Below are 543,390 nucleotides of genomic sequence, written 5' to 3'. Positions count from 1 at the left end.
GGTCTTGTAGGGAGACCGTATCTTGTCGGCCGTCGGGGTACGCCACGTAGGCGTACTGGGGGTTAGCGTGGAGAAGGTGGACCCTTTTGACCAACGGGTCCGACTTGTGTGCCCGCACGTGTTTTCGGAGCAGGATGGGTCCGGGAGCTGCCAGCCAGGTCGTGAGCGAGGTCCCAGAGGAGGACTTCCTGGGGAAGACAAGGAGATGTTCGTGAGGTGTCTGGTTGGTTGCGGTACAAAGCAGTGACCTGATGGAGTAGAGGGCATCCTGGAGGACTTCCTGCCAGCAGGAAACTGGGAGATTCCTGGACCGTAGGGCCAGTAGGACGGTCTTCCAGACCGTTCCGTTCTCCCTCTCTACCTGTCCGTTACCCCGGGGGTTGTAACTGGTCGTCCTGCTCGAGGCGATGCCCTTGCTGAGCAGGAATTGACGCAGTTCGTCGTTGATAAAGGAGGACCCCCTATCACTATGTATGTAGGCGGGGAACCCGAACAGTGCAAAGATGCTATAGAGGGCCTTGATGACGGTGGTTGCGGTCATGTCGGGGCAGGGGATGGCGAATGGGAACCGGGAGTACTCGTCAATCACGTTCAGGAAGTACGTGTTGCGGTCAGTGGAGGGCCTTTGAAGTCCATGCTGAGGCGTTCAAAGGGACGGGAAGCCTTTATCAGGTGCGCTTTCTCTGGCCGATAGAAGTGCGGTTTGCACTCCGTGCAGATTTGGCAGTCCCTGGTGGCAGTCCTGACCTCCTCGATGGAGTGGGGCAGGTTGCGGGTCTTGATAAAGTGGGAAAACGAGTGACCCCCGGGTGGCAGAAGTCCTCGTGGAGGGCTCAGAGGCGGTCTACTTGTGCGGTGGCACATGTGCCGCGGGACAGGGCGTCAGGAGGCTCATTTAGCTTCCTGGGACGATACAAGATCTCGTAGTTGTAGCTGGAGAGTTTGATACTCCACCGCAAGATCTTATCGTTTTTATCTTGCCCCGCTGTGCATTATCGAACATGAAAGCCACCAACTGTTGGTCCGTGAGGAGAGTGAATCTCCTGCCGGCCAGGTAATGCCTCCAATGTCGCACAGCTTCTACTATGGCCTGGGCCTCCTTTTCGACTGAGGAGTGGTGGATTTCGGAAGCATGGAGGGTAATTGAGAAGAAGGCCACGGGCCTGCCCGCTTGGTTGAGGGTGGCCGCCAGAGCTACGTCAGACGCGTCGCTCTCGACCTGGAAGGGGAGGGACTCGTTGATGGCATGCATCGTGGCCTTTGCAATGTCTGCTTTGATGCGGCTGAAGGCCTGGCGGGCCTCTATCGACAGGGGAAAAGCTGTGGATTGGATCAGGGGACGGACCTTGTCCACGTAGTTGTGGACCCACTGGGCGTAGTAACTGAAAAACCCTAGGCAGCGCTTCAGGGCCTTGGGGCAGTGAGGGAGGGGGAACTCCATAAGGGGGCGCATGCGTTCAGGGTCGGGGCCTATAACTCCATTCCGCACTACGTAGCTGAGGATGGCTAGGCGGTCGGTGCTAAACACACATTTATGCTTGTTGAAAGTAAGGTTAAGGATCTTTGCGGTCTGGAGGAATTTTCGGAGGTTGGTGACGTGGTCCTGCTGGTCGTGGCCGCAGATGGTGACATTATCGAGGTACGGGAATGTTGCCCGTAAACCGTACCGGTCAACCATTCGGTCCATTTTGCGCTGGAAGACCGAGACCCCGTTGGTGTCACCGAAGGGAACCCTTAAGAAGTGATAGAGCCGCCCATCTGCCTCGAAGGCAGTGTATTTGCGGTCACTAGTGTGGATGGGGAGCTGGTGGTAGGCGGACTTAAGGTCCACCCTGGAGAAGACCTTGTAATGCGCGATCCTGTTCACCAGGTCGGATATGCGGGGGAGAGGGAACGCGTCCAGCTGCGTAAACCTGTTGATGGTCTGACTGTAGTCGCTGGCCATCCTATGCTTCTCCCTGGTCTTTACCACCACTACTTGAGCTCTCCAGGGACTGTTGCTAGCTTCAATGACTCCTTCCCTCAGTAGCCTTTGGACCTCTGACCTAATAAAGATCCGGTCCTGGGCACTGTACCGTCTGCTCCTGGTGGCGACGGGTTTGCAATCTGGGGTAAGGTTCGCAAACAGGGTCAACCTTAAGGGTCGCGAAGCCACAGGCAGTAAGGGGGTATAGGGCCACCGAATTTGAAGGTTAGACTTTGGAGGTTACACTGGAAGTCTAAACCTAGGAGTGTGGCCGCGCAGAGGTGGGGAAGGATGGAGAGCCGGTAATTTTTGATCTCCCTTCCCTGGACTGTGAGGTTTGCTACACAAAACCCCTTTATCTCCACTGAGTGGGAACCGGAGGCCAGGGAGATTTTTTGATTAATGCGGTGGACGAGGCGAGAACAGTGCCTTACCCTGTCAGGGTGTATGATGCTCTCCGTGCTCCCAGAGTCAAGTAGGCAGGACGTCTCGTTCCCGTTGATAAATACAGTCGTTGTAGCAGTTGAGAGTGTTCGAGGCCGGGACTGGTCCAGCGTCACCGAGGCTAATCGCAGCAGTTGAGAGTTCTCTTCGGGCGGTGTGTGGTCAGCCGAGCTGGGGTCCTGGGGGTTCATCCAAGATGGCAGCTCCCATTGGTCGCATATGGCTGGAGTGCACAAAATGGCGGCACCGATCCCTCTAACGTGGCGTCCGCAGGACAAGATGGTGGCGCCCGGGGGCCGCATGTGGCCCTGGAGTAGGAAGATGGCGGCGCCCGCTGACCGCACGGGGACCATGTAGAGGTTTGTGGTAGCGGTCCGCATTCGCCGTCGGAGACCACGGCAACCGCACGGGCCTCGCATACCACCAGGAAATGGCCCTTTTTACTGCATCCCTTGCAGGTGGATGCGCGGGCCGGGCAGCGCTGGTGGGAGTGCTTGGCCTGCCCGCAAAAGTAGCAGCGGGGCCCCCCGGGGTTGCCAGGCCGCCTTGCAGCACAAGCTTGTGGGGGGATGGGGGATGGCTCGAGGTCGGCTGCGGAGGGGTTCCACGCTGCCCAGGGGGCTGCCGCGCGGATGGGAACGTAAGCGCGGGCATTTCTGGAGGCCACATCCAGGGAGCCTGCAAGGGCCCGTGCCTCCTTGAGACCTAGAGTGTCTTTTTCTAGCAATCGCTGGCGGATTTGGGAGGATAGCCAATAAAGCGTCCCGGACCAAGAGTTCAGTGTGTTCGCTGCGGGCAGCTGCAGTTTCTCCCCAACACCAGGAGTGCACGGTAGAATTCTTCCAGCGAATCCCCAGGGATTTGTCGCCTCATTGTTAGCAGATGTCGGGCGTAGACCTGGTTTACCGGTCGAATATAATGTCCTTTTAGCAGCTCTATTGCTGCACGAAGTCTTCCGCTTCCTCAATGAGGGTGTAAATCTCCGGGCTCACCGTTGAGTGCAGGACTTACATTTTCTGTTCTCCCGTGGGTGTGTTTTTGGCCGTCCCGAGATATCCTTTAAAGCACGCCAGCCAGTGCTTGAAGATTGCCGCTGAGTTCGCCGCGTGGGGGCTGAGTTGCCGACACTCTGGCTTGATTCGGAGCTCCATCCTTTTTAAAACTAGCTTATTAAATTGATGCACGATCAATGACCACTAAAGCGAGGTTGTAGTCCAACTGAAGGCTTTAATAAGCTAGATGTTTCTCCCAGCAGCTCAGGTACAGAATGAAGGCTGCTGGGGTGGCACGGGCTCTTATACCCCGCCTAGCAGGGCGGAGCTACCATACATCTTGACCAATAGGAAGCATACAGTTTCTACCAATGGTGTTCCAGCATTACCAGGTACCGTAATACCTCTACTACCACACCCTTACACTACATCTCCCCCCACCCAAGTCTATATCCAATGTATGTAAGTGATTATAGTTTACTTACATCTTTTATTGTTATTTCTATCATACATTATTACATGTTTTATTTCTATATACATTACTACATTATTACATGTCATTACTACATTATCACTACCCTATATCCCCCTTCAAGTCCTTGAATGATAGACTCTATCACTGCTGGTTCTTTCTGTAGGTTTGGAGGTTGTTTTAGCATCTGACTATAATCCTTGATATCTCTACATTGCACAGTAGGGATGGGCAGTCTAGGGATGAGCTGGAGACTCCTGCTGTTTCTCCTGACTGTGCCCTCTGTGATACCCACCAGGTAGGAGTCAGGTTGGTTCTAGTCCTTTCTAATGACGGTATCTTCTCTCTCTCGGGGTCTTTAATCTAGACCTTGTCACCCCTCTGTAATTGCGTCAGGTACGGTACACCCTCTGTTGTAAGTGGAAACTTATTCCTGCCTGTGGGACTACTCTCTCACTCGGATGTCCTGGTAACCCTGGGTTATCAACCCTGAGATGAGTTTCTTCAGCAGGATTGGAAGTTGTGTGCAGAGTTTCCTGCTCATCAAGTGTTTGGATGGGGACAGGCCACATAAAGGCTGGACTTGTATGTGAGCAGTTTTGTGGGGATGTCCTTGTTATTTTTTACGAGGGCTTTTACTGTCTGGGCCACTCTTTCAGACTATGGGATCTCGGGGAGCTGATGCCATGGATATGGTGGTGAAGTCTGCAAAGTACTCACCTGAAAATTGTGTTCCGTTATTGGACACAATCTCACCTGAGAAGCCGTAATGCGTGAACATCATCTTTTAGTGCTGGAGTTACTGCCTCTGTGGTAGTCATATATAGTTACCTCACCTCAACTCCTCCTGAGACGTAGTCCACTATTGGTTGAGTGCTCTTTCCAGGGGCCGGTGTGGACTCGATGAGCCGAATGGCCTCCTTCTGCACTGTGAATTCTGTGATTATAAAGCACACTGCTCTTGAAGATGAACAGGTCAATGCCCAGCCTCTCCAATGGCTTAGTAGGGAACTGTGTGGGAATGAGGGGTTCTTTCTGGTCCTTCCTGTGTACGCACACACCTGCCACTTTGCAACAGTGTCTCCAATTGCCTTGGAAATGCCTGACCACCAGCCAGCGAATTGGGCCGGTTTCTGCACTTGGTGATGTCCAGGCGGCCCTGGTGTATTTTCTGAAGTATCTCTGGCTACAGGAGACAGGGATGATCAGCCTCTTATCATAGGCCAGGAACTCATCTATAATCGTAAAGTGTTTTTGTTGTTTGATCCAGGTTTTCATTGCCCTGTCATGATATCCACATTAACATATCATGGTGCAATCACACACACACTGATGGACAGGTCGATGGACCGACCAACACACACACAACATCGCAGCCAATCACAAGTGAGAGCACACGCACTATAAAACAGGGAACACCACAGTTCCCGCTCATTCTACCAGGAGATAGCTCAGAGCACAGAGCTCACAGCGTGCCACTCAGACATACACCATGTGCTGAGTGCCTCACTAAGGTAGTGCTAGGGCTGGGTCCACAGGTTAGCTGGTGAAGTACGAACCACAGCCAGAAGTTAATAGTTATTATTGTAGAGAATAATAAAACAGAGTTGTACCACCTACAACCTCGTTGGTTCGTTTGTATATCGGAACACCCAACACGACATGATACCAGGACTGGAAACTCACCAGCGACTGTGAGACCTACCTGCACCTCTTCAGAGATACGCCATCCTGCGCCATGGAGACCATCAGCCCGCTGCAGCCGCTCCAAATCGCTGGAAATCTCGGCGTAAACTGGAAGCTGTTTAAACAGCGCTGCCAGCTCTTCCTAGAAGCCACAGACAGGGAGAATGCATCGGACACCAGGAAGGTCGCCCTCCTCCTCGCCACGGCAGGGCAACACGCCATCCACATCTACAACTGCCTGGCATTCGCGGAAGGCGAGGACAAGACGAAGTACAAGACGGTACTTCTAAAATTTGAGGAACATTTCAGCGTGGAGGTTAATGAGAGCTTCGAGAGGTACCGCTTCCAGCAGCACCTGCAGGGTAAGGATGAGACTTTTCAATCTTATCTAACACACCTCCGTATCCTCGCGCAGTCCTGCGGCTATGAGGCCACCTCCGACTCAATGATTCGGGATCAGATAGTTTTTGGGGTCACCTCGGACACCCTACGCCAGCAGCTCCTCAAAATAAAGCGCCTCACCTTAACCACCGCCATCGAAACCTGCGTCCTCCACGAAAACGCGACCAGCGGTACTCCCAATTCCAGGCGGCTGAATCGGCACGGCAGGGGTCCTACAAGGCGGAGCGGGTCCAGTCAATCGAGTTCCTCCCGGCTCGCGGCCCGGACGAGGGCGGCCATTTTGCGCGCTTTCCGAGGCCTCCCGCGCTTGTACGTGCCAGAAGAGGGGACGTCGACGCAGAGGGACGTGATGCGCAGGCGCGCTCCACGCAGGACAGCACCGCGCATGCGTGGTGGTCCAACGAACGCCATGACGTCATGATGTGCGGCAACTGTGGATCTGCACACTTAAAGCGGCAATGTCCGGCCAAAACGCGACAATACCTCCACTGTGGCAGGATGGGCCATTACGCTGCCTGCTGTCCAGCAGCTCAACCTGCCGACTCTCAACAATTCCGCCAGCCTCGCAGGGACGTGCGGGCCATTCAGCCGCCCTACACTGAGTCATACCCTGACGACGTGCAGACCGGTGATACCGATGACCGGGAAACCTTCCGCGTTGTGGTAATAGACAGGAACCGGATGTCCCCAAGTAGGACCCACCAGCCGATGCCAGAGCACAGCATTAATCAGGGCGATGAATGGTGTGCCACCCTAACGGTCAACCGATCACCAATCACATTCCGCTTAGACACTGGTGCCTCCGCCAATCTCATTGCATGGTCAGCCTTCCACATCTTGAAGGTCAAACCACTGATCCGGCCATCCCACTGTCAGCTGGTTGATTACAACGGGAACATTATCCCGGCCATGGGGTCCTGCTAGATCGAGGTTGCACACAATTCATACACAGCCACACTGTCCTTTGAGATAGTTGGATCCTCGAAGGACTCTCTGTTAGGTGCACAGGCGTGCAAGATCCTCCACCTCGTTCAGCGGGTACACACTCTGTCTCCAGAAGGCACTTCCGATTTCCCGGATGCGGACTTTAGGGCGCAGCTCAACTCGCTCCTCGGCCCACAACCAGGAGGTTTTCGAGGGCATGGGCACACTGCCCTACACTTACAGAATACGGCTCAAACCGGACACCACCCCAGTCATTCACGCACCTCGTAGAGTCCCAGCACCGCTCAAGGACCGCCTCAAGCAGCAGCTGCAGGACCTGCAGGACCAAGGAGTGCTTTCCCGGGTCACGGAGTGTGATGAACGGTTACTGCCTTATCATCATGTAAGGTGATGTCCCCTTTAAGACTGGGCTTGGAACCCTGGGGACTCCGCCTCTGGCTCCGCCCATCTGGGAGCTGAGAGAAAGAGAATATTTGGATTATTAAATGTATTAAATGAATAACAGACTAAAAGACTAACACAGGCTTGTGGAAAAGTACTGCTTGGACAAGGAAACAGCTGCACATGAGGAAGTGGAAATAATGGAGAAGTAGGTATAGCATTAACAGAAGAGATAATAATAGGTCTGAATATTGAGCAAGATAGATTGGGGAAGGCTTAGCAAAATAGATGAGTGGGCAGTCTTAAAGTCATAGACAAGCCACTGAGGCTGCGCAAATGTCCAGGGGGACCACCCACTGGACAGAAGGAGTACGTAAACGTGAACATATAATGTATGATGAAGCATGAATACTGATACGTAATGTATGATGAAGGCGTATAAGGAAGAATGTGAACCTCAGTGAAACCTGATCCAATCAGGAGGAGAGGGCAGGAGAATGATAAACGAACAAAGTGTATATAAACAGATGAAACAAGCTATTTGGTGTGCTCCTGTCTAGGAGGCACCCGACTCTGCAGACTTGTATAAGGATAAATAAAACTCTAACTTGCTTCTAGTATTTTTGTCCTCAGTGTCAGTGATTGTGAGCACACGTTCAAATCTCACAGAGCCATACATAAAGGGCTGCCTCATGGTCTGTGCAACAGTCAGCTCTCGTCTCTAGCTCTAGCATAGTTATTAGTCTAATAAAGCCTTCTTTACAGTTTAATCTCTAAGCGTCATTATTGAGGGTACCTCAATTTATTAGACTAAACTAGATTCAGGATGGACGCAGGCCTAAAACCAGAGAAGCTCAATCTGGAAGCACGAACGCCGGAGGCGAAGGAAATTTTTAAATACTGGCTGCGGTGCTTCGAGGCCTACCTGGACTCCGCAGAGACTCCCATCCTGGGGCCACGCAAGCTGCGTCTACTCCACGCCCGGGTGAGTCACAGAATCTCCGCCACGCTCAAAAAGGCGACGACTTATGATGAGGCGATCGAGTTGCTCCGTAAGCGGTTTGTCAAACCCATCAATGAGGTGCACGCCCGGCATCTGCTCACTACCTGCCGGCAGCGCTCGGGGGAATCGCTCGACGAGTTACAGGCCTGCGCCACTCGGCGACCCGCTCACCATGGGGGCACACCATGCTACTTCTGCAGGCAGGGCCAGCACCCACGCCCACGCTGCCCAGCCTGCTCCGCGATCTGCAGCGACTGCGGGAAGAAAGGGCACGTTGCGAAGGTCTGCCTGGCCAGACCCAGGGGCCAGAAAAACAAAGAACAGCCGGCCCGAAAATCAGGCTCTCGGGCCCGTAGGCCTCACAATGCTGCTGCGCACCGACACGCCCTCTTCTGACGCGTCATCAGCCTCGTGCAAATCATGGGAGCGGCCATCATGTCGGCGGCTATCTTCTCAATCCGACACGCGCAGCCGGCGCGGCGGCCATTTTACGAGTCCGACTCGGCTGAGGACTCCGACTACCCGCGACTGGGTGCGATCACCCTCGATCAAACTCGGCCAAAACACCTGCAGAACTCCATGATGCAGGTCCAGGTCAACGGGCACGACACTACATGCCTCTTCGACTCTGGGAGCACGGAGAGCTTTATCCACCCTGAAACGGTAAGGTGCTGCTCCCTACGCACCCATCCCGCATCCCAAACCATAGCCCTCGCATCTGGGTCCCACTCGGTACAAATCAAGGGGTACTGTATTGTGGATCTCTCGATCCAGGGCGCCAAATACACCCGTTTCAAATTTTATATCCTCCCTCAACTCTGTACCCCCCTGCTGCTCGGATTGGATTTCCAGTGCAGCCACTGAAGTTCGGCGGACCCTTGCCCCCCCTCACGGTGTGCTGCCTTGCGACACTGAAAGTCGCACCCCCCTCGCTATTCGCGAACCTCACTCCTGACTGTAAGCCCGTCACCACCAGGAGCCGGCGCTACAGTGCCCAAGATATGGCTTTTATCAAGTCAGAGGTCCAGCGTTTACTGGGAGAGGGGGTCATCGAGGCTAGCAACAGCCCTTGGAGAGCGCAAGTGGTGGTAGTCCGGTCCGGGGAGAAGAAACGGATGGTCGTGGATTATAGCCAGACCATAAACCGATTCATGCAGCTTGATGCGTACCCCCTTCCTCGCATCGTGGAAATGGTAAATCGGATCGCCCAATACCGAGTCTTTTCCACGGTTGACCTCAAATCCGCCTACCACCAGCTCCCCATCCGACCAAAAGACCGCCCCTATACTGCTTTCGAAACAGCCGGCCGGCTCTTCCACTTCCTCAGGGTCCCCTTTGGTGTCACAAATGGGGGGCAAAATTCTCCGTTATCGGCGCAAGTCCGCCGATCGGCGCAAAAAACGGCGCAAATCCGACTTGAAATGGGCTAGCAGCGACGTAACGGGATCCGCGCTTGCGCAGTGGTTCACGCCGTGCAGCGTCATACGCGCTGAATGGCGTGACGGCCCATAAGGCCGTGCTGCTCCCCCCCACCCGACCGGAACACCCGACCGGAACACCCGACTTGATGGCTGGCCGTCGCTCAGCCCCGAGGTTCGAGTCACGCGATGTGGAGGCGCTCCTGGACGCGGTGGAGCAGAGGAGGGAGGCCCTGTATCCCGGGCACGGCCGCAGAGTTGCCCCACGCCACAGCCGGCGTCTGTGGAGGGAGGTGGCAGAGGCCGTCACCGCTGCGGCCCTGACACCACGGACAGGCACCCAGTGCCACAAGAAGGTGAACAACCTCGTCAGAGCAGGCAGGGTGAGCCTCCCCATATCCCCCCCTCCCCCATATTCCCCCCCCCATATCCCCATATCCCCCCTCCCCCATATCCCCCTCCCCCATATCCCCCCTCCCCCATATCCCCCCTCCCCCATATCCTCCCTCCCATATCCCCCCTCCCCCATATCCCCCCTCCCCCATATCCCCCCTCCCCCATATCCCCCATATTCCCCCTCCCCATATCCCCCACATCCCCCATATCCCCAAGTGAATCCAGCCCTAACCTTAACCTCTGCAATGCACGCGCAACCGATGGCGTGCATTCATATACCTGCCTAACAGTGTTGCCTTTTACCCCTGCCACCACCCCCCCCCCCCCCCCCCCCCCCACAGGAGAAGCGCGCACACAACAATAGGGAGCATGTGAGGACTGGAGGAGGCCCCGCTGATGAGAGGCCACTGACCGAACACGAGGAAAGGGCCCTGGAACTGGCTGGCGGACCTGACGACCGTGAGGTTGCTGATGCAGAGGTCGGGGGCGTACTAGCAAGTGAGCCACCGACAGCCCGTCCCTATATCCCCCTCCCCTATATCCCCCTCCCCCATATCACCTGATCACTGCCTGCGTGTCTAACCATGCATGCTTCATTGTGTATCGCAGGACCAAACGTCCAGGCACCCATCCCCGCAGATGCAGACCGCCCGCAGGATGCCCCTCGGAGGCCACGGGAGACAGAGAGACCCGGACCCTCCAGCATGCGACGCCCGCAGGATGCCCCTCGGAGGCCACGGGAGACAGAGAGACCCGGACCCTCCAGCATGCGACGCCCGCAGGATGCCTCTCGGAGGCCACGGGAGACAGAGAGACCCGGACCCTCCAGCATGCGACGCCCGCAGGATGCCCCTCGCACACCACGGGAGACGGAGAGACCTGGAGCAACAGGGAGACGACACCCCCGTCACGTGCGGGAGCGACCACCCAGTGACGAGGGGGGCACCACAGGCCCCCGTCACCTCCGAGCCAGGACACCACTACCCAGGACACCACTACCCAGGACACCACTACCCAGGACACCACTACCCAGGACACCACTACCCGGGACACCACTACCCAGGACACCACTACCCAGGACACCACTACCCAGGATGCCACTACCCGGGACAGCACTGCCCAGGACACCCCTACCTGGGACAGCACTACCCAGGAAGACGAAATACCGGACAGTGACTCAGAGTGGATGGGTGGAGACGAACCCCCACCCCAAAGTGCCATGGACTCAGAGTGGGACGAAGAGCACGACACAACGCCACTGCTGTCACCAACACCCTCCACCATCGCAGAAACACTCACCTCGGTTGGGCACTTTAGTGATGAGGCGTCTGGCACACTCACTGGTGCGCACAACACAGCCGTCCCGGTACAGCAGGTGGAGGTAGGAGCATCAGAGGGGCCGGGCGGTCGGAGGGCAGCCCAGCCCAAGCGAACATCTGCCGCCCAGATGGATCCCGGGTTCCTGGAGTTACCACACCCACACATAGATCCGATGCAACCACCGACCGGAGACGAGCGAAGAGGGTGACGGGCGGCTTGCGGCGGCTGCAGTCGCAGGTGGAGGAGTCCACCCGCGTCCAGGAGCTGGAAGTGGTGCCGGTCATGTGTGCCACCCAGGCCGACACTGCACGGGTGGCGTCCGCGGTGGAGGCAATGGGTGCGACGGTGTCAGACATGGGGAACGGTTTGCGAGGCCTGGGGCTTTCCGTGCAGGCGGCGTCTGTGGCCCAGGACATGGCTGCCCTCTCACAGGAGGCCATGAGCCAGTGCCAGCGCCAGATGGCAGAGGCGCTCAACACCATAGCCCAGTCTCAGCAGGCCATGGCCCAGTCTCTGCAGGCCATGGCCCAGACTCTGCAGGCCATCGCTGAGGGCATCGGCGCCAGTGGCCATGTGCGAGCCGGCGTCGCACTGTCACAGACAGGGTTTGCCAACCCCCTGGGCTCCATGGCTGCAAACCTGCAGACCCCTGTCGATACTAGCACGGGCCTCCAGGACTGGCAGCGCCAGATGTCGGGGGGGCGTCGGATGGCCAGTCCGTTCGCATCCCCCACCCATGTAGAGGCCTGGGGGCCATCGGGCACCCCGAGGGAGGAGGAGGTGGTGTGGTCCGTCCCGGCTCCCCCTGTAGGGGAGGTCCCGGAACACCGCAACACCTCGGACTCCCCCCTTCCATCCCAGGTGCATCGGGTGGGCAACGGGCAGGACAGGCTGGCAGCTCGCCATCCCAGTCGCCCGGGCCACAGCCTGGCCCATCTAGGCCAGGACGCCCCAGGAAACGGCCGCCAAAGATTTCCAGTGTCAGAGGGCAGGAATCACAGGAGTCCACCTCCAGTTCTGCTGTACCGTCTGGGGAACCACGTAGACGTAGTCAAAGGGCCCGTAAGGCCAAACAATTAGACACTGAGTAAGTTGGCACGGGTGCAGGGCACAGATGAGTTTTAGGGGCTAGGGCACGTGCATGAACTCGTTTGGTTAATTAAGTCAATGTTACACCTACAGAAGCTGCCTTTGTGCTCTGTCCAAAGCGTGCGGGGGTGTCATGTACGTTGAGCGCAAGTGTGTGTGTGAGGGGTGGTCTTACCTCAGCCCCAGGTGAGTCTGCCCCCTTCCCCCTGGGCCGCCATCAACATCCCCCCGGGCAGAGGACGGGACTGTGCGCTGCAGTGTCACAGCCGCATGCAGGGATGGTCCGGGTGGATGGTGGTACTGTGGCCATGGGTCAGACATAGTCCAACGATGTGGAGCCAGGAGCTCACCGCAGGGCGGGTTGTCATCATCCTCCATGGCCTGCAATAGACACGCGTCCACCCGCAACTGTGTGAGCCCAGCCGTTGTGCCGCAGGTGGATCGGCAATGGGGGGGGGGGGGGGGGGGGGGTGCATGCGGGTTGGGTGGGTGGGGTTGGGGAGGGGGGTGAGGGTGCTGGGTGGGTGGATGGGTGTGGGGTGTGGGTGGTCGGCTGTTGCCATGGTGTGCGGTCTGTGGCCATACTACCCGATTCCCACGCCCATCTAGTCAGTGAAGCAGGCGGCTATCAGTCTGTCCCGTGCCCGCTGGGCCAGCCGGTAACAGTGGACAGCCACCCGCCTGTGTCTGCCGGAGGAGGTGGTGGAAGCAGGGACGATAGGGACATTTAAGGGGCATCTTGACAAATACATGAATAGGATGGGGATAAAGGGATACGGACCCAGGAAGTGTAGAAGATTGTAGTTTAGTCGGGCAGCATGGTCGGCACGGGCTTGGAGGGCCGAAGGGCCTGTTCCTGTGCTGTACTTTTCTTTGTTCTTTGTTTGTTCTAGTCAATCTCTCCTCATATGACAGCCCCGCCATCCCTGGGATCAGTCTGGTAAACCTTTGCTGCATTCCCTCGAGAGCAAGAACATCCTTCCTCAGAGAAGGAGACCAAAACTTCACACAATACTCCCAAGTGTGGCCTCACCAAGGCCCTGTACAATTGCAGCAACACATCCCTGCTTCTGTACTTGAAACCTCTTGCAATGAAGGTCAACATACCAGTAGCCTTCTTTACCTCCTGCTGCACCTGCATGCTTACCTTCAGCAAATGGTGCACAAGGACACCCAGGTCCCGCTGCACACTCCCCTCTCCCAATTTACAACCATTCAGGTAGTAATCTGCCTTCCTGTTTTTGCTTCCAAAATGAATAATCTCACACTTGTCCAAATTATACTGCATCTGCCATTGGTTTGCCCACTCGCCCGACCTGTCCAGATCTTGCTGTAGGGTCCCTGCATCCTCATAGAACTTCACCCTCCCACCTAATTTGGTATCATCTGCAAACTTTGAGATGTTACATTTTGTCCCCTCATTCAAATCATTAATATATATTGTGAATAGCTGGGGTTCCAGCACCGATCCCTGTGGTACCCCACTGGTTACTGCATGCCAATTTGAAAAGGACCTATTAATCCCTACTCTTTGTTTCCTCTCTGCCAACTAGTTTTCTAGCCACCTCAATACATTTCCCCCAATCCCAAGCGCTTTAATTTTGCACAATAATCTCTTATGCGGGACTTTGTCAAACGCCTTCTGTAAGTCCAAATATACCACGTCGACTGGCTCCCTCTTGTCGACTGTACTGGTTACATCTTCAAAGAATTCCAACAGATTTTACCTTCATAAATCCATGCTGACTCTGACTGATCCTGCCACTGCTTTCTAAATGTTCTGCTATAAAGCCCTTGATAATGGATTCAAGCATTTTCCCCACTACCGATGTTAGGCTTACTGGTCTATAATTCCCTGTTTTCTTTCTACCTCCCTTTTTGAATATCGGAGTGACGTGAGCTACCCTCCAATCTGCAGGGACAGTTCCAGAGTCTATAGAATCCCAGAAGATGACCACCAATGCATCCACTATTTCCAGAGCCACCTCCTTAAGCACTCTGGGATGCAGATTCTCAGGCCCTGGGGATTTATCCGCCTTCAACCCCATCAGTTTTCCCAGCACCATTTCTCTACTAATGTTGATCTCCTTCAGTTCTTCCCTCTCACTAAACCTTTCATTCTCCAACATTTCTGGGATCTGATTTGTGTCCTCTTTTGTGAAGACAGAACCAAAGTATGTATTCAATTCCTCAGCCATTTCTTTGTCCCTTATTATGCATTCCCCTGTTTCTGTCTGTCGGGGGCCTACATTTCTCTTTACCAATCTCTTTCTCTTCTCTTCTCTTCACATATCTATAGAAACATTAAGTGTCAGTCTTTATGTTCCCTGCAAGCTTCCTTTAGTACTGTACTTTCCCCTTCTTCATCAATCCCTTCGTCCTTCTGTGCTGAATTCTAAACTGCTCCCAATCCTCAGACCTATTATTTTTCTTGGCCAATCTGTATGCTTCTTCCTTGTATCGGATACTATTTCTAATTTCCTTTGTAAGCCATGGATTGGCCCTCTTACCCCCTTTGCTTTTGTGCCAGACAGGAATGAACAGTTGCTGTAGTTCCTCCATGCGCTCATTGAATGTTTGCCATTGTCTATCTACTGTCATCCCTTTAAGTAACTCTCCCCAATCTATCAAGGCCAATTCACGCCTCATATCCTCATAGTTCCCTTTATTAAGATTCAGCATCCTAGTCTTCGAATCAACTACTTCACTCTCCATCTTGATAAAAAATTCCATCATGTTATGGTCGCTCATCCCCAAGGGGTCTCGTACAACCAGATTGACAATGATTCCCTTCTCATTACACAGTATCCAGTCTAAGATGGCCTGCTCTATAGTTGGTTCCTCCACATATTGGTCAAGCAAACCATCCCGTATACACTCCAGGAATTCCTCCTCTACGGCATTGCGGTTAATTTGATTTGCCCAATTTCTGGGAAGATTAAAATCACCCATGATCACCGATATTTCCTTATTACATGCATCTCTAATTTCTTGTTTAATGCGATTCCCAACCTCACCAGTGCAGTTTGGGGGTCTATATATGACACCCACTAATGTTTTTTGTTCCTTGGTATTTCTCAACTCTACCCATACAGATTCCACATTGTCAGAGCTAATATCTTTTCTCACTATTGTGTTAATTTCCTCTTTATCCAGCAGTGCCACACCACCACCTTTTCTTTTATGCCTGTCCTTCCTAAATACTGAGAACCCTGGGACATCCCTGTTCACCCTGCAGCCATGTCTCCGTAATCCCAAATTATATCATATACATTTATATCTATCTGCGCGATTAGTTCATCCACTTTATTGCAAATGCTCCGTGCATTAAGGCACAGAGCCTTTAAATTTGTCTTTTTCACAATGCTTGTCTTGCTCCCAATATTTTTCTCCACTGCCCTGTTTGAATTTTGTCCTTGGTTTCTCCACCTATCACTTTTCATATTCACTTTTCTACCTCTTGCTTTTGTCCTTGCTCCCTCTTTCTCTGACTCCATGCATAGGTTCCCATCCCCCTGGCATATTAGTTTAAACCCTCCCCAACCGCTCTAGCAAATAGCCACCCTAGGACATCAGTTCCAGTCCTGCCCAGGTGTAACCCGTCTAGTTTGTACAGGTCCCACCTCCCCCAGAACCGGCCCCAAAAGCCCCAGGAATCTGAAACCCTCCCCCTGACACCATCTCTTCATTCACGCATTCATCCTATATATCCTGTCATTTCTACTCTGACTAGCACTCTGAGATCACTACCTTTGAGGTCCGATTTCTTAACTTCCTTCCTAGCTCCCTGTATTCTGCTTTTAGGACCGCATCCCTTTTTTTACCTATGTAGTTTGTACCGATGTGTACCACCACCACTGGCTGTTCACCCTCCCCCTCCAGAATGTCCTGTTCCGCTCCAAGACATCCTTTACCCTAGCACCAGGGAGGCAATTGTGGAAGATATGGCTCAGGAATCAGTGATTTTTTGGAAAACCCGCAGTTGTCATTCAGTGGCAGCCCTGTTTCCTGCAGGCACTCTGAGACTGCTGTGAGTCTCTTGTCATCTTCAGCCACCATTGCAACGTGAACCAATTCATCATCCAGGTGGTAAATGATCCCCTGAAGGCACCGCATATTGGCGTTGCGCAGGTCAAAGAGACACAGCCTGAGTGAGTGAGACACATCCAGAGTGGGGATGGAAGTTGGTAATTTGGTGCAGTAAGGTAATTCGGTGCAGAGTGGGAGAAGGTGCTTTTCCCCTCCTGTTTTGTTCTCTCTCTTTCTTCTGGCCTGTAACTTTTAATCAGCAGGGAGGGAACCTGAGAGCATCTGAGACCCTCAGAAGGTAAGTAAGTGATTTTTAATCATTTTTACTTTTATTACCTTTTCAAATTGTGTGTGGGGGGGGGGGGGGGGGGGGAACTGAAGTGACATCACAGAAAAGCTGTGACCTGATTGGCTGGTTGGGAATCTACATAAATTTTAAAAATTAAGCATTGGTAAACTAATTAAACATAATTACTTCATTATAATTTAGAGGGGTATCTAAGCCAGAGATCGGAGAGTACTGTATTTAGCTTTCACATTTATAGAAGAAATCTAGTGCGAGGAAACATAGATAACAGTAACTTTTTTTTAAACTTTCATTTTCTAATTAATTGACGCAATGTCAGTTAGAGGGGTGCTGTGCTCTGACTGTGAGATGTGGCAGGTCCGGGAGGCTTCCAGCGTACCGGATGGCTTCATCTGCAGAAAGTGCACCCAAATGGAGCTCCTCACAGACCACATGGTTCGGTTGGAGCAGCAGTTGGATGCACTTAGGAGCATGCAGGTGGCGGAAAGCGTCATAGATAGCAGTTATATAAATGTGGTCACACCCAAGGTGCAGGCAGAGAAATGAGTGACCACCAGAAAGGGCAGGCAGTCAGTGCAGGAATCCCCTGTGGTTGTCCCCTTCTCGAGCAGACATACCCCTTTGGATATTGTCCGGGGCGGGGGGGGGGGGGGCAGCCTATCAGGGGAAAACAGCAGCAGTCAGAGCAGTGGCACCACGGCTGGCTCTGATGTTCAGAAGGGAGGGTCAAAGCGCAGAAGAGCAATAGTCATAGGGGACTCTATAGTCAGGAGCACAGATAGGCGCTTCTGTGGATGTGAAAGAGACTCCAGGATGGTATGTTGCCCCCCTGGTGCCAGGGTCCAGGATGTCTCCGAATGGGTAGAGGGCATCCTGAAGGGGGAGGGCAATCACCCAGAGGTTGTTGTACATATTGGTACTAACGACATAGGCAGGAAGGGGCATGAGGTCCTGCAGCAGGAGTTCAGGGAGCTATGCAGAAAGTTAAAAGACAGGACCTCTCGGGTTGTAATCTTGGGATTACTCCCTGTGCCACGTGCCGGTGAGGCTAGAAATAGGAAGCTAGAGCAGCTAAACACGTGGCTAAACAGCTGGTGCAGGAGGGTGGGTTTCCGTTATCTGGACCACTGGGAGCTCTTCCGGGGCAGGTGTGACCTATATAAGAAGGACGGGTTGCATCTAAACTGGAGAGGCATAAATATCCTGGCCGCGAGGTTTGCTGGTGTCACACGGGAGGGTTTAAACTAGTATCGCAGGGGGGTGGGCATGGGAGCAATAGTTCAGACGGTGAGAGCATTGAGGGAGAACTAGGGAACAGGGACAGTATGGCTCTGAGGCAGAGCAGACAGGGTGAAGTTGCTGAACACAGCGGGTCTGGTGGCCTGAAGTGCATATGTTTTAATGCAAGAAGTATTACGGGTAAGACAGATGAACTTAGAGCTTGGATTAGTACTTGGAACTATGATGCTGTTGCCATTACAGAGACCTGGTTGAGGGAAGGGCAGGATTGGCAGCTAAACGTTCCAGGATTTAGATGTTTCAGGCGGGATAGAGGGGGATGTAAAAGGGGTGGCGGAGTTGCGCTACTGGTTCGGGAGCATATCACAGCTATACTACGGGAGGACACCTCAGAGGGCAGTGAGGCTATATGGGTAGAGATCAGGAATAAGAAGGGTGCAGTCACAATGTTGGGGGTTTACTACAGGCCTCCCAACAGACAGCGGGAGATAGAGGAGCAGATAGGTAGACAGATTTTGGAAAAGAGTAAAAACAACAGGGTTGTTGTGATGGGAGACTTCAACTTCCCCAATATTGACTGGACTCACTTAGTGCCAGGGGCTTAGACGGGGCAGAGTTTGTAAGGAGCATCCAGGAGGGCTTCTTAAAACAATATGTAGACAGTCCAACTAGGGAAGGGGCTGTACTGGACCTGGTATTGGGGAATGAGCCCGGCCAGGTAGTAGAAGTTTCAGTAGGGGAGCATTTCGGGAACAGTGACCACAATTCAGTAAGTTTTAAAGTGCTGGTGGACAAGATAACAGTGGTCCTAGGGTAAATGTGCTAAATTGGGGGAAGACTAATTATAACAACATTAGGCGGGAACTGAAGAACCTAGATTGGGGGCGGATGTTTGAGGGTAAATCAACATCTGACATGTGGGAGGCTTTCAAGTGTCAGTTGAAAGGAATTCAGGACCGGCATGTTCCTGTGAGGAAGAAGGATAAATACGGCAATTTTCGGGAACCTTGGATAACGAGAGATATTGTAGGCCTCGTCAAAAAGAACAAGGAGGCATTTGTCAGGGCTAAAAGGCTGGGAACAGACGAAGCCTGTGTGGAATATAAGGAAAGTAGGAAGGAACTTAAGCAAGGAGTCAGGAGGGCTAGAAGGGGTCACGAAAAGTCACTGGCAAATAGGGTTAAGGAAAATCCCAAGGCTTTTTACACGTACATAAAAAGCAAGAGGGTAGCCCGGGAAAGGGTTGGCCCACTGAAGGATAGGCAAGGGAATCCATGTGTGGAGCCAGAGGAAATGGGCGAGGTACTAAATTAATACTTTGCATCAGTATTCACCAAAGAGAAGGAATTGGTAGATAGCCTGGGTCACATTGAGATCCAAAAAGACGAGGTGTTGGGCGTCTTGAAAAATATTAAGGTAGATAAGTCCCCAGGACCTGATGGGATCTACCCCAGAATACTGAAGGAGGCTAGAGAGGAAATTGCTGAGGCCTTGACAGAAATCTTTGGATCCTCACTGACTTCAGTACCAATGTTGTTCCTCTGTTTAAGAAGGGTAGCAAGGATAATCCAGTGATCTACAGGCCGGTGAGCCTTACGTCAGTGGTAGGGAAATTACTGGAGAGAATTCGTCGAGACAGGATCTACTCCCATTTGGAAGCAAATGGACGTATTAGTGAGAGGCAGCATGGTTTTGTGAAGGGGAGGTCGTGTCTCACTAACTTTAAAAAATATATATTTTTATTCTCCTCCTTTTTCACATTTTCTCCCACATTTATACCCATCAACAATAAACAACAATCAGCAAGATATGTCAATCCCCATAATAACAACGATCCCATCCGCCCACCAACCCCCAAACATCAGCCCGCATGTTTACATTAACAAATGACAAAAAGTAATCAGGGATTACCCATAGTCACCCTTAATCTACACAGCCCCCCTCCCCCCACCCCACCAACTAATGTTCGATGTTATCCAGTTCTTGAAAGTGCATCATAAATAGTGCCCATGACTTGTAGAACCCCTCCGAGCTTCCCCTCAGTTCAAACTTAACCTTCTCAAGGGTCAAGTATTCCAACAGGTCCCCCCGCCACGCCAGGGCACTGGGTGGAGAGGCTGCCCTCCATCCCAGCAGTCCGCCTTCGGGCGATCAATGAGGCGAAGGCTATGATATCTGCCTCCGCTCCCGTTTCCAACCCTGGCTGGTCCGACACCCCGAATATGGCCTCCTGGGGACCCGGGTCCAGTTTCACACGCACCACCTTGGAAATTACCCTAAACACCTCCTTCCAATACTCCCCTAGCTTTGGACAGGACCAAAACATATGAACCTGATTCGCGCCCCCCCCCCCCACCCCCACCCCGCAACGCTCACACACATCCTCTACTCCTTCAAAAAATCGGCTCATCCTCGCCCTCGTGAGGCGCGCTCTATATACCACCTTCAGCTGTATCAGCCCCAACCTCACACATGAGGTGGAGACATTCACTCTCCGGAGCACCTCACACCAGACCCCCTCCTCTATAACCTCTCCCAGCTCTTCCTCCCACTTTGCTTTGATCCCTTCCAGTTGTGCCTTATCCTCTTCCAGAATAGCTCCGTACAACGCTGACACTGCCCCCTTCTCCAGTCCCCTTGTCGTCAACCCCTCCTCCAGCAATGTGGAGGCCGGTTCCTCTGGGAAGCTCTGTATCTCCTTCCTGGCAAAATCCCGAACCTGCATGTACCTAAACACTTTGAGGTACCCTCAATAATGATGCTTAGAGATTAAACTGTAAAGAAGGCTAATAACTATGCTACAGATTTGGACGAGAGCTGACTGCTATACAGACCATGAGGCAGGCCTTTATGTATGGCTCCCAGATGGGCGGAGCCAGAGGCGGAGTCCCCAGGGTTCCAAGCCTGGTCTTAAAGGGGACATCACCTTACATGATGATAAGGCAGTAACCGTTCATCACATTCACCCCCTGTTTAAAAAGGAGTCCGGCGGGGGTGAAGTGCCATCATAGGTCCATCCGTCTCGGCGACCGGATCGTCCTCCTCAATCTCCTCAGTTCGGGCGGTGGTGCGGCGGGCACGGACGTCCCGGTTGAGGGCACATCCGGGAGAACAGCGGTCGGAGCTTCGGTCCGGGTCGGGGCACAGGATCTAGGCAGGGCCGGGGGTAGTGGAGCCGGGGCAGAGGAACTAGGCAGGGCCGGGGGTAGCGGAGCCGGCGCCGGCGGGGTGTGTAAAGGGTAGTCTCTAATCTCAACGGTAGGAGCTCACCAACGGGTGGTAGGGCCGGAAGGGGGTGTGTTGTAGGGGGCGACAGGTCCTGCAGGGTGCCGTCGGAGTACTCCACGTAGGCGTAACTGGGGTTGGCGTGAAGCAGTCGGACCTTTTCAACTAGGGGGTCCGTTTTATGGCTCCTCGCGTGCCTCCGGAGAAGAACAGGTCCCGGAGCCGTCAGCCAAGGTGGAAGCGAGACCCCGGAGGTAGACTTCCTGGGGAAGAGGAACAATCGCTCATGAGGGGTCTCATTTGTGGCCGTGCAGAGGAGTGACCTAATGGAGTGTAGGGCATCGGGTAGGACCTCCTGCCAGCGGGTGGTTGGGAGATTTCTCGACCGCAGGGCCAGAAGGACAGCCTTCCACACGGTCGCGTTCTCCCTCTCCACCTGCCCGTTTCCCCGTGGGTTATAGCTGGTCGTTCTGCTCGAGGCGATGCCTTTGCTGAGCAGATACTGACGCAGTTCATCGCTCATGAACGATGTACCCCGGTCGCTGTGGATATAAGCAGGGAAACCGAACAGGGTGAAGATGCTGTGCAGTGCCTTAATCACCGTGGCTGAGGTCATGTCGGTGCAGGGAATGGCGAATGGGAAACGGGAGAACTCATCGATCACGGTGAGGAAATAGGCATAACGGTTGGTGGACGGGAGGGGCCCCTTGAAGTCCACGCTCAGTCGCTCAAAGGGACCCGAGGCCTTCACGAGCCGAACCTTGTCTGGCCGATAGAAGTGCGGTTTGCACTCCGCACAGACCTGGCAGGCCCTGACCATGGCCTTGACCTCCTTGGTTGAGTAAGGTAGGTTGCGGGACTTGATGAAATGGACTAGCCGGGTAACCCCCGGGTGGCAGAGGTCATTGTGGATGGCTTGCAGGCGGTCCTCCTGCGCATTGGTGCATGTGCCGCGAGACAGGGCATCTGGGGGCTCGTTGAGCTCCCCTGGACGATACTTGATATCGTACGAGTAGGTGGAGAGTTCGATCCTCCACCTCAAAATTTTATCGTTTTTTATTTTGCCCTGTTTCGTGTTATCGAACATATAGGCGACCGACCGTTGGTCGGTGACGAGGGTAAACCTCCTACCGGCGAGGTAGTGTCTCCAGCGCCGCACAGCCTCCACAATGGCTTGTGCCTCCTTTTCGACTGCAGAGTGTCGAATCTCGGAGGCGGTGAGGGTTCGGGAGAAGAACGCTACTGGTCTGCCTCCTTGATTGAGGGTAGCAGCCAGGGCGATGTCTGATGCATCGCTCTCTACCTGGAAAGAGATGGTTTCGTCCACCGCGTGTATGGCGGCCTTGATGATGTCGGCCTTGATGCGGTTGAAGGCCAATTGGGCCTCAGCCGAGAGGGGAAAAGTGGTGGTCTTTAGGAGTGGGCGGGCTTTGTCCGCATACTTGGGGACCCACTGGGCGTAATAGGAGAAAAGCCCCAAGCACCGTTTGAGGGCCTTGAGGCTGCGGGGGAGAGGGAGTTCCTTAAGGGGGCGCATGCGGTCGGGGTCGGGACCTAGGACCCCGTCTTCCACGACATAGCCGAGGATGGCCAGCCGGGTGGTGTGGAAAACGCATTTGCCCTCGTTATAGGTCAGGTTAAGGGCGCGGGCGGTCTGGAGGAACTTTTTGAGGTTAGCGTCATGGTCCTGCTGATCATGGCCGCAGATGGTGACATTGTCCAAGTACGGGTATGTAGCCCGCAAACCGTACTGGTCCACCATTTGGTCCATCGCCCTTTGAAAGGCGGAGACCCCATTTGTGACACCAAAGGGGACCCTGAGGAAGTGGAAGAGCCGGCCGGCTGCTTCGAAGGCAGTATAGAGGCGGTCTTTTGGTCGGATGGGGAGCTGGTGGTAGGCAGATTTGAGGTCGACCGTGGAAAAGACTCGGTATTGGGCGATCCGATTTACCATTTCCGCGATGCGAGGAAGGGGGTACGCATCAAGCTGCGCGAATCGGTTTATGGTCTGGCTATAAACCACGACCATCCGTTTCTTCTCCCCGGACCGGACGACCACCACTTGCGCTCTCCAAGGGCTGTTGCTAGCCTCGATGACCCCCTCTCCCAGTAAACACTGGACCTCTGACTTGATAAAAGCCATATCTTGGGCACTGTAGCGCCGGCTCCTGGTGGCGACGGGCTTACAGTCAGGGGTGAGGTTAGTGAATAGCGAGGGGGGTACGACTTTCAGTGTCGCAAGGCAGCACACCGTGAGGGGGGGCAAGGGTCCGCCGAACTTCAGTGTCAGGCTTCGGTGGCTACACTGGAAATCCAGTCCGAGCAGCAGGGGGGCACAGAGGTGAGGGAGGATATAAAATTTGAAACGGGTGTATTTGGCACCCTGGATCGAGAGATCCGCAATACAGTACCCCGTGATTTGTACCGAGTGGGACCCAGATGCGAGGGCTATGGTTTGGGATGTGGGATGGGTGCGTAGGGAGCAGCGCCTTACCGTTTCAGGGTGGATAAAGCTCTCCGTGCTCCCGGAGTCGAAGAGGCATGCAGTGTCGTGCCCGTTGACCTGGACCTGCATCATGGAGTCCTGCAGGTGTTTTGGCCGAGTTTGATCGAGGGTGATCGCACCCAGTCGCGGGTAGTCGGAGTCGTAAAATGGCCGCTGCCATTGGTCGCACGTGTCGGGTCGAGAAGATGGCCGCTCCCATGATTCGCACGAGGCTGATGACGCGTCAGAAGAGGACGTGTCGGGTCGGTGCGCAGCAGCATTGCGAGGCCTGCGGGCCTGGGAGCCCGATTTTCGGGCCGGCTGTTCTTTGTTTTTCTGGCCCCTGGGTCTGGCCAGGCAGACCCTCGCAAAGTGCCCTTTCTTCCCGCAGTCGCTGCAGATCGCGGAGCGGGCTGGGCAGCGTGGGCGTGGGTGCTGGCCCTGCCCGCAGAAGTAGCAAGGTGTGCCCCCATGGTGAGCGGGTCGCCGCGTGGCGCAGGCCTGTAATACGGGCGAGTCTGAGGAAGTCCGGGGGGGGGGGCTGGCAGAGTCCGCGGGGTACATACCCAAGTTGTGTCGGGCCACCTCCAGCGAGGAGGCGAGCGTTAGCGTCTCCTGGAGGTCTTTTGCCCCGTTTTCGAGCAGTCGCTGCCGGATGTAGGTCGAGCGGATGCCGGACACGAAAGAATCTCTGATGTGCAGGTTCATATGGACTTCCCCTGTCACATCCTGATGGTCACAGTCCCTGGCCAGTGCGGTGAGTTTCTCAACAAACTCGTCGAGCGATTCCCCCGAGCGCTGCCGGCAGGTAGAGAGCAGATGCCGGGCGTGCACCTCATTGATGGGTTTGACAAACCGCTTGCGGAGCAACTCAATCGCTTCCTCATAACTCGTCGCCTTTTCGAGCGTGGCGGAGATTCTGTGACTCACCCGGGCGTGGAGTAGACGCAGCTTGCGTGGCCCCAGGATGAGAGTCTCTGCGGAGTCCAGGTAGGCCTCGAAGCACCGCAGCCAGTATTTAAACATTTCCTTCGCCTCCGGCGTTCATGCTTCCAGATTGAGCTTCTCTGGTTTTAGGCCTGCGTCCATCCTGAATCTAGTTTAGCCTAATAAATTGAGGTACCCTCAATAATGATGCTTAGAGATTAAACTGTAAAGAAGGCTTTATTAGGCTAATAACTATGCTACAGCTTTGGACGAGAGCTGACTGCTATACAGACCATGAGGCAGGCCTTTATGTATGGCTCCCAGATGGGCGGAGCCAGAGGCGGAGTCCCCAGGGTTCCAAGCCTGGTCTTAAAGGGGACATCACCTTACATGATGATAAGGCAGTAACCGTTCATCACACACTTCTCCCTGCTCTAGCCCATACTTCGCTTCCGGCTCCCTCAATCCTGCAAACCGACCCCGAAGAAAAAAATCTTTAAGCGTCTTAATCCCCTTCTCTTCCCATTTCCGAAAACTTCCATCCCACCTCCCTGGCTCAAATCTGTGGTTCCCCCGAATCGGCATTTCCCTTGACCTTAAACCCAACCCGAAGTGTTGGCGAAACTGCCTCCAGATTTTCAATGAAGCTATTATTACCGGACTCCCTGAATATTTCCCCGGAGCTATCGGGAGCGGCGCTGTTGCAAGTGCCTTCAGCCCCGACCCCCTGCACAAACTCTCCTCCATTCTGACCCACTGAGAATCCACCCCTCTGACCCAGCTCCGCACTTTCTCCACGTTCGCTGCCCAGTAGTAGTACAACAGGTTCGGGAGACCCAAACCCCCTGCCTGCCTTCCCCTCTGCAGCAGCACCTTTCTCACTCTGGCCACCTTCCCTCCCCATATGAATGAGGTAATCCTTCCCTCAATCTCCCTGAAAAAAGACTTTGGCAGGAAAATCGGTAGGCATTCAAAAATAAACAGGAATCGCGGCAACACATTCATATTAACCGCCTGTACCCAACCCGCCAGTGACAGAGGAAGACCATCCCACCTTGCCAGATCGGCTTTCACTCTCCCCACCAAACTAGTGATGTTGTACCTGCGAAGCTTCCCCCACTCACGGGCAACCTGCAGCCCCCAGATACCTAAAATGAGTCCCTGCTCTACGGAATGGCAGCCCCCCCACCCCTGCCCCCACCCCTGGACGAGACACCACAAAGTACTCACTCTTGTCCAGGTTCAACTTGTACCCCGAGAAAAACCTAAATACCCGCAGTAGCTCCAATATTCCTATCGATGCACTCTGCTCTGACACATACAGCAGCAAGTCGTCGGCATATAAGGACACCCTATGCTCTATCCCCCCCCCGCACTATTCCTTTCCATGCTCCCGAACTTCTCAATGCGATGGCCAACGGCTCAATTGCAAGTGCAAACAGCAGGGGGGACATAGGACATCCCTGTCTCGTCCCACGGTGGAGAGAAAAGTATCTCGAACTGATATTATTTGTGCGGACACTCGCCTTCGGTTCCTTATATAATAGCTTTACCCAGTTCACAAACCTTGGTCCAATCCCAAACCGCTCCAGCACTGCCATCAGGTATTCCCATTCTACCCGATCAAACGCCTTCTCGGCGTCCAATGCCACAACTACCTGTTTCCTTCCCTTCCGCCGGTGCCATAACAACGTTCAAAACCCTCCGTTCGAAAACAGCTGCCTCCCTTTCACGAATCCCGTCTGATCCTCCCCTATCTCCTTCGGAAGGTACTCCTCCAGCCTACCCGCCAGTACCTTCGCCAACACTTTTATGTCCACATTCAGAAGTGATATGGGCCGATATGACCCACACTCCGTTGGATCCTTATCTTTTTTTAGTAACAGGGAAATCGATGCCTGCCCCAAGGTTTGCGGTAACACCCCCTTCCCTATTGCCTCCTCAAACATCCCCACCATCAGGGGTGCCAACCTATCCTTAAATTTTTTATAATATTCCACCGGAAACCCATCCGGCCCTGCCACCTTCCCTGACTGCATCCTCCCAATCGCATCCTTTATCTCCTGCTCCACTATTGCTCCTTCTAATGTAGCCCTGTCCCCCTCCCCTAGCCTCGGGTACTCCAACCCTTCTAGAAATTCCTGCATCTCACGGTGTCCCCCGAGTGGCTCTGACTTGTACAACCTCTCGTAAAACTCCTCAAAAACCTTGTTAATCAGCACTGGGGCCACCACCAACTTCCCTGCCCTATCCTTCACCTGAAGAATTTCCCTTGCCGCTGCCTCCCTCTGGAGCTGACCTGCTAACAGACCTTAACAGCTGCCTTATCTCCATGTTCATAAACTGCACCCCTTGCTCGTCTCAGTTAGCGCACCGCCTACCTGTTGGACAGTCGGTCGAAGCTCGCCTGTAGTTCCTTCCTCTTTTCCAGCTTCGCCGGGTCCCCATCCTCTACATACCTCCAAGTTCCAGTCCCCCCCCCACAATCAGCTCATGCGTGTCCAAGTCGGGAATAGCCCCAAATACCTTCCTCGCGAATCCCACATCGTCCCAATTGGGACCGTATACACTTAACAGCGCCACTAATCTCCCCTCCAGTGCCCCTGTCACAATCACATATCTACCCCCCTGATCTGCCACCACCTTCTCCACCTGGAAGCGTACCCTTTTGCTGGCAAACACCGCTACCCCTCGAGCCCTTCCATCAAATCCGGAGTGAAACACTTGGCTAACCTAGCCCTTTTTAAGTCTCACCTGGTCCTTCACCCTCAAGTGAGTCTCCTGCAGCATTGCTACATGGGCTTTCAAACTTTTAAGATGTGCAAGCACCCTTGACCTCTTGACCGGACCTCCTAACCCTCTCATGTTCCACGTGATTATCCTTACTGGGGGTCTCTCACCCCCCCCCCCACTTTCTTATCCACCATCACCATACCACCGGGCCCTGCCCCATAAGCCTGACCCGCCCCTGTCCATTGTTAACATCGAACCCCTTCCCCCCCTCCCAAGAACCCCCGTCCCAAGAACCCCCCCTACAAAAACATCCCCCAACATCCATCCCTCCACCCCCTCTTGCTCGCCTCGTAGGCCCATCGAAGCCTGCTATCCAGGCTCCAACGTCCGCAGTCCTCCTCTCACCTCACCCCCGTTCACTAACTGACTTTAGTTAGCTAGCGCGGGTGGCTCCCCCCGCCAAGTCCTCTCGCCACCTTCCGCCCAGTCCCAGTGAAGGAAACACCAAAACAAACCCAACAATCCAATCCCTACAATTCACTAACATAACATTTAACCGTCGCAACACAGAACGCCATTACCTTGAACTCTGTAACAATGCAAAGAGAAGTAAATTTCAATACAAATCAGTAAAAAGAAAGTTGTAACATTTGTACATTTTCCAGCCGCTCAAACACAGTTCACAGTCTCTCTTCCAGTTCCGCTCTTCACGTCTGTCCCAAGCCTTCTGCCCTCACGAACGCCTCAGCCGCCTCCGCTGTCTCAAAATAAATGTCTTTGGCGTTATATGTTACTCTCAACTTCGCCGGGTACACCACGCCAAATCGCACCCCCTTCTTGTACAAAGCCGCCTTAACTCGCCCAAACGCTGCTCATCTTCTTGCCAACTCCACCGTCAAGTCCTGGTAGATCCGAACCGCAGTACCATCCCACAGCACCGCACGCTCCTGCTTCGCTCAGCTTAATACTTTCTACTTCATGCAAAACTTATGGAAGCAGATAATTACTGCCCTTGGCGGCTCGTTCACTTTGGGCTTCGGCCTTAATGACCGATGAGCTCGGTCTAGCTCGTACAGGGTGGGGCTCTCACCCTCCCCCATCAGCTCCGCCAACTTCTTAGCGAAGTATTGCGTTGGCCTTGGGCCCTCTGTCCCTTCGGGCAAGCCCACAACTCTCAAATTGTGCCGCCTTGAGCGGTTTCCAAGTCTTCCAGCTTTGCTCGGAGTCCTCTGTTAACCTCCACCACCCTCCGCAGCTCGTCCCCCATCGAGGTGACCTGGTCGCTGTGTCGTGTCACGGCCTCCTCCACCTCCTTCACCTTCTCGCCCTGCTCTCTCACCTCGGCCGATGCCTTTGCCACCTCCACCCTCATCAGGCCGATTGCATCCTCCACCCATGACCTCAACACGACCGCCATCTCTTTCCTCAAGACCTCCATGTGCCTCACCAAATGTTTTTCCAGCTCCACCACCATCACCTCGGTCAACTTCTCCATCGTAGGTAGTGCGGCCCCGCCTTGCAGTTCGGCTTCCGCCATCCTGTCAATACTTCTGCTCGTCTTCTCCTTCGGCGGCGAACCCGCGTTTCCTCCTTTCTTCGACGCTGCTCTTCGCATCCTTTAGCGGCTTATTGTTTTTTTATCTTCTTTCCTTTCTCCTCTCTCCCCCTTCACCCTCCTTCCCTTCATCAATCTGACATTCTTCTTTCTTGAAAAAAAAAAGGGGGGGGGAGAAAAAAAAAACTTTTACCAAACTTCCTTAAATCTTCCTTCTTTCTCCTCTGCATTCACCTGGGACCAGGCTTCAACCTTCTTTCTTCTTTCTAGGTGGGAGCCATCCGACGTGGAGCACCCTCTCTACATAGTGCCCTGGCCTCGGGCCTGCCGCCTCGGCCTCCTCGTAGCTCCGCCCCCGCTGCTCTGACCTGCCGTGCCGGGCCCGGCGCCCCCGCCCCCGCTGCCCGACACCCGCACAAAGTTCTTCACCGGCTTTTAAACCGGCCCCGCTGGCTGCTCGTGGCGGCCCCAAAGGCCGACGATAGTCGGGTGGCGCGTGAAGACTCGGGGATTTCCCCGAAATCGCCGCGGATCGCGGCCACCGACGGGAGCTCTTGTTGCTGCGGCCGCCCTGTTCGCCCACGCCACCGGAAGTCCTGTCTCACTAACTTGATAGAGTTTTTCGAAGAGGTCACAAAGATGATTGATGCAGGTAGGGCAGTGGATGTTGTCTATATGGACTTTAATAAGGCCTTTGACAAGGTCCCTCATGGTAGACTAGTACAAATGGTGAAGTCACACGGGATCAGGGGTGAGTTGGCAACGTGGATACAGAACTGGCTAGGTCATAGAAGGCAGAGAGTAGCAATGGAAGGATGCTTTTCTAATTGGAGGGCTGTGACTAGTGGTGTTCCGCAAGGATCAGTGCTGGGACCTTTGCTGTTTGTAGTCTATATAAATGATTTGGAAGAAAATGTAACTGGTCTGATTCGTAAGTTTGCAGACGACACAAAGGTTGGTGGAATTGCGGATAGCGATGAGGACTGTCAGAGGATACAGCAGGATTTAGATTGTTTGGAGACTTGGGCGGAGAAATGGCAGAGGGAGTTTTAATCCGGACAAATGTGAGGTAATTCATTTCGGAAGGTGTAATGCAGGGAGGGAATATACACTGAATGGTAGAACCCTCAAGAGTATTGAAAGTCAGAGATATCTAGGTGTACAGGTCCACAGGTCACTGAAAGAGGCAACACAAGTAGTCAAGAAGGCATACGGCATGCTTGCCTTCATTGGCCGGGGCATTGAGTATAAGTCATGTTGCAGCTGTATAAAACCTTAGTTAGGCCACACGTGGAGTATCGTGTTCAATTCTGGTCGCCACACTACCAGAAGGATGTGGAGGCTTTAGAGAGGGTGCAGAAGAGATATACCAGAATGTTGCCTGGTATGGAGGGCATTAGCTATGAGGAGCGGTTGAATAAACTCACTGGAACGATGGAGGTTGAGGGGCGACCTGATAGAGGTCTACAAAATTATGAGGGGCATAGACAGAGTGGATATTCAGAGGCATTTCCCCAGGGTAGAGGGGTCAATTACTAGGGGGCATAGGTTTATGGTGAGAGGGGCAAGGTTTAGAGTAGATGTACGAGGCAAGTTTTTTACGCAGAGGGTAGTGGGTGCCTGGAACTCGCTACTGGAGGAGGTGGTGGAAGCAGGGACGATAGTGACATTTAAGGGGCATCTTGACAAATACATGAATAGGATGGGAATAGAGGGATATGGACCCAGGAAGTGTAGAAGATTGTAGTTTAGTCGGGCAGGATGGTCGGCACGGGCTTGGAGGGCCGAAGGGCCTGTTCCTGTGCTGTACATTTCTTTGTTTGTTGACGTCAGTTTATCTGGCACCAACGAGATTCCAAATGATAGGCGATTAAAGCAGAATCTACCAAAGGGGGTAATGAATGTGGCCATGCTAAATTGCCCCTTTGTGTCCAAAAGCTTAGGTGGTGGTCCCTGGGTTATGGGAATAGGGTGGGGTCGTGGGCCGAGATAGGGTGCTCTTTCCAAAGGCCAGCGCAGACCTGGTGGGCCGAATGGCCTCTTTCTGCACTGTAGGGATTCTATGATATATGCGACTCAGCAAAGGTTTCACTAAAATGAAAGACTGGGCGGGATTCTCCACCGTCCGATGCCGGAATCGGGAAACGCGATTGGGCGGAGAATCAATTGCCGCGGCGGGCACCGATTTCACACCAAATTGCAATTCTCTGTCGCTTCGGCAGCAACGTCGATGCGTTTCAGAATGCACGCCCAGTAAACGCAACGTACAGTTGGCATATCATTAGTGAGCCTGACCCGGTATTCTCCGGGGCCTCCGCGATTCTCCGCCTCCAATGGGCTGAATTACCGACTGCGAGGTTCACTTGTGCTTTTAAAAATCATGAAACGGGCGCCGTGGCTGCTGAGGAAGAGAGCGGGCGTTACGGAAAATGTCCACAATCGCCGGTTTGCTGACGGTTGTGCCGCTGGCTGGGGGCTTCTGGGGTAGTGAGAGGGTGGCCTGGAGGTGGGTTGTGGGGTCAGGGTGGACGGGCAAGGAACACCATTGCCGCACCCTGCAAGACAGCCATGCAGCTGTGCACGCCGATGACTGCCCACTGTGAACTTAGTGCCACAGGTCATATAGGTGTTCCCCCAGGGCACCCCCTGAGGTGCCCTCTGGCCCCAGCCGACCCATCAGCCGTATGCCATCTTGTTGGCTGGGATTGTGTGTGTGGGGAGTGCAGTGTGTATATGCGGCTGCAGCTTGTTGGCCTTCTGAGTGTCAATCGCAAATTCGGCACCGTTTCTCATTGGGATCGATTGTGTTCCATGGCGCCAGTGCCAGCCCCTTAACAGTCGCTGAATCAGTCCAGCTGCGGCACCAGTTTTGCTGTCGTGGAAATCCACGAATCCTGCCCTGGCGTCAACACTTAGTCTCAGGAACGGAGAATCCAGCCGCGGGTTCTTGAACTTTGCGCCAAATATATTTATTAAAAGACCTCAATATAAACACGTCTGATTTTGCTAATTGCAATACATTACAATAAATGATTTAAAGTTCTATTGGAGCACAGGTACCTGTTGCCCACAACAATGCCGTTCTTTTTCCAGAGTTAAATAACATTTAGAATGTGACTCTCTCTAAGATTATGGGATGAAATCTGGTCCCCCAGCCGTTCGCTGGAGGCGGGATTCTATCTTCCCGCCGCTTGTCAGTGGGATTTCCCATTGTAACCACCCTGCGCAGCTGGAAAACCCAGGGATAGAGGTGCGCTGCCGGCGGGAAAACAGAACCAGAAACAGCCAGAGGAGTCCAGCCTATGTTTCCATCGGAAACATTTTAATGTCAACTCCTGCTAATGTATTCGCTCACTGCGCTCTTCCTCCGACAGAAACTCTTTGAAACAAAATAGATAACAAAACTCGCATTCAGCTAGACAATCACTCAGGGAATATTCTCTGACTTGATTCAGTCACATTATCGTTGACAAAAGGCAGGCGGATACTGACAGCAAGATCAAGCCAAGGGAACGTACACAGTACGTACAGAGTAGATAAAAAGAATAATCTACAGATTACATTGACAAATGGTACATCGACAAACAGTGTTTGGTTACAGTGCGGAACAAGGGACGAAACAAAGCAAATACATGAGCAAGAGCAGCATAGGGCATCGAGAATAGTGTTCTTACAGGGAACAGATCAGTCCGAATGAGAGTCGTTGAGAAGTATAGTAGTTGTGGGGAAGAAGCTGTTCCTATGTCTGGATGTGCAGGTTTTCAGATTTCTGTATCTTCATGCGCTGCACGGTAGCACAGTGGTTAGCACAGTTGCTTCACAGTTCCAGGGTCCCAGGTTTGATTGCTGGCTTGGGTCACTGTCTGTGCGGAGTCTGCATGTTCTGCCCGTGTCTGCGTGGGTTTCCTCCGGGTGCTCCGGTTTCCTCCCACAGTCCAAAGATGTGCAGGTTAGGTGAATTGGCCATGATAAATTGCCCTTAGTGTTCAAAAAAAAAAGATTAGGTTGGGGTTAGGGGGATGGGATGGAGGCGAGGGCTTAAGTGGGGTGCTCTTTCCAAGGGCCGTAGCAGACACGGTGGACCGAATGGCCTCCTTCTGCACTGTAAATTCTATGATTCTGCCTGATGGAAGGGTTTGGAAGAACGCAAAGCCTGGGTGGGAGGGATCTCGGATAATGCTGTCTGCCTTCCTGAGGCAGCAGAAGGTGTAGACAGAATCAATGTGAGGATGGCAACTTTGTGTGATGCGTTGGGCTGCATTCACCACGCTCTACAGTTTCTGGCGATCTTCAGCTGAGCAGTTGCCACACCAAGCTGTGATGCAGCCAAATAGGATGCTCTCTATGACTTGTGAAAGTCAATGCAGACATGTCGTATTTCTTTAGGTTCTGTCGGAAGTAGAGACGTTGTTGGGATTTCTTGACTGTTGCATCAACATGAGTGGACCAAGACACACTGTTGGTGATGGTGACCCCCAGGAACATAAAGCTATCGACCATCTCCACCTCGGAGCCATTGATGTAGACGGCGGTGTATGTTGTGCTACGCTTCCTGAAGTCAATGATCAGTTTCTGGGTCTTGCCGACATTTAGAGAGCGATTGTTTTCAGTACATCATGCAACCAAGTGACCTATCTCCCTTCTATAGTCTGATTCATCGTTGTTTGAGATATGACTCACCACAGTTGTATCATCCGCAAACTTTTAAATGAATTGGAGTTAAATCTTGCCACACAGTCGTGTGTGTTTAGCCAGTACAATAGAAGACTGAGCTCACATCCTTGCGGGACCCCGGTGTTGAGGACTATTGTGGAGGAGGTGCTGTTACCTACCTGACAGATTGAGGTCTGGTTGGTGAGGAAGTCAAGGATCCAGCTGCACTGGGAGGGGTCAAGTCCAAGATTGCAGAGTTTGGTTATTAGTCTTGTTGGGATAATGGTGTTGAAGCCGGAGCTGTAGTATATGAACAGCAGTCTGATGTTGGTGTCCTTGTTGTTGAGGTGTTTGAGTGTTGATTGTAGGGCCAGGGAAATAGCATCTGCTGTGGACCAGTTGCAGTGACAGGTGAACTGCAGTGGATCGAGACCGTCTGGGAGGCTGGCGTTGATCCGTCTCATGACTAGCCGCTCGAAGCATTTCATGATAACAGATGTCAGGGCCACCGGTCAGGACTCATTGAGGCAGGTTACCTTGCTCTTCTTTGGTACTGGTATTATGGTGGGGGAGGGAACCTCGGAACGGAGAAGGGAGGTGTTGAAGATGTGTGAATACACTCGCCAGCTGGTCTGGCAGGATCTGAGTGCTCGTCCAGGCACTCCGTTGGGGCCCGTCACTTTCCGCGGGTTCACCTTCAGGAAGGCAGCTCTTACATCTGAAGCTGTAATAGTGGGTATGGGTGTGTCCAGGGCTGTTGGGGCGGGTGGCACTGATGTCTTGGCTGTCTGTTCAAAGCGGGCATAGAACTTGTTCAGTTCACCGGGGAGGGATGTTCCAGCCCCAGATATTCCGCCTGGCCTTGCTTTGTAGCCTGTGATCTTGTGTAAGCCCTGCCATAGACGTTGTGGGTTTGTGTCGTTGGCCTGGGTCTCTAGTTTGATTCGATATTGTCTTTTGGAGCCCCTGATGGCTTTACGTACATCGCACCGGATTTCTTATATAAGTCAGGGTCGTCAGACTTGAACACCCACGTCCCGGACTTCAACAGGGAGTAAACGCTTCGGTTGAGCCAGGGTTTAATTGGGAACACCCGTATTGTCTTCTTTGGTACACAGTCCTGGACACACTTACTGATGAAGTCTGTGACGGTGGTTGCGTACTCGTCCAGGTTAGCTGCTGCGGCCTTGATTATGGACCAGTCCACAGACTCCAAGCAGTCGCAGAGGATGTCCTCTGATGCCTTGGACCAGCACTGCATGGTTTTCTTGACTGGCTCAGCGCGCTTGAGTTGCTGTTTGTAAGCCGAAAGCAGGAGTACTGACTTGTGGTCGCGGAATGTCGCGACATCCTAAATTCCTCTGACAAGATATATCATTATTGCCAGAAATAATCAGCACTGGAAATCTCCATGAACACAATTATCAGCTGGCCACACATACTGATCAGCGCAATTCTTTCTGAACAACGAAGATTACTCGTTACCTGTACTGGTTTGGGGAACTTTTGAAAAGAATATGCAGGTTTTCGATCGCTATTAAGACACTGAGAGAAGCAATTGAGCAACTGTTGATCTGCTGAGGAAATTAATTGGCAAACATATTGGAATTCTGAGCCTAAAGTCTGGCACTGCTCTATAACTGTATCACTGCCGTTAACATTAAGGTGTGATTTGGGTCAATCGGTGGCTAATTCTTTTAATCACCTTAACATGGGGTCACCCAGCCTCCCCGCTCAGGAAATGTGCGAGGGACATTTTTTGCATGGAGAGCAGTGGGTGCCTGGAACTCGCTGCCAGAGGAGGTGGCGGAAACAGGTACGATAGTGAGATTTAATGGATGCCTTGACAAGTACATGAATAGGATGGGAATAGAAGGATACGGGTCCCGTAAGTGTAGAAGGTTTTAGGTTAGACGGGCAGCATGGTCGGCGCAGGCTTGGAGGGCCGAAGGGCCTGTTCCTGTGCTGTACTTTGTTCTTTGTTCCTTGCTATGCCAGTTTAAGCTCTTTCTTTTATACAAAATTGAAGTTTAGTTAGTAATTCAAGAAGTGAAATGTTAGAGTTAAACAAATAAAGGTAAACTGGTATAAAACGAATGACCAACTGCAGCGAGAAACAAAAGAGGATCGAAGCAAAGGAGCAGGGGGATTTCCAGATTCAGAGTTCAAGGGCCAGTCTGTCCAGATGGTCAGTTCAGTGAGCAGACAGGCATCAGCTAAACCAATCATATAATGGAACTGGCACCGTTTGTATTTAAAATGCACTGATATCTTTCACTGGAAGTCAATATAGTGTGACTTTTTTGCAGAAGGAAAATCAAAGTAAAAATATTGAATTAAATGACAATGAATTTCACCCAAATCATCCACTTGGTACAACTTCTGTCGTATGAAAGAATTACTTTTGATACACAAGCCTTTACATTCAGGAGCGATGACCGTGCTTCTGTGTCAAAAGTTTAAGGACGAGACTAAGCTTTATTCTGGTCGAGAATTCAGCAATGAGTCACTCCTGACACTTTGTGCAACTTCTATCACGCTTTGTATTGTGGGACTAAAGTTTTATGAGGCAATGGATTTTTTTTGTGTCTGCAGTGCGTCAGCTTTCTAAGCTGTTGTGAGGCTGAACTCAATTTTTGTGAGCAGCTACATTTCTGGGTCCCCCCTGTTGTTTGGGGGCCCCCCATGTCATGACACAGTTTGTTGCTCAGTAAATCGCCACTGTGGCGAGAGAGGCTGATGTTTTGGCCTTTGCGTCCCTAGTAGCCCGGCGAAGGATATTGATTATGTGGAAGGAAGCCAAACCCCCGGGCGTGGAGACCTGGATAAACAACATGGCAGGGTTTATAAAACTAGAACGGATAAAGTTCGCACTAAGGGGTTCGGCTCAAGGGTTCACCAGGCGGTGGTCATTGACTATCTCGCAGAACGATAAAGGAAATGGGAAGGTAACAGCAGCAACCCAGGGGGGAGGGGGGGGGAGGGCTCGGGTGGGTCCTCAGGGGTGGTTTTTGTATAGATATTTGTACTTGGTTGTGTATATTGGATTGTTTGATTTTATTATCTGGAGAGTTATTATTTTGTTATGGCAGTTGCCAATTAGTTTATATATTATTTATTTACCTGTTAAAACGGTCACTGTTATTTATATTGTTTTATTGTTGTAAAAAGGGAAAACCTTGACAAAATCTTGTCAAATCTTGACAAATATATGAATAGGATGGGAATAGAAGGATACGGACCCAGGAAGTGTAGAAGATTGTAGTTTAGTCGGGCAGTATGGTCGGCACGGGCTTGGAGGGCCGAAGGGCCTGTTCCTGTGCTGTACATTTCTTTGTTCTTTGTTCTTTGTATTGTTTTGTTTGGCCGAAAAATTTGAATAAAATATATATTTTTTTTAAAAGTAAATCGCCACTGTATGGAGGATTAAATCATTTCTGGTCTTATATTAAACAGTCGGGCCTACCGAGTAAAGCAGCATGTTCACCTGTTATTCTTCTGAATTTTTATCTTCACTTGAAGTGATGCTGTATTTAAAGAATCTTTTCCTTCAAAGTCCCCAATTTTGTGATTGACTGGACCTTGGATTAGCCCAAATTGACTTGGAGGAGTGGCATTCTGATCCATGTTAAAAATGTTAAGAGTGTATGTTCTGCTTGAGAGCTGTCTAAATTTCAAAATGGCATCATTGTTTACTTGGAGACAAAGGGAATTCCCACGCATGCCGGTTTTGGCAGGCTCCGCAACAATGGCGTTGGCGCTCAGCTTGAAAAATATTTTTTAACAATGGCTGCCTGGATCCTGTCGAATTCTGCCTGTCGCCTTCTCTTGTTCAGTGTTCTATTTTTTTGACTTGTGAGTCCATCATATTCTAGCTTCTGTTAGTCTTTCACAAAGTGTAACAGTTGCGATGTTCCCGAAATATTTAACTCTCTTTTTCATTTCTGATGAGCTCGTATACTACGTGTTTAGTGACAGATTTCTCTCAGACTGCACTTTTGACTCTGTATTCATTTAAAGATTTTGCAAAACTTGCAGCAGCCTGAATTTTCAAGATTCAGCTCACCCTTGCAAGTTCTGCTGATTCTGCACTCTGAAACTGGACTTCAAAGAAGATTTAATGGAGTCTTCTACTGCAATAAGAAATTTTAAATTTTTGCCTTCAGCTTCCAAGCCTTTCTTTGCAGCTTTCCCTGGCAATCTTTCCTCTGTGCCTCTGCTTCTGCAGCTTCTTTTCAGGTCAGAATACCTTTTTGAATTTTTCCTCAGTCTTCCAGCATTTTAGTTTGGGTTTTTTCCATAAGCTGCCACCATGTTGGAAAGTGTTGGTTTCAGTTGGAAGAAGTCTTTGCAGTCATACATGTTGCATGAAGACCTCCAGCAATGATCATCTGCTTATAATATAATCTTTATTATTGTCACAAGTAGGCTTACATTAACACTGCAATGAAGTTACTGTGAAAAGCCCCTAGTCGCCACATTCCGGCACCTGTTCAGGTACACAAAGGGAGAATTCAGAATGTCCAAATTACCCAACAGCGCATCTTTCAGGACTTGTGGGAGCACCCGGAAGAAACCCACACAGACACAGGGAGAACGTACAGACTCCGACCCAACCCGGGAATCGAAACTGAGACCCTGGAGCTCTGAAGCACCAGTGCTAACCACTGTGCTACCATGCCGCCCTTGAACATACTTCCGTGAAAGTCACAACCGCACTCAACATTTACTTGAAGATAATCTTCAAAAGTTCTGGAGAAAAAGCGGGGGAAATAGGATTTGAGAAGATCTCCGGTTATAAAGACAAGAGCGTGAGTTTATTAACTTCCTGTTGCGGCGATGACCAGCTAAGCCGCACGTTTCGGCGGCTCCAGCTCCAACGGACCTTCGGGCTCTTTTAAGAGCCCCAACGGGAAGTTTTCGCGCGACGAAACCCGGTGTGGGGTGAGTGAATAGGGAGCCCCCCCCCCAACGAAAGAGGAAAATATCGGCGGCGGCGGCTGCAGCGCGAGGAATCCTCGACGATAGGGACAGAAAGGGAGAAGACACAAGATGGCGGCGGAGAAAGCCCAGGCGGCATGGGGGCCCGAGCAAGATGAATTCTTGAGACGGTGTGTGGAGCTACTAAAGAGGGAGGTGCTGACCCCGATGCTACCGGCAATTGAGGGGCTCAAGGAGGCACAAAGGACCCAGGAGACAGAGCCCCGCGTGGTGGAGCAGAAGGTGACGGATAATGAGGACGAGATCCTGGGCCTGGCGGTCAAAACACAGACGCACGAGGCGCTCCACAAAAAGTGCATTGAAAGGATTGAGGCCCTAGAAAACAGAGCGCGAAGGAAGAACCTTCGGATACTGGGTCTCCCTGAGGGAGTGGAAGGAGCGGATTGCGGGGCTTATGTAAGCACGATGCTAAGCTCATTGATGGGAGCTGAGGCCCCTGCGGGCCCCTTAGAGGTGGAGGGGGCACATCGGATCCCGGCGAGAAGACCAAAAGCGGGAGAACCACCTAGGGCGACAATCGTGCGATTTCACCGCCTTAAAGATAGAGAAGAGGTCCTGAGATGGGCTAAAAAGGTGCGGAGTAGCAGATGGGAGAATGCAGTGGTGCGGATGTACCAGGATTGGAGTACGGAGGTGGCGAGAAGGAGGGCGAGTTTTAACCGAGCCAAGGAGGTGTTACACAAAAAGAAGGTGAAGTTCGGGATGCTGCAGCCGGCACGACTATGGGTCACGTACCAGGAGAGACATCACTATTTCGAAACAGCGGAAGAAGCATGGACCTTTATTAAAGAGGAGAAATTGGATCGGAACTGAGGGACTGATACTGTAGGGAATGTTATTGTCGATGTAAATAGAGAAGTAAATTGGGAAGGGGGGAGACACTAAAAAATGTGGGCACCGGTGAGGGGGGAAAGAAGGGACATAGGCGGAGAATGAGGAATGGGAGTGGGAGGGGAAAGTGAGCTGCGCCACAAGAGGCGGGTCAGATAAAGGGATGTTCCCGCACCAGAAAGATAATGGCGGGAAGACAGGCGCAAGGCGGATGGGAGTTCCCCACACGGGGGGGTCAAGGAGGGAGCAGGAGTAGCCGGGGTCAGTTGAAGTCAGCTGGCTTGCGGAAGTAATATGGGGGGAGCAATCACGCTAGAAGGGGATCTAGCGGGGGGGGGGGGGGGGATAACTGGGTTGCTGCTGCGGAAATCAAAGAGGGAATGGCTAAAGAGTGGGTGGACGGGGATGGAATGCGACGCCTGGGGAGCGAGTGGGAGCGCGGAGGCGGGATACGGGACTGGCCTAGAGAAGGTGATGGCTAGTCGACACGGGAAGGGGGCAGTTGGCCCCTAGTGAGGCTGATCACGTGGAATGTGAGAGGCCTGAATGGACCGATTAAAAGGGCCCGAGTGCTCGCGCACTTGAAAGGACTAAGGGCAGACGTGGCTATGCTCCAGGAGACGCACCTGAAGGTGGCGGACCAAGTTAGGTTAAGGAAAGGATGGGTGGGACAGGTGTTCCACTCAGGACTAGATGCAAAGAATAGAGGGGTGGCCATATTGGTGGGGAAACAGGTAGCATTTGAAGCAAGGAGCATTGTAGCAGATAGCGGAGGTAGATATGTAATGGTGAGTGGCAGGCTGGAGGGAATGGAGGTCGTGCTGGTTAATGTATATGCCCCGAATTGGGACGATGCGGGATTTATGAGACGGATGCTGGGACGTATTCCGGACCTGGAGGTAGGAAACTTGATAATGGGGGGAGACTTCAACACCGTGCTGGACCCAGGGTTAGATAGATCCAGATCGAAGACCGGAAGAAGGCCGGCAGCGGCCAAGGTGCTCAAGGGGTTTATGGACCAAATGGGGGGAGTGGATCCATGGCGATTTCTTAGACCGAGGGCCAGGGAGTTCTCCTTCTTCTCCCATGTCCATAAAGTGTACTCCCGGATAGATTTTTTTGTTCTGGGAAGGTCGTTGATCTCAAGGGTGGAAGAAGCTGAGTATTCAGCCATTGCGGTTTCGGACCATGCCCCACACTGGGTGGACCTGGAACTAGGAGAGGAAAGGGAGCAGCGAGCACTCTGGCGATTGGATGTGGGATTGATGGCGGATGAAGGAGTGTGTGGAAGAGTGCGGGGATGTATTGAGAGGTACCTGGAGGCCAATGACGACGGGGAGGTCCGAGTGGGAGTGGTATGGGAAGCCCCAAAAGCGGTGGTCAGAGGAGAGCTGATCTCCATTAGAGCCCACAAAGGGAAAGCAGAGGCCAAGGAAAGGGAAAGATTACTGGGGGAGATTTTAAGGGTGGACAGGGAATTTGCGGAGACCCCGGAGGAGGGACTGTACAGGGAGAGAAGACGACTCCAGACGGAGTTTGACCTTTTGACCACCAGAAGGGCGGAGGTGCTGTGGAGGAAGGCACAGGGGAGGAGGTATGAATATGGGGAAAAGGCTAGTCGCCTGCTGGCCCATCAGCTGCGAAAGAGGACAGCGGCGAGGGAGATAGGGGGAATTAGAGACGAAAAGGGAGCTACGGTGCGGAGAGCAGGGAAGATAAACGAGGTGTTCAAGACCTTTTATGAAGGACTGTATAGGTCCCAACCCCCGGAGGGAGAGGAGGGGATGTGGCAGTTCCTGGATCAATTGAGGTTCCCGAGGGTGGAGGAGCAGGAGGTGGAAGGCCTGGGGGCACCGATTGGGGTGGACGAGGTTATTAAGGGGCTGGGGAATATGCAAGCAGGGAAGGCTCAGGGACCAGACGGGTTCCCGGTGGAATTTTATAGAAAGTACGTGGACTTGTTGGCCCCGCTGTTGGTGAGGACGTTTAATGAGGCCAGGGAAGGAGGGACTTTACCCCCGACAATGTCGGAGGCGACGATATCGCTAATTTTGAAGAGGGATAAAGATCCGTTGCAGTGCGGGTCCTATAGACCTATTTCATTATTGAATGTGGACGCCAAATTGCTGGCAAAGGTACTGGCATCGAGGATAGAGGACTGTGTCCCGGGGGTGGTGCACGAAGACCAGACAGGGTTCGTAAAGGGGAGACAACTGAATGTCAACGTGCGACGACTACTAGGGGTGATAATGATGCCCCCAGTGGAGGGGGAGGCAGAGATAGTGGCGGCAATGGATGCAGAGAAGGCATTTGATAGGGTGGAGTGGGAGTACTTATGGGAGGCGCTAAGGAGGTTTGGGTTCGGGAATGGGTTTATTAGCTGGGTCAAACTCCTTTATGGGGCCCCAACGGCAAGTGTGGTCACGGGTCGGCAAAGATCGGAGTATTTCCGACTATATAGGGGAACAAGACAGGGATGCCCGCTATCTCCATTGTTGTTCGCGTTGGCAATTGAACCTCTGGCCATGGCGTTGAGAGACTCCAGGAAATGGAGAGGGGTGATTAGAGGGGGAGAAGAACACCGAGTGTCGCGATACGCAGATGACCTACTGTTGTATATGACGGACCCAGTGGGGGGGATGACAGAGGTCATGCAGATATTGAGGGAGTTTGGAGATTTCTCGGGATATAGGCTTAACATGGGGAAGAGTGAACTATTCGTGATACACCCTGGGGACCAGAGTAGAGAGATAGAAGGCCTGCCTCTAAGGAAAGTGGAAAGAAACTTCCGATACCTGGGGATTCAGATCGCTAGGAGCTGGGGAACCTTACACAGACTTAATCTGACACGATTGGTAGAACAAATGGAGGAGGACTTCAAGAGGTGGGACATGCAGCCTCTGTCGTTGGCAGGCAGAGTGCAGGCAATTAAGATGATGGTCCTCCCGAGGTTCTTATTTGTATTTCAATGTCTCCCTATACTAATCACGAAGACCTTTTTTTAAAAAATAGACAGGAGCATCACGAGCTTCGTGTGGGCAGGGAAAGTCCCGAGGGTAAGGAGGGGGTTCCTACAACGTAGCAGAGACAGAGGAGGATTGGCGCTACCGAATTTGGGCGACTACTATTGGGCCGCCAATGTGGCGATGATTCGTAAATGGATGATGGAGGGAGAGGGAGCGGCGTGGAAAAGACTGGAGAGAAAGTCCTGTAAAGGGACGAGCCTAGAGGCGCTGGTGACGGCGCCCCTACCGCTCTCACCAAAAAAGTTTACCACGAACCCAGTGGTGGCGGCAACATTGAATATTTGGGGACAGTGGAGGCGACAGAGAGGTGCACGGGGAGCCCTGGTGGGGTCCCCAATCAGGAACAACCACAGGTTTGCCCCAGGAAGGATGGATGGAGGATTTCAGAGCTGGCACCAGTTGGGAATTAGGAGGGTGGGAGATTTATTTATAGATGGGACGTTTGCAAGCTTGGGAGCATTGGAGGAAAAGTATAAGTTGCCCCGGGGAAACTTCCTTAGATATATGCAGGTGAGGGCGTTCACAAGACAACAGGTGAGGGAATTTCCGCTGCTCCCGGCACAGGGGATCCAGGACAGAGTGCTTTCGGGGGTGTGGGTCGGGGAGGGCAAGGTGCCAGAGATATACCAAGAGATGAGGGAAGAGGGGGAGGAGCTGGTGGGCGAGTTAAAAGGAAAGTGGGAAGAAGAGCTAGGGGAGGAGATAGAGGAGGGTATGTGGGCTGATGCCCTAAGCAGGGTAAATTCCTCTTCCTCGTGCGTCAGGCTTAGCCTGATTCAATTCAAGGTGCTACATAGAGCACACATAACGGGAGCAAGATTGAGCAGGTTCTTTGGAGTGGAGGACAAGTGTGGGAGGTGCGGCGGAAGCCCGGCAAACCACGCACATATGTTTTGGTCGTGCCCGGCACTGGAGGGGTATTGGAAGGGAGTGACGGGAGTGATCTCGAAGGTGGTGAAGGTCTGGGTCAAACCAGGCTGGGGGCTAGCTCTATTTGGAGTTGCGGATGAGCCGGGAGTGCAGGAGGCGAAAGAGGCCGACGTTGTGGCCTTTGCGTCCCTAGTAGCCCGGCGTAGGATTTTACTCATGTGGAAGGAAGCGAAACCCCCCGGACTGGAGGCCTGGATAAACGATATGGCGGGTTTCATAAAACTGGAACAGATGAAGTTTGCCCTGAGAGGATCGGCTCAAGGGTTCACCAGGCGGTGGCAGCCATTTCTCGACTACCTAGGGGAACGTTAGAGGGAAGACAGATGACCAGCAGCAGCAACCCAGGGGGGAGGGGGGGGTGTGGAAAAGTTTTAGTTTATGTTAAATGATTAGTTTACCATGTTGATTAGCCATTTGTTCACTGTTAAATTTTCTTTTTTGTTATGTTTGATGTGTAAGGGGAAAAAATTGTGATCGAAAAACTTTCAATAAAATATATTTTTTTTAAAAAGACAAAAGCAACACTGATGTCATAAACATAATTGCCTTCTATGATTCAATGAATTGCAATGCAGGTCGTCTGATTTTGCTATGAGAGGGTTCAATTACATAATGTGACCAAATTATTCTGCTTGCAATTACAAAGCATGAATTAATTATTAATAGCGAGCAAAGTAAAATAGAGAGAAAGCCTGATTGTTTTTTAAGATGAGAATGTAATTAAAATAACAGATTTATGGAGTTTTAAGAACAGATAAAGAGAGCAAGGATAATCTTGAAAGGAATGGGTGCCACAAATTATTCATTCAAGGGTTTCTGCTCCACTCTTTACCTTTCGTCTGGTTTTGTCTTGGAAAGCATCATCTGTGGGTTAGACTCAGGCAGCAGAGCCACTCCCTAGCTGATCTGAAACCAATTGCGAGATCCCTTAATTAGAAATTGCCTGGGAGATGCAAGACTCAGACTCTGGGATGTGCATTCCCAGGGGAGAATCTTGCTTCTTGGGAGAAAATATGGAGAAATTGAGAACGGCTCCCTCTCCATTATGGGTAAGATCCTAGTCATCAGGTCCGAGGCACTCTTGATTTTGCTGTACATTGCGCAGGTCTGGCCTATACCCCACTCCTGCACTGAGGTAGTCACAGAACCACCTTATCAGGCAATTGAAAATGGACCTGATCCACATGGCCACGATATACCAATCTTTCGATAAAGGGGGAAGAGAGATCCCAAAGTCATCCTCATCCTGATGGGCATCTTTGTGTACAGCTGCTCATCAGCAAATGCCAGATGTCACTATATGTCAAGGTTCTGCCTGTCCCCAGTGATGTGAAGGATGGGTCTGGCCACATTCCCAAAAGGCAATAAAACACCTTCGACCACAGGTTCATCAGGCAGTGATCCGCTGGTAACATCCTTGCATCCTGCGAGAAAAGGAGATGGTGAATCCTGTCAGATGGATCCTTGAGCAGACTGTCAAAGTCATTTGGCAGAATTCATCATCACCAGAACTTTCAAACAAGCACCAAACGGCGAGAAGAGCACTCCCCATCAGACCTTTCCTGCATGCTTGGAGTCTCACTCCCGCTGACAAAACATGTCTGAAAAAATGCAGTGGTTTTGGTTGAAGTTTTTCTAGCAGCTCTGTAATTCAGAATCCCCGTGCTCCACGGGCTGTTCCCAGCGACCTACACTGAGGAAAACATTAACTGTTGAAGGACCATGAAAGTCACACTTTGCTCTGCTCGTAACATGCTGTTGCAAAGAGTTGACTACAGCAAAGTATTACAGACTGGCAGATTCCAAGGTCGAGGACTGTGCTGAGGGACACACCAAAGCCACAATGCGCAATGGAGAAAGATTGTGTATAGCCCGTCAGTCAAGGTACAACCCGTGTAAAACCCCTCAGGCTGTACGCTTCAGATGTAATGTATATTGTAAATATAACTCGTAATTTTGTAAGTGTAGTGAAGCACCTCATAATGCCTCGTGCTGTATTAAAATACACAGTATTACACAATATGTCATGTGAAATTTGAACTATGTAATGTACTTTTAAAAATGTTATGAATAAAATATATTTTTTGGAAAAAAATGAGTTGAGGACTTTGTCACAGTTTGTATTTATGAACTGCCAGTGACTGAGGCTCCTTGTTAGGAACTCTATCAGAACATTGGACCTGACCCCCATACCCTGGCCATGTCTCAGACCCATCTGTGTCCCAGACCCTGTCCATCTCCCAGGCCCTTGCAAGATGTTCCAGATGTAAAACATTTAATGATCTATTTGTACACAAATGTGGCTGCTGCAATGACATTAATGATGCGACCATCAATTCACTGAGAGACACGTTGAGAAGTAAACCGTGGTTTTAATCAGCTTACAACTGAACCTGCCTGTGACCGGTACAACAATGAATGCGGCCCCACAGGTCAGCTGCCTTTATACTTCCTGTAAGGGGTGGAGCCATGGGCGAGCCAGTACATGCCCCGACATATCCCCCTGTGGGTGAATCCGTACAATGGCCCATAGGTGGAGTCCACAGGGTTAAACACATTACGTAACACGATACAGCAGTAACATGATATCACAGTGCACTGGTGAATTAACAGTAGTTCCATTCACCACATTCACCCCCTGTTTAAAAAATGAAGTCCGGCGGGGGTGACGGGTTTACAGATTCAGTCGGTCTGGTGCCCGGATCGTACGTTGCGACCGCCGAAGCACTGGTATTGCAGCCGTTTCGGGTGGCTGCGGAGCTGGGCCCGGAGCAGGCACAGGCGTGGACTCCTGGAGCGGCTCTTCCGGAGCTTCATTCCTGTGGACCGGTGCGGCGGGTGGGAGGGAGCGCGGGAGCCGTATAGGGGTGGGGGCGCTGAACATGGGAGGTTGGATAGGGGTAGGGGCGCTGAACATGGGAGGTTGGACGGGTCCTAGTGTGGGGGATGCAGTAGTGGGAGTGGTGTTGGAGCCTGCGGGCGCCAAGTCCCGGAGGGAGACGGTATCCTGCCGGCCATCGGGGTGTCTGATATACGCATAGTGTGGGTTGGAGTGCAAGAGCTGGACCCTCTCTACCAGGGAGTCGGTCTTATGGCTCCGAACATGTTTTCGGAGGAGGACTGGACCCGGTGTCATCAACCAGGGCGGAAGCGAGGCCCCTGAGGTAGCTCCCCTAGGGAAATCAAACAAGCGGTCATGAGGGGTCTGGTTTGTGGGCATGCAAAGGAGGGACCTAATAGAGTGGAGCGCATTCTGGGAGGACCTCCTGCCAGTGAGAAACCGGGAGGTTCCTGGATTGTAGGGTCAGTAGGACGGTCTTCCAGACCGTTGCGTTCTCCCTCTCCACCTGCCCGTTTCCCCTGGGGTTATAGCTGGTAGTCCTGCTCGAGGCGATGCCCTTACTGAGCAGGTACTGACGCAGTTCATCGCTCATGAACGACGAGCCCCTGTCGCTGTGGACATAGCTGGGGAAACCGAACAGGGTGAAGACACTATGCAGGCCTTTGATGACTGTGGGAGTGGTCATATCGGGGCAGGGAATGGCGAACGGAAAACGGGAGAACTCGTCTATGATGTTCAGGAAGTACGTGTTGCGATTATTGGAGGGGAGGGGCCCTTTGAAATCGATACTAAGGCGTTCAAAGGGCCGGGACGCCTTTACCAGGTTGGCCTTATCTGGTTGGTAGAAGTGCGGTTTACACTCCGCACAGATTTGGCAGTCTCTGGTTACAGCTTTGACCTCCTCGATGGAGTAGGGCAGGTTGCGGGCCTTGATGTAGTGGGCAAGCCGGGTGACCCCCGGGTGGCAGAGTTCATCGTGGATAGCATGTAATCGGTCATCTTGCGTGCTGGCGCACGTGCCGCGGGACAGGGCATCTGGGGGCTCGTTGAGCTTCCCAGGACGATATACTATATCGTAATTATAGGTGGAGTGTTTGATCCTCCACCACAAGATCTTGTCATTCTTGATCTTGCCCCGCTGCGTATTGTCAAATATAAAGGCAACCTAGCGTTGGTCGGTGACGAGGGTAAACCTCCTACCAGCGAGGTAGTGCCTCCAGTGCCGTACGGCTTCCACGATGGCTTGGGCTTCTTTTTCAACCAAGGAGCGTCGAATTTCCGAGGTGGTGAGGTTGCGGGAAAAGAACGCTACCGGTTTGCCTGCTTGGTTGAGAGTGGCGGCGAGAGCGACCTCTGAGGCATCGCTCTGCACCTGGAAGGGGCGGACCCGTCCACTGTGCGCATCGCAGCTTTGACGATGTCCGCCTTGATGCAGTTGAAGGCCTGGCGAGCCTCGGCTGCCAGTGGAAAAATGGTGGCCTTAAATAGTGGGCGGGCTTTGTCCGCATACTGGGGGACCCACTGGGTGTAATAGGAGAAAAATCAAAGGCATCTCTTCAGGGCCTTGCAGCAGTGAGGGAGAGGGAATTGGAGGAGGGGGCGCATACGGTCAGGGTCAGGCCCTAGGACCCCCTTTTCCACGACGTAGCCGTGGATGGCTAGCCTGGTTGTGCGGAAAATGTATTTCTCCTTGCAGGTGAGGTTGAGTTTTTGGGCGGTTTCGTGAAATCGGTGGAGGTTGGCGTCGTGGTCCTGCTGACCATGGCCGCAGATGGTTACATTGTCCAAGTACGGAAACGTGGCCCGCAGCCCGTACTGGTCCACCATTCGGTCCATCGCTCATTGGAACACCGAAACCCCATTTGTGACGCCAAAGGGGATCCGGAGGAAATGGAAAAGGCGGCCATCTGCCTCAAAAGCCGTGTAGGGGCGGTCCTCCGGGTGGATTGGGAGCTGGTGATATGCAGACTTCAGATCTACCGTAGAGAACACGCGGTAGTGCGCGATCTGATTTACCATGTCTGCAATCCTGGGAAGGGGGTACGCATCAAGCTGCGTAAACTGGTTAATGGTCTGGCTGTAATCAACCACCATCCAGAACTTTTCCCCGGTCTTGACGACCACCACCTGAGCTCTCCAGGGGCTATTGCTGGCCTCTATGACCCCCTCCCGCAAGAGACGCTGGACCCCGGACCTAATGAACATCCTGTCCTGCATGTATACCGCCTGCTTCTGGTGGCTATTGGCTTACAATCAGCGGTGAGGTTCGCAAAGAGGGGGGGGGGGAGGGTCAATTTTTAGGGTCGCGAGGCTGCATATGGTGAGCGGGGGCAGCGGCCCCCCGAATTTAAGAGCGAGGCTCCTGAGGTTGCATTGAAAATCGAGTCCTAAGAGGAGAGGAGCGCAGATGTCTGGGAGCACATATAGTTTAAAATTAGCGTACTCAGCGCCCTGGATCGCTAGGGTTGCAGTAGTGCACCCTTGGATTTGCACCGAGTGCGACCTAGAGGCGAGGGATATGGTTTGGTGCGTCGGGAATATTGGGAGCGAGCAGCGTCTTACCATGTCCGGGTGAATGAAGCTCTCTGTGCTCCTAGAGTTGAAAAGGCAAGGTGTCTCGTACCCGTTTACCCGGATGGCCATCATGGAGCTGCGGAGGTGCTTCGGTCGCGACTGGTCCAGGGTGACCGGACTGAGCTGGGGGTAGCCGGTGGCGTGATCGGAGGTGCTGGGGCGGCCCCGCGATGTCTGCTGTCCATGTCGTTCGTACATCTCGGGCGGTGTAGCAGATGGCAGCCAAGATGGCGACCCCCGTTGGTCAAGCGTGGCGGGCGGTGAGGACGATGGCGACCCCCATGGATCGCACGTGGTCGGCCGCGTGGGGGAGGATGGCCAAGATGGCGGTCCCCATGAGTCGCACGTGTTGTGCGGAGGCGGAGTCGACAGACACGCTGCCACTTTGCGGGGTCTGCGGGCCTGTGGATCGGGACTGTGAGTTCGAGTTTTTAGACCTGGCCAGGCAGTCCTTGGCGAAGTATCCTTTTCGCCCGCAATTACAGTTCACGTTGCGGGCCGGGCAGTGCTGTCGGGGGTGTTGGGACTAGCCGCAAAAATAGCAAGGCAGCCCCCCATGATGGGCGGGCGGCCGCGCGGCACAAGCCTGGGGTAGTCTCTGGTTAGGGGCCCACGAGGGGGTCGCGTGGTCGGCGGGGAACGCAGTAAGGCTCTGAAACGCAACCTCCAGAGAGGTAGCTCGTGTTACCGTGTCCTCCAGGTCCTGGGCCCCTTTTTTGAGCAGGCGCTGTCTTACATAGTTCGATCGGACCCCCGCCACATAAACGTCTCGGACGGCGAGCTCCATGTGCTGAGGGGCCGTAACGGCCTGGTAGTTACAGTTGCGCGCGAGGGCATTGAGGTCGCGTAGGTCATCATCTAGCGACTCCCCGGGGCGCTGGCGGTGAGTGGTGAAGACGTGTCGCGCGTAGACCTCGTTCACGGGCCGTACATATATGCGTTCGAATAGTGCGAGGGCCTCTGTATAGGACACGGTGCCGTCGAGCTGGACAGAAATACGATGGCTCAGCCGTGCGTGGAGAAGACTCAGTTTCTGTTCGTCCGTGACGGATGGCGTAGACGACGCGGCGAGATAGGCCTTGAAGCATCAAAGCCAGTGCGAAAAAATTTATCTCGCCTCCGCGGCCTGTGGATCGAGTTCCAGTCTGTCAGCTTTGAGGGCTGATTCCATAGTAGTATTTCAAGCTGATTAAATTGATGCGACCATCAATTCAGTGAGAGACACGTCGAGAAGTAAACCGTGGTTTTAATCAGCTTACAACTGAGCCTGCCTGTGACCGGTACAACAATGAATGCGGCCCCGCAGGTCAGCTGCCTTTATACTTCCTGTAAGGGGTGGAGCCATGGGCGAGCCCGTACATGCCCAGACATATCCCCTTGTGGGTGAAGCCGTACAATGGCCCATAGGTGGAGCCCACAGGGTTAAACACATAACGTAACACGATACAGCAGTAACATGATATCACAGTGCACTGGTGAATTAACAGTAGTTCCATTCACCACAATTAATGAAAGAGTCTGGGTGGCATAATTCTGCCTTGGGTGACTGTGTGGCGTTTGCATGTTCTTGTATCTGCGTGGGTTTCCTCCGGGTGCTCTGGTCTCCTTCCACAGTCCAAAGATGTGAAGGTTGGGTGGATTGGCTATGCAAAAAATTGTTCCTTAGTGTCCAGAAATGCTCAGGGTAGGTGGAGTGAGCGAGTTACGAGGATAGGGTGGGCCTAGATAGGGTGCTCTTTCAGAGGGTCGGCGCAGACTCGATGGGCCGAATGGCCTCCTTCCGCATGTTTTGAGATATCTCTGGTTGTTTGTCGACAGCACCCAGACCCCTGCGTTTGTGAAGTCCTTTGTGAGGGAGGGGCGGGGGGACAAGATGAGGCGCTATAGAAATGCAGTTTTCTCATGGTCTCACAACAAATCGCTTATCCATGGGATGGTGATTGAAGGGCGGCTGTGACTCTCCTCCGCTCACCAGTGTAAAGTTGACAAACAAGACCTTGCTTTAAGAGTTTGTGTGTGTGTGTGAAACACATCTCTCGTTACTTTGTTTCCCTCCGGCTCTTGGAGTTTTGCAAGTGTCATTTGTAACCTGCTGAATCAATGAGCGAGCAGCGAGTTTGCTGAATGTTGCCGGCAGCTGCTCTCTCCTGTATTTCCTGAATTGCCAGTTTCAGCTCCTCTCCTTTTCCCGGTGACCTTTGTCTCCATCCTGTATTTCCGCATTCACCTGTGCGGGGCCGGCCGGCCGCTCGCTGCTGTCTGACCATGTCCCAGCCGGAGAGCGGCCACCCTGAGCCGGGGCAGCCGGCAGCCTGCCCCAGGTGCCGGCAGGAGGGGGACCAGAGCCGCCCACCCTGCTGCACCTGCCGGCGGCCTGACCTCCAGCAGCTGCCCGCCTCCCGGGCTCCGGAATGCGGCGACTGTCCCGTCCACCGCGGGCAGCAGGGCTGGTTCTGCTACACCGAGGGCAGGGCGGTGTGTGCCCACTGTGCCATCCCAGGACCCTGCAGCAGCCACCTCGGTACCACCATCGGGGAGGCGGCGGAGCGCATGAGGGTGAGTGAGAACTGGCTGAGGGGGCATCAGGGTGAATAAGGGCAGGGAGCATCAGGATAACTGTACCCAGGGCATCAGCCAGGGGTCTCAAGGGACAGAGCCGCCTCATCTACCCGGTTCAGGGGCATTAGGGTAAGTGAGCACCAATGGGTCATCAGCATAATGGTACCCAGGACACCTGACAAGGTTCAAAGTATAGAGGGCCCAGGACAGGTTGTGGATTGGGCTCAGTGAGCAGCTTGGGACTGTGCTCTAGTGGGATCTGAAAAACTATCCTTGATGTTAGTTGCAACTCGGCTGGTAGCACCCGTGGGTCACAAGGTCCAGGGTTTGAACAAAAACAGATCAAAGTTGATACTTCAGTGCATTACTGACAACGTGTTGCCGTGGTGTAAAAGCTTGTAAAAGACTCCTAATCCTATCACTAGAGCAAAGAACATACAGTGCAGAAGGAGGCCATTCAGCCCATCAAGTCTGCACCATTCAGCCCATCTAGTCAAACCCTCACTTCCACCCTATCCCCGTAACCCAATAACCCCTCCTAACCTTTTTTGGTCACTAAGGGCAATTAATCATGGCCAATCCACCTAACCTGCACGTCTTTGGACTGTGGGAGGAAACCGGAGCACCCGGAGGAAACCCACGCAGACGTGTGGAGAACGTGCAGACTCCGCACAGACAGTGACCCAGCAGGGAATCGAACCCGGGACCCTGGCGCTGTGAAGCCACAGTGCTAACCACTGTGCTACTGCGCTGCCCTAAAAGAGCTGGGACGTTCTCCCCGGTGTCCTGGTCAGTATTTATCCCTCAATCCACATCATCAACACAGACTTTCTGCTCATTTCTCACATTACTGCCTATGGGAGTTGGCTGTGTCAATTGGCAGACTCATTTCCTACAGTGACTACATTTCAAAAATTACTTCTGTGAAATACCTTGAAACATCTGAAAAGCAAGTCTTTTTATTTCTTTTTTATATCTTTCATGGAGAAGAGTGCCACGATTTTTATAATTTCTTGGTACTCAGATCATTCCTGCAAGTCCCCTTGTGTTGTTTCTCGAGTAACGGTGCCCAGGGCCCCTGAAAGGTGACTCCTGGTATCGGAGCCCTCTCGTCCATCAGCCTTCGAAGGGTAATGAGAGCGGAGAGGAACATCGGTGATGGAAAATCCAATTAATATGTGGCGATTAGCTCATTCCCCTCCTCCCTGCCCCCTCTGTTTCTGCTTTCCCAACCTTTTTGATGGGATAGATTGGAATCCTCACGAGGATACGGTCGGTCGGTTCTTTGCTGGGATATGTAATTTTCGTATCACAGGCCTCTCACTGCAATGTCAGCCTGGACAGCGGGTTGTGGACTGTTTCACTGGTGGGGACATTACAGCCGTGCACCCTGAGGGCCACTCGGCCAAATGGCAGGTTAGGGAGGGGGCAAAACATTCTGTGTGCGGCCTTGACGGAACAGACTGTAGAACACAGCCTGGATGTCTCAGGTACTCACTGAGCCAGCAGTGGTGCTGTGTCCCCACTTTGAAACAAGAATCATCTAAATAGAGTGTATTGCTGATCAATGCGAGTGATTGATATTCCAACCATGGAAAACTTGGCAGAGCTTCACATGGGCAAGTATTGATTGCTCATTTTACTGCTTGTACAAACTGTTGGCAATGTCTTGGGGGTGGTTTGCATTTAATTAGTATGATTAGTTTCCCTATCTCCTTAAGTTGGTGAGGGGCCCTGGCTATATGCCCCCCCTCCCTCCCATGCCCCCCCTCCCTCCCACTCCCCCTCCCTCCCTCCCACTCCCCCTCCCTCCCTCCCACTCCCCCTCCCTCCCTCCCACTCCCCCTCCCTCCCTCCCACATGCCCCCCCCTCCCTCCCACGCCCCCCCTCCCTCCCACGCCCCCCCCCTCCCTCCCACGCCCCCCCCTCCCTCCCACGCCCCCCCCTCCCTCCCACGCCCCCCCTCCCTCCCACGCCCCCCCTCCCTCCCACGACCCCCCTCCCTCCCACGACCCCCCTCCCTCCCACGCCCCCCCCTCCCTCCCACGACCCCCCTCCCTCCCACGCCCCCCCCTCCCTCCCACGCCCCCCCTCCCTCCCACGCCCCCCCTCCCTCCCACGCCCCCCCCTCCCTCCCACGCCCCCCCTCCCTCCCACGCCCCCCCCTCCCTCCCACGCCCCCCCCCTCCCTCCCACGCCCCCCCCTCCCTCCCACGCCCCCCCTCCCTCCCACGCCCCCCCCCTCCCTCCCACGCCCCCCCCCTCCCTCCCACGCCCCCCCCCTCCCTCCCACGCCCCCCCCCTCCCTCCCACGCCCCCCTCCCTCCCACGCCCCCCCTCCCTCCCACGCCCCCCCTCCCTCCCACGCCCCCCCCTCCCTCCCACGCCCCCCCCTCCCTCCCACGCCCCCCCCTCCCTCCCACGCCCCCCCTCCCTCCCACGCCCCCCCTCCCTCCCACGCGCCCCCCTCCCTCCCACGCCCCCCCTCCCTCCACGCCCCCCCTCCCTCCCACGCGCCCCCTCCCTCCCACGCCCCCCTCCCTCCCACGCCCCCCCTCCCTCCCACGCCCCCCCCTCCCTCCCACGCCCCCCCCTCCCTCCCACGCCCCCCCCTCCCTCCCACGCCCCCCCTCCCTCCCACGCCCCCCCCTCCTCCCACGCCCCCCCTCCCTCCCACGCCCCCCCCTCCCTCCCACGCCCCCCCCTCCCTCCCCCTCCCTCCCACGCCCCCCCTCCCTCCCACGCCCCCCTCCCTCCCACGCCCCCCTCCCTCCCACACCCCCCCTCCCTCCCACGCCCCCCCCTCCCTTCCACGCCCCCCCCTCCCTTCCACGCCCCCCCCTCCCTTCCACGCCCCCCCCTCCCTCCCACGCCCCCCCCTCCCTCCCACGCCCCCCCCTCCTCCCACGCCCCCCCCTCCCTCCCACGCCCCCCCTCCCTCCCACGCCCCCCCTCCCTCCCACGCCCCCCCCTCCCTCCCACGCCCCCCCTCCCTCCCACGCCCCCCCCTCCCTCCCACGCCCCCCCTCCCTCCCACGCCCCCCCCTCCCTCCCACGCCCCCCCTCCCTCCCACGCCCCCCCCTCCCTCCCACGCCCCCCCCTCCCTCCCACGCCCCCCCCTCCCTCCCACGCCCCCCCCTCCCTCCCACGCCCCCCCCTCCCTCCCACGCCCCCCCTCCCTCCCACGCCCCCCCCCTCCCTCCCACGCCCCCCCTCCCTCCCACGCCCCCCCCCTCCCTCCCACGCCCCCCCCTCCCTCCCACGCCCCCCCCTCCCTCCCACGCCCCCCCTCCCTCCCACGCCCCCCCTCCCTCCCACGCCCCCCCCTCCCTCCCACGCCCCCCCTCCCTCCCACGCCCCCCCCTCCCTCCCACGCCCCCCCCTCCCTCCCACGCCCCCCCTCCCTCCCACCCCCTCCCTCCCACGCCCTCCCTCCCACGCCCCCCCCCTCCCTCCCACGCCCCCTCCATCCAGTAAGGGGCCCATGTTGTAACATATAATTCCTATCCAATCTGACACTTATTAGGACTCTACCCAATAATCCTTTGTAATCTTGGGCAGGTGGTGGGATTCTCCCTGGCCACCAGCTCCGGGGCGGGAATCGTTGTGGTCCACAAAAACCGGGCGCAATCCCCAAAACGGGATTCTTGCAGATGTCAAACCCGTTGTGAGTCTCCCAGCCTGCCCTGCCGGCCCCGACAGGGTTCACGCCCACAGGCAAGAACATGCGGACGACCTACATAAACCTAATTTCTATATCATTATCAGCCGGGAAGCCTGATTCACTGCCTCCTAGGATGCCCCCCCCCAAAAAAAAGCTGGAGTCACATGGGTGTGATTTGGTGCAAGTCCTCAAAAGTGGGGACCAGGCGCCATGGACTCCTAGGGGAAGCAAGGTGGTAAGTACCTTTCATTACTGTATTCTGGGATGCAGAGCGGGCTTTTCATAGTGACCTAGGGGTAATGGGGCTCCTGCTGGTGGGGAGAAGTTGAATTGGGGCGGAGGGGGAGATTGCCAGGACAGGGTGTCATGGCTGAACCTCTTCATGGTGCTTTTAAAGAGTACCAACTCACTCCTTAATTGTTAACTTTCAGGCCCCTGACTGGTAATAGTCTGATTCCTGTCAGTTTCCTGTAAGAGCTGTTTGGTCTCCTGTTCACTTACAATCCAATCATCCCAAGCATCTGGGAACCCTCATAGTTGTATCAACATTCCAATTAAAATGTGATGTTGGCCTTGGGTAATTTCAGGAGCCATACGTTTTGGCACACCTCATTGAACTCCTCTGATTGACAGCTCCAGAGCAGATAAAGGAGGGGATTAGCTGAGGTTAGTTGACTCAAGGAAATGATGCACCAGTAGTTGTTGAAACCTTTTTTTGGCAGACAGCCCATGTCAGATCAAAGACTTCATTGTTGATACAATCAGGTTAAGCTCTATTAAGGCTCAGAGTAGCTGCCACAGCTCTGACAGGAAGGCAGAAGGGTCCCTCAATGAGGAACTCTAGCCCCTCCCCAACCCTCCTTGGGAAACCCAGTGGAAGGGCCACATAGTCAAACACCTTGCAACCACTGGTTGGGCAGGAGGGAGTGTGACGTTTGAAGCTGTTCAGAGCAAGAGGTGGGGGCAAGTCACTAACAGTGACAGGGCTGCAGTGTCGAGTCAATGTCCTGGTGGGGTCTGATAGGGAGTGGGGGTGGGGGGGTGCCATTCATTGTTGAAGTGCCAGGCCCTACAGTGGCTGCCCCGCTGTCTGGAGTGTTGCTACTTGACAGGAAGAAGGCGGCATGACCTTCAATCCCGATCAACCACCGAGCATCCTTTCTCACCTCAGAGCATCTGTGTCCTCTCAAATTCCCGCTAGCCTCGAGCCTCCTATCAACTGTCCATCGTCAATGATAAACCAGCTATCCCCCCAGGCTCAAAACCTAAGTATGGCTCAGGGGAAGAGGCAGTCATGGTGTTACGACACCCTGGGCTAGTGCCCCACAGGTTCCAGAGTCCCAATGTAAGAGGGGGTGGGCGGTTTCTGAGAGTGATGCAGGTGGTCCGGGTGTTAGAAGGTTGTAGGGGTTTAGGGTAAGTTGCCTAAGGTTTGGGATGGGAGTGATGGCATACAGGTAGGTGCTCACCCTGGCAGCTTGAAGGAGGTCAATCATCTCCTAATGGCATTGGAGGCCAGTCCTACTCGTGACGCTGCCAGCACTTCCAGCATCTGCCACCTCATCCCAGGCTTTGGAAATCTGCCCACGCTGGGGAATAGGGTGGCCCTCCTTTCCTCCACCGCTTCCAGTTTCCAACATCCTCTCGATGACGGCATCCAGGTCTTCGTGTAGCCATCCTCTTGGCTGAAGTGACAGTCCGTGCTGTGGGCAGTGTTTAAATGCTGCTCCCGCTTGCAAAGTGCTGACAGCTGATTCCCGACTCCAGCAAATCACCCACCTGGGGAGCCGGGAATACTGTGCGGTTCATGTGGGGGGAGAGATGGCCCATTTGGATGACCTGAATCGGGCCCATTCAGCGCTGTCCTGATTCCCTGCTGGCGGGAGACTTAGACTCAAAACTGGAGAATTGCACCCCTTGTGTTTCTCTGCTTCCTCTCGGACCTGACCAAGTGCACTCTTCTCCTCCCTTACAGTCTGGCCTCAGGTCTCTCGGTATGATGCTGGTATCTTGCGGGACATCAGATGGAGTGAGTCACTGGCTCCTTCCTAAACAATACACTCATTCAAATCATTTCAGCCATGGCCCGACATGGCTCAGAGCTGTTGATAATTTTTCCCTCATTATCAGAGACACATGTGGGGGTGAATATATTCCTGTATGGTTGCGGCATTAAAGAGAGCGAGGAAATAAAGTGCAGGACGTTGCAGTTATATTGAGGAGGCGGTGCTTCTACTGAACTACTAACAAGTGTTTATATCTGAGTGGCTTGTTTGACAGTAGAGACAGTAGCATTTCCCTTGTCCGGGCTAATATTATCATCCAGGCTACATCACTAAAACAGATTCTCTGGCCATTTATCACGTTGCTGTTTATGGAACTTGTTGGTTTCGTGACCTAAAATACTGCAGATGCTGGAATCTGAAACAAGAGCCTCGGACGCTGAAAAAACTCAGCAGGTCTGCCGGCAGCTACCAGGAGAGAAAGCAGTCATGGACCCTGCTTCAGACCGAAGGGTCCGACCAAGCGTCCAGACTCGAAACGTTAACTCTTTCTCTCCTGTTAGATGCTGGCAGACCTGCTGAGTTTACCCAGTTCCCTCTGTTCTGGTATCCTTCCTCAGAGTTGGTTCGCAGTCCTGACGATGTGGTCTGGCCTGGAGTTTGTTTGGCTGAATCAGGGCTTCTTGCCCCTTCCTCAGCTGGTTCTGGGGTCCCGAGTCCCACTTTGGAGATATGAACACCAACATCCGGGCTGACACCTCTAGTGCAGTTCCGCCATCACATGGTCAATGAATGAACAGAGCTCATTGCCCTCAATAGGATGTAAATCTGTCATAGTCGGTAATAATTAACCCGCAACATTTTCAGATTGTTTGGAGCATCTGCAGGAAAGCCATGTGAGCGCAACAGAAAGGGATCTTTGTTCTTAGAGATTTTTAAAATGCCAACTTTCATTTTTAAAATGTTCCTTCCTGCCTCTTTTAGCCCTCTCTCTCTCTTGCCCTCCCTATTTCTCTTTCTATACCTAACTGAACTCTGTTCACCTGGTTTCCTGCTTCTCTTTATTCTTTTACGGATGTGGACATCACTGGCGCGGTCAACATTTGTTGCCAATCCCGAATTGCTCTTGAGATCGTGACAAGCCGCCTTCTTGAATCGGTGCAGTCCCTGAGGTGTAGGCACGCCCACAGTGCTGTTAGGGAGGGAGGATCTTTGTTATTCCTCCATTTCTTTATCAATACTTAAATCTCATTGGTTAAGGAGATCCCATCATTCACTAAGGTCACCGATCCCTTGTCTCCCATATTAATGAGGTTGCCAACCCTCCAGGATTGGCCTGGATTCTCCAGGATTTGAAGATCAATCTCCAGCACACTGCTGTATGCCACCCTGAAGAAAAATCATCGGGACATTTAAAAAGAAGTGTTTTTTGGTCGTCATTTTCTTTGAACATTTCTCTTTGCCAGATGTAAAAATATTGAAAATGGGGGGAAAAAGCTGCTTGGCTGACAGTCTGTCATCATTCACTTGGGCAACGCATCTTTTTGCTTTCCAATTTACATAGGTACGCAGTGTGTCACAAGGATGGATGTGTTGGCCAACTAATGGCTGGAGTGTGGGGGCTGAAGTCATGTGATGAAACCTCTGGGAATATATTTAATCACAGTTGGCAACTCTACGTTATCAGCTTGTGCCTCCAGCAAGTTAGAGCACCGGAAAGCCTTGAGTTGAAATGTGCAGAAAATAATCTAATATCTCACACCAGGAGATGGCCCACTCCAGCAAAATGTGAGGCCATTATGCACTGTACGCATAAGCCAAGTCCGGGGCGGCACGGTGCCACGTTGCTGCCTCACAGCGCCAGGGACCCAGGTTCAATTCCAACCTTGGGTGACTGTGTGGAGTTTGCATGTCCTACTTGTGTCTGCAAAGGTTTCCTCCGGGTGCTCAGGTTTCCTCCCACAGTCCAAAGATGTGCATGTTGTGTGGATTGGCCATGCTAAATCGCCTTTTAGTGTCCAAAGATGTGCAGGTTAGACGGGGTTGCAGAGGATGGAGTGGGCCTAAGTAGAGAGCTCTTGCAAACTTGATGGGCCGAATGGCCTCCTCCTGCACTGTAGGGATTCGATGATTAACCCCCACACCATAGTGCAGCCTCTGATGGATCCATGAGTGAGTCACTGAGGCAAACATTGAGATTGTCCTGGACTGCTTGGCATGCCTGAATAGATTTATGGAATGTGCGCTTCAACAGTAGCTACTGTTAGACAGGCACAATGGACAAATACACTCACCTCTCCATAATGGAGAGGGACTCTGTAAACTCTGCCCAATGCTATTCAAGGTTCAGAAGGATAAGGTTTTAGAGGATAAAGTAACCAGTTCTGTGCACAGTATATCAATGTTTTAGTTTAAGACTAACTCCCAGGGTCATATTATTTGTTGCAATAGTGAGTACGTTGGTTTAACTTTGGAAGATGCCAGGAATCATGTGAGGCAGAGTTCTTTCATGAAGTTCAATTAAGTTTAAAACATGAGGCAGACGAGAAACATTAGCACATTAACTTCTCGATCTTTGGTAGTTCATTGTGTTCCAGTACATCCATTTAGTTTGGAGACAGACTGTTGCAATAGCTGAGAAGAGGAGACTGCAGATTGATTTAGTTAAACAGTAGCTTTATTAAGCCATTCTCCCTCTCGTCTCTCACATACTCGCAATGTTCGCGATGGGGCGAACAGCGTTCCTGTTTATAATCAGGCTTTCTCTGTACAGTATATTTTCACCGTAGAATTGTTTTCTTATCACATGCCTTGACTCAAAGTGCTCACAACAATGGAAGGAAGGTTAACTTTATGTAGTTGGTTATCACAATTGGCAAAATGCTTCTCAAGCAATGCAATCACGATATGTTAGCAAACGTATGGAGTAGATCTTGACTTTGTGTCTTGGCATAGTTTGGGTGATAATGAAAGTGCATTGACTTCAATGGAAATAAAATGGGGAGAATTGTTAAATGATTAACTAATCCCTATTCTACGCTTTTGCACAAAGTCAAGATCTCTCCCCTTAAACTGTAAGGCTATCTGCATCCGAAACATCCGTGTGCTAAAGAATGTAGCAAAAATGATGAAAGAATATATAAAATATATGGGGCGTCATTCTCCGACCCCCCGCCGGGTCGGAGAATGGCCGTTGGCCGCCGTGAATCCCGCCCCCGCCCCCGCCGAAGTCTCCGAAGGGAGAAAAGTCGGCGGGGCGTTAATGGCGCCGCTGCCGCGGAGAATGTCACGGGTCTGCGCAAGGCAGCCAATTTTCGGCCTGCCGATATTCTCCCTTCCGGATGGGCCGAAGTCCCGTCGACGTGATGACCGTTCACGTCGACGTGAATCAAACCTCCTTTTCATCGGCGTGACCCGGTGCTCCAGGCTCACGCCGACCAGCGAGGAGGTGAGTGACGGCCTGGGGGGTTGGCTCTGGGCAGGAAATGGCGTGGCCGCAGACTGATTGCCTGAGGAGAGGTGTGTCTCGGCTTGTGTGTGTGTGTGTGCGGCGAGGGGGGGGGGGGTTGGTTAGAGTAGGCTGGGCTCCGGGGGAGTGCCGGGAGGGGGTCCGTGCCGGGGTGGAGGTTGGGGGTTGTGGAGGGGGTCCGTGCCGGGGTGGAGGTTGGGGGGGGGGGTCCGTGCTGGGGTGGAGGTTGGGGGTTGGGGAGGGGGTCCGTGCCGGGGTGGAGGTTGGGGGGGGGTCCGTGCCGGGGTGGAGGTTGGGGAGGGGGTCCGTGCCGGGGTGGAGGTTGGGGAGGGGGTCCGTGCCGGGGTGGAGGTTGGGGGTTGTGGAGGGGGTCCGTGCTAGGGTGGAGGTTGGGGGTTGGGGAGGGGGTCCGTGCCGGGGTGGAGGTTGGGGGTTGTGGAGGGGGTCCGTGCCGGGGTGGAGGTTGGGGGTTGTGGAGGGGGTCCGTGCTAGGGTGGAGGTTGGGGGTTGGGGAGGGGGTCCGTGCCGGGGTGGAGGTTGGGGGTTGTGGAGGGGGTCCGTGCCGGGGTGGAGGTTGGGGGTTGTGGAGGGGGTCCGTGCCGGGGTGGAGGTTGGGGGGGGGGTCCGTGCCGGGGTGGAGGTTGGGGAGGGGGTCCGTGCCGGGGTGGAGGTTGGGGAGGGGGTCCGTGCCGGGGTGGAGGTTGGGGGTTGTTGAGGGGGTCCGTGCCGGGGTGGAGGTTGGGGGTTGTGGAGGGGGTCCGTGCTAGGGTGGAGGTTGGGGGTTGGGGAGGGGGTCCGTGCCGGGGTGGAGGTTGGGGGTTGTGGAGGGGGTCCGTGCCGGGGTGGAGGTTGGGGGTTGTGGAGGGGGTCCGTGCTAGGGTGGAGGTTGGGGGTTGGGGAGGGGGTCCGTGCCGGGGTGGAGGTTGGGGGTTGTGGAGGGGGTCCGTGCCGGGGTGGAGGTTGGGGGTTGTGGAGGGGGTCCGTGCTAGGGTGGAGGTTGGGGGTTGGGGAGGGGGTCCGTGCCGGGGTGGAGGTTGGGGGTTGTGGAGGGGGTCCGTGCCGGGGTGGAGGTTGGGGGGGGGGTCCGTGCCGGGGTGGAGGTTGGGGAGGGGGTCCGTGCCGGGGTGGAGGTTGGGGAGGGGGTCCGTGCCGGGGTGGAGGTTGGGGGTTGTGGAGGGGGTCCGTGCCGGGGTGGAGGTTGGGGGGGGGGGGTCCGTGCTGGGGTGGAGGTTGGGGGTTGGGGAGGGGTTCCGTGCCGGGGTGGAGGTTGGGGGGGGGGTCCGTGCTGGGGTGGAGGTTGGGGCGGGGGGGGGTCCGTGCCGGAGTGGGTGATGGGAGGGCAAATGAGTTGGTCCACCTGGCCAGGTGCCAGCCTTCAACAGTTGGACCCATGCGGTCCATGCCACCTGGCTGGGGGGAGGAGGGGATATGGGCAATGATGACATGTCGTCGTTCCCCTCCCCCCCACCAGGTCGTCATGTTTTCAGATCATCCAGCGATGTTGGCCGCCGTGGTGGCAGCCGCTCATGTCTATGTTGCCCTGGATGAGGAGGAGGAGGAGGAGGAGGAGGAGCGTGCCAGAGAGGCGGCGCAGGCTGCCGCAGAGGGGCAGGCGGCAGCCGCCCAGGCTGGAGGGACACCTGACCGACAGGACGAGGAGGGGGAGGAGGACGTCGCGGCCCCACGGCAACGGAGGCACCCGAGGGCGCCCCGTGTGTACCGGCCCCGGCAGTCATACCAGGACCTCACGGACCGGGAATGCAGGAGGAGACTCCGGATGAGCCGGGAAACCGTGGCACACATCTGCCACCTGCTGGCACACCTGTCACCGCGTGGCACTGGCGGGGGACACCCTCTCCCCGTGTCCGTCAAGGTTACGGTGGCCCTGAACTTTTATGCAACGGGGTCATTCCAGGCACCGAGTGGGGACCTGTCCGGCATATCGCAGACATCGGTGCATCGGTGCATCCGGGCAGTGACAGATGCCCTTTATGCCATGGCGCACCGCTACATCCGCTTCCCCGTGGACCGGGCCAGCCAAGATGCCCGGGCCGTGGGCTTCTCTGCCATTGCCGGGTTCCCCATGGTCCAGGGCGCGATCGATGGGATGCACGTCGCCGTGCGGCCACCTGCAGATAACAGGGCCGTGTTCACTAATAGGAAGGGGACCTATTCGATGAACGTACAGGTGGTCTGCGACCACCGCATGATGATCCTGCACGTCTGCGCCCGTTACCCAGGCAGTGTACACGACTCATTCGTGTTGTCGCGGTCATCCATCCCCGGCATGTACGAGGGACGCCATCCCCGGCTGAGGGGCTGGTTGCTGGGCGACAGGGGCTACCCATTGCGATCGTGGCTGATGACGCCTATACGGAGGCCACGCAATGAGGCGGAGAACCGCTACAATGATGCCCATGTAGCGACAAGGGGAGTGATCGAGAGGTGCTTTGGCGTGCTGAAGATGCGTTTCAGGTGCCTGGACCTCTCTGGGGGCGCCCTCCAGTATCGGTCAGATAGGGTCGGCCGCATCATTGTGGTGTGCTGCGTCCTGCACAACATAGCCCAGCAGAGGGGCGATGTGCCGCAGGCAGAGGAGGGCGGAGTGGAGGAGCAGCAGGAAGAGGCCCAGTCCTCCCCAGATGAGGGGGATGGGGGCAATGGTCAGGGCAGACGGGGTAGACACAGACGGGTGGCTGTCCACCGTTACCGGCTGGCCCAGCGGGCACGGGACAGACTGATAGACGCCCGCTTCACTGACTAGATGGGCGTGGGAATCGGGTAGTATGGCCACAGACCGCACACCATGACAACAGCCGACCACCCACACCCCCCACCCATCCATCCACCCAGCACCATCACCCCCCTCCCCAACCCCACACACCCCACCCGCATGCACACCACCCCCCCACTCCCAATTGCCGATCCACCGGCGGCACAACGGGCCGGGCTCACCCAGTTGCGGGTGGACGCGTGTCTATCGCAGGCCATGGAGAATGATGACAGCCCGCCTCCGATGAGCTCCTGGCTCTACATCGTTGGACTATGTCTGACCCATGGCCACAGTACCACCATCCACCCGGACCATCCCTGCATGCGGCTGTGACACTGCAGCGCACGGTCCCGTCCTCTGCCCGGGGGATGTTGATGGCGGCCCAGGGGGAAGGGGGCAGACTCACCTGGGGCTGAGGTAAGACCACCCCTCACACACACACTTGCGCTCAACGTACATGACACCCCCGCACACTTTGGACAGAGCACAAAGGCAGCTTCGGTAGGTGTAACATTGACTTTAATAACCAAAGGAGTTCATGCACGTGCCCTAGCGCCTAAAACTCATCTGTGCCCTGCACCCGTGCCAACTTACTCAGTGTCTAATTGTTTGGCCTTACGGGCCCTTTGACTACGTCTACGTGGTTCCCCAGACGGTACAGCAGAACTGGAGGTGGACTCCTGTGATTCCTGCCCTCTGACACTGGATCCCTTTGGCGGCCGTTTCCTGGGGCGTCCTGGCCTAGATGGGCCAGGCTGCGGCCCGGGCGACTGGGATGGCGAGCTGCCAGCCTGTCCTGCCCGTTGCCCACCCGATGCACCTGGGACGGAAGGGGGGGAGTCCGAGGTGTCGCGGTGTACCGGGACCTCCCCTACAGAGGGAGCCGGGACGGACCACACCACCTCCTCCTCCCTCGGGGTGCCCGATGGCCCCCAGGCCTCTACATGGGTGGGGGATGCGAATGGACTGGCCATCCGACGCGCCCCCGACATCTGGCGCTGCCAGTCCTGGAGGCCCGTGCTGGTATCGACAGGGGTCTGCAGGTTTGCAGCCATGGAGCCCAGGGGGTTGTCGAACCCTGTCTGCGACAGTGCGACGCCAGCTCGCACATGGCCACTGGCGCCGATGCCCTCAGCGATGGCCTGCTGAGACTGGACCATGGCCTGCAGAGACTGGGCCATGGCCTGCAGAGACTGGGCTATGGCCTGCTGAGACTGGGCCATGGCCTGCTGAGACTGGGCTATGGCGTTGAGCGCCTCTGCCATCTGGCGCTGGCACTGGCTCATGGCCTCCTGTGAGAGGGCAGCCATTTCCTGGGCCACAGACGCCGCCTGCACGGAAGGCCCCAGGCCTCGCAAACCGTTCCCCATGTCTGACACCGTCGCACCCATTGCCTCCACCGCGGACGCCACCCGTGCGGTGTCAGCCTGGGTGGCACGCATGACCGGGACCACTCCCAGCTCCTGGACGCGGGTGGACTCCTCCACCTGCGACCGCAGCCGCCGCAAGCCACCCGTCACCCTCTTCGCTCGTCTCCGTGTCGGTGGTTGCATCGGATCTATGTGTGGGTGTGGTAACTGCAGGAACCCGGGATCCATCTGGGCGGCAGATGTTCGCTTGGCCTGGGCTGCCCTCCGACCGCCCGGTCCCTCTGCTGCTCCTACCTCCACCTGCTGTACCGGGACGGCTGTGTTGTGCGCACCAGTGAGTGTACCAGACGCCTCATCACTAAAGTGCCCAACCGTGGTGAGTGTTTCTGCGATGGTGGAGGGTGTTGGTGACAGCAGTGGCGTTGTGTCGTGCTCTTCGTCCCACTCTGAGTCCATGGCACTTTGGGGTGGGGGTTCGTCTCCACCCATCCACTCTGAGTCACTGTCCGGTATTTCGTCTTCCCGGGTAGGGGTGTCCTGGGTAGTGCTGTCCCGGGTAGTGCTGTCCCGGGTAGGGGTGTCCTGGGTAGTGGTGTCCCGGGTAGGGGTGTCCTGGATAGTGGTGTCCTGGGTAGTGGTGTCCTGGCTCGGATGTGACGGGGGCCTGTGGCTGCCCCCCTCATCGCTGGGTGGTCGCTCCCGCACGTGACGGGGGTGTCGTCTCCCTGTTGCTCCAGGTCTCTCCGTCTCCCGTGGTCTCCGAGGGGCATCCTGCGGGCGTCGCATGCTGGAGGGTTCGGGTCTCTCCGTCTCCCGTGGTCTCCGAGGGGCATCCTGCGGGTGTCGCATGCTGGAGGGTGCGGGTCTCTCCGTCTCCCGTGGTCTCGGAGGGGCATCCTGCGGGCGTCGCATGCTGGAGGGTGCGGGTCTCTCCGTCTCCCGTGGTCTCGGAGGGGCATCCTGCGGGCGTCGCATGCTGGAGGGTGCGGGTCTCTCCGTCTCCCGTGGTCTCGGAGGGGCATCCTGCGGGCGGTCTGCATCTGCGGGGATGGGTGCCTGGACGTTTGGTCCTGCGATACACAATGAAGCATGCATGGTTAGACATCAGGCAGTGATCAGGTGATACGGGAGAGGGGGATATAGGGGAGGGGGGATATGGGGACGGGCTGTTGGTGGCTCACTTGCTCGTGGGGCCCCGACCTCTGCATCAGCAACCTCCCGGTCGTCAGGTCCGCCAGCCAGTTCCAGGGCCCTTTCCTCGTGTACGGTCAGTGGCCTCTCATCAGCGGGCCCTCCTCCAGTCCTCACATGCTCCCTATTGTTGTGTGCGCGCTTCTCCTGGGGGGGGGGGGTGGTGGCAGGGGTAAAAGGCAACAGTGTTAGGCAGGTATATGAATGCACGCCATCGGTTGCGCGTGCATTGCAGAGGTTAAGGTTAGGGCTGGATTCACTTGGGGATATGGGGGAGGGGGGATATGGGGGAGGGGGGATATGGGGGATATGGGGGAGGGGGGATATGGGGGATATGGGGAGGGGGGATATGGGGGATATGGGGGAGGGGGGAATATGGGGGATATGTGGGAGGGGGGATATGGGGAGGGGGGATATGGGGAATATGGGGGAGGGGGGATATGGGGGATATGGGGGAGGGGGGATATGGGGGAGGGGGGATATGGGGGATATGGGGGAGGGGGGATATGGGGGAGGGGGGATATGGGGGAGATGGGGGAGGGGGGGATATGTGGGAGGGGGGGATATGGGGGAGGGGGGGATATGGGGGATATGTGGGAGGGGGGATATGGGGAGGGGGGATATGGGGAATATGGGGGAGGGGGGATATGGGGGATATGGGGGAGGGGGGATATGGGGGAGGGGGGATATGGGGGATATGGGGGAGGGGGGATATGGGGGAGGGGGGATATGGGGGATATGGGGGAGGGGGGGATATGTGGGAGGGGGGGATATGGGGGAGGGGGGGATATGGGGGATATGTGGGAGGGGGGATATGGGGAGGGGGGATATGGGGAATATGGGGGAGGGGGGATATGGGGGATATGGGGGAGGGGGGATATGGGGGAGGGGGGATATGGGGGATATGGGGGAGGGGGGATATGGGGGAGGGGGGATATGGGGGATATGGGGGAGGGGGGGATATGTGGGAGGGGGGATATGGGGGAGGGGGGGATATGGGGGAGGTGGGATATGGGGGATATGGGGGAAGGGGGGAATATGGGGGATATGGGGGAGGGGGGATATGGGGGATAAGGGGGGGGTATGGGGGAGGGGGGATATGGGGGATATGGGGGAGGGGGGATATGGGGGAGGGGGGATATGGGGGATATGGGGGAGGGGGGATATGGGGGAGGGGGGATATGGGGGAGGGGGGATATGTGGGAGGGGGGATATGGGGGAGGGGGGGATATGGGGGAGGGGGGATATGGGGGATATGGGGGAGGGGGGGATATGGGGGAGGGGGGGATATGGGGGAGGGGGGGATTTGGGGGAGAGGGGATATGGGGATATGGGGGACGCTCACCCTGCCTGCTCTGACGAGGTCATTCACCTTCTTGTGGCACTGGGTGCCTGTCCGTGGTGTCAGGGCCACAGCGGTGACGGCCTCTGCCACCTCCCTCCACAGACGCCGGCTGTGGCGTGGGGCAACTCTGCGGCCGTGCCCGGGATACAGGGCGTCCCTCCTCTGCTCCACCGCATCCAGGAGCGCCTCCACATCGCGTGACTCGAACCTCGGGGCTGAGCGACGGCCAGCCATCAAGTCGGGTGTTGCGGTCGGCTGTTCCGGTCGGGTGGGGGGGAGCTGCGCGGCCTTATGAGCCGTCACGCCATGCAGCGCGTATGACGCTGCACGGCGTGAACCACTGCGCAAGCGCGGATCCCGTTACGTCGCTGCTAGCCCATTTCGGGCCGCAGACTATCGGCCCATTTTTATGACGTGACGCAAGTGGGATTTGCGCCGTTTTTTGTGCCGATCGGCGGAGTTTCCGCCGATAACGGAGAATTTCGCCCATTCTCTTTATTTATACTGCTTGTCTTTCAATTTCTCTCTTTTTCTCTCTCACTCTGGAATATCTTTTCTGTTTCTTTTACTTATTTTCCAAAATATACTTCAATGAAAAAAAATGAAGTACATTTCATAATGGTTAAAATTTGACATTACATGAAGTGCAATACAGATGAGTTTCTTTCGGTACAGTGCGTGAAGTGCCTCACTACACTTGCCATTCAAGGTTCTTTTGCTTCGACCATTAACTCTTGCTAGTCTGGATACTGCCACTTGCCCTGCTTGTCAGTGTAGCCAACTAGCTGCCTTTCCCCTATTACTCCCCTGCCCAGTGTCCGTTCCTTCTTTTCAGAAGACATTATGCTGAGATATTTTGCTCCCTGAGGACAAATACCTTATGGTTCCCTGCCCGTGGCTAAGTACCCATCTATGAACATGGGCAGTTTATGCTGACAGTTGGATAGGTGAGAAATACATGACCGTGTAAAAACACGTATTCCGAGTGGTTCATTGTTTGATATGAAAAAGCTCTATGTCAATTCTCTCCTTGCTTCCATTGTTTTCTCAGTAAATTTCAAGACAGGGGTATGATAGAAGATACAAAATGTGTATTAAAGGCCTGATTATAATCAGGGATGTTGTTAGTTGCAGCATCATGAATAATACAGTGACTTTCACAACAACGTTTATTTATATAGCAACTTTAACATTGTAAAATGGGCGGCATGTGGCGCAGTGGTTAGCACTGGGACTGCGGCACTGAGGACCCGGGTTCAAATCCCAGCCCTGGGTCACTGTCCGTGTGGAGTTTGTACATTCTCTTCGTGTCTGCCTGGGTTTCACCCCCACAACCCAAAGATGTGCAGGTTAGGTAGATTGGCCACGCGAAATTGCCCCTTAATTGGAAAAAATAAATAATTGGGCACTCTAAATTTATTTTTAAAAATAAGTTCATAAGATATAGGAGCAAAATTAGGCCATTCGGCCCATCGAGTCTGCTCTGCCATTCTATAATGGCTGATATATTCCTCATCTGTTACGTACAATGCTACAGACCAAGAGCTGGATTGCAAAATCAGCCAGAGCATCTCCTCCCTGGAACACATGACCTAGGAGCAGGAGCAGGCAATTTAGCCACCTGAGCCTAACACCCTCAATGTGATCATGGCTGATCCCATCCTGGCCTCAACTCCACTGCCCTGCCCGTCCTCCCTTCAACCCATTACCAATTTAAAAATCTGTCTAACTCCTCCTTACATTTACTCACTGTCCCTGCATTTGCCGCACTCTGGGATAGCGAATTCCACAGACTCCCTGTGGACTCTAGAAAGCATTAGAAAGGCTGCAGAGGAGAGTCACCAGGATGTTGCCTGGGCTGGAGCGTTTCAACTATCAAGTGAGACTGAGTATTCTGGGGTTGCTTTCCCCAGAGCAGAGAAGGCTGAGGGGGACCTGATCAAGATGTACAAAATTATGAGGAACATAGAGAGGGTGGCAGAAAGGTACTTTTCTCCTTGGTGGAGGGGCCAATTACCAGGGGGCATAGATTTGAAGTATGGGGAAGGAGGTTTAGAGGGGATGTGAGGAAAAACCTTTTCACCCACAGGGTGGTGGGAATCTGGAACTCGCTGCGTGAAAGGGTGGTAGAGTCAGTAACCCTCACAACATTTAAGAAGTATTTAGATGAGCCACAGCATACAAGGCTACAGCCCAAGTGCTGCAAAATGTAGACAGGGCGCAGACATGATGGGCTGATGGGCCTCTTTCTGTGCTGTAAAAATCCTGTGACTCTGTAAATGTGACTATGAAATCATTGTCGATTGTTGTAAAGACCCATCTGGTTCACAGGTGTCCTTACCTGGTATGACCGACTCGTGGCTCCAGGCCTACAGAACAATTAACTGCCCTCTGAAATGACCAAGGAAACCACTCAGTTCATGGGGAAGTTAGTGATGAGCAACAAATGCTGGCCTTGCCAGCGATCCACTAAAAGAATAAAAAAAATTTAAGTACTTCCAAAGAGTGGTCACCATCAGAATGTAGGAAAGGGAATAGCCAATCGGAATGCAGCAGGCTCCCACTAACAGTCATGTGATAAATAATCAGTGATGTTGGTTGAGGGACACATGTTGTCCAGGACATGTGGAGAACTGCCCTGCTTTTCTTCAAAATAGTGCCATGGAAGCTTTTATGTAGATGGGGGTGAACCTTGGGTTAACATCTCAGCACCGCATTCTGAAATAGAACGTGAATCCACTACCTTTTGATTCAGAGATGTGAGTGCTACCAACGAGCCAAGGTTCACACTTTAATATAGCTGTTCAAACAAACATAAAATCACTAAATATTAACAGAGTTAAAGTTAGGCTGTTTAAACCTGTGTTAAAGGGGAAAATATCACTTCACATATACTGTAAAACAAAGCCCTGCATATTTTGATCTCTCAAGTTACAAATTCCTTCGTTGTCATAAGATGTATCTGCTCCTTGTGTCTGCGTGGGTTTCCTCCAATGCTCCGGTTTCCTCCCATAAGTCCCGAAAGACGTGTTAGGTGAATTGGACATTCTGAATTCTCCCTCAGTGTACCCGAACAGGTGCCTGAATGTGGCGACTAGGGGCTTTTCACAGTAACTTCATTGCAGTATTAATGTAAGCCTACTTGTGACACTAATAAAGATTATTATTATTATTACTGATGCCCACAGTTTGATGTTCCTTCCCACTTGCCCAGTTTGAAAGAATAACCGTGTCATTCTTTTCTCTCCCCAGAATAATCTGGTTGACGTTTGTGAGAAATTACAGCTGAGATTAGCCTCGGTGGAGAAATTCACGGCAGAGACACTGAGCAACAAAAGCCAAGGTGTTAAGGCAAGTGCCCTCCATTCGCTGCCCCCGCTCCAGTTTCTGGTCTTGGGCAATGTACTCCCCTGTACTGGAAGAATTATTTTTTACAGATTGGCTTTCACGGGGAATTGGATATAGATTAAAAAGGAAGAAAGTGCAGGGGAGCGGGGAAGAAGCAGGGGAAATAGGAATATTTTTATTCATTCATATTATGTGGGTTTCATTGGCAAGACTACCATTTACTGGCCATCTTTAATTGAGAAGGTGGTGGTGAGCTGCCTTTTTGAACTGTTTCAGTCCATATGGGGTAGGTGCACACACAGTGCTGTCCAGGATTTTGACCCTGAAGGAACAGCTGATATATTTCCAAGTCAGGATGGTGAGTGACTTGGAGAAGAACTTGCTCCTTGGTGGTGGTGTTCCCATGCATCTGCTGCCCTTGTCCTTCTAAGTGGTAGAGGTCATGGGCTTGGAAGGTATTATTGCAGGAGTGAGTGGCTGCATTGCATCTTGTAGATGGTACACTTTGCTGCCACTGCACATCGATGGCAGAGGCAGTGTGTAAGGTGGTGGATAGTGTGCCAAACAAGCGGGCTGCTTTGTCCTGGTTGGTGTTGAGCTTCTTGAGTGTTGTTGGAGCTGTACTCATCCAGGCAAATTAAAGATTATTCCATCACACTCCTAACTTGTGCCTTGTGGACAGGCTTTGGGGAGTCAGGAGGTGAGTTACCCACCACAGAATTCCCAGCCTCTGACCTGTTATTGTAGCCACATTATTTAAATGGCTAGTCCTGTTCAGTTTCTGGTTAATGGTGACCCTCACGATGTTGCTAATGGGGGATTCAGTCATTGAATGTCAAGAGGAGATGGTTGGATTCTCTTTGTTGGACATGGTCATTGCTGAGCACTTGTGTGGCATGGCTGTTTCTTATCACTTTTCAGCCCAAGCCTGAATGTGATCCAGCTCTTGCAGGATTTGGACATGGATTGCTTCAGTATCTGAACTGGACTGTTAAACTGAAGATTCGCAACAATCTCGCGCCCAATCGAACAGCCTCGTCACGCATGACCCGGGTCGCGATGCGGCCGTTACCCCTCTCGGGAGATTTGTGACGCTCAGGATGCATCGCGAGATCTAATGAGATCTCGCGAGGCGTCGCAATCTGGATCTCGCCCTCACTGGGCGGCATCCTGATTTGCATATTTAAGTGAGCAGTTAGTGGGGGGGGGGGGGGGGTGTCGGATTGTGTCCGGCTGGAGGAGGACTCATGTGAGGGTCAAATCTGAGGGCCCTGGTAATGGCTCCGTTGTCCCCGGGAAAGTATATGAGTAGCCCGGTGGGGGGGGGGGGAGAATCATCAATTAGAATGTGGAATCAGCTGAGGAGGCACTTAAATTAGGGCACATGTCGGTATTGGCCCCGCCTTGTGGGAACATAGGTTTGTGCCAGTAAGGGGGGGGGGGGGAAGCGGGTATGTTTGCGGGCTTGGAGGAGCTGCGGGAGAGGTTTGAGTTACCAAGGGGGAGTGAGTTTAGGTATTGGCAGGTGCTGCATTTTGTGCGGAAGGAACTGCTCTCAGGTGCCACAGTACATACTGCTGGGGAAGTTGTTGCTCCCAGATGTGTGGGGATGTGTTGCGGAGATATATGGGTGATTGGGAGAGAGTGAAAGGGGTCAAGAGGAAGTGGGAGGAGGAGTTGGGGATGGAGATGGGGTAGGGAATTTGGAGTGAGATAATGCGCCAGGTTAGCTCAACCCCCTTCTGCTTAAGGATGAGTCTTATACAGTTCCAGGTGGCCCTTATAACTCAGGCCCAGATGTATGGGTTCTTCCTGGGAGTGGCGGGTGTGTGTGGGAGGGGGTCAGCAAACCATGTCCACATGTTCTGGGGGTGTACAAAATTGGACAGCTTCTGTGATGCGATGTTCGAGAGTCTGTCGGGGTTTCTGGGAGTGAAGCTGAAACCGGATCCTATGGTGGGGATTTTGGGGCTGGCAGAGGTGCTGGGTGTGCGGAAGGCCGACATTGTGGCCTTCGCCTCTGATTGCCTGGTGACTGATTCTCTTAAATTGGAGGTCGGTAGCCCCACTGGGGGTCGCGGCGTGGCTGGGGAATGTGTAGGAGTTCCTCAGGTTGGAGAAAGTTAAGTTAAATTTGCCCTCAGCGAATTGGAGGAGGGGTTTGTAACACGGTGGAGGCAGATTCTGTCCATGTTTGAGGATTTGTTTGTTGGGTGGGGGGGGGGATTAAAAGGGGGAAAATTGAACATCTGTATGTAATATATTTCGTTGGTGCTATGTGGATGTTTTTTGAGGATCTCTGAGCTCTGCAACATTGCACCACCGCAAATACATTGCGTAGTTAGCACAGCACAATTGGAGAACGAGTGCACAAAAATCCGGATCTGCCACTAGTAGAAGACATCACCCATCCACTGAGCAACAAGGTGACTAATCTGGACCAACCTAACCGAGCTAGGCAGTTCCGCTGTGGACCTGTGGAAGGAGCTGTAGTACAACACCAACAACACAGCCCAGAATCAGCACTTGGTTGATGATCCCACTTTGATCCCACGTCAAAGGCTAGGAATCCTACGGAGAGTAACTCACCTCCTGACACCCCCCCAAAAGCCTGTCCACCATCTATAAGGCACAAGTTAGGAGTGTGATGGAATACTTGCCTGGATGAGTGCAGCTCCAGCAACACTCAAGAAGCTCAACACCATCCAGGACAGATTGCTCCTCCTTCCACAAACATTCAAACCCTCCACCACCGATGAATAACGTCAGCCATGTGTACCATCTACAAGATGCACTGCAGTAACTCACCAAGGTTCCTCAGACAGCACTTTCCAAACCTATGACCACTGCCATCTAGAAGGACAAGAGCAGAGATACCTGGGAACCCCACCACCTGGAGGTTCCCCTCCAAGTCACTCACCACCCTGACTTGGAAATATATCGCCGTTTCTTCACTGTCACTGGGGCAAAACTCCCTCCCAAAGAGCACAGTGGGTGTACTTACACCTCAATGACTGCAGTAGTTCAAGAAGGCAACCCACCACCACCTTCTGAAGTGCAACTAGGGATGGGCAATGCCAGCGACGCCCACATCCCATACATTAATTTTTAAAATGGGAAATCCCAAGCTTTAACCTCCCACGCAGCAGAAGGGTACAACTGAACAGGCTTTGCATTGGAGTCGGACCCTGCCTTGACAACTTCTTCCATTGGGGACCCCAGGACTCACCCCTGTACAACTGTTACCAAACGCAAACCATGGAGGTGCGTATAATTAACAAGTGCTCCGAACTGTGCTTCAGCGGCGGTCTCACTGCCCTACACCAGGCTAATGAGGATACTGCCAATTGGCTGAAGAATTTCAAGTTTGACATCTAGCTGTTCATCATGTTATGGATCTGCCTAGCAACAGGTAGAAATCTGCCTAGTGACAGCAGTAGCCAGCATTCAAAAGGCATGATCAGATATGACTTTCCCAGTGACGAGATTAGCAGGCATCCATAGAATAGAATCCCTACAGTACAGAAGGAGGCTATTCAGCCCATTGAGTCTGCACCCACCCTCCAAAAGAGCACCCCACCCAGGCCTACTCCCCCGCCCTAAGCCCGTAACCCCACCTAACCTACACATCTTTGGACTGTGCGAGGAAATCGGAGCAACCAGAGGAAACCCACACACGCATGTGGAAAAAATGCAATCTCCACACAGTCACCCAAAGTCGGAATAGAACCCTGGTCCCTGGCACTGTGAGACAGCAGTGTGAACCACAGTGCCACCGTGCTGCCCTAAATGTTTTAATGTTCTAATATTGAATAAACATATGGATGATAATGGAACAGTGTTGGTGGGATTTAGATTGGTTTCACAGGTCGGCGCAACATCGAGGGCCGAAGGGCCTGTACTGCGCTGTAATGTTCTAAATGAATGGGACATGGGGAGTGCATGCAGGAGGGAGGGCTGTTTTTTGTTTTATTCTTTTCATTGTAACTGGGTAAATGGTCCAGCACTGAAACTCTTATCTCCTAGAAACGGGAGCATCTGCCAATGTGTTGGGAGACAAAACATTCAGCGCATTTCATAAATGCCCCACCTTGCAAATGAGGGAATACAAAGAATTTCCCTTACAATCGTGACAAACCACCGGAACTTTGCGGGACTTTTGAAACATCGATCACATTGAAAGATAATAGAATGAATGAGGTATTCTGTGTCACATCAGGAGAATCAGCTTATCATTTTGAACACACCAACAGAATAACACATGATTATAAGAACATAAGAACTAGGAGCAGGAGTAGGCCATCTGGCCCCTCGAGCCTGCTCCGCCATTCAATGAGATCATGGCTGATCTTTTTTAGACTCGGCTCCACTTTCCTGCCCGAACACCATAACCCTTAATCCCTTTATTCTTCAAAAACCTATCTATCTTTATCTTAAAACCATTTAATGAAGGAGCCTCTACTGCTTCACTGGGCAAGGAATTCCATAGATTCACAACCCTTTGGGTGAAGAAATTCCTCCTAAACTCAGTCCTAAATCTACTTCCCCTTATTTTGAGGCTATGCCCCCTAGTTCTGCTTTCACCTGCCAGTGGAAACAACCTGCCCGCATCTATCCTATCTATTCCATTCATAATTTAATATGTTTTCTATAAGATTCCCCCCGCATCTTTCTAAATTCCAACGAGTACAGTCCCAGTCTACTCAACCTCTCCTCGTAATCCAACCCGTTCAGCTCTGGGATTAACCTAGTGAATCTTTTCTGCACACCCTCCAGCGCCAGTACACCCTTTCTCAGGTAAGGAGACCAAAACTGAACACAATACTCCAGGTGTGGCCTCACTAACACCTTATCCAATTGCAGCCTAGTCTTAAACTCCATCCCTCTAGCAATGAAGGACAAAATTCCATTTCCCTTCTCAGTCACCTGTTGCACCTGTAAACCAACTTTTTGCGACTGCCATCACATACGCGATTCCCACACATATCAACAACATTCTTGAATTGATACTGATTACTTCACTGGTATAAGCAAACTGGAAGATGTTGCATGCAAACTACATGTCGACCTGAATGTGTTCCCTGTCGCACACCAACAGTGACGAATACCATTTCATATCAGGGGAGAGACCGAGAAGGAACTTCAGTGTCTCCTTGACATTGACATTAGAGAAAGTTGGGGTTGAGCCTAATCTGTGGGTCTCACCCAAAAAAGTTCTCAAGAAATCCAAGTGTGTGAACCAGATTAGAGTCTGTGTTGACATGTCGCCAAGCCAACCCATACAACGAGAAAGACACTTGACACCAACATAATACAGAAAGTGAATGGTGCTGAACACTTTGTTAAACTTGACGCCAATGCAGGCTCCCATCAAATTGAACCTGTACCTTAGTGCTCTCCACTCACATCAGACTTTATCGATACATCGAACAGTACAGTTCGGCCCACGATGTTGTGCTGACCATTTATCCTAATCTAAGATCAACCTAATCTACACCCCTTCAATTTACTGCTATCCATGTGACTATCCAAGAGTCGCTTAAATGTCCCTAATGACACTGACTCCACCATCTCCGCTGGCAGTGCATTCCACACACCCACCACTCTCTGTGTAAAGAACCTACCTCTGACATCTCCCCTATACCTTCCTCCAATCACCTTAAAATTATGTCCCCTCGCGACAGCCATTTCCGTCCTGGGGAAAATTCTCTGGCTATCCACTCTATCCATGCCTCTCATCACCTTGTACACCTCTATCAAGTCACCTCTCTTCCTTTTTCGCTCCAGTGAGAAAAGCCCTTGCTCCCTCAACCTTTCTTCATAAGACTGATGTGTTGGGTGTTCTGGATCACAAACAGGTCACCAACACTGGAAGTGGTGCAACTCTATTTTATTATGAGGTTAACTATATTAACATACTTGAACTGTGGGTAAATGCAATACCAGCTTTAATTGTTGACCCTTGCCTAGTCCTAACCAGGTGATGCACTCAGCACATGGTGAATGTCTGTGTTGCAGGCTGTGAGCTCTGTGCTCCAAGCTGGCTGCTACTGTGTGTGTGTGTGTGTGTGTGTGCGTGTGTGCGTGTGTGCGTGTGTGCGTGTGTGCGCGTGTGCGCGTGTGCGCGTGTGCGCGTGCGTGCGTGCGTGCGTGCGTGTACGTACGTACGTACTACTGGAACGATGAAACAGGATAACAACAGATCAAAGAGTCCAACATCGTAAAACTCATAAGTCAAGTCTCTGAGGTAGGCGACGAATTCTGGTTGACCGCCTCAAGGGTGGGTCAGGAGCCACCGGCTGAGGAACGGGCTGGGCCACGGCAGAGTGAGGAGGATGCAGAGTATTCGGAATCTCCACATAGTCCAGGTTGGGGACAACAGGAGGGCGTGGCACCGGTGGAGGATCAGGTAGCGAGCGTGGAACGAGACGAAGGGCACGTCGATTGCAGCGGCGAATGGAACCATCTGGCGGACGAACCAGGAACGAGCGGGGAGACACCTGCCGAAGAACCACATCAATTGCAGACCAGCCACCCTCCGGAAGATGGATGCGGACGTTGTCATCCGGCGCCAGAGCAGGGAGACCCTCGCCCAAGCGTCATGCGCCGCCTTGTGTTGTGCACGAGACTGTTGCATCCGCTGAAAGACCATAACGTGGTCGAGGTCTGGGACGTGAATGGACGGCACCGTGGTCCTCAGGGTGCGACCCATGAGCAGCTGGGCTGGCGACAGGCCCGTGGAGAGTGGGGCCGAATGATAGGCCAGCAGGGCGAGGTAGAAGTCGGATCCTGCATCAGCAGCCTTGCAGAGGAGCCGTTTGACGATGTGGACGCCCTTTTCCGCTTTGCCATTGGATTGGGGGTGCAGGGGACTGGATGCGCTGGAGGTGAGGGGTCATATCATTCAGGTCTTTTTGTATAATGTTGACCAGTGGGCGATGGTCGGTCTCGACAGTGAATTGGGGGAGGCCGTACACGTAATCATGAAATTTGTCAAAAAGTTGTACCTGCTGGCAAAGTTGGACCATTCCTGGCTCGCGAAGCAGGGGCCATTGTCTGACATCACAGTGAGTGGGATGCCGTGATGAGCAAAGGTCTCCTTGCAGGCACGGATGATCGCCGATGATGTGATGTCGTGCAGGCGTACGACCTCCGGGTAGTTCGAAAAATAGTCTACAATCAGAACATAGTCCCTGCCGAGCATATGGAACAGGTCAACGCCTACCTTAGACCAAGGGGACGTGACCAACTCATGGGGCTGTAGGGTCTCACGTGGTTGGGCCGGCTGGGACCGCTGACAGGTGGGGCAGTTGAGCACTGTGTTGGCGATGTCCTCATTGATGCCAGGCCAGTACACAGCCTCTCGGGCCCTCCGTCGGCACTTCTCCACGCCAAGGTGGCCCTTGTGTAGCTGTTCCAAAACAAGCTGGCGCATGCTGTGCGGGATCACGATGCGGTCCAGCTTCAGGAGGACACCATCGACTACTGCCAGATCATCCCTGATATTGTAGAACTGCGGGCATTGGCCCTTGAGCCACCCGTCCGACATGTGGCGCATGACACGCTGTAGTAGGGGGTCAGCTGCAATCTCGCGGCAAATGTGGATAAGGCGTTCATCCTTGGCCGGCAGATTGGAGGCCGTGAAGGCCACGTGGGCGTCAGCCATAAGACATAGGAGCGGAAGTAAGGCCATTCGGCCCATCAGGTCCACTCCACCATTCAATCATGGCTGATTTCAACTCCATTTACCCGCTCTCTCTCCATAGCCCTTAATTCCTCAAGAAATCAAGAATTTATCAACTTCTGTCTTAAAGACACTCAACTTCCCGGCCTCCACCGCCCTCTGTGGCAATGAATTCCACAGTCCCACCACTCTCTGGCTGAAGGAATGTCTCCTCATCTCTGTTCTAAAGTGACTCCCTTTTATTCTAAGGCTGTGCCCTAGTCTCCCCTGCTAATGGAAACAACTTCCCTACGTCCACCCTATCTAAGCCATTCATTATCTTGTAAGTTTCTATTAGATCTCCCCTCAACCTCCTAAACTCCAATGAATATAATCCCAGGATCCTCAGACGTTCATCGCATGTTAGGCCTACCATTCCTGGGATCATCCGTGTGAATCTCCGCTGGACCCGCACCTGGCAGACGAACCCCTCTGGGTCACACGGGGTGTTGACTGCCCTGGACAGAGCGTCGGCTATGATCAGATCCTTGCCCAGGGTGTATAGGAGCTGGAAATCGTACCGCCGGAGTTTCAGCAGAATGCGCTGGAGGCGAGGGGTCATATTATTCAGGTCTTTTTGTATAATGTTGACCAGCGGGCGATGGTCGGTCTCGACAGTGAATTGGGGGAGGCCGTACACGTAATCATGAAATTTGTCGACCCCAGTCAACAGGCCCAAGCACTCCTTTTCGATCTGCACGTAGTGCTGTTCCGTGGGGGTCATGGCACATGACGCATATGCAACGGGGGCTCATGATGAGGCCTCATCGCGTTGCAGGAGCACCGCCCCAATGCCGGATTGACTGGCATCCGTTGAAATTTTTGTTTCCTTCGTGGGATAAAAAATGCCAATACCGGGGCCGTGGTAAGCTTGGTCTTAAGCTCCTCCCATTCGCGCTGGTGGGCGGGAAGCCATTGGAAGTCTGTCGTCTTCCTGACCAGGTTCCAGAGAGCTGTGGTATGGGAGGCGAGGTTGGGGATGAACTTCCCCAGGAAGTTGGCCATGCCCAAAAATCGGAGGACCGCCTTCTTATCCGCTGGCTTCTGCATGGCCGTGATGGCTGCCACCTTGTCCGCATCCGGCCGCACACCCAACTTTGAGATGTGGTCCCCTAGGAACTTGAGTTCCGTCTGGCTGAAGGAACATTTGGCTCTGTTGAGGCGAAGGCCTTGGTCCCGTATTCGTTTGAAAACGAGCTGGAGGCGAGTGATATGCTCCTGCGGGGTGGTAGACCAAATGATGATGTCGTCAACAAAGACGCGCACACCCTCAATTCCCTCCATCATTTGCTCCATGATCCTGTGGAACACTTCTGATGCCGATATAATCCCAAACGGCATCCTGTTGTAGCAGTATCTGCCAAACGGGGTATTAAAGGCACACAGCTTTCTGCTGGACCTGTCTAGTTGAATTTGCCAGAATCCTTTCGCGGCGTCCAGTTTGGTGAAGATGTTGGCCCGAGCCATCTCGCATGTGATCTCCTCGCGCTTGGGGATTGGGTAATGCTCCTTCATTATGTTGCGATTCAGATCCTTTGGGTCAATGCAGATCCGGAGCTCGCCGGAGGGCTTCTTTACGCACACTATGGAACTGACCCAGTCGGTTGGTTCCGCCACTCTGGAGAGCACTCCTTGGTCCTGGAGGTCCTGCAGCTGCTGCTTGAGGCGGTCCTTGAGGGGTGCTGGGACTTTGCGAGGTGCATGAACCACAGGCGTGGCATCTTGTTTGAGCAGGATTTGATCAGTGTATGGAAGCGTGCCCATGCCTTCGAAAACATTGCGGTGCTGGTCGATGATGGCATTGAGTTGCGCCCTGAAGTCTGCATCCTGGAAGGCAGACGTGTCCTCTGGAGAGAGAGTGTACTCGTTGAATGAGGTTTAGGACTTTGCACGCCTGTGCGCCTAGCAGAGAGTCCTTTGAGGAGCCCACGATCTCGAAGGGAAGGATGGCTTTTCGCGAGTTGTGCGTCACTTCGAGTTGGCATGAACCAGTAGCAGGAATGACGTTGCCATTGTAGTCCAATAGTTGGCAGGTCGACGGAAGAATGGTTGGTTTAACCCCAAGGGTCTGAAAGGCTGACCACGCTAAGAGATTAGCGGAAGCACCAGTGTCCAGGCGGAATCGTATCTGGGATCGGTTGACCGTCAGGGTGGCACACCACTCGTCGTCTGGATCAATGCTGTGCACAAACAGCGGCTGGTGGTTTTGATTCGGGAACAGCCTGTTCTTTGTTATAACAGCGACTCGAAGAGGCTCCCTCGGGTCCTCGGTGTCACTGGTCTGCGGGAAGTCGGAATCGGACTCGGTTTGGGGATCGGTAACTGCTTGTTGCAGGGTTCTTCGGAGGTTTATTTCATTTCCTGGTTCAATTTGAGGCACTGTGGATTTTTTCTTTGATTTGGGACATTTCCCCTTTAAATGGGCGTGGTCCGGGACCTCTGACGTCATGACGCGCGTGACGTAGCACGTAGGAGGCGTTTGCACATGCGCAGATCGCGTGTTCCTTTACTGATGGCCGTTTTCGTGATTGCGCATGCGCGGCGTCACGCAACTGCACAAGTGCAGTCCCTTTAGAAAGATGGCCGCCAACCAAAATAGGGATTTTGGCCTCAAGGTGAGTACTGGCGCTTCTCTTACCTTTCCTTGCTGGTTGGAGTGTGTTTTCCTTACAGTTTTTGCCGAATTTGTCCAGGACTGCCTGGAAGTCGCTCCTGTTTTGCCCATTGGAGAACTTGAATTTTTAAAAGATTTCTTCTGCTCTGGCACCGGCGATGGTGAGGAGAAGCTCTGCTTTTTCAGGATCGGCCAGGTCTTCTAGTTCGGCTGCCAGCAGGAAGATTTCAAAATTTTGCCAGAATGCCCGCCACATTTTGCGGAGATCGCCGTGGCACTGGAGCTGCTGTGGAACCCGGATCTTGAACATCTTGCCTGGGTATCGTTGCTGGTTGTCACTGTACGCTGAGGTGCCGGCGATGCGGAGCGGCGGCGGCCGGTTGATGTTCTCCATACTGCAGGATGCCGGAATGCTGATTAGTTGCAGGTGGGTCTCAGAAGTGCTAGTATACAACCACTCCTTGAACCATGATGTGTTGGGTGTTCTGGATCACAAACAGGTCACCAACATTGGAAGTGGTGCAACTCTATTTTATTATAAAGTTAACTATATTAACATACTTGAACTGTGGGTAAATGCAATACCAGCTTTAACTGTTGACCCTTGCCTAGTCCTAACCAGGTGATGCACTCAGCACATGGTGAATGTCTGTGTTGCAGGCTGTGAGCTCTGTGCTCCGAGCTGGCTGCTACTAGAATGAGCGGGAACTCTCCTGTCCCCTGTCTTTATAGTGCGTGTGCTCTCATTGGTGATTGGCTGCGGTGTTGTGTATGCTGATTGGTCCAACTGCATATCCATCAGTGTGTGTGTCTGTGTCTACACCATGATATACTGGTGTATATTATGACAAAGACATGCCCTCCAGTCCGGGCAGCATCCTGGTAAATCTCCTTTGCACCCTCTCCAAAGCATCCACATCTTTCCTATAACAAAAAGCTCAACTTTGGAGTCAACTCAGCAGCTGAGGTATTTCAGCTGATGATTCAGCCCGCACTGCAAGGGGTCGAAGGCCCGCTGAACATCAGTGATGACATTCTCATCGACGGTCACACTGCAATTGAACTCGAGACACACCGACATGCGTGTCTCGGAGAACATAACCTCATTTTGAACAAAGGCAAATGTCTGTTGAATGAAAGCAGAATCAAATTCCTCGGTCACGTGTTCAGCAGTGAGGGCACATCAGCTGACCCGCAGAAGGGCTCCTTGCGTGCTGCGGTTGCCTCATTTTTGAATTTGCTATGTTGGCTGATCCCTCCCCGATCTGACAAAAGAGATGATCAAGCAGGAGTGGACCAAAAGGCAGTGCACCAGCTCAAACAACGGTTGTTAACAAGTCACACAAATACCTACTTCAACCCTGGGAAAAGCACCCAGTTAATGCCTGTGGAGCAGTGTCATTGACAAATGGAGAGAGAACTCTTCTTTTTGAAAAGATATTTTTATTCAGGAAGTTTTCAACTTTACAACGTACAAAATAAATCAACTTCTATAATGATACCCCCACCAACCAATTGCATATTTCCCTAATTTATCCAACAGCACCCCCTCCTCTTCCCCCCCCCCCCCCACCTACCCACCTGCCCTTTTATTTGCTGACAACTGCCAGATCCTTAAAGAATGAAATAAACAACATCCACCTTGATTAGAACCCCTCCTCTGACCCTCTGACGGCTTATTTGATTTTTTTTCCCAGTGGAAAAGCTCCGACAGGTCCCCCAGCCATGCCGTCGCCCTAGGCGGCTCCGATGCCCACACTCGAGCAGTACCCGCCTCGGGGTTATCAAGGAGGCAAAGGCCAGGACACCAGCCTTCTTTCCCTCCTGCAGCCCCGGCTCATCCGATATCCCAAAGATCGCCACCCATGGGCACAGCTCTACTGCAACCCCCAAAATATTTGTGATAGTCTCAAAAAAGGAAGCCCAGAACTCTACCAACTTCGGGCGGGACCAAAACATATGCGAGAGGTTCGCCGGCCCCCTTGAACAGCGCTCGCATCTACCCTCCATCCCCGGAAAGAACCCACTCATCCGAGCCCTAGTCATCCGCTGTGTAGCACTTTAACCTGAATCAAACTTAGTCTTGCACATGAGGAGGTAGAGTTAACCCTTACGTAAAATCTTGCTCCACATCTCCCCCCCCCCCCCCTTAAAAGCATAACCCAACTCTTCCTCCCATTTTCCCTTTACTTCCTCCATTAAAGCCCTCTCCCTTTTCATCAACTACCCATAAATATCAGAAATTCTCCCTTCTCCTATCTCATCCAAAGACATGACCTTATCCATCAGAGAAAGAGGTAGCAACTGGGGAAATGTAGGGAGTTCTTTCCGAACAAAGTTCCGCACCTGTAAATATCGAAACCCATTCCCCGCCGGAAACTAGAATATCTTCACCAGCCACTCTAGCCCAGCAAATCTACCCACCACAAATCCCTAAACCTCTCTATACCCTCTCCCAGATCCTATACGATGACTCCATTCCAGCCGGAATAAATGCATGGTTCCGACAGATCGGCGGCATTAACGACATAGATTCCAGCTTAAAATGCTGTGTAAATTGATTCTATATTCTCTTAGAAGCTATGACTGCTCGAAAAGTGTGCTTTATCCTTCTTCAGGATGAAGGAAATGAAGGCTTCCCCAAAGAGTCCGGCAGTAACTTCCGGGACAATGAATCCTTAAACATGTCCAACAGGACTTCCGGTGACGGCGGGCGGGAGGCAGCCGCGCGTTGGAGGACTCCTGTTCGGGAACGGCATTGTCGGGGGTTAACGCCCGGTCCTAGGGCCAGCGAAGGCAATAAAAGTCGGGAGACAGCACAGAGGAGGGGAATGTCGAAGACCAGCAGAAAAACGGCCGTGAAAAAAGCGGCTGAAAGTCCGTCGGGGAGTGGAAAGGTCACTGCGGGGTCAGTAAAGAAAATGGAGGCTGGAGTACCAGGGGAGGCCGCAGTGCTTACGGCTGAAGAAATAACTAAGGTGATGGCTGCGGAATTCGAAAGGCAGTTTGCGAAATGCATGGAGACGGTGATGAAGGAGATGGGGGAGGTTTTGAGTGCGCTGGTGGAGGAGGCGATTTCCCCGGTGATGACGGCGGTGGCGGAGGTGCGAGAGCAATGGGGAGGCGCTGAAGGAAGTGGAGGAGACGTTATTGCAGCACGGTGATCAACTTGCCTCGATGGGGAAGGAGATGCGGAAGGTGATGGACATTAACAAGGATCTGCGAGGAAAAATGGAAGACCTGGAAAACAGATCCAGGCGACCGAATTTGAGGATCGTGGGGCTGCCCGAAGGAGTTGAAGGACCGAAGCCGATTGAGTATTTTGCCGCGATGCTGGCAAAACTATTGGGGGAGGGGGAGGATCCCTCCCGATATGAACTGGATCGGGCTCATCGGTCATGGAGGCCTGTACCAAAAGCGAGTGAGCCGCCAAGGGCAGTGACTCTGTGCTTCCGTAGGTACAGTGTGAAGGAGAAGGTCCTGAGCTGGGCCTTGGGTATCATGTACGGTACTCGAGAGGCTGGATGGCGTTGAGTGTAGGGGGGAGGGGGAGTGGACTCTATAGGTCAATGGTGACCATGGGCGGTCCCGGACTCCTTTTTCTTTTTCTCCTTTGTTTTTTGTTTCCACCGTGGGAGGGTTTGGTTTACTGGATGCATATATTGACAGGTGGGCCGTTGTTTGGGGTGGTGGGAGGATGGGATCGTTGGTATTGTTAAGGGGATTGATTTTGTATTTGTTACCATTTACTGTTTGTGGGTGGGGTGTAAATTTTTGAAGGAAAATGTAGAATAAAAATTTTTTAAAAACAAAAACATGTCCAACAGACCACATGTTAAACATGTGGTCTCAGCTCTGTCACAAATTTTGTATAAAATTCTATCAGGAATCCATCCAGGACTGGTGCCTTCCCAGACTGCATTGAGCAGATCAACCTCATAATTCCCTCCAGCCTGAGCATTCCCTCCAGCTCCTGTACACTTTCCCTCTCCACCATCGGAAAGTCCAACCCATCCGAGAACTGAGACATAGTCCAGTCTTCCTCCGGAGGCTCAGACCTGGACAACCCCTGGTAGAAGGTCTCAAATACCCTGTTAATGTTTTCTGGATCAGAGACCAATCCTCTCCCTAGGCTCTTAACCTGAGCTACCTTCCAAGACCCGCCTGCCGCCTCAGCTGGTGAGCTAATCAATAGTTGGCCTTCCCATAGAAAGTCCCTCTCGCAAGACGATGCTGGCTAACTGCATTCCCCGTCGACATCAACTCAAACTCCATCTGGAGCTTCTTCCCCTCCACCAGCAACTCTACCATTGGGGTAGCAGAGTATTGACAATTCATCTCCAGAATAGACTCCAATCTCTGTCTCTCTGCCCTCACCGACTTGCCCTGTGAGATTTAATCGAAATTAACTACCCCCAATAACTTTCTTTACTGCCTCCCAAAGTGTGGAAGGTGAGACCTCTTTGTTCTTATTAAACTCCACAGAGTCCCCAATCGCAGAAGCTATCCTCTCACGTACACCCTTATCTGTGAGCAACACTGTAACCAACCTCCACGGGGGTTGCTAAGTGCAGAAAGGCCACATAGTGTGGAGCACGGTCAGAAATGACAATTGCCGAATACTCTGTACCCACCACCCCAGGGAGCAAGTACTTACCCACTACAAAGAAGTCAATACGGGAGTAGACCAGGTGTACATGTGAAAAGAAGGAGAACGCCTTCTCCCTCGGGTATCTGAATCTCCACAGATCCGCTCCCTCCATTTGCTCCATAAACATTAGTATCTCCTTCGTCACCCCAATGCCTTTATGAACAACCTATCTAGTGTGGTAAGACGTCTTACAACACCAGATTAAAATCCAACAGGTTTGTTTCGAATCACTAGCTTTCAGAGCGCTGCTCCTTCCTCAGATGAAGGAGCTGTGCGCCGAAAGCTAGTGATTCGAAACAAATCTGTTGGACTTTAACCTGGTGTTATAAGACTTCTTACTGTGCTCACTAGTCCATTGCCGGCATCTCCACATCATATCTAGTCTGGGATCAAATATACAATTAAAGTTGTCCCGCCCCGCCCCCATGATTAACTGATGTGAGTCCAGCTCAGGGATGGCCGCCAATACCTTCTTAATAAAATCCGTATCATCCTAGTTCGGCACGGTTACATTTGCCAAGACCACCGGAGATCATGCCAACGTCCCACTCACTATCACATATCGCACCCCTCCCCAACCCCCCCCCCCCCCCCGCCCCGAATCCACCACTACATTGCCCACCGAAAAAACTACCCTCTTAGTGCAGACCCCCTTGTCCTCATGTCAAAGTTCGAATGGAGCAGCTGTCCCACCCACCCCTTCCTCAGACTCGTCTGGTCCCAAACTCTCAGATATGTCTCCTGCAAGAAAACAACATCCACCCTCAATCTTTTTGGATGGCCGAACACTCAAGATCTTTTTACTGGCCCATATAACCCCCTTACGTTCTATGTGGCCCGCCTGGTCCCACCTCACCTGGCTACAGGTCCACCTAAGATGGCCACCGCCGCCGCCTCCCTCAAACCAGTATCTCCACAAAGAAACCTCAAAGAAACAACAAACAACCCTCCCATCGGCTTTCAACCCTCCCCTCCCCTACCCAAACAAAGAAAACCCAACCACCCTGAGGCCCAGCTTCTCTCTGGCACCCACAATCCTGGCTCTCCCTGGGTCCTTTCTGCCCCCCCCCCCACCTCCCCCCTTCAGGGTCTGATCTCGGGTTCCAGCTTGGGAACCCCTCAACTAACAAAGAAAACAAAAAGCTCCCCCTCCCAAGGTAATCAGCCGAGGCTCTCACCCTCACTTCGCTCCCGTTAACTAGAATCTCTGCTAGCAGGGTGACCCCCACCTGTGGGGAAAAATGCAAGTTCAATAATTCCACAAATAGCCCCCCTACCCGAACTCGAGTTTAATATTGTAAATAATACAAACCCATCCCCACACCCACTTCCTTGCCCTTCAATATTTTCAACTATACCCAACAATGCTTTAACACATCAGAAAGCACAAACCCCAAATACAGTAATACAGACATAACAGAAACATAGAAAATGCAAACAGTAAGAAAAATAACAAAACCCCACCAATCAGGTGAAACCAAACACTGCATTCAAATCTCCCCCAGTCCATGCTTCTTGACAAAGTTATTCGCCTTCTTTGGCATATCGATATAATGGTCCTTGTCTCCAAATGTGGCCCATAGAGGGGCCTGGTACACCACTCTGAACCTGACTTTGTTCTTGTAAGGAAACGCCTTCGCATTATTGAACCACACTCGCCTTTTTGCATCTTCTGCCCCAATGTCCTGGTAAATTGTAACAGTGTGGCCCTCTCATCTGCACTCTTCCGTTTCCTTCACCCACACCAGGATCTTTTTGTTGTCCAAGTACCTATGGAGTCAGACAATGATCGCCCGTGGCGGCTCCCCAGATCTGGGCTTCTGCGCAACAACCGGTGGGTCCGATCCACTTCGGAAGGGTTGGGGAAAAAACCCTCCCCCACCAGTTTCCCGAACATCCGAGGGGGCTTTTCACAGTAACTTCAATGAAGCTTACTTCATTGAGCCTAAGCAATTTTCATACTTGTGTCAATAAGCGATTATTTTTATTATCTTTGCCACATAGTCCGTGGCATTCGCACCTTCCATACCCTCCGGCAGCCCGACATTCCTCAAATTTTGGCACCTGGAGCGATTCTCCAGGTCATGGACCTTGGTTTTCAAAGTTTTCTGCCCCTCTGCCCAACATCGCTACCTCTGCTTACAAGGTGGTGATCCGATCATCATGATCCGAGATCGTCTCCTCCACCTTCTGGATCGTCAAACCTTGCGCCTTCAACTGTTGTTCCATCCTGTCCAGAGCTGCCCAAATTGGCTCAGTCACCTTTGCCACATCGTCTATGACCTCCTGCCTCTGCTTTCAAAATTCCTTCGCCAAAAATTTCACCAGCCTCTCAGTTGTCTACTGAGATGGCAATGACGACGCAGAGACCTTCCGCCATTTTCTCCCCTCCTGAGACACACGGGCCTTCAGAGTCCGAAGAGGAGCCCTAACCTGGCTTATTCCTCGTATTGTAGCCCGCAGACATTCCCCGCCGGAGGAAACTCGCCAACTACCCCATTCTGCACCCATTAAAAGGGTAAATAGGACCAAAAAAACGTCTGCATTACTAATTAATTTTAAACAAAAAAGGATTCAGTGGAAGAGATTATTGTTGCAATAAAGGTCTAAGTGTTACTGGTGAAGTAAAAATTGTTTTTACGTTTACTGCTTGCATTGTTTATAAGACAGACAACCCATTCTGGAAGTTTAAATATTCCAGGAAAATTCAAGGAAAAGAAGATATACCTCTCATTTACCAGGAAGGAGAAAGGTGTCCCAAACTGGAACTCTAGATCAGACCCTGAGAGGGCAGCGCCAAAAAGGACCCGGGGGAAGCCCTGAGGGGTGCCAGAGAGGAGCTGGGACCAGGGGAAGGAAAGATCTGTGAGGAGCTGGGGGACCCTGAGCGGGGCCGGAACTGCAGGGGCCCAAGAGGAGCTATGGGCACGGGGACCTTGAGAGGAGCTGGGATCATGGGGGCCCAAGAGGAGGGGGAGGCGAGTGTGTGTGAGTGAGTGCTTCCATTAAAAATGACGAAAAGAAGGTAAGACTTGTTGATTAACAGAGCTTTTTATTATAATAAATGTATACATATAAGACATAGAAAGATCTTTTAAGTTTGTTTTTGTATGTTTGTACCTATTTTGCAATAATAATCATCTTTTGTGCTTTAATTCTTCAATACAATAAGAATCTGTGGCTGCAAAAGAGACTCTGGGATGGTATGTTGCCTCCCTGGTGCCAGGGTCAGGGATGTCACTGAATGACTGTAGAGCATACTGAAGGGGGAGGGCAAACAAACAGATATCATGGTGCACATTGGTAGCAACAAATGGGCTGCATGGTAGCCCAGTGGTTAGCACTTTTGCTTCACAGCGCCAGGGTCCCAGGTTTGCTTCCCGGCTTGGATCACTGTCTGTGTGGAGTCTGCACGTTCTCCCCGTGTTTGCGTGGATTTCCTCCGGGTGCTCCGGTTTCCACCCACAAGTCCCGAAAGACATGTTATTAGGTAATTTGGACATTCTGAATTCTCCCTCCATGTACCTGAACGGGCGCGGAATGTGGCGACTAGGGGATGTTGACAGTAACCTCATTGCGGTGTTAATGTAAGCCTACTTGTGACAATAAAGATTATTATTATAGGCAGAAAAAGGGATGAGGGCCTGCAAGCAGAATTTAGGGAGCTAGGAAGTAGATTAAAAAAACAGGACCTCGAAGGTAATAACCTTTGGATTACTTCCGATAGCAAGTGCTAGTGAGTATAGATAGTGCAGATGAATGCGTGACTGGAGAAGTGGTACAGGAGGGAGGGCTTTAGATTTCTGGGACATTGGGACTGGTTTTGGGGACGGTGCGACCTGTACAAGGCGGATGGAATGGGACTAGCGTCCTTGTCGTGAGGTTTGCAAGTGCTGTGGGGGTTGTTTTTTAAAAAATTTAGAGTACCCAATTCATTTTTTCCAATTAAGGAGCAACTTAATGTGGCCAATCCACCTAGCCTGCACATCTTTGGTTTGTGGGGGCGAAACCCACGCAAACAAGGGGAGAATGTGTAAACTCCACACGGACAGTGACCCAGAGCCAGGATCGAACCAGGGACCTCAGCGTCGTGAGGCAGCAGTGCTAACCACTGCACCACCATGCCATTAACTTGGTAGGGGGGTGGGATCATGAGAGAAGGTTCAGCATCGATAGATGCACAGCCAAAATTAGAAGAGACAGCAAGTGAGTCAGGAAGTCTAAAGCAGTTGAGCACGCACATAGAAACATACATTGAAAATAGAAGCAGGAGGAGGCCATTCGACCCTTCGAGCCTGTTTCACCATTCATTAGTATCATGGCTCATCAAGTTCAATACCCTGATCCCGTCTTTCCCCCATATCCCTTGATGACTTTAGATCCAAGAGCCATATCTAATTCCTTCTTGAAATTGCACAACATTTTGACCTCAACTATGATATAATATAATCCTAACCGACTTGGTCTCTCCTCATATGCCATTCCCGCCATCCCAGGAATCAGCCTGGTAAACCTTCGCTGCACTCCTTCCATAGCAAGAACATCCTTCCTCAGATAAAGACACCAAAACTGCACACAATACTCCGGGTGTGGCCTCACAAATATCCTATACAATTGCAGTAAAACAGCCCTGTTTAGAATTCTAGTAGATTTGTCAACAATCATTTCCCTTTTGTAAATCCATGCTGACTTTGTCTGATTACACCACTGCTTTCCAATTGCTGTGCTATGAAATCCTTGATAATGGACTCCAGCAACTTCCCTACTACTGTCTTTAGGCTCACTGGTCTGTAGTTTCCTGTCTTCTCTCTACCTCCCTTTTTGAATAGCGGGATTATATTAGCCATCCTTCAGTCTGTAGGAAACATTCCAGAGTCCAAAGTATTTTGTAAAATGACCATTAATAGACATACTATTTCTAGGGCCACTTCCTTAAACTCTAGGATGAAGATTATCAGGCCCTGGAGATTTATCCACTTTCAATCCCATTAATTTCCCCCAAACCATTTGAAAATCGCTTATTGTCACGAGTAGGCTTCAATGTGGTTACTGTGAAAAGCCCCTAGTCGCCACATTCTGGCGCCTGTTCTGGGAGGCTGGTACGGGAATTAAACCATGCTGCTGGCCTGCCTTGGTCTGCTTTAAAAGCCAGCGATTTAGCCCAGTGCGCTAAACCAGCCCCTTCATAGTCCATAGTCTCCTGCTGTTACATGGAATGTGGTGATTTCTTACTAATACTAATTTCCTTCAGCTCTTCCCTGAAACTTGTGTTTCTCAGAACTTCCGGTACATTATTCATGTCTCCCTTTGTGAAGACAGAAGCAAAGTATGAATTTAGTTCCTCAGCCATTTCTTTGTGCCCCTGTTTCAGACTGTGAGGGGGCTATATTAGTTTTTATCAATCTTTTTCTCTTTACATACCTATAGGAACTTTTACGTCAGTCTTTATGTTCCCCACTACCTTGTATTCATATTGCATTTTCCCCTTCTTAATCAATTCCTTGGTCTGCCTTTTATGTTCTGAATGTAATTTTAAACTGTTCCCAACCCTCAGGTTTATTGCTTTTTCTTGCTATCTTGTGTGCCTCTTCTTTGAATCTAATACTATCTCTAATTTCGCTCATAAGCCATGGTTTGGCCACAGTTCCCTTTCTACTCTTACACCAAATAGGAATAAACAACTTTGGAGTTCATCTATTCATTCCTTGAATGCCTGCCATTGCCTGTCCACTGTCCTTCTTTTCAGTAATGTTTCCCAGTCCATCTGGCCAGCTCATGCCTCATACCATCATAGTTACCTTTATTGAGGTTCAGGACCCTGGTCTCGGAATCAACTACCTCAATATCCACCCTGATAAAGAATTCTATCATATTATGGTCACTCGTCCCCAAGGGTTCTTTCACAACCAGATTGCCAACTAACCCTTTCTTATTGCACAACACCCAGTCCAAGATGGCCTGTTCCCTTGTTGATTCCTCAATGTATTGGTCCAGAAAACCATCCCGTGCACACTCCAGAAATTCCTCCTCTGTTGTACTGTGACTAATTTGACTCACCCAATCTATATGCAGATTAAAGTCACCCATAATCACAGATGTTCCTTTATCACCTGCATCTCTGATTTCCTGTCTAATGCTATTCCCAACATTACCACTGCAGTTTGGTGGTCTGTAGACCACCCCTAGAAATGTTTTTTGCCCCTTGATTTTTCATAACTTGACCCAGACAGATTCCACATGATCTGTACTGATATCTTTCCTCAATATTGTATCAATATGTTCTTTAATCAACAATACAACTCCACCACCTTTTTCTTTCTATCTGTTCTTCAGGATATGGGCAGGTTGGTCAGGTGGGCTGATAAATGGCGAATGGAATTCAATCCGGATAAGTGTGAGGTGATGCAGGACAAACAAGGCAAGGGAATACATGATGAATGGCAGGACCCTGGGAAGCACTGAAGATCAGGGGGACCTTGGTGTGCATGTACAACAGTCCCTTAAGATAGCAGTGATGGTGGATAAAGTGGTTAAAAAGACATATGGTATACTTGGCTTTATTAGCCGAGACATAGAGTTTAAGAGCGGGGAGGTTATGCTGGAACTGTATAAAATGTTGGTTAGGCCGCAGCTGGAGTATTGTGTGCAGTTCTGGAATCCACATTATCAGAGGGATGTGAGATATCTAAAATTATGAGGGGATAGAGTAGACGGGAAGAAACTTGTCCCCTTAGTGGACCAGGGGGCATAGATTTAAGGTAAGGGGCTTGAATTCGCTGCCTGAAAGGATGGTGGAGGCAGAGACCCTCAGAACATTTAAGAAGTATTTAGATGTGCACTTGCGATGCTAAGACATACAAGGCTATGGGCCAAGTGGTGGAAAATAGGATTAGAATAGTTAGGTGGTTGTTTTTGACCGGTGCAGACGCAATGGAATGAAGGGCTTTTTCTGTGCTGTAAACCTCGATGACTCTATGTTTCTCAGGAGGTTTCTTCAGTACTCCTGGTAGGTCAAAAGAGTTCCGCTGGTAAAGTTTGGGAAACATTATGTACAATGTTCCAGTAGAGGGATTGAGAAAATAAAAACGATAATGTTCGAACAGCAAACTGAGTTTCTTACCAAGAAATTTACACCTGCGCTGGAATTTCCTCTCTAAACTTCCCTCCCTTTAAAGACACTCTTTAGAACATGTGACTTTGTCCAGTCCTTTGTCATCTGTTCTATTATCTCCTTATAAGAACTAGGAACAGGAGTAGGCCATCTGGCCCCTCGAGCCTGCTCAGCCATTTAATGAGTTCATGGCTGATCTTTGTGGACTCAGCTCCACTCTCCGGCCTGTACACCATATCCCCGAATCCCTTTATTCTTTAGAGAGGTATCTATCTTTTTCTTAAAAACGTTTAAAGAAGGAGCCTCAACTGCTTCACTGGGCAAGGAATTCCAGAGATTCACAACCCTTTGGGTGAAGAAGTTCCTCCTAAACTCGGTCTTAAATCTACTTCCCCTTATTTTGAGGCTATGCCCCCTAGTTCTGCTTTCCCCGACCAGTGGAAACAACCTGCCCGCATCTATCCTATCTATTCCCTTCATAATTTTATATGTTTCAATAAGGTCCCCCCGCATCCTTCTAAACTCCAATGAGTACAGTCCCAGTCTACTCAACCTCTCGTCATAATCTAATCCCCTCAACTCTGGGATCAACCTAGTGAATCTCCTCTGCACTCCCTCCAGTGCCAATATGTGCTTCAGTGTTTGATTAGGCTCCTGTAACGCTCCCCAGGACATTCTGCTACATATAAATGCAAATAGTTGCAACAATGCAATTGTAGCTGCCTGGGCTGATCCCACTGATTGAGGGCATGGTTGTTCTGATTACCGCCATTGGTCGTAGCTCATCCTTACTGATAGCTTCTCTCCATCTTCCTGCCAACAGTCAAATGCCAGTGATGCCAGGGAACTGATCATCCAACGTCTCAACTTCATCCGCGAGATATGCGAGAATGAGGAGCAGAGACTGTTGGAGGTGATCCATGATGAGGAAGAGCAGGTCCAACAGAGCATACTGACCCAGAAAACCTACTGGATGGAGTCTCAGCAGAAGTTGGTTGACATTAAAAGCTACCTGGTAGACACACTGACCAAAATGGATGACAGCGCTCTTCTGGTGAACAATAATTTTCCATTACTGTCCTGTCTCATTTATGAAGTACTTCTGTTTACTGAATAATTCACCCTCTTTTTTTTTCTCTCTCTCTCTGCAGAAACGGCAAAAGGAAATATTTGAAAGGTAAATCCTGTCAATCATTCAGAATGAACATTGGCGACGGACATCAAACTCTGCAAAACCCATTGAAGCTTTATTCCTGCAGTTTAGGATGTCAATTAGACCGGAGAGTTAATGCTGTGCCTTGCCTCAATCCTGCACTCGGCCTGACGATAGCAAAATACCGCGGGTGTGGGAAATCATAAATAAAAACAGAGAATGCTGGGAACACTCACACATCAGGCAGTGGAGAGAGAAACCGAGTTGAGGTTTCAGTTCAATGACCTTTCATTGCAGCAGTTCTATCTGCTGGCCTGTTGAGTGTTTTAAGCATTTCCTTGCTTTTACTCCCACTTGACAATAACTGGATCAAATTTCATATTGAATTTAGCCCTGTAGAGTACTCCAATTAAGTGATGTGAATTTCCATCCTGATTGGGTCAAATTACACAATGTTGTATGATTATTGTCCCCCGATTTCAAGGCAGAGTCAGTACCAACTTTGTTAAATCCACCAATCGGGTGATGTTACTAAACACATCCTTATTCATTCAAGTTTTTCTCCTGTAGTTGACAATGTCATCTAGATAGAAGGAGGCCACTCGGCCCATCAAGTCTGCACCGACCTATTTAAGCCCTCACATCCACCCTGTCCCCGTAACCCAATAACCCTATCTAACCTTTTTTGGTCACTAAGGGCAATTTATCATGACCAATACACCTAACCTGCACATCTTTGGACTGTGGGAGGAAACCGGAGCACCGGAGGAAACCCACGCAGACACGGGGAGAACGTGCAGACTCCGCACAGACAGTGACCCAGCGGGGAATCAAACCTGGGACCCTGGCGCTGTGAAGCCACAGTGCTATCCACTTGTGAAACTGCCTGAAGTTGTAGCACTGAACTCATTGACCTGCTGAAGGTCCTGCCATGATTCTGGCCTTGGGTGATACCTAGGCCCACTCTCCCGCCCTATCCCCGTAACCCCACCTAACCTACACATCCTTGGACACTAATGGACAATTTAGCATGGCCAATCCACCTAACCTGCACATCTTAGGACAAAGGGAGGAAACCAGAGGAAATCCACGCAGAATGTGCAAACTCCACACAGTCACCAGAGGTCAGAATCGAACCCGGGTCTCTGGTGTTGTGAGGTTTGCAGTGCTAACCACTGTGCCACCATGCCGCCAATCTTTGTATCTGTGGTTTCAGCAGTTTTCAGTCCTGCGATAATGGGGAGATTTGAAGACCAAGATTATTGTGGACACAAACTCACATGACTGAGGGAGCTGGGCTAGGGAGCAAAGTTTTCACATTTTATAAATAGATCCCAAACTCCTATTAACCCTAAGAAGGAAAGTAGATGAATCCAATTGTTGTTTTCTGCACCCGTATGGGTCAATTAACTTAAATCTGTGTCCTCTGCTTATCGGTCCTCCTGCTGGGGGGGAAACAGTTTCTTATTTATTCTATCTAAACTCTTTGTGTTTTTGAACACCTTTAGTAAATCTCTTCTGTATGTTCCCTACTCGGGGAACAATCCCAGCTCCTCTGACCTGTCCACATGACTGAAGTCCCTCATCTCTGTAATCTCCTCTCCATTCTCTCCAAAGCCTTTGTATCATTTCCAAGTGCAGTAAGTAGAGTTGGACACAATATTCCAGCCGTTTTGTGTGTGTTTCTATTTTTATGTTCTGAATGTAATTTTTTAAAATTCTAGGGCAGAGGAGGCAGAGGGAATTCTTGAGCCTGTGGACTCAAACAAGCTGAACTTCAACCTTTCCTGTGCTCACAGTCACCTCCTCGGTAATCTGTGGGCCTCTGCGGCCATGATCTGCATTGCAGGTCAGTAATAACTGCCGCACGATAATGGCTTGGCCTAATCCAAGAGTTTACTGCCTACCACCTTACCCTCCTGTCCCATTCACCTATCATCCTGTGCTCACTGATCTATAATCGTCTCCCCAGTCAAGCAATGCCTCCATTTTAAAATTCTGTTTTCAAATACCCCGATGGACTCACCCCTCCCTATTTCTGTGATCTCCTCCAACCCCACCACCCTCCGAGATATTAGCATTCATCTAATTCCGGTCTCGGTGATTTTAAACCGCTGCACCTTTAGGCTCTGAGATCTGGAATTCCTTCCCTAAACCCCTGCCCCATCCCCCCTTACTCTTTCCTCTTTAAAACCTACCACATTGACCAAGCTTTTGCGCATCATCCCAGTTATTGCCATATTTGGCTTGATGCCAGATTTTGGTATGTTTTATTGCATTGGAGATGCTGCATAAATAAATAATAAGTTGTTGAAAATCACTGAGTGTGGTTAGAATGTAGAACTGGCTACCACAGGCTGTAATTGAGGTGAATAGTATAGATACATTTAAAGGAAAGCTGGATAAGAAGGGAATAGAGAATATGCTGACAGAGTTAGATGAGGAGTAACTGGAAGATGTCTCGTGAGGTTCATAAATGCTGGCATGGACTGGTTGGGTAAAATGGCTTGTTTCTGGAGTGTATAATCAGTGTCATCCTAGGTGATATTAAGGGCTGGTTGAACCCTATGAGTGTTCTCCTCATGAACATAGAAAATACAGTGCAGAAGGAGGCCATTCAGCCCATCGAGTCTGCACCGACCCACTTAGGCCCTCACTTCCACCCTATCCCCATAACCCAATAACGCCTCCTAACCACTAAGGGCAATTTAGCATGGCCAATCCACCTAACCTGCACGTCTTTGGACTGTGGGAGGAAACCGGAGCACCCGGAGGAAACCCACGCAGACAGGGGGAGAACGTGCAGACTCCACACAGACAGTGACCCAACGGGGAATCGAACCTGGGACCCTGACGCTGTGAAGCCACAGTGCTATCCACTTGTGCTGCCCATGGGATTAGCCAATGATTATTAGGCTATACATTACAGTGGCATCCAACGTTTGATCCTGGGCCTGTGTTGAATTTTCTGATCTCAGCAATTGGTGCGCTACATCTGGCGTGGGTTCAGGGGGCGAAGACCTGAGTTGCCTGATGCTAATTGCTGTTTGTAAGGCCTGCTGGAGTTCTCATGTTTAGTGAGGGAGAAAGGGATCATGCTTAATGTGATGCTCCCTGCAGTCAAATTGACTGCCATGTAACTGCAAGAACAACAAGCACTTGGGTCAGTACTGGAGTATGAGCAGGGGTTCAGCAACCCCAACAAGAAATATACACAGACTATCTCCAAACTATCTGCACTCCTCCCTGAGCCACGACTCCTCTTGATATTTTCCAAAGCTATGGTTTTACCAATATTTAATTGAAGTAAATTTCTGCTCACCCAAACAGTATTTCCATTCAGAGACATTGGATGGGTCGAGTGAGGCAACGGTGGGGTAGAGCTGGGTGTTGCCAGTGCACATTTAAAATGTGACATTGTGGCTGTCCTTGTGTCTGGTCTGGGCTGGGGATTGTGTTCTGGGCTGGGAGTTTGGTTCTGCTTTGGGGGCTGAGTGCTGAGCTGGGGGCTGGGGACTGGGCGGAGGTTTGGGCTGGGCTATGATGGTGCAGTACAGTTTCTGAAAACAAAACACCCACCTCAGGCTAGTGATGGGTAATGAAGAAGCCTGGAGTCGGTGTTCTGGGCTGTGGCACTGATTAAATCATTAGCTTCTTCTGTCCAAACCTGTCTATAGTGGTTCTTCATGTTTCACACTTTGCCAGTAGTGGGTGATATTACACGGTAGGATTTCAACTTGTCGTCTAGGTGTGAAGCTCCTGTAGTGGATCAGTTGCTTTCACAGAAACGGCCTCACTTTCCTGTTGTGAAAATGAAACTGTCTCAGGATTGGGTGGCTGATCGACAACATGAGCTACACACACCCAGCGGAGAAATCTAAAATCCTGGAATGTCTTGATATTCCAATGCCCTGGAATATTTTCTCGTAGTAGAGTGGTCAGTGAGTGTATCTTTGAGCACTGATTAATTCATTCAAATCAGCAATAAGAAAATGCCCTCACTATCATAGTGTTTTTGAAGTTTGGGTTCTGGCCTTTGATTGGATAAATCATCCAGATTTCTATCTGTTTGCAGGCAGACTAAAGAGCTTTGAGAAATCGACTGAAATGTTGTAAACTCGACTATACATAGGACCAGGGGTAGGATGTTCAGCCCCTCAAACCTGTTCCGCCCGTGTCTGTAAATATTTGAATGGCCAAATGCTGGAAAGTGGGATTAGAATACTGAGGCGGTTGTTTTTGACTGGCGCAGACGCGATGGGCTGAAGGGCCTTTTCTGTGCTGTAAACCTCTATGACTGTAATCTTAGTGAAACTCGAATCTCCTGTTTCAGATGCTGAAGATTTGCACATAGATGAGAAAACTCTGCACTCGTCGCTGATGCTATCTGAGAGTAAAAAGAGACTGACCTTTGTCAAGAAGAAAGTGCACTCGTATCCGGACTGTCCTGAGCGCTTTGCGCACTGGCCAAACGCCCTGGGACTGGAGTCTTTCCAGAGCGGACTTCACACCTGGACAGTGGACGTGCGAAATAGCTGCGCCTACAAAGTGGGACTGGCTTACAGCTGCCTTCCACGTAAAAGCTCTAGCCATGAATCCCGACTTGGTTATAACTCGTCCTCTTGGGTTTTTTCTCGGTATGATGAAGAATATACAGTCGCCCACGACGGCCAGCTGAAGACCTTGGATCTGCTGAGGTGCCCAAAGTCGATTGGCGTTATGGTAGACTATGATGGAGGTGAAATCCTCTTCTATGATGCTGACGCCTGCGCTATAATACACAGTTACAGAACAAAGTTTATCCTTCCCATCCACGCGGCATTGGCAGTGGCGGATGAAAGTATCGCGATTGTCCACTAGCGGGGTGGTCCATGCACTCTATATTCCTGAGTTTGCCCCTAATATTTTGGTTCCGGAATTTTCTCATTCTAGGAAGAGATCCAGTCTCATTGAAAAGCAGATTACTGCGGATGCTGGAAATCTGAAATAAAACAGAAAATGTTGGAAGTACTTCACAGGTCTAGCAACATCTGTGGAGAGAGAAACAGAGTTTGTGTTTCAGTTCAGCGACTCTGCGTTCTAGTGAAAACTGATCAATCTGAAATGCTAACCCTCTTTCTTTCTCCACAGATGCTGCCAGAGTGTGTCCAACATTCTCTGCTTTTACCCCAGTCGAATTATTCAGGAACCAGCAGGTGTTCCAAAGCTGGTTTAAACACAAAAGCTTCTTTAGCTGAATTGGCCACATAGGAATCCAGAGAATCCCATGAAGGAGGCCATTTGGTCCATTGAGTCTGCACTGACCCTCCGCACGAGCACCCCACCTCGGCCCACTCCCCCACAACTCCGTAGCCCCACCTAACCTGCACATCTTTGGACTGTGGGAGGAAACTGGTAACCCACGCAGACATGGGAAGAACGTGCAAACTCCACACACACAGTCACCCGAGACCGGAATCGAATCCAGGCCCCTGGTGCTGTGAGATAGCAGTGCTAACCACTGTATCACCGTGCTGCATCCTAGGTTTCATTCTTGTTGTTTGGGTTAAATCCTGTGTTAATTCCTAAGTAGAATGTTTGGTGTTCCTCTCTGGTTTGCTGCACTTATTTTCCTTTCTGAAGTCATTGGTTTCCATGCTGATGTAGATTTTGATAAAATTGACTGTATGGCATGTGGGCAATATTGGTATGGGCAATATTGGTATGGGCAGCCTTTAGGCAGACCTGGGTATAATTGGTGGGTCCTCTTGTATCTCTGGTATCAGGTTGATACAACAGTGGGTTGTTAAACATCAACCATTTTGATATCGGACTGGAGTTACATGTAGGTCAGACCAGGTAAGGATAGTAGATTTCCTTCTTGAAAGGACATTTGTGAAATATTAGGTTTTTATGACAATTCAACACCTTCATGGTCATCATGACCTGATTCCAGTTTTTTATTACCAGATTTAAAAAGAACTGAATTCAAATTCTCAAACTACCATGGTGGGTTTGAACTCTCATTCTCTAGATTATTAGTCCAGTACATAATCACTACACTATTGTATCATACGTTTGACAGTGAATGTTAACAGGCCATCTTACTGACAGAGGAAGGAGTTTACTGGATAGGGACAAAGGTCAGGAACCAGGGCTGTTTTCTCCCTATCCCAGAGGCATTGACCCTAATTGTAACCGTTCCTAATTCCAGCTTTTAAAAAAAAAATAAAAAAATTTTATTAAAGTTTTTCGATCAAACAGAAACAAAATGTTCCCATTTTACAACTTTGTAATAATATATACATTGATCGTTTTTTAAATTAATAATATGCTAACTAACGGCAACTGCCATCAACAAAATAAAAAACAACAGAAATAGTAACTAAAATAGTAACTTCGTAAAATCTAATATAAATAACTAATATATAAACACACACATAAAACCCCTGAGGACCCAAATGAGTCCTCCACCCCCCCCCCCCCCCCCTCCCCCCTGGGTTGCTGCTGCTACCTTTCCTATTTTCCCTTATCGCTCTGCGAGATAGTTGAGGAACGGTTGCCACCGCCTGGTGAACCCTTGAGCCGAACCTCTTAGTGCGTACTTTATCCGCTCCAATTTTATGAACCCTGCCATGTCGTTTATCCAGGCCTCCACGCCCGGGGGTTTAGCTTCTTTCCACATAAGTAGAATCCTTTGCCGGGCTACTAGGGACGCAAAGGCCAAAACATCGGCCTCTCTCGCCTCCTGCACTCCCGGCTCTTCTGCAACCCCGAATATAGCCAGCACCCAGCCTGGCTCGACCCGGACCCCCGCCACCTTTGAAATCACTTTTGCCACACCCACCCAGAACCCATGCAATACCGGACATGACCAAAACATGTGGGTGTGGTTTGCCGGGCTTCCCGCGCATCTCCCGCACCTATCCTCCACTCCAAAAAATCTACTCAGCCTTGCTCCAGTCATCTGCGCCCTGTGTAGAACCTTGAATTGTATCAGGCTGAGCCTGGCACACGAGGACGAAGAGTTTACCCTACTTAGGGCATCTGCCCACAGCCCCTCCTCGATCTCTTCCCCCAGCTCCTCCTCCCATTTTCCCTTCAGCTCCTCTACCATCGTCTCCCCCTCATCTCTCATTTCCCTATATATATCTGACACCCTACCATCACCCACCCATGCCCCCGAAATCACTCTGTCCTGGGTGCTGCGGAAATTCCCTCGCCTGTTGCCTCACAAATGCCCTCACTTGCATATAGCGAAATGCATTCCAAGGTGGCAACCCATATTTTTCTGTCAGTACTCCCAGACTCGCGAACGTCCCGCCTAGGAACAAATCCTTCAATTTCACAATCCTTGCTCTCTGCCAAGCTTTAAATCCCCCATCTATCTTCCCCGGGACGAACCTGTGGTTGTTCCTTATCGGGGACCTCACCGAGGCACCCGTCACTCCCTTATGCCGTCTCCACTGCCCCCAAATTTTCAGCGTTGCCACCACCACTGGACTTGTGGTGTATTTCTTCGGGGAGAACGGTAAAGGCACCGTCGCTAATGCTTTTAGGCTGGTTCCCCTACAGGACGCCATCTCTAGTCTTTTCCACGCCGCTCCCTCCCCTTCCCCCATCCACTTGCATACCATTGATATGTTGGCGGCCCAATAATAGTCACTTAAACTCGGCAGTGCCAGTCCCCACCTATCCCTACTACGCTGCAGGAACCCCCTCTTCACTCTTGGTGTCTTCCCAGCCCACACAAAACTCATAATGCTCTTATCTACTTTCTTGAAAAAGGCCTTTGTAATCATCACAGGGAGGCACTGGAACACAAAAAGAAACCGCGGAAGGACCACCATTTTAAAAGCCTGCACCCTACCCGCCAGTGACAGGGGCACCATGTCCCATCTCCTAAAGTCCTCTTCCATCTGCTCCACCAATCTTACTAAATTAAGCTTATGCAAGGTTCCCCAGTTCCTGGCCATCTGGATCCCTAGGTACCGAAAATCCCTTGTTACTCTCCTCAACGGCAAATCATCTATTCCCCTGCCCTGTTCCCCAGGGTGCATCACAAACAGCTCACTCTTCCCCATATTCAATTTATATCCTGAAAATTCCCCAAACTCCCTGAGTGTCTGCATTATCTCGGGCATCCCCTCCACTGGGTCCGCGACATACAACAACAAATCATCCGCGTATAGTGACACCCAGTGCTCTTCTCCTCCCCTAAGTACTCCCCTCCACTTCCTAGAGCCCCTCAGCGCTATGGCCAGTGGCTCAATTGCCAACGCAAACAGTAACGGGGACAGAGGATATCCCTGTCTTGTCCCTCTGTATAGACGGAAGTGGTCAGATCTCTGCCTATTTGTAATCACACTTGCCACCGGGGCCCTGTATAGAAACTGAACCCATCCAATAAACCCCTCTCCAAATCCAAATCTCCTCAACACTTCCCACAGGTAATCCCACTCCACTCTATCAAATGCTTTCTCTGCATCCATCGCCACCACTATCTCCGCCTCCCCCTCCGGCGGGGGCATCATCATCATCACACCCAGCAGCCTCCGTATGTTAGTGTTCAATTGTCTCCCCTTAACAAACCCCGTTTGATCCTCGTGAACCACCCCCGGGACACAATCCTCCATCCTCGTCACCATCACCTTGGCCAAATGCTTGGCATCTACATTCAGGAGGGAAATAGGCCTGTATGACCCGCACTGCAGCGGGTCTTTGTCCCTTTTCAAGAGCAGCGATATCGTCGCCTCCGACATCGTCGGGGGCAACGTCCCCCTTTCCCTGGCCTCATTAAAGGTTCTCGTCAGAAGCGGGGCCAGCAGGTCCGTGTATTTCCTATAAAATTCCACCGGGAACCCATCCGGTCCCGGAGCCTTCCCTGCCTGCATGCTCCCAATCCCTTTTACCACCTCCTCCACCTCAATCTGTGCTCCCAGTGCTGTCCTCTCTTGCTCCTCAACCTTCGGGAATTCCAACTGGTCTAGGAAGTGCATCATTCCCTCCTTCCCTTCCGGGGGCTGAGCCTTATACAGCCTCTCATAAAATGCCTTAAACACCCCGTTCACCCTCTCCGCTCCCCATTCCATCTCACCCTCCTTGTCCCTAACCCCTCCAATCTCCCTCGCCGCCCCCCTCTTCCTCAGTTGTTGGGCCAGTAACCGGCTCGCCTTCTCTCCGTACTCATACTGCACTCCCTGTGCCTTCCTCCATTGTGCCTCCGCCTTGCCCGTGGTCAACAAATCAAATTCCGTGTGCAACCTTCGTCTTTCCCTGTATAGTCCTTCATCCGGAGCCACCGCATACTGCCTATCCACCCTCAAAATTTCTCTCAACAATCTCTCCCTCTCTTTGCTCTCTTGTTTCCCCTTATGGGCCCTTATGGAAATCAGTTCCCCTCTGACCACCGCCTTCAGTGCTTCCCAGACCACTCCCACCTGAACCTCTCCGTCGTCATTAATCTCCAGATACCTTTCGATACATCTCCTTACCCTTACACACACACCCTCGTCCGCCAACAATCCCATATCTAATCTCCACAGTGGGTGCTGTTCCTTTTCCTCTCCTCCTTCCAGATCTACCCAATGTGAGGCATGGTCCGAAATGGCTATAGCCGAGTACTCCGTCCCGGCCACCTTCAGGATCAGCGCCCTTCCCAGGACAAAGAAGTCTATCCGAGAATACACCTTGTGGACATGGGAGAAGAAGGAGAACTCTTTACTCCTAGGCCTAGTAAATCTCCAGGGATCCACTCCTCCCATCTGCTCCATGAAGTCCTTAAGCACCTTGGCCGCTGCCGGCCTCCTCTCGGTCCTAGACCTGGACCGGTCCAGCCCTGGATCCAGCACCGTGTTGAAGTCTCCCCCCATTACCAACTTTCCTGCCTCCAGGTCAGGGATATGCCCCAGCATACGCTTCATGAGGTTGGCATCATCCCAGTTCGGGGCATATACGTTCACCAGATCTACCGCCTCACCTTGCAATCTGCCACTCACCATCACGTATCTACCCCCACTGTCCGCCACTATGGTCCACGCCTCAAACAATACCCGTTTCCCCACTAATATTGCCACCCCTCTATTTTTCGCATCCAAGCCCGAGTGAAATACCTGTCCCACTCATCCTTTTCGTAATCTGACCTGATCTGCCAGTTTCAGATGCGTCTCCTGCAGCATGACCACATCTGCCTTTAATTTCTTTAGGTGCGCAAGTACCCTTGACCTCTTAATCTGCCCATTCAGCCCTCTCACATTCCACGTGATCAACCGGGTCGGGGGGCTCTTTACCACCCCCCCCCCCTCGTCGACTAGCCATCCCCTTTTTTAGACCAGCTCCTCACCCGGTTCCCACGCACCCACTTGTCCCCCCAACGGTGTCCTCCCGTCCCAACCATCCCATCCCGTAGCAGCTCCCCCTTCCCCTTAACAGCAGCAACCCAGTTACCGCACCCCCCCCCCCCCCCCGGATCCCCCTCTAGCGTGATTGCTCCCCCCATGTTGCTTCCAGAAGTCAGCAAAATCTGGCTGACCTCGGCTTCCCCCATTTATCCTCAGCCTCCCATTGTGTAAGGCCCCCTCCTTCCTGCACCCCCTTTCCCGCCACAATTACCATAGCGCGGGAGCAAAGCCCGCGCTTCCCACTTGGCCCCGCCCCTAATGGCGCAGCTCCCTCTCTCCTTCCCCCTCTCCTTCCCCACCGGCGCCCACAGTTCACCATACACCCCCCCCCCCCCCATCGAGGGGAAAGAGAAAATTTTCTCCCCCCCCCCCCCCCCCCCTTCCGATTCCCAGTCCCATGCAATCACACCACTACTTTATTACAAAAGTTCTTTCTCTCTCCAGTCTAGTCCAGCTTCTCCTCTTCAATAAATGTCCACGCCTCTTCTGCCGTCTCGAAGTAGTGGTGTTTCCCTTGATGTGTAACCCACAGTCTCGCCGGCTGCAGCATACCAAATTTAACTTTCTTCCTATGGAGCACTGCCTTGGCCCGATTGAAACTCGCCCTCCTTCTCGCCACCTCTGCACTCCAATCCTGGTACACGCGGATCACCGCGTTCTCCCACCTGCAGCTCCGTGTCTTTTTTGCCCATCTCAGGACCATCTCCCTGTCTTTATAGCGGTGAAACCTCACCACTATAGCTCGAGGTATTTCTCCTGCCTTCGGTCTTCTCGCAAGGACTCGATAAGCTCCCTCCACTTCCAAGGGGCCCGTCGGGGCCTCCGGTCCCATTAAGGAATGAAGCATCGTGCTCACATATGCCCCGACGTCCGCTCCCTCTGCACCTTCGGGAAGACCCAAAACTCTTGGGTTCTTCCTCCTCGAGCTATTTTCCAGAGCTTCCAGCCTCTCCATACACCTCTTATGCAGTGCGTCTCTGTCTTCACCACCAGGCCCTGTATTTCGTCCTCATTTTCGGCAGCCTTTGCCTCCATGCCACGAAGCTCCAATTCTTGTGTCTTCTGCGCCTCCTTTAGCCCCTCAATCGCCTGCAGCATCGGGGCCAGCACCTCCTTCTTTAGCTCCTCAACACATCGCCGAACGAACTCTTGCTGTTCCGGGCCCCATACCAAATGGCCTCCCTCCGCCGCCATCTTGCTTCGTGCTTCCCTCCCTTGCCGCTGCTCCAGAGGATCCTCTGCAATCCGGCCACTATTATCTCCTTTCTCCATGTACATCCGGGGCGATTCCCTTCTGTTTCACCGCACAATGGGTTTAGCCGTCAAAAATTGCCGTTCAAACGGGAGGCGCCGAAACGTGCAACCTAGCTGGTCATCGCCGCACCCTGAAGTCCTCCCTAATTCCAGCTTCTTAAGTGTCCCCGGCGTTAATTGTTCTATTGTTGGCCATGCCTTCAGTTACCTGTACTCCCAAGTTCTGGATGTTCCTCCCTACACCTTTCCACCTCTCTATTTCACTTTCCAACGAACATATCAAATAGGAACAGGAGGCAGCCATTCGGCTCCTTGAGTCTGCTCCACCATTCGGTAAGGTCATGGTTAATCTTTTTGTGTTTTGAATTCCATATTACCATCTGCCCCCGATCTTGCCCAACAAGAATCCATCCACCTCCGCTTAATAATAACCTTGTTAATAATGTTCAGGGTCTTATATACTTCAATCAAGTCACCCCTCGCTCTTCTTAACCAGTGTAAACAAGCCTTTCCCCTTAAGATAACCCGCGCATTCCAGGTATCAATCTAGTAAACCTCCTCTGACCCACCTCTATCGCATTTACATCCTTCTTTAAATAAGGAGACTGAATCTGCACACGGTATTGAATCTGTGGTCTCACCAATTCCCTGTACAACTGAAGCATAACATTCTTACTTTATATTCAATTCCTTTCCTAAGAAAGGATAGCATTTCATTAGTCTTCTTAACTAACTTTTTGTGACTCAGGTAGTAGAACACCCAGATCTCTCTGCACCTCGGAATTCTTCAGCCGTTCTCTATTTAATTAATACTCTGTTTTTTTTAATTCTTCCTGCCAAAATGAACAACTTCACATTTTCCACATGATACTCCATCAGCCAGATTTTTGTCCACTCACTCAACCTACCTATATCCAGCTCCAACCACCTTTTGTCCTCTTCACAACATACTTTCCTGCCTGTCTTTGTGTCTTCTGCAAATTTAGCTCCCATGCTTTTTCTCCCCTCATCTAAGTCATTGGTAGAAATTGTAAAAAAGTTTAAAAAAAAAAAAAAATTTATTAAAGTTTTTTAACAACACAATTTTTTCCCCTCACAAACAATAACCCCCCCCCCCCCCCCCCGTAACAAAATAACACAAAATCGCACTGAGCAAGATATATACATGGCAAAACGGTATATTTACATAGCTTCATACACTGGCTCTCGCCTGAACGTGCCAGTTTCCCCCACCCTCCATGTTATCTCTCCTGCTCATCCATCCCCTCAAACAATCTCTCGTCCCCCCCCCCCCGGTTGCTGCTGCTGACCGACCTTCCTCTAACGCTCCGCGAGATAGTCTAGGAACGGTTCCCACCGCCTGTAGAACCCCTGCGCAGACCCTCTCAAGGCAAACTTAATTCTCTCCAGCTTTATGAACCCAGCCATGTCGTTTATCCAGGCCTCCACGCTGGGGGGCTGCGCCTCCTTCCACATTAGCAAGATCCTTCGCCGGGCTACTAGGGACGCAAAGGCCAGAATGCCGGCCTCTTTCGCCTCCTGCACTCCCGGCAATTGTAAAAAAGTTGAGATCCCAGCACAAACCCCCGTGTGACTCCACTCGTCACATCCTGGCAATCAGAAAATGACTTATTTACACATACTCTTGGTTTTCTGCCAGCCCAGCCAATCTGCTCTTCGTGCCAAAATGTTGTCCACTATACCATGAGATTTCATTTTCTGCAACAACCTTTGATGTGGCACCTGATCAAATGCCTCCCGGAAATGCAAGTACAATATACCGAAAGGCTTCCTGGTGTCCATAGTGCATGTTATTCCATCAATGAATTCCAATAAATTGGTTAAATATGATTTTCCTTTCACAAAACCATCATGACGCTTCCTGATTACCTAAGTGCCCAGCTATAACCTTCTTAATGATTGATTTCAACACCCTCCCCACTACAGATGTCAAGTCTAACTAGCCTGTAGTTTCCTGTTTTCTGCCTCCACGCCCCCCTTCTTGATTTGAGGGGTTATATTTGCTACTTTCCAGTCTGATGGAGCCTTTCCAGAACCTTGCGAATTTTGGAAAAGTAACACCAACACATCTGCTACCTCATTAGCCATCTCTTGTAAGACCCTAGGATGAAGTCCATCGGGACCTGGAGACTTGTCAGCCTGCAGCTCCATCAGTTTAGCTTCCCTAGTGATTGTAATTTCACCAAGTTCCCCCCCCCCCTCCCCCCCCAATTTACAGTTATTACTGGAATGTTTTTGTATCTGTTATAGTGCAGACAGAAACTAAATATTTGTTAATTTCATCCACATTTCTTTATTTTCTACTATTAACTCCTCATTCTCGCTCTCTAGGGGACCAATACTCACTGTGTACACTTTTCATTTTTAAATACCTGTAGAAACTTTTACTATCCATTTTAACATTTTCAGCTATTAAATACTCTAATTTCTTTCGACTAATTAACCTTTTAGTCATTCTCTGCCGTTCTTTATATTCTGACCAATCATCTGACCTGCCACTTATCCTTGCGCAGTCGGCTGATTTTCTTTAAGTTTACTTCTTTATTTAACCACGAATGGTGGGTCCGCCCCTTAGGAGTTTTCTTTATAGTAGCAATATACTTATTCTGAGTATTCTGCTTCTCTATTGATCAATCCTCTCGCCTTGTATCCCAGTTCACTTCAGCTAGTTCAGTGTTCATGGCCACATGTTGCCCTTTATTTATGTTTTAAATACTAGTCTCAGACCCACACCTCTCCCTTTCAAACTGTCATATTGTGATCACTGCTAACTAGAGGTGTCTTTACTATGAGATCATTCTTCCTTTAAGACACCCTTCAAAACCTTCAAAACCTATCTCTTGAGCTTTTGGTCATCTGACCTTGTTACCTTAAGTGTTTCAGAGTCATATTTTGTTTTATAGTGCTCATGTGAAACATATGCGTGTTTCATTACACTAGCGGTGCTATAGAAGTATTAAAAAAATATATATAACCATTAAACATTTTTTAATAAATATAAAACAATAAAACAAAACAAACACAGCAGCATCACTCCCCCCCCCCCAACCCCCGCTTACGCTGACAGTGACTAGCGCTGTAAAGAACACAATAAAGGGCCGCCATCTTTTGTAGAACCGTTCAATTGCACCCCTTACATGTATTTAACTTTCTCAAGTTGCAACAATTCCATGAAATTCCCCAGCCACACCAAGGCACTTGGTGGAGAAACTGACCTCCACTCCAACAGAACGCGCCTGTGAGCGATCAACAAGGCTAAGGCTAAGACATCCGCTAACGCACCGGTCTGCAATTCCAGCAGGTCTGACACCCTGAATATGGCCACTAGGGGTCTGGGCTCCAAATCCATCTGTAAAATCTGGTGCTGAAGATGGAGACCGAAGATCTCACCAGCTCAGAACACGCCCAGAACATATGCACATGGTTTTCCAGGCCCCTCACACAGCGCTCACACTTATCTTCCACCTCCTCAAGCACCCAACTCAACCTAGCCCTAGTTAAGTGCGCCCAGTGTACCACCTTCAACTGTATCAACCCCAGTCTCGTGCACGATGAAGTGGCGTTTGCCCTATGCAAGGCTTCATACCATGCCCCCTCCTCTAATGCCACTCCCAACTCCTCCTCCCACTTGGCCTTAATCGCTGCCAGGGACGCAGTATCCTTCACCATTATCCTCCCGTAAATTCCCACGGTACTCCCTCTTCCAACCCCCGAGTGTCAAAACCCTGTCCTACGGTGAGGATGGTGACGCTACTGGAAACAACGGGAAAACCATTATCTCAAAGTCCCTCGCCTGCAGAAAACGAAAGCTTTCCATCCGAAAACCCAAACTTCTCTGACAGCTCCTCCAGGCTCACGAACCACCCTCCAGAAACAAGACCCCATGCCATCCACCCAGCCCCGAAACTTGGCATGTCTTGCCAGCCCAAACTTGTGAGTATCACAAATCAGCATCCATTTTGACATCCTACCTAATTTAAAATGCTGCCGAAATTGACGCCAGATTTTCATTGTCACCTTCGGATTACCCAAATACGTCCCTGGAGAGAATGGCAGTGGGGCCGTCACCCGCGCCCACAGCTCTGACCTCTTACATGGGCCCAACTCCATCTTCACCCACACTGCCTCCTGATCTTCACACCAACCCAACACCACTGTATTCGCCGTCCAATAGTAGGAGATCAAGCTCGGCAACGCCAAACCCTCTGACTGCCGGTCCCATTACAGGACCGTTCGACTAATCCTAGCAACCTTACCCACCCAAATAAAGGACTAAAACAGTTTCTCCACCCACCCCCGCACAAAACGCCTTTGGCAAAAAAAAACGGCAAACATTGGATTAGGAACAGAAAAGGTGGGAAAATGTTTGTCTTAACGGGCTGCACTGCCAAGGACAGAGGGAGGCTATCCCACCTGCTGCTATAGAAATATAAGTTGTTTTGTCATTTAATACACCGAGGATAAAAACTGGTTAGTGGAGTTAGCCATGAAATTTTTAATGGTGGCAATTTGTGAAATGGAAACTGGCTGAAATTCAGAGTTCATGTTATGAGTCTGTTAGTCTATTGTTCCCTCAAGAATGTTGAAATTTCTAGACTTTACCGTATGATACTGAGAAAAACAGGCTTGGGGGGGGCTCCAGCTCCTCTGTTTCTGTGATATATAATGCCTGATTTTAATTTCTGATACCAGGTAGATGCCCCCTAGATAGAGGGGGTTGGAATGGGTGCCCTGAGAGTAAATAAGCTACTGAGAACCATATTCTGCTTTACTCTGCCATTCTTTCTCTGCCATTCTGTCAGTCCTTGCCATGCCACACTAACACTTTTCTTTAGAGGGTTCGAAGAGGGATGGAGCAGGATTAGCTTTACCAGCCTTCTAGAGTTGACCCGGAATCTCAATAAATTAAAGATTAAACTGCTAGACATTCTTATGATGTAACTCAGGAGAAAATTAATCAGGCAGCAAAAAACAAAAATGGTTTCTGTCCATTTTCTTTTGAATGCTTTAGTTTAATAATTAATTCTAAAAGTATCGAAAATGTGGAGGGGAAGGCTTTTTGACTGGAGGTCATGTGATGAAGCTTCCAGGAATTCATCCATTTCAGTGTTGGTTAATAAAGACATAGGGAGTCCATACCAAGTAAAAATAAGTACAAAGTTTAATTTAGAAACAATATATTCCCGGTTGACACCTACCAAGTTCCCTACTTTGTCAGTGCCTTACTGGCCGACCTTATATACACTGGGTAATGGAGATACCCCGCCCCTAACGGGGGAGCTCGTACTCCGCAAGGAGCATAGGGAAAACAAACATTCCCATTCCGTAGGTCCTGTGTGGGATATTACATTTGCAACATTATAGACAGGACTGAAGTAATGGATTGTGCCTTAAATGAGATTTGGGTGGACGATATAACTGGAGGACATTACCATGTGATGCTGGAACTGTTTTGGAACACATGGATTGTGGAGGTGGAAGTGGGGTTGTCAGGAAGGTCACTGAGCTATACATTCTGATTAAAGAGGGACAAGGTGTGCACTGTGTCATCTCCAGCCTGGGTGTCATCACATTCACTCTTCTATTTGAAAGATGCACGGATAGTCTTGTGCCTTCTATTGGTTACCACTGATCACAAACCCCTGCTCTAAACATGTCCCAGTGATTGAGCTGATGTCCTCAGCACAAATTATAAGTCTGGATCATGTCTACACTACAACACAGTGCCAGCAGTTAAAGGGCCACTGTCACCGTTCAACGAGATTTCAAAAGATTGAATTTCTGACACTGTGTATTTCCCGATCTCAGTTATTTAATAATGAATGCATTTCTTATTCAGTAGTGTGCTGTAGTTAAATAAAAGTATTTAAACAACTGTGTTTCCAATTTATGAAAATTATTTGTGAACACAATTTTTTTGCCATTACCATACTTTCTCAGCAATCTTTTACAGCCATTCATGCTCTGTGACACCATCCTTTTATCATACCTTACTCTATAACCCAGAGAAAATCTAAAAGAGAGTGGCTGAGGCAGTGAGAAAGCATATATTGAATTTAATCAGCAATTTATGCCCTCCCTCCCTCATTAAACTTGATTGCCAATCAGAATGTTCAGATTTCCCTTGTGACTTTCTTTGCATAGCAACTTACTTTGCATAGTGGATGGCTATCAGTTCTGCCACTGATCTTTCAGTCAGTCTCTGTTAGAGAATAGGAGAATAGAGACATACATTCCCCAGGAAGCACAGTGAAATATTGAGGTGCTGCACCTTTGACAATATTAAATTCATTCAACATTCTAACCAGTGAACCTGGACTCCATGGCGGTCTGCTACTTTTAATATTAAGGTTGAAGAATACATTTTGTTTTTTAATTTGTATTTTTTACTGCGCTGCTGTATTTATACTGTTCAGACAACAAGGCACCACTTTACTGGCTCTGGAGGGTTTTATGGTTCTTATTATTCCCTTTCAGATTTCAGGTAAGCATCTAAGGAGAGTAATGTGTTTCACATGTCTTTGTGAGAGGGTTAACTGCGACCTTCCCACCACCTTCACATTACAAGGCTTGCAAGCTTCAAATTATTACAGACACTAGTGACTTGTGCTCCAGAACTAGCTGTTCCCTTAGTCAAGTTGTTCCAGCACACTTATTTTTTTTAAAAATAATATTTTATTGAAAATTTTTGGTCAACCAACACAGTATATTGTGCATCCTTTACACAACATTGTAACAATACAGATAATAATGACCTTTTTAAAATTTAAACAAAAACAACAACAAATAAATAAATATTAAATAACAAAAAATAAAAACTAGCCCTAATTGGCAACTGCCTTGTCTCAGGCCACACACCCCCCATCCCCCCCCCCCCCCCCATCCCCCCCCCCCCCCCCCCCCCCAAGTCCTGGGCCGCTGCTGCTGCCTTCTTTGTTCTCCCCTATCTATCTTTCCGCAAGATATTCGACGAACGGTTGCCACCGCCTAGTAAACCCTTGAGCCGACCCCCTTAGGACGAACTTAATCCGCTCTAACTTTATGAACCCCGCCATATCATTTATCCAGGTCTCCACCCCCGGGGGCTTGGCTTCTTTCCACATTAGCAATATTCTGCGCCGGGCTACTAGGGACGCAAAGGCCAAAACATCGGCTTCTTTCGCCTCCTGCACTCCCGGCTCTTGTGCAACCCCAAATATAGCCAACCCCCAGCTTGGTTCGACCCGGACTCCTACTACTTTCGAAAGCACCTTTGTCACCCCCATCCAAAACCCCTGTAGTGCCGGGCATGACCAAAACATATGGGTATGATTCGCTGGGCTTCTCGAGCACCTCGCACACCTATCCTCCACCCCAAAATATTTACTGAGCCGTGTTCCAGTCATATGTGCCCTGTGTAATACCTTAAACTGAATCAGGCTTAGCCTGGCGCACGAGGACGACGAGTTTACCCTGTTTAGGGCATCTGCCCACATCCCCTCCTCAATCTCCTCCCCTAGCTCTTCTTCCCATTTCCCTTTTAGTTCGTCCATCATAGTCTCCCCTTCGTCTCTCATTTCCCTATATATATCCGACACCTTACCGTCCCCCACCCATTTCTTTGAGATGACTCTGTCCTGCACCTCTTGTGTCGGGAGCTGCGGGAATTCCCTCACCTGCTGCCTCGCAAAAGCCCTCAATTGCATGTACCTGAATGCATTCCCTTGGGGCAACCCATATTTCTCGGTCAGCGCTCCCAGACTCGCAAACTTCCCATCCACAAATAGATCTTTCAATTGCGTTATACCTGCTCTTTGCCACATTCCATATCCCCCATCCATTCCCCCCGGGGCAAACCTATGGTTGTTTCTTATCGGGGACCCCCCCCAGTGCTCCGGTCTTTCCCCTATGTCGTCTCCACTGTCCCCAAATCTTCAGTGTAGCTACCACCACCGGACTCGTGGTATAGTTCCTTGGTGAGAACGGCAATGGGGCTGTCACCATAGCCTGCAGGCTGGTCCCCCTACAGGACGCCCTCTCTAATCTCTTCCACGCCGCTCCTTCCTCCTCTCCCATCCACTTACTCACCATTGAAATATTAGCGGCCCAATAATACTCACTTAGGCTCGGTAGTGCCAGCCCCCCCCTATCCCTACTACGCTGTAAGAATCCCTTCCTCACTCTCGGAGTCTTCCCGGCCCAAACAAAACCCATGATACTCTTTTCTATCCTTTTGAAAAAAGCCTTCGTGATCACCACCGGGAGACACTGAAACACAAAAAGGAATCTCGGGAGGACCACCATCTTAACTGCCTGCACCCTCCCTGCCATTGACAATGCTACCATATCCCATCTCTTGAAATCTTCCTCCATCTGTTCCACCAACCGCGTCAAATTTAGCCTGTGCAATGTGCCCCAATTCTTAGCTATCTGGATCCCCAGGTAACGAAAGTCTCTTGTTACCTTCCTTAACGGTAGGTCTTCTATTTCTCTACTCTGCTCCCCTGGATGCACCACAAACAGCTCACTCTTTCCCATGTTCAATTTATACCCTGAAAAATCCCCAAACTCCCCAAGTATCCGCATTATTTCTGGCATCCCCTCCGCTGGATCCGCCACATATAGTAGCAGATCATCCGCATATAAAGATACCCGGTGTTCTTCTCCTCCCCTAAGTATTCCCCTCCATCCCTTGGAACCTCTCAGCGCTATCGCCAGGGGCTCAATCGCCAGTGCAAACAGTAATGGGGACAGAGGACATCCCTGCCTTGTCCCTCTATGGAGCCGAAAATATGCCGATCCCCGTCCATTCATGACCACACTCGCCACTGGGGCCCTATACAACAGCTGCACCCATCTAACATACCCCTCTCCGAACCCAAATCTCCTCAACACCTCCCACAGATAATCCCACTCCACTCTATCAAATGCTTTCTCGGCATCCATCGCCACTACTATCTCCGTTTCACCCTCTGGTGGGGCCATCATCATTACCCCTAACAACCTCCGTATGTTCGTGTTCAGCTGTCTCCCCTTCACAAACCCAGTTTGGTCCTCATGAACCACCCCCGGGACACATTCCTCTATTCTCATTGCCATTACCTTGGCCAAGACCTTGGCATCTACATTGAGGAGGGAGATTGGTCTGTAGGACCCGCATTGTAGCGGATCCTTTTCCTTCTTTAAAAGAAGCGATATCGTTGCTTCTGACATAGTCGGGGGCAGTTGTCCCCTTTCCTTTGCCTCGTTGAAGGTCCTCGTCAGTAGCGGGGCGAGCAAGTCCAAATATTTTCTGTAAAATTCAACTGGGAATCCGTCCGGTCCCGGGGCCTTTCCCGTCTGCATGTTCCTAATTCCTTTCACCACTTCTTCTACCGTGATCTGTGCTCCCAATCCCATCCTTTCCTGCTCTTCCACCTTGGGAATTTCCAGCCGATCCAAAAACTCCATCATTCTCTCCCTCCCATCCGGGGGTTGAGCTTCATACAATTTTTTATAAAATGTCTTAAACACTTCATTCACTCTCTCCGCTCCCCGCTCCGTCTCTCCATCTTCGTCTCTCACCCCCCCTATTTCCCTCGCTGCTCCCCTTTTCCTCAATTGGTGTGCCAGCAATCTGCTCGCCTTCTCTCCATATTCATACTGTACACCCTGCGCCTTCCTCCATTGTGCCTCTGCAGTGCCTGTGGTCAGCAAGTCAAATTCCACATGCAGCCTTTGCCTTTCCCTATACAGTCCCTCCTCCGGTGCTTCCGCATACTGTCTGTCCACCCTCAAAAGTTCTTGCAACAACCGCTCCCGTTCCTTACTCTCCTGCTTCCCTTTATGTGTCCTTATTGATATCAGCTCCCCCCTAACCACCGCCTTCAACGCCTCCCAGACCACTCCCACCTGAACCTCCCCATTGTCATTGAGTTCCAAGTACTTTTCAATGCATCCCCTCACCCTTAAGCACACCCCCTCATCCGCCATTAGTCCCATATCCATTCTCCAGGGTGGACGCCCTCTTGTTTCCTCCCCTATCTCCAAGTCTACCCAGTGTGGGGCATGATCCGAAATGGCTATAGCCGTATATTCCGTTCCCCTCACCCTCGGGATCAATGCCCTACCCAACACAAAAAAGTCTATGCGTGAATAGACTTTATGGACATAGGAGAAAAACGAGAACTCCTTACTCCTAGGTCTACTGAATCTCCACGGGTCCACCCCTCCCATCTGCTCCATAAAATCCTTAAGCACCTTGGCTGCTGCCGGCCTCCTACCAGTCCTGGACTTCGACCTATCCAGCCTTGGTTCCAACACCGTGTTAAAGTCTCCCCCCATTATCAGCTTTCCGGTCTCTAGGTCTGGGATGCGTCCTAGCATTCGCCTCATAAAATTGGCATCGTCCCAATTCGGGGCATACACGTTTACCAACACCACCATCTCTCCCTGTAATTTGCCACTCACCATCACGTATCTGCCCCCGTTATCCGCCACTATAGTCTTTGCCTCGAACATTACCCGCTTCCCCACTAATATAGCCACCCCCCTGTTTTTCGCATCCAGCCCCGAATGGAACACCTGCCCTACCCATCCTTTGCGCAACCTAACCTGATCTATCAGTTTCAGGTGCGTTTCCTGTAACATGACCACATCTGCTTTAAGTTTCTTAAGGTGTGCGAGTACTCGTGCCCTCTTTATCGGCCCGTTAAGCCCCCTCACGTTCCACGTGATCAGCCGAGTTGGGGGGCTTCCCACCCCCCCCCCCCCTTGCTGGTTAGCCATCATCTTTTTCCAGCTTCTCGCCCAGTTCCCACGCGGCCACTCCCCCCTTTCCCCAGCAGCAGCAACCCAGTAATTCCCCCCTCCCCCCCCCCGCTAGACCCCCCGCTAGCGTAATTACTCCCCCCATGTTGCTCCCAGAAGTCAGCAAACTCTGGCTGACCTCGGCTTCCCCCCGTGATCACGGCTCGCCCCGTGCGGCGCCCCCTCCTTCCTGCTTCTCTATTCCCGCCATAATTATCATAGCGCGGGAACCAAGCCCGCGCCTCTCCCTCGGCCCCGCCTCCCATGGCCAACGCCCCATCTCCTCTCCCTCCCCACCTCCCCCCATCACCACCTGTGGGAGAAAGAAAAGTTACCATACCGCAGGATTAATCATACAATCCCTCTTCGCCTCGCCCCCCCCCCACTCGTCCCACCACTTTGTCCAAACGTTCATTTTCGTAGTCCAATCATTCCAATTTTTCTTCTACAATAAAAGTCCATGCTTCATCCGCCGTCTCAAAGTAGTGGTGCCTCCCTTGATATGTGACCCACAGTCTTGCCGGTTGCAGCATTCCAAACTTTATCTTTTTTTTGTGAAGTACCGCTTTGGCCCGATTAAAGCTCGCCCTCCTTCTCGCCACCTCCGCACTCCAATCTTGATAGACGCGGATCACCGCGTTCTCCCATTTACTACACCGAGTTTTCTTCGCCCATCTAAGGACCATTTCTCTATCCTTAAAACGGAGAAATCTCACCACTATGGCTCTGGGAGCTTCTCCTGCTCTCGGTCCTCGCACCATAACTCGGTATGCTCCCTCCACCTCCAACGGACCCGTCGGGGCCTCCACTCCCATTAACGAGTGCAGCATCGTGCTCACATATGCCCCGACGTCCGCCCCCTCCACACCTTCAGGAAGGCCAAGAATCCTCAAGTTGTTCCTCCTTGCGTTATTTTCCAGTGCCTCCAACCTCTCCACAGATCGTTTCTGGTGTGCCTCCTGTATCTCCGACTTCACCACCAGGCCCTGTATGTCGTTTTCATTCTCTGCTGCTTTCGCCTTCACGACCCAAAGCTCCTGCTCCTGGGTCTTTTGTTCCTCTTTCAGCCCTTCAATCGCCTGTAATATCGGGGCCAACAACTCTTTCTTCATTTCCTTTTTTATCTCCTCCACGCAGCGTTTCAAAAACTCTTGTTGTTCAGGGCCCCATATGAAACTGCCACCTTCCGACGCCATCTTGGTTTCTGCTTTCCTTCCTTGCCGTTGTTCCAAAGGATCCGCTGCAATCCGGCCACTTTCCTCTCCTTTTTCCATCCGTGTCCAGGGGGAACACCCTTCTGGTTTACCGCACGGTGTTTTCAGCCGTTAAAATTGCCGTTGGGGCTCCTATCAAGAGCCCAAAAGTCCGTTTCACAGGGAGCTGCCGAAACGTGCGACTCAGCTGGTCATCGCCGCTCCCGGAAGTCATTCCAGCACACTTATAATGTTGACAAGTACCTGACAATTTGAAAAATTGCCCAGGTACGTCCTGTCCACAAAAAGTAGGAAAAATCCAACTACTGCCCATCAGTTAATCATCAGTAAAGAAATGGAAGGTGTCATTGACAGTGCTGTCAAGCAGCACTAACTCAGCCATGCTCAGTTTGGGTTCCATCAAAGCTACTTGGCTCCTGATTCCATTCCAGTTTTGATCCAAACATGTAGAAAAGAACTGAATTCCTGAATGAGGTGAGTGTGATTGCCTTTGACATCAAGGCAGTATTTGACAGACTGCAGCAGCAAGGAGGTCTTGCATAACTGAAGTCAATGTGAAATGGGGGGGGAACTGTCCACTGGTTGGCATACTTAACTCAAAGGAAGATGGCTGTGGTGGTTGGAGGCTATAATCACCTCTGTCCCAGTACATCACTGCAGGAGTTCCTCAGGGTAGTGTATTCGGCCCGACTATCTTCAGTTGCTTTATCAGTGACCGCATCCTCCGTAAGATCAGTTATGGGGATGTTCACTGATGATTGCAGTGCTCAGCATGATTTGAAACTCCTCAGATACTGAAGCAGTCTGTGCATGTCTCCAGCAAGACCTGGATAACATTCAGGCTTGGAGTTTGCTCCTTCCATCACTGTCACACACTGGCTGCAGTGTGTACCATCTACAAGATGCACTGCAGCAACTCACCAAGACTCCTCAACAGCAATTTTCAATCTCGCAGCCTCTCTCATATAAATCAGATGTGCGGGGACATCTGAAAATTCTCTTCCAAGTCACACATCATTCCCGACTTGGAACTATGGCCGCGATCTACCTGCCTTGTTGCACCTGACTCACGAGGCAATGAGGCCAGTAAATCTTGTCACACCATGTGAGATCTAACGAAATCTTGCGAGCTTTGCGACCTGGATCCTGCCCACAATGGGTGGGGCCAATATTTGCATATTCAAGTGTGCAATCAGGCTCATTTGCATAAACATTCACCGGAGTTACTCAAGGTGCGGGATCTAACACCCATGCCTTCTGGAAACCCCAAGCGAGCGCCGTTTAGCATTGGTCTCCATTAATGTGGACCAGGCGAACCTACACTTGGCGAGGGGGGGGGTGGTAATTCTCCCAGGAAATCGGGGGGGGGGGTAATTCTCCCAGGAAATCGGGGGACCCTATGTGGTCGGGCTCTGGGCAGGTGGTAGCCTGACACCCCCGATGGTACCTGGGAACTGTGGCATTGCCAGCCTAGAACTGTGCCAAAGTGTCCAGGCAGCACTTTCAGCCTGGCAGGGCACTGTCAGTGTGCCAGGATGGTAGTGCCAAGGTGCTCAGGTGACATTTTGCCCAAGCCGCGATCGGGCCCGGCATGCCTTGCCCTAATGAGGTGTGGTGCAGGGGCTCGATGTGGAATCTGCTCATTCTCCCTATCTCTGCGTTGATTTCCTCCGGGTGCTCCAGTTTCCTCCCACAAGTCCCGAAATACTTGCTGTTAGGTAATTTGGACATTCTGAATTTTGAAATGGGACGATGTGCAGCATCAGTGCGGCATTCCTCACCGAGGCCCAAAATGAGGCAAAGTCCCGTTTTAATAACGCCGTGGTTCTTGGCCCTGCCAGCACCGGGAAACACTCGACAAAATGCACTTGACATGGGACTCTGTTTCATTTCCATTAAATTGCACCCAACGTTATTTTTCCTTCAATGTTGCTGGGTGAAAATCCTAGAACCCCCTCCCTAACAGCACTGTGGCTTGTACACCATGTGGATTGTAACTGTAAATGGCCTCATAAACATCTCATAAACAAACAGAAAAAAATAAAAGCCTTTTTCATATTTCCAATAGTTTTATTACTGATACAGAAAAGTGTTCAAAGGTAATAGTTCTCCTGTAATAGTGTTGAGGAGATTAATTCCCAAAGACTCAAGGCTATAGGGCCTCAAGGGTGGCACAGTGGTTAGCACTGCTGCCTCACAGCACCAGGGACCCGGGTTCAATTCTGACCTCAGGGTTTTGTGCGGAGTTTGCACCTTCTCCCCGTGTTTGCATGAGTTTCCTCCGGGTGTTCCGGTTTCCTCCCACAGCCCAAAGATGTGCAAGTTAGGTGGATTGATCATTGTAAATTGCCCTTAAGTGTTCCAATGTGAGGTGAGAATACAGAGATAGGGTGGGGGAATGAGTCTGGGTAGGGTGCTCTTTCAGAGGGTGAATGTGGATTGATGGCTGAATGGCCTCCTGCGCTGTAAGGACTCTTTGTTTCTATATCCTGGAGCACTGGCAGCTTACTCAGATCACGCTGTGCAGGGCACCTTGATCTGCAGACCAAGCCTTGGGCTAAGCATCCACAAGACAATAGATGAGAAGAGTTATTGCAATGCAGGCCAGTGGTAAAATAACAGAGAGCCAAGCAATGAATAAGAGGCAATGCTGGTCCACAAGTTAGCATCTCCCCAGTGGGTACGGATTTGAATTCCTTCGACTGTTAACCTTTTTCAAAAAGAAGCTCGAATTTAATTCAATTTCCCCTTTATATTCTCTAATTTCCGAAACCGCACTGAACTATGACTCCACCATCACCCTCAACCTCGGCGGAACGGCAAGCAGGGAAGAGCAAGCTTCCGGGGATTGTTTCTGGGGGCGGAACTCGGGGACAAATAGGAAGTTGCATCGATTCAAGACTCCGGGTAGATCCACATCCGGCGCGGGATGACTCAAGGCCTCGCATTAGATAATAAATCCCTGGGTTGCCAGGGGTTACGGGTTACAAAATAAAGAACCGAAGCAAGTTCTAGTCTAAAGGTGGGTGTTTGTTTCATCGTCATTGAAGAGCCTGGAGTTAAAAACAGTCTCCTGATGAATAATAATAAATTTTATTCCTTCCCAGGTGGACTTGCCAACCCTCCAGGATTGCTCTGGAGGCTCCAGAAAGTAAAGCTTCATCATCTGGACACCTGCTTCCAACATCCCAGGAAAATTCATTGAGACACCAACAAAACATTGTGCGCAGCTTTCATTTTCATTGTTTGTCCCCTAGTGTGTCCAATATTCAAGAATCATCCAATTGGCCAATGAGGCGTCTTTGTTTGCTGGTTAATGTGGGTATTCTTGAGGATAGGCCAGTTGGCAGATCAATGGGAAGAACAAGGGCTTTGTCAAGTTTATTCTCAGATTGCCCAACCCTAATTGCCCCTTGAGAAGGTGGTGAGCTGCATTCATGGTTCATATAATGTAAGTACACCCACACTGCTGTTAGCGCAGTGAGGGAGTTCCGGGATTTTGACCCGGCGACAGCGAAGGAACGACAATATATATTCCCAAATGAGGGTTGTGTGGTTCAGAGGGGAACATGAGGTGGTGGTATCCTTATGTGTTTTCTACACTTGTTCTTACTGGTGGTAGAAATCACAGGTGAGGGAGGTGGGATGGTGCGGTGCATCTTTTAGATTGCAGCTGTATAGTGGCAGCAATATGTACTATGGAGCAAATCAATGTTTAAGGTGTGGATGGGGTATCACTTTGTCCTGGATGAAGTTGAGCTTAGTCAGGCACCAGCAAATCCACTTATGCTCTGCCTTGAAGAGGAAACAGATTCCACTATTCTTAAAGTCACATGCTGTGCCCATGGAGTATGTAGGTTGCATGATCAGTTAAGACAGTATTTTTAGGTATTTACCCAGCTTCTAATCTTTTCAGTTTTGCCTTTGTTCTACAAGTGTTGCTTACATTACAGTAAGTGCGTAGACCAAATATTTATCTTGCATCGTGTATGTGGTGTTTTGGCAACAAGTCTCTTGTCAGGGTGTCTTAATCTGGGTACTTCTATTCTCTGACCTTGCACTGTCACTGTTGATCAGATATAGAGACAAAATTTCCCTTTCCCTACATTTTCCCAACTCTGAAAATGCTAAAACAAAGGAATGTCGGGATAGCGGGTGGCATGATAGCACAGTGGTTAGCACTGTTTCTTCACAGTGCCAGGGACCCGGGTTCGATTCCCGGCTTGGGTCACTGTCTGTGCGGAGTCTGCATGTTCTCCCCGTGTCTGTGTGGGTTTCTTCCGGGTGCTCCGGTTTCCTCCCACAAGTCTCGAAAGACGTGCTTGTTAGGTGAATTAGACATTCTGAATTCTCCCTCAGTGTACCCGAACAGGCGACTAGGGGATTTTCACAGTAACTTAATTGCAATGTTAATGTAAGCCTACTTGTGACAATAATAAAAATTATTATTAAATAGTTTCTTAAATAATTTAACAAACTTCTTGAGCGTTGTTGCATCTACATCCATCTAGGCCAGTCGAATGTGCCCTCCTACTCCTAACTTGTATCCTGTCAACGTGTGATTGCCACTGTCAAGTGAGAGGTTATTGGAACTATTCACAATAGGGCAGTTTTTATGTGATAAGGCTAAATGTGAGGTAGCTTTAGGTTTTACGTCCTTCCTGCATTCTACAAAACTAAACTGTTTGGGTGAAATTTGTGGTGCGAAGGAAATATGCTGCAGTTCTGAGATCCCAGTGTCAAGCTCTCCCATTAGCTGTGGAATGCAGTTATCTCTTCTCAGCCCCAGTATTATGCCCTAACTCCACTTGCAGTGGAGTGCACCAAGAATTAATGTTTTCATCCAGCAGTAGGTGCAGCTTTGACTTCAGGGTGCAGCAGAACCCCCTGTGGACAACTTTCAGCGGGCAAGGGAAAGGGATGTATGTACCCTATTGGGATATCCCATTAGTATTCCATTCCTGTGCTCTGAAGCAAAATTAAATATCAGTCACCCGTTCCCTCTTCACCATTAATACAGTAAATATCATGTTGGCACTTGTGCTGCACTCTCATCTTTCAGCTCATGAATGAAACCGCTCTATCTGCCTTCGCAAGTGGGCATAAAGAATGCTGATCCATTATTTCAAAGATTAGCAGGGGACCTGTCTGGTATCCTGGCCAATATTTATGCTTCATCTGACATCACTGAAAAATGGCCCAGATTTTGCAGTAATAAAAAGTGCATCTCTCAGCGTTCACCATTATTAAAGAGTAAATTGGATAGCAACTTCTAGCGATTGCAGGTGTGCAGAAAATCAGGAAGATGTTGTCTGGAGTTGACATGTCCCCAGAAGGTTTATTATCATTGAACGCCATCCAGAGATTCGCCATTGAAACATATATAAGAACATAAAGTTGCCCACGAACCAAGGCAAAAATGTTCATGCTGTATGTTCAGATTTGTGTGTTCTTTAAAAAATGGGTAATAAATGATAATTACTGCAAAAGATCTTCTCTGGGACTGAAATGTAATTTTACAAGCATGATCTCTTATTCCTTTAGAATGTAATTATTGTTGCAGATATTTCTGCCTCTTTTAACTTTCACCCTCTTAATCCAATCTTATTTTGCTCTCTGTACATGATTTTACGAAGAATTAAATATTCTAATTTGTATGTGTGGTTTAGACTCTGCTCTCCTGCAGTGAGGATTCTCCAATCTGATTGGTTGAAAAGGCAAGCTTTTCCTTGGCCTGCTCAAACATACAGCATCTGCCCTTTGAGAGTGCCAAAGCTGTTTTGGATGCCTGATGATACCAACGTGCCAGTCAGACGTCCACAGAAAGTCCAGACAGTTGTGAATGGTCAAGTCAATCCTTAGCCACTGACTTCACCTGCATGTTGCTGTTTGTGGGGTTTTTCTCTGTGTAAATTGGCTGCTGTGTCTCCTACGTCAGAACACAAGTACTTCATTAGTTGTAAAGTGCTTTGAGATGACTTGATATGTGAAAGAGATTGTGTAATTGTGAATTCTTTTTTTGCCCAACCTATAGCCACAATCGGTGTTGGTCGAATTAAGGGTAACTGAAGATGAGGCTTCGGTTGCTGACCTGGGATGTTAAGGACACTCTGCTCCGAGTGCGTCACACAGTCGGCGAGCAGTACTCCATGGAGGCCAAACTGCTTGGGATTCAAGTGGAGGCCGAGGCACTCGACAAATCGTTCCTGGCTGCCTTCCGAACACAGGACAAGCTGCTCCCCAACTACGGTCTAAGCCAGGGCCTGAGCTCCCAGCAGTGGTGGGTGGAAATAGTCAAAAAGACCTTTCGGCTCTGTGGGGTGAGCGATGAACGGGCATTATCCCCTCTGGCAGAGAACCTGTATCGAGGGTTCTGCAATGCGAGGAACTGGGAGGTGTTTAGCGATGTGAAAGACACCCTGATTCACTGCGACAAGCTGGGAATCCGCATGGCGGTGATTTCCAACTTTGACTCCCGCCTGGAGCAGATTTTAGCGAACTGCGACCTGCGGCAGCACTTTCAGTTTGTGTTGACATCGGAAGATGTAGGAATAAGCAAACCGGATCATCGAATCTTTATTAAGGCCCTGGGCCTTGCCAAGGTGGAGCCTGAACAGGCCATGCACATAGGCGACCATGTGTTGAAGGATTATCTGGCAGCTAAGGCTGTGGGGATGGAGAGTTATCTGATCTGCAGGGAGAAGGAGCAACTCACTGAGGCTGAGGAACTGGTGCCCAAAGCTCACATTCTCCACTCCCTACAGCAATTGAACAGCCTCCTGAAATGAATAGTTTCCCAAGTACCTCCCTTATTGGGGAGCTAACGGTTATGGATTGGTGATGCTGTGCAATTTTGTGTAACATAAAGGGGTACTCTGTTTACATTAGGGCAGAATAGTGGTTAGCACAGTTGCTTCACAGCTCCAGGGTCCCAGATTCGATTCCCAGCTTGGGTCACTGTGGAGTCTGCACGTTCTCCCATGTATGCGTGGGTTTCCTCCTGGTGCTCCTGTTTCCCCCCACAGTCCAAAGATGTGCAGGTTAGATGGATCGGCTATTCTAAATTGCCCTTAGTGTCCAAAAAAAAAGGTTAGGTGGGGTTACTGGGATAAAGGGGATAGGGAGGAGGCGTGGGCTTAAGTAGGGTGCTCTTTCCAAGGGCTGGTGCAAACTCGATGGGCTGAATGGCCTCCTTCTGCACTGTTGATTCTGTTCTATGATCTCCACTAGGTGTTTTCTCTGAACACCATGTGAGAGGAATTCAAGAATGCTGTACCAAGTACAAACCAACTGGAAGTGTCTGGCATTTTCGAAGTGTATCTTATAACATCAATGACATTATTTACCAAGAGAAGCTCAATGCTTAACATTTCACTACAGGTGAATGTTGAATATTTTATTCAAAATTTCTGAAATAAACATTTTTCTTCCTCTGACCGGTTTGTCCTGTGTTCAGTCTTAGAATAGCATTTCCTGCAATACCCTTTTGAGCTCCATGTCCGGTACAGTGCACCTCCGTGAGGTGACATGAATGAGAGTTGGTCTTGAATTAGTGACATGTACTCTTGTGTGAAAAGGAATTGGAGAATGAGCAAGATTAGATGTTATTGATAAAGCGTCTTCTGACATCTGTTAGAAATATCAGCGCTTAACATACACAATGGAGTAGGCTTTTCTGCAGGAGCGGCAGTGTGGTTAGCACTGCTACCTCGCAATGCCAGGAACCCTGGTTCAATTCTGGCCTTGGGTGACTGTCTGTGTGGATTTGCACTTTCTCCCTGAGTGGGTTTCCTCCGGGTGCTCCGGTTTCCTCCCAGAGTCCTAAAATGTGCAGATTAGGTGGATTGGCTATGCTAAATAGAAATTTGCTATCCTTACCTGGTCTGGCCCATATGTGATTCCAGTCCCACACCAACACTCTGAAGGGGCATACAAGGTCATTTGAAGTTTATGATCGATGCCAGCTTTACTACCTCCATCCCATGTATGAATTATGAAATAATCTTTAATATCTACTCAAATTGTTGGTGCCAGTTGATGAAGCTTTGATTAAAGCTTGCCAGTGAGAAAGTCAAAATCTTCATAATTCATGAGGAAGGAGAAAATGGCATTTGGATTGCTGAACAATGAACCAGAGCAACAAACACTCTTCACATTCACCCACCCTCTCCTCAATTCCTCATCTGTCTGCAGTAAAAGAAGTGGCAGCACTGGGAATACACAGTGAGTAGGAAGGGGCCTGTCCAGTGAGTTGGGTGGGGGTGGGCGGTGGTGGGTAGAGAGGAGACACAGTGAGCTGACAAGGTCACAAAACGACTGTCATTTCTGTGTTTGTATTTTCAGACTGAGTATCTCAGCCATACTGACACTCACAAGCAATAATTCGTAAATCAGCAGCACTGATTTCAGCTCATTTAATTATCAGCAATTTATTTCAGCACCAGGAGGTGACGGTCAAGGTTGTAGTTTGATGCTTTCATCTTTCATTTAAATGGTTCCTTCCTCCATGGATGAACTACATCAGATAGAATCAGATTACCCATTCTTTTGACTGAACTCTACATCATGCCGGCTCTGTGTAATGTAAGTACATATGAACATATGAATCAGCAGGAGTAGGACATGTAGTGATATGCATCACTGTAAATACACAAGGGGTTAATGTAAATACACAACAACTAAGTAAACACTAGAGGGAGCACCGGAGATGTCATGACATGCAGACATACAGCTAATGAACACATAGAATAGGACACGACCAATGGGCAGTCAAGACACCCAGAGGTGACACTACCACAAAGGGGCAACCCATATAAAAGGACAGGGCACACAGGTCCACAGGTCACTGAAAGGGGCAACACAGGTGGAGAAGGTAGTCAAGAAGGCATACGGCATGCTTGCCTTCATTGGCCGGGGCATTGAGTATAAGAATTGGCAAGTCATGTTGCAGCTGTATAGAACCTTAGTTAGGCCACACTTGGAGTATAGTGTTCAATTCTGGTCGCCACACTACCAGAAGGATGTGGAGACTTTAGAGAGGGTGCAGAAGAGATTTACCAGAATGTTGCCTGGTATGGCGGGCATTAGCTATGAGCGGTTGAATAAACTCAGTTTGTTCTCACTGGAACGACGGAGGTTGAGGGGCGACCTGATAGAGGTCTACAAAATTATGAGGGGCATAGACAGAGTGGATAGTCAGAGGCTTTTCCCCAGGGTAGAGGGGTCAATTACTAGGGGGCATAGGTTTAAGGTGCGAGAGGCAAGGTTTAGAGGAGATGTATGAGGCAAGTTTTTTACACAGAGGGTAGTGGGTGCCTGGAACTCGCTACCGGAGGAGGTGGTGGAAGCAGGGACGATAGTGACATTTAAGGGGCTTCTTGACAAATACATGAATAGGATGGGAATAGAGGGATACGGACCCAGGAAGTGTAGAAGATTGTAGTTTAGTCAGGCAGCATGGTCGGCGAGGGCTGAAGGGCCTGTTCCTGTGCATTTCTTTGTTCTTTGAAACCCACGCCGAGGCGAGGAGAAAGTGCAAACTCTACACAGCCACCCTAGGCTGGAACTGAGCCCAGGACCCTAGAGCTTTGAGGCAGCTGTACTAACGACTGTGCCACCTAATCATCCCTGATAATTGTGTTCTTTGTTGATGATGTCAATATAATTGCTTGCAGGGAAGTGAATAATTTAGGTGTGATGGCCTGCAACATTGGTCATCCTGATTTAATAAATTTATATCATGTTATGCTGGATGTTAAGTTCAGAATTTGTGCAGGATCAGTGCAGACCCGATGGACCGAATAACCTCTTGCACTTTAGGATTCTATGACGATGTCGGGTTAGGCCAGGATTAATGATGAGTATCGTGCTGCTCCTTAGATGGGTGAATCCTTTTTTTTCTATGGGAGAGCCTTGGTTAAGATTTGAGGTTTGGGGTTTGGTAATGCCCTGTCCTCTCCCATCACCCTGTAGTTATATCATGGCTGCCTGTTCTGGCCTGGGCCTGGAGAAGAGTATAATTTGTGCTGTGTTAGTCAATTTTCCCTTTAGCTCTGGGGCTCTTGGGATATTGTTTCCTTCCTTCTATCTTTTTGTTTTGAAGCGATGGGTACGATCTAGATCTGTGATGTTGCCTGTATCAGATTGGTCTTGTATCCGTGCAGGGAATATGTTGGGCATTTCGTCCCCAATCCATCCGGTCTCATTTGTTCCTATTCTTGTATTGACTATTGTTGTGCGCTCTACCTGTTGCACATTGTTACCTATGTTTTGTTTTGTTTGATGCAATTTCTCTAAAAATTGAGAATACCAATAAAAATACTTTTTAAAAAACGTTACTATTTAAGAGCAATTTAGTGTGGCCAATCCACCTAACCTGCACATCTTTAAGTTGTGGGGGTGAAATCCACGCAAACATGGGGAGAATGTGCATACTCCGCATGGACAGTGACCCTGAGCGAACCCAGGTCCTCCGCGCCTTAGGCAGTAGTGCTAACCACTGCGCCACCATGCCGCCCCTTGCTCTCAACCTCTTGATTGCCTAATTTCTCTGTTTAACTATCTCACCTTTTCTTTCATTGCAACCTCTTGCTTCAGACGAGGAGACACAATGTAGTGGTAGCAAGACAATTTATTAAGCAACAAAAGTTATACTTCACAAACAAGGAAAATCAATATCCTATTTTGAATGGTTCTTGCATTAGGTGCACAGATGGCATGTGCTTGTTGAAATATGTGCAACAAATCTCTTCAAGTGACTTCTTTTACCCTCTTGTGACCAAGGGTTCTCCTGCGTTCTGATGCTGCCTTCAAGCTTTAATCGTGTTATTTAATTTGTCAATGGCCACAGACCCGTGGTCACAACTTGACCAGGCTATTCTTAACACCAAATTGTTAACTTTTCCCGGTATAACCATTTGCCTCAATTATCTTGACACTAATTTAGTTATATCTCAAGTCCATTGGTCTTTACATTTCAAAGTATACCATCCTTTGATCACAACTGCTAGCATAGTTCAGACATCTGTCCCTACTTCGCTTCTCCTATTCAGGCTATCAGTTCACACGAAGCTGGGGGGAAAAGATGGGAGATTATTGTACTTAAAAGATCAAATGCATAACATAACTGAAAATAGAAAGTGAAATGGTAACAGAAATAAAAACATAAAAGGAAACTGACCTTCTGTTAAAAGCTAAGGAAACAAAAACTGAACTGGAGGTTTGTGAACCAAATCGGGCAGACTGAAACTGCTGATGGTTTTATGAAAACATGCAGAGCTATCCAAGCAGTAGTTGTAGTTTGGACCCGGTGCAGTTTGAGCCCACTGAGAAGATAGCCGAAGTTAAATGGCAGTTGGACAGACTTGCACTGTTTAAAAAAACTTCATCATTAGCTATGTGGAATGTGAGTGAGGCTTAATTTGACTTTTATGAGGGAACAGCAACTGGGAGATTGCCTCATTTGAAACTGGTGAAAGAATCTACAGTGATGCTCCCCTTGTGGCATTGAAAGCAACTAACAGATTAGTTAGAAAGCATCAAACAAGTAACCAGAACTGGGGATTGAGATATGAGAGAATATAAAAGAAAGTTTGACCTCTTGAGAATAGCTGGAACTAAGGAGAATTAAATATAGTTTTCATTAGACTGTGCCATACTTAATACTTGCTCTCTGTAGAATAAATAAGATATTGTAACGGATTGAGAATTCTTGGGGAATTAAGAAATAAACTTAAGGGCCCATAAGTTATAGTGTTAATTGTATTTTCTTTGTTTATTTTTTTCCTTATGCACTAAAGTTTTGTTTCGTTTAAAACAAATGGAACTTGTGGATTAGCTGTATTAGTTAAAACAAGTGTTTGGATTTCTCTTTTTAAATGTTAATGGTCCCAAACTGGATTGCAACAGGGTGGCACTGTGGTTAGCACTGCTGCCTCACAGCTCCAGGTTCAATTCCGGCCTCGGGTGACTGACTGTGTGGAGTCTGCACTTTCTCCTGTGTCCGTGTGGGTTTCCTCCGGGTGGTCCGGTTTCCTCCCACAGTCCAAAGATATGCAGGTTAGGTGGATTGACTATGCTAAATTGCCCCTTAGTGTCCAAAAGGTTAGGTGGGGTTACTGGGTTACGGGGACAGGGTTGAGGAGTGGGTTTAAGTGGAGTGCTCTTTCCAAGGGCCTGTGCAGGGTCATTGGGCCGAATGGCCTCCTTCTGCACTGTAAATCTATGATTCTATGAATATGTCCTCAGTCAAATATACATTTAGAATTGCCCCTTCATCTACCAGCTCAGACAAAATGCACTAAAAGGAATTCCGAACACGCATAGTATAAAATATATGAAAAGTATAAAAGGCACAAAAAGTATTAAACGGTTCATATTTCCTATAGGGCAGCAGAACATTGGATCATCTCAAGTTTATGGAGGATGGTAGATTAGCCAAGAGACTATTAGAAAGTTGAGTCTGGAGGAAACAGAAGCAGGGATGAGGGTTGCAGCAGCAGATGAACTGAATTGCAATTGGAGATGATGGTGGGACAAGGTAACCTTCCCAGCAGTACACAATAAACTGCAATAAGATTCAGAAGAACCTTCCCTCCATAACCTCTTAATTACTCAGCCTGGTTCTCTAATTTAGTACTAAATATAACCTGAGCAAACCAACGTTTATCACAGAGTCTCACCGAACCTTTTAGGAGACTCTCTGAACTCATTATCAAAATAGTCATGGAGAGGGTGTCGCAATGGGGTTTAGAATTCAATTCAGTGAGGGGGGCAGAGTACCCGCACATCTGTATTAAACTCCTGAATGCTCCAGCTCTAATTTTAAGATTATGTTTCTTAGTTCAATATTCCAAAGGAATAGTTCCTCTATCTCCTCAGTTAAATACCCTTTATCATTTTAAATATCACAATTAGATCACCCTTAAATTTAAAAACTCTGGGTGTAGAGCCAAGAGGGGTACTCCAGGCTTGACAGCAATACTCAGAGCTACTCCCCAAGCCAGTGCATTTCCATTCAAGATGTGGCAGCTCCCTAAACCTCCCCAGTAATATTGAAATGAGGTCCAGTCCCAGGAGAGCCTCGTGTATGTCAACCATTTATCAAGAAGTGCACAGAGGTCCCCGATCAGGGGTAACCACCGGTTTGTCCCGGGGAAGATGGACGGGGGGTTCCAGAGCTGGCATCGGGCGGGGATTGGAAGAATGGGGGACCTGTTCATCGACGGGACGTTTGCGAGCCTAGGGGCACTGGAGGAGAAGTTTGAGTTACCCCCGGGAAATGCCTTTAGATATATGCAGGTGAGGGCTTTTGTGAGGCGACAGGTGAGGGAATTCCCGTTGCTCCCGGCACAAGAAGTTCAAGATAGGGTGATCTCGGGTGTATGGGTCGGGGAGGGCAAGGTGTCGGAAATACACCAGGAGTTGAAAGAAGAGGGGGAAGCGCTGGTAGAAGAGTTGAAGGGTAAATGGGAGGAGGAGCTGGGGGAGGAGATCGAGGAAGGTCTGTGGGCTGATGCCCTAGGTAGGGTTAATTCCTCCTCCTCGTGTGCCAGGCTCAGCCTGATACAATTTAAGGTGGTCCACAGAGCGCACTTGACGGGGGCGAGGTTGAGTAGGTTCTTTGGGGTAGAGGACAGATGTGGAAGGTGCTCAGGGAGCCCGGCGAACCATGTCCATATGTTTTGGTCATGCCCGGCACTGGAGGGGTTCTGGAGAGGAGTGGCGGGAGCAATATCTCAGGTGGTGAAAGTCCGGGTCAAGCCAAGCTGGGGGCTAGCAATATTTGGAGTAGTGGACGAACCGGGAGTGCAGGAGGCGAAGGAGGCCGGCATTCTGGCCTTTGCGTCCCTAGTAGCCCGGCGAAGGATCTTGCTAATGTGGAAGGAGGCGAAGCCCCCCAGCCTGGAGGCCTGGATAAATGATATGGCTGGGTTCATAAAGTTGGAGAGGATTAAGTTTGCCTTGAGAGGGTCTGCGCAGGGGTTCTACAGGCGGTGGGAACCGTTCCTAGACTATCTCGCGGAGCGTTAGAGGAAGGTCGGTCAGCAGCAGCAGCACCCTTGGGAGGGGGGGGGGGGTGGAGGGGACGTCCTGGGAGGGGGGGGGGGGGGAAGCGGGGACTGCCTGGGAGGGTGGATGAGCAAGAGATAACATGAAGGGTTGGCGAAACTGGCACGTACGGGTGAGGGCCAGTGTACAAAGCTGTGTAAATATATCATTTTGCCATGTATATATCTTGCTCTGTGCGATTTCTCGGTTTTTTTTGTTACGGGGTGGGGGGGTGTTATTGTTTGTAAGGGAGAAAAATTGTGTTAAAAAACTTGAATAAATATATTTTTTTTAAAAAAAGAAGTGCACAGAGTAAAAAAACAAGGCAGTTATGTTAAACCGAAACAAAACAGGAATATTGTGCCCAGTTTAGCCACTACATTTTAGGAAAGATGTGAAGACATTACAGAGGGTGCAGAAAGATTAAGAGAAAGGTTTCTGTGATGAGAAACTTCAGTTATCTTGATAGATTGGAGAATTATAGAACATAGAACAGTACAGCACAGACCAGGCCCTTCGGCCCTCAATGTTGTGCCGAGCTATGTCTGAAACCAAGATCAAGCTATCCCACTCCCTGTCATTGTGTGCTCCATGTGCCTATCCAATAACCGCTTGAAAGTTCCTTAAGTGTCCGACTCCACTATCACAGCAGGCAGTCCATTCCACACCCTAACCACTCTCTGAGTATAGAACCTACCTCGGACATCGTTCCTATATTTCCCACCCTGAACCTTATAGTTATGCCCCCTTGTAACAGCTACATCCATCCACCATGGCGGAGGCGGAAGAGACTACCTCCACTGCGCATGCGTGGGAAACTGTCAGCGGCCGCTGACGCTCCCACGCATGCGCCGCCCGGGGATGTCATTTCCGCGCCAGCTGGCGGGGCAACAAAGGCCGTTTCCGCCAGCTGGCGGGGCGGAAATTCCTCCGGCGCCGGCCTAGCCCATCAATGTTGGGGCTCGGCCCCCAAAGATGCGGAGCATTCCGCACCTTTGGGGCAGCGCGATGCCCGTCTGATTGGCGCCGTTTTGGTCGCCAGTCGGCGGACATCGCGCCATTTCGGGAGAATTTCGCCCATAGTCTCTGAACGTCCACTCTTATCTATCCCCCTCATCATCTTATAAACCTCTATTAAGTAGCCTCTCATCCTCCTCCACTCCAAAGAGAAAAGCCCTAGCTCCCTCAATCTTTCCTCATAAGACCTACCCTCCAAACCAGGCAGCATCCTGGTAAATCTCCTTTGCACCCTTTCCAATGCTTCCACATCCTTCCTCTCATGAGGTGACCAGAACTGCACACAATATTCCAAGTGTTGTCTCACCAGGGTCATGTATAACCCCACGGCTCTTAAACTCAAGCCCCCTGTTAATAAACGCTAACACACTATAAGCCTTCTTCACGGCTCTATCCACTTGAGTGGCAACCTTCAGAGATCTGTGGACATGAACCCCAAGATCTCTCTGTTCCTCCACATTCCTCAGAACCCTGCCGTTGACCCTGTAATCCGCATTCAAACTTTTCCTACCAAAATGAATCACCTCGCACTTATCAGGGTTAAACTCCATCTGCCATTTTTCGGCCCAGCTCTGCATCCTATCAATTTCTCTTTGCAGCCTACAACAGCCCTCCACCTCATCCACTACTCCACCAATCTTGGTGTCATCAGCAAATTTACTGGCCCACTCTTCAGCCCCCTCCTCCAAGTCATTGATAAAAAACACAAATAGAGAGGACCCAGCACTGATCCCTGTGGTACACCTCTGGTAACTGGTCTCCAGTCTGAAAATGTTCCATCCACCACCACCCTCTGTCTTCCATGTGATAGCCAGTTACTTATCCAATTGGCCAAATTTCCCTCTATCCCACACCTCCTTACTTTCATGAGCAGACCATGGGGAACCTTATCAAACGCCTTACTAAAATCCATGTATACGACATCAACACCTCTACCTTCATCTACACACTTAGTTACCTCCTCAAGGAATTCAATCAAATTTGTGAGGCAAGACTTACCCTTCAGAAATCCGTGTTGACTATCCCGGATTAAGCTGCATCTTTCCAAATGGTCACAAATTTTTGTAAGGGCCCCGAAGAATCCAGCACGAGTTTTAAGGATACAAAATAATAAAGTTTATTTACTATAACAATATATACATAGCAGTAGCAGTAACTTCCCTTGCTACCTTCTCCTTCCTCTTGGTTCCTGGACTGGCCAGCTTATTTATAGTAGGAGTTTCTCCGCCCCCCTCATTGGGGAAGTTCATACTCCCATAGGATTGTGGGATAATCATTAGTCCCCAGCCAATCGTCAGTAGGCAGGTTATAACATCCCTCCCCCCCCAAAGTCCAAGGAATCCACCGTAGGCCCTGGCGAAGGGAGGCGTCGAACTCGTTTGGCCGCAGGCCGGACGCCATTTGCACGCGGCGCTGGATCAGGCGGCGTATAACGAGACGGAGACCGGCGCTTCCGTGATGAACGGCGCGGTTGTACATCCACGGCCTGTGGACCCGAGGATTCCCCCTCTGATTCATCCTGTGTCTCCATCTCGGAGTCAGAGTCTGCTGCCTCCGTCATGTCAGCGTCTCTGTCCCCATTCGGTCCCGTCATGACCTGCGCAGGCTTTGAGTGAGGCACCAGTGGAAGATTTGGAGGACTACCTTCCCTTGTTTCTGGTCTTTGCCGCTGTTGAACTGAGCTCCGGGGGCGGGGAATCTTTTGCGGGGATGATCTTCTGGACCGGACGTGGTCTACATGTTTTCGCTGGATACGACCCTGGGCTTGCACTTGGTACGATATAGGACCCGTTTGGCGAAAGATTACCCCAGGAACCCATTGGGCACCACCAGCAAAATTCCGCACGAATACTGGGTCACCGGGCGCAAACTGCCGAATCGGACGATGCTGAGACAATCCCGGTCCCTGCCGTTCTTGTGTGCGGCGTACTTTTGCGCCAATGTCCGGGAAGACCATACTAAGGCGGGTGCGAAGTCTCCGGCCCATTAGGAGTTCTGCGGGAGCTACCCCAGTCACTGTATGGGGGGTGGTCCTGTACGTAAACAAAAACCGAGCCAGTCTCGTGTCCATTGATCCGGAAGACTGCTTCTTTAGGCCTCTTTTGAATGTTTGCACTGCACGCTCTGCCAACCCATTTGAAGCCGGGTGGTAAGGGGCAGTGCGGATATGGCGGATGCCGTTCATCTTTGTAAACCTAGCAAACTCTTCACTCGTGAATGGAGTGCCATTATCCGTGACTAGCACCTCGGGGAGGCCATGCGTGCTAAATGATAAACGCATTTTTTCAATTGTTGCGCAGGACGTTGTCCCCTGCATCTTATGCACCTCCAGCCATTTGGACTGGGCGTCAATTAGTAGAAGGAACATGGATCCCTGAAAAGGGCCTGCAAAATCTGCATGTAAGCGTGCCCAAGGCCGCCCTGGCCATTCCCAGTGATGTAGGGGCGCGGCCGGCGGAAGCTTCTGGTGCTCCTGGCAAATGGAGCAGTTTTGGGCCACCTTCTCAATGTCGGTGTCGAGGCCTGGCCACCAGACATAACTCCGGGCCAACATTTTCATCTTGGTCACGCCCGGATGCCCATTGTGCAAGTCTGATAATATCAGCTCCTGGCCTTTTTCCGGGACAACCACACGCGTCCCCCACAAGAGGATGCCGTCTTCCACGCTGAACTCTGACAGCTTGGAGGAAAATGCCCGTAACTCGCCTGGGAGCTGTCTATGCTGCCCACCATACAGGACTATGTGCCGAACCTTTGACAGGACTGGCTCCGTCTGGGTCCACTCACGGATCTGTGATGCCGTGACAGGCAAGGTGTCCATAAAATTTAGGGTTGCGACCACCTCACCGGTCGTGGGGGTCAACATGGGGCCGGTCGATAAAGGCAATCGGCTCAGTGCGTCGGCATTTGCTATCTGCGTACCTGGTTTGTGCTCCAGAGAATACTCATATGCAGCAAGCAACAAAGCCCAGCGCTGGATCCGTGCAGAAGCAATGGGCGGTATCGGCTTATCCTCTCTGAAGAGTCCCAGCAGGGGCTTATGATCAGTCACGATAGTGAAATGGCGGCCGTACACATACTGGTGGAAGCGTTTCACCGCGAAAACCACTGCCAGGCCCTCCTTCTCGATCTGCGCGTACTTCTTCTCCGCTGCAGTCAATGTGCGGGAGGCGAAAGCTATCGGTCGCTCGGCCCCGTTCTCCATCTTGTGGGACAGGACAGCCCCAATACCATACGGGGATGCATCACATGTGACGAGCAAAGGCTTTCCCGGATCATAGTGGGTTAGTAACCCAGACGACGACAATTGTTGCTTTACCCGCCGGAAAGCGGTTTCTTGCGGCTGACCCCAAACCCAGGTGTGATTTTTCTTTAGCAGCAGGTGTAAGGGGGCCAGCGTAGTTGCCAGATTGGGGAGGAACTTCCCGTAATAGTTTACGAGACCGAGAAAAGAACGAAGATGCGAAGTGTCAGTCGGGGTGGGGGCATGTTGAATTGCACGCACCTTCTCTGCGACGGGGTGCAGACCCTCGCGGTCCACCCGATAACCTAGGTAGACTACTTCTTTTGCCTGAAATACGCACTTTGTGTGACGTAAACGGACTCCAGCCTCCGAAAGGCGTTTAAGGACAGCCTCCAGATTTTCCAAATGCTCTTGCTCCGACGTCCCTGTAATCAACACGTCATCTAGGTAGACAGCCACACGTGGTAAACCTCTCAAAATGCCCTCCATAACACGTTGAAAAATTGCGCAGGCAGAGGATACTCCAAAGGGCAACAGTGTGTATTCATACAGGCCCCGGTGTGTGTTAATTGTTACATATGGTCGGGAGGCAGGGTCCAGCTCCAACTGCAGGTAGGCGTGACTCATATCTAATTTTGTGAATGAGAGTCCGCCTGCAAGTTTCGCGTAGAGATCCTCTATGCGAGGCATTGGGTATCGGTCGAGTCGGGAAACAGTATTCACTGTAAGTTTATAGTCGCCACACAAGCGAACTGTGGCATCTGGCTTCATTACTGGCACAATTGGTGCTGCCCAGTCAGCAAAACGGACAGGCCTGATAATACCCAAACTCTCCAAACGAGTGAGCTCCCCTTCTACCTTCTCGAGCAAAGCGTAAGGCACTGGGCGCGCCCGGAAATAGCGCGGTGTGGCTCCTGGTTCAACTTGGATACGGGCTACGGCCCCTTTTATTTTCCCCAGACCAGGCTGGAATACCTCTGGGTATCGTCCTAGCACCTCAGTCAACCCTCCAGAAACTGTTTGGAGGATGTGCTGCCATTGCAACCGCAAATGGCGCAACCAGTCCCGACCCAACAGGCTGGGCCCATGGCCACGCACTACGATAAGTGGGAAACGCCCCTCCTGGCGTCCATAGACAACAGGGGTCATTGTAGTTCCTGCAATGTCCAGTGGTTCCCCCGTGTAGGTGGCCAACCTGGCCTGTGAGTCAGTTAGTGTAAGGGTCTGTATACCCTGCTTGATGCGGTCGAATGTCCTCTGGGCGATCACGGAGACCGCTGCGCCAGTATCCAACTCCATCTCCAGCGGGTGACCATTGACCCGTACTGTCACCTTAATGGGGGCCACACGGGGAGCTGCCACACAATGCAGCTGCAGGCAGTCGTCCTCCGTCTCCACGTCCTCAGGAGTGGTCGCCGCAGGTTCATCCACATGGAAGGTACGGCCTCTGGGCTGGTCCCAGTTACGGCCCCTGGGCTGGTCCCAGTTTCGGTCAGAACGGCGGCGCCTCTGGCGTCCCCAGGACCGCCGTCCGCGACGGGGTCGGCGCCTACAAGTCTGACACGGACATGGCTCCTCATCCATTGGCTCTGGAGAAGGCTCCCTTCGGGGAGGAATGTCCGATGGCCACTGGCGTCGGTCTGGTCGTTGCCTCGCCCAAGGTACCGCAGGAGTGCGGGGGGACGTTTTTGGGCGGAAAGGGTTTCGCCCCAAGGCATGCACTTCCATTCCCTGTAGCTCCTGTACTCCTCGCTCTGCGCTCTCTCGGGACAAGACTATTTGTATTGCCTGTTGAAAAGTCAATGTTGGCTCTGCTAACAACTTTCTCTGGGTGGCCGCATTGTTAATACCGCAAACCAAACGGTCGCGTAACATTTCTGACAAGGTCTCACCATAGTCACAGTATTCCGCAATCCCGCGTAGCCTGGATAAAAAATCGGCAAGGGATTCTCCAGGGGTCCTCTCAGCGGTATTAAACCGGTAACGCTGGACTATCGTGGACGGGGTTGGGTTAAAGTGTTGCCCCACTATATTCACAAGTTCATCAAACGTTTTGGTGTCCGGCGCAGCTGGGTACGTAAGGCTCCTAATCACCCCAAACGTATGCGGTCCGCAGGCGGTGAGCAATATGACCACCTGGCGCTCGTTTTCAGTGATATTGTTTGCCCGGAAATAGTAACGCATCCGTTGCGTGTACTGGTTCCAGCTTTCCAGCGCAGCATCAAAAACATCCAAACGTCCATACAGAGGCATGGTATAATAGAAAACAACTTCCAACCTGTATCCAACAAAAATCCAGGGAGGTGGCTTCAGCAGTGTAGACAGCTATTCACTTTTACCTTCGTCGCCTGTTTTGTAAGGGCCCCGAAGAATCCAGCACGAGTTTTAAGGATACAAAATAATAAAGTTTATTTACTATAACAATATATACATAGCAGTAGCAGTAACTTCCCTTGCTACCTTCTCCTTCCTCTTGGTTCCTGGACTGGCCAGCTTATTTATAGTAGGAGTTTCTCCGCCCCCCTCATTGGGGAAGTTCATACTCCCATAGGATTGTGGGATAATCATTAGTCCCCAGCCAATCGTCAGTAGGCAGGTTATAACATAAATCCTATCCTTCCGGACCTTTTCCAGTAACTTATCGACCACCGAAGTAAGACTAACTGGCCTATAATTACCAGGGTCATTTCTATTCCCTTTCTTGAACAGAGGAACAACATTCGCCACTCTCCAGTCCTCTGGAACTATCCCCGTGGACAGTGAGGACCCAAAGATCAAAGCCAAAGGCTCTGCAATCTCATCCCTTGCCTCCCAAAGAATCCTAGGATATATCCCATCCGGCCCAGGGGACTTGTCGATCCTAAGGTTTTTCAAAATTGCAAAAACATCCTTCCTCAGAACATCTACCTCCTCCAGCCTACCCGCCTGTATCACACTCTCATCCTCAAAAATATGGCCCCTCTCCTTGGTGAACACTGAAGAAAAGTATTCATTCAACACCTCTCCTATCTCTTCTGACTCCATGCACAAGTTCCCACTCCTGTCCTTGACTGGCCCGAACCTCACCCTGGTCATTCTTTTATTTCTCACATAAGAGTAAAAAGCCTTGGGGTTTTCCTTGATCCGACCCGCCAAGGACTTCTCATGCCCCCTCCTAGGTCTCCTAAGCCCTTTCTTTAGCTCATTCCTTGCTACCTTGTAACACTCAAGCGACCCAACTGAACCTTGTTTTCTCATCAAAGAACAACAAAGAAAAGTACAGCACAGGAACAGGCCCTTCGGCCCTCCAAGCCCGTGCCGACCATGCTGCCCGACTAAACTACAATCTTCTACACTTCCTTGGTCCGTATCCCTCTATTCCCATCCTATTCATGTATTTGTCAAGATGCCCCTTAAATGTTCCTATTGTCCCTGCTTCCACCACCTCCTCCGGCAGCGAGTTCCAGTCACCCACTACCCTCTGTGTAAAAAAAACTTGCCTCGTACATCTACTCTAAACCTTGCCCCTCGCACCTTAAACCTATGCCCCTTAGTAATTGACCCCTCTACCCTGGGGAAAAGCCTCTGACTATCCACTCTGTCTATGCCCCTCATAATTTTGTAGACCTCTATCAGGTCGCCCCTCCACCACCGCTGTTCCAGTGAGAACAAACCGAGTTTATTCAACACGCTAATGCCCTCCATACCAGGCAACATTCTGGTAAATCTCTTCTGCACCCTCTCTAAAGCCTCCACATCCTTCTGGTAGTGTGGCGACCAGAATTGAACACTATACTCCAAGTGTGGCCTAACTAAGGTTCTATACAGCTGCAACATGACTTGCCAATTCTTATACTCAATGCCCCGGCCAATGAAGGCAAGCATGCCGTATGCCTTCTTGACTACGTTCTCCACCTGTGTTGCCCCTTTCAGTGACCTGTGGACCTGTACACCTCGATCTCTCTGACTTTCAATACTCTTGAGGGTTCAACCATTCACTGTATATTCCCTACCTGCATTAGACCTTCCAAAATGCATGACCTCACATTTGTCCGGATTAAACTCCATCTGCCATCTCTCCGCCCATGTCTCCAAACAATCTAAATCCTGCTGTATCCTCTGACAGTCCTCATCGCTATACTTAATTCCACCAACCTTTGTGTCGTCTGCAAACTTACTAATCAGACCAGTTACATTTTCCTCCAAATCATTTATATATACTACAAACAGCAAAGGTCCCAGCACTGATCCCTGCGGAACACCACTAGTCACAGCCCTCCAATTAGAAAAGCATCCTTACATTGCTACTCTCTGCCTTCTATGACCTAGCCAGTTCTGTATCCACCTTGCCAGCTCACCCCTGATCCCGTGTGACTTCACCTTTTGTACTAGTCTACCATGAGGGACCTTGTCAAAGGCCTTACTGAAGTCCATATAGACAACATCCACTGCCCTACCTGCATCACTCATCTTTGTGACCTCTTCGAAAAACTCTATCAAGTTAGTGAGACACGACCTCCCCTTCACAAAACCATGCTGCCTCTCACTAATACGTCCATTTGCTTCCAAATGGGAGTAGATCCTGTCTCAAAGAATTCTCTCCAGTAATTTCCCTACCACTGACGTAAGGCTCACCGGCCTGTAGTTCCCTGGATTATCCTTGCGACCCTTCTTAAACAAAGGAACAACATTGGCTATTCTCCAGTCCTCCGGGACATCACTTGATGACAGTGAGGATCCAAATATTTCTGTCAAGGCCTCAGCAATTTCCTCTGTAGCCTCCTTCAGTATTCTGGGGTAGATCCCATCAGGCCCTGGGGACTTAGCTACCTTAATATTTTTCAAGACGCCCAACACCTCGTCTTTTTGGATCTCAATGTGACCCCAGCTATCTACACATCCTTCTCCAGACTCACCATCCACCAATTCCTTCTCTTTGGTGAATACTGATGCAAAGTATTCATTTAGTACCTCGCCCATTTCCGCTGGCTCCACACATAGATTCCCTTGCCTATCCTTAAGTGGGCTAACCCTTTCCCTGGCTACCCTGTTGCTTTTTATGTACGTGTAAAAAGCCTTGGGATTTTCCTTAACCCTATTTGCCAATGACTTTTCATGACCCCCTTCTAGCCCTCCTGACTCCTTGCTTAAGTTCCTTCCTACTTTTCTTATATTCCACACAGGCTTCGTCTGTTCCCAGACTTTTAGCCCTGACAAATGCCTCCTTTTTCTTTTTGACGAGGCCTAAATATCTCTCGTTATCCAAGGTTCCCGAAAATTGCCGTATTTATCCCTCTTCCTCACAGGAACATGCTGGTCCTGAATTCCTTTCAACTGACACTTGAAAGCCTCCCACATGTCAGATGTTGATTTACCCTCAAACATCCGCCCCCAATCTAGGTTCTTCAGTTCCCGCCTAATATTGTTATAATTAGCCTTCCCCCAATTTAGCACATTCACCCTAGGACCACTCTTATCCTTGTCCACCAGCACTTTAAAACTTACTGAATTGTGGTCACTGTTCCCGTAATGCTCCTCTACTGAAACTTCTACCACCTGGCCGGGCTCATTCCCCAATACCAGGTCCAGTACAGCCCCTTCCTTAGTTGGACTGTCTACATATTGTTTTAAGAAGCCCTCCTGGATGCTCCTTACAAACTCTGCCCCGTCTAAGCCCCTGGCACTAAGTGAGTCCCAGTCAATATTGGGGAAGTTGAAGTCTCCCATCACAACAACCCTGTTGTTTTTACTCTTATCCAAAATCTGTCTACCTATCTGCTCCTCTATCTCCCGCTGGCTGTTGGGAGGCCTGTAGTAAATCTCCAACATTGTGACTGTACCCTTCTTATTCTTGATCTCTACCCACATAGCCTCACTGCCCTCTGAGGTGTCCTGCCGTAGTACAGCTATGATATTCTCCCGAACCAGTAGCGCAACTCCGCCACCCCTTTTACATCCCCCTCTGACCCACCTGAAACATCTAAATCCTGAAACGTTTAGCTGCCAATCCTGCCCTTCCCTCAACCAGGTCTCTGTAATGGCAACAACATCATAGTTCCAAGTACTAATCCAAGCTCTAAGTTCATCTGCCTTACCCGTAATACTTCTTGCATTAAAACCTATGCACTTCAGGCCACCAGACCCGCTGTGTTCAGCAACTTCTCCCTGTCTGCTCTGCCTCAGAGCCATACTGGCCCTATTCCCTAGTTCTCCCTCAATGCTCTCACCTTCTGACCTATTGCTCCCATGCCCACCCCCCTGCCATACTAGTTTAAACCCTCCCGTGTGACACCAGCAAACCTCGCGGCCAGGATATTTATGCCTCTCCAGTTTAGATGCAACCCATCCTTATATAGGTCACACCTGCCCCGGAAGAGCTCCCAGTGGTCCAGATAACGGAAACCCTCCCTCCTACACCAGCTGTTTAGCCACGTGTTTAGCTGCTCTATCTTCCTATTTCTAGCCTCACTGGCACGTGGCACAGGGAGTAATCCCGAGATTACAACCCGAGAGGTCCTGTCTTTTAACTTTCTGCCTAGCTCCCTGAACTCCTGCTGCAGGACCTCATGCCCCTTCCTGCCTATGTCATTAGTACCAATATGTACAACAACCTCTGCCTGTTTGCCCTCCCCCTTCAGGATGCCCACTACCCGTTCAGAGACATCCTGGACCCTGGCACCAGGGAGGCAACATACCATCCTGGAATCTCTTTCACGTCCACAGAAGCGCCTATCTATCTGTGCCCCTGACTATAGAGTCCCCTGTGACTATTGCTCTTCTGCGCTTTGACTCTCCCTTCTGAACATCAGAGCCAGCCGTTGTGCCACTGCTCTGGCTGCTGCTGTTTTCCCCTGATAGGCTATCCCCCCCGACAGTATCCAAAGGGGTATACCTATTTGAGAGGGGGACAACCACAGGGGATTCCTGCACTGACTGCCTGCCCTTTCTGGTGGTCACCCATTTCTCTGCCTGCACCTTGGGTGTGACCACATTTATATAACTGCTATCTATGACGCTTTCCGCCACCTGCACGCTCCTAAGTGCATCCATCTGCTGCTCCAACCGAACCATGCGGTCTGTGAGGAGCTCCAGTTGGGTGCACTTTCTGCAGATGAAGCCATCCGGGACGCTGGAAGCCTCCTGGACCTGCCACATCTCACAGTCAGAGCACTGCACCCCTCTAATTGACATTGCGTCAATTAATTAGTAAATTAAATTTAAAAGTTTTTTTAAAAAAGTTACTGTTAACTATATGTTTCCTAGCACTAGATTTCTACGATAAATGTGAAAGCTAAATACAGTACTCTCCGATCTCTGGCTTAGATACCCCTCTAAATTATAATTAAGTAATTATGTTTAATTAGTTTACCAATGGTTAATTTTTTAAATTTAGTGTAGATTCCCAACCAGCCAATTAGGTCACAGCTTTTCTGTGATGTCACTTCAGCCCCCCCCCCCCCCTCCCCCACACACACACACAATTTGAAACGGTAATAAAAGTAAAAATGAGTAAAAATCACTTACTTACCCTCCGAGGGTCTCAGATGCTCTCTGGTTCTCTCCCTGCTGATTAAAAGTTACAGGCCAGAAAAAAGAACAAAACAGTAGGGAAAAAGCATCTTCTCCCACTCTGCACCGAATTACCTCACTGCACCAAATTACCAAGTTCCAAATTCCCACTCTGGATGTGTCTCACTCAGGCTGTGTCTCTTTGACCTGCGCAAAGCTTACATATGCTTCCTTTTTCCTCTTGAGAAGACATTCAACTTATTTTCTCAACCATGGTTCCCTCACACGGCCAGTTCCTCCCTGCCTGACAGGGACATACCTATCAAGGTTACGCAGTATTTGTTCCTTGAACAAGCTCCACTTTTCATTTGTGCCTTTCCCTGAGTTTCTGTTCCCATCTTATGCTCCCTAATTCTTGCCTAATCGCATTATAATTACCCCTCCCCCAATTATAAAACCTTGCCCTGCCGTATGGCCCTATCCCTCTCCATTGCAATAGTACATACATAGTACACAGAACATACAGTGCAGAAGGAGGCCATTCGGCCCATCGAGTCTGCACCGACCCAGTAAAGCCCTCACTTCCACCCTATCCCCGTAACCCAATGACCCCTCCTAGCCTTTTTGGTCACTAAGGGCAATTTATCATGGCCAATCAATCCCCCTAACCTGCATGTCTTTGGACTGTGGGAGGAAACCGGAGCAACCGGAGGAAACCCACGCAGACACAGGGAGAACATGCAGACTCCGCACAGTGACCCAGCAGGGGTCCCAGAACCTGGGACCCTGGCGCTGTGAAGCCACAGTGCTATCCACTTGTGCTACCGTGCATGCCCAGTGAAAGACACTGAATTGTGGTCACTATCTCCAAAGTGCTCTCCCATAAACAAATCTAACACTTGGCCCGGTTCATTACCCAGTACCAAATCCAATGTGGCCCCACTTCTTGTTGGCCTATCCACATATTGTGTCAGGAAATCCTCCTGCACACACTGTACAAAAACTGCCCCATCTGAACTGTTTGACCTATAGAGGTTCCAATCAATATTTGGAAAGTTAAAGTCACCCATGACAACACCCTGAGACCTCCACACCTATCCATAATCTGTTTTGCAATTTCTTCCTCCACTTCTCTATTTGGGGGTCTATACAAAACTCCTAACAATGTGACCGCTCCTTTCCTATTTCTAACTTCAGCCCATATTACCTCAGTAGGCAGATCCCCTTCGAACTGCCTTTTGGCAGCCGTTAAACTATCCTTGATTAATAATGCTACTCCTCCACCTCTTTTACCACCTTCCCTACTCTTACTGAAACATCTATACCCCGGAACTTCCAACAACCATTCCTGTCCCTGTTCTAACCATGTCTCTGTAATGGCCACAACATCGTAGTCCCAAGTACCAATCCACGCTCCAAGTTCACCTACCTTATTCTGGATGCTCCTTGCATTGAAGTAGACACACTTCAACCCACCTTCCTGTCTGCTGGTACACTCGTGCGACCTTGATACCCTCCTCAGTACCTCACTACTCTCAACACTGGCTTCTGGACTACAGCTCGTTTTCCCACCCCCCTGACAAATTAGTTTAAACGCCCCCGAAGAGCCGTAGCAAATTTCCCTCCCAGGATATTGGTACCCCTCTGGTTCAGGTGCAAACCGTCCTGTCTGTACAGGTCCCACCTTCCCCAGAATGTGCTCCAATTATCCACGTAACTGAAACCCTCCCTCCTACACCATCCCTGCAGCCACGTGTTTATGTCTCCCTGTTCCTCAACTCGCTAGCACGTGGCACCGGCAACAACCAGAGATGACAACATGGTTTGTCCTGGCTCTCAGCTTCCACCCTAGCTCCCTAAATTCCTGTTTTAAACCCCTGTCCCTTCTCTTACCTCTCTTGTTGGTACCAATGTGTACTACGAATTGTGAGTGTTACCCCTCCCCCTTAAGGATTCTGACCCTGGCACCATATCATCCGTGAGTCTCTTTCGCTGCCACAGAACCGTCTATCTGACCCTCTAACTATCGAGTCCCCAATAACTATTGCTCTCCTGCTCTCCCCCCTTCCCTTCTGAGCCACAGGGACGGACTCAGTGCTGGAGATCCGGTCACTGTGGCGTACCACCAATTAGGGACGTTTTCTTTGGATAAGGGGAAGGTTGAGAGGAGATTTGATAGAGGTATTCAAAATCATGAAAGGTTCTGCACAGTAGACTGAAACTGTTCCTGCTGCTGGTAGGATGGAGAACCAGAGGACACAGATTCAGGATAATTGAGGAAAAACGTTTTAAAAATTCATTTAAGGGATGTGGGCATCACTGGTTAGGCCAGCATTTATTGCCCATCCCTAGTTGTCCTTCAGACGGTGGTGGTGAGCTGATTTCTTGAACCGCTGCAGTCCCTGAGATGCAGGTACACCCACAGTGCTGTTAGGGAGGGAGTTCCAGGACTTTGACCCAGCGACAGTGAAGGAACAGCGATATGTTTCCAAGTCGGGATGGTGAGTGACTTGGAGGGGAACCTTCAGGTGGTGGGGCTCCCAGGTATCTGCTGCTCTTGTCTTTCTGGATAGTAGTGGTCATGAGTTTGGAATGTGCTGCCTAAGGAACCTTGGCGAGTTCCCACAGTGCATCTTGTAGATGGCACACACGGCTGCCGATATTTGTCATTGGTGATTGAATGTTTGTGGAAGGGGTAGCAATCAAACAGGCTGCTTTGTCCTGGATGGTGTTGAACCTCTTGCGTGTTGTTGGAGCCACACTCATCCAGGCAAGTGGAGGGGACCAGGAGAAAGTAAAAACACAGCATTGGGTATCAGAGCTGTGGTTGCACAATGAAAGACGGACAACCTTGTCCAGGAAATATTCAATGTCAGATCACTGCTGTCTCTAACACCATAAGAAAAGCCAGCAGTGAGCAATACGGAGCAGTGAATATATTTGAGCAGCTCCCTCCCACTCAAAGAATTGCACATGCTTTGCATTGGTTTCTAGCAGAAGCTCTGTTTGTCACTGATTTGTAGAGAACTGAAGATGTTCTAGAAGACATCCAGGCACAGAAATCTGATGGTACACACATATGTCTCACTGCCCGCCATATTGGTTAAAACATCCCCACAAATGCACGCTGGAAGTATTCAGAAAGCTCATTCGGATATCAAAATGAGGATCCAAAGCTCACCCTTTAGTGACATTGATTTGTCCCTGTTCCGGAGGTATAAAGTCAAAAACTGCTCTAATGTGGCTTCTGTTCACTGCCTATTCATTAATGCCACCTTGTTCTGCAAGAAACGAGTTTTCAGATCAGGCAATCAAAAAGTTGCAGGAGCTGGCGGCGGAACAAGAGGAGCAGTCCATTGTTCTGGAAATTACTATCTTACAGGATCGGCAGAAAAGGCTGTTGGAGAAGGTGGAGGACCTGGAGAATCGTTCTCGTAGGCAGAATATTCGGATCGTCGTTCTGCCAGAGGGAAAGGAGGGATCGGATGCCAGTGTGTATGAGGGGAAGATGCTCGGGGAAGATGCGTTCGTCAGGCCGTTAGAGGTGGACCGGGCTCACAGGGTGCCCAGGCGTAAGCCTCAGGTTTGTGAGCCCCCAAGGGCAATGGCGGTGAGGCTGCATCGGTTTCTGGACAAGGAACGCATTATGAGGTGGGCCAGGCAGACGAAACAGTTCATGTGGGAAGAGGCTGAGATCCGGGTGTATCAAGACTTGGGAGCATAACTCGCAAAGAGGGTGAGTTTTAATAAGGTTAAGGGGTGGCCCTGTATACGAAGGGAATAAAATTTGGGACTTTCCGTCAGGAGGGATATACTGGCCTTGGAGAATGATACCTGGACTCCAGGGATTAAATTACGATGAGAGATTACACAAATCAGGATTTTATTCCCTGGGATTTAGAAAGATAAGCAATGAGTTGATCGTCTTTGGTGACCTACGAGAACCGGGAACTATATTTTGGCTCGCTGGAAGAAAAGCCAGTCTTCATGAAGGACAACAATCTGGTAGAGGCATAATGATTTTAAAATCTAGACAGTAATGGTCTGAGTTAAAAGTTTTGTTGCTTTATATTTTTTAAAAATCTCAGCCTTTCACAGTAACTTGGAGTTGCCGTAATCGGGAAAAGAAGGATCTCTCGGATTGTTTTTTGATTTTGATCCGTTGATGTGGGCTGAAGGGCCTGTACTGTGCTGTACTATTCTATGTTCTATATATGTACCGAGGTACAGTAATAAAGTTTCTAAGTTGCAATGTTCTAGGGGGGAAAGAAAAAAGGAAAGATATTTGAGTTTTTGCATTCATAATTTTTTTTAAATCCTGTTGATTTTTCTTCTATTGTTTTCGGCTCTGTTTGAAGGTGATGGGGCGGATAAGATGTTGTAAAGGGACGAGGGGTGGACCTCTGCGCCCGGACCTTGGGATTGTTTGCTTTCTGTGTTTAAAGTCGGAGACCAGATGGCGGTGACTGCCGAGGGGCAGGCCACTGGAGGTGCAGGACATGGGCTAAGTGCTGTCCTAGGAAAGGTCATGGCTGATCGACGGGAAGGGGGGGAAAGAGCCCCCCCCCACCCGACCAGACTGGTTACGTGGAATGTTCGTGCACTGAATGGGCCGGTCAAAAGGGCCCTTGTGTTCGCACACTAGAGACAGCTAAAAGCGGACGTGGCTATGCTACAGGAGACACACTTGAAGCTGGGAGACCAAGTTAGACTGAAGAAGAGATGGGTTGGCCAGGTATTCCATTCGGGACTGGACTTTAAAACAAGGGAGGTGGCCATCCTGATTAACAAAAGGATGGCATTTGAGGTAGGGAAGATATAGGAAGACCCGGGAGGCAGATTTATTATGGTTAGCGGGAAACTGGAGGGAATGGCAGTGGTGTTGGTAAATATATATGCCCCAAACTGGGATGATGTCACGTTTGTCAGAAAGGTGCTGGGAAAGATCCCAGACCTTGACTCGCACAGGTTGGTTATGGGGGGTGACTTCAACACGGTCCTGTTTCCAAGAATGGACCGGTCGAATCTAGGTCAGGGAAGGTATCAGCAATTGCAAAAGAACTGCGGGAGTTCGTGGAGCGCATGGGAGGGGTTGATCCGTGGAGATTCGAGAGGCCACAGACCAAGGAATATTCATTCTACTCATGTGCATAAGGTATACTCCGGGATAGATTTCTTTGTGCTGGATAGAACACTGTTAGCGGGGGTGGAGGACACTGAGTACTCAGTAATTGTGGTGTCAGACCACGCGCCACATTGGATAGACCTGCGGGAAAGCACCGGAAAGTCCCAGAGCCCGCAGTGGAGATTAGGGCTGTTAACGGACGACGAGATCTGTGAGTGAGTGAGGGAAGCCATTCGGGGGTATATAAAGAACAATGACACGGGAGAGACCGTGGCTGGGATGGTGTGGGATGCATTGAAGGCAGTTATTAGAGGGAAATGTATTTTGATTCGGGCCCATAGGAAGAAGACTGAACGGGCGGAGCTGGACACGTTGGTCGGAGAAATCTTACAAAACTGGATAAGAAAAATCTCTCTATATATTAGGGGATATGGGACAAATGTGGGTATATTCAATTTGTAACAGATCAGCCATAATCTCACTTGCTGGTGGAATAGCTCTAAAAGCTAAATAGGCTACTCATGTTCCGATATTCCTTAGAATGATAGCAGCAGCCTTGTTTAGAGAATGTGCCTATCATGGACTAATTGTGTGTTGTGCACAAGATGTGAAGTATGGAGAAGTGAGGGTTACAATAGAGTGAGAGTAGGAGGTTCACCAGTGCCAGTAAGAAAGAGGGGGTGGGTCAGGGATTCTGTTAACGAGCATGGAAAAGGGAATTTGACCCTCGGACACAAAGGGGTAATTTAGTCAATCCACCTAACCTGCATTTTTGGACTGCCAGGGCACTGCCCGGGCATACCCTCTATCCCCAGTAGTTGCACTTTCCTGTGTGCTCCCAGAAGGTTCTGTTCTACAGTTCCCGGTTTTTTAAAACCTGCTGAAACCCCCCTCCCCAATGTGATGTCACACCGTAGAGAGGGGGAGGGGGGGTGGAAGACATGACTTTCCTACATTGGGGGGGGGGGGGGGAAATGTTACAGTGGCGATGCCAGCCAATTGAAATGTATTAAAATGGGGTTCCTGTCTTTGCATGGTGGGAACCCCATAACGTCACTGTTGGGATGGGGACAATCGAGCGGGGAACTCCTGCTGTGTAAAAGCCGTTTTGGGTCTTCCCCTTGAGTCTCTGCCCCATCTGACATTTCCATTCACCAAAAATGGGGGTGGAAAATCCTCCCGGTATGCTTTAATTTACAGTACAGAAACAGGCCATTCAGCCCAACAGTTCAACTAACCCTATCAGCTACACTTTCTATTCCTTTCTCCCTCATGTTTACCCCTCAATCATGTTTCTAAAATGATAGCTTCATTCATTTTTAAACATTTCCTCCTTTCTCAGCTGTCACTATAGAAAAGGACGCTTCAATCCTATTGGCTGACAATGTACAGCACCTCATGCTACTAACAGCGGTCATTGGGTGATTGGACCTCATCAAATTCTTCTTCAACCTACTTTTTTGCTGCCTTATAAGATATAAATTCATAAGATATAGAAGCAGAATTGGGCCATCGAGTCTGCTCCGCCATTCGATCTGGCTGATCTAATCCTTGTCTTAACTCCACCGTCCTGCCTGTTCTCCATAACCCTTCAACCCATTACCAATTAAAAATCTAACTCCTCCTTAAAATTAACCACAGTCCCAGCATTCACCGCACTCTGGGGTAGCGAATTCCACAGATTTACAACCCTTTGGGAGAAGTTGTTTTCCCTCATCCCTGTTTTAAATTTGCTCTTCCTTATCCTGAGACTATGACCTCTCTTCTAGAATATCCCATAAGGATTGGTGGTACCCGTGTGTGTTAAAGAGGGGGACAAGGATAAGGGGGGAAAAAAAACACCCCGTGGCTTTTTTAAAAATATATATTAAATAACCCACTCCTCGGGGCTGTTCCCCCCTCCCCGCCTTTTTGTTATTTTATTACCCTCCCCTTCATTGGTTTTGATCAATCGAGTCACCATGTCATCCAAGAGAAAGCTTATTGGGGAGCAAAGAGAGGAGCCAAAAAGGAGATCACCTAGATTGTCAGCGAAACCTACAGTTCCAAAAGCAGAGCCAAAAGAAAAGAATGCGCCAGCAAAAAAAGAAAAGGTTGCCAATGACAAGAAGGAGGAAAAGAAAGCACCAGCAAAAGGAAAAAAAGGAGCAAAAGGCAAAGAAGAGCCTAACCAAGAGGATGCAAAGGAAGAAACTCCCTCTGAGAATGGAGAAGCCAAAAACGATGAGGCACAGTCTACTGAAAGCTGTGACGAAAAAGAAGCCAAGTCAGAGTCATTGCATCTGCCCGTCATCTCCATCAATGGCATCCGTACCTCCATACTGTATTGTTAACAGAGAGGAATATTTTTATCAACTAGTTTATAAATACAAGGTTTTTTTAGTATGAATTTAATTATGGCAACACCCACATCTCAAGATTATTTGGGGGTAAGCAAACCCTAAAGAATCATTGTTTTAAAATTGTGATTGTCGTAGTTAGTGTGATATGTGGGATAAGTAAATGGTGGTAGTTATTGACTTCTGTCAATGTTTGTCTTGTGTCATACTTCAAAAGGTCTGATTTTAATTCACCAGGTATTTGTGGTGTTAGGCTATTACACGTGGGGAAGAGTAAGGAGGAAGTTGTTTGTGTCAAAACATTCCAGTGGTTTTGTGGGTTAGTTTTGTAACCAGCTAAAATATTTTGGTGAAAAAAAATAAAAATGTGGGGCCTGGAAATCTAATGTGAAAAATATTTTAATTTTAAATTTGTCATTTTTGTAAAGAAAAACCTTTGCAATCATGTAAAACTAGTTTCTAATGGAAATTAACATCTCTTTTAAAAGGGCAGATGGCTGTATGTACCCACTTCCTCTCAGAATTTTTGCTGGATGATTTACCTTAATAAAAAAAAACCTCTTCCCCAAAAAAAGAATACCCATAAGAGGAAGCATCCACTCCTCATTTACTTTATCCATACCTTTTATCACGTTGTAAATCTCAATTTGATCTCCCCTCCATCTTGTTGAGAGTTTTTTGGGGGGGTGGGTACAGGGGCATCAGGTTTAACAGATGGGGTAAACGTTTGCTGAGCACACAGTTAGCTAATCTCTAACCCCATCTATAGTAGAACCAGTGACCAGTAAAACGGGTGACTTTTTTTCTACCGCGACAGTCACAGCTCAGTGGGCAGTGCACTTGGCTGCGAGTGGGAAGGCTATGGATTCAAGATCCTTTCCAGAATCTTGAGCACAAAAGATTATATGCTGGCCAAACAGCACATTACCTTTTTTTTTCCTTTTTCTTAACAAATTTAGAGTACCCAATTATCTTTTTTTCCAATTAAGAGGCAATTTAGTGTGGCTAATCCACCTACCCTGCACATCTTTTGAGTTGTGGCGGTGAGACTCACGCAGACAGGGGAGAATGTGCAAACATTACACAGACAGTGACCCAGGGCCGGGATCGAACCTCGCCGTGAGGCAACAGTGCTAACCACTGCACCGCCGTGATGCCCACAACACAGCACATTACTTGGGGGGGGGGGGATTAAAAGGTTCCATGGCGCAGTGGTAGCACTGCAGTCTCACGACGCCGAGGTCCCAGGTTCGATCCCGGCTCTGGGTTTCGCCCCCACAACCCAAAGATGTGCAAAGTAGGTGGATTGAACACGCTAAATTGCCTCTTAAATTGGAAAAAATGAATTGGGTACTCTAAATTTATTTTAAAAAAAGAGAAGAACAGTATGAAGACGTCCATACTGTTTGTTGGACCTTTGTGAGTGTAGATTGGCTGCTGCATTTCCTACAAGGGGGACTGGCACTTCAAAAATTACTTCATTGGTATGCTGGTATGCAGTGAAAGGTGTTATATAAATAGAAAGCTCTGCATTCTTAGCCCATGATAGATATTTTCAGATTATGCAAAACTATGTTCCTAGGATGAGAATCTTTTGTCAAGACATTACCTGGGTTTCAGAGACATTGGAAATGTAGCAAAGGAGTGGTGTGGGAAAGGTGGCTAATATAAATCACGGCTTCTGGCTGTATAGTTAATAGGCTACAACTACATACGTTGTTTCAACCCCTTAACAAGTCAAGTACTGTCAGGTGATTTTAATTCAGTCCATTCACCATCAAGATGAAATCATGTGAACAGTTGCAGGAGAGAGCGGTCCTGATTAAGGAGACCTGTAAAGAATTCGGAGCTCAAAGCAATGGTGTTCAGGACTCATCATCATCATCAGCTTCCTCAACAGAATACTGAGCCCCCTCATTCACTGGAACATCCTGGTAGTACTGGTACTCCGCAATCAGATCAAGCATGTCAGCTTCAGCATCGGAAAATTCCGCCTCATCCATGCCCTCACCAGTGTACCAATGTAAGAAGGCCTTCCTGCGGAACATGGCAGAAAACTGCTCACCAATGCGCTTGAATAGTTCTTGGATAGCCGTTGTGTTGCCAATGAAGGTGGCTGCCATTCTGAGACCTCTCGGTGGAATGTCACAGACAGCGGTTTTGACATTATTGGGGATCCACTCCACAAAATAAGTGCTGTTTTTGTTCTGCACATTCAACATCTGCTCATCCACCTCTTTCATGGACATGCGGCCTCGGAAAACGGCAGCAACGGTCAGGTAGCGGCCATGGCGAGGGTCACAGGCAGCCATCATGTTCTTGGCGTCAAACATCTGCTTGGTGAGCTCCGGTACCGTGAGGGCACGGTATGGCTGACTACCACGGCTGGTCAGAGGGGCAAAGCCGGGCACAAAAAAATGTAGGCGGGGGAAGGGAACCATGTTCACTGCTAGCTTACGCAGGTCAGCATTCAGCTGACCAGGGAATCGAAGACAGGTTGTTACACCACTCATGGTGCATGATATCAGGTGATTCAGGTCACCATAACTGGGAGATGTCAATTTGAGGGTTCGGAAACAAATGTCATGGAGAGCCTCATTATCAATACAGAACGTCTCATCTGTATCCTCTATGAGTTGGTGAATAGATAAGGTAGCATTATAAGGTTCTACCACAGTGTCCGATACTTTAGGCGAAGGAATAATACTGAAAGATAGCATCATTCTGTCAGGGTATTCTTCACGGATCTTGTTCAGGAGGAGAGTACCCATGCCAGCACCAGTACCACCACCCAGTGAGTGAGTGATCTGGAATCCCTGGAGGCAATCGCATCCCTCGGCTTCCTTCCTCACCATATCCATGACGGAGTCGGCCAATTCAGCTCCTTCAGTGTAGTGGCCTTTGGCCCAGTTGTTAGAGGCACCGCTGCGCCCTAGAACAAAGAATGCCAAACAAAATGTTTTACTAGAAGACGCAAACAGTCAAATTTGATGAAAGGCCATTCAGCCCAACAAGCTCACCTTCCTCCTGTATATTAAATCCTGCAGCTAGCTTATTCAACACCATTCACATGATATTGTCTCAAATATCTTAAACGGCAGAACGTTCCAAATATTTGCCAACCTTTCAGGGGACAACATTCCAATGCCTGCTTAATCAAGCCTTAATTAACGTGATAATGATGCCATCGGAGGAGGGAGAAGCGGAGATAGTGGCAGCTATGGACGCGGAGAAACCCTTTGACCGAGCAGAGTGGGAGTACCTCCGGGAGGTGCTGCGTAGGTTTGGGTTCGGGGTAGGGTTTATCAATTGGGTTAAGCTCGTTTACAGAGCCCTGATGGCGAGTGTAGTGACGAACCGGCGGAGGTCGGAGTACTTTTGACTGTACCGAGGGATGAGGCAGGGGTGCCCCCTGTCCCCCCTGTTGTTCGCATTGGCGATCGAACCATTGGCCATGTCATTGAGGGAGTCTAATAAATGGCGGGGGGTGGTCCGAGGGGGAGAAGAGCATCGGGTGTCGCTATATGCGGATGACCTGTTGCTGTACGTGGTGGATCCAATGGAGGGGATGGTGGAGGTCATGCAGACTCTAAGGGAGTTTGGGGAGTTTTCGGGCTATAAGCTCAATGTAGGGAAGAGTGAGCTCTTTGTATTACAGGCGGGGGACCAAGAAAGAGGGATAGGGGACCTACCGCTGAGGAGGGCGGAGGGGAGCTTTCGGTATCTGGGGATCCAGATAGCCAGGAGTTGGGGAACCCTTCATAAACTGAATCTGACGAGGTTGGTGGAGCAAATGGAGGAGGATTTCAAAAGATGGGACATGTTACCGCTCTCGCTGGCGGGTAGAGTGCAGTCGGTCAAAATGGTGGTCCTTCCGAGGTTTCTGTTTGTGTTTCAGTGCCTTCCCATTGTGATCACTAAGGCCTTTTTTAAGAGAGTAGGTAGGAGTATTATGGGGTTTTGTGTGGGTGAATAAGACCCCGAGAGTAAGGAGAGGGTTCCTGGAACGCAGTAGGGACCGAGGAGGGTTGGTGCTGCCAAACCTGGGGAGCTACTACTGGGCAGCAAATGTGGCGATGATCCGCAAGTGGGTTATGGAGGGAGAGGGGGCGGCATGGAAGAGGATGGAGATGGCGTCCTGTAAAGGAACGAGCCTGGGGGCGTTGGTGACGGCACCGCTGCCGCTCTCGCCGACAAAGTATACCACGAGCCCGGTGGTAGCGGCAACGCTAAGGATCTGGGGCCAGTGGAGACGGCACCGGGGTGCAATGGGAGCATCGGTGTGGTCCCCGATCAGGGGTAACCACCGGTTTGTCCCGGAGAAGATGGCATCGGGCAGGGATTGGAAGAATGGGGGACCTGTTCATCGACGGGACGTTTGCGAGCCTAGGGGCACTGGAGGAGAAGTTTGAGTTACCCCCGGGAAATGCCTTTAGATATTTGTGAGGCGACAGGTGAGGGAATTCCCGTTGCTCCCGGCACAAGAAGTTCAAGATAGGGTGATCTCGGGTGTATGGGTCGGGGAGGGCAAGGTGTCGGAAATACACCAGGAGTTGAAAGAAGAGGGGGAAGCGCTGGTAGAAGAGTTGAAGGGTAAATGGGAGGAGGAGCTGGGGGAGGAGATCGAGGAAGGTCTGTGGGCTGATGCCCTAGGTAGGGTTAATTCCTCCTCCTCGTGTGCCAGGCTCAGCCTGATACAATTTAAGGTGGTCCACAGAGCGCACTTGACGGGGGCGAGGTTGAGTAGGTTCTTTGGGGTAGAGGACAGATGTGGAAGGTGCTCAGGGAGCCCGGCGAACCATGTCCATATGTTTTGGTCATGCCTGGCACTGGAGGGGTTCTGGAGAGGAGTGGCAGGTGGTGAAAGTCCGTGTCAAGCCAAGCTGGGCGCTAGCAATATTTGGAGCAGTGGACGAACCGGGAGTGCAGGAGGCGAAAGAGGCCGGCATTCTGGCCTTTGCGTCCCTAGTAGCCCGGCGAAGGATCTTGCTAATGTGGAAGGAGGCGAAGCCCCCCAGCCTGGAGGCCTGGATAAATGATATGGCTGGGTTCATAAAGTTGGAGAGGATTAAGTTCGCCTTGAGAGGGTCTGCGCAGGGGTTCTTCAGGCGGTGGCAACCGTTCCTAGACTATCTCGCGGAGCGTTAGAGGAAGGTCGGTCAGCAGCAGCAGCAACCTTGGGGGTGGGGGGGACGTCCTGTGGGGGGGTGGGTGGGGGGGGGACGTCCTGGGGGGGGGGGACTGCCTGGGAGGGTGGATGAGCAAGAGATAACATGAAGGGTTGGGGAAACTGGCACGTACGGGTGAGGGCCAGTGTACAAAGCTGTGTATCTATATCATTTTGCCATGTATATATCTTGCTCTGCGCGATTTCTCGTTTTTTTTTGTTACGAGGGGTGGGGGGTTATTGTTTGTAAGGGAGAAAAATTGTGTTAAAAAACTTTAATAAATATATATATATTTTTTAAAAATCAAGCCTTAATTAATTAAGGTCCCTGGTGCTCCTTACTGTGAATTAATAACGCAGGCTTTTTAATAATCTAATATTTTATATCTTTTGACAAGATTGTCGTTAGCCTTCTCTCAAGACACTAAAACCCTAGCTCCTTTAAGCTTTCTCAACTCACCCCTTTACATGTGGAATGATTCTTTGGCTCTTTACCAGCCTTCAATATACACATATCCTTTTTGAACCACCTGACCCTGCTTAAGCACCAATCAAAGTGTGCTCTGAATAGTGTAGCGGCAACTAGCTCTAGTCTGGCATCACACCCCAGCATTCTATAACTTTTTATAAACTTCACAAGAATATCTTTTACTCCCAGTGGCCTCACTAAGTCAAACCACCCTGTGCTGATTCTATTCCACTTGTTAACAACATGGGTCTGGATTTTTGCACCCGAGTCAGGAAATCCCCCAGCTCACCTTGGGAGAAACATCTCCAATTGGCAGGGTCTTTGGTCTCTAGGGATGGATGGGGGGAGGAGGTGCAAAGGGAAGGTGAGGGGAGTGAGTGATGGAGTCGGGCCTATGCCACAGGAGGCAAATGCCAGGCCGGGCTGTTGTAGAGGCCGGATACTAGGCCCAATGATTTTGTTAAATGTTAGGCCTTCTAAGGGTGGCAAGGTGGCTCAGTGGTTAGCACTGCTGCCTCATGGCACTGAGGTTCGATAATATAATAATAAAATCAAACAATCCAATATACATAACCAAGTACAAATATCTATACAAAAACACCCCTGAGGACCCACCCGAGCCCCCCCCCCCCCCCCCGGGTTGCTGCTGTTACCTTCCCATTTCCTTTATCGTTCTGCGAGGTAGTTAATGAACGGTTGCTACCGCCTGGTGAACCCTTGAGCCGAACCCCTTAGTGCAAACTTTATCCGTTCTAGTTTTATAAACCCTGCCATGTCATTTATCCAGGTCTCCACGCCCGGGGGTTTGGCTTCCTTCCACATAAGCAATATCCTTCGCCGGGCTACTAGGGACGCAAAGGCCAAAACATCAGCCTCTCTCGCCTCCTGCACTCCCGGCTCTTCTGCAACCCCGAATATAGCCAACCCCCAGCCTGGCTCGACCCGGACCCCCACCACCTTCGAAAGCACCTTTGCCACCCCCACCCAGAACCCCTGCAGTGCCGGACATGACTAAAACATGTGGGTGTGGTTTGCTGGGCTTCTCGAACATCTCCCACACCTATCCTCTACCCCGAAAAATTTACTGAGCCTTGCTCCGGTCATATGCGCCCTGTGCAAAACCTTGAATTGTATCAGGCTAAGCCTGGCGCACGAGGACGAAGAGTTTACCCTACTTAGGGCATCTGCCCACAGCCCCTCTTCAATCTCTTCCCCCAGCTCTTCTTCCCATTTTCCCTTCAGCTCATCCACCATGATCTCCCCCTCGTCTCTCATTTCCCTGTATATATCCGACACCCTACCATCCCCCACCCATGCCCCCAAAATCACTCTATCCTGAATCTCCTGCGTCGGGAGCTGCGGGAATTCCCTCACCTGTTGCCTCGCAAAAGCCCTAAGTTGCATGTACCGAAATGCATTCCCTTGGGGCAACCCATATTTTTCCGTCAGCGCTCCCAGACTCGCAAACGTCCCATCTACAAACAGATCTCTCAGTTGTACTACCCCAGCTCTTTGCCATGCTCCAAATCCCCCATCCATTCTCCCTGGAACGAACCTATGATTGTTTCTTATCGGGGACCGCACCGAGGCTCCCGTCATTCCCCTATGCCGTCTCCACTGCCACCAAATTTTCAGTGTTGCCACCACCACTGGACTTGTGGTGTATTTCTTCGGGGAGAACGGCAACGGCGCCGTCGCCAGTGCTTGTAGGCTGGTTCCTTTGCAGGACGCCATCTCCAATCTCTTCCACGCCGCTCCCTCCCCTTCTCCCATCCACTTACACACCATTGAGATATTTGCGGCCCAGTAGTACTCACTTAAGCTCGGTAGTGCCAGTCCCCCCCTATCCCTGCTACGCTGCAAAAAACCCCTTCTCACTCTCGGGGTCTTCCCAGCCCACACAAAACTCATGACCCTTTTCTCGATTTTCTTGAAAAAAGCCTTCGTGACCATCACCGGGAGGCACTGAAACACAAAAAGGAATCTCGGGAGGACTACCATTTTGACCGCCTGCACCCTACCTACCAGTGACAGGGGCACCATGTCCCATCTCTTAAAATCCTCCTCCGTCTGTTCCACCAATCGTGTTAGATTAAGCCTATGTAAGGTTCCCCAACTCCTGGCTATCTGAATTCCTAAGTACCGGAAATCTCTTGTTACCTCCCTCAGCAGTAAATCATCTATTCCCCTGCTCTGCTCCCCGGATGCACCACAAACAACTCACTCTTCCCCATATTCAATTTGTACCCCGAGAATTCCCCAAACTCCCTGAGTGTCTGCATTATCTCCGGCATCCCCTCCACTGGGTCCGCAACATACAGCAATAAATCATCTGCATACAATGATACCCAGTGTTCTTCTCCTCCCCTGAGTACTCCCCTCCACTTCCTGGAGCCCCTCAGTGCTATGGCCAGGGGCTCAATTGCCAATGCAAATAGTAACAGAGACAGGGGACACCCCTGCCTCGTCCCTCTATAAAGACGGAAGTAGTCAGACCTCTGCCTGTTCGTGATCACACTTGCCACCGGGGCCCTATATAGCAGCTGTACCCATCCAATAAACCCTTCTCCAAAACCAAATCTCCTCAACACTTCCCACAGGTAGTCCCACTCCACTCTGTCGAATGCTTTCTCGGCGTCCATCGCCACCACTATCTCCGCCTCCCCCTCTGGTGGGGGCATCATCATCACCCCTAACAGCCTCCGTATGTTCGTGTTCAGCTGTCTCCCCTTAACGAACCCAGTTTGATCCTCGTGGACGACCCCCGGGAAACAATCCTCTATCCTCGTCGCCATCACCTTGGCCAGGAGCTTAGCATCCACGTTCAAAAGGGAAATGGGCCTGTAGGACCCACACTGCAGCGGGTCTTTTTCCTTCTTCAAAAGTAACGATATCGTCGCCTCCGACATAGTCGGGGGCAACTTCCCCCTTTCCCTGGCCTCATTAAAGGTTCACGTCAAAAGCGGGGCCAGTAGGTCCATATATTTCCTATAAAATTCCACCGGGAATCCATCCGGTCCCGGGGCCTTCCCCGCCTGCATGTTCCCAATCCCCTTTACCACCTCCTCCACCTCAATCTGTGCTCCCAGTCCCGCCCTCTCCTGCTCCTCCACCTTCGGGAATTCCAGCTGATCCAGGAAATGCATCATTCCCTCTTTCCCTTCCGGGGGCTGAGCCTTATACAACCTCTCATAGAATGCCTTGAACACCCCGTTCACTCTCTCCGCTCCCTGTTCCATCTCTCCCTCCTCATCTCTCACCCCACCTATCTCCCTCGCCGCTCCCCTCTTCCTCAATTGTTGGGCCAGTAGCCGACTCGCCTTCTCTCCATACTCATACTGTACACCCTGTGCCCTCCTCCACTGTGCCTCTGCCTTACCCGTGGGTCAGCAGGTCAAATCCCACATGTAACCTTTGTCTTTCCCTGTACAGTCCCTCCTCCGGTGCCTCTGCATATTGCCTGTCCACCCTCAGAAGTTCTCTCAACAATCGCTCCCTTTCTTTACTCTCTTGCTTCCCTTTATGTGCCCTTATGGATATCAGTACCCCTCTGACCACCGCCTTCAACGCCTCCCAGACCACTCCCACCTGAACCTCTCCGTTGTCATTAAGCTCCAAGTACCTTTCGATACACCCCCTCACCCTTCGACATACCCCTCATCCGCCAATAAGCCCATATCCATTCTCCAGAGTGGGTGCTGTTCTTTTTCCTCTCCTACCTCCAGATCTACCCAATGTGGAGCGTGGTCCGAGATGGCTATGGCCGTATACTCCGTCCCTGTCACCTTCGGAATCAGTGCCCTTCCCAGGACAAAAAAGTCTATCCGTGAATATACCTTGTGAACATGGGAGAAAAATGAGAACTCCTTACTCCTAGGACTAATAAATCTCCAGGGGTCTACTCCTCCCATCTGCTCCATGAAGTCCTTAAGCACCTTGGCCGCTGCCGGCCTCCTCCCGGTCCTGGACCTCGACCGGTCCAGCCCTGGATCAAGCACCGTATTGAAGTCTCCCCCCATTACCAACTTTCCCGCCTCCAGGTCCGGGATACGCCCCAACATACGCCTCATGAAGTTTGCATCATCCCAGTTTGGGGCGTATACGTTCACCAGAACCACCGCCTCCCCTTGCAGTCTGCCACTCACCATCACGTATCTACTACCCCCACTGTCCGCCACTCTGGTCTTTGCCTCAAACAGTACCCGTTTCCCCACTAAAATAGCCACCCCCCTATGCTTCGCATCTAAACCCAAATGAAACACCTGCCCCACCCATCCTTTACGTAGTCTGACCTGGTCAGTCAGTTTCAGATGCGTCTCCTGCAACATAGCCACATCTGCCTTTAATTTCTTTAGGTGTGCGAGTACCCGTACCCTTTTAATCGGCCCATTCAGCCCTCTCACGTTCCACGTGATCAGCCGGGTTGGGGGGCTCTTTACCCCCCCCCCCCCTTGTCAACTAGCCATCCCCCTTTTTAACCCAGCTCCTCACCCGGTTCCCACGTACCCGTATATCCCACCGACGGTGCCCTCCCGTCTCGACCACCCCGCCCCATAACAGCTCCCCCTTCCCCTTAGCAGCAGCAACCCAGTTAACTCCCCGCCCCCTCCGCTAGATCCCCCTCTAGCGTAGTTACACCCCCCATGTTGCTCCCAGAAGTCAGCGAACTCTGGCTGACCTCGGCTTCCCCGTTTGCCCTCGGCCCCTCACTGTGCGAGGCCCCCTCCTTCCTGCGCCCCTGTTCCCGCCATAATTACCATAGCGCGGGAGCAAAGCCCGTGTTTCCCACTCGGCCCCGCCCCTAATGGCGCAGTTCCCTTCTCCTTCCCCTTTCCTTCCCACCGCCGCCCACAGTTCCTCATCCTCTCCCCCCCCCCAAACGAGGGGAAGAGAGAAAAGTTACAGAATTTAAAAATAAACAAATTGAAAAATCATCCCCCCCTTCCCCTTCCTCGCCCCACATAATCACCCCACCACTTTATCCCAGAAGCTCTTTCTCTCGCCAGACTATTCCAGCTTCTCGTCCACAATGAATGCCTACGCCTCTTCTGCCGTCTCAAAGTAGTGGTGCTTCCCTTGGTGTGTGACCCACAGTCTCGCCTGTTGCAACATTCCAAATCTAACCTTCTTTTTGTGAAGCACCACCTTAGCCCGATTGAAACTTGCCCTCCTTCTCGCCACCTCTGCACTCCAATCCTGGTATACGGGGATCACCGCGTTCTTCCACCTACAGTTCCGAGTTTTCTTCGCCCATCTTAGGACCATCTCTCTGTCGTTGTAGCGGTGAAACCTCACCACTATAGCTCGAGGTATTTCTCCAGCCTTTGGTCTTCGCGCCAGAACTCGATAAGCTCCCTCCACCTCCAAAGGGCCCGTCGGGGCCTCCGATCCCATTAGCGAGTGAAGCATCGTGCTCATATATGCCCCGACGTCTGCCCCCTCTGCGCCTTCGGGAAGACCCAGGACTCTTAAATTCTTCCTCCTCGAATTATTCTCCAGGGCTTCCAACCTCTCCACACACCTTTTGTGCTGTGCCTCATGTGTCTCTGTCTTCACCACCAGGCCCTGTATTTCATCTTCCTTTTCAGCAGCCTTTGCCTTCACGACCCGAAGCTCCAGCTCCTGGGTCCTCTGCGCCTCCTTTAGCCCTTCAATCGCCTGTAGCATCGGGGCCAACACCACCTTCTTCAGCTCTTCCACGCAGCGCCGCAGAAACTCTTGTTGCTCCGGGCCCCATACCAAACGGCCACCTTCCGACGCCATCTTGCTTCGAGCTTCCCTTCCTTGCCGCTGCTCCAAAGGATCCCCTGCAATCCGGCCGCTATCCTCTCCTTTTTCCATATATATCCGGGGGGATTCCCTTCTATTTCACCGCACAGTGATTTTGGCCATTAAAAATTGCCGTTGGGGCTCCTATCAAGAGCCCAAAAGTCCGTTCCAACGGGAGCTGCCGAAACGTGCGACTTAGCTGGTCATCGCCGCATCCGGAAGTCGAAATAATGATAAGTTGAAAGCAGCAAAGTATTAAAAATGGCATTTTAGTAGCCCTTGGGATAATTTCAATAAACAGCTATTGCAACTGCTGGCCCAAATATTTTTCAACTCACTGGTACAAGTACCTTTTTTAAAATTAGCAGGCTGGTGATTAAAATAACTTCACAGTTTGAGATTTTATTTAAACCTCTCACTGATAAAAGAAGGTTTTTTTAAAAAAAAATTAAAGGGCTTGGAATTTAAATAACCTGTCAGCCCTTCAGACCTTTTCTGCCTTTTGAGAGCTTCTATGGCTACTCAAACTTTGGAGCTCCCACACTGTGGGTTAAGGTCCCTTCTACAGTGAAAATGGGGTCATTACGGAGTTCAAATGGCCTCAAGTTTTGTTCTCCACATGTGTGAATGACACCCCACCTCTTTCCCCTACTGGTGAAAATGGGATCAGTTGGAAATGGGGAGGGACTTCTAAATTTAGGTTCCGCCACCTTTAAAGGTCTGCGGAGTCTCCACAACTCCACACAAATCCGCCCATGGAGAGGGATTTGGATTACTTACTGAGCTGGCTAAAGAAATAGCAAATTAAATTCAGCACAAGGGCAAAAATATGGAATATAACTATTCTGCACATTTGATTAACAATTCAAAATGGACTTATAGCCTAGTATCTCCAGTGTATAAACATAACAGGAAATAGAATGGGGAACTCACATGACGCATTTGAAGCAAACAATATAGATGCTTTTTAGGGAGCGGGAAATAGGTAGATTTACAGGAGAAGAGCTGGGAAGTGGCTTGAATGGAGTACAAACATGGAATGGTTTAACCAAATGGCCGGTTCCTGTGCCATTCAGCCAATGTAACTAGGTGCAGGAGTAGGCCACATGGCCCCATAAACCCGTTCTGTCATTCAATAAAATTATGGCTGGGCTGATCTTGGCCTCATCTTCACTGTCCTGCCTGTTCCCCATAATCCTCGACTCTCATAGTCCCAAGAATTTCTCCTTCTCAGTCTTAAATATATCTAATGATATAGGTGGCGAAATCTAGAGATTCATGAACCTCAAAGAAGAAATTCCTCCTCACCATCATCTTAAATGGAAGACTTCATTTTCAGAAGCAACATCTCTTAGTTCCTGATTACCCTATGAGGAGAAACATTCTCTCATTATCTACCCTCTGAAGGTCCCTTAGAATTTTAAGTATCAATAAGGTTACCTCTAATTTTTCCAAACTAAGTATAGGCCCAACCTGCTTAACTGTTTCTCATATGACAACTCCCCATCCCAGGGATAAACCTAGTGAACTTTCCCTGAACAGGCTCCAATGCAAGTACACCCCTCCTTAACATGAGACCAAAACTGTACACAGTGCACAAGGAGAGGTCTCAGCAATATCCTGTAAAGTTATAGCAAGACTTTCCCATTCTTATACCCATCCACCTTGCAATAAATGTAATTTGCCTTCCTAATTACTTGCAGTACCTGCATGCTAACCTTTTATGATTCATGTACTTTAATGTTCTGTAGTCATTCGCCATTTAAATATTTTGATTTTCTATTCTTCCCACCAAAATGAATAACCTCACATTATACTCCATCTGCCATTATTTCCCCCTTTCATGTAACCCATGTCCCTTTGCAGACTCTGTGTCTTCCTCACAATTTGCTTCCCCACCTACCTCTGTATCACCAGCAAAGTTAGTTCTGTCTCTTCATCCAAGTCATTATATGGGTTGTTAAATGTTGAGGCCCCAGCACTGATCCCTATAGCGCCTCATTAGTTACAGTTTGCCAGTCTGAAATGATCCATTTATCCTGACTCTGTTCGCTGTTACTTAACCAACCCTTTATTTAAGATGCACAGATTCAGAAACAGGTCATGATCTTCGCAAACACTGGCATTGCAGTGCCTGTAAGGGAGGCGAGCCACCAGTCAAGATTGCAGTAGGCACAGATGGTCTCTCTTGTGAAGCACAGTCATAGAATCATAGAATAATAGAATTTACAGTGCAGAAGGCTATTCGGCCCATCGAGTCTGCACCGGCCCTTGGAACGAGCACCCTACTCAAGCCCACACCTCCACCCTATCCCTGTAACTCCACTCAACCTTTTTGGCTACTGAGGGCAATTTAGCATGACCAATCCACCTAACCTGCACATCTTTGGACTGTGGGAGGAAACCCACGCAGGCACGGGTAGAACGTGCAAACTCCGCACAGACAGTGGCCCAAGCCAGGAATCAAACCTGGGACCCTGGAGCTTTGAAGCAACTGTGTTAACACCGTGCTACTGTGCTGCCCACAGTCATGAACAGGTTCCTGTATCAGCTAAAGGTAGGAATGGAACCTTCATTTCCACGTTTCACAATTTCAGCCAAACATTTCTTTGTTGTTTTATTTTCAAATTGTTTTGCAAGCTTGTGAATCTCTTCATTCATCGACTCTAGTGAGTTCAGTTGTGTTTGTTTTGGGGCAGCACAGCGGTTAGTACTGTGGCTTCACAGCGCCAGGGTCCCAGGTTCGATTCCCTTCTGGGCCACTGTCTGTGCGGAGTCTGCACATTCTCCCCGTGTCTGCGTGAGTTTCCTCCGGGTGCTCCGGTTTCCTCTCACAGTCCAAAGACGTGCAGGTTAGGTGGATTTGACATGCTAAATTGCCTTAGTGTCCCAAAAAAGTTAGGAGGGGTTATTGGGTTACGTGGGTAGGGTGGAAGTGAGGGCTTAAAGTGGGTCGTGCAGACTCGATGGGCCAAATGGCCTCCTTCTGCACTGTATGTTCTATTTTCAGAGTTATCTACGAGATTTTTATACACAATTAACAACTTCACCTGGCATTCAGTTCCTTTCGGAGTCTTTCTTCCATGATCACTGACTTTTCTGCTTTTACAGTCTATATTTGTTCTTCCACACTACGCATCTCGGGCTGAATTCGGCACTGTCGAGGTGCTCCATTTTTTGGCAACCCGGGGGTTTCCCGACAGTGTGGGGCTGCCCACAATGGGAAACCCCATTGACCAGCCGGCGAAATGGAGAATACCGACAGCGTGCTGAACCAGAAATCTGGCGCGGCGGGACGGAGAAACGCGAACCTCATCTTTTATTTTCTTCAGATTGGATTGAAGTTAAATAATTTCATTGCTCTTTTCAAGATGAAGTTCCAACAAACTCATCTACTGCACGTGAAAGTTGGTTCTCGACATGGACCAGTTTTTCCTTCGCAGAGCCTGATTCATGTGTGCGATCCCCCAAGCTCACATTCTTTAATTTTATTTCTGCTAATTGTATCGGAGACTCTTCTTCGTGAGAACTTCTGTTTTCTCTGCAATTCCTCCTCGAGCAGCGGAAGCACGTACAGCCGCAGAGCTGCGGCAATTAGGAGGAAGGCCAACATTGTTGGTTGACTTTCAACATCCATTGTCTGCAGGGGGTGGAAGGGCGGCATGTTAGCATGGTGCGTACACTCATGCCCAACCAGGTCCACTGGGCTACACGATAGCTCCGGTTCGCACTGCGAACTCTGCCCCCACATGTTCCACCCCCCCCTAACCCTGCACCCCTGGCTCTGTCGATGCCCGGCACAGTGGGGATCTCTGGTCCTGGCGCCCACCCATGATGCCAGGGGGTACCATTGGCTGGCACTAGCCTTGCCAGTGGTACGCTCCGTGGCCCCCTCCCGGCACCCCCGTAGGGGCTACTGTGGGTGTTGTCCTGGGAGGGCCACCAGCAGATGGTGGCCGGGTGGTGGGGGTATGGCGGAGGGTGGGATGCGAAGGTGGTGGCACCCATACGGCCGGTGTATCGCTGCAAAACCAGGGGCCAAGGTGGGCGTTTAGTGGGGTGCGCAGTGGAAGATGAGGAGAATTTTTTTAACATAAAAATTTGTGGGTTTTACGATCTGGAATTCACTGCCTGAAAATGTAGTGGAAGCAGATCCAATAGGAAATATTTGATGGGTTATGGGGATAGAGCAGAGGACTAATTAAATAAAAGCAAAATACAGCGTGTGGCGGAAATCTGAATAATAATAATCTTTACTGTCACAAGTTGGCTGACGTTAACACTGCAATGAAGTTACTGTGAAAAGCCCCTAGTCGCCACATTCTGGCTCCTGTTTGGGTACACGGAGGGAAAATTCAGAATGTCCAAATTACCTAACAGCAAGTCTTTGGGGACTTGTGGGAGGAAACTGGAGCACCCGGAGGAAACGCACGCAGACACGGGGAGAACGTGCAGACTCCGCACTGACAGTGACCCAAGCCGGGAATCGAACCTGGGATCCTGCCGATGTGAGGCAACAGTGCTAACCACTGTGCTCCGTGAAGTAAAAACAGAAAATGCAGAAAAAAACCAGCAGGTCTGGCAGCATGTGTGGAGAGAGTAAATGTTTTGAGTCCGTATGTCTTTTCAGAGTGGGACTAATTGGTTAGCTCTTTGATAGACCTGGTGTGAGCATATGGCGTGGGCAGCACGGTAGCATTGTGGATAGCACAATTGCTTCACAGCTCCAGGGTCCCAGGTTCGATTCCCGGCTGGGTCACTGTCTGTGTGGAGTCTGCACGTTCTCCCCGTGTGTGCGTGGGTTTTCTCCGGGTGCTCCGGTTTCCTCCCACAGTCCAAAGATGTGCAGGTTAGGTGGATTGGCCATGCTAAATTGCCCTTCGTGTCCAAAATTGCCCTTAGTGTTGGGTGGGGTTACTGGGTTATGGGGATAGGGTGGAGGTGTGGGCTTGGGTAGGGTGCTCTTTCAAAGAGCCGGTGCAGACTCGATGGGCCGAATGGCCTCCTTCTGCACTGTAAATTCTCTGAAAATTAATGAAAATATCAGACCAAATAGCTTCCATCTGTGCTGTAAGATAAGGTGTGGACAGTAAATGCAGGCCTTCCCAGTGAAATCCATATTCTGAGAATTAATTAACAAAGCAGCTCAAGGAACAGCAAGTACCCAGATGTTTGTTCCCTTGTGGGATACAAACAGGATTCTTGAAATAAATTTACAAAATGTTCATTTGACAGTTTGGACTGTTTCACCAATTGAATGGACTGGTTGGCTCCACTGGGTGTTTCAATCAGTTCGCTTTCCTAGGGAGAACACAGGCCAGAGAAATTGCTACCACGTTGTAGTCTCAACCTCTCACATGTGCTTCCTCGCTATGCCCAGAATCTTGTCATCTGCTACTCTGCACATCTGTAACAATGGCACTAGATTATTGTGCTTCATTGATTTAGGCCTCTTCTATCAGCCCTACAACTGAAAAAGTACATTTAAATCCCTAAAAAGTAGTAGCAACTTATCAATACGTCAACCAATCAACAACTAACCATGTAGGAACTTTTATACACCTACATTGAATCCTGTAGCTCTGCTATAATAGAGCTACAAAGCAGACCCAGTATTTACCCAAAACTTCACTTACCAAAGACAAAGTTATCTGGTCTGAAGAGGTGTCCAAAGGGTCCAGAACGAACAGAGTCCATCGTACTAGGTTCCAGGTCCACAAGAATAGCACGAGGCACAAATTTGCCACCTGTTCAGAAGTAGTTTTTAAAAAAATAGATAAATACAAATAGTAGAAAGCACCTGAAGAACGTTGAGATGAAGATTGGTACCTGTGGCCTCATTGTAGTAGACATTGATCCTCTCCAGTTGAAGGTCACTCTCTCCACGGTAGGTTCCCGTAGGGTCAACACCATGTTCATCACTGATGACTTCCCAGAACTAAAGAAATAGGTCATCAGTGCATATGTAGGACACAAGTCAGTAGGACACTGGTTCATTATATTTTTTATATTACTTGATCAGTGTTACAAAGCCACAACTCAGAGTGTGGACAATGGCAAACCCTTAATCCAGTCCCCTGCCTGCTCCAAAAACAATTCAAATTGAATCGAATTCATGGTCCCCACAAGAGACACATACCAGATCCAGGCTTTACACCTGACCTCAAGCTCATCTTAGCTTGCACAATTGTTCTTGGAGGAAGAAAAGCTCTTTACTGCCAAAGACGTACTTGAAATGTTGTTTGAGGTATAAATATTGGCTAGGACACTGGAGATACAAACATGCTCTTGTTTGACGTAGTGTCATGAGATCTTTTACATCCACCTGCGAGGGTCTCTGCTTAATGTCTTAACCGAAAGTTGGCATTCCTGCCAATGCAGCACTCCCTCAGCAGTACATTGGAATGTCAGCTTTGACATTTGCGCTCATGTTCTGGAATGGGACTTGAACCCGACCATATGACAAAGAGGCGGCTGTGCAACCAACTGAGCCACAGTTATCACTCAACAGGATTCTATGTCTACTCACAATGTCTCTTTTGAAAGATTGCTTTGCCCTTAGTTGCTTTCTATTAAAGTTTTCAGTGTGAGAAATGGTCTTCAGTGATCTGTGTGAATGACAGATAATCAGTGTGGCCAGTCATAACCCAGAATGTACTATTTAACTGATAGAACAGGACAGAATCCTTCAGTTCTGAGAAACAATTTCTGTGAGCAATATCAGATACCACAAAACAAGCATCCGTGCTGGAGAACTCTTCTTTGTTCCAGATTGTGATTTATCCACGAATGACGTCTGGCAGCCTTGCTGAACACACTCTCTCCTAGTTAGAAGCCCCTGTATTTGCTTGGGGATCCTTTCACTAAGTCTAGTTCAAATTCTATACAAAGCCGAAAAACCCATTTTATGCCTTAGTTTATCACATTTGTTCTTTGGAAAACATTTATAAATTTGTGAAATATACAGAAAAAATAGGAGTATATCACTGAAGAGCACAATGTTGAAAAGATGATACAATGATTGTTCTTCAAATGACAACATTCTCTACACAATAGAACTAGTTTGGTATCATTATTTTAAATGCTTTCATATGGAAGTCATTGACAAGGCCAGCATTTATTGACTTCGAGAAGGTGGTGGTGAGCTGACGTTTGAACTGGTGAAGTCCAGGTATACCCACAGTGCTGTTTGGTAGGATCATAAGAAATAACAGCAGGAGTAACGAGTTCCAGGATTTTGGTCCAGCAATAATAAAAGAATGACAATATACTTCCCAGTGATTTTGGTGTGTGTCTTGGAGTGGAACTTCATAGAATTTACAGTGCAGAAGGAGGCCATTCGGCCCATCGAGTCTGCATCGGCTCTTGGAAAGAGCACCCTACCCAAGGTCAACACCTCCACCCTATCCCCATAACCAGTAACCCCACCCAACACTAAGGGCAATTTATCATGGCCAATCCACCTAACCTGCACATCTTTGGACTGTGGGAGGAAACCAGAGCACCCGGAGGAAACCCACGCACACACGGGGAGGATGTGCAGACTCCGCACAGACAGTGACCGAAGCCGGAATCGAACTTGGGACCCTGGTGCTGTGAAGCAATTGTGCTATCCCCAATGCTCCCAGCTCGCAGTGGAACCCATCAAGTGTTTTGCGTTGCGGTACTGCGTTCATGAGCTGCTCACTCACACAATAAATGATCACATCCATCCTTGGATCGAGTCTTTTCTCAGACAGAATCCTTTTAATTTTATAGAGAAGCAAGTAACTATCATTTACAATGGTCATCTTCATACTGACATTAACAATAAAGAAGGTACGGTAAAAATTGGGCTGAGGTCAGGATGCCGATGTTGGATTAATTTACCATCCTGACTGTTCGGAGCCTGACACCATTTGGAAGTGTGAATCAATTAAGGGTCAGAATGTGTGCTCGATGTTCAATTAAGGATTGGTGGCTGGTTCCCAAGGCTGAACGGTCAATAGGGGGCTTTCCAGCAATGGCACGTCAGTAGTTCTAGGTGTGAGTTGTCGATGTAGGTCAGGAGTGAGAGAAGGCGCTGTGACCTTTTTCAGGCCTAGTCATTCAACAATAATCTTTTTGCTTATTTTGCTCCCATGTACTCATCTGGTATTCATTTGAAAGCATCAAAGCTATTTGGCTCAATTGCTTTCTACAATAGCAAGTTTCTTTTGCTAACTACTTTCAGAATAAAGAAGTTTCTCCTTATTTCGCAAATGGATTTATTAGTAATTATCTAATATTTATGACCCCTAGTTTTGGATTCTCCATAAGTAAAAACATTCTCTCTGTAATCTACCCTGTCTAATACATTCACTCATATTTTTTTCCCCACAACTCTATCAGTGAACAGGCTTCTGTCAGTATAATTATAGAATCTCTACAGTGCAGAAGGAGGCCATTTGGCCTATTGAGTCAGCACCGACCCTTTGAAAGAACACCCCACCCACTCCCCCGCCCTATCCTTGCAACCACACCTAACCGTTGGACCCTAGGGGCAATTCAGCATGGAAACCTGCATATTTTTGGACTGTGGGAGGAAACCGGAGCACCCAGAGGAAATCCATGCAGACATGGGGAGAATGTACCACAGTCACCCAAGATTGGAATTGAACCTGCGTCCCTGGCGCTGTGAGGCAGCAGTGCTAGCCACTGCGCTCCTGTGCTGCCCCAATAATCTTTCCTAATAGCTGTAATGTCTTGGTTCTGGTACTTGTCATGATATACATCAGCATATCATGGTGCAATCACACACACACTGACACACTGATGGACATACAGTAGGACCAACCAGCATACACAACATCGCAGCCAATCACCAATGAGAGCACACGCACTATAAAGACAAGGGACACCAGAGTTCCCGCTCATTCTAGCAGCAGCCAGCTCAGAGCACAGAGCTCACAGCCTGCCTCTCAGACATTCACCATGTGCTGAGTGCCTCACCTAGATAGTGATAGGACAGGGTCCACAGATAAGCTGGTAATGCACGTACCCAAGCTTACAGTATGTTATTACAGTTGAGTTGTTAATAAAATAGAGTTACACCATCTCCAGCCGTGTTGACCTGTTTGTAGACCAGAACACCCAACACGACAGTACTATAGTTATTTTTTCCACTTTCTATGTTCTTTCTATAGTGTGGAGAGTAAAACTTTGCACCTTACTCTAGGTGCTGCCTGACCGAGTCCTACTTCATCACTTTTGAATTCTACAATCCTTTGAAACAAATCTCATTTACATTTTGAATTGCTTTATTGACCTACAATGCTGCTGTTATTAATTCCTTCACTTGTATCCTTTTTCCATCAGAATAGAAAGTAGCAAATATAACCGCTCCATTCAAGAAGGGGGAGAGGCAGAAAACAGGAAATTTTAGGCCAGTTACTTTGACGTCTGCCATTGGGAAGGTGTTTGAATCAGCCATATAGGTTGTTATAGCTGGGCACTTAAGAGAATCCCCAGATAATCAGGAAGAATCAGCATGGTTTTGTGAAAGGGAAATTTATTGGATTTTTTTGTGGGAGTATCATATGCTATGGATAAACGGGAGCCTGCTGATGTGCTGTACTTGGATTTCCAGAAGGCATTTGAGAAGGTGCCACATCAAAGGCTATTGTGAAAATAGAAGCTCATGGTGCAGGCAGAAAACAGAGAATATGCACAAAAGTGGTTTTTTCCAATTTGCAGGATGTGACAAGTGGGGTCCTGCAGGGGTTCATGCCGGGGCCTCAACTTTTTACAATTTAATATGGTAGCTAAATTTGCAGATTACACCATGATAGATAGGAATGTAGGTTGAGAAGAGGACATGAGGAGGTTGCGACCTTGGCTTTGAAGCACAGGGAGTGGACCACCACCTTCTGGGTCTGTGCCACATCAACCTCTCCCTCTGTGTCTGTGCCATGTTGGCCAGCACCTGGGCAATGCCTTTGATGCTCTCAGCCATGGCTTGCTATGACTGGACCAAGCTCATAAGCGCCACTGCACTCTCCAGATGGCTCTGGCACATAGTTGTCTGTAAGAGTGCAGCCATTTCCTGGGCCTCGGCCACCACCTGCACAGATTGCCCCAGGCCTTGGACATGCTGATCCATAGCCAAAACGTTCACTGCCAAGACCACCACCGCAGGAGCCACCTGTGTGTGTTGGTCTGGGTGGCACGCATGGCCGGCACCACCTCCTGCTCCTGCACGAGGCTGGACTCCATCACTTGGGCGGCATGATAGCACAGCGGTTCGCACTGTTGCTTCACAGCTCCAGGGTCCCAAGTTTGATTCCCGGCTTGGGTCACTGTCTGTGTGAAGTCTGCACGTTCTCCGTGGGTTTCCTCCGGGTGCTCCGGTTTCCTCCCATAGTCCAAAGATGTGCAGGTTAGGTGGATTGGTCATGCTAAATTGCCCGTAGTGTCCAAAAGGTTAGGTGGGTGTTACGGGGAGAATGGTCCCTTAGTGCAGTTCTTCGGGGTGCCACCTTCTTAGCTGGAGTGTGTTTATATGCGGCTGCAGCATGTTAGGCTGTCGAGTGCTAATCCTGACCCCTGCGAATCACACGCCGGTGTGTGTTGGAATTGCACTAGTTCCACGTCGTACGGTGCTGGCCCATTAACATGTCCTGAAATGCTCCGGCGCCTCTATCGTGACTGTAGAACTCCCGTGATTCAGTCCCGGCATCAGCACTTAGTCTCTGAAACGGAGAATCCCGCCTGACAATGGGGTTGGTTTAGCACAGTGGGCTAAACAGCTGGGTTGTAATGCAGAACAAGGCAGCAGCACGGGTTCAATTCCCGTACCGGCCTCCCCGAACTGGCGCTGGAATGTGGTGACTAGGGGCTTTTCACAGTCACTTCATTGAAGCCTACTTGTGACAATAAGCGATTATTATCTTTAGATGTAATTGGATATAATCATTTAGTTAGTTTTCCTTTCATGCACATGTAATCCAGTAATCCTTACTAATGCAAAGTTAAGACTAACTGCTGAAGATATTAAACCCCATCCTCCTCATTGGACGAGGCCTGGCGTTCATCCTTCCCCTCCTCAAGTTCTGACAGTTCTTTCTGCGTATTTCCATTTCTCTGTGTCCTGCAGTGCGATGGTTTACTTATTTACCATTACTCCAGATTTAAAGTACTTTGAGCCTCCTTCACCATCTATACCAAATTAATAATATTTCCTAACACTTCCCCGATTTCACTGTCTACTGAACTTTTGTTTGTATATTTGTTGGATATTTCCATGTTTAATACATCCTTGCTAAAAGCAGCAGATATCAATAGATTGCTAACTGGTTTATTGAAAAATCATCATGGCAGCATGTGCCAAATTGTGATGAGCTGCACATAAATTATAATTAACATAGTTATAAATGTGGTGATATGCCTGCAGATAATATTACATGTACTCAGCAGAGTGACCTCCCACCAGCAGGTGGCTATGTACTCAGCAGTGTGACCCGCACCAGCAGGTGGCATCAGATATATATCAGGTGAGATCCTGCTACCAGCAGAAGATTGTAAGGCCGACATGAGGACAGTCGTACATAAGGATAGTTCCAGGAGAGTCTAATTATCTAAAGATAATTGCTTAATGCATTGGACTGCCTGCCAGGAAACTTTCAGAACATGTCGGGATAGCATGGTGGATTCCATTTGTGCAGCTTCTCGAACATGACATCTCTAACCTACCATTAGCCATTTCAGCTGAAATCAGGGTGTTGGGAGCAGTATGTGGATCTCATGAAGGAACAAAGTTGAAAAACCTAGATCCCAGAAGGTGCACTGAACAGAGAAAAAAAAAGATTGGTGAGCAGAGGACTGGGCAGTCAGAGTTGCTGCTTGTAAACAGGCAGTATTGGATGGCTCAATGGACCCTTTGGAAAACATGGAAACACAAGCAGCATGTAGGTGTGATTCAAGGATTCAAGCCTTGAATGGCAGCAGAGTAGGAAGGCAGAGAGTTGATTTGCAGTGTGTTCAATATTCCATCTATTACTGCTTATTCTTATGACTGAATTGGTGGCTACATTATTTGATTTTCAGAGAAAAATATCCAACTCAGGAAGCATATCTAATTGCACAATTACATTATAGAAAACTGTTAGGGAGGCCATTAAAATGTAACTTTAAATTGATAAATCTCAATCAGGAAAAATGATTGAAGGCTACCCGCCTTTATCGATGGTATGACTGCAACCAGAGGAGGAGCTGCGTGGACTATGTTTGTGTTGTCTCAAGTATAGAAGGTTAAGGGTATGATGTTTTAGAGAGAGAAACAATTTACTCTGATGGGGGGGGGGGGGGGGGGGGGGGGGGTACAGAACAAAGGAATCCAAGCTTAAAATTAGAATTAGACCGTTCCAGGGTGATGTCAGGGAGCAACTGTTCAAAGGGCTTAGGAAATCTCGCCCTCCAAAAAAGGCTATTGAGTTTAGGAGGTCAACTGTAAAATTCAAAAGGTAAATTGATATTTTTGTTATGAAAGACTATAAATGGATGTAGGAGCAAAGCTAGGTCAATGGAAACAAATCAGCCATATTCTAATTGAGTAGCTGAACAGATCCATAGGCGTGAACGGCCTACTCCTGTTCCGATTTTCCTCAGATCCACCATAGGATAGAGGCAATCTTCAGCGTAATCAATGGCAACAAGCACTTTACGTGGAAGACTCTACCATGCTGTACTATAATGGCTGCTTTGAGGTACTGAATACTGGATTAAAAACTGTGTAATGAATTGACAACACATATTACAAGAAACAGACATTACAAGCCCAACTGGTGAGTGCTGGTATTTATACGCCATACAAACACCGTACCATCTCACCACATCAGCATGTCCTTTTTTTAATATAAATTTAGAGTACCCAATTCATTTTTTCCAATTAAGGGGCAATTTAGCATGGTCAATCCACCTACCCTGCACATCTTTGGGTTGTGGGGGGCGAAACCCACGCAAACACGGGGAAAATGTGTAAACTCCACACGGACAGTGTCCCAGAGCTGGGATTGAACCTGGGACCTCGGCGCCGTGAGGCAGCAGTGCTAACCACTGTGCCACCGTGCTGCCCCCAGCATGTCCTTCTATACAATTCTCCCTCATGTACTTACACATAGCTTTATCTTAAAGACAGCTATAAACTTTATCTTAAGTCTCCTTGGAGAGTAAGTTCCACATTCTAGCTATTCTCCGGGTGAAGAAGTTCTTTACTAAATATGCTTTTTGCATATAGTTCTCGGAATCAAGTGAAAACATATTTTCTATATCTATCCTCTCAAATCCTTTCAGAATTTGAAAGACCTTTATCACATCAATCTTCCTTCTCTTCTGCAGAGAAAAGTGACCTAGCCTGTTCAGTCATTCCTGACAGTTATAATGTCTCAGGTTCTACTTTGATCCAGGTAGATCTTTTCTATAAATAAAAGAAAAATATTGCGGATGGTGGAAGTCTGAAATAAAACAGAAAATGGTGGATAAAATTAGCAGGCGTGGCAGCATATATGGAGAGAGAAACAGTGGGCACAATTCTCTGGAAAATTTTCTAAGTGTGGTAGCAAGCGGGAATTGCCGCGAGCTTCCCAGAGCTCGGCCCAGTGAGGTCAGCAACGCAATTCAATGTTAATGGTCCACTTAATGAGGGCTCACGGGCTTCTCGCCGCTAATAACAGCTCGGCAGCTGATTCGCCGGGACCGCACTCGCTAGTCCCCCACTAACTAGATCGAGTAGCACTTACTCGGCCAACACCAGCCAGTTCCCAACAATGACGCAGAGGAGACCAGCCCCAAGATTCGGGGATGCTGACCTGGGAAGGCTCCTGCACATGGTGGAGGCCAGGAGGGATGTCCTGTTCCCTCGAAGGACCCGGAGGATGAGCCACAAGACAGCCACTGCTGCCTGACATGAGATGGCGGCTGCCGTAAGCTCATGTAGCATGACCAAGAGGACTGGCCAGCAGTGCAGGAAGGTCAACGACCGGACAGCACGGGTGAGCAGGCACCAACGCCGCTCCCCCCCACCTGAGACCCTTCCACCCCCACCAACTCTCCAAGCGAACCCCCAGCCCACCCCGCCTTCACACCCCCTCTCCCACCGCCGTGAACCAGGCGTGTGGCTAATGATGACCCCTCTGTCTCTGCAGGAAAAGCTCTCACAATCAGCAGGAGAGGGCCCAGACTGGCGGTGGGATGCTGGACATAAGAATTCTCACCTCATTCGAGGAGCGGGCCCTGGAGGTGATTGGGGTGGCCGAGAACAAATTGGTCAGCAACGCGGAGGCTGGCAGATGCCGCCGAGGTGAGGAACCACCGGGCTCACAACTGAGTAGTGATTGCCTTACTGACTGATCCATCCCTCCCACTGAACGCATGTTCTCCCGCAGGTCCTCCAGCTGACAGCCCATCCCAGGTGGCCCCCTCTCCTGGCTCCGAGGAGAACACCTGAGAGGAGAGCTCCGAGGATTCCACCGTGGTCGCGGCAGAGCGGTCATTCCCACTCCCCACCAGCGCAGATACACACATCTCGTGGGACATGTTAATGGACAAGCTTCTGGGGCAAAATCTGGTGAGCACCACACCACTGATGATGTACATCAGGTGGAGGCAGGAACCCCCAGGTGAGACAGCAGTCGGAGGTCTGCTGGATTCCAGGACCCAGCTCGGTCCCAGCCTGAAGTGGAAGTGGGTTACCCGGAGCTAATGGAGACGATGGGGAGCGGCCGGGTTGTTCAGAGGAAGATGTCAGTGTCGCTCTATCAGATCCATAGCAGCTTGGAGGAGTTCCAGAAACTACACGCGCAGGAGATGGCGCCAGCAATGAGTGGCACCGAGACCAACACTGCTATGGAGGCGACCACAGTGGAGAGCCTGGTGCACAATGTCGGCACCATGAGTGAAGGTGTCCAAGGCGTAGTGCAGTCGGTGACAGCTATGGCGGAGGGCCTAGGCAGAATAACCGCTTCGCTGGGGGTTGTCACCCAGCACCAGGCTGACCTTGATGAGATTCTGCAGGACATGTCCTGCTCTCAGATGGACTTGGCTGAGGCGCTGCGGAGCTTGTCCCAGTCACTGAGGGTATGGACACCATGGTGCAGACCATGGGGAACCGTCAGGGCTGGCAGAGCCAGATGTTGCAGGGGCAGCCAGGACTCGAGTCAGCTGGCCCTCCATCTCAAGGTGGACCCTAGGGCCTTGATCGGGAGGAGGGGGCGCTGAATGCCAGGCCGGACCAGTCCCATGGAGTGGAGACGGTGGGCACCAGCTCCCCTAAGTTCCACCTCTCTGATGAGGCCGCATCTCGAGGTCAACACATGGGTCAGGGCGGCACGGCTGTGCATGTGCTGCTGAGAAGTGAGCAGGGGCCTCCAGCCCCAGAGGACGCCTGCCAGGGGCACCAAAGGCAATGGAATGAGGTAGGCAGCTGGCAGCATCCACATCAGATTTGGTTCCTGGGGAAACACCTAGACGTTGTGGTAGAGTTAGGAAGTCCAAGCATGTTGAGGATCTCGGAGGGCACTGAATGAGGTAGTTGGGGAGGGGTTGGTGCGGCACCATCGGGAGTGGGGTATTGTACAGCACATTAAACACCTTTTTGCACAACCATTATGATGCCTTTGTCACTTTCTTCCACAATGCATACCGACCTCCAGACCCTTTGCCCATCTCTCCAGGCATCCCTCCCCTCCCCGTGGCACTCACCTACCCTCCAGCCATTGGCATGTCCCCTGGGTGTTTGAATGTTGCGTGTGTGGTGTTGCATTCCGCATTGTTCAAGCATAGCGCCCAGTCATGAAGGTGTGATTAGGATGCTAAGCAATGACTCCTACATGCTACAAGGCCTGCCCACCCAAAGGAATCCACTGCATGATTCCTCAGCAGTCGGTGGAGGGGGTATGGGTGATCGGTGGGGCAGATGGGCAGGGCCCTGGGTGTCCCCGGAACTGATATGCACGATCCAGGAGTTGGCATGATGGTGCCGCGAGCAGTTGCCCCCGCGACCCACCCCTACGGAGCTTCCCCCCCCCCCACTCCCCCTCCCGCACCGAGCACTGGGATGGCATCCCCGGGCTCTTTGCCTGTCAGCAAAGATGGCTACTCACCTCCTTGGATCCCCACAGAAGCCCTTTTGCCAGGTTCACGTTTTTCAAAAGGAGTACTAATCGGCGCCAGTGTGAGCACTTGCTGGGGAGGTCGCTGAATGACGGGAGGTCGTTGGACATGGGGTTGCTCTCGTTGATTGTATGGAAATGGGGCTTAAGTGGTGATAATTGGTTTCTCGCCATGCTACGGTGAGATCCCGATTTCGCCTATGGGAGTTACATCAGAAACTGTTTGGCGCCCGGCGCGGATCGCGTTTTTGGCGTCTCCCGTTATTCACTGGCCTCGTTGTATTCTTGCTCAAGCATAACGAGGCCAGAGAATCGCGTCCAGTGTTAACGTTTCGCGTCCACAAGACTCTTCTACAGAATCTTTTCTGTACTTTCTCCAATACTTTTTTATCTCAAAGGGATCTTGCCAAATTAAGTTTTAAAATATTCAGGCAGCATGCAGTCGGGTAAAGCCCCGGGGCCGGATGGATACCCGGTGGGGTTTTATAAAAAGTTCTCCGAGACAGTGGGGCCAGTGCTGGTCAGGGTGTTCAACGAGGCAAGAGACAGAGGGGTCTTACCCCCGCGATGTCGCAGGCCACTATCTTGCTTATACTGAAACGGGATAAGGACTCGGAGGCATGTGGGTCCTATAGGCCGATCTCTTTGATTAACGCAGACGCTAAGTTACTGGCCAAGATCTTGCCATCTAGAATTGAGGGCTGTGTACCGGACGCGATTGCGGAGGACCAAACCGGGTTCGTAAAGGGCAGGCAACTGGTGACCAATCTAAAGAGGCTGCTCAATGTGATTATGATGCCCCCGGAGAGCAGGGAGGCAGAGGGAGTGGTAGCAATGGATGTCGAAAAGGCTTTCGACCGGGTTGAGTGGGACTATTTATGGGAGGTGCTGGGACGTTTTGGGTTCGGAGTGGGATTCATTGACTGGGTTAGGCTGCTATATCAGGCCCCAGAGGCTAGTGTGAGGACGAACAGGACGACATCTGACTACTTCAGACTGCACCACGGGACTAGACACCCGCTGGCAATTTCTCTGAGAGCTTCAAGGGACTGGAAAGGGCTGGTCTGGGAGTAAGGGGGGGGGGAGGGAGAGAGTGGAACATAAAGTCTCGTTATATGCGGATGACCTGCTGTTATACGCGTCAGACCCAATGGCGGGGATGGACGGAATCATGGAAACCCTGAGGGAATTTGGTTGGTTCTCAGGGTATAAATTGAACATGGCAAAGAGCGAGATGTGGGTAGTGCAGGCGAGAGGTCAGGAGAATAGGCTGAGGGGGCTGCCGTTCAGGCAGGTAGGAGAAAGCTTCAGATATTTAGGGATACAAGTAGCACGAGACTGGGGTAAGTTGCATAAGCTAAACTTGTCCCTGTTGGTAAAGCAAGTGAGGGACGAGTTCCGGAGATGGGATGCGCTCCCGCTGTCATTGGCAGGGACAGTGCAGACGGTGAAGATGTCAATTCACCCGAGATTCTTGTTCATATTTCAGTGACTCCCCATTTTCATTCCGCGGTCCTTCTTTAAGAGGCTAGATAAAATTATCCTGTGATTTGTTTGGGCAGGAAAGTCCCCACGGGTGAGGAAGGCGATGCTCGAGAGGAACTGAGGGGATGGGTGGCAGGCGTTGCCGAACTTTAGCAACTACTACTGGGCAGCTAACATAGCCATGGTAAGGAAATGGATGGTGGGTGCGGGGTCGGTTTGGAAGCGGATGGAGGCTGCTTCGTGCAGGGGCACCAGTGTGGCAGCCTTGATTACGGCGCCTCTGCCGCCGGCACGATACTCCACCAGCCCTATAGTGGCGGCGGCTCTACGGATCTGGGGCCAGTGGAGGAGGCAGATAGGGGAAGTGAGAGCATCGGTTTGGTCCCCAATCTGCGGTAACCACAGATTTGCCCCGGGGAATATTGACGGTTGGTTCCAATTATGGCGGATGGTGGGGATTGAGAGGATGGGCGATCTGTTCCTGGAAGGGAGCTTCCCGAGCACGAGGGTGTTGGAGGAGAAGTTCGGGCTGGCAAGAGGGAATGATTTCAGGTACTTGCAGGTGCGGGATTTCGTACGCAGATTGGTACCATCCTTCCCACGCCTTCCACCAGGGGGGATCCAGGACAGGGTAGTTTCCAGAGGAGAGGTGGGAGAGTCTCTGACATTTATAAAGAATTAATGGGAGCCGAGGAGGCACAGACTGAAGAACTGAAGTTTAAGTGGGAGGAGGAGCTCGGGGGAGAAGGGACAGCATATAGGCAGCCGCTTTGAGTAGAGTAAACACGACCGCAACATGCGCCAGGCTCAGTCTGATCCAATTCAAGGTCGTACATCGGGCCCACATGACGGTGGCCCGGATGAGCAAATTCTTTGGGCTGGAGGACAAATGTGCTAATGTGCCGGAGGACCAGCGAACCATGTACACATGTTCTGGGCGTGTCCTAAACTAAGAGGGTACGGGCAGGGATTTGCGGACGTCATGTTTATACCACCAAAAAGGACGTTTATACCAACAAAAAGGAAGGATGGTTTATACCAACAAAAAGGAAGGACGGTAGAAAGAGGGAAAATCGACCGTGGATACCTAAGGAAATAAAGGAGAGTATCAAATTGAAGGAAAAAGCATACAAAGTAGCAAAGATTAGTGGGAGACGAGAGGACTGGGAAATCTTTAGGGGGCAACAGAAAGCTACTAAAAAAGCTATAAAGAGTAAGATAGATTGTGAGAGTAAACTTGCTCAGAATATAAAAACAGATAGTAAAAGTTTCTACAAATATATAAAACAAAAAAGAGTGGCTAAGGTAAATATTGGTCCTTTAGAGGATGAGAAGGGAGTTTTAATAATGAGAGATGAGGAAATGGCTGAGGAACTGAACAGGATTTTTGGGTCGGTCTTCACAGTAGAAGACACAAATAACATGCCAGTGACTGATGGAAATGAGGCTATGACAGGTGAGGACCTTGAGATGAGTGTTATCACTAAGGAGGTAGTGATAGGCAAGCTAATGGGGCTGAAGGTAGACAGGTCTCCTGGCCCTGATGGAATGCATCCCAGAGTGCTAAAAGAGATGGCTAAGGAAATTGCAAATGCACTAGTGATAATTTACCAAAATTCACTAGACTCTGGGGTGGTCCCGGCGGATTGGAAATTAGCAAACATGACACCACTGTTTAAAAAAGGAGGTAGGCAGAAAGCGGGTAATTATAGGCCAGTGAGCTTAACTTCGGTAGTAGGGAAGATGCTGGAATCCATCATCAAGGAAGAAATAGCGAGGCATCTGGATGGAAATTGTCTCATTGGGCAGACGCAGCATGGGTTCATAAAGGGCAGGTCGTGCCTAACTAATTGAGTGGAATTTTGAGGACATTACCAGTGCGGTAGATAACGGGGAGCCAATGGATGTGGTATATCTGGAATTCCAGAAAGCCTTTGACAAGGTGCCACACAAAAGGTTGCTGCATAAGATAAGCATGGAATTAAGGGGAAAGTAGTAGCATGGATAGAGGATTGGTTAATTAATAGAAAGCAAAGAGTGGGGATTAATGGGTGTTTCTCTGGTTGACAATCAGTAGCTAGTGATGTCCCTCAGGGATCAGTGTTGGGCCCACAACTGTTCACAATTTACATAGATGATTTGGAGTCGGGGACCAAGGGCAATGTGTCCAAGTTTGCAGACGACACTAAGATAAGTGGTAAAGCAAAAAGTGCAGAGGATACTGGAAGTCTGCAGAGGGATTTGGATAGGCTAAGTGAATGGGCTAGGGTCTGGCAGATGGAATACAATGTTGACAAATGTGAGGTTATCCATTTTGGTAGGAATAGGGATTATTACTTAAATGATAAAATATTAAAATATGCTGCTGTGCAGAGAGACCTGGGTGTGCTAGTGCATGAGTCGCAAAAAGTTGGTTTACAGGTGCAACAGGTGATTAAGAAGGCAAATGGAATTTTGTCCTTCGTTGCTGGAGGGATGGAGTTTAAGACTAGGGAGGCTATGCTGCAATTGTATAAGATGTTAGTGAGGCCACACCTGGAGTATTGTGTTCAGTTTTGGTCTCCTTACTTGAGAAAGGATGTACTGGCACTGGAGGGTGTGCAGAGGAGTTTCACTAGCTTAATCCCAGAGCTGAAGGGGTTGGATTACGAGGAGAGGTTCTGGGACTGTACTCGTTGGAATTTGGAAGGATGAGGGGGGATCTTATAGAAACATATGAAATTATGAAGGGAATAGATAGGATAGATGAGGGCAGGTTGTTTCCACTGGCGGGTGAAAGCAGAACTAGGGGGGCATAGCCTCAAAATAAGGGGAAGTAGATTTAGGACTGAGTTTAGGAGGAACTTCTTCACCCAAAGGGTTGTGAATCTATGGAATTCCTTGCCCAGTGAAACAGTAGAGGCTCCTTCATTAAATGTTTTAAATGTTTTTAAGATAAAGATAGATAGTTTTTTGAAGAATAAAGGGATTAAGGGTTATGGTGTTCGGGCCGGAAAGTGGAGCTGCGTCCACAAAAGATCAGCCATGATCTCACTGAATGGTGGAGCAGGCTCGAGGGGCCAGATGGCCTACTCCTGATTCTAGTTCTTATGTCCCGGGTATTGAAAACTAGGGTAGCAATGAGTCCTGAGGTGGCATTTTGGGGATTTCAGAGGACCCGGGAGTCCAGGAGGTGAAAGAGGCCGACATCTTGGCCTTTGCTTCCCTGATAGCCCGGCGACGAATACTGTTGGCATGGAGGAACTCAAAGCCCCTGAAATCTGAAGTATGGCTTTCGGACATGGTGAGCTTTCTCGGGCTGGAGAAAATTAAGTTCGCCTTGAGAGGATCGCTGTCAGCGTTTGCCCGGAGGTGGCAGCCATTCGTTGACTTCTTCGCGGAGAATTAATCAGCAGGGGAGGGGGGTTTAGGGTAGCGTAGAGTAGGGGGTTGCTTAGGCAGGTTCTTGCGAGGGGGAGCCAATGCTTGCATTATGTCTTATTTGCTTTTTGTACACTACGGTATAATGTTGCTGTTTTATATGCCAAAAATACCTCAATAAAATTGTTTATTAAAAAAAAAATATTCAGGCAGATAGCATGTGAGTTCAGGTCAAGTTTGAAGTCTGGGGTGAGCTTATGCCTATCTGCATTGATCAACAGAGCTACAACTGCAACAAGGAGAGACCAACCATGTGGAAAGCAGGAACCATAAATATTAAAAATAGTCTTCCACACTTAGAAGTGGGGGATTCTCCAGTCTGCCAGCCGTATTTTGTGGCGCGGCGCACCCCCGTCGGCAATGGGATTCTCCATTCCCGCAGCCGGCTAATGAGGCCATTGTGGCCACCCATGCTGTCGGGAAACCCGCGGGCGTGGGTGCTCTGCCTGCGGACCAGAGGATCCTGCCGACGGAGAATTCCGCTATCTTTTCTCCTGGAGAAAAAAAATAGATGATAAAATGGGGGGGAAAATGGTAAAATAAAACCTTTAATAGTAAATTCAATAAATGTAAAAAGTTACAGTAACTTTCTGAAAATAAGGATGCATCTTTTCCCGTGAACGTAAAACTATAATAAGTGCTACTGGCTCTAGTCATATTTGATGGCTATTGTGATGTGCATATATCTTTAAGGAATCATATATTAAGCTACTGTCAATCATTACACATCCCAACAGGCTATGATGTCCTATGACTTGTAGGCAGTCAGCAGACAGCAAAGTAGAGATCAAATGTACCATAGCTTGCCTCTTATCTGTATAGTCTTACCTTTAAATAAACTTCAGTGTATGATTGGTGTGTACCATCGAAGAGAAGAACATAACAATGGCATACTGATATATAAATCCACCTCTGAACTAAAATTACATATTTGCATAATTTCATAAGTATCTGCGTTAGTTGTTTAGCACATTATTCTTCCAATAGTTCTTGTCCAGAATGGTCGTGTTTCAGGCAGACTCAATATTTTTATTGAATGTTTCACAGTCAATGCTGGGAGCAACATCCTATTGCTCTCAGTCCACCACTCAACAGAACTGCAAAGACTTCAATCCCATTCTTTTCTTGGCTTCTAAACTTCAATTCAGCTCTTCTATTAGTTCTGCTCCTCTCGACTTTTCATTTGTTCCAAGGCGATGGCGGATTCTTTTCGCAACAATTGCTCTTGAATGAATTGTCGTCTTCCACAATCGTTCTCGGCTCCTGTCCTGCCTCATAAGCAGCCTGTTCATCTGATTATTAAGGAAGACTGTGCGAAGACACCATCTTGCAAAACGAAAAGCCAAATGAAAGAGGTTGATGTCTCAGGATTTGTATTATGATGAACAAAAGATCCACAGAAACACATACTAGAGTACAATGCACCATTTCAAAATTACTATTAAATCACTTAAAAAAAATTATTTCTGGTCAGATCCAACCACTCAAGATGTAAAGTTGTCTATAATTAGAAAAATCAAAAGTAGATAGTTAATTCAATAAAATATAAACCAAGAAAGAACAAGGGAGTTATAAATGGCACTTAATTACATCTGGAGTGCTCTGCAGTCATAGAATGTCTTGAAATGCAGTAGGCAAACATCACAATCCAACGAACAGCAAACAAAAAACCCAGAACTAGTGGGAACCATTCTGACTTACATTGATGTTACTTGGTCAAAATCCTGGAACTCTGCCTAAGAGCCCTGTGTGTGTATCCATACAAAGAACAAAGAAAAATTACAGCACAGGAACAGGCCCTTCAGCCCTCCAAGCCTGCGCCGATCCAGATCCTCTATCTAAAACTGTTGCCTATTTTCTAAGGGTCTGTATCCCTCAGCTCCCTGCCCATTCATGTATCTGTCTAGATACATCTTAAATGACGCTATCGTGCCCGCCTCTACCACCTCCGCCGGCAATGCGTTCCAAGCACCCACCACCCTCTGCGTAAAGAACTTTCCACGCATATCTCCCTTAAACTTTTCCCCTCTCACCTTGAACTCGTGACCCCTAGTACCATATGGACTGCAGTGAGAAGACTGTTCACCATCACCTTCTCATGGGCAATAAATGATGACCTTTCCAGGAATGCTAACATCCTCAGGATGAATGAAGAAAAGTGTCATTGGTTAAACTGAAGGCTGAATGTTGCACAAGACATGAGGGGCACTCTCTGCTCTCCTTCAAATAGATCACGGACATCTATTTGAGTGACACGTGGAACACCTCATCATCATAATCAAGGTAATTGGAGACATCGGCAGACATTTTCCCAATCCTAATTTGTCCATCGAAAGGGATCCTATGCTTTCCCGATTGGAGGCAGCATGGAATTGCTTCTTAAATGATTTCAGGATGAGTCATCTCCATTGCTCCATAAGTTCATTCACAGACATTTCACTGATAATGGAAAGTTTGCATCTTGTGATACCATGAACCTGCTTCCCCTTGCCCAATTTTCACAATCGGGTCAGATGCCTCCTTTCCAGAATGAACTGTTCCATCGATACTCATAGCGAGCATATCTTAATCCTTTCTTAGATATGGAGACCAAAACTGTGCAAGGTACATCAGGTGTGGTCTCACCAAAAAACTCAGAACTAGTGGGAACCATTCAGACTTACATTGCTGTTACTTGGTCAAAATCCTGGCACTCTTCCTAAGAGCCCTGTGGGTGTATCCATACCATATGGACTGCAGTGAGAAGACTGCTCACCATCACCTTCTCATGGGCAATAAATGATGACCTTTCCAGGAATGTTAACATCCTCAGGATGAATTGTAGCAAGGCTTCCTTATTTTTGTACTCCTATCACTTTGCGGTAAAGACCAATAATGCCATTACCTTCTTAATTGCTTGCTGTCTGTTTTTTTTTTATATAAACAGTTCACTCAAAGTCTAAATTGCTGTGACAACATGCACTTTTACATGCATGTTGTAGTGTGATGGTAGACGTTACAACACTCTTTCCTCCGCATGGCCGGCAAAGAATCTCTCTCATTTTACCACCTGCCACTGACAATGTGCTGGTAGGATTTGCAGATGTATACTCAACCTGTTTGGTCAATTTTTAAACAACACCTTCCCCGGCCATTGGTCCTGCAGTGGGAGCCAAACCCAGAACCTTTGGCCAAGAGACAGGGACACTACCCACTGCGCCAAAAGACCCCTAATTGCACACTGTACCTGCATGTTAACTTACTTTGTTCCATGTAGGAGTACAACTAAATCCCTTGCAACAAGTTTAATGTCTTTGAAAATACATTCTGCTTTCCTATTACTACCAAAGCCCTTTTTTTAGACTCGGTGTTCTGGTGTTTTTTTCCCAAATTGATCAATTCATACGTCCTTATAATTGTGTCTCTTGCACTCAGGTATTTGGCTGGCCTTTTACGAAACTTAATAATTAGCCAACTGGACATGTATCCCAACTTGGGCCTGAACCATAGCTCTTTATCTGGGTCGACAAAATCGGATTTCTGAATTTACCAACATATTTTTGCGACTGCCTCTTAATAAAATTCATTGATGCACAAACAATCGCAGGATTATACAAAGCAGAAGGGGACCTCCTCCACCCTCTCAGGAAGTTCAGTCCAGACGCCAAACATCCTCTGGGTAAAAAATAACTTTTCCTCACTTGTAAACTCATTCCCAGTGAGCCAGAGAAGACACAGCCAGAGTGAGACAGAACCAAGAGTGAGTTTGGGAATTTGAATCTAGGTGGGAATTCAAAGCTGGGTGGGGAGGAAGTGCTTTTTATCCCTGGTAAGTGACTGGTAAGTAGTGTTTCTGTTTTTCTGTTTCTTTTCATTGGTATATTTATTTATTTTTTTCTTCGTTGTTTATTTATTTATTTAATTTTGGGGGGAAATTGTAATTGTTGAAGTTAACCGAAGGTTTAAGACATGGCAGGAGATCTCAGACCCATGTCATGCTCCTCGTGTGCGATGTGGGAGCTCAGGGCCACGTCCGCTGTCCCTGGCTCCTTCACGTGCAAGAAGTGTGTCCAGTTGCAGCTCCTGTTAGACCGCTTGACGGCTCTGGAGCTGCGGATGGACTCACTTTGGAGCATCCGCGATGCTGAGGACGTCGTGGATAGCACGTTTAGCGAGTTGGTCACACCGCAGGTGAAAGGTACTGAGGGAGATAGAAAATGGGTGACCAAAAGACAAAGCAAGAGTAGGAAGGCAGTGCAGGTGTCCTCTGCGGTCATCTCCCTGCAAAACCGATATACCGCTTTGGATACTGTTGAGGGAGATGGCTCACCCCAGGGGAAGGCAGCAGCAGCCAGATTCATGGCACCGTGGCTGGCTCTGCTGCGCAGCTGGGCAGGAAGAAGAATGGCAGGGCTATAGTGATAGGGGACTCAATTGTAAGGGGAATGACAGGCGGTTCTGCGGACGCAATCGAGACTCCAGGATGGTATGTTGCCTCCCTGGTGCAAGGGTCAAGGATGTCTCGGAGCGGCTGCAGGACATTCTGAGGGGGGGGGTGAACAGCCAGCTGTCGTGGTGCACATAGGCACCAATGATATAGGTACAAAACAGGACGAGGTCCTACAAGCTGAATTTAGGGAGTTAGGAGTTAAACTAAAAAGTAGGACCTCAAAGGTAGTAATCTCAGGATTGCTACCAGTGCCACGAGCTAGTCAGAGTAGGAATGTCAGGATAGAGAGGATGAATGCGTGGCTCGAGAGATGGTGCAAGAGGGAGGGACTCAAATTCCTGGGACATTGGAACCGGTTCTGGGGAGGTGGGACCAGTACAAACCGGACGGTCTGCACCTGGGGGGGGGTGTTTGCTAGAGCTGTTGGGGAGAGTTTAAACTAATGTGGCAGGGGGATGGGAATCGATGCAGGAAGTTGGAAGGTAGTAAAACAGGGACAGAAACAAAAGGCAGTAAGGGCGAAAGTGTAAGGCAGAGAAGCCATAGTCAAAAATCAAAAAGGGCAACAGTACAAGGTACAGTGACTGAGGGGAGCTCAGTGAATAGGACCAGGAATACTAAAAGGAATAAAACGGGAAGTGAAAACATTAATGGTAAGCAACGCGGCAGGTTGTTACATGAAGATATGGGTTCAACGACAAGGAAAATTAGGAGAAAGGTTAAGAGGAAATATAACTTAGGAGAGGTTACTGATCGAGGTGTTAAGATTCAGAACTGAGGTAAAAAAGCCAACATAAGTGTACTTTACCTGAATGCTCGTAGTATTCGGAATAAGGGAAATGAGTTGATGGCGCAAATCATCGTGAATGACTATGATTTAGTGGCCATTACTGAAACATGGTTAAAGGATGGTCACGACTGGGAGTTAAATATCCGAGAGTATCAAACTATTTGGAAGGACAGAGTGGATGGTAAGGGAGGTGGTGTAGCTCTGTTATTTAAGGATGACATCCGGGCAACAGTAAGGGATGACATCGGTGCTATGGAGGAGAAGGTTGAATCCATTTGGGTGGAAATCAGGAATAGTAAGGCGAAAAAGTCACTGATAGGAGTAGTCTATAGGCCACCAAATAGTAACATTATGGTGGGGCAGGCAATAAACAAAGAAATAACTGATGCATGTAGAAATGGTACAGCAGTTATCATGGGGGATTTTAATCTACATGTCGATTGGTTTAACCAGGTCGGTCAAGGCAGCCTTGAGGAGGTGTTTATAGAATGTATCCGCGATAGTTTCCTAGAACAGTATGTAATGGAACCTACGATGGAACAAGCGGTCCTAGATCTGGTCCTGTGTAATGAGACAGGATTGATTCAGGATCTCATAGTTAGGGATCCTCTCGGAAGGAGCGATCACTATCTGGTGGAATTTAAAATACAAATGGAGGGTGAGAAGGTAAAATCAAGCACTAGTGTTTTGTGCTTAAACAAAGGAGATTACAATGGGATGAGAGAAGAACTAGCTAAGGTAGACTGGGAGCAAAGACTTTATGGTGAAACAGTTGAGGAACAGTGGAGAACCTTCCAAGTGATTTTTCACAGTGCTCAGCAAAGATTTATACCAACAAAAAGGAAGGACGGTAAAAAGAGGGAAAATCGACCGTGGATATCTAAGGAAATAAGGGAGAGTGTCAAATTGAAGGAAAAAACATACAAAGTAACAAAGATCAGTGGGAGACCTGAGGACTTGGAAATCTTTAGGGGGCAACAGAAAGCTACTAAAAAAGCTATAAAGAAGAGTAAGATAGATTATGAGAGTAAACTTGCTCAGAATATAAAAACAGATAGTAAAAGTTTCTACAAATATATAAAACAAAAAAGAGTGGCTAAGGTAAATATTGGTCCTTTAGAGGATAAGATGGGAGATTTAATAATGGGAGATGAGGAAATGGCTGAGGAACTGAACAGGTTTTTTGGGTCGGTCTTCACAGTGGAAGACACAAATAACATGCCAGTGACTGATGGAAATGAGGCTATGACAGGTGAGGACCTTGAGAGGATTGTTATCACCAAGGAGGCAGTGATGGGCAAGCTAATGGGGCAAAAGGTAGACAAGTCTCCTGGACCTGATGGAATGCATCCCAGAGTGCTAAAAGAGATGGTTAGGGAAATTGCAAATGCACTAGTGATAATTTACCAAAATTCACTAGACTCTGGGTTGGTCTTGGCGGATTGGAAATTAGCAAACGTGACACCACGGTTTAAAAAAGGAGGTAGGCAGAAAGCGGGTAATTATAGGCCAGTGAGCTTAACTTCGGTAGTAGGGAAGATGCTGGAATCTATCATCAAAGAAGAAATAGCGAGGCATCTGGATGGAAATTGTCCCATTGGGCAGACGCAGCATGGGTTCATAAAGGGCAGGTTGTGCCTAACTAATTTAGTGGCATTTATTGAGGACATTAACAGTGCGGTAGATAACGGGGAGCCAATGGATGTGGTATATCTGGATTTCCAGAAAGCCTTTGACAAGGTGCCACACAAAAGGTTGCTGCATAAGATAAAGATGCATGGCATTAAGGGGAAAGTAGTAGCATGGATAGAGGATTGGTTAATTAATAGAAAGCAAAGAGTGGGGATTAACGGTTGTTTCTCTGGTTGGCAATCAGCAGCGAGTGGTGTCCCTCAGGGATCAGTGTTGGGCCCACAACTGTTCATAATTTACATAGATGATTTGGAGTTGGGGACCAAGGGCAATGTGTCCAAGTTTGCAGACGACACTAAGATAAGTGGTAAAGCAAAAAGTGCAGAGGATACTGGAAGTCTGCAGAGGGATTTGGATAGGCTAAGTGAATGGGCGAGGGTCTGGCAGATGGAATACAATGTTGACAAATGTGAGGTTATCCATTTTGGCAGGAATAACAGCAAAAGGGATTATTATTTAAATGATAAAATATTAAAACATGCTGCTGTACAGAGAGACCTGGGTGTGCTAGTGCATGAGTCGCAAAAAGTTGGTTTACAGGTGCAACAGGTGATTAAGAAGGCAAATGGAATTTTGTCCTTCATTGCTAGAGGGATGGAGTTTAAGACTAGAGAGGTTATGCTGCAATTGTATAAGGTGTTAGTGAGGCCACACCTGGAGTATTGTGTTCAGTTTTGATCTCCTTACTTGAGAAAGGACGTATTGGCACTGGAGGGTGTGCAGAGCAGATTCACTAGGTTAATCCCAGAGCTGAAGGGGTTGGATTACGAGGAGAGGTTGAGTAGACTGGGACTGTACTCGTTGGAATTTAGAAGGATGAGGGGGGATCTTATAGAAACATATAAGATTATGAAGGGGATAGAATAGATGCGGGCAGGTTGTTTCCACTGGCAGGTAAAAGCAGAACTAGGGGGCATAGCGTCAAAATAAGGGGAAGTAGATTTAGGACTGAGTTTAGGAGGAACTTCTTCACCCAAAAGGGTTGTGAATCTATGGAATTCCTTGCCCAATGAAGCAGTAGAGGCTCCTTCATTAAATGTTTTTAAGATAAAGATAGATAGTTTTTTGAAGAATAAAGGGATTAAGGGTTATGGTGTTCGGGCCGGAAAGTGGAGCCGAGTCCACAAAAGATCAGCCATGATCTCATTGAATGGTGGAGCAGGCTCGAGGGGCCAGGTGGCCTACTCCTGCTCCTAGTTCTTATGTTCTCACATCACTTTTACTCCTTTTGACATAATATTTTGAATCTGCGCCCTCTAGTTCTTGATGCGGTCTCCGAGCAGGCACAGCTCCTCACTGGTTACTCCTGTCCATCCCCCTCAGGATCTCGAAGACCTTCATCAAGCCTCCTCTCCTCCCAAGAAAAACACTCCCAATTTAACCAATCAACCCTCATAGTTCTTCATCCCTGAAATCATTCTTGTAAATCTTCTCTGTGAAATGTTTGCCTTTTGTGAATTAACCGACTTCAGGGCGGAGGAGGTGGGTTTAAAACGCCGACATAGACGGCGGGGCTCCCAACACACAAAGTGAGTGAAATCACGCTCGCACCAGCGGCACGTGACGCTGGCGGGAACGGCCCACGTGAACCTATTATCTGCGCATGCGCCCCCAAACACCGACCGTTAAAGACGCGCGTGCGCTCTCGAGAGCCCGCGCAAACTCCGAGGATCGATGCGCGCGGCTGTCCGACCGTTAAAGATGCGCATGCGCTCTCGGAAGCCCGCGGCCGCCATTTTGAGTCACCCGCATGGGTGAGAGGCAGGTCTCCGCCCGGTCTATCGGCTTCACCACCATAACTCAGGGCTTCGCTAGCGGTAAGGGCTGACTCCGCACGCAATCACCCCATACTCTCTGCAACTACACTTACAAACCTTTGCCCCGATTTGGTTCCCACACTGGCCAGCCTGGATGTGCACAATCTCCCGCATCCCGACAGTTGGATTTAAACTGACGTCCCCGCCCAGCAAGAAATTAGGCCCATCGCCCCCGCTGGCGTGACTCCCGCTATTGGACGGGGTTGATCCTATGCCGGTATTTCCATTGGCTGCTTAGTTGTCAATCAACACGCACCCGCTCAGAGCTGCGTCCCTAATTGCTTCAATTCAGACGTCCTGCTGGTCTTTGATTGGCTGTGAGTTGATGTTGCCTCACTGAGCTTGACCTCCCACCTCCTGGTGGCAGCTTGTCACAATATTCTGGAACAAGTGATGACATTTTGCTGGCAATGTTTCACCTTACAGCATCTCACCGGTGTCTGGACAACACCTTGCTACGATCCTGGTTGATGTTATAACTGCACCGGGAGATTCTAGAATGGAACCCTGGCCCAGAAGACCGGAGCTTTTGCTTTTTTTCCACAAAACGTGGAGGAACAATACCAATACAATACTCCTTTACAACAATTATTAACACGGATTACAGAGTACCTTTTAAGATACGATGGTCTCTTCAAAACACAAAGTCCCCTTTAAGCACACGAGGTGGCTGTGGTAAGACACAGTCCTCCTTGAACCCAAGTAAATGCCTGTAAATTTCTCCTCAAAATCCCCCCCCAGATGATTATTATATGGTGAGACACAATTGTCTCTCTGAACTCTGGCTTCCATCCACACAAGTGATTTCCAATTCTGCATTCAAAAGTCACACTTACAAATCTCTTAAACTTCGCTTTCCCTTAGCGGTTTGCATTCTGAAATCCAAAGTAGGTTTTATAAATGACTCAAGCCAAGCTTCTGCTCCACTTTTAACATTGAATCCAGTCCAGAATTTTACATAACCCTCTTTAGGATTTATTTGTCTTGACTGCTGTGCAAGCTGCTCATAATTGCTTTAACTCCCAGACTATGTTAAAATAGCATCAGATGTTTGATTTACCTTTTGAAGCTGCTGTCCCATTTAAAATCTGGTTACTGCATTTGTCTCTTTAACTCAGAATCCTTTGTTTACACTTTAAATTCTTCTGAACATTCCTTGGTCTCTGTTCATTTAACTCCAGAATTCTCAAGACACGTTTTCTGTTCCAGCTGCCTTATTATCTAGACTGTAATTTGTACTTTAGGAAACCTGCCTCTTTGAAGTTCCTGTCCTGTCCATTCTTCTGATAGAGTTGAGACACATTCACTCCCTGAGGTCTTGTCTCCAACTGCCATCAAATTAGCTAAACTAAAACATACACACTTCTCTACCTTACAAGGCCCCTGGTTGCTAAGTCACACTGCCTACTTCAGATGACCTATTTATTCTTCATGCTGCAGCCCTCTCTAGAAACACAGTTGACTTAACCAACCTCCACACTTACAAACACCTTTGTCCAGCATGAATCCAACTATAGGGTTTACTCTTCCAGGCACAGAAACAATAAATTAAACACGCTCAAAACTATATCTTATTTCTAATATTTACCAATAGAAATATAAATCCCTTAATTACCTTTGTTTTCCTAACAGCTTTTATAAACAAAGACTGGAACTATTTAAAAAAAAAAGTTATGTTAACCCTTTTCCGAACACTAATTTTAACCCAACTGGAGCATTGTGTCCAATTCTGGGCACTGCACTTTTGGAACGATATGAAGACTTTGTAGGGCGGAAAAAAGTTTGCAAGAATGCGCCCTCGGTTAAAGGGCTGTGTTTAGTGGATAGATTGGAGAAGCTGGGATTGTTCTCATTAGTATGGACAGATAGGGGTGTTTAAAACCATGACGGGTTCAGACAGAAAATCATAGAATCCTCACAGTGCAGAAGGAGGCCACCTGGCCCAACGGGTCTACACTGACCCTCTGAACGAGCATCCTACCAAAGCCCATTCTCCCCGTAACACCGACCTAACCTTTTGGACACTACGGTCAATTTAGCATGACCAATCCACCTAACCTGCACATCTTTGGACTGTGGGAGGAAACCTGAGCACCCAGAGGAAACCCACGCAGACACGGGGAGAACGCCACACGGTCCCCCAAGGCTGGAATTGAACCCAGGTCCATGGTGCTGTGAGGCAGCAGTGCAAACCACTGCAGGTACTTTGAAATATAAAAATATTTGAAATATAATATCAGCATATTAAGCAGCATCTGTTGAGAGAGAAACAGACCTGCTGAGCATTTTCTATTTTCAGATGTTGTCAGAAAAAATTCTCTTTACTTACCTTTAAACCTTTCTACCCTAAGTTGATAACGTTTTTAAAAAAACATAAAGGATCCTGCACTTTATTAATAGAGGCTTACAGGAGGAAAAGCAAGGAAGTTATGCTCAGTCCTTTTTAAAACTGGGTTAAATCCAGCTGGTGGATTTTATCATAGAATTTACAGTGCAGAAGGAGGCCATTCGGCCCATCAAGTCTGCAGCGGCTCTTGGAAAGAGCACCCTCCCCAAGGTCAACCCCTCCACCCTATCCCCATAACCCAGTAACCCCACCCAACACTAAGGGCAATTTTGGACACTCAGGGCAATTTATCATGGCCAATCCACCTAACCTGCACATCTTTGGACTGTGGGAGGAAACCGGAGCACCCGGAGGAAACCCACGCACACACAGGGAGGATGTGCGGACTCCGCACAGACAGTGACCCAAGCCGGATTCGAACCAAGGACCCTGGAGCTGTGAAGCAATTGTGCTATCCACAATGCTACCGTGCTGCCCTAGCACGGTTGATTCTTGGCATCACGTTTTAGGAAGTCAAAATCCTGGAGAGTTTTTAAAAACTTTTTCATGGGATGTGGGAGTCGTTGGTAAGGCCAGCATCTGTTGTTCATTCCTAATTGCCGAAGAGAAGGTGATGCTGGATTGCTGCAGGTGGGTGTGGCGAAGTTTACCCCCACAGGAGTGCTATTAGGTAGTTTCAGGATCTTGACCCAGTGAGGATGAAGGATTGGCAAAGTACTGTATGCTCAAGTAAGGATGGTGTGTGACTTGGAGAGGAATCTGGAAGTGCTGGCATTCCAGGCGACTGCTGCCCTGGTGTGGTTGAAAAACCTTGGTGAGTTACTTCAGTGCATCTTGTACACACTGCAGCCACTGTACTGTGGTGGAGGGAGTGATTGTTTCAGGCAGTAGATGGTGTGCCAATCAAACAGGCCGCTTTGTCCTGGACGGTGTTGAACCTCTTGTGTGTTGTTGGAGCTGCACTCATCCAGGTAAGAGCATATTATTCCATCACGCTCCTAACTTTGCCTTGTAGAGGATGAGCTTGGGCAAGCCCAAAGGGAATCGGGTGGTGGGTCAACCACAGGATGTACAATCCCAAAACTGCTCTTGATAGAAATTCACACCACATAAGGAGATCTTTCAGCCTTTTGTGTTAAAAAGAACTATCTTTCTTAAAATAAACTTAAGAGTACCCAATTATTTTTTTCCAATTAAGGGGCAATTTAGTGTGGCCAATCCACCTGCACATCTTTGGGTTGTAGGGGTGAAACCCATGCAGACACGGGAAGAATGTTCAAACTCCACATGAATAGTGACCCGGGGCCAGGAATTTAAAAAACTATCTTGGTCTGAAGTCTTGTATGTTATGGCACTTCAAGCACTTATCCAAGTACTAGTATTTATGTAGATCGTCCAGTTAATTATTATTTTATGGTTAATTCTAATCTCCAAGATATCGATATTGGGGGATTCAATGAAGGTAATGCTGTTCAATGTCAAAGGGAGGGGGTTAGGTACTCTTGTTGGAAATGGTCATTGCCTGGCAATTGTGTGGCGCAAATGTTAATTGCCACTCATCAGTCCAAGTTTGAATGTTTTCCAGGTCTTGCCTGTGGAAAGTTATGAGAATGACACGAAAGATGCAGTCTAGAGAAGTTGGGGTTGTCCTTCTTAGGACAGAGAAGGTTAAGGGAGATTTTATAGAGTTGCTCACATTTATGAGTCGATTTGATAGCTGTGATTGTCGGTATTAGAGATATTACGGTACCCTGTAATACTGTTCAGACCATTGGTGTAGGAGGTACTGTTTTCATTGGTTAAGCCTGCCTGCTGGTTCCGCCCAGTAAGGCGGAGTATAAGAGCCCGTGTCTCCCCAGCAGCTGCCTTCTGTACCTGCGCTGCTGGGGGAAACATCTAGTGTAATAAAGCCTTCAATTATCTCCAATCTCGCTTCTGGAGTTATTGATTGAGCATCAATTTATTACACTAGATTTTAAAGAATGGAGCTCCGAATCAAGCCGGAGTGTCTGCAACTCAGCCCCCATGCGGCAAACTCAGCGGCAACCTTCAAGCAGTGGCTGGCGTGTTTCAATGGATATCTCAGGACGGCCACAATTACACCCACGGAGGACCAGAAAATGCAAGTTCTGCACTCGAGGGTGAGCCCAGAGATCTACACTCTCATCGAGGACGCGGACGATTTCGAGGCCGCAATGAATCTGCTGAAAGGACACTATATTTGCCCTGTAAACCACGCCTACGCCCGACATCTACTAGAGACGAGGCGACAAATACCTGGGGAATCGCTGGAGGAGATCTACCTCCTGGTGTTGGGGAGGAACTGTAACTGCCCGCAGGTTTTGGCCAGCGACCACACAGAACTTTTGATCCGGTACGCATTTGTTGCAGTCCTCCCAAATCCGCCAGCGATTGTTGGAGAAAGAGATACTAGGCCTCAAGGAGGCACGGACCCTTGCTAGCTCCCTGGATGTGGCCTCCCGTAATGCCCCCGCCTCCGTCCCCGACCGCGCGGCGGCCCCTTGGGCAGCGTGGAACCCCCCGCGACCGACTCCGATGCATCCCCCATCCCCCCACAAGCTTGTGCTGCGAGACTGCCAGGCAACCCCGGGGGGCCCCGCTGCTCTTTTTGCGGGCAAGCCAAGCACCCCCGACAGCGCTGTCCGGTCCGCTCATCCCTCTGCAAAGGATGCGGCAAAAAGGGCCACTTCGTGGCGGTATGCCAGGCCCGGGCGGTTGCTGCGGTCTCCGGAGGCAAATCGGGACCGCCACCATAACCCTCTCCACGGGCCATGTGCGGCCAGCGGGTGCCGCCATCTTCCTCCTTCAGGGCCACGTGTGGCCTCCGGGCGCCATCTTGTGTACCCCCAGCCATGTGCGACCAGTGGGCGCCGCCATCTTGGCTGGACTCTCAGGACCCTGACTCAGATGACCACACACTGCCCGAGGAGAACATCCAACTTCTGCCACGACTAGCCTCGGTGACCCTGGACCAGTCTCGGCCCCGAACACTCTCGACTGCAACGACGACCGTGCTCATCAATGGGCATGAAACATCCTGTCTGATCGACTGGGAGCACGGAGAGCTTCATACACCCCAACAGGGTAAGGCACTGTTCTCTCCCCGTTCACCCAGTTAACCAAAAAATCTCCCTGGACTCCGGGTCTCATTCAGTGGAGATCAAGGGGTTCTGCATAGCGAACCTCACGGTCCAAGGACGGGAGTTTAAAAATTACCGGCTCTACATCCTTCTGCGCTGCCACACTCCGAGGGTTAGATATTCAGTGCAACTTTTTATCGTGAGCAGGGACTGTGTAGGGGAGGTAAAGAATACGGAATACTCGGCAATCACTATCTCGGACCATGCCCCGCACTGGGTGGACCTGCAGGTCGGGGGGGGGGGGGGGGGTGGAATTACCAACGCCCGCAATGGAGGTTAGACGTAGGACTGTTGTCGGAGGAGGGGATATGTGAGAGACTTCGGAAGTGTATGCAAAATTATTTGCAGGTGAACGATACGGGGGAGGTTTCATCAGCGACCCTGTGGGAGGCGCTGAAGGAGTCCAGGGGGGAGCTGATCTCAATTCGGGCTCACAGGGTCAGGGCAGACATAGCAGAAATGGACAGATTGGTTGGAACAACTTAGGAAGGCGAGGGGAGTGGTGTATGAGCATGGGGACAAGGCCAGTAGATTGCTAGCGCAGCAACTCAGGAAGAGGGAGATGGCCAGGGAAATAAGTAGAGTGGTTGATGAGGGGGGAGCAGAGTGGAGGACCCGGCAGGACTGAATAAGGTATTTCGGGACTTCTATAGTAAGCTGTACACTTCAGAACCCCCAGAAGAGCCAGAGGAGATGAAAAGGTTCCTGGATGGACTAACCTTCCCAAAAGTAGGCAGGGGAATAGCAGACGGGCTGGGGGCCCCGATTAGAGCGGAGGAGGTATTGGGGGGCCTAAAGGCCATGCAGTCGGGGAAAGCCCCAGGACCGGATGGATACCCAGTAGAGTTTTACAAGAAGTTCTCGGAGATAGTGGGACCGGTCCTGGCAAGGGTTTTTAATGAGGCAAGGGACAGAGGGTCCCTGCCACCGACGATGTCGCAAGCCACCATCTCGCTGATACTGAAGCGGGACAAGGACCCGGAATCCTGCGGGTCATACAGGCTAATCTCCCTGATCAATGTGGGTGCCAAGCTCCTGGCCAAGGTCCTGGCAATTAGAATTGAGGACTGCGTACCGGAGGTGATTGGGGACGATCAGACAGGGTTTGTGAAAGGCAGGCAGCTGACAGCTAACTTGAGAAGATTGCTTAATGTGATCATGATGCCCCCGACGGGCAAGGAGGTGGAGGTAGAGGTGGCAATGGACGCTGAGAAGGTCTTCGACCGGGTGGTGCTTGGACGATTTGGGTTCGGGGAGGGACTGGTTAATTGGGTCAGACTATTGTACCAGGCCCCAAAAGCTAGCGTTAGGACGAATAGGATAATGTCAGATTATTTCAGACCAGACAGGGATGCCCACTCTCCCCGCTGCTGTTCGCGCTGGCCATAGAGCCGTTGGCGATGGCGTTGAGAGCTGCGAAGGGGTGGAAGGGAATGACTGGAGGGGGTGGAACATAGGGTCTCTCTCTATGCGGACGACCTGCTCCTGTACGTGTCGGACCCACTGGCCGGGATGGAAAATATACTGGAAACATTGAGGAAGTTCGGCCGGTTTTCAGGGTACAAAATAAATATGGCCAAGAGTGAGATGTTTGTGGTGCAGGCAAGGGGCCAGGAGAATAGGCTGAAGGAGCTGCCATTTAGGCTGGTGGAGGAAAGTTTCCGGTACTTTGGGATACAGGTGGCACGAGACTGGGGCAGGTTGCATAAGTTAAATTTGACTAGGGTGGTGGAACAAATGAAGAGGGAGTTTCGGAGATGGGATGCACTCCCGCTGTCACTGGCGGGGAGGGTGCAGACTGTAAAGATGACAATCCTCCCTAGATTTCTGTTCATCTTCCAGTGCCTCCCGATCTTTATCCCACGGTCCTTCTTCAAAAGGACCGGCAAAATCATCATGAGCTTTGTCTGGGCGGGAAAATCCCCGCGGGTGAAGAAGGCAATGCTTGAAAGGAGCCGCAGCGAGGGGGGGACTGGCATTGCCGGGTCTGATCAACTACTACTGGGCGTCTAACATAGCCATGATAAGGAAGTGGATGGTGGGTACGGGGTCTATCTGGGAGCGAGTGGAGGCGGCTTCGTGCAGGGGCACCAGTTTGGCAGCCCTGGTCACGGCTCCCCTACTGCTGTCGCCAGCCAGGTACTCCACCAGTCCGGTAGTGGGGGCGGCCCTGCGGATATGGGGCAAGTGGAGGAGGCATGTTGGGGGTGGTGCGCTGTCTGGGCTCCAATATGTGATAACCATCGATTCGCCCCCGGGAACATGGATGGAGGGTTTCGAACATGGCGGCTGGCGGGGGTGGGGAGGGTGGGCGATATGTTCCTGGAGGGGAACTTTGCGAGTTTGAGGGGCTTGGAGGAGAAATTTGGGCTGGTAAGGGGAAATGACTTTAGGTACTTACAGATGCGGGACTTTGTACGCAGACAGGTCCCATCCTTCCCACGCCTCCCGCCAATAGGGATCCAGGATAGAATAGTCTCTAGAGGAGAAGGAGGAGAGGGTAGAGTCTCGGATATCTACAAGGTGCTCATGAAGGGGGAAGAGCAAAGGCTACACGTAGAATTTGACCTGTTGACCACGGGTAATGCAGAGGCACAATGGAGGAGGGCACAGGGTGTACAGTACGAATATGAAGAGAAGGCGAGCCGGTTACTGGCCCACCAACTGAGGAAGAGGGGAGCAGCGAGGGAGATAGGGGGGGGTGAGAGATGAGGAGGGAGAGATGGAGCGGAGAGAGTGAATGGGGTGTTCAAGGCATTCTATGAAAGGTTATATAAAGCTCAGCCCCCGGAAGGGAAGGAGAGAATGATGTGCTTCTTGGATCAGCTGGAATTCCCTAAGGTGGAGGAGCAGGAGAGGGCGGGACTGGGAGCACAGATTGAGATGGAGGAGGTAGTGAAAGGGATTGGGAGCATGCAGGCGGGGAAGGCCCCGGGACCAGACGGATTCCCGGTGGAATTTTATAGGAAGTATATGGACTTGCTGGCCCCGCTTTTGTCGAGAACCTTTAATGAGGCTAGGGAAAGGGGGCAGCTGCCCCCGACTATGTCAGCGGCAACGATATCGCTCCTTTTAAAGAAGGAAAAAGACCCGCTGCAATGCGGGTCCTACAGGCCCATTTCCCTTTTAAACGTAGATACTAAGATTCTGGCCAAGGTGATGGCGACGAGGATAGAGGACTGTGTCCCGGGGGTGGTCCATGAGGACCAAACCGGGTTTGTGAAGGGGAGACAGCTGAACACGAACATACGGAGGTTGCTAGGGGTAATGATGATGCCCCCGCCAGAGGGGGAGGCGGAGATAGTGGTGGCGATGGATGCCGAGAAAGCATTCGACAGAGTGGAGTGGGATTATCTGTGGGAGGTGCTGAGGAGATTTGGCTTTGGAGAAGGGTATATCGGATGGGTATAGCTGCTGTATAGGGCCCCGGTGGCAAGTGTGGTCACGAATAGACAGAGGTCTGATTACTTCCGTCTTCACAGAGGGACGAGGCAGGGGTGTCCCCTGTCTCCGTTACTGTTTGCATTGGCGATTGAGCCCCTGGCCATAGCACTGAGGGGTTCCAGGAAGTGGAGGGGAGTGCTTAGGGGAGGAGAAGAATACCGGGTATCTTTGTATGCAGATGATTTGTTGTTGTATGTTGCGGACCCGGTGGAGGGGATGCCAGAGATAATGCAGATACTTGGGGAGTTTGGGGATTTTTCGGGGTACAAATTGAACATGGGGAAAAGTGAATTGTTTGTGGTGCATCCGGGGGAGCAGAGCAGGGGAATAGATGATTTACCGCTGAGGAAGGTGACAAGAGATTTCCGGTACTTAGGGATTCAGATAGCCAGGAATTGGGGAACCTTACACCGGCTTAATTTAACACGATTGGTGGAACAGATGGAGGAGGATTTCAAGAGATGGGACATGGTGTCCCTGTCATTGGCAGGTAGGGTGCAGGCGGTTAAAATGGTGGTCCTCCCGAGATTCCTCTTTGTGTTTCAGTGCCTCCCGGTGATGGTCACGAAGGCTTTTTTTAAGAGAATTGAGAAAGGTGTTATGAGTTTTGTGTGGGCCGGGAAGACCCCGAGAGTGAGGAGGGGGTTCTTGCAGCGTAGTAGGGATAGGGTGGGGCTGGCACTACCGAGCCTAAGTGATTATTACTGGGCCGCCAACATCTCAATGGTGTGTAAGTGGATGGGAGAAGGGGAGGGAGCGGCGTGGAAGAGATTGGAGATGGCGTCCTGCAAGGGGACCAGCCTACAAGCAATGGTGACGGCACCGTTGCCGTTCTCCCCGAAGAAATACACCACAAGCCCAGTGGTGGTGGCAACACTAAAAATTTGGGGGCAGTGGAGACGGCATAGGGGAAGGACGGGAGCCTCGGTGCGGTCCCCGATAAGAAATAACCATAGGTTTGTTCCGGGGAGAATGGATGGGGGATTTGGAGTATGGCAAAGAGCTGGGGTAGTACAGCTGAGAGATCTGTTCCTAGATGGGACGTTTGCGAGTATGGGAGCGCTGACGGAAAAATATGGGTTGCCCCAAGGGAATGCATTTCGGTTTATGCAACTGAGGGCTTTTGCGAGGCAACAGGTGAGGGAATTCCCGCAGCTTCCGACGCAGGAGGTGCAGGATAGAGTGGATAGAGTGCAGGGGGAGGACCCGGGCGGGCTCTCAGGGATGTCACTGTATATGTATAGATATTTGTATTAGGTAATGTTTATTGGACTGTTGGATTGTGCTTTTGGAGAGTAACTATTTTTGTTAAGGCAGTTGCCATTTAGTTTTTTGTTTATATATTATTTATTTATTTGTTTAAAACTGGCCACTGTTATTTATATTGCTTTATTGTTGCTAAAAAAGAAAAACTTTGTATTGTTATGTTTGGCCAAAAAATTTTGAATCAAATATATATATTTTTTTTAAATGAAGGGGGAAGAGTCCCAGACGGAGGAACTGAAACTCAAATGGGAGGAGGAGTTTGGCGGGGAGATGGAGGACGGGCTGTGGGCGGAAGCTCTGAGTAGGGTAAACTCAGCCGCAACATGTGCCAGGCTCGGCCTGATTCAATTTAAGGTCGTTCACCGGGCCCACATGACGGTAGCTCGGATGAGCAAATTCTTTGGGGTAGAGGACAAGTGCGTTAGATGCGCGTGAGGACCAGTGAACCATGTTCACATGTTTTGGGCATGTCCTAAGCTTAGGGGCTACTGGGAGGGATTTGCAGGGGTCATGTCCCGGGTGCTGAAAACAAGGGTGGTGGGAGAGACTCAAAACCCCCGAAGACCGAACTATGACTTTCGGACATGTCATGTTTTCTGGGTATGGAAAAAATTAAGTTCGCCTTGAGAGGATCTGCACTGGGGTTCACCCGAAGGTGGCAACCATTCATCGACTTCTTCACGGGAGAGTAAACGTCAGCAGGGGAGGGGGAGGGGAGGGGGAGATTAGGGTAGAGTAGGAGGGATAAATAGGCGGGCAGTGTCTAGGGGAGAGGAGCGGGCATGTGCAGTATGGTTTGATTGAAGTATTGGTTTCATATTGATGTTTGCACATTTCTGTTATCTGTAACTGCCCAAAAATACCTCAATAAAATTGTTTGTTAAAAAAAAAGATTTTCAATGCAACCTCCAAAGCTTAACCTTTAAATTTGGCGGCTCTATAACCCCCTCACTGTCTGCAGACTCGCGACACTCAAGGTCGATCCGCCTTCCCTTTTTGCGAACCTCACCCCGGATTGCAAACCCGTCGCCACCAGGAGCAGATGGTACAGTGCCTAGGACCGGACCTTTATTAGATCGGAGGTCCAGCGATTACTGAGGGAAGGTGTCATTGAGGCGAGCAACAGTCCCTGGAGAGCTCAAGTAGTGGTTGTAAAGACCGGGGAGAAGCATAGGATGGTCATCGATTATAGCCAGACCATCAACAGGTATACGCAGCTTGACGCGTACCCTCTCCCCCGCATATCCGATCTGGTCAACAGGATCACACAATACAAGGTCTTTTCCACGGTGGATCTAAAGTCCGCCTACCACCAGCTCCCATCCGCCCTGGCGACCGCAAATACACTGCTTTCGAAGCAGATTGGCGGCTCTACCACTTCCTAAGGGTTCCCTTCGGTGTCACTATTGGAGTCTCGGTCTTCCAACGAGAGATGGACCGAATGGTTGACCGGTACGGTTTGCGGGCCACGTTTCCGTACCTCGATAATGTCACCATCTGCGGCCACGACCAGCAGGACCACGACACAACCTCCGAAAATTCCTCCATACCGCAAAAATCCTTAATCTCACATCTAACAAGGATAAATGCGTGTTCAGCACCGACCGTCTAGCCATCCTCGGCTACGTAGTGCATGATGGAGTTATAGGCCCAGACCCTGAACGCATGCGCCCCCTCATGGAGTTTCCCCCTCCTTCACTGCTCCAAGGCCCTGAAACGCTGCCTGGGATTTTTCTCTTATTATGCCCAGTGGGTCCCCAACTATGCGGACAAGGCCCGCCCGCTAATCCAATTCATGTTTTTTTCCCTGTCGACAGAGGCCCGCCAGGCCTTCAGCCGCATCAAAGTGGACATCACAAAGGCCACGATGCACGCCATCGACGAGTCCCTCCCCTTCCAAGTCGAGAGTGACACGTCCGACGTAGCTCTGGCGGCCACCCTCAAACAAGCGGGCAGACCGTGGCCGCCTTCTCACGCACCCTCCACGCTTCAGAAATCCGCCATTCCTCAGTTGAAAAGGAGGCCCAGACCATAGTAGAAGCTGCGCGTCATTTGAGGCATTACCTGGCCGGCAGGAGATTCACAGGTGCCCTGTGCAGCACCTTAAACTGTATGAGGCTGAGCCTCGCGCACGAAGAGTAAGTGTTCACCCTCCCAAGGGCATCTGCCAACGTCCCCTCCTCGATCTCTTCCCCCAAATCCTCCTCCCCCTTACCTTTCAACTCCACCACCGAGGCCTCCTCCTACATCACCTGGTAAATTGCCGAGGTCTTCCCCTCTCCAACCCACCCCCCCTGAGAGCACCCTGTCCTGTACTGTGCGTGGCAGCAGCAGCGGGAATTCCACCACTTGCCGCCTGGCAAACGCCCTTACCTGTAGATACCTAAAGATGTTCCCCGGGGGGAGCCCATACTTCTCCTCCAGCTCACCCAGGCTCGCGAACTTCCCATCCACAAACAGGTCCTCCAACCTTCTTATCCCTGCCCTGTGCCACCCCGAAAACCCTCCATCTATTCTCCCTGGGACAAACCGGTGGTCCCCCCATATTGGGGTCCACACCGAGGCCCCCACTTCCCCCCTGTGCCACCTCCACTGCCCCCAGATTTTGAGGGTAGCCGCCACCACCGGGCTCGTGGTATACCTCATTGGAGGGAGCAGCAGCGGCGCTGTTGCCAGCCCCTCCAGACTCGTACCCTCACAAGACGCCGTCTACAGCCTCTTCCACGCAGCCCCCTCCATCACCCACTTGCGCACCATCGCCACATTGGCGGCCCAGTAGTACCCACAGAGGTTGGACAGTGCCAGCACCCCCCCATCCCTACTCCGCTCCAGGAACACCCTTCTCACCCTCGGAGTCCCTCGCGCCCACACAAACCCCGTTAGGATCCTGTTGACCCGCCTAAAGAAGGCCTTCGGGATAAGAATGGGGAGGCACTGGAACAGGAACTCACCGTCATCTTAACTGACTGCACCCTACCCGCCAGGGACAGCGGCAACGCGTCCCACCTCTTAAACCCCTCCTCCATTTGCTCCACTAGCCTCGTGAAATTAAGTCTATGCAGGGACCCCCAGTTCCTGGCCACCTGGACACCCAAATACCTGAAGCTCCTCTCTGCCGTTTTTAGTGGGAGCTCGCCAATCCCCCCCTCCTGGTCCCCTGGGTAAACCACAAACAACTCGCTCTTCCCCATGTTGAGCTTGTACCCAGAGAAATCCCCGAACTCCCGGAGAATCCTCATTACCTCCGGCATTCGCCCCACCGGGTCCGCCACATATAGCAGCAAGTCGTCCGCATAGAGCGATACCCTATGCTCCTCCTCACCCCGCACCAACACCCTCCAGTCCCTCGACTCCCTCAGTGCCATAGCCAGGGGTTCAATCGCCAGTGCGAAGAGCAGTGGGGACAGGGGACACCCGTGCCTCGTCCCTCGATGTAAACAAAAGTACTCAGACCTCCTCTTGTTCGTGGCCACACTCGCCATCGGGAGCTCGTACATCAGCCTAACCCACCTGATGAACCCCTCCCCAAACCCGAACCTCTTCAGCACCTCCCACAAGCACCCCCACTCTACCCTATCGAAGGCCTTCTCAGCGTCCATCGCCGCCACTATCTCCGCCTCCCCCTCCCGCCTCCCCCTCCCTCGCCGGCATCATAATAACGTTCAGGAGCCTCCGCACATTCACGTTCAACTGCCTCCCCTTCACGAACCCCGTCTGGTCTTTGTGGATCACCTGCGGCACCCATAGAATTTACAGTGCAGAAGGAGGCCATTCGGCCCATCGAGTCTGCACCGGCTCTTGGAAAGAGCACCCTATCCAAGGTCAATACCGCCACCCTATCCCCATAACCCAGTAACCCCACCTAACACTAAGGGCAATTTTGGACACTAAGGGCAATTTATCATGGCCAATCCACCTAACCTGCACATCTTTGGACTGTTGGAGGAAACCAGAGCACCCGGAGGAAACCCACGCATACACGGGGAGGATGTGCAGACTCCGCACAGACAGTGACCCAAGCCGTAATCGAACAAGGGACCCTGGAGCTGTGAAGCAATTGCGCTATCCTCAAGGCTACCGTGCTGCCCAGCCCTCAATTCTCGTGGCTAAGACCTTCGCCAGCACCTTGGCATCTACGTTTAACAACGAAATCGGCCTGTAAGACCCACACTGCAGGGGATCCTTGTCCCGCTTCAGGATCAAGGAGATCAGTGCCCGAGACATCGTCGGGGGCAAAGCCCCCTCCTCCCTTGCCATTGAAGGTCCTAACCAGCAACGGGCCCAACAGGTCCACATATTGTTTGTAGAATTCGACCGGGAAACCGTCCGGCCCCGGTTCCTTCCCCCGCCTGTATGCTCCCTATCCCTTTGGCCAGCTCGTCCAGCCCTATCGGGTCCCCTAATCCTGCTACCAGTCCCTCCTCCACCTTCGGGAACCTCAATTGGTCCAGAAAGCGGCCCATCCTTCTCTCCTCCAGTGGGGGCTAGGACCGATACAGTTCCTTCTAAAAGTCCCTGAAGACCCCATTGATGCCAATCCCACTCCGTACCACACTCCCTCCCCTGACCTTAACTCCCCCGATCTCCCTAGCTGCGTCCCCCTTCCGAAGCTGATGCGCCAGCATCCGACTTGCCTTTTCCCCATACTCATAAATCGGCCTCTGGGCCTTCCTCCACTGCGCCTCCGCCTTTCTGGTGGTCAACAGGTCGAATTCGGCCTGGAGGCTACACTTCTCCCTCAACAGTCCCTCCTCAGGCACCTCCGCATACCTCCTGTCTACCCTCAGCATCTCCCCCACCAGCCTCTCCCTCTGCTCTCTCCTCTCCTTGTGGGCCCTAATGGAGATCAGCTCTCCCCTAACCACCGCCTTCAGGGCCTCCCAGACCAACCCCACTCGGACCTCCCCGTTATCGTTGGCATCCAGGTATCTCTCTGTGCTTCCTTGGATCCGCTCACTCACCTCCTCGTCCGCCAACAGCCCCACTTCCAAGCGCCACAATGGGCGTTGGTCCCTCTCCTCCCCCAGCTCTAGGTCTACCCAATGCGGGGCGTGATCCGAAATGGCTATCGCCGAGTACTCGGTATCCTCTCCTCTCACTATCAGCGCCCTGCTCATAATAAAAAAGTCGATCCGGGAATAGGTCTTATGAACATGTGAGAAGGAGGAAAATCACCTAGCCCCCGGCCTTGCAAATCTACAAGGGTCCACCCCTCCCATCTGGTCCATAAACCCCCTCAGCACCTTAGCCGCCGCCGGCTTTCTACCCGTCCTAGACCTGGAGCGGTCCAGTGCCGGATCCAACACCGTGTTAAAGTCCCCCTCCATTATCAGGCCCCCCACTTCCAAGTCCGGGATCCGACCCAACATGCGCCGCATAAAACCAGCATCGTCCTAGTTCGGGGCGTACACGTTGACCAGCACCAGACTCTCCCCTTGCAGCTTACCACTTACCATTAAATACCTGCCGCCATTGTCTGTCACAATGCTCGACGCCTCGAACGACACCCTCTTTCCCACCAAGCTCACCACCCCCAAATTTCTGGCATCCAGCCCCGAATGAAACACCTGGCCTACCCACCCCTTCCTCAATCTTACCTGGTCTGCCACATTCAGGTGTGTCTCCTGGAGCATGACCACATCCGCCTTCAGCCCCTTCAGGTGCGCGAACACCCGGGCCCGCTTGACCGGCCCATTCAGTCCCCTTACATTCCAGGTTATCAGCCGGATCAGGGGACTACCCGCCCCCCTCCCCCGCCGACTAGCCATAACCCCTCCTCGGCCAGTCACTCGCCCCCACGCCCGTCCCGTTCCCCACCGGCAGACCCCCGTCCCAACCCTCTCTACTCGCTCCAGCTCCCCCTTGACCATACCAGCAGCAACCCGGTTTCCCCCCACCCCCACCCCACCCCCAGCTAGGACCCCTCCTAGCTGTTTTGCTTCCCTCATTGCACTCCTGCAAGTCAGCTGACTCCTGCTGACCCCGGCCACTCCCCCGCCTACATACACAGCGATAGGGGGTCCTCCTTTATGAGCGACGAACCGTCTGGAAGACCGTCCTACTGGCCCTACAGTCCAGGAATCTCCCAGTCTCCCGCTGGCAGGAGGTCCTCCCGGATGCCCTCCACTCCATCCGGTCACTGCTGTGTACTACGACCAACCAAACACCGCATGAACATCTCCTTGTCTTCCCTAGGAAGTCGTCCGGGACCTCGCTCCCAACCTGGCTGGCAGCTCCTGGACCCATCCTGCTCAGCAAACACGTGCGGGCACACAAGTCGGACCCATGGGTCGAGAAGGTCCATCTGCTCCACGCTAACCCTCAGTACGCCCACGTGGCGTACCCCGACGGCCGACAGGATACGGTCTCCCTACGGGACCTGGCGCCCACTGGATCCCCACACACACACCCCCACCACCAATCCCACCCTCCCTCCCACTGGCGCACCCCACAGCTGCCCCCTTCCCAGGTGGATCGGTCCTCCCACCGGTCCCGTCTAGGGGTGATGAAACTGCTGAAGAAGCCGAAGACACGCTCCCGGAGCCACAGATGCCCGAGCCGGCGCCTGCATCACCACCGAAGCTACGACGATCGCAGAGGACGACCAGGGCCCCAAATCGTCAAATTGCTTCATTCTGAACTGTAAATAAATTTTGTAAATAGTTGCGATGTAACAAAGCAAAACCACTGTTCTGATGTATACCGGGTACCTCCATAACCTTAACCTCTACCACTGTGTAATGCGAGGCCACCACCCCTGCCGGACTCTCTTTTTTAACGGGGTGAATGTGGTAGTCGGTATTAGAGGTATTACGGTACCCTGTAATGCTATAAGACCATTGGTGTAGGAGGTACTGTTTTCATTGGTTAAGCCTGCCTGCTGGTTCCACCCAGTAAGGCGGAGTATAAGAGCCCATGTTTCCCAGCAGCTGCCTTCTGTAACTGCGCTGCTGGGGGAAACATCTAGTGTAATAAAGCCTTCAATTGTCTCCAATCTCGCTTCTGGAGTTATTGATCGAGCATCAATAGCATAAATTAAGATAAACGTTTTTCCACTGGCAGGAGGGTCAGCAATCAGAGATAATTGGCAGAGAAGAGGAGGAGATAAGGGAGAGCTTTTTTACTCCGCCATTTGCTTTGCTCTGGAATGCAGCAACTGAAAGAATGGTGGAAGGAGATTCAATAATTACTTTCAAAAGGGATTGGATAAATACTTGAAAAATAAAATGAAATGCAGACCGGGCTATGAAGAAAGAATGAGCGAATGGGATTAATTATATAACTCTTATAATGAGCCTGAACAGGCACATTGGGCCAAATGACCTTCTGAGCTGTATGATTCTATGACTCTTTGCAGCTGCTAGAATTCTAGTAGCATCAAAAGTAAAAGGTGTATAATTGTGGTTGATTTGTGCTCATTTCCTCTTTCGCAAACATCATATGACTGTTGCAAAATTTGCCTGAGGTTCATTGACATTGCGATGCTTGCAACAGATATTTAAAGAATGTGTCAAAAAAACAGTGAGGCATCTGCTCTTGGCTGATCCTATGGCTGCTGACCCCATGTACCCGTTTCCTGATATCAGACAGTGGCGAACTCAGCTGTGTAAGATTCAAAACCCACAGTTACTGACTATTTCTGACTGGAAACACACTGTCAGAAGGGTACTTTGGCTGCTGATGAGGATTGAAAGCTGCCATATTGCCAGACCAAATATTGCCAGACTGTACTCAAGATGGCGCTGCAAGGCGACGCTATGCGAGCTCTCCCCAACAGATCCACTTTTTACTTAACTTATATGTTGTGTTGCCCTCTTAAGTATTTTCTTTTCTTCCCATGTACTTAATGATCTGTTGAGCTGCTCGCAGAAAAATACTTTTCACTGTACCTCGGTACACGTGACAATAAACAAATCCAATCCAAATTCCTTTCTCAGTCAGCTGCTGGAACAGAGAGGATCCAAGGATTTAAGAAAATTCCTCCTCAGTGCTAGTTCGAGCAGTTGTGTTTCAGGAGTGAGTAGTAATAGTAGATGTGCCAGCAATATTTCAATATCTGCATATGCTGGATGACAGACCCATTCACATTTTGTTAACATTTGTAAAAACACATTTTTGCTTACGGCCTACCTGCGATGGGCAGGGCAGGGCAACACCTAGGAGCCTCCTACTTTATAATTGGTGCCAGGAAGATGTCACCTTTTGTTCCTCAGGATGGACCACAGGTTAATTTTGAGCAAATCCGATGAGTTTCTGTTTCTCTTGCGATTGACAATCACCGTACTAGTCCTAATCTGGAAGAAATTTGGTGAACTATCTAGAACAGTGATCAGCTTCATTTGACACAGATTATGCAGCAAGATGAAGGCCCACTTGTTTACTTTTTGAGATTGTTTTGAATTTCATGAAATCCTTCGAAACAAACTATTACTCAACCTATGTGCGTACTGCATTAGCTTATTAGTTACTGTTTAGATAGGTCAAAGGAGCTTAATAAATTCAGATGATTATTTATCCTCTGCTGCCAAAGGTAAACAGCAATTAGGTAAATTAGTGCAGTGCAATCCCATATAACTGCGTATGCACAAGCACTGGTTTAGACCGAAGGCCTGATTTTGTGCTGTAAATTCATTGTAATTCTCTGTAAATAGCAGAATAGGACTCACCAGAAAATTAGAGCTCTGTTTTTAAGTTGCAAAGTATCCCTCTCGTGGCCAACTTCTTTTATTTTTTGTGGGCATCGCTGGCAAGACCAGCATTTCTTGCCCTTAAGAAAATGGTGGTGAGGTGCCTTCCTGAGCTGCTGCTGACCATCTGGTGTAGGTACACACACAGAGCTGATAGAAAGCAATTCCTATCAGCTCTGTGTGTACCTACACCAGATTTTGATCCAGTCACAGTGAAGCAGCAATTAAATAGTTTTAAGTCAGGATGCTGTATGTCTCAGGGTGGTACGGTGGTTCAGTGGTTAGCACTGCTGCCTACGGCACTGAGGACCTGGGTTCGATCCCAGCCCTGGGTGCCTGTCCATTTGGAGTTTGCACATTCTCCCCCTGCCTTCATGGGTTTCATCCCCACAACCCAAAGATGTGCAGGTTAGGTGAATTGGCCACACTAAATTGCCCCTTAATTTGAAAAAAGTAATTGGGTACTCTAAATTTATTTTTTAAAAGGATGGTGTATGTCTTGAAGGGGAAGTTGTAAGTGGCAATATTCCCTAGCATCGGCTGCCCTTGTCTTTCTCGGTGGTAATGGTCGCAGCTTTGAAAGTTGTGTCCAAAGGAACCTTGGTGAGTTTCTGCAGTGTAGGTGCACACTGCTGCAACTTTGCATTAGTGATGGAGGAGTGAATGTTTACTGTGATAGGTGGGGTGAAGATTAAGTAGACTACTTTGTACTGGATGGTATTGAGCTTCTTGAGTGTTGTTGGAGCTGTACCTATCCAGGCAATTGGTGAGTACTCCATCAAACTTCTATATTGTGCCTTATAGATGGTTGGCAGGCTTTGGGGAGTTAGGAGGTGAGTTACTTGCCACAGAATTCTCAGCCTCTGGCCAGATGTTGTCGCCACAGTATTTATGTAGATGGTCCAGTTTAGTTTATGGTCAATGCTAACCCCCAGCATGTTGATAGTGGGGGATTCAGCAATGGTCATGTCATTGAATGTCAAAGGGGAAGAATTGGAGATGGTCATTGCTTGTATTTGTGCAGTGCGAATGTTACTTGCCACATAGCAGCTCAAGCATGAATGGTGCTCAGGTCTTGCTGTATATGGACACGGACTATTTCAGGGTCTGAATGTTGTGCAAACATATGACCTCATGATGGAGGGAAGGTCATTGATAAAGCAGCTAAAACGTTTGGGTCAAGGACACTACCCCAAGGAACTATTGCAATTATGTCCTGGGACTGAGATGATTGGTCTCCAACAACCACAACTATCTTATTTTGTGATAGGTATGACACTAACCATGGAGAGTTTTCCCCAATTTCCATGGACTTCAGTTTTGCCAGTGATCAGCTGGCTCCTTGATGCTACACTCGTTCAAATGCTACCTTGATGCTATCTTCTGGTCGCCACACTACCAGAAGGATGTGGAGGCTTTAGAGAGGGTGCAGAAGAGATTTACCAGAATGTTGCCTGGTATGGAGGGCATAAGCTATGAGGAGCGATTGAATAAACTCGGTTTGTTCTCACTGGAACGAAGGAGGTTGAGGGGCGACCTGATAGAGGTATACAAAATTATGAAGGGCATAGACAGAGTGGATAGTCAGAGGCTTTTCCCCAGGGTAGAGGGGTCAATTACTAGGGGGCATAGGTTTAAGGTGAGAGGGGCAAGGTTTAGAGTAGATGTACGAGGCAAGTTTTTTACGCAGAGGGTAGTGGGTGCCTGGAACTCACTACCGGAGGAGGTAGTGGAAGCAGGGACGATAGGGACATTCAAGGGGCATCTTGACAAATATATGAATAGGATGGGAATAGAAGGATACGGACCCAGGAAGTGTAGAAGATTGTAGTTTAGTCGGGCAGTATGGTCGGCACGGGCTTGGAGGGCCGAAGGGCCTGTTCCTGTGCTGTACATTTCTTTGTTCTTTGTTCTTTGTTGATGTCAAAGGCAGTCTCTAGGGGGATTTAGCGGTGGTAAAGCCGTTGAATGTCATGGAGAGATGGTTAGGCCTTTACCTACAGCTGAGGAAAGACAGATGTATTAGCACTGCTGTGTTCCAAAGTTTTAAAACTTCAGAGCCACTTCATTTGTTTTTCTTTTTTCCAACTTGTCTTTCAAATTTGAACAAATGTGAAAGATTAAGAAACAGTTCAGAACAGCTAGAGTCTTTATCAGCCTTTAAATGCTAACTTCCAGTTGACCTCATGTTCTTTATTCAGACTTTATGTGGTTTGGAGCAGTATTTTACTGTTTTGTACCATTGAGTTTGTGCATGTTTCTGTTTTACTTCTAAATTCTGATATTTCAGTTCACCTTGACTGGAAGACTGGAAGTCTCACCCTCATCTTCATCAGACAAGGCAACCCTTGCCTCAGATCCTTGGGACTCTGAAGTTACTGCAGATAGCTTTACTCAGCGAAGAGAATTCTATTACTTATGGTAAGTCGTCTCTTATTTTCCTCGACTAAAAATAATTCATGGAAGAATAAAACAGAAGACCTCCAAGGCTGAAGGTTAATTAAAAGCTAGTCAGTGCTGTTTGGTTTAATGGTCAGAAGTGGGTGTTAGGTAGTATTGAATCTGTCCCTGTATCCACCAATACTTTTAAGATACGTAAACTATTAATTGTTGCACTGGCATTAAACCTAGACTATTATTTTCAGTTCTGAAACTATAATTATCTCATATCTCTACAATGTAATTAGTTTCGGATGAAAGCGTGGGAAAATAGATTAATGGCATCTCAGACGAAATGCTATTCATTATTTTATTGTGACTATTTACGACTGTAATGACGGCATTGATTTTTGTTGTGATAAAACAGACAGTCCTCGATTACAATGCCAAAATAGCCATTCCTCTCATGTGAACCTCAGTCAGCGGGTTTGATGACATATTAGAGTGAAAGGCGCGGTCCCAGAAACTGACCAAGTCATTTTTCAAGTATGGCATCAAGCAGCCAAGAATGCCTACTCATTCCTAATCACTGTCCAATCACTCCAATCGCCCCAATGGGAAAGTGAGGGTCATAGAGTCATACAACACAGAAAAGGCCCATCCTGTCTGTGCCAGTCAAAAACAACTACCTAACTTATTCTAACCCATTTTCCAGCACTTGGTCCACAGCCTTGTATGCCCTGGGTCTGTAGATGTTCATTAGGGCATGGGGTTGGAATTGCCACAGTTGAATAATCCATTAGCACTCATAGTCTACATTCACAGGAGAAGAAAGGCTAGTGTGTGGGGTTATAGAACATAGAACGATACAGCGCAGCACAGGCCCTTCGGCCCACGATGTTGCACCGAAACAAAAGCCATCTAACCTACACTATGCCATTATCATCCATATGCTTATCCAATAAACTTTTAAATGCCCTCAATGTTGGTGAGTTCACTACTGTTGCAGGTAGGGCATTCCACGGCCTCACCACTCTTTGCGTAAAGAACCTACCTCTGACCTCTGTCCTATATCTATTACCCCTCAGTTTAAAGCTATGTCCCCTCGTGCCAGCCATTTCCATCCGCGGGAGAAGGCTCTCACTGTCCACCCTATCTAACCCCCTGATCATTTTGTATGCCTCTATTAAGTCTCCTCGTAACCTTCTCTCCAACGAAAACAACCTCAAGTCCATCAGCCTTTCCTCATAAGAGTTTCCCTCCATACCAGGCAACATCCTGGTAAATCTCCTCTGCACCCGCTCCAAAGCCTCCACGTCCTTCCTATAATGCGGTGACCAGAACTGTACGCAATACTCCAAATGCGGCCGTACCAGGGTTTTGTACAGCTGCAACATGACCTCATGACTCCGGAACTCAATCCCTCTACCAATAAAGGCCAACACTCCATAGGCCTTCTTCACAACCCTATCAACCTGGGTGGCAACTTTCAGGGATCTATGCACATGGACACCTAGATCCCTCTGCTCATCCACACTTCCAAGAACTTTACCATTAGCCAAATATTCCGCATTCCTGTTGTTCCTTCCAAAGTGAATCACCTCACACTTCTCTACATTAAACTCCATTTGCCACCTCTCAGCCCAGCTCTGCAGCTTATCTATGTCCCTCTGTAACCTGCTACATCCTTCCACACTGTCGACAACACCACCGACTTTAGTGTCGTCTGCAAATTTACTCACCCACCCTTCTGCGCCCTCCTCTAGGTCATTGATAAAAATGACAAACAGCAACGGCCCCAGAACAGATCCTTGTGGTACGCCACTTGTAACTGAACTCCATTCTGAACATTTCCCATCAACCACCACCCTCTGTCTTCTTTCAGCTAGCCAATTTCTGATCCACATCTCTAAATCACCCTCAATCCCCAGCCTCCGTATTTTCTGCAATAGCCTACCGTGGGGAACCTTATCAAACGCTTTACTGAAATCCATATACACCACATCAACTGCTCTACCCTCGTCTACCTGTTCAGTCACCTTCTCAAAGAACTCGATAAGGTTTGTGAGGCATGACCTACCTGTCACAAAGCCATGCTGACTATCCCTGATCATATTATTCCTATCTAGATGATTATAAATCTTGTCTCTTATAATCCCCTCCAAGACTTTACCCACAACAGACGTGAGGAACACCGGTCTATAGTTGCCGGGGTTGTCTCTACTCCCCTTTTTGAACAAAGGGACCACATTTGCTATCCTCCAGTCCTCTGGCACTATTCCTGTAGCCAATGATGACATAAAAATCAAAGCCAAAGGCCCAGCAATCTCTTCCCTGGCCTCCCAGAGAATCCTAGGATAAATCCCATCAGGCCCCGGGGACTTATCTATTTTCAGCCTGTCCAGAATTGCCAACACCTCTTCCCTACATACTTCAATGCCATCTATTCTAATAGCCTGGGTCTCAGCATTCTCCTCCACAACATTATCTTTTTCCTGAGTGAATACTGACGAAAAATATTCATTTAGTATCTCGCCTATCACTTCAGACTCCACACACAACTTCCCATCCCTGTCCTTGACTGGCCCTACTCTTACCCTAGTCATTCGCTTATTCCTGACATACCTATAGAAAGCTTTTGGGTTTTCCTTGATCCTACCTGCCAAATACTTCTCATGTCCCCATCTTGCTCGTCTTAGCTCTCTCTTTAGATTCTTCCTCGCTACCTTGTAACTATCCATCGCCCCAACTGAAACTTCACACCTCATCTTCACATAGGCCTCCTTCTTCCTCTTAACAAGAGATTCCACTTCTTTGGTAAACCACGGTTCCCTCGCTCTACGCCTTCCTCCCTGCCTGACCGGTACGTACTTATCAAGAACACGCAGTAGCTGTTCCTTGAACAAGCTCCACTTATCCAGTGTGCCCAACACATGCAGCCTACTTCTCCAACCTATCCCCTCCCAAGTCACGTCTAATGGCATCATAATTGCCCTTCCTGCAGCTATAACTCTTGCCCTGCGGTGTATACTTATCCCTTTCCATCACTAACGTAAACGTCACCGAATTGTGGTCACTGTCCCCAAAGTGCTCTCCTACCTCCAAATCCAACACCTGACCTGGTTCATTACCCAAAACCAAATCCAACGTGGCCTCGCCTCTTGTTGGCCTGTCAACATATTGTGTCAGGAAACCCTCCTGCACACATTGTACAAAAAACGACCCATCTAATGTACTCGAACTATATCTTTTCCAGTCAATATTTGGAAAGTTAAAGTCTCCCATAATAACTACCCTGTTACTTTCACTCTTATCCAGGATCACCCTCGCCATCCTTTCCTCTACATCCCTAGAACTATTTGGAGGCCTATAGAAAACTCCCAACAGGGTGACCTCTCCTTTCCTGTTTCTAACCTCAGCCCATACTACCTCGGAAGATGAGTCCCCATCTAGCATCCTCTCCGCCACCGTAATACTGCTCTTGACTAGCAGCGCCACACCTCCCCCTCTTTTGCCTCCTTCTCTGAGCTTACTAAAACACCTAAACCCCGGAACCTGCAACATCCATTCCTGTCCCTGCTCTATCCATGTCTCTGAAATGGCCACAACATCGAAGTCCCAGGTACCAACCCATGCTGCCATTTCCCCTACCTTATTTTGTATACTCCTGGCATTGAAGTAGACACACTTCAAACCACCTACCTGAACACTTGCCCCCTCCTGCGACGTCAAATCTGTGCTCCTGACCTCTATACTCTCATTCTCCCATAACCCTAAAACTACAATCCAGGGGCGTCATTCTCCGACCCCCCGCCGGGTCGGAGAATGGCCGTTGGCCGCCGTGAATCCCGCCCCCGCCGAAGTCTCCGAAGGGAGAAAAGTCGGCGGGGCGTTAATGGCGCCGCTGCCGCGGAGAATGTCACGGGTCTGCGCAAGGCAGCCGATTTTCGGCCTGCCGATATTCTCCCTTCCGGATGGGCCGAAGTCCCGTCGACGTGATGACCGTTCACGTCGACGTCAATCAAACCTCCTTTTCATCGGCGTGACCCGGTGCTCCAGGCTCACGCCGACCAGCGAGGAGGTGAGTGACGGCCTGGGGGGTTGGCTCTGGGCAGGAAATGGCGTGGCCGCAGACTGATTGCCTGAGGAGAGGTGTGTCTCGGCTTGTGTGTGTGTGCGGCGGGGGGGGGGTGTGGTTAGAGTAGGCTGGGCTCCGGGGGAGTGCCGGGAGGGGTTCCGTGCCGGGGTGGAGGTTGGGGGGGGGTCCGTGCTGGGGTGGAGGTTGGGGGTTGGGGAGGGGGTCCGTGCCGGGGTGGAGGTTGGGGGTTGGGGGGGGGGTCCGTGCCGGGGTGGGTGATGGGAGGGCAAATGAGTTGGTCCACCTGGCCAGGTGCCAGCCTCCAACAGTTGGACCCATGCGGTCCATGCCACCTGGCTGGGGGGAGGAGGGGATATGGGCAATGATGACATGTCGTCGTTCCCCTCCCCCCCACCAGGTCGTCATGTTTTCAGATCATCCAGCGATGTTGGCCGCCGTGGTGGCAGCCGCTCATGTCTATGTTGCCCTGGATGAGGAGGAGGAGGAGGAGGAGGAGGAGGAGGAGCGTGCCAGAGAGGCGGCGCAGGCTGCCGCAGAGGGGCAGGCGGCAGCCGCCCAGGCTGGAGGGACACCTGACCGACAGGACGAGGAGGGGGAGGAGGACGTCGCGGCCCCACGGCAACGGAGGCACCCGAGGGCGCCCCGTGTGTACCGGCCCCGGCAGTCATACCAGGACCTCACGGACCGGGAATGCAGGAGGAGACTCCGGATGAGCCGGGAAACCGTGGCACACATCTGCCACCTGCTGGCACACCTGTCACCGCGTGGCACTGGCGGGGGACACCCTCTCCCCGTGTCCGTCAAGGTTACGGTGGCCCTGAACTTTTATGCAACGGGGTCATTCCAGGCACCGAGTGGGGACCTGTCCGGCATATCGCAGACATCGGTGCATCGGTGCATCCGGGCAGTGACAGATGCCCTTTATGCCATGGCGCACCGCTACATCCGCTTCCCCGTGGACCGGGCCAGCCAAGATGCCCGGGCCGTGGGCTTCTCTGCCATTGCCGGGTTCCCCATGGTCCAGGGCGCGATCGATGGGATGCACGTCGCCGTGCGGCCACCTGCAGATAACAGGGCCGTGTTCACTAATAGGAAGGGGACCTATTCGATGAACGTACAGGTGGTCTGCGACCACCGCATGATGATCCTGCACGTCTGCGCCCGTTACCCAGGCAGTGTACACGACTCATTCGTGTTGTCGCGGTCATCCATCCCCGGCATGTACGAGGGACGCCATCCCCGGCTGAGGGGCTGGTTGCTGGGCGACAGGGGCTACCCATTGCGATCGTGGCTGATGACGCCTATACGGAGGCCACGCAATGAGGCGGAGAACTGCTACAATGATGCCCATGTAGCGACAAGGGGAGTGATCGAGAGGTGCTTTGGCGTGCTGAAGATGCGTTACAGGTGCCTGGACCTCTCTGGGGGCGCCCTCCAGTATCGGTCAGATAGGGTCGGCCGCATCATTGTGGTGTGCTGCGTCCTGCACAACATAGCCCAGCAGAGGGGCGATGTGCCGCAGGCAGAGGAGGGCGGAGTGGAGGAGCAGCAGGAAGAGGCCCAGTCCTCCCCAGATGAGGGGGATGGGGGCAATGGTCAGGGCAGACGGGGTAGACACAGACGGGTGGCTGTCCACCGTTACCGGCTGGCCCAGCGGGCACGGGACAGACTGATAGACGCCCGCTTCACTGACTAGATGGGCGTGGGAATCGGGTAGTATGGCCACAGACCGCACACCATGACAACAGCCGACCACCCACACCCCCCACCCATCCATCCACCCAGCACCATCACCCCCCTCCCCAACCCCACACACCCCACCCGCATGCACACCACCCCCCCACTCCCAATTGCCGATCCACCGGCGGCACAACGGGCCGGGCTCACCCAGTTGCGGGTGGACGCGTGTCTATCGCAGGCCATGGAGAATGATGACAACCCGCCTCCGATGAGCTCCTGGCTCTACATCGTTGGACTATGTCTGACCCATGGCCACAGTACCACCATCCACCCGGACCATCCCTGCATGCGGCTGTGACACTGCAGCGCACGGTCCCGTCCTCTGCCCGGGGGATGTTGATGGCGGCCCAGGGGGAAGGGGGCAGACTCACCTGGGGCTGAGGTAAGACCACCCCTCACACACACACTTGCGCTCAACGTACATGACACCCCCGCACACTTTGGACAGAGCACAAAGGCAGCTTCGGTAGGTGTAACATTGACTTTAATAACCAAAGGAGTTCATGCACGTGCCCTAGCGCCTAAAACTCATCTGTGCCCTGCACCCGTGCCAACTTACTCAGTGTCTAATTGTTTGGCCTTACGGGCCCTTTGACTACGTCTACGTGGTTCCCCAGACGGTACAGCAGAACTGGAGGTGGACTCCTGTGATTCCTGCCCTCTGACACTGGATCCCTTTGGCGGCCGTTTCCTGGGGCGTCCTGGCCTAGATGGGCCAGGCTGCGGCCCGGGCGACTGGGATGGCGAGCTGCCAGCCTGTCCTGCCCGTTGCCCACCCGATGCACCTGGGACGGAAGGGGGGGAGTCCGAGGTGTCGCGGTGTACCGGGACCTCCCCTACAGAGGGAGCCGGGACGGACCACACCACCTCCTCCTCCCTCGGGGTGCCCGATGGCCCCCAGGCCTCTACATGGGTGGGGGATGCGAACGGACTGGCCATCCGACGCGCCCCCGACATCTGGCGCTTCCAGTCCTGGAGGCCCGTGCTGGTATCGACAGGGGTCTGCAGGTTTGCAGCCATGGAGCCCAGGGGGTTGTCGAACCCTGTCTGCGACAGTGCGACGCCAGCTCGCACATGGCCACTGGCGCCGATGCCCTCAGCGATGGCCTGCTGAGACTGGGCCATGGCCTGCAGAGACTGGGCCATGGCCTGCAGAGACTGGGCTATGGCCTGCTGAGACTGGGCCATGGCCTGCTGAGACTGGGCTATGGCGTTGAGCGCCTCTGCCATCTGGCGCTGGCACTGGCTCATGGCCTCCTGTGAGAGGGCAGCCATTTCCTGGGCCACAGACGCCGCCTGCACGGAAGGCCCCAGGCCTCGCAAACCGTTCCCCATGTCTGACACCGTCGCACCCATTGCCTCCACCGCGGACGCCACCCGTGCGGTGTCAGCCTGGGTGGCACGCATGACCGGGACCACTCCCAGCTCCTGGACGCGGGTGGACTCCTCCACCTGCGACCGCAGCCGCCGCAAGCCACCCGTCACCCTATTCGCTCGTCTCCGTGTCGGTGGTTGCATCGGATCTATGTGTGGGTGTGGTAACTGCAGGAACCCGGTATCCATCTGGGCGGCAGATGTTCGCTTGGCCTGGGCTGCCCTCCGACCGCCCGGTCCCTCTGCTGCTCCTACCTCCACCTGCTGTACCGGGACGGCTGTGTTGTGCGCACCAGTGAGTGTACCAGACGCCTCATCACTAAAGTGCCCAACCGTGGTGAGTGTTTCTGCGATGGTGGAGGGTGTTGGTGACAGCAGTGGCGTTGTGTCGTGCTCTTCGTCCCACTCTGAGTCCATGGCACTTTGGGGTGGGGGTTCGTCTCCACCCATCCACTCTGAGTCACTGTCCGGTCTTTCGTCTTCCCGGGTAGGGGTATCCTGGGTAGTGCTGTCCCGGGTAGTGCTGTCCCGGGTAGGGGTGTCCTGGGTAGTGGTGTCCCGGGTAGGGGTGTCCTGGGTAGTGGTGTCCCGGGTAGGGGTGTCCTGGATAGTGGTGTCCTGGGTAGTGGTGTCCTGGCTCGGATGTGACGGGGGCCTGTGGCTGCCCCCCTCATCGCTGGGTGGTCGCTCCCGCACGTGACGGGGGTGTCGTCTCCCTGTTGCTCCAGGTCTCTCCGTCTCCCGTGGTCTCCGAGGGGCATCCTGCGGGCGTCGCATGCTGGAGGGTTCGGGTCTCTCCGTCTCCCGTGGTCTCCGAGGGGCATCCTGCGGGCGTCGCATGCTGGAGGGTTCGGGTCTCTCCATCTCCCGTGGTCTCCGAGGGGCATCCTGCGGGCGTCGCATGCTGGAGGGTTCGGGTCTCTCCGTCTCCCGTGGTCTCCGAGGGGCATCCTGCGGGCGTCGCATGCTGGAGGGTGCGGGTCTCTCCGTCTCCTGTGGTCTCCGAGGGGCATCCTGCGGGCGTCGCATGCTGGAGGGTCCGGGTCTCTCCGTCTCCCGTGGTCTCCGAGGGGCATCCTGCGGGCGTCGCATGCTGGAGGGTGCGGGTCTCTCCGTCTCCCGTGGTCTCCGAGGGGCATCCTGCGGGCGGTCTGCATCTGCGGGGATGGGTGCCTGGACGTTTGGTCCTGCGATACACAATGAAGCATGCATGGTTAGACATCAGGCAGTGATCAGGTGATACGGGAGAGGGGGATATAGGGGAGGGGGGATATGGGGACGGGCTGTTGGTGGCTCACTTGCTCGTGGGGCCCCGACCTCTGCATCAGCAACCTCCCGGTCCTCAGGTCCGCCAGCCAGTTCCAGGGCCCTTTCCTCGTGTACGGTCAGTGGCCTCTCATCAGCGGGCCCTCCTCCAGTCCTCACATGCTCCCTATTGTTGTGTGCGCGCTTCTCCTGGGGGGGGGGGGGTGGTGGCAGGGGTAAAAGGCAACAGCGTTAGGCAGGTATATGAATGCACGCCATCGGTTGCGCGTGCATTGCAGAGGTTAAGGTTAGGGCTGGATTCACTTGGGGATATGGGGGATATGGGGAGGGGGGAATATGGGGGATATGGTGGAGGGGGGATATGGGGGAGGGGGGGATATGGGGAATATGGGGGAGGGGGGATATGGGGGATATGGGGGAGGGGGGATATGGGGGAGGGGGGATATGGGGGATATGGGGGAGGGGGGATATGGGGGAGGGGGGGATATGGGGAATATGGGGGAGGGGGGATATGGGGGAGGGGGGGATATGGGGGAGGGGGGGATATGGGGGAGGGGGGGATATGGGGGAGGGGGGATATGGGGGAGGGGGGATATGGGGGATGGGGGGATATGGGGGAGGGGGGATATGGGGGATATGGGGGAGGGGGGATATGTGGGATATGGGGGAGGGGGGGATATGGGGGAGGGGGGATATGGGGGAGGGGGGGAGGGGGATATGGGGGAGGGGGGATATGGGGGATATGGGGGAGGGGGGGATATGGGGGAGGGGGGGATATGGGGGAGGGGGGATATGGGGGATATGGGGGACGCTCACCCTGCCTGCTCTGACGAGGTCGTTCACCTTCTTGTGGCACTGGGTGCCTGTCCGTGGTGTTAGGGCCACAGCGGTGACGGCCTCTGCCACCTCCCTCCACAGACGCCGGCTGTGGCGTGGGGCAACTCTGCGGCCGTGCCCGGGATACAGGGCGTCCCTCCTCTGCTCCACCGCATCCAGGAGCGCCTCCACATCGCGTGACTCGAACCTCGGGGCTGAGCGACGGCCAGCCATCAAGTCGGGTGTTGCGGTCGGCTGTTCCGGTCGGGTGGGGGGGAGCTGCGCGGCCTTATGAGCCGTCACGCCGTGCAGCGCGTATGACGCTGCACGGCGTGAACCACTGCGCAAGCGCGGATCCCGTTACGTCGCTGCTAGCCCATTTCGGGCCGCAGACTATCGGCCCATTTTTATGACGTGACGCAAGTGGGATTTGCGCCGTTTTTTGCGCCGATCGGCGGAGTTTCCACCGATAACGGAGAATTTCGCCCCAGGTTCCCATGCCCCTGCTGCATTAGTTTAAACCCCCCCAAAGAGCACTAACAAATCTCCCCCCTAGGATATTTGTGCCCCTCAGGTTCAGATGTAGACCATCCTGTCTGTAGAGGTCCCTTCCCCAGAAAGAGCCCCAGTTATCCAGAAATCTGAATCCCTCCAGCCTGCACCATCCCTGTAGCCACGTGTTTAATTGCTCTCTCTCCCTATTCCTCATCTCATTATCACGTGGCACGGGCAACAACCCAGAGATAACAACTCTGTTTGTTCTAGTTCTGAGCTTCCATCCGAGCTCCCTGAAAGCCTGCCTGACATCCTTGTCCCCTTTCCTACCTATGTCGTTAGTGCCAATGTGGACCACGACTTGGGGCTGCTCCCCCTCCCCCTTAAGGACCCGGAAAACACGATCCGGGTTATCAGAAGGCTCTTTGTGAGGAGGGGAGCACAGTACTTTTCCCCAGCTTCAAAGGTTCCAGTTTCGATTTTATGATCAGACTGGTAATATAACCATTTCAACAGTTGATCGGAATAAAGATGTTGAGTGGAATTCTCCCAACGGGAGTCTAGGTGCCGTCGCCGGAGTGAAAACCAGAGTGTTTCACTCCGGCATCAGAGCCCGCTCCCAGCCCACTATTCTCCCGTTCCCGTGGGGCTAGGAGCGGCGTCGCATATTTTACGCGCGCTGGGCCTTGGCGCCGCGTAAAAAGCGGCGCCGCATAAATGACGTCACCCGCGCATGCGTGGTTGCCGTCCTTCCTGAGGCCGCCCTGCAAGAAGATGGCGGATGGATCTTGCGGGGCGGCGGAGGAAAGGAGGTCCTCCTTTAGAGAGGCCGGCCCGCCGATCGGTGGGCACCATCGGAGGCCCCTCCCGGTGCGGACCCCCCCCCCGACAGGCTGCCCCCCCCAGCGTTCCCGCGCAGTTCCCGCTGACATCGACCAGGTGTGGATGGCGCCGGCGGGAACCTGTCGTGTTGGGGCGGCTGCTCGGCCCATCCGGGCCGGAGAATTGCCACTTGCCTTTTGCAAACGACGAGCACCGATTCTCCAAGCGGCCAGGCGTGATTCTCGCGGTGCCGGTTTGGGGGGGGTGGGAGAATTGCGTGCGGGTGTCGGAGTGGCGTGGCGCGACTCGCGCGACACCCCAGCGATTCTCCCACCCGGCGTGGGGGGGGGGGAGAATTCCACCTGTTAGGTTTCAGTAAATTGAACATTATCAGCACACGGGTAATTTGGGGTTCATTTACCGACGCGAGCCATAACTTCCACCAAGCGGAAAAATGGCAGAGGGGTTTTGCAGAATATACCATATGAATGCTTATTGAATTTTACAACTTCTAGCAGTTTTAGCACAGAACAGAGGTATCATCCTTGTCTAGATTTTCCAATGTCAAATGCCTCTCAGCCTTGAGAATAAAGCAAAGGGATTTCATTATTCCTGGCTTAAATTCATAGATTATCATAGAATTTACAGTGCAGAAGGAGGCCATTCGGCCCTTCGAGTCTGCACCGGCTCTTGGAAAGAGCACCCTACCCAAGGTCAACACCTCCACCCTATCCCCATAACCCAGTAACCCCACCCAACACTAAGGGCAATTTTGGACACTTAAGGGCAATTTAGCATGGCCAATCCACCTAACCTGCACATTTTTGGACTGTGGGAGGAAACCGGAGCACCCGGAGGAAACCCACGCACACACGGGGAGGATGTGCAGACTCCGCACAGACAGTGACCCAAGCCGGAATCGAACCTGGGATCCTGGTGCTGTGAAGCAATTGTGCTATCCACAATGCTACCGTGCTGCCCTCTCTGACAACACTCGAGAGAAAATTGAACCACTTTGTGGAAATATTTCATTTAATATCTGTCAGGTATATTTTGTGCATTTTTATTATTTCCTTCCTCTCTTTAGGTCACCCTCTGGGAGGTGAGATAAATGTCTTAGTGTAGATATAAACTTGCCCGAGACTTTGATTGGAACCATTCATTGTCAGCCACTGGGTGGTGCAAAAGAGCAACTCAGGGTTCTTTAACCTCGAACAGCCCACTCCACCAACCTTTGCTTTATGTTTTCCCGACAAGATCCCTCCGCTCTAATAATAATAATAATCTTTTTTATTGTCACAAGTAGGCTGACATTAACACGGTTATGAAGTTACTGTGAAAAGCCCCTAGTCGCCACATTCCGGCGCCTGTTCGAGTACACGGACGGAGAATTCAGAATTCTCAGCTGGTACGGAAATTGAACCTGCGCTGCTGGCCTTGTTCTGTATCACAAACCTGTGCATATGAGCACATGGCTGAAACTAGTACCTCAGTATTAATTGTGGCCAGTGCAATAGAATGGCAAAGCATTGTGCCACGATAAAAATCTTAAATAGGTTTTTGAGCTTACATCTAAGCAAAATGTAAACCCATAAACTTTCCCCCTCCTTTTACCCCTCCAAGTCACACACAGGAACTGACTTGGAACTATACAGCAATTCCTTAACTGTTGCTGAGTGAAAATCCTGGAACGCGCTTCTTAACAGCGCTGTGGGTGTACCCTACAACCACATGGACCGAGTTGGCTCACCACCATCTTCTCAAGGGCAATTAGGGATGGGCAATAAATGCTGGCCTTGCCAGCGACACCCAAAACCTGTGAAAGATATTTTTAAAAATATTCCTATATCTTTTGAATTAAGTATCTAACTCAGCCTTAAATAAATGTAATGATCCTGCCTCCACTGCTCTCCAGGGACGAAAATCCCATAGACTGACAACACTCGATAGAAAATCCTCCTCATCTCCATCTGTGAAGGGAATATTCCATTATAGGATTCATAACATTGTTTTTTTTTCAGAAATAACACATTTGTATTTATTTCGAGCCTTTCACAATTTCAGGACGCCTCAAGCACTTCACAGCTAATGAAATATTTTTGAAGTGTAGTCAGTGTTGTAATGCAGGAAATCAGACCGTCAATTTGCACACAGCCAGCTCCCACCAATAGCAATGCAAAAATCACCAGATAATAATGATGTCGGCTGAGGAATAAATATTGGCCAGGATGCTGGGGTAAATGCCTTGCTCTCTTTTAAAATAGTGCTGTGGGACCTTTTACATCCACCTGAGATGCAGACAGTGCATTGATTTGATACCTCATCTGAAATATCGCACCTTCAACAATGCATTGGTATTGCAGTGCGGTCTCACCCTGGATTTTGAGCTGTAAGGGTTTTGCATTGTCTTTACTGGCGCTCAGTGGAAGGGCAGAATGACAGATGAATCACTTCACATTTCTCTGCATTAAATTTCATTTTGGCAATAAAAATCTGCACAGGCAGTACAAAATAAAGGGTACAATTCTAAGAGATGCAGGAGCAAAGAAACCTGGGGGGAGTGTGTGGTACAAATTGAAGCAGGCAGGTCAGGTAGAGAACAGGATGAATAAACTATGGGATTCTGGGTTTTATAAAGAAGGGCATAGAGTATAAGAGCAATAAAGTTATGATAAATCTGTATAAAACACTAGTTTGGCCTCAACTGGATTATTGCATCCAGCGTTGAGGACCACACTTCAGGAAGAATGTGAAAGTATTAGAGAGGGCACAGAAAAGATGGACGAGAATAGTTCCAGGGACGAGGAATATCAGTTTAAATTTAAGAGTTCTCTCTTCAAAGATGGAGGTGAGGAGGATTTTTCTCTCAAGGCCTTTCTTCTCGGACAGCAGTGGAGGCAGGATCATTACATTTATTCAAGGCTGAGTTAGAGACTTAGTTCATAAGATATAGGAGCAGAATTAGGCCATTCGGCCGATCGAGTCTGCTCTGCCATTTGATTGTGGCTGATCTCACCCTGGCCTTAACTCCACTGTCCTGCACATTCTCCATAACCCTTCAACCCATTACCAATTAAAAATCTGTCTAACTCCTTCATAAATTTACTCACTGTCCCAGCATCCACCACTCTCTGGGGTATCGAATTCCACAGATTCACAACCCTTTTGGAGAAGTAGTTTCTCCTCAACTCCGTTTTAAATTTGCTACCTCTTATCCTTAGACTATGACGTCCCATTCTAGAATGCCTCACAAGAGGAAGCATCCGCTCCACGTCTACTTTATCCATACGTTTTATCATCTTGTATACCTCAATTTAATCTCCCCTCATTCTTTTAAACTCTAGAGTTTATAGGCCTAAACTGTTCAATGTCTCTTCATACGTCAAACCCCTCATCTCTAGAATCAACCTAGTGAACCTCCAAACCCCTCATCTCTAGGATCAACCTAGTGAACCTCCTCTGAACTGCCTACAATGTCACTACATCTTTCTTCAAATAAGGGGACCAAAACTGTGCACAATACTCCAGGTGTGAACAAAGAACAATACAGCACAGGAACAGGCCCTTCGGCCCTCCAAGCCCGTACTGGTCATGATACCACCTTTGCCAAAACCCTCAGCACTTCCTTGTGCCATATCCCTCTATACCCATTCTATCCATGTGTTTGTCAAGATGCCTTTTGAACACCGTTAATGTATCTGCTTCCACAACCTCCCCTGGCAAAGCGTTCCAGGCACTCACCACCTTCTGCGTAAAAAAACTGCCTCGCACATTTCCTCTAAACTTTGCCCCACGGACCTTAAACCTATGCCCCCTGGTGACTGACCCCTCCACCTTGGGAAAGAGTGCCTGTCCATCCACTCTATCCATGCCCCTCATAATCTTGTAGACCTCTATCAGGTCACCCCTCAACCTCCGTCTTTCTAATGAAAACAGTCCGCGTCTATTCAGCCTCTCCGCATATCTAACACCCTCCAGACCAGGCAACATCCTGGTAACCTCCTCTGCCCCCTCTCCAAAGCCTCCACATCCTTCTGGTAGTGTGGCAACCAGAATTGTATGCAATATTTGAAGTACGGCCGTACCAGGGTTCTATACAGCTGTAGCATGACTTGCCAGTTTTTATACTCGATGCCCCGTCCAAAGAAGGCAAGCATTCCGTATGTTTTCTTGACTACCTTGTCCACTTGTGTTGCCACCTTCAAAGATCTGTGGACCTGCATACCCAGATCTCTCTGACTTTCTATATTCCTAAGAGTTTTGCCATTTACGCTATATTTCCCCTCTAGCTTAGACCTACCAAAATGTATTACCTCACATTTGTCCGGATTAAACTCCATTTGCCATTTCTCTGCCCAAGTCTCCAACCTATCTATGTCCTGCTATATCTTCTGAAAATGCTCAACACCATCTGCCACTCCACCAACCTTTAAAAAAATATATATTTTTATTCTCCATTTTCACATTTTCTTCAGAATTTACACCCCACCAACAAACAGTAAACGTTAACAAATACAATGTCAATCCCCTCATCAACAATAACGATTGCATCCTCCCACCCCCCCCCCCCCCCACCCCCCCCCCAAATAACGGCCCACCTGACAATATAGGCATCAAATAAAACTAAACCTCCCATGGTGGGAAAAGAAAGGAACAAAGAAAAAGGAATCAGGAATCACCTATGGTCACCATTGACATATACAGTCCACCCCCCAACCCACCCCCCTAATATTCAATGCCATCCAATCCCCGAAAGAGTACCGCGAATGACACCCATGAATTGTAGAGACCCCCCCACCCCCGATCCCAGACTCCTCCCCTGCACTTCCTCGTGTAAACTCCTCACCCCCACTTCCTCTTGTAAACTCCTCCTCCCAACCTCGGTTCCTTCCCCCAACTTTTTAACCCGGCTAGACTCACCGAAACCTGTTCTACCAGGCTCCGATGGCTTAAACCGGCCAGCGTGGAGGCTCCGATGGCTTAAACCGGCCAGCGTGGAGGCTCCCGCCCGGGTCTCCTTCCCCCTTGCCCGGTCCCAGGAACACCAAGAAATCCCCTTTAGCACACAACCCCCGCATACATACCCAAGCCCCAAAGAACCATCATTGCAAATGAAAGTCCCATCTCTTCCCTTTTCCAAATATATACAGCGTCAACTCATTTAGTACATACGCCAACACGCAGTGAAAAAAATAAAGTTACATGAGGCTACATCGGTACCCGACCATTTCTCAATTCTGCCACACTCCGTTTGCCTTTGCAAACTCCTCCGCTGCTTCCACTGTCCAAAAATAAAAGTCCTTGGATTTGGAGGTCACCCTCAACTTAGCTGGATACACTATACCACACCACCTTGCTGATGTACAGTGCCTTCTTCACCCGGCTGAAGGCAGCCATCCTCCTCGCCAGCTGGTATACGTATACCAGCACCAGCCCGACTTCCGGGTGCGGCGATGACCAGCTAAGTCGCACGTTTCGGCAGCTCCCGGTGGAACGGACTTTTGGGCTTTTAATAGGAGCCCCAGCGGCAATTTTAACGGCTAAAAACACTGTGCGGTAAACCAGAAGGGAATCCCCCCCCGGACACGGATGGAAAAAGGAGAGGAAAGCGGCCGGATTGCGGAGGATCCTCTAGAGCAGCGGCAAGGAAGGCAAGCTCAAAGCAAGATGGCGTCGGAAGGTGGCCGTTTGGTATGGGGCCCTGACCAACAAGAGTTCCTGCGGCGCTGTGTGGAAGAACTGAAAAAGGAGATGAAGAAGGAGCTGCTGGCCCCGATATTACAGGCGATTGAAGGGCTAAAGGAGGAGCAAAAGACCCAGGAGCAGGAGCTTCGGGTCGTGAAGGCAAAGGCCGCTGAAAATGAAGACGAAATACAGGGCCTGGTGGTGAAGACAGAGATGCACGAGGCACAACACAAAAGGTGTGTGGAAAGGCTGGAGGTGCTGGAGAATAATTCGAGGAGGAAAAATTTAAGGATTCTAGGTCCTCCCGAAGGCGCAGAAGGGGCGGACGTCGGGGCATATGTGAGCACGATGCTTCACTCGCTAATGGGATCGGAGGCCCCGACGGGCCCTTTGGAGGTGGAGGGAGCTTATCGAGTTATGGCGCGAAGACCGAGGGCTGGAGAAATACCTCGAGCCATATTGGTGAGGTTTCTCCGCTATAATGACAGAGAGATGGTCCTCAGATGGGCGAAGAAAACTCGGAGCTGTAGGTGGGAGAACGCGGTGATCCGCGTATACCAAGATTGGAGTGCGGAGGTGGCGAGAAGGAGGGCAAGTTTTAACCGGGCTAAGGCGGTGCTTCACAAAAGGCAGGTCAAATTCGGAATGTTGCAGCCGGCAAGATTGTGGGTCACACACCAAGGGAAGCACCACTACTTTGAGACAGCAGAAGAGGCGTGGACATTTATTGTGGACGAGAAGCTGGAATAGGCGGGCAAGAAAAAGAACGTTTGGGACAAAGTGGTGGGGTGATTGTGTGGGGTGAGGGGGGGAAAAAGGGGGAGGGGATGATTTTTCAAGTTGTTAATCTTGTGACCCTGTAACTTTTCTCTCTTCCCCATGTTGTGGGGGAGGGGGGGGAGGGAGGATGAGGAACTGTGGGCGCCGGTCACTAGGGGCGGGGCCAAGTGGGAAACGCGGGCTTTGTTCCCGCGCTATGGTAATCATGGCGGGAACAGGGAAGCAGGAAGGAGGGGGCCTCGCACAGTGGGGGCCGAGGTCACGGGGGGAAGCCGAGGTCAGCCAGAGTTTGCTGACTTCTGGGAGCAACATGGGGGGTGCAACTACGCTAGAAAGGGATCTAGCGAGGGGGGGGGGTTAACTGGGTTGCTGCTGCTGGGAAGAAGGGGGAGCTGGTACGGGGTGGTGTGGTCGAGGTGGGAGGGTGCCGTCGGGGGGATATACGGGTACGTGGGAACCGGGTGAGGAGCTGGATTAAAAAAGGGGATGGCTAGTCGACAAGGGGGGCGGGGGTAAAGCGCCCCCCAACCCGGCTGATCACGTGGAACGTGAGAGGGCTGAACGGGCCGATTAAAAGGGCACGGGTACTCGCACACCTAAAGAAATTAAAGGCAGATGTGGTTATGTTGCAGGAGACGCATTTGAAACTGACAGACCAGGTCAGACTACGCAAAGGATGGGTGGGGCAGGTGTTTCATTCGGGTTTAGATGCAAAGAACAGGGGGGTGGCTATTTTAGTGGGGAAACGGGTACTGTTTGAGGCAAAGACCATAGTGGCGGATAGTGGGGGTAGATACGTGATGGTGAGTGGCAGATTGCAAGGGGAGGCGGTGGTTCTAGTGAACGTATATGCCCCGAACTGGGATGATGCAAATTCTATGAGGCGTATGTTGGGACGTATCCCGGACCTGGAGGCGGGAAAGTTGGTAATGGGGGGAGACTTTAATACGGTGCTGGACCCAGGGCTGGACAGATCGAGGTCCAGGACCGGGAGGAGGCCAGCTGCAGCTAGGGTGCTCAAGGACTTCATGGAGCAGATGGGAGGAGTAGACCCCTGGAGATTTAGCCGGCCCAGGAGTAAGGAGTTCTCGTTTTTCTCCTATGTTCACAAAGTATACTCACGGATAGACTTTTTTGTTTTGGGAAGGGCATTGATCCCGAAGGTGACAGGGACGGAGTCCACGGCCATAGCTATCTCGGACCATGCTCCACATTGGGTGGGCGTGGAGGTAGGAGAGGAAAAAGAACAGCACCCACTCTGGAGAATGGATATGGGATTATTGGCGGATGAGGGGGTATGTTTAAGGGTGAGGGGGTGTATTGAAAGGTACTTGGAGCTTAATGACAATGGGGAGGTTCAGGTGGGAGTGGTCTGGGAGGCGTTGAAGGCAGTGGTTAGAGGGGAACTGATATTCATCAGGGCACATAAAGGAAAGCAGGAGGGTAGGGAAAGGGAGCGGTTGCTGAAAGAACTTTTGAGCGTGGACAGGCAATATGCGGAGGCACCGGAGGAGGGACTGTACAGCGAAAGACAAAGGCTACACGTAGAATTTGACCTGTTGACCACGGGTAATGCAGAGGCACAATGGAGGAGGACACAGGGTGTACAGTACGAATATGGGGAGAAGGCGAGCCGGTTGCTGGCCCACCAACTGAGGAAGAGGGGAGCAGCGAGGGAGATAGGGGGGGAGAGATGGAGCGGGGAGCGGAGAGAGTGAATGGAGTGTTCAAGGCATTCTATGAAAGGTTATATAAAGCTCAGCCCCCGGAAGGGAAGGAGAGAATGATGTGCTTTCTGGATCAGCTGGAATTCCCTAAGGTGGAGGAACAGGAGAGGGCGGGTCTGGGAGCACAGATTGAGATGGAGGAGGTCGTGAAAGGGATTGGGAGCATGCTGGCGGGGAAGGCCCCGGGACCAGACAGATTCCCGGTGGAATTTTATAGGAAGTACATGGACTTGCTGGCCCCGCTTTTGACGAGAACCTTTAAATGAGGCTAGGGAAAGGGGGCAGCTGCCCCAGACTATGTCAGAGGCAACAATATCGCTCCTTTTAAAGAAGGAAAAAGACCCGCTGCAATGCGGGTCCTACAGGACAATTTCCCTTTTAAACGTAGATGCTAAGATTCTGGCCAAGGTGATGGCGACGAGGATAGAGGACTGTGTCCCGGGGGTGGTCCATGAGGACCAAACCGGGTTCGTGAAGGGGAGACAGCTGAATACGAACAAACGGAGGTTGCTAGGGGTAATGATGATGCCCCCGCCAGAGGGGGAGGCGGAGATAGTGGTGGCGATGGATGCCGAGAAAGCATTCGACAGAGTGGAGTGGGATTATCTGTGGGAGGTGCTGAGGAGATTTGGCTTTGGAGATGGGTATATCGGATGGGTACAGTTGCTGTATAGGGCCCCGATGGCGAGTGTGGTCACGAATAGACAGAGGTCTGATTATTTCCGTCTTCACAGAGGGACGAGGCAGGGGTGTCCCCTGTCTCCGTTACTGTTTGCATTGGCGATTGAGCCCCTGGCCATAGCACTGAGGGGTTCCAGGAAGTGGAGGGGAGTGCTTAGGGGAGGAGAAGAACACCGGGTATCTTTGTATGCAGATGATTTGTTGTTGTATGTTGCGGACCCGGTGGAGGGGATGCCAGAGATAATGCGGATACTTGGGGAGTTTGGGGATTTTTCGGGGTACAAATTGAACATGGGGAAAAGTGAGTTGTTTGTGGTGCATCCGGGGGAGCAGAGCAGGGGAATAGATGATTTACTGCTGAGGAAGGTAACAAGAGATTTCCGGTACTTAGGGATTCAGATAGCCAAGAATTGGGGAACCTTACACCGGCTTAATTTAACACGATTGGTGGAACAGATGGAGGAGGATTTCAAGAGATGGGACATGGTGTCCCTGTCACTGGCAGGTAGGGTGCAGACGGTTAAAATGGTGGTCCTCCCGAGATTCCTCTTTGTGTTTCAGTGCCTCCCGGTGATGGTCACGAAGGCTTTTTTTAAGAGAATTGAGAAAGGTGTTATGAGTTTTGTGTGGGCCGGGAAGACCCCGAGAGTGAGGAGGGGGTTCTTGCAGCGTAGTAGGGATAGGGGGGGGGGCTGGCACTACTGAGCCTAAACGATTATTACTGGGCCGCCAATATCTCAATGGTGTGTAAGTGGATGGGAGAAGGGGAGGGAGCGGCGTGGAAGAGATTGGAGATGGCGTCCTGCAAGGGGACCAGTCTACAAGCAATGGTGACGGCACCGTTGCCGTTATCACCGAAGAAATACACCACAAGCCCAGTGGTGGTGGCAACACTAAAAATTTGGGGGCAGTGGAGACGGCATAGGGGAAGGACGGGAGCCTCGGTGTGGTACCCGATAAGAAATAACCATAGGTTTGTTCCGGGGAGAATGGATGGGGGATTTGGAGTATGGCAAAGAGCTGGGGTAGTACAACTGAGAGATGTGTTCCTAGATGGGACGTTTGCAAGTATGGGAGCGCTGACGGAAAAATATGGGTTGCCCCCAAGGGAATGCATTTCGGTATATGCAACTGAGGGCTTTTGCGAGGCAACAGGTGAGGGAATTCCCGCAGCTTCCGACGCAGGAGGTGCAGGATAGAGTGATCTCAGAGACATGGGTGGAAGATGGTAGGGTGTCGGATATATACAGGTAAATGAGGGACGAAGGGGAGATCATGATAGATGAGCTGAAAGGGAAATGGGAAGAAGAGCTGGGGGAAGAGATCGAAGAGGGGCTATGGGCTGATGCCCTACGTAGGGTAAACTCGTCGTCCTCGTGTGCCAGGCTAAGCTTGATACAATTCAACATTTTACACAGGGCGCATATGACTGGAGCACGGCTCAGTAAATTTTTCGGGGTAGAGGATAGGTGTGGGAGATGCTCGAGAAGCCCAGCGAATCACACCCACATGTCCGGCACTACAGGGGTTCTGGGTGGGGGTGGCGAAGGTGCTTTCAAAGGTGGTAGGGGTCCGGGTCGAGCCAAGCTGGGGGTTAGCTATATTCAGGGTTGCAGAAGAGCCGGGAGTGCAGGCGGCGAGAGAGGCTGATGTTTGGCCTTTGCGTCCCTAGTAGCCCGGCGTAGGATATTGCTTATGTGGAAAGAAGCCAAACCCCCGGGCGTGGAGACCTGGATAAATGACATGGTAGGGTTTATAAAGCTAGAACGGATAAAGTTCGCATTAGGGGTTCGGCTCAAGGATTCACCAGGCGGTGGCAACCGTTCGTTAACTACCTCACAGAACGATAGAGGGAATGGAAAGAAAGAAGGCAACAGCAGCAACCAAGGGGGGGGGGGGGGGGGGGGAGGACCCGGGCGGGCTCTCAGGGATGTCATTGTATATGTATAGGTATTTGTATTAGGTAATGTATATTGGACTGTTGGATTGTACTTTTGGAGAGTAACTATTTTTGATAAGGCAGTTGCCATTTAGTTTTTTGTTTATATATTATTTATTTATTTGTTTAAAACTGGCCACTGTTATTTATATTGCTTTATTGTTGTTAAAAAGAAAAACTTTGTACTGTTATGTTTGGCCAAAAAAAATTTGAATAAAATATATTTAAAAAAATAAATACCAGCACCAGCCCACTGCACCTCCCAGTTCTGCTTTGCCTAGCACAAGACTTTCTCCTTCACGCTATACCTAAGGAAACACAGAGTTACTACTCTTGGCGGCTCACTCCACAATTCCTTCCCCATCGAGGTGAGTTGATCATTGATCACTGTGCTGCGATAATGCCTCTTCCACTTCCTTCAGTGTCTCACCCTGCTCCCGCACCTCCGCTGCTGCGCTTGATATCGCCCCCCTCACCGGGGCAATTGCTTCCTCCACCAGCACTTTGAATACCGCCCCCATCTCCTTCTTCATCGCCTCCATGTGCTTTGTGAACTGTTTTTTCAAGTTCCACAGCTAACACCTTGGTCATTTCTTCTGCTGTGAGCAATGCGGCCTCCCCTGGTGCTCCAGCCTCCGCTTTCCTTACAGTTCCTGCGCTGACTTTTCCTCTCACCGGCGGTCTTTCATTAAACCCTTTTTGCACAGCCATTTTTCTCCCAAACTTGGACATTTCTCCTCCCTGTGCCTTCTTACAGCCTTTTCAGCCTTTGTTGCCCCCGGGACCGGGCGTTAAAACTCCGAAATTCTTATTCCCAAACGGGAGCCCTCCAGTGTGCGGCTGCCTCCCACCCGCCGTCACCGGAAGTCCCACTCCACCAACCTTGGTTTCATCCACGAAGTTACGAATCAGACTGACTACATTTTCCTCAAAATCATTTGTGTACACCACAAACAACAGAGGCCGAAGCACCGATCCCTGTGGAACACCACGAGTCACAACCTTCCATTCAGAAAAACACCCTTCTACTGCTACCCTTTGCCTTCTGTGACCGAGCCAGTTCTGTATCCATCTTACCACCTCATCTCTGATTCCTTGTGACTTCACCTTTTGTACCAGTCTGCCATGAGGCACCTTGTCAAAGGCTTTACTGAAGTCCATGTAAACAATATCCACTGCCCTTACCTCATCAATCATCTTTGTCACCTTCTCAAAAAACACGATCAAGTTAGTGAGGCATGACCTCCTCTTCACAAAACCATGCTGTCTATCGCTTCTGAGTCCATTTGTTTCCAAATGGGTATAACTCTTGTCCTTGAGAATTCTCTCCAATAATTTACCTACTACCGACGTGAGGCTCACCAGCCTATAGTTTCCAGGATTATCCCTGCTACCTTTCTTAAAACAGCGATACACATTAGTTATCTCCAGTCCTCTGGGATCTCACCTGTAGCCAATGAGGATACAAAGATGTCAGTCAAGGCCCCAGCAATTTCCTCCCTTGCTTCCCTCAGTATTCTGGGATAAATCCCATCTGGCCCAGGAGACGTATCCACCTTAATATCTTTTAAAAGACCCATTACCTCCTCCTTTTCGATGTTAACATGATCCAGACTGTCCACATACTCTATCCAAGAATCAACTTCCACAAAGTCCCTTTCTTTAGTGAACACTGATGCAAAGTATTCATTTATTACCTCACCCATTTCCTTTGGCTCAACACATAGATTCTCCCCACTGTCCTTAAGTGGTCCATTCCTTTCCCTGCCCACCCTCTTGCTTTTTACATTTTAATAAAAAGCTTTGGGATTCGCCGTAATCCTACTTTCCAAGGGATTTTCATGACCCCTCCTAATTTCCCGCTTCAGTGCCTTCCAATTTTCTTTCAATTCCTCAAGGGTTTCTACTGTTCCCACCCTTCTAGGCCGTACAAAAATCTCCTTTTTCTTTTTGACGAGGTTCATATCCCTCGTTATCCAAGGTTCCCTAAACTTCTCATACTTATCCTTCATTCTCTCAGGAACGTGACTTTCCTGAATCCTAATCAACTGTCGCTTGAAAGACTCCCACATGTCCGATGTTGATTTATTATCCAACAGCCGTACCCAATCCAAATTCTTCAATTCCTGTCTAATGTTATCGTAATTTGCCTTTCCCTAGTTTAACACCTTAACGTGAGGGCTACCCTCGTCCCTGTCCAAAAGTACCCTAAAACCTACGGAATTGTGGTCACTACTCCCAAAATGTTCCCCTACTGAAACCTCAACCACCTGTCCAGGCTCATTCCCCAATACCAAATCCAGTACTTCCCCTTCCCTAGTTGGACTATCTACATATTGCATCAAGAAGGCTTCCTGGATACACATTTTAAACTCTGCCCCATCCAAACCCCGAGCACTAAGTGAGTCCCAGCCAATATAGGGGAAATTAAAATCCCCTACCACAACAACCCTGCACCTATCCAAAATCTCTCTACCTATCTGCTCCTCTATCTCTCGCTGGCAGTGTGGTCTCACCAATGCCTTGTACAGTTGCAACAACACTTCCTTACCTCTTTACACTATTCCTTTAGCTACAAATGCCAACATTCTTCTCACTTTATTTATTATCTGCTGTACCTGCATGCTAGTTTTCTGTGATTCATGAATGAGGACCCCCAGATCCCTCTGCAACGGAGCACCCCAAAGTCTCTTCCCATTTATATAATAAGTTGCCTTTCCATGTTTTCGACCAAAATGCATGATCCCACACTTATCCACATTAAACTCCATCTGCCACATTTGGCCCACTCTCCTAACCTATCTATATCCATTTGTAAGGTTCTTATTTCCTCATTGCAACTTACTGTCCCACCTATTTTTGTGTTGTTTGCAAATTTGGCTGTAGAGCCTTCTATCCTGTATCCACGTCGTTATATAGATTGTAAATAGCTGAGACCCAAGGGCCAAACCCTGTGGCACCCCACTAGTTACATTGTGTCTTCCAGAAAAAGACCCATTTATCCCGAACCTCTGTCTTCTATCCGTCAGTAAGAAGTCTTACAACACCAGGTTAAAGTCCAACAGGTTTGTTTCGATGTCACTAGCGCTGCTCCTTCCTCAGGTGAATGAAGAGGTATGTTTCAGAAACATCTATATATAGACAGATTCAAAGATGCCAGACAATGCTTGGAATACTAGCATTAGCAGGTGATTAAATCTTTACAGATCCAGAGATGGGGTAACCCCAGGTTAAAGAGGTGAATTGTGTCAAGCCAGGACAGTTGGTAGGTTTTCGCAGGCCAGATGGTGGGGGATGAATGTAATGCGACATGAATCCCAGGTCTATCCGTCAGCCAGCCTTCTATCCAAGCTCATAAATTACCCCAAATCCCATGTGATCTAACCTTGTGAATTAACCTTCTGTGTGGCACCTTACCAAAAGCCTTCTGGAAGTCCAGATATACTACATCTACAGGATCCCTATTATCCTCTTTGCTTGTTACATATTCGTAGAACTCTAGCAAATTAGTCAAACATGATTTGCCCTTTTGTACTTTTCTTTGTTCTTGAGACGGACCCTGGAAATGGAGAAGATTTTAGTTTAGACGGGCAGCATGGTCGGCGCAGGCTTGGAGGGCCGAAGGGCCTGTTCCTGCGCTGTACTTTTCTTTGTTCTCTTTGTTCTTTGTTCTAAAACCATGCTGACTCTGATGGATAGCGTTTTGACTTTCCAAATGTCCTGATATTACTTCCTTGATAATTGATTCTAACAATTTCCGAACAACAGATGTTAAACTAACTGGTTTGTAATTTCCCACATTCTGCCTCCCTCCCTTCTTGAATAAGGGCGTTAAGTTGGCATTTTTCTAATCCACTGGAATCTTTCCTGTGTCCAGGGAGTTTTGGTATACTATAACCAATTGATCCACTATCTCCGTTTTTAAAAAAATGTTTATTAAAGTTTTCACAAAATTTCAACAACAAAATGTACAAGGAACCCAATAGAATTAAATACAAAACAAAACAAAACAACCCCCTATACATAAATAATAAATTAACACCCGCCGAAACACATAGCAAACATAGCAAATATATACACCCCCTCAGATCCCCCAGTATAGACAAACAAAAATAAATAGAACCCACCACCCCACCTCCCCCCATGGGCTGCTGCTGCTGCTGACCATTGTCTACCGTTCTGCCAGGAAGTCTAAGAACGGTTGCCACCGCCTGAAAAACCCTTGCACCGATCCCCTTAAGGCAAATTTCACCCTCTCCAATTTAATAAACCCCGCCATATCGTTGATCCAGGATTCCACGCTTGGGGGCCTCGCGTCTTTCCACTGAAGAAGAATCCTTCGCCGGGCTACCAGGGACGCAAAGGCCAGAATACCGGCCTCCTTCGCCTCCTGCAACCCCTAATATTGCGAGCCACCAGCCCGGTTTGACCCTGGATCCTACCACCCTCGACGCCGTCCTTGCTACCCCCTTCCAAAATTCCTCCAGCGCTCGGCATGCCCAGAACAAACGGGTGTGGTTTGCTGGGCTTCCTGAGCACCAAACACACTTGACCTCACCCCCAAAAAACTGGCTCATCGTTGTCCCGGTCATGTGTACCCTGTGCAGCACCTTAAACTGTATGAGGCTGAGCCTCGCGCACGAAGAGGAAGAGTTCACCCTCCTTAGGGCATCTGCCCACGTCCCCTCCTCGATCTCCTCCCCAACTCCTCCTCCCACTTACCTTTCAGCTCCTTCACGAGGCCTCCTCCTCCTCCTGCATCACCTGGTACGTTGCCGAGATCTTCCCCTCTCCAACCCACACCCCCGAGAGCACCCTGTCCTGTACCATGCGTGGCAGCAGCAGCGGGAATTCCACCACTTGCCGCCTGGCAAACGCCCTTACCTGTAGATACCTAAAGGTGTTTCCCGGGGGGGAGCCCGTACTTCTCCTCCAGCTCACCCAGGCTCGCAGACTTCCCATCCACAAACAGATCCCCCAACCTTCTTATCCCTGCACTGTGCCACCCCGAAAACCCTCCATCTATTCTCCCTGGGACAAACCGGTGGTTCTCCCGTATCGGCGTCCACACCGAGGCCCCCACTTCCCCCCCTGTGCCGCCTTCATTGCCCCCAAATTTTGAGGGTAGCCGCCACCACCGGGCTCGTGGTATACCTCATTGGAGGGAGTGGCATCGGCGCCGTTGCCAGCGTCTCCAGACTCGTACCCTCACAAGACGCCATCTCCAGCCTCTTCCATGCAGCCCCCTCCCCCTCCATCGCCCACTTGCGCACCATCGCCGCATTGGCGGCCCAGTAGTACCCGCAGAGGCTGGGCAGCGGCAGCCCCCCCCCCCCCATCCCTACTCCGCTCCAGGAACACCCTTCTCACCCTCGGAGTCCCTCGTGCCCACACAAACCCCGTTATGCAACTTTTGGCCCGCCTAAAGAAGGCCTTCGGGATAAGAATGGGGAGGCACTGGAACAGGAACAAAAACCTTGGGAGCACCGTCATCTTGACTGACTGCACCCTACCCGCCAGGGACAGCGGCAACCCACCTCTTAAACTCCTCCTCCATTTGCTCCACCAGCCTCGTGAAATTAAGTCTATGCAGGGCCCCCCAGCTCCTGGCCACCTGGACCCCCAAATACCACATGTACCCCCACTCGACCCTATCGAAGGCCTTCTCAGCGTCCATCGCCGCCACTATCTCCGCCTCCCCCTACCTCACCGGCATCATAATAACGTTCAGGAGCCTCCGCACATTCGCATTCAACTGCCTCCCCTTCATGAACCCCATCTGGTCATCATGGATGACCTGCGGCACCCAATCCTCAATTCTCGTGGCTAAGACCTTCACCAGCACCTTGGCATCTACATTTAACAACAAAATCGGCCTGAAAGACCCACACTGCAGGGGATCCTTGTCCCGCTTCAGGATCAAGGAAATCAGTGCCCGGGACATCGTCGGGGGCAAGGCCCCCCCCCCCCCTCATTGAAGGTCCTAACCCGCAACGGGCCCAACAGGTCCACATATCTCGTGTAATATTCGGCCGGGAAACCGTCCGGCCCCAGTGCCTTCCCCACCTGCATGCTCCCTATTCCTTTGGCCAGCTCCTGCAGCCCAATCAGGGCCCCTAATCCTGCCACCAGTCCCTCCTCCACCTTCGGGAACCTCAGTTGGTCCAGAAAACGGCCCATCCCTCTCTCCTCCAGTGGGGGCTTGGACCGATACAGTTCCTCATAAAAGTCCCTGAAGACCCCATTGATGCCAACCGCACTCCGCACCACACTCCCTCCCCTATCCTTATCTCCCCCGATCTCCCTAGCTGCGTCCCGCTTCCGAAGCTGCCGCGCCAGCATCCAACTTGCCTTTTCCCCATATTCATAAATCGCCCCTTGGGCCTTCCTCCACTGTGCCTCCGCCTTCCTGGTGGTCAACAGGTCGAATTTGGCCTGGAGGCTACGCCTCTCCCTCAACAGTCCCTCCTCCGACACCTCCGCATATCTCCTGTCTATGCTCACCATCTCCCCAACCAGCTTCTCCCTCTCCCTCTGCTCTCTCCTCTCCTTGTGGGTCCTAATGGAGATCAGCTCTCCCCTAACCACCGCCTATAGAGCCTCCCAGACCATCCCCACTCGGACCTCCCCGTTATTGTTGGCCTCCAGGTATCTCTCTATGCTTCCTCGGACCCGCTCGCTCACCTCCTCGTCCGCCAACAGCTCCGCCTCCAAGCGCCACAATGGGCGCTGGTCCCTCTCCTCCCCCAGCTCTAGGTCTACCCAATGCGGGGCGTGATCTGAAATGGCTATCGGCGAGTACTCGGTATCCTCTACTCTCTCAATCAGCGTCCTGCTCATAACAAAAAAGTCGATCCGGGAATAGGCCTTATGAACGTGCAAGAAGAATGAAAATTCCCTAGCCCCCGGCCTTGCAAATCTCCAAGGGTCCACCCCTCCCATGCGGTCCATAAACCCCCTCAGCACTTTAGCCGCCGCCGACCTCCTACCCGTCTAGACCTGGAGCGATCCAGTGCTGGATCCAACACTGTGTTAAAGTCCCCCCCCCCCCCCATTATCAGGCCCTCCACTTCCAAGTCCGGGATCTGACCCAACATGCGCCGCATAAAACCCGCATCGTCCTAGTTCGGGGCGCACACGTTGACCAGCACCATCCTCTCCCCTTGCAGCTTACCACTTACCATTACGTAACTGCTGCCATTGTCTGTCATAATGCTCGACGCTTCGAACGACATCCTCTTTCCCACCAAGGTCGCCACCCCCGGATTTTTGGCATCCAGCCCCGAATGAAACACCTGGCCTACCTACCCCTTCCTCAATCTTATCTGGTCTGCCACCCTCAGGTGTGTCTCCTGGAGCATGACCACATCCGCCTTCAGCCCCTTCAGGTGCGTGAACACCCGGGCCCGCTTAACTGGCCCGTTCAGTCCCCTTAAGTTCCAGCTTATCAGCCGGATCAAGGGGCTACCCTCCCCCGCCGACTAGCCATAACCCCTCCTCGGCCAGCCACGCGCCCGCGCCCCACGCCCGGCCCGTTCCCCATGGCGGCAGACCCCCGTCCCAACCCCCTCTACTCGCTCCAGCTCCCCCTTGACCATACCAGCAGCAACCCAGTCCCCCTTCCGCCCCCAGCTAGGACCCCGCCTAGCTGCATTGCTCCCCCCATTGCACTCCTGCAAGTCAGCTGACTCCTGCTGACCCCGGCCGTTCCCGCCTCTCCTTCGACTCCTCCCATTGTGGGACTTCCCCTCCCCCTCCATTACCACACCCGCAGGCTCTCCGCCTCCCCCTTCCATCCCAAGCGAGGTAAAAAAAAACGCGCTTCCCCGCCCCAGCCCCGCCTCCTTCAGCACGGGAAAAAACCCGCGTTTTCTACCTGCCCGGTCCCGCCTCCTCTGGCGCAGCTCCTTTTATAAGCCCAGTTCCCTCACCCCCGACTCAGGCCGCACCCTCCCCCGCGGGGCCCCATGCCCCCTACCGGCCATCCACCTCCTACTCTGTTTACTTGCCCCCCTCCAAGAGCCCACCCGACAGACCCAACCAAAACAGTGCCCAACCCACCCTAACCACCCACACCGAACCAAAAATAAACAAGAACAAAGAACCCGCCCTCAAAATGTAACACAACAACAATCCCCGACCATCCCCACACCCGACACCCCATCCCGCCCTCAGTTTGTGTCCAGCTTCTCGGCCTGAACAAAGGCCCACGCCTCCTCCGGGGACCTAAAATAATGGTGCCTGTCCTTGTAGGTGACCCACAGACGCACCGGCTGCAGCATGCCAAACTTCACCGCCTTCGCCCGGTTGTACCCGGCCCTCTTCTTCGCCACCTCCACGCTCCAGTCCTGATATATTCAAACCTCCGCGTTCTCCCGCCTGCTGCTCCTCTCTTTTTTGGCTCACCTGAGTACGCACACCACATCAGCGAACCAATGAAACCACACCAGCACCGCTCGCGGCGGCTCGTTAGCCTTGGGCCACCTCGCTAGCACTCTATGGGCCCCTTCCAGCTCCAGGGGCCCCTGGAAGGACCCCGCCCCCATCAGCGAGTTTAACATGGTGACCACATAGGCCCCCACCCGACCTCTCCAGCCCCTCCGGAAGGCCCTGGATCCGCAGATTCTTCCACCTCGACCGATTCTCCATCTCCTCGAACCGTTCCTGCCATTTCTTGTGGAGCGCCTCGTGCGCCTCCATCTTTACCGCTAGGCCCAAGATCTCGTCCTCGTTATCTGAGATCTTTTGTTGGACCTCGCGGATCGCTGAGAGGCAGTTATCCGGCAGTCACCTGAGGCCTGTTTAGGGGCACAAAGGTACACATTGTATTCTTCTCTTTGAAGTTTAAGTAGTGTGAGCCATCCTGGTCAGCTAAAGTCTGTATAAAAGACACACAAAGTGCACTCAGTAAGCGTTGCGCAGGTCAAAGAGACACAGCCTGAATCAGACACATCCAGAGTGGGAATTTGGAACTTGGTAATTTGGTGCAGTGAGGTAATTCGGTGCACAGTGGGAGAAGGTGCTTTTTCCCGACTGTTTTGTTCTCTTTCTTCTGGCCTGTAACTTTTAATCAGCAGGGAGAGAACCTGAGAGCATCTGAGACCCTCAGAAGGTAAGTAAGTGATTTTTACTCATTCTTACTTTTATTACCTTTTCAAATTGTGTGTGTGGGGGGGGGAAACTGAAGTGACATCACAGAAAAGCTGTGACCTGATTGGCTGGTTGGGAATCTACACTAAATTAAAAAAATTAAGCATTGGTAAACTAATTAAACATAATTACTTAATTATAATTTAGAGGGGTATCTAAGCCAGAGATCGGAGAGTACTGTATTTAGCTTTCACATTTATAGTAGAAATCTAGTGCTAGGAAACATATAGTTAACAGTAACTTTTTTTTTTAAACTTTTAAATTTAATTTACTAATTAATTGACTCAATGTCAATTAGAGGGGTGCAGTGCTCCGACTGTGAGATGTGGCAGGTCCGGGAGGCTTCCAGCGTCCCGGATGGCTTCATCTGCAGAAAGTGCACCCAACTGGAGCTCCTCACAGACCGCATGGTTCGGTTGGAGCGGCAGTTGGATGTACTTAGGAGCATGCAGGTGGCGGAAAGCGTCATAGATAGCAGTTATAAAAATGTGGTCACACCCAAGGTGCAGGCAGAGAAATGGGTGACCACCAGAAAGGGCAGGCAGTCAGTGCAGGAATCCCCTGTGGTTGTCCCCCTCTTGAACAGGTATACCTCTTTGGATACTGTCGGGGGGGATAGCCTATCAGGGGAAAACAGCAGCAGCAGAGCAGTGGCACCACGGCTGGCTCTGATGTTCAGAAGGGAGGGTCAAAGTGCAGAAGAGCAATAGTCATAGGGGACGCTATAGTCAGGGACACAGATAGGCGCTTCTGTGGATGGTATGTTGCCTCCCTGGTGCCAGGGTCCAGGATGTCTCCGAACGGGTAGAGGACATCCTGAAGGGGGAGGGCAAACAGGCAGAGGTCGTTGTACATATTGGTACTAACGACATAGGCAGGAAGGGGCATGAGGTCCTGCAGCAGGAGTTCAGGGAGCTAGGCAGAAAGTTAAAAGATAGGACCTCTAGGGTTGTAATCTCGGGATTACTCCCTGTGCTACGTGCCAGTGAGGCTAGAAATAGGAAGATAGAGCGGCTAAACACGTGGCTAAACAGCTGGTGTAGGACGGAGTGTTTCCGTTATCTGGACCACTGGGAGCTCTTCCAGGGCAGGTGTGACCTATATAAGAAGGACGGGTTGCATCTAAACTGGAGAGGCGTAAATATCCTGGCCGTGAGGTTTGCTAGTGTCACACGGGAGGGTTTGAACTACTATGGCAGGGGGTGGGCATGGGAGCAATAGGTCAGAAGGTGAGAGCATTGAGGGAGAACTAGGGAATAGGGCCAGTATGGCTCTGAGGCAGAGCAGACAGGGTGAAGTTGCTGAACACAGCGGGTCTGGTGGCCTGAAGTGCATATGTTTTAATGCAAGAAGTATTACGGGTAAGGCAGATGAACTTAGAGCTTGGATTAGTACTTGGAACTATGGATGTTGTTGCCATTACAGAGACCTGGTTGAGGGAAGGGCAGGATTGGCAGCTAAACGTTCCAGGATTTAGATGTTTCAGGCGGGATAGAGGGGGATGTAAAAGGGGTGGCGGAGTTGCGCTACTGGTTAGGGAGAATATCACAGCTGTACTACTGGAGGACACCTCAGAGGGCAGTGAGGCTATATGGGTAGAGATCAGGAATAAGAAGGGTGCAGTCACAATGTCGGGGGTTTACTACAGGCCTCCCAACAGCCAGCGGGAGATAGAGGAGCAGATAGGTAGACAGATTTTGGAAAAGAGTAAAAACAACAGGGTTGTTGTGATGGGAGACTTCAACTTCCCCAATATTGACTGGGACTCACTTAGTGCCAGGGGCTTAGACGGGGCAGAGTTTGTAAGGAGCATCCAGGAGGGCTTCTTAAAACAATATGTAGACAGTCCAACTAGGGAAGGGGCTGTACTGGACCTGGTATTGGGGAATGAGCCCGGCCAGGTGGTAGAAGTTTCAGGAGGGGAGCATTTCGGGAACAGTGACCACAATTCAGTAAGTTTTAAAGTGCTGGTGGACAAGGATAAGAGTGGTCCTAGGGTGAATGTGCTAAATTGGGGGAAGGCTAATTATAACAATATTAGGCGGGAACTGAAGAACCTAGATTGGGGGCGGATGTTTGAGGGTAAATCAACATCTGACATGTGGGAGGCTTTCAAGTGTCAGTTGAAAGGAATTCGGGACCGGCATGTTCCTGTGAGGAAGAAGGATAAATACAGCAATTTTCGGGAACCTTGGATAACGAGTGATATTGTAGGCCTCGTCAAAAAGAAAAAGGAGGCATTTGTCAGGGCTAAAAGGCTGGAACAGACGAAGCCTGTGTGGAATATAAGGAAAGTAGGAAGGAACTTAAGCAAGGAGTCAGGAGGGCTAGAAGGGGTCACGAAAAGTAATTGGCAAATAGGGTTAAGGAAAATCCCAAGGCTTTTTACACGTACATAAAAAGCAAGAGGGTAGCCAGGGAAAGGGTTGGCCCACTGAAGGATAGGCAAGGGAATCTATGTGAAATGAAATGAAAATCGCTTATTGTCACAAGTAGGTTTCAAACAAAGTTACTGTGAAAAGCCCCTAGTTGCCACATTCCGGCGCCTGTTCGGGGAGGCTGAGACTGGAATTGAACCGTGCTGCTGGCCTGCCTTGATCTGCTTTCAAAGCCAGCGATTTAACCCTGTGCTAAACAGCCCCAGTGTGGAGCCAGAGGAAATGGGCAAGGTACTAAATGAATCCTTTGCATCAGTATTCACCAAAGAGAAGGAATTGGTAGATGTTGAGTCTGGAGAAGGGTGTGTAGATAGCCTGGGTCACATTGAGATCGAAAAAGACGAGGTGTTGGGTGTCTTGAAAAATATTACGGTAGATAAGTCCCCTTGGCCTGATGGGATCTACCCCAGAATACTGAAGGAGGCTGGAGAGGAAATTGCTGAGGCCTTGACAGAAATCTTTGGATCCTCACTGTCTTCAGGTGATGTCCCGGAGGACTGGAGAATAGTCAATGTTGTTCCTCTGTTTAAGAAGGGTAGCAAGGATAATCCAGGGAACTACAGGCCGGTGAGCCTTACGTCAGTGGTAGGGAAATTACTGGAGAGAATTCTTCGAGACAGGATCTACTCCCATTTGAAATGAAAATCGCTTATTGTCACAAGTAGGCTTCAAATGAAGTTACTGTGAAAAGCCCCTAATCGCCACATTCCGGCGCCTGTTCAGGGAGGCTGTTACGGGAATCGAACCATGCTGCTGGCCTGCCTTGGTCTGCTTTCAAAGCCAGCGACTTAGCCCTGTGCTAAACAGCCCCTGAACAGACATTTGGAAGCAAATGGACGTATTAGTGAGAGGCAGCATGGTTTTGTGAAGGGGAGGTCGTGTCTCACTGACTTGATAGAGTTTTTCAAAGAGGTCACAAAGATGATTGATGCAGGTAGGGCAGTGGATGTTGTCTATATGGACTTCAGTAAGGCCTTTGACAAGGTCCCTCATGGTGGACTAGTACAAAAGGTGAAGTCACACGGGATCAGGGGTGAGCTGGCAAGGTGGATACAGAACTGGCTAGGTCATAGAAGGCAGAGAGTAGCAATGGAAGGATGCTTTTCTAATTGGAGGGCTGTGACTAGTGGTGTTCCGCAGGGATCAGTGCTGGGACCTTTGCTGTTTGTAGTATATATAAATGATTTGGAGGAAAATGTAACTGGTCTGATTAGTAAGTTTGCAGACGACACAAAGGTTGGTGGAATTGCGGATAGCAATGAGGACTGTCAGAGGATACAGCAGGATTTAGATTGTTTGGAGACATGGGCGGAGAGATGGCAGGTGGAGTTTAATCCGGACAAATGTGAGGTCATGCATTTTGGAAGGTCTAATGCAGGTAGGGAATATACAGTGAATGGTAGAACCCTCAAGAGTATTGAACGTCAGAGATCTAGGTGTACAGGTCCACAGGTCACTGAAAGGGGCAATACAGGTGGAGAAGGTAGTCAAGAAGGCATACGGCATGCTTGCCTTCATTGGCCGGGGCATTGAGTATAAGAATTGACAAGTGATGTTGCAGGTGTATAGAACCTTAGTTAGGTCACACTTGGAGTATAGTGTTCAATTCTGGTCGCCACACGACCAGAAGGATGTGGAGGCTTTAGAGAGGGTGCAGAAGAGATTTACCAGAATGTTGCCTGGTATGGAGGGCATTAGCTATGAGGAGCGGTTGAATAACTTGGTTTGTTCTCACTGGAACGACGGAGGTTGAGGGGCGGCCTGATAGAGGTCTACAAAATTATGAGGGGCATAGACAGAGTGGATAGTCAGAGGCTTTTCCCCAGGGTAGCGGGGTCAATTACTCGGGGGCATAGGTTTAAGGTGCGAGGGGCAAGGTTTAGAGTAGATGTACGAGGCAAGTTTTTTACACAGAGAGTAGTGGGTGGCTGGAACTCGCTACCGGAGGAGGTGGTGGAAACAGGGACGATAGTCACATTTAAGGGGCATCTTGACAAATACATGAATAGGATGGGAATAGAGGGATACGGACCCAGGAAGTGTAGAAGAGTGTAGTTTACTCGGGCAGCATGGTCGGCACGGGCTTGGAGGGCCGAAGGGCCTGTTCCTGTGCTGTACTTTTCTTTGTTCTTTATCTTTGTTCTTTTGCTACCCCCTGTGCCGTCTGGGTCTCCAGCAGCTTATCAATAGAAGCCTTCATCGGCTGTAGCAGGCCCACCTTGAGCTCCCTGAAGCAGTATTGGATAACCTCCTGCTGCTCCTGCAGCCACTGCATCCACGCTGCCTGGTCCCCGCCTGCCGCCATCTTGCTCTTCTTCCCTCGCACTTTCTTTGGCTTCACCACCACTTTTTTAGTCGCCCCGCTTCTGGTCCAAGCCATACACTGTCGGGGGAATGTTGCTGTCTTCTTCCCACACCGGGAAATGTCGAAACAATTCCGTTTGGGGCCCTGAAAAGAGCCCAAACGTCTATTCCAAGCAGGAGCTGCCGAACGTGCGGCTTAGCTCCGCATAGCCGCAACCGGAAATTCACTATCTCCGTTGTCATTTTCTTCAACATCCTAAGTTGAACTTGTCTGCCCTCAATCACAATAATTTGTTGAGTACCGTTTCCCTATTGATGTTGATTGTTCTAAATTCCTCCCTTTCTATTCATCTGAATTGGTATAATGTCCTCCACCATGAAAACTGAGGCAAAGTATTGATTTAGCATCTTTGCCATTTCTGTGTTCCCCACAATAACTCTTTGGTTTCATCATCCAAGGGACCGACATTTAATTTCGCGACTCTCTTCCCTTTTATGTACTAATAGAAGCTTTTGCTATCCTTTATAATATTTTGCACTTTTCATAATTTACCGTAGCTCTTTTTACTACTTTTCTGGTGTCCCTTTGTTTATGTTTGAAAGTTTCCCAATCTTCCAGCCTGCCACTGGCCTTTGCGGTATGATATACCTTAGGTTTTGTCTTTATATTGCCCTTGACCTCCGGATGTTTTTTAACCCTTCTTATCATCTTTTTTCCTCACTGGGATATATTTTAGTTGTGAGGAATTGAGTATCTCCTTAAACAACTGCCACTGCTCATCAGCTGTCCTACCTTTTAGCCAACATACTGTTCCAAGAAACAATCTTGAACTCTGCCTCCAGGCTATCCTTGCCAAGACCAAGGCAGGTCAGCAGCACGGTTCAATTCCCGTACTAGCCTCCCCGAACAGGCGCCGGAATGTGGCGACTAGGGGCTTTTCACAGTAACTTCATTTGAAACCTACTTGTGACAATAAGCAATTTTCATTTCATTTCATTTGATTCTTCCTATATGCACATTAAAACCATCCATGATTATTGCCGTACCTTTCTTAGAAGCCCCAGTGTTTCCTGGTTTACACTGTGCCCCACTGTAGAACCACTGTTTGCCAAGAATGTTTTCCCTTTGTTATTACTTGGTGCTACCCAGACTGATTCCCCATCTTGATCTCCAGTGCTTATGTCATTTCTCATTATAGCACTGATCCCATTCCTCACCAGCAGGGCCACGCCACCTCCTTTTCCTTTCAGTCTATCTTTCTGAAATACTGCTTAACCTTGGATATTTAACTCCCAGACCTGGTTTCCCTGCAACCGTGTTTCAGTAATCGCCACCAAATCATACCCTGTTGTTTCTATTTGTGCTGTTATCTCATTAAGTTTGTTCCGAATGTTTCATGCATTTATATACAAATGGGATAAGAATGTCAAACCTGTTGGACAGGGACAAGGGCCGAGGCTCCTGCAACCCCACCTCCTGGATCCCTCTACCTGCCTCACTCGCAGTCACACCCTCTTGTCCCTGACCACTGGCTGAATTGAAGTTAGTTAGTCTAAGGGGTGTGACTGCCTCCTGGAACACAGTGTCCAGTTACCTCTCCCCCTTCCTAATATGTCGCAGTGTCCGAAGCACAGAATACAGCTCATCAACTCTGAATCGGAGTTCCTCAAGCAACCAACACTTACTACAGATATAATCACTAGGAACCACTATGGGGTCCACCAGTTCCCACATCATGCAGGAAAAACACATCACTTGACCCTCCATCTCTATTTTATTTAATTAGTTTTTAATTAGTTTTTTTAAAAATTAATTTATTTTATAACTTTTTTATATCTCTCCTTATAACCTTAGCCTGAAAGCAATTTATAACCAGTAATTTAAAGTGGATTTTCACAGCTTCCCGAATAGCCAATCAAATCACAGCCTTCCTCAATTGTTACTGTTCAGTTCTTTCCCCCCCCCCCCAGTTGGAACTCAGTCAGTGAATCAGTAAAACCACTTACCTTCCCAGGCTGCTATTCGAATTTCTCCCGCTCTGCTCAGCTCTGCTCCCTCGTTACTACTAATTATAGCCCTTATAGATTATAAACCACGAAACGTATTTTCAAACTATAAATGACAAAATTTGCAAAGACTTACCAACCTTACCCAATGTTTACCAATCAGCTCTCTCCCTTGTAGCCTCAGCTGCAGCAGGGCAAGACCCCACTCTGAAGATTTAAAAATGACAAAACAAGGAGAAATAGCAAAGAGCATGTGTTCCCACTCTGCCCCGAATTCCCAAGTTTAAAGTTTGTTCTGTCTGTGCCACATTCTGGATGTGGCCTCTCTCTCTGATCATGTGCAAAGCTCACTGGATTGGATTGGATTTGCTTATTGTCACGTGTACCGAGGTACAGTGAAATGTATTTTTCTGCGAGCAGCTCAACAGATCATTAAGTACATGGGAAGAAAAGGGAATAAAAGAAAATACATAATAGGGCAACACAAAATATACAATGTAACTACATAAGCACTGGCATCGGATGAAGCATACAGGGTGTAGTGTTAATGAGGTCAGTCCATAAGCGGGTCATTTAGGAGTCTGGTGAGTGGGGAAGAAGCTGTTTTTGAGTCTGTTCGTGCGTGTTTTCAGACTTCTGTATCTCCTGCCCGATGGAAGAAGTTGGAAGAGTGAGTAAGCCGGGTGGGACGGTAACACTGTGTGTGCGCTTTGAGGTTCCTTACTTAAATAGAGCCGAGATGATTTGAGATGACTCAGACACCAGTTAAGCTTCTAATTATGTAATCAACACCTCTAGCCTGCTAATCAGGCTTCAGGTGATGAACAGTTAACTGCCACTCAGATATCTGGGTGGGGCAGCTCCTTATTACCTTTTTAAAAAATTTTAGAGTACCCAATTATTATTTTTTTCCAATTAAGGGGCAATTTAACGTGACCAATCCACCTAACCTGCACATCTTTGGGTTGTGGTGGTGAAACCCACGCAGACACGGGGAGAATGTGTCCACACGGACAGTGACTCGGGGCCGGGATTCGAACCCAGGTCCTCAGCACCATAGTCCCAGTGCTAACCACTGCGCCACATGCCGCTCTGCTCCTTATTACCTTTTAACTGGGGACTAAACTTATAAAACAGAAAAGCGAGAAAGACATACTAATTCAATTCCCACTCTGCTTCAAAATCCCAAGTTTAAAGCTCACTTTGTCTGTGCCTCACTCCGGATGTGGTCTCTCCCTCTGCTCAGGCGCAAAACCTCTTGATAGAGAAGGAAGTCAAGAGTATGGGATGCAGATAGGAAAGTGGAATGAAGATGATAAGCATGATCTTTCAAATGGTACAGCAGGCTCGAAGGGCCTGCACCTGCTCTGAAGTACTATGCGCCTTGATAAATTGGAGAAGTTGGGACATTTTTCTGTGCAGCAAGTGGTTAAGTTCTGGGCAAGACTCGGGAGAGGGGTGGGTGCATATGGTGTTAATCACGGGCTTGTGGCTTCAGGGGACTTCAGGGGACTTCCTCCCTCAAGAAGCTTTGTTATGCCTCAGTGTGCTCGCAAACAAGTGTGCAGTGAGCTCTCTGTCTTGGCACAAAATTCTGTAAAAGAGAGTGAGAGCCCAAAATTAGCCGACCAATTGTGTTGCAGCTAGAGTGCATTCTGAGTGATGTAGGCTGCCCTTGCCATGCTTTCACCCTCCCATGCAGGCGCCAGCCCACTAATAATAATAATCATTATTATTGTCACAAGTAGGCTTACATTAACACTGCAATGAAGTTACTGTGAAAATCCCCGAGTCGCCACACTCTGGCGCCTATTCAGGTACACAGAGGGAGAATTCAGAATGTCCAATTCATCTAACAGCACGTCTTTCGGGACTTGTGGGAGGAAACCAGAGCACCCGGAGGAAACCCACGCAGACACGGGGAGAACGTGCAGACTCCGCACAGACTGTACTCAAGCAGGTATCGAACCCGGGATCGAACCTGTGAAGCAACTGTGCTAACCACTGTGCTATCGTGCCACTAAAGATTTATAGGAGGCAAGATGGTGGGACAGGCTGGGAGGCCAGGACAAGCGGTAGTTGCAGCAACATCAAGATCCGAAGTGTTGGTGTATTAGACAGAGCCAAGAGGAAGCACGTTGTGCCTCCTTCACAGCCTCTTCGATAAAATCTCTAAACTTCCTGGACCGGCGTGATAGTGACTGTCTGTGGGGGTGAGTGTGAGTGAGAGTTTGTGAGATTGAGTGAGTTTGGGTGGGTGAGAGTGAGTGTGTGTGAGGGTGATAGGGAACCGGACACAGATACACACAAGCCGCTTGGTGTGGACATGCACATCCTCCCCCCTGAAAAACCTATCCACACGCTGGGCCAGGAAAGGAGGAAAATCCAGACTGGAAGACAACTTCTGACCCCCCACTTCCATATGAATGTGATCACCTTGGAGTGTGCACCGTCAGAGGTGAACGCAAGGTTGGTGTTAGTTAAACTCAACTGCTTAACTCAGCCCTCGTCCCTTTCCCCTTCAGTGGTGACTAGGTGTTGGGGCCTAGTATGATCTCTAGCTCTGCTTCTTAAGCCAAAAGGCAAAGTTGTGCCAAACCAGATCTCAGGACGCTGCTGCGGGGTTTCTTGCTGAAGGGGAATGAGAGGTCACAAGAGGCCTGATTGGGGGCAGGCAAAAAGGGTTGTTTTTGCTCCAATAGAAATGGGAAAAGCTCAACACGCCTGGCGACATCTGTGTAGAGAGAATCAGAGGTCAGTGACCCTTCGTCAGAACTAGTACAGATTGTGGATCTGAAGCATTGACTCTGTTTCCACTCTCCACAGATGCTGCCTGGCCTGATGAGTATTTCCAACATCTGCCTACTTTGCTCTCCTATTGTATGCTGCAGGCTGGGCATTTGCAAGTGTGATCACTTTCAATTTAAAATGAGAATATATTTATCATAATGCAAAGTATAATTTTTCTGTTAACAAAGCCCACTTGTGTGGATAGAAATAGTACATGATTAAAGGTACATAAGTTGGTGCTAAAGTTCACTATTTTTAAACTTGGAAGTGAAACCAGGGGCGTCATTCTCCGACCCCCCGCCGGGTCAGAAAATGGCCATTGGCCGCCGTGAATCCCGCCCCCGCTGAAGTCTCCGGTACCGGAGGGTCCTGGGGGGGGCACGGGGCGATCTGACCCCCGGGGGGTGCCCCCACGGTGGCCTGGCCCGCGATCGGGGCCCACCGATCTGCGGGCGGGCCTATGCCGTGGGGGCATTCTTTCCCTTCCGCCTCCGCCACGGCCTCCACCATGGCGGAGGCGGATGTGACTCTCCCCACTGCGCATGCGCGGGAAACTTTCAGCGGCCGCTGACGCTCCCGCGCATGCGCCGGGAAACTCAGCGGCCGCTGATACTCCCGCGCATGCGCCGCATTTCCGTGCCAGCTGGCGGGGCAACAAACACCATTTCCGCCAGCTGGCGGGGCGGAAATCCCTCCGGCGCCGGCCTAGCCCCTCAATGTCAGGGCTAGGCCGCCAAAGATGCAGAGCATTCAGCACCTTTGGGGCGGCGCGATGCCCGTCTGATTGGCGCCGATTTGGGCGCCAGTCGGCGGACATCGTGCCGTTGGGGGAGGATTTCGCCCCAGGAGTCAGTCATACACCAATAAAATATGTCACTGTTAGTTCAAGATATTCTCAGTTGTACATGGGATTCTTGATTTTGGTGGTTGTTCAAGTCTTTAGGATGTTGCAGTCTGGATATTGCATGGAGCCAGGTTCAAAGAACCAGGTTCAAAGGTTACATAATGTAAATGACTACGTTGTGTGTAATTGTCTGACAGAACTGTGGTTGTAAAGTGCATGATACTGAAACAAGAGCTTTGGTGGACTTTGTAAATAAAGGCATAGAGTATAAAAACCAAGAAGCTTTGCAAAAGGCATAAAAAACAGTTTGACTCCAAAGTGATTAAAGTTCCCAATTCTGTGATGTGAGGGAGAGGGAGGGTGCGGGGGGAATTAGGAGCCGAGAAACAGACAAAGTTCTGGGGCCCATGATTTCTCTCCCTAGCCTTGGATCTGGGGGATGCACTGCTATGAGTGTGGCGGAGGCAAATTCAGTCATGGAATTGGATCATTTTTTGAAAAGGAAACAAAATGGAGGACTGTGGGGAAAAGGCAGGGGAGTGTCAAGGTGAATTACTCTTGCAGAAGCCAGCATGGACACGATTGACTGAATGGCCCTCTTCTATGCTGTAACCATTCTGTGTTGAAGCTATAGTTCATGAGTTATCTCAGCCAGTTATTTGTATAAGGAGACAACACCCTTGAAATGAAGGCTGTTGGATATCACCTGATATACATTGGACTATTAGCCTGTAACATCGGGACAAAGTTCAAGGGATTACTCAAAAATTGTAATTAACCACTGAGGAGGGATCTTCTGAAGATACAAACTGAGTACAATTCAAAGCCAGGTACTTAGGCCAAACATACCCCAAGTTATATAGTAAGAAGCCTTACAACACCAGGTTAAAGTCCACCTGGTTTATTTGGTGTTGGAATTTAACCTGGTGCTGTAAGACTTCTTACTGTGCCCACCCAGCCCAACACCGGCATCTCCACATCTAAGTTACATAAGACTTAAATGGTGTTGGGCGTTTCAGGTTCAGGACAGAACATGCTCTGACTGCCCACTCTTTTGTGGTTTGAGTTTCAGTTTACCAGCATGACAAGCTTTGGCATACAAGGGGCTGGTTTAGCACAGTGGGCTAAATAGCTGGTTTGTAAAGCAGACCAATGCCAGCAGCTCGGGTTCAGTTCCCGTACTAGCCTCCCCGAACAGGCGCCGGTATGTGGCGACTAGGGGCTTTTCACAGTAACTTCATTTGAAGCCTACTTGTGACAATAAGTGATTTTCATTTCATTTCATTTTCAAGGGTGATGGTGGTGAGGCTACATTGGTTCTTAGATAAAGAGAAGACCTTGTGGTCGGTCAGGCAGACGAGGAGATGTACCTGGGAGGGTAACGAGCTCCAGGTATACCAGGGCCTGGCGGCGGAACTGGCTAAGAGGAGAGCTGAATTCAACCGTATCAAGGCTGCCCTTGTTAAGAAGGGGGTGAAGTTCAGGTTGCTGTACTCAGCCCGCTTCTGGGTGACCCAGAACGGTTGCAAATATTATTTTGGAACACAGGAGGAGTCAGTGGAGTTCTTGAGAGACTGAACTGGCAGGAGAGGGAGAACATTGAACTTTGAAGAAAGTGTGAGGAGATGTTGGTTTTCTCTGCCCTTTTTTGTTGTATTGCTTTGTGCCTTTTTGGGTGATGGTTAGGGGAGAACCTCTCTTCTCCCAGGGGCCGTTTATCCTTTTTTGTGGGGTCCTTTGGTGGGATGCAGGATGATCGTGAAGGGTGAGTGCACTTTTTTCTCATTGATATTGTTGTTTGCAGGGAAGTGTTCGAGCGGGGGGGGAGGGGTAGGATGCTTGGTGCCATGGGTGGGGGCTGCCTGGCTAGCTGGGCGAGCTAGTTCACGGAAGTGCAGTGGGGGGTTAGCAGGTGGTCAGTGTTAGGGGGGATTGGGTTTGTTGTTTTGTTTCGGGAGGGGGGGGAAACTGCCGATGGGGGTGGGGCTGTTGATGTGCAATAAGGAGGGAATTGGTGACAGTGGACATCTGACGATGAGCCTGGAGGGTTTTGTGACGTGGGCCAGGACTGGCCCAAGAAGGACGAAAGTTGACTGGCAGCGGAAGGGGTGCTCGGTGCCCAACCAGGCTGGCCACATGGAATGTGAGAGGGCTGAATGAGCCGGTCAATCGGTCGTGCGTGTTTGCGCACATGAGGAGCTTAAAGGCTGATATGGCATTCTTACAGGAAATGCATTTGATTTTCGGAACCAGACAAGGCAAGGAAAGGGTGGGAAGAGCAAGTCTTTCACTCAGGATTGGATATGAAGATGCAGGGGGTGGCGGTGCTGATAAATAAGTGGGTAGCGTTTGAGGTGGGGAATATAGTAGCAGACTCGGGGTGGGGAGGAAGGTTTGTGATGATGAGCGGGAAATTGGAGGGGATACCAGTGGTCTTGGTGAATGGTTATGCCCCAAATTGGGACAATGTTGAATTCATGAGGCGGTGGTTGGGGAGGATCCCGGACCTGGACTCGGACCAGTTGATTATGGGGAGGGTGGGGGACATTAATATGGTTATTGAGCCGAGATTGGACTGGTCGAGTCTATGGTCAGGGTGGGTGTCAGCGGAAGGAGCTGAAGGGGTTCATGGACCCGTGGAGGTTTGGGAGGTTGAGGGCGAAGGAATTGTCGTACTTCTCCCATGTGCACAGGGTGTACTTGTGGATCAATTATTTTGTGGTGGATAAGACTCGGCTGCCGGAAGTGGAGGACTTGGGGTATTCGGCGATTGTGGTTTCTGACCACGTGCTACATTGGGTGGACTTGCAAGTGGTCGGGGTGATGGGATAAGGCAGCGCCTGCAATGGAGACTAAGCGTGGGTTGCTAGCAGATGAGGAGGTGTGTGAGCGGGTGAGGGCCGCCATTCGGGGGTATGTGGAGCTGAATGATACAGGTGAGGTTCTGGCCGCCACATTTTGTGAGGTGCTTAAGGCAGTGGCTGGGGGTGAGGTGTTTATATCGATCTGGACGCAAAGGGATAGGATGGAGCGGGCAGAGATGGCTTGGGTGGTGGATGAGATCCTGCGGGTGGAATGGAGGTACTTAGACGCCCCGGAGGCTAGGTTGTTGAACAAGCGGCAGAAGCTACAGATGTAGTTTGAGTTGGTGTCTACGGGGAAAGCAGTGGGACAGCTAATGGGAGAATTCAGGAAGCAGGAAGCGGCGAGGGAGATCGGGAAGGTGAAGGATTGGAGGGGAAGGGTGGTTTTGGACCCAGTGGGGCTGAATGGGCTTTTTTTTAAATAAACATTTTATTGAGCGTTTTTTAAATATATTATAACAACAACACAATAAACAATGTACATGAAACTATAAACATAGTGCAAAAGCCATCTCCCTCCCTTACAGGTCCCACCTTTATTAACCCCCTACTTAAAGCTAAACTAAGCCCTCCCACCCCTCCCTTCTGCTGACGATTAATTTCCCACAAAGAAGTCGACGAACGGTTGCCACCTCCACGCGAAACCTAACAGTGACCCTCTCAAGACGAACTTGATTTTCTCCAAACAGAGAAAGCTAGCCATGTCCGATAGCCAGGTCTCCGACTTCGGGGGCTTTGAGTCCCTCCAAGCTAATAGTATCCGTCTCCGGGCTACCAGGGAAGCAAAGGCCTTTCTCCTCCTGGATTTCTGTGTCTTCCAACTCCCCGAAAATCGCCACCCCTGGACTCGGTGCCACCCTTGTTGTTAACACCGTGGACATGACATCTGCAAACCCCTGCCAAAATCCCCTAAGCTTCGGAAATGCCCAGAACATGTGGACATGGTTCGCTGGTCCTCCCGCACATTTTGCTCACCTGTCTTCCACTTCAAAGAACCTGCTCATCCGGGCCACTGTCATGTGAGCCCGATGAGCAACCTTAAATTGTATCAGGCTGAGCCTGGCACATGATGCGGACACGTTGACTCTACTCAACGCGTCCGCCCATAAACCATCCTCTATCTCTCCTTCCAGCTTCTCCTCCCACTTGCGCTTCAGCTCCTCGGTCTGCGTCTCCTCTGACCCCATAGGTTCCTTGTAAATGTCCGAGAAGCTCCCTTCTCCGACCCACTCTCTGGAAACTACCCTGTCTTGAATCCCCCTTAGCGGCAGGAACAGGAAGGTTGACACCAGTTTACGTAGGAAGTCCCGCACCTGCAGATACCTGAATTTGTTTCCCCTCGCCAACCCAAACTTCTCCTCCAGCGCCCTCATACTTGGAAAGCTCCCCTCTATAAACATATCCCCCATCCTCTCAATCCCTGCTCTCCGCCATATCTGGAATCCCCCATCCATACTTCCCGGGGCAAACCGGTGATTATTACAGATTGGGGACCAGACCAATACTCCGTCTGCTCCCACATGTCTCCTCCATTGCCCCCAGACTCTCAGGGCCGCCACCACCACGGGGCTGGTGGAGTACCGTGCCGGCGGGAATGGCAGAGGAGCAGTTACCAACACCCCCAAACTGGTGCCCATGAAGCCGCCCCCATACGCTCCCATGCCGACCCCTCCCCCACCACCCACTTCCTGATCATGGCTATATTCGCCGCCCAGTAATAGTTACTAAAATTTGGCTGCGCCAGCCCGCCCTCCCCCCGACTCCGCTCAAGCATTACCTTCCTTACCCGCGGGGTCTTGCCCGACCAAACAAAGCCAGAGATCACTTTGTTGACCCGTTTAAAAAAGGACCGCGGAATAAAGATGGGGAGACATTGAAACACGAACAGGAATCTCGGGAGGACCGTCATCTTCACCGTCTGCACCCTCCCAGCTAATGACAACGGGAGCGCGTCCCATCTCCGAAAAACGTCCTTCATTTGTCTATTAGCCGGGCCAGATTTAATTTATGCAGCCGGTCCCATTCCCACGCCACTTCATTGCCTAGGTACCTAAAGCTTCCCCCAACTAATCTAAATGGCAGCTCCCCCAATCGCCTCTCCTGTCCCCTCGCCTGGACCGCAAACATCTCACTTTTCCCCATATTTAGCTTATACCCCAAAAACCGGCCAAATTCCCCTAGAATCCTCATGATTTCTTCCATCCCCTGTAATGGGTCCGATACATATAGAAGCAGGTTGTCTGCATAGAGCGAGACTCGGTGCTCCCCCCCCCCCCCTCCTCCCGACCAGCCTCTTCCAGCCCTTTGAAGCTCTCAGCGCAATTGCCAACAGCTCTACAGCTAGCACAAACAACAGTGGGGAGAGGGGGCACCCGTCTCGTCCCCTCAGTGCAGTCTAAAATAGTCCGATGTTGTCCTATTCGCCCGTACACTTGCCACAGGAGCCTGATACAGCAACCTGACCCAGTCAATAAATCCCTGCCCAAATCCGAATCGTCCCAGTACCTCCCATAGATAATCCCATTCTACCCGATCAAAAGCCTTTTCTGCATCCATTACGATCACTACCTCCACCTCCCTACCTTCCGGGGGCATCATGATCACATTTAACAACCTTCTTACATTGGCCACCAACTGCCTACCCTTAACAAACCCCGTCTGGTCCTCCCCAATAACATCCGGAACATAATCCTCAATCCTGGAGGACAAAATTTTGGACAGCAGTTTGCCGTCCACATTCAACAGGGATATCGGCCTGTAGGACCCACATAGCTCCGGGTTCTTGTCCTGCTTCAGAATCAGCGAAATCGTGGCCTGTGACATCGTCGGGGGCAGCACCCCTCTTTCCATTGCCTCATTGAACATCCTCATCAACACCTGCCTAAATAGCCCAGCGAACATTTTATAAACCTCCACTGGGTATCTGTCCGATCCCGTGGCTTTACCCGCCTGCATGGCCTTCAGACCCTCCACTATCTCTTCCAACCCGATCGGGGCCCCCAGCCCTTCTACCAGCTCCCCGTCCACCTTTGGGAAATTCAGCCTCCCCAAGAAGTGCCTCGTCCCCTCCGGCCCCATAGGGGGTTCCGACCTATACAGCCTACTGTAGAAATCCCTAAACGCCTTATTCACCCCTGCTGAATCACCAACTAGGTTCCCCTCTCCGTCATTTACTTTCCCTATCTCCCTGGCTGTCTCCCTCTTTCTAAGCTGCTGTGCAAGCATTCTGCTGGCCTTCTCTCCATACTCAGATCGCCCCCCTCGCCTTTCTCAGTTGCTCCACCGCCCTCCCTGTGGTTAACAAGCCGAACTCCGCCTGTAGCCTCCGCCGTTCCCTTAAAAGCCCTGCCTCTCGGGTCTCCGCATACCTCCTATCGATCTGTGATGTCTCCTTAACCAGTCGGTCCATCTCTGCCCTGTCCACCGTCTCCTTATGGGCTCGTATCGAGATCAGCTCCCCTCTGACCTCCGTATTCAGTGCTTCCCAGACCATCGCTGCTGAAATTTCCCCTGTGTCGTTGACCTGCAGGTAGATCTGAATACATTTCCTCAGCCGCTCGCGCACCCCTTCGTCAGCCAAAAGTCCCACATCTAACCTCCAGTGCGGGCGCTGGTTACTGTCTTTACTAACCTGCAGGTCAACCCAGTGCGGAGCATGGTCTGAGATTGTTATCGCCGAATACCCTGTGTCCACCGCCCCTGCCAGTAAGGCCCTGCTCAAAATGAAGAAATCGATCCAGGAGTACACTTTATGCACGTGTGAGTAGAAGGAGAACTTCCCCCTCGGCTGCCCAAATCTCCATGGATCCACCCCCCCATCTGCTCCATGAACCCTTTTAGTTTCTTTGTCATTGCTGGCACCCTGCCCGTTTTCAAGCTTGACCGGTCTAAACCAGGGTCAATAACTGTGTTGAAGTCCCCTCCCATGACCAACCTGTACGAGTCCAGGTCCGGAATCTTCCCCAGCATCCTCTTTATAAACTCCACATCATCCCAATTTGGCACATATACATTTACTAATACCACCTGCACCCCCTCCAGTTTCCCACTGACCATAATGTACCGACCTCCCTCATCCAAAACTATTCTACCCGCCTCAAACACCACCCGCTTATTGATCAGGATCGTGACTCCCTCTCGTCTTTGAATCCAGTCCCGAGTGAAAGACCTGACTGACCCAGCCTTTCCTCAATCTAATCTGGTCAGTTACTCTAAGGTGCGTCTCCTGCAACATTACCACATCCGCCTTCAGTCCCCTAAGATGCGCGAACACACGTGTCCTCTTGACCGGTCCATTTAACCCTCGAACATTCCAGGTGATCAGCCTAGTTGGGGAGCTTATTGCTCCGCCTTCGCGGATCAGCCATCCCCTTTTTTGGGCCCGCCTCCAGACCATGCTCCGCGCCTCCACCGGCCCACCCCCAGGCAGCCTCCGCCCCCAACCTCCTCTCTGTCCCTTGGCCCAAGTCCCTCTCTCGTCAGCAGAACATTTCCCCCCCTCCCCCCCCAGTAACAACACTCTGTAACCAACCCCTTTGATAAACCGAACAGATGCACACCCCCCACTGCGCTTCCGTGAGCTAGCCCGCCCAGCTAGCTTGGTGGCCCCCATCCCTGGTGACGGGTAGTCTCCCACCTATTGTTCCCCCCCCCCAGCCCCTCCCGCTCATACAAACATACTCCGACATCAAACACTCGCCACACTATTGCCTGACAGAAAAACACCAAAATCTAAAAAAGCACACCTCCATCCCCCAACAGTGCAAATGAAAACCTAATTCTCCACCTTCTGGATCGCCTGATCTTGGGCATCCAGTCTAAGCTCCAACCGCTCAATCGACTCTTTTATCAGGTCCAAGCAATCCCGTTTCTGCTTAACTTGCATCACTCAGCTCTGCCACTGGTCCCAAATCAATACAGAAGGCGTTACAAACAGGTTCCAGAAAACGAAAAACGAGAAACTTTTTTTTTTAAAGACCAGAGAAACAAAAAGAAAAAAAAACATGAACGTTGCAGCAAAGTTCAAAAGTTCTCACTCCACCACCAGTCCTTTCCTTTTCACAAAGTCCAGCGCGTCCTCAGGCGACTCAAAATAAAAGTGGTGTTCCTCGTACGTGACCCAGAGACGGGCCGGATACACCAGTCCAAACTTCACCTTTTTCTTAAAAAGGATCAACCCAATCTGGTTGAAGCCTGCTCTTCTCCTGGCCACCGCCACACTCAGGTCTTGGTAGACCCGCCGGATACTATTGTCCCACTTACAGCCCGTGTCTGTTTGGCCCACTGTAGAATGTGCTCCTTATCCAAGCACCTGTGGAATCTCACCACCACTGCCCTCGGGGGGGTCTCCCATTCGAGGCTTCCTTGCGAGTGCTCTGTGAGCCCTGTCCACCTCCAGGGTCGGGAGACTGCCCCATCCCCCAGCAGCTTCTCAAACATGTCTGCGATGTATGTCCCAGCGTCCGCTCCTTCGGACCCCTCCGGGAGCCCAACGATTCTCAGGTTCTGCCGGTGGGACCTATTTTCTAGGTCCTCCACCTTCTCCAGGAGCTTCTTCTGCTGGTCTCTCAGCATCCCCACCTCCAACTCCACCGCAGTTTGATGTTCCTCCTGCTCAGCCAGCGCCTTCTCTACCTTCTGGATCACCTGATCTTGGGCATCCAGTCTAAGCTCCAACTGCTCAATCGACTCTTTTATCGGGTCCAAGCAATCCCGTTTCTGCTGCTCCGTTGACCTCTGGGTCGACAAACCAGAGGTCTTGTCCTCCGCCATGCTGTCTCCCGCTTCAGCCCAAGCCTTCTCTGTCTTTCTGTTTCTGCCTTTACGTGCACTTCTAGTCCTTCTCTCCATGCACCGATGTGGGAATTCAATACACAATTGCCTCTGTCGTCAGTTTTACAGTTCAAGTCCGGTAGAAAATCAGGGGAAAAGGTCCAAAAGTCCAACTCGAGCGAGAGCCACCAAATGTGCGACTTACTCCTTCAAAGCCACCACCAGAAGTCCCGTTGAATGGGCTTTTTGAGGAATTTTATAAGAGGTTGTATGAATTGGAGCCCTCAGCGGGGGGTGGGGGGGGGGGGGGGGGAGGGAATGCATTGATTTTTGGACGGGCTGGAATTCCCCAAGGTGGAGGAGGACCTGGTAGAGGGGCTGGGGGCACCCATTGGACTGGTGGAGATGATGGAGAGTATGGGGGTGATGCAGGCAGGGAAGGCCCCGGGCCCAGATGAGTTCCCGGTAGAATTTTACAAAATGTTTTCGGGGGATCTGGGGCCCTGCTGGTAAGCGCATACAATGAAATGAGGGAGAAGGGAGAGCTTCCCCCTACATTACTGCAGGCTTAGATATCCTTAATTTTGAAGAATGATAAGGACCCGGAACAGTGCTAAATGTGGATGCCAAGTTGTTGGCAAAGATCTTGGCCTCGCAGATTGAGGACTGAGGTTAGGTAAAGACCAACTGGGGTTTGCAAAGGGGAGGAATCTGTCGGCGAACGTTAGTCGCTTATTGAATGTGATAGTGATGCCTTCGGGGGGGACAAAATGTGGAGGTGGCGGTCGCAATGGACGCGGAGAAGGCCTTTGATCGGGTAGAATGGAAATATCTGTGGGAAGTACTAGGGCGGTTCGGGTTCGGGCAGGGATTGGGTCTGGTTGCTATATAGGGCTCCGATAGCGAGTGTAAGGACGAATTGGGTGAGTTTGGGGTATTTCAGAATACATCGTGGGACAAGGCAGGGATGTCCACTCTCCCTGTTGCTTTTTGCCTTGGCGATAGAGCCACTGGCAATGGAGCTTAGAGCACCAAGGTGTTGGAATGGGTGGGGGGGGGGGGGGGGGGGGGGGGAGAGCAAAGGGTCTCGCCATATGTGAATGATCTGCTGCTTTACATATCGGACCCACTGGGAGATTTTGGGGGATCATGAACATTTTAGAAGAATTCAGCCATTTTTCCGGATATAAGTTAAACATGGGTTTTCCGATCCAGGCAAGGGGGCAGGAGAGGAGGTTTGGCGAGCTGCTGTTTAAAGTGGTGGGGGCGAACCTTAGGTACTTGGGCATTCAGGTGGTGCAGGGATGGGAACAGTTACACAAATTGAATTTTGTGCGGTTGATGGAGGGAGGGGGAAGAGGGGGGGCTGCGGACTGGCCATTCCAAATATAATGAACTATTACTGTGCAGCGAATATAGCCATGGTTAGGAAGTGGGTAGTGGGGAGGGGTCGGTGTGGGAGCGATTGGAGGCAGCCTCTTGTAAGGGCACAATATTAGGGGCATTGTTGAAGGCGCCTCTGCCGTTCATGCCAGCCAGATACTCCATGAGCCCAGTGGTGGCAGCATCTGAGGTTGGAGGGTGCCTGGGTCTGGGAACTGATTTGTGGGAATCATGCATTTGCACCGAGGGGAAGTCGGATACAGGATTCCGGAGGTGGCGGTGAGCGGGGATCGAACGGTTTGGGGACCAGTTTGTGGGGGGCAGCTTTTTGAGTTTAGAGGAATTGGAAGAGGAGTATGAGCTGCCCAGCAGGAATCGGTTTTTGTACTTGCAGGTACGGGATTATGTTAGGAAGCAGCTGTCATCCTTTCCCGACCTGCCGCCCCCGAAGCTGGAGGACAAGGTTGTGCCGAAAACGGAAGTTGGTGAGGGTAGGGTGTCGGAGATCTATAAGGAGTTAATGGATTGGGAGGGAGCCACGATGGGAGAAGTTAAACGGAAGTGGGAGGAGGAGCTGGGGAGGGAAATGGAGGCTGGGTTGTGGGAGGAGGTTCTGAGGAGAGTGAATACATCCTCGGATGCATTATTGAATTCAAAGTAGTCCATAGGGCACATATGCCAGTGGCCAGAATGAGCAGTTCTATTATAAAGGATGTGATAAATGGACACTTAGATAATCATGATCTGATTGGGCATAGTCAGCATGGATTTACGAATGGGAAGTCATGTTTGACAAACTTGTTGGAGTTGTTTGAGGATGTTACGACCAAAATTGACAAAGGAGAGTCAATGGACATAGTGGATGGTATTCTTCTTCGGCGGAATCCTCCGCTTCGCCATCAGCGCACTCACGCCCGCGGATTTCCCGATGGCATCGGGGTGGCCACAATGAGAAATCCCATTGGCTGGCTGCTGGGATGGAGAATCCCGCTGCCGGCAGGGGCGCGTCATACCGGAAAACGAGTCTGGCGGGACGGAGAATCCCGCCCAGTGTATTGGGATTTTCAGAAGGCTTTTGATAAAGTCTCCCACAGGAGGTTAGTTAGCAAAATAAAAGCACAAGCATGAGCTAGGAGACAATATACTGGCATGTATTAAGGATTGGCCAACAGGTAGAAAACAGAGAGTAGGAATGAATGGATCATTCTCAAGTTGGCAGGTTGTAGATAGTGGGGTACTGCGAGGATCAGTACTTGGGTCCCAGCTGTTCACAATATATCAATGATTTGGATGTCGGAACCAAACGTAATATTTCTAAGTTCACAGATAATACAAAACTAGGCAGAATATGTGTTGTCAGGAAGATGTAAAGCAGCTACAGGAGGATTTGGTCAGACTTGGTGAGTGGGTAAGAATATGGCAGATGGAGCATAATGTGGAAAAATGTGAGGTAATCCACCTCTTTTCACCTCATTTCCTAAATGGTAAGAAATTTGAAAGTATAAATCTACAGAGACCTGGGTGTCCTTGTCCAAAAGTCACTAAAGGCTAACATGCAACTGCAGCAAGAAATCAGGAAGGCTAATGGGATGTTAGCCTTTATCACAAGAGGACTTGACTACAGGAGTAATTAAGTTTTGCTTCCCCTGTGTAGAAGCTTCGTTAGAACTCACCTGGAGTACTGTGTGCAGTTTTGATACCTCAGAAAGGATATTATTGCCATGGAGGAAGTACAAGAAAGGTTCACCAGAGTTGTTCCAGGGATGGCGGGACTGTCCTACGAAGAGAGATTGGGCAAACTGGGTCTGTATTTTCTAGAGTTTCGAAGAACGAGAGATGACCTCATTGAAACTTGCAAAATATTTAAAGGAATAGACGAGGTGGGTGCAGGTAAGATGTTTCCCTTTGGCTGGGAAGTCTAGAACAAGGGGGCACAATTTCCAAATAAGGGAGAAGCCACAGGCCCGAAATGTGGAGAAGTTTCTTTACACCGAGGATTGTGAATTGTTGGAATTCTGTACCCCAGAGGGCCGTAGAAGCTCAGTCATTGAGTATGTTTAAGACAGAGATTGACAGATTTCTGATTAACAATAACCTAAAGGGTTATGGAGATAGTTAGTGTGTGTCAGAGGCATTGAAGTGTCTGATTACTCATGATCAAATCGAATGGCAGTGGGTGCCAATCAAGTGAGCTGCTTTGTTCTGGGTGGTGTCAAGAAACACTCCAGCAGCCCAGTGATGATAGCCACCCTCCAGACGTGGAACCAACTACGGCAGCAATTCGGACTGACCGAAATGTCCGACAAAGCCCCCATCTGCAATAACTACAGGTTCACACCAGCATTCGCTGACACCACCTTCAAAGTGGAGACAGGACGAGGAGACATTGAGTCAGGAACCTATACACTGACAGTAGGGTCACAATACTGGAAGGACTGATGCAGAGATTCCAACTAGCTAAAGGCAATGAACTCAGATACTTGCAGCTTAATAACTTCCTACGGAAGGAGACCAGGACATACCCGCGACCACCACAACAGACACTATTAGAAGAGCTACTGGATGCAGACATCCTAGGCAGAGGGAACTGTAGTGACATGTACGAACATGACTGCTAGAGAGGGCCGACACTGAACTGAACACGACAAGGAGGAAATGGGAGGAAGACTTGGGGTTCGAAATAGGGTGGGGATTCTGGAGCGAAGCACTGCACAGGGTCAACTCTACCTCCACGTGCGCGAGGCTCAACCTAACGCAGCCAGAAGTGGTACAGAGAGTCCACTTGACCAGAACCTGAATGAGCAGGTTCTTCCCGGAGGTGAAGGATAGATGTGAACGGTGCCAAGGAGCCCGGGCCAACCACGCCACATGTTCTGGTCTTGCGCCAGACTTGCTGGGTACTGGACAGCCTTCTTCGAGGCAATGTCCAAAGTAGTGGGGATGAGGGTGGAGCCATGTCCGATAGTGGCGGTCTTCAGGGTATCAGACCAGCCATATCCCTTCATGGTGAGGAGGGCGGACACCCTTGCCTCCCTGATCGCCTGCCGTAGAATCCTGCTCGATTGGCGATTAGCAGCACCACCTAAAGCTACAGTCTGGCTGTCCGGCCTATCGTAATTTCTCCAAATGGAGAAACTCAAATTCACCACCCGTGAGTCGGAAGAGGGCTTCCACAAAATATGGGAGACATTCACCCGACTGTTCCGAGATCTGAGACCTGTTTGAGGCCAACACATAAATAAATAAATAGCCAGTAGCCAGGGAGAAATAGCTGGCAAGACAGAAAGAGGAAAGCGAGAGAGGACAGGGGAGGGGGCCAATGTGAGGTAGAAAAACCCAGCAAGAAAGAAAGAATTGAGGGCAGCAGTGAAGAAGGGGGGAAGGGAGGGAGGGGTGTCAGGGAGAGGGGAGCTGGGGGGGGGATTAGGGAGGATTGTATGCTGAGCCAGACGGCGACAGACTGTAAATAGAGATACCCAAGAAGAAACCTTTGGGTACTGTACAATAAATGAAAACGAACAGCAATGTACATAATTTTGAAAATGCCAATAAAAAGATTTTTTTAAAAATGTTTCTTGAGTGTTTTTGGAGCTACACTCATTAAGACAAGTGGAGAGTATTCCATCAACATTGCACATTTTAGGCTTTGGGAAGCCAGGAAGTAAGTTACTCTCCACAGAATTCCCAGCCTCTGACCTGCTGTTGCACCCACAGTATTTATATGGCTGGTCCTGTTCAGTTTCTGGTCAATGGTAACCCCATGGATGTTGATAATGGTAGCACAGTGGATAGCACTGTTGCTTCATAGCTCCAGGGTCCCAGGTTCGATTCCCGGCTTGGGTCACTGTCTGTGTGGAGTCTGGACGTTCTCCCTGTGTCTGTGCAGGTTTCCTCCGGGTGCTCCGGTTTCCTCCCACAAGTCCCGAAAGACGAGCTGTTAGGTGAATTGGATATTCTGAATTCTCCCTCTGTGTACCCGAACAGGTGCTGGAATGTGGCAACTAGGGGATTTTCACAGTATTTTCATTGCAGTGTTAATGTAAGCCTACTTGTAAAAATAAAGATTATTATTATTATGGATTCAGCAATGGTAATGCCATTGAATGTCAAGGGAAATGGTTGGATTCTCTCTTGTTGAAGATGGTCATTACTCTGGTGTGGTGAGAATGTTATTGCCACTTATCAACCCAAGCCTGAGTGTTGTCTAGGTCTTGCTGTATACGGGCAAAGGCTGCTTCAGTGTCTGAGGACTCGCGAATGGTGCTGAACATTTTGCAATCATCAGCAAACATCCTAACTTCTGATCTTATGTCAGAGAGAAGATGAAGCAGCTGAAGATGGTTGGACCTAGGACAGAGCCTGTAGGGGAGGTTGGAGATTTTTCAAAGGCGTACTTGGGTTTGTTGGACCATGTGTGCCTCAGATTGATTGGAAGACAGGATATTGAGGAGGCAAACTGTAAAAATAATTTTGAATTGTGTGTTGTTGGGTACATGTGAGACATTGTTTTCAGGGGTCGAATTTGCAACCAATGGAATGACAATCTGACAACTTCGACAATAGGTGGATAATGGTTCCACCAGATGTTACAGCTCAAGTGGTGATTGTGACAATGACCTTGGAGATTCTACTGTGCAGTAACACACATGAACACATCACTTAATCTGAAATTTCTCTTGGGACTATTTTTTGGGAAGCATTAACCATATTAAATTAAATGGAAAGGAATGTTGGTGTGGCTTATTAAGTTGTTCACAGTCTTTATCAGATATTAGTATCTGGCATTGAAATGAACAAACAGTCGTAACCGACCAGTGGATTGAATTAGATATTAGACACTGCACATGCAAGCTATATCATGGAGATATTAGCAAGCCTGACATTATTTGTATATTACAGGAAGTGACTGTGACAAAACAACTTGCATTTATATTGCACCATGCAAAAAACGGCTATGAAATAAAATGTGACACCACATAAAGATATATTAAGACAGGCTTGGTCAAAGAGGTAGGTTTTAAGGAGCAATTCAAAGGAGGAGACTGATGTAGAGATTATGAAGAGATTTAGGGATATAAGTTAAGAGCTTAGGGTGTAGGTAGCTGACTCCCAGTGATTGGGTGATGAAAATCAGGGATGCAGAAGAGGTCAGAATTGGAGGAACACTGAGGAAGGCTATCGAACTCCAGGACATTACAGAATTAGAAATACCAGTACAAAGAGTTTTAATATGTTATTAATGGATCTCTGGCATTTTGCATTGAAGCAGTAGATGGAAGAACTTCCTACTGATTGGAGATTCTGAGATTACAGAAACTGAATACCAAAACTTTAATACCACTAAATTTGTCCTTTCCTTGTTTCATACTGTACAATCTGTATGGCAGAAATCATCTCAAAAGAAAAACCTGTCAAACACCGCAGCAGAAACTTAATCGCAGAGATTGCAGCAAGAAATGTGCACATCAGAGAGCACCATCAATCATCTCACTCTCATAAGAAGTATGCTGCCGCAATACATGATAGAAAAGCTTTCACACTGCTAGCCTGTATAGAAACTTTGATAGCAAATTACGATCAATGGAGATTTTAAAGCAAATTAATAATAATACTCGCTTATTGTCACAAGTCGGCTTCAATGAAGTTACTGGGAAAGCCCCTAGTCGCCACATTCCGGCGCCTGTTCGGGGAGGCCAGTATGGGAATTGAACCCACGCTGCTGCCTTGTTCTGCATTACAAGCCAGCTATTTAGCCCAGTGTGCTAAACTAGCCCCTGAATAGATTCACAGATAGTATATCAGTTAACAAATGATTTATTGCAAGAGTTTTCAAAATGAAAACTAATGCAATGAAATAAAAACAGAAAATTCTGGAAATGAATAGCAAATCAGTCAGTATCTGTGGAGGAAACATATTCACATCTTGGGTGGAGATCCTCTTTTAGGATCTTACACCAAAGGAAGGTCTTCACCCAAAGGGCGCGATCTACCGGCTGCGTTGCACCTGAACGGGTGTGCGACGTGGCTAGTGGATGTCAGGAAAAACAAATTACTGCGGATGCTGGAATCTGAAACCAAAGAGAAAACGCTGGAAAATCTCAGCTGGTCTGGCAGCATCTGAAGGGAGAGAAAAGAGCTAACGTTTCGAGTCCAGATGACCCTTTGTCAAAGCTAAAAGACAGAGAAAGTGGGAGATATTTATACTGTGGAGTGAGAATGAAAGAGGAGTCATAGCCACAGAAACCCAGGGAAATGGGGTGCTCATAGCCACAGAAACCACGGGGAAAGAGTGTTAAATGGCACTCTTATGAAACGTTAGCGCTTTTCTCTCCCTACAGATGCTGCCAGACCTGCTGAGATTTTCCAACATTTTCTCTTTGGTTTCAGATGCCAGGAGACCTTCCCGACAGCCATTGTGCCTTGCAAGATCGAATCAGATCTCGTAGGGTGTCGCAATATGGGTCCCCCCCACAATGGGCGGGACCCAGTCTCGCATGGCTAAGAGGGTTTCACAATCCACTTAAACTGTGCTCCCGGCTTCTTACGGCCTCCCCAGGGAGACCCCAGCTGGGCGCCGATTAGTACTGGTCCACGCAATCATGGACCAAGCAGAACGGTATCTGGTAGCCTTCCAGGCCATGGGAGGTGTCTGGCTCTCCCCCTGGAACCTGGGCACTGCCAGGGTGTCACTGCCAAGGGACAGAGCCTGAGGGGGCCCATGCCCATGAAAGGAGGGGTGAGGAGGCTATGAAGAGTGGAGGGTGTGTTGAAGGGTGGGTATGAAGGGGCCTCAGGAAAATTGGTGGGGGGGGTGAAGGGGATTCTGGAAGGGAGGGGGAGGGCCTGAAAGTTGGGATGGGAAAGCCGAAAAGGGGGGGCCCTCAACATCCCATAGTGGGATAATGCCCATGTGTGGGGGGGGGGGGGGGTGACATTGCCCATGGGGGGTATGGGGGACCCTCAAGCTCAGTTAGAGCGGTACCGGGGCACCCTTTCAAAATGGTGGCCCGATATCTGAGGAGCCAGTCTGGCCAGCGAGTTTAGCTCCCCAATGCTGAAAGAAATTCTGTGTGGGTCAGTCCAGGCCCGAAAAAATGACTAAGTGTGGTTAGATAGCCTTGGGGAGAAACTCCCAGCCAAACCAGCCTGAAATGGCACTTAGAAACTTTTCCGGTAGATTGTGCCCAAAATGATATTTTGACTGCTTTCTATGATTATGCTGACTAACCTAATTTGTGCTGTCAGCATTCGTTGATTTTGTTTCAGATTTTCAGATCCTGTAATGTTTTGCTGTTTACTTAGCTAAGGATTGTTTAATGAGTACACTACGGTTCACAAGTTCACCAGAGGCTGGTCCGGCTGGAGTTGTTTTCCTTCGAGCACAGAAGGCTGAGGAGGGACCTGATTGAGGTGTACAAAGTTATGAGGGACGTAGATCGGGTAGATAGGAAGAAACTTTTCCCCTTTGTAGAGGGGTCAATAACCAGTGGCATAGATTTAAGGTAAACGGCAGGAGATTTAAGGAAAATAATTTTTACCCAGAGCGTGTTGGGAATCTGGAAATCACTGCCTGAAAGGGTGGTAGTGGCGGGAACTCTCACAACATTTAGATGAGCACTTGAAATGCATACAAGGCTACGGACCAAGTGCTGAAAAATGGGATTAGAATAGATAGGTGTTTGGTGGTCAGAGCAGACACGATGGGCCAAAGGGCATCTTGCTGTGCTGTAAAACTCTTTGGCTCTATGTTTATTGATGCCATTAGGTCCTAGTGCTCGGCTTCAAAATCTTAAAAGTTTGTATCTGAAACCTCAATCATTCCATTATTAACAGTTCCACTTTAATTAGTAGCTAATCACCCAGCACTAATTAATGTATTTTTAGATTTTGGAGTGCAGGGGTTTAACAAGAACCATTAATTTATGGATTTAAACATTGGAGCTACCATTACTTTATGAATTTGTAAACTGGAACAGATGTAGATTTATTTATTCAAACACTAGGACAGGCAGTTAGTTATTTAAGAAGAGCCCCTGGGCAGACCGAAAATGTCAATTTTAGAATGTAAACATTGGGATAATGTGGGCCATTACAATATATTTATTTCAATGTTGCAGGGCCAAAGGACAAGACCAGGAAGTGGTTTAGGATGATTCATTGAATATTTAACACCACAGCAATCACCCTTTATGGGGGTTGTGGCCATGCTGGGCACTTAACTTTCACCATCAACGCACTAGTTTTAAGCCAAAAATAAAACAGGATAAATTATAAGCAAGCAGGAAGATCAATAACATATAAATTTGAATTTTTGGCAGAAGTAAACACAGGATTGCAGTGAAAACAGGACTGGAATCACTGCTCAGGGAGATGTGTTACAGTAACATTGTCACTGTTCTAACTGGCAGATTAAATCTCAATAATATGAAATGGGTGTGCCAATTAATCGGCTTGAACACGTTACCAATGTATCCCATCACCTTGCTAAATAATGGCCCAGATTTTCTGAAGTAATAACCATTCACCATCATTACTCCTCGAAAAATGATATCACATCTGGAGCCCACACATGCGCAGAATAATGTGGAAATTCACAAGCTGTAAGAGACTACGCTCCTCTCTGCATTGATGAGGCACCTACCCTCTCCACAAGACTGCAACCATAAAAATAAATGAGATTAATTAGAACTTTATGCTGTTAATCTCGTAGAAACACTTCAAAAGGTTACACTTTATGGAGTGAGGTGCTAAGGGGTTTTACATGATGTTCCAATTTGCTAACCACCCTCAGTGACCTGAAAAGCTAATAGAATATACATTTTTTAAAAAACATCATCTTAATGTTGGTTTCTATGTTAATCCTGTCATAATCTGAAAATTTGAATTACAAGTGAAAGGTGGTGTTTTTAACTTCCTGGTTTGCCGTGTGTATTTCAATTTGATAGGTTGTATATTTGCTTGCTGACGACATCACTGCTGCTGCAGCTGAGACTTGGCGCCAGATTAAAACTGCCATCAGGAAAGAGCATAGCCAGACCACAGAGATCACTAGATCTGTGTGGGCAGCTTTCAAGGTCAGCGGCATACCCTTATTTTGCTGCTGACTGCAAAATCCAGGCCTAAGTATTTCAGCTGTTTTAACAAGCCAAAATGTAGGTGAACTGAGGAACTAGTAAATCGATTGCATAGCTGGTATTAATGTTCCCTATTCAAGGCAACAGCAAGACCTTTTCGTATAACTTTAGGGATTATCAATATCAAAAATAAACTAAATTGTGAGAATCAGAAATAGGTTTGACAAGATTTTAACATATATAAAATATATTGATCTATTTTATTGAATGCTAAGACTCAGTTACTGGTATTTATTTTAACAGAATTGTATGTTTTGTGCAATTAAATGTGAATTTATAGGTGAAGCTCTATTAATATAAGACCTATTGTTTTTATATTGAGAAACATTCAGACCTTGGAAAAACTTTGAGACCTTGCACACTGTACAGTAGCATATGTACAAGTATTTTAATGGAAAATAGTTTGCCTGACAATTGAATTGTTGGCCATGTAAAGATGGGACAAGCACAGGCTTTAGATAAAAATCCTTTGTTTACTCATACTGTTGGCTAATGACAGGAGCACAAATGCTTGAGGGACTCCTCATTCTATTCAGGTTAAGTGTTCGCAATCACGCTGAAGTTATTTGGGTTTGTATATAAAGTACTTAAACTGTGTGAAGTGACTAGTGGGTTAGATTGCCTGAAATAATGTTTTTAGCTTGATTACCAGAGATATATTCTCCTTATGTTTTAAAGATTTAAGGGAAGAAAGCTCTTAAGTGGAAAGGGATGGACACAGTATTTAAAGTTCTCTTTTGTTCAATTATAGTCCAGAGAAGAACCCATAGTGCTTGCTGCAGTTTATAGTATATATAATCCAATTGTTAACCGCAAATTGGAGAAAGGAAATGAGGGAGAATGTCTAAGAATAAGGAAGACTAGAGAATGAATGAACAAATGCCTTAAAGGTCAGGACCCACATACAGTACAGCATAAATAGAACTGATTTCATGTAACAGTTAAAAATTAACACATTAAATGTTTTTCATCTATGAAAAACTGATAATGTGATAGGGTCCTATTTCAAAGGGGCAACGTCCACGATAGTCTTCAAAAACAGGAAGAAAACAATTGTTAAACCATTTATTCCTCCTTCTAAATACTACTTAAAACCTGCATCTTTGACCAAGCTTGATGATCATGTGCCTTAATACCTTATGTGATTTAGCGCCAAAATGTGTTTGACTACACTTACGTGAAGTGCCCTGTGGCATTTTTCTCCTTAAAGGTGCCAAATTAATGTAAGTTCTGTTTATACTTTGCCATATACATAGGAAGCAAAGGTAATGGGTAAAAGAAGTTTCTTGAAACTGATTAAATAATTGGTGTCCTGGCATGCTGTTTCACAGTCCTGTTTCAGTTGTTCGCACTGTTGCCTCACAGAGCCAACAGTGCGAACTGATATCGGAGGATGGCGGGACTGGAAGAGATTGGGAGGGCTCTTTTACACCCCTACCAGTTTCCATTATTCTCCTGAAAACTGTCCTCAAATCACCACCTGATCCTTTGGAATTCCAGGGAAAACAACCCTGGTTTGTGTTATTTCACCACCATTTAACCCTTTCCGTCTGGTAACATTCTGGTAAACCTACACTGCAGATAGACATTCTCGCTCCCCCCATTCTGTGATTCTCTGCAATCTCATGATCTGTATCTTACACTACCACCCCTGCCTCCCTCAATGAGTTTGGAGACTTGGGAGTATCATTCAAATGTTAGGAAAATATTTCCTTCTCTTGCAGCATTTCAAGTGAAACAGATTCTTCAGAGACACAATTCAGTTCAAAGCTTCCTCAATCGCCAAACCCTGACCCTCCCATTCAAACAACCGTAAGTCTGTCTGGAGGTAGCCCACAATTCCACTATGTGGGAATGTTAGCTTTTGTCACGCTACCCAATACAATTGTTAACTTTTTCAGGATGAGATCAGTTTCAGCTGACAGATCCTGGGGACCAAAATTAATCTTTAAGATGCAGAAATGAAATTAAACCCCAGACCTCGTTTTTCCTGCGCCCATTTGAACTTGGTCCCATTTCTATTTTCTCTCCTTAGCCTTTGGTTCAAAATGCACATTCAAATGTGGGCGGCACACTAGCACAGTGGTTAGCACTGTTGCTTTGCAGCGCCATGGTCCCAGACTCCGCACAGACAGTGACCCAAGCTGGTTCGATTCCCAGCTTGGTTCACTGTCTGTGCGGAGTCTGCACGTTCGCCGTGCCTGCGTGAGTTTCCTCCGGGTGCTCCAGTTTCCTCCCACAGGACGTGCTATGAGGTGAATTTGACATTCTGAATTCTCCCTCCGTGTACCCGAACAGGCGCCAGAATGTGGCGACTAGGGGCTTTTCACAGTAACTTCATTGCAGTGTTAATGTCAGCCTACTTGTGACAATAAAGATTATTATGCATCAATGCCTGTCTCAGCATTGCTCACAGAATAAAAGGGCAGTGGCAATGCGGATATAAAATTGGCTGAATAATTGGAAGCAGAGAGTAATAGTCAATGGATATTTTTCTGGCTGGAGGAAGGTTTGAGGTGGTGTTCCCTAGGAGTTGGTATTTGGACCCTTGCTTTTCCTGATATATATTCTTGATCTCGATCCTGTTGTGCAGGGGACAATTTCAAAGTTTGGGGGCACACACGGCAGATGAAGCTCAATGCAGAGAAGTGTGAGGTGATCCATTTTGGTAGGAAGGATATGGAGGAACAATATAAAATAAGGGTTAAAATTGTTAAAGGTGAAGGTGGAAGGGCTGATGGAGAGAACAGTTAAGAAAGAATATTGTATTCTGGGCTTTATTGATAGGGGCAGGGAGTATGAGAGCAACAATGTTATGTGGAATTATACAAGACTGCACAGGGTTAGATAGAGAATAAAGCTTCAACTGCACTGTTCTCATAAAACACTCCCAGGGTGGGGACAGCATGGGATTAGATACTGAGTAAAGCTCCATCTACATGCTCCCCATAAACTTTACCCAGGCAGCTACATAGGCCGGTTCCGCCACACGTTACAATCATGGCTGATCATTCATTTCAATGCCTTTGCCTCCACACTATCCCCATAGCCCAGGATTCTATGAATGTTTCTATAAAATTTGATACACCGCAAGCTGTAATATTTTGAAACATTAGGATTTGTGACAAACCTGAGAAGATTAAGGGAAAGACTCAATTGAGATCAAAATTACAAGGGGTTCTCATAGAAAATAAACATGTCAGGTAGTTTCCACTGATTAGAATGAGGGAGACATTCCAAAACTAAGTTATTGTTCCATTTGTTTTGTAATGCTCACCACCCTTCAAGCTGCAATTTCCTTAAACGGTTAAGTCTCCTTAAATAATTTTTCTCAAACAATTTGCATTTATAAAGTGCCTTTCACCTAGTAAAATTTACCAAGACATTATATTTTATATTGATCCACATAAGGAGTTATTAGAACACCTAACCAGAAGCTTACTCAGGAGTTAAATTTAAGGGCAAAATATTTGTTGAAAAGTACAGCACAGGAACAGGCCTTTCGGCCCTCCAAGCCTGCACCGACCATGCTGCCCATCTAACCCAAAACCTTTTAGACTTCCAGGGTCCATATCCCTCTAATCCCATCCTATTCATGTATTTGTCAAGACGCCCCTTAAACGTCACTATTGTACCTACTTCCATCACCTCCTCCAGCAGCAGGTTCCAGGCACCCATTACCCTCTGTGTAAAAAACTTACTTCGCACATCTCCTCTAAACTTTGCCCCACGCACCTTAAACCTATGCCCCCTAGTAATTGACTCTTCCACCCGAGGAAAAAGCTTCTGACTATCCACTCTCTCCATGCCCCTTATAATTTTGTAGACTTCTATCAGATCGTTCCAGTGAGAATAAACCGAGTTTATCCAACCTCTCCTCATAGCTAATGCCCTCCATACCATGCAACATCCTGGTAAACCTTCACATCCTTCTGGTAGTGTGGTGACCAGAATTGAGCACTATATTCCAAGTGTGACCTAACTAAGATTCGATACAGCTGCATCATGACTTGCAAATTTTTACTCAATGCCCTGCCCAGGAAGGCAAGCATGCCATATGCCTTCTTGACTACCTTCTCCACCTGCGTAGCCACTTTCAGTGATCTGTGGACCTGTACACCCAAATCCCTCTGCCGGTCAGTACTCTTAAGGGTTCTCCCATTTACTGTATATTTCCCACTTGTATTAGACCTTCCAAAATACAATACCTCACATTTGTCCAGATTAAACTCCATCTGCCATCTTTCCGCCCAAGTCTCCAACCGATTGATATCCTTCTGTATCCTCTGACCATCCTCATCGCTATCTGCAACCTTTGTGTCGTCTGCAAACCTAATCAGACCAGTAACATTTTCCTCCAAATCATTTATATATACTACAAACAGCAAAGGTCCCAGCACTGATCCCTGCGGACCACTCGCCCTCCATTCAGAAAAGCACCCTTCCATTGCTACCTGTCTTCTATGACCGAGCCAGTTCTGTATCCATCTTGCCAGCTCATCTCAGATCATGTGACTTCACCTTCTGTACCCATCTGTCGTGAGGGACCTTGTCAAAGACCTTACTGAAGTCTATGTAAACAACATCTATTGCCCTGCCTTCATCAACATCTTTGTTACTTCCTTGAAAAACTCGATTAAGTTAGACGCGACCTCCCCTTCACAAACCATGCTGCTCTCGCCAATATGTCCACTTGCTTCCAAATGGGACTAAATCCGGTCTCGAAGAATCCTCTCCACTAATTTCCTTACCACTGTCGTAAGGCTCACCGGCCTGTAATTTCCTGGATTATCCTTGCTACCCTTCTTAAACAAAGGAACATTAGCTATTCTCCAGTTCTCTGGAACCTCACCTGTAGCCAGTGAGGATTCAAAGACCATAAGACATAGGAGCAGAACTAGGCCACTCGGCCCATCAAGATTTCTGCCAAGCCCCAGCAATTTTCTCCCTTGGTATTCTGCGATAGATCCCATCAGACCCTGGGGACTTATCTACCTTAATGTTTTTCAAGATGCCCAACACCTCCTTTTTGATCTCAATGTGATCTAGACTATCTACACACCCTTCCCCAGACTCATCATCCACCAAGTCTTTCTCTTACTGATGCAAAGTACTCATTTAGTACTTCACCCATTTCCCCTGACTCCACGCAGATTCACCCCGTCCTTGAACGGACCAAACCTTTCCCTGGCTACCCTCTTGCTCTTTATACATGTATAAAATGCCTTAATCCTGTTTGCCAACAACTTTGTGACACCTGAAGCCCTCCTGACTCCTTGCTTAAATTCCTTCCTACTTTCCTGATATTCCTCATGGCTTTGTCTGTTTCCAGCCTTCTAACCCTTACACATGCTTGCATTTTCTTTTGGACTAGGCTCACAATACCCCTCGTTCTTGTCATACGTAACCTTCTTCCTCACAGGAACATGCCGGTCCTGAAGTCCTATCAACTGACATTTGAAAGCCTCCCACATGCCAGATGTTGATTTACCCTCAAATGTTCGCCCCTAATCTAAATTCTTCAGTTCCTACCTAATATTGTAATAATTAGCCTTCTACCGAGGACTACTTATCTTTATCTAACAGTACCTTAAAATGTACTGAATTATGGCCAGTTCCCAAAATGCTCCCCTACTGAAACTTTGACCACTGGGCCAGGCTCATTCCCCAATACCAGGTCCAGTACAGCCCCTTCCCTAGTTGGACGATCTATATATTGTTTCAAGAAGCCTTCCTGGATGCTCCTTACAAACTCTGCCCCACCCTCGCCCCTGTCACTAAGTGAGTTCCAGTCAATATAGGGGAAATTTAAAATCACCCACAACAATCCTGTTGCTTTTATACCTTTCCAAAATCTGCCTACATATCTGCACCTCTATCTCCTGCTGGGAGGCAAGTAATAAACCCCCAATATTCTGACGGCACCCTTCCTATTCCTGAGCTCTACTGCCTCGCTGCATGCTTCCTCCGAGGTGTCCTCCCACAGTACAGTTGTCATATTCTCCTGAACCAGTAGTGCAACTCCCCTACCCCTTTTACATTCCCCTATACCCTGCCTGAAACATCTAAATCCTGGAATGTTTAGCTGCCAATCCTGTCCCCCCACTCAACAAAGTCTCTGTAATGGCAACAAAATCACAGTTCAAAGTACTAATCCAAGCTCTTAAGTTCATCTGCCTTACCTGTTATACTTCTCACATTGAAACAATGCACTTCAGACCACCAATCCCGCTGTGTTCAGCAACATCTTCCTACCTGCTCTTCCTGAGTATTATTGGTCCTATTCTCTAGTTCCCCTCAGTTATTTCACCTTCTAACCTATTGCTCCAGTTCCCACCCCCCTACCATACTAGTGGCACCCTAGGAGGAATGTCCTAAAAGAGAGGGAGGTAAAGATTTAAGGAGGGAATTCTAGAATGTAGCGACAGGCAGCTGAAGGCATGACAGCTAATGGTGAAATTATGAAAATGGACTAGAATTGAAGAAATCATGCATGGCATAGGACTGGAATTACAAAAATGGAGAGGGAGCAAGGCAGCAGGGATTTGAAGAGGATGAGAATTTTAAATCGAGTCTCTACCAGCAGTGGGCACAGGATTGATGGGAGACAGCCAGAAGAGCACTAACATTCAAGTTGAGAGGGATCAAAGATAGCAATAGTCTTTGCAATGGAAGGTACATGGGTTGGAAGCTCAGCTTTAAATTGTATGCATTGGTTGTGACAGTTCAACTTCAGATGGTTGATTAGGAAGTGTGAAGATGAGCTTCAATTTTCCCAAAGCTTGACTGATTTTGACTCAATTTGGTCATTCAAATTGGATGTCAATCAGCTTGATGAAGCAGAATGAACAATGAAGCAAGTTGGTGGTGAGGTAGAGCTGGTGTAGTGTAAATATGGAAACCTGACCCATCTCAAAGCACTGGAGTACGAAATTTATATATAATTTGGGCAATATGGCAGCCATTGTGTATAGCCTGATCCCACAAATACTAGATCCAATCTGGTATTTTTTTGACATTTAGTTCAGGTTAGAGACCTCCACTCTTCCAACAATGTGGAGTTTATTAACCAAGCCAGTCTGCCAGACCAGGTGAATAGGACTAGTTTAATATCACATCACATCTGAAGTGCTGTGATATTAATCAATGCTTCCTTCACTATTGCACAATTCCATTTTAGCCACTGGCTGTATGTGCGTGAGAATATGAGAGGTTATGTGCGTGAGAGTACGAGAGGTTGTGGATGATCATCTTTGTGTTGCAGTAATCAGAACCTGCCTGTTTTACATATGTTGGAAATTATCAGATGTAGATACTGTGGCAGCAAATAAGGCTCACTTGCAGAATTGGACACCATTAGTCATTGCTGTTTAATAACCTGGTGCTACAAAGAACTATGTTCTGATCTCCCCTTTTCTATAGCATGCTACGTGAAGGTGAATCATCAGCAAACCAATGCTAAGAGGCACATTAGGTATGTGGTCAGATGCAGGCTTAATGCTCGTAGACAATTAGGAAAAAGGCTAGCTGGAACTCCTCGTGCTTGGAGTTGCTTAGTGTTTAAATACTGGCAGCTAGCAGGAATTGGGACGACCAGTCCTGATGGATAATTACATGGAGTGCACTCAATATTAAATGGAAAGTGGGGCACACTGGAGCTCAGGTGGGGAATGTAGCAACACAAGTGTTGCTGGTTAGGCAAGCAGACAATCCCTCCCTAGATTCAAATTGCAGGTTAGATCTTGATAGCATAATTGAACTCTTATTTGCATATTACATACTTCCCATTGAAAGATGGGAACACAGTAGGAGGCAAACATTAGGGGCAAGTGACTTCCATTGACTGCCTCTGGCAGAGTTTCAACAGGGAAATGGTAGCTGCTAGAGGTATTTTGGACCAGAGAATTACCCCAGTCCAAGAGTCATCAACACTTCCTGCTTGGAGGTCTGGAATGTTTCTCATGAAGCAGTTATAATCTCTGGCATGTGAAACTGAAGCTAGGAACTGGAATGCAATACTGTTGCATCTGAGGAAAATTGCAAACCAAGTGATAAAAGTGACAAAAAAAAACGAAGGTAACTTTTATCAAGGCAAACTATAAATGGCAGGGTACAAGTATATTGGGCAGCACCAGTGACTTCACAGCACCAGGGACCAAGGTTCAACCCCTGGCATGGGTCACTATCTGTGCAGAGTCTGCACTTGTGGGTTTCCCCCCCACAAGATATGCTTGTTAGGTGAATTGGACATTCTCCGTGTACCCGAACAGGCACCATAGTGTGATGACTTGGGGATTTTCACAGTAACTTCATTGCAGTGTTATGTAAGCCTACTTGAGAAAGATGTACCTCAAAATCAGAATACTACAGTGCAGAAGAGGCCCTTCAGCCCAGAGTCTGCACCAACACATGAAAGGCTCTGCCCACCTAATCCTATTTGCCAGCACTTGGCCCATAGCTTTGAATGTTATGGCATGCCAAATACCAAGGTACTTTTTAAAGGATGAGGCATCCCACCTCGACCACCCTCCCAGGCAGTGCATTCCAGACTGTCACCACTCTGGGTAAGGTTTTCCTCAAATCCCCCTAAACCTCCCACCCTTCACTTTGAACTCGTCCCCTCATAACTGACCCTTCAGACTTCCGGCTGCGGCGATGCGGAGCTAAGCCGCACGTTTCGGCAGCTCCCGCGACAACGGACTTTCGGGCTCTCTAGAGGAGCCCCAACAGAACTTTTTTTCGATTTAATCCCGTGTGGAAGGTGCAGTGAGGTCCCCCTCACAGTATATGGCAGAGATCAGCGGTGGAATGACAAGGAAAGAGACCCTGGAGCAGAGACCAAAATGAGGGGAAAAAAGGCAAGATGGCGGAGAGCGAGCAGCATGGGTGCCAGACCAGCAGGAGTTACTTAAGCGATGTGTGGAGGAGCTGAAAAAGGAGGTGCTGGCACCAATGCTGTTGGCGATCGAGGGGCTGAAGGAGACCCAAGCGGTGGAGCTTTGTGAGGTGAATGATAAAGTGAATACCAACGAGGACAAGATCCTGGGCCTGGCGATAAAAATGGAGGCACACGAGGCAGTGCACAGGAGGTGGGCCGAGAGAATTGAGGTCCTGGAGAACAGGTCAAGGAGGAAGAACCTCCGGATTCTGGGTCTTCCCGAAGGAGTGGAGGGAGCTCATGTGCTGGGGCATACGCGAGTACGATGCTCCATTCGCTGATGGGTGCGGAGGTCTCTCCGACCCCCCTGGAGCTGGAAGGGGCTCACCGGGTCCTGGCGAGGAGACCCAAGGCTGATAAGCTGCCAAGGGTGATAGCGGCAAGGTTCCATCGCTTCGCGGACAAAGAAAATGTGCGGAGATGGGCCAAGAAGGTGCAGAGCAGTAGATGGGAGAAGGCGGTGATCCGAGTATACCAGGATTGGAGCGCGGAGGTGGCAAAGAGAGCTGGCTTCAACCGGGCCAAGTCAGTGCTGCATAAAAAAGTCAGGTTCAGCATGCTGCAGCCTGCGCGACTGTGGGTCACTTATCAGGACCGACACCATTATTTTGAAACGCCAGAAGAGGCTTGGACCTTTATTCAGATGGAAAAACTGGACTCGAACTGAGGGGATGTGGTTGTATATGGTGTTGTAAATATGGATAAAGAATATTTCATGGGTGGGATGATGGCTGGGGATGTGGATAGAGTTCTGGTTAAAATTCCTAAACTTTCCTTTTTTCTTTTCTGTAGACAAGATGGGGAATGTGGGCGTCGGTGCTGGAGGGAGGTGAGACTCGGGGATGAGGGAACTGGGATAATGGCCGCAACAGGAGCTGCACAAAGGGGACGGGGCTGGTTCAGGAAAGCGCGGGCTTTTTCCCACGCCAAGGGGGGGGGGGGGGGGGGGGGGGGGGTGGAGGAAGGCAAGGAGGAGAGACTCCCACACGGGGGAGATCAACGGGAAGGCAGGGGAAGCCGGTGTCAGAAGTCAGCTGACTCACGGAAGTAATACGGGGGGAGCAAAAGAGCTAGATGTGGATCTAGCGGGGGCGGGGGGAGAGAAAGAGATTCTAGGATTGCTGCTGCACTGTCCGAGGGGGAACTGAAAATGGAAGAGGTGGTCGGGGCGGGGGTTCCCCGCCTGGGGGACTGGAGGGTGTGAGAGGCGCGAGCACGGGACTGGCCTAAGATAGGAGATGGCTAGTCGGGGGGGGGGGGGGGGGGGAGGTAACCCCCCCAATCCGGCTGACCACGTGGAATGTGAGAGGCCTAAACGGGCCGGTTAAGAGGGCCAGTGTTCGCGCACCTAAAGAGACTGAAAGCAGACGTGGTCATGCTTCAGGAGACACATTTGAAGGTGGCAGATCAGGTCAGGTTAAGGAAGGGATGGGTGGGACATTCGGGGCCGAATGCGAAGAATAGAGGAGTGGCAATACTGGTGGGAAAGGGGGGTGTCGTTTGAGGCCAAGAACATAGTAGCGGACAAGGGAGGCCGATACATGGTGAGTGGTAGGTTGCAGGGGATGGAGGTGGTACTGGTGAATGTATATGCCCCAAACTGGGACGATGCTGGATTCATAAAACGGATGTTGGGGCGTATTCCAGACCTGGAAAGGGGGGGGGGGGGGGGGGGGGGGGAGTAGATCCGTGGAGATTTGCCAGGCCTTTGGCCAGAGAATTTTCTTTTTTATCCCACGTGCATAAGGCCTACTCCCGGAATAATTTGTGTTCTGGGCAGGGCATTGATCCCGAAAGTGGAGGGAAAGGAGTATTCAGCCATAGCCATTTCAGACCATGCCCCGCACTGGGTGGAGCTGGAGGAGGGACCAATTCCCGTTGTGGAGGTTGGATGTGGGACTGCTGGCAGACGAGGAAGCATGCGGGTGTGTATTGAAAGGTATCTGGAGGCTAACAACAACAGGGAGGTGCAGGTGGTAGTAGTATGGGAGGCGCTGAAGGCGGTGGTCAGGGGAGAGTTCATCTCCATCAGGGCTTACATGGTGGAGAGAGGGCAGGGAAAGGGAGGGGTTAGTGGGGGAGATTTTAAGGGTGGACAGGAGCTATGCAGAGGCTCCTGATGAGGGACTACTCAGGGAGAGACAAACTCTCCAGACGGAGTTTGACCTGTTGACCACAGGGAAGGCAGAGGCACAGTGGAGGAAGGCACAGGGGGCAATATATGAATATGGGGAGAAGGTGAGCCGGATGCTGGCACACCAGCTCCACAAGAGGACGGCAGCGAGGGAAATAGGTGGAGTCAAAGTTGGCAGGGGAACTACAGTGCAGGGAAAGTGAATGGGGCTTTTAAGGCCTTTTACAAGGAACTGTATAGGTCCCAGCCCCCAGGGGGAAAAGAGGGGATGTGGCGATTCTTGGATCAGTTGAGGTTCCCAAGGGTGGAGGGGCAGGAGGTGGCTGGTTTGGGGGCACCAATTGGGGTGGAGGAGCTGGTTAAAGGACTGGGGAGCATGCAGGCAGGGAAGGCCCCGGGGCCGGATGGGTTCCCAGTAGAGTTCTACAGGAAGTATGTAGACCCGTTAGCCCAGTTGCTGGTAAGGACCTTCAATGAATCAAGGGAGGGGGAGGGGGACCCTGCCCCGACAATGTCAGAGGCGACAACAATCTCTTTGATCTTGAAGCGGGATAAGGACCCACTGCAATGTGGGTTGTATAGACCGATCTCGCTCCTTAATGTAGACGCGAAGTTGCTGGCAAAAATGTTGGCCATGAGGATTGAGGACTGTGTCCTGGGGGTGATTCACGAGGACCAGACAGGATTCGTAAAGGGGAGGCAGCTAAATACCAATGTGCAAAGGCTCCTAAATGTGATGCCAGCAGTGGAGGGAGAAGCAGAGATAGTGACAGCCATGGATGCAGAGAAGGCCTTCGATCAGATAGAGTGGAAGTATCTCTGGGAAGTGTTGAGGTTTCAGGAGAGGGTTTACCAGTTGGGTTAAGCTCCTATATAAAGCCCCGGTGGCGAGTGTGGTCACGAACCGGCGGAGGTCAGAGTATTTCCGGCTGTATCGAGGGACGAGGCAGGGGTGCCCCGTCCCCTCTGTTCGCATTAGCAATTGAACCTTTGGCCATGGCGTTAAGGGAGTCAGGGAAATGGAAGGGGGTGGTTCGAGGGGGAGAGGAACATAGTGTCGTTGTACTCAGACGACCTGTTGCTGTATGTGACGGATCCAGTGGAGGGATGGTTGAGGTAATGCAGATCCTACGGGAGTTTGGAGACTTTTCTGGCTATAAGCTTAATGTGGGAAAGAGTGAGCTCTTTGTGATCCATCCGGGGGACCAGGGAAGAGGGATAGACAACCTACCATTGAGGGCGGAAAGGAGCTTTCGATACTTGGGGATTCAGGTAGCTAGGAGCTGGGGGGCACTGCACAAACTTAATTTGTCGTGGTTGGTGGAACAGACGGAGGATTTTAAAAAGGTGGGACATGTTGCCACTCTCGCTGGCGGGCAGGGTACAGTCAATTAAAATGGTCGTCCTCCCGAGGTTTCTTTGTATTCCAATGCCTCCCAATTATGATCACCAAGGCCTTTTTTTTTTTTAATAAAAAAAAAGAGGGTAAGCAGAAGCATTACAGGATTTGTGTGGGCAAGCAAGACCCCACGGGTAAGGAGGGGGTTCTTGGAGTGCAGCATAGAGGGTTGGCGTTGCCGAATTTGGGTGGTTACTATTGGGCAGCCAACGTGGCAATGATCCATAAGTGGGTGATGGAGGGAGAGGGGGCGGCTTGGAAGGCATCCTGCAAAGGAACAAGCCTGGGGGCACTGGTGACAGCACCGCTGACGCTCTTGCCGACAAGGTACACCACAAGCCCGGTGGTGGTGGCAACGCTAAAGATCTGGGGGCAGTGGAAACAGCACAGGGGTGCGACGGGAGCCTCGGTGTGGTCCCCGATTAGAGACAACCATCGGTTTGTCCCAGGCAGGATGGACGGGGAGGGGGGGGTTTCAGAGCTGGCATCAGGCAGGGATTAGAAGAATGGGGGACCTGTTCATTGACAGGACGTTTGCGAGCTTTGGGGCGCTGGATGAGAAGTTTGGACTACCCCCAGGAAACGCTTTCAGGTACATGCAAGTGAGGGCGTTCGTGAGGCAGCAGGAGAGGGAATTTCCACTACTCCCGGCACAGGGGATTCAAGATAGGGTGATTTCGGGCATATGGGTCAGAGGATAAGATGTCAGCGATATACCAGGATATGAAAGAGGGAGAGGCGTTGGTAGAGGAGCTTAAGGGTAATGGGAAGAGGAGTTGGGGGAGGAGATTGAGGCAGGGCTAATGCTTCTTTGGGGTGGAGGACAGATGAGGTGCTCAGGAAGTCCAGCGAACCATGTCCATATGTTTTGGTCAAGCCCGGCACTGGAGGGGAGTTGCGGGAACAGTATCTAAGGTGGTGAAAGTCCGGGTCAAGCCAAGCTGGGGGCTAGCCCTATTTGGAGTAGTGGACGAGCCGGGAGTGCAGGAGGCGAAAGAGGCCGGCATTCTGGCCTTTGCGCCCCTAGTAGCCCGGCGAAGGATCTTGCTAATGTGTTAAGAGGTGAAGCCCCCCAGCGTGGAGGCCTGGATAAATGATATGGCAAGGTTTATCAAGTTGGAAAGGATAAAGTTTGCCTTGAGGGGGTCTGCACAGGGGTTCTACAGGCAGTGCCTTGAGGGGGTCTGCGCAGGGGTTCTACAGGCGGCGGCAACCATTCCTAGACCATCTTGCAGAGTGTTAGATGAAGGTCAGACAGCAGCAGCCACCCAGGGGGGGGGGCTTTCTCTGGGGTCATTTGAGCAAGAACACACAAATGATCCAGAAACTGACATGTACGGGAAGAATCCAATGTACAAAGTTTTGTATCTTATTGACTTGCCATGTTCATGTCTCACGCGAGTTCTTTTTCGTTTCTTTGTTACAGGGGTAGTAAGGTGGGAAATGTTATTGAAAAATTCTTAATAAAAACATTTTTTTTTTTAAAAACGGACCCTTCAACTATGGGGAATAGCTGCTCCCTATCCACACACCTCACTAATCACCCTTCACAACCAAAGCCTAGCCAACCTTTAACTTAATGGTTCATCCCAGGCTACATTTGTGTAAATCTCCTCTGCACCCCCTCCATGAAATTACATCCTTCCTAAAATGTGGCAACTAGAATTGCACACCGTACACCAGTGTGGCCTCACCAAAGTTCTACACAACTCCCATGACCTCCCTGCTTTTGTAATCAATGTCCTGAAAGTCCACAACCTCACTGTTAACCACCAGGCCAATCTGTGTTATCCGCAAACTTACTGATCCTACCCCCTTCCCTTTGTCATGTTGTTTATATAAATGACAAATAAAGGCCCAACACAGATCCTGTGACACCACTGGCTTCCGGACACCAAAGCAGCCAACTGTCACCACCCTCTGTCTCCTACCACTAAGCCAATTATGAATCCATCTTATCAAATGAGAACATCCACCCCAAAGCACACTAGACCTCAAGGCCTGAATCTTGCATCACCCCATGGGATTGCAAAATTTTCCATTTGTTACCTGCATGCTGACAATTTCAGGGAGATTCTAATGCCCCTCGTGTTGAGTTTGCACACCCAGTGTCTGGATTGGGGGGGGGGGGTTCCACAGTTCAAAGATGTGCAGGTTAGGTGGAGTCACAGGTATAGGGCAGGGGACTTGGCCTAGTTAAGGGTGCAGACTTGGATGGGCTAATGACCTTCTGTACTGTTGGGATTTACACCCAAATTCCATGAAAGAGGAAAAGTAGGAACAATATGACATGAATAATAACAATTCAGAGATAAATTATGCTGTGCTAATTTAATGGTCAAACATGATTTATTTTACAGGAGCAATCTCCATACAAAGGTTTCAGAACATTAGCAGTCAAACAGCCCAGATTTGGATAGTGACATTGATGTTGCCAATAAAACATGGTGTTTACACATTCTGCCTAGAATGCTGGCAGCTAGATCAGAAAGCCACTGTCTACCTTTGCAGAAGTGTGGAATGAGCATGCCTTGCCACATTAGGGCTACCACTTTAGAAAATTCAAACAGGTCAGTGGACAGATTCACAGCCTGAATTGGACTGCTCTACTGAGCATAATGTGGATAGAAAACATTGAGAAAATGCAAACAGATTTCACAGAAAGTATTTTCTGCCCAATTTACAGGGTGAACTTTGTTGTCAGTCCAATTTGACTGTTGGATATGAAAAAAAGTGGCAACCCTACTGAATAAATACAGTAGCAACCAAATTAGGTCAATGGAATTCTTCTGCATCAATACAGTGGCACTGATTCATTCTTTATAAATCAAAAATACTCACATTTTACAATTTCTCACTTTCACAATGATTAACATCTGGCCAGAAATCCAGAGAGTCAAAAATGATACCCTCCCTCCAAAAAAGCAACATTGTGGATAAAATTATATCTAAGGACTGTAAAAAAAAAATGTATACCATGATGAAAAGGCAGTCAGTCTTCTGGAGACAGGCCAGTGTCTCTATATTTTAAAGATGCGCTGTTCACATAGCAGGACCAGGTTAGTTGGGTTGGCAGTCAGTCAATTTGCATCCTAATGGAAAAAGATCCCACTATAATGCTATGGGGGTTCTATTAGCAAACCACCAACAAAATTATTTTTGTTCTCAAAGACAAGTCCAATACAGCAGACCTGATCAAAACTTCCTCACTTGGGAAGGGGGGAAAACACGAAAGAAAAAAAGAGAAAAATCTTACCAGGATTCTTCACTCCAAGAAAAACATTACAATTTCAGTTGAGAGAAGAATATAGAACCCATTACATGTATACAGTGATTCCAATTATACAAGTCAATGCTGCAGATGCCACTAGGAAGTTACAACTGAAGTTGTATACAGCGTAAGATAGAAATGCAGAACACATGAAAAGTGTAGAAGTATAGAAAGAAAAGGACATTAGACAGGTCTCTGCAAAATGAATAAATTGTTAGCTCAGACTACAATACTGCTTAGGCAACCTCTTCATCCTCCTCAAATTCACCCTCTTCCTCAGCTGTAGCATCCTGGTATTGCTGGTACTCAGATACCAGGTCATTCATGTTGCTCTCAGCCTCAGTGAACTCCATCTCATCCATGCCCTCACCAGTGTACCAATGCAAGAAAGCTTTCCTCCGGAACATGGCAGTAAACTGCTCAGAGATGCGCTTAAACAGCTCCTGAATGGCTGTGCTGTTGCCAATGAAGGTGGCAGACATCTTGAGGCCTCTAGGTGGGATGTCACAGACAGCGGTCTTGACATTATTAGGAATCCATTCAACAAAATAGCTGCTGTTTTTGTTCTGTACATTTAACATCTGCTCATCCACCTCTTTCATGGACATGCGGCCTCGGAAAATGGCAGCAACTGTCAGGTAACGGCCATGGCGAGGGTCACAGGCAGCCATCATGTTCTTTGCATCAAACATCTGTTGGGTAAGCTCAGGTACTGTGAGGGCACGGTAATGCTGGCTACCACGGCTGGTCAGAGGAGCAAAGCCTGGGATGAAGAAGTGCAGACGGGGGAAGGGGACCATGTTCACTGCTAGTTTACGCAGGTCAGCATTGAGCTGACCAGGGAAACGCAGGCAGGTTGTTACACCACTCATGGTGGCTGACACAAGGTGATTCAGGTCACCATAAGTGGGAGTTGTGAGTTTGAGGGTACGGAAGCAGATGTCATACAGTGCCTCATTATCAATGCAGAAGGTCTCATCAGTGTTTTCCACAAGCTGATGGACAGACAGAGTTGCATTATAAGGTTCTACTACAGTGTCTGACACTTTTGGTGAAGGCACAACGCTGAAAGTATTCATTATTCTGTCAGGGTATTCTTCACGAATTTTACTAATAAGGAGTGTTCCCATGCCAGAGCCAGTACCACCACCCAGTGAATGGGTGAGCTGAAATCCCTGGAGGCAATCACATCCCTCAGCTTCCTTCCGCACCACATCCAGAACAGAGTCGACCAGTTCAGCTCCTTCTGTGTAGTGACCTTTGGCCCAGTTGTTGCCAGCACCGCTTTGTCCTGAAACAAAGGATGCCATGTTTTTAAAGATTTTCTTTGTAGTAAAACTGCCAAGTTACAATTAATGGTCTAGTTTTAACAATGCAGGCAATACTTGTACACAATTTACATTTTAATTTGCATAATAGCAGGTATACCCTTTATGCACAAGGGGGTGACTGCAACAGGAACAATATTTGATTTTCACAATAGTTACAGTTTATTGGTTGTAGAATTTTGGGACATCAAGGTAGTGATAACTATGTAAATTAATGCTAACAAGCCTAGAGTTTAGCTTTGAAGTGGTTAAGCTACTGCAATATTAGAGTTCATTAATACCATGCCATTTTGTTAAGAATGGGAGCAGCAAGGAATAGCAGAGTTATTTGACCGAAGTGTTAGATGGCCTGAATGCCAGGTGCCAATTTGATGGGTTCCTGAAAAGCTCATTGTAGGCAGTGTTCATGTTGCAGCCTGAGCAAGTTAGTGAGGAAAGGGACATCATCCAGTAAAGGGGGGGGGGGGGGGGGGAGAAAAAGGAGACAGAACACCACAAGGATCTTGTCAAACGTCAAACACTGACCAAACATTTTAATATGGAATACTATGATGGTGAACAATGTTAGTGTATGCAGCAGTGGCAGTCAAAGGGGAGATAGGAAACTCACTGCTTACAAAAAGGTGTTGGAAACATATCAATGATTTCAAAAAGAAATTGTGGACACTTTAAGGAAATAAACAGGATAATATGTACAGGTTAGCTGTATACATTCATAAACCTAGGACAAAGTGCAATTCAGCCTCTCCTAATGAACTGACATCATTGTTTGCCCATCCAATCAGAATTCAAATAAAACATTTTATCACATGACCTCCACTAGTTGAGACCTACACAAGAGCCATCAACCAGTAACAGAGCTATTTGTACAAGTTTCACTTACCAAAAACAAAATTATCTGGCCTGAAGATCTGACCAAAGGGTCCAGAACGAACTGAGTCCATTGTACCAGGCTCCAGGTCCACAAGGACAGCACGAGGCACATACTTGCCACCTGTTTGGAAATTGGTAGCAGGTTAGAATACCATAAAAGTAACTCCAATCTAAGAAATTTATGTTTAAAGGCCTTTGATTACCTGAAGCTTCATTGTAATAGACATTAATCCTCTCCAACTGCAAGTCAGTGTCACCGTGGTAGGTTCCAGTGGGATCAATGCCATGTTCATCACTGATAACTTCCCAAAACTGAAGGGAAAGATAATCAGACATGTCAAACTTGTAGGTTTGGGTCAGTACATGTCATCATAATTCTGGAAAATTGTTTCAGGCTTAATGATGAGTAAGCTACTTTCAGCACAACTCTTCATATGCAGAACCCCTCCTGTTATGTGTGTTTCAGCCCCCACTCACTTGGAATGTTTCAATTGTGCTGCCTCGCACATTGCATGAGTGGGCATGGGAGTGATTGTAATTCCCCTCTCAACACAGGAGCAGCAGCAGGAACCATTAGGCTCTTGCCTTGCTCCCTTTCCCCCTGAAAAGATCCAAGGATATCAACCTCAAAAACTTTGTTGATTAGGAGTAATCACTCAAATTCTAATTTCTGCCATATTTAACAGCTAGTTCTTCACAAGCTGGAATCCTTACACTGGAATGCCAAGGACTAATCTGCAACAGCACAAACCTGGGTTTGGTTCACCCAATAGTAGTTGGTACAAAATTCACAAATATCCTGAAACCAGCTCGAGAACAAACTAGAAATCAACTCATTTTACCAGAATGAATCATTTCCCCTTTTCTTGCTCAATTCCAATAATATTCACAACTTCAATAAAGCGATACAAAAATCACTCACGAGACACTTCAACACCTTTGCCTTACCATCTGTCTCCATGATGGAGGCCACCCCTATCCCTCAAGGACCCAAACCCCTCTAGCCTCTTTCAACCTAGTTCATTCATGCTTGCTCTAGAACCAACCCCTACTGCCCTCACCCCATCTACAATTCCATTGCTTGTATCTTTTCCCACACCAAAGTTCTGCCAAGTTATCATTACGGTCCATAGACCTATGTTGGCTCTTGGTCCTCCCAATCCACATGTAATCACCTAGACTTCTCATCAGAATTCTGATTCAATTCTGGCCTTCTACAGGAAGCAGCAATTACTCTTCCCTCCATAATTCACTGCACACCCACAGTTTTGGTAGCCCCTTTAGCTTAAAATATTTTAAATCCTAATACACCTCAGGCTTCCTCAAATGAATTTGTACACCAAGGTGTTACAAAAATAGTACTGGTTGTTGCTGTTCCAATTGCCCAAGTTTTTTTGGGCACCAAGGGGGTCTTTGGACTGCTTCCAACACAACAAAGGCACAAGCTGGTGAAAACAGTCAGTTCTATGGGAAAGTTAGAGCCTGGTGTCAAAACCTCCCAACTTGTGGTTAACTGTTCTCATGTGGCATGACTACCAAATATGGTAACCAATGCAGAACAGCTCATCAAGAGTTGAAGACCACTCAAGTATGTTAGCACTATGGAATACACACATTTCCTCACTAATGCCCATCTCCATTAAATTTCAATGATCATTGTTCTGCCCAACACATTGTGGCTCCTTCCAATTAGTTTCAATCCCACTGCCCTCAGATGGTAATCTGCAAATTGACTACTTTGTACCAACCTATTCAAATCAAGTCATCACTAAACTAGAAACTCCAACTCTGTATCCTCACTAATCAGCCAGTACTAATGAGGAGTCTGCTTGCTATCACTGAACCCAAAGAACACATTTACTTTGATTCCTCCCTGCAACAAAACTCAATTTGTATGTATGGTCACCTTCATAAATTAATATGGTCAAAACTATGCTAAACAGCCAGACTGCCTATACTTGGCAGGATATTGGCATAATATACTCGAGTCAGAGACATGTACAAGTGTATTTCTACATAGGAAGATTGGACACATGAATTCATATCCAAAGATGGAGATATTCTGACCCACCATTCTCCATGGGTCACCGACAGCAAGAGACTCAAACCTTTCCAGGATGCAGTTTCACTCATCATTGTTTTTTTGGCAATGTTTGAATGTATAACTCCGCTTCACCCCTTTTATAATTCAGATTTCAGTGCTTGTGGCTGCATTGAGAGTTAGATCCTGTAGATGTTAAATCTTGCATTCTGAAGTGGCCAGACAGTCAAATTACAATGTCACGATTTTTCAATAAGAGATCCATAATTGACTTTGCTTTGCAGCAATATAAAACTGACCAAAGTATCCACATCAGATGATGAGTAAAAATAAGATGGTGTAAGCCAAGGCTCATGCTATACAGAAAGCACTATTCACCAGACCTGGGGTTCTGCTCACTTGGTGCAAGTACCATGGCCCACCAAGCAGTATGCTACATCAGCATGTGCTGATCAGAATCTAACAGCAGATGCTGAGCTTGAGGTGCAAGTGGCTAAAGTTCTAGAAAAGGATTTGTCATATAAAAGCAGGAAGGTGACTGCAGTCACAGTGATCTTTATTAGTATTCAATTTAATGAATTGATTTAATTTATAAACACCAATTTTGAAATGGAACTACAGAATGCAGATGATTGCAAATGGACCTTTTCTTCACCCTCTCCTACCCAGCATTCTTTTCACAATTCAGATTTAATTGATCATCGTAAATGAAAACTATGCTTGGGAAAAGTGATGGACCCAATTGGACATTTTTCAAAAGCTGGTAGTTATGGTGGCCCCCATGCTGTATGATTCAAGAGGAAATCACAATTCTCTGGCAGAAAGCAGAGTACAATATTTAAAGCAGCGGTGGGCATCAGATCAGAGTGCAGCCCATGCAACATTTTGTTGACTGTTGCCCCTGCAGAATTCCACATCCCACTGGTTTGCATCAGTGTAGTTCTTTTCCTACCAGTACACCTAATGTGACAAGTACCGCTGCTTCAAGGACTTCCAAATTCAATTAAGTCCAAGGGTTCAATAGCAGTCAAGTGACAAAGGCAGACAACTAGCTGGCAATTCACATGGGCATCAGTCGCATTCCAGGCAGCTAAGCCACAGCAGGTGTGCCCAATTTATGCCTCAATTATCTGATAATGATTACATTGCCACCAGTGGGAATGTGCAGTGGGAAAATGGTCTGCTGTACTTTCCACATTACCACTTTGAATGCTTCGTCAGGGTTGTAGTGTCTCTAAAACCCTACATTTTAGAATCTTCATACATTGGACCCCCCCCACCCCATTTAGACACCAGGTGAGATTTCATAGTGTTTTGTAGATTAAATTAATTTGCCATGCAACATTTTAGAAACGAACTTTAGGAGATGAACTTGAACTGGTTAATTCCAGAGAATGCAATCTAATTAAAGTAAATTAAATCCAGAAGTTTAAATGAATTAAGTAATTATTCAAATTACCACAAAATATCTGGTCCCTGGCACCAGCATGCATATGCTTGAATTGCTGTTTCTAATCTCAAGTCGGTTCATTTGATGAAACCTCACGTCCAGGTTTCAAACATCGCACCACTGCTGACTTTGCAGAAATCCATTAGCTCAAGGCAAGCTTCAGTTTGGTTCTGCACAGTGCAACCATACTAATAAAGCAGATGGAAATCTTGAGATCAATCCCTTAACTGGTGGGCAGGGAAGAATGTTAGCAATTTTTCAGAAAATGGATAAATCACTTACAAAAATGGGTGCAATCATTTGGTGAAAGTAAGGGATGTGTTCATCCTCAATCAAGCAGAACACGCGAGGAAGTGGTACGTTTAGTAAAGACTCACCTGCAAACGGGTGGATTCTGCATCCCTATTAAAACACCAGTTCATAAGCCGCTTAAGATCCCAATTAAGATCATTTTATTAGTCGTTTTTAAGTAAACCCTTTTAGTCGATTTTGATAAAATTCAACCTTTTTTGCAATTGAGGAACTAACTCGATTTCCCAATGTAATTGAGTAAACCTCCAAAAGATTAAGCCCCATAAAGGCTTCATTGATTAATAAACCCATCTCTACGAAGAGCCTCATAAGGGAGGTGCCCTATTCTTTGTAATCCCGGCACCATTGATGAAATCCATTTTGATCATCCGCCCCAAAAAAAACTCAGCTAATTTTCCGTTGTAATTCTAAAGAGCACCATCTTTATTCAGATTTAATCCAATTGCTGTACAAAGGAACGTGCCCTAAATACCCTTACTCGGATTTAATGAACAAACACTCTTCCCCCTCCCAAAAAAAAAACCGCTTTGCCCCTGCACCAAAAAATTCAATCGACACCGTCGAATAAAGCCCAGTCATTCCAGGGGTATCACGCACGTTAATATACCCCAGAGACGATCCAGCCCTCACTAATCCTCGAAAGGAATGAAGAAATGGTGCGTTAGCAACAATCCATTAATAATCGCGGATAAACCCAAAATTCAGACACTATTGATTCGCCCCCTCCCACATTGAGAAGCCGCCACGCCGCACTCTCCCGCTCAGACGCCATTACAGGGCCCAGCCGGGCCGCCTGCAGAGACCGCGGGAACCGCCCATACGCAGCACAATCAGGGAGTGGCGCTGCGGAGCAGCCATGCTGAAAAATGCGGGCGGCTCCCCCCTCAGCTAGGCCGCACTGGCGCCTCGGCGGCTCCCCTCGCCCGGCCCCTCTCACACTACCACACACCTTGGCCCCGATCTGATTGCCGCATTGGCCGGCCTGAAGGTGCACGATCTCCCTCATCCTGGTTGCTCGGAGTTTTTTTTTTTTTTGTTCCTTCTCTCTTCCCACACACGCCGCTCCTCCTCCCTCTGCTTTCCGAGCACAAAAGAACGAGACGCGCAAAGTGAGCCGCTGCTGCGCCCGCTGCACCATATATAGCCGTTCCGCTGAGCCTGCCCTCGCCGGCCGGCTACCGCCTCTGATTGGTCGGTCACATCGACCATCAGGGCCGCCGCTGCCTCTAATTGGCCGGCCAGCCCGTCCATCAGAGCTGCCGCTCCCTTTGCACACGAGCCGCGCTGTCAGCCGCCGGCTCTCACTATTGGCTGAGATCTGCTGCCTGGGCCAGAACACAGCTACTCCCAATGATGGCTGCATTATGCCATTTAGCAATGCACCGGCCTTTGCAGCATATGCAAAGTCAGTAAACGGATTTCAACAACCACATCTTTTTTTAAACTTGCATTTTTACACTTTACATATATTTGCTTTATATTTTTAACATGTTATTGACGGACAAATGCATATTAGACGTGTTTCTCTCAGATCTAACCCGATGATTACTGTAGATTCATTCCTTTGCATGCGCTATTTCTCCTGATGTCTTTAACATCCACCCGATCAGTCAGGTGGCACCTCAGTTTAACATCGAATCTGAAAGACGGTGCAGGGCTCCTTCAGTCCTGCATTAGAGTGTCAGCTGCAGATGCATTGAAGAGGAAGAGGTCGGTGTGATGCATAGACTTGGTGGGCTGTATTGGCTACTTCTGTGCTATAAAATACAACGTAAATCGGCAGCAGGGTAGCAAAGTGGCTAGCACTGTGGCTTCACAATGCCGGGGTCCCAGGTTCGATTCCCCGCTTGGTCACTGTCTGTACGGAGTCTGCATGATCTTCCCGTGTCTGCATGGGTTTCCTCCCACAGTCCAAAGACGTGCAGGTTAGGTGGATTGGCCATGCTAAATTGCCCTTAGTGTCCAAAAAGGTTAAGAGGGGTTATCGGGTTATGGGGATAGGGTGGAAGTGAGGACTTAAGTGGGTCGGTGCCGACTCGATGGGCTGAATGGCTCCTTCTGAACTGTATGTTCTATGTTAAGGAGCATAGACTACTTATGGAAACCAAACTCAACCCTGTCACTACGTGCAAAGGAGCAAATTTGGCACTTCATGATTCTATAATTCTGACTGTTTTGCCCCTTGTGTGATCAGAGGGTACACGTCTCACAATTGTCACTAGCAGTGGTGAATTTAAATACAAAGCAGTAACTTATCAATCCAGGAGTCAGGCAACAATCACATGCAAGAGAGCTTTACACAGAGTAAACTTGGATTTATTTACAAATTATTCACAGAAGTTGAAGCAACAGCACAGCTGGCAATTCCCAATGGTTAACTGCTGTGATCAGTGAAAAAAAATCTGTTTTGCTAGACCCTATCAACAAATTCTGAAAAAGATCTGCAGGTAATATATAACAGCAACATCAACTTGCATTAACATAACACCTTTAACATCAAAAAATGCCCCAGAGTGCTTTTATGAGCATTATTAAACAACATTTTATACCAAGCCACACATTAGGATCGGTGACCAAAAGCTCGGTCAAAGATGTAGATTTTAAGGAATGTCTAAAAGGAAGAGAGCAAGGTTATGAGGTATAATTCAAGAGCTTAGGACCTTGGCAACAGAAGACACAACTGCCACCGGTGGAGTGAAGAAAATTGGGTATGTCTCTCTCACTCTCTAGCAAGCAAGGAAGATAGAGCACAGCCCATGGAAAGAACTTGCACGTGGAGTCTTTGAACATGGGGAGGCTAATGTGCTGCAGTTACCACTTGGCTCTGGCTGACCAGGAAAGTCCATCTCTTGCCATAGGCTCGTCCGAAGGATTTACAGATTGATAATCCGGAGAACTTTGTTTTAATCCCTGTAGCGCACAATGACTTACGAGAGACGAGAAGTGATGAAGTCGATCCAGGCTTTATTAAGCGATGCTTGTCCCCAGCAGCTCAGCAACAGAATGAAGCTGCGGGGAGAAGCTCGGGTTCTTATACTCCGCCTTCAGGGCGGAGCCAGAAGTCGGCAGATCCAACCAGGACCCGGGATCTGTCAGCCAATAGCATCTCGGCTTCACAGGTCCCACATGACCCCTAATACATACCACCACATTCACCCCTTGTTAAAAAGGAACCCGGCGGGCTGGTTGTTCGCATGGTGGTAGGGGTTTACAAGGCTGGCCCTGGAACAAATTTCGGACAGTGTTACTACAGCTTTAGCCCTACACTGGGCTATGTACAAGTTTGTGAGAACTATTTACAATATGAGCAAAAAAAAATTTTTTTGTTACAACAACATTCTTGGTGTCACACGGATTCTCCGAGTCGAGCGGGCGGTCTGGTCTTCCTCGTCGATCGCCTCAGCCCCGGTGGTGGTGCAGGTGCTTGCTCGGACGTTGTCGTCTCCGGGAGCATTTCGCTGTTTGTTCCTGTTTTACTCCTGGGCGGGCACGGGAGGAGGACCAATCCCCCCGGGAAGGGGGTGGTCGCGGGGTGCGCCGGTGGCAGGGAGGGGATGATTGGTGTCGGGGGTGTGTGTGTGTTTCCGGCGGGCGCCAGGTCCTGCAGGGAGACCGTGTCCTGTCGGCCGTCGGGGTACGCCACGTAGGCGTACTGCGGGTTCGCGTGGAGAAGGTGAACCCTCTCGACCAACGGGTCCAATTTGTGCGCCGGCACATGTTTCCGGAGCAAGATGGGTCCTGGGGCCGCCAGCCAGGTTGGCAGTGACATTGCGGAGGAGGACCTCCTGGGGAAGACAAGGAGGCGCTCATGAGGCGTTTGGTTAGTGGTGGTACACAGCAGCGACCGGATGGAGTGGAGAGCGTCCGGGAGGACCTCCTGCCACCGGGAAACTGGGAGATCCCTGGACCGTAGGGCTAGTAGGACGGTTTTCCAGACCGTGCCGTACTCCCTCTCTACTTGCCCGTTCCCCCGGGGGTTGTAGCTGGTCGTCCTGCTCGAGGCTATGCCCTTGCTGAGCAGGAACTGGCGCAGCTCGTCACTCATGAAGGAGGACCCCCTGTCGCTATGGATATACGCGGGGCAACCGAACAGTGTGAATATGGTGCCACGGGCTTTAATGACTGTGGCCGCTGTCATGTCGGGGTAGGGGATGGCGAAGGGGAAATGAGAGTACTCGTCCACCACGTTCAGGAAGTATGCGTTGCGGTCGGTGGAGGGGAGGGGCCCTTTGAAATCCAAACTGAGGCGTTCAAAGGGGCGGGAAGCCTTGATCAGGTGCGCTCTATCCGGCCTGAAAAAGTGCGGTTTGCACTCTGCGCAGATGTGGCAGTTCCTGGTGACTGTACGGACCTCCTCCACAGAGTAGGGGAGGTTGCGGGACTTTACGAAATGGTAGAATCGAGTGACCCCCGGGTGGCAGAGGTTCTCGTGGAGGGCTTGGAGGCGGTCTATTTGTGCGTTGGCACATGCGCCGCGGGATAGGGCATCGGACGGCTCGTTCAGCTTTCCAGGACGATACAAGATCTCATAGTTGAAGGTGGAGAGCTCGATCCTCCACCTTAGGATCTTGTCATTCTTAATTTTGCCCCGCTGTGCATTATCGAACATGAAGGCTACCGACCGTTGGTCGGTGAGGAGAGTGAATCTCCTGCCGGCCAGGTAATGCCTCCAAAGTCGCACAGCTTCCACTATGGCTTGGGCTTCCTTTTCCACTGAGGAGTGGCGGATTTCTGAGGCGTTGAGGGTCCGGGAGAAAAAGGCCACGGGTCTGCCCGCTTGGTTAAGGGTGGCCGCCAGAGCTACGTCGGATGCGTCGCTCTCGACCTGGAAGGGGAGGGACTCGTCGATGGCGCGCATCGTGGCCTTTGCGATATCCGCTTTGATGTGGCTGAAGGCCTGGCGAGCCTCTGTCGACAGGGGGAAGGTAGTGGACTGTATTAGCGGGCGGGCCTTGTCTGCGTACTGGGGGACCCACCGGGCGTAATATGATAAGAAACCCAGGCAACGTTTCAGGGCTTTGGAGTAGTGGGGGAGGGGGAATTCCATAAGGGGGCGCATGCGTTCGGGGTCGGGGCCTATTATCCCATTGCGCACTACGTATCCCAGGATGGCCAACCGGTTTGTGCTAAAAATGCATTTTTCCTCGTTATATGTGAGGTTCAGGGCGTTAGTGGTCTGGAGGAACTTTTGGAGGTTGGCGTCATGGTCCTGCTGATCGTGGCCGCAGATGGTTACGTTGTCGAGATACGGGAACGTGGCCTGCAACCCGTGCTGGTCAACCATTCGGTCCATCTCCCGTTGGAAGACCGAGACCCCGTTCGTGACGCCAAATGGGACCCTTAGGAAGTGGTATAGACGCCCGTCTGCCTCGAAGGCGGTGTACTTGCGGTCACCTGGGCGGATGGGGAGCTGGTGGTAGGCGGACGTGAGGTCCACGGTGGAAAAGACCTTATACTGGGCAATCCGATTGACCATGTCGGATATGCGGGGGAGAGGGTACGCATCTTGCTGCGTGTACCTGTTGATGGCCTGACTATAGTCTACGACCATCCTTTGCTTCTCCCCGGTCTTTACTACCACCACCTGGGCTCTCCAGGGACTATTGCTGGCCTGGATTATGCCTTCCTTCAGCAACCGCTGGACTTCAGACCGAATAAATATCCGGTCCTGGGCGCTGTACCGTCTGCTCCTAGTTGCGACGGGTTTGCAATCTGGGGTGAGGTTTGCAAACAAGGACGGCGGTTCAACCTTGAGAGTTGCGAGGCCGCAGATAGTGAGTGGGGGTATTGGGCCGCCGAATTGGAATGTTAGGCTCTGCAGGTTACACTGGAAATCTAATCCCAGTAATGTGGGTGCGCAGAGTTGGGGAAGGACGTAGAGCCTATAGTTCTTAAACTCCATCCCTTGCACCGTTAGGTTTGCGATGCAGAACCCTTTGATCTCTACGGAATGGGATCCTGCAGCTAGGGACATCTTTTGCGTGCTTGGATGGATGGTCAGAAAACAGCGTCTTACCGTGTCTGGGTGAATAAAACTTTCAGTGCTCCCGGAGTCGATCAGGCATGGCGTCTCGTATCCGTTGACCAGCACCGTTGTTGTTGTCGTCTGGAGCGTCCGGGGCTGCGATTGATCCAGTGTCACCGAAGCCAGTCGTGGTAGTAGTGTCGCGGCGTCTTCTTCGGACCCCGTGGAGCCGTCGATGCTGGGGTCCTTTGTTGTCAACCAAGATGGTGGTGTCCATGAATCGCACGTGGCCGGGAGTGGACAAAATGGCCGCCCCCATGGATCGCACGTGGTCGGGGGTGGACAAAATGGCCACCTCCATGAATCGCACGTGGCTGGAGGGTCACAAGATGGCGGCGCCCATCCTCCCCTCGTGGTGCCCGGGACCCAAAATGACGGCGCACGCGGGTCGCCCATGGGGCGCTGGGGGGGGGTTGGGGGGGTGTTTGGGATGTGCTGGGCTCGTTCTTCTCCGGGGATTGCGGCGACCCCCCGGGACCAGCACACTGCCGCGTAATGGCCCTTTTTGCCGCAGCTTTTACAAATAGCTGCGCGGGCCGGGCAGCGCTGCCGGGGGTGTTTCGCTTGTCCGCAGAAATAGCAGCGGGCCCCCCCGGGATGGTCTGGCGCTTTAACCGCGCAAGCTTGCGAGGGTGGGGGGGGAGTTTGTCGCGACGGGGGTCCATGGAGCCCAAGGGGCTGCCGCGCGGTCGGGGCCGTAGGCGCGGGCGTTTTGCGAGGCCACATCAAGGGAGGCTGCAAGGGCCCATGCCTCTGAGAGTCCGAGCGACTCTCTTTCCAAAAGCCTTTGGCGGATTTGGGGAGAGTTCATACCTGCCACAAATGCAACACGAATTAGCAGGTCCATGTGTTCGATCGCGTTCACCGGCGGGCAGCTGCAGCCTCGTCCCAAAATTAGCAGCGCGGCGTAGAATTCCTCTAGCGATTCTCCGGGACTTTGCCGTCTCGTCGCGAGTTGGTGGCGCGCGTAGACCTGGTTAACGGGCCGAACGTAGATGCCCTTCAGCAATGCGAGCGCCGTCGGGAAATCCTCTGCGTCTTCTATGAGAGGGTAAATTTCCGGGCTTACCCTCGAATGCAGGACCTGCATTTTCTGGTCTTCTGTGATCCGGCCGGGGGCCGTTTGGAGGTAGCCTTCAAAGCATGCTTGCCAGTGTTTGAATACTGCTGCCGAGTTCGCTGCGTGGGGGCTGATCCGCAGGCATTCCGGGGCGATCCGGAGCTCCATAGTCTTTTAAGCTCGCTTAATAAATTGTAGCGCACAATGACTTACGAGAGACGAGAAGTGATGAAGTCGATCCAGGCTTTATTAAGCGATGCTTGTCCCCAGCAGCTCAGCAACAGAATGAAGCTGCGGGGAGAAGCTCGGGTTCTTATACTCCGCCTTCAGGGCGGAGTCAGAAGTCGGCAGATCCAACCAGGACCCGGGATCTGTCAGCCAATAGCATCTCGGCTTCACAGGTCCCACATGACCCCTAATACATACCACCACAAGCCCTTTTCGCCCGGTTTCTGGAGGTGATTTGAGGTGCAATTTGTTCAGTTTGGTGGGTTAGGAGTCCCACATCAAAGGAATGCCAAATAAATACAAAACTAAGCAGCAGAAAAATAAGGAATCTAATCGTCGGACTTGGAGGTTTCGAGAGCTTTGTTAAGAAAATGGCGGAGACTCGTGCAGCATCGATGGCCACTCCTCTAACCGCTGAGATGCTTACAGGCATCTTGGTGGCGGAGCTCAAGAAACTACCATGGGAGGTCTCTGAGGACCACGAGAGGACAATTGAGGGGCCGATGTCCACTATTCCAGCGGCCTTGGCAAAAATTGATGGAGTGATAAAGGCGTAGGGTGCGGTGCTAAAGGAATTGGAGGTTGCCCTTTCAAGGCAAACTGACCAGATCATCTCCCTGGAACCGGAGATGGCGCAGGTGTCCAGTAACTACAAGGCATTAAGGGCCAAAGTGGAAAATTTGGAAAATCGCTCCAGAAGGCAGAACTTGAGGATGATCGAGCTGCCGGAGGGCTTGGAGGGTCCGAATCCAACATGTATGTTGCAGATGTTTGGGAAGATGGTGTGGGAGGGGGAAATGGAGTCCCCTCCTGAGCTGATCGGGCCCACAGGTCGTTGAGGCAGAAAGCCCAAGCTGGTGAGCCATCGTGTGTGATCATCATGCTCTTTCACAAGTTATCAAGAAAAGGAAAGAGTCCTGCGGTGAGCAAAAGATCATCGAGACTCCAGACTGCCACGTTGTGAGGATCTACCAGGATATTGCCGCAGAGCAAGCCAAGAGGCTTGCAGCATTCAACAAGGCCAAGGCCACATTGTGTAGGAACAATGTTCAATTTGGCATGGTTTACCCTGCCCTCCTTTGAGTGGCTTATCAATCGAAATATTATTACTTTGAGACTCTGGAGGAGACGGAGGCATTTGTACAGTAGCATGGACTGGGATTGAGAGAACTGAGAATTATATTGGTTGGGAGATGTCTGTCTGAGGATGGGAGTGTGATTTTGGAGATTTGATGGGGTGTTTATTGGGTGGTTTGGAATTTTGGGATTGAGCTGGAGCGCTGCCCATTTGTGGCGACCTTTGGGGTCTCGGACTCGCCAGCGTTGCAGTCGGGGGCGAAGGCGGATGCTCTTGCCTTCACCTCACTAATGGCCCGAAGGTGAGTTCTGTTTGGGTGGACGACTGATTAAGCACCTTATGGAGTTTCTGCACTTAGAAAAGGTCAAGTATACCATGAGGAGGAGTCGACATAAGGTTTCTACTTGAGATGGCAGACTTTCATTTCCTGTTTCAGGGAGCTCCTCACTATCAGATGTTGGGGGGAGGGGGGGGGGGGCTTGTTTCTAGGTTTGTGTCTATTTTTGACTTGTTTGTTTTTCTGTTTTGATGTGGGGGGTGGGGTGGTTGAGTTTGGAATTGTATTATATATTATGGGTTTATGGTGTTATTTTGAATACATTTTCTCAATAAAAGTATTTTATAATATATTTTATATAAAAGAAGAATGACCATCAAGATCAGGGGTGGGACCAAAACCAGAACTGGCTCACAAGAGCAGGTCAGAGGCTGGGAATTCTGTAATGAGTGACTCTCCGCCTGACTCCTCAAACCTTGTCCACATCTGCAAAGCACAAGTCAGGAGTGTGATGGAATCCTCTCCATTTGCCAGGATGAGTGCAACTCCAACAACACTCAAGAACCATCCAGGACAAAGCAGCCTGATTGGCACCCCTTCCACCATCTTAAAACTTCACTCCCTCCAGCACACAGTGGCAACGGTGTGTACGATCGATAAGATGCATTGCAGCAGGGGCAGCACGGTGGCGCAGTGGGTTAGCCCTACTGCCTCACGACACTGAGGTCCCAGGTTCGATCCCGGCTCTGGGTCACTGTCCGTGTGGAGTTTGCACATTCTCCCTATGTTTGCATAGGTTTCGCCACCACAACCCAAAGATGTGCAGGTTAGGTGAATTGGCCACGCTAAATTGCCCCTTAATTGGAAAAAAATTAATTGGGTACTCTAAATTTTGCGGAAAAAAAGATAAAGATGCACTGCAGCAAATCCCCAAGGCTGCTTGACATCACCTTCCACACCTGCAACCTCTACCATCTAGAAGGGCAAGGGCAGCGGCGCACATGGGAACACCACCAACTGCAATTTCCTCCAAGTCAACACCGTTCCTAGTTGGAAATATGTCACCGTTCCTTCACTGTTGCTGGCACAAAATCCTGGAACTCTGTCTCTAACAGCACTGTGGGTGTACTTACATCACATAGACTTGAGCAGTCCAAGAATGCAGCTCATCACCGCCTTCTCATGGACAATTGGGGATAGGCAATAAATGCTGCCCTAGGCAATGATGTCCACATTCTGTGAACAAATAACAAAAGAGCCAGATACAGGGCCTCCTCAGAACAGATATGTGCAAGAGGGCAGAAACAGAGGAATGCAGTGATCCTGGTGACTTCTTAGCCTGGAAGAGGTCACAGAGTAGGGATGGGTGAGACTATGGAGGGTTTTGAAAACATGAGAATTTTAATAGCGAGGCATCAACGGACTGGGAGCCAATGTAGGTAAGAGGCGATGGGTGAACAGGACTTGGGCTTAGGACACAGATAGTTTAGCTTTGGGTTACAGCAACAATGTTTCGAATACGCGAGGATTCTTGGTTTTAGTCATTTTCTTTCTCTGAAGTTCGAATAAGTTCTTTGCCAAGGTCAAGCAATCAAAATGCTAATCATCCTCATAGCTTAGAATATACACTGACACAATTTCTTATAATTGTTCTATTTTGTTTCCTGTTAACTTTCTAAATCTTCAGAAATCTGTTTGACAAATGAAAACAACTAGAGGCGATATTGTAGTCTGTCAAATGTTGCTTATATTATTCCTGGTGCCACTTTCCATGGGGAACTTTTATCTGTTTGAGGGAGATGATGATAATTTTCTTTTCATACAGCAAGTAATTGTGATCAGGAACACTCTCTGAAAATATGGTGGAAGCAGATTCTACACTAACTTTCAAAAGGGAATTGGTTAAATAATCGAGGGGCAAAACATTGCAGGCACATGGGGCAAGAGCAGAGGAATGTGACTAACTATCATTATTTCACTGTCATTGGGTCAAAACGCTGGAACTCCCCCCTGTGGCGCACAAAGACTCCGTGAGACGAATAGAGTGAAGTCGATGAGGCTTTATTAAGCGTGTCTGTTCCCCAGCAGCCCGATAGTAAACTGGCCTGCGGGGGAAGGCACCGGCTTCTTATACTTCGCCTTCAGGGCGGAGTATGAGGTCAACGGCCAACCAGGACCCGGGATCTGTCAGCCAATGACATTAGGGCTTCCAGTCCCACATGACCCCCAATACATACTACCACATTCATCCCTTGTCAAAAATGAACCCGGCGGGGTGATGCTTCGTATGGTGGTAAGGGTTTACAGTACTGGTCCTGGGAGGATAGAACAGTTACATGGTAGTACCGTATTGGACAGTATCGTCCTGTTACAACTATTTACAGAGGATATAGGAAAAACAAAATGTTCATTGGACAGTCCATCTTTGTTTTACATCGACGCCACGAGTCGGTCGGGCGGTCTGGTCGTCCGTGTCGATCGCCTCGGCCCCGGCGGTGGTGGTGGTGCTTGTACCAGCGTTGTCGCCTCCGGGAGCCGCACGGTTTCAGCTGTCGGTGCAAAGGGGAGGGGGACTGATCCTCCTGGGAAGGGGGCGGTCGCGGGGTGCGGCGGCGGCAGGAAGGGGGGCGGTTGGGTTGATGGTGCCGGGGGGGTGTGCGTGGTGCCGGCGGGCGCCAAATCCCGCAGGGAGACCGTGTCCTGTCGGCCGTCGGGGTACTCCACGTAGGCGTACTGGGGGTTTGCGTGGAGGAGGTGAACCCTTTCGACCAACGGGTCCGCCTTATGTGCCCGCACGTGCTTTCGGAGCAGGATGGGTCCTGGGGCCGCCAGCCAGGTCGGCAGCGACGTTCCAGAGGAGGACCTCCGTGTCGGGATGTATAAAACTTTCCGTGCTCCCGGAGTCGACTAGGCATGGCGTCTCGTGGCCGTTAATTAGGACCGTTGTCGTCGTCGTCTGGAGAGTCCGGGGCCGAGCCTGATCGAGTGTAACCGAAGCGAGCCGTGGTTGTAGTAGTGGGGTGGGGTCCGTTGTTGCCGTCCAAGGTGGCGTCGGGGATGGACAAAATGGCCACCCCAATACCTCGCCCGTAGCTGAGGGGTCACAAGATGGCGTCGGGGGTGGACAAAATGGCCGCCCCCATGCGTCGTACAGGTCGGGGGCGGTCCAAGATGGCGGGGCCCCTCCTCCCCTCGTGGTGGTCGGGACCCAAAATGGCGGCGTCTGCGGGTCGCACATTGAGTGCTGGGGGGTCTGGGGGGCGCTAGGACCGCGCGGAGTTCCTGCATTGCGAGCGCCCGGGCCGCGGGCGCTAGGACCATGCGGAGTTCCTTGGCTGCGAGCGCCAGGGCCGCGGGCGCTAGGACCGCGCGGAGCTCCCTCGCCGGGGACAGCGGTGGTCGGGGCCAAGGCCGGCGGGTCAGTACTGTGAGCGCTGGGACCGTGAGGAGGTCCCTCGCCGGGGACGGAGATCGGGGTCCAGGTAAGTTGTATTGCCGGCGGGTCAGGCGTGGGGCGCGGGACGGGGGTGAGGGCCCAGGTCGGCGGCGCTGGCGGGTCAGGCGTGGGGCGCGGGACGGGGGTGAGGGCCCAGGTCGGCGGCGCTGGCGGGTCAGGCGTGGGGCGCGGGACGGGGGTGAGGGCCCAGGTCGGCGGCGTTGGCGGGTCAGGTGTGGGGCGCGGGACGGGGGTGAGGGCCCAGGTCGGCGGCTCCGGCGGGTCAGTCGTGGGGCCGCGAGCGCTGGCACCGCGCGGAGCTCCCTCGCCGGGGACAGCGGTGGTCGGGGCCCAGGCCGGCGGGTCAGGCGTGGGGCGCGGGATGGGGGTGAGGGCCCAGGTCGGCGGCTCCGGCGGGTCAGTCGTGGGGCCGCGAGCGCTGGCACCGCGCGGAGCTCCCTCGCCGGGGACAGCGGTGGTCGGGGTCAAGGTAGGTGGCGCCGGCGGGTCAGGCGTGGGGCGCGGGACGGGGGTGAGGGTGGCGTTCGGGATGCGAAAAACCCCCTCCTCTCCGTGGAGAGTGTTGGCCGGCACCCAAATCGGGAGCGCCGGCGGCGGGTCGTACATGGACTGCGGGGAGGGGGGTTGGGGAGCGTAGGCGGCGTGCAGGGCTCCCAGTTCTCCCGGGGCCGCGGTGGTCGGGACCCAAAATTGCGGCGCCTGCGGGTCGCACATGGCGTGCTGGGGGGGTTGGGAGGCATAGACTGCCTGTAGGGCTCCCTGTTCTCCCGGGACGGCGGCGACCACGCGGGATCGGCACACCACCACATAGTGGCCCTTTTTCCCGCAGCTTTTGCAGATGGCTGCGCGGGCTGGACAGCGTTGTCGGGGGTGCTTCGCCTGGCCGCAGAAATAACAGCGGGCGCCCCCGGTGCGACTCGGCGTTTGGACTGCGCAAGCCTGTGGGGTGTCCGGGGGGGGGTAGGGGGTTTGCCGCGGCGGGTACGTACGGGGCCCAATGGCCTGCCGCGCGGTCGGGGCCGTAGGCGCGGGTATTACGCGCGGCTACGTCCAGCGAGGCTGCCAGGGCCCGTGTCTCTGAGAGTCCTAGTGACTCTTTTTCTAGAAGTCTTTGGCGGATTTGGGAGGATTGCATACCTGCAACAAAAGCATCGCGCATTAACATGTCCGTGTGTTCGTTTGCGTTCACCGACGGGCAGCTGCAGGCTCGTCCCAAAATCAGCAGCGCGGCGTAGAACTCGTCCATCGATTCTCCGGGAGCTTGCCGTCTTGTCGCGAGCTGGTAGCGAGCGTAGATTTGGTTAACTGGGCGAACGTAGAGACTTCTCAGTGCTGTGAAGGCCGTCTGGAAATCGCGGGTGTCTTCAATGAGGGTAAAAATCTCCGTGCTCACCCTCGAGTGCAGGACCTGCAGTTTTTGTTCGTCTGAGACTCGGCCTGTGGTCGATGTGATGTAGGCCTCAAAGCAAGTCTGCCAGTGTTTGAAGGCTGCTGCCGCATTCACTGCGTGGGGGCTGATCCTCAGGCATTCTGGAATGATCCTGAGCTCCATAGTCCTTTTTAGGCACGCTTAATAAATTGTGGCGCACAAAGACTCCGTGAGACGAATAGAGTGAAGTCGATGAGGCTTTATTAAGCGTGTCTGTTCCCCAGCAGCCCGATAGTAAACTGGCCTGCGGGGGAAGGCACCGGCTTCTTATACTTCGCCTTCAGGGCGGAGTATGAGGTCAACGGCCAACCAGGACCCGGGATCTGTCAGCCAATGACATTAGGGCTTCCAGTCCCACATGACCCCCAGTACATACTACCACACCCCCTAACAGCACTGTGAGTGGACCTACACCACATGGACTGCAGCGGTTCAAGAACGCAGCTCACCACCACCTTCTCAAGAGAATTAAGGATGGACAATAATTCGGGCCTAGCCAGTGACACCCTGTGAAATAGTGAAAAAAAGAGTTCACACATGCTCAATTGGTCAAATCATAGAATCATTGAATTTACAGTGCAGAAGTAGGCCATTTGGCCCATCGAATTTGCACCCGCCCTTGAAAGAGCACCCTACTTAAGCCTACACCTCCACCCTAGCCCCGTAACCCAGTAAACTCACCTAACCTTTTTGGATACTAAGGGCAATTTAGCATAGCACAAATCTCTCACAATCGCACTCCACAAATGTCATTCCATCATCTCCATACATTCCATTTTTCAGACTCATAATTCTGTTTCCTGTCCTTTCCGGAGGCGAGTACACAACAGAGAGGGACAGAGAACTAGACATGGCCCTGAGGTCATTGCCGCTCTGACCCTGGAGGAGGAGAAGGCCTTTGAGATTGGCTGGATGGCACATCCATGGGAGTAAGGGTGGAGAGATGAGGTTGCCCACATATGTGGTGACAGAATTAGATATCACATTGCCACTTGGCATATCCTCGCTGTCAGCACTAACTGAAATGTCAACTTCAGCACAGTGTAGAGTTTGAACTCCTTCCATGTGTCAATTCGAAATCATGCCTTTCAACTCCCATAAGTCTTTCAAAGGTGATGGAGGAAGAGCAGCAAGAGAAGGTAGAAGAATTTGCAGAGGAGGTTGCACAACCTGAGGGAGTGACTCATGTGCACCCTTCACCACCACACATCTCCTTGGGTACTGGAGGAGAGAGAGCTAGGTTGTCAAATGATGAGGTGCACATCACATGTGGAACATCAGTGGTTGCCTGGAAAATCAGACATTGCAGACAAGAGAGTACATGCCGACCCTAGTCAACTGCCTGCACACTGTCTGCTATTTTGAAGAAAAGTGTTGCTGAAGTGCAGGAAAGTACTCTCCACCCTTGATTGTCACGGGAGTGCAGATGGGCCATGAGGGGAAAGATAGAGGAAGAGCACACAGGAAGCGGGGACTCTTTTGAAGGTGCTCCCACTTCTTATCCATTATGCCACCACCACAACCACACCCCCTCCCCAGCTCTCAAACAGAGATCCATATGCTGCCTCTTGCCACAATGACTCAGTCGTCCCCTGCACAAGTGCAGATGAAGTAGCCTTTCGCGGCACCCTCATGAGCTCCAAAACACAGAGAACGTCAGCCAGGTGTATTTCAGCTAACAGTGGGGCAGTACGGTGGCACAGTGCTGCCTCACGGCACAGAGGACCCAGGTTCGATCCTGGCTCAGGGGTCACTGTCCGTGTGGAGTTTGCACATTTGCCCATGTCTGTTTGAGTCTCACCCCCACAACCCAAAGATGTGTGGGGTTGGTGGAGTGGCCATGCTAAATTGCCCCTTAATTGGAAAAAAGAATTAGGTATTTCAAATTTTAAAAAAAGTATTTCAGCTAACAGCAGGAAGATGGTACGAAGTCTTACAACACCACGTTAAAGTCCAACAGGTTTGTTTCGATGTCACTAGCTTTCGGAGCGCTGCTCCTTCCTCAGGAAGGAGCGCTACTCCTTCATTCACCTGAGGAAGGAGCAGCGCTTCGAAAGCTAGTGACATCGAAACAAACCTGTTGGACTTTAACCTGGTGTTGTAAGACTTCGTACTGTGCTCACCCCAGTCCAACGCCGGCATCTCCACAGCAGGAAGATGAGCAGCTTGCCTTTAGAACTGCAGAAACCACAATGGTAGCATCATGCAAGAGTAATAGAAAGCAAAAGGGGAAGACTTTATAGTTGCACTAGGCATTTGAGTGTTTATAGCAATTTCATTATGAATTGATAACTTTATTTGATTCTTCATTGTTCTGCCATCTCCAATGTAGTATCATGAACTCCAAATGGACATTAGCCTTGAGGAGAATGGTTTGATCAGAGGACAAAAAGTGCTGTGAGTGTGATAGACAGATTCATGACTTTGGTAATGATTCATGTTGTTGGGTTAAAATGGGAAGAGGGTTTAACATTGGGATGTTACATGACTCCACACTCTTAGGCTATCTGACGTTAGCCTGTATGGGTCTGTTGCAAGCACCCTGGATATATCTGGCTCCTCAGAGAATGTCAAGCGATCAGCAATTCCTCATCCTTAACTCCACTCCTATCTGTAGCACGATGTTGTGCAAGGCAGCACCTCCCAAACCTGCAAGAAGGACACTGACAGAAAATGCATGGGAATACACCACCTGCAAGTTCCTCTCCATGTTACAAACCACCCTGACTTGGAACTATATTGCCATTCCTTCATTGTCACTGGGTCAAAATCGTGGAACTTCCTTCCTAACAGCTTTGTATGTGTTCCTACAACACATGGGCTGCAGCAGTTCATGAAGGCAGCTTACCACCACCTTCTCAAGGGCAGTTAGGGATGGGCAATAAAAGCCTAAGGGTGATGATGGTGGTCACTAGAAGGGGGTGGAGACGTAAGCCTCCGGTGAGAATGTTGACATGGAATGTTCGCGCGTTGAATGAGCTGGTCAAGAGGTCCCGGGTGTTCGCACAGAGCTTGAGGGCGGAGGTGACTTTCTTGCCGGAGACGCATCTCCGGGTGAAAGATCAGATGAGGCTTAGGAAAGGATGGGTGGGACAAGTGTTTGATTCAAAGTCAAGTGGGGTGGCCGTTTTGTTGGGCTAATGGGGACGGTAGGGGAGGAATATTCAGGGATTGTGATCTCAGACCATGCGCTGCAATAATTAGATGTGAGGTTTTGTTTCGGACAGGCGCAGAGGCTGGGGTGGAGGTTGGGACTTTTGGCTGATAAGAAGTTTTGTGGGAGGGTGAAAGTGGCAATTAAGAACTATGTGGAACTCAACCAGATTGGCGATGTATCAGCGGCTACATTTTGGGAAGCCTTAAGGCAGTGGCCTGAGGGGAAATTATTTGGATCAAGAACCACGGGGATAGGATGAGGAGGGAAGAGCACCAGTGGTTATTGGACGAGATAGTTGAGGTGGACAGGAGATACTCAGCGGCCCCCATGAGGGAGCTGTTGGCAGAGAGGAAGAGGTTGCAGGGGCAATTTGATTGACAACGGGCAAAGCGGTGGGTGAGGGGGATGCAGTATGAGTATGGGGAGAAGGCAAGTCATATGTTGGCCCACTAGTTGCTGCGTCAGGCAGCGTTCAGGGCAATTTTGCAGATGAAGGCAGAGAAGGGGGAGGTGGTGTCGGACCCAGAAAAGATAAAAGGTGGAAAATATGGGGCGTTTTCTGGATGGGTTGTAGTTCCCAGGGTTGGAGGATGGGAAGAAGCAGGAATTGGAGGAGTCTTTGGGGTTAAGGGAGGTGATGGAGTGCATTAGTACATACATAGATACATACATACATACATAGAATTTACAGTCCAGAAGGGGGCCCTTTGACCCATCGGTCTGTAGCGGCTCTTGGAAAGAGCACTCTACTTAAGCCACACCTCCACCCTATCCCCGTAACCCTGTAACCCCACCTAACCTTTTTGGACACGAAGGGCAATTTAGCATAGTCAATCCACTTAACCTGCACATGTTTGGACTGTGGGAGGAAACTGGAGCACCTGGAGGAAACCCACACAGACACGGGGAGAACACGCAGACGCCGCACAGACAATGACCCAAGCCATGAATCGAACCTGGGACCCTGGAGCTGTGACGCAAGAGTGCTAACCACTGTGCTACCACAGTTGGGGAAAGCCCCGGGACCGGGCTGCTTTCGGGCGGAGTTTTACAATCTTTGAGTCACGCATTTACTTCCTTAATCTTATTGACCCTGTGCCAATTAGCTCGTGGCTCAGGCAATAGTCCAGAGATTTTACCTTTTTGGTTCTGCTTTTTAATTTAGCTCCTAACTGTTCATACCCGGTTAGCAGAACCTCTGTCCTTGTTCTACCTGTTTCGTTGCTACCAATGTGGACCACGATAACTGGATCTTTACCCTCCCACTCCAGGTTCCTCTAGCCCAGATGAGATATCCCGAACCTGAGCACCAGGTAGGCAACACAACCTTCGGGATTCTTGATCCTGGTCACAGAGAACTGTGCCAGTGCCCCTAACTATACTATCCCCAATTACATCTACATTTATTTTCTCTCTCCCCACTTGAATGGCTCTTTGTACCATGGTGCTGTGGTCAGTTTGCTCATCCTCCCTTCAGTCTCATTTACGGGATCTGGGCATCGCTAGTTAGGCCAGCATTTATTGCCCATCCCTAGTTGCCCCTCAGAGGGTTTGGTGGATTGGCCATGATAAATTACCCCTTAGTATTCAAAAGATTAGGTGCACTTATTGGATTACGGGGATAGTGTGGGTAGTGGGTCTAGGTAGGGTGGAGAGGGTGGAGTATTGAGAGAGGATTGGTGCAGACTCAATGGGCTGAATGGCCTCCTTCCCACTGTAGTGATTCTATGATACTAGCAGGTTGCCCCTCACCTGGTGGGTATGTTCAGTGAGGTGGTGGAAAACGGGGAGTTGCCAGCTTCTTAGTGCAGGCATCAATTTCGTTGATCCGAAAAAGGGGCAGTACCCACTGGAATGTGGGTTCTACAGGCCCATTTTGCTGCTAAACATGGATGTGAAAGTCCTGGCGAAGGTGTTGGGGTCCTGGAGGTAGTTTCTGAGGGCCAAACGGGTTTTGTGAGGGGGAGGTAGCTCTCCAGTAACAGGGGGTTGCTGAATGTTATTATGACTCCATCAGGGGCACGGGAGCCAGAGGTGATTGTGTCCATGGACGCGGAGAAGGCATTTGACCGGGTAGAATGGTGGTATCTGTCTGAAGTTTTGGGAAGGTTTGGGTTTGGACAGCAATTTGTGGCTTGGGTGTGATTGTTATATCCGTCCCTCATGATTAGTGCTGGAACAAATTAGATGAGTTTGGGGTACTTTGGGCTGCATAGGGGGACGAGGCCAGGGTGCCTGCTGTCGCCGCTGTTGTTTGCGTTGGTTATACAGCCCTGGTGATGCTCCTTGGGCATCGGCTGAGTGGCGAGGGATTGTGAGGGGGGTTAGGGAGCACCGGGTATTATTGTAAGCGGACGACCTGTTGTTGTTTGTGTTGCACCCTTTGGAGAGTACAGTCAGAATTATGGGCTTGTTGGAGCGATTTGGGGCGTTTTTCAGCTATAAGCTCAATGTAGGGAAGAGTGAGGTGTTCCCGGTAAATGTGGGGGGCTAGCCTGGGGGCGCTACCATTTAAGGTGGCAAGGAAGCGGTTTAAGTATCTTGGGATGCAGATGACACATGAGTGGGCTACACTGAATAGATGGAACTTGACAGAGTTAGTGGAAGAGGTTAAAGGGGAAATACGTTGCACTTGACATTGACAGGGAGAGTGCAGGTGGTAAAGATGAATGTGCTGCCAAGATTCCTGTTTGTCTTTCAGTCCCTCCCGATTTTCCTTCCGAAGGCTTTCTTCCAGAAAGTGGAGGTGTTGGTCTCAGATTTTGTGTGGGCAGGGAAGGTTCCAAGGGTGAGGAGGGCCCTTCTACAAAGGCAGAGGCAGGGACGGGGGTTGGTGCTCCCGAACCTGATGCAGCACTACTGCTGGGCAGTGAATGTGGAGAAGGTAAGGCGATGGTGGTGGTGCGCTGCTGGAAATGTTGCTGGTTCAAGATGAGGAGGGGAAGGTTAGGAGACGGTGACATGTATGGGTGGCTGGGAGAGCAGGGTAATGCGCTGGTGGAAAGGGATTAGCGTAAATGGGAGGGGGAGTTGGGGAGGGAGATAGGATGGAGTCTCCACCTAATGTGCAGGTTAGGTGGATTGACCATGCTAAATTGCCCTTAGTGTCCCAAAAAGGTTAGGTAGGGTTACTGGGTTATGAGGATAGGGTGGAGGTGTGGACCGGTGCAGACTCGATGGGCCGGATGGCCTCCTTCTGCACTGTAAATTCTATGATCTATGATTTGTTTGTTACAGCCATGGCTATGAATAATCGCTCTGCTTATTAGAACATAGAACATACAGGGCAGAAGGAGGCCATTTGGCCCATCGAGTCTGCACCGACCCACTTAAGCCCTCACTTACACCCTATCCCCGTAACCCAATAACCCATCCTTACCTTTTTTGGTCAATAAGGGCAATTTATCATGGCCAATCCACCTAACCTGCACGTCTTTGGACTGTGGGAGGAAACTGGAGCACCCGGAGGAAACCCACGCAGATACGGGGAGAACGTGCAGACTTTGCACAGACAATGACCCAGCGGAGAATCAAACCTGGGACCCTGGCGCTGTGAACTTGCGCTACCGTGCTGCCGACCAAGGAAGTCCTAGCAATTATGGTACTACACTAGCCACTCGGTCATGAATGTCAAATTGGACTGTGCAGTGCCTGCTTTCCTTCAGGGTCCAAAATGGTGGACAGAAAATATGCAGCGCTTTATATACATATACAACTAAGAAACCTAATGCTTGCTCAGTCACTGTTGCAACATTAGTTTTCACTGGCGGCATGGTTGCCACATGAAAATACCTAAAGGCCACAGAGGTGGAGAAAGATCACTGCTTATCATCAACAACTTGATCAATGTCTAAGATTAGGCCCCAGACCCAAACCGTTGTCTCCATGTCCAGGTCCTCCAATCTCTCCCTTGACCCCCGAGGCACCCAGCCTTTGACCTTCATTTCCTCTTCCCTGTGGTAGTCACCACTGTTTGTATAATACGTATATGAGAGGTAATACGGTAAGGCTCCTGTACTACAGGTACGGGGGTAGATCCCTGCCTGCTGGCTCCGCCCAGTAGGCAGAGTATAAATGTGTATGCTCACCGAGCTGCAGCCATTTCAGCAGCAGCTGCAGGAGGCAACACATCTCTGCTTAATAAAGCCTTGATTACTCTCTACTCTCGTCTCGTCGTAATTGATAGTGCCTCAATTTATTAAGCAGAGATTTTACAGCGATGGACCTACGCATCAAGCCAGATCGCCTGCAGCTGCACCCTCAAGAAGACAATGCCACGTCGGCCTTCGACCACTGGCTAGCTTGCTTTGAAGCCTACATCGGAGCAGCGACAGAACAACCCTCAGAAGCACAGAAACTCCAGATCCTGTACACACGGTTGAGCTCCGATATTTTTCCCCTTATCCGGGATGCGCCCAATTACACTGAGGCCATGGCGCTTCTGAAAGAGAACCACATCCGGCCGATCAACAAACTCTACATCAACCGCCTCCTGTCCAAGCGGCAACAACTCCCCGGTGAGTCATTGGACGATTTCTGGCGTGCCCTGCACGCCCTGGCGAGGAGCTGCGATTGCCAGGCAGTTTCGGCCGTTGAACATACTGAACTCCTAATCAGGGACGCTTTCGTTACGGGAATAGGGTCGGCGTATATCCGCCAGTGCCTCTTAGAAGGGGGTACGCTCGACCTCGCGGCAACCAAGAAACTCGCGATCTCATTAACGGTAGCCTTTGTAATATACAAGCGTACGCCCCCGAACGCACGGCGCCCCCCTCATGGACATCGTGGGCCCCACCAGCGGCCGCCCCCAGCCAACCCGAAGCCTGTGCCACGCGGCAGCCAGCAAACCCTGGGGGGGGGGGCCAAGTGCTATTTCTGCGGGCAGACAAAGCACCTCCGGCAGCGCTGCCTGGCACGGAGTGCAATTTGCAAGACCTGCGGGAAGAAGGGGTATTTCGCTGCGGTGTGCCAGGCCTGGTCGATCGTCGCTGTATCCAGGCCCATTGTTCCTGCACCCCCCACGTGCGACCCGTGGGAGCCGCCATTTTCGTCCCTGCAGCCCATGTGCAGTCCGTGGGTGCCGCCATCTTCCTCTCAGCAGAACACTTGCGGCTTGTGGGTGCTGCCATCTTTAACACCGCCCGCCATGTGCGTCCTGTGGGCACCGCCATCTTTGGCGCCATTTTGGATGGTGCCTCAGGACCCCTGCTCGTCGGGCACCTCATCTGGCCGCTCATCGCCCGCAACCGGCGCCGACCAGCCCGGGGCCCACCAACACCAGTCGCAGGTCACCTCCATCATCCTCGACCAGTCCCGGCCACACAACCTAGCAACCGTGACAACGACGGTGAAAGTCGATGGCCACAAGACATCTTGCCTTCTCGACTCCGGGAGCACGGAGAGCTTCATCCACCCTGCTACGGAGGTCCACCTCCGGGATTTCGCTCCCAACGTGGCTGGCAGCCGCAGGACCCATCCTCCTCTGCAAGCACATGTGGCTCCACAAGGCGGACCCATTGGTCGAAAGGGTACAGCTGTTACATGCGAACCCGCAGTACGCCTAGACGTACCCCGACGGCCGCCAAGACACAGTCTCCCTCAGCGACCTGGCACCAACTGGTTCCCCACCCCCCCTCCAATTGTTCCGCCGCCACCCACCCTCCCCCCAGTGCACCTCACCACAGCCCCCAGCCAGGACGATCCGTTGTCCCATTGGTTCCACCTGGGGATGAGGATGAGGACTACACGCTCCCGGAGTCACAGGCGACCAAGCCGGCGCCTGCATCACCACCGGGGTTGCGGCACTAACAACGGAGGATCAAGGCACCCGACCAGCTAAATTTGTGAACTTTCACCAAACTGTACTCTTTAAAAATGCTCACATACCATGTAAATTGTTTTCCACCACCCCCGCTGGACTCTTTTTTAACAGGGGGTGAATGTCGTAGTCACTACTGTTTGTATAATATGTATATGAGAGGTAATGCGGTACTACAGGTATGGGGGTAGATCCCTGCCTGCTGGCTCCGCCCAGTAGGCGGAGTATAAATGTGTGTGCTCACCGAGCTGCAGCCATTTCAGCAGCAGCTGCGGGAGGCAACACATCTCTGCTTAATAAAGCCTTGATTACTCTCTCGTCTCGTCGTAATTGATAGTGCATCATTTCCCACATACAAATCCTCCCCAAACAAATATCTTCTCCGAGGCTCTAATCCTCCCTCCTAGTCTCTAATGTCTCCCTGACCTCCATTGCAGCCTGTGAGGCCCAGCCAGTTCACCTTTGATCCTCATGACCTGACCCAAAGACTTCCCTGATATGCCTTCCTGCCACAACACCAGTTAAAGTCCAAGAACCAATGTCCACGACTCTTTGTTCCTAATGCTGAGCTGAGTTGGGGTTGGGGGGGAAGAGGTTGGGGAGTAGGGGATGGGTGGGGAAGGTTGAATCATTCATTTCTGGGAGCTACAGAATTTAAACCATCACTTCCCCCTCCCTCCCTCAACCCGCTTGAATTCAGTTTCCTCCACGGAAAGTTGTAAATTCAGATCAATAAACCCGATAATTTATATGACAGCATCAGAAAATACGCTGCTTTATCATAAAACTGGCTTACTTTACCCTTCAGAGCAATCTCTACTTGGTTTGACCTACACTTGATTAATAAGAACATAAGAACTAGGAGCAGGAGTAGGCCATCTGGCCCCTCGAGCCTGCTCCGCCATTCAATGAGATCATGGCTGATCTTTTGTGGACTCAGCTCCACTTTCCGGCCCGAACACCAAAACCCTTAATCCCTTTATTCTTCAAAAAACTATCTATCTTTATCTTAAAAACATTTAATGAAGGAGCCTCTACTGCTTCACTGGGCAAGGAATTCCATAGATTCACAACCCTTTGGGTGAAGAAGTTCCTCCTAAACTCAGTCCTAAATCTACTTCCCCTTATTTTGAGGCTATGCCCCCTAGTTCTGCTTTCACCCGCCAGTGGAAACAACCTGCCCGCATCTATCCTATCTATTCCCTTCATAATCTTATATATTTCTATAAGATCCCCCCTCATCCTTCTAAATTCCAACGAGTACAGTCCCAGTCTACTCAACCTCTCCTCGTAATCCAACCCCTTCAGCTCTGGGATTAACCTAGTGAATCTCCTCTGCACACCCTCCAGTGCCAGTACGTCCTTTCTCAAGTAAGGAGACCAAAACTGAACACAATACTCCAGGTGTGGCCTCACTAACACCTTATACAATTGCAGCATAACCTCCCTAGTCTTAAACTCCATCCCTCTAGCAATGAAGGACAAAATTCCATTTGCCTTCTTAATCACCTGTTGCACCTGAAAACCAACTTTCTGCGACTCATGCACTAGCACACCCAGATCTCTCTGCACAGCAGCATGTTTTAATTTTTTATCATTTAAATAATAATCCCTTTTGCCGTTATTCTTACCAAAATGGATAACCTCACATTTGTCAACATTGTATTCCATCTGCCAGACCCTAGCCCATTCACTTAGCCTGTCCAAATCCCTCTGCAGACTTCCAGTATCCTCTGCACTTTTTGCTTTACCACTTATCTTAGTATCGTCTGCAAACTTGGACACATTGCCCTTGGTCCCCAACTCCAAATCATCTATGTAAATTGTGAACAGTTGTGGGCCCAACACTGATCCCTGAGGGACACCACTAGCTACTGATTGCCAACCAGAGAAACACCCATTAATCCCCACTCTTTGCTTTCTATTAATTAACCAATCCTCTATCCATGCTCCTACTTTCCCCTTAATGCCATGCATCTTTATCTTATGCAACAACCTTTTGTGTGGCACCTTGTCAAAGGCTTTCTGGAAATCCAGATATACCACATCCATTGGCTCCCCGTTATCTACCGCACTGTTAATGTCCTCAAAAAATTCCACTAAATTAGTTAGGCACGACCTGCCCTTTATGAACCCATGCTGCGTCTGTCCAATGGGACAATTTCCATCCAGATGCCTCGCTATTTCTTCCTTGATGATAGATTCCAGCATCTTCCCTACAACCGAAGTTAAGCTCACTGGCCTATAATTACCCACTTCCTGCCTACCTCCTTTTCTAGTCCCACTTTACATGGTTGACTTTTAGGAGTAAAAATTCATCCATAGCGGTGGCACAAAATAGGCAGTGTCAGATCAACCACATGTTCCATACAGACTTTAATCCCATTGACTGGCAGCCAATCCATTTCATACCAACACCTGATACGGCACTAACACTTATCCTGCTTAAAAATGTGAACCACATCTTGAGCACAATAACATAAAACTGAGCAAACTCTCCCGCAGAATCACAGAATTGTTCTGGAGCAGAAGGAAGCCATTTGGCCCATCGTGTCTGCACTCACTCTCCAAACAAGCACTGTGGCTGAGTGCTATTCCCCTCCCTTTTCCCCATAGCCCTGCACATTGTTTCTATTCAAGGAAACATCTAATGCCTCTTGAATGCCTCCATTGAACCTGCCTCCACCACACTTCCAGGCAGTGCATTTCAGACCCCAATCACTTGTGTGAAATAGTATTTTCTAGGTTGGAAATCTAGGCTCTTTCAGAACCAGATTTTTAAACTTTCTTTTCTGACGTTGATAACCTGCAAAATGCAGGTGCAAGACTCAGAACAAACTTAACCTGTGATTTACTGCTGTTACTATTACAAAGTAAGTATCGGGAACACGCAAATAAGATGGTAGCTAGCATGAAGAATGTGGAAGAGCTAGTATGCAATATGTGTTCAAACAGGGTAAGGCCCAATGATGGTCTATTATTTTGAGTCCAGTTTGGGCTAGAATGACTAAAGGCTGGTTCTGAACCATAAGTACTTAAGATATCTGAGCTGTTTATTTTGATTTTAAGGGCACCACAAAATATATTTTACCCAAAATACTAGATAAAATTAACAGATCATCCAGCCCATCTCAGTGTTTATTGTTCCATACAAGCCACCTCCCATTCTACTTCTTCGTGCTCTATCAACATATCCTTCAACTTTTCTTTTCATTATGAATTTCCTCTGATCTTTCATCATTTTCCACTGATCCAGTTGTCTTCATCTATCCGGCATGCCTTGTGTTTTAATGTCTCTGATCTCTCCATGTTCCCCAGTGGAGCATTTATATATTCATATGTCAGATTAATATATTAATCCTGCTTTCACCTTTCAAAAATAACTTATATTTGTTCAAGGGCCATTAGAGATGAGTGACAAATGGGGGCCTTGCCAGTGACATTCACATCCCGTGAACAAACAAGTTTAAAAATTAGAACCAGGGGAGATGATAATTGTTTTTGACACAGCAAGTTGTTATGACCTGGAGTGCACTACTCAAAAGAGTGGTGGTAGCAGGTTCAATTGGAACTTTCAAAAGAGAATTGGATAAATATCGAAATGAAAAATTTCACAGGGCAATGAGGAAAGAGCCGGAGTGTAGAATTATTTGGATAGCCCTTTTAAAGAGCTAAATGTCGTTAGATCTCGGAAGGTGAAAAACCTCTCGCGAGATTTACCGGCCTGGTCGCGTCCCAAGTCGGATGTGACGGAGCCGATAGATTGCGCCCTTGATTTCAATCACTAGTCAAAACACAAGCTCCAGTAACCAAACCAGCATCTGTGATTGCAAAATGACCCTACTGTGAACCAGCACGTGCCTCTGCTTTCAAATGCCAGATCATCTCAGCCCTACACATAGACCACGCACTTAATGCTGAATTATTTCCTTGTTACACTCAAAAAATGTTCACAATTTATAGAACATAATATGAACGGGTATAGATTATTTAGTCCCTCGAGCCTGTTCGTCATTCAGTCAGATTTTAGGTGATCTGCGTCTCCATTTCACTTACCAAACTTAGCTTCACATCCTGTGATGCCCTGACCAAAATAAACTTATTGACCGCAGTCTGCCCACTGCTGGCAGTGGTGAGATATTGTCCATATCCATAAATCTCCAACTTTATTCAACTTCGAATTAAAACTCGCCCTTCTCCTCCCTCCCCTTCATTTTTATTGTCTCTCCTACACCTCTCCTATATTACAACTTCAAAATACACTGCGTTGTAAAACATTTGGGACATCCTGAAATCATGCAAGGTGCTGTTGAAATTGAAAGCTTTTTCTTTCTTTTTCTCGCCATCTCTTGTTTTTCGCCTGGCTGCATTACTAGACTTGACCAAAATGTTTTGAGCCAGCCTGCTCTTACCAACTTTTCCAAGTTTTTGTAGAGAACCCAGGCATACAATTGTGCACGAAGAGTGCCACATCAGCAGCAGAATGGCTTGGGTATAAACACTACAATGCTGATAGAATTTATTGGCGAGCTGCACTGAGGTTAGAGGTCCTGGCTGTCGGATGAGACATTAAATCAAGGCCCATTCTTCTGCCTCAGATGGACATAAAAGTTAAAAGTTCCCACGTCATTATTCGAAAAAGACCTGGGGCTGGATTCTCTGAGTCCACGGTCGGCTGGAGAATAGGTTTTTACGCCGAAACGGCCCGCGATGGCGTTTCAGCGCCGATTTTTGATTCCCCGCAGTCCCAAAAATTGCGCGATCGCGGCGGGCGCCGCATGGCCCGGAGAGGTGCGGGCGTTGGCCCGACGACTGATTCTCTGGGCCCCTAACGATTCTGCGCCCCGGATGGGCCAAAGTCCCGACGGCGTGGTTCTAACCACCTATAAAAATTTGTTAGCCAGTCGTGCTGGCTGTTGAGGCGTCCAGAGGAAGGAGGGACCTCGGGCTCCCAAAATGGAGACGGCAGTGGCTGCTGCGGGTGGGGGGAGAGCCTTCCCAGGTCGGAGAGTATCGGGGAAGGTGGAGGAAACAGGCCGAGCGGCCGGGAAACACCCGCCATGACAGGGCGATGCCCACGCAATGGAAGCCATTATGACGGTCATGTTGATGGGCACCCACACCATGCCGTGGCTGCTGCGGGGGGGGGGGGGGGGGGGGGGGGGGGGGGGGAGCCCTCCAGGGTCGGGGAAGTTTCGGGGTAGGTTTGGGAGACAGGCTGAATGGCCGGGAACTCCCGTCCATGACAGGGTGATGCCCATGCAATGGACGGCAATACATCGGCCATGTTGATGGGCACCCACACCATGCCGTGGCTGCTGCGGGGGAGGGGGGGGGGAGCCCTCCAGGGTCAGGGAAGTTTCGGGGTAGGTTTGGGAGACAGGCTGAATGGCTGGGAACTCCCCGCCATGACAGGGTGATGCCTATGCAATGGACGCCAATACGGCGGCCATGTTGATGGGCACCCACACCAAGCGCGGGCTCATCGCAGGCATCACGGCCATTTGAGTGTTTGCCGGACCCCTTGCCGGCCACCCCACCCAGCCGGCGGCACCCACCGGGGTGGAGATGCAGGGCCGCATCCACGGCAGCCCCCAGTGGGGGCTGTGCCATGAAACCGTGTGTCCCTGGCAGGAGGGATGGGCGACAGGTGCAGAGGCACCGAAGGGGGGGGGCATGCATGTCTGGGGCGCACGGTGCCAACCTGGGCAACCATGTAGGCATGGCACCTGGTTGTGGACGGGTGTGTGTGCCATGATAACATTTTGTTTCCCCTCACCCCCTGCAGATCATAATGTTTGGCCACCATCCAGCGATTTTGACCGCCTTGGTGGGGGCCGCTGCCCTGCATGTCGCCCTGTGGGAGCGTGAGGGGGGGGCGGCTCAGAGAGGAGGCGGAGGCTGCAGCAGAGGGGCGGGCCGCAGAGGGGCATGTGCCAGCCAATCAGGCTGCAGGCCGAGGAGGAGGTGGAGGAACCAAACGAGGGGGAGCCACTGGACGAGGATGGCGATAAGGAGGACGAGGAAGAGGAGGGGGAGGTAGTGGTGGTGCCACGGAGGCACCTGATGAGGCCCTGTGCGTACCAGCGCCGCATGTCGTTCCAGGACCTCCCAGACAGGGCATGCAAGAGGAGACTGAGGATGATCCGGGAACCCGTGGCCCACATATGCCACATGATGGCACACCTGGCATCGCGTGGGACTAGGGGAGGACACCCTCTCTCGGTGGCTGTCAAGGTTGTGGTCGCCCTAAACGTCTGCGCCACGGGGTCGTTCCAGTCGTCGGGTGGGGACCTGTCCGGCACCTCTCAGGCTTTGGTGCATCCGTGCCGTGACTGACGCCCTATATGCCGTTGTGGACCGCTACATACAGTTCCCCGTGGATTGCGCCCACCAGGATGCACGGGCAGCGGGTTTCGCCGTCATCGCAAGGATGCCCATGGTTCGGGGGTAATCGATGGGGTGCACGTCACCCTGCGACCACCATCATATAACAGGACGATGCTCATGAACAGGAAGGGATACCACTCCATGAACGTGCAGGTGGTCTGTGACCACCAGATGAAGACCTTGCATGTCTGCGTCTGGTACCCGGGCAGGGTGCAGGACTCTTCATGTTGGCGCAATCGTTCATCCCCGGCATGTTCGAGGGACACTCCCCCACGGCAGCGGGGCTGGTTGCTGGGCGACAGGGTTTTCCCTTTATGGTCTTGGCTGATGACGCCGATATGGAGGCCACATCCGACGCGGAGCACCGCTACAATGAGGCCCACTGTGCGACCAGGGGTTTGGTCGAGAGGTGCATTGGGGTCCTGAAAATGCGCTTCAGGTGCCTGGGCCGTTCTGGAGGGGCCCTCCAGTATGACTCAAGGTCTATGGCCGCATCGTTGTGGTCTGCTGCGTCCTCCACATTATAGCCCAGCAGAGGGACGATGTGCTGGAGGAAGAGGAAGGGGAGGAGGAGGATCAGGAGGAAGGGCAGGTCTCTCCAGGTGATGAGGAGGGGGAGGTGGGACATGGGGGCTAGACATGGGTGGAAGGCCGCACTACGCCACCAGCAGGGCCAGCGAGCACGGGACGAGTCAATAGCCGCACGTTTCACCAACTAGTGGGAGGGTTCTCTGATGCGCAGGGGCACGGACACCACAAAATGGCACCACCTCACTACCGACCTACCTCACCTCCCCCATCACCGACCACCCTCACCTACCCCACCACCGACCACCCTCACCTCCCCCACCACCACCACCCTCACCTCCCGTACCACCGACCACCTTCACCTCCCCCACCAACGACCGCCCTCACCTCCCCTACCACCGACCACCCTCACCTCCCCCACCACCGACCGCCCTCAGCTCCCGCACCACCGATCACCCTCACCTCCCCCACCACCGACCGCCCTCACCTCCTTCCCTACCAACGACCACCCTCACCTCCCCCACCACCGACCACCCTCACCTCCCCCACCACCGACCGCCCTCACCTCCCCTACCAACGACCGCCCTCACCTCCCCCACCACCGACCACCCTCACCTCCCCCACCACCGACCGCCCTCACCTCCCCTACCAACGACCACCCTCACCTCCCCCACCACCAACCGCCCTCACCTCCCTCGCCATCGACCACCCTCACCTCCCCCACCACCACCACCCTCACCTCCCCACCACCGACCTCCCTCACCTCCCCACCACCGACCACCCTCACCTCCCCCACCACCGACCACCCTCACTTCCCCCACCACCGACCACACTCACTTCCCCCACCACCGACCACCCTCACTTCCCCCACCACCGACCACACTCACCTCCCCCACCACCACCGACCACACTCACCTCCCACACCACCAACCATCCTCACCTCCCCACCACCGACCATCCGCACCTCCCCCACCACCACCCTCACCTCCGCCACCACCGACCACACTCACCTCCCCCTCCACCGCCCACCCTCACCTCCCCCACCACTACCGACCACCCTCACCTCCCCACCACCGACCACACTCACCTCCCCCTCCACCGACCATCCTCACCTCCCCCACCACCGACCACCCTCACCTCCCCACCACCACCGACCACCCTCACCTCCCACCACCACCGACCACCCTCACCTCCCCCACCACCGACCACCCTCACTTCCCCCACCACCGACCACACTCACCTCCACCACCACCACCGACCACACTCACCTCCCACACCACCGACCACCCTCACCTCTCCCACCACCGCCCACCCTCACCTCCCCCACTACCGACCACACCCACCTCCCCCTCCACCGCCCACCATCACCTCCCCAACCACCACCGACCACCCTCACCTCCCCACCACCGACCACACTCACCTCCCCCTCCACCGCCCACCCTCACCTCCCCCACCACCACCGACCACCCTCACCTCCCCACCACCGACCACACTCACCACCCCCACCACCGCCCACCCTCACCTCCCCCTCCACCGACCATCCTCACCTCCCCCACCACCGACCCCCCTCACCTCCCCCACCACCGACCACCCTCAACTTCCCCACCACCGACCACACTCACCTCCCCCACCACCACCACCCTCACCTCCCCCACCACCGACCACCCTCACCTACCCCACCACCGACCACCCTCACCTCCCCCACCACCGACCACCCTCACCTCCCCCACCACCGACCACCCTCACCTCCCCAACCACCACCACCCTCACCTCCCCCACCACCGGCCACCCTCACCTCCCCCACCACCGACCACCCTCACCTCCCCCACCACCGACCATCCGCACCTCCCCCACCAGCACCACCCTCACCTCCCCCACCACCGACCACCCTCACCTCCCCCACCACCGGCCACCCTCACCTCCCACACCACCGACCACCCTCACCTCCCACACCACCGACCACCCTCACCTCCCCCACCACCGACCACCCTCACCTCCCCCACCACCGACCACCCTCACCTCCCCCATCACCGGCCACCCTCACCTCACACACCACCGACCACCCTCACCTCCCCCACCACCGACCACCCTCACCTCCCCCACCACCGACCACCCTCACCTCCCCCACCACCGGCCACCCTCACCTCCCCTTCACCGACTACACTCACTTCCCCTACCACCGACCACCCTCACCTCCCTCACCACCGACCACCCTCACCTCCCCCACCACCGACCACACTGACCTGCCCCTCCACCGACCACCCTCACCTCCCCCACCACCGACGACACTGACCTGCCCCTCCACCGACCACCCTCACCTCCCCCACCACCGACCACCCTCACCTTCCCCACCACCGACCACACTCACATCCGCCACCACCGACCACACTCACCTCCCCCAACACCGACCACCCTCAACTCCCCCACCACCGACCACACTCACCTCCCCCTCCACCGACCACACTCACCTCCCCCTCCACCACCCACCCTCACCTCCCCCACCACCGCCCACCCTCACCTCCCCTACCACCGACCACCCTCACCTCCCCCACCACAGACCACACTCACCTCCACCACCATCACCGACCACACTCACCTCCCACACCACCGCCCACCCTCACCTCCCCCACCACCGACCACACTCACCTCCCCCTCCACCGACCATCCTCACCTTCCCCACAACCGACCCCCCTCACCTCCCCACCACTACCGACCACACTCACCTCCCCCACCACCGACCACCCTCACCTCCCCCACCACCGACCACCCTCACCTCCCCCACCACCGACCACCCTCACCTCCCCCACCACCGACCACCCTCACTTCCCCCACCACCGACCACACTCACCTCCCCCACCACCACCGACCACACTCACCTCCCCCTCCACCGACCACCCTCACCTCCCCCACCACCGCCCACCCTCACATCCCCCACCACCGACCACACTCACCTCCCCCTCCACCGCCCACCCTCACCTCCCCCACCACCGACCACCCTCACCTCCCCCACCACCGACCACACTCACCTCCCCCTCCACCGACCACACTCACCTCCCCCTCCACCGACCACACTCACCTCCCCCTCCACCGACCACCCTCACCTCCTCCTCCACTGACCACCCTCACCTCCCCCCACCACCGACCACCCTCACCTCCCCCACCACCGACCACACTCCCCTCCCCCACCACCGACCACCCTCACCTCGCCAATCACCGACCCCCCTCACTTCCCCCTCCACCGAACACCCTCACCTCCCACACCACCGACCACCCTCACCTCCCCACCACCGACCACACTCACCTCCCCCACCACCAACAACCCTCACTTCTCCCACCACCGACCACCCTCACCTCCCCCACCACCGACAACCCTCACCTCCCACACCACGTCCCACACTCACCTCCCCCACCACCGACCACCCTCACCTCCCCCACCACCGACCACCCTCACCTCCCACACCACGTCCCACACTCACCTCCCCCACCACCGACCACCCTCACCTCCCCCACCACCGACCACCCTCACCTCCCCCACCACCGACCACCCTCACCTCCCACACCACGTCCCACACTCACCTCCCCACCACCACCGACCACACTCACCTCCCCCTCCACCGACCATACTCACCTCCCCCACCACCGACCACACTCACCTCCCCCACCACCGACCACACTCACCTCCCCCACCACCGACCACACTCACCTCCCCCTTCAACCCCACCCTCACCTCCCCCTCCACCGACCACCCTCACCTCCCCCTCCACCGACCACCCTCACCTCCCCCACCACCGACCACCCTCACCTCCCCCACCACCGACCACACTCACCTCCCCCACCACCGACCACATTCACCTCCCCCTCCAACCCCACCCTCACCTCCCCCTCCACCGACCACCCTCACCTCCCCCTCCACCGACCACCCTCACCTCCCCCACACCACCGACCACCCTCACCTCCCACACCACCGACCACCCTCACCTCCCCCACCACCCACCACACTCACCTCCCCCACCACCGACTACCCTCACCTCCCCCACCACCGACCACCCTCACCTCCCCCACCAACGACCACACTCACCTCCCACATCACCGACCACCCTCACCTCCTCCTCCACTGACCACCCCCACCTCCCTCTCCCCCACCACCCTCACCTCCCCCACCACCGACCACCCTCACCTCCCCCACCACCGACCACCCTCACCTCCCCCACCACCGACCACACTCCCCTCCCCCACCACCGACCACCCTCACCTCGCCAATCACCGACCCCCCTCACTTCCCCCTCAACCGAACACCCTCACCTCCCACACCACCGACCACCCTCACCTCCCCCACCACCGACCACACTCACCTCCCCCACCACCAACAACCCTCACCTCTCCCACCACCGACCACCCTCACCTCCCCCACCACCGACCACACTCACCTCCCCATCCACTGACCACCCTCACCTCCCACACCACGTCCCACACTCACCTCCCCCACCACCGACCACCCTCACCTCCCCCACCACCGACCACCCTCACCTCCCCCACCACCGACCACCCTCACCTCCCACACCACGTCCCACACTCACCTCCCCACCACCACCGACCACACTCACCTCCCCCTCCACCGACCATACTCACCTCCCCCACCACCGACCACACTCACCTCCCCCACCACCGACCACACTCACCTCCCCCACCACCGACCACACTCACCTCCCCCTTCAACCCCACCCTCACCTCCCCCTCCACCGACCACCCTCACCTCCCCCTCCACCGACCACCCTCACCTCCCCCACCACCGACCACCCTCACCTCCCCCACCACCGACCACACTCACCTCCCCCACCACCGACCACATTCACCTCCCCCTCCAACCCCACCCTCACCTCCCCCTCCACCGACCACCCTCACCTCCCCCTCCACCGACCACCCTCACCTCCCCCACACCACCGACCACCCTCACCTCCCACACCACCGACCACCCTCACCTCCCCCACCACCCACCACACTCACCTCCCCCACCACCGACTACCCTCACCTCCCCCACCACCGACCACCCTCACCTCCCCCACCAACGACCACACTCACCTCCCACATCACCGACCACCCTCACCTCCTCCTCCACTGACCACCCCCACCTCCCTCTCCCCCACCACCCTCACCTCCCCCACCACCGACCACCCTCACCTCCCCCACCACCGACCACCCTCACCTCCCCCACCACCGACCACACTCCCCTCCCCCACCACCGACCACCCTCACCTCGCCAATCACCGACCCCCCTCACTTCCCCCTCAACCGAACACCCTCACCTCCCACACCACCGACCACCCTCACCTCCCCCACCACCGACCACACTCACCTCCCCCACCACCAACAACCCTCACCTCTCCCACCACCGACCACCCTCACCTCCCCCACCACCGACCACACTCACCTCCCCATCCACTGACCACCCTCACCTCCCACACCACGTCCCACACTCACCTCCACCACCAGCGACCACACTCACCACCCCCACCACCGACCACACTCACCTGCCCCACCACCGACCACCCTCACCTCCTCCACCACCGACCACCCTCACCTCCCCCACCACCGACCACCCTCACCTCCCCCACCACCGACCACCCTCACCTCCCCCTCCACCGACCACCCTCACCTCCCCCACCACCGACCACCCTCACCTCCCCACCACCACCGACCACACTCACCTCCCCTTCAACCCCACCCTCACCTCCCCCTCCACCGACCGCCCTCACCTCCCCCACCACCGACCACCCTCACCTCCCCCACCACCGACCACACTCACCTTCCCCACCACCGACCACACTCACCTCCCCGACCACCCTCACCTCCCCCACCACCGACCACACTCACCTCCCCCACCACCGACCACACTCACCTCCCCCTCCAACCCCACCCTCACCTCCCCCTCCACCGACCACCCTCACCTCCCCCTCCACAGACCACCCTCACCTCCCCCACACCACCGACCACCCTCACATCCCCCACCACCGACCACCCTCACCTCCCCCACCACCGACCGCACTCACCTCCCCCACCACCAGAACACTCGCATGCACACACCCCCTCCATTACACATCCACCGATGGCACATCGAGCTGGGGGCACAGGCTTTCCAGTGACAGTGGGTCTGGTCCATGGCATGGAGGATGATGACAGCCTGATCTGCGATGAGCTCTGTGCTCCAAATTGTTAGACAATGTCTGATCCATGCACACACTAAAACCCTCCACCTTTTAGCTGGGGGCAGGGTGGTGTGGACGTCCGGTGTGGGTTACTGGGGCTGCACGGCACACCCATTGGGGCTCAATGTTCCAACACCCGCTCAGCCACAGTGGCACTAAACTCCCTCCTCACCCCCGCACACATCGGACAGAACACAGAGACTGATTCCATAGGTGATAAAATGTCATAGATTATCATAGAATTTACAGTGCAGAAGGAGGCCATTTGGCCCATCGAGTCTGCGCCAGCTCTCGGAAAGAGCACCCTACCCAAGGTCAACACCTCCACTCTATCCCTATAACCCAGTAACCCCACCCAACACTAAGGGCAATTTTGGACACTAAGGGCAATTTATCATGGCCAATCCATCTAACCTGCACATCTTTGGACTTTAATTTGTAAAGTTATATACATATACCCTAGCGCATATAACTGAACTGTGCCCTGCACCAGTGCCAACTTACTAAGTGTCTAACTTTCTGGCCTTACGGACCCTATCACTACGCCTATGTGGTTCCCTAGATGTCTCAGCAGGAGTGGAGGTGGACTGCTGAGACTCCTGCCCTGCGACTCGGGTTCCCATTGGCGCATGTTTCCTGGGGCGGCCCGGCCTGGATGTGGCCGGCTGCTCCTCGGGCATGCCGGCTGGCTTGGTGCCACCCTGCTCTGCCCGCTGCCCACCAGATGCACCAGGGATGGTACGGGGGGGAGTCCGAGATGGTGCGGTGTTCCAGGACCTCCCCGGCAGGAGTCACTGGTACGGTCCTCAGCACTGTGACCAAGTGGCCCCCGGGCTTCTTCATGGGACAGGGGTGCGAGCAAAGCCCTCCCAGAGGCACCCCCAACATCTGGCACTGCCAGTCCTGGAGTCCCGCTATGGCATCGACAAGGGTCTGGACGTTAGTGGCTCTGGAGCCCAGGGAGTGGGCCATGACACCTCCCTCTGGGTCTGTGCGACGCTGCCCTGCACCTGGGCAATCGCGTGGATGCTCTCAGCCATGGCCTGCTGAGACTGGGCCATCACCTGAGCAATGCCGCCGATGCTCTCAGCCATGACCTGCTGAGACTGGGCTCGAAAGCAGAACTAGGGGGCATAGCCTCAAAATAAGGGGAAGTAGATTTAGGACTGAGTTTAGGAGGAACTTTTTCACCCAAAGGGTTGTGAATCTATGGAATTCCTTGCCCAGTGAAGCAGTAGAGGCTCCTTCATTAAATGTTTTTAAGATAAAGATAGATATGTGGAAAGAAGCCAAGCCCCCGGGGGTGGAGACCTGGATAAATGATATGACGGGGTTCATAAAGTTAGAGCGGATTAAGTTCGTCCTAAGGGGGTCGGCTCAAGGGTTTACTAGGCGGTGGCAACCGTTCGTCAAATATCTTGCGGAAAGATAGATAGGGGAGAACAAAGAAGGCAGCAGCAGCGGCCCAGGACTTGGGGCGGGGGGGGGGGGGGGGGGGAGGGATGGGGGGGGATGGGGGGGGGGGTGTGGCCTGAGACAAGGCAGTTGCCAATTAGGGCTAGTTTTTATTTTTTGTTATTTAATATTTATTTATTTGTTGTTGTTTTTGTTTAAATTTAAAAAAGGTCATTATTATCTGTATTGTTACAATGTTGTGTAAAGGATGCACAATGTACTGTGTTGGTTGACCAAAAATTTTCAATAAAATATTATTTAAAAAAAAAGATAAAGATAGATAGTTTTTTGAAGAATAAAGGGATTAAGGATTATGGTGTTCGGGCCGGAAAGTGGAGCTGAGTCCACAAAAGATCAGCCATGATCTCGTTGAATGGTGGAGCAGGCTCGAGGGGCCAAATGGCCTACTCCTGCTCCTAGTTCTTATGTTCTTATGACCTGCTGGGACTGGGCCACAGTGAGGAGCACCGCCGCAATCTGCAGATGGCTCTGGCCCATGGTTGCCTGTGAGTGGGTAGCCTTGTCCTGGGCCACGGTCCCCGCCTGTACAGATGGCCCCAGGCCTGTCATAACTTGACCCATGTCCAACACCTTCGCCCCCATTGCCTCTACTGCAGATGCCACCCGTGCAGTTTCGGCCTGACCGGCACCATTCCCTGCTCCTGCAGGCGGTTGGACTCCTCCACCTGCGTCTGCAGGTGCTGCACGCCGGCCGTCATCCCCTTGTGTGGTCCCTAGGTCGCTGACTGCATCGGATCTATAGGTGGGCGTGGAAATTCCAGGAACCCAGAGACGTCTGGGCGGCAGCTGGTTGCTGGGTCCGGGCTGCCTTCAGACCGGCCAGCTCCTCGGCTGCTCCTCCCTCCACCTGCTGAATCGGAGCGGCTGTGTGGTGCGCCCGCACAGTATATGTCCCAGGAGCCTCCTCACTAAAGATCCCATCCAAGGTGATAGTCTCTGCGATGGTGCAGGATGTGGGTGATAGCACTGCTGGATAGTCTAACGCAGTGTCGTCATCGGACCTGAAGCCCGGCATCTCCTGTGTCATTGTGTGCTGTCTGTTGGATTCCTGCGGGTCCGTCCCTTGTGTGTCCATCCCGCGTGTCCATCCCCTGTGTGTCCGTCCCGTGTGTCCGCCCCCTGTGTGTCCGTCCCCTGTGTGTCCGTCGCCCATGTGTCCGTCCCCTGTGTGTCCGTCCAGTGTGTCCGTCGCCCGTGTGTCCGTCGCTCATGTGTCCGTCCCCTGTGTGTCCAGCCCTTGTGTGTCCGTCCCATCTGTCCGTCCCCTGTGTGTCCGTCCCGTGTGTCCATCCCCTGTGTGTCCGTCCCCTGTGTGTCCGTCGCCCATGTGTCCGTCCCCTGTGTGTCCGTCCCGTCTGTCCGTCCCCTGTGTGTCCGTCCCTTGTGTGTCCGTCCCCTGTGTGTCCATCCACTGTGTGTCCGTTGCTCATGTGTCCGTCCCCTGTGTATCCGTCCCCTGTGTCGTTGTGTGCTGTGTGTCTGTCCCCTCTGTTTCAGTCCCCTCTGTTTCGGTCCCCCTGTGTAGATGTGTCCTGGCTCGTGTCGGGCGCAGGGCTGTTGAGACGGCTGCCCTCCCCGTCGGTGCTCACGTCCCTAGGTGGCACCGGCCCTGGCACTGGCTGAGGGCGGGGGGGACACTGGATGGGCCCAGAACATTGCCGGCTGGTCCTCTAAGACACAAGACAGCATGTATGGTTAGACCGACGGAGTGGGTAGGGTTGTGGTGAGGGGGGTTGTGGTGAGGGGGGGCGGTGGTGAGGGGGGGGTGACGGGAGTGGGGTCGGGTGAGGGGGTTGGGGTGGGGTGAGTGGGGATGGGCTGGGGGAGGTGGGGTGAGGGGGGTGGGGTGCGGGGGGGTGGGGTGAGGAGGGGTGGGGCGAGGTGGTGGGGGTTGGCACAAATGTGTTGTGAGGGCCCACGGCCAGGCAGGGGCGCATCTCACTTGGTGGCATGCCTCCGACCTCGGCATCGGTAACCCCCCGCTCCTCGGGTCCGCCAATGAGGTTGAGTGCCCTCTGCTCGTGCACGGTGAGGGGACGCAGTTCAGGCGTTCCCCCCCCAGTCTTCTCCCGCTCCCTGCAGTTATGGGCGGACTTCTCTTGGGGGTAGGGGCACACAAACATCAACAGTGTTAGACGGTCCGACGCATGTGGCCCAGCGGTTGGGTCTGTGATGTCATTGGCGCACAGGGCACCAGGTCACTGCGGCTGCCATGGATGGATGCAGCCATGTGGGTTAGGGCGGGTGTGGGGCCGTCCCACTCGGGGGGGGGGGCTCACATGTGTCAGGTAGATGGGTTGGTGCCAGGGGCACAGTGCTGGGTACTCACCCTGGCTGCACTGAGTAGGTTGTGCAGCTTCTTTCGGCAGTGGTCACCTGTCCTGGCAACCGGCCCGACGGCGCTGACGGCCTCGCCCACCTCAACCAACAAACGGCGGACGATGGCAGTTAGTCTCCTGTGGCTGGGTCCGGGGTACAGTACCCCCCTCCTCTGCTCCGCGGCGTCCAGGAGGGTGTCCAGTTCTCCCTCCCAAAATCTCGGCGCTGCACGGCGGCCTGCGATGGATGCGTGTTGGGGAGGTCTCTTTGCGCGACGCTACGCATTGGCGGCCGCTCCCTCGGCACTTCCCGCAGCGCCCGTGCTGGCCCCTTGTGGGCCACTGAATCAATGGACCTGGCCCATTGATGCCGCCGTAAAACTCTACGGTCTTTACGACGGCACCAGCACAGCCCCATTATCGGAGAATCCAGCCCATGATGTCCGGGCCAATATTTATCCATCATTAAAACAGGTCATTATCTCATTGCTGTTTGTGGGATCCTGCTGTGCACAATTTAGCTGTTGTGCTTCCTAAATTGTAAAAGTGACTACATGTCAAAGTACTTCATTGGCTGTAAAGCACTTGGGGATATCCTGAGGTCATAAAAGGCGCTATTGAAATGCTAGCCCGTCTTTCAGTCTTCCTTCTTTACAAATGTAACTGCATCTTCAAACCAAATCAATTGGTTTTTTGAAAGAGTTTTATAGAGTGGGAATGGTGGAAGTGAAAGGCATGATTCCTCACCACAATTGTTTGACCAGTGTTTGAGCAATCCATTCTCCTGCTCTTTCCCAGAACGCTGCAATTCCTTTCTTTTCTAATATGTATCCACTTTCCCTTTGAAAGTTATTATTGAATGTGCTTCCAACACTCTCATAGGCAACGTGTTCCAGAGCATTAAAACTTGCTGGATGAAATAAAATCCCTACTCATCCCCCTTCTGGCCCCTATTCATTCATATCTTTGGTTAACAAAAATCAACCAATCTTAGTTTTAAAATTAGCATTCAAGCATCAATTGCTGTTGCAAAAGAGAGTTCCAAACTTCTGCCACCCTTTAAGTGCAGAAAGTGTTTCCTAATTTCACTCCTGAAAGGCCTGGCTCCAATTTTCCAACTGTGCCCCCTAGTCCTAGACTTCCCAACCAGTGGAAATAATTTCTCTCTATCTGTTCCCTTTAATATCTTGAACATTTTGACCAGATTACCCCATAACCTTATAAATTCCAGGAAATGCAACACTAGTTTATGTAATCTCTTTGGAATCCAGGTATCATTCTGGTAAATCTGCATGGTACTCCTTCCAAGGGTGTGATGCCCAGAACTGCTCGCGGTAATCCAGGTGTGGAGCTATGCATGGTGAAACATGACTTCTATCCCACCATATTGGAAGCTTAAGCGCATGTTTGACATGTGAAAAACAGGGATGGCATCAATATGTGTCTCTAATGCCTCTAAGACACAGCTATTGAAGTTTACCTGTGAGTTATTCATGCAGCCTTCCTAATGATTTGCCAACAGACCTGTGAGTAATCTGTGCTACCCTGTATACCTCTGTTTCATTCTCAACTCCTAGAGTTGTAGGTGTTATCAAGATGAATGGACACCTTCCTGGTTAAACAGCCAAAGATGAGACAAATGGCCTTCACTGTATCAATTGTGACTTTCCACAAACTGGCCACTTGATTGGTACCTGCCATTTTAGATATTCACTCCCTCCACCACCGGTGTATCATGGCAGCAGTGTATACCAGGGCAGCACGGTGGCGCAGTGGGTTAGCCCTGCTGCCTCACGGCGCCGAGGTCCCAGGTTCGATCCCGGCTCTGGGTCATTGTCCGTGTGGAGTTTGCACGTTCTCCCCGTGTTTGCATGGGTTTCGCCCCCACAACTCCATTGCAAAGGCCCGCAACACGATGACACCATTTCCAAAGGGGTGGAGCATGGCTAACCGGCGTAAAACTGACGTCAGCCCCGACTTGGGCGTCGGAATCAATTCTCCGCCCAATCGCCGATTATGATATCGGCACGGGCCATTGGAGAATGCAGCCCATGATGTTCATCCGGTGGTCAAATACTAGTTGGACATTGAGGGAGTGGAACCCCTTACGATTGATGAAGGGCACTCCCTGATGCCATAGTGCTCTCAAGGCCATATGTGTTACATCTATGCCCCCCGGCGATGACAGCGAATCCTGCAGCCTGCAGTTGAGGTCAGATGCCTGGATATACAGAGCATCCGTGACCTCTCAGATAAACTTGTGGGTTGATTATTGATATAACCTACTGAAATCGTCTGACGAGTCTTGGAATGAGCCAGTGGTGAAGAGGTTCAGGGCTGCTGTGACCTTCATGGCCACAGGGAGTGGGTGCCCTCCTCCTCCAAGCGGCGCAAGGACATTGCAGATTTGCCATACTATCTTTTTGTGCAGAAAAGTCTTTGGTGGCACATGGTGTCTGACAGTTCCTGGAACAACATACAGGTCCTGAGGTCTCCCTCTCCGACATTTAAAAAAAAATTTAGAGTACCAAATTTATTTTTTCCAATTCAGAGGCAAATTTGGCGCGGTCAATCCACCTAGCCTGCAGATCTTTGGGTTGTGTGGAGAATGTGCAAACTCCACACGGACAGCAACCCAGAGCCGGGATCGAACCTAGGGCCTCGGTGCCGTGAGGCAGCAGTGCTAACCACTGCGCCACCATGCTGCCCCTTCTCCGACATGTTTGGACCCCCCCCCCCCACCTCCGACATCTGGTCATTAATGGTAGTGGACAATTAAATAACTCATTGGAGGAGGAAGCTCCACAATATCCCCATCCTCAAAGGCTCAGAAATCAGCCATTTCTCTCTGGCCCTGTGTAGCCTGTGTGAAGGAGTTGGTTGGTATTCTCTGTTTCTGCCTGTGCAGTAAGCAGAGATTTGCTCCGTTTTAAATTGCTGAACGGGGTCTTATTACCGCCGGGTACAAATTCAAATTCAAACTGTGGAGGAGCCCACCACATCAGTTCAAAAGTCAAGGCCGAAGCAATAATCTTCAGCCAGAAATGCCAAGTGGTGATCCATCTCGGTCTCCTCCAGAGGTCCCTAGCATCATAGATGCTCGACTTCAGCCAATTCGATTCACCTCACGTGATATCAAGAAATGGTTGAAGGTGCTGGATACTGCAAAGACTATGGGCCCTGACAATATTCTGGAAATAGTATTGAAGACTTGTGCTCCAGAACATGCCGCACCATTAGCCAAGCTGTTCCAGTACATCCACAACATTGGCATCTACCCGGCAATGTGGAAAATTGCCCTGGTATGTCCTGTACATAAAAAGCAGGACATATCCAACCTGCACAATTATCGCCTACCAGTCTTCTCTCAGCCATCAGTAAAGTGATGGAAGGGTCATCAAGCAGCACTTCGCAATAACCTGCTCACTGACGCTCAGGTTGGCTTCCGTCGGGGTCACTCAGCTCCAGGCCTCCTCACAGCCTTGGTTCAAGCATGGACAAAACAGCTGAACTCCAGAGGTGAGGTGAGAGATAGTGCCCTTGACATCAAGGCAGCATCTTATCAAGAATGGCACCAAGGAGTCCTAACAAAACTCGAGTCAATGAGAATCAGGGGGAAAACTCTCCACTGGTGGAGTCATACTTGGCACAAAGGAAGATGGTTGTGGTTGTTGGAGATCAGGCATCTCAGTCCTGTCATCACTGCAGGAGTTCCTCAGGGTAGTGTCCTAGGTTCAACCATCTTCAGCTACTTCATCAATGACCTTCCTTCCAACATAAGGTCAGATGTGGGGATTTTTGCTGATGATTTCACAATTCATGACTCCTCAGATACTGAAGCAGTCCACGTGCAAAACAGCAAGACCTGAACAGTATCCAGGCTTGGGCTGACAAGTGGCATGTAACATGTATGCCACACAAGTGCCAGGCAATGTCCATGTCCAATAAGAGAGAATCAAATCATTGCCCTTTAACATTGGCATTGCCATCACTGAAACCCACCACTAACAACATCCTGTGGGTTACCATTGAAGAGAAATCGAACTGGATCAGCCATATAAATACTGTGGCTACAAGAGCAGGTCAGAGACTAGGAATTGTGCGGCAAATAACTCACCTCCTGACTCCCCAAAGCCTGTCCACCACCTACAAGGTACAAGTCAGGAGTATGATGGAATACTCCCCACTGGTTTGAATGAGTTCAGCTCCAACACCACTCATGAAGCTCAACATCCAGGACAAAGCAGCCCGCTTGATTGGCACCCCTTCACACCCACTCCTTCCACCACTGACGCACAGTAGCAGAAAAGTGTGTAACATCCCCAAGGTGCACTGTAGGAACTCATCAAAGTTCCTTTGGTAGCACCTTCCAAATCCATGACCACTGCCATCTAAAAGGACAGGAGATTCAAGGGAAGATGCATGGGAAAATGGTCCCCTCCAAGTCATTCACCATCCTGACGTGCAAATATATCACCCATTCCTTCACTGTCGCTGTGTCTAAATCTTGGAACTCACTCCCTAACAGCACAGTAGGTGTACCTACACCATATGGACTGCAGCGGTTCAGGGAGGCAACTCACTACCACCTTCTCAGGGTCAATTAAGATGGGCAATAAATAGCCAGTGATGCCCACACCCCGTAAAAATGAAGATAAAAATAAGTCAGCATCTGGGGGAGTGAGGGATTCTCTAGAATCTATGAAGGCAGTCAGCAGCTGTGTAAACAAAGAGCCTTTTCATTCACTCTAGCCTTTGAAGTGCTCTGAGCTGCTTTTAAAACAGACATACAACAGGTTTACTAGCAACTTAGACCAACTGCAATCCCCAGCCCAGGGTTGACACCCTGTCGTACACCCCCCATTCCCAGACTGACCCCTCCCAAGCCCCTGCACCCTTGAACTACTCCCCCGCCACAGCTGTCCAATGGCAGCTTTCCCCTTTTGCACCGTGGTTCACGGTGGAGAATATTATTCTGTAAAGATTTAATCACCTGCTCGCATTCCAAGCATTGTCTGGCATCTTTGAATCTGTCTATATATATGTTTCTGGAACATACCTCTTCATTCACCTGAGGAAGGAGCAGCGCTCCGAAAGCTAGTGACATCGAAACAAACCTGTTGGACTTTAACCTGGTGTTATAAGACTTTGTATTGTGCTCACCCCAGTCCAACGCCGGCATCTCCACATCATGGCTACCATCGACACCGCAAACTGCCGGCTCAAAGTGGAGAGGATCTCCAGGAAGATCGCGCATATAGACACTGACATTAAGTTTCTACAAAGATGCAAGAAAGCAGACAAGATCCCGAAAGGGCTACAGATCACAAACCCACTCAAGTCGACCTACAACACAGACTACGCTGAGAGACTCTGCCATCGCACCTCTCTCACACTCCTCAACCACCTCGTACGCCAACTCTACAGCAGACGACGCAACCTGGAAACCAAGATAGAGGCCATATTCTCAACTTGTGCTCAGGACGCAGCAGACCAGCTGCGGAACACCGCCAAACAGATGAGACAACAATACTATGCCACCTATATGCATACCAAGAACAGGAAGCTTGAGAAACTCGGCATCACCACCGGCAGCAACCAAGCCACCCCCGGTATCACAGTAGAAAATAATACAGGGAAATCTATTGTCAACTTGTCAGACTACACCCTTCAACCAGACAAAATCGAAATCCTCAGCAGAGGGCTCAATTTCTGCACCACCACCAAAATGGACCCCATCAGTCTCGCGGCAGACACGGAGGAATTCATCAGGCGAATGAGGCTCCGGGAATTCTTCCACAGACCCCAAGAGGCCAACAGCGAACCCAAGCAGACTATCAATCAACCGGAACAGCAGACCGAGAGATCTGCAGTGCGACAACCGAAGAGGAAAGAGTCGAATTGGACCCCTTCGGAAGGCCGCTGCCCTAGACTCAACATGTATGCTCAAGCCGTCAGGAGTCGCGTCAATGCCAGATTCATCAGTCGCATTCACAAGACAGCCCCGAACGTCACCCAAGCACAACACAATGCCATCCGCGCTCTCAAGACCAACCGCAGCATCGTCATCAAACCAGCAGACAAAGGAGGGGCCACTGTCATACTGAACAGAACGGACTACTGCAAAGAAGTATACCGACAACTGAACAACCAAGAACACTACAGACAGTTACCCGCAGATCCGACCAAGGAACACATCTGCCAACTTAACAGACTGATCAAGACCTTGGATCCAGATCTTCAGAGCACCCTACGTGTTCTCATCCCACGTACTCCCCGCAGTGGAGATCTCTACTGCCTCCCGAAAATACACAAGGCCAACACACCAGGCCGTCCTATCGTTTCAGGCAATGGGACCCTGTGTGAGAACCTCTCTGGCTACATCGAGGGCATCTTGAAACCCATCGTACAAGATACGCCCAGCTTCTGTCGCGACACGACGGACTTCCTACAGAAACTCAGCACCCATGAACCAGTTGAACTAGGAACATTCCTCGTCACAATGGACGTCTTGGCACTCTATACCAGCATCCCCCATGACGACGGCATTGCCGCAACAGCCTCAGTACTCAACACCGACAACTGCCAATCTCCAGATGCAATTCTGCAACTCATCCGCTTCATTCTGGATCACAACGTCTTCACCTTCGACAACAAGTTCTTCATCCAGACGCACGGAACAGCCATGGGGACCAAATTCGCACCCCAATACGCCAACATCTTCATGCACAAGTTTGAACAAGACCTACTCACCGCACAGGACCTTCAACCGATGTTATACACCAGATACATCGATGACATTTTTTTCCTTTGGACCCATGGCGAAGAATCACTGAAACGACTACACGATGACATCAATAAGTTCCATCCAACCATCAGACTCACCATGGACTACTCTCCAAAATCAGTTGCATTCTTGGACACACTCGTCTCCATCAAGGACGGTCACCTCAGCACTTCGCTTTACCGCAAACCCACGGATAACCTCACAATGCTCCACTTCTCCAGCTTCCACCCTAAACACATTAAAGAAGCCATCCCCTATGGACAAGCTCTCTGTATACACAGGATCTGCTCAGACGAGGAGGAGCGCAACAGACATCTACAGACGTTGAAAGATGCCCTCGCACGAACGGATATGGCGCTCGACTCATCGATCGACAGTTCCAACGCGCCACAGCAAAAAACCGCACTGACCTCCTCAGAAGACAAACATGGGACAGAACCGACAGAATACCCTTCGTCATCCAGTACTTTCCTGGAGCGGAGAAACTACGACATCTTCTTCACAGCCTTCAACATGTCATCGATGAAGATGAACATCTTGCCAAGGTCATCCCCACACCCCCACTACTTGCCTTCAAACAACCGCGCAACCTCAAACAAACCATTGTTTACAGCAAACTACCCAGCCTTCAGAACAGTGACCACGACACCACACAACCCTGCCATGGCAATCTCTGCAAGACGTGCCCGATCATCGACATGGATACCATCATTACACGTGAGAACACCACCCACCAGGTACGCGGTACATACTCGTGCGACTCGGCCAACGTTGTCTACCTCATACGCTGCAGGAAAGGATGTCCCGAAGCGTGGTACATTGGCGAGACCATGCAGACGCTGCGACAACGAATGAACAGACATCGCGCGACAATCACCAGGCAGGAATGTTCCCTTCCAGTCGGGGAACACTTCAGCAGTCAAGGGCATTCAGCCTCTGATCTCCGGGTAAGCGTTCTCCAAGGCGGCCTTCAGGACGCGCAACAACGCAGAATCGCCGAGCAGAAGCTTATAGCCAAGTTCCGCACACATGAGTGCGGCCTCAACCGGGACCTGGAATTCATGTTGCATTACATTCATCCCCCACCATCTGGCCTGCGAAATCCTACCAACTGTCCTGGCTTGACAAAATTCACACCTCTTTAACCTGGGGTTACCCCATCTCTGGATCTGTAAAGATTTAATCACCTGCTAATGCTCGCATTCCAAGCATTGTCTGGCATCTTTGAATCTGTCTATATATATATGTTTCTGGAACATACCTTTTCATTCACCTGAGGAAGGAGCAGCGCTCCGAAAGCTAGTGACATCGAAACAAACCTGTTGGACTTTAACCTGGTGTTATAAGACTTCGTATTGTGCTCACCCCAGTCCAACGCCGGCATCTCCACATCGAGAATATTATTAACCTTCTTCCTCCCTCTCGGAACCCATGGCGCCTGATTCAGGTTATCATAGAGCAGTAATAATTCATGCCCGCATGACATCACGCTGATGGGCGGGAAGATTCAGCGAGGTTGGAGCTTCTGATTTTAAATTTGCTAATCACATTCAAGTGGATTCAAATGCATTCAGATCAGGAGCGTCATTCACCGACCCCCGCCGGGTTGGAGAATCGCCGGGGGCTGCCGTGAATCCCGCCCCCGCCGGTTGCCGAAGTCTCCGGCACCGGATATTCAGCGGGGGCGGGAATCGGGCCGTGCCGGTTGGCGGGCCCCCCCGCTCGATTCTCCGGCCCGGATGGGCCGAAGTCCCGCCGATAAATTGCCTGTCCCGCCGGCGTGGATTAAACCACCCTTTGAACGGCGGGACAAGGCAGCGTGGGCGGGCTCCGGGGTCCTGGGGGGGGGCGCGGGGCGATCTGGCCCCGGGGGGTGCCCCCACGGTGGCCTGGCCCGCGGTCCGCGGGCGGGCCTGTGCCACGGGGCACTCTTTTCCTTCCGCCTCCTCCACGGTCTCCACCGTGGCGGAGGCGGAAGAGACTCCCTCCACTGCGCATGCATGGGAAACTGTCAGCGGTCGCTGACGCTCCCGCGCATGCGCCGCCCGGGGATATCATTTCCGCGCCAGCAGGCGGGGCAACAAAGGCGGTTTCCGCCAGCTGGCGGAGCGGAAATTCCTCCGGCGTCGGCCTAGCCCCTCAATGTTGGGGCTCGGCCCCCAAAGATGCGGAGCATTCTGCACCTTTGGGGCGGCGCGATGCCTGTCTGATTGGCGCCGTTCTGGGCGCCAGTCTGCGGACATCGCGCTGTTTCGGGAGAATTTCGCCCCAGGTTCTCGCCCTTCCTAGGCGTGAACCTGATTGCATTATTGGGGAGAACCTGGGAAAATCGTGTCCGAAATCCCACCGGCATTTTTGGCCTCGCAATATTTGCAGCCATTACGGGATTTGTGTTTGTGGATAATGGACCACAAAATCGTGCTCATAGACCCTAAGTAGCAATACTCACCAGTTGCTTACTTCCTATCTGTTTGCAATCAATTGTATCCGCTTTGTTTAGAATAGTAAGGGGTAACTTGATAGAAACAGATAAGATCTTGAGGGGTCTTGACAGAGTGGATGTGGAGAGGATGTTTCCTCTTGTGACTGAATCTACAACTAGAGGTCGCTGTTTAAAATTAAGGGGCTGGATTCTCCGCACCTCGATGCCAAAATCGCGACCAGCGCTGGGGCAGAGAATCCAGTTTGACGCTTGTGGTAGTATATATTAGGGGTCATGTGGGACTGGAAGCCCTAATGTCATTGGCTGACAGATCCCGGGTCCTGGTTGGCCGTTGACCTCTAGCTCCGCCCTGAAGGCGGAGTATAAGAAGCCGGAGTCCTCCCCCGCAGGCCATTCTACTATCGAGCTGCGGGGGAACAAACACGCTTAATAAAGCCTCATCGACTTCACTCTATTCGTCTCACGGAGTCTTTGTGCGCTACAATGCTGAAATCGGGTCCGTGCCGGTTCGGCGATTTTCTGGGCACCGAAAAGCGGCGTCACCGGTGAGTACGCCACGCCGCCGGGGGCCATTGCAAGAGGCCCACTCCGACATTCTCCACCCCCAATCGGCCGAGTTCCCGGCATGGAACCAATCTGGTATTGCTGGTCGCCATGGTCGGGGGTGGGCCAATTGGAGGCCAGGGGGGCCTTATAGGCGGCCGGGGAATGATTGTGCGGGGTTTGAGGGCCAGGCGTGCGGCCAATCGGGGGGGGAGGGTCACTTTCTTGGGTCTGGCTCCGCGGTCAAAGTCCGCCATGGAGCATGGTCTGGCCGCTTGCAGCCGCCGCCCTGCACATGCTTGTCCTCTGACCCGGAAGTGCGGGGCCTGTATCTGCACCAAAAGCTGCGAGATTTACTCGGGCCCCTGCTAGCCCCCTGCAGAACTATGAATTTGTGTCCCTTTTTTCCAGGATTTTCAGGAGTAAAACTGCACGGGTTTCATGCCGGCGTGGGGACATAGTTCTAATAATGGAAAATCCAGCCCAAGGTTCGCCCATTTTAGACAGAGATGTGAAAAAATGAAATGAAAACCACTTATTGTCACAAGTAGGCTTCAAATGAAGTTACTGTGAAAAGCCCCATTCCGGCGCCTGTTCGGGGAGGCTAGTACGGGAATTGAACCATGCTACTGGCCTGCCTTGGTCTGCTTTCAAACCCAGCGATTTAGCCCAGTGTGCTAAACCAGATGTGAAGAAACTTTTTCTCTCCAGGGGTAGTGAGTTTTTGGAACTCCCTTCCCCAAAAGGCAGTGGTAGCAGGGTGTTCTGAATGTTTTCAAAGCAAAGGTAAATAGGCTCTTGATAAGCAAGGGGGTGAAAGGCTATTGAGGGTAGCGGGAGGTTACAGTCAGATCAGCTATGATCTTATTGAATGGTGGAGCAGGGTTGAAGGGCCCAATGGCTTATTCCTGCTACTAATCTGTATGTTTGTATGTAGATGTGCCTGCTGCAGCGCACTTATCTGAACCATGGTTGATTCTCCAGTTTGATGTTAGTGGTGGAGTGGGGGATATTGTTAAAAAGTGGGGAAAATTAAGATTAAAATATGAAATTGGGATAAAATAAAATGGGGGATTGATAAGGGCAGCTGTCTGAAGGGGTGTCTTGATATGCAAATTATCATACAGCATGCAAATTAGCAAGTGCTTACTTATACGACTAGGGGAAAACAATGGGGTATAGGAGAGGTAACGTCGCAATGGAGAGATAAGGGAATTAGCACTTATATGCTCAAAGCTGGGTCCACAGGGTGGGTAACATCAAAGGGTAAGATTGATATATCCATAGCACAATAACGGGAGAAAGACACATAGTAGAGGCAGCTACCATCACAGTCACACCCAGCTGCAGAGAAAAGTCTCTCCTGAAATCAGGATATAGCTAAAAGGGGCAGCCGATTAAAATCCAAAACTCGGACCGAGAAGATTACGGCTTCACTGAACTGAGAGCAGCACGGCGGCACAGTGGTTAGCACTATGGCTTTACTGCGGCAAGGTCCCAGGTTGATTCCCAGCAAGGATCACTGTCTTCACATTCTCCCAATGTCTGCATAGGTTTCATCTGGGTGCTCCGGTTTCCTCCCACAAGTCCCGAAAGCTATTCAGTAATTTGGACATTCTGAATTCTCCCTCAGTGTACCCAGCCAGGTGCCGGAATATGGCGACTAGTGGATTTTTACAGTAACTTCATTGCAGTGTTAATGTAAGCCTACTTATGACAATAAAGATTATTATTATAAAGTCGGTTTCCCCAAACGTGGACAAGTAACCTGCGCGTGGAGAATATTCGATTTAGCTCATAGAGTTATATAATATTGGATGTTGTCTGGAAACAAAGGCCTCTCAGTTCAGGAAATTTAGGTAATTGAGAACAAAGGGGTAACTTCATGTAATACTGTGTTTGTATAACCATCAGTGTAGTTAGGTGTCTTGTTATAGTGTATTAGAGTCCTTGTGTGTTTTTCTTTTAAGTTAATAAATATTTTTTATTAATTAATCACAAAATGACTGGACTATTCCTCCCTGGTTTGCATATCTTTTCTCATGGTATACCAAATTGAAAATATACACCGTTAAGAACCTGGGTTTCAATTTACCCTTCTGGGTTACGAGATAACCTCGCATCTAACATCAGCGGGATTCTTCACAAAATATATCCAGAGTTAATGTTGAGGAAATCCAGGGCAACTCCTTCCAACTGTATACCACTGTGTCACCAGCTCTGATGGGTTTGTCCAGTCAGTGGGCCAGGGACGGAGATGGTGGTGTCAGGGACATTGTCTGCAAGATATGATTCAATGAGGATGAATACGTCAGGCTGTTGCCTGGCGGACAGCTATCCCATTTTTGGCATAAGCCCCCAGATGTAAGTGAGGAGAACTCTGCGGAGTCGACAGGACTGGGTTTGCTGTTGTAATGTCCAGTGCCTTGGTCAATGCCAGGTGCTCCATCCAGTAACATTCCTTTTAGACTTCATAGCGGTTTGATACATCTGAGTGACTATGTGCACCATTTAAGAGTCAGTCACATTGCAATGGGTCTGGAGTCATATCTAAGCCAGACCAGATCCCGAAAGAGTCTGAGTGGTCCAAATGGGCTTTTATGACAATTGATTCATGACTGTGTTGTACCTGTAAAACCTCAAATACTTTCGACCAGTTTACTTATTCAAACGTTTTATCCAGGTACCCTTATTTGCGAGATGAACAAAGGACAAAATTTAACACAATTTTATTCACAATTCTCTTACTCAACAAAATATGACTCAGACTCACAGCTGAGCTTTGGGGTTTACCCGCACTTAGTGACGGAGGCTGGCAGGCTTCGATCACTCGCCGTGGATGGCTTCTCTGGGTTTGAAACCCAGGGTCCTTTCTTCTTGCGATGGTTGTGCCTGGGGGACACCAAGGTTATCGCTGAGGATCTGTTCTGATGTTCCTGTCTTTATACTCATATGCTAGGATTGAGTCAGAGGTATACACCCACAACTGGCCATTGCCCCATCCAGATCCCAACTTGTTAATGGGAAAGACAGGATACTCCTGTTTATCCGGGGTGATTCAATCAAGACCCATTGTCCTCTGAAACACCTTCATCTGACCAGCCCTCAGCTCATTATGGAGTCTGATGGCTTCTTTTGTCTGTTCTTCATCCTGCTGCAAAGTTATCACCTGTGTCTGGAAGTTTGTTACATATTCATAGCATGGTTTTGTTTTTTGGAGTGGGTAATCACAAAGTCCATACAGCGATAACAAGTTTATGTATTGACTTGAGTGCTTTTGCAGATGGCTAGTATCGATTCCAGCCAGGGCCTCATGAGACAGTTTCTGTTCCTGGCCGACGTGCATCTTCGCAGTCTGTTTTCAGTATCACAACTGCCATTACTGAGACCAACTTTTTTTAAAATTCCAGATTTATTAACTGAATTCAAATTCCACCAGCTGCCATGGTGGGATTTGAACCCATGACCCCAGAACATTAGCCTGGGCCTCTGGATTACTGGATATAACCTCCACAGATCTCTGAAGGTTGCCACTCAAGTGGATAGAGCCGTGAAGAAGGCCTATAGTGTGTTAGCGTTTATTAACAGGGGGCTTGAGTTTAAGAGCTGCAACTGTACATGACCCTGGTGAGACCACATTTAGAGTATTGTGTGCAGTTGTGGTAACCTCACTATAGGAAGGATGTGGAAGCATTGGAAAGGGTGCAAAGGGGATTTACCAGGTGCTGTCTGGTTTGCACGATAGGTCTTATGAGGAAAGGTTGAGGGAGCTGGGGCTTTTCTCTTTGAAGCGGAGGAGGATGAGAGGTGACTTAAGAGAGGTTTATAAGATGACGAGGGGCACAAATAGCATAGGACCCAGCACTGATCCCTGTGGTACACCGCTGGTAACTGGTCTCCAGTCTGAAAATTTTCCATCCACCACCACCCTCTGTCTTCTATGTGATAGCCAGTTACTTATCCAATTGGCCAAATTCGAGGGCCGAAGGGCCTGTTCTGTGCTGTACTGTTCTATGCCTCCCCTTCTGATGTTGGAAGACAAAGACATTTATTATTCTAAATTGTAGTTCTGGGAATAATTTAGCAGTGTCCCAACGTGTCAACATCTGAAAAACACAAGAGGTGTTATTTATATTAAGCTCATGAGACTAACAAACTGATGCAACTGGCGAGGAGAGAAAGCTTCATTCCATCAACATCAAACATAAAAAAGTCAAAACATTACCATATAGGGCAGTGAGGAGGCCCCTGTACATAACAATGTCTGAATGAGCCCAGTTGTGCCCAGTTCATTCAACATACGTAAACCCATTAGGGACCTCTTTCCACACTCATGCTACCTTCGCTTAAATCAGTGTTTTTCAAACTATTTTTCCGGGGACCCATTTTTACCAACCGGCCAACCTTCGGGACCTATGCCTACCCACCTTCGCGACCCATGTCGGTCGACCTTCGTAACCCACACTGGCCGACTTTCGTGACCTACACTAGCCGTCATTCACGACCTACCATTTTCTCTTACCTTTAATGCGAGAGGTGAGCCTGCTTGGTTCTCACAACCTCACTTCAATCAGGTTCACAGGAGGAGAGGGCTATGCGCATATCGGGTTCAGGATTCAACCGGTTCCTTAGTGCTGTCTTAATCTTTGTGAGAATGGAAAATCTAACCTCAGACATGTAGGTCTTTGTGAAGGACAAAAGCAACAAAATGCTTGTTTTACTCAGCTCCAGATACTGCTCGGAGACGCTACCCCAGGATGCTGACTGTTTCATTGACTTGTGCCATATTTTTAATATGTGTCAAAGCTGAGGCGCAGAAGTTCAGTCAGCTTCATTTGGAGTCAGGCTTGCCAGTCCATTGACAGTTTCCTTACGAATGCTGTTTTCTTCAATGTGTTGCAGCAGTGTGGGGAACATGTAGTAATTTTGACTTTGCACTCGCAATTGTCTAACTTTCAATTACTTTTGGAAAGCCGTGATTGCTTCACAGTGCCAAAAGCAATCATCATCCTTCCCTTGCAATTTGAGGTTCAGTTCATTTAGAATTGAAAAGATGTATGCAAGGTAAGACATAGTTAGCATCCAAGTTTCATCAGCAAACTAATCAGCCAGAGATGCCAATTTATAGAGGAGGAAAGAGTGGATTTCGTACCTCAGTTCGTAAACTCTGAGTAGCTCCCATCTTGACTGATCATTACAATAACTCTTCAAGTGGATGAAGTTCACCGTTATTGGGATTGACTGGTCACTGTTTCGATTCAGTGCTTTAATGTACTCTAAAATGTCAGCAAAAAACTTATTGCCACCCTTCAGTACACAAAGGGCGATGATGCGATGATTTCCCATGGCTTTCATTATATCCCTTGCCAAACGTTCAGGTCTGTCCATTATTAAACCATGAGGAATATAGGGTGGGATTCTCCGACACCCCGCCGGCCCGGAGAATCGCTGGGGGGCGGCGTGAATCCCCCCCGCCGCCGGCTGCTGGATTCTCCGATGCTGGTTTTGGCGGGGGCAGGAATCGCGTCGCGCCGGTCGGGGGCCATTGGCAGTGGCTCCCCCCGGCGATTCTCCGCTCCGCGATAGGCCGAGTGGTCGCCTGTTTTCGGCCAGTCCCGCCGGCGTAAATCAAGCAAGGTCCTTACCGGCGAGTCCTGGCTCTGTGGGCGGCCTGCGGAGTCCTGCGGGGGGAATCTGGCCCCAGGGGAGGGGGGGGGGGGGCATGGTGGTCTGGCCCGCGATCAGGGCCCTCCGATCTGTGGGCGGGCCTGTGCCATGGGGGTACTCTTTCCCTCCGCGCCGGCCACTGCAATGGTCCGCATGGCTGGCGTGGAGAAGGACCCCCCTGCGCATGCGCTGGGATCACGCCAGAACACGCTGGCGCTCCCGCGCATGCGCCAACCTGTGCCGGCTGGCGGAGGCCCTTCGGTGCCGTTTGGCATGGAGCCAACCCCACCGCCGCCGGCCTAACCCCTGAAGGTGCAGCGGATTCCACACCTTCCGGGCGACCTGACGCCGGAGTGGTTCACGCCACACCTTGGCGCCGGTACGGCTCGCCCGCTGGATAGCGGAGAATCCCAGCCATATACTCTCTCCAGATCATTTGAGTAATATTTAGGGATGCAAAACAGATCGAGGTCATAGCCTTGTTTATCCTCGGTGATCACTATGCAGTCAGCTGCTGCCATGCCTCGATCACACTTTGAACCCGGGTTCAGGTCCCAACACTCCCGGGCCGCATGAACACTGATGAGCGTGTACGCATATGCAGTGTTGCCGGCATTTATTTAGCTGGTCGCAGCCGGCATTTTGAAAGCCGCTCGCAGCGGCATGGTTAAAAGCCAGCTGCTGCGGATGTTCCACGTGAATCCGCGCGATTGGGAATTCCGCGATGGCTGGCTCCGGGACCATCCCGACACCCGCCCATGACTTAACTGCGGGTCGCGACCCCACTTTGAAAATGCCTGGATTAAATCATTTAAAAAAAAACGCATTTTATTCAAACTTGTAGCATAGTAGTTACAGCAAATAAACACCCCGGGAAACATTCTTCCCAACAATCAACTATACAGTTTGTACAGATTTTCCTCCTTAAAATGGGTGGTTGTGGTTGGGTGGAATGCTAAAATACAAAAATTTCAAATTCTCCTACAACCTGTCCAAATGTAGTTTGAATGGAGGTGGGACAGAAAGGTGGGCAACCAACCCTCACCCAGGTGGTGGGTTACAAACAAATATTATAATGAGGCTCATGCCTCATATTTAACCTATTTCAGTTGCAACGCTGGCTGACAAAGTTAGCCAGGCCGAAGGACACCTGGCAGAGAAAAAGGAGTGAGGTCTGCTTGCTGGAAGAAGTAATATGCTCTGTAGCACTGCTTGTGGGCCAAGAGAAGCAAAGCTGCTTCCTCCCAGCCCATCAAGCTTGCCCGTGCTAAGCCCCCCCACAAACCCCAGATCCAAAAATAACCATCCCCCGGTGATCGGAGATTGGACGTTCCCAAGATCTTAACTACTCTCCAGTCCAAGCTGTACATCTCTATGGCATATTCCCTGCCTGACAGGGAGCCAAGCCTGTCAATCATGCTCACATCAGGGTGAGGAACCTGTTTGAAAGAAAAGACTCCAGAGCGTGTAGCCCAAACAAAACTTCTCCATTACCCCATGCCCAAACTCCGTCCCAGTCAAGACTGGCACTTTTAATGCTTGATTGGCTGATTCTCGACTGTCTCTCCTTGTATTCCCATTTCCAATATTTTTGCAACAATTAAGCTAAAATGAAAATAAGCACACATTTTTTTCTCCTTGTTTGCAACAGTCTCCAGGAAATGACTTTTTAAGGGTCAGAGAGTTGGTATGTCTACAGAAACTGGACAAGTGGGCAGTTAGAATGGGCCACGGAACTTACTCCATGGTCTTATCACCGGCTGAAATTTTAACTTGCTGTTCTGTACGGATGACTGCAGGACACGCAGAGCCCCTCTTTAAATGGGTAAATAGACTCTGCCTGTATAATTGGCAGGGTAAAGACATTTTAACTGGAGCCTGTGTGGGGGAGCTTTTGTTGCCACTCTGCCAGGTACCAGGAGCCCCAACCAGAGAGACCCAGTAATCCGGTGGATTTTATTACTGTTTGGTTTCATAGTGGGCAGCATAGGCTGGAATGCTCCTCCGGACCCTATCAAGAAATCCTAGGTATTAAACATGGCTCAATGACAGAGTCAGAGCTTAGGTTGAAGTCCTACTCCAAAAACTTGATACAAAAGGAAGTTAAGGGGCTATTGTGTTGGCGTGCAGGCTTTGAATGAGCCTGCGCCACCAGGAACCTAGTTTTAAAAGGACACCCCAATACAAAAAATAAAAAAATAGAACCCCCCTGGAAAATGCCCCCCCACATGAAAATCCACATACTCAACACCCCCACACATGGAACACCCCCCGGTACTGACCCGGGCATGACCCTCTCCCTCCCTTGGGGCTATACCCACCTACTTGCCTCCAGCAGGTTTTGCTCATCAGGCGCACATCGTGAGGACCTGTGCTCTCATGCCGACATCAATTGGAAACCTAACAGGGGGTGGGCGGGATTATATTTAATAATAATAATATTTTATTATTGTCACAAGTAGGCTGACAAGAACACTGCAATGAAGTTACTGTGAAAATCCCTTAGTCGCCGCACTCCGGCGCCTGTTCGGGTACACTGAGGGAGAATTCAGAATGTCCAAATCACCTAACAGCACGTCTTTCGGGACTTGTGGGAGGAAACCGGAGCACCCAGAGGAAAGCCACGCACACACGGGGAGAACGTACAGACTCCGCGCAGACAGTGACCCAAACCGGGAATCAAACCTGGGACCCGTTGTGAAGCAACAGTGCTAACCAGTGTGCTACCGTGTCGCCCTGTGGGCACGGTAAATACATTCAACACATTCAAACGGGATCCTGATATTCAACGATCCCGCCCCCCCGGAAGCGGGAGAGGAAAATCTCCCCTCCGACCTGAGAGTACTACTGACGGAGCCACAGCTGACACCATTAAGAGTGGGTTCTATTAAATGAGCAACAAAATTCTGCATAATTCATTCATGATTGCACAATATGCTGGAAAATTTTGTGACTTCTCAGGTACTGAAGCCATCTATGTCCATATGCAGCAAGACAGGGACAACATTCAGGCTTTGACTGATAAGTGGCAAGTAATCTTTGTGCCACCAGAGTGACAGGGAATGAACCTCTTCAACAGGAGAGATTCTAACTACCTCCCTTGCAGAGTTACCTGCACAAAGGAAGGTGGTTGTGGTCATTAGAGGTTAATCATCTCAGCCCCAGGACATCACTGCAAGAGTTCCTCAGAGTAGTGTCTTAGGCCTAACCATCTTCAGTTGTTTCACCAATGACCTCCCCACTATCATAAGGTCAGAAGTGGGGATGTTTGCATCTGATTTCACAATGTTCAGCATCATTCAGCGCTCCTCAGATACTGAAGCTATCCATGTCTATATGGAGCAAGACTTGGGCAACATTCAGGCTGGGCTGATAAGTGATAACTTTCGAGCAACCCAAGTGCCAGGCAATGATCTTCTCCAGCAAGAGAGAATCTAAATCATCTCCTCTTGACATTCAATGATGCTACCGCCGCTGAATCCACCACTATCAACACGCTGGTGGTTACCATTGGCCAGAAACTCTACTGGACTAGCCATATAAATATAATGGCTACAAGAGCCGATCAGAGGCCGGAAGTTCTGAGGTGGGCAACCCACTGCCTGAGTCCCCAAAGCCTGTCCATCATTTACAGGCACAAGTCAGGAGTGTGATGGAATACTCTCTACTTGCCTGGATGAGCGTCGTTCCAACAACACTCAAGAAGCTCAACACCATCCGGTACAAAGCAGCTCACTTGAGAGCATAGTCTGGTGAGTGTCCAGATATTGATGCAGTGACAGCAGTGTGTACTATTACAAAATGCACCTGCAGCAACTCACCAAGGCTTCTTCGACAGCACCTTCCAAACCTGCAACCTCTATCACCGTGAGGACAAGGACCACAGGTGTATGGAAAACCCCCACCTGAAAGTTCTCCTCCAAGTCACACACCATCCTGACTTGGAATTATATTGCCATATCTTCGTTGCTGCTGGGTCAAAATCCTGGAACTGCCAAAAGGACTGTGGGTGTGCCAACACCACATGGATGTGATACAAGGACAATTAGGAATGGCAATAAATGATGCATACATCCTGTGATAGAATAAATAAAAAAATCTTGTGAATCCAATTTTGCTTTTAATCCAGAGTGCAATCGTTCTGTGTATTTTGATTAATATTGAATATGCACTGGTAGCCTCGAGCAGGACGACCAGCTACAACCCCCGGGGGAACAGGCAGGTAGAGAGGGAGAACGGTCTGGAAGTCCGTTCTACTGGCCCTACGGTCTAGGAGTCTCCCAACTTCCCGCTGGCAGGAAGTCCTCCCGGATGCCCTTCACTCTATCCGGTCCCTGCTGTGCACCACCACTAACCAAACGCCTCACGAGCGCCTCCTTGTCTTCCCTCGGAGGTCCGCCTCTGGAACGTCACTTCCGACCTGGCTGGCAGCCCCGGGACCCATCCTGCTCCGGAAACATGTGCGGGTGCACAAATCAGACCCACTGGTGGAAAAGGTACATCTACTCCACACAAACCCGCAGTACGCCTACGTGGCATACCTAGACGGCCGACAGGACACGGTCTCTCTGCGGGACCTGGCGCCGGCCGGAGCTCCCCACACCCCCCCAGCACCAATCACCACCCCCTCACTCCCGCCGGTGCACCCCACAGCCAACCCCTTCCCGGAGGGATCGGTTCTCCTCCCAGGCCCGCCCAGGAGTAAGGAAACAGGGATGGACAGCGCGATGCTCCCAGAGTCGACTGGACCCGAGCCTGCATCACCACCACCCGGGCTGAGACGATCGGAAAGGGCGATCAGGGCACCAGCTCGACTCATCGAATCGGCTTAAGATGTAAATAATTCAGTGGCCCAGTAAAGCGGTATTGTTGTAAATAGTTAATGCTGCGAATCGGGTTAAGATGTAAATAATTAGTTAATTGGATTAGGCCAGTTTTCAGAGGCTAGATTCACAGTATAAAAGTGATCCCCTACAGTGCAGACTTTGTTTGCACTGAGTGCTGAATTTGGTGCATTTTGAGTGCTATAGTAAGAGTTTGGTGACCGAGGGAGTTAGGCGAGGAGGGAGTAAGGTGCTCCTTTCATTTTGTTTCCGACATTTCCGCAAAGAGTGAGAAGAGAGCCAGGAGTTTACAGAAAGTGTAGCTGACTGGGAGCAGAGTCGGAGGGCGGCGATCTAGTTAGTCCACAGGGCAGCTATATTCTGTCAGGTAAGAGGGGATGGAGGCTAGGCCAGTTGCATGCTCCTCCTGTAGGATGTGGGTGGTGAGGGATACCACCGGTGTCCCCGCTGACTATACCTGCGGGAAGTGCACCCAACTTCAGCTCCTCAAAGACCGTGTTAGGGAACTGGAGCTGAAGATGGATGAACTTCGGATCATCCGGGAGGCAGAGGGGGTGATTGAGAAGAGTTACATGGAGGTAACCACACCCAAGGTACAGGACAAGAATAGCTGGGTTACCGTCAGGGGGAAAAAAACAAACAGGCAGACAGTGCAGGGATCCCTCGTGGCCATTCCCCTTCAAAACAAGTATACCGTTTTGGATGCTGTTGGGGGGATGACCTACCGGGGGAAGGCCCTAGCGGCCAGGTCTCTGGAACTGAGTCTGGCTCTGGGGCTCAGAAGGGAAGGGGGGAGAATAGAAAAGCAATAGTTGTAGGAGATTCAATGGTTAGGGGAACAGATAGGAGATTCTGTGGTCGCGAGCGAGACTCCCGGAAGGTACGTTGCCTCCCGGGTGCCAGGGTCAGGGATGTCTCAGATCGTGTCTTCAGGATCCTTAAGAGGGAGGGCGAGCAGCCAGAAGTCGTGGTGCACATTGGTACCAACGACATCGGTAGGAAAAGGGGTGTGGAGGTAATAAACAAATTTAGGGAGTTAGGCTGGAAGTTAAAAGCCAGGACAGACAGAGTTGTCATCTCTGGTTTGTTGCTGGTGCCACGTGATAGCGAGGCTAGGAATAGGGAGAGAGTGCAGTTGAACACGTGGCTGCAGGAATGGTGTAGGAGGGAGGGCTTCAGGTATTTGGATAATTGGAGCGCATTCTGGGGAAGGTGGGACCTGTACAAGCAGGACGGGCTGCATCTGAACCAGAGGGGCACCAATATCCTGGGAGGGAGGTTTTCTAGTACTCTTCGGGAGGGTTTAAACTAATTTGGCAGGGGAATGGGAACCGGATTTGTAGTCCAGCAACTAAGGTAGCCGATATTCAGGACGCCAAAGCGTGTAATGAGGCAGTGGGGAAGGGAACACTGACAAAGGAGAGTACTTGCAGGCACGGAGATGGGTTGAAGTGTGTATACTTCAACGCAAGAAGCATCAGGAATAAGGTGGGTGAACTTAAGGCATGGATCGGTACTTGGGACTACGATGTGGTGGCCATCACGGAAACTTGGATAGAAGAGGGGCAGAAATGGTTGTTGGAGGTCCCCGGTTATAGATGTTTCAATAAGATTAGGGAGGGTGGTAAAAGAGGTGGGGGGGTGGCATTGTTAATTAGAGATAGTATAACAGCTGCAGAAAGGCAGTTCGAGGAGTATCACCCTAATGAGGTGGTATGGGTTGAAGTCAGAAATAGGAAAGGAGCAGTCACCTTGTTAGGAGTTTTCTCTCGGCCCCCCAATAGTAGCAGAGATGTGGAGGAACAGATTGGGAAACAGATTTTGGAAAGGTGCAGAAGTCACAGGGTAGTAGTCATGGGTGACTTTAACTTCCCAAATATTGAGTGGAAACTCTTTAGATCAAATAGTTTGGATGGGGTGGTGTTTGTACAGTGTGTCCAGGAAGCTTTTCTAACACAGTATGTAGATTGTCCGACCAGAGGAGGGGCAATATTGGATTTAGTACTTGGTAATGAACCAGGGCAAGTGATAGATTTGTTAGTGGGGGAGCATTTTGGAGATAGTGACCACAATTCTGGGACTTTCACTTTAGTAATGGAGAGGGATAGGTGCGTGCAACAGGGCAAGGTTTACAATTGGGGGAAGGGTAAATACGATGTTGTCAGACAAGAATTGAAGTGCATAAGTTGGGAACATAGGCTGTCAGGGAAGGACACAAGTGAAATGTGGAACTTGTTCAAGGAACAGGTACTACGTGTCCTTGATATGTATGTCCCTGTCAGGCAGGGAAGAGATGGTCGAGTGAGGGAACCATGGTTGACAAGAGAGGTTGAATGTCTTGTTAAGAGGAAAAAGGAGACTTATGTAAGGCTGAGGAAACAAGGTTCAGACAGGGCATTGGAGGGATACAAGATAGCCAGGAGGGAACTGAAGAAAGGGATTAGGAGAGCTAAGAGAGGGCATGAAGAATCTTTGGCGGGTAGGATCAAGGAAAACCCCAAGGCCTTTTACACATATGTGAGAAATATGAGAATGACTAGAGCGAGGGTAGTTCCGATCAAGGACAGTAGCGGGAGATTGTGTATTGAGTCTGAAGAGATAGGAGAGGTCTTGAACGAGTACTTTTCTTCTGTATTTACAAATGAGAGGGGCGATATTGTTGGAGAGGACAGTGTGAAACAGACTGGTAAGCTCGAGGAAATACTTGTTAGGAAGGAAGATGTGTTGGGCATTTTGAAAAACTTGAGGATAGACAAGTCCCCCGGGCCTGACGGGATATATCCAAGGATTCTATGGGAAGCAAGAGATGAAATTGCAGAGCCGTTGGCAATGATCTTTTTGTCCTCACTGTCAACAGGGGTGGTACCAGGGGATTGGAGAGTGGCGAATGTCGTGCCCTTGTTCAAAAAAGGGACTAGGGATAACCCTGGGAATTACAGGCCAGTTAGTCTTACTTCGGTGGTAGGCAAAGTAATGGAAAGGGTACTGAAGGATAGGATTTCTGAGCATCTGGAAAGACACTGCTTGATTAGGGATAGTCAGCACGGATTTGTGAGGGGTAGGTCTTGCCTTACAAATCTTATTGAATTCTTTGAGGAGGTGACCAAGCATGTGGATGAAGGTAAAGCAGTGGATGTAGTGTACATGGATTTTAGTAAGGCATTTGATAAGGTTCCCCATGGTAGGCTCCTGCAGAAAGTAAGGAGGCATGGGATAGTGGGAAATTTGGCCAGTTGGATAACGAACTGGCTAACCGATAGAAGTCAGAGAGTGGTGGTGGATGGCAAATATTCAGCCTGGATCCCAATTACCAGTGGAGTACCGCAGGGATCAGTTCTGGGTCCTCTGCTGTTTGTGATTTTCATTAATGACTTGGACGAGGGAGTTTAAGGGTGGGTCAGTAAATTTGCAGACGATACGAAGATTGGTGGAGTTGTGGATAGTAAGGAGGGCTGTTGTCGGCTGCAAAGAGACATAGATAGGATGCAGAGCTGGGCTGAGAAGTGGCAGATGGAGTTTAACCCTGAAAAGTGTGAGATTGTCCATTTTGGAAGGACAAATATGAATGCGGAATACAGGGTTAACGGTAGAGTTCTTGGCAGTGTGGAGGAGCAGAGAGATCTTAGGGTCTATGTTCATACATCTTAGAAAGTTGCCACTCAAGTGGATAGAGCTGTGAAGAAGGCCTAAGGGGTGCTCGCGTTCATTAACAGAGGGATTGAATTTAAGAGCCGTGAGGTAATGATGCAGCTGTACAAAACTTTGGTAAGGCCACATTTGGAGTACTGTGTACAGTTCTGGTCACCTCATTTTAGGAAGGATGTGGAAGCTTTGGAAAAGGTGCAAAGAAGATTTACCAGGATGTTACCTGGAATGGAGAGTAGGTCTTATGAGGAAAGGTTGAGGGTGCTAGGCCTTTTCTCATTAGAACGGAGAAGGATGAGGGGCGACTTGATAGAGGTTTATAAGATGATCAGGGGAATAGATAGAGTAGACAGTCAGAGACTTTTTCCCCGGGTGGAACAAACCTTTACAAGGGGACATAAATTTAAGGTGAAAGGTGGAAGATATAGGAGGGATATCAGAGGTAGGTTCTTTACCCAGAGAGTAGTGGGGGCATGGAATGCACTGCCTGTGGAAGTAGTTGAGTCGGAAACATTAGGGACCTTCAAGCAGCTATTGGATAGGTACATGGATTACGGTAAAATGACATAGTGTAGATTTATTTGTTCTTAAGGGCAGCACGGTAGCATTGTGGATAGCACAATTGCTTCACAGCTTCAGGGTCCCAGGTTCGATTCCGGCTTGGGTCACTGTCTGTGCGGAGTCTGCACGTCCTCCCCGTGTCTGCGTGGGTTTCCTCCGGGTGCTCCAGTTTCCTCCCACAGTCCAAAGATGTGCAGGGTAGGTGGATTGGCCATGATAAATTGCCCTTAGTGTCCAAAATTGCCCTTGGTGTTGGGTGGAGGTGTTGAGTTTGGGTGGGGTGCTCTTTCCAAGAGCTGGTGCAGACTCAGGGGGCCGAATGTCCTCCTTCTGCTCTGTAAATTCAATGATAATCTATGATTAATCTAGGACAAAGGTTCGGCACAACATCATGGGCCGAAGGGCCTGTTCTGTGATGTATTTTCTATGTTCTATGTTCTATGTTCTTAATTCAGTGGCCCAGTAAAAGCGGAATGGTTGTATATAGTTAGACGGTTAAGGCACCATACCGTCCCTGTAAACCCCTACCACCGTACCATCCACCACCCCGCCGGGTTCTTTTTTAACAAGGGGTGAATGTGGTGGTATGTATTAGGGGTAATACGGTACACCATGATGCCAAGGAGCTATTGGAGGACAGATGCTGGGTCCTGATTGGATCTGCCGCCTCCTAGGCTCCACCCAGATAGGTGGGGTATAAGAACCCGGTTTCTCCCAGCAGCTGCATTTTGTAACTGAGTTGCTGGGGAACAAGTCTGCTCAATAAAGCCTCGATTGAAGTTCTCTACGTCTCGCCTCGTGTGCGATCGATGGTGCTACACACTGCACCACGTTCGATGGTTAAATCACTCTTATTTAACATAAGGGTAAACTACTCTCAGATACAGGTTTGTAATGCAAGCACACTTCTGGATTTATGGCAACGGGTACCTCAGAGAAGAAAAATAGTAGCAATAACATTCCCCGAGGAAAAGATGCAAAGGGGTAAGTGTCAGGTCTCCACATAGCCTAAATCCCATGGCTGCTGCACTGATTCTTTCCTCATCAATGGCAGCAAGTCAGACATTACGTGATGTAAATCCTTGAGGCAGAGTCTGGCTGTCACGCTCACTGTTACCATAGAGCCTCCACTCAAGGAAGTTTGCAGCACCAGACTGTGGGGCTTCTGCTAGTTTTGTTGCATAGCAACAGTGCTATTCACTCTGCCAACGACTAGAAAGAAACAACTTGCATTTATACACTGTATTTCACAACCTCAGGACATCTTAAAAATGCTCAACAGCCAATTAATTACTTTTTTGAAACATATGTGGGAAATGCTGTGGTAATCAGCAGATAACTGCCTTTTTGTGGTGTTGGTTGACGAATCTACTTTGATCACATCACTGAGAAGAATTCCCCTGCCTTACTTTGAAATAGTGCAGTGGGATATTTTACATCCGCCTGAGATGGTGAGAGCAGTGTACACTGGGGATGGAAGTGGGACTGTTTGCATTCAGGCCCAGTGTCAAAACACATGCCACAATGACAGTAGAGGGCACCAGCTGTGGTTGAAGGACTAAGTAACCTGTGTAACCTACAGAAAACACTAATGACCGTGAGCAAGACCCTGAAAGAGATGAATGGATCCCAGATGTAGGAAATGTTTTTAAAAGATGGTTGGGATCACTTTATTTAGCCAATGGTGTACATAACCTGCAAATTGTGACCCAGCCACAGTGCAGAACATGTCAATGAAATTGCGAGTGTAGATTGCAGGGTTTTAAACGGATGTTAGAGGACAGTCATTAGAATGAGTGCTGATGACAGATGACCGATGGTGATAGCCGGCGCGCTTTCTTTGTTAAATAGAGCACAAGCTGGCTCAGACCCAAAACCTTTCCAGTAATCCATTTTGTGATCAATAAAGCCTGTGGCCTTCCTTTAATATTACAATGACACAGCCTTTTGTGGGATGTGGAGAAATCATTATCCGTTCACTTTAAAAAAAAACAATGAGATTTAGTGGTATAAGCTGCTGGAATCAGATGTGAAGCACAATCCCAAATCATCTGCTCAATCAGCGAACCTGTAACCCATGTGGAAATTCCTACCTGAATGCCAATTCAGCATGACTGCAGGATCTCTCCACTACCACGTATGTCCATTTGGATTAGAAACTCAGTGCAGTCACACTGCCTCAGATGTGAATGATCTGTCATGGTTGAAAAGTACAGCACAGGAACAGGCCTTTCGGCCCTCCAAGCCTGCACCGACCATGCTGCCCATCTAACCCAAAACCTTTTAGACTTCCAGGGTCCATATCCCTCTATTCCCATCCTATTCATGTATTTGTCAAGACGCCCCTTAAACGTCACTATTGTACCTAATTCCATCACCTCCTCCAGCAGCAGGTTCCAGGCACCCATTACCCTCTGTGTAAAAAACTTACTTCGCACATCTCCTCTAAACTTTGCCCCACGCACCTTGTTGCAACCCTCACCAGACCTACGGGAAGGGACAGATTAGCCTCCCCATAAGCTTCGTGGAATCAGAGCTCCCCTGCTGAGGGGTGGAAGCCCATCAGTGGGGTAATTGATTAAGAACATAAAGGCCGGTTCTAGATAGGAGCCTAGGCAGAGAGGCTCCGGCTGGGACCTGGATTGTGACGTGTGAATTGTTTGCTTTAACAATAAATCGTTTTTGTTATACTCTCATACCTGACTCCTCTGTGACTACTAAACATGGTCAAAGGATGATTCAGGATGCACGTTCATGCGAGGCACAACATTAATTAGTTTCTCACACCTGCTATTGCTTCTCAGCCTTTTGGCGAAGATCGAGCATGGAATCAAATGTGAGGTGTGAAGACTGTTCTTGCCAGCTTGGATCGCATATGCCTCTTTTGTGGGGGTCATGAACTGCATTCAAGTTGAATTTGAATTGTTTTTTGGAGCAACTAAGTAGATGGATTAAGGGCTTGCCCCGTTCACTCCGGCTCTGTAACTCTGAGAAAGGAAAAGTTTGCGAACAGTTATTGCTTTATCAATTGTATGAAATTTAAAATTACCTTCTCAACTGGAGCAGCTAGCGAGGCAGAATCGGCTGCAGCAGCATTTAACCACAGAATGAAAGAATTTACAGCACAGAAACAATTGTAGTCAATGCGGAGCCCCAAAAAGGTGAGTTAAAAAGTTGTTTATTTCGTACTCACAGCGAGGAAATAGAACAACTAAGCAATAGTCCAAGTCCCAGCCGGGACCATCCTGAGATGCCAGCTTCTTCCTGTTCTTCCTGGGCCGGCTTTTTTCTCGGGGAATTAACGAGTCTGCTGTTGGGCCCCTGTCCCTCCGTGCAGGAGCTCGTACTCCACGAACCCCATGGGGAGTCATAACAGAAACAGCCCATTTGGTTCAATGGTCTATATCAGTGTTTATGCTTCTCACAACCCCCTTCTCACTGACTTTACCTAACCTGATCAGCGCATTCTTCTATTCCTTTCCCCTTCATGTGTTTATCTAGCTTCCTCGAAAATGCATATATTTTATATATTTAAAATGCTATTTGCCTCAGCCACTCCTTGTACTACTGGCCCCTGCCTAACGGCATGGTAGCACAGTGGTTGATGTCATAATATACATCCAAGTATATAATGGAGCGCAGACAGGCAGTGATTGACACACAGGATGACCAGTAAGCACACAACATAGTGCAACCAATCACCAGACAGGCCACAACCACTATAAAGCCAGAGGACACCAGTTTTCCCGCTCTCTCAGGACCCAGCCTCTGAGACAGTCAGAGTTAGTGAGCTGGCCAGTGCAAACACCATGTGGTAGCTAGTAAATCTGGTTAGGCTAGTCTCAGGTCTCCAGTCAAGTCAGCATAGTGTCAACCCACAGTTGAACATGTATAATAGTTTAGCTGTTAAATAAAATCGTGTTGCATCTTATCAAGTGTTGGAGGTCTGTCTCTCGCTACACTGCATCAAGTGCAGTCCACATCGACCCAGCCTACCCAACACATCATGGTTACCAGTGAGTGATGCTGAAAATTGACGGACCTACCTTGAGTGATTTAGCGTTGACCAGCAAACAGCCACCCGGTGACCGTCTTATGGTCTGATTTCCCAAAGTGCGGTCGGGGGATGGAACGGTAGGCGCCCTTGATTTTTGAGTAGCAGTGGTCAAGAGTGTTGTCACCCCTGATGGGACAGGAGATGTGCTGGTGGAATTTTGGCAGTACACTCTTGAGGTTGGCCTTGTTGAATTCTCCGGCTACGATGAACAAGGCCTCCGGGTGTTCTGTTTCGTAGTTGTTTATAACTGTGTATAGTTCGTCCAGCGCCTTCCTCACTTCTGCCTGGGGTGGGATGTAGACCGCTGTGATAATGGCTGAAGTGAACTCACGTGGCAGATAATATGGGCGGCACTTCACGGTCAGGTATTCCAGGTCTGGGGAGCAGTAGGTCTCCAGGGTCGCCACATTCAAGCACCAGGTGGAGTTGATGAGGAGGCACACCCCTCCACCCTTCGCTTTGCCTGATGATGTTGTGCGGTCCGCCCGGTGAATTGCGAAGCCTTCAGGTTGTATGGCACAGTCCGGTGAGGCGGGGGTGAGCCATGTCGCTGAAACAGAGCACACAGTAGTCACTTACTTCCCACTGAGAGGTAAGTCTGACGTTAAGTTCACCCAGCTTGTTTTCGATAGCTTGGACGTTTGCCAGGAGTATGCTGGGGAGAGGGGTCTTGAAACCACGTTGCTTCAGTGTAACCTGCAGACCGCCACGTCTCCCTCGCTTCCTCAGTCATAGAAAATGTCCGCCCTCCTCCGCAGCTCCGCATCGCCGGCAACCTCGGTGCAAATTGGAAGATCTTCAAACAAAAGTTCCAACTCTATCTAGAAGCCACCGACATCGAGGCCGCATCGGACGCCAGGAAGATCGCACTATTCCTCTCCACAGCCGGGGACCACGCCATCCACATTTACAACTCCCTTACATTCACTGAAGGCGAAGACAAGATGAAATTTAAAACAGTCCTACTGAAGTTCGACAGCCACTGCGACATTGAGGTAAAAGAGCTTTGAATGGTATGTTTTCCAGCAGAGGCTTCAGGGTAAGGATGAACCTTTTCAATCCTTTCTGACCCATCTCCTCATCCTCGCACAGTCATGTAACTATGACTCGACCACTGATTCTATGATCCGGGATCAGATAGTTTTCGGGGTCCACTTCGATTCCCTTCGCCAGCAGCTCCTGAAAGTCAAGCAGCTCACCCTCACCATCGCCATCGAAACGTGCGTTCTCCACGAACATGCTAACAATCGGTACTCCCACATCAGGGATGCAGGCCATCGCACAAATGTAGGGCCTAAGTATCGACGAGAGTGGCCAATCCGCGCACTTTTCCCGGGCCCCTGCGCATGCGCGCCACGACCGAGAGGACGGCGAGACCGACGACCAGACTGCGCAGGTGCTTACGCGTTCGACCGCACTACACATGCGCGATGGCGCACGGAACGCGCAGACGTTGGCATCATGACGTGTCCGAATTGTGGCTACGCCCATTTAAAGCGGCAATGTCCGGCAAAATCACAATGGTGTCTACAGTGTGGCAAGCTTGGCCACTACGCAACCCTTTGCAGATCTGCTCCACTGCCCAGCATCCAGCGATCCCAGCAGAAGCATCCGTTCAATACAGCAGGCCATGCCAGACTCCGACCCCGACAGCCCAACAGATCCTGATGCTGCGTGCCTCAAATCTCCATACCGGTGGGCATCATTACGAAGCATGTGCTGCCTTTCTCCAAGACAACGAAGCACCTCCCAATCCTCAGCGTGGATCCCGACGATGAGTGGTGTGCTGTCCTCACAGTCAACAAGGCTCGCATCCGTTTCAAACTGGACACCGGCGAACCTCATCTCCAAATCCGATCTCAACACCATCCGCGTCAGACCAAGCATTCTTCCACCGGCCTGCCAGCTCCTTGACTACAATGGCAATGCCATAGCTGCCAGTGGCTCATGCCAACTCGGAGTTTCCAATAAGTCATTTAAAGCGACACTGCGATTTGAAATTGTGGGACCTGACAGAGCATCCATGCTCGGTGCTCGGGCCTGCAAACCCCTGAACCTGGTTCAGCGGGTCCACACCATGTCATCCTCACAGGCGACGGCGTCACCTGATGAGAACTTCCAGGCTGAAATTGATGACATCATCACGCAGTACCACAGCGTGTTCGACGGAATGGGCACACTCCCATACCGAAACAAAATCCTACTCAAACCGAACGCCACCCCTGTGATCCACGCACCACGTTGGGTGCCGGCACCCCTCAAGGACTGCCTCAAGCAGCAGTTACACGACCTCCAGGACCAGGGCATCATATCAAAGGTCACAGAACCCACGGACTGGGTCAGCTCCATGGTCTGCATCAAGAAGCCGTCAGGGGAGCTTCGAATCTGCATCGACCCCAAGGATTTAAACCGCAACATCATGAGGAAACATCACCTGATACCAAAACGAGAGGAGTTGACCAGCGAAATGGCTCATGCCAAACTCTTTACGGATGCCTCCAAGGGGTTCTGGCAAATACAGCTGGATGCATCCAGTCGCAAACTGTGCACATTCAATACCCCGTTCGGTTGCTACTGCAACAAACGGATGCCTTTTGGCATCATCTCTGCCTCAGAGGTATTTCACCGCATCATGGAACAGATGATGGAGGGTATCGAGGGGGTGCGCGTGTATGTTGACGATGTCATAATCTGGTCCACAACTCCTCAAGAACACATTGTAGCGCACAAAGACTCCCGAGAGACGAATAGAGGTGAAGTCGATGAGGCTTTATTAAGCGTGACTCGTTCCCCGCAGTTCAGCAACAGACTGGAGCCGCGGGGAGAATTCCTGGTTCTTATACTCCGCCTTCAGGGCGGAGCTAGAGATCAACAGCCAACCAGGACCCGGGATCTGTCAGCCAATGACATCACGGCTTCACAGTCCCACATGACCCCTAATGCATACTACCACACACATCGATCGCCTCAAGCAGGTATTCCACAGAATCCATGAGCATGGCCCCCGACTCAACAGAGCCAAGAGCTCGTTCGGTCAATCAGAAATCAAATTCCTCGGTGACCACATCTCGCAGCAAGGCATGCGGCCCGATGCTAACAAGGTCTCGGCGATCAACGCCATGAAGACCCCAGAGGACAAGAAGGTGGTCCTCCGCTTTCTAGGGATGGTCAACTTCCTCGGGAAGTTGATTTCCAACATGGCGGCACACACCACAGCCCTCCGCCATCTCGTCACAAAATTGAACGGAATTCCAATGGCTGCCCACTCATGAGAATGAATGGTGTTAGCTGAGGGCAAAACTCACCACAGCCCCGGTTCTGGCGTTCTTCAACCCTACAAAAGAGACCAAAATATCCACTGACGTGAGCCAGGACGGTATTGGGGCGGTGCTCCTCCAACGGGATGGCTCCTGCTCATGGGCCCCAGTTGCGTATGCCTCCAATGCCATGACGCCCACTGAGCAACGGTACGCTCAGATCGAGAAGGAATGCCTGGGCCTCCTAACGGGAATCGAGAAATTTCACGACTATGTGTATGGCCTCCCAAAATTCACGGTTGAGACAGACCACAGGCCACTAGTCCACATAATCCAGAAGGAGTTGAATGACATGACGCCTCGGTTACAACGAATCCTTCTCAAGCTACGCCGCTATGACTTTGAACTTGTCTACACGCCAGGCAAAGAACTCATTGTTGCCGATGCCCTATCCAGGTCTATCACCACACCGTGTGAACAAACTGACTTTGTTTGCCAAATCGATGCGCAGGTGCAATTGTGTGCCTCCAACCTTCTGGCCACTGATGAGAGGGTCATCCAAATTTGTGAGGAAACGACCAAGGATCCTCTGCTACAGCGTGTGTTGCAGCACCTCACGAATGGCTGGCAGAAGGGACAGTGTCCCCAGTTTTACAACGTCAAGGACGACCTGACGGTGGTGGACGGCATCCTCATGAAGCTCGATAGGATTGTGATTCCGCAGAGCATGCGAGCTATGGTGCTCGGCCTTCTCCATGAGGGTCACCTGGGGGTTGAGAAATGTCGACGCAGAGCTTGAGAGGCAGCCTATTGGCCGGGCATCAGCCAGGACGTTACCAACACGGTCCTCAACTGCCCCACATGTCAGAAATTTCAGCCAGCTCAACCCAAAGAAACTCTGCAGCAACATGAGATAGTGACCACCCGTGGTCCAAAGTCAGTGTGGACCTTTTTTCCACGCCAAGGGGCGTGACTATGTCCTCCTGGTCGACTACTTCTCCAATTACCCTGAAGTGGTGAAACTGACCGACCTCACGTCGAAGGCGGTAATTAAAGCATGCAAAGAATCATTTGCCAGGCATGGGATACCGCTCACAGTGATGAGTGACAATGGTCCCTGTTTTTACAGTCGGGAATGGTCTGATTTTGCCCACCTATATAACTTTTGTCACGTAACCTCCAGCCCCCACTACCCACAGTCAAACGTGAAGGCCGAAAAAGGGCTCCAGGAGATTACTATGCAAGGCTGCAGACTCAGGCTCCGACTTCAACCTGGTGCTGCTGGCATACAGAGCATCCCCGCTGTCCACTGGGTTGTCTCCCGCGCAGATGCTCATGAATCGCACTCTGCGAACCACGGTTCCAGCCATCCATGTTCCAGACCTTGACCACCTCACAGTCATACAAAAGATGCAGCAGTCTCGGGTCCAACAGAAATCAGCATACGACGCTCATGCCACGGATCTCCCCGAGCTGGTCCCAACTGATCGTGTTCGTGTGCAGTTGCCTGACGGTGGCTGGTCCGCCACAGCTGTGGTGGTCAAGCAAATGGCCCCTAGATCGTTCCTCGTCCGCATGGCTGATGGCTCCTTCCTACGACGCAACAGACGGGCGCTGCACAGAGTTCCACGCCCGCCACCTAACCATGATATCCCACCTCACATAATGCTTCCTCCAGACGTGCCCTACCACGAGCCCACCGATCTACCAGCAATCCTGCCGACCTCTGCGACCACCGCATTGGCGGTGGTCCCGCCTATCCAGGTGCAGGCGGCCCCATATCCACCCTTGAGGCGGTCAACCAGAATTTGTCACCCGCCGCAGAGACTAAACTTATAGACTGAACTTTTGCACAACTGTGTTACCTTATCGTTTTGTCCTCTGTAAATATCGTTATTAGCGTTTCATCTGCCCTATATCTGCACTAGCGACACCTTCCTGTGTACATAAGGTCATTTTAGCACATTCTGTATATAGTCACGCATATATACACATCCACACGCACATGCACCTTAATATTTATTATCTCAACACACACAATACAGAACAAAGAAAAAGGGGGAGGAGATGTCATAATATACATCTATGTATACAATGGAGTGCAGACAGGTAGTGATTGACACACAGGATGACCAGTAAGCACACAGAACAGAGCAGCCAATCACCAGACAGGACACAACCACTATAAAGCCAGAGGGCACCGGTTTTCCCGCTCTCTCGGGACCCAGCCTCTGAGACAGTCAGAGTTAGTGAGCTGGCCAGTGCAAACACCATGTGGTAGCTAGTAAATCTGGTTAGGCTAGTCTCAGGTCTCCAGTCAAGTCAGCATAGTGTCAACCCACAGTTGAACATGTATAATAGTTTAGATGTTAAATAAAATCGTGTTGCAGCTTATCAAGTGTTGGAGGTCTGCTCTCGCTACACTGCATCAAGTGCAGTCCACATCGACCCAGACTACCCAACACATCAGTTGACACTGTTGCTTCACAGCCCAGGTTCGATTCCCAGCTTGGGTCACTGTCTGTGCGGAGTCTGCACTTTCTCCCCGTGTCTGCGTGGGTTTGCTCCGGGATTTCCGGTTTCCTCCCACAAGTCCCGAAAACGTGCTGTTAGATAATTTGAACATTCTGAATTCTCCCTCAGTGTACCCAAACAGGCGCCAGCGTATGGCGACTAGGGGCTTTTCACAGTAGCTTCATTGCAGTGTTAATGTAAGCCTACTTGTGACAATAAAGATTATTATTATTATTATTTTTGATTTTGTTTGCTCTCTGGCCAAGAGCTTTCTCTTGAATTTCCCACTGGATTGGTCAGTAACTATCTTATATTTATGGCCAGTGTACAACCTCAGGCCATCCCTATGTGCTCTAGGTATAAATTACTTTTGAAGTATAGTCACTGTTATATGAAATACGGTATCTAATTTGCACAGAGCAAAGTCCCACACAGCAATGTGATAATGACCAAATAATCTATTTTACTGATATTGATTGAGGAATGATTGGACCAGGACTCCAGGGAGAACTCCCTTGCTCTTCTTCAAAAATAATGCCACAAAATCATTTGTGTGCACCTGAGAGAGCATTTGAGCCTTGGCTTAACATCTCATATGAAAGATGGCACCACAAACAGTGCAATGCTCCATCAGCACTGTCCTAATTATGTCAGCCTAGGTTATATGCTCAAGTCTCTGGAGTGGGACTTGAACTCACAATATTCTGACTCAGAGTCAATAAAGTTACCAAGTGAGCAGTGATTAACATCAATTATTTGGGCATCAACGTCTGTGTTCCGCCACATTTAATTTTGGTAAATGATAACTATCATGGTTAGGTAACTATCATTTTAACCTGACAGTTTCAAAACGATCTGAAGTATAGGCCCTAATGTCCCTCTTTTACAAGATGAAAGCTTTGCCCTTGTTGCAATACACTCCAACAAAAATATCTTTCAGGCCCTGGGTTTAATATTGGCGGGATAACTAATTTTCTAATAACATTTTTTAATAGTGTCACAAGTAAGTTTACATTAACACTGCAATGACGTTACTGTGAAAAGGTGTTGGGAGGAGTGCTGTAGGTGTTCTTGGGTTAGGGAGCAGAATGTTGGTCAAGGTTCTTGCTCCTGATTGCTGCAAGTGAACCCTTCTGGAGAGGACACCTGCCTGGACATTGGGCATGATCAGGATCAAACCTGGTGGTATTGACATCCATGCTTCAATAAGCTGTCATCTCATGTCACATTTAAGAATTGGTAGTTTGAAAAGGTATTAAAGAGCTGTGAGCACCGATGGAATTGTTTGCACCTGTTTTTGAGAAGGAATGAAGGAAGTTTGATGGAGAAAGGGGAAAGGAAAAATGTCCATTTACTGACTGGTGTAAAGTAACCAAGGACTATGGAAACAGAATTATTCGCCCTGTTATTTAAGGGGAGATGGGAGGGTTTTAGAGGAGACTGAAGAATCTTTTGAGACCTGTTGCCCTATTTAATGGCAGGAATTCATTAACACTTTTCTTCCACATTGTGCTGGCTGACGGACAGATTGATAGGCTATCCGGCTGCTGGGTCAGAAAATGATGGCAGGAGGCCACAACGGGGAGCCACGGGGACAGTCTTTGGCTATTGGGAGTGGGAATGGTTTGGGGAGAAGCCATTGGGGCCTTTTGGTGGGGAGGGAAGAGGAAGAGGGTTCAATCACAATCGGGAACACGAAAGAGAGATAGAGACCAACACTCCTGCATAACTGGCCCACAAAGAGTGCTGTAAAAGGCTGTTATCTGCTTGATTCGAACGCTCTTGTCTCCCTTTCATTGCTGGATTTCCCAAACCCTGGGAAACACACGCACAAATTTAAATTGAACTGTGAGAACTCAATTTAAATTTGTTAATGAAGATCTTGCTTCTCCACTGCTGGACTTCAGACACCCAATTTCCTTTTTATTCGTTCATGGGACATGGGCGAAGCTGGCTAAGTCGACATTTGTTGCCCATCCTTAATTGCCCTTGAAAAGGTGATGGTCAACTGCCATCTGAACAGCTGCAGTCCATGCTGTGTGGGTACACCCACAGTGCTGTTAAGGAGAGAGTTCCATGCTGTGTGGGTACACCCACAGTGCTGTTAAGGAGAGAGTTCCATGCTGTGTGGGTACACCCACAGTGCTGTTAAGGAGAGAGTTCCATGCTGTGTGGGTACACCCACAGTGCTGTTAAGAAGAGAGTTCCATGTTGTGTGGGTACACCCACAGTGCTGTTAAGGAGAGAGTTCCATGCTGTGTGGGTACACCCACAGTGCTGTTAAGGAGAGAGTTCCATGTTGTGTGGGTACACCCACAGTGCTGTTAAGGAGAGAGTTCCATGTTGTGTGGGTACACCCACAGAGCTGTTAAGGAAAGAGTTCCATGTTTTTGACCCAGTGACAGTGAACGTATGGCGATATATTTCCAAATCAAGGTGGTGAGTGGCTTGGAGGGGAACATCCAGGTGGTGGTGCTCCCCTGTATCTGCCACCCTTGTCCAATCTTGATGCTAATGTCTTTGGGCTTGAAAGATGCTGTTTAAGGAGCCTTGGTGAATTCCTGCAGTGCATCTTTTGATGGTACACTCTGCTGCTACTGTGTACCGGTGGTGGAGAGAATGAATGTTTGTGGATGGGGTGCCAATCAAGTGACTGCTTTGCCTTGAATGGCGTCAAGCTTCTCGAATGTTAATGAAGAGCCACTCATCCAGATAAGTGGGGAGTATTCCATCACACTCCTGACTTGTGCCTTGTAGATGGTGGACAGGCTTTGGGAGTCAGGAAGTAAGTTACTTGTCCCAGGATTCCCAGCCTTTGGTCTGCTCTTGTTGTCACAGTATTTATATGGCTAGTCCAGTTCAGTTTCTCGTCAATTGTAACCCTCAGGATGTTGACTGTGGGGGATTCAGCGATGGTAATGCCATTGAATGTCAAGAGGTGATGGTTGGATTCCCTCTTGTTGAAGATGATCATTGCCTGGCACTTGTGTGGCGCGAATATTACTTGCTACTTGGCAGCCCAAGACTGATATTGTCCAGGTCTTGCTGCATTTGGACACAGTAGCTTCAGTATCTGAGGAGTCGCGAATGGTGCTGAACATGTGCCGTCATCAGTGAACATCCCCCTTCTGACCTTATTATGGAGGGAAGGTGATTGATGAAACAATGGAAGATGGTTAGGCCGATGACACTACCTTGATGTCCTGAAGCTGAGTTGACTAATCTCCAACAATCACAACCATCTTCCTTTGTGCCGGGCATGACTCCAGCCAGCAGAGAGCTTTCCCTCTCATTCCCATTGACCCCAGCTTTGTTAAGGCCTCTTATCACACTCGGTCAAATGCTGCCTTGATGTTCAGGACAGTCACTCTCCCCTCATCTACTGAGTTCTGCTCTTTTGTCCACGTTTGAACCATGATTGTAATGAGGTCAGGAGCTGAGCGACCCCGGTAGAACCCAAACTGAGCGTCAGTAAGAAGGCTATTTCTTAGCAAGTGCCTCTTGATAGTTCTGTTGAATACCCTTTCCATCACTCATGATGATCGAGTGTAGCCTGATGGGGTGGTCATTGGCTAAGAAGACAAAGAAAATGACAGCAAAGGAACAGGCCCTTCGGCCCTCCCAGCCTGCGCCGATCCAGATCCTTTATCTAAACCTGTCTTCTATTTTCCAAGGATCTACTTCCCTCTGTTCCCCGCCCGTTCATATATCTGTCTAGATGCATCATAAATGATGCTATCGTGCCCGCCTCTACCACCTCCGCTGGCAAAGCGTTCCAATCCCCCACCACCCTCTGCGTAAAAAACTTTCCACGCACATCTCCCTTAAACTTTCCCCCTCTCACATTGAAATCGTGACCCCTTGTAATTGACACCCCCACTCTTGGAAAAAGCTTGTTGCTATCCACCCTAGCCATACCTCTCATAATTTTGTAGACCTCAATCAGGTCTCCCCTCAACCTCCGTCTTGCCAACGAAAACAATCCTAATCCACTCAACCTTTCTTCATAGCTAGCACCCTCCATACCAGGCAACATCCTGGTGAACCTCCTCAGCACCCTCTCGAAAGCATCCACATCCTCCTGGTAATGTGGCGACCAGAACTGCACGCAGTATTCCAAATGTGGCCTAACCAAAGTCCTATACAACTATAACATGACCTGCTGACTCTTGTACTCAATACCCCGTCCGATGAAGGCAAGCATGCTGTAAGCCGTCTTGACCACTCTATCGACCTGCATTGCCACCTTCAGGGTACATAGAATTTACAGTGCAGAAGGAGGCCATTCAGCCCGTCGAGTCTGCACCGGCTCTTGGAAAGAGCACCCTACCCAAGGTCAACACTTCCACCCTATCCCCATAACCCAATAACCCCACCCAACACTAAGGGCAATTTTGGACACTAAGGGCAATTTATCATGGCCAATCCACCTAACCTGCACATCTTTGGACTGTGGGAGGAAACCGGAGCACCCGGAGGAAACCCACGCACACACGGGGAGGATGTGCAGACTCCGCACAGACTTCCACCCAAGCCGGAATCGAATCTGGGACCCTGGAGCTGTGAAGAAATTGTGCTATCCACAATGCTACTGTGCTGCCCAGGTACAATGGACCTGAACTCCCAGATCTCTCTGTACATCAATATTCCCCAGGACTCTTCCATTGACCGTATAGTCCGCTCTTGAATTAGATCTTCCAAAATGCATCACCTTGCATTTGCCTGGATTGAACTCCATCTGCCATTTCACTGCCCAAGTCTCCAATCTATCTATATTTTGCTGTATTCTCTGACAGTCCTCCTCGCTATCTGCAACTCCACCAATCTTGGTATCATCTGCAAACTTGCTAATCAGACCACCTATACCTTCGTCCAGATCATTTATGTATATCACAAACAACAGTGGTCCGAGCACGGATCCCTGTGGAACACCGCTAGTCATCTTTCTCCATTTTGAGACACTCCTTTCCACCACTACTCTCTGTCTCCTGTTGCCCAACCACTTCTTTATCCATCTAGCTAGTACACCCTGAACCCCATACAACTTCACTTTTTCCATCAACCTGCCATGGGAAACTTTATCAAACGCCTTACTGAAGTCCATGTATATGACATCTACAGCCCTTCCCTAGGTTGGATTTGTCCTGCTTTTTGTTAGCAAAGCGTACCTGAATAATTTTCCACATTGCTGGGTAGATGCCAGCGTTCTAGCTGTACTGGAACAGCTTGGTTAGTGATGAGGCGAGTTCTGGAGTGCCAAGTCTTCAGTAGTATTGCTGGAATATTGCCAGGACCCATAGCCTTTACAGTATCCAGTGGCTTCAGCCGTTTCTAGATATCATGTGGAGTGAATCAAATCAGCTGAAGACTGGCATCTATGATGCTGGGGAATCTCTGGAGGAGGCTGAGATGGATCATCCACTCAACACTCAAATCCACTGTGGTAAAAGCGACACTGGGTGTGTATAAAGCCGGTTGGGGTTGGGTTCCCCATTTATACGTTCCCCTCCACAGCCGACCATTCCCCTCCCGTATCAGCCTCCCCGAACAGACGCCGGAGTGTGGCGACCAGGAACTTTTCACAGTAACTTCATTTGAAGCCTACTTGTGACAATAAGCGATTTCCATTTCCATTCCATCTCCCATCTGTTTGGGGTTTAAACATCAAATAGAATCATACAGCACAGAATGAGACCCTACAGTCCATCCTGCCTGTTCCAGCTCTCTGAAAGAGCTGCCCACTCTCCCCACTCTTTGCCTATAGCCCTGAAACTTTTTCCTTTTCAAATGTAGAGCTAATTCTGTTTTGTAAGCTATTTCATCTGCTTCCATCACCCTTTCAGACATGTTATAACCTGAGTGGGGGCCATGAGATCTGCAACATCAGAGTCCCTGTGGCCTCACCTGAATATAATCTCCCCACATGAGGGGGTGGACCTTCACACTTAAGCAAGGGTTCACTGGGACATGAATACCACAGGCCAAGTGTGGGCCGGGGCCAGGGGACCTTTTGGGGAGCAGGAGTTGTATTTGGAAGGTTAAATGAATATTGAGTTTTCTAACAGTCATCGTTTCCATGTGGTCTCATGCCTGGAACTTTACAAGACATTTCATGCCAGATCATAACAACTTGCTACACAGAAAAAATCCTCATCGCACCTCTGGTTCCTTTGCCAATTATCGTAAATCCTGTGGCTGGTGACCCTCCTGCCAGTTTCTCCCCATGTACCTTATCGAAGTCTGTTATAATTTTGAATTGCCCCACCCTTTGCCTTCTCTGCTCTAAGGCGAACAACTCCATAACCAGAGTACGTTTTACAACGTCGCTTTTATTCAGCTTCATGAATGGGGCAGCACTTTTCCAGCAGCTGCCATTTCTGTTACGTAAGCGTCAGGGAACGTTTTGTTTCCATCAGGTCTGCCTGTGCACACACGCCTCGGGGAAAAACACAGCCACTGGAGGCAGCATGCCAGCTGCAGAACACCGAATGTGCTCAGAGTTTAGACATGGAATGGATCCCAGAGACTGATTTAGTGCCTAACTTACAGCAGTATCTCAAACAGGCCGCATCTGAAACTGAGTCTAAACTCCACAGCACTTGTAGTGGATTAGGTAAACAACAGCTGGATTTGAACCATGAATTATGTTGACTAAGTGCATGCTGCAGCTGTGAGATATTTCACAATCTGAATGAATTGCCTGTACATCCATTCAGGCAAATCAAGCAGAAATTCAAACGTGATCCTCCTTGGGTTCATTTCCAGGTATACATTTTAATTGTGAATGCCAATTAGCTCTGCCATTGATCCCATGCGAACAGACCTGGCGACCTCAAACCGGTGTTTAAATCTGCGGGGACTTTATTGACAAAACAACCAAAATCATGTATAGCTACTGGATGCTCAACTTAAACTCTTCCCGATCAGGCTAAACAGCAAGTGACTGTGAGTGGCTCGGATTTCGCACAATGGCTGTTCAATATCCAGGATTTGGAAGAGCAAAGCTTTGCACCAATTACACAGGGTAGGCTAAAGTTCTACTCCTAACACAAACTCCGTTTTCTAGTCACCTATTTCATCTCTCTTCCCTGGCCACTGAATCAGGCTGAACCAGATGGTTTATAACCTAAACATCTTATTTGACCTCGAGATTAGCTCCCAAGCCCATTTCCTCTGCGTCGCCAAGACCATCTCCTTCCACCTCACTAACACTGCCATCTGCTGCTAAAACCCTCATTCAAGCTTTTGTTACTTCAAGTCTCAACTATCCCAATTTAAAAATGGAAAATGCTAGAAGTCCTCAGCAGATTTGGCAGCATCTGTGGAGAGGTAAACAGAATTTTAAAAAAAAGTTAAAATTTTTTTTTAGTGTACCCAATTATTTTTTTTCCAATTTAGCGTGGCCAATCCACCTACTCTGCACATCTTTGGGTTGTGGGGGTGAAACCCATGCAGACACAAGGAGAATGTGCAAATTCCACACAGACAGTGACCCAGGGCCGGGATCGAACTCAGGTCCTCAGCGCCGTAGGCAGCAGTGCTAACCACTGGGCCACCGTGCCGCCCTGAGAGGTAAACAGAATTAACATTTCAGGTCAATGATCTCTCATCAAGGTTTTTGTGCAAGGTCATCGACCTGAAACACTAATTCTGTTTTTCCCTCTGCTGTTGCCTGGTCTGCTGAGTATTTCCACCATTTATTGTTTTTATTTCATATTTCCAGCATCCACAGATTTTTATTTTCAACTATTCCCATGCTTTCCTGACTGGGGCCCCGCTTTCATCCTCCTGAAACCTGAGGCCATCCAAAAATTTTTTGGCATTTCCCAACTGACACTCAGGACAGATTTTCCGACCCCAGCACAGCAGGATGCCCTGCGGCGGAAGTGGTGAGCCAACCGAATGTCCATTGACTGGCCGGACTGGAGGATCCACTGGCGGGCTCCTTTGCCATCATCCCTGTGCTCGCTGTCCAACATTGGCTCTTGATCCAGCATGTGATGTTCCTTGTGGCTAAAAGTCGTAGTGTTGACAAAGAACATCAACCTATGTATTTCGAACAAAGCCAGTTTTACACTACTTTAAATGATTCACACACCTTACTAAGTAATAGCTAAGAAAAGAACAGTATTAAATCGATGCCACAGATATCTATAATATCTCTCTAATACAACTAACGCCCTATCTCAACCCTTCACTAACACCGTCTCAAACACCTTCACCCAGAACCCTAGGAGGCACAGTGGCCAGGATTCTCCCCATTGGGGACTAAGTCCCCACGCCAGCGAGAAAACCGGCGCCAACGACTCTGGCATCAACAGCCCCCCAAGGTGAGGAATTCTCACCTGTCTAGGGGGCTAGTTGGACGCCGGAGGGGTTGGCGGCGCTCCAGCCGGCGCCTAAGGGCCGCACATGCGCGGAACGGCTGGCGTGATTCTGCTCATGCGCAGACCGGCCAGCGTATTCTCGCGCATGCACGAGGGGTTCTCTTCCCCGTACCGGCCCCCGGGCAATATGGCAGAGGCCTACAGGAGCCCGGCACGGAAGAAGAAGTGCCCCCACGGAACAAGCCCGCCCGCAGATCGGTGGGCCCCAATCGCGGGCCAGGCCACCCTGGGGGCCTCCCCCAGGGTCGAATCCCCCCACGGTCCCCGAGGACCGCCCCCCTTGCCAGGTCCCGCCGTGCGTGAGGTGAGTAATTCACGCCGGCGGGACTGGCCAAAAATGGACGGCCGCTCGGCTCATCGGGGCCCGGAGAATTGCCGAGGGGGCCGCTGTCAATTGCCCCCGACCGGTGTGGTGGGAATCTTGCCCCTTCCCGAAAAATGCCGCCGGAGCATAGGGTAGCCGGCATTGGGGCGGCGGGGCAAGATTTGTGCCTCCCGCCAGGGATTACAGGGGCGAGATTCTCCGACCCCCCGCCGGGTCGGAGAATCGCCGGGGGCTGGCGTGAATCCCGCCCCTGCCGGTTGCCGAAGTCTCCGGCACCGGATATTCGGCGGGGGCGGGAATTGCGCCGCGCCAGTTGGCGGGCCCCCCCGCTCGATTCTCCGGCCCGGATAAAATGTCCTGCCGCTAAAATGCCTGTCCTGCCGGCGTAAATTAAACCACCTACCTTACCGGCGGGACAAGGCGGCGCGGGCGGGCTCCGGGGCCCTGGGTGGGGGGGCGCGGGGCGATCTGGCCCCAGGGGTGCCCCCACGGTGGCCTGGCCCGCGATCGGGGCCCACCGATCCGCGGGCGGGCCTGTGCCGTGGGGGCACTCTTTCCCTTCCGCTTCCGCCACGGTCTCCACCATGGCGGAGGCAGAAGAGACTCCCTCCACTGCGCATGCGCGGGAATGCCGTCAGCGGCCGCTGATGCTCCCGCGCATGCGACGCCCGGAGATGTCATTTCCGCGCCAGCTGGCGGGGCACCAAAGGCCTTTTCAGCCAGCTGGCGGGGCGGAAATTCGTCCGGCGCCGACCTAGCCCCTTAAGGTTGGGGCTCGGCCCCCAAAGATGCGGAGCATTCCGCACCTTTGGGGCGGCGCGATGCCCGTCTGATTTGCGCCGTTTTGGGCGCCAGTCGGCAGACATCGCGCCGTTTCCGGAGAATTTCGCCCCAGAACTTTGTACGTTGGATTCCTCGCGTACATGTCAGTTTTCCGGATCATTCATGTGTTTTCTTGCTCAAATACCCCCAGAAAAAAAAACCTTCCCCCTCCCTCCCTCCTCTCCCCCCCTGGGTTGCTGTTGCTGCAGCCCGACCTTCATCTAACGCTCCGCGAGATAGTCTAGGAACGGTTGCCACCGCCAGTAGAACCCCTTCGCAGACACTCTCAAGGCAAACTTTATCCTCTCCAACTTGATAAACCCTGCCATATCATTTATCCAGGCCTCCACGCTGGGGAGCTTCGCCTCTTTCCACATTAACAAGATCCTTCGCCGGGCTACTAGGGACGCAAAGGCCAGAATGCCGGCCTCTTTTGCCTCCTGCACTCCCGGCTCGTCCACTACTCCAAATTGTGCTAGTCCCCAGCTTGGCTTGACCCGGACTTTCACCACCTTAGATACTGTTCCCGCAACTCCCCTCCAGAACCCCTCCAGTGCCGGGCATGACCAAAACATATGGACATGGTTCGCCGGACTTCCTGAGCACCTCCCACATCTGTCCTCCATCCCAAAGAACCTACTCAGCCTCGCCCCCGTCATATGCGCTCTGTGAACTACCTTAAACTGTATCAGGCTAAGCCTGGCACACGAGGAAGAGGAATTAACCCTACTTAGGGCATCAGCCCACAGCCCCTCCTCAATCTCCTCCCCCAGAGTAGGCAATCTCCCTGAGATGCAATCTCCAGCATCCACAGTATTTTGCTTTTATTTTAGTGTTAAATTCCATCAGACCATAAGAAATAGGGACAGACTCATCGAGCCTCGTCCACCATTCAATAGGGTCATGGCTGATCCGACATTCCTCACCTCCACTTTCCTGCTCTTTCCCCATAACCCTCGATTCCCTTACTGATTAAGAATCTATCTCAGCCTTAAATATACACAAGTGGCGTGATACAATGGGCCAAAATAGAATACCATTTTGGACGTGTTTAGTGGGGTGTTACTCGGTGCCTGCAGTGCCGAGAAATGTTACGCTATTTAACGGGACTTTGTTGGGTGTTTTGGCCTCGGCGAGGAACGCCCTGCCGAGGCTGCACTTACCTAACTTCCTGTACCGATGAGCTCAGCTCACCGGTACAGGAAGATGACTCGCTATCGAGGCACCATTTTTAAATGCTTAATGAACTTAAATCAATTACAATGGGCAGGGAAAGAGTACCAAGAAAATTATTAGCACTAAATACTGACAAATCCCCATATCCTGATGGACTTCACCCTAGAGTCTTAAAAGAAGGTGCTGCTAAGACAGTAGATGCATTGGTTTTAATTTTCCAAATTTCCCCAGATTCTGGAAAGGTGCCATCAGATTGGAAAGTAACAAATGCAACTTCTCTAATCAAGATAGGAGGGAGACAGAAAGCAGAAAGCTACTGGTTGCCGGAATCTATTATTAAGTAGGTTACAGTGGGCAGTTAGAAAATCTCAATCAGGCAGAGTCATGCTTTTGTGAAAGCAAAATTGTATTTGACTAATTTATGTGAGACCTTTGAGGAAGTAACAAGCAATGCGTATGAAGGGGAACTTGTGGGTGTGGTGTACTTAGGTTTCCAGAAGGTACATCAAAGTTACTACACAAAATAAGAGTTCATGGTGTAAGGGGTGACATATTAGCATGTAAAAGGATTGATTTGCAAACAGGAAACAAAGCAGGCATAAATGGGTCATTTTCTGGTTGCCAAGATGGAACAAAGGGGGGCTATTTGCTAGAGCGGTTGGAGAGTGTTTAAACTAATGTGGCAGGGGGATGGGAAACGATGCAGGAAGTCGGAAGGTAGTAAAACAAAGGCAGAAACAAAAGGCAGTAAGGGGGAAATTGTAAGGCAGAGAAGCCACAGTCAAAAATCAAAAAGGGCGACAGTACTAGGTACAGTGACTGAGGGGAGCTCAGTGAATAGGCCCAGTAATACTGAAAGGAATAAAACGGGAAGTAAAAACGTGAATGGAAAGCGACGCGGCAGGTTGTTACATGAAGATATGGGTTCAACGACTAGGAAAATTAGAAGAAATGTTAAGAGGAAAAATAACTCAGGAGAGGTTACTGATCAAGGTGTTAAGATTCAAAACAGAGGTATAAAAACCAACATAAGTGTACTTTACCTGAATGCTCGTAGTATTTGGAATAAGGTAAATGAGTTGATGGCGCAAATCATCGTGAATGACTATGATTTAGTGGCCATTACTGAAACATGGTTAAAGGATGGTCACGACTGGGAGTTAAATATCCAAGGGTATCAAACTATTCAGAAGGACAGAGTGGATGGTAAAGGAGGTTATCATGGGGGATTTTAATCTACATGTTGATTGGTTTAACCAGGTCTGTCAAGGCAGCCTTGAGGAGGATTTTATAGAATGTATCCGCGATAGTTTCCTAGAACAGTATGTAATGGAACCTATGAGGAACAAGCGTTCCTAGATCTGGTCCTGTGTAATGAGACAGGATTGATTAATGATCCCATAGTTTGGGATCCTCTCGGAAGGAGCGATCATTAAATGGTGGAATTTAAAATACAGGTGGAGGGTGAGAAGGTAAAATCAAACACTAGTGTTTTGTACTTAAACAAAGCAGATTACAATGGAATGAGAGAAGAGCTAGTTAAGGTAGACTTGGAGCAAAGACAGTGGAGAATCTTCCAAGCGATTTTTCACAGTGCTCAGCAAAGGTTTATACCAACAAAAAGGAACATAGAACATAGAACAGTACAGCACAGAGCCTTGTCCGAAACCAAGATCAAGCTATCCCACTCACTGTTATTCTGGTGTGCTCCATGTGCCTATCCAATAACCGCTTGAAAGCTCCTAAAGTGTCCGGATGGTAGAAAGAGGGAAAATCGACCGTGGCTATCTAAGGAAATAAGGGAGAGTATCAAATTGAAGGAAAAAGCATACAAAGTGGCAAAGATTAGTAGGAGACTAGAGGACTGGGAAATCTTTAGGGGGCAACAGAAAGCTACTAAAAAAGCTATAAAGATGAGTAAGATAGATTATGAGAGTAAACTTGCTCAGAATATAAAAACAGATAGTAAAAGTTTCTACAAATATATAAAACAAAAAAGAGTGGCTAAGGTAAATTTTGGTCCTTTAGAGGATGAGTAGGGAGATTTAATAATGGGCGATGAGGAAATGGCTGAGGAACTGAACAGGTTTTTTGGGTCGGTGTTCACAGTGGAAGACACAAATAACATGCCAGTGATGGAAATGAGGCTATGACAGGTGAGGATCTTGAGATGATTGTTCTCACTAAGGAAGTAGTGATGGGCAAGCTAATGGGGCTAAAGGTAGACAAGTCTCCTGGCCCTGATGGAATGCATCCCAGAGTGCTAAAAGAGATGGCTGGGGAAATTGCAAATGCACTAGTGATAATTTACCAAAATTCACTAGACTCTGAGGTGGGCCGGCGGATTGGAAATTAGCAAACATGACACCGCTGTTTAAAAAAGGAGGTGGCAGAAAGCGGGTAATTATAGGCCAGTGAGCTTAACTTCGGTAGTAGGGAAGATGCTGGAATCTATCATCAAGGAAGAAATAGCGAGGCATCTGGATGGAAATTGTCCCATTGGGCAGACGCAGCATGGGTTCATAAAGGGCAGGTCGTGCCTCACTAATTTAGTGGAATTTTTTGAGGGCATTACCAGTGCGGTAGATAACGGGGAGCCAATTAATGTGGTATATCTGGATTTCCACAAAGCTTTTGACAAGGTGCCACACAAAAGGTTGCTGCATAAGATAAAGATGCATGGCATTAAGGGTAAAGTAGCAGCAGGGATAGAGGATTAGTTAATTAATAGAAAGCAAAGAGTGGGGATTAATGGGTGTTTCTCTGGTTGGCAATCAGTAGCTAGTGGTGTCCCTCAGGGATCAGTGTTGGGCCCACAATTGTTCACAATTTACATAGGTGATTTGGAGTTGGGGACCAAGTGCAATGTGTCCAAGTTTGCAGACGACACTAAGATGAGTGGTAAAGCAAAAAGTGCAGAGGATACCGGAAGGCTGCAGAGGGATTTGGATAGGTTAAGTGAATGGGCTAGGGTCTGGCAGATGGAATACAATGTTGACAAATGTGAGGTTATCCATTTTGGTAGGAATAACAGCAAAAGGGATTATTATTTAAATGATAAAATATTAAAACATGCCACTGTGCAGAGAAACCTGGGTGTGCTAGTGCATGAGTCGCACAAAGTTGGTTTACAGGTGCAACAGGTGATTAAGAAGGCAAATGGAGTTTTGTCCTTCATTGCTGGAGGGATGGAGTTTAAGACTAGGGAGGTTATGCTGCAATTGTATAAGGTGTTAGTGAGGCCACACCTGGAGTATTGTCTTCAGTTTTGGTCTCCTTACCTGAGAAAGGACGTACTGGCACTGGAGGGAGTGCAGAGGAGATTCACTAGGTTAATCCCAGAACTGAAGGGGTTGGATTACGAGGAGAGGTTGAGTAGACTGGGACTGTACTTGTTGGAATTTAGAAGGATGCGGGGGGTGGGATCTTATAAAAACACATAAAATTATTAAGAGAATAGATAGGATAGATGCGGGCAGGTTGTTTCCACTGGCGGGTGAAAGCAGAACTAGGGGGCATAGAGTCAAAATAAGGGGAAGTAGATTTAGGACTGAATTTAGGAGAAACTTCTTCACCCAAAGGGTTGTGAATCTATGGAATTCCTTGCCCAGTGAAGCAGTTGAGGTGCCTTCGTTAAATGTTTTTAAGATAAAGATAGATAGTTTTGTGAAGAATAAAGGGATTAAGGATTATGGTGTTCGGGCCGGAGAGTGGAGCCGAGTCCACAAAAGATCAGCCATGATCTCATTGAATGGCAGAGCAGGCTCAAGGGGCCAGATGGCCAATCCTGCTCCTAGTTCTTAAATTCTTATGAATGAAGTGCCACACGCACCAGTGGTGAGGTCTCAATTATTTACAATCTATACAAATGATTTGGATGACAGAATTGAATGTATTTTTGAAGAATTTGCAGATGAGACAAAGATAGGCAGCGAAGTAAGTTATGAAAAGGATATAAGCCTTGGGTGTCTCCAAAGGGATATATATAGATTAAGTGAGTGGGCAAAAAATTGACAGTTGAAGTATAATGTGGGAAAATGTGAACTTGTCCACTTTGGCAGGTATTTAAAAAAGCAACATATTATATAAAGGGGGCGTGATTACACAACTCCGAAATACAGAGGATTCTGGGTATGGATGAAGGATCTGGCACATGAATCACAAAGTGTTAGTGTGCAGGTACAACAAGTGATTAGGAAAGCAAATAGAATATTGTTCTTTATTGCAAGGGGGATGGAATATAAAAGTAGGGATGTTTTGCTATCTTGGCAGAATTCTCTTTAGTGGCAGGCAGGAGTGGAGAATCTAGCGGCAATCTAAAAGGTAGAAACCCATTGGCCAATTCTCCCAATGGCTGTTTAATGGCGGGTAGCTTCCAGCTGGCAGGTGGCATAAACACCATTTTTATTCATTTTCATCTCATGAATGTTCATTTAAACAGTTGACCGGTGGAATCCCATCAGGCCTTTCGATCATACACCATGCCAGTGAGATATTATGCTGGTCTGAAAACCGATTGATAAATAGTGACATGCACAAGGCGGTCCTCAGTTTGCCAGAGACTTTGAGGTGAGTGGAACAAAACCTACCTGCCAGCTTCTGATGCACTGAGGGCAGACCGCGGTGTTCTGGCACCCCACCTCCATGACGAGATGGTCTTCATGGACAGCACCGTGTTGCTGGACCCATGGACTCTCCTGTGTTACCGAGTCGGAGCAGTACTTTGTCTGGGATTGGGAGTACAGGAATCTCCTTTAACCCTCGGTGCCACAAACCAGTGTTTATCTGAGGAGTGCGTGGTGTAGTGGTATTGTCCCTGGACTAGTAATCCAGAGACCCAGGGTGATGCTCTGGGGGCTGTCTTGCCAACACCCTGGCTGATGATGGCATTTAAATTCAATAAAACATTTGGAAATAAAGGTCTAATAATGACCATGGAACTATGTCAATTGCCATAAAAACCCACCTAGTTCACTAATGTCCTTTAGGGAAGGAAACCTGCCATCCTTATCTGGTCTGGCCTACATGTGGCTCCAAATCGATAGTAATGTGCCCTCTGAAATGGTCTCGCAAGCTACTCAGTTGTATCTGATTGCTACCAAGATAACAAAAACAATGAAAGCTGACAGACCACCCAGCATCAACCTAGGCACCGGAAACAACAACGGGCAGGCCCATCCGTATTGACCTTGCAAAGCCGTCCGAGAGCTGTCCCAACAACAGCAAAAGCCTGACATAGTCATACTCATGGAATCATACTTTAATCATACCTGTCACACCGACAGGACAGACCCAGCAGAGATGGTGGTATATAGTCAGGAGGGAGTTGCCTTGGGAGTCCTCAACATCGACTCTGGATCCCATGAAGTCTAATGGCATCAGGTCAAACATGGGCACAGAAACCTCCTTCTGATTACCACGCACTACCCCCCTCAACTGATGAATCCTCCATGTTGAACACTGTGGTGGAAAATGTGGATGTATTAATTTGGATTTAGTTTGGAGTGCCAGTCAGGACCAGTAGCTAGGGTGCAAAAATATACACAGACAATCATAGCTTTATTTGAGAGAAGTTGCAATTAAGAAATGGGAGATACACAAACAATGTACAGGATAACCTAATCAAGAAATGGGGGAGTCCATTGTTACATTGTCTGATAGTCTCAAAGCATATCAATGCACCTCCCGCAAACCTATTATGCTGAATACAATAATTCTCTACTGTCTCCGAAAGGACAATACCAAGTCTCTGCATTGCAATTACTGTACAAGAACACAATTATTAGCCCACCAGAGGCCATTGTGCTATGACCTTTGTCTATTTAATACAATTAAGTTGTAACTGATAATGAAAACATATATAAGCTGTGTACATTTGAACCTCAGTGGAGAAGCGTCTGATGTCCTCCATCGTGTTGTGTGCCACCACCATCATGGTAAATGAGAATGACTTCAAACACATCTAGCAACTCAAGACAGGGCATCCATGAGGCTTTGGGCTAACAGCAGCAGCAGAATTGTATACAACCACAATCTGTAACCTCATGGCCCGGCATATCCCTCACTCTACCATTACCATCAAACTGGGGGAATCAATCCTGGTTCAATGAAGAGGATGAGAAGGGCATGGCAGGAGCAGCACCAGGCCGACCAACAAATGAGGTGTCAACTTGGTGAAGTTACAGTACAGGACCACGTACATGCCAAACAGTGGAAGCAGCAGGCGACAGACAGAGCTAAGCAATTCCATAACCAAAAGGTCTGATCTAAGCTCTGCAGTCCTGCCATATCCAGCCTATTAAAAAATTTGATAGTTACTGTATAATGTGGGAAAATGTGAACGTGTCCACTTTGCCAGGAATCATTCAAAAAGCAGCATATTATATAAATGGGATGGGATTGCACGATTCTGATGTATACTTATTTCCGGGATGTTATTTGTGTCTACACAGTGAAGGCAAGTGCAAAATATCTGACAGGTGAATGGTGGCTGTGGTACAATGACCAACAGCCTGAATCTTAGGCCCAAAACAGAAATGGACATTTTAAATTTAGAATTGGACACTTTTAATGAAAGCCACAGTCAGTACCACAGACAGGCCTGATGGGAAGTCAAACAGCCAACCTCGAATATACAGGACAGAGACAGACAGCCGAGGAAAGTCTGGGCCCGTCCTGTAAACAGGACATCGGAAGATAATCAAATAGATTGAGTGTTGTGGATTGCCCAGATGAAGCCAGACTTTCTGGCACCTAGATTTCCCACCGTTACCTTATATGGGATAAGGTGTGTGTGGACAATACACCTAAGGATGGACCTCTGGCAGGGAGGGTCGGGGGGGGGGGGGGGGGGTGAACAGGGGAGTCCTTCGCATCCTGCAGAGTTGGAATCGGCGATTCCGTTGGGTGTTGTGAACCCCGCTCAGCAACCTTGGTGGCTGAGGGCCAAGGAAACTTCTGGAAGGGTGCGAAGAGGGGGATAAGAGACACCCAGAGACCCTCCCAGCGAAGACTCTACGTAGAGACAATGGAGCAGTCTCAACGGCGGTCCAGAGGACAGAAGGAAGCAGCATGCGAGACCCACCTTCGCAGATGAAGGCCCTGAGACGGCCAAGATTCAGAGGATTGGACCCGCAGTTCGATCCAGTTCATTGACACGGGTAGTATTAAGAATATTAGGCACATTCTAGTTGGGATAATTTGGGGGATAATTGTTTCATTGTGTCATACCCGTGATGAACCCTAGGGGGAGAGAGAGAATTAGAAATGGCAAGTTGTGCTGAATGGGAAGATCACTCCTAGTGCAGCAGGTGGGGACTCCCTCGGAGTATAGATTGGACCAAGGGACTCATTTCACTTCCCAGGTAATGCAGAAGGAGATAAACCCATTTGGGATGAACCAAAAGTTCCACATTACAAATCATCCTCAATCCAGCGGAATAGTGGAAAGGATGAACCGCACCATCATAGAGATGATCCGTAAGACTGTCCAGCAGAAAAACCACACCTGGAGCAAAGTCCTGCCATTTGTCCCGATGCTAGTACGGAACTCAGTTTCCAGTTCTACCAGCTTCACCCCCCCGCCCCCCCCCCCCCCCCCCCCCCCCTCCCCTCCCATGTGCTCATGACAGAACGACCTATGAGAGGGGTTGAACCCCTGCTAGGGCTTGATTTATCCGTACCCAAGCTTGCAGCCCTTTGCAATGAGATCGCAGTCCAAACACTCCTGGAGAACGTTCAAGCTGCAGCACTGGCAGCAGCTGTTAAAATGAGGAAAAGGAAGAAGCGGAGTAAAGTGAACTTCGATGGCAAGGTGAACCCCATTGAGTAGGAGGTCGGGTAGAAGGTCATGCTTCAGGTTTTCCAGCCAGGCACATTCCTGTCCCCCAGACCCAACTCAGTGGTAGATAAGGCGAGCACGTCCGTTTACCGGGTATTGATGGATTCCGGGTAAGCCGGATGGTACCATGTGAACCGAATGAAGGAATTTGGCTATCAAAACAACTACCACCAGTACCATGTATCAGTAAAGGGAATTGAGGCAGCAGACCCGGCCAACACTCCCGAGGTCCGGACCCTAATTCCTCCTTGCTACCAGTTACATCCCTTCAGACCCTAGACATAAAACTCTGTCTCATATCCGGAAGGAAAAAGCCATGTACACTCAATGGAACCTGGCGCAAGGATCCCCGGAAGCCCCTGGTACGGCACTCAGACAGGGAGGCATTGGAAGAGCAGGTCCTGGGTAGCCAGAGCCCACCCACTTAAATAAATCACCACCTCAGGAAGAATACAGGGACCCTACCGTCCCTAATTGTAAATAAAATGTACAGTGTTCAATTCCCCCTGAACAGGCCCCTTGTCTTCTTTCACTTGATACACACTTTCTCCCCTCCTTTTATCTCATTGAGGAAAATCTCTGTAAGACGGCAGCAAATACTGGTTCCACTCAATGAATAAATGTCTTCTGCTGGATGCAGGTTTATCTTGATTTTTACATAAGCTCTTTGCCTGTTACTTTGGGAGGTCAGTATAAATCTCCACGAGCTTCTACCTGCAGTGATCAAATATGATTGGTATCAATTCCCAGCACGCCACCTTACAATACAGTATGATTGGTAACCATCAGTGACCAACATACCTTCAGATAACCATTATCATCCTGCACTCTTCTGAGGTCTGCAAACCTCTACCGTCTTCTCTTCTCACACACTCGACTTCCGCAACTCTGCATTGTGGCATTAACCACACAACTCATCGTCCCCATAAGACGCTAAATGAAACACGACTGCCTAACCGCCTCACATTCTGGGATAAAGGTATTGGGCTGGATTCTCCGATTTTCAGGCTATTTCCTGACATTGGTGTGGGAACGATGGCATTTTAGGAATGAAGATTTGGCGCAAAACGGCCACTGATCCTCCATTTGATGAGGGGCTAGTAGGCAGGCAGTGTACCCGGCTCTAGCTGCCGATACGGTCGGAGAATTGCTGGGTCTGTGGCTGCGCATGCGCACACTGGTGACCTGCAGCGACTGCGCCGTGCAACATGGTGACGGCCGTGCTCGGACCCAGCCTGCAAAATAGTGTGCCCCCGCTTTGGCCGGCTCTCGACCCCTGGACCACCCCCCAACAGTGCCCCCAGCCCCTGCCAACGCTCCCCCTGCCCGCGGATAGGCCCTCTCCCGACTGTGGCAGTGCTGGACTGAGTCCGCAGCCGCCACGCCGAGTTCCCAACAAATGATAGCACACGTGACCCACGTCGTCGGAAACTCGACTAGTTGGGGGGGGCCTCAGGCAATGTCCTGAGGCCGTCGATACGTCGGTACTCCTAGAGTACGCCGTTTTGAAGGGGGTGGAACATCGTGAAAGCGGCAACTCCCCCGATTTTGTCGAAAATGGGGATTCTCCGGCCCATCGCTGAACGTGATTTTGGCGTCGGCGACCAGAGAATCCCACCCATTATTAAAAAAGGGGGGTCAGTAAAGAGCATGAGCCACCATCTGATGGAGGGATAAGGGGAAGAAGGAATCAGATATTGGGGAATAATAACAGATGCTTCTTTGCCCTGGAATGGGCACAAGGACACAGACCCACAGAAGAAACGACTCGCAACTGGAAGATTGAATTAACAAACCCTGGAGAAGGAACTAATGTGGCACCTGGATGTGGAAATTGTGATCCAGCGCTGCAACCAGGGGATCTATTAGAAACTCTCACCTCCAAATGTTTTTTTTTTGTATTTATCTGCTTTTGTATTTCTCTGTATTTCCTGCAGTTTATTTTGATATATGAGTCTAATTTTATATTCTATTTATGATGTCTACAGAACGTATATATGTTGGATTAGGGATTAGGATTGTTTGTCTGAGATTCTGGCTGGGGGCTTTTTAAAAAAGATTAGGTACACCCACTGTGCTGTTAGGGAGGGAGTTCCAGGATTTTACCCCAGCGACAGTGAAGGAACGACGATATAATTCCAAGTCAGGGTGGTGAGTGACTTGGAGGGGAACCTCCATGTGGTGAGGTTCCCAGGTATCTGCTGGTCTTGTCCTTCTAGATGATAGTGGCTGTGGGTTTGGAAGATGTTGTCTAAGGAACCTTGGTGAATTTCTACAGTGCATCTTGTAGATGGCACACACGGCTGCCAATGTTCTTCGATGATGAAGGGTTTGAATGTTTGTGGAAGGGGGAGCAATCAAGTGGGCTGTTTTGTCCTGGATGGAGTTGAGCTTCTTGAGTGTTGTTGAAACTTCACTCATCCAGGCAAGTGGGGAGTATTCCATTGCACTCCTGACTTGTGCCTTGTAGATGGTGGACATGCTATGGGGGGTCAGGAGGGGAGTTACTCGCCGTAGGATTCCTGGCCTTTGACCTGCCCTGGTAGCCATAGTATTAATATGGCTAGTCCAGTTCAGTTTCTGATCAATGGTAACCCCCAGAATGTTGATAGTGGAGGATTCAGCGATGGTAATATCATTGAATGTCAAGGGGCAGTGGTTAGACCCTCTCTTGTAGGAGATGATCATTGCCTGGCACTTGTGTGGCGCGAATGTAACTTGCCACTTGTCAGTCCAAGCCTGGATATTGTCCATGTCTTGCTGTATTTGGACATTGACTGCTTCATTATCTGAGGAGTTACGAATGGTGCTGAACATTATGCAGTCATCCGTAAACATTTCCACTTCTGGCCTTACGATGGAAGCAAGGTCATTGATGAAACAGCTGAAGATGGTTGGGCCTAGGACACTTGGTTAGAGTTGTGTGATTCCGTTCGCTGACGTTCACTTGATCAAGAGGAGGGACTTTGGTAAAATGGTAAACGCCCTGAATCTTAGGCCTGAAACAGAATTGGACACTTTAAATGAAAGCCACAGTCAGAACCACAGACAGGCCTGATGTGAAGTCAAACAGCCAAACTCGAATACACTGGACAGAGACAGACAGTCGGGGCAAGTCTGGGCTTGGGGAATTCCCTCCCTAAGAACACTGTTGGTGTACGTACATCTCAGAAACTGCAGCAGTTCAAGAAGGCAGCACATCACCATCTTCTGAAGGGAAACTAGGGATGGGCAATAAATGCAGGCCTAGCCAGCGATGCCCTCATCTGGTAAATGAATAAAAACAAAATCTGCACAGGACTGTGCTGCGGGACTCATGCAACCACTGAAACAAAGATCTGGTTAGAACGAGGGTGGAGTATGAGGTGAAGTCCTGGGGGCATGGGTAGGGTGGGCGGGAGGGTGCTGATGAAAACAAGGGGGGCAATGTGAAAGGAGAGCTGTGCAAGGAGGGGGTTGCAGGAAGGGCCAACGCTCGGGGGGGGGGGGAATTTGGAAGAAGGATTGTGCACTGACGGGGGGAAGGATAAGGGCTGCCGATTGCTGTTATCGTGCAGGGCACAGTGGTTGCTGAGTGGGTGCTTGCTGAGAAGGGGAGTAAATTTTTTTAAAAACTCACTGTTGGGGGTTTCCAGCTGAATCCCGTCGGAGTGAGGACAGAGTGACTGCTGGGTAAGTAGTAAAGATTTGAATTGTTTGCGCGGGCCCAGAACAGCTGATTGCGGTTATAGTGCGGGGCACAGTGGTTGCTAGTTAAATGTTTTATTTTTACCTGTATTTAAGTTGGGGGTTCCTACACCCGAGACACTACACTTGTAGTGTTCCCCACCCTTCCACCTCCTCTAACCTAAGGGATTGAGTGAATATCAGGTAAGCTCTTTCTTTTTCTTGTTTTTATCCAGATGTTATCTAGGGGGGATGGCAGGGAAGGCAGTGCAATGTTCCTCCTGCAGAATGTTTGAGGTGAGGGACGCCGTCAGTGTTCCTGCTGATTTCACCTGTGGGAAGTGCACCCATCTCCAGCTCCTCAGAAACCGCGTTAGGGAACTGGAGCTGGATCTGTGGCAACGAAAGAGACTCATGGATGGTATGTTGCCTCCCGGGTGCCAGAGTCCTTGACGTCGCGGACCGTGTTTTCAGAATCCTTAAGGGGGAGGGGGTACAGTCACAAGTCGTGGTACACATCGATACCAACGACTTAGGTAAGAGAAGGGACGGGGATTTAAAACAGGAATTTAGGGAGCTAGGGTGGAAGCTGAGAGCCAGGACAAACCATGTCATCTCTGGTTTGTTGCCGGTGCCACGTGCCAGCGAGTTGAGGAACAGGGAGACAGTGCAGATGAACACGTGGCTGCAGGGATGGTGTAGGAGGGAGGGATTCAGTTACGTGGATAATTGGACCACATCCTGGGGAAGGTGGGACCTGTACAGACAGGACGGTTTGCACCTGAACCAGAGGGGCACCAATATCCTGGGAGGGAAATTTGCTACCGCTCTTCGGGTGGGGGGGGGGGGACCCTAATTTGTCAGGGGGATGGGAAAACGAGCTGTAGTCCAGAAGCCAGTGTTGAGAGTAGTGAGGTACTGAGGAGGGTATCAAGGTCGCAGGAGTGTACCGGAAGACAGGAAGGCGGGTTGTAATATCTACTTCAATGCAAGGAGCATCCGGAATAAGGTAGGTGAACTTTGAGCATGTATTGGTACTTGGGACTACGATGTTGTGTGCATTACGGAGACATGGTTAGAACAGGGACAGGAATGGTTGTTGGAAGTTCCGGGGTATAGATGTTTCAGTAAGAGTGGGGAAGGCGGTAAAAGAGGTGGAAGAGTAGCATTGTTAATCAAGGATAGTTTAACGGCTATAGAAAGGCAGTTTGAGGGAGATCTGCCTACTGAGGTAATATGGGCTGAAGTTAGAAATAGGAAAGGAGTGGTCATGTTGTTCGGAGTTTTCTATAGGCCCCCAAATAGTAATAGAGATGTGGAGGAAGAAATTGCAAAACAGATTATGGATAAGTGTGGAGGTCTCAGGATAGTTGTCATGGGTGACTTTAACTTTCCAAATATTAATTGGAACCTCTATAGGTCGAACAGTTCGGATGGGGCAGTTTTTGTACAGTGTGTGCAGGAGGGTTTCCTGACACAATATGTGGATAGGCCGACAAGAGATGGAGCCACATTGGACTTGGTACTGGCTAATGAACCGGGCCAAGTGTTAGATTTGTTTGTGGGAGAGCACTTTGGAGATAGTGACCACAATTCGGTGTCTTTCACTATTGCAATGGAGAGGGATAGGGCCATATGGCAGGGCAAGGTTTATAATTGGGGGAGGGGTAATTATGATGCGATGAGGCAAGAATTAGGGAGCATAAGTTGAGAACAGAAACTGTCAGGGAAAGGCACAAATGAAAAATGGAGCTTGTTAAAGGAACAAATATTGCGTGTCCTTAATAGATATGTCCCTGTCAGGCAGGGAGGAAATGGCCATGTGAGGGAACCATGGTTCACAAAAGAGGTTGAATGTCTTGTCAAGAGGAAAAAGGAAGCGTATGTAAGGATGAGAAAACAAGGTTCAGTTGGGTCGCTTGAGGGTTACAAGGTAGCAAGGAATGAACTAAAAATAGGCCTTAGGAGAGCTAGGAGGGGGCATGAGAAGTTATTGGCGGGTCGGATCAAGGAAAACCCCAAGGCTTTTTACTCTTATGTGAGAAATAAAAGAATGACCAGGGTGAGGTTAGGGCCAGTCAAGGACAGTAGTGGGAACTTGTGCATGGAGATAGAAGAGGCGTTGAATGAATACTTTTCTTCAGTGTTCACCAAAGAGAGGGGCCATGTTTTTGAAAATGAGTGTGTGATACAGGCGGGTTGGCTGGAGGAGGTCGATGTTCTGAGGAAGGATGTATTAGCAATTTTGAAAAACCTTAGGGTCAACAAGTCCCCTAGGCCAGATGGAATATATCCTAGGATTCTTTGGGAGGCAAGGGATGAGATTGCAGAGCCTTTGGCTTTGATCTTTGGGTTCTCACTGTCCACGGGGATAGTGCCAGAGGACTGGAGAGTGGCGAATGTTGTTCCTCTGTTCAAGAAAGGGAATAGGAATGACCCTGGTAATTATAGGCCGGTTAGTCTTACTTCGGTGGTCGGTAAGTTAATGGAAAAGGTCCTGAAGGATAGGATTTATGACCATTTGGAAAGATACAGCTTAATCCGGGATAGTCAACATGGATTCGTGAAGGGTAAGTCTTGCCTCACAAATTTGATTGAATTCTTTGAGGAGGTAAATAAGTGTGTAGATGAAGGTAGAGCAGTTGATGTCGTATACATGGATTTTAATAAGGCATTTGATAAGGTTCCCCATGGTCGGCTCATGAAGAAAGTAAGGAGATGTGGGATAGAGGGAAATTTGGCCAATTGGATAAGTAACTGGCTATCACATAGAAGACAGAGGGTGGTGGTGGATGGAAAATTTTCAGACTGGAGACCAGTTACCAGCGGTGTACCACAGGGATCAGTGCTGGTTCTTCTGCTATTTGTGATTTTTATCAATGACTTGGAGGAGGGGGCTGAAGGATGGGTCAGTAAATTTGCTGATGACAACAAGATTGGTGGCGTACTGGATGAGGTGGAGGGAGGGCTGTTGTAGGCTGCAAAGAGACATTGATAGAATGCAGAGCTGGGCCGGAAAATGGCAGATGGAGTTTAACCCTGATAAGTGCGAGGTGATTCATTTTGGTCGGAAAAATTTGAATGCGGATTACAGGATCAGCGGCAGGGTTCTGAGGAATGTGGAGGAACAGAGAGATCTTGGGGTTCATGTCCACAGATCTCTGAAGGTTGCCACTCAAGTGGATAGAGCCGTGAAGAAGGCTTATAGTGTGTTAGCGTTTATTAACAGGGGGCTTGAGTTTAAGAGCCGTGGGGTTACACTGCAACTGTACATGACCCTGGTGAGACCACATTGTATTGTGTGCAGTTCTGGTCACCTCAGTATAGGAAGCATGTGGAAGCATTGGAAAGGGTGCAAAGGAGATTTACCAGGATGCTGCTTGGTTTGGAGGATAGGTCTTATGAGGAAAGGTTGAGGGAGCTAGGGCTTTTCTCATTGGAGCGGAGGAGGATGAGAGGCAACTTAATAGAGGTTTATAAGATGATGAGGGGGATAGATCTGGTGGACGTTCAGAGACTATGTCCTCGGGTGGATGTAGCTGTTACAAGGGGGCATAACTATAAGATTCAGGGTGGGAGATATAGGAGGGATGTCCGAGGTAGGTTCTTTACTCAGAGAGTGGTTAGGGTGTGGAATGGACTGCCTGCTGTGATAGTGGAGTCGGACACTTTAGGAACTTTCAAGCGGTTATTGGATAGGCACATGGAACACACCAGAATGACAGGGAGCTTGATCTTGGTTTCGGACAAGGCTCGGCACAACATCGAGGGCCGAAGGGCCTGTTCTGTGCTGTTCTGTTCTATGTTCTATGTTCTATGGTGAGCAGAGGGGCAAGGAGGTAGATGAGAGGACAAATGATGGAAAGCAGGGGTAGATCGAGGGAAGGGAAGTTGGACAAGGCTGCATGACACGCAGGTAAACAAGGGGGTCTAAGCACATGTATTACTGGAAGGGGATGCAAGCATACTGCAGATTATGGGAACTCTGTTCGTGTGGCACATTAGAGTTGGATCGGGGCTGCAATGCTTTGTGAAGGTTTCTGTTGTCCATAGTGACCTTTGGAAATAGGAATGCTGTCAAGGTTCCTGTTTAAGTTCAGGGGCCGGCAGCCAGGAGTCAGAGAGTGCAGACATTCCTGCTACACAATTGAAAGGAGTCATAGATTTTTAAAAAAAATTTAGAGTACCCAATTCATTTTTTCCGATTAAGGGGCAATTTAACATGTTCAATCCACCTACCTTGCATATCTTTGGGTTGTGGGGGCGAAACCCACGCAAACACGGGGCGAATGTGCAAACTCCACACGGATAGTGACCCAGAGCCGGGATCGAACCTAGGACCTCGGCGCCGTGAGACTGCAGTGCTACCACTGGAAAGGAGTCATAGATGATAGGCAGCCCAGGAACTATGTGAACCCTACAGTCTGAAGTCAGAGATAGAAGACAGTACAGAAGAGCAGCGGGCATGTAGCAGGAGCAATCATTGGAAGTAAGGTGGATCCCAGCTGCAGGGAGGGGTAATGGCTATGAGCGCCCATGGAAAAATGCAGATGCAAAGGGGTAAAGCGCCTGGGCCTGATGGGTTTCCAGTCGAATTCTATAAGAAGTTTGCAGATTAGTTGGTTCCACGACTCTCTGTCCCGGAGGGGTCCCTACCTGCTACAGTCTCGCAAGCCTCCATTTCACTACTATTGAAAAAGGATAAGGACCCAACGGAGTGTTGGTCATACCGGCCTATTTCACTGCTTAATGTGGATGCCAAGGTACAGGCGGGAAGGCTGGAACCCTGCCTTCCAGAGGAGATTATGGAGGATCAGACATGCTTTGTCAAGGGCCGGCAATTGTCAACCAATATCCGGAGGCTGTTGAATGTGCTTCTCTCACCGTCTGAGGAGCCCGCGCCGGAGGTGATAGTGTCTTTAGATGCCGAGATGGCATTCAACAGGGTGGAGTGGAGGTACCTGTTTGAAGTCTTGGAGAGGTTTGGCCTTGGGCCCAAATGAATTTGTGGGGAGATTTATTAAAGGCTAGTGTTCACGCTAATACTTTGAGTTCGGAGTATTTTGAAATGGGGGACTAGACAGGGGTGTCCGTTGTTTCTACTCTTGGTTGGATTAGCAATTGAGCCCTTAACCATAGCCTTAAGGGTTTCGGGTAAGTGGAAAGGGATAAAGAGAGGAGGGGTGGAGCACAGGGTGTGCCTATATGCTGACGATTTGTTGCTTAATGTCATGGACCCGGTCCCCACTGTGGATGATGTAATGGAGCTATTCAGGAGCTTTGGTTCAATTTCGGACTACAAATTAAATCTGGAAAAGAGTGAATGTTTTCCGGTTAACCCCCGGGAGGGGAGTCTTTTCACTTGGCCAGCTCTAGCTTCAGGTATTTGGGAGTCTGGGTAGCCCATGATTGGGCCCTGTTGCATAAATTGAATTGTGCATGTTTGATGGACAAGGTTAACTCGGATCTGCAAAAATTTTTCCTCTGTCCCTGGCGGGCAGAGTCCAATTTATCAAAATGAATATTCTTCCTAGTATTTTGTTTTTATTTCAATGTTTTCCTATTTTCCTCCCTAAAGCTTTTTTTGGGAGCGCCAATAGGTTGATTTCATCTTTTATATGGACAGGCAAGACTCCGAGGATTCTTAAAGTGGTTCTTCAGCAGGATAGCAGTTGCCAAGTTTGATTTATTGTTATTGGGCGGCCAATGCTGAAAAGGTGCTGGAACGGTGTAGTGAAACAGCTTCTGTAGGGGGGATGATAGAGGCAAGGCCGTGTAGGGGGTCTATCCTGGATGCATGGGGATGGCCTTGCTTTCATTTTCTCCGGCTAGATATTCCTCGATCCTGATAGTTGTACTTTGAGGATATGGGGACAATTCAGACAGCATTTTAAACTTGGAGGTATGTCGAGGATGGCCCCTATCTGTGCCAATCATTTATTTGAGTCCAAAGATGTGCAGGTTTGATGGATTTGCCCTGCTAAATTGCCGCTTAGGCTGGGGTTGCAGGAATAGGACGGGGGATTGTGCCGAAGAAGTGCGGTTTTTCAAAGGGTCGGTGCGGGCTTGATGGGCCGAATTACCTCTTTCCGCACTGCAGGGATTTTATGAGACATTGGCGTGAAGACAATGAACACCTTACTCCTCCCCATCTCAACTACAAGGATTAAAAGCCTTGATTATTTTGGAGAATTTTGGGGAATAAAACGATACACAAATCCAATTTTTCATATTCGACTGAACATAAACTTGCTAAATCAGGATAACCAACAGTACAGGCCATCACACCCATAATACACACTCAACTGTAGGAAAAAAGATAGCATCAAGCAAACAGCAACATGATCAACAGGAAGAAATGTCGAGGATATGGTGGTTAGCATTGCCGCTTCACAGCGGCAGGAACCTGGGTTCAATTCCGACCTTGTGTGACTGTGTGGTGTTTGCACTTTCTCCCCGTGTCGGCGTGTGTTTCCTCCGGGAGCTCCGGTTTCCTCCTGTAGCGCACAAAGACTCCATGAGACGAAAAGAGTGAAGTCGATGAGGCTTTATTAAGCGTGTCTGTTCCCCAGCAGCTCGATAGTAAACTGGCCTGCGGGGGAAGGCACCGGCTTCTTATACTTCGCCTTCAGGGCAGAGTATGAGGTCAACGGCCAACCAGGACCCGGGATCTGTCAGCCAATGACATTAGGGCTTCCAGTCCCACATGACCCCCAATACATACTACCACATTCACCCCTTGTCAAAAATGAACCCGGCGGGGTGATGCTTCGTATGGTGGTAAGGGTTTACAGGGCTGGTCCTGGGAGGATAGAACAGTTACATGGTAGTACAGTATTGGACAGTATCGTCCTGTTACAACTATTTACAGAGGGTATAGGAAAAACAAAATGTTCATTGAACAGTCCATCTTTGTTTTACATCGACGCCACGAGTCGGTCGGGCGGTCTGGTCGTCCGTGTCGATCGCCTCGGCCCCGGCGGTGGTGGTGGTGCTTGTACCAGCGTTGTCGCCTCCGGGAGCCGCACGGTTTCAGCTGTCGGTGCAAAGGGGAGGGGGACTGATCCTCCTGGGAAGGGGGCGGTCGCGGGGTGCGGCGGCGGCAGGAAGGGGGGCGGTTGGGTTGATGGTGTCGGGGGGGGGTGTGCGTGGTGCCGGCGGGCGCCAGATCCCGCAGGGAGACCGTGTCCTGTCGGCCGTCGGGGTACTCCACGTCGGCGTACTGGGGGTTTGCGTGGAGGAGGTGAACCCTTTCGACCAACGGGTCCGCCTTATGTGCCCGCACATGCTTTCGGAGCAGGATCGGTCCTGGGGCCGCCAGCCAGGTTGGCAGCGACGTTCCAGAGGAGGACCTCCTAGGGAAGACAAGGAGACGCTCGTGCGGCGTTTGATTAGTGCTTGTACATAATAACGACCGGATGGAATGGAGAGCGTCCGGGAGGACCTCCTGCCACCGTGAAACTGGGAGATCCCTGGACCGTAGGGCCAGTAGGACGGCCTTCCAGACCGTGCTGTTCTCCCTTTCTACTTGCCCGTTCCCCCGGGGGTTGTAGCTGGTCGTCCTGCTTGAGGCTATGCCCTTGCTGAGCAGGAACTGGCGCAGCTCGTCACTCATGAAAGAGGACCCCCTGTCGCTGTGGACGTATGCGGGGTAACCGAACAGCGTGAAGATGCTGTTCAGGGCTTTAATGACTGTGGCCGCGGTCATGTCGGAGCAGGGAATGGCAAAAGGGAAGCGGGAGTATTCGTCCACTACATTAAGGAAATATGCGTTGCGGTCGGTGGAGGGGAGGGGCCCTTTGAAATCCAGACTGAGGCGTTCAAAGGGGCGGGAAGCCTTAATCAGGTGCGCTCCATCTGGCCTGAAAAAATGCGGCTTGCATTCCGCGCAGATGTGGCAGTCCCTTGTGACTGTACGGACCTCTTCTAAAGAGTATGGGAGATTGCGGGACTTGATGAAGTGGTAAAACCGAGTGACCCCCGGGTGGCAGAGGTCCTCGTGGAGGGTTTGGAGGCGGTTAATTTGTGCGTTGGCACATGTGCCGCGGGATAGGGCATCGGACGGCTCGTTCAGCTTTCCGGGCCGGTACAAGATCTCATAGTTAAAGGTGGAGAGCTCGATCCTCCACCTTAAGATCTTGTCATTTTTAATCTTGCCCCGCTGTGCATTATCGAACATGAAGGCTACCGACCGTTGGTCAGTGAGGAGAGTGAATCTCCTGCCGGCCAGGTAATGCTTCCAATGTCGCACAGCTTCCACTATGGCTTGGGCTTCCTTTTCCACTGAGGAGTGGCGGATTTCTGAGGCGTGGAGGGTTCGGGAGAAAAAGGCCACGGGTCTGCCCGCTTGGTTGAGGGTGGCCGCTAGAGCTACGTCGGAGGCGTTGCTCTCGACCTGGAAGGGGAGGGACTCGTCGATGGCGCGCATCGTGGCCTTTGCGATGTCCGCTTTGATGCGGCTGAAGGCCTGGCAAGCCTCTGTCGACAGAGGGAAGGTCGTGGTCTGTATTAGGGGGCGGGCCTTGTCTGCGTACTGGGGGACCCACTGGGCGTAGTACGACAAGAACCCCAGGCAGCGTTTCAGGGCTTTTGGGCAGTGCGGGAGGGGAAATTCCATGAGTGCGCGCATACGTTCGGGGTCGGGGCCTATTATCCCATTGCGCACTATGTAGCCCAGAATGGCTAGCCGATCGGTGCTAAAAACGCACTTGTCCTCGTTGTACGTGAGGTTCAAGGCTTTGGCGGTCTGGAGGAATTTTTGGAGGTTGGCGTCGTGGTCCTGCTGATCGTGGCCGCAGATTGTTACATTGTCGAGGTAAGGGAACGTGGCCCGTAACCCATGTTGATCAACCATTCGGTCCATCGATTCTTCGGGAGCTTGCCGTCTCGTCGCGAGCTGGTAGCGAGCGTAGATTTGGTTAACTGGGCGGACATAGAGACTTTTCAGTGCTGCGAACGCCGTCTGGAAATCGTCAGTGTCTTCAATGAGGGTGAAAATCTCCGTGCTCACCCTCGAGTGCAGGACCTGCAGTTTTTGTTCGTCTGTGACCCGGCCAGTGGTCGGTCTGAGGTAGGACTCGAAGCAAGTCTGCCAGTGTTTGAAGGCTGCTGCCGCATTCACTGCGTGGGGGCTGATCCTCAGGCATTCTGGAATGATCCTGAGCTCCATAGTCCTTTTTAGGCACGCTTAATAAATTGTAGCGCACAAAGACTCCATGAGACGAAAAGAGTGAAGTCGATGAGGCTTTATTAAGCATGTCTGTTCCCCAGCAGCTCGATAGTAAACTGGCCTGCGGGGGAAGGCACCGGCTTCTTATACTTCGCCTTCAGGGCAGAGTATGAGGTCAACGGCCAACCAGGACCCGGGATCTGTCAGCCAATGACATTAGGGCTTCCAGTCCCACATGACCCCCAATACATACTACCACACCTCCCACAGTCCAAAAGGGTGGGTGGAGTGACTGGGTTATGGAGGTAGGGTGGGGGGCTTATCCTCGGTAGGGTGTTCTTTCAGAGGGTCGGTACAGACTCTAAGGACCGAATGGTGTCCTTCTGCACTGTAGCGATTCTATGATCTGAATTGCAGGGCAGCACTCAGCATAAAGACATCTTCCCAGATGCACGAAGAAAGCACAAGGATGAAGCAGTATCAATGAGCATTCTTCAGGATCTTTCAAGGATTCCAACTATGGAAGCACGAGACATCCACCATACCACCTCACCACCCCCCCGGCAGTCCACAACCTTGTCCCCAGCCGGGGGCTGACTCATTTGGACAATTTGACTCCTGGTACACTTCTCCATTAACAGCAGTCAAATCTTCTTCAAAACCACCTCCGGCATTGTTTGAGTGAGGCTGTAAGGCCTGCGGCACCTCCAACCCTTCACGACAAGCATCAGGAATAGGACATTTGTTATGGGCCAGGGTTTAGAGAACCCCAAAGTGTATCATGGAATTCACCTGACCCACAACTTTTACTAGATTGTGGTATGGGGAGCACACGGCCCACTCTACAGGTGTGGTACAGCAGAGATCGAAAAGTAATTTTTAAAGCAAAACAATGTTTATTCTATGAACTCAAGTTAACCTTTTTAAAACATACAGTGAACATCTTAGCAAGCATCAATTCAAATGCAACCCTCAAAGAATACAACACTAAGTAATCCTTACTTTCCTTTTAACATCCATAAGACTTAAAAAAAAACTTTAACAGAAGCACATCAGGTTTAAATTCACTACTAAGAACAGTTATCACTCTGAATTCACCAAATGATCAAGAGATAGTCTTTACATGACAGTGAGAACAACATTTTTACAGATGCACCATAGAAAGCATGGAAAGCATTCTTTCTGGTTGTATCACAGCTTGGTATGGACCCTGCTCTGCCCAAGACTGCAGGGAACTACAAAAGGTTGTGAATGTAGCCCAATCCATCATGCAAACCAGCTTTCAATCCATTGACTCTGTCTACAATTCCCACTGCCTCGAAAAGGCAGCCAGCCTTTAAGGACCCCACACACTCTCTTCCACCTTTTTCTGTCAGGAAAAAGATACAAAAGTTTGAGGTCACATACCAACCGACTGAAGAACAGCTTCTTCCCTGCTGCCATCAGACTTTTGAATGGTCCTACCTCGTATTAAGTTGATATTTTCTCCACACCCTAGCTATGAACTGTAACATTACATTCTGCAGTCTCTCTTTCCTTCTCTATGTACGGGAGGAGGGGGGATGGTGAAAATAATAAGGCATTAATACAAAATGGAAGATGAGTGCCCTTGCTTCCGATGTTGAAGTCGTTGCAGAAGGCTGTCCTCTCAGGATGCTTAGGGAACAAAGCCATCGCTGTAGTATTAGAGAAGGTCTTCTGGCAGTTGCATTCAGCCATTACTCCCAGGCAATTGTCTTTGCTCTGGAGAGACACTTTAACTTTTATTAGCCTGGGCCTTCATTCAAAGGAGCAACCTCAGGCCTCTTTAATTCTTACTTGTTTCCAACTCCATCAGAATGACCAACAGCCTTACTGAGATACGAACAGAGTTCCCCACATGCGATTTTAAATGAATTTTAAACATCTGAACCCTGCCTGCAGCTGGTGGCTTGACTTTGGTTTCCTTGCAGTTCAGTCTGGCTGTGCAGGGACAGAGGTTTTTAACCTCGGATCTTTGGAAAGAATCCATGAGGTTGAAAGAGAAATCAGGGCTGTGACACTCCAGACCTGACATCAAAGCAAAAATAAAACCTGGTCTCACTAAAGAACATTCGTGAGACAACAGAACCAATCACTGCCTATTCCCGAGAAGAGCCGGCATTTGGGGATAGCTCATTGGCCACCAGCCAAGCCAGTCAGTCTGGTATATCACTGATACCAAACCAAACAGTCCTGCTGGAGCTCTCTGTTTTAATTAAAGGTAAGTTGCTTGTCCTTAAAGGCATTAAACATCCATGGACAAAAATTGTAATAGCGAAAAGATTAACAGAAATTAAAAAGAGGAAGCGGGAATGGATAAGGACTAAACAGGTGGATCCTTACAACCCACCCCCGCCCACTCTGGACACCACAGGGAAACAAGGTTTTTTAAAAAATAAACATTTTATTGAGGTATTTTTGGTATTACAACAACAACAAAATAAACAATGTACATGAATCTATAAACATAGTATTTCCAAAAGGTATACTTGAGTCTGCAGGATTTATTCTCTGCATGAAAAAAACATAACTGGAGGCTTTCTCCCTTACAGGTCCCACCTTTATTAACCCCCTACTTTAAGCTAAACTAACCCCCCCCCCCTCTTCTGCTGACGATTAATTTTCCGCAAAAACGTCGATGAACGGTTGCCACCTCCGGGCGAACCCTAACAGTGACCCTCTCAAGGCGAACTTGATTTTCTCCAAACAGAGAAAGCTAGAATTGTCCGATAGCCAGGTCTCCAACTTCGGGGGTTTTGAGTCCCTCCAAGCTAATAATATCCGTCTCCGGGCTACCAGGGAAGCAAAGGCCAGAACGTCTACCTCTTTCTCCTCCTGGATTCCCGGGTCTTCCGACACCCCGAAAATCGCCACCTCTGGACTCAGTGCCACCCTTGTTTTTAACACCGTGGACATGACATCTGCAAACCCCTGCCAAAATCCCCTAAGCTTCGGACATGTCCAGAACATGTGGACACGGTTTGCTGGTCCTCCCGCATACTTTGCACACCTGTCTTCCACCCCAAAGAATCTGCTCATCCGGGCCACTGTCATGGGAGCCCGGTGAACGACCTTGAATTGTATCAGGCTGAGCCTGGCACATGTTGTGGACGCATTGACTCTACTCAACGCGTCCACCCATAGACCATCCTCTATCTCTCCTCCCAGCTCCTCCTCCCACTTGCGCTTCAGCTCCTTGGTCTGCGTCTCCTCTGACCTTGTAAGTGTCAGAGATGCTCCCTTCTCCTACCCACCCTCTGGAAACTACCCTGTCCTGAATCCCCCTTGGTGGTAGGAGCGGGAAGGTTGACACCAGTCTACGTAGGAAGTCCCTCACCTGCATATACCTGAATTCGTTTCTACTCACCAACCCAAACTTCTCCTCCAGTGCCCTCATACTCGAAAAGCTCCCCTCTATAAACATATCCCCCATCCTCGCAATCCCTGCTCTCCGTCATATCCGGAACGCCCCATCATACTTCCCGGGGCAAACCGGTGATTATTACAGATTGGGGACCAGACCGATGCTCCATCTGCTCCCACATGCCTCCTCCATTGCCCCCAGACTCTCAGGACAGCCACCACTACGGGGCTGGTGGAGTACCGTGCCGGCGGGAACGGCAGAGGCGCAGTTACCAACGCCCCCAGACTGGTGCCCTCGCATGAAGTAGCCTCCATACGCTCCCATGCCGACCCTCCCCCACCACCCACTTCCTGATCATGGCTATATTCACCGCCCAGTAATGGTTACAAAAATTTGGCAGCACCAGCCCGCCCTTTCCCCAACTCCGCTCAAGCATTAACTTTATTACTTGCGGGGTCTTGCCCGTCCAAACAAAGCCAGTGATCACTTTGTTGACCCGTTTAAAAAAGGACCACGGAATAAAAATGGGGAGACACTGAAATACAAATAGGAATCTCGGGAGGACCGTCATCTTCACCGTCTGCACCCTCCCAGCTAGTGACAACGAAAGCGCGTCCCATCTCCGAAAATCGTCCTTCATTTGGTGTACTAGTCGGGCCAGATTAAATTTATGCAGCTGGTCCCATTCCTGCGCCACTTGGATGCCTAGATACCTAAAGCTTCCCCCTACTAATCTAAACGGCAGCTCCCCCCAATCGCCTCTCCTGTCCCCTCGCCTGGACCGCAAACATCTCACTTTTCCCCATATTTAGGTTATACCCCGAAAACCAGCCAAATTCCCTTAGAATCCTCATGATTTCTTCCATCCCCTCTATTGGGTCCAATACATACAGAAGCAGGTCGTCTGCGTAAAGCTCCCCCCTGGACCAGCCCCTTCCAGCCCCTTGAGGCTCTCAGAGCAATTGCCAGCAGCTCTATAGCTAGCGCGAACAACAGTGGGGAGAGGGGGCATCCCTGTCTCGTTCCCCGGTGCAGTCTAAAGTAGGTCGATGTTGTTCTATTTGTCCGTACGCATGCCACAGGAGCCTGATATAGCAACCTGACCCAGTCAATAAAGCCCCGCCCAAATCCAAACCGTCCCAGTACCTCCCACAGATATTCCCATTCTATCCGATCAAAGGCCTTCTCTGCGTCCATTGCGACCACTACCTCCACCTCCCTACCTTCCGGGGGCATCATGATCACGTTTAATAGCCTTCTTATATTGACCACCATCTGTCTACCCTCAACAAACTCCATCTGGTCCTCCCCAATAACGTCCGCAACGCAATCCTCAATCCTGGAGGACAACATTTTGGCCAGCAGTTTGGCGTCCACATTCAACAAGGATATCGGCCTGTAGGACCCACACAGCTCCGGGTACTTGTCCCGCTTCAGGATCAGCGAAATCGTGGCCTGTGACATCGTCGGGGGCAGCACCCCTCCCTCCCTTGCCCCATTGAACATCCTCATCAACAACGGTCCCAATATCCCAGAGAACGTTTTATAGAACTCCACTGGGTACCCGTCTGGCCCCGGGTCTTTACCCGACTGCACGGCCTTCAGGCCCACCGCTATCTCTTCCAGCCCGATCGGGGCCCCCAGCCCTTCTACCAGCTCCCTGTCCACCTTTGGGAAATTCAGTCCCCCCTAAGAAGTGCCTCATCCCCTCCGGCCCAGATGGAGGTTCCGACCCGTACAGCCTACTGTAAAAATCCCTAAATGCCTTATTCACCCCTGTTGAATCTCCAACCAGGTTCCCATCTCCATCATTTACTTTCCCTATCTCCCTGGCTGCCTCCCTCTTTCTAAGCCGCTGTGCAAGCATCCTGCTGGCCTTCTCTCCATGCTCATAGATCGTTCCCTCCTTTCCTTTCTCAGCTGCTCCACTGCCTTCCCTGTGGTTAACAAGCCGAACTCCGCCTGTAGCCTCTGCCGTTCCTTTAAAAGCCCTGCCTCTGGGGTATCCACATACCTCCTGTTGATCTGTATTATCTCCTTTACCAGTCGGTCCGTCTCTGCCCTGTCTACCTTCTCTCTGTGGGCCTGTATCGAGATCAGCCCCCCACTAACCACCGCCTTCAGTGCTTCCCATACCACCGCTGCTGAAATTTCCCCCGTGTCGTTGACTTGCAGGTAGTTCTGAATGCATTTCCTCAGCCGCTCGCACACCCCTTCGTCAGCTGAAAGTCCCACATCTAGCCTCCAGTGCGGGCGCTGGTTACTGATTTTACTAACCTGTAGATCAACCCAGTGCGGAGCATGGTCTGAGATTCTGATCGCCGAGTACCCAGTGTCCACCATCCCCGTCAGTAAAGCCCTGCTCAGAATAAAGAAATCGATCCGGGAGTACACTTTATGCACGTGTGAGTAGAAGGAGAACTACTTCACCCTCGGCTGCCCAAATCTCCATGGTTCCAACCCCCCCAATCTGTTCCATGAACCCTTTTAGTTCCCTTGCCATTGCTGGCACCCTGCCCGTTTTTGAGCTTGACCGGTCTAAGCCAGGGTCAATAACTGTGTTAAAGTCCCATCCCATGACCAACTTGTGTGAGTCCAGGTCCGGTATCTTCTCCAGCATCCTCTTTATGAACTCCACATCATCCTAATTTGGCGCATACACATTTACTAATACCATCTGCACCCCCTCTCCAGTTTCCCACTGGCCATAACGTACCGACCTCCCACATCCGAGACTATTCTACCCGCCTCAAACACCACCCACTTATTGATCAGGATTGCGACACCGCTAAATGTTAAATCTTGTCCCGAGTGAAAGACCTGACTGACCCAGCCTTTCAAACGAGAGTTTTAACATTTGATCTTGGCTCTTTCACGCAAAGACACCAACCTTAACCTTACACTTCTCGGGACATAGCACAGGCCATGAACCCCCAAAAAAGACAAATATGAAATGTGCAACAGGATGAAAGGACAGATTAAGTGATGAGCAGAGCTGGATCTCACAAAAACACAGCTGCTCATGCACCACGTGTATTTTCCTTTTTTACAAATTTAATTCTGAGGATGTGGGCATCGGCAGCCCAGCTTTTATTGGCCATCCCTAATTGCCTTTGAGAAGGTGATGGTGAGCTGCTCTCTTGAACTGCTGCAGTGCATGTGATGCAGGTACACCCATTGTGCTGTCCGGGAGGGAGTTCCAAGATTTTGACCCAGCGATAATGAAGGAAGAGCAATATATTTCCAAGTCAGGATAATGTGTGGATTGGAGGGGAACCTCCAGGTCATGATGTTGTCATGTGTCTGCCCTTGTCCTTCTAAATGATAGTGGTCGTGGGTTGGAAGATGCTGTCTGAGGACCCTTTGTGTATTCCTGCAGTGCATCTTCTATGTTCTATGTTCTATCTTGTAGATGGTACACACGGCTGCCATTGTGCATCAGTGAAGGAGGGAGTGAATGTCTGTTGATGGGGTGCCAATCAAGCTCGCTGTTTTGCCCTGGATGGTGTAAAGCTTTTTGAGTGTTGTAGGAGCTGCACTCATCCAGGCAAGTGAAGAGTGTTCCATCACACTCCTGACTTGTACCCTGTGGACAGGGCTTTGGGGAGTCAGGAGGTGAGTTGCTCACTGAAGGATTCCTAGCCTCAGACCTGATCTGCTCTTGTAGCTATAGCATTTCTATTGCTAGTCCAGTTCCGTTTTTGGTTAATGGTAACCCCCCAAGTGATTCTGTGTCATTAAATACAAATTATCTGGTCACTATTACCTTGTTGGCTGTAGGAGCTTGCTGTACTCAAACAGGTTGCCATGTTTCTGTGTTACAACAGTGACTACACCTCAAAAGTACTTTATTCTGAGATAAAAACAATAACATGCTGGAACTACTCAATAGGTCTGGCAGCAACTGTGGGGAGAAAAAGAGTTAACTTTTCAGGTTGATGGAAGACATTTAATAATAATAATAATAATTGTTATTAGTGTCACAAGTAGGCTCACATTAACACTGCAATGAAGTTACTGTGAAAAGCCCCTAGCCGCCACACTCCGGCGTAAGGAGATGGCAATGTGACAATAGAGAAAAGATGTACCTAGAGGAGTTGTGAATGAGAAAGTGCAGAATCACTGCCAACAACTGCCATCCAGGAACAACAAAAGTTTAGCATGTTCTGCGGTCTTTCCTAGCTTAAGTGTTGCCATTCATCCAAAAATATCTCAGAAGCATTTCAGACAATTAATTTGCTTTTTAAATAAATAGTGCAGTGACTATTTTTGTGCATGCAAGTGAGACACTCGTTTATCAGCACAATACAAAGCATGAGCTGTATGTTTAGATAACATGTTGGGGGTGTCAGTGGTAGGGAACATTTTGCCAGATTTACAGGAATAGTGTCAGGGATCATTAACGTCCAAGTGAAATTGATTGGATTATTGTTAGTCTGAGTGGGATAAACTTCAACATCTCAAGAGAGATTAACTTCACATGTCTTATGTACCAAATCCTGTTCTTTATAAATGTTGTATGAAAATTTCAGACGAGAAGATGCACTGGTTGAGATCAATGGGAAAGGCACGCCTGTGCCCAGACCATTGGGTTCAAGCACCGTCATCACCAGGACTGGTTCAATATTTAAATATGTGACCTCCTAGAACAGAAATGAGCATCTTTCATGACTTGGCACAATAACCAGGGTGGCAAGTCAAGACGGCAGCTTTCTAACAGCTTGAACCAGACGCCCAAACACAATTACAGAAGATAAAGTAAAGGCAATCTGGCACCCGGGAGATAAAGGACATGTGGTTGGAAGAGAAAGCCCGAGAGATCCAGCAATATGCTGATCATGACGTGCAAAGCTTTTTTGAAGCCACCAGAGCCATCTACAGAACAAGGTCAAATGGGCAAAACCTGTGGCCCCGACAGTATTTTAACTGATATCTTCAAAGCTGGTGTTTTTTTTTTCTCCCATCAAGACTCCATGTGCTCATTCTACAGATTTGGGAAGAAAAAGATCTCCCCTGCATCCTCCCCCAATGTCAGGAATGTGACAATCATGTCTTGCTTCAACAAGAGAGACAAATCATGCTGTGGAAATTGTTGAGGTATTTCTCGCTTGTCCATAGCAGAGAATATTGTGATACGCTTTCTCCGGAATCACCTACTTACTGCAGCTGAGGAAATCCTCAGTGTGGCTTTAGACCTTCCAGAGGAACTACTGACATGGCCTATGTTGCCAGACAAATGCAAGAAAAATTCTGAGAACACCAGGAACTCTTCATTGAATTAATTGACTGGAACAATTGCAACGCTGTGTGGATTGTGCTCCAAAAATTTGGATGTCCATGAAACATCCTCACAATTCTGCAATTACTTCACGGTGATCTGACTGCAACTGCCTCGAGTAGAAGATCCGAAACCAGATATCTACAAAATCCGGACTGGGGCCAAGCAAGACTGTGCGATAGCCCCCATACTATTTACCTGACAATGGTTATTCACCTCGTCAAAGATCAACTGCTCTCTGGGGCAAAATTCTCCATTATCGGCGGAAAGTCCGCCGATCGGCGCAAAAAACGGCGCAAATCCGACTTGCGTCACGTCGGAAAAATGGGTCGAAAGTCTCCGGCCCGAAATGGGCTAGCAGCGACGTAACGAGATCCGCGCTTGCGCAGTGGTTCACGCCGTGCAGCGTCATACGCGCCGCACGGCGTGACGGCTCATAAGGCCGCGCTGCTCCCCCCCACCCGACCGGAACACCCGACCGCAACACCCGACTGGATGGCTGGCCGCCGCTCAGCCCCGAGGTTCGAGTCACGGGATGTGGAGGCGCTCCTGAACGCGGTGGAGCAGAGGAGGGACGCCCTGTATCCCGGGCACGGCCGCAGAGTTGCCCCACGCCACAGCCGGCGTCTGTGGAGGGAAGTGGCAGAGGCCGTCACCGCTGCGGCCCTGACACCACGGACAGGCACCCAGTGCCACAAGAAGGTGAACGACCTCGTCAGAGCAGGCAGGGTGAGCCTCCCCCATATCCCCCCTATCCCATATCCCCCATAATCCCCCCTCCCCCATATCCCCCATATCCCCCCTCCCCCATATCCCCCCTCCCCCATATCCCCCCTCCCCATATCCCCCCTCCCCCATATCCCCCTCTCCCATATCCCCCCTCCATAATATCCCCCCTCCCCCATATCCCCCCTCCCCCATATTCCCCCTCCCCCATATACACCCTCCCCCATATCCCCCTCCCTCATATCACCCCTCCCCATCTCCCCCATATCCCCCCTCCCCCATATCCCCCATATCCCCCCTCCCCCATATCCCCCCTCCCCATATCCCCCCTCTCCCATATCCCCCCTCCACAATATCCCCCATATCCCCCCTCCCCCATATCCCCCCTCCCCATATCCCCCCTCCCCCATATCCCCCCCATATCCCCCTCTCCCATATCCCCCCTCCACAATATCCCCCATATCCCCCCTCCCCCATATCCCCCCTCCCCATATCCCCCCTCCCCCATATCCCCCTCCCCCATATCCCCCCTCCACAATATCCCCCATATCCCCCCTCCCCCATATCCCCCCTCCCCCATATCCCCCCTCCCCCATATCCCCCCCATATCCCCCCTCTCCCATATCCCCCCTCCACAATATCCCCCATATCCCCCTCCCCCATATCCCCCCTCCCCATATCCCCCCTCCCCCATATCCCCCTCCCCCATATCCCCCCTCCCCCATATCCCCCCTCCCCCATATCCCCCCTCCCCATATCCCCCATATCCCCCCTCCCCCATATCCCCCCTCCCCCATATCCCCCTCCCCCATATCCCCCCTCCCCCATATCCCCCATATCCCCAAGTGAATCCAGCCCTAACCTTAACCTCTGCAATGCACGCGCGACCGATGGCGTGCATTCATATACCTGCCTAACAGTGTTGCCTTTTACCCCTGCCAACCCACCCCCCCCCCACAGGATAAGTGCGCACACAACAATAGGGAGCATGTGAGGACTGGAGGAGGCCCCGCTGATGAGAGGCCACTGACCGAACACGAGGAAAGGGCCCTGGAACTGGCTGGCGGACCTGACGACCGGGAGGTTGCTGATGCAGAGGTCGGGGGCGTAGTAGCAAGTGAGCCACCGACAGCCCGTCCCCATATCCCCCCTCCCCTATATCCCCCTCCCCTATATCACCTGATCACTGCCTGATGTCTAACCATGCATGCTTCATTGTGTATCGCAGGACCAAACGTCCAGGCACCCACCCCGCAGATGCAGACCGCCCGCAGGATGCCCCTCGGAGGCCACGGGAGACGGAGAGACCCGCACCCTCCAGCATGCGACGCCCGCAGGATACCCCTCGGAGGCCACGGGAGACGGAGAGACCTGGAGCAACAGGGAGACGACACCCCCGTCACGTGCGGGAGCGACCACCCAGCGACGAGGTGGGCAGCCACAGGCCCCCGTCACATCCGAGCCAGGACACCACTACCCAGGACACCACTACCCAGGACACCATTACCCAGGACACCACTACCCGGGACACCACTACCCGGGACACCACTACCCGGGACAGCACTGCCCAGGACACCCCTACCCGGGACAGCACTACCCAGGAAGACGAAATACCAGACAGTGACTCAGAGTGGATGGGTGGAGACGAACCCCCACCCCAAAGTGCCATGGACTCAGAGTGGGACGAAGAGCACGACACAACGCCACTGCTGTCACCAACACCCTCCACCATCGCAGAAACACTCACCTCGGTTGGGCACTTTAGTGATGAGGCGTCTGGTACACTCACTGATACGCACAACACAGCCGTCCCGGTACAGCAGGTGGAGGTAGGAGCAGCAGAGGGGCCGGGCGGTCGGAGGGCAGCCCAGCCCAAGCGAACATCTGCTGCCCAGATGGATCCCGGGTTCCTGGAGTTACCACACCCACACATAGATCCAATGCAACCACCGACCCGGAGACGAGCGAAGAGGGTGACGGGCGGCTTGCGGCGGCTGCAGTCGCAGGTGGTGGAGTCCACCCACGTCCAGGAGCTGGGAGTGATGCCGGTCATGCGTGCCACCCAAGCTGACACCGCACGGGTGGCATCCGCGGTGGAGGCAATGGGTGCGACAGTGTCAGACATGGGGAACGGTTTGCGAGGCCTGGGGCTTTCCGTGCAGGCGGCGTCTGTGGCCCAGGAAATGGCTGCCCTCTCACAGGAGGCCATGAGCCAGTGCCAGCGCCAGATGGCAGAGGCGCTCAACGCCATAGCCCAGTCTCTGCAGGCCATGGCCCAGTCTCAGTAGGCCATGGCCCAGTCTCTGCAGGCCATCGCTGAGGGCATCGGCGCCAGTGGCCATGTGCGAGCCGGCGTCGCACTGTCACAGACAGGGTTTGCCAACCCCCTGGGCTCCATGGCTGCAAACCTGCAGACCCCTGTCGATACCAGCACGGGCCTCCAGGACTGGCAGCGCCAGATGTCGGGGGGGCGTCGGATGGCCAGTCCGTTCGCATCCCCCACCCATGTAGAGGCCTGGGGGCCATCGGGCACCCCGAGGGAGGAGGAGGTGGTGTGGTCCGTCCCGGCTCCCCCTGTAGGGGAGGTCCTGGTACACCGCGACACCTCGGACTCCCCCCCTTCCGTCCCAGGTGCATCGGGTGGGCAACGGGCAGGACAGGCTGTCAGCTCGCCATCCCAGTCGCCCGGGCCGCAGCCTGGCCCATCTAGGCCAGGACGCCCCAGGAAACGGCCGCCAAAGGGATCCAGTGTCAGAGGGCAGGAATCACAGGAGTCCACCTCCAGTTCTGCTGTACCGTCTGGGGAACCACGTAGACGTAGTCAAAGGGCCCGTAAGGCCAAACAATTAGACACTGAGTAAGTTGGCACGGGTGCAGGGCACAGATGAGTTTTAGGGGCTAGGGCACGTGCATGAACTCCTTTGGTTATTAAAGTCAATGTTACACCTACAGAAGCTGCCTTTGTGCTCTGTCCAAAGCGTGCGGGGGTGTCATGTACATTGAGCGCAAGTGTGTGTGTGAGGGGTGGTCTTACCTCAGCCCCAAGTGAGTCTGCCCCCTTCCCCCTGGGCCGCCATCAACATCCCCCTGGCAGAGGACGGGACCGTGCGCTGCAGTGTCACAGCCGCATGCAGGGATGGTCCGGGTGGATGGTGGTACTGTGGCCATGGGTCAGATATAGTCCAACGATGTAGAGCCAGGAGCTCACCGCAGGGCAGGTTGTCATCATCCTCCATGGCCTGCAATAGACACACGTCCACCCGCAACTGTGTGAGCCCGGCCCGTTGTGCCGCAGGTGGATCGGCAATGGGGGGGCGGTGGTGTGCATGCGGGTGGGGTTGGGGAGGGGGGTGAGGGTGTTGGGTGGGTGGATGGGTGGGGGGTGTGGGTGGTCGGCTGTTGCCATGGTGTGCGGTCTGTGGCCATACTACCCGATTCCCACGCCCATCTCGTCAGTGAAACGGGCGTCTATCAGTCTGTCCCGTGCCCGCTGGGCCAGCCGGTAATGGTGGACAGCCACCCGCCTGTGTCTACCCCGTCTGCCCTGACCATTACCCCCATCCCCCTCATCTGGGGAGGACTGCGCCTCTTCCTGCTGCTCCTCCACTCCGCCCTCCTCTGCCTGCGGCACATCGCCCCTCTGCTGGGCTATGTTGTGCAGGACGCAGCACACCACAATGATGCGGCCGACCCTATCTGACCGAAACTGGAGGGCGCCCCCAGAGAGGTCCAGGCACCTGAAACGCATCTTCAGCACGCCAAAGCACCTCTCTATCACTCCCCTTGTCGCTACATGGGCATCATTGTAGCGGTTCTCCGCCTCATTGCGTGGCCTCCGTATAGGCGTCATCAGCCACGATCACAATGGGTAGCCCCTGTCGCCCAGCAACCAGCTCCTCAGCCGGGGATGGCGTCCCTCGTACATGCCGGTGATGGATGACCGCGACAACACGTATGAGTCGTGTACACTGCCCGGGTAACAGGCGCAGACGTGCAGTATCATCATGCGGTGGTCGCAGACCACCTGTATGTTCATCGAATAGGTCCCCTTCCTATTGGTGAACACGGCCCTGTTATCTGCAGGTGGCCGCACGGCGATGTGCATCCCATCGATCGCGCCCTGGACCATGGGGAACCTGGCCACGGCAGAGAAGCCCACGGCCCGGGCATCTTGGCTGGCCCGGTCCACGGGGAAGCGGATGTAGCGGTGCGCCATGGCATATAGGGCATCTGTCACTGCCCGGATGCACCGATGCACCGATGTCTGCGATATGCAGGACAGGTCCCCACTCGGTGCCTGGAATGTCCCCGTTGCATAAAAGTTCAGGGCCACCGTAACCTTGACGGACACGGGGAGAGGGTGTCCCCCGCCAGTGCCACGCGGTGACAGGTGTGCCAGCAGGTGGCAGATGTGTGCCACGGTTTCCCGCCTCATCCGGAGTCTCCTCCTGCATTCCCGGTCCGTGAGGTCCTGGTATGACTGCCGGGGCCGGTACACACGGGGCGCCCTCGGGTGCCTCCGTTGCCGTGGGGCTGCGACGTCCTCCTCCCCCTCCTCGTCCTGTCGGTCAGGTGTCCCTCCAGCCTGTGCGGCTGCCGCCTGTCCCTCTGCGGCAGCCTGCGCCGCCTCTCTGGCACGCTCCTCCTCCTCCTCCTCCTCCTCATCCAGGGCAACATAGACATGAGCGGCCAACATCGCTGGATGATCGGAAAACATGACGGCCTGGTGGGGGGGAGGGGAACGACGACATGTCATCATTGCCCATAATCCCTCCTCCCCCCAGCCAGATAGCATGGACCGCATGGGTCCAACTGTTGGAGGGTGGCACCTGGCCAGGTGGACCAACTCACTTGCCCTCGCATCCCCCTCCCCGGCACGGACCCCCCATCCCCCTCCCCGGCACGGACCCCTCCCAACCTCCACCCCGGCACGGACCCCCCATCCCCCTCCCCGGCACAGACTCCCCCCCCAACCTCCACCCCGGCACGGACCACCCCCCCCCCAACCTCCACCCCGGCACGGACCCCCCACCCCCCTCCCTGGCATGGACCCCCCCCCAATCTCCACCCGGGCACGGACCCCCCCATCCCCCTCCCCGGCACGGACCCCCCCCAACCTCCACCCCGGCACGGACCCCCCATCCCCCTCCCCGGCAGGAACCCCCCCAACCTCCACCCCGGCACGGACCCCCCATCCCCCTCCCCGGCACGGACCCCCCCCCCCCCAACCTAAACCCCGGCACGGACCCCCCATCCCCCTCCCCGGCACGGACCCCCCCCAACCTCCACCCCGGCACGGACCCCCCATCCCCCTCCCCGGCACGGACCCCCCCCCAACCTCCACCCCGGCACGGACCCCCCCCCGCAACCTCCACCCCGGCACGGACCCCCCACCCCCCTCCCTGGCATGGACCCCCCCCCAACCTCCACCCCGGCACGGAGCCCCCCATCCCCCTCCCCGGCACGGACCCCCCCCAACCTCCACCCCGGCACGGACCCCCCATCCCCCTCCCCGGCAGGAACCCCCCCAACCTCCACCCCGGCACGGACCCACCAACCCCCTCCCCGGCACGGACCCCCCCCCCAACCTACACCCCGGCACGGACCCCCCATCCCCCTCCCCGGCACGGACCCCCCCCCCAACCTCCACCCCGGCACGGACCCCCCATCCCCCTCCCCGGCACGGACCCCCCCCAACCTCCACCCCGGCACGGACCCCCCCCCCCCAACCTCCACCCCGTCACGGACCCCCCACCCCCCTCCCCGGCACGGACCCCCCATCCCCCAACCTCCACCCCGGCACGGACCCCCCATCCCCCTCCCCGGCACAGACCCCCCCCCCAACCTCCACCCCGGCACGGACCCCCCATCCCCCTCCCCGGCACGGACCCCCCCCCCAACCTCCACCCCGGCACGGACCCCCAATCCCCCTCCCCGGCACGGACCCACCCCCCCAACCTCCACCCCGGCATGGACCCCCCACCCCCCTCCTGGCACGGACACCCCCCCCAACCTCCACCCCGGCACGGACCCCCCCCAACCTCCACCCCGGCACGGACCCCCCATCCCCCTCCCCGGCACGGACCCCCCCCAACCTCCACCCCGGCACGGACTCCCCATCCCCCTCCCCGGCACGGACCCCCCATCCCCCTCCCCGGCACGGACCCCCCCCAACCTCCACCCCGGCACGGACCCCCCATCCCCCTCCCCGGCACGGACCCCCCCAACCTCCACCCCGGCACGGACCCCCCATCCCCCTCCCCGGCACGGACCCCCCATCCCCCTCCCCGGCACGGACCCCCCCAACCTCCACCCCGGCACGGACCCCCCCCCCAACCTCCACCCCGGCACGGACCCCCCATCCCCCTCCCCGACACGGACCCCCCCCCAACCTCCACCCCGGCACGGACCCCCCCCCAACCTCCACCCCGGCACGGACCCCCCATCCCCTCCCCGGCACGGACCCCCCCAACCTCCACCCCGGCACGGACCCCCCCCAACCTCCACCCCGGCACGGACTCCCCATCCCCCTCCCCGACACGGACCCCCCATCCCCCTCCCCGGCACGTACCCCCCCCAACCTCCACCCCGGCACGGACCCCCTCCCGGCACTCCCCCGGAGCCCAGCCTACTCTAAACCCCCCCTCCCCCCCCCGCCGCACACACACACACACACACCCCGAGACACACCTCTCCTCACGCATTCAGACTGCGGCCACGCCATCGCCTGCCCAGAGCCAACCCCCCAGGCCGTCACTCACCTCCATGCTGGTCGGCGTGAACCTGGAGCACAGGGTCACGCCGATGAAAAGGAGGTTTAATTTACGTCGATGTGAACGGTCATCACGTCGACGGGACTGCGGCCCATCCGGAATGGAGAATATCGGCAGGCCGAAAATCGGCTGCCTTGCGCAGACCCGTGACATTCTCCCACGGCAGCGGCGACATTAACGCCCCGCCGACTTTTCTCCCTTCGGAGACTTCGACAACCGGCGGGGGCGGGATTCACGGCGGCCAACGGCCATTCTCCGACCCTCTGGGGGGTCGGAGAATGACGCCCCAGGTGTCCATAATTAAATGCCACCTAGCTGGAAAGCTCTTTAACTTCAATCGCCTTTCCATAAATAATTATGGTCAAATTAAATTGACCATAATTGGAGCTATATTTTACAGATGACTGCAGTGTTGTTGCCCAGCTAGAAACAGATTTACAAGGCATTGTTCATCTCTCGAATTTCGTATACATTCTGCATGAAACTCAGCTTGTCTTGAAGGTTGCCGAAAGAAAACTCACAAATCAATCCAAACCTGGTCAACAAAATATTCCACCTTGCACTTCTGTTGAAGCAGAGACTCGAGAATATGTTGAGCACTTCCCATACCTTGACAGCCACTTCGCAAAAGGCCACGATTGACGAGGAGATTCATCATGAGATCAGTGGTGCCAGCTCAGCATTCTACAAACTCTGACAGTGTATATGTGACATCAAAGATATCTGCAAGTACACAAAAGCCCGAGGCAGAGATATTGCAGGATCAGCGGTGGGAGTGGGAAACCAAAGTATGTTTTAATGACCCATTGCTTAATTTTATCACATGCCTTTTAGACATCTTAAATCCTCATGCTTTACCAAGGTATTCTACATTGTTGCATGGCAATCTGTTGGCCCTTGGCATGTGAGCAAACACCATGCACAACATATAGTGCCATGCAGTAAAATGAAAGCAAACTATCTACAGGTTACAATCCAGGTCCCAGCCGGAACTTCTCTGCCTAGACTCCTATCTGGGCAGGCTTTTATGTCCGTAATCAATCACCCCGCTGATGGGCCCCCCAACGTCTTATGGGGGAGGCTAATCGGTCCCTCCCGGTACGTCTTGTGAGGGTCATACCAGTGACCTAACTGTCATGATATTCAGGTAAACATCATGGTGCAAGCATACATACATACTGATGGACAGATCAACGGACCAATCAATACACACACAACACCACAGCCAATCACAGGCAAGAGCATACACACAATAAAACGGGGAACACGACACTTCCCGTGCATCCCAGCAGGAGACAGCTCAGGGCACAGAGCTCACAACAAGCCACTCAGACATCCACCATGTGCTGAGTGCAACTCCAAGATAGTGTTAGGAATAGGTCCACAGATTCTAGGGTTATGTTCGAACCACAATAACCAGTTTACCACTGTAAATATATGTTAGTAATAAAACTGAGTTGTACCATCCGCAACCGTGTTGGCTCGTCTGTGTAGCAGAGCACCCAACACAACATAGTACCAGGATTGGAACCCGGTAACTGTGAGACCTACCTACAAATCCTCAGGAATCTGCCATCCTGCGCCATGGACACCGTCAGCACGCCGCAGCCGCTACAAATCGCTGGAAACCTCGGCGTCAATTGGAAGCTGTTCAAACGGCGCTTCCAGTTCTTCCTAGAAGCCACAGAAAGGGAGAGCGCTTCGGACACCAGGAAAATCGCCCTCCTCCTCTCCACGACAGGGCAACATGCCATCCATGTCTACAACTCCCTGGTGTTCGCGGAAGGTGAGGACAAGACCAAGTACAAGACGGTCCTTCTCAAACTTGACCAACACTTCAGCGGCGAGGTAAACGAGAGTTTCGAGAGGTATCTCTTCCAGCAGCGCCTGCAGGGTAAGGATAAACCCTTTCAATCTTTCCTCGCACCACCTCCGATTCAATGATTCGGGACCAGATTGTTTTTGGGGTCACCTCGGGCACCTTACGCCAGCAGCTCCTCAAAATTAAAGGCTTCACCCTAGCCTGTGTCCTTCATGAAAACGCGACCAGCCACTACTCCCAATTTCAAGCGGCCGAATCGGCGCGGCAGGGGTCCTACGCGGCCGGATCGGCAAGGCAGGCGTCCTACGAAGCCGAACGGGTCCAGGCGATCGAGTTCCGGCCCGCGGCCCGGACGAGGGCGGCCATTTCGCGCGCTTTCCGCGACCTCCCGTGTTTGTGCGCGCCAAAAAAGACGTTGACGCAGAGGGACATGATGCGCAGGCGCGTTCGACGCAAGACCAAACTGCGCATGCGCGGTGGCGCAACGAACGCCATGACGTCACGACGTGCGGCAACTGCGGAGCCACACATTTAAAGCGGCAATGTCCGGCAAAAAAACGACAATATCTCCGCTGTGGCAAGATAGGCCACTACACTGCCTGCTGTCGAGCAGCTCAACCTGCCAATGCTCCCCAATTCCGACAACCTCGCAGGGCCGTGCGGACCATTCAGCTTCCTTACTACGAGTCGTGCCCAGACGATATCCAGACCAGTGACACAGACGACCGGGTAGCCTTCCGTGTTGCGGTCATTGATGGGAACCAGATGTCTCCAGGCAGGACCCACCAGCCGTTGCAAGTGAACAGTGTCAATCCGGGTGATGAATGGTGTGCCACCCTAACGGTCAACCGATCACCGATAACATTCCGTCTGGACACTGGCGCCTCTGCCAACCTCATAGCATGGTCAGCCTTCTACGCCATGAAGGTCAGACCACCAATTCGGCCATCCCATTGCAAGATGGTCGACTACAATGGAAACGTTATCCCGGCCATGGGATCCTGCCAGCTCCAGGTGACACACAACACATATACGGCCACACTGTAATTCGAAATAGTCGGATCATCAAAGGACTCCCCGCTAGGCGCACAGGCATGCAAGGTTCTCCACCTCGTGCAGCGGGTCCCCGCTCTGTCTCCAGAAGGCACATCAGACTTCCCGGATGCTGAATTTAGGGCACAGCTTCAATCGCTCCTCGCCCACAACCAGGAGGCATTCGAGGGCATGGGCACACTGCTCTATACCTACAGAATACGCCACCCCGGTCATTCACGCACCTCGCAGGGTCCCAGCGCCACTCAAAGACCGCCTCAAGCAGCAGCTGCAGGATCTCCAGGACCAAGGGGTGCTATCCCGGGTCACGGAGCCCACGCCATGGGTCAGCTCCATGGTATGTGTTAAGAAGCCCTCTGGCGAGCTCCGGATCTGCATTGATCCAAAAGACCTCAACAACAACATAATGAGGGAACACTACCCCATATCCAAATGGGAAGAGATCACGAGCGAAATGGCCCGGGCTAAAATCTTTACAAAACTGGATGCCTCGAAGGGTTTTTGGCAGATCCAACTGGACCAGTCCAGCAGGAAGCTGTGCACCTTCAACACTCCTTTTGGCAGGTTCTGCTATAACAGAATGCCATTTGGCATCATCTCAGCATCCGAGGTCTTTCACAGGATCATGGAACAGATGATGGGGGGCATCGAAGGGGTGCGCGTCTACGTTGACGACGTCATCATCTGGTCCACCACACCACAGGAGCACATCAATCGTCTCCAGCGCGTCTTTGCGCGGATACAGGAAAACGGCCTGCGCCTCAACCGAGCCAAGTGTTCTTTCAGCCAAACCGAGCTGAAGTTTCTGGGGGACCACATATCCCGGTCAGGGGTCCGTCCAGATGCAGACAAGGTGAGTGCCATTACAGCCATGCCGCAGCCGGCAGACAAGAAAGCAGTGCTACGCTTCCTCGGCATGGTCAACTTCCTGGGGAAGTTCATTCCCAACCTTGCCTCCCACACGACGGCTCTTCGCCACCTAGTCAAGAAGTCCGCGGAGTTCCAGTGGCTGCCCGCACACCAGAAGGAATGGGGGGAGCTCAAAATTAAGCTCACCACAGCCCCAGTATTGGCGTTTTTCGATACATCTCGTGACACTAAAATTTCGACTGATGCCAGCCAGTCCGGCATTGGCGCAGTACTCCTACAGCGGAATGACACTGCATCATGGGCCCCGGTCGCCTATGCCTCGCGGGCCATGACCTCCACAGAACAGCGCTACGCGCAGATCGAAAAGGAGTGCCTGGGTTTGCTAACCGGAATAGACAAGTTCCATGACTACGTGTATGGTCTCCCCCAGTTTACCGTTGAGACTGATCATCGCCCCCTGGTCAGCATCATACATAAGGACCTGAACGAAATGACCCCTCGCCTCCAGCGCATCCTACTCAAACTCAGGAGGTACAACTTCCAACTGGTCTACACCCCGGGAAAGGACCTTATCATTGCGGATGCCCTATCTAGAGCAGTGAGCACACCGCCCGACTCAGAGGGGTTTGCCTGTCAGGTCGAAGCACAGGTGGCCTTCACATCGGCAAATCTGCCATCTGACGACTCCAGTCTGGCCCGTATTCGCCGGGAGACTGTGGCTGACCCCCTTCTACAACGTGTGATGCGCCACATGACGGAAGGGTGGCTCAAAGGACAGTGCCCACAGTTCTACAATGTCCGGGACGACTTGGCCGTCATTGATAGTGTCCTCCTAAAGCTGGACCGGATTGTGATTCCGCACAGCATGCACAAGCTGGTCCTCGACCAACTACACGAAGGCCATCTGGGGGTCGAGAAGTGCAGACGGAGGGCCCGAGAGGTGGTATACTGGCCGGGCATCAGTGATGACATTGCAATATGGTGCTCAACTGCCCCACCTGCTAAAGGTTTCAGCCGGCGCTACCTCCTGAGACGCTTCAGCCCCATGAGCTGGTGACGTCCCCCTGGGCGAAGGTGGGTGTGGATCTTTTTCACGCGCTCGGCAGGGACTATGTAATCGTCATTGATTACTTTTCAAACTATCCAGAGGTCATACGCCTGCATGATTTGACATTGTCCGCTGTCATAAGGGCCTGCAAAGACACTTTCGCTCGCCACGGCATTCCGATTACTGTCATGTCGGACAATGGGCCCTGTTTTGCCAGCCAGGAATGGTCATCCTTTGCTGCTTCGTATGGCTTCGCACACGTGACGTCCAGCCCTCTGCATCCCCAGTCCAATGGAAAGGCGGAGAAGGGCATTCACATCGTCAAGCGGCTCCTCTGCAAGGCTGCTGCTGCCGGATCGGATTTCTGCCTAGCCCTGCTAGCCTATCGCTCGGCCCCACTAGCCACTGGCCTCTCACCAGCCCAGCTGTTGATGGGTCGTGCCCTCAGGACCACTGTGCCATCCATTCTGGTCACCACAAACAACCATGCTCCGGTACTGCACAGGATGCAACAGCAGCACGTTCGCCAGAAGATGGCATATGACACACGGGCAACTGATCTTCCCGTTCTGGCGCCTGGAGACGACGTCCGCATCCACCTACCAGAAGGTGGCTGGTCAGCACCTGCCAAAGTTCTCCAACGCGTGGCTCCCCGCTCGTTCCTGGTTCACATGCCTGATGGCTCCATTCGCAGGCGCAATTGCCGGGCTCTTCGCCTGCTTCCACGCTCGCTACGGGAACTTTCACCGGTACCACGCTGTCCTGTTGTCGACTTCGTGGAGCTTCCTGCCACCATGCCCATTCCGTCGTCGCCTATGGCCAGGCCCATTCCTCAGCCGGTGGATCCTGACCCACCCTTGAGGCGATCAACCCGAATTCATCGCCCACCTACTAGACTGGACTTATGAGTCTGTTTGAACATTTAACTCACTGATGCATAATACCATTGTGTTAATATGTTAATAATTTTTCCTTGTCATTATAGGAGTTCGTTTTGACGTTCAACATTTCCCCGTCTTTTGTTTATGGTACAACCTCGTTGCTATGTCGCACCTGACATCGCCCCTTGTATATAGTTTAGCCTCATGTACATGCTGTAGATATTGCACACACACACATTCAGCTGCACTCAGTACACATCTCTATTTATAACCACATAGGCACATGTTCTTGTAAAAAAGGGGGATGTCATGATATTCAGGTAAACATCATGGTGCAAACATACATACATACTGATGGACAGATCAACGGACCAATCAATACACACACAACATCACAGGCAAGAGCATACACACTATACAACGGGAACACGACACTTCCCGTGCATTCCAGCAGGAGACAGCTCAGGGCACAGAGCTCACAACAAGCCACTCAGACATCCACCATGTGCTGAGTGCAACTCCAAGATAGTGTTAGGAATAGGTCCACAGATTCAAGGGTTATGATCGAACCACAATAACCAGTTTACCATTGTAAATATATGTTAGTAATAAAACTGAGTTGTACCATCCGCAACCGTGTTGGTTCGTCTGTGTAGCAGAGCACCCAACACAACACTAACCTCTCCTTCATTCTGTCTGTTCAAATGGCCAATATTTATCCCTCAATCAACTGCTGCGAGAGTTAATATTTTAATATAACTCTTCTTTAAAACCTTCTCCTTTCTCCACCAATGCTGCCAGCTCTGCTCAGTTTTTCCAGAACTTTCTGTTTTTATTTCAGATCTTCAGCGTCTACAATTTTTTACTTTTGTTATATTGTTGCACTAAAATCAGATTGCCTGCTCATTTATTTCATTGCTGCTAATGGGAGCTTGCAGTGCTCATATTTACATGTGTGTTTCCTACATTACATTACTATTCAAAAGTATTTCATTTGACTTTAAAACACTTTCTGACGTGCTGAGCTCATTAAAGGTTCTATATGAAATATTTTTTCTTTCTAGGGTTCATGTAGTAACAAAAAACACCTGATTATTTTTTTTACCAGATTCAGGAATAAAGAAGGCATAACTGAGAATTTCTCACCGAATGTACAATTGCTGTTATCAATTGTGAAGTTCGGCTCCTCCCTCTGCAACTGAATCCTCGACTTTCTGACCCACAGACCACAATAAGTAAGAATAAACAACGACGCCTCCTCCACGATAGCCCGCAAGACTGTGTACATAGCCCCCTACTATACTCCTTATGCACACATGACTGTGAGCTAAAATTTGGCTTCAACTCCATCAACAAGTTCGCTGATGACACGAGCGCAGAGGTTCGGATCTCAAACAATGATGAGTCAGAATACAGGAGGGAGATGGAGAACTTAATGGCATGGTGCAATGACAACAATCCTTCTCTCAATGTCAGCAAAACTAAGGGGCTGGTAATTGACTTCAGGAAGCGAAGTGTCGTACACGCCTGTCTGTATCAATTGTGCCGAAGTGGAGATGGTTGAGAGCTCCAAATTCCTAGGGGTAAACATCACCAACCATCTGTCCTGGTTAACCTATGTCGACGCTTCGACCAAGAAAGCACAACAGTGCCTTTAATTCCTCAGGAAATTAAGGAAATTTGGCATGTCCGCAATGACTCTTACCAATTTTTTACAGATGCACCATAGAAAGCATCCTATCTGTCATGATATTCAAACACACACATCATGATGGACACACTAACAGGCAAATCAGAGTACACAACACCACAACCAATCACAGACAAGAACACCAACCACATAAAAAGCACGAGCACGACACCTGGAGGTCAGTAGGTCTGGGGAGAAGGGAACAAGAAAGAGCTGTTGAAACACCACAAGCAGGGAGCCCCCCACGTGCAGAGTGCAAAGACCAAGTTGTAAATAGTGAGTTTAAATAAAGAAGCGTTGTACCATATGCAACTGTGTTGGCTCATCTGTGTGTCAGAACACCCAACACCACATGGTACAGGAGTGGATCGATACCTGCCTACTAACCTGCCATTCTGGACATGGACCACACCGGCAAACCGCAGCCGATGCAAGTCACGGGGAACCTAGGCACCAACTGGAAGCTCTACAGGCAGCGATTTGACCTGTACATCCGTGCCACCGAAAAACAGAATGCCTCGGATGATTCGAAGATTGCAATGCTCCTCTTCTACGCAGGCCCCCACCCAAACGATGTCTTTAATTCACTGGTGTTCGAAGAAGGCGAAAACCAGGCCAAATATGACACGGTCATCCTCAAACTGGACCAGCACTTTCAAGTTGAAGTAAACGAAAGTTTTGAAAGATACATCTTTCAGCAACGCCTGCAAGGTAAGGAGGAGCTTTTTCAACCCTTTTTGACGCACCTCCGGATTCTAGCGCAGTCCTGCGGTTACGGCACCACTACAGAGTCCATGATCAGGGACCAGATTGTTTTTGGCGTTGCCTCTAGTGGCCTACGCCAGCAGCTTCTTAAAATAAAGAGCCTCACCTTAGCGTCTGCTGTGGAAGCCTGTGTCCTCCATGAAAATGCTACCTGCCGTTTTGCCCGATTTCAGGCGTCCGAGTTGGCACGGAGGGGGTCCCCAGCCGTCGGATCGGCAAGCCAGGCCGCCCACGACGTCGAACGCATCCAGGCCGTCGATTTCTTCCCGCCCCACGGCCCGGACGACAGCGGCCGCTTCCCGCGCTTTTCGCGGTCTCCCGCGCAGGTGCGCGCCAAAAATAACGGCCACAACGAGGGACGCACTGCGCAGGCGCGTCCACCGCAAGATCGCACTGCGCATGCGCAGTGGCGCAACGAACGCCGTGACGTCATGACGTGCAGCAATTGTGGAGGTCTACACTTAAAAGGGCAATGTCCTGCAAAAAACCGACAGTGCAACAGATGTGCCATGATGGGCCACTACGCAGCCCGCTGTCGTGCGGCTCAACCCATAGATCCGGCGCATCCTCGACAACCTCGCGCACGAGTCAGGACCGTCCAGCCCACGCATCAAGACTTCCAGTTAAGTGATGCAGATGACCAGGATGCCTTCCGAGTTGCCGTCATTGATGTCAACAAGGTCAATGCCATCAATCCAGCCGATGAGTGGTGTGCCACCCTGACGGTCAACCGATCGCGCGTCGCCTTCCGTCTGGACACCGGCGCATCCGCCAACCTGATTGCTTACTCTGCAGTCCAGGCCATGAAGGTCAAACCACCCATCACACCATCCCGGCTTAAGATGGTTGACTATAACGGGAACGTTATCCCGTCCATAGGATCTTGCCAGCTACAGGTGACTCACAAGAGGTACACGGCCACACTCCCCTTCGAAGTTGTGGGCTCATCAAAGGACTCGTTACTGGGCGCACAAGCGTGTAAGGTCCTTCACCTGGTACAGCGCATTATGTCTCGCTCTCCAGATGAGATATCCGACTTCCCGGATGCTGAGTTCCACGCGAATCTCCATTCCCTCCTCGCTCACAACCAGGAGGTTTTTGAAGGCATGGGGACATTGCCACACACGTACAAGATTCGACTCAGACCGGACGCCATCCCTGTCGTTCACGCACCTCGCAGGGTTCCTGCGCCTCTCAAAGACCGCCTCAAGGCACAACTGCAGATTCTTCAGGACCAAGGGGTCCTATCCAAGGTCACGGAGCCCACGCCATGGGTCAGCTCCATGGTCTGTGTAAAGAAGCCCTCGGGCGAGCTCCGTATATGTATAGATCCAAAAGATCTGCACAACAACATCATGCGGGAACACTATCCCATCCCGAAACGAGAAGACCTCACCAGCGAGATGGCGCGAGCCAACATATTCACTAAATTGGATGCGTCCAAAGGATTCTGGCAGATCCAACTGGACCCGGCCAGCCGAAGACTATGCACATTCAACACCCCTTTTGGCAGATTCTGCTACAACCGGATGCCATTCGGCATCATTTCGGCATCTGAAGTATTCCACCGCATTATGGAGCAGATGATGGAAGGCATCGAAGGGGTACGTGTATATGTGGACGATATCATCATTTGGTCCACCACTCCGCAGGAACACATGCATCGTCTTCGACGTGTCTTTACCCGCATACGGCAAAATGGCCTGCGTCTCAACCGTGCGAAGTGTGCTTTCGGCCAGACGGAGCTGAAATTCCTCGGGGACCACATCTCAAGGTCCGGGGTCCGTCCCGATGCAGACAAGGTTAGCGCCATCACAGCCATGCCACGACCGGCTGACAAGAAGGCTGTCTTAAGATTCCTGGGCATGGTCAACTTCCTTGGAAAGTTCATTCCCAACCTGGCTTCTCATACAACAAACATGCGCCATCTCGTAAAAAAATCGACGGAATTCAACTGGCACCAATCGCATCAGCGGGAATGGGAGGAGCTCAAGCACAAACTGGTCACGGCACCAGTGCTGGCCTTCTTTGACACGACTCGCCCTACAAAGATCTCAACAGACGCCAGCCAATCTGGTATTGGAGCGGTACTCCTGCAAAAAGACAGCACGTCATCATGGGCCCCGGTTGCGTATGCCTCACGAGCCATGACCCCTACCGAACAGCGCTACGCGCAAATCGAAAAAGAATGCCTGGGCTTGTTAACTGGACTGGACAAGTTCCACGACTATGTGTATGGCCTGCCACGATTCACGGTCGAAACTGACCACCGCCCCCTGGTCAACATCATTAACAAAGACCTGAACGACATGACTCCTCGCCTCCAGCGCATCTTACTCAAACTCAGGAGGTACGATTTTGAACTGATCTACACTCCGGGGAAGGAACTCATCGTGGCGGACACTCTTTCCCGAGCAGTGAGCACACCACCAGATGCAGAGGGGTTCGTGCGTCAAATTGAGGCACACGTGACTCTGACAGCAGCAAATATGCCAGCTGATGATCCTAGTCTGGCCCACATACGCGCAGAGACGGCGACTGACCCTCTGCTGCAGCGAGTGATGCGCCACATGACGGAAGGGTGGCTAAAAGGGCAGTGCCCCCAGTTTTATAATGTGCGAGATGATCTCACCAATATAGACGGGGTCCTTATGAAATCGCATAGGATCGTTATTCCACACAGTGTGCGCCAGATGATTCTTCGTCAACTACACGAAGGCCACTTGGGCGTCGAAAAATGCAGACGAAGGGCCCGGGAGGCGGTATATTGGCCGGGTATTAATGAAGACATAGCCAACATGGTGCTCAACTGCACAACCTGTCAGAGGTTTCAGCCCGCGCAACCTCCGGAAACACTTCTACCACACGAGATGGTGACGTCCCCCTGGGCGAAGGTGGGTGTGGACCTATTTCACGCGCTCGGCTAGATCACATTGTTATTATAGACTACTTCTCAAACTACCCGGAAGTCATGCCTCTCCATGATCTGACGTCGTCCGCAGTCATTGGGGCCTGCAAGGAAACGTTTGCTCGCCATGGCATTCCAAGGACTGTCATGTCAGACAATGGACCTTGTTTTGCCAGCCGTGAATGGTCGTCCTTTGCCGCAGCATATGGTTTCACTCATGTGACATCCAGCCCTCTGCATCCACAATCGAACGGGAAGGCTGAAAAGGGTGTCCACATCGCAAAGCGGCTCCTGTGCAAGGCGGCTGATGCCGGATCGGACTTTAACCTTGCCTTGCTGGCCTATCGATCGGCCCCGTTATCCACGGGCCTCTCGCCAGCGCAGCTACTAATGGGTCGCTCCCTCAGGACGACGGTACCTTCCGTCCTGGCACCGACAACAGACAATGAGGCGGTTCTTCGGAACATGCAACTGCAGCATGATCGCCAGAAAGGTCGGTACGACACACGAGCGACGGACCTGCCCCCCCTGTCCTCCGGAGACAAAGTACGCGTCCATCAACCGTATGGTGGCTGGTCAGCACCGGCCGAAGTCCTCCGACAAGTGGCTCCCCGCTCGTTCCTGGTTCGCATGCCGGATGGTTCCGTGCGTCGCCGCAATCGGCGCGCCCTTCGCCGACTTCCACGCTCACAGCCACACAACACGCCAGATCCTCAACAGGCTTCCGAGGATGACTTTGTGGAGCTGCCGCACATCACGCCCTTTCCATCGCCACCCATGGCCATGCCTGCACAGCAGCCGGTGGTTCTTGATCCACCCTTGAGGCGGTCAACCCGAATTCGTCGCAAACCCATTAGAATGGACTTATAATACAGTTCATATGTTTAATAAGTTGGACAATTTTACATGATAACCTGTTGTTGTTTATCGTTCCAGATGTCGTCTGACTGGACAACTGTTCAAATTTTTTTCTTCTTCTCTCGTTCGCATTTCTGTTATGTTATGGTACAACTGGATTCATGTGACGCACTCGACATCGCCCCATGTACATAGTTCCGTCATAGACACATGCTGCACACGACACACACACACTCTTAGATGCACTCACGTCACGATCATATTTATTACCACGTAGGCACATATCTTTGTAAAAAGGGGGGATGTCATGATATTCAAACACACACATCATGATGGACACACTAACAGGCAAATCAGAGTACACAACACCACAACCAATCACAGACAAGAACACCAACCACATAAAAAGCACGAGCACGACACCTGGAGGTCAGTAGGTCTGGGGAGAAGGGAACAAGAAAGAGCTGTTGAAACACCACAAGCAGGGAGCCCCCCACGTGCAGAGTGCAAAGACCAAGTTGTAAATAGTGAGTTTAAATAAAGAAGCGTTGTACCATATGCAACTGTGTTGGCTCATCTGTGTGTCAGAACACCCAACACCACACTATCAAGCTGCACCACAGCCTGGTATGGCAACTGCTTGGCCCAAGACCATAAGAAACTACAGAGAGTCGTGAACACAGCCCAGTCTATCACGTGAGCCCGCCTCCCATCCATTGACTCTGTCTGCACCTCCCGTGCCTTGGGAAAGCAGGCAGCATAACCGAAGACCCCTCACCCGGGTTATTCCCTCTTCCATCGGGCAGAAGATGCAGAAGTTTGAGAAGACGCATCAACAGACTCAAAAACAGCTTCTTCCCCGCTGACTCCTGAATGGACCTCTTTTGGACTGAACTGATCTTTCTACGCATCTTCTCTACAGTTGTAGTACTATATTCTGTATGCATTACCCAATGTCTATGTCTATGTATTTACATCGTTTACATCGTGTGTTTATTGTATGTTCTATGTTTCCATGTACGGAGCGATCTGCCTGGACTGTACGCAGAACAATACTTTTCACCGTTCCTCGGTACACGTGACAATAAAGCTAAATTTAAATCTAAGTCAGGGACCACAGTTAAAGGTGTTGTCGTTCAGATTTAACAGTGAAACGAGGCTCTGTCTGCTCTCTTAGTGAATGTAAAAGATCCAATGTTTCAATGGGCAAGGATTTCTCCTGGTGTCTACTTTTGAAGTGCAGCCAAAAGTCAATATCTATCCACACGGCAGAGAGGCCACAGGAGGTAATCAGCCTTGATTTAGAAATAGCAGGTTGTGTGTACCGAACTGACTAGAATTCTTTGTGGTTGTAAGTGAATTAGTGGCTGAAGGCATTGCAACAGATATAATCAATTTCAGTGACATATGGCCCAGCTTAAACTCTTAATGGTTATTCCTGGCAAAGCTGGTCTGTTAATGTGGGCACTTTATTACACAATACTAAGGTTAGAGGAGGAAGGGCTGGAGGAGGCTCATTTGGAATTTAAACACCTGCAGAGACCAGGCGGCTGTGGCCTGTTTCTGTGCTGCAGATATTGTGCCATTCTATGTCACATATAATTTCTCATTGCTCTCAGTCTTCATTAAAGTTGCATAGCCAATGATTTTAAAGCTCTTTGAGATAAATGCTGAAGAGCATTGCTGAAACTGAAACTGCTGGGAGAAGGTTGCAATCTTCAACACCCATCCCAAAATGGGTAACGGATAGCCTCTACTACATCCACCAATAGCTGGCGATGTGCCTCGCTTTCACACCAGGGATGAAGTGCTAGCTTGTAAGTACAAGCTCACCCAATAGGGTGGGTAAACCGATGGAGCTGCCATAATAGAAAGATGGCATGTACCACTTCACCTTCAGTTAACTCTGCCTTACAGAGCTACTGCTGCTTTTATCAAAGTATATTCTTTTCATGTGGGCATCCTGACATGGCAAGCATTCATTGCCCATTCATAGTTGCCCTGAATATAACTGCTTGCAAAACCCCTTGGGAGGATAGTTAAGATTAACCACAGAAAAATGCTTTTCACTGTCCTTCGGTACATGTGACAATCAATCAATCAATCAAACCACAATGGTGTCACATATAAGCCAGGCAAGGATGGCAAATTTCTTTCCCTCACATTAGTGAGCCAGTGGGTCTTCCTGACAATCCAACATCTTTTACAGCAACCACCTTTATAAACTGAATTTAAATTTCAACCCTGGTGAGATTTGAACTCATCTTCTACAACTGTGTTTTTTATAAACTTCTTTACCCAAAGGGTTGTGAAATTCCCTGCTCAGTGAAGCAGTTGACGCTACCTCGTTGAATGTTTTTAAGGCAAAGATAGATAGATGTTTGAACAGTAAAGGAATTAAGGACGCTGGAGCTGAGTCCACAAGAAGATCAGCCATGATCTTATTGAATGGCGGAGCAGGCTCGAGGGGTCAGATGGCCTACTCCTGCTCCGAGTTCTGATGGCTGATTGTAAACGCTGGATTATTCCAAATCCCAAAAGGGGAACTTGAAACAACTGTCCTCAACTGTATTTTCCAATTTGATATAATGTGAGGAATGATTTGAAATCCAGAGAATGATGTACCAGACATTTCATGATCATCTTAAACAAAATAAATGTTTATAAATAAATAAATGTTTTTAATAATAAAATAAGCAACAATAAAGTTAACTAGAAATACTCATAATTAAAACAATGACTATACACGGTAGGCGGGGTCCTCCGATCCCCCAGCCACGTGTTCCTTGGCCGCGTGCCATTCGCTGGCGGTGGGATTATATCTTCTCGCCGCTTGTCAATGGGATTTCTGTAATCAGCCTACGCCGCCATGAAACCCACTGGTGGGGGTGCACTGCCAGAGATGCGTTGTCGGCGGGAAGTGAATCCCGACGGCTGGAGAATTCCAGCCAGTATCACCAACTTTATCCAGTTCCAGATACCTTTATTTCACTGCCTTCGGAGCTAATACACATCGTAATGCCACAACATCTCACAGGCTTTCAAAAACTGCAGAAAAAATCCACGAACAGTTGCCACACCAGGCAATTATATCTCTTTGGGGATGCTGCTGAGGTAGAACTAATCAACTGTTTTTTCAAGGCAGTCTTTCTTCACAGACATAGAACATAAAACATAGAACATACAGTGCAGAAGGAGGCCATTCGGCCCATCAAGTCTGCACCGACCTACTTAAGCCCTCACTTCCACCCCATCCCTGTAACCCGATAACCCCTCCTAACCTTGTTTTGGTCACTAAGGGCAATTTATCATGGCCAATCCACCTAACCTGCACGTCTTTGGACTGGCTTGCTGAGAGTTAAAACTGTTATTCCTGCTGTAGCCTGAGCTCTCAAACAGCTAACCTTGCACAGGTTGAATGCTTCTGATATACATTTTTTCCCTTTTGACCTTCCCTTATCTGAACTACCTTCTTCAGAAGACAAACTTAATCACCTTCATTTCGTGAATCTATCTTTTAGAATGTAAATGCAAATGCAATGTTCACGCCTTGGCCAGAATTCTCCGGCCATTGGAATTCTCTTTTCCCGCTGTGGGTTTCCCGGCGGTGTGGGGTGGCTTCAATGGGAAATCCCATTGACAAGCGGCAGGAAGAATCAATCCCAACACCATTGAATGGCACACTGCCGAGAAATCCACAGCTGGGGGATCGGAGAATTTGACCATGTGGTAGTATGTATTGGGGGTCCTGTGGGACTGGAAGCCCTAATGTCATTGGCTGACAGATCCCGGGTCCTGGTTGGCCGTTGACCTCAAGCTCCGCCCTGAAGGCGGAGTATAAGAAGCCGGTGTCTTCCCCCACAGGCCAGTTTACTATCGAGCTGCTGGGGAACAGACACGCTTAATAAAACCTCATCGACTTCACTATATTCGTCTCATGGAGTCTTTGTGCGCCACAATTTATTAAGCGTGCCTAAAAAGGACTATGGAGCTCAGGATCATTCCAGAATGCCTGAGGATCAGCCCCCACGCAGTGAATGCGGCAGCAGCCTTCAAACACTGGCAGACTTGCTTCGAGGCCTACATCAGAACGACCACCGGCCGAGTCTCAGACGAACGAAAACTGCAGGTCCTGCACTCGAGGGTGAGCACGGAGATTTTCACCCTCATTGAAGACACCGACGATTTCCAGACGGCGTTCACAGCACTCAGAAGTCTCTACGTTCGCCCAGTTAACCAAATCTACGCTCGCTACCAGCTCGCGACAAGACGGCAAGCTCCCGGAGAATCGATGGACGAGTTCTACGCCGCACTGCTGATTTTGGGACGAGCCTGCAGCTGCCCGTCGGTGAATGCAAACGAACACACGGACATGTTAATGCGCGACGCTTTTGTGGCAGGTATGCAATCCTCCCAAATCCGCCAAAGACTTCTAGAAAAAGAGTCGCTAGGACTCTCAGAGGCACGGGCCCTAGCAGCCTCCCTAGACGTGGCCGCGCGTAATACCCGCGCCTACGGCCCCGACCGCGCGGCAGGCCATTGGGCCCCGTACGTACCCGTCGCGGCAAACCCCCTACCCCCCCCCCGGACACCCCACAGGCTTGCGCAGTCCAAACGCCGAGTCGCACCAGGGGCGCCCGCTGTTATTTCTGCGGCCAGGCGAAACACCCCCGACAGCGCTGTCCGGCCCGCGCAGCCATCTGCAAAAGCTGCGGGAAAAAGGGCCATTATGCGGTGGTGTGCCGATCCCGCGAGGTCGCCGCCGTCCCGGGGCCACAGGGAGCCCTACAAGCAGTCTATGCGTCCCAACCCCCCCAGCACGCCATGTGCGACCCGCAGGCGCAGCCGCTCTGATTCCCGACCACCGCGGTCCCGGGAGAACTGGGAGCCCTGCACGCCGCCTACGCTCCCCAACCTCCCTCCCCGCAGCCCATGTACGACCCGCCGCCGGCGCTACCGCTTTGGGTCCCGGCCAACACTCTCCACGGAGGGGAGGGGGTTTTTCGCGTCCCTAACGCCACCCTCACCCCCGTCCCGCGCCCCACGCCTGACCTGCCGGCGCCACCTACTTGAACCCCGACCACCGCTGTCCCCGGTGAGGGAGCTCCTCGCGCTCCTTGCGCTCGCGGCCCCACGCCTGACCCGCCGGCGCCGCTGACTTGGGCCCCGACCACCGCTGTCCCCGTTGAGGGAGCTCCGCGCGGTCCTAGCGCTCGCGGTCCTAGCGCTCGCGGTGAGGGAGCTCCGTGCGGTCCTAGCGCTCGCGGTCCTAGCGCTCCCCAGACCCCCCAGCACACCATGTGCGACCCGCAGACGCCGCCATTTTGGGTCCCGACCACCACGAGGGGAGGAGGGGCGCCGTTGTGCGACCCGCAGACGCCGCCATTTTGGGTCCCGACCACCACGAGGGGAGGAGGGGCGCCGCCATCTTGGACCGCCCCCGACCTGTACGACGCATGGGGGTGGCCATTTTGTCCACCCCCGCCGCCATCTTGTGACCCCCCAGCCACGTGCGATGTATGGGGGCGGCCATTTTGTCCATCCCCGACGCCATCTTGGACGGCAACAACGGACCCCACCCCACTACTACAACCATGGCTCGCTTCGGTTACGCTCGATCAGGCTCGGCCCCGGACACTCCAGACGACGACGACAACGGTCCTAATTAACGGCCACGAGACGCCATGCCTAGTCGACTCCGGGAGCACGGAAAGCTTTATACACCCCGACACGGTAAGACGCTGTTCCTTGACCACCTAACCCAGCACACAAAAGATTTGCCTAGCTGCAGGATCCCACTCCGTACAGATCCAGGGATTCTGCATAGTTACCCTAACGGTGCAGGGGAGGGAGTTCAAAAACTACAAACTTAACGTCCTTTCCCAACTCTGTGCCCCCACCTTGCTGGGATTAGATTTCCAATGTAATCTACAGAGCCTTACGTTTAAATTCGGCAGCCCCATACCCCCACTCACTATCTGCGGCCTCGCTACCCTCAAGGTGCAACCCCCGTCCTTGTTTGCGAACCTCACCCCGGATTGCAAACCTGTCGCCACTAGGAGCAGACGGTACAGCGCCCAGGACCGGACCTTCATTCGGTCCGAAGTCCAGCGGCTACTAAAGGAGGGCATAATCCAGGCCAGCAATAGTCCCTGGAGAGCGCAGGTGGTAGTAGTGAAGACAGGGGAGAAACAAAGGATGGTCATTGACTATAGCCAGACCATCAACAGGTACACACAACTAGACGCGTACCCTCTCCCCCGCATATCCGACATGGTCAATCGGATTGCCCAGTATAAAGTCTTCTCCACCGTGGACCTCAAGTCCGCCTACCATCAGCTCCCCATCCGCCCAAGTGACCGCAAGTACACAGCCTTCGAGGCAGACGGGCGATTATACCATTTCCTACGGGTCCCTTTTGGCGTCACAAACGGGGTCTCGGTCTTCCAACGGGAGATGGACCGGATGGTTGATCAACATGGGTTACGGGCCACGTTCCCGTATCTCGACAATGTAACCATCTGCGGCCACGATCAGCAGGACCACGACGCCAACCTCCAAAAATTCCTCCATACCGCCAAAGCCTTGAACCTCACGTACAACGAGGACAAGTGCGTTTTTAGCACCGACCGGCTCGCCATTCTGGGCTACATAGTACGCAATGGGATAATAGGCCCCGACCCTGAACGTATGCGCGCACTCATGGAATTTCCTCTCCCTCACTGCCCAAAAGCCCTGAAACGCTGCCTGGGGTTCTTTTCGTACTACGCCCAGTGGGTCCCCCAGTACGCAGACAAGGCCCGCCCCCTAATACAGACCACGACCTTCCCTCTGTCGACAGAGGCTTGCCAGGCCTTCAGCCGCATCAAAGCGGACATCGCAAAGGCCACGATGCACGCCATCGACGAGTCCCTCCCCTTCCAGGTCGAGAGCGACGCCTCCGACGTAGCTCTAGCGGCCACCCTTAACCAAGTGGGCAGACCCGTGGCCTTTTTCTCCCGACCCCTCCACGCCTCAGAAATCCGCCACTCCTCAGTGGAAAAGGAAGCCCAAGCCATAGTGGAAGCTGTGCGACATTGGAGGCATTACCTGGCCGGCAGGAGATTCACTCTCCTCACTGACCAACGGTCGGTAGCTTTCATGTTCGATAATGCACAGCGGGGCAAAATTAAAAATGACAAGATCTTAAGGTGGAGAATCGAGCTCTCCACCTTCAACTATGAGATCTTGTACCGGCCCGGAAAGCTGAACGAGCCGTCCGATGCCCTATCCCGCGGCACATGTGCCAACGCACAAATTGACCGCCTCCAAACCCTCCACGAGGACCTCTGCCACCCGGGGGTCACTCGGTTTTACCACTTCATCAAGTCCCGCAATCTCCCATACTCTTTAGAAGAGGTCCGTACAGTCACAAGGGACTGCCACACCTGCGCGGAATGCAAGCCGCATTTTTTCAGGCCAGATGGAGTGCACCTGATTAAGGCTTCCCGCCCCTTTGAACGCCTCAGTCTCGATTTCAAAGGGCCCCTCCCCTCCACCGACCGCAACGCATATTTTCTTAATGTAGTGGACGAATACTCCCGCTTCCCTTTTGCCATTCCCTGCTCCGACATGACCGCGGCCACAGTCATTAAAGCCCTGAACAGCATCTTCACACTGTTCGGTTACCCTGCATACGTCCACAGCGACAGGGGGTCCTCTTTCATGAGTGACGAGCTGCGCCAGTTCCTGCTCAGCAAGGGCATAGCCTCAAGCAGGACGACCAGCTACAACCCCCGGGGGAACGGGCAAGTAGAAAGGTAGAACGGCACGGTCTGGAAGGCCGTCCTACTGGCCATACGGTCCAGGGATCTCCCAGTTTCACGGTGGCAGGAGGTCCTCCCGGACGCTCTCCATTCCATCCGGTCGTTATTATGTACAAGCACTAATCAAACGCCGCACGAGCGTCCTCCTCTGGAACGTCGCTGCCGACCTGGCTGGCGGCCCCAGGACCCATCCTGCTCCGAAAGCATGTGCGGGCACATAAGGCAGACCCATTGGTCGAAAGGGTTCACCTCCTCCACGCAAACCCCCAGTACGCCTACGTGGAGTACCCCGACGGCCGACAGGACATGGTCTCCCTGCGGGATCTGGCGCCCGCCGGCACCATGCACACCACCCCCGACACCATCAACCCAACCGCCCCCCTTCCTGCCACCGCCGCACCCCGCGACCGCCCCCTTCCCAGGAGGATCAGTCCCCCTCCCCTTTGCACCGACAGCTGAAACCGTACGGCTCCTGGAGGCGACAACACTGGTACAAGCACCACCACCACCGCCCGGGCCAAGTGATCGACATGGACGACCAGACCGCCCGACCGACTTGTGGCGTCGATGTAAAACAAAGATGGACTGTTCAAAGAACATTTTGTTTTTTTCCTATACCCTCTGTAAATAGTTGCAACAGGACGAAACTGTCCAATACTGTACTACCATGTGAATGTTCTATCCTCCCAGGACCAGCCCTGTAAACCCTTACCACCATACGAAGCATCACCCCGCCGGGTTCATTTTTGACAAGGGGTGAATGTGGTAGTATGTATTGGGTTCATGTGGGACTGGAAGCCCTAATGTCATTGGCTGACAGATCCCGGGTCCTGGTTGGCCGTTGACCTCAAGCTCCGCCCTGAAGGCGGAGTATAAGAAGCCGGTGTCTTCCCCCGCAGGCCAGTTTACTATCGAGCTGCTGGGGAACAGACACGCTTAATAAAGCCTCATCGACTTCACTATATTCGTCTCATGGAGTCTTTGTGCGCCACAGGCCACTTGTCTTGTCCTTTGAACTTATTCAAATCCTTTATGTTCTATTCCCATTGTTATGTGCTTGCCTTTGGTAAACATCTCTTTACAGTGATGCCAGGCTCTTCAACATATCAAAAGCACTAGTTCCATCAACACAACACAACCAAACCTGCCTTTAAGCAGCCTACATTTCAATTGTTTTAAAAATATATAACTGGCATAAAACACGTCAAATTATTGGATTTCCCTGATATTTTCATGTAATCACTACTTTTCCTGATAAACTGGATTCGTAATCTGAGAATACTGTAATGTAACCACCACACTACCGTCCCCAGCAGAAACGACTGCTGTTATAGTCTGCCGCTCTCTGATAATCGTGCATCTCACGGACGAGGTGACAATTCAGTCTCTAGGGGATTACACCAACATGATCTTTAGTTTTTCAATGTGTTGACATCTACCATCAACAACATTTTAAACTGGTAATTGCGTTGTGCAGAGGTTGTTGAATACAATATTTGATATTCAGTCAATATAAATTGACAGAAACCCCAGAGTGGTCTTTGAGTTGAGTGCAGCCCTAAGGATGCTGGGAAATACAGGGACAATTGTTGGGATTGTCCATTGAGGTGAGGGAATAGGGATGATTTTGCCAATACGTTACTGAATGACCTATTAGCGGAAAGCATATTTGGCGGACGTGGTAGCTGGTCCGTGCTCTTCCTTGCCATCCTGTGGGTATTCTTGTCCTTTGGGCTCCTTTACATCTGTGTCTTCCAACACAGATGGCTTGATTAGTTGTGAAGGGTTCAGCATATACTCTACTGTAATCCATTTCAAGACCTATCCAGGCAGTGGAGCATTTCAATTGCTGATATTGATGCTGATTTTATCCCATGAACACTCTTGTGAAGATATTGCTTTGACTGTATTCTCAGCTAATCATCTGTGCTTAGGCTCCTGACAGGTAGAATGAGTCATGTGTGCATGGGGATATTCCCAAGCAGCCCATGCATGGTGAGCTGCATGTCGTCGCATACCAGCTGCACTTTCAGTGAGTGGAAGGCCTTCCTGTCCCTGCAGACTCCAAGGCCTTGTGTTGGAACATGCAACGGGATGTTTGCAGTCAATGATGCCCTGCATTTACTTGAAGCCTACATCATGGCAAACCTCAAAGTCCCTCTTGTGCTTCATAGGGCAGAGTTTTAACTATCAATTGGGGTTGGGTTCAGTTGTGGGGCGAGGGGTGGGGGTAGATTGTTGAAACCCCAATATGATCCCACCTCATCCCAAACTTTACCACTGCATGTTCCCAGATCGCCAACATTGAGGGCATTTAAAAGTTTATTGGATAAGCGTATGGATGATAATGGCATAGTGTAAGTTAGATGGCTTTTGTTTCGGTGCAATATCGAGGGCCGAAGGGCCTGTACTGCGCTGTATCGTTCTATGTTCTATAAGCGGAAATCTCCCATCGAGTTGTCGGGTCAATGATTTGAATATACAAACAAGTAAGTGTGGCTTTAACTCAGGATTCTGTCTTTAACAACCAGAGTTTCCCAAGCTGTGTGCAATTCACCAGGGTCAGTAAGATGAGAGCACAGCGGGGAGACAATGATCAATTAAACTGAAAGCTTGGAAAGCAATAAAACTGCGTAAGCTGCTTGTCCACTAAGGTGAGAGGCTTGTGCTCACAGCACTTTTTCTGAGAAGAGGTTTCATTGCTTCATAGGTGATTTCCAATCTTTTGGCTTTTCTTGCAGTATGGGAGCAAATTTTGCAACAATTCCATGGACCTTTGATGAAGAAGGGCTGGAGCAGCCACACCAATACCTACAGCAGCATCAAGCGCACCATCAATAGCTACAGCACCAGCAGCAGAACAACAGCAGCTGCCTTCTCTGTAGCCACATGTCGTGCCACAACCGTGGTTCGCATGGTTGCTTCACAGTGCCAGGGTCCCAGGTACGATTCCCGGCTTGGGTCACTGCCTGTGCAGAGTCTGCACATTCTCCCCGTGTATGTGTGGGTTTACTCCGGGTGCTTCGGTTTCCTCCCACAAGTTCCGATGGACGTGCTATTAGGTAATTTGGACATTCTGAATTCTCCCTCAGTGTACCCGTACAGGCGCCGAATGTGGCGACGAGGAGATTTTCAAAGTAACTTTGCAGTGTTAATGTAAGCCTACTTGTGACACTAATAAAGGTTATTATTATAAAGAATATTATTATTAGAAAGGATGTTCAAAGATCTCCAGCTCTAAGGACATAATATCCCCAGAACAGCATATGCAGACAATCCACTTACTCAATCTGGTGGAGCAACAGTGCCTCAGGAGGTTCAGACTTTCATGGCAGGTTAGTATTGACACCTGCAGCCTCCTGGATCAAGACTCCTTCTAAGCTGACTGGTGGGCAGGCATTGCCAAGGTCACCACAGCCCTAAAATTCTTGGTCTGCAGCTTCTTCTGGGGATGGTGACAAATGCAGAATTTCACAATCTGCTGCACACAAGTGTAACTGGTGCCATGTTTGTCAAGACTGCCTCTTATGTCCCTTTGACATTGATGAAACCTGTCAGACACAGACGGTACTCTTGCTGCAGTACCTGGATTCTCACATATACATTAAATTATTGACTGCATACCGTGGCAATCAAAGTGTCCTCATTATCCTGGCGTATTCGATATCCGGAACGTATTCATTCCACCCATATTCAGCCAGTAACCTTCGGAAGGTTATCATGCATGTCTGTGCAAAATATCCTGGAAGCTGCCATGATTCCTTCATTCTGTGGCAGTCACATAACCCACAGGTAAAAACCTGTGAGCACCACGTGAGCATTGGAGATGTGTGCTATCACAAGCTTAATATGGGGAAGAGCGAGTTGTTCATAGTGCACCCAGGGCACCAGGAGAGGGGGATTGGTGAGCTCCCGCTAAAAAGGGCGGAGAGGAGTTTCAGGTACCTCGGGGTACAGGTGGCTAGGAGCTGGGGGGCCCTACATAAGCTTAACTTCACGAGGCTGGTGGAGCAGATGGAGGAGGAGTTTAAGAGGTGGGGCATGCTGCCACTCTCCCTGGCGGGTAGGCTGCAGTCAGTTAAAATGACGGTGCTCCCAAGGTTTTTGTTCCTGTTCCAATGCCTCCCCATCCTGATCCCCAAGGCCTTCTTCAGGCGGGTTAACAGGAGCGTTATGGGGTTTGTGTGTGCACAGAAGACCTCGAGGGTGAGAAGGGTGTTCCTGGAGCGGTGCAGGGATAGGGGGGATTGGCGCTGCCTAACCTCTGTGGGTATTATTGGGCCGCCAACGTGGCGATGATGCATAAGTGGGTGATGGAGGGGGATGGGGCAGCATGGAAGAGGCTGGAGATGGCATCCTGTGTGGGCACGAGCCTGGAGGCGCTGGTGACGGTGCCGATGCCGCTTCCTCCAACGAGGTACACCATGAGCCCGGTGGTGGCGGCTACCCACAAAATTTGGGGGCAAAGGAGACGTCACAGTGGGGAGGTGGGGGCCTCGGTGTGGTCCCCGATTCAGGGGAACCACCGTTTGTCCCGGGGAGAATGGATGGAGGGTTCCTGAGCTGGCACAGGGCAGGTATTAGAAGGATGGGGTCCTGTTTGTGGACGGGAAGTTCGCGAGCCTGGGTGAGCTGGAGGAGAAGTTCGGGCTCCCCCTGGGGAACACCTTCAGATATATGCAGGTAAGGGCGTTTGTTCGGCGGCAGATGGTGGAGTTGCCGCCATGCAGGGTCCAGGACAGGGTGCTGTCGGGGGTGTGGGTTGGAGAGGGAGGATCTCGGCAATATATCAGGTGATGCAGGAGGAGGTGGAGGCCTCGGTGGAGGAGCTAAAGGGTAAGTAGGAGGAGGAGTTGGGTGAGGAGATTGACGAGGGGACGTGGGCGGATGCCCTGGGGAGAATGAACTCTTCCTCTTCTTGCGCAAGGCTCAGCCTCATACAATTTAAGGTGCTGCATAAGGCTCACATGACCGGGGCAAGGATAAGCCGGTTCTTTAGGTGCGAGGACAGGTGTGTTAGGTGCTCAGGGAGCCCAGCAAACCACACCCACATGTTCTGGGCGTGCCCAGCGCTGGAGAACTTTTGGAAGGGTGTAGTGAGGACCATGTCGAGGGTGGTAGGTTCCAGGGTCAAGCCGGGCTGGGGGCTCGCAATATTTGGGATGGCAGAGGAGCCGGGAGTGCAGGAGGCAAAAGAGGACGGTATTGTGGCCTTTGCGTCCCTGGTAGCCCGGCGAAGGATTCTTCTTCAGTGGAAGGATGCGAGGCCCCCAAGCGTGGAATCCTGGATCAATGATATGGCGGGGTTTATTAAATTGGAGAGGGTGAAATTTGCCTTAAGGGGATCGGTGCAAGGGTTCTTCAGGTGGTGGCAACCGTTCCTAGACTTCCTGTCAGAACGTTAGAAGATGGTCAGCAGCAGCAGCAACCCGGGGGGGGGGGGGGGCGGTGTTGGTTTGTTTGTCTTGAGTGGCCGTGTATATTTGCCTTTGTGTTGATGAAGGCTGTTAATTTATTATTTATGTATATGGGGGGGGGGTTGCTCTTTTCTTTCTGTATTTTGTTGTTGATATTTTGTGAAAATCTGAATAAAAATTATTTGTTTTAAAAGGAGATGTGTGCTATCTTCTGAGGACCTGGCTAATGATGCCTGCTGATGCAGGAGAGAAGTGTAATCTTGGTCACATGACTCAAGTAAGCCATTGGGTTGCTGAAGATGTGATTCAGGTGCCTGGACAGATCTGGGGGCATCCTTCAGAATGCATTAAGAAGAGTAAGGTCCTGACCACTCAGCATATTCTTCCAAGGTGACCACTTCTCCGGGGCGGTTTGTCACCCTGTCTTCCTCTGAGGTGAAAGAGGAAGACGAGGAAGAGGAAGAAGAGCCAGATGTGAACCGGTGATTGCAGGTGCTCAACTGGCTTCTAGAGAGGTCAGCAGCAGCCTCATACAGGCTCCCTTCAGTTGATCAGAGTGCACATGAGACATATTGCCATGCAATCATAAACTCTGTGTATTCACCCACCAAAAGAACAAATTATTTCCACAGCCAAAAATCAAACCATTACATTCATACCCTTTACACCCTTTCTTCATCTTCTAACCTGGTCATACAATTCACCTGAAGGCTAATTTGGCATTTGGGATGCAACAGTGTGTGTGCCAGGAGAATGAAGAGTTCAAATAAAGTGTTTGATCCATTTAAGTAAATATACACATACTCAAGAACATTGTTATGCACAAGTGAAATCTTCTTTTGCAACTAATAAATATTTCTCATCCACTTCCTGTGTGGTGCAACCTGTGGCTTCAGCAGAGCTGGAGGAAGGGTTCTTTTTCCACTGGAACATGAGCCGTTTGTACTGATGTCCTTTTGTAGAGCTGTGCCAAAAACTGCTCCACAAGCATCTGTGCAGGGGCAGATTCTGTCATCGGTGTCCAATGTCGGCCGCCAAAAAGTTTAAAGATGTGTGCTGAGGCACCACTGTCTTGCAGAATGGCCAGCACTGTGAGAGCCTTCAGGCGGGAATCTGTGGTGCTCCACGACGGGAAAATCAGCGCAAATCCCTCACCAATTCCAGTACCTGTGAAGGGCTAGCACCGGCGCCACGTGGAGCACCCGCGGATCGTGTGGAGAATGCCTGGAGAATCACTGGGTCCCAGGTCGAGCATGCGCAGGGCTGACAAGCTGCAGCCAAGCACAGCTACCCACTGGTGACACCGGGAAACATGGTGCCGGCCGTACTGGACCACGTACCCACCCACCCCAACCCCACAGCCTACCCTCTGGTCACACCCCACCACTAGGATAAGCACCCTTCCACCAGAGGCATGGATCCTGGCTGAGTGTGGCGGCGCTGGACACTGTCTGCAGCTGGAATATCAGGTTCCCAACCGCTGGGACATGTGAACGCGCCATCTGGAACTCGGCCGATCAGGGGCGGAGCATCGCAGGCGGGCCGGCTGATGACGTGCCATTGCGGCTGCGTGCGTCACCGGTCCCAATGATGCCGATTTGGAGGGGACGAAGCATCAGCAACCGGCATCAAACCGGCACCTGCTCAATTCCGGCGTTGGAAGCCGTTCTCCACCCGATCGCCGATCCCGATTTCGGGCTAGAGAATCCTGGCCATCGTATTTTATGTAGTTCGCACAGTAAGGTTTAAAAGCCTGGTATAGTATCTGACTGCTGCAGTCATGTTTTTAAAGATTCTAGTTTGAAAGACAGAGGTGCAATTAAAGCATTGTAAAAGTTGGGTGAACAGAATTTTGTTTATCTCAATGAGGTTCCCTGGGGATTAGGTAATTAGAGTCATTGGGTGGGATTCTCCGGTTCCCCAGCTGCATGTTTATCGGCGCGCGCTGTTCGTTCACGTTGGTATTCTATACTCCTGCTGCTTGTCAATCGGATTTCCCATTGAAGCTACCTCATGCAACCAGGAAATCCCTGGGCGGGGATGTGCTGCTGGCGGGAAAAGTAAATCATAACGGCCAGAGAATCTCTTCAACTGTGTTTCAGGTTGGTAAGATGATGTAGTTAATGGGAGGAGTCAGGGGCTGAAGCAGTCAGGTGTTGCGTTTTCAGTTTTGAAATTCAGTTTTAGATTGTGTAAGGGTCCTTCTTGTTTATTCCCTTATTTCCCCTTTCTTTTATTTTTACCGTTACATTTTTGACCCATGGGTGATTTATGAGTATGTGTCTTCAAGGCAGCCTGCATCCTTAATTCAAGGAGAAGGAAGCAGTGGTCTGTGCCTTTAGTTAAAACAGAAGAATTCCGAAGGCTGTGCTGACGTAGATTGGTGATTGCAGACTGGCTGGCATCAGTGATGATCAAATCAGTTTGATTGATTTGGCTGATGACCAACGAATTAGCCCAAAAGGCTGTGCTCTGTACGGTAACAGGTGAACAAAAGAACAAAGAACAAAGAAAAGTACAGCACAAGAACAGGCCCTTCGGCCCTCCAAGCCCGTGGCGACCATGCTGCCCGTCTAAAATAAAATCTTCTGCACTTCCGGGGTCCGTATCCCTCTATTCCCATCCTATTCATGTATTTGTCAAGATGCCCCTCAAATGTCACTATCGTTCCAGCTTCCACCACCTCCTCCGGCAGCGAGTTCCAGGCACCCACTACCCTCTGTGTAAAAAACTTGCCTCGTACATCTCCTCCAAACCTTGCCCCTTGCACCTTATACCTATGCCCCCTAGTAATTGAGGTGGTGATTGGATCTGATCCTACTGGGATGTTTTCAGAGTTTCGAGGTTCCTGTTTGGTTTCAGTTTTGATTCTGGCAGCCTGGATGAAGGGATCTAACTAACTCGCTCCAAAGAAAAAATCTAACTAATCCTCTCCAAAAGGCCACTGTGGACAAGGGGGGGGGGGGGGGGGGTGACTGTCTCTAGCAAGTCTGAGTGCTGTTGTTTTGAGACTGCAGAGGCCTGAAGTCAAACCATGAGCTGAAAGCAAGGTTTGATGTGAAATAAAGGGTCTCTTCAGAAAGACATAGGCCTGAAGGCGAACCTCGAGCTGAAGACCCAGATCGATGAGAAATAGGTTATTTCGCCAGAAAGCCTGCTGCCTGAGTGCTGTATTTTCTAACCTGCGAGGTACCCTGCATGAATGATTCTACAGAAAAGACCATTACCTGCTGTAAACCAGAGAGTTTAATCAGCAAATGCTGTGAAGAAAGTGTGCTAAAGACCATCATCTGAAGCAAATACTCTTACCATTGGACCTTCAAACTTAATATTTTTTATCCCTTCCCCCCTCTGTGTTTGTCTATCTTGCGTGTCTGTGGGTAGAGGGTGGGGCAGTTAAAGTGGTAGTCAGGGGTTAGGTGATAGTTAACTAGTTGTATTTACTGCATATTTCCATGATAGTTCCTGGAGCCTTTCCTCACAGTCTTAGAAATTAAATAAGGTATTGGGGTTTCAGTCCGGTATTCTACCAACTACTGGGGTCTGGATCGGGATGGTAATGTGCAAAAAAAATCACCCACGGCGCTCTGGAACGATCTGGCGGTTCGAGAATTTAGTGCCATTGCAACCACCAAGTGTCCTGGGCATTAGGCGTCCAGCTGCACAACTGGAGGCCGTCTCCGGGCCAGTCATCTGGCAGGTGCCTGTCCCTTGAATGGCGGAGCCTCCTGTGGTACTGGACTTCTGTCACTCCGGGTAGCTTCATCGCTGCCCACACACCCTGGCTGCTGGGTAGTGCCAGTGTCTGTGGGGCATCCTCATTGCCCCGCCTGCTGGCCATGATCATCTTGTGCCTGAGCCCCGGTCAAGGTGGGGTGGGTATCACGACCACCAGGCCTCACTTGTCCCTTTTCCCCTGTTAGGAGGTGCTCCCTGTCCAGTCTGCAGGTTTGAAAATAGTCTCCACCGTGCACAGAGGTTGATGGAGGGACCCTTACATCCTGTCAACGCCGGGGGCAGCGGGCCGCCGCTCTGCGCCTGCGCCATGATAGCATGACGAGCGTATGACGTCATCACGCGCTATGTCCGCACTTCCGGGCGCGCGCCTGCCCAGCAGAGGTCAGATTTCACCCATGGGGGTCACTGCCCTGCCCACAATCAGCTGCTGGGTGAACAGCTGATTGACTAATATTGCTGCTTACCTGCTGCAGCCTGAGAAATAAAAGGAGTTACCCGCCCAGGGATCAGTGTTACCTCGTGCTGGCCTGCAGCTGGTGTTAAGCCTCTGGACAATGCTGCTGCTTGAGTGGTGGTTAAGTTCTTGGCCTTGCACACTGTGGGGGAGTAAGGCTTCCTGCAAGCTTCATTTGTCTCGCTGCAGCTACGGGCCAGCAAATGTTTACTTCCTCCTCCTCTTCCAGCCAGGCTTGCATCACTGTCTGTGTGGAGTCTGCACGTTCTCCCCGTGTCTGCGTGGGTTTCCTCCGGGTGCTCCGGTTTCCTCCCACAAGTCCCGAAAGGCGTGCTTGTTAGGTGAATTGGACATTCAGAATTCTCCCTCAGTGCAGCCGAACAGGTGCCGGAATGTGGCGACTAGGGACTTTTCACAGTAACTTCATTGCAGTGTTAATGTAAGCCTACTTGTGACACTAATAAAGATTATTATTATAGCATTGTAAGATCCCGGATGGGGCCCATGGGTGGGAATGCCCGTCTTCCCCATGCTCCTTACGGAGTACAAGCTCCCCCGCTAGGGGCAGCTATCTCAATTACCCAGTGTTTATAAGGTCAGCCAGTAAGCCACGGATCAGAGAAGTTCCTGGTAGGAGTCTACCGGGGAATGTGAATATTCTGTTTGTAAATAAAACTCTGTTCCTGCTTCTACTCGGTTTGGACTTGCGTGTCCTTATTAAAAGCATCCCATGCACCAAACCATGTGCCAATTTCAGACAACCCTGATCAGTGGAGCCCTGGTTTGATGTCAGCCACAATGAACCAACCCATGACCTAGCCTGCGGTTTTGCTTAAATAACACAAGAAAATGGCAACCTCTTATTGCTGGGCCTATTGTAGGACTGGTGACCAGCACGCTACCCAATGGCATTCATACCCTGACACAAGGCGGAACCCATATTTGCATATCTTAAAATGTTGATTTCCAACACACGCTGAACACCGATCCAAAATGATGTTGGAGCCAACACTGGGTGGAACAGGTGGATGAGATCCTAGCCAAATTTCAAGGATCTTAAGCCTTTAAAGAGGAGGGAGCCTGATGAGAGTTGTGCCCCACGTTGATTACCAGGCACTGTCAGCTTGGTTATTTTTCCTGCCCGTTATGAGGGCTACGGTCAGGCTCAGGTTGCTATCAGTGGAGTAGAATTCATGTTATTTACCTTCGTTGTTTATTGGAAAATTGAATAGCTGGGTTGAAAATCTACTTGATTATAGGATGCAAAAAGTGACAATCAACAAGCATGACTTTGGCTGGGATCAAAAGTCAGAGACTAATGAATTCTGCTCAGATCTGTACTTTCCATCACACCTCAAGTTTATAGAAGAGTTTTATACTCCACAAGTCCTGCACCTGGCTCTCTCCCATTCACCTGATCCAGAAAGGTTATCCTGGCCTTGGAGAAAGTGCAGAGGAGATTGACCAGAATGGTACCATGCAGGGACGAATAACTTCAGTTATGTGGAAATACTACAGAAACTGGGGTTATTTTCCTAGAACAGAGAAGATTAAGGGGAGGTTTGGTAACAGGGTTCAATATCATGAGGGGTTTTGATTCAGTAAGTAAGGGGAAACCTTTTCTATTGGCAGGTGGTACAGTAACCAGAGGAAATCAATTTAAGGCAATTGGTAAAAGAACCCGCAGAGAGATGAGGAAATTTCTTTGTACAGAGTCTGGATGACCTGGAATACATTGTTGAAAAGGTGGTGAATTCAAATTCGGAGACAAATATCAAGAGGGAATTGGATTAATACATAAAAAGGAGAAATGTTCAGGGCTAAGGGGGTAATACAGGAGAGTGTAATTACCTGGTTAGTTCTTTCAGATTACTGGCACAGCAATGATGGCCCGAATGGTGTTCTCAGGAGCTGCATGACTCTGTGCTTCTGATATAATTCACCAATGTTGTGGAAGCGACACATCTGTTAATGTTAAAAAAAACAGGACTGCACTGGGCATTATGTTGATTCTAAAGCTTTACAAGGCTTTAGCAACTTGACTTCTGCCCAGTGCCTCTTCCCCCACAGATCTCTGCCACATAGGTGAATGGAAGGAGTTGGCACTGATCATGGAGCTGTTTCACAGAGCAATGGCACATCTTGACCACCCAGCTACCCCATCTGATTGACTGCTGGTGTGCAGCCCATCGGCTGAGGCTGTCACTGCGCCAGTTCCCTGTGTGCCTGTGGTTGCAGCTCAAGGTGATTCTGGACCACTTTGCCCTCCAGTCACTACTGCTGATACCAGCCGTAACCACTGCAGAAACACGTTTAAAGGTGGATGACAAAAAAGGGTTAAATTGTGAGGGCAGGTTCCATGGTCGAGGCTCCCATTCCCTTGAATATTGAATAAGGTGTGAACACATTGAGGTGTTTAAGACTTTTGAAGAATTTAATAGGGAAAGAAAATATATTTTCTCTGTTGGAGAGTCCAGAACAAGGGGGCATAACCGTAAATAGGTACAGTATCTCAAAACCGGCGCTCCGAAAATTGGAATTGTCCTAAAACTGGACATTTTTGAAAATGAAAATGGTTATCAGGGCTGCCCTCTATGGGTGAGTCTGTGGTATTACGTTGGTTAACAATTTCTCTGTAACAGTGTTAAAATGGATGCATGCAGTCAGATGTTTCTTGTTCTGGTGTCACTTGTCCAATTCAGGCTGACGATATCCCGTGGATAACCGAGGTCAGGAATAACCGGGAGCTGGTTTCGCTCAGTTGGCTGGAAAGCTGGTTTGTGATGCAGAGCAGCGCGGCTTCAATTCCTGACTGAGATTATTTATGAAGGCCCCGCCTTCTCAACCTTGCCCCTCGCCTGAGGTGTGGTGATCCTGAGGTTAGATCACCACCAGTCAGCTCTCCCCTCAAAGTGGAAAGCAACCTATGATCATCTGGGACTATTGCGACCTTACTGACTTGTTCAATTCAGTTCAAGGATATCTTGATCGAAAGAGCAGACCATCTCGCACAGTGTATTATTGCACCGACCCTGATAGTGCAGTGAAACCCTGTTTTGAACACGCAGCCCTAGGCAGCTTTCATTCATCCGACCATAACGTTGGGAGGGATTGTCAGATTGGTTTGTGGTCAGGGCACATGAAAGAGCTCAGCGAGGTGCAGTGTCCCCGGAAAGCCCACTGTTCGGTCAAGAGAGGGCAGCAAGACTGGGAGCTGACTTTCGGCTTCTAATTCCACAATTCTGTCACCAACCAGTTCCATGCACCCAGAGATGATATGAGAACCACTTCTTCACACAAAAAGTGGCGAAAACCTTGAACTCTCTCACAAAAAAACGTTGTTGAGGCTGTGGGTCAATGAAAATTTCAAAACATAGATTGACAGACTTTTGTTGGGAAAGGGTATTAAGTGTTACAGAATCAAGGCAGGTGATTGGAGTTGAAGTACAGGTCAGCCATGATCTAAGTGATCACTGGAATGGGATCAAAGGGCTGAATGGCCTATTCCTGTTCCTCAGTCACTGCACACAGCTAGACGTCAAATGGAGAAACCTTCAGAGAGAAACACCCTGAATATACTTGCTCACCACATTGATGGGATAAGTGAAATTTAAGTTAACTGGTCTTTATTTGGGATGGGAAAGGATAGGTAACTTTGGAGCAATGGTGCGGTATTCCATTCTTAGGTAGTTCAGCACCATCTTGCGGAACAATCTTGTGGTTCTTGCGGAAAATAAAAGCTCATGATGTAGGGGTAGCATATTGACATGAATGGACGATTGGTTCGCCAACAGGAAACAGAGAGCTAACATAAGTGGGATCATTTTCTGGTTGGTAGGATGTAACGAGTGGTGTGCCTCATGGATCAATGCTGGGACTTCAACTTTTTACAATTTATATAAATGACCTGGATGAAGGGGCCAAAGGAATGGTTGCTAAATTTGCTGATGACATAAAGATACATCGGGAAGTAGGTTGTGAAGTGGATATAAGGTGGCTACAAACGTATGCACCACACAAGTGCCAGGCAATGACCAACTCCAATAAGAGAGAATCAAACAATCGTCCCTTGACATTCAATGGCATTACTATCACTGAAACCCCACTATCAACATCCTGGGGGTTACCATTATCCAGAAATTGAACTGGACTTGCTATATAAATACTGTGGCTACAAGAACAGGTCAGAGGCTCGGAATCCTGCGATGAGTAACTCAACTCCTGACTCCCAAAACTTGTCCACTATCACAAGACAGGAGTGTGATGGCACAAGACAGGAGTGTGATGGTATACTCTCCACTTGCCTGGATGAGTGCAGCTCCAACAATAATCAACAAGCTCGACACCATCCAGGACAAAGCAGCCACTTAATTGGCACCCCATTGACAAACATTCACTCCCTCCATCACCAACGCACAGTAGCAGCCGTGTGCACCATCTACAAGATGCACTGCAGGAACTCACCAAGGTTCCTTAGGCAGCACCTTCCAAACTCACAACCATTACCATCTAGAAGGACAAGAGAAGCAGATACCTCAGAACCCACCAGGTTCCCCTTCCAAGCCACTCACCACCCTGACTTGGAAATATATCGTCGTTCCTTCACTGTTGCTCGGTCAAAATCCTGGAATTCCCTCCATAATAGCACAGTAGGTGCACCTACACCACACGGACTGCAGCGGTACAAGGCGACAGCTTACCACCACTTTCTGAAGGGCAATTAGGATTTTGACAACAAATGCTGGATTAGCCAGCGACGCTCCCATCCCATAAAAAATGAATTAAAAAAAAAAATGGCCCGGCTGACACTGCGACATTCTCTGAGATTATTGCCTCCTGACCTCCTGCCCTTATGATGTGATGTGATTGACAAACTGCGCACACTGAGCCAGGATTGGTTACTTCTTGTGAGTGAAATTCTCACCGTTAGAATCCTACCACAGTAAAGACGTTGGGAGAGAGAGCTCAGTGGGGATTGAAAATACAGAGCAATAAATGAACAATGATGGTAAAAAATCTTTAATGATTTTTCTCTGAAGAATTTCCCACAGAATACAATTGGTTACAAGAGAATTGTGGAAGAGGCAGAACGTGAACACAAAACGTGAATCCACGGCACCTTTCACCCGATTTTCAATTCAAATTTACGAGTTCTACATTCATGTTTAAACAGATCCCAACATCACAAGTGAAAAATCGGCAGATCAGACATATGGGGCTGGATTCTCCGAGCCGAAATTGCGTTCAGCACGGGGGAAGAGAATGACCGTTTACCCGGAAATCGGGACCGGCGCTGCTCAAGTGATTCTCCGGGGAATCTCTCGCATGCGACCTACGCGGCGCAGGTAGGGTGCCATTGGCAGAGACCCCAACGGCGATTCTCCGGGCAAAACTGGCCGAGCTCTCGACGCCGTGGTTCTAGCCACGTATCAGCCGTCGGGACCTCGGGTGGCGGCTACGGACTCAGTCTGCGGCCGCCCTGGTGGGGGTGTGGGATCGATCACTGGGAGGGGGGGCGGCCCTCATGGACGGGCAGGGGAGCGGATCCGCGGGCGCGCACGATCTCAGGGAGGCCTACATTTCTGATCACAGTCCGCAGTGCATGTCAGCCATGTCGCACGGCGCGGCCACTGGAGGCTGCCGCGGTGCGCATGCGCGGACTCCCGACCGGAATTGCGGGGCCCCGTATCCGCAGCCAGAGCTGCGAGAAGCACTCCGGGGCCCTGTTAGCCCCCTGCAGGTGGGAGAATCGCTCAGACTTTCTTAAGGAAAGTCCAGAGTGAAACGCCAGCGTTTTTACACTGGCGTGGAGATATAGCCCCATTATTGGAGAATCCAGCCCAAGGTTCCGAATCAGTCACAGAAATATGTCCAGTTCTGGTCACCTCATTGTAGGAAGGATGTGGAAGCATTGGAAAGGGCGCAAAGGAGATTTACCAGGATGCTGCCTGGATTGGAGGATAGGTCTTATGAGGAAAGGTTGAGGGAGCTAGGGCTTTTCTCATTGGAGCGAAGGAGGATGAGAGGCAACTTAATAGAGGTTTATAAGATGATGAGGGGGATAGATAGAGTGGACGTTCAGAGACTATTTCCTCGGGTGGGGGCAAAACTACAAGATTCAGGGTGGGAGATATAGGAGGGATGTCCGAGGTAGGTTCTTTACTCAGAGAGTGGTTAGGGTGTGCAATGGACTGCCTGCTGTGATAGTGGAGTCGGACACTTTAGGAACTTTCAAGCGGTTATTGGATAGGCACATGGAGCACACCAGAATGACAGGGAGTGGGATAGCTTGATCTTGATTTCGGACAAAGCTCAGCACAACATCGAGGGCCGAAGGGCCTGTTCTGTGCTGTACTGTTCTATGTTCTATGTGCATCACTGAGGCTTACTCCTGTCAGGTGGCATTAATGGTAAGATTGTATTTGCCAATAGAATGGTGGAAAATTCAACTGGGATGGTTCCGACTGGCGTTTAGAATTGCCAACCATCCAGTGACTCCTAAATTAAAGTTTAACTGGCCCAGAAAGAAAGTCATAGAGGTAGCGACCGATTCATCTTCTTTGAGCATGTCCATGAGAACCAAGAGGAAATCTTCATTGATCTTGCCGTGGAGCACGAGCTTCCCAGATAGGAGACAGAGGCCACCCTTCTGGGGCTCTTCATGAACTAAGATAAAGGTGGTACAGTGGTTAGCAGCGCTGCCTCAGGCGCCGAGGACCCAGGTTCGATCCCGCCCCTGGGTTACTGTCCGTGTGGAGTTTGCTCATTCCCCCCGTGTCTGCATGGGCCTCACCCCCACAATCTAAAGATGTGTGCAGGGTATGTGGATTGGCCATGCTAAATTGCCCCTTAATTGGAAAAAATAATTGGGTTTTAGTTATTTTAAAAAAAGAACTAAGATAAAAGCAGGCCCAAAGCAGGGCCTGGTGTTGTTGAGTCCTTCCAGCAAGGGCTGTACTGGGAGTGACATGCTCCTTAAGTAGGACTTTGTAAGTAGTTTAAGTAACGTTATGTTTATTTACCGCCAGCCTCCCTGAATCATTGAAGTGCATTATCTATTTTTTGTTAAAATACATTGTTGATAGGTGTGAACATAAGAACTAGGAGCAAGAGTAGGCCATCTGGCCCCTCGGGCCTGCTCCACCATTCAATGAGATCATGGCTGATCTTTTGTGGACTCAGCTCCATTTTCCGGCCCAAACACCATAACCCTTAATCCCTTTATTCTTCAAAAAACTATCTATCTTTATCTTAAAAACATTTAATGAAGGAGCCTCTACTGCTTCACTGGGCAAGGAATTCCATAGATTCACAACCCTTTGGGTGAAGAAGTTCCTCCTAAACTCAGTCCTAAATCTACTTCCCCTTATTTTGAGGCTATGCCCCCTAGTTCTGCTTTCACCCGCCAGTGGAAACAGCCTGCCCACATCTATCCTATCTATTCCCTTCATAATCTTATATGTTTCAATAAGATCCCCCCTCATCCTTCTAAATTCCAATGAGTACAGTGCCAGTCTACTCAACCTCTCCTCGTAATCCAACCCCTTCAGCTCTGGGATTAACCTAGTGAATTTCCTCTGCACACCCTCCAGTGCCAGTACGTCCTTTCTCAAGTAAGGAGACCAAAACTGAACACAATACTCCAGGTGTAGCCTAACTAACACCTTATACAATTGCAGCATAACCTCCCTAGTCTTAAACTCCATCCCTCTAGCAATGAAGGACAAAATTCCCTTTGCCTTCTTAATCACCTGTTGCACCTGTAAACCAACTTTTTGCAACTCATTGCACTAGCACACCCAGATCTCTCTGCACAGCAGCATGTTTTAATATTTTATCATTTAAATAATAATCCCTTTTGCTGTTATTCCTACCAAAATGGATAACCTCACATTTGTCAACATTGTATTCCATCTACCAGACCCTAGCCCACCCTAGTGTGGCGTATGAAATGCTTTTGACTGGACACAGTTGGAAGTCAGAAATCATGCGATGGGATATCCAGAAATATGGACTACCGGAGTTGGCAGTCTTGCTGAGGGGAGTGACCAAATGCCTTCCATCATCCGTTGTGAGTCATCGGCACAAAGAGACACTGAGTGTCAATACAGCGTGCACTGGCAACAGGAGGAGAACAGTCACTTGCTCAGTCTCATGTGCTGAATCACTGAGTGATCACTGGATGATTGTTTCCAGATCCCGAGGAGAAACATTTCAGTGACATTGTGAGAAGTTCAATTGCAAACGTGGCAGCTTCATTTGAGAAGAGTGTTATTACGGCGCATCAACAGGGCTCAGAAGGGGGCCCGTGCGCCTTTGTAGTCACTGGGTGTTATTCAGTGACTGATTGTTATGTGAGAAAGGAAAGTCTGACTGAAATCAGAAAGCATTTAATTCAGTATATGGAGGGGAATGGGGAGTCAGAGACTAATTAATCCCACGAGGAGGTGAAACAACTCAACAAGCAGGTTAAAGTGCCTGATCTCCCTTGGTCCGCTCCAGAGTGTACAAAGGAATACGCGTTGCCTGTCACTCCATTTGAATTTTATTTAAGAAATACTTAAGAGTTATCCATAATAACTCTGGACTTACTGGACACCCAGTACATAAACAGGTTTGTTCCCTCACAGTCCTGGGCAAACTACAGTGATCAAAACTTTGCGACATTACCCGCCAAGCACATTACAACAGCTACAACAGCATTTGTCTAGTAAAAACATCCCAAGGCACCTCACAGGAATGACAGCAATCACATAAAGAGATATTAATGACCAAAAGCTTGGTCAAAGATTAGGTTTTGAGGAGAGTCTTAAAGTGAGCTTGAGACGTGGGGAGGTTTAGTGCGGAGAATTGGAGCTCGGCTGCCAAAATCCTGGGCACTAATGATGGAATGACAGAAATAGGGGATGGGCAACCTCCTGGCTGTTGGTGTTATTTGCACGATAGGAGATCATGTTAAAAAATATATCATAGTAAAATCCACCCAAAGCCTGGAAAGAAATCTTATTCAAATTCTAAATTAAGTCCCAAATGAAAGTATCAGTAATCCCATGCGGTATCAGTGTATTGCATAGCAGTGTTTCGCAGTTGACTTTGTTCCTCTTTCTCCTTGATCAATTTTTACTGGGGGGCAAAACATTGTCCTTGAAGTATCCAGGGTTGGTGACATTTCCCGCAGGTTTATAGACTGCCACTACCATGAACGTGCCTTTCCCGTCTGTTGCACAGCCAGCGCCCACTTCTGTCGATTTCTTCCACACCAGCTGGGTGAAGTGCCCTGGAACCAGCACAAAGAAAAAGATTTGAATATTTGCAGTGACAATCCTAACCTCAGGGTGCCTGAAGCATTTTACAGCTATTGAAGTATAATAATTGTGTGATATAGGAAATGCGACTGCCAATGAGTGCACGGAGCACACAGTTATATGATCATGAGCAATACACCTGTTTCGGTGATTTTTGTTTGGAGATAAATATTGGTCAGGACAATGGGGAGAAAACCCTGCTCTCCTTCGAATAGTTCCATGGGAACTAAGGCGTTTGACAAGCTCCCACATGGCAGACTGGTACAAAAATTAAAATCACATGGGATTCGGGTGGGCTGGCTAGATGGATACAGAACTGGTTTGGTTATGGAAACAGCAGTGGAAGGGTGTTTTTCAGTATGGAGATGTGTAGCTAGTGGTTTTACTCAGGGATCAACACCTTTGTTGTTTGTAATATATAAGTTATCTGGAGGAATATGTGGTCTGATTAGTAAGTTTGTGGATGACACAAAGATTGGCGGAGTTGCTGATAGTGCCGAGGATTGTCAGAGGATACAACAGGATAGATTGGAGACTTGGGCACAGAAATGGCAGATGGAGAACCTTGGGGCAGGCATCGATTTCACTGTTGCTAAAAAAAGATAAGGATCCGATGGAGTGTGGGTCGTATTGGCCCATATCACTTCTGAATGTGGACGCAAAAGTATTGGCAAAGGTACTGGTGGGTAGGCTGGAGGAGTGCCTCCCGAAGGTGATAGGTGAGGATCAGACGGGGTTCGTGAGAGGGAGGCAGCTTTTTTTGAGCATTAGGAGGGTATTGAACATCGTTATGGCACCGGCGGAGGGGAAGGAAACAGAGGTGGTTGTGGCATTGGACGCCGAGAAGGCGTTTGACCGGGTAGAATGGGGGTACTTGATGGCAGTGCTGGAGCGGTTTGGGATTGGACCAAGATTTGTGTCCTGGGTAAAGCTACTATATAAGGAGCTAAGGGCGAGTGTCCACGCAAACAACATCAGCTCGAGATACTTTTCTCTCCACCGCGGGACGAGGCAGGGATGTCCTATGTCCCCCCTGCTGTTTGCACTTGCGATTGAGCCATTGGCCATCGCATTAAGAAGTTTGGGAGCATGGAAAGGAATAGTGCGGGGTGGGGGGGTGGGGGGGGGGGTGGGGGGGGGGGGGGGGGGAGAGAATAGAGCATAGGGTGCCTTATATGCCGACGACTTGCTGTTATACGTGTCGGAGCCGAGTGTGTCGATAGGGGGAATATTGGAGCTACTGCAAGTGTTTGGGTCTTTCTCGGGGTACAAGCTGTATCTAGACAAGCGTTCCTCCCCCCCCCACCCCCCCGGTTGCTGCTGCTGTCAATCTATTTTCCCTTATCGTTCCGCGGGATAGTCAAGGAACGGTTGCCACCGCCTGGAGAACCCCTGAGCCGATCCTCTCAGCGAAAATTTCATTCGTTCCAGCTTTATGAACCCTGCCATGTCGTTTATCCAGGCCTCCACGCCGGGGGGGTTTCGCTTCCTTCCACATAAGTGGGATCCTTCGCCGGGCTATCAGGGACGCAAAGGCCAGAATATCGGCCTCTTTCGCCTCCTGCACTCCCGGTTCTTCCGCTACCCCAAATATCGCTCACCCCCAGCCTGGCTTGACCCGGACCTTCACCACCTTTGAGATCACCTTTGCCACTCCCCTCCAGTACTCATCCAGTGCCGGACACGACCAGAACATGTGTGTGTGGTTCGCCAGGCTTCCCAAGCACCTCCCGCACCTGTCCTCCACTCCAAAGAACCTGCTCAGTCTTGCTCCCGTCATATGTGCTCTATGTAGAACCTTAAATTGAATCAGGCTAAGCCTGGCACACAAAGACGAGGAATTTACCCTACTTAGGGCATCAGCCCACAGCCCCTCCTCAATCTCCTCCCTCAGCTCTTCTTCCCATTTTCCCTTCAGCTCCTCTACCAGCGCCTCCCCCTCATCTCTCATCTCCTGATATATTTCAGACACTTTGCCCTCCCCGACACATACCCCCGAAATCACTCTATCCTGGATCCCCTGTGTTGGGAGCTGCGGAAATTCCCTCACCTGTTGCCTCGTAAACGCTCTCACTTGCATATATCTGAAGCTATTCCCCGGGGGCAACTCATATTTTTCCTCCAGCGCTCCCAGGCTCGCAAACGTCCCATCTATAAACAGGTCCCTCAGTCTCCTAATTCCTGCTCGTTGCCAACTCTGGAACCCCCCGTCCATCCTTCCTGGGACAAACCTGTGGTTATTCCTGATCGGGGACCACACCGAGGCACCCGTCACCCCCCTGTGTCGCCTCCACTGCCCCCAGATCCTCAAGGTTGCCACCACCGCTGGGTTTGTGGTATACCTTTTCGGGGAGAACGGTAGCGGCGCCGTCACCAGCGCCTTTAGGCTCGTTCCTTTACAGGACGCCATCTCCAGCCTCTTCCACGCCGCCCCCTCTCCCTCCCTCATCCACTTACAAACCATTGCCACATTGGCGGCCCAGTAATAGTCGTTCAGGCTCGGCAGCGCCAGTCCCCCTCTATCCCTACTGCGCTGCAGGAACCCCCTCTTTACCCTCGGGGTCTTCCCTGTCCACACAAAGCTCATAATACTCCTGTCTATTTTTTTGAAAAAGGCCTTTGTGATCAGAATCGGGAGACACTGAAAAACGAAAAGAAACCTCGGGAGGACCATCATTTTTACCGCCTGCACTCTGCCCGCCAATGAGAGCGGCAGCATATCCCACCTCTTGAAATCCTCCTCCATCTGCTCCACCAGTCACGTCAAATTAAGTCTGTGTAGAGTTCCCCAGTTCCTAGCTACCTGGATCCCCAAGTATCGGAAGCTCCTTTCCATTCTCCTTAACGGCAGAGCGTCTATTCCTCTTCCCTGGTCCCCGGGGTGTATTACAAAAAGCTCGCTCTTCCCCATATTTAGCCTGTATCCCGAGAAATCTCCAAACTCCCTCAATATCTGCATAACCTCTGGCATCCCCTCTACAGGGTCCGCAACATATAGCAGTAAGTCATCAGCGTAGAGTGACACTCGATGCTCCTCTCCCCCTCTAACCACCCCCCTCCATTTCTTTGAGTCCCTCAACGCTATGGCCAGTGGTTCAATTGCCAATGCGAACAGTAATGGTGACAGGGGTCACCCCTGTCTTGTTCCCACGTGTAGCCGAAAATACTCCGATCTTTGCCGGTTTGTGACTACACTTGCCACTGGGGCCTCATATAGGAGTCTGACCCATCTGACAAACCCCTCCCCGAACCCAAACCTCCTCAGCACGTCCCACAAATACACCCACTCCACCCTGTCGAATGCCTTCTCCGCATCCATCGCCGCTACTATCTCTGCCTCCCCCTCCGCTGGGGGCGTCATCATCACCCCCAGCAGCCGTCGAACATTGACATTCAGTTGTCTCCCCTTTACAAACCCTGTCTGGTCTTCATGCACCATCCCCGGGACGCAATCCTCTATCCTTGTCGCCAGCACTTTTGCCAGCAGTTTGGCATCTACATTTAGGAGTGAAATAGGCGTGTATGACCCACATTGCAGTGGATCTTTGTCCCGCTTCAGGATTAATGATATCGTCGCCTCCAACATTGTCGGGGGTAGTATCCCCCCTTCCCTGGCCTCGTTAAAGGTTCTCGCCAACAGCGGGGCCAACAGGTCCACATATTTCCTGTAGAATTCCACCGGAAACCCATCTGGTCCCGGGGCCTTCCCTGCCTGCATGTTCCCCAGTCCCTTAGTCACCTCGTCCACCTCGATTTGCGCCCCCAGACCTGCCACCTCCTGCTCCTCCACCCTCGGGAACCTTAGTTGGTCCAGAAAATGTAGCATTCCCTCTTTTCCCTCCGGGGGTTGGGACTTATATAGCCTCTCATAAAAGGTCTTAAACACCTCATTTACCTTCCCTGCTCTCTGCTCCATAGTTCCCGTTTCATCCCTAACTCCCCCTATCTCTCTCGCCGCTATCCTCTTACGTAGTTGGTGGGCCAGTATCCGGCTCGCCTTTTCCCCATACTCATATCTCATCCCCTGTGCCTTCCTCCATTGTGCCTCTGCCTTTCCCGTGGTCAGCAGGTCAAACTCTGTCTGAAGTCTTCGCCTTTCTCTATATAGTCCTTCGTCTGAGGCCTCCGCATATCTTTTGTCCACCCTCAAAATCTCCCCCACTAATCTCTCCCTTTCTTTGCCCTCTTGTTTCTCCTTGTGGGCTCTAATGGAGATCAGCTCTCCCCTAACCACCGCCTTCAGCGCTTCCCATACTACCCCCACCTGGATCTCACCATCGTCATTGACCTCCAGGTGTCTTTCAATACACCCCCCGACCCATCCTTTTCTTAACCTAACCTGATCCACCACCTTCAGATGCGTCTCCTGGAGCATGACTATGTCCGCCTTCAGTCTTTTTAAGTGCGCGAACACCCGGGCCCTCTTAATCGGCCCATTTAGGCCTCTCACATTCCACGTGACCCCCCCCCCCCCCGGTCAAGTCCCGCGCACCCACCAGTCCCCCAGGCGGCGCCTTCCCGTCCCGACCACCTCTTCTCTTGCCAGCTCCCCCTTGCACTCAGTAGCAGCAACCCAGTTAGTCGCCCCCCCCCGCTAGATCCCCATCTAACATGGTTACTCCCCCCATAATGCTTCCGAAAGTCAGCTAACTCTAGCTGACCCTGGCTTCTCCCGTTCTCTCTTTGACCCCCCTGTGTGTGGGGCTCTCTTCCTTCCTGCGCCTATCTTCCCGCCATCATCTCCATAGCGCGGGAAAAACCCCGCGCTTTCCTATCGGCCCCGCCCCTTATGGCGCAGCTCCCTCATTCCCCATCCCCCCTCTCTGTCCCTTTTTCCACCGGCGGCCACATTTCTTCGTGTCCCCCCATCAAGGGGAGAGAAATTCCCCATCCAACGTTACTATATAATAAACCTCCCATTTCCCAATTTACATTTCTGTGCCACAACCTCGTTGTTTCCCCCCCAACATCAAACTCTCAGTTCTAGTCCAGTTTCTCTTCTTGGATGAATATCCATGCCTCATCTGCCGTTCCGAAGTCGTAGTGCTTGCCCTGATGCGTGACCCACAATCGCGCCGGCTGCAGCATCCCAAATTTTATTTTCTTCCTGTAAAGCACCGCCTTGGCCCGATTAAAGCTCGCCCTCCTTCTCGCCACCTCCGCACTCCAGTCCTGATACACTCGTATCACCGCATTCTCCCACCTGCTACTCCGTACCTTCTTGGCCCAGCTCAGAACAGCCTCTCTGTCCATGAAGCGGTGAAATCTCACCACTATCGCCCTTGGTATTTCACCCGCCTTTGGTCTTCTCACAAGGACCCGGTGCGCTCCTTCCACCTCCAGGGGGCCCGTTGGGGCCTCAGCTCCCATTAGCGTATGGAGCATCGTGCTCACATAAGCCCCAACATCAGCTCCCTCTGTTCCTTCGGGGAGATTTAGTATCCATAGGTTCTTCCTCCTCGAGCTGTTCTCCAGGGCTTCCAACCTTTCGATACACCTCTTATGTAGCGCCTCATGCGTCTCCGTTTTTACCACCAGGCCCTGTATCTCATCCTCGTTTTTGGCTGCCTTTGCCTTCACTCCACGGAGCTCTATCGCCTGGACCTTTTGTGTTTCCTTCAGCCCATCGATTGCCAATAGCATCGGCGCCAGCACCTCCTTCTTTAGTTCCTCCACACACCGTCGGAGGAATTCCTGCTGGTCCGGGCCCCATGCCGTCTGGGCTCCATCCGCCGCCATCTTGCTTCTCCCTTCTCTTCTCTGCCGCTGCTCCAAAGGATCCTTCACAATCTGGCCACTGCCACTGGTCCTTTCCATACACACCCGGGGGGACACCTTCCTTCGTCACCCCACACTGGGTTTGGTCTGAAAAAATTTCCGTTGGGGCTCCCGAAAGGAACCCAAAAGTCCGTTAGAACGGGAGCTGCCAAAACGTGCAGCTTAGCAGTGCATCGCCGCAACCGGAAGTCTCCCGCTACTCACCGCTTTTAAATACCCCCTCACCACTCACTCCCAGTCAACACACAAGCATGGCAGCATGCACACCTGCTACTTGCTTTGCGGATGATGACCTGGCCAGATTCCACAACATCGTGGATGTGAAGCCCCCTGTTCCCCCGAGGGGGTCGGAGAACCAGCAGCAGGGCCACCAATGCTGCCTGGGAGGCAGTGGCAGCTGCAGTAAGTGCAGGCAGCGTGACCAGGAGGACCTCCGTCCAATTTAGGAAGAAGATGAACGACCTCCTACAGTCTGCAAGAGTAAGTTACCGCCAGTCTGTTGGCATCAGTCCCGCCTGCCACCTTTCAATTTTCTAACCCCTCGGCATTCCTCCACTGATCTACTCCCAACACACTGTCGCTGAACCTTGGGCAGTAGGTTTCTTTCTTCTCAGGACTCGCCAGTGTTGGGCTGCAGACAGTGAATGTGTACATGGTGTGGTTTAAATGTGGCACCAGGGAAAGATGATCCAATGAGTTTACAATAGGGTGGATGAATCCAAGTCTTCCCTGTCACAAGATATGACGTGCCTCATGTTAACGCATAAGCAATGAGGTCAAAAGTGGACGATCTGATGCAGAAACCCACCGCCTCAGCCGGTGGGAGATGCATGCCCCCCCCCCAAGCTGGTGGGAAATGCATGCCCCCCCCACTGCCATTTTTTACTCATGGAATGTGAGCGTCACTGGCAAAGCCAGCATTTATTGCCATCCCTAATTGATGGTAATGGTGAGCCTTCTTCTTGAACCATTGCAGTCACTCACAGTGCTGTTAGATACGGATCTGGATTGTCCGCGGCAGGATGCTCCGTTCTGCCGGCAGTCCAGGGATTTCCGGACGGCGTGGGGCTGCCCCGCAATGGGAAACCCCATTGACCAGCCGGAGTAAAGGAGCATCCCGCTGGCATGCTGAAAGAGAAATATGGCGCGGCAGGGCGCAGAATCTAGCCCATGGACGTCTAGCAATTTGAGCCAGGACTTCGAGTGATGAAGGAATCTGCAGATGTTCTGTGACTTGGAGAGGAATTTGCAGATGGAGGTGTTTTGTCTGTCTGTCTGTCTCTCTCTTTTGCAAATCTATAACATGACTGCCTCCATCTTGTACCATATCGCAAGATCTGAGCATGTTGTTATATTGCTCTCTCTGCTGCCCTCTCTGTTGCGAAGATGCGAATAAAGTTGGTTCAATGATAAAGTTACGTACATGTTAGTATTACACAACGCAACACACAAAAAATCTGTCTCTTTTCCTCTTTCTCTGAGTGACTTTTGTGGTCAGAGATCATAGAATTTACAGTGCAGAAGGAGGCCATTCTTCCCATCGAGTCTGCACCGGCCCTTGGAAAGAGCACCCCACCTAAGCCCACACACCTATCCTTTCTCCGTAACCCAGTAACCCCACCCAACACTAAGGACAATTTAGCATGGCCAATCCACCTAACCTGCACATTTTTGGACTGCGGGAGGAAGCCGGAGCACCCGGAGGAAACCCACGCAGACACAGGGAGAACGTGCAGAGTCCGCACAGTGACCCAAGCCGGGAATCAAACCTGGGACCCTGGATCGGTGAAACAACTATGCTGACCACTGTGCTACCGTATCCCCCGAATGTGTATGTGTCGCTTTCTCAAATGTCTTGTTTTTCTATTGAATATTTTTCTCTCACCTGTCCCACTCTTAAAACCCGGATCTTTGAAGTCATACTTCTTGATTTCGTTGTACCAGGTTTCACTCACTTCAGTCCCTGAAAGAAAACAAAGATATGTACGAAAGTGTTCGATAAGGTAGCTGTAGAGAAGCTAGTTTCACCTGTGGGGAATTAAAATCAAAACTAGAGGCCATAAATGTAATCTAGTCACTAATAAATCCAGTGAGGCATTCAGGAGAAACCTGTTCTGCCCGAGAGTCTGGTGAGAATCTGGAACTTATTATCGCAAAGAGCTAAGGTGAAAAGCATTTCAGGGGAAGCGAGATAATGAGGAAAAAAGTAATGCCTTATTGACCCAAATCTTCTGATCAGGTTCAGGTTCAGAACCCCTATTTCCTACCCTGACCAGACAAAAAATACCCAATTATCCTCCTCCAAACTTTCTGGCTAATCATCTGATGGAAGATTCTTCCAAACTGGCTCCGCGCAGCAAATCTTAAAGGAGCCAAGGGAGAGAATCCATGCGGGCGTCACATTTCCTTTATCCCGCACCGTTCGGAAAAAGTTTGAATATCCTTTTTTTTCTTCCTTTTAAAAATAAATTTAGAGTGCCCTATTTTTTTTCCCAATTAAGAGGCAATTTAGCGTGGCCAATCCACCAACCCTGCACATCTTTGGGTTGTGGGGGTGAGTCACACGCAAACAAGGGGAGAATGTGCAAACTCCACATGGACAGTGATCCGGGGCCGTGATTGAACCTGCGTCCTTGGCACCGTGAGGCAGCCGTGCTAACCACTGCGCCATTGTGCTGCCCGAGTTTGAATATCCTTCTTTGAAATGCTGCATAGAGATGGCAAGCGGGTAAGTGGGTAGAGTGGGTAAAAGGGGTTAGGGTGAATGAGGTACGTGGGGTGGCATGGGTAGTTAAGTGCGCATGGGCTTAGGGAGGGTAGGGTAATTGAATGATCAGGTAGGTAGGTATGGGGATCAGGGTGGGAAAGAAAGGGATTGAAGATGTAGGCTGTCAGTTGGGTGGGGTGATGGGGTCAGATCCGATTGTGGTGGAATCAGGGGGTTTGGGGTGGGGTGATCAGATGTGGGGAGGGGGTGGGGTCAATGGAGTCAGGTGGTGGATTCACTAAAATGAAAATAATTTGCACTCTTCAGCTGAAGGTTAATTTTGAATGAAAGTAAAGCACTTTTCATCACCTCAGGAAGTCGCAGTGTAGTTTACAGTCATTGATATAATGTAGAAAACACAGTAACTAATTTGCACATAGTAATTTCAAACCTATCCTCGAGATCACATCAAGGCTGCATGGTAACTGAAAGAATGTTCAATTCACTGCCAATCAAATGGTCATGATGTGGAGATGCCGGCGTTGGACTGGGGATGGCACAGTAAGAAGTCTTACCTGGGCGGCTTGTGGCGCAGTGGTTAGCACTGGGACTGCGGCGCTGAGGACCCGGGTTTGAATCCCGGCCCTGGGTCACCGTCTGTGTGGAGTTTGCACATTCTCCCCATGTCTGCGTGGGTTTCACCCCCACAACCCAAAGATGTGCAGGTTAGGTGAATTGGCCACGCTAAATTGCCCCCCAAAAACAGGGTCACTCTGAACTCTCAGCTCTCTGCCTGTGGGTCGTCACTCTGAACACTCAACTGTGAAGAGGGTCATGCCAGACTATCATCTTTATACCTGTGGGTAGCTTTGCATCGCTGCTCCATTTGTACCAGAGATTCTCTCCATACTCGGTGTCGCTGTGCTGGAGGCTATTGATACCAACGAGGTGCTCTGCCCATTTCTGTGCTTGTGTGGAGAGGTCAGAGTTCAACTTCAGTGGCTGTGACTGGTGTAGAGCTCGTAATCTGTTGTGTTCTTGAAGCAGTTCAGCAAGGAAAGCTTTTTTCTCCATGTCTGAAAAACATCAGATGATAATTGATATCACAGCGCATTGGTGAGGCTGCTCTGTGATGTAATGTTCATATTGCTACGTCATGGATTGGTACCACTGAGAATGCAGCTGAAACTTAAATTTGGCATTTACATATGTAGAATTACCCAGCATTTATAGCATGGAAACAGGCTGTTCAGAAGCTGATTTGCACTTTGGAATTTCAAGTCTGCACATATATCTTTGAGAGCACCTCAAGGCTGCATGGTAACTGAGGGGATACTAAAGAATGCTGCTAATCAAATGGTCAGTTGACATGGACCATGGTTATACAAATACTGACCAGTAGACACCATGTTGGCCCAATGAGAGGCCATTGTGCCACCTTCCACTGGCAGGAGAGGTAGATGTCAATATTAATATTGGTGAGGAAGCTTCTACTTTTTAACTTTCTATGTCAAATGAGGTCGATTGCAACAAGTTCAGATTAGAAGAGTTTCATTCACCATCTCTTCTTCAATGCTCAAAGTAAAGTTTAGCTCAATCCGTTATTTATTCTGCATGCTATCGCAGTGAGTAGCTCCCATTGTTCACTCACCCTCTACTGGGGTTTATGCTCCACTGGAGCTTCCTCCCACTTTACTTCATCTAACCCGGTCGGTATGTCATAGAATCATAGAATTTACAGTGCAAAAGGAGGCCATTCAGCCCATCGAGTCTGCACCGGCTCCTGGAAAGAGCACCCTACCCAAGGTCAACACCTCCACCCTATCCCCATAACCCAGCAACCCCACCCAACACTAAGGGCATATAAAGTTTAGATATATTGTCCTTTCAAATGGAAATTAAAGAAATCAACTGTTTTTTAATGAAAGCTCTTAATGGATTTGACTAAATTAATTTTGAGGGAAGGATTCCTGTTGTTTTTTTAGCTGTGGCAAAATCAAAGATGTATAAATAGGTTTATGATTCCATTAGAAATTGTGCAAAGCATTTTTCTCCCTCTTCCACCAACCCCAATTATACATGAAAATAAATTACTCTGAAGCAATATTTAAACAAGTCATCTAGAAGATGGCCCAATTTTAACTTGCTGATCTTTTGCTTGCAACAGAGTAAATATTTGGCAGCCAAAGTCTGGTTCAAAGATATGATGAGCTTTTACACTGCCAGTAAAGTATTATAATACTTTAAGTGTGGCGTACATTCAGCAAATAAATTAGAATTCAAAGTTTGATATGAACTACAAATCATAAGAGTGTCACTCGACAACCTGATAAATTGGTTCTGACCAACCAGACAGAAATTCACGGAAGCTTGAATCTTCTATAGTCACACCCCAATAAATCACCCTCTGCTGATATATGCAACCATGTCCTCCTTACTTCCTCATGTACTTATCTAGCATCCCCTTAAAGGTATCTGTGTGATTTGCCTTAATCACTCCTTGTGATCACGAGTTTCACATCCTTCCCATTCACTGGGTAAAAATGTTTCTCCAGAAGTTATCAAATAGAGAAGCAGAAGATTCACCATAAAACTGAATGGGTGAAGCAGACCCAGCAACCGGTGCGCCCGTAATGAATGGAGTCAGTAGGATTTTGCCTGACCAGTTGCTCAGCCATATAATAATGAAGCAGTGGAATATACAGAACAAGGCAAGGGGCAAAAAAAGAGCTTGAAAGATTAGGAAGTGAAAATGTCCACAAGTGGTTGTGAACAGTGTGTGTGTATGTCAATGTGTGAATGTGCCTGAGGAAAGATTTGAATGTGTGTGCTTGTGCACGGTGGGTACCATCTGTCTCTGACCCAGAAGCTCCAGTTTCACCTCAGGACATGATGGCCAAAGAAGTTGTGTTCACAAAGCACCAAACAGCTCGAGTATAAACCTGCAAATCCTGCCAACACACACTAATGACAGGTGGTAGGGAGAAGGAATTCCTCAGCTATGTGAAGGAAGGAATATTAATTGGAGCCTTTAACATCAATATTCATAGCTCCAGGCTACAACATGGTTGTAAAAGTGCATGTTGCCACAGCACCTGTAACCCAGCACCACCACCAATATGTGTGAGCAATGGTCTGGGGGAGGGAGGCAGTGGGGGTGAATTATCCTCTGAGATCCTGCCAAAAATTGGTTGGGATTATGGTACATAATGAGGAAAAGCTCAGTCCTATTGCTATCTCAGTATTCTGACTTTCCTCCTACTTCCCATGACAAGTTGGGTGTCCTTCCCTGCCTAGGCCACACTAATGACAGTGTGCACCATAGGTTCTGGGTCTCTGGCACACTTTCCCGCCCATGCATTGCGTTTACCACCATCTTGCATGGCTGCCATACAAACCAAGAGGGATAGCCCCCATGGTTAGGCTCAACACCTCCCGGGAAGAGAAAGCACCCTGCAGCAGTTCCTCACCCTCCAAGTCAGGCCCAGCATTTACCACTGAAGGCCTGATCTCACTGCCACAAAGGGTGTGCAGTTTTGAAATGAGTAGGGGTGTGTTGGTATTTGGAGTCTCAACGTATGCCTGGGTGAATTTGTGTGGGTTGTTAGGAATGAGAAGGCCTACACGTGTTTGAATGTACTGTGTGTATGTGTGACTGAATTATGAGGGTACAGAAAGAAGTGCCTGTAGTGGTTGCATGTAGTGATGTCAAGGCCCTAGACCAGACCCAAACAGTGGCTAGGATACTGGACTGAAACCCCAATGTTTTATTTTCATTTTGTAAAACTTTAAGGAAAAGATACCTTGTTCCTGGAGTAATTGCACAAAGAAATAGGGATATGGAATATTAAAACAAACTTTATTACTAACACAGTATTAAAATCTTTCACATCACACCAGAAAACAACTTACAATTACCCCTTAAACAACACCACTCAGTACAGAGAATATAATACCCTTAACTGCTACAACAAAAACAGAAAATACTGGACAATCTTGGTAGGTCTGACAGCATCTGTGGAGAGAAATGGGACATAATGTTTCAAGTCTGGATGACTCTTTGTCAAAGCTTAACTGCTATCTTTATTCCCACTCAAACAACAAAAGGAAAAAAAGAATCAGCTCTCATTCCATTTTAACTACCTATGGCACATGGAAATACTTGCTTTACAAAGATATTCTTTGAGAAAGAGAGATATTTTGACACTGCTTTAAAGACAAGATCTGACTCCTGTCAGACCCATGCAGAAACTCTGGCTGTCTTTCTGCAGAAGCTTTTTCAGCTTGTTACAGCTTGAACTTCTGCTGTGCATGCGCGGGGATGACGTCAGCGGCCGCTGACGCTCCCGTGCATGTGCGGGGATGACGTCAGCAGCTGCTGACGCTCCCGCACATGCACGGAATTCTGCTGCCTGGCGAAATCCTTTCGACCCCATCTGGCATGGCGCCAAAGGCCTTCCATGCCCGCCGGTGGAGCGGAAACCACTCCGGCGCGGGCCTAGCCCCTCACGGTGAGTGCTTGGCCCCTAAAGGTGCGGAGAAATCCGTACCTTTGGGGCGGCCCGACGCCGGAGTGGTTCACGCCACTCCATCCCGCCGGGACCCCCCGCCCCGCCGGGTTGGGGAGAATCCCAGCCCTCTTTCTTGAACCTCATTTGTTTCTTTTGCTCTTATAAATCTGTTCCCTCTCTTTCTCAATCCTTTTGCGAGTGGGAACAGTTTCTCCCTATCTCCTCTGTCCAGTCGCCTCATGAGTTTGAACACCTCCATCAAATCTCCTCTTAGCCTTCTTCTCTCCTAGGAAATCACAGCCCCAACCTCTTCAATCTAACCTCATAACAAAAGTATCTCATCCCGGAACCATTCTTGAAACCTCTTAAGCACTCTCTACAATGTGTTCACATCCTTCCTATAGTGTGGCACCCAGAACTGTACACAATATTTCAGCTGAGGATTAATTAGTATCCTGTATTAGTTCAGCATTGCCTTTTTGCTTCTGTACTCTGTGCCCCTATTGATAAAGCCCAGGATACTGTATGCTTCTTTAGTTGCTCTCTTCACCTGTCCTGCTACCTTCAATGATCTATTTGCATGTGCACTCAGGTCCCTCAGCTCCAGCACCCCTAAAGAATTTTATATTGTCTCTTCATGTTCTTCCAACCAAAATCCATCACCTCACACTTCTCCGCAATGAACTTCAGCTGTCACCTATCTGCCTACTCCACTAACTAGTCTATGTCCTTTTGAAATTCTACACTGTCCTCCTCACAGTTTACAAAGCTCCTAAGTTTTGTGTTGTCCACAAACTTTGAAATTGTCCCCATCAACCAAGATCTAGGTCATTGATATATATCAGGAAGAATAAGGGTCCCAATACCGAACCCTGGGAAGCTCCACTGCAAACCTTCCTCCATCCCGAAACATATCCATTGACCATTACGCTGTTTCCTATTACTCATCCAATTTTGTATCCACGTTGCTACTGCCGTTTTTATTCCATGAGCTACAACTTCTCACAAGTCTGCTCTGAGGTACTGTATCAATTGCCCGTTGAAAGGTCATGTACGCCACATCAACAGCATTACCTTCATTGACCTTTTCTGGGGCCCTGGAACCCTCCCATCATCCCTGCACGTATGAGAAAGCCCCTCCCCCAGACTAGCAGTGCTGGAGTGCCAGAGTGCCACTCTGCCCTGTCCCTCACCACCCTGGGGCCTCCAAACATCTGCGAGACCCCCAGAGGTGCATTTTGTGTGAACCAGTACCAAACGGCTGCTAGTTAAGGCCTTGCAGGTGCCGGCGTTGAATCCCGGGTGCCGGGTGAATAAGGCAAATGCATATTTAGATGAACCAATGGCTCATTAAAATATGCATTTTTGAATCTCGCCCACCTGAAGGTGAGATCCAGATCGTGCCGGGCCTTGTGAGTCCGGTAACTCCCTTACGTTTTTTCACCCGGCACAAAGGCTGATTTTGGCCTCTCCCAGGATTCAACTGTCGTGTCTCGGCTGCAAGTCGGGCACGATGAGGTCATTCAATCGTGCCCATAATTCTTCAGCCCTTCCCTGAGTCTAGAGAAGACTGAAAGATTATGGCCAGAGACCATGCAATTTCCACACTCACTTCCTTCTATATCCTTGAATGCATCTCATTTGATCCTGGTGCCTTGTCAGCTTTAACTATTGACAGTTAACCCGAAACTTGCTCGTTATCAACTTTGATCACTTCTAGTGACAGAATTTCCTTCCCTGTCACCATAGCCTGGTTAGCATCTACCTCCTTTTTAAAGGCAGATGCAAAGTACTCATTTGATATCGCAACGATGATCCCAGCCTCTATGTGTAAATTTCCTTTTAGGCCCCTAATCGGCCTACTCCTTTTACTATCTACATGCCTATAATAGACTTTGGGATTCGCACTAGAGAACAGTTGCACTGTGTTGAATATTGACTGTTCTCTCCATTGTTTGCTCCTTGTGTCGTTGTCAGTTTAATGTGAAACATCTGTAGAACCCTAAGTCTGTGGACAGCACTGAAGGACAGTGTAAACTCGGCTATCTTGAACTTGGTCAGATGCTCAGGAGATAGCCAAATCAACGTTCTCTCTGAACTTCTCACTCACAAACAGCAGGTTTCCACATGGGCAACACATAACTTGACCCCTTTATGTTCTGCGTGACTGTACAAATATATTCAAAGGGGCTTAAATAAACCATGGTGGAAAAAGAAATACGCTGGCCCTAACCCTGTTCTTGCAAAGTTGGGTTGGGTCGCTGTCCTGTAGAAACCACTGCCGACACTTCATTTTTAACCCAGAGCAAGATTCGGGTGGAGTGTGAAATGCTTAAATACAGACCTTAAGTATTTTAACGTCAGAGCCTTAATTAAATGCTGTCACTTCATTTCCCACCTGAAACAAATGTGAAGGAGCAGTGTGGCTTCCAGAGGTGGAGCGGATCACATGGCTGTTAGCTTCCAAGTGTTTTCCAGTGAGTCTCCTGGGAGGCAAGGCAGGCAGAATCCAGGGAACGATTCTGCTCCTCCTGGTTTCCTCAAGAAAAAGTATCAGACTCTCTTTACCTGACTGTGCCTCTTCTATCTGCTTAGCAATAACCTGCTCACTGATGCTCAATTTGGTTTCACCAGGGTTACTTAACCCCTGACCTCATTAGAACCTTGGTTCACACATGGCCAAAAGAGCTGAACTCCAGAGTGAGGTAAGAGTGACTGTCCTTGACATCAAGGGAGTATTTGGTCGAATGTGGCATCAAAGAGCCTGGAGCAAAACTGGGGCCAATGCCGGGGGGGAATCTCTCCACTGATTGAAGTCATACGTAGCACAAAGGATGACAGTTGTGCTGGTTGGAGGCCAATCATCTCAGTTCAAGGACATCACTGCAGGGGTTCCTCAGGTTAGTGTCCCAGGCCCATCTTCAGTTGCTTCATCTGTTACGACACCCTGGTCAAGGGCATAGTCAATTCCAGCCCCCCAAACCCCTGAGTCCCAACATAAGTGAATTAACCAATAATTTGTGTTTTCTGAAGATCTTTAACCCTTGACTGCTCCAATGAGTTACAGACACCAGGGGCTGGATTCTCTGTTTTTGGGACTATGTCCCCACGCCAGCTTCAAAACTGTGGATTTTCATGGCAGAAAAACTGGAGTGAAAGGGCCACATATTCCAAGCCTTGAGGGGGCTAGCAGGGACCCGGCATAAATCTAGCAGCTTTTGCTGAAGATACCTGTACCTCCAGCAGCCGTGCCTTGCTCCATGGCAGACTCGGACCGCGGAGCGGGACACTGAAAATAGACTCCCCGATCGGCCGCGCGCCCGACCCTGACCGCCCGCCCACACATTGCCCAGCCACGATAAGGCCCCCCCGATCTCCAATCAGCCTGCCCCCCAACCGGGGTGGCTGTGGACTCTGTCCACAGCTGCCACGCTACTATCCTGATTGGCAGGAGCACTAGATCCATGCCAACGAGACTTCGGCTGGTCGGTGGCGGAGAATGGCAGAGCTGGCCTCCAGCAATGGCTCCAGGTAGGTGCTGGGATGCCACTTTTTGGGGCCCGCAGAATCGGGGATCCGGCACCGGTCTTGATTCCGTGCGGGGAAATAGATTCTCGGCCCTGGCGCCGGCCGCGATTTCGGAGTCGGGGTGCGGAGAATCCAGCCCCAGATTCATAAGTAAAACATTAACAAACTGTTTATCAATAATGACAGGAAAAGATTAATATATATAACAGGACAATGGTCTACCAGTCTACTTAACTCCAAAACCCCAACCCACCCTCCACCCTGACACACACAAGACAGACACAAGGTAAGGGTTGGAGAGGATCAAATAAAATGGTGATTAAGGGGAAAAGTTTGAAGGAAGTCTTCACTGGTGTGGTTGCAGCCTCTGCGAGTAGATTCTCTCAAGAAATTCCAGTTGGTGCAGTTCCATCCTTCCACCACTGGATGGAGCCAGGTACATGATGTTCATGCTGGGCAGCACAGGCCAGGGTCCCAGGTTCAATTACCTGCTGGGTCACTGTCTGTGTGGTGTCTGCGTGGGTTTCCTCCGGGCACTCTGGTTTCCTCCTACAGTCCAAAGACGTGCAAGTTAGGTGGATTGACCATGATAAATTGCCCTTCGTGTCCAAAAAGGTTAGGCGGGGTTATTGGCTTCGGGGGATAGGGTGGAAGTGAGGGCTTAAGTGGGTCAGTGCAGACTCGATGGGCTGATGGGCCGAATGGCCGCCTTCTGCACTGTATGTTCTATGTTGTGGGGCTGGTTTAGCACAGTGGGCTAACTAGCTGGCTTGTAATGCAGAACAATGCCAGCAGCATGGGTTCAATTCCTGTACTGGCCTCCCCGAACAGGTGCTGGAATGTGGCGACTAGGGGCTTTTCACAATAACTTAATTGAAGCCTACTTGTGACAATAAGCAAATATTATTATTATTATTCTGCACTGTATGTTCTATGTTCTATGTTCAGGTCAGTGCACTTCCCAACATCGACCACCAGATTGTGTTGTTCACAGGATGTTCAGATTAGTGCAATTCTGTTTCTCTACCACCAGATGCAGCCTTTGTCTCCCTGTGAAATAACTACAGCTGCCTTTCTGAGTAAACAGTTTTTATTCCCTTTGTCTGAACTCAGCACAGGAACTTTGACCGTAGTTTAAGGAATAATGTCAGTTAAAGCTTCCACGTGAGCTCTTCCGAGCCCCTGAGACACAGGGTTGGATTCTCCAGTTGCCGATGCTGAAATTGCATTCGGCGACCGGCCGGAGAAACCAAGCTCTGCCCCCTCCAAAGTTGCGTACTTGCAGAGTACGCCGCGCCACATATCGACGGCCTCAGGACATTGCATGAGGCCCGCCCCCCAATGCTCCGTCCCCAACCGGCTGAGTTCCCGACAGCGTGAGTCTCTCATAGTCTTACCCGTCGGGAACCCGGCATGGCCGCTGCGGACTCAATTCACGGGGGAACATTATTCGCGGCGGGGGCACTGTGGGGGGGTCCAGGACATGCGAGCCGGCTGAAGGGGAAGACTTTGGGTCCGCAGGTGGCTGCCTCCATGTTGCAAAGCGAGGCCACTGCAGGCCGACGTCGTGCGCATACGCGGCCACGGACCCACCAATTCTCTGGGACGTATCGGCAGCTAGAGCCGGGTGCTCTACGCTGCTGTCCTGCTAGCCCCCAGAAAAACGTGGAATCGGTGGCCGTTTTGCGCCAGTTTCTCTGGCATAAAACGCCACCGTTCCCACACCGGCGTGGAGACGTAGCCCAGAATCGGAGAATGCAGCCCACGGTGTTAGAATGTTACCCACCTGTAGAAAACTTTCTCATTTCAGTGATCTCTTATGCAGGTCTGTTTTCTGTCTGTATCTTTAAAACAAGAAAATCTTCACAGATTTAACTATCCCGTAACCCAGTAACCCCACCCAACTATTTGGACACTAAGGAGCAACATATCATGGCCAATCCACCTAACCTGCACATCTTTGGACTGTGGGAGGAAACTGGAGCACCCGGAGGAAACCCACGCAGACACGGGGAGAACGTGTACACTCCACACAGACAGTCACCCGAGGCCAGAATCAAACCTGGATCCCTGGTGCTGTGAGGCAGCAGTGCTAACCACTGTGCCACCGTGGTTACTCGGGTTAGAATCCCACAATGGCAGATGGTGGAATTTGAATTCAATAAAAATCTGGAATTAAAAGTCTAATGATGACCATGAAACTGCTGTCGATTGTCGTTAAAAACCCATCTGGTTCGCGAATGTCCTTCAGGAAAGGAAATCTGTTGTCCTTACCTGGTCTGGCCTACAGGTGACTCCAGATCCACAGCAATGCGGTTGACTCTTAAATACTCTCAGGGGTGGGCAATAAATGCTGGCCCATGAACACATTTTTTAAAATAGAGCTGCTTCTTCACAGTGCTGGATTGTGAAGGTAAGTCAAGCTAAGGGCCATTTTTCATGGTATGAGCTGCTATATTCTGGTAGGTATGTTTAAAGGCTTCTTTGAAGTGTGTAGGATGGGTTGGTAAGTATATGAGGATATGGGATGGGCAAGGGGCTAATGTGCATAAGGTGGCAGCTGGGTAGGGTAGGGTGACAGTGTAGCAGTTGGACAGGATGGTAGGGTGGTAGATGGTTAAGGTATGTTATGGGCCAGAGTTTAGAAAACTCCAAAGTATATCATGGAGTTCACCTAGCCTACAACTGTTTATTGATGTTGGTTATGATGAGTGCAAGAGCCTGCCTTTCAGGTATTATTCAACAGAGGTCCTAGGCACTTTTAATCAAAAAAAACAAGCTTTATGCTAAGAATTTAGTTAATATTGTATAAACACACACAGTGAGAATTATTATCAATTACAAACATAAAGACCCCAGCTACAGTAATCTATGTATAACCCTTAATGAATTACCCCTTAACTGTTCCAATTCAATAACAAGATCCTATAAACCAAAAACCTCTTTTTACCAAAACAGTAGATAACTATAACCATTGGCTTTCTTCCTTGGAAGAACTCTTTAAAATTGAAAATAGAGAGACCGGCCAAAATACTTCTCTGCCTGAGTCTACAGCAGCCAAATGTGAAAACGAAAGTAAAAACTCACAGAGCCACAAACCTCTCCAAAATCCAAAGCGAAAGTAAAAACTCGTAAAAACAGAGCCACAGCCCAGCTCCACCCACACAATGACATCACTGAAGCCATGTGATAAGACAAAAACATTTCTCAAGGGGACACTCCCATGACAGATGACATGGTGGTATGTGGGATAGGTGATAGCATAGCAGGTGGATATGGTGGCTGGGAGGAGGTGCCAGGTGGCATAGCAGGTGGGTACTAGGGTGGCAGGTGTGTAGCGTGGCAAGTGGTAGGGTGGTAGCTCGGTAGTGTGCTAGCTGAATAGGATGGCAGCTGGATGGGATGGTTAAATGGATAGGTTGCCAAGTGGGTGAAGTGGATAGGGTGGCGGATAGGTAGGGTTGCAGGGTGGTAGGTTGAAGAGTATTGGGGCTTGGTGGGGGTGGGAGTTCCTAAGGAACCAGTGGAGTAAAGGGGAAGTCTGATACTGATGGCAGAGTCAGGGGTCAGTGTGAGTGATGGTGGATGGAGGGATAGGTGGGAGAATAGTCTACTGTATAGTTATCCAGGACTAGGTTTTATTCTGTCTAATATTTCTTGGGTAACTATCCAAGTAAGGAGGTTGAAACTGTCCGAAGTCTCCGACTCTAACTCAGTGCTAGGGGCCTTTTTGGAGAGTCCCATGAATTGCCCACTGGAATTTCACACTGCCCAGGCAATTCCCACAGAGTCCTTACATTTGGACTTCTGAGAGGTCTTCTGATGTATGTCCTGTCCACAACTATTCTGAGATTGGAAGATCTGGGCCAATATCTATCAATAACTGGGTGGACTTCCTCAGGGCAGTGTCCTAGGCCCAACCATCTTCAGCTGCTTCACTAGTGACCATCCTTCCACAATAAGGTCAAAAATGGGGATGTTTGCTGATGATTGCACAATATTCAATTCCATTAGTGACTCCTCACATACTGAAACACCACACTCCCAAGTGCAGCAAGACCTGAATAATATCCAGACTTGGCTGACAAGTGGCAAATAATATTCACGCTACACAAGTGTCAAGCAATGACTATCTTGAATAAGAGTGAATCTAACCATCACCCCTTGACATTCAGTGGCATTACCATTACTGGTTCCTTCACTATCAATATCCTTATGGTTACCATTGACCAAAACTGCACTGGACCCAGCCATATAAATACTATTGGTACAAGAGCAGGTCAAATCTTATGGTGAGTAACTCACCTCCTGACGCCCCAAAGCCTGTCTACAAGGCACAAGACAAGAGTGTGATGGAATACTCTCCACTTGCCTCAATGGGTTCAGCTCCAGTAATGCTCAAGAGGTTCGACACCATTGAGGACAAAGAAACTCACTTGACTCATACCCCTTTCACAAACATTTACTCCCTCCTTCTCCCACAACAGTGGCAGCCGTGTGTACCATCTACAAGGTGCACTGCAGGAACTTGACAAGGCTCCAAAGGCAGCACCTTCCAAACTCTCAACACCATCATCTAGAAGGACAAAGGCAGCAGATACTTGGGAAGGCCACCAGCTAGAAGTTACCACTCAATACTGCCTTGGAAATACAACACCATTCTTTCCCTGTTGCTGCGTTAAAATCATGAACTTCCCTAACACCATTAGACCTCACTAGATTTAAGTGGTTCAAGGAGACAGCTCACCACCTTCTTAAGGGCAACCAGGGATGGGCAATAAATGCTGACCTCGTCAGCGACATCCACATTCTGTAAATTAATGTTTAAAAAAGCTCTTCACTCAGGAAAAGTGGAAGTGAGGGTGATTTAATCGGGACCTTTAAAATTAGGTTTGAGTGGCTGATAACGAGAAGAAATTTCAATTTGTGAGGGAAATAAATGTTCATAAATATAACAGCCACAAATAAACCTGATAACAAATTCGGGAAAAACTTTGGTTTTCAAAGAATATGGAGCGTGATACCATAAGGAATAGTTGATGTGAATAACATTGATGCTTTTAAGTGGAAGCTCTGTGTAAGGTAGAAAGGTGTGGAAGCATAATGGTGATGTTGTAAGAGGTGGCAAGAATGTGTGGAGAATTAAAGCTGATCGATCCAGAATGGCCAGGTTACGTGCTATAAATTCTCAATAATTTCATGTGATTAAATCGTCTGCTTTTTATACCTGTCAAACTGCTTTTGTGCCCTCAAAAAAACCCAGCAAATTAAATTGATAGGAACTTCCCTTCATGACCTATAATTGGCTGCCATTTCTATCCAGATTGAATCTCTATAATGCAGAAGGAGGCCATTCAGCCCATCGATACTGCACCAATCCTTCGAAAGGCCACCTTAGGCCTATTCCTGCAACTCCATCCTAAGGGCCAATTTATCATGGCCAATCCACCTAACCTGCACATCTTTGGACTGTGGGAGGAAACCGGAGCACCCGGGGGAAAAACACGCAGACACGGGGAGAAAGTACAAACTCCACACAGGCAGTTACCACGGTCGGAATCAAACCCTTTTCCCTGGCACTGTGAGGCAGAAGTGCTAACCAACGTGCCACCGTGCTGCCCAGGATGCCCCAGGACTTTTCTTTAACACTTATTGTATGTTGGATAAGAATTGTGATAATAAACTTATATAGTTACCATCACAAGTTGCATAACTAGAGTTGTTCTGACTTCACCTGATCCCACTTTCAGTGACCTCACTCCATCGCTTATTTTTCCTTTGTTTCTCAATAGGACTAGAATCCTTTTTACGACATATTTCAGTTTGATATTTTTTCTTTATGGTTCTGATACCTTTTTCTATCTACTCTTAGCATTCCTTTAGTTAACCTGTCTTAATTCCGTACCATTTTCCTCAAATGCAGTTTATTTGCTCTGAATGAGTTTCTTGGCAGTTCTGTTTAAACAAGTTACTAATCTTGGCACTTAAAGCCGCACCCAGCTTTACCTTGTTATCATTCTTAATTAAAAGTTCACGATGACCTTGGGGAGGGTGCTCTTTCCAAGAGCCGGTGCAGACTTGATGGGCCAAATGGCCTCCTTCTGCACTGTAAATTCTATGATAATCTATGATAATCTATGATGTTGGCTTATATACAGAATGATTCATAAACAATATTACATCAAATGATCTGGAATCTGGTGCAGGTGGGTAGGTCAAGCTTTTGATGATCCCAAATGTCTGGGCTCCGCAGACGCTTAGAAGAACTCTTTGCCGGTACTCCCCCAATATACCATTCACTTGGAAGAAATATTGCATGCGCTCTGCATAGTGTTTCCAAACCTCCAGCCCGTATCGAATGCACCAAATTTACGAACAATGACATTTTAAACGTTACGATGCAAGGCAAAACTTAAGATACAAACTTCTGCCTGTCAAGACAAAACAATGGGCCAGTCCGGAGCTTCCGTAAATCCTTGTCGCCAATAATCCCCCATGAGGATCATGGGGAAACAATAATTGGTTTCCCTGTGGGACTCAGAGAATACAAGCTTCCTGGGTCGGGGGTGTGGTGTTGGGCGTTCTGACACACAGATGAGCCAACACAGTTGTATATGGTACAACGCTATTTTATTTAAACTTTCTATGTACAGTTTTGTCTTGATACTCTGCACGTGGGGATTCCCTGTTTGTGATCTTGTAACAGGTCTTGTCCGTGTCTTTGTCCCCAGACCTACTGTCCACTAGGTGTCGTGCTCGTGCTTTTATGTGGTTGCTGTCCTTGTGTGTGATTGGTTGTGGTGTTGTGTGCTCTGATTTGTCTGTTGGTGTGTCCATCATGATGTGTGTGTTTGAATATCATGACAGGGGGAGGAGGCCAAATACCCGGGGATCGTTAAGGCAGGGGATAAAAGCAGGCCCCATTCAGGGCCTGATCAGGCTGCTCCCCTAATATTGTCGCCAATATTATCACTCAAACTGTCATAATGAAGGTGAATGTATTTAGATATATACAAGTTATACTTTACATAGCATCTCAATCCTAGTGCAGACCTTGCTGAGGGGATAGGCCTGATCAGGCTCTGAGTTAGGCCTGCTTTTAACCCCTGCCGTAACAAGCCCCAGGTAGTTGACCTCCGCCCCCTGACCTAGGGAGCTCATATTTCTTATCATCTCTTAATTCTACCCAAAGTGATTCTATCTCTGTCCTTTGCAGTTTTATGTCTTTGTTCACTTGTGCCTCAAAATTAGAGTTTATATAGACAGCTATCTCCTTTTCTCCTGACAATCAATTTTGATCTTGCCAAATGTATTCCACTGATGGAATCATTCCACCCTCTCTCTCTCTGGCACTAATGATGTTCAATCTATCAATCCTTGCAAGACCTTATGGATCAAACATCTTCTTTGTCAGACTTAATACTTGCTGTAGCACAGAATATAATCATAGATAACAATTAAATGGATTGTGAACGGAGTGGTAAGTTTAGAATTTGGAAAAAGTGAGAATTCAGTCCAGAGACTGAAGAAGGTGCTTCTTTGTTACTTTAACATTTGTATTTTCTTGTGGAAGCTCGAGATAGTAAGTATTTAAAATTCTGTTCAGTGTTTCAGTGCTAGCGAAATGAGTATTTTTTTTTAAAAAGTCAATAAAAAACAGAGAAAAAGTTAATTGTTTTAAATAAATACAGACTAAAAGATGTGAGCAGGGCACTCATTAAAACTCAGAACTATTGTGTTGTATTAACTTATAATCATTACAATTATTCAGCTCTTCCTTAAGCTTTTCCCTGAATTCTACAAACTGCAAACCTAAAAAGACATCTTTTTACTTTGAGTTTCCAACTCACTGAGGAGGCACAGGTCAATTAATATCCAACAACTTGCTCCGAAAACTCTGCTGACACTGGCAGTTTTGACAAATTCGACCACAGCAACTGAGACGAACCCTAACATGCTAAAACAATCATCAACATTCTAAATAAAACAACCCGTCAGATTCTCAGAGAAGTCAATTCACCTGATAAATAATAATAGTTTATTGTCACAAGTAGGCTTCAATGAAGTTACTGTGGAAAGCCCCTAGTCGCCACATTCCGACACCTGTTCAGGGAGGCCGGTACGGGAATTGAACCCGCGCTGCTGGCATTGTTCTGCATTACAAGCCAGCTGTTTAGCTCACTGTCCCAACATTAACAGATACTTAAAAACTTTCAGGCTCTAGATCTGCTTCTTTGTCAAACACGAATCAGTTCTTCCTTTGGCCACACCCTACCCGCATACCAGTTTCTTTGAAATTTGTCAATTAGTTTTTGAGATATATTATTTACAGACTTTACAGAATAACAGGGATAAAAACATTACCGCCACCCACTTTTGGAGGGGATAAGGTAAGGACCAAAGAGAAAGAACTGAGATATATAACCCAAATTCAAAAAAGAGTGAGATTTTCATGTGGCTTCCATTCAGCTTGGGGTCGACATCTTCTGGACTCGAAAAACAAGTCGATGATTGGTTTGTGAGTAATAGAATTTTTTTGTTCTATGTTCAGTAAACGGTGATGACTTGTTTATGTAAACAAAACCATTTAACTGCTCGGCCCAAGACCGCAAGAAACTTCAGAGAATCGTGAACACAGCCCAGTCCGTCACACAAACTTGCCTCCCATCCATTGACTCTATTTACACCCCCCGCTGCCTGGGGAAAGCGAATAGGATAATCAAAGACCCTTTCCACCAGGCTTACTCACTCTTCCAAATTCTTTCATCAGGAAGGAGATACTAAAGTCTGAACACTCACAAACAGATTCAAAAACAGCTTCTTCCCCGCTGTTACCAGACTCCTAAATCACCCTCTTATGGACTGACCTGATTAATACTACACCCCTGTATGCTTCACCCAATGCCGTGTCTATGTATTTATATTGTGTACCTTGTGTTGCCCTATTATGTATTTTCTTTTTCTTTGCTTTTCATTTACTAAATGATCTGTTTGAGCTGCTCGCAGAAAAATACTTTTCACTGTACCTGAGTACGCGTGACAATAAACAAATAAATCTGACAAATCCAATTCCACTAACTGCCAATTGTCAGTGAGACAGAGAAGACGTCAGAGAATCAGGGGGCCGCCATGCCAGCTGGCAATGTTTCCCAGTGACTTCCATCTCTTTGGGAAAAGAAGAATTGCCTGATAACCAGTCTATTCCTATTTTAACATAGTTTAAATTCATTTTCCCTGGTTATTCCCAGTTAAATTGAAATAATCTGTCACTGGGTTCATTTTTAAAAATCTCTATCAACTTCCCTCTAACTATAGACTGGTCTGAACAAATGACCTTGCTTCTTATGCCAATCCTAGTAATTAAACAATGGTTAATTCGCAGATAGCTCCTCTGACCCCTTTACTGCAAAATACTCCTGGTGTAGTCGAGCCACCAACCTCTGCAATGACAGAATGGTCTGTTTTCGTTTCCACTGAATGGTTCCATGGATAGATTCCAATCGCCTGAACAGGTGGATTGACTTTAAATGTTTTCAAAGTATAAAACGTTCTGCTTACCTGTGCTAACAGAGGGTGCAGATCTTGAAGTGTGCGTTTCTATCGGTCTGGCACTTGCCTGAAAGGGCACAGAATTTCTCAGACCCAAATAACTGGAGCACCGTCACAAGGTATCCTGCACTGATCCTGCAGGTGTGAAAGGTGGAATTGAAATGTGAAAGGAATGTGGAGCAGTAGACAGACCAGTTGAGGCAAGAATTGTCACAGCTTGGCAGAATTTCTGAACCACTTTAACCACCTTTAACATTAAATTCTGTTTGGCTGATGACCAGCTGCGAGGGATGTTTGTTTACCCAATTTTGATTTCAATTTTGATTACCCAATTTCAGCAATACAGTGGAGAAGATGTAGCTGTGCTATTGATGCAATCAGTGATTCCGTGAACATTGCCAAACAGGTTGCAGCACCACAGGATGGCAACAACATAGCTGGGTTCTCATGTCTCCACAGTGCTTTCAAACCCAAAGGACAGAATTCTCCCCAAACAATGGCTAAGGGCGTGATTCCCCGGTCACCCAGCCACGTGTTTCTTGGCGGCGCGTTGTTCGCTGGCGGCGGGATTTTCTCTTCCTACCGTTTGTCAATGGGATTTCCCATTGAAGCCACCCCCACACCACTGGGAAACCCACAGGCGGGGGTGCACTGCCGATGGGAAAAAGAATCCCAAAGGCTGGAGAATTACGGCCCAAGAGTCACCTCCTTAATGGTAAGAGTTGAGGAATTCTGTAGTTTGGGAAGAATGTTGCCAGAAAAGGTGGTAATATGTGGAATTCAGGGTGAGAGGAGTAGCGTTCCATTATATAAGGTAAGGTTGGAAAGTCCAGTGAAGAGTGGTGAAGTGGTAGGTGGTAGTAGGAGTAATAGAGAAACTATCTTGTCCAGGAATATAGTTTATCTTGGGTAATGATATAGCTGGATCGCAGGTGGGAGTGATGCCTACTGTGGTTGATAAGCCAGTGGAAAATCAAACAACTGAAGTGTTGAAGGACGAATAGTCTGGGATGGCAGGGAAGGCAGTGCAATGTTCCTCCTGCAGAATGTTTGAGGTGAGGGACGCCGTAAATGTCCCTGCTGATTTCACCTGTGGGAAGTGCACCCATCTCCAGCTCCTCAGAAACCGTGTTAGGGAACTGGAGCTGGAGCTGGATGAACTTCGGATCATTCGGGAGGCAGAGGTGATCATAGATAGAAGCTTCAGGGATGTAGTTACTCCGAAGAATAAAGATAGATGGGTGACGGTGAGAGGGGCTCGGACAAGCAGACAGTACAGGGATCCCCTGTGATCGTTCCCCTTAGTAACAAGTATACCGCTTTGGATACTGTTGGGGGGGATGACTTACCAGGGGTAAGCCATGGGGTACAGGTCTCTGGCACAGAGTCTGTCCCTGTTGCTCAGAAGGGAAGGGGGGAGAGGAGTAGAGCATTAGTCATTGGAGACTCCATAGTTAGGGGGATAGATAGGAGATTCTGTGGGAATGAGAGAGACTCGCGGTTGGTGTGTTGCCTCCCAGGTGCCAGGGTCTGCGATGTCTCGGATCGTGTTTTCGGGATCCTTAAGGGGAGGGGGAGCATCCCCAAGTCATGGTCCACATAGGCACCAACAACATAGGTAGGAAAAGGGATAGGGATGTAAGGCAGGAATTCAGGGACCTAGGGTGAAAACTTAGATCTAGAACAACCAGAGTTATTATCTCTGGGTTGTTCCCCGTGCCACGTGCTAGTGAGACAAGGAATAGGGAGAGAAAGCAGTTGGAACACGTGGCTACAGGGATGGTGCAGGAGGGAGGGTTTCAGATACCTGGATAATTGGGGCTCATTCTGGGGTAGGTGGGTCCTCTACAAACGGGATGGTCTACACCTGGATGCTCTTCGGGAGGGTTTAAACTAGTTCAGCAGGGGCTTGGGAACCTGAATTGTAGCTCCAGTATACAGGAGGTTGAGAGTAGTGAGGTCATGAGTAAGGTTTCAAAGTTGCAGGAGTGTACCGGCAGGCAGGAAGGTGGTTTAAAGTGTGTCTACTTCAATGCCAGGAGCATCCGGAATAAGGTGGGTGAACTTGCGGCATGGGTTGGTACCTGGGACTTCGATGTTGTGGCCATTTCGGAGACATGGATAGAGCAGGGACAGGAATAGTTGTTGCAGGTGCCGAAGTTTAGATATTTCAGTAAGCTCAGGGAAGGTGGTAAAAGAGGGGGAGGGGTGGCATTGTCAAGGACAGTATTACGGTGGCAGAAAGGACGTTTGATGAGGACCCGTCTACTGAGGTAGTATGGGCTGAGGTTAGAAACAGGAAAGGAGAGGTCACCCTGTTAGGAGTGTTCTATAGGCTTCTGAAAAGTTCCAGAGATGTAGAGGAAAGGATTGCAAAGATGATTCTGGATAGGAGCGAAAGCATCAGGGTAGTTGTTATGGGGGGCTTTAACTTTCCAAATATTGACTGGAAACGCTATAGTTCGAGTACTTTAGATGGGTCCGTTTTTGTCCAATGTGTGCAGGAGGGTTTCCTGACACAGTATGTAGATAGGCCAACGAGAGGCGAGGCCGTACTGGATTTGGTACTGGGTAATGAACCAGGACAGGTGTTAGATTTGGAGGTAGGTGAGCACTTTGGTGATAGTGACTACAATTCGATTACGTTTACTTTAGCGATGGAAAGGGATAGGTATATACCGCAGGGCAAGAGTTATATCTGGGGGAAAAGCAATTATGATGCGATGAGGCAAGACTTAGGATGCATCGGATGGAGAGGGAAACTGCAAGGGATGGGCACAATGGAAATGTGGAGCTTGTTCAAGGAATAGCTACTGCGTGTCCTTGATAAGTATGTACCTGTCAGGCAGGGAGGAAGTGGTTGAGCGAGGGAACCGTGGTTTACTAAAGTAGTTGAATCACTTGTCAAGAGGAAGAAGGAGGCTTATGTAAAGATAAGATGTGAAGGTTCAGTTAGGGCGCTCCAGAGTTACAAGGTAGCGAGGAAGGATCTAAAGAGAGAGCTAAGACGAGCAAGGAGGGGACATGAGAAGTCTTTGGCAGGTAGGATCAAGGATAACCCTAAAGCTTTCTATAGATATGTCAGGAATAAAAGAATGACTAGGGTAAGAGTAGGGCCAGTCAAGGACAGTAGTGGGAAGTTGTGCGTGGTGTCCGAGGAGATAGGAGAGGTGCTAAATGAATATTTTTCATCAGTATTCACACAGGAAAAAGACAATGTTGTCGAGGAGAATACTGAGATACAGGCTACTAGACTAGAAGGGCTTGAGGTTCATAAGGAGGAGGTGTTAGCAATTCTGGAAAGTGTGAAAATAGATAAGTCCCCTGGCCGGATGGGATTTATCCTAGGATTCTCTGGGAAGCTAGCGACGAGATTGCTGAGCCTTTGGCTTTGATCTTTATGTCGTCATTGTCTACAGGAATAGTATCAGAAGACTGGAGGATAGCAAACGTTGTCCCCTTGTTCAAGAAGGGGAGTAGAGACAACCCCGGTAACTATAGACCAGTGAGCTTTACTTCTGTTGTGGGCAAAGTCTTGGAAAGGTTTATAAGAGATCGGATGTATAATCATCTGGAAAGGAATAATTTGATTAGAGATAGTCAACACGGTTTTGTGAAGGGTAAGTCGTGCCTCACAAACCTTATTGAGTTCTTTGAGAAGGTGACCAAACAGGTGGACGAGGGTAAAGCAGTTGATGTGGTGTATATGGATTTCAGTAAAGCGTTTGATAAGGTTCCCCACGGTAGGCTATTGCAGAAAATACAGAGACATGGGATTCAGGATGATTTAGCAGTTTGGATCAGAAATTGGCTAGCTGGAAGAAGACAAAGGGTGGTGGTTGATGTGAAATGTTCAGCCTGGAGTCCAGTTACTAGTGGTGTACCACAAGGATCTGTTTTGGGGCCACTGCTGTTTGTCATTTTTATAAATGACCTGGAGGAGGGCGTAGAAGGATGGGTGAGTAAATTTGCAGATGACACTAAAGTCGGTGGAGTTGTGGGCAGTGCGGAAAGATGTTACAAGTTACAGAGGGACATAGATAAGCTGCAGCGCTGGGCTGAGAGGTGGCAAATGGAGTTTAATGCAGAAAAGTGTGAGGTGATTCATTTTGGAAGGAATAACAGGAAGACAGAGTACTGGGCTAATGGTAAGATTCTTGGTAGTGTGGATGAGCAGAGAGATCTCGGTGTCCATGTACATAGATCCCTGAAAGTTGCCACCCAGGTTGAGAGGGTTGTTAAGAAGGCGTACGGTGTGTTAGTTTTTATTGGTAGAGGGATTGAGATTTGGAGCCATGAGGTCATGTTGCAGCTGTACAAAACTCTGGTGCGGCCGTATTTGGAGTATTGCGTGCAATTCTGGTCGCCGCATTATAGGAAGGATGTGGAAGCATTGGAAAGGGTGCAGAGGAGATTTACCAGGATGTTGCCTCGTATGGAGGGAAGATCTTATGAGGGAAGGCTGAGGGACTTGAGGCTGTTTTCGTTAGAGAGAAGAAGGTTAAGAGGTGACTTAATTGAGGCATACAAGATGATCAGAGGATTAGATAGGGTGAACAGTGAGAGCCTTTTTCCTTGGATGGTGATGTCTAGCACGAGGGGACATAGCTTTAAATTGAGGGGAGATAGATATAGGGCAGATGTCAGAGGTAGGTTCTTTACTCAGAGAGTAATGTGGGCGTGGAAAGCCCTGCCTGCAACAGTAGTGGACTCGCCAACATTAAGGGCATTTAAATGGTCATTGGATAAACATATGGATGATAAGGGAATAGTGTAGATGGGCTTTAGAGTGGTTTCACAGGTCGGCGCAACATCGAGGGCCGAAGGGCCTGTACAGCGCTGTAATGTTCTATGTTCTATTTTTCCGGATTGTGTAGTAACAAGGTCGCAATGTCACAGGTTAAGACAAGAGGTGAAATCAAAGAGTGAAGATGAAGTGGAAGTGCAATTATCAGAAACGATTTTTGATCAAATAGTTGAAAAAGAACAAGAACAGGTAGAGGGTGAGGCAGATATTTTTAGTTCAGGAAAATTGGCGGAGTTACAACAGAAAGATGTAGAAATAAAATGGATATATCAGAAAGCATATACGGAAGAGGAATCTGAGAGTATACCAGAGTGTTATTACCGTAAAAGTGATGTCTTGATGAGAAAATGGAGACCTGTACATATGCAGTCGGATGAAAAGTGGGCAGAAATTCATCAAGTAGTATTGCCGGTAGGGTATAGAAAGGAGGTGTTGCAAGTGGCACATGAGGTACCAGTGGAAGGTCATTTGGGGATAAGGAAAACTCAAGCTAAAATCCAGAAACATTTTTATTGGCCTGGACTACATAAAGATGTAGTAAAATTTTGTCAATCATGTCACACATGTCAGGTAATCGGGAAACCTCAAGCAGTGATAAAACCAGCGCCCTTAATACCCATTCCAGCATTTGAGGAACCTTTTCCAAGGGTCCTAATTGATTGTGTAGGACCACTTCCGAAAACAAAAAGTGGGAATCAATATCTTTTGACTATAATGGATGTGTCTACTACGTTTCCAGAGGCCATTCCAGTACGTAATATTACAGCTAAAATGATTGTGGAGTAGTTACTTAAATTCTTTACTAGATATGGACTACCCACAGAAATTCAATCGGATCAAGGATCAAATTTTACCTCAAAGTTATTCAAAGAAGTTATGGCTAGCTTAGGAATAAAACAATTTAAATCAACTGCATACCATCCAGAATCGCAGGGAGCGCTAGAAAGGTGGCATCAGACATTAAAGGCAATGTTGAAAGCTTATTGTCAAGATTATCCAGAGGATTGGGATAAAGGAATTCCATTCGTACTGTTTGCAATTGAGGAATGCACCTAATGTGTCAATCAAATTTAGTCCTTTTGAACTAATTTTTGGTCATGAGGTAAGAGGACCACTTAAATTGATTTAAGAAAAATTGGTCGGTGAGAAATCGGAAATTCCACTATTGGATTACGTGTCAAATTTTAGGGAACAATTAAATAGAACAGGTGAATTGGCTGGACAACATTTGAAAGTTGCACAAAATGTGATGAAACGGGTAGCGGACAAGAAATCCAAAGTTCGTAGTTTTGCCAGTGGAGATAAAGTTTTAGTGTTGTTACCAATGGTAGGGGAGCCTTTAAAAGCTAGGTTTTGTGGACCGTATCAGATTGAAAGGAAATTAAGTGAGGTGAATTATGTGGTAAAACACCAGATAGAAGGAAGACTCACAGAGTGTGTCATGTGAATCTGCTTAAAAGGTACTTTGAAAGGGAAAGAGAGAAAAAGGTTTTAATGATTCTAACTCAAAGCGACAAACCAAATCCAGATGACTGTGAATTTGACATACCTCAAATTAAATTGGAAAATGAGAATGTTCTTAAAAATTGGGATGAATTGTTAAATTACCTTCCAGAGGAAAAATGAACTGACCTGAAAGAGTTATTGATATCACATGGGCAAGTTTGTAGAGAAATTGGGAAGTACTAAAATGGTTATACATGATATAGATGTGGGAAATGCTGTTCCTATCAAACAACAGCCATATAGACTTAATCCTTTAAAATTGGCACAGGTTAACAGAGAGATTGAGAGTATGCTTAAAAATGGCATAATTGAAGTGGGTCGCAGCCAATGGAGCTCACCCATAGTGATGGTACCCAAACCAGACGGTACCCAACGGTTGTGTGTGGACTATAGAAAGGTGAATGCAGTTACAAGAATGGATTCTTATCCTATCCCACGTTTGGAGGATTGCATTGAGAAAGTGGGACAATCCGCTTTTATTTCCAAATTGGATTTACTTAAAGGTTACTGGCAGGTACCTTTATCCGAAAGGGCGAAGGAGATTTCAGCTTTTGTGACTCCAGATGGTATATACCAATTCAAAGTTATGCCTTTTGGCATGTAAAACGCCCCAGCCACATTTCAACGGTTAATTAATACAGTTGTTTCAGGATTACTCAATTGCGCGGTATATATCGACGATCTGGTAGTTTTCAGCCAGACATGGAAAGAACATTTAAAACATCTTATGGAGTTATTCGATGGACTTCAGGAGGCGGGTTTGGTGATAAACCTAGCCAAAAGTGAATTTGGAAAAGCTCAAGTCACTTTCCTTGGCCTTACAATTGGACAGGGTCGATTGGTCCCACAGGATGTGAAAACAAAAGTTATTGGGAATTTCCGATACCCTCGACACAACGGGAAATAATTTGATTTCTTGGCAGGAGTGGATTTGATCGAACATTTGTGCAAGAGTTTTGTAGCGGGATTGCTCCACTGATAGACTTGCTGAAGAAACGTTAAAAAATTTCAATGGACAGCGGAGTTTCAACATGCATTTGACTGCCTGAAAGCTGTGGTAACCGGTACTCCTGTATTGGAGAATTGCAAGGGTCTCTGTGATCAGATTGAACTGAATTTTAAAGGGAAATGCCGAGGCGTAGAGGAATGGATGGATCGTGCAGAGACTTTGTTGTTCAAAGAGACTGTCAATCGAAAAGAATTTCGGTTGGAGGAAGAAGAACGAAAAAAAAATGGACTATATTATTATACCTGTTTGCGTGTGTTGTTATTTTGAATCAGTAAAGTGTTTTTACTGTGTTTCTTAATTGATGGTGCAAAAGTGAAAAATGAAACCATCTTGAAGTTGATGGTTTATTTATTTTTCTTGGGGGGAGGTGTCATGTGTGAGTACCTTTAAGAAATGGATGTTTAAGCAATGTACCTTTAAGAAATGGAGCTGATCATATTACTGAAGTGATGTCAGAGGGTGGGGAGAGCTGAGCTCAGTCCTGCTTTTTGAGTTTCAGTTTGAGAACACAACTGGGATTGTGTTTTGCTGTGAGCTGCAGGAAGAGACACAGAGCTGGTCTGTTGATTTCTGCAATCCAAAGACTATAAATATATTGAATGTAACCTAATGTGCTCCTATTTTTGAAGGTTTGAAGTCTTTTGGATGTTTAAAGGAACAGTTTGAAGGATTATTTAGTGTTGTAGTCTTTTGGGGTTATCTTTGAAGTAATGGGTGTTAAGATATTCAATGTTTGTTTTTAAAAGGTTAACTTGAGTTCATAGAATAAACATTGTTTTGTTTTAAAAAACACTTGGAGAGTAGGCCGTCTGCTTCCCACACCACAATCTATTAAAGGTTGTGGGTCGGTTGAACTCCATGAAACACTTTGGGGTTCTGTAAACCCGGACCCATAACACTACTTTGGGCTTGTGTCCAAATCGCCGCTGAGGGAGGTGCTCTTCCATAATGGGAGCTAGAAAGTGGGTGGGAGGAGGTGAATACAGAGGGTCAGCACTGGGGGTGGGGTGGTGGGGTGGTGGGGGGGGGGGGGAACTGTGAGGTTTATGGGTGGGGTTCCATGAGAGGCCAGGCTGCAAGGGCAAAGTGGGGTCTCAGGAACGGGGTGCATCTCTGCCTCATGATGCCTGAAGACCCTCTCGCTGGAGGGAAGATGACTGAAGTGTGAGTTGAACCCCACACTCAGGCAGCACTGTGAGGACAAAGGGGTTAACCTTTTCAGGGAGGTTTGGCTGTCACAAATTAGTGTTGGGGTGGATGGCCGTGACTGCTGGAAGGCTTGTGAACTCTGCAGCCCCTGTGACCTGGGAGAATGAGGATGCTCTGGGGGTATACCGATCGCAGGCTTCACTTGAATCAGCTGTGCCTCGCCTGCCACAAGAGGCAATCATTTACCTGAAATGCTATCTCACCCTTCCTTGACTGGTCAATTGTGCCAATGAAATCCGCAGAGCTAAACTTCAATGGCACTGATTGGAGCGTTGGCCTCAAGCATTGAAGTCCAATGTTCATACAAGCATTAACATTACACAGATAACACTGATGTACCCGATGGAAGGTGATGTCTATCAGCACTCACCCTGTTCAAGGTCATGATGGAGGGCATCTTTGAGGTCGCTTATGAGGATACAGATGCTGGTGTCATGCTTCCACTCAACTGCCCTTTCACCTAATGCCAGGGTTGGGGTGGTAAGGGCCGTTCTTGTTGAGTCCCTTAGTTCCTGCTTCTTTTATTTTGTCTTTATTGCTTTTGGGTGGTCGTTAATGGAGATATACCTTTAAGTTGAGGACCGGCCAACAGTGTCGCAAGAAGCTCCACAACCTCCTCAGGGCGGCCAGGGTTAGCGGCCAGCACCGTGTCCCTGGCACCAATCCCCTTCCCACACACCCGTGATCCCCCCCACCACTCAGAGGGCAACCAAACCACACCCGCCGGCAGTCTGCTCTGAGCCCACCCTGCACCACATGCCAACACCCAAGCCGCCTGCCATGGCCAATTGCACTGATCAAAAAGGCCACCAGCTACCCACCCCCATGCTGCCATGTCCGACTGTCAAACATTGTGCATTTTCTGTTTTCCTCCCTGCAGAAGAAGGCGGCGCATAACCGTAAGGAGAGAGGGAAGATTGGAGGGGCCCATTGGCCTGTGGCCCCTCACCGTCTCGGAGTGGTGAGCACTGGATCTGGTCAGTGGGCCTGGTGAGAGGGCAAGTGACCCCCGCTGAGTTGCTGTGTCCCTATGGCACGCGTGGCACAACCCCCACACCACCCCCACACCACCCTGCCACCCCCACTTCCCCCACACCTCCCCACCTCCCCACACCACCCCCACACCCCACCTCACACCACCCCCACACCGCCCCACACCACCCCCACACCCCACCTCACACCACCCCCACACCACCCCCACACCCCACCTCACACCACCCCCACACCACCCCCACCCCACCTCACACCACCCCCACACCCCCCCACACCACCTCTACACCCCCACACCACCCCACACCACCCCCACCCCACCCCACCCCCCCCACACCACCTCCACACCACCCCCACACCCCACACCACCCCCACACCTCCCCACACCTCCCCCACACCACCCCACCACCCCCACACCACCCCCACACCACACCCCACCCCACACCACCCCCACACCACCCCCACAACCCCACACCACACACCACCCCCACAACACCCCCACACCACCCCACCCCACCCCCACATCACCCCCACACCACCCCACACCACCCCCACACCACCCCGCCCCCGCCCCACCCCCACACCACCCCACCCCCACACCACCCCGCCCCACCCCCACCCCACCCCACCTCCCCACACCACCTCCACCCCACCACCCCACTATCCCACCTCCCTCACACCTGCCCACCCCACCCTACCTCCCCCACACCCCCACCCCAACCCGCGATCCAACCATGTGGAATGTCTTGTGCCTTACAGGGTCACCTGGTGATGAGGCAGGCGCTTCTGGTGTCCCCTGCCCCGCCGGCCACAACCCCAGGACATGTCCAACGATGGGGTGGCAATGGACAGTGATGCGATACCACAAGCGCCAGCCTACGCCACCCTGGAACACCAGTCCAGCTGACACCGACATCTCACCACAGCTGTCTCCAACACCCTCCGCAATGCCAGGGACACCTCGGTTGGGCATGTGGGTGAAGAGGCTCCTGGGGCACTATCTGGTGCACACCATACATATGCAGCGGTACATCAGGTGGAGATAAGAACCCCTGAGGAGGCGGATGACGACAACCATTCCTGGCAGGAGGTGAAAGGCAGACATGTTAACATGGTGCCTACCCCCGTTCCTAGTCAGGCCGAACAGGCTGCACGGTTGCCCCGGCCTGCACTAAAGCCCCTGACTCTACATGTGTCCCCCCCCCAGCTATTGCCCCTGGCTGGCAGGAGTACCAGTGGCTGGTGCTAACCAAGCCAGAGGTAGATCTGTGACCCCTGTCAGGTACCCTCCTGTAGGGGCTACCCTCGGGCATTGCCCTTGGGTGGGCTGCGTGATGCTTCGGCGATGGGTGGCACCCAGTTGGTGGGGGGGTGTTGGTGGGATGGAGATCGGGCGGGGAGGTAGGGGCTGGATGTGGTGAGGGTAGTTGGTAGGGTAGAGATGGGGTGGAGGGAGGGGTGTGGGGGTGTGGGGTGGGTGCACCCATACAGCCGATGTCGTTCTACACAACAACGGGCTACGGTGGGCAGTAAGTGGGGTGCGCAGCAAGGTGGCTACCTTGCAGGCTGTGGCAATGGCAGTCCATGCCAGGAGACCCTTGGTCCAGGGATCATCCCAACACCACCTGCCATCCCCATGTCACCCCACACTACTCCCCCCAGGCCCTGGCAGATAACCCCCCCCTACCAGCCAGCCATGCCAGCCATGCCAGCGGTCACAATTCATTCCCCCCTCAGCAGCCACTTCGCCTGTTTGCCAATTTTTAAAACCACAAGTGAATCGCGCCGTCGGTAATTCCTTCTGGTGGAGGCAGACCATCGCGGAAGCCCCGGAGAATACAGGGTCGGGATTGTTAATGATATACCAACAGCGTTTACTGTACGTGCAGCGTAGAAAGCAGTCACACCGCTGACGAGGCACTGGAGCACGCCCTTCCGTCGGGCGCCCAGCGCCGGCCTCCATTTTCAGCAGACGCCTGATTCGCTGCCTGATGGTGTTTCCCGATTCTGGCGTCGGCCGACGGAGAATCCCGTCCCAAGTGTCTGACTTTGGGAAAGCCGATTTCAATATCATTAGACAGGATCTGGTGAACATAAAGTGGGAGCAGCTACTTGCAGATTCACCGGGAATACCTCACTTTTGCCCAGGTTGAGTTTGTAGCCCGAGAAGGTCCCAAACTCTTCCAGAAGCTTCATGATTTACTTCATGCCATTTTGCGGGTCCGAGATGTAGAGGAGCAGATCATCCGCATTGAGTGAGACTCTGTGCTCTCTGTCTCCCCTTGGATACTCTTCCAACCTCTCACGTCTCGTAGGGCGACTGCCAGGGGTTCAATTGCCAGGACGACCAGGGACAGTGAGCATCCCTGCAGTGTGCCTCTGTGCAACTTGAAGCATTCAGAGCTGAAGGTGTTGGTCCATACGCTCGCCTTTGAGGGCGTTGTAAAGGAGTTTCATCACTGAACCCTGTCCCTAGCCCAAACCGCTCCAATTCCCCTTTTATGCATCCAGAGAGACGATCACAGTGGTGATATGCCTGTAAACAATATTGTAGATAGTTGGTGGTGCGACCTCCAACCAGCAGGTGGCAGTACAGATCCACCAAGCAGTCAGGTGGATATCTGAGAAGGCACTCAGCTATAAGTGAGGGCAGATCCAGTGATCCCGAGATGGTTATAAGACGTACATGAGGACAGTTGTGCATCGGGGTAGTTCCAGGGGAGTCTAAAGAAACTCGACGATAACTTGCTCTGTATCACATCATTATCTTATCGCGTGTGATTTAATAAAGATCCTGGTTTAGAAAGTCACAAGTCATTTGGTAGATTCGTTGCTAGACATCGAACACCAAACATGCTCCAATACCTCAATGAGGTATGTCCACTCGACTCTGTTGAAGGCTTTTTATGCATCCAGGGAGACGATCATCTGTTCTCTCTCCAGATGGGGTCAGCATCACATTCAGCAGTCGTCTGATGTTCGCAGTTAGCTGTCTACCCTTGACAAAGCCCGTCTAGTCCTCTGCGAACACCTCTGGTATGCAGTTCTCCAGTTTCCTGGTCTGGACTTTTGCGAGTATTTTCGCATCCACATTGAGCAGCGAAATGGGACTATATGATCCACATTCCGCCAGGACTTTGTCTTTTTTGGGTATCAGCGATATGGTGGCCAGTTCTAGCATTGGAGACAGGGAGCCCTTCGCCAGGGAGTCTGTGAACATCTCCTGCAGGTGCGGGGCGTGAGCGGGTGTAAATGTTTTGTAGAAGTCTGCTGGGAACTGGTCAGGTCCCAGCCCTTCCTTACCCGCAGTCGTCCTTCTCCCTCAGGTGCATCTCTTGGAGGAAGACGATGTCAGCTTTCAAACTTCTCAGATGGGAGAAGACTATGGATGATTTCACTGGGCCGTTAAGTCCCCGACGTTCCAGGTGATACTCCTAGGGGGGTTGACCCCCCCCCTTCCTGCGGGATCAACCATACTTACCTGGTGGATGCGCCCCTGAACTCCGGGGTCTCCCTTTGTTAGGGGGCCATCCAAAATGGCCGCAGACGCCATTCTTACCATGAGGCCGGGCCCCTGGTCTCCAGGGTTTCCCTTTGTCCAGAGACCACCCAACATAGCCGCCAACTGTGCGTACGCCACATGGGTGCACCCCTGCACTCCGGGGTTTCCCTTTATTTAGGGACCCTCCAAAGTGGTTGCTTGCGGTGCCATCTGGTTCCATCAACCTGAACCTGAACTGCTGAAGCCAGTCTAGAGCCCTCCCTTCCTTATCATTATGCTCCCCCCCATGGTCCCCCTTTCCCCCTCTGTCCCCCTTTCTACCCTCTCCGCCTCCCCTTGCCCTCCCTCCCTATTCACGCCCCTACCTTCCCCTTCCCTATCCCTGTGGTCCCTCCCCCCCCGTCAGTCGCTCCGTCCCTGCTGGGAGATGCACCGTGTGGCGCTAACTTTCCCTGCTAGTGTGGTGGCCCCCTTCTCAGGGCTGATCGTTCCCCCTCCTTATACTCGATCAATTGCTGTTCCCTCTGACTCCTCTTCAGCCTTTCCTGCGCTCCGCTGCCCTCGCCCCTTCCTTCCTGTGAGCTGGTGCTTTTGTTCAAAGCGAGGCAGTACCATCCGGTGCAAAAATTGTTCATGCACGTGACTTTTCTTTTTCTTTTCCCTCCCTGCGTTTTCATCATCGCTGCTTTGTCTGCGTTTCGTCTAGGCCATTCGCCCGCACGAACCCGTCCGCCTCTGCCAGGGTGGTGAAATAATGAGCTGGATTCTCCGTCAGCGGGATCCTCCGTTTCAACGGCAGCGCACTTACGCCCACGGATTTTCCGACGGCGTGGGGATACCCACAATGGGAAACCCCATTGGCCGGCTGCCGGACAGAGAATCCCGCTGCCGGTGGGGTGTGTCGCACCAAAAAACAGGCGTGGAAGGACGGAGAATCCTGCCCAATGTTCTTTGTTCTGGAATGTCACCCAGAGCCTATCTGGGATTAACATCCCAAATTTTATTCCATTCTTGTACAGGGCCAATTTCGTTTGGTTAAATTTGGCCCTGCGCTTTGTCAGGTCTGTGATATGGTACGAATTAAGTAATGGCATGATGGGAAAACTGGTCAATGGGAAGACTGGTCAAAAGGTTTCATACAATACAAGAAAGACTGAAACTACTCATTCCATTTCCCCAGGCCCAGGTAAAGAATGCTGCCCTAACCATTTTCAGACTCGGATGGCCGTAGGCCAACTCTGCATAACTTGAAGTCTGAAAAGATCAGCGAAGGCCGAGCCATTCCAAAATACCGGACCTCGGCAACTCCTGATAAAACTAACTCGTCATAACCCAGGGCCGTAGGAATTTAAAACAAAGATAAGTTCAGGAAGAAACAAGTCTATTCTGACCTTTCAATGTTCCCTCCGAGGACTAAATAATGGGATGAGCGATATGACCAAACATGGTCTGGTCTTTACTTCCGTTTGTATTTCCGATCAAACTGCTGACCATACTGTTGTCACATAATCTTGATAAAGATAATGTATAAATATTGATCTAATTCTCCGCAAAAAGCGGGGAACTTGTGAAAGACTGAGCAGTTTTGTTGACTGCTCTCTTACTTCAAGTTTCAGCCATTACTGTAAGCAGTTGTTTTCGAAAATAAAGCTTGTTATTCTGTCTTAACGAGTGTGTTGAATTTTTCTACCACAGAAGCGGGAAAATATTGACTTTGACAGTCTGCCCCAATATCTTGGTCCACTCCCATTCTGTGTCCTTCCCAACAGCTAGTTTTGGTCTGCTGAGCCCAATGCAGGATCCTCTCCCGATCCTGGTACTTGTGGAACTTGCCGATTATCACCTTTAGGCTGGTTCGCCTGATCCTTGGCTTTCCCCTTCAGGCTCCCTTGTTTCGCCACCAACCTTTTTATCTCTGCTTGTCGCTCCTGTCTCCTGTCGATCTCTGCTTGACCAGATCCAGTCAACGCCTTTTTGAGTTCCTGGATTGTCTTCCCCTGAATCTCTAGCTTCTTCCCCATTCAGTTGAGCGCCATCTGCATGATGACCAGTGCCTCTACCAGCTTGTGCGTCTCCTGGATCTCCACTTTGATCGCTTCTTTTATCACGGTCAATTCCATGGTAAGGAATGTCTTCCATCCCTCTCCAGGTGGTGGGGGGACGGGGGACGGGAGTGGGGGGAGATATGGCGGAGAGCCCATTGTCTGGGTCATCAGTCTCCCTCTCTTGGGGATGGCCGGGGTCCGCCGACTCGCTCGCTGCTCCTGCCCTGTTCCACCGCTTCTGTCTTCCCTGTGGCCACTTGAGCTACTACTTGCTGGCATATTGCTCTTTTTCCTCTTCCTTTTCTGTTTAAGGATAGGATAACTCCGAATTTTGGGACTAAATTCGTCCAAGTGCCTATTTTACTGTATTCTGAAAGAGAGCCACCCAATGTGCAACTGCTGAGCACGGCCCCGTCACCGTAAGTCTCAATATCCTAACATTTGAGACTGTTGTAAGAGATAGATCTGACTCCTGTCAGAACCATGTAGAAACTATGGGTGTATTTCTTCTGAAGCTGCTTCTCAGCTTGTTTCAGTTTACCTTCCAGCCACACAATCCTGAACTGCAGTGACAGGGTTAGTTTGACCAGAGGCCTTGTGTTCAAGCTGATTCTAGGTATTCAGGAGACATCAAATTAAACAACCACAACTCAAATTTCTCGAGAAGTCATTATTGTTTTTAATTTTGGTGTAATAGGCAACAGCCACTCCCTGTCCCATTTGCCACAAAATATCACTTCACCAAAAGGCAGTCTGAATCTCACCAAACACAATTCTAACAAACAGAACAGAACTGAGAGAGAAGTAACTCTCCGGAAAAAGGAAAACTTACATTTATAGAGAGCCTTTCACAAACTCAGGGTGTCCCAAACTGTTAATGAAGTACTTCTTGAAACGATGGAAATGCGCCGCTGCTGCCAGTTTGTGCACAGCAAACTCCCACAAACAGCAATATGGCAATGACCTGATAATGGTGTTCAGTGATGTTGACTGATGAATAAATATTGGCCAGGACATCAGAGGAAACTGCCCTCACATTTTTTGTACCGCTGAGAGGCCTCAGTTTAAGGCCTCATCTGAAAGTCAGCACTTCTGACAGTTTAAAACTCCCACTGGAGTGTCAGTCCGGAGTCTCAGTCCGGAGTCTCAGTCTGGAGTGTGTACTTTTAATCTAATAATCTTTTATTGTCACAAGTAGACTTACATTAACACTGCAATGAAGTTATTGTGAAAAGCCCCTAGTCGCCTGTTCCGGCGCCTGTTCTGGTCCACCGAGGGAGAATTAAAAATGTCCAATTCACCAGCAAGCACATATTTCAGGATGTTGGAGGAATCATAGAGTCATAGAATTTATAGTGCAGAATGGAGGCCATCCGGCCCAGCGTGTCTGCACCGGCCCTTGGAAAGAGCACCCTACCTAAGCCCACAACTCTACCTATCCCCGTAACCCCACCCAACCTTTCTTTTTTGTTTGGACACTATTGGCAATTTACCATGGCCAATCCACCTAACCTGCACATCTTTGGACTGTGGGAGGAAACCGGAGCACCTGGAGGAAACCCACGCAGACACGGGGAGAACGTGCAGAGTCCGCACAGTCATTGACCCAGTGGGGAATCGAACCTGGGACCCTTAAGCTGGGAAGCGACTGTGCTAAACACTGTGCTACCGTGCCCCCCCCGGAAACCGGAGCACCCAGAGGAAACCCATGCAGACACGGGGAGAACGTGCAGAACTCGAGATCCAGCTCAAAGAAGCGAATGCCATCGTCTGAACCACAGCTGAGACTAACGCATTCTAATAAACTACTTAGAATGAAATGCCTATTGGATTTAAACTCTTGTCATCATAAACTTTAGTTTAACAGCACCTTGTCCCAATGAAACTTCTGTTATAACAAAACCTGTTGTCATGAAAATAAACATCATCATTAAAACCTCCTGTTATAACATGCAGCTGCTCCAGTTAAACTCCTGATATAATGAAGTGATGACACAATAAAACAGTATGACTTACCTTGTATTTAATTACATTCTAACATGCTTCTTTTATAATATAACAATATCATTCTATTGTGAATTGTTCTCATAGTTAACAATGTTACACTTTTGCAAAGATCTGCTTGTTGGGCCACAAACAAGGAATGTGTGAATGGCAGAACAAAGGGCAAAGGTGGACAGTGTGTCAGAGAAGCTCTACAGTGCAAAAGGAGGCCATTCGGCTTATTGACTCTGCACCGACTCTTGGAAAGAGTAACCTACCTACACCCCCATCCCTACCCTGCCCACACCTCGACCCAACCCTGCCCCGTACCCCCACTTAACATTTTGGACACCAAGGGGCAATTTAGCATGGCCAATCCACCTAACCTGCGCAACTTTGGACTGTGGAAGGAAACCGGAGCTCCTGGAGGAAACCCACGCAGACACAGAGGAAACCCACGCAGACACAGGGAGAAAGTGCAAACTCCACACAGACAGTCACCCCAGGCAGTAATTGAACCCGGGTCCCTGGAGCTGTGAGGCAACAGTGCTAACCACTGTGCTGCCCCACTGTGTCGAAGTGCAACTGGGAACAAGGAACAGATGGCCCAAGTGAGGTGGGGTGGGGTGTGGGGAGGGGGCAGGGGAGACAATGGTGAGGGAAAAACAGATCGAAGGAAGAAATTAAAATAATTTTTTAAAAAAAAATGTTTTATTCGGGTTTTTCTTTTTATACAAAACAAAGATGAAAGTGAACATACACAAAAACTAGATACATCAGTTACAATTCACATTTTACAGGTGCCCAGCTTTGACTTGGCCTCCTAGTCCCAACTCCCCCTCTCTCCCAGGTCCTCCTTCCCTTCTTACAATCTGGTGTGTCTTCTTTGTCCATTGGTTCATCAATCTTGAACCAACTGGGGGTAACGTAGTGATACGTATATTACATCGTGTTAAGTTGCTCCTATTTGGTTGTTCCTGTTTATAAGGGTGCACCCCCACCCTGCCCGCTCTCCTCCCCGTGTGGGGTGCAGTTGGGTTCTGTGTCTCCTTGTTCCCTCCCTCCCTCCCTCTCAGCCCCCTATCCCCCCTCTCTCTTTCCATTTGTGCCTGTGACCCTCTGGACCCCCTGGCTTACTGGTTGCTGGTTACAAACAGGCCTTGGAACAGGTTGGCCAATGGCGTCCATGTCTTCCATGCCCCAGATGGTGAATTTGGTTTTCTCCAGTTGAAGGAATTCCGGCAGGCCGGTCAGCCAGACCACAGCTTTGGGTGGTGCTGCCGATCACCAGCCGAGTGGGATTCTTCGGCAGATGGTTAGGGAGGCAAAGACTAGGGCGATTGCCCTCCTCCCCATAAAGAGATCTGGCTGTTCTGATACCCTGAAGACTGTCTCCCTCGGGCACGGCTCCACCCTCACCCCCTTGGACATCGCCTCAAGGAAGGCTGTCCAGAACCTGACAAGCCTGGGGAAGGCCCAGAACATGTGGCCGGCCTCCCTGGCACCGTTCATATTTCTCCCCAACTCCAGGAAGAACCTACTCATAGGGTTCTGGTGAGGTGAGCTCTTTTTTTTTTTTAATAAATATTTTATTGAAAATTTTTGGTCAACCAACACAGTACATTGTGCATCCTTTACACAATATTATAACAACACAAATAACAATGACCTATTTTATTAACAAAAAATGAATAAATAATAAATAACAAAAATGAAAACTAACCCTAATTGGCAACTGCCTTATCACAAGTAACACTCTCCAAAAATATAATTTAACAGTCCAATATATAATTATCTGTCGCAACGACCTATACATATTATACAGTATATATTAACAACCCTGAGAGTCCTTCTGGTTCCTCCTCCCCCCCCCCCCCCCCCCCCCCCCCCACCCCCGATCCTGGGCTGCTGCTGCTGCCTTCTTTATTCCATTCCATCTATCTTTCTGCGAGGTATTCGACGAACGGTTGCCACCGCCTGGTGAACCCTTGAGCCGACCCCCTTAGAACGAACTTAATCCGCTCTAGCTTTATAAACCCTGCCATGTCATTTATCCAGGTCTCCACCTCCGGGGGCTTGACTTCTTTCCACATTAACAATATCCTGCGCCGGGCTACTAGGGACGCAAAGGCCAAAACATCGGCCTCTCTCGCCTCCTGCACTCCCGGCTCTTGTGCAACCCCAAATATAGCCAACCCCCAGCTTGGTTCGACCCGGACCCCCACTACTTTTGAAAGCACCTTTGTCACCCCCATCCAAAACCCCTGTAGTGCCGGGCATGACCAAAACATATGGGTATGATTCGCTGGGCTTCTCGAGCACCTCGCACACCTATCCTCCACCCCAAAAAATTTACTGAGCCGTGCTCCAGTCATATGCGCCCTGTGTAATACCTTAAACTGAATCAGGCTTAGCCTGGCACACGAGGACGACGAGTTTACCCTGCTTAGGGCATCTGCCCACAGCCCCTCCTCGATCTCCTCCCCCAGCTCTTCTTCCCATTTCCATTTTAGTTCATCTACCATAGTCTCCCCTTCGTCCCTCATTTCCCTATATATATCTGACACCTTACCATCCCCCACCCATGTCTTTGAGATCACTCTGTCCTGCACCTCTTGTGTCGGGAGCTGCGGGAATTCCCTCACCTGTTGCCTCGCAAAAGCCCTCAGTTGCATATACCTGAATGCATTCCCTTGGGGCAACCCATATTTCTCGGTCAGCGCTCCCAGACTCGCAAACTTCCCATCCACAAACAGATCTTTCAGTTGCGTTATTCCTGCTCTTTGCCACATTCCATATCCCCCATCCATTCCCCCCGGGGCAAACCTATGGTTGTTTCTTATCGGGGATCCCCCCAAGGCTCCAGTCTTTCCCCTATGCCGTCTCCACTGTCCCCAAATCTTCAGTGTAGCCACCACCACCGGGCTTGTGGTGTAGTTCCTCGGTGAGAACGGCAATGGGGCTGTCACCATAGCCTGTAGGCTAGTCCCCCTACAGGACGCCCTCTCTAATCTCTTCCACGCCGCTCCCTCCTCCTCTCCCATCCACTTACTCACCATTGAAATATTAGCGGCCCAATAATACTCACTTAGGCTCGGTAGTGCCAGCCCCCCCCCCCCCCCCCCCCCCCCCTATCCCTGCTACGCTGTAAGAATCCCTTCCTCACTCTCGGGGTCTTCCCGGCCCACACAAAACCCATGATGCTCTTTTCAATCCTTTTAAAAAAAGCCTTCGTGATCACCACCGGGAGGCACTGAAACACAAAGAGGAATCTCGGGAGGACCACCATCTTAACCGCCTGCACCCTCCCTGCCAGTGACAGGGATACCATATCCCATCTCTTGAAATCCTCCTCCATTTGTTCCACCAACCGCTTTAAATTTAACCTATGCAATGTGCCCCAATTCTTGGCTATCTGGATCCCCAGGTAACGAAAGTCCCTTGTTACCTTCCTCAACGGTAGGTCCTCTATTTCTCTACTCTGCTCCCCTGGATGCACCACAAACAACTCACTTTTCCCCATGTTCAATTTATACCCTGAAAACTCCCCAAACTCCCCAAGTATCCGCATTATTTCTGGCATCCCCTCCGCCGGGTCTGCCACGTATAGTAGCAAATCGTCCGCAAACAAAGATACCCGGTGTTCTTCTCCTCCTCCAAGTACTCCCCTCCACTTCTTGGAACCCCTCAATGCTATCGCCAGGGGCTCAATCGCCAGTGCAAACAATAATGGGGACAGAGGGCATCCCTGCCTTGTCCCTCTATGGAGCCGAAAATATGCAGATCCCCGTCCATTCGTGACCACGCTCGCCATCGGGGCCCTATACAACAGCTGCACCCATCTAACATACCCCTCTCCAAAACCAAATCTCCTCAACACCTCCCACAAATAATCCCACTCCACTCTATCAAATGGTTTCTCGGCATCCATCGCCACTACTATCTCCGTTTCCCCCTCTGGTGGGGGCATCATCATTACCCCTAACAGCCTCCGTATATTTGTGTTCAGCTGTCTCCCCTTCACAAGCCCAGTTTGGTCCTCGTGGACCACCCCCGGGACACATTCCTCTATTCTCATTGCCATTACCTTGGCCAGGATCTTGGCATCTACATTTAGGAGGGAAATAGGTCTATAGGACCTGCATTGTAGCGGGTCCTTTTCCTTCTTTAAGAGAAGCGATATCGTTGCTTCAGACATAGTCGGGGGAAGTTGTCCCCTTTCCTTTGCCTCATTAAAGGTCCTCGTCAATACCGGGGCGAGCAAGTCCACATATTTTCTATAGAATTCGACTGGGAATCCATCCGGTCCTGGGGCCTTTCCCGCCTGCATGCTCCTAATTCCTTTCACCACTTCTTCTACCTCGATCTGTGCTCCCAGTCCCACCCTTTCCTGCTCTTCCACCTTGGGAAATTCCAGCCGATCCAAGAAGCCCATCATTCTCTCCCTCCCATCCGGGGGTTGAGCTTCATATAATTTTTTATAAAATGTCTTGAACACTCCATTCACTCTCTCCGCTCCCCGCTCCATCTCTCCTTCCTCATCCCTCACTCCCCCTATTTCCCTCGCTGCTCCCCTTTTCCTCAATTGGTGTGCCAGCAACCTGCTCGCCTTCTTGCCATATTCGTACTGCACACCCTGTGCCTTCCTCCATTGTGCCTCTGCAGTGCCCGTAGTCAGCAAGTCAAATTCTACATGTAGCCTTTGCCTTTCCCTGTACAGTCCCTCCTCCGGTGCTTCCGCATATTGTCTGTCCACCCTCAAAAGTTCTTGCAGCAACGGCTCCCGTTCCTTACTCTCCTGCTTCCCTTTATGTGCCCTTATTGATATCAGCTCCCCTCTAACCACCGCCTTCAACGCCTCCCAGACCACTCCCACCTGGACCTCCCCATTATCATTGAGTTTCAAGTACTTTTCAATGCACCCCCTCACCCTTAGACACCCCCCCTCATCTGCCATTAGTCCCATGTCCATTCTCCAGGGTGGGTGCCCTCCTGTTTCCTCCCCTATCTCCAAGTCTACCCAGTGTGGAGTGTGATCCGAAATGGCTATAAGCCGTATACTCCGTTCCCCTCACCTTCGGGATCAACGCCCTTCCCAGCACAAAAAAGTCTATTCACGAGTAGACTTTATGGACATAGGAGAAAAACGAGAACTCCTTACTCCTAGGTCTGCTAAATCTCCACGGGTCTACACCTCCCATCTGCTCCATAAAATCTTTAAGTACCTTGGCTGCTGCCGGCCTCCTTCCAGTCCTGGACTTCGACCTATCCAGCCCTGGTTCCAACACCGTATTAAAATCTCCCCCCATTATCAGCTTTCCCATCTCTAGGTCCGGAATGCGTCCTAGCATCCGCCTCATAAAATTGGCATCATCCCAGTTCGGGGCATATACGTTTACCAAAACCACCGTCTCCCCCTGTAGTTTGCCACTCACCATCACGTATCTGCCCCCGTTATCCGCCACTATAGTCTTTGCCTCGAACATTACCCGCTTCCCCACTAATATAGCCACCCCCCTGTTTTTCGCATCTAGCCCCGAATGGAATACCTGCCCCACCCATCCTTTGCGTAGCCTAACCTGGTCTATCAGTTTCAGGTGCGTTTCCTGTAACATAACCACATCTGCCTTAAGTTTCTTAAGGTGTGCGAGTACCCGTGCCCTCTTTATCGGCCCGTTCAGCCCTCTCACGTTCCACGTGATCAGCCGGGTTGGGGGGCTTCCTACCCCCCCCCCCCCCCTTGTCGATTAGCCATCCCCTTTTTCCAGCTCCTCACCCGGTTCCCACGCAGCTGTATCTCCCCCAGGCGGTGCCCCCCCGCCCATCCCCTCCCATACCAGCTCCCCCCCTCTCCCCAGCAGCAGCAACCCAGTAATTCCCCCCTCCCACCCCCCCCCGCTAGATCCCCCGCTAGCGTAATTACTCCCCCCATGTTGCTCCCAGAAGTCAGCAAACTCTGGCCGACCTCGGCTTCCCCCCATGACCTCGGCTCGCACCGTGCGACGTCCCCTCCTTCCTGCTTCTCTATTCCCGCCATGATTATCATAGCGCGGGAACCAAGCCTGCGCTTCTCCCTTGGCCCCGCCCCCAATGGCCAACGCCCCATCTCCTCCACCTCCCCTCCCCCCATCACCACCTGTGGAAGAGAGAAAAGTTACCACATCGCAGGATTAGTACATAAAACTCCTCTTTCCCCCCTTTTTAACCCCCCTCTTCGCCCCCCACATTCGCCCCACCACTTTGTTCAAACGTTCTTTTTAATAACCCGCTCATTCCAGTTTTTCTTCCACAATAAAAGTCCACGCTTCATCCGCCGTCTCAAAGTAGTGGTGCCTCCCTCGATATGTGACCCACAGTCTTGCCGGTTGCAGCATTCCAAATTTTATCTTCTTTTTATGAAGCACCGCCTTGGCCCGATTAAAGCTCGCCCTCCTTCTCGCCACCTCCGCACTCCAGTCTTGATAAACGCGGATCACCGCGTTCTCCCATTTACTGCTCCGAGTTTTCTTTGCCCATCTAAGGACCATTTCTCTATCCTTAAAACGGAGGTATCTCACCACTATGGCTCTGGGAATTTCTCCTGCTCTCGGTCCTCGCGCCATCACTCGGTATGCTCCCTCCACCTCCAACGGACCCGCCGGGGCCTCCGCTCCTATTAACGAGTGCAGCATCGTGCTCACATATGCCCCGACGTCCGCTCCCTCCGCACCTTCAGGAAGACCAAGAATCCTCAGGTTGTTCCTCCTTGCGTTGTTCTCCAGTGCCTCCAACCTTTCCACACATCGTTTCTGATGTGCCTCATGCGTCTCCGTCTTCACCACCAGGCCCTGTATGTCGTCCTCATTCTCGGCTGCCTTTGCCTTCACGTCCCGAAGCTCCCGCTCCTGGGTCTTTTGTTCCTCCTTTAGCCCTTCGATCGCCTGTAGTATCGGGGCCAACAGCTCCTTCTTCATTTCCTTTTAGAGCTCTTCCACACAGCATTTCAAGAACTCTTGTTGTTCAGGGCCCCATGTTAAACTGCCACCTTCCGACGCCATCTTGGTTTTTGCTTGCCTTCCTTGCCGCTGTTCTAAAGGATCCACTGCAATCCGGCCACTTTCTCCTCCTTTTTTCATCCGTATCCAGGGGGGATTCCCTTCTGGTTTACCGCACAGTGTTTTTAGCTGTCAAAATTGCCGTTGGGGCTCCTATCAAGAGCCCAAAAGTCCGTTTCACCGGGAGCTGCCGAAACGTGCAACTCAGCTGGTCATCGCCGCACCCGGAAGCCTCGTGAGGTGAGCTCTATGTACCACTTTCAGCTGCAGTGGAGAGCGTGCCTTTCCCAGTAGTCGCCCATACAGGTCCTCGCAGTTTCCCCCCACCCTAAGTTGTCCATGCCCAATAGGTTGTTGCGGCCCCCGTGGGTATGTTTTTGTTTCCCCACGCAGTAAGTTTTTAATTTGCATGTATCTTAACCTGTTTCCCCCAGTCAGTTGGAACTTCTCTGTCAGTTCCTCGAGTGTTGTCAGTCTGTTATCTGTGTAGAAGTCCCCAACTGTCAGTTTTCCCCCCCCCCCACCGTCCTGTCTCCACTTTTTAAGGTGGCGTCCATTTTGCCGGGCGCAGCTTGGGGCTTTGGTGGACATTTCGGATCGACCGAAGTGCTGCCTGAGCTGGTTTCATGACCTGTGTGATCAACGATACTTACCTTGTGGATGCGTCCTGCACTCTGGGGTTTCCCTTTGTTAGGAGGTTATCCAACATGGCTGCCAGCTGTGTGTACGCCATGTGGGTGAGCCCCTGTACTCCGGGGTTTCCATTTGTTCAGGCATCCTCTAAAGTGGCTGCTTGCGGTGCTATTATGTTCCATATCACCACGTGTGGCCTGTTGTAGCCAGCCTAGAACCCTTATCACCCTTGTCCCTATGTTTCCCCTATGATTCTTTTTCTCCCCCCTTGCCTGCACCCCCCTATCTTATTATTGTCCCCCTCCCTACTCCCCTTCCCCCATTTACTCCCCCCCCCCCCCAGCTATCCACCCATTGGTGTTGTGTATCCCCCATTTCTCCCCCCCCCCCACCCCCCCTCCCCCACACCTATTGCCATGCTCTCCTCTGTGGGAGATGTGCCCCGGCCGCCCCCTCCCCCTCCACCCGCACCCCCCCACTCGTTCTTCCTGATGCTAACTTTCCCGCCAGTGTGGTGGCCCCCTTCTGTGGTCGGCTATCCGTCTACGCTGTCATAATATACATCTATGTATACAATGGAGTGCAGACAGGAAGTGATTGACACACAGGATGACCAGTAAGCACACAGAACAGAGCAGCCAATCACCAGACAGGACACAACCACTATAAAGCCAGAGGGCACCAGTTTTCCCGCTCTCTCGGGACCCAGCCTCTGAGTTAGTGAGCTGGCCAATGCAAACACCATGTGGTAGCTGTCATGATATTCAAACACACACATCATGATAGACAGACCAACAGACCAATTAGCACACATAACACGACAGCCAATCACAGACAAGAGCAGACACAGTATAAGACAAGAAACACGACACCTGGTGGCCAGTCCATCTGGAGACAAGGACAAGGCCAGGACCTGATTAACAAGACACTCACACCGTCACCATGTGCTGAGTACCAAGACAGATCTGTAAATAACAAGTTGGAATAAAACTGCGTTGTACCAATCGCAACCGTGTTGGTTCATCTGTACCTCAGAGCACCCAACACCACATGATACCAGTGAGTGGATCGATACTTACCGGCAAATCTGCCATCCTGAGCCATGGACACCCACAACAAACCACAGCCGTTGCAAGTCGCTGGGAACCTGGGCACCAATTGGAAGCTCTTCAAGCAGCGCTTCGAACTCTTCATGCAAGCCAATGAAAAACAGGGTGCCACGGACGAAAAAAAGATTGCCACGCTCCTCACTACCGCAGGTCAGCACGCCATCGATGTATACAACTCCTTGGTGTTCGCGGAAGACGAGAACAAATCTAAATATGACACGGTCCTCCTCAAGCACGACAAGCACTTCAACGTTGAGGTCAATGAAAGCTTTGAGAGGTATATCTTTCAGCAACGCCTGCAAGGTAAGGATGAGCTCTTTCAACCCTTCCTGACGCACCTCCGCATACTCGCGCAGTCCTGCGGTTACGGCACCACCTCAGAGTCCATGATCCGGGACCAGATCGTTTTTGGCGTTGCCTCCAGTGGCCTACGCCAGCAGCTTCTAAAAATAAAAGGCCTGACCTTAGCATCTGCAGGGGAAGCCTGTGCCCTGCATGAAAATGCGACCAGCCGCTTTGCCCAATTTCAGGCGATCGAATCGGCACGGAGGGGGTCCCAAGCGATCGAATCGGCAAGCCAGGCCGCCCACGAGGCCGAACGCATCCAGGCAATCGAGTTTCTCCCAGCCCGCGGCCCGGACGAGGGCGGCCGTTTCGCGCGCTTTTTGAGGTCTCCCGCGTTTGTGCGCGCCAAAACCAACGGCAACATCGAGCGACGCACTGCGCAGGCGCGCCCGACGCAAGACCGAACTGCGCATGCGCGGTGGCGTAACGAACGCCATGACATCATGACGTGCGGCAACTGTGGAGCTGCATATTTAAAAGGGCAATGTTCTGCAAAAACCCGACAATGCCTACGCTGTGGCAGGATGGGCCACTACGCTGCCTCCTGTCGAGCGGTTCCACATCTCCGACAACCTCTCAGACACGTGCGGACCATCCAGCCTCCACATCAGGACATCCAACCCAACGACACAGATGACCAAGACGCCTTCCGGGTTGCGGTCATTGATGCGAACCGGGTCAACACCATCAATCCAGCCGATGAATGGAGTGCCACCCTGACGGTCAACCGATCGCCGATCACTTTCCGCCTGGACACTGGCGCATCCGCCAACCTCATAGCATGGTCAGCATTCTATGCCATGAAGGTCAGACCACCAATCCAGCCATCCCGGTGCAAGGTGGTCGACTACAACGGGAACATTATCCCGGCCATGGGATCCTGCCAGCTCCAGGTGACACACAGAACACACACGGCCACACTCTCGTTCGAAATAGTTGGATCATCGAAGGACTCCCTGCTGGGCGCACAGGCATGTAAGGCTCTCCACCTTGTGCAACGAATCCTTTCTCTCTCTCCAGACGGCACATCTGACTTCCCAGATGCTGAGTTCAACGCACAGCTCCAATCGCTCCTCGCCCACAACCAGGAGGCATTCGAAGGCATGGGAACACTGCCATACACATACCGAATTCGCCTCAAACCGGACGCCATCCCGGTCGTTCACACACCTCGCAGGGTTCCTGCGCCACTTAAAGACCGCCTCAAGCTGCAGCTGCAGGATCTCCAGGACCAAGGGGTCCTATCCAGGGTCACGGAGCCCACGCCATGGGTCGGCTCCATGGTGTGTGTCAAGAAGCCCTCTGGCGAGCTCCGCATCTGTATAGACCCCAAAGACCTCAATAATAACATTATGCGGGAACATTATCCCATACCTAAACGGGAGGAGATCACCAGTGAAATGGCCCAAGCGAAGATATTCACGAAACTGGATGCTTCTAAAGGGTTTTGGCAGATCCAACTGGACCCGTCCAGCTGAAAGCTATGTACCTTCAACACCCCTTTCGGCAGATTCTGCTACAACCGGATGCCATTTGGCATCATCTCGGCATCCGAGGTCATCTACAGAATCATGGAGCAGATGATGGAAGGTATCGAAGGGGTGCGCGTATATGTGCACGATGTCATCATCTGGTCCACCACACCGCAGGAGCACATACATCGTCTCCAACGCGTTTTTGCCCGCATACGGGAAAACGGCCTGCGCCTCAACCGAGCCAAGTGCGCCTTTGGCCAGACCGAATTGAAGTTCCTGGGGGACTACATCTCCCGGTCAGGGGTCCGTCCGGATGCAGACAAGGTGAGCACCATCACAGCCATGCCGCAGCCGGCTGACAAGAAGGCTGTCCTACGATTCCTTGGCATGGTCAACTTCCTAGGGAAATTCATTCCCAACCTTGCCTCCCACTCAACGACTCTGCGCCATCTCGTTAAAAAATCTACAGAGTTCCAGTGGCAACACACACACCAGCTGGAATGGGAGGAGCTCAAACACAAACTCACCACGGCACCAGTGTTGGCGTTCTTCGACACGTCTCGTCCCACCAAAATCTCAACTGATGCCAGCCAATCCGGCATTGGATGACACGTCGTCATGGGCCCCGGTTGCCTATGCATCACGGGCTATGACCCCCACAGAGCAGCACTACGCGCAAATCGAAAAAGAATGCCTGGGCTTGCTAACCGGTTGAGACAAGTTCCATGATTATGTCGATGGTCTTCCACGATTCACGGTCGAAACTGACCACCGCCCCCTGGTCAGCATAATAAACAAGGACCTGAACGACATGACCCCTTGCCTCCAGCGCATCCTACTTAAACTCAGGAGGTATGACTTCCAACTGATCCACACTCCAGGGAAGGACCTCATCGTAGCGGATGCCCTATCCCGAGCAGTGAGCACGCCACCAGATGCGGAGGGGTTCGTATGTCAGGTCGAGGCACAGGTGGCCTTGACAGCGGCAAATCTGCCGGCCAAGTCTGGCCCGCATACGCCGAGAGACAGCGGCCGACCCCCTTTTACAGCGAGTGATGCGCCACATGACGGGAGGATGGCTCAAAGGGCAGTGCCCGCAGTTCTATAATGTACGAGACGACCTAGCCATCATTGATGGGATCCTTCTGAAGCTGGACCGGATTGTGATTCCGCACAGTATGCGCCAGCTGGTTCTCGATCAAATACATGAAGGCCACTTGGGGGTCGAGAAGTGCAGACGGAGGGCCCGAGAGGCGGTATACTGGCCGGGCATCAGTGACGAAATTGCCAACATGGTGATCAACTGTACAACCTGCCAAAGGTTTCAGCCGGCGCAACCTCCTGAGACGCTTCTGCCCCATGAGCTGGTGATGTCCCCCTGGGCGAAGGTGGGTGTCGACCTATTTCACGCGCTTGGCATGGACTATGTTATCATCATGGGCTACTTCTCCAATTACCCAGAAGTCATACGCCTACACGATCTGACGTCATCTGCTGTCATCAGGGCCTGCAAAGACACCTTTGCTCGCCACGGCATTCCAATGACTGTCATGTCGGACAATGGGCCTTGTTTTGCCAGCCATGAATGGTCGTCCTTTGCCGCCTCGTATGGCTTCACACACGTGACGTCCAGCCCTCTGCATCCCCAGTCCAACGGAAAGGCGGAGAAGGGCGTTCACATTGCCAAGCGGCTCCTCTGCAAGGCTGCTGCTGCCGGATCGGACTTTCACCTCGCCCTGCTGGCCTATCGCTCGGCCCCGCTAGCCACGGGTCTCTCGCCAGCACAGCTGCTGATGGGTCGCACCCTCAGAACCACTGTGCCTTGCATCCTGGCACCAACAATAGACCATGCTCCGGTACGGCATAGGATGCAACTGCAGCGTGATCGCCAGAAGAGATCGTACGACACAAGGGCAACTGATCTTCCCCCCTGGCCCCTGGAGACAACGTCCGCATTCATCTACCAGACGGTGGCTGGTCAGCACCTGCCGAAGTTCTCCGACGCGTGGCTCCCCGCTCGTTCCTGGTACGCATGCCGGATGGATCCGTGCGTAGGCGCAATCGGCGAGCCCTTCGCCTACTTCCACCCTCGCAACGGAACCACACACAGACGCCGTGTCCTCCACTGGTTCCTGATAGTGACTTCGTGGAGCTGCCATATACCATGCCCCTTCTGTCGCCACCCGTGGCCAGGCTCGCACCTCAGCCGGTGGTTCTCGACCCACCCTTGAGGCGGTCATCCCGACGCCCACCTACTAGACTGGACTTATGAGACTGTTCACACGTCAAGTTTTAGCAACTACTGTATTGTAACATGTTACTGTTTTATCGTTCCAGATCTCGTTTGACCGGACCACATTTCAAAGTTTTTCTTCTTTTGTTATGGTACAACCTTGTTAACATGCCACACCTGACATCGCCCCTTGTATATAGTTACGCCACATGTATATGCTGTAAATATCACGCACACACACCTTTAGCTGTACTCAGGACACATTCATATTTATAACCACGTAGGCACATAACCTTGTAAAAAAGGGGGATGTCATGATATTCAAACACACACATCATGATAGACAGACCAACAGACCAATTAGCACACATAACACGACAGCCAATTACAGACAAGAGCAGACACAGTATAAGACAAGAAACACGACACCTGGTGGCCAGTCCATCTGGGGACAAGGACAAGGCCAGGACCTGATTAACAAGACACTCACATCGTCACCATGCGCTGAGTACCAAGACAGATCTGTAAATAACAAGTTGGAATAAAATTGCGTTGTACCAATCGCAACCGTGTTGGTGCATCTGTACCTCAGAGCACCCAACACCACAGTAGCTAGTAAGTCTGATTAGGCTAGTATCAGGTCTCCAGTCAAATCAGCATAGTGTCAACCCACAGTTGTTGAACATGTATAATAGTTTAGATGTTAAATAAAATCGTGTCGCATCTTATCAAGTGTTGGAGGTCTGTCTCTCGCTACACTGCATCAAGTGCAGTCCACATCGACCCAGCCTACCCAACACATCATGGTACCAGTGAGTGATGCTGAAAATTGACGGACCTACCTTGAGTGAATCAGCGTTGACCAGCAAACAGACGGACCTACCTTGAGTGAATCAGCGTTGACCAGCAAACAGCCATCCGGTGATTGCCCTCCTCCGCAGCTCCGCATCGCCGGCAACCTCGGTGCAAATTGGAAGATCTTCAAACAAAAGTTCCAACTCTATCTAGAAGCCACCAAACTCGAGGCCGCATCGGACGCCAGGAAGGTCGCACTATTCCTCTCCGCAGCCGGGGACCACGCCATCCACATTTACAACTCCCTTACATTCGCTGAAGGCGAAGACAAGACAAAATTTAAAACAGTCCTACTGAAGTTCGACAGCCACTGCGACATTGAGGTGAATGAGAGCTTTGAACGGTACGTTTTCCAGCAGAGGCTTCAGGGTAAGGATGAACCTTTTCAATCCTTTCTGACCCATCTCCGCATCCTCGCGCAGTCATGTAACTATGACTCGACGGCTGATTCCATGATCCGGGATCAGATTGTTTTCGGGGTCCACTCCGATTCCCTTCGTCAGCAGCTCCTGAAAGTCAAGCAGCTCACCCTCACCATCGCCATCGAAACGTGCATTCTCCACGAACATGCTAACAATCGGTACTCCCACATCAGGGATGCAGGCCATCGCACAAATGCAGGGCATAAGTATCGACGAGAGTGGCCATTCCGCTCGTTTTTTCCGGGCCCTTGCACATGCGTGCCACGACCGAGGGGACAGCGAGACCGATGACCAGACTGCGCAGGTGCTTATGACGTTCGACGCACTGCGCATGCACGATGGCGCACGGAACGCGCTGACGTTGGCGTCATGACGCGTCCGAATTGTGGCCCCGCCCATTTAAAGCAGCAATGTCCGGCAAAATCACGACGGTGTCTACAGTGTGGCAAGCTTGGCCATTACGCAGCCCTTTGCAGATCTGCTCCACAGCCCAGCATCCAGCGATCCCAGCCGCGGCGCAGAAGCGTCCGTTCAATACAGCAGGCCATGCCAGACTCCGACCCCGACAGCCCAACAGATCCTGATGCTGCGTGCCTCAAATCTCCATACCAGGTGGGCATCATTACGAAGCATGCGCTGCCTTTCTCCAAGACAGCAAAGCACCTCCCGATCCTCAGCGTGGATCCCGACGATGAGTGGTGTGCTGTCCTCACAGTGAACACGGCTCGCATCCGGTTCAAACTGGACACCGGCACATCGGAGAACCTCATCTCCAAATCCGATCTCGACACCATCCGCGTCAGACCAAGCATTCTTCCACCGGTCTGCCAGCTCCTTCACTACAATGGCAATGCCATAGCTGCCAGTGGTTCATGCCAACTTGGAGTTTCCAATAAGTCATTTAAAGCGACACTACGATTTGAGATCTTGGGACCTGACAGAGCATCCCTGCTCGCTGCTCGGGCCTGCAAACTCCTGAACTTGGTTCAGCGAGTCCACACCATGTCATCCTCACAGGCGACGGCCTCACCTGATGAGAACTTCCAGGCTGAAATTGATGACATCATCACGCAGTACCACAGCGTGTTCGACGGAATGGGCACACTCCCATACTGATACAAAATCCTGCTCAAACCGAACGCCACCTCTGTGATCCACGCACCACGTCGGGTGCCAGCACCCCTCAAGGACCGCCTCAAGCAGCAGCTACAGGACCTCCAGGAACAGGGCATCATATCAAAGGTCACAGAACCCACGGACTGGGTCAGCTCCATGGTCTGCATCAAGAAGCTGTCAGGGGAGCTTCGAATCTGCATCGACCCCAAGGATTTAAACCGCAAAATCATGAGGGAACATTACCCAATACCAAAACGAGAGGAGTTGACCAGCGAGATGGCTCATGCCAAACTCTTTACGAAGCTGGACGCCTCCAAGGGGTTCTGGCAAATACAGCTGGATGCATCCAGTCGCAAGCTGTGCACATTCAATACCCTGTTCGGTCGCTACTGCTACAACCGGATGCCTTTTGGCATCATCTCTGCCTCAGAGGTATTTCACCGCATCATGGAACAGATGATGGAGGGTATCGAGGGGGTGCACGTGTATGTTGACGATGTCATAATTTGGTCCACAACTCCTCAAGAACTCATCGATCGCCTCAAGCAGGTATTCCACAGAATCCATGAGCATGGCCTCCGACTCAACAGAGCCAAGTGCTCGTTCGTTCAATCAGAAATTAAATTCCTTAGTGACCACATCTCGCAGCAAGGCGAGCGGCCAGATGCTAACAAGGTCTCGGCGATCAACGCGATGAAGACCCCAGAGGACAAGAAGGTGGTCCTCCGCTTTCTAGGGATGGTCAACTTCCTCGGGAAGTTCATTCCCAACATGGCGGCACACACCACAGCCCTCCGCCATCTCGTCAAAAAGTCGACGGAATTCCAGTGGCTGCCCGCTCATGAGAACGAATGGCGTGAGCTCAGGGCAAAACTCACCACAGCCCCGTTTCTGGCATTCTTCGACCCTACCAAAGAGACCAAAATATCCACTGACCTGAGCCAGGACAGTATTGGGTCGGTGTTCCTCCAACGGGATGACTCCTCCTCATGGGCCCCAGTTGCGTATGCCTTCAGAGCCATGACGTCCACTGAGCAACGGTACGCTCAGATCGAGAAGGAATGCCTGGACCTCCTAACGGGATTCGACAAATTTCACGACTATGTGTATGGCCTCCCAAAATTCACGGTTGAGACGGACCACAGGCCACTAGTCCACATAATCCAGAAGGATTTGAATGACACGACGCCTCGGTTACAACGAATCCTTCTCAAGCTACGCCGCTATGACTTTGAACTTGTCGACATGCCAGGCAAAGAACTCATTGTTGCCGATGCCCTTTCCAGGCCTATCACCACACCGTGTGAACAAACTGACTTTGTTTGCCAAATCGATGCGCAGGTGCAATTGTGTGCCTCCAACCTTCTGGCCACTGATGAGAGGAAATTCGTGAGGAAACGACCAAGGATCCTCTGCTACAGCGTGTGTTGCAGCACCTCACGAATGGCTGGCAGAAGGGACAGTGTCCCCAGTTTTACAATGTCAAGGACGACCTGACGGTGGTGGACGGCATCCTCATGAAGCTCGATAGGATTGTGATCCCGCAGAGCATGCGAGCTATGGTGCTCGGCCTTCTCCATGAGGGTCACCTGGGGGTCATGAAATGTCGACGCAGAGCTCGAGAGGCAGTCTATTGGCCGGGCATCAGCCAGGACGTTACCAACACGGTCCTCAACTGCCCCACATGTCAGAAATTTCAGCCAGCTCAACCCAAAGAAACTCTGCAGCAACATGAAATAGTGGCCTCCCCGTGGTCCAAAGTCGGTGTAGACCTTTTCCACGCCAAGGGGCGTGACTATGTCCTCCTGGTCGACTACTTCTCCAATTAGCCTGACGTGGCGAAACTGTCCGACCTCACATCGAAGGCGGTGATTAAAGCATGCAAAGAAACATTTGCCAGGCATGGGACACCGCTCATGATGATGAGTGACAACGGTCCCTGTTTTTACGGCCAGGAATGGTCTGATTTTGCCCGCCTATACAACTTTCGTCACGTAACCTCCAGCCCCCACTACCCGCAGTCAAACGGAAGGCCGAGAAAGGGGTCCATATCTGATTTGTTATGTTCTAGGTGTAACATAAGCAGCTTCCTTGTGGTGTCATCCCCGGATTGGCGCAGGGGCTGGCATTTGGGGCTCGTGTCACTGTCTGGTCCACCTCATAACTCAATGTGTCCTGGGGTTATGGTCACGGGCGGGGGCGCCAGAGTGGCCTGATGGTGATCCTTTAAGACACAAGACATGATGCATGGTTGGATCACGGGTGCGGCTGGCGAACAGGTAGTGTGGAGGCAGTGGGGTGCTGGGATGGGGAGGTGGAGGGGAGGTGTGGGGATGCCTGGGTGGGGAGGTGGACGGGAGGCACGTGGTTAGAGGAGTGGGGAGCTGGAGGTGTGGGGTGTTGAGGTGGGGAGAAGGAGGGGTGGGGTTGGGGTAGTGGGGTCCTGGGGTGGGAGGTGGAGGGGTGGGGTGTGGGGTGGAGGTGTAGGGTGGGGGTAGTGGGGTGCTGGGGTGGGGAGGTGGAGGGGTGGGGTGGGGGGTGGAGGTGTAGGGTGGCGGTACTGGGGTGCTGGGGTGGGAAGGGGGAGGGGTGGGGTGGGGGGTGGAGGTGTAGGGTGGGGTGCTGGGGTGGGAAGGGGGAGGGTTAGTGTGGATTTGCAGCAACACTGCCTGCTTGCCCCTGCCCCAGCCCCATCCACCCTTGGCAGCTGGAGTTTCTGACAGGACAGAGTGACAGGACAATCCTTCACTGCATCACAAATAACGCCACAGTGGGAAGATGTCCAGATTTCATGGGCCCAGGCAGTGATTCAGTGAGTCTATGTGAATGAATGAGTCTGTGGGCACGTGAGTCTGTGAGAGTGAGTGACTATGTGAGTGAGTGAGTCTGTGAGAGTGAGTGACTATGTGAGTGAGTGAGTCCAAAGGTGTGTAGGTTAGGTGGAGTAGCCATGCTAAAATTGCCCTTAGTGTCCAAAGATATTCAGGTTAGGTCGGGTTACGAGGGTAGGGCAGGGGAGTAGGCCTAGATAGGGTGCTCTTTCAGAGGGTCGATGCAGACTCGATGGGGCAAATGGCCTCCTTCTGCACTGCAGGGATTCTATGGTGCTATGTGTGTGTGAGTTAGGGTGAGAGAGTGAGCGAGGGAGTCTGATTTGAGTCTTGGTGAGCCTGACTGAATCCATGAGTCTGGGGGAGTGAGTCTGGATGAATAAGTCTGGGTGAGTGAGTGGATAAGAGTGAGAACTCTGAGTCTGGGAGTGAGCTGAACACATACACACCCTGGCCTCCTCCTCCCTCCACAATCCCTATCGACAATGCTCTGTCTCCAGCTCTGCTTCTTAAGCATCTTAAGATCATTCCTGAGGTTACATACCGTGAGGGGGGGTAAGGGTCCGCCAAACGTTGGGTCAGACTTCGGTGACTGCTTTGGAAGTCTAGTCCAAGCAGTAGGGGGACGCAGAGGTGAGGGAGGACGTACAGTTTAAAATGGGCCTACTCAGAGTCCTGCATCGCGAGGTTCACGATACAGTACCCCCGGATCTGTACCGAATGGGATCTGGAGGCAAGGGAGATTGTTTGGGATGCGGGGTAGATGTGAAGGGAGCAGCGCCTTACCGTGTCAGGGTGAACAAAGCTCTCCGTGCTCCCGGAGTCGAAAAGACAGGGGGTCTCATGCCCGTTGACCCGGACGACCATCATAGAACATTTCAGGTGCTTTGGCCGCGACTGGTTGAGGGTGACTGCGCCAAGCTGCGGGTAGTCTGCATGGTCGGAGGTATCGGGGTTACAAAATGGCGGCCCCCACGAGTCGCACGCGTCGGGCTGAATCGAAGATGGCAACCAAGATGGCCGCCTCCACGGTCGCACGTGTCGGTCGGTGTTGAAGCCGGCGGCCAAGACGGCCGCCCCCACGAGTCGCAAGAGGCTGATGATGCATCTGAAGGGGGCGTTCCCGGCAGGCACGCAGCCACATTGCGGGGTCTGCGGGCCTGTGAATGCATGGGTCGGGCCTGGTAAGCTTTTGACTTCTGTGCTTTAGGTCGGCCAAGAAAGACTCTGGCGAAGAGTCCCTTTTTGCCACAGTCGCTGCACGTCGCTATGCAGGCCGGGCAACGTGCCGGGGGTGTTGACCCTAGCCGCAGAAGTAGCACGGCGGTTCCCCGGTCTGGACAGGCAGCCGTGTGGCACAAGCCTGTGATGTAGTCGGGTCTGGTGGCGGCCGTGTCGGTGGTGCCCACAAGGGGTTCGCTGGGTCTGCGGGGAACGCGTGAGGCTCTTGTAGGCCACCTCTAACGAGGTGGCTAGTTTTACTGTGTCCTGCAGGTCGGTTGCCCCGTTTTCCAGCTGGCGCTGTCTGACGTAGTTAGACAGGACCCCAGCCACGTAGGTGTCCCAGATCTGAAGATTCATGTGCTCCTCGGCCTTCACATCCTGGTAGTTGCAGTTCCTGGCGAGTAGGGTCAGGTTCTCCAGGTACTCGTCCAGCGATTCCTCGGCGCGTTGACGACGAGTAGTGAGGAGGTGCCGCGCGAACACCTCATTTACGGGCTTCACGAAATGCGCCTTCAGAGTCGCGACCGCCGCCTTGTACGTGGCAGCTTTCTCTATCATTACGGAGATTCAATGGCTCACCCGTACGAGGAGGAGGCGCAGCTTGAGGATTTCGGAGGGAGGCGTTGCGGAAGAGTCGAAACAGGCCTCAAAACAGCGAAGCCAGTGGGAGAAGATCTCCCTAGCTTCTGTTGCTCGTGCATCGAGTTCGAGTTTATCTGGCTTTAGAGCGGCTTCCGTAGTGATGTCTCTGGATAATAAATTGATATACCATCAATTCACTGCGAGACTATGAGAACGCGTGAACATAAGGCTTTATTATCCAGGAACTTGCCTGCCAGTGTCTGCTGTACAAATGAGTGCCGCCCAGAGGTGGCCGGTCTATATTCATATTCAGGTGAATCCATTCACTACAAGGTGCAATCTCACAAATGACTTGTACAGTTGCAACACCACTTCCTTACCTTTATACTCAATTTCTTTAGCTTTAAATGCCAACATTCCATTCGCTTTCTTTATTACCTGCTGTATCTGCATGACAGTTTTCGGAAACTCAGAAAGGTATTTCTTTTTGACAGCAAGTAGACTCTTTGATTTTATCTGCACATTCCAATGAGATCAGATACTAACAGTCAGAGAGCCATGACAATGCTGATGCATTGTCACGTTTGACTTTGCCTGCTGGTCAGATAATAACCAATAGTATTCACAGAATTCATAGAACCTTTACAGTAGGCCATTTGGTCCATCGAATCTGCACCGCCCCACTGAAAGAGCACCCTACTTATGCCCACTCTCCCGCCCTATCACTGTAAGCCCACCTAACCTCACATCTTTGGGCAGTGAGGGTAATTTAGCGTGGTCAATCCTCCTAACCTGTACCTCTTTGGCCTCCTAGTGGAAATATCTACTATTGTGCACACATATAACACATTCCAGTGACTGCAGTTCAAGTTCAACGACATACTAGAAACAATCCCGTGATGGGGTAGGTACTGGAAATGGTATTAAAGGGGAGGGTAGCAGGAACGCATCCTGAATTAAAGCAGTATATTTCCAGGAAGCCCAGGATGACAGTACGAGGCGGAAGCCAGTTGTAGGGGGATGAGAATAATAATTTCTCCAAATTTATGACAAAGAGGATTGGAACAATTTATACGAAGGACACCCAGGTATAGTTCGAAGGAAGGAACTTGCATTGAGCTTTTTTTGGTGGCCAGGAACTGATGCCCAAATAGAGAGAAAAGCAGGTCTGTGCCAGTCATGTGCGGGGATAAGGATCACACCACCCAGTGTTCCCTCCATGGGAGTGACCTAAAATGCTTTGGCAATTTGACACATTGACTTTTCTGGTCCATACGAGGGGCACATGTTCATGGTCGGAGTGGATGGGCACTCCATGTGGCCTGAGGTGGTCCTGATGAAATCAACAACTGCTGAACATACCATTGAAAACTCAATGAGATTTTCGCCAGATTTCGGAAACCAGAGCAAATTAATTAAAATCAGCACAACCTTTGAGATCATTCCATTTGAATGAAAGGCACAGGCCACTGTTTCCTTCTGCTTAAATTAACATGGTAGCACAGCGGTTAGCACTGTTGCTTCACAGCGCCAGGGTCCCAGGTTTGATTCCCGGCTTGGGTCACTGTCTGTGCGGAGTCTGCACGTTCTCCCTGCGTCTGCGTGGGTTTCATCCGGGTGCTCCGGTTTCCTCCCACAAGTCCCAAAATGCTGTTAGGTGAATTGGACATTCTGAATTCCCCCTCAGTGTACCCGAACAGGTGCCGGAATGTGGCGACTAGGGGCTTTTCACAGTAACTTCATTGCAGTGTTAATGTAAGCCTACTTGTGACACTAATAAAGATTATTATTATTAGTGCTTCTTGTTGATAGTACACTCTCCTATCACCGTGAATCAACGATGGAGGGACTGAATGTTTGTGGATGGATTGGTACTCAAGCAAACTGCTTTGTTGATGTGCCTTCAATCCACAGAGAGGCAGCGAGAGCGAGTGAACATAAGGCTTTATTAGTCATGAACTTGCCTAGCCAGAGTCAGTAGTACAGATGAATGCCGCCACAAGAGGCCAGCCTATAAATGCCCCAGTGTGGGCAGAGCCAGAGGCGGAGCCAGAGGCAGAGCCATACCGAGGTTACAGTACAGTACGTGGAGGCAGTTCATATCACCACTTCCAGGTCATAGGTCACAGGTTATGGTATCATGCATGCATTATGGATTCACCACATTTGTCATGGATGGTGTTGAGCTTCTTGAGTGTTGTTGGAGCTGCACTCATCCAGGCAAGTGGAGAGTATTCCATCACACTCCTGGCTTGTGCCTTCTAGATGGTGGACAGGTTTTGGGGGTGTCAAAGAGCGAGTTGCTCTTTGACCTGTTCTTGTTGTCACAGTATTTTTTAAAAATCCCAGGATGTTGATAGCAGGATTCTGGAGCCAATAAGCCTGTGTGATCATCATGCATCTGTTTCCGTCGGTATTTGGAGCTGTTAAACCAACAGGATATTTTTGTGGCATTTTTAATTTAAAAAGTTGGCTTACATTTTAATGTTATGACCAGATTAGCAAGCTACTTCCATCCTTGGACAGTTTAATGTTGATTTGCAGACAAGGAGAGCGGTCACCTTCCTCTTTGACTCCATTTTGTATCAATGCAGATTTTCCATTCTCCCTGTTTTAAAAAAAAAAATATTGCTTCTTTTTTTTATATCCGTAGGTTCAACTGCGTAGGCGTGCCGGGAATCCCTGAACAAAGTCTGGTTGTAACATTCAGAGGGAGGATGTTGAGGTGATGGAAAGTCAAAGGATGCCTGGAAAGGGCCATGACTTCAGACAGATAGAGAGAGAGAGAGAGAGAAATATAATGATAGCAAAGAGCACGCATCGACAAAAGCCGAGTAGGAGATGCCAATGGTACATCAGGAAATATTGGAACAGAGCAGTTTGAGTTGCCAAGCCTCCAGGATTCTCCTGAATTGTCCTAGAATTAAAGACTAATCTCATGGACATGTGAGGAAAATAATTGTGTCATCAACTCTGAATCGTGTGTCCTTTACATCTATTTTTGCACATTTGTTCATCACTCATAAGAAGTATGGAGGAAAATAGCGGTTTGAGTGGGTGGGGCAGGTGGCGGTCAGATGTCACATGTTGAAACATGCAGCCAATCAGAGCTCACCAATCCTTTGAGTGATGCAGTTCTCACATTGGACTCTGCCACATCCCATTGCAAGGAGCCTTTCAGCAAAAAAGAATTAAGGAGAAACTTGCAAACTGAATTAAATTGTGGTCGGAAGGGAAAGTAAAAAGCATGGGAGTTAAGGGCAATATTCCATAGTCAGAAACGCCACATGGGCTTGGTTATGACCTCCTCCCCTCTCGTACTGATGGGAAAGAGAGGCAGGAATTATCCCTTCACTCACAAGGGTTCTGCATGAATGCAGGCCCAACTGCTCAACAGCTGCAGCTTCCTGCCTTGACTCACTGCCACCAACCAGACAGTAAATCTATCAGGCAGGCATCTGAATTGGTTTAGTCAAACAAGGCCCTGACGTTTAGTTTGGCAGGAATATGTCTTTGGCATTCCTGCTTGCTTCACCCGCTTCCATTCTCACTGCTCTCTTCCCACTTTCCTATTAATATTGGAGTCATGGAGGGACTCAAAGCCCCCGAGGGCTGAGGTATGGCTATCGGACATGGCGAGCTTTCTTGGCCTAGAGAAAGTCAAATTCGCCTTGAGAGGTTCGCTATTAGGGTTTGCCCGAATAGGCGGCCATTTATTGACTTCTTCGCAGAGGAGTAAGCGTCAACAGGGGGGGGGGGGGGGGGGGGGGGGCTAGGGTAGAGTAGAATAGAGTAGGGGGCTATTGAGGCAGGTCCTTGCGTGAACAGAGCCGTGGTTTGCACTATGATTAATTTGTGTCTTAACATCTTTTTTTTGTACTGTACAATGTCACTTTTTCTATATGCCTAAAATACCTCAATAAAATTGTTTCTTAAAAAAAAAATATTGGAGTCATGAAGATCCATATGAACTCTCTTCTGGATCACTTCTGTTTATTGTTTATTGCTCACAGGAGGCTGGTTTAGCTCAGTTGGCTAGACAGCTGGTTTGTGATGCAGAGCGAGGTCAACAGCGTGGGTTCAATTCCTGTACCGGCTGAGGCTATTCATGAAGGCCCCATCTTCTCAACTTTGCCCCTCACCTGAGGTGTGGTGATCCTCAGGTTAAATCGCCATGAGTCAGCTCTCTCCCTCAAAGGGGAAAGCAGTCTATGGTCATCAGGGACTAGGGCGACTTCACTTACTTTATTTATTTTACTGTTTACATTAATCACTTTTTCAGGCTACAGGGTGTCGAAGTTTGCAGATGATACCAAAATCAAGGATGCATTACGGTTGGTTCTGTTGCAGAGAGGAGGAGTAAGATGTGTGGGAATGGGATAGTTATAGGGCATTCAATTGTAAGGGGAATAGACAGGCATTTCTGTGGCTGCAAATGAGACTCCAGGATGGTGTGTTGCTTCCCTGGTGCTAGGGTCAAGGATGTCTTGGAGCAGTTACAGGACATTCTGGAGGGAGAGGGTGAGTAGCCAGTGGTCATGGCACACATCAGTACCAACGATATAGATAAAAAAATAGATGAGGTCCTAAAAGCAGAATATAGGGGGTTAGGAAGAAAATTGAGAAGTCGTACTCAAAGATAGTGATCTGAGGATTACTACCAGTGCCACGTGCTAATAGCAGGATATATCGGATGAATAGGTGGCTGAAGACATGGTATGAGGGGAGAGTTTCAGATTCCTGGGCATTGGGACTGGTTCTGGGGGGATTGGACCTGTACAAACTGAAAGGTTTACACCTGGGCAGGACCGGGACTGATGTCCTTGGGGGAGTACTTGTTAGAGAGGTTGGTGAGGGTTTTAACATAATATGGCATTAATTTATGCCATATTAGGGGTGGGAACCTATATTAGGATTCAGAGCAGGGAGAATCAAGAACAAGCGAAAAAGATAGCAAGGAGAATAAGAAAAGTGATAGGCAGAGAAATCAAGGGCCTGTATCAGATAATGACACTATAAAAAATAGTAGGGATGGTGCAAGGAACATTAAAATGACTAGCCTTAAGGTTTTGTACCTGAACATACGGAGCATTCAAAACAAAATGGATGAATTAGTTGCGCAGATAGATGTAAAGGGGTATGATATAGTTGGGATTTTGGAGATATGGCTCCAAGGTGACCAAGGATTGGAACTAAAAATTGAGGGCTATTTAGTTTTTAGGAAGGACAGATAGAAAAGATAAGATGGTGGAGTTGTATTGTTGATTAAAGTAGATATTGATACAATATTGAGGAAAGATATTAGCACAGATGGTGTGGAATCTGTCTGGGTGGAGTTGAGAAACATCAAGGGGCAAAAAACATTGGGAGGGTGGTCTACAGACTACCAAACTGCAGTGGTAATGTTAGGAATTGCATTAGACAGGAAATCAGAAATGCAGGTGATAAAGGAACATCTGTGATTATGGGTGGCTTTAATCTGCATATAGATTAGATGACTTAAATTAGTCACAGTACAATAGAGGAGGAATTTCTGGAGTGTGCACGGGATGGTTTTCTCGGCCAGTATGTTGAGGAACCAACAAGGGAACAAGACATATTGGACTGGGTGTTGTGCAATGAGATAGGATTAGTCGGCAATCTAGTTGCGAGATAACCCTTGAGGATGAGTGACCATAAAATGGTAGAATTCTTTATTAAGGTGACTAGTGAGGTCGTTGATTCTGAGACCAAGGTCCTGAACCTCAATAAAGGTAACTTTGATGGTATGAAGCATGAGCTGGCCATATGGACTGGGAAACATTACTGAAAGGAAGGACAGTGGACAGGCAATGGCAGGCATTCAAGGAACAAATAGGTGAACTCCAAAAGTTGTTTATTCCTATTTGGTGTAAGAGTAGAAAGGGCACTATGGCCAAACCATGGCTTACAAGGGAAATTAGAGATAGTATTAGATTCAAAGAAGAGGCACACAAGTTAGCAAGAAAAAGCAATAGACCTGAGGATTGGGAACAGATCAAAATTCAGCAAAGGCGGACTAAGGGATTGAATAAGAAAGGGCAAATACGGGTGGCATGGTAGTGCAGTGTATATCATTGCTGCCCCACGACGCCGATGACCCAGGTTCGATTCCAGCCCCGGGTCACTGCCCGTGTGGAGTTTGCATCGCTGTGTCTGCATTAGTCTCACCCCCACATCCCAAAAGATGTGCAGGGTAGGTAGATTGGCCACGGTATATGCCCCTTAATTGGAAAAAATAATTGAGTACTCTAAATTTATTTTTTAAAAAGGGGAAAATACAATATGAAAGTAAGCTAGCAGGAAACATAAAATCTGACTATAAAAGTTTCTATAGATATGTAAAGAGAAAAAGATTGATATAAACTAATATAGCCCCCTCACAGTCAGAAACAGGGGAATTCATAACGGGGAACAAAGAAATGGCTGAGGAACTAAATTCGTACTTTGCTTCTGTCTTCACAAAGAGAGACATGAATAATGTACCGGAAGTTCTGAGAAACACAAGTTTCAGCGAGGAGCTGAAGGAAATTAGTATTGGTAAAGAAATAGTTTTGGGGAAATTAATGGGATTGAAGGCGGATACATCTCCAGGGCCTAATAATCTTCATCCCAGAGTACCAAAAGAAGTGGCCCTAGAAATAATAGATTTATTGGTGGTCATTTTACAAAATTCTTTGGACTCTGGTATGGTTCCTACAGATTAGAGAATAGCGAATGTAACCCCGCTATTCAAAAAGGGAGGTCGAGAGAAGACAGGGAACTACAGTCCGGTAGTAGGGGAGTTGCTAGAGTCCATTATCAAGGGTTTCATAGCACAGCATTTGGAAAGCAGTGGTGTAATCAGACATAGTCAGCGTGGATTTACGAAAGGAAAATCATGCTCGACAAATCTACTAGAATTTTTGAAGATGAAACTAGTAGAATTCATCAGGGAGAACCGATGGATTTGGTTTATTTAGACTTTCTGAAGGCCTCACATAGATTACTATGTAAAGTTAAAGTGTATGGGATTACAGATAGTGACTTCCGGTTGTGACCATGGAGTGAGTGGTCACATACAGGCTGTTCCTGCTTAAAGTCACAGAAAAGGGCTCTTTTCACGCAGATCCGGGTGGAATTTTGATGAAAAGACGTAGGTGAATGTTAGAGGAGTAGTTTACCCCTGGAATGGTCTGTCTCCTGATCACCGGACCCGGCAGAAAACAGTGAGAGATTTGGCTGGAAAGTTGAACCAGTCTGGTGCTGCAGCAACAGCCTCTTCCAGCATGCAGACGGGGAGGGGCAAACTGGGAAGCCCCAGATACAGGAACTGATGACTTTTACCAAGGAGGAATTCCATAAGCAGAGGAAAGAAAAGTGTGAGGATCATGCGAAGATCATTGCAGAAGCTGTGGCACACCTGAAGAGTACTTTGGAGCGGATGGAGAGTGTTTGGCGGTGCAGGGGTCGCAGATTCGGGAGATCGAAGGTGTGATCACGGATCACAGCGATCGTGTGGTGGCTCTGGAGGCGGAGGTGGGGCTCCTAGGTGACCTTTGTAAAACGTTGAGGGTAAAGGTTGAGGAGCAGGAGAATACCTCGAGAAGACAGAACCTGCGAATAGTGGGCCTGCCTGAAGGGGTGGAAGGTGTGAGTGCCACGAGGTACATCTCGAAGATGCTGGTGGGGCTGCTGACAGAAGGGGTGCTGGATAAGGCACCTGAAGTGGATGGAGCGCATAGGTCTCTGAGGCAGAAGCCTAGAGCTGGGGAGCCGCCGCGGGCGGTGATCGTGAGGCTCCATTAATTTGTGGAGAAAGAGAAAATTCTACGGTGGGCCAGGGAGAAGCGTAGCTGCGACTGGGAGGGAAATAATGTCCAAATTTATCAGGTCATCAGAGCTGAGTTGGCAAAACGGCGGGCAGGTTTCAACAAGGCCAAGGCGGTGCTGTACCGGCGGCAGATCAGGTTTGGGGTGCTCTACCCGGCAAAGTTATGGGTGACGTTCGGAGGCCGGGAGTATTATTTCGAGGCCCCAAAAGCGGCCGAAGACTTCATTAAGGAGCATAAACTGGGGGAGAACGGAGTGGACAATGCTTGGGAACCGGGGTGCTGGCACTATGTAATGGTCGGGAGCATGTTTGAAGTGGGTGTAGGGGTTGGGGGATTTTCGCCTTTTTTTGTGGGGTGGTGGTTTCTGTTCAATGTTGAGATTGTACGTTGTAGGGGTGAAAAGTTTATGCGGAGATGGAAATTCTCATCCCCCCTCCTGTTTTATGGGACTGTTTGTGTTTAACATCTGTTTGTTTGCTTTTGGAGAAGGCTACCTGGAGTTCAGGGGAAGTCCTTTTTTGGGTGGGGGAGGGGAAGGCCAGCAGGAGGCCTTCTTCTTTGAGCTGAGGAGTGGGGGTGGAAGAGGGAGGGGGGGTCATTAGGATGTGCCTTTGGGAAGGGGCAGCCGCGCTAGCAGGTTATGCTGGTGAACGGAAGTGAGGTGGTGGGGGAGAAGGCCAAGAGAGGCGGCCGGGGGGAGGGGTGGAAAGGGGAAGTGGGGGGGGGGAAGAAGGGAAGGGGAAAAGCGGGGGGGGGGGGGGGGGTTCTGTGACGCGGCAGGAGGTGAGAGATGACATGGTCAAGGGTGAAGAAAGGGGCCATCTGGGATGGGCTAGGTACAGAGTGGAATTAAAGGGGCAGGAGTTAAGTGGGGAAGATGACGGACGGTAGAGGGGATTGGAGGCGCAAGCCTCTGGTAAGGTTGGTAACGTGGAACGTCCGGGGACTGAATGGGTCGGTTAAAAGGTCGCGGGTGTTCGTGCACCTCAGGAGCTTGAAAGCGGGGGTGGTCTTTTTGCAGGAGACACACCTCCGTGTGAAGGACCAGGTTAGGTTCAGGATGGGGTGGGTTGGGCAGGTTTTTCACTCGGGGTTTGATTTGAAATCGAGGGGTGTGGCGATTTTAATGAGCAAAAAAATGGGATTCGTGAGTGCGAAGGAGGTGAGGGATCCAGGTGGGAGATATGTGATTGTGAGTGGGGTATTGGAGGGGGCACCGGTAGTGTTGGTAAATGTGTATGCCCCAAATTGGGATGATGTGGGTTTTATGAGGGGGTTGCTGGCAGCAAGCCCGGATTTGGCCACTCACCAGTTGATCATGGGAGGAGATTTTAACTGTGTCCTGGAGCCGAGGGTGGATAGATCGAGCCCCAGGTTGATGGGTAGGGTACGAATGGCAAGGGAGCTGGGGGGGTTTATGGAGAGGATGGGTATGGTGGATCCATGGCACTTTCAGAACCCAGGGGGAAGGGAGTATTCCTTCTTTTCACACGTCTATAAGGTGTATTCGAGGATTGATTACTTTGTAGTGAGTCGGGAGATTTTGGTTGGGGTGGAGGGGGCAGAGTATGCGGGGATAGTTATCTCGGACCATGCACCCCGCTGGCTGGATATTCGGTTCAGTACGGGACGAGAGCAGAGGCCGGGATGGAGGTTTGACTCGGGGTTGTTGTTGGATGGAGATTTTTGTGATAAGGTGCGGTTGGCGATTAGGGATTATGTGGAGTTCAATCAGAATGGGGAGGTGACGGTGGGCATTTTTTGGGAAGCACTGAAGGCAGTGGTCCGGGGAGAAATTATTTCATTTACGGTTCGTGCGAATAAGGAAAGGAGGGCGGAACATGACTGTCTAGTGAGCGATAGTGGAGGTGGACAGGGAATATTCGAGGGTGCCCACTGTGGAGGGATTGGCGAGGAGGGAAAAGTTGCAGGGGAAATTTGACAGGCTGACATTGGGGAGGGCGGTAGGGCAACTGCGTAGGGCAAGAGGGGTGCAGTACGAGTATGGGGAGAAGGCGAGCCGCATGCTGGCGCACCAGCTGCAGAGGCAGGCTGCGTCCAGGGAAATATTGAAGATCCGGACTGGGGCTGGGGATGTGGTCAGAGCCAGGGAAGATAAATGAGGCATTTAGAGAGTATTACCAGGGACTTTATGAGGCAGACGCGGGAGGAGAGGAGGGGGATATGGGGTGGTTTCTGGACGAGCTGAAATTTCCCCAGGTGGAGGAAGCAAAGAGGCAGGTGTTGGAGGAGCCCCTGGGGCTGAGGGAGGTGCTGGATAGTATCAGGGGTATGAAGTCTGGGAAGGCCCGTGGGCCGGATGGGTTCCTGGCAGAATTTTATAAGGAATTTGCAGCGGACCTGGCACCACATCTGTTGGGGGCGTTTAATGAAGCACTGGAGAAGGGGGAGACGATGAAGCAGGCAGTAATCACACTAATCCCCCAAAAAGGAAGGATCCAGTGGAATGTGGGTCGTATAGACCCATATCACTATTGAACACGGATGTGAAAGTATTGGCTAAGTTGTTGGCGGGGAGGATGGAGGATTGTGTCCCAGGGGTGGTTGCAGAAGATCAAACAGGCTTCGTGAAGGGCAGGCAGCTCGCGAGTAACATAAGGCGGCTGTTGAATGTGGTGATGAATCCGTTGAGAGCTCTGGTACCGGAGGTGGTGGTGTCCATGGACGCGGAGAAAGCATTTGATGGGGTGGAGTGGCGTTACTTGTTCGAAGTTTTGGGAAGGTTTGGGTTTGGGCCGAGATTTGTGGCATGGGTGCGGTTGAAGTATGTGGCGCCAAGAGCGAGGGTGAGGACGAATGATATAAGCTCACAAAGCTTCGACTTACACAGGGGTACGAGGCAGGGGTGCCCGCTCTCGCCGCTGCTGTTTGTGCTGGCCATAGAGCCATTGGTGATGGCTCTCAGGGGGTACGGCAGAGTGGCAGGGGACAGAGGGAGCATCGGGTGTCGCTCTATGCCGATGACCTCTTGCTGTATGTTTCGGATCCGTTGGAGAGTATGGGAGGGATTATGGGTCTGTTGGGGAGGTTTGGAGAGTTCTCGGGATACAAGCTGAATGTAGGGAAAAGCGTGGTATTGCCGGTGAATGAGCTGGCACAGCGGGATAATTTAGGGGGGGATGTCATTTACGGTAGCGAGGGATAGGTTTAGGTACTTGGGGATTCAGGTAGCGAGGGAATGGATGGGGCTCCATAAGTGGAACTTAACAAAGCTGGTGGAGGAGGCCAGGGAGGATCTTAAGAGGTGGGTTACACTGCACTTAACGTTGGCGGGGAGGGTCCAAGTGGTGAAAATGAATATTCTGCCGAGGTTCTTGTTTATCTTTCAGGCTCTTCCGATCTTTATACCAAAGGCCTTTTTTCGGAAAGTGGACACAATCACCTCTGACTTTGTATGGGTGGGGAAGGTGCCGAGGGTGGGGATGGACCCTGCTACAGAGGCAGAGGCAGCAGCGGGGGTTGGCGTTGCCAAACCTGCTTCATTATTATTGGGCGGCGAATGTGGACAAGGTGCAGAAGGAGAAGGGGTAGAGTGGGTTAGGATGGAGGAGGAATCTTGTGAGGGGTCTAGTTTGAGGGCTATGGTGACGGCAGCATTGCCAATGGCTCCGAGTAGGTATTCAGGGAGCCCAGTGGTGCAGTCCACGGTGAAGATATGGAATCAGCTGAGGAGGCATTTTAGGGTGGAAGGGATGTCGGTGCTAATGTCGCTGTGCGAGAGTCATGGGTTTGAGCCGGGTGGGGGGGATGGATAGTGTATACAGGAGGTGGAGGGATGTGAGGCTGTTCAAGGTGAGGGATTTGCATTTGGAGGAATGGTTCGCCAGTCTGGAGGAGCTAACGGAGAGGGTAGAGCTGCCGAGGGGTAGTGAGTTCAGGTATCTACAGGTTAGGGACTTTGCACGAAAGGTCTGGAAGGGGTTCCCTAGATTGCCGGGATACACCCTGCTGGAGCGACTGCTGCTTCCGGATGTGGAAGTGGTGGGAAGAATTGGGGATATATATAAGTGGCTGGGGGAGCAGGGAGGCGAGCGGGTGGTGAAGATCAAGGAGAAATGGGAAGTGGAGTTGGGACTGGAGATCAAATGGGGAGTATGAAGTGAGGCACTGCGAAGGTTAAACGGGACCTCCTCATGTGGAAGGATGAGCCTGATACAGTTCAAGGTGGTGCACAGGGTGCATATGACTCGGGCGAGAATGAGTAAGTTCTTCCAAGGGGTAGCAGATAAGTGTGAGAGGTGTGGGTGGGGGCCAGCAAATCATGCGCACATGTTTTGGGCTTGTGAAAAATTGGAAAGATTCTGGGCGGGAGTGTTCGCAGTCTTAGCCAGGACAGTGGAGGAGGAGGTGGACCTGGACCCTTTGGGGGTGATATTTGGGGTTTCAGAGAAGCTGGAGCTCATGGAGAGGAGGAAGGCCGATGTCATGGCCTTTGCCTCTCTGATTGGACGGCGACGAATTTTGTTGGAATGGCGGCCGGCATTGCCACCGGGGGTAGCAGCATGGTTGGGTGACCTGTATGACTTCCTGCGGTTAGAGAAGATAAAGTATGAGTTAAGGGGCTCAGCAGCTGAGTTTGAGAAAAGGTGGGGGATGTTTGTGACCATGTTTGAGGGGCTGTTCATCGTGGGGTGGGGAGGAGGAAAATCTGTACAAACTGTATAGTTGATTGTTGGGAAGAATGTTTCCCGGGGTGTTTATTTGCTGTAACTACTATGCTACAAGTTTGAATAAAATGCGGTTTAAAAAAAAAGGGATTGCAGGTAGTGTCTTATGATGGATAGAAGCTGGTTAACAAACAGGAAGCACAAAGTTGAAATAAATAGGGCTTTTTCCGATTGGCAGGCAGTGACTAGTGGGGTACCGCTGGGATCTGTACACATATATAATGTTCACATTATATATTAATGATTTGGACGAGGGAACTAAATGTATTATTTCCAAATTTGCAGTTGATATAAAGTTGTGCGGGAGGGTGAGCTGTGAGGAAGATGCAGAGATGCTTCAGCGGGATTTGGACAGGCTGAGTGAGTAGGTATATATATGGCAGATGCAGTATGATGTGGATAAATGTGAGGTTATTATTATTTGAATGGGTGTAAATTGAGAGGGGTGGATAGGGCAGCATGGTAACATTGTGGTTAGCACAATTGCTTCACAGCTCCAGGGTCCCAGGTTCGATTCCCCACTGGGTCACTGTCTGTGCGGAGTCTGCACATCCTCCCCGTGTGTGCGTGGGTTTCCTCCGGGTGCTCCGGTTTCCTCCCACAGTCCAAAGATGTGCAGGTTAGGTGGATTGGCCATGATAAATTGCCCTTTGTGTCCAAAATTGCCCTTAGTGTTGGCTGGGGTTACTGGGTTATGGGGATAGGGTGGAGGTGTTGACCTTGGGTAGGGTGCTCTTTCCAAGAGCCGGTGCAGACCCGATGGGCCGAATGGCCTCCTTCTGCACTGTAAATTCTATGATGATACTCAGCGAGACCTTGGTGTCCTCATGCTTCAGTTGCTGGGAGTAAGTGCGCAGGTACAGCAGGCAGTAATGAAGGCAAATGGTATGTTGGCCTTCATAGGAAGAGGATTTGAGTAGAGGAATAGAGATGTTTTACTACAATTGCATATTGGTGAGACCACACCTGATATATTGTGTGCTGTTTTGATGTCCTTAATTGAGGAAGGATGTTCTTACACTGGAGGGAGTGCAGCGAAGTTTTACCAGGCTGATTCCTGGGATGGTGGGACAGTCATATGAGGAGAGACTAAATTGGTTAGGATTATGTTCATTGGAGTGTAAAAGAGTGAGAGGGGATCTCATAGAAACTTATAAAATTCTAACAGGATTATTAGACAGGGTAGATTCAGAAAGAATGTTCCCGATTGTGGGGGAGTCCAGAGCTAGGGGTCATAGTTTGAGGATAAAGTAAATCTTTTAGGACTGAGGTGAGGAGAAATTTCATCACCCAGAGAGTGGTGAATCTGTGGAATTTGCTACCACAGGAAATAGTTGAGGCCAAAATGTTGTGTAATTTCTTTTAAAAAAAATCTTGGTAAAGGAATTTTGCGGTGCAGGCCCAAGGATTTTTAAGAGTCTGATGACCAAATGAAATTAGTCCTCCTGTTTGTTGAAGAAGTTGCACAACTTCTTTTTCGGCTAATGCTGCAATTAACAACCGCCCCTCCCCCCCACAGCTCTAATGAGCTGAAGAAGACCTTGGTCAGGACTGCAGGTAAAACATAAAACCGTGCTCAGCATTCACTGTTCTTGTGATGCTTGAGATCCACGGACACTGTTATGTCGGCTTTTGATGCACTTTGAGAGACTGTCTGGACACTTTCCCAAGACTTCACTCAACACCATGTCCTCATGTTTCTTCACTGTCTTTGAGTCTTCCTAACCGCACTGTGGGTCCACCTGCATTGCCTGGACTTTAGCAGTTGAAGGAGCTTCCACCACCTTCTCAAGGACAACTAGGGATGGGTAATAAATGTTGGCCTTGCCAGTGAAGTTCACATCCCATAATCAATTCCAGCAATATCTCCAAAGGCTTCACCAAATTAGAGACTGTGCTGCTATTCCATCTCTTTGGGTGCACTATAGGAGTCATGAGGAAAAAAGGTTGGTCATGGGGCTCTTGCTTGATGGTATCCCTGAGTCTACAGGAGGAATGGAAGGAGGAGGTGAGGCCAGAGAGAGCAACATCACCCGCTGCTGGAGGAGAAAGAGAGAAGGGAAAAGGGACCAAGGTGGGGACCCGATTCATGATGACTTGCTCAACAATCTGGTGATCAAGAGAGAGGAGATATTATCACCAGCGAGAAGCTTAATAGCCACAAAAGGAGCAGGAGGTGCAGGACGAGGACAAAAGCTTGGGAGACCAGGGGAGCCCCAGCAGAGGGTTCCAGTAAGGTGGTCCACACTAGGGAGGGCCATCTAGTTGGAGACTGCTTCCGAGAGCTGTTCTCCACAATCAGACTTCGGGGAACCGTGAACAGATGACCTTCCCGGGCTGAGAATCCCCCAGAAACTCTCCACCTGTACTCAATCCCTTCAATGCCTGGCTCATAAAGAACACAATAAAAAGTCACTAGTTCCACCAATATCTAATTCTTATAATCATTCTTTAATTAGAACAAAAGCAAACAATAGAAACATGAAATAAATAAAAAATATTAAAACTATTTACCACGGTGCCTACTCTGAATGGATACTCTGAGCGCTGTTTCCTACTCTGCTGTTTATGTGACGCTCAACCCTAAGTGCAGCACTAGGTGAGATAGATCGTTGCTAAGAATCTGAAGAGGGGGTAGAACAGATATTCTCCTGTGTCTCCCACAACAGATTGTGGGCTGCCATGGCCACACCTCAGACTGCAGCATCTTAACATGGCTGACAACACACACAAAGGCAATCGTGAAGTGGTGGGGAAGGGAGCAGGATTGCTGGCATCTGGAGAGAGGCCAGTAGATTCCTGCTCCATGGTTCCTCCCATGCTCACTCCCTCGGGTCTGGCCAGACCACTGACCTGCTGGAAGAAGGGGCAGCAGAGACACGGCGTGGCTCCTTTAAATTGAGCAGCCCAGAGCCCCCAGAGTTTGGGCTTCCTTGGCCGCATTTTGTTTTAAATTCTAGAGTACCCAATTCATTTCCGCCAATTTAGCATGGCCAATCCACCTACCCTGCACATCTTTGGATTGTGGGGGCGAAACCCATGCAAACACAGGGATAATGTGCAAATTCCACACGGACAGTGACCCAGAGCTGGGATCGAACCGGGGACCTTGGCGCCATGTGGCAGCAGTGCTAACCCGTGCCACCGTGCTGCCTCTTGGTGTTTCATGGGAGTTGCAATGACTGCAGTGAAGCTGTGACCTCAGTTATCAGATTTTGCTCAACGCTGCACTCCAGGGATCGCCCTATGGGATTGACAAACATCTCCAAAGTGCAGTGGATGGATTTGAGTTTTGCATCAAGCCACAGACCAAGGTGGAGGTGGACTCCTCCATTAGCCGAGCCACGAGCTGTGAGCTTTCAGGCAGGATGTCGGTTGTACCATTTGGTTTGCCAGTCCCCTCCTTCTTCTTCTGAAACTTGGCCCTATGAGATCCTGATCTCACTTTTAAAGTAACTGTCAGAAGGGTTGGGGTGGAGTTGAGTGGGCAACGGTGAGGGGGGGAGGGGGGGGGCGGGGGGTGGGTGGGGGGGGGGGGGGTGGTGGAGAGGTGTCTGGAACTCACTGACTGAAAGGATGGAAGAAGCAGAAACCGTCATCACCTTTAAAAACTATTTGGATGTGTATTCGAGCTCAGGCACAAGAGGCCGCACAACGTGTGCTCCAGGGCAGGCACGGGTCACTCTAATCGCCTCCAGGTTTACCGACTGGGGGGGCCTGGCCGATGGCACAAACATCATGATCTCCCTCCCTGCAACCCCTCCTCCCCCACAGCCCCCTCCATGATTCCTCCCTACCTCGCTATGGGGTGCAGGCCCTGGGTCGACAATAACAGCGGGTCTGGTCCGTGGGATGGAGGATAGTGACAACCGCTCTGCGATGAGCTCTGGTGCCGTGTGTCGTTTGTCAACGTCTGACTCCTGCCCAAGGTAGCACTTTCCACCGTCCACTTGGGTGATCTCTGCAGGCACTCTGGCCATTCCATCACACGGTCCCACCGAACCCTTGGGGTGGCGGAGGGGTGGGGGGAGGTGTGGGGGTGTTGGAGTTGAGAGGGAGGAGGAGAAGCAGAGTACCGGGGAGATGTGGGTGTCTGACCTCAGTGCCCCGGCCTGTGCCAATCTCCAACGTCCACCCACATTCACCCCCACCCCCACCCCAGTGCCACCTGCAGCCAGTGACAGGGCAGCCCTGTCTGTGCCTCGGCCGCTGCCCGCACAGAATGCCCCAGTCCTTGGACATCCTGACCCAAGGCCGATACCTTTGTCCCCAAGGTCTCCAGCGTGGACGCCACCTGCGTGGTATTGGCCTGGGTGGCATGCATTGTCAGCACTGCCTCCTGCTGCTGCAAACGGTTGGCTTCCTCCAATTGCCTGCTGGATGGTTGCTGACACCTCCTGATGTAGACCCTGGCTCCGTGCTTGCATCTCCATTATTGATGGAATCACCCTTTCCAGAAGCCCGAGACCCACCTGGGCGGCAGCTAGTCCCTGGGGTTGGTCCGCCCCCTCGAGGGTTCCTACCTCCACCTGCTGGACCACTGCACGCGTGTGTGGTGTGCACTAGATAGTATCCCAGGAGTCTCTTCACCAATATGTGTCTGCGATGGTGGAGGGTGTTTGTGACAGCTGTGACGGGGAGTCAGTGTCGTCCCCAGACTGGTGCTCCGGAGTGTCTTGAGCTGACGTTTGGCATTGCTGAATCCTCACTGGAATCCGCTTGGGGTTGGGTCAGGGGTGGGGGTGGTGGGTGATGTGGGGGTGGTGGGTGATGTGGGGGTGGTGGGTGATGTGGGGGTGTGGTGTGGGGGTGGTGGGTGATGTGGGTGTGGTGGGTGATGTGGGGGTGGTGGGTGATGTGGGGGTGGTGGGGGTGGTGTGGTGTGGTGTGGGGGTGGTGGGTGATGTGGGGGTGGTGGGTGATGTGGGGGTGGTGGTGTGGTGTGGGGGTGATGGGTGGGTGGTGGTGTGGTGTGGGGGTGGTGGGTGATGTGGGGGTGGTGAAGGAGTGGTGCGGGGGTGGTTCGGGGGAGGGTGTGTGTGAGGGGGGTGTGAGGGTGTGGTGTGGGGATTGTGCCACGCGCTATGGGTACACCGCAGCTCAACAGGGGACCACTTGGTTGCCCGATGCCGGCCTCCACCTCGGCGACTGCCCTCTCTCCGGGTCCAGCAACCAGGTCCAGTGCCCACTGCTCCGCGACGGTGAGGGGATGCAATTCCGGCGTTTCCCCCTCCGGTCTCCTCTCTCTCTGTGCGGTTATGCACCGCCTTCTCCTGTGGGGGGAGGGGCGGAGAGATAGAAAGCGCACAGTGTTACACAGTCGGACGCGTGCAGCAGGGGGGGTGGGCAGCTGGCGGCCTTTGTGGCCAGGGCTCTCGGCCACGGCGGGCGGTAAGGTGCTGACATGTGGTGCAGGGTGGGGATCACGTACACTGCTGGTGGGTGGGGTTTGGTCGCCCTCTGGATGGGGGGGGGGGGTCGGGTGGTTATGGGTGAGTGGAATGGGTTGTGGTGCCAGGGGCACGGTGCTGGTTACTCACCCTGGCTGCCCTGAGGAGGTTGTGCAGCTTCTTCCGGCACTGCTGTCCAGTCCTGGCGGTGGGGCGCATGGCGCTCACGGCCTCTGCCACCTGCGCCCAGGCTCGGTGTACGGCATTGGGTGGCAGCCTCCTTCCCACTTACGATAACAGGGTGGCCCGCTTCTCCTCCATGGTGTTCAGGAGAGTCTCAAGCTCTGCGTACGCAAACTGGGGAAAGTGTTTCCATTGGCAGGTGGGACAGTAACCAGAGGAAACTGATTGAAGGCAATTGGGAAAAGAACCCGCAGAGAGATGAGGAAATTTCTTTGTACAGAGTCTGGATGACCTGGGATACATTGTTGGTGAATTCAAATTCAGTGACAAATATCAAAAGGGAATTGGATTAATACATAAAAAGGAGAAATGTTCAGGGCTAAGGGGGTAATACAGGAGAGTGTAATTACCTGGTTAGTTCTTTCAGATTACTGGCACAGCAATGATGGCCCGAATGGTGTTCTCAGGAGCTGCATGACTCTGTGCTTCTGATATAATTCACCAATGTTGTGGAAGCGACACATCTGTTAATGTTAAAAAAAACAGGACTGCACTGGGCATTATGTTGATTCTAAAGCTTTACAAGGCTTTAGCAACTTGACTTCTGCCCAGTGCCTCTTCCCCCACAGATCTCTGCCACATAGGTGAATGGAAGGAGTTGGCACTGATCATGGAGCTGTTTCACAGAGCAATGGCACATCTTGACCACCCAGCTACCCCCACCCGGTTGACTGCTGGTGTGCGGCCTACAGGCTTAGGCTGTCACTGCGCCAGTTCCCTGTGTGTCTGTGGTTGCAGTGACAATCCAGCTCAAGGTGTTTCTGGAATGTTTTGCCCTCGAGACACTGCTGCTTCATCCAGCCGTAACCCACTGCAGAAACACGTTTAAAGGTGGATGACAAAAAAGGGTTAAATTGCGAGGACAGGTTCCATGGTCGAGGCTCCTATTGCCTTGAATATTGAATAACATGTGAACACTCTGAGGTGTTTAAGACGATTGAAGAAATATCTCCTCTGTTGGATAGTGAAGAACAATGGTGCATATCCAGAAACAGGTACAGTATCTCCAGAAACTGGAATTGAAATTGTCTGAAAACGGGACTTCTTTGAAAATGGTAATCAGTGCTGCCCTCTGTGGATGATGTTGTAGTATTACGTTGGTTAATGATATCTCCAGAACAGTGCTATTATGGGGGTCTCAGTGGGATGCCTCATACTCTGGTGTCACCTGTCCAGCTCACATTGGAGATGTCTTGTGGGAAGGAGCAGTTCCTGGGTGGCACAGTGGGTTTCCTCCCAAAGCCCAAAGACGTGCAGGTTTAGGTGGATTGGCCATGCTAAATTGCCCCGAGGTGGGGTTACGGGGATAGGGTGAGGGATTGGGCCTAAGCAGGTTGCACTTTAGGAGAGTCGGTGCAGACTCGATGGGCCGTAAGGCATCCTTCTTCACTTTAGGAATTCTATGATTCTACCTTCTGCGCCCTATTTTGGTGGACCCACCCTGAATAAGCAGAGAAACGCGTGAAACCCCGCCCTGAACACGTGGCCCCGGCAAACTTCATTCATCTGGCCACGCCTCTGGGACGGATCCTCGAAATGGCCTTGCATTCAGCAGCGCGTGTAAGTGCTCAGCGAGCTGCAGAGATTTGTAGCACTGCCCCACAATTAGGCCCCCTGTTTGACTCAGAGCGAAAGAGACCAATCAGAAACTGACATAATTCAGCCCTTCTGCCACTGACCTGTTTCGTGGACCCGCTGGGCATCACAGACATTGAGTGGTATCCAGTGGTGACTGAAGCAACCCGGCCTGACATTGGGGAGCTGATCGGCAGGGGTCTGACTGTCAGGTCGAACATGTAAAACATGCAGGAAATTCGGTCGAATTTTGCTGGGGCAGGTGGCATTCCATTTCTGGATTTTATTGATTACCTGGCCCAGAATCTGGCACTGTCTCAGTACCCAGGTTATTGCTTTTGAGAAAACTCTACCTATAATTGAAGTTAGACCATTGCGGGCTGACTGGAGAAAGACACACAATGTCGGGAAAACCTGGCACTTGCTCCCCCAAAAAGGTTGTTGAGGCTGTGGGTTAATTGAAAATTTCCAAACTTAGATTGACAGACTTTTGTTGGGAAAGGGTATTTAAACGTTACAGAATCAAGGCAGGTGATTGGAGTTGAAATACAGGCCAGCCATTTTTTTTATTTTTCAAAAAATATATATATTTATTCAAATTTTTCAACAGATTTTCAACAAACCCCCCCCCCCCCCAACAAAAAGAAAGAAACAAGAACACAACAATCAAAAATTATACAAAAATTATACATTGGATTTCCCCCATATACGATAACATTTAAAAGCACCCATAGGGAAGCTCCCCCGCCACCCACCCAAACGGCCCCCCAAAAGAACCCCCCCCCCTCCCGGGCTGCTGCTGCTGACCTCCTCCAAACACTCCGCGAGATAGTCTAGGAACGGTAGGAACGGTTGCCACCGCCTGAGGAACCCTTGCACAGACCCTCGCAAGGCAAACTTTATCCTCTCCAGTTTGATGAATCCTGCCATGTCATTGATCCAAGCTTCCACACTAGGGGGCTTCGCATCTTTCCATAGTAGCAAAATCCTCCTCCGGGCTACCAGGGACGCAAAGGCCAGAATACCGGCCTCTTTCGCCTCCTGCACTCCCGGCTCGTCCATTACCCCAAATAGTGCCAATCCCCAGCTCGGCTTGACCTGGACTTTCACCACCTTGGACATAGTCCTCGCAAAACCCCTCCAAAACCCATCCAGTGCTGGGCACGACCAGAACAAATGGACGTGATTTGCCGGGCTTCCCGAGCACCTCCCACATCTGTCCTCCACCCCAAAGAACTTACTCACCCTCGCCCCTGTCATATGCGCTCTGCGAGTAACTTTGAATTGTATTAGGCTGAGCCTGGCGCAAGAGGAGGAAGAATTAACCCTACTCAGGGCATCAGCCCACAGACCCTCATCTATCTCCTCCCCCAGCTCCTCCTCCCACTTGCCCTTTAACTCCTCCACCGAGGCCTCCTCCTCTTCCTTCAGCTCCTGGTAAATCGCCGAAGCTTTGCCTTCTCCAACCCATACACCCAAAATCACCCTGTCCTGAATCCCCTGTGCCAGGAGCAGCGGGAATTCCCTCACCTGCCGCCTCACAAACGCCCTCACTTGCATGTACCTGAAAGCATTTCCCGGGGGTAACCCAAACTTCTCCTCCAGCGCCCCTAGGCTCGCAAACGTCCCATCGATGAACAGGCTCCCATTCTTCTAATCCCTGCCCAATGCCAGCTCTGAAACCCCCAATCCATCCTTCCCGGGACAAACTGATGATTCTCCCGAATCGGGGACCAAACCGAGGCTCCCACCTCGCCCCTGGGTCGTCTCTACTGCCCCCAGATCTTCAACGTCGCCGCCACCACCGGACATCGTACTTCTTGGCGAGAGCGGCAGCGGTGCTGTCGCCAGCGCCCTCAGACTCGTACCCACACAGGACACCATCTCTAGCCTCTTCCACGCCGCCCCTTCTCCCTCCATTACCCACTTATGGATCATCGCCACATTGGCTGCCCAATAATAGCTGCACAAATTCGGCAGCGCCAGCCCCTCCCCTGTCCCTGTTACCCTCCAGAAACACTCTCTTCACCCTCTGGGTCTTATTCGCCCACACAAATCCCATGATGCTCCTGCTTACCTGTTTGAAAAAGGCTTTGGGGATCAAAATGGGAAGGCACTGGAACACAAAGAGAAACCTCGGGAGGACCGTCATTTTGACCGACTGCACCTTACCCGCTAGTGAGAATGGCAGCATATCCCATCTTTTAAAATCCTCCTCCATCTGCTACACCAACCGCGTCAAATTGAGCTTGTGCAGGGCCCCCCCAACTCCTAGCTACTTGGATCCCCAGGTACCGAAAGCTCCTTTCCGCCCTCTTCAGCTGTAGCTCGTCTATCCCCCTTCCCTGGTCCCCTGAATGCACCACAAAGAGCTCACTCTTCCCTACGTTGAGTTTAGACCCCGAAAAGTCCCCAAACTCCCTTAGGATCCGCATGACCTCCGCCATCCCCTCCACTGGATCTGCCACATACAGCAACATGTCGTCAGCATACAACGACACCCGGTGTTCCTCTCCCCCCCCGGACCAGTCCCCTCCATTTCCTGGACTCCCTTAGTGCCATGGCCAGAGGCTCAATTGCCAGTGCAAACAACAAGGGGGACAGGGGGCACCCCTGCCTCGTCCCCCGGTACAGCCGAAAGTACTCCGACCTCCTCCGATTCGTAGCTACACTCGCCACCGGGGTCTATATAGCAGCCTGACCCAGCTGATGAACCCCTCCCCGAACCCAAACCTCCGCAACACTTCCCAAAGATACTCCCACTCCACCCGGTCAAAGGCCTTCTCCGCGTCCATAGCTGCCACTACCTCCGCTTCCCCCTCCACCGAGGGCATCATAATCACATTGAGGAGCCGCCGCACATTTGTATTTAATTGCCTACCCTTCACAAATCCCGTCTGGTCCTCATGGATCACCCCTGGGACACAGTCCTCAATTCTCGTAGCCAGCACCTTGGCCAGCAACTTAGCATCAACATTGAGGAGCGAGATCGGTCTATACGACCCATACTGCAGTGGGTCCTTGTCCCGCTTCAGGATCAAAGAAATCAGCGCCCTGGACATTGTCGGGGGCAAGGTCCCCCCCTCCCTCGCCTTATTGAAAGTCCTCACTAGCAACGGGCCCAGCAGGTCCACGTATTTCCTGTAGAGTTCAACCGGGATCCCATCCGGCCCCGGGGCATTCCCCGCCTGCATGCTCCCCAATGCTTTAACCAGCTCTTCCAGCCCAATCGGCGCCCCCAAACCAGCCACCTCCTCCTCCTCCACCCTCAGGAACCTCAGCTGATCTAGGAATCGTCGCATCCCCTCCTCCCCCGCTGGGGGCTCAGACCTGTACAGATCCCCATAGAAGTCCCTAAATACCTCGTTTATTCTCACCGCACCGTATTCCCCCCTCTATCTTTAACTCCACCAATCTCCCTCGCTGCCTCCCTCTTACGAAGCTGGTGTGCCAGCATCCGACTCGCCTTCTCCCCATACTCATACGTCGCCCCCTGTGCTTTCCTCCACTGTACCTCTGCTTTCCCCGTGGTCAACAGGTCGAACTCCGTCTGGAGGTTCCGTTGCTCCCTGAGTAGCCCCTCCTCGGGGGCCTCTGCATACCTCCTGTCCACCCTTAAAATCTCCCCCACCAACCTCTCCCTCTCCTCTCTCTTCTCCCTGTGGTCCCTAATGGAGATTAGCTCTCCCCTGACCACCGCCTTCAGCGCCTCCCAGACTACCCCCACCTGCACCTCCCCATTGTTGTTGGCCTCCAAATATCTTTCAATGCACCCCCGCACCCCTCCTCATCCGCCAACAGTCCCACATCGAGGCGCCACAGCAGGTGCTGGTCCCTCTCCTCCCCCAACTCCAGCTCCACCCAATGCGGGGCGTGGTCCGAGATGGCTATGGCCGAATATTCCGTTCCCTCCACTTTCAGGATTAGCACCCTACTCAAAATGAAAAAATCTATCCGGGAGTAGGCTCTGTGGACGTGGGAAAAGAAAGAAAATTCCCTGGCCAGCGGCCTGACAAACCTCCATGGATCCACTCCCCCCATCTGGTCCATAAACCCTGAGCACCTTGGCCGCAGCCGGCCTCTTACCCGTCCTGGACCTAGACCAGTCCAGTGCTGGGTCCAGCACCGTGTTGAAGTCCCCCCCCCCATTATCAAACTTCCTACCTCCAGATCCGGAATCCGACCCAGCATGCGTTTCATAAATCCGGCATCATCCCAATTCGGGGCATATACGTTCACCAGTACCACCCGCACCCCCTGCAACCGACTGCTCACCATCACATATCGACCTCCATTATCCACTACAATATTCACTGCCTCAAACGACACCCGCTTCCCCACCAGTATTGCAACCCCTCTGTTCTTCGCATCCAGCCCTGAATGAAAGACCTGCCCTACCCATCCTTTTCTCAGCCTAACCTGATCTGCCACCTTCAGTTTTGTCTCTTGGAGCATAACCACGTCTGCCTTCAGTCCCTTTAAGTGCGCGAACACCCGGGCCCTCTTGACATTCTGGCCCCTCACATTCCAAGTTATCAGCCGGATTGGGGGGCTACTCGCCCCCCCCCCACACTGCCGACTAGCCATCTCCTTTTCTAGGCCAGCCACGTGTACGCGCCTCCCGCACCCTCCAGTCCCCCAGGTGGCGGACCCCCGCCCTGACTACCTCTCCTACTTCCAGCTCCCTTTTGGCCAATGCAGCAGCAACCCTGTTCCCCCCCTTCTCCCTCCCCCCGCTAGATCCACATCTAGCCATTTTGCCCCCCCCACCCCCATGACACTCCCGTAAGTCAGCTGACTCCTGCTGACCCTGGCCTCTCCCGCCATTCCCTCGACCCCCCAGTGTGAGAATCCCCCCATCCCTTGGCAGTCAGTGTGCGCTCCTCTCCAGCACCGCCCCCACCCCCCCCACCCGCGGCCCCACCCCCATCCTTCCCTACCACGGGAAAGTCTGCGCCTTCCTGAGCTGGCCCCGCCCCCTCTGGCGCAGCTCCTTTTTGCGGCCTTACCCCAACTCCCCATCCCCGGGCCTCCACACCCACCCCCCCCTCTTCCTCCGTGGGCCCTGCCCCTCCAACACCGACACCCACACTCTCCCACAGCCCCCACATCAAATCCATTCACCCATCCCCACCCAGCATTCAAACCCAGAGAACATTCCCCAAATGCAATAAACGCGGTAAACATCCCCCCACGACAAACCCTCAGTTTGAGTCCAACTTTTCAGTCTGTATGAAGTTCCATGCCTCATCGGGCATTTCTAAATAGTGGTGCCGATCTTGGAACGTGACCCCCAATCGCGCTGGCTGCAGCATCCCGAACTTCACCCCCTTCCGATGGAGCACCGCCTTAGCCCGGTTAAAACCAGCCCTCTTCTTAGCCACCTCCGCACTCCAGTCCTGATAAATTCGGATCTCCGTGTTCTCCCACCTCCTGCTCCGCTCTTTTTTGGCCCATCTCAGGACACATTCTCTGTCCATAAAGCGGTGGAACCTCACCACTACAGCCCTTGGCGGCTCGTTGGCTTTGGGTCTCCTTGCCAGGACCCGATGAGCCCCATCCAGCTCCAGGGGCCTTGGGAAAGCTCCCGCGCCCATCAGCGAGTTGAGCATCGTGCTCATATATGCCAGAATCCGAAGATTCTTCCTCCTCGATCTCTTCTCCAGGTCCTCACATTTTTCCTGCCACCTCTTGTGCAGCGCCTCGTGCG

At 50.6% G+C, this 543,390-nt stretch overlaps 6 protein-coding genes and 1 long non-coding RNA gene across 12 annotated transcripts; 4 read left to right on the top strand and 3 right to left on the bottom strand.

The window, feature by feature from the left end:
- Positions 1 to 50,997: 50,997 nt before the first annotated feature.
- Positions 50,998 to 99,703, top strand: LOC140399062 (B box and SPRY domain-containing protein-like). 2 transcript variants are annotated; one of them, XR_011937615.1, is made up of 7 exons: positions 50,998 to 51,427; positions 70,500 to 70,598; positions 93,518 to 93,748; positions 93,846 to 93,871; positions 95,572 to 95,696; positions 98,181 to 98,865; positions 98,978 to 99,703. XR_011937615.1 is itself a non-coding variant. In XM_072488158.1 (6 exons), exons 1-6 carry the CDS (start codon positions 51,137 to 51,139, stop codon positions 98,705 to 98,707), a joined length of 1,299 nt encoding a protein of 432 aa, XP_072344259.1. In that variant the 5' UTR covers positions 50,998 to 51,136; the 3' UTR covers positions 98,708 to 99,703. The 2 variants fall into 2 exon arrangements, 1 of the variants encoding a protein (XP_072344259.1); XM_072488158.1 differs by having other exon boundaries at positions 98,181 to 99,703.
- A 20,648-nt stretch (positions 99,704 to 120,351) lies between these two features.
- On the top strand, positions 120,352 to 124,918 carry hdhd3 (haloacid dehalogenase-like hydrolase domain containing 3). 2 transcript variants are annotated; one of them, XM_072488156.1, is made up of 3 exons: positions 120,352 to 120,504; positions 120,590 to 120,704; positions 123,517 to 124,918. In XM_072488156.1, the coding sequence occupies exon 3, from the start codon at positions 123,554 to 123,556 to the stop codon at positions 124,268 to 124,270; it is 717 nt and encodes a 238-aa protein (XP_072344257.1). In that variant the 5' UTR covers positions 120,352 to 120,504; positions 120,590 to 120,704; positions 123,517 to 123,553; the 3' UTR covers positions 124,271 to 124,918. The 2 variants fall into 2 exon arrangements, with proteins under 2 accessions (XP_072344257.1, XP_072344258.1); XM_072488157.1 differs by having other exon boundaries at positions 120,590 to 120,933.
- Positions 124,919 to 150,274: 25,356 nt separating this feature from the next.
- Positions 150,275 to 151,308, top strand: LOC140399060 (non-histone chromosomal protein HMG-14A-like). Its single transcript, XM_072488155.1, has one exon. The coding sequence runs from the start codon at positions 150,367 to 150,369 to the stop codon at positions 150,736 to 150,738; it is 372 nt and encodes a 123-aa protein (XP_072344256.1). The 5' UTR covers positions 150,275 to 150,366; the 3' UTR covers positions 150,739 to 151,308.
- A 1,152-nt stretch (positions 151,309 to 152,460) lies between these two features.
- LOC140399058 (tubulin beta-4B chain-like) lies at positions 152,461 to 192,167 on the bottom strand. Of its 2 annotated transcripts, XM_072488153.1 has the most exons (5): positions 191,964 to 192,032; positions 168,679 to 168,757; positions 167,979 to 168,087; positions 167,786 to 167,896; positions 152,461 to 153,676 (listed from the first exon to the last, which is right to left on the bottom strand). In XM_072488153.1, exons 4-5 carry the CDS (start codon positions 167,844 to 167,846, stop codon positions 152,610 to 152,612), a joined length of 1,128 nt encoding a protein of 375 aa, XP_072344254.1. In that variant the 5' UTR covers positions 167,847 to 167,896; positions 167,979 to 168,087; positions 168,679 to 168,757; positions 191,964 to 192,032; the 3' UTR covers positions 152,461 to 152,609. The 2 variants fall into 2 exon arrangements, with proteins under 2 accessions (XP_072344254.1, XP_072344253.1); XM_072488152.1 differs by lacking the exon at positions 168,679 to 168,757 and having other exon boundaries at positions 191,964 to 192,167.
- Positions 191,844 to 423,399, top strand: LOC140399059 (uncharacterized). The gene is made up of 3 exons (XR_011937614.1): positions 191,844 to 191,906; positions 213,102 to 213,232; positions 423,138 to 423,399. It is a non-coding gene; the product is annotated as an uncharacterized lncRNA (long non-coding RNA).
- On the bottom strand, positions 289,122 to 296,170 carry LOC140399057 (tubulin beta chain). The gene is made up of 4 exons (XM_072488151.1): positions 295,996 to 296,170; positions 291,447 to 291,555; positions 291,254 to 291,364; positions 289,122 to 290,333 (listed from the first exon to the last, which is right to left on the bottom strand). The coding sequence occupies exons 1-4, from the start codon at positions 296,050 to 296,052 to the stop codon at positions 289,279 to 289,281; spliced, it is 1,332 nt and encodes a 443-aa protein (XP_072344252.1). The 5' UTR covers positions 296,053 to 296,170; the 3' UTR covers positions 289,122 to 289,278.
- Positions 423,400 to 450,678: 27,279 nt separating the features above from the next.
- On the bottom strand, positions 450,679 to 496,992 carry LOC140399056 (Golgi-associated plant pathogenesis-related protein 1). 3 transcript variants are annotated; one of them, XM_072488149.1, is made up of 5 exons: positions 496,943 to 496,992; positions 481,052 to 481,177; positions 464,312 to 464,530; positions 462,633 to 462,710; positions 450,679 to 454,941 (listed from the first exon to the last, which is right to left on the bottom strand). In XM_072488149.1, exons 3-5 carry the CDS (start codon positions 464,526 to 464,528, stop codon positions 454,778 to 454,780), a joined length of 459 nt encoding a protein of 152 aa, XP_072344250.1. In that variant the 5' UTR covers positions 464,529 to 464,530; positions 481,052 to 481,177; positions 496,943 to 496,992; the 3' UTR covers positions 450,679 to 454,777. The 3 variants fall into 3 exon arrangements, with proteins under 3 accessions (XP_072344250.1, XP_072344251.1, XP_072344249.1); XM_072488150.1 differs by lacking the exon at positions 481,052 to 481,177 and having other exon boundaries at positions 496,943 to 496,964; XM_072488148.1 differs by lacking the exon at positions 496,943 to 496,992 and having other exon boundaries at positions 481,052 to 481,217.
- Between the last annotated feature and the right edge of the window lie 46,398 nt (positions 496,993 to 543,390).

This window comes from Scyliorhinus torazame, chromosome 22 (assembly GCF_047496885.1).
Source record: "Scyliorhinus torazame isolate Kashiwa2021f chromosome 22, sScyTor2.1, whole genome shotgun sequence".
Lineage (NCBI taxonomy): Eukaryota > Metazoa > Chordata > Chondrichthyes > Carcharhiniformes > Scyliorhinidae > Scyliorhinus > Scyliorhinus torazame.
This window is presented reverse-complemented; position numbering and strand designations above follow the sequence as displayed.

Bases quoted from the DNA above. Each gene is read 5' to 3' on its own strand.
- LOC140399062 (XM_072488158.1), top strand. From the start codon at position 51,137: ATGTCCCAGCCGGAGAGCGGCCACCCTGAGCCGGGGCAGCCGGCAGCC. The intron at 51,428-70,499 runs GTGAGTGAGAAC...TTCTCTCCCCAG, and splicing joins AGGCGGCGGAGCGCATGAGG to AATAATCTGGTTGACGTTTG. The intron at 70,599-93,517 runs GCAAGTGCCCTC...TCCTGCCAACAG, and splicing joins ACAAAAGCCAAGGTGTTAAG to TCAAATGCCAGTGATGCCAG.
- hdhd3 (XM_072488156.1), top strand. From the start codon at position 123,554: ATGAGGCTTCGGTTGCTGACCTGGGATGTTAAGGACACTCTGCTCCGA.
- LOC140399060 (XM_072488155.1), top strand. From the start codon at position 150,367: ATGTCATCCAAGAGAAAGCTTATTGGGGAGCAAAGAGAGGAGCCAAAA.
- LOC140399058 (XM_072488152.1), bottom strand. From the start codon at position 192,020: ATGCGGGAGATTGTGCACATCCAGGCTGGCCAGTGTGGGAACCAAATC. The intron at 167,897-167,978 runs GTACCAATCTTC...ACTTCTGAACAG, and splicing joins CTACTACAATGAGGCCACAG to GTGGCAAATTTGTGCCTCGT. The intron at 153,677-167,785 runs GTAAGTGAAGTT...TCTTTGTTCTAG, and splicing joins ACCAGATAACTTTGTCTTTG to GGCGCAGCGGTGCCTCTAAC.
- LOC140399057 (XM_072488151.1), bottom strand. From the start codon at position 296,052: ATGAGGGAGATCGTGCACCTTCAGGCCGGCCAATGCGGCAATCAGATC. The intron at 291,556-295,995 runs GTGTGTGGTAGT...CTTTCCCTTCAG, and splicing joins GCAATCAGATCGGGGCCAAG to TTTTGGGAAGTTATCAGTGA. The intron at 291,365-291,446 runs GTAATCAAAGGC...ATTTCCAAACAG, and splicing joins CTATTACAATGAAGCTTCAG to GTGGCAAGTATGTGCCTCGT.
- LOC140399056 (XM_072488149.1), bottom strand. From the start codon at position 464,528: ATGGAGAAAAAAGCTTTCCTTGCTGAACTGCTTCAAGAACACAACAGA. The intron at 462,711-464,311 runs GTATAAAGATGA...GTTTTCTTTCAG, and splicing joins CGATGCAAAGCTACCCACAG to GGACTGAAGTGAGTGAAACC. The intron at 454,942-462,632 runs GTGAGAGAAAAA...TGCTGGTTCCAG, and splicing joins GGGTTTTAAGAGTGGGACAG to GGCACTTCACCCAGCTGGTG.